At 47.2% G+C, this 576,716-nt stretch overlaps 1 protein-coding gene across 1 annotated transcript; it reads right to left on the reverse strand.

Moving 5' to 3' along the window:
* Positions 1-52,401: 52,401 nt before the first annotated feature.
* Positions 52,402-346,071, reverse strand: RAPGEFL1 (Rap guanine nucleotide exchange factor like 1). The gene is made up of 15 exons (XM_069634578.1): positions 343,411-346,071; positions 194,213-194,291; positions 188,157-188,307; positions 184,706-184,803; positions 168,670-168,782; positions 149,770-149,937; positions 146,795-146,892; positions 136,112-136,234; positions 128,270-128,448; positions 114,598-114,688; positions 113,804-113,854; positions 98,519-98,606; positions 85,935-85,999; positions 79,041-79,095; positions 52,402-60,391 (listed from the first exon to the last, which is right to left on the reverse strand). The coding sequence occupies exons 1-15, from the start codon at positions 343,772-343,774 to the stop codon at positions 60,267-60,269; spliced, it is 1,848 nt and encodes a 615-aa protein (XP_069490679.1). The 5' UTR covers positions 343,775-346,071; the 3' UTR covers positions 52,402-60,266.
* Between the last annotated feature and the right edge of the window lie 230,645 nt (positions 346,072-576,716).

A 576,716-nucleotide genomic window follows, 5' to 3' on the forward strand; every position in this document is an offset into this window, starting at 1 on the left:
ATAGTGAACGGCAAAGGATGAGATAAGTCTTCCTAAGGCAAAGTTCAAAGCGCTCAGCCTTGGGGGACACTGACAGGGAGAGGGGAGGGGTTAAAGGTTTGCGAGTTTCAAGAGATTTTAAAGGATTGACCTTCCAAATAGGAGGTTATCCGGGCAAGAGCAGATTTGCGAAATCCATGTCTGTCACGACCACAGCCCCTGGCCGGAACTACCTAACCAGATGGGCTGCATCTAGTACCCCCATCAAGGCCTCAGGGGCCTTAACATTCGCTCCCAGACTCACTCGGAGTCAGTCCTGGCGCCTTTGGCGCCAGGCTCATGCGATAAGGCAGTAATTTGGACCCATAGGGCATTGCGCAACAACATGGAAGCTTCCACATGGCTCAGTTCCTGAACTGAACCATCCGGTATAGGACTTTGGGTGTGGCAGGCCCAGGGATACCTGGGATACCTGCAGGCTATATAAGCCACACCCAGACTCCAACACACACTTCGCGTTGCTCTGCCTGTGGCACTGTGACGTTCACCGCGGTCAGCTAGCATCTTTATCCACACGCCGGCCCTGATCACCTGCGAGAACAAAAGGATACATCATTAGAGTTCGCTTACCTCATGGGAGCAGCCTCAGCATTCTGCTACAGGATCCTGAACAGACAACATCTGTGCGGATCTCATCCATCAGAAAGCCGCTACTCTAGAAAGGAAAAGATAGAGAAAAGCAACTTAGTAAGCGTTTACTTGGACATTCAGAAAACATATCTTACCTGCATTGAGTGGAAGGCCCGGGCCCGAATCCAGAGTACCAGCAAGCGGTCCACTCTTTTCTACTTACCGCTCTTCATCAGCTCGGCACACACATTCCGGACAGCATTGCTACCTGCAGAAAGACAAAAAGGTTAGCACAAGGAAGTACATAGCGCCGCGCTTCGTGCTAACTTACCATCTTGTGCACAAACATGTGCGACATCATAAGAACAGCATCCACACCTAAAATATAAGGAAGAGAGAGAAGGGAACAATTACAAAACAAGAACAGCATCCACACCTACCATTTAAGGAAAGGAGAGAAGGGACAATTACAAAACAAGAACGCATGCACAAGACAGACTTACCTGAAGAAACAGAGCCACAGCTGGCCTGGACCCGTAGTGTTGCCCCAGTGAAGTAACTAGGCAGCGACAACTAACCCAACGCGCCCCTGCTCGGAGAGACAGGACGGAGAGCGCTCCAAATCAAGAAGCAAGGTGAGAAAAGAGCCAATGGGGTTCTAGGGTCCGGAAGGGAGGCAGGTCCTGGGCCACCAGAGACAATTAAGCTACGTTTTACTCCTGTATTTCAGACCTGGTCTTCAGCCACACGAGGGTCAAAGGGGAAAGGTCCAAGAGTGCAGCAGTCCAGACTGGGTGACGCCCCCGTGGATACCAGGTGAGCGTTACAGAACGCGAAGCCTACCACTATATAAGCCACCTGTGCGTCATGGAAACCTCTGAGACCGACCTGCTAGCACAGATGTTGGGGCAGTTACGCGCGGAATTGCATGCAGCTCGACAGGAGACCAATGCTTTGCGAAGAGAGTTAATAGTGTCAAAAGAACGGATTGATGAGTTGAGTAGACAGCTTCTCCAAACACGGGCTGGGCTAGCTCCTTTGCCAGGGAACATTTCATCAATGTCTACTCCTTCGACCAGTCCCGTACAGATCACTCTTCCTGGAGCAGTTCCATTAGCTCCACTGGAACGTTTTTCGGGGGACCCTAGGAAATACGCCGCTTTCATGAACCAATGTCGGCTCCATTTTCTTTGCGGACCTGGGTCCTTCCCTAATGATCAGTCGGCGGTAGCCTTCGTTTTGTCCTATTTGAGTGGCAGTGCTGCAGACTGGTCAGTACCTTTTGTCAGTCAGGATGATCCTCTGTTACAAGACTTTGGAGGTTTTCAACAAGAGATGGAAAATCTCTTTGCCCGTCGTACTCATGGGCAGGCAGTTGATAATGAACTTTTGTCTCTTCGTCAAGGAAACCAGGACTTATTGACCTATATAGCGACCTTTAACAGACTCGTGGTCAAAACTGGATGGCCGGAGGAGAAAAGGACCACGTTATTTTATCGGGGTCTACGGGGAGTGTTAAAGGACGTACTTGCTCAAGTGGTGGATCCACCGAAAGACTGTGGGGAGTTCATCAATCTTGTGGTTCAACATGATCACAGATTGCAAGATCGAAAGGCAGATCGGTTCAGACCTGACGTGTGCCCAATGTTTGTGCGTCCTAAAGACGAGACTCCACGTGCAATGGGCAATTCAGTGGAACCTATGCAACTAGGAGGGGTGAGACCACCTTTGACTTAGGCAGAAAGAGATAAAAGAAGGGAACTGCAGCTATGTTTATACTGCGGAAAAGCAGGGCATTTTCTAATAGAGTGCCCAGTAAAGCCTCCTAGAAGAACAGTGGGCGCCACGGACAAGGAAACCACTAGTGAGGAGTCGTAAAACTACCAGGCCCGGAAAATGTAGGGGTCCATTTGTCGAGCGAAGAAAGTCAACTACAGACCTCCCATTTTGCTTTGCCCGTGATTCTAATCAACCACCAACAACCGTCTAAGATGCATGCCGTAGAGGCATACATAGACAGCGGGGCAGTTGGGAATTATATGGACCAGGAACTTGCAGCAAAGATGGGACTATCCCTATGTCCTAAGCCAACCACTGAAACTGTGACCACAGTAGATGGTACTGAAATCGCTTCTGGCCCGTTATCCCAATGCACAACCGTTCTAACTCTTCTGTGTGAAGACGGCCATCGGGAATCGATTGCCTTCGACCTCATCAGGGCACCCTAGTTCCAGTTGATCCTAGGAATGCCGTGTTGGTTGCACACAATCCACTTATCGACTGGCATACTCGTGAAATGGTGTTTTCAAAGGAGTGCCTCCGCACATGTTATCCCAAAGAGAATAAGGCAACGACTACCAGCCCTTCAGTCCATGGAACCGCAGCAATGACCCTGGGAATGGTTGGCACCTTACCAGATGAATATCTGGACTTTCAGGATGTGTTTCAAAAGGAACAAGCTAATACTCTACTGCCACATAGGCCTTATGATTTCCAAATTGATCTTATACCTGGAACTCAAATCCCTTGTAGCAGAATCTATGCACTTACGGAACCTGAAAACCAACATTTAAAAACCTACCTTGAACAATACCTGGCCAATGGTTTTATTCGCCCCACAAAATCCCCAGCAGCATCTCCCCTATTCTTCGTACCGAAGAAGGAAGGGGATCTGAGGACCTGCATCAACTTTCGTGCACTGAATCAAATCACCATTAACAACCGTTACCCCCTGTCACTGATCCCGGAATTGCTGGACCAGGTCAAGGATGCCCAAATCTATACCAAGCTAGATCTTAGAGGAGCATACAACCTCGTGCAAGTTAAACAAGGAGATGAATGGAAGACCGCGTTTTGCACAAAATATGGCCTGTACGAGTACCAGGTAATGCCGTTTGGCCTCTGTAATGGCCCCACGACATTCCAGTATTTATGAATGATGTCCTAAAAGAACTAATTGATGTCTGTGCCCTGGTCTATATTGACGATATCCTGGTATACTCGGCCTCGAAACAAGACCATGTGAAACATGTCCGCTCCGTTCTTGCGAAAGTATGGCAACATCATCTTTATGCCAAGCTCAAGAAATGTTCGTTTCATGTCACCGAGGTGGAGTTTCTTGGCTTCATTCTTACCCCAAAAGGAATCTGAATGGATGCACATAAGGTCGAAGCTATCCTAAACTGGCCAGCTCCAAACTCATTCAAGGGAATCCAGAGCATGTTGGGCTTTGCCAATTTTTGCCGCCGATTCATTCCAGGATTTTCTCAAATAGTACATCCGATCACATCTTTATTGAAAAAAGGCAACAAGAAATTCCAGTGGACAGAAGAGGCAGAAAAGGCCTTCCAGGAACTTAAGATAAGATTCACCTCTGCCCCGATTTTACGACACCCTCGACCGGATCTATCTTACGTTGTGGAAACAGACGCCTCTAGTATGGCAATGGGCGCAGTTCTTTCGCAAATAGATCCATTAACCGGCCATCTGCACCCAGTAGCCTTCTGGTCCCATAAGTTCTCGCCACCAGAACTTAATTACACAATCACCGATAAGGAGCTCCTGGCTATCAAATCGGCTTTCAAGGCCTGGCGGCACCATCTTCTCTGTGCCAGGCATACTATCACAGTGATAACAGACCACCGGAATTTGCAATATGTAAAGACTGCTAGGGCCCAATCTTCATGACAGTTACGCTGGGCCCTTTTCTTTGCAGAATATGATTATGTCATCACCTTTCGACCAGGAGTCAAGAATGGAAAAGTGGACGCCCTTTCCCACATGGGTACGGATGAATTGGTATATACGACCCCAGATCCTGTGGCTATCATTCCGAGTGATAAAGTCCTAGGCATTACAACCACTATGACTCAGGAAGAATTACGGCAAGAGATCCAAACCAAGATGACTCCCGAGTTGTTACAGGAATGGCATGCGCGAGCAGAACCCTACATAATCAAGGACCAATTCCCATACCTCGGAAACCGTTTTTTTGTTCCGAAAAAGGAACTTCAGGTCCAAATAATTTTGGGATATCACGACACTTTACTGGAAGGCCACCCTGGAATTGCAAAAACCTTAGCCAAAATAACACGAAGTTATTGGTGGCCCACATGGCGTAAGGATGTCATTCAATTTGTCACCTCGTGTGGGGTCTGTGCTCAAAACAAATCATCTAAGCAGAAACCAGATGGGCTCCTCAAACCATTCGAAATTCCACCCGCACCCTGGCATACCTTGTCTCTTGATTTTATCACCGACTTACCATCCAGTAAGGGATACCATACCATTCTCGTGGTCGTAGACTTGTTCTCAAAGATGGCCCACTTTCTACCATTTAAAGGTCTCCCAAAATGCATCCAGTCTGGTGAAGGTTTTTATTGAACACATCATACACCTTCATGGGTTTCCATCTGTACTGATCTCTGACCGAGGCACCCAATTTGTGTCCAACTTCTGAAAAAAATGCTGTTCCATGGCCCAGATAGACATTAGACTATCTACTAGCCATCACCCCCAAACTTATGGTCAAACAGAGAGTTACGAACCAGACGCTTGAACAGTACCTACGCTGCATGTTACATCAAGCCGAAGGAAGCTGGAAGGACTTTTTATGGGTAGCTGAGTATGCGTATAATAACTCCCTGCACAGCATTACAGGTCAGACGCCATTCTTCACGATTTATGGCCGACACCCACGCACTTCTGAACTAGACATTCCAACGACACTGGAAATGCCGGCCATTGAAACCTTGCACACAAATATTTCTCAGGCCTTTAAAAGTGGCGTCAAACATCTACAACAAGCCAAGGATCGCCAGAAGAAATACGCGGATCAACATCGTGAGAGAGCCCCTAACTACCAGGTGGGGGATGAAGTTTGGCTAGCTTCAAAACATGTGCCTATCAAAGGAACACGGACATTTCGCCCACAGTATTTGGGACCTTTCACCGTCAAGGCGATCATAAACCGAGCCGCAGTAAAATTAGCCTTGCCAGCTAACATGCATATTCATTCAGTATTCCACGTGTCTCTCTTAAAACCAGTACAACCAGGAACACGAATAACCATTCTGCCAGAACCAGTAATGGTTAATAAGGAAGCAGAGTTTTCAGTAAAGAACATTCTGGACTCAAAGTATGTCAGACGGAAACTATACTATTTAGTGGACTGGAAGGGGTACGGCCCACAGGACAGGACATGGGAACCCCATGATTACATCCATGCTTCACGCCTGATTTGGCGTTTTCATCGGGATTTCCCCGCCAAACCTGGACCAGAGGCAAGAACCACCTTGAGAGGGGCGTTGGGGGGGAGTGCTGTCACGACCACAGCACCTGGCCGGAACTACCTAACCAGATGGGCTGCATCTAGTACCCCCATCAAGGCCTCAGGGGCCTTAACATTCGCCCCCAAACTCACTTGGAGTCAGTCCTGGCGCCTTTGGCACCAGGCTCATGCGATAAGGCAGTAATCTGGGCCCATAGGGCATTGCGCAACAACATGGAAGCTTCCACATGGCTCAGTTCCTGAACAGAAACATGCGGTCTAGCATTTTGGGTGTGGCAGGCCCAGGGATACCTGGGATACCTGAAGGCTATATAAGCCATGCCCAGACTCCAGCACACGCTTTGCCTTGCTCTGCCTGTTGCAGCGTGACGTTCACCGCGGTCAGCTAGCATCTTTATCCACACGCCGGCCCTGGTCACCTGCGAGAACAAAAGGAGACATCATTAGAGTTTGCTTACCTCCTGGGAGCAGCTTCAGCATTCCGCTCCAGGATCCTGAACAGACAACATCTCTGCGGATCTCGTCCATCAGAAAGCCGCTACTCTAGAAAGGAAAAGACAGAGAAAAGCAACTTAGTAAGCGTTTACTTGGACATTCAGAAAACATATCTTACCTGCATTGAGTGGAAGGCCCGGGCCCGAATCCAGAGTACCAGCAAGCGGTCCACTCTTTTCTACTTACCTCTCTTCATCAGCTTGGCACACGCATTCCGGACAGCATTGCTACCTGCAGAAAGACAAAAAGGTTAGCACAAAGAAGCACATAGTGCCGCGCTTCGCGCTAATTTACCATCTTGTGCACAAACCTGTGCGACATCATAAGAACAGCATCCACACCTACAATATAAGGAAGAGAGAGAAGGGAACAATTACAAAACAAGAACGCATGCACAAGACAGACTTACCTGAAGAAACTGAGTCGCAGTTGGCCTGGACCCGTAGTGTTGCCCCAGTGAAGTAACTAGGCAGCGACAACTAACCCAACACGCCCCTGCTCGGAGAGGCAGGACGGAGAGCGCTCCAAATCAAGAAGCAAGGTGAGAAAAGCACCAAGGGGGATCTAGGGTCCGGAAGGGAGGCGGGTCCTGGGCCACCAGAGACAATTAAGCTAAGTTTTACTCCTGTATTTCAGACCTGGTCTTCAGCCACACGAGGGTCAAAGGGGAAAGGCCCAAGAGTGCAGCAGTCCAGATTGGGTGACGCCCCCGTGGATACCAGGTGAGCGTTACAATGTCCTGAAGAGTGAGAAGGAGAGAGGAGTGGTTGATGGTGTCAAAAGTGGCAGAAACGTCCAAAAGGATGAGTATAGAAGATAGTTTGGAGTGGTGAGCATTACAGAGTCCAGTCTCAATGGACTGTTAACTATGGAAGCCAGATTGAAATGTATCTCCAAGGCCATTTTCCTCAAGGTGCTTAGTGATCCAGTCGAAGACCACTCACTCAAGGACTTTTGAATAATGGGGAAGGAGAGAAACTGGGAAATAGTTGGCTGGGACATTTAGGTCAGCAGAGCAGTGCTGTCGCTAGGAGGGAGACTGGTGGGGCCGGGTCCCTGCTCTGTAATCCTGGGCCCACCTTGTGCCCCCCCACCTCAGCTGGGCTAATTTCTCTCCACTGTCTGCAGTGCTGTGTGCACCAGCACAGCACACACACAGGTCTGCAATCAATGCTGCTGCACAACAATAAAGCGTGGTTAAGTTCCCCCTGCAGCCAAGAGTAGCTCCTCCAATCAGAATGTAGTGACTTCATGATTTAGTGCCTACATTCTGATGGGAGTGGAGGTGCAGTGGGGTGTGGCAGTCGGTGTGCACAAAAGATCCTCTGCAGAAGTGCTTCTGACGTCACACATTGCCCTTATATAGGCGTCCCCCCTACTTTTGTCTGTGCCCCCTCTGTGCCCCTCCTAAATTTGATTCCTGGCAACGCCACTGCGGCAGAGAGTTACTTTAATAAGGGTAAGACAGTTGCAGATTTTAAGGAGACAGGGAAGAGTCCAGTGGAGCGAGATAGAGAGGATAAAGAGTTCAGAGTAATAAGGGCAAGTGATTGAAACTAAATCTTTAACCGGTTGGGGGAGCAAAAGGGTCAATAAGAGTGCAAGATGGGTTGGCACTGCGAAGGAAGGGTGTGAAAACAATAGGAGAGGTGGGGGAAGAGATGGTAGACACAACGAGCATTGAGGAAAGAGAGGGAAGAGGGCTGTAAGAGTGCACAATACCTTTCTTCTAATATCTCTAAAAAATAATGACAAAGTCATTCGGTAACACCAAATTTCATAACTGTCTGTATGGATGTTTTGATCGAATTGGGTGTTACCATTTTGATTGAAGGCAAAATAACTGAACATGAGCAGAGGGGGCTGCAGGGGTGTCTCCCGCTCCCCATGTTGGTGATTTGTGGTTTCAGGGATGTCCCCTGCTTCCTTAGCATTGGTGGCGGGGACAAAAAAAAACAATTAACAATTTAAACGAGGGGACAAGCAATTAGACTGCGGGCAGTACACCCGCAAACGAATCAAGCATTAACAAACAAACCAAATCCAGCAATTCATCAGCAGAAAGGGAGGAGGAGATGGCTAGTAGTTTGGGAGGTGTGTGCAAAATTGGAAGGTAGATGACAGTTTGCAGGGTTGATTGCGAAGGGAGGAGATTTGTGAAGTCGGAGTATTTGGCAGAGGTTAGGGGTTTGTAGATCACAAGTAGGTAAGGGGTCCATAATGTGCACCAGCATCTTAGGTCACAGCACAAGCTGGTTTTGAGGGTCTGAATTTCATAGGTGATCCATATGATTGTATCTCGGCAGATGTTATCAGGAAGGTCTTAAGTACCCCACGGGTCTCCCTGAAGACTAGAATGTATATACAGTAAACTCCAACAGCCCCACTGTGGGGCCTGCCAGTGGATGGAGTCTTAATTATGATCTCAGTATTGCCTTGCAACACATTCCTGTGCCTTAACTTTGGACTCTCTGGGACGATGCTAACCGACACTCCCAGAGTAGCCTCTATTCTGAGCCTTGTAAGCATTCCATAACACTGAAATTTTCCAGTGGCCACCTCGGTCACATTTGAGGTAGTTCACGTTGGTCAGGTTAAGGCTCACATGGTACATACAGTGTTAAGTATGGTGCCAGAGTACACCACAGGCTCAAAGGTGTGCACATTGCTGGGCCTTGCATTGGTATCCTTTTGCCTGTTCAGCTTTGGTAAACTAGGATTTCTGCTTTCAGATTTCCTGGCCTAGTAGGGGTCTTCTGTGAACTGCAGATTCTTGCAGACAAAGCACTCAATGACCTCCCTTGATGGATGTAGATGGGCTTGCCTGAATAATTCAGAAGTAACGCTGCCAGCTTTTCAGGGTGCTCTGGTGTGAGCATGGCACAAATCACCTTGGGGCAGGTTCTGAACCTGGATGGGGATTGTAATAGGACCCTACAGCAGCCAGAGGGTATGTCCACACCACATCTGTCTCTATGAAGGCCTTCTCCTAACAATTTCATAGGCAGATCTTGCTGGGAGCATTTGAGTGGCATTCAAGCTTTGGAAGTCAAGTGGGTGACGAGTAGCCTTGGAATGTGGTCGTCTAAACATCTGGCTGTCAAGAGTCATTCCACTTGCCACACATCATCTTCATTTCTGAGGAGTGGTTATCACAAGAAGATCCTGGGGGAGGGGTTAGTGGATCTCAGAGGGTTTGAGTGTTAATACATAAACAAAAAGGGCTTCTTATGAACTCCTTCTCTTTGGATCTGAGAGGATGGGACTGAGACAGGCTTTTTATGGCACCCTCACATTCCAAGTGGTAACCAAGGATGAGTGACCCCCAAACTGGTTTGGAAGGAATCTTGCTGTAGGTGACCTACTATGTTTCATCCTGTTGATCGTACTTCTGCCCATATTTGGTGGGCATTAATTGACAAAGAGAGGAGACATTGGAATACACTTAAAAAACAAACAAATGAGTAACGTCTGACAAACAAACATTTGTCAGGATGATAGTTCTCCAAGGTGAGGTAGTGCTCTGGGACCACTCGACAAAAGAAATTGTCTCTCTGGGAAGAAGGTGCTCAAACAAAATTGCTCCCAATTCTTAGCAAGTCTGGGACTGGGTCAACACTGGCAAATCAATCCAATAACCGGGGTGTAACAGTTTCTGGTCACCTGAACCCTTCATTTAGTCCTCCTTATGGTGGGTTTCTGATGGGTTCCCAAACCCCTTTCTGCACAGTTCTCATTGTTTCCCCTTTGTGGTCAGTCCCAGGTTTAAGGGTTCCCCCATCCTGTTTCCCACAGCTAATTATTCCTTAACAATGCAAGGTTATCATCATCTTCCTGTTTCCTGCCCCAACAATATGAGACTCTTATCAGCTATCCTGCTTGCCCAGTGACCTATGCCAACCGGGCGTCCAGCCTCCCCACCAAACTCCCCTCACAGCACCCATACCCGACATCCTGCCACACTGCTCCCCACTTACCCCATCATGCATAACCCTTTACTGGCATCGCAAGTGGCACAAGTGCATGCTATAAGACCACATAAAATCACACCTCTACACTCCCCTGACAGTACAGGAACCCTACCTGCCTTCCTGCCTCCCTACCACACTCACTGCAGAGCATAAGGCCCCACCCAGGCATCTTGCCTCCACACCTCACTACACCAGATTACTACATTTCCTACAGAGCTTTCTGCCCACCAACCCACTCCTAAAACAGCACAAAAGCACTAGCTGGCATCCTGCCTTTCTGCCCCATGACCCCCAGAGCACATGTCCACTACCCAATGCCCTGTGCCCCACACCCTCAAAAGCACAATACCTCAACCAGGCATCCTTCCCCCTCCCCAACCACAAGTCCCCTACCCCATTAGTTGTCCTGCCTTCCCCCACACTCGCCCTAGATCACAGGTCTCCTACAGAGCATCACATTCAGATTGGAGACTGTCAGATTCTGTAAGTGGGGAAAGGATTGGTGTACCTTGCAGCAAGGCCTTAGTAGGTTGTCCTAAAGCTGGGACAGGGTTCTTACCGTGGGTTCCGGGGTTCTTCTCCAGCCACTTGCTCTAAACTCTTTCCCTTCCCTGGCATCTCACCTCAAGTTTAGCTCCCGCAAAGCTTTGCACTAGAGAGTTTCCTTAAGCATACCCCCTTTTGGTTTTAGGATCTGCCACCTCCTCTTTAACAATATTCCACAGCACATTTGACTCTACCACCTCCCTTTAACAGTCCTTCAGTTCACCTTTTTGATGCCAACCAACAATTCAGTTTCACTTCTATCACCTCTTCCTTCATCTCCACGCTCGCTAACTCTACTACTCTTTCCCTGGGCTCCTGTTCTTTTCATATCCAACACTTGCCAGTATTCTTCCAGCTATCTCCTCGCATTCCCACCTTCTCAACTGCTTTAGGCCTCTGCTGCATAACAAGTATGGTTATCTTCTAAATATCCCACCTTATTCACCCGTTCTCTTCTAAATGTCCCACCTCTTCTAAACATCTGACCTTCTTCACCCGTTTGGGCATTTCTCATGTTAACAGTCTAGGTCTTTCACCTCTCCACTATCTCTCCAACATCCAGGATCTTCATTCTCCAGCCCACTGGGCCTCTTACCTTCCTACCTTTTGGATCTGTCTTTCCCTTTTCCCCAGCCCCCCCCCTGGGCCTCTCCTTCAGCCTCTTGTTTCCTCCTTAGCTCAGACTTGTGTGCCTCTCTTCCAGCTCCATGGTCTCCCCATGCTCCGGGGACTATCCTCCAATCTCCCCTCTTCAGCTCTTGCTCCTTCTGATTCTGTTCACCTCTCCAGCCAGCTCAAAATTAGCTCTTCTTCCCAACTCCATCATCTACTGACTTAGTCTTTGGGTTTTTATGGGGCTCTTGTCCTTCCTTTCAGCGTGTCTCTGGTGTAATGGGACTCTGGGGTGGTGATTGGCTGACAGGCTTTGCCTCTGGGAATGGCTTATAGCCCTTGTGTGAGACTTGTGATTGGCTTGACCACACCCTGGGAGGTCCTCCTCTGCCTTCATTTATTGAGCATTTGTTAGGCGCCTATACAACAGAATGTTTTTCCAGCCTCTCTCTGGGTTAAGGGAAATCATTTGTACAGGTTTGGTGTAGGGGCATGGGATTCTTAATTCTCTGGGCCGGTAAAACTCGCATCCGGGCCCGGCACCCGCAAATGGGCAATTACCGGGCTATTCCGACCCAGCCGGATCCAGTAATTGCCCTTTCGCGGGTACCATGCTGGTACATCCCCATTCCCATTTAAGCCCCATAGGGCTCAATAGGAATGGGGAGAGTGGTAGCACCGGTACCGTTAAAAACGGTACCGGTGCTACCATCATGTTCTGCTCGCGGATGCCGGTACGGCCACCTGTTGGCTGCAAGGGAACCCGCGAGCAGAACTCGTAGTATGGTGGTACGGTAGCAATGGTGTCGGTAGCGATACTGGCGCCTTGTTGCCTTACCACTATACTTGTAATGAGGCCCTATGTTTGGTACACAAATGCATCCAAGGCTTGGCACCCAGGTATTTAGCTTCAGAAATTCAACCCTAAATGCCACCGCAAACACTGCAATCATCTGATAAAAACGTACTACTTGTTCAATCGTCCCACTATGCTACTTGTGGGACCGCTGTTTTTCCATCATGGGCCCTTGTCTATAGGATATACTTTCAGCTGATTTGCAAAACATTACTTCTTTTGCTGTTTTTCACTCTAAGTTGAAAACATACCTGTTTGATTGAATGTAGAACCTTTGCAGATAGCTAGATGAGCAGGATAAGTTATCATCTACGCCCAGATGCAGCGTTTGCTGCTTGGTTCCCTAAGGATATGCGCATAATAAATTCTCAATATCAATATCTCCACTTGTCTCTTTCCCCCTTCTTTCCACCTCCTGCGCTCCACATCTGCAGCAGCTATACCATTACAGAACTGTGTTTGCTGTGTTGATAAAGTGCCAGTCCATCATTTTGAATTAAGTCAGCTAATTTCCTGATGGGGCTGGCGAGTTTCTCTCCCCTTTCAATCATGTCTGGTATGGTTGGTAAAGAGAGGGAAGACCAAGTGGTGACATTTCCAAAATGTATTGCTTTATTTAAATGATAAGAACATGACTCTCTGTCCATATTCTAAGAGTTTGCCCTACCTAACACAAAACTAACTAGCATGCTCGTCATCAATAGTATAATACAAGTCAATAGCCAGTCTTCCACCCCAAAGCCAATCCACGCCATCTACCACAAAGCAAAATAACACAAAGGTCCAGCAGAATGACTGCCTTCTCCTGGATAAGCCTTCTCAGTTTCAATAAGATATTCTTAAATACTTCTTGGGGATTTCCTAAATCAGTTCTTTCAATTCTGCAAGGGGGCTATTCCACCTCACGGGTATCCCCTTTTGATCCTGGATAAAAGTCACTTGGTTTATCAATTTAGGGTTTTGACCCTTATCCTTGATAGCAACCTGCAGTGTCTCTGCGCCATTTTGTTCAGTTAAGTTTGGATGCTGTGATCCTCTAAATTCCTTATTCACCTGTCTTTTTCCCATTCACTTCCCTTGGTTCTTACCTGTTCACTGGAAGGATTAGGCTTATTCCCATATGTATTCACTCTCATTAATTGTTACAGTTTCACTGGGATTATTAGGCTGTGTCCCACACTGGTTTACACACTGAGTAGTTACAGCTTCACTCTAACGACTAAGCTGTTTCCTGCATCTATTCATACAGTGATGAATAATTACTGATTCACTGGGACGAGTAGGCTGTGTCCCATACTTACTCACACAGATCAGAATAATGACTGCTTCACTGTGACAAGTAGGCTGTCTCTGTCCCTTCCTCCCCGGGTCTCCAGCCTCTCCCGTTACCTTTCTCGGTTAGCGTCACTGGTTGGTTGCTCGGAACCTGAGGTACCCATCTGCTTCAGAAGGGTTTCTGTGTTCCTTCTGGTCCTTCATTCCTCTACGGTGTGGCTTGATATTGCTGCCGTTGGAGCAGTCTCTGTGTCGTTCATGGACTGCACGGTTCACCTTCCCCAGGTCATGCCACTTCTCTTCTGCTGCTGATGTTCTCGGGTTTGACTTCACCACCGTCACAAGGTCCTCTGTGTCTCCTCTCTCCAATGCTGAACCTCCCGACAGCGGATCTCCAGTTTCATACTTGCGTCCGGCACGTCACAGGTTTGAACTTCCCAGGTGCCTCTCCATGATTCTTCAACTCCTCCTCCTTTTATTACGCCACTCTTAGGCTTCCCCAGTACACAGCTGTAGTCCTTTCTTGATGTTGGACTCACATTCCTTATGACTCCTTTCCATTTCCTCGTCCCAGTGTCAGGCAAGTGGTTATCTTTACTGTTTCTTACGCTTCCTTGTCTCAGTGTCAGGCAAGCCTTCCCCTTCTTCAGGGATTTTGCAATAGTAAACAGTGATTGGCTCAAGATGGTTTTCCTGAAGCCCTGATGGTATGAGGTACTGACATGACAGGGGCTAGGGAGTTCCTTGATGGAACAGGAGTCCTTTTCCCCAAGAGGGGAGTCTCTCCCTGTGAGGTACCGCTTACTAACACCCCTATGGGGAATATTGCATAGTGGGCTCACCATCAAGGAAGGGCTCCCCTCAGGGAGAAGTGACGAGATCCTGAGATTCGTCAGACTGGATACCCCTGTGCCCCTGCAGTTTGAGGTGAGCAAGTGCCAGGTTAATACAAATGCACAGTGCAAGTAATGTTATGGCTCTGAAAACACCCACACTCATAATACTTACTACACAGTTTGCAGACTTCCATGGATGCAGGCTCAAGGGCGTCTGGCCCCTCTGGTGTTTCATGCCCTTATAAAAAGCTTCTTGAGTGACAGTCAGCTTGTCAGGGATATGGTGGATTCCCTGCAATGAGGCTAGGGAACTTGGGCATCCACCTTATAACACCTTTGGGGCCACCATCATTGGCCGTTCCAGCCCCCATGAACATACAACTCTCATTCCCTAGCCTCTCACCAGTGATATCATTACAGTTCTTACAGAGGCAGTACTGGCATTATTGAGCACAGTCAACAGACGTGTGTTCTTATAGTGGCAATGCTGGCATATTGTAAATTAAAGCATCATGAAAGTGCATTGCAACATGATTCTGTGTACTGTTGGTGACCTGTCATCTATTGTATGTTTTCAAGTGCTACCCTACTTAAATATTTGTAAGTTGTATGGCTTTCTATCCAATTTTCATTAAGAAATGGGCTGTAAAATGCACTACTTTTAAAAGATGTTCTCAGGTAGATCCCTCACCGAACTCCTCTTGTTTATTTCAGGCTACCTTGCTATGCTGGATCACTAACCCTGATTAAATGGAAGTATATTAACCCTTCCAGTTAAGAATATTCGCCAGCCACCACTTGTACTGGAGTTATAAGGAGAGAAGCAAGAGTGCTGTATATTGATAACTCAGGCACAGGAGTATGGATGGGTCTGTGTGTGCGACCATCCATACACCAGTCTATCCCTCCTTCCCATTCTCCCTGGAATAGCTGGAGATTCTGTAGGGCAGGATAGAAATGCATTGAGACAGAAGGATCCATTTTTGGGCTAAACAAATATTATCAGATTAAGGAGACACCACGAAATGCAACACTGGTTACCAATGCAGAAACAGATCCTCTTTTAAAGGTCTCAAACTGGTTGACGAGAGACATTATGGTGAAGCCCCTGATTTGGTGTTCGAAGGATGCACCCCCGCCAGGTCTCTTCACTTGAGAGAAAAAAAAAAGTGCTAAATGTATAGAAAAAAGGGAAAATAAGATGTTCATGTTGGGGGCTAAGATGTGGCATAACCTCACATTTCATCTACCAGATCTCTGTGCATCAACACAGAACTTCTGAAAACTCACTTTTTCTAAACCCTTTTGCTCTTAATTCTTCATCTTGACTGGGCAGCTCATGAGCTGGAATATCAAAATGCACGATTTAAGCTCACACAGCACAATCTCAGTCTAGTATTTAGAGTTAGTTGATTTTGCAAAGACGTCATAGAAGTGTACAGACGCCACTGCATGGACAAGCGAAGGTGCTATGGAACTACCGACAAGCGAAGGTGCTATGAGATGTGAGGAATTCAACCAACCGCACGGTGGAAGTGCGCTTGCCTGGACCTTTACGAAATTTTTAATGAAATTGAATGGTGGTAGATTAACCTCCGGATAATGTGTGGGGCTAACCCGCATATATTTTCCATGACATATGCATAGACCCGTGTACTCTGGGTGGACACAGCCTACAGGCGCATCCCACCCGTGACATTCAGTTGGGATTTGACAGGTGGAGTACACAATGCATATCCAGAAGGGGGGGAGCACACCTTCTCCCTGCCATTGCCAGCCTAATTAACTATCAAAGGCAGCATGTATCTGGCATGTCCTTTTGTTGAGCCATGTAGCTGGTGGCCGCATTTGCATACCAATTAGAAAAACAAACAGGTGTCCACAAACTTGTGAACACTGCCGTCCCCTGCACACCAAAATCTATTGATGTCCAATCAATATTATAAACCATGACGATGGTAAGAAGCATTTTTAAGTCCACAATTAAATGAACGATTTTGCTCAGAAATGTTTATATCCACAATCTTGATTGTTTATATCGAATTATTATCATAATATATTTTGCACAATTGCATTTCTAACACAGGATTTTCAATGATATAATGCCATCAATTTCTCAAATCAACAATCCATACAATCCTGTGCTCTACGTGTTTCGGAAATTCAATTTCCTTCCTCAGGAACTATTCTTCGATATTGCATTGCATGTATTCAACTAAAAAGATAGAGTATCTATTTAGTAAAGATGTTCTATTAAAAGTCATTCTAAAAAAATTACATTTCAGAATAATGTCTATCATGTGATTTTATCCTTCATATTCACCTTTTGTCTATCTGGCAACCACAGTCCAAGCTGTGTACAATTTTCACCAAGCCCTAAGGCCCTTGGTTGTGTCTTTTCAATTCAACTTTGCATAATAATGTGAAATAGAAGATGTATTAATCCCATGTGTTTCATATTGGGTGTTATCATTCCACCTGTCTACGATGTATTCTATTCTCACTTCCATAGGAAATAGACCATCTGGTTGTATCCCAAAGCCTTCATCTAAGGCGATTTTCCGACAAGGGGATAGGAGCGCTCCACAAGTTTGTGGACACTGCTCTGTTTTTCTAATTAGTACTACAATCTAGTGTCAGGGTTGTTTTTCTCCCCTGCTGTCAGAAATCCACGGGAACACTTGACCACGTAGTGTAGCCGAAGATTTCTTTCCAACAATGCTACTGACTGGCCGCCTAATAACAGACAGTCTATAGCATTCCTTGAAAGATGGAAACCCACCAACAGCCAGGAGGATCCCAGAAGGCACCAGGAGGAAAGTCCACAAGGTGACGTCAGCAACTCCAGGACCCTAATAAAACACCTGTGTTAAGTAATAGCACAATGCAATATTTTCGTAGATTACTATAAGTATCAGAACCAACCTCTAATGGTATGATGAAGACAGGAGATGATAGGGGTGCAGAGAAGGCTATCCTCCTTATTCTATGACAAAGTAAACAAAAAACAATAATGGAAGTACTAAACTGCCGAGAAATATGTGCAATGTGGATTTGTGCCTTACCGTGAGCCTAATGATGACCAGCGTGAAAAAAACTGAAGAAAAATGCCCTGATCCAAGTAGCAAACAGCCCGACTGTGCCCGACGAAACGAGGACGCCTTCGTAGAGTCACTAGTTCCAATGGGAGAACCTGACGAAACGAGGATGAGCAGAAGCACACCAAGAAGGCAGTCACTAGTCCAAGGTGTACGACTGAGGGAAACGGAAAGGCTGTTGCTACTCTGGGACACAAGGCAATTATCTTGAAAGAATGATGTGGTTGACAAGCCGAACAAATCCAGGAAACCGGATTCCGGAGGGAAACACCGGAGAAGCTGAAAAGCAGAGGCCAGGACGTGGAGCAGTCATGGGAGCAGCAGGGAAATCCAAAGGCACGGTCTGAGGTTGGAAATTCCAAAGTTCCAAAATATCCAGGCAACCAAAAGCAGACAAGGAGCAGGCAGAAACGGGTCCAAAAAACGAAGTCCGAGGTCAAAGCAGCAAGAACAGGCAGAAAGTTCAAAGGTTCGAGGTGTGGAAACAGAGAAATTGACATGAGGCCGGGAAGCCCAAAAGGAAACACACCAACACAGGTTACAAAGGACATACAAAGCGCTTTATTTCAAAGTTACAAAGTTACCAAAGTCAATTGACATGCGAATAGCTATTCGGCTCTCTGACTAACACACGAACCTTCAACGTTAGGTTCGCACTGAAAGTGGGAGAGACCGATCATCGGGATGCTTGGGTTTTTATACATTTAGTACTGCATTGGCCAGCCCTCTTACAAGTTAACCATTTCTGGAACCATGGCTAGGGTTCGTAGCCAGGTCGAACACACAATTTCCATACATTAGATCAGTTCCGCTGATACGGTTACATATTTACACATAGGTTAAACAGAGGACAGGGTCTTAGTTCATGACCCTAACAAGTAACCTGCGGACATATTATTCATTCACGTGTGCGGAGGTCACCATGGCCGAAGTCTTACTCGAAATGTCATTCGGCCTCCATTTTGTGATTCAGGGTGACTTCCACACTGCAAGAGTACCTAAAATGGCGGCTAGATCCAAGATGGCGGCTTACACGATACATTAAGGTCAAGACCTTGCCGCGGAACCTATGTACATAGTATCCTTTAGACAGCTTGGCGTAGGCCAACATACATTTAAACGATGCGATTGGGGTCATAATATTATATCGATTTCCACAGACCCTCCTTTTGGCCTATGCCAAGTGCTAAAACATTATTTCCTAATACTTTTGAAAATACTTGAGGGCATTAGCATCCATAGGTTCCGCATCATTGTCTGAAATGTCAATAGCCATAAAGTTGTTCATAAGAACTTCTTGCAACATGAATTCTTTAGATGCTGTCTTCGGGGTATATATTCTACGCCCTATTGCGCTCATAACTTGGGCACAACATCCCCCTATCATTCCGCATATACTCGGGAGGCATTGAAAACAGCAGCAAAGGAATAACAGAGTCCCAAAAATACCTAAAATAACAGAAAGCACCTTCCACCCCCAAGATCGTAGAGAATCCCAAAACCAAGTACTAAGGCTCCAGTCTCCTACAGGGATATGGACTTCAGAACTAAGAGTGTGTAAATTCTGAATTGCTTTGAATATTGTTGGTGAAGAATCTGGTACGAAAACACAGCAAGCGGACCCCACTAATTTACATACTCCACCTCGTTCAGCTAAAATGACATCTAATGCCATTCGATTTTGGAGTGCTACCAATCTTATCGCCTTTTGCTCTAAGGTCATATTGTAAAGTATGTCCGTGGTCCGGTTGATTGTTTTCTCCAACACCCTCGCTAATCCCCTGATGTTTTCTGAATTTGCTATTTGTCCCCAGAAGGGAACTACTGATTCGGCTATATCCCCGAACACTTGTCCAGGGGTATCTCCATCATTATCCCGTCGCGGGCGAGCCTTAGATATCTCTAAGGTACTGGCTATAAATACACCTGGTAACAATATCCCTAAATAACAAGTCCCCTGCCAATCCTTGGGCAACCAGGGAAAAGCTAAACTACCACACACAAAATAAACCGGTCCCCCTACATACAAAGGCCTATTTTCCCCAGTCAAATTTACAATATTTATACAAGGCTCGAAATCTCCCATTGGCCTAGTGCCGTTTCTTTGTACACAGAAAGGGACAGAATCAGGACTGTGATTTACAGAATAAGAAGAAGGCATGGCATCCTTATTGCCTATCGGAGCCATCTTGAAAGAAACTAGATTTTGAAAAGGAAAAGAAAGTTTATCAGACGGCCTAATAGAAGCGATATTAGGTCTACTCCTATTTGCGAAAAGCGAGCATCCCAGGGGAGTCAATTCACGTTTTTCAAATTCATTCAAATTAGTCCCATCGAAGTTCCCTGAGATGCTATCATTCCATCGGCCAAAAAAGAGTGCTCTAAGAGAGGCATAGCAAGAGGTTGTTAGAGGTAAGGGATGTATATACCATCCCAGTCCCTTGTTCCCATGTTGTGGTAAGTGAGTGCAGACCCAACAATTACTCCTATTAAAAATAGCATGCGTAGCATTCATCACTATCATCAAAGTGTTATTATAATATTTCTGTCTATGCCGAGAGTCCCTAGGGGACAGAGTGTGAAGGTGTACAGAGGGAGTCAAAACAGTTGGTACAATTTTGGTCGGTAACAGAGGCTTCAAAGGATAAATTTCTTCAAAGTACCAAAGTCCCACAGCAGCAGTTGCAAAACTAACAATAATCAAAACGAGAACACAACAGTACGTTTTCGTGGCCCAGGCACATTGTCCATTGTTCGAATTGGTCACCTCCTTATCTAATAGTTCAATACGAGGAGCAGCGGTGAAGGCGGCAGGCATCATGGTTATCCCGATCGACGGCCCCAATGTTCGTTGCTGGCGGCACTTCGGCCGCGCGACTTCTTAGTCCTTCCCAACCCTGGCCAACAGAACCCCCCCTTTTCTTTGTTCCAAAAAAAGGGAAGACGATAGTATTTCAATCACTCCTTTTTCTTCCAGATGCACGATACTCGTGCGGCGATTTTATTTGCGTGGTCGAAGGTTGTACCGGATGGTACCCAAGTTTGTTGAATCCAAAAGCAAAGTATCGTCGCTCCCTGAGGGGAGCGTCGTATCAGTAGCGACGGAAGTCGCAGAGCTCGAAACAAGGTTTTCCGGAAGTGATTGATCAAGAGAGTGCGGAGACAAAATGGACGGCTCCCCGAGCTCCTCAGGCTCAGAGAACTTCTCCGGCGCACTCACAACGCTGCCTGCTACTCCGAGATCAGAGAGTGTAGCACCAGCGAGGGGTTCTGTTTCTTCTGTAACGTGTGGCGTCGGGTGAGGGATCTTCTTGATATGTGTTGCATGTATCCAGTTCTTCTTTCCTGCCACCCGCACTGCCGTCCTGGTGACCAATAAAACCTGGTAGGGTCCCCGCCAGCGAGGCGCGAGACAGGAAGACCTTTCGTAGGCCTTCACCAGGACCCAGCTGCCGGGCAATATATCGTGTCCTGGGCCCGTAAACCGTACAGGTAAGGCAGCATTCACCTGGTGGTAAATGAAATACAGATTTTTAGTCAATTGATTACAATAGTCTATGAGCAATACATTCTCCACATCCCTCAGGGCTTTAGGTTTAGGGAGACCCCAAATATTAGCAGGCCTTCCCATTACTACCTCGAATGGAGAGAGCCCAGTTCTAGTCTGGGGTGTGGTGCGCATAGCTAACAACACAATAGGTAAAGCATCTGGCCATTTTAATTTAGTGTCGGCACATGTTTTTGCAAGTTTGTTTTTCAAAATACCATTGTGTCTTTCTACCAACCCCGCACTTTGAGGGTGCCTAGCTGAATGAAAACGTTTCTCTATCCCTAAGGCAACACATATTTGCAACATTACGGCTGCGATGAAGTGGGGGCCGTTGTCCGACCAAATTATCCTCGGGAGCCCAAATCGAGGAAAATAGTCTTTTACCAAGATCTTTGCGGTGGTCATGGCGGTAGCATCTTTGACGGGGAAAGCCTCGACCCATTTGCTAAAAGCACAAATGATAACAAGAACATATTTCAAGTTATTACATCGCTCCATTTCAATAAAATCAAGGTGAATGGTTTCAAAGGGGACAGAGGGGGGCCCGAAACTTCCCCTTGGAGTCACTGTCCCTTTACCCACATTATGCTGCAGGCAAATCATGCAGTTCTGAACGAGACTTTTTGCAGTTTCCAAAATTTTATCATTCACCCAAACCTGCTGTAATATCTTCGCAATTTGCTGGGCACACACATGTGTTGGACCGTGTGCCATCGTGACCATTGCTAATACATAAGAATCAGGAAGCAACCATTTCCCGTCAGATGCGTCCACCCAACACCCTTCGTCATCCAATTTCCCCATGCCTTCAGCCCATTTCCTAGATTCTTCAACAGAGGCATCAGTCTGAATATCTCGCACAGACCCAATGCCTTCATCTATTATACAACCATCTCTTACTTCCCCCGAGGTGTACATGTCTGTGCTAAGGTCTGTAGCTGTTTGTCTAGCTATCAAATCTGCAAAAGCATTTCCTCTTCCCACATTGTCTATGACCTTGCGATGTGCTGCACATTTCATGATTGCTAATTGTTCAGGGAGTGAGAGCGCTAAAAGTAGTTGTACTATTAAGGGACCATGCTGAATCTTGGTCCCGTGTGAGGTCAGAAACCCTCTTTCCGACCACAGTTTTCCGAAATTGTGAGCCACCCCAAAGGCGTACTGACTATCCGTATAAATGTTAACTCTATGCCCTTGGGAGAGCTCACAAGCGCGGGTCAACGCTATAATCTCTGCGGCCTGCGCGGAGTTATGCGGAATCCTTTTTGTTTCTACGATCTTGTTCAAGGTAGTAACTGCATAAGCAGCTGTAGACGTGCCATTCGGAAGTTTAAAACAGGAGCCATCACAAAACAGCTCCCCTTCCGCATTCTCCAAAGGAGTATCTGAGAGGGCTATTCTGCCCTTTGTTTCTTGTTCGGTGGCATACAGGCAGTCATGTGATCCGTCATCGCCGCAAGCAGTAGTTTGCGGGAGAGGCAAAAGTTCAGCCGGATTGAGAACACAACACCTTTTAATTTGGATATGAGGAGCAAATAGAACTAATTCGTACCTGGTCAACCGGGCAGAAGTAAGGTGTTGTGTTTGAGTTTTATTCAATAGAATATCGACAGAGTGAGGTACCATCAAAATTAAATCGTGGCCTAGGACCATCCCCTCACTCTGTTTTACAGACGCAGCGGCAGCAGCAACAGCGCGCAGACATCGTGGCAAAGCGCATGCAACAGGATCGAGGGCGGAGGAATAATAGCCGCACGGCCTATTCTTCCCTCCATGTTCCTGTGTTAACACAGACAAAGCACATCCATTACATTCATGCACAAACAACACAAAGGCCTTATCGTAATTTGGTGTACCCAGAACCGGTGCTGAACACAGCGCGGCTTTGAGAAGCTCAAATGATCGTTGATGTTCCGATTCCCATGGCAATGGCAGAGAAATGCCCTTCTTCGTCAAAGCCAACATCGGTTTTACCACTAGGGCAAAGTTCGGGATCCACAGTCTACAGTAGGACGCCATCCCTATCAGGGCTCTGACTTCCTTCTGTGTTTTTGGGACAGACATGCCAGAAATGTGTTTTATTCGTTCAGGTGTCAATCTTCTCCCCTCCTTTGACAGGAGGTAGCCTAGATAGGCAACCTCCTGACAACAATATTGAAATTTCTTAAGTGAAGCTTTGTGACCATTTTCAGCTAAATGAACAAGCAACAATATAGTGCCTTCTTTACAAGCTTTCTCAGAGTCTGCAGCCAGGAGCAAATCGTCTACATATTGAAGCAGCGTGCAAGTAGATGGTAATTCAAGGGTGTCGAGCTGCTCTTTTAAGGCTCTACTATAGATACTAGGACTTTCAGTATACCCTTGAGGTGCCCTTGTGAATGTAAACGAGCGTCCCCACAAGGTGAACGCAAACAAATACCTGCTCTCCTCATGTATCGGAATACTAAAGAAGGCGTTTTTTAAATCTACAACACTAAAGTGTGTAGCCGTAGCAGGGATCATTGTTAAGATCGTTGTTACATCAGGCACGATTGGAAATTGTGGGGCTACCACCCGGTTAATAGCACGAAGATCTATTATAAACCGGTACGGAATTGCATTGTCGCCTTTCTTATATACTGGCAAGATCGGGCTATTACATAAGCTACCTGTAATCTCTTCGATCACTCCACGATGTACAAAATCGGAGACAATGCATTTCAGAGCGCGCTCTCCTTCAATTGAAATTTTATATTGCGGAATGCGCGGTAGCTTAACCCCATGTTTCAATATTATCTTAACAGGATCGATGTGCAATATCCCGACATCATTATCGTCTATTGCCCACAAACATTCTGGGACAATGTCAAATTCGGGGGGTAGAGGTCGGGTCAAGTATTGGGAGTTAAAGGGTTGCTGTGGTGAAACTGTTAATCTTATTCCGTCAGGGGAACAATGAATCACTGCATTCAGTTTCTTCAACAAATTCAACCCCAGCAAATTTTCTCCACAGTTTGAAGTAAGAAGAAAAGGGCACTGGTCTGTAAAAGGACCCAAAGAAACGGATACCGGCGCAGAAACCGGACAAACAGTTGGTATGCCAGAGAACCCTATAGAGACGTTTGTTTGCCCTGACAGTGGGATGTTTGGAACCCTCGAATGGTCGATGGAGCACTTTTGTGCTCCAGTGTCGATCAAGAACTGATGTTTCCTATTCCCCACCAATAATTCAACATAGGGGCCCTTCTGAATAACGGGAATAGGTAAAGGTTCCAAACGCTGCTTCGGGCAATCCTAGTAAGGCAGAACTTCATCAAAGGGAAGTTCCTCAGAAAGATAGGCGGCGGAAGGGTGATCAAATATATTTCTCGAGTCCATACTCGGAGTCTGATTTTCCCGTGAAAAAGGTTGCTGGGGATCTTGTAGAAGCTGACCCCTATCAGGGCCTCCTGCTCCGGGGCGGCCCCTTGGTCGCCTACCCATACCTCCAAATGTGCCTCCTGACCTCTGACGAAGGGCAGGGCACTGTGCTCGCCAGTGACCTTCCTGGCGGCAATAAGCACACTGATTAATATTTATAGAATTTGGAGGAGTATTTCCTCTTGGAATGTACTGACCTCTAGTCTGTGTCGTACCTCCTCTGGGGTTTCTGACAATTTGTTGCAACAATACCTTAGTCTTTAGGTCACCCCTTCTTTTTTCGATTTTCTCTTTTTCGTTATTAACCCCATTCTCGTAATACTGAGCCATATGCAAGACCTCTGACTGAGATTTTGCCTGCCAAGCGCTCTCTGAGGACATAATTTGTGACTGGATGTCGGGCAACAATCCACGCACAAATTTGTCCACAAACAACCTCTTCCCCGACTCTGTACCTAAATCCTGTCCACTGAAGTCGGAGAACACCTGTTCGAATCTATTAAAGAATTCAGTAGTACCTTCAGTTTTCCCTTGGACGCAGGCCGTAAGCTTGTCCCAAATAATCCTTTTTTCTGGGATTATAGTTTTTAATTTGGCAACTATTCTATCAGGTAAAGTGAGTATTACCTGGGGTGGTTTCTCACCAGCTGGTCGTTCCCCATCTATTCTAGTTAAGTTTACCCATGTATCCCCTAACCCCGGCACATCATCTATTGTTCGTACCTGTTTCCATACATCAACAGGTAAAAGCACTGGAAACAATAAATCCATGTCACTTAAGGTGAACACAGAAGACTGCAAAACGGATTCTATTTCTTTGTAAAACCCTGTCGGGTTCTTCCTGATATCAGGGACTGATTGTCTAATCGTGTTCACTTCCTGTCGAGAGAACGGGACGTGAACAAACTGTGATACGTAATGTGCAGGGATATCCACCGCGGCAGCACCAGTCGCCGCGTTGGCGGGAATTTCTACTTTTGGGACAAAGGTCGGAGGGACCTCTCTCATAGGCAACTGAGATATAGGGACCTCCGACCGCTTACTGAGCAATAGGGCCAAATCGAGCGCTAAAGCAGCTGTAGAAGTGTCGGGCGAAAAAGCTCTTTTACAAATACCCAATAACTCTATGGGGCAACCAACCTTCTTCCTTATACATTCCTCCTGTAAGTGCTGTACCATCACTTGGATTACCTTCCTTTGCATCTCTACCGTGTATTGACTATATGTGTCATACACCTCATCTGGCGGTATCGATGAATCCGAGATCCATCGAATCGCGTCTTTGGTACAAATTCGTACTTCCTCAGGTGCTGAACTTCAGCACGAAAGGAACCGTTTTTGTGCATACATCCTGTCGTCCTCATCATCCTCGTTTTGTAACCTTTCAAAATCCCTCCTAAACTCAAACAATCTGTCAACATGTCCATATACTTTCTGCTCTGTATCCCTTGAAAGTGCCAAGGCATTCAGATCTCTCACCCCTTGTGGGAGATCCGAAGTCTGCAATCTACCCCACATTACACCTAAATGAATCCCCAGTCCTTCAATAAAAACGTTTTTCTCGGGAAAATCGTGCAAATTAGATAATGTTGAAAGTACATCAGTTTGATCACCTTTTTCCATGCAATGTTTTAGCCCAAGCAAATAGTTCCTGTTTCCTGCCCGCAGGAACAGTACTACGAGTCACAATTTTCGACCCTGCACCGGGATCTGATTTAGTGAACACGGGACTCCCCAGAATCGGAGGTGTAGGTGAACCTAACAAGGGTGCAGGGGAAAGAGGTAATGTAATAGACGAAATAGACAGAGGAGCGACAACCAAAGAACTAGGGGCAGTAGGCTGCGCAGGAGGAGTAGGAATAACGATAGGAGCAATAGCAGGAACGGGCAAGGTGCCCACAACGGGAGCATACGGAGGTGGCGCTGAAGAATCAGGCCTCCGTTCGTTTAATATTTTCTCAATAAACTCCTCGGAAACATGGAAATCTTTAGAGGGGTAAATTTTCTGGACCCCGAGCGAGAAAGCTCTATCCATCTTCTGGGTTTCATCTAATCGTTTTTCCTTGTCATACAACAATGCCTTTTCGGCATTCGTTTTATGACGTCGTGCATGTTTATCCCTACTTTTAAGCTGCTGTAATGCTTCCTTTTTCCAATTTTGTAACACATCAAAGGCTGCTGGCCTAGCCTTCTTTTTAAGCAAGATCGACTCTAAGTACTCAATACGGGGGATCTCAAAGCTACCATTGATTGGCCACTGAAATTCGGAGGCATTTCTGGTCTGTCTGTGCCAAATGTCATTAAATACAATACTACCAATGCCATACTTACAGTACATAGTACACGCCGGCGACCCCTCCTGTGGTGCCGGACGGCTAAATTCCAAAGATTGTCGATCGCTGCGGAACAGAACCCTAAAGCAGCTAGACAATTTCCCAGGCATTTCTCAAAAAATTGGTGTTACCTGGTCCAATAATTGTGTCTGCAGATACAATACGCCAAATTCAAATTGTCAGGGTTAAATTAAGAGCCGGGTCACGACTGCACCTGACCAAACCTAAGGAGGACCGTACGGTTTACAAAGGACTTCAACTAACAAATTTTACCTGCGTTCGGTGGTTTCGGCAAATCTGCCCGCCTCGGAATTGGACCCTCGTCAAGATGCCGTGTCAGACCGCACGACTATCGCCCAAGGATCGGATCGTGCAGCGCTGCCGAGGTATCGTGTCTCGATCGGTCGGGCCCGCAGAATCACACCGTCCGATCCCGATTCGATAGTCTGCGGCAACCTTCAATGATCCGGCATCAATCTTGAGGGTCCCTATTCGGGCGCCAACTGTGGAAACAGAGAAATTGACATGAGGCCGGGAAGCCCAAAAGGAAACACACCAACACAGGTTACAAAGGACATACAAAGCGCTTTATTTCAAAGTTACAAAGTTACCAAAGTCAATTGACATGCGAATAGCTATTCGGCTCTCTGACTAACACACGAACCTTCAACGTTAGGTTCGCACTGAAAGTGGGAGAGACCGATCATCGGGATGCTTGGGTTTTTATACATTTAGTACTGCATTGGCCAGCCCTCTTACAAGTTAACCATTTCTGGAACCATGGCTAGGGTTCGTAGCCAGGTCGAACACACAATTTCCATACATTAGATCAGTTCCGCTGATACGGTTACATATTTACACATAGGTTAAACAGAGGACAGGGTCTTAGTTCATGACCCTAACAAGTAGCCTGCGGACATATTATTCATTCACGTGTGCGGAGGTCACCATGGCCGAAGTCTTACTCGAAATGTCATTCGGCCGCCATTTTGTGATTCAGGGTGACTTCCACACTGCAAGAGTACCTAAAATGGCGGCTAGATCCAAGATGGCGGCTTACACGATACATTAAGGTCAAGACCTTGCCGCGGAACCTATGTACATAGTATCCTTTAGACAGCTTGGCGTAGGCCAACATACATTTAAACGATGCGATTGGGGTCATAATATTATATCGATTTCCACAGAGGCAGGAAACAATGCACACTTCCGCGTAATCAGAAGCGTGGAACCCATGGAAACTGAACACTAAATAGTGCAAAATCACATGACATGGTAGGCGTCTGAACGTAATGACGAACAGTCACGGATGCCATAGTTTCCACGACAACCGCCAGGAACGACCATAACGTCAGCATGCTGAGACCTCTGGGAAATGTAGTGCAAATCATGATTCGGTGTAAACCGGCAAAGGTTCTTATGCAGAACGAGTCGCCTTGCAGCCAACTGAGGTCTGGGTGAGATGAGCGTGTGTTTAGCACAAGTAATTGCAGCAGGGTTACAAGGTTTAACCGTCAAGGGACTTGGAAAAGCCCTAGTATGGCGGCCATAGGTGGAAAAGGAAGGAGAGGTACCAGTGGTAGCATGCACTGTGTTATTATAGGCAAACTCAGCCAATGGTAGAGCCTACAATCAGGAGTCCTGATGGTGTATCATCAAACAACGGAGATACTGTTCTAGGGTAGCGTTCAGCCTCTCGGTTTTCCCATCGGTTTGAGGGTGATAGGCGCTTGAATAACAGTCTTCAATACCAAAGCATCCTGTCAAGGCTCGCCAGAAGCGGGAAGTGAACTGCGAACCACGATCCATCACTATAATGGACGGCAATCCAAAGGGACGGAATACATGTTTTAGAAACAGATCTGCCAAAACAGGAGTGGTCGGAAGACCACGACATGGAATAAACAAGGCGTATTTCGTGAAATAGTCAATGATCACCCATATAGTATCATGACCTTGTATGGATGGAAGCTCTACTATAAAGTCCATTGAAATCATAGACCAGGGATGTTCAGGGATCAGCAACGGGTGTAAAAGACCCATCGGTTTACCACGTACACACTTGGCTTGGGCACATACAGCACAAGAGGAAACATGAAGTTGGACATCTTTGAGCATACCCGGCCACCAACACCAACGATGGAGTAGATCAAAAGTTTTCTATATACCTGGGTGTGCTGCCAGCTTAGAATCGTGACACCATGCCAGGGCTTTTTGCCTCGTAGAAGAATCTGGGAGGTAAAGTCTCCCCTGAACATAAGGAAGTGAATGAATAACCTGAATTTCATCGTTCGTCAGCAACTGAGGATTCTTCTTAACCCAATCTTGGATGGTGACCTTCATGGAATCCTGTAGAGTACAAGCACAAACGACTTGATTGGGCAGTAGCAAGGACCCAGCGGATCTGTGTCTTGTAGGATCCCCTTCCAGACGCAACAAAGCGTCTGCCTTGGAATGTAGTGAACCAGGTCGATATGTGATAACAAAATAAAATTGGGAAAATAATTTGCGTGCAGTAGTGCACTCGAGTGATTTTAGAGCAAGAAGATTCATGTGGTCTGAATACACAGTGACGGGTGTGCTGGTGCCTAACAGATGGTGTCTCCAAACCAAAAAGGCATCACGTACTGCCAAAAGCTCTTTCTCTGTGACAGTATAATTACATTCATAGGAAGACAATTTCTGTGAATGGTAGGCAACAGGATGCAACAAACCAGTATCTGGGCATACCTGAGAGAGTACAGCTCCCAAAGCGGAGTCGGAAGCGTCAGCCTCCACCACAAAGGGTTTCTTTGGATCAGAATGTTGCAAAACAGGTGCCGTAGTAAAAGCTTGTTTCGGCATCTCAAAAGCCTTGTTGGTTTCGGAATTCCACTTGAACCTATTTTTACAACTGGTAAAACGACTGAGAGGAGCTGCTATCTGTGAAAACGACTTTATAAAACGTCGATAAAAATTTGCAAATCCGAGGAACGATTGCAGAGCTTTCAGGGTTTTAGGTGCTGGCCAGTCTAATACAGCTTTGACTTTGGTCTGGCACATTTGAACGCCTTTGTCAGAGATTTCGTATCCAAGGAATTCCACTCTGCCAACATGGAAAATACACTTTTCCAATTTGGAATAAAATGAGTTCTAACGCAGGCGCTGCAATACTTGTGTGACATGCTGAACATGAATCTCCATTGAGGATGAGTATATCAGAATGTCATCAAGATATACAACGACGAAACGATCCATCATATCACTAAAAATGTCGTTAATGAAATGTTGGAACGTAGCAGGGGCATTACACAACCCGAAAGGCATTACACAGTACTCAAATAATCCATATTTGCTTTTAAATGTTGTCTTCCATTCATCCCCCTGCCGGATCCTAACCAAATTGTAAGCACCTCTCAGGTCTAACTTGGTGAATATCACAGAGGATCCCAACTGATCCAAGAGGACAGAGATAAGTGGGATGGGATATTGATTTCTTATAGTGACAGAATTTAACAATGCATGGGCGAAGGTCCCCCTCTTTTTTGGGAACAAAAAATAATGGAGCTGATGCAGGTGAACGTTAAGGGATTTGTAAATATATTCCTTAAGAACCAGATCCTCCTTCTGGGTCAAGGAATAAATCCTACCCATAGGAATCTTAGCTCCAGGGACCAGATCGATAGTGCAATCATCGGGCCTGTGAGGGAGCATTGTCTCTGTGCCCTTCACATCAAAGACGTCCCTGAAGGATTCATAATCCGGAGGCAAAAGAGAAGGCACGACCGCTCCAATTGCTGACGTATTAAGCAACAAGGGTCGACAAGGACTATTCTCTGTACTAGAGAATCCCAGACATGTCTTTTCACAATGGTCCGAGACAAATTCAATGGTGCCCAATTTCCAGTCCAAAATAGGATTATGTAGCACCAGCCAAGGTAGACCCTAGATCATAAAATATTGGGGTGCGGCTATCAAATCAAAATGAATAGCCTCTGAATGTTCATTATTAGTGATCATACACAAGCCCACAGTCCGTTCAGTCACTAGTCCGGAGGCTAGCGTGGAACCATCAACAGTGTTAACTGTTTCAGGATGAGTCTTGGGGATAACAGGAATACCCAGAGCCTTGGCATATTCAGCATCAATATAATTGCCAGTGGCACCTGAATCAAGAACAGCCGTAATATCCCATTCCAAACCGGAAGATATGGAGCACTTCGTGGATACCAAAGAAGGAGCTGTGATACCTGGGCCCAAAAGACCATTGCTCGGGAGTCAGACCCCTTCTACTGCCGAGCTTTGGCATTTCCTGACCTTTTCGGCTTCTTAGTACAGGATTTCAAGATGTGGTTGGGAGAACCACAATAGAAACAGAGGTTGTTTTTTCCTCTGTTTTCCCTTTCTTCTTGTGACAATGGGCCCCTGACAGCCCCAATTTGCATAGGCTCACAGTCTGCGACAGGGGAGGCAGAATTAGTCATGGAAGGGGGTAAGTGGTTCTGCGTTCCCCCTTACGTTCCGCTCTTCTGGCATCGATCTGAAGGACTAAATCTAAGAATTCTGGAAAAGCAACCGGTACAACTGGAACAGTGGCAAGAACGTCCTTTAATGAATCAGATAGACCCTTATAAAAAAAAGTGCCCCCTTTTTCTCCTCTGGCCAACCTGTCTCAGCCACTAACTGATTGAATTTAGCTAGGTAAGACAAGAGAGGTAAGGAGCCCTGTTGCAACCCCAATAATTCTAGATCCAATGCCTGGGTCTTGTACCTCGTGTCAAAGACCCTGCTCATAGCCTGAATAAGGGTGTCACAATCAAACAAGAGAGGGCTTCCTGACTCTAATAATGGATTGGCCCATGATTCTGCCGTACCTCCAAGGTGAGAGAGGAGGAAAGCGGCTTTTGTAGTGGAGTCCGGAAAGGATGTGGGTCGGCACAAGAAATGCAATCGACGTTGATTCAGGAAAGTTCTGTATAAATTCGGATCGCCAGTAATTCTTTACGGAGGTGCCAGCAGGAATTGTGTGGTCATGATAACAGGGCCTGTGCCCTGTTGTTGCGACCCAGAACCAGAGGCTTGATCAGACATGGAAGGCATTGCTACAGAGGGTTGTAACCCTGCCTGCAAGGTGTTAATGCGGTGTTCTGTAGCAGCCTGAGCCGTAGCAATATCATTGCGTAAATCCGCAACCAGCTGCATGATTTGTGCTAGGGTGTCCTGGATTTCCATTAGGGCTTCTGATTATGTCAAAAATCCACTGGAACACTTGACCACGTAGTGTAGCCGAAGATTTCTTTCCAACAATGCTACTGACTGGCCGCCTAATAACAGACAGTCTACAGCATTCCTTGAAAGATGGAAACCCACGAACAGCCAGGAGGATCCCAGAAGGCACCAGAAGGATCGTCCACAAGGTGACATCAGCAACTCCAGGACCCTAAGAAAACACCCGGGTTAAGTAATAGCACAATGCAATATTTTCGTAGATTACTATAAGTATCAGAACCAACCTCTAATGGTATGATGAAGACAGCAGATGATAGGGGTGCAGAGAAGGCTATCCTCCTTATTCTATGACAAAGTAAACAAAAAACAATAATGTAAGTAATGTAAGTACTAAACTGCCGAGAAATATGTGCAATGTGGATTTGTGCCTTACCGTGAGCCCAATGATGAGCAGCGTGAAAAAACAGAAGAAAAATGCCCTGACCCAAGTAGCAAACAGCCCGACTGTATCCGACGAAATGAGGGCGCCTTCGTAGAGTCACTATTTTCAATGGGAGAACCCGACGAAACGAGGACGAGCAGAAGCACACCAAGAAGGCAGTCACTAGTCCAAGGTGTACGACTGAGGGAAACGGAAAAGGCTGTTGCAACTCTGGGACACAAGGCAATTATCTTGAAAGAACGATGTGGTTGACAAGCCGAACAAATCCAGGAAACCGGATTCCGGAGGGAAACACCGGAGAAGCTGAAAAGCAGAGGCCAGGACGTGGAGCAGTCAAGGGAGCAGCAGGGAAATCCAAAGGCACGGTCCGAGATCCGAAATTCAAAAGTTCCAAAATATCCAGGCAACCAAAAGCAGACAAGGAGCGGGCAGAAACAGGTCCAATAAACAAAGTCTGAGGTCAAAGCAGCAAGAACAGGTAGAAAGTTCAAAGGTTCGAGACAAGAAACAACCCACACTTCTGCGTAATCAGAAGCGCGGAACCCATGAAAACCGAACACTAAATAGTGCAAAATCACATGACATGATAGGCGTCTGAACGTAATGACGAACAGTCACGGACGCCATAGTTTCCACGACAACCGCCAGGAATTACCATAACGTCCAGCACACTGAGACCTCTGGGAAATGTAGTGCAAATCATGATTCGGTGTAAACCGGCGAAGGTTCTTATGCAGAACGAGTCGCCTTGCAGCCAACTGAGGTCTGGGTGAGATGAGCGTGTGTTTACTCAGTGGTTGTGAGCTACCAGGTAAACTAGCAGAGCCCGTTGTATGGGTGGATAAGTCCAAGAGATCCCCCTCCCCTGCAGCCCCCCCCTTTGTGGAGTCTCTGGCTCGTCGGGGGCCCCCCTGCCACCAGGGCCCAGGTGGTGGGTAGACCACTGGCTGACACATTGACCAAACGTGCTGTATTAATGTAGGCCCTGGAAACCATTTTTTACACCAGAACGACATGAGCCTTTGTGCGCTGCAGCACGGCCCCCACCTTTAGAGAGTCCTCGCTTGTCCCTGTGGCCTTAGCTCCCTGGCAGATCCGTTGAGAGCCCGTTCCCACGAACAGACGGACATGAGCTAGTGCTAGAAGCAAACACTGTAACATTCATCTTCCGCAGTGTATCACTGTCCAGAGCATGGCCCGGCCAGCAGGGCCGGGGTGGAAAAGAACTGTAAAATGGTCCCCCGACAAAAGTAGAGACCCTAAATACCAATATGCAAACTGCCTGTGATAAAACTCTTTTCTCCATGACCTTTTGATAAAATATGTAAACCCCATGAAGATGGCAGAATGTGTGTTCATGTGGCATCCTGGTTGAAATACCCATATCCCCTTAGCTATGCGCAAATGGTAGAAGTGTCCCAGGTTTTATGTTATATGTTTCTCCGAGAAGAATGTACTCCAAGGCCCTATGCCATAAATGAACTAATGCTGCTAGAGTGCAACGGAAAACAAGTGCAACAGCATTGGGAGCTCATGTAAATTGTGTAAGGAAATGCATAGAATGTATTTGAATGTCCAAGCTCACCATGTGTCACTGCCATCAGTCTTACTGGCCAGTTGTTCCTGCGCGCTCAACCAACCTTAATACTACCTCGCTTATCGTGTATGCATAGAGTGTAACAAAATGTCGCGGTTGTTAAATACTTAACATATAGTTATCAATAGCAACATTGGTATAGGTAACGCATTTGAAATGGCCATGTAAAGGCACTAACAATGTAGAAATGTAAGCTTTTAAAAAACTCAATGAGTATTGTACATTATATGAATGTTTATGCCTTTTCTATATAATCTGCAACACACGAGAATACCATTGTGGGCATATCCAAGGCCATTTCCCCGCCCTCCCCATTGAAGCCTGCCAGACGAAAGGCAGAGGCCCGGGCTGCTCTGCCTCACCTCCCCCAATTCGGCTGGAGCCGCTTCAAGCATTCACGTTCCCTCGCAGCTCACATGGCCACGGCCAGCAACCTGAATTATTTACAACCCAGCAGTAAACCCCGGCCATATACGCAGGCCTGAGGTGCCCTGTTTTAGGCTCCACGACCCACCAGCTCACCCCAGGTTAATGGCCCCTGTAAAATTAGGACACCCAATATTATAGCAACACTGCAGGAACATATTCATAATGACTTCTAACGAGACATGAAAACTTGGACAGCTCACCCCTTGCCCTGAGACCCAACCTTGTGACCTATGATACCCAGCCAACAGGATGATGGTAACCATGTATTGATGCATCACCAAAGGACCCCACTCTAGGTGCATTCCTCCTGTGTTGCATTAACCTGTAGAATAACCTATTGTAGGATTTACAGGGAAAGATAATATTGCAGTATTGAATGAATGGGGTGTGCGTGGCCCTTAGGGCAGAAAGCCAAGGAAGACGTTCATCAAAGACGCTGGCCGCGCCTGGCACCGCAGCACCGCCCGGATGAGCCCAGCTGACCTGCCCGCCCCACGTTGGCACCCAGTGACGTCCACCAACCACGGCGTAACACATCACAGCTGCACCTATAGTTAGTCGCCACCACCCAATCCCCACGAACATGTGCCCCCTATAGTGTGTAGGCTCTTATGATGCGTTTTGTAAATATATACGCCTGTCTTTGCTAGTGTCGGACAGAGCGCTCTCTGAGTTTGCAGAGTCCTTTGCATGTCCTATTTTTGACTTATATAAACTCCCATTAAGCTCACCCGCACTTTGTCTTAGCCTTATTCCCATCTTGGGAGAGTCCATTACTGCCTCTCATTGTGGGGAGGGTCGTGCTATCTGGGGACGCTCGCCTTCAGTGGTGACCCCGACGTGATTATTTTTCTTAATATATCCCTACCGTCCCCTTTGGCACGAAAATCTCAGGTCGAAAAGGGATACGCACGCTGCGCCGGCTCCGGTAAGCTGCCCGCCAACGGCGACCGGTACGCTTAGAAGTGCGCACTCAACAGAGAGAGGGTACGGGATCCCGGTTGAAAAATCCCCTTTGAGTACGGCTCGCCGGAGCCGGGGCTGACCGTTGAGCGTGCGGCAGCGCTGCCTGGATGGACCCAGTTCGGAGACTCTCGGTTCAAGACGGGCATGTGAGTATTAAGTGCGAGCGACCATAAAGGGAGCAGGGGAGGAAAACAGGATAAAGAACAAGGTCATTTAAAAAGGGACACTTTGGGACTACTAAAAACTACTCTCGACTTTCTTTACTTTTTCTTTGCATATGGCCATTAGGATCAAGAGGTGAAAAGAGATAAAAAGACGGGAACCTAGCTCTGCAAGGGGGTAGAAGGCGGCACCGCATAGTGTTATCTTGACTAGTACTGGGAATATATGAAGAAGTGAAAAATAAGATAAAGGTGTCTGGTAAAAAAGGGAGACACAGTGAATACATTAGTAACTGCTATTCTTTATATTCTTCTCTCTGGGTTTATGGGGAAAAAATAGGGTTAGTACTGGAAAAAAAAAAAGGAGAAGATAACCTAAGTAAAAAGACGAGTTTATATCAAACTAAGAAAGAAGGAGACAACTAGGGAGGGAGGAAAAGGATTATGAGTTGAACTGTGAATAGAGTGTTGCTTATTGGTGTATATGCATCATGTGTGTCAGAACATATTTTGTTAAGATGAATATGGGAAAATTGTAAAATGTGCATAATTATGGTGTGGTCATGGTAAGTGTGACCAGAAGCGATTTTAAGGGGATGGGCCCAATGCAGTAAACTGACTATTTTTTGAATAAGTGTGCTGAAGATATTGGTAGTGTACAAATGGTGGTTTGCTCTTGTATGTGCCCCCTAAACTATACAGAGTATAAGCTGTGCACACCCACTCCCATATTGCCCAGGTGGTGGAAACACACAGGTCCCTACATGCAGATATATATATATATATATAGATAGATATATCTAGTGATATATAGGGCAGCTACACACCATGGGGGCGGAAACACCCCTGGCCCATATTTGTAAGAATCTACTTGGGTATGCTGAACGTATTAAGAAATATCACGATCAGTGGATTACAGAGCTAAAGGGGGAAGGGTTACCCCAAATATGGCCAGAAGGAGGATCGTTTGACAAGAGTGTCCTGGATATGGTAGCAACATGCATTTGTATAAAATACAAGGGGAAGCAGTTACATAATAGGAGAGAAATATTAGATCTATGGAGATTATTTGAAGAAGTGCCCCCTCCCAAAAAAAGAGAGCTAGGAACTGATTTTCCATCTACCACTGATAATCCATTGCTGATACCTGAAGACGACAAGGTGTTGCAAGAAGGGGGACCACCAGTAGAGGTAACTAGATTGTACCCAATATTAAATAAACCAGTGCCCGCAGAAGGATACAGTGACCCCACATTTGTGCCCCCAACAACAGTCACTATGACTCAAGGGCCAACTGCACCCCCACCGTATGAGAGCCATAGAGAGCGCGACCAGGTAAGTACACCCAAAGTAAATATAGAGAAACTGACAGAAGACCTGGAGTCTAGGCTCTCCTTAGCAAAAGATGAGCTCTCGAGGATAAAAAGCATATGTGAACAGAGTGGGGCTAACGCTACTCGGTCAGAGCTGACATCAAGAACACAGGGTCATGATAAAACAATTGAGGAAGGGTGGAAGAAGGGGGAGATACTGTTCAGAATACAAGAAGAACCAACTCGAATAATTGAACTAGAGGAAAGGGAGGAGCATACTGACGATGAAATAATGGCCACAGGAGGTAGAGAGGAACTATGGGGCGATATAGAAGAGGACGCAGAGGAAGGTGCAAGATTAAGTATGGCGATGGGAGGAGGAAATGAGGGGATGGATGGTGCATGTTCGGGAAGAGCAATGGAAGAAGAATGGACAGGACGACTAAGGAATAGGTTGGGGAAAATGGCTCCACTAGGAAAGAAAGGAATGAAGGTGAGTACAGGCAAGGCAACAAAGGGAAAGTTACAACTCCCACTAATACACAGGGGAGGAGGGAGGCCGAATTACATACCCTGGGCTCAGATGGACAAGCACACAGTCGGGGTACCACTAGCAATAGGTGATGTGAAAAGTTTGCTAGTATCGGCAGTTGGGGATCAAGCTGATAGAGTATGGGTAAAGGCTGGCTTCCCGGGGTAACGTTAGACTGCGATCGCCATGATGGTGCCTCTTTTAACACAGTACGTGCAAGGGAGTGGGACGCATTTAGAGAAACATTTCCAGACACCCCAGATTTGCAGTCAGTCATGCAATGTACGATGAATGATGGAGAAGATGCTATGGATTACATTTTTCGGGTCCAAGAGATGTGGAGAGCGGAAACGGGCACGCCCTGGTATCAGTCAACCTCATTATTTTACTTCATAATAAAGAGAGGGCTGCCTAAAGAGGTACAAAGAGCACTTGACAAAATTGCAGGTATTGAAGTGAAAGGGTGGCCCGAAATACAGAGCAAAATAGTTCACCACTGTAAAAGGATAAAGGAGAGGGAAAAGGAAATAGCGCAAAAAAGATTGGCAGACGAGGCAAAGTTAGTACAAACAAAACTGGTGAAGGTTGCTGCAGCAGTAGCCGTGCTCCCACACAGCAGGGAGGGAGAAGAGGAGGAGGAGGGGCTGGTAGCAATACAGGGGAGGATGGCAACGAATTGGGCAGGAGCATGGCAACTACAGTGAAGGATTAAAAACACTGGCCCAAGTAGTACCCGAGCTAAAAAGGTTAGAGTGGAGGGTACCAGCAGAATTCATCTTCCGCCCAATAGTACGCCCAGCCATAGCACCAGGTTCACTGGTATCCTTAGACCTGCATGCTGTGCAAGTATCAGCTAAAAGGATTGCAGTAATTGGGATGGACATAGATGGGTGTGAATGGCGCACTGTGCTGTGCATCAATGCTGATATCGCCCTACGTGACTTGTCTGATGAGGATCTCTTTTCTGATTCAGAGAGTGATGGCGAAATAATAATGGAAATAGCAATACCATGTGACATTTGAATTCAAACAAGACAAGTGCCCGTCCAGTTGATGGCAGTGGTGGGAGCACCGCCGCCATTTTTTGATGATGACATGAGACTGGTGCCAAACAATTTGTGGACAACAGGCCCCCATGATGTAGGCTTGTTGCATGGAGTAACACCAGTAGTAATAAAACTCAAACCAGGGGCAATTGTGCCGCGAGTGAAGCAATAGCCATTGTCCCGCGAAGCTGAAGAAGGGATAAAAGAGACAGTAAGTGCATTGCTAGCACAGGGAATAATAGTGCCCTCAAACTCCCCATGTAACACTTGTATCTATCCGATCAAAAAAGCAAAGGGAGGGGCTTGGAGGATGATGCAAGATCTACGCCCCCTAAATGACGTCATACAAAAAGAATTTCCTTTGGTCCCGAACCCTGCATCCATACTGTGCAGTATCCCGAAGACGGCATCACATTTCACAGTGGTTGATTTGAAAAATGCATTTTTCTCCATCCCCTTGGCAGAAGAAAGCAGATACTTGACAGCATTCACACTAGGGTGGAAGAGATACGAGCATTGCAGGCTACCACAGGGGTACTGTGAGAGTCCCAGCATATTCAACCGCATACTACACGAAGACCTGGGTAATTTAACAGTTGAAAGCACGATCATTCAGTACGTAGACGATTTGCTCATCTGCGCACAGAATGAGGAGATGTGCAGAAGAGACTCGCTTACCCTCTTAACATTGCTGGCCCATAAAGGGTACAAAGTGGACAGAGGGAAACTACAATACTGTCAATCAGAAGTGCTGTACCTGGGGCAGCTGATATCAAAGGATGGGAAAAGGATAATACCTGACAGAGTGGAAGCAATCAGGTCAGTGAGAGAACCAACCACAGTGAAGGAGATGCAAAAATTCCTAGGAATGTGTAACTATTGCAGAGCATGGTTACTAGATTATGCAGCCTACACCAGACCTTTGCTGCAAGCGCTCAAAGAGGCCCAGCAAGAGAACAGGAAAATAGAGTGGTCAAAAGAAATGAGTGACTCGCTTGTATCACTAAAAGAGCTGATTTTGAGTGCTCCAGTACTCGGCAATCCTGATTATGAGCGCAAATTTTACCTGTTCTCACATTGCAAGGGGACTCTTATGACAGCTCTGCTGACACAAAAGACTTCCCTAGGACACAAACCATTGGCCTACTATAGCGGCACATTAGATGCAGTGATGCAAGGCCACTTCGCATGTGAGCAGTCTCTCGCTGCCGCTGCATTCGCCTTTGAGAAAAGTACCACAATAGTAATGGGGTGCCCTGTCACGTTGTTCGTGGAACACTCATTGTTTGCAATACTGGAAAGATCAAAAAGTACACTGACTACACAGCGAGCAACTGCCTATGAGATAATATTGTCCAGCGCCAACATTCATGTAGTGAGGTGCAGGACAGTAAACCCAGCAACATTCATCACAGAACCGTGCACACTAGAGGACATGCAAGAACACAATTGTGCAACATACACAGGAGAAACAGGGGAGGGCACGGTGGTGTGTGAAAATGCCCTGAGCGAGGGAGAGGTGTACTTTGTAGATGGGTCAGCATCAATTGACATGGACACAGGAGAGAAACATGTGGGACTAGCAGTAGTGAGGCTAGAAGAAGGTGAGTATGAAGTGTTAGAACAATACCGCCTTCCATCCCATTTCTAAGCCCAAGCAGCAGAACTTATCACCCTAATAGAAGCATTACATGCAGCTAAGGGATGTGCAGTGATGATATACACAGATTACAGATTCAGCTTACATGATGACCACCGTACACAGAGGTCTCGCCCGGTGGGTGCGGAGAGGGTTTCGAAGGGCGGATGGGACCCCAGTGCAGCATGCTGAACTGTTGAAGGAATTGATTGAAGCCCTAAAAGGCCCAACAATGGTTGCAATAGTGAAATGCCAAGCACATACGTCCAACACCGACGTTGTGTCTTTGGGGAACGTGGCAGCAGACGCTGCTGCCAAGGAGGCTTCGTATTTTGAAAGACATGGAGCAGGTGAGTACCTATTGCAGCACCAGACGAACGAAGAACTCCCAGAAGGATACAATGCCATGCCCATATCGCAAATACTAGAGCTGCAGGAAGGTGCAAGTAATGAAGAAAAAGTGTTGTGGGAAAAGAGGGGTCGCAGCCAATCGGCAACAGATTTATTGTGGCGCCAAAATAACTCGGAAAAAGTAGTGATGCCCATCAAACTGTTAGAGATAGCATTCCAGCAATTACACTTTCCAGCGCACAATGCTAAACAACACATTGCGGCAGAGATACAGGAAGATTGGTTCGTGCCATGTCTCCAGGAGCACATATCCAGGTTGACAATGGAGTGCATGACTTGCCAAATATATAACTCCGGGATGACCCTACGGACACTCAGGGGGACAATTCCAAAACCAACAGGGCCCTTCAGAGAACTGCATATTGATTATGCAGACATGGGAGAGAGGTGTAATGGGGCACGCTACATGATAGTGGTTGTATGTCCATTCTCCAGGTGGGTGGAAGCGGGTCCATGTGCGCGCCCTGATGCTAAGAGCGCTGCAAAGTTCCTAGTGAGGGAAGTGTTCCCATGCTGGGGAATTTGTGACGTAATTCGCTCAGACAACGGCACTCATTTTGTGAACAAACTCTTCAAGGAAGTGACTGCATTATTGGAATAAAGCATAAACCCTGCTCGATTTATCATCCCCAAAGTAGCGGCATTGTTGAGAAAATGAACGGCCTGTTAAAAGGAAGATTGTCTAAATTGTGTTTTTCGTTAAAGAAAAACTGGATCTACTGCCTACCCCTTGCACTGTTTGAGCTGAGGAATCAGCCGAGCAAGGATCATCATCTGTCCCCGTACGAAATTGTGACGGGAAGACGGATGCACACAGCACATTCCCCACTGCGCCAACACTCAGATGCACACAGAAGCGCCACAATATTAGGAGATGAATTCACAGATTACCTGAAGAAGCTAACTAGGGCAGCGCGTGCAATTTCAAGGCAGCTCTCACCACCATTTACAAGGGAAGAAGGGAACACAACGGTGTCCTTTGTGGAACCGGACACACAAGTACAATTAATGCCAGGAGAGTTCATTTATGTCCGGAGCTTTGTGCGCCGGTGGAATGCCCCAAGGTTCCATGGGCCATACGAAGTAGTGTTTTGTACACCCACAGCTGTAAAGGTGAAGGGACTCAGGTACTGGATACATTTGACAGATGTGCGGAAGGCATATAATAGTGTGCGGGAAGAAGTGGATGGGGAGGCACAGACAACAGCAAACAAAAATAATGGAAATGATGAGTAAACATGAACAGATGAATGGAGGAGTGTAACTGGTGAATTGAGATGTTAACAAAATAATTTCATTACAGGTTAATGATTGAGACAAGTGAGAAAAATTAAGCTAAAAAAAAAAGTTTATTATTTAGAAAATATCGGTGTAAAATATATGTATTTTCTGTTCCCTTCTCTGTGCACCCCTCCCCCCCCCCCCCCCAACAATCTCCCTTTCTATGACTTCCTGGTACACACAGTACCAACAAAAATGTTTACATGCACGTACTTAATGCACTTTTATATTTTAAACAGGAACTACCATGGCAACAAACGGGCAGCCCGCAACGAATAGATTGATTAGATGTAGAGATGATTTAGCTGAAAGGTGTAGATATTCGTATGAGTGTGGATTGTCTGTATGCATTACATTATTTTTTACAATACTGTTTGGCTTGGCTACCTATTGGCTTATAGCGTTCATCTCTATCGAGATGAACGAGGGGGGAGGGAATAACGGGAATAATGTAACAAATCAAACTACAACTGGGAATACTAAAGAAGGTGATTTTTTGGTGTGGGACGGATCTAAACTTGTATGGGGATATAACACGAAACCGCCCAATGCAGCTACCTCGCCAAATGAAAGAATGCAGGATAAAATGCAGGATAGCACAACTTCCCCGCCAAATGTCTCCGATTACAATGACCACAGTTTAAATGATCGCAACCCTTCTGTTATATCATGGCTGTACAACACCCCCACCACCGTGCGCACACATGTAACCACCCCCACAACAGAGAACACACTACCTGATAGAATAAAGAAAGAGAATGAAGAAATGGCAGTGAAATACGCAGCATTATATGGTGAATGGGAAAAGGGGGGTGGAGGGAACAAAGGGGGGTCTAGACTGCTCCTCGCCCGTGAAGCCGGGAGTTATCTTAGAAATAATAGGAGAAAAAGGGAGGTGGGAAGTAGAAAATACGACGAGTATTACGGGTTGGGACTGGACAAGATGGAAGACCCACAACACCCCCACCAGACAAATAAATGGTATGCAGACATGAGTTCAACTGCAAAACAAACAACAAATGAGAGTTGCTATGTCTGCTTCCTTATTCCCCATGCTTCAGGTACACCCAAAGTATTGCTACCAAAAGAGCTGCCTATTGTAAATGCCCAATGTCTCCTTCATCTCACGCTGTGCAGAATTAAGAACACCTTCCAGGCACACGAGGTAAGTTTTAAAATGCTGTAGAATGAGAAGACCTGTTACCCGAAAGCGGAAGGAGTAATATGTTTGGAAGAACCATTTTTTATAATAAAAGGGACATTATTCTCGGAAAATAAGTGGAAAGATGAAGAGATAACGTGCAAAGCTGAGGCGCTGCGAGGTGTGTCACCAGAGAAACTGCAGTGGATAGAAAAAACATGTACACCAGTATGGAAGGAGCACATCTCAAAATTGACCTTGGTGACTGCCATTGTAAAGCCATTCAAACTACAAAAAGAAATAAACTATGAACTGTGTTTCCAGGGAGACGGGAAAACTATCATGTGGGTAAACAAAAACTGCAACAAGACCCTCACAATCCCGGATATGAGAAAAGGGACAGCGGCACTCATGGACACTTACTGCGTATGTGGCAGCCAGGCATACCTGCACCTCCCACAATCATGGAGCGGCATCTGCTCACTGGCCACACTACATTCTGCACTAATGGTGATACCAGAGAGCCACATTGGTGGGAGCAAGAAAATGCGAGAGACTCCTCGGGAGAATGGTGCCCAACCAACTGCAGAGTCACAACTATATGTCCTGTCTTCCGGCAATAAGGGGGAGATGCTGTCTCGGAACAGACGCTCGTCGAACTACATATCAAAAGCATCTTCAGAACTACTGGCACAGATCCCAGACAAATATCGATTGTTCAGCTCTGCAGAGACTTTCTTCGCCTCACTCATCCCCAGCATCCAGGCACGGGCAAATGCAAAATGGCTCCAAATCACATGCTGGGAGCTGATCCAGTTGGCAAATGACACTGAAGAAGGGTTTAACGTAATAAAAGTGGAGCTGAGAGCATTGCGGCTAATGACCATGCAAAATAGGTATGTCTTAGACCTATTAACAGCGATGGACGGAGGTGTTTGCCGAAAAATTGGAAGTGCCTGCTGCACTTTCGTACCTTCTGAAGATGCAGATAATGGTACCTTATCCCACGTGATCGAAGCAGTACATACCCTAGGAGAGAGGATGAAAACGGAAGGTGGGGCTGAAGCAAGCACATGGTTTGACAACCTCTTCTCCTGGGTCCCGTCATGGTTGGGAATGACTGTCAAATTGCTGATGCCCACGGTGGTGTTCTTCCTTTTTATTTTTTGTATGTGCCAGGTGGGTCTTCGATGTTGTGCAAACGCAGTACCAAATGGTGCGATGGTGACAATGGGCAACACTCGCGGTGCAATACAAAATATGCAGGAGGTGGAGGTGCAAACAGGAGAGGAAAACACACCAAAATTCCAGATGGTGCCCATATAACACAGTGGGGATGTAGTAGACAGGCTATGGCACACTACAATTAAAGAGCCCCATGAACTTGAGTGGTATAAGGAGGTGTGGGTGGATTTGGAAGGGGACGGGGATTGTACATATATGACCTGTCCACCAGACGAGTATGCTAGAAGGGGGGAAAGCCTGCAAGGGGTATGTAGGGCATGGATGCCCATAAAAGGCACCCCTGCGTGGGACGAGGCAGTAGCTGAAGAAAATGAACGCCAGAGGTTGGGGCAGTTACAGTATTCGTTACTTAAGTAAGTCCCCTGCTGCCCCCCCCTGTGGAGTCTCTGGCTCGTCGTGGGCCCCCCTGCCACCAGGGCCCAGGTGGCGGGTGGACCACTGGCTGACACATTGACCAAACATGCTGTATTAATGTAGGCCCTGGAAACCATTTTTTACACCAGAACGACATGAGCCTTTGTGCGCTGCAGCACGGCCCCCACCTTTAGAGAGTCCTCACTTGTCCCTGTGGCCTTAGCTCCCTGGCAGATCCGCTGAGAGCCCGTTCCCACGAACAGACGGACATGAGCTAGTGCTAGAAGCAAACACTGTAACATTCATCTTCCGCAGTGTATCACTGTCCACAGCATGGCCCAGCCAGCAGGGCCAGGGTGGAAAAGAACTGTAAAATGGCCCCCCGACAAATGTAGAGACCCTAAATACCAATATGCAAACTGCCTGTGATAAAACTCTTTTCACCATGACTTTTTGATAAAATATGTAAACCCCATGAAGATGGCAGAATGTGTGTTCATGTGGCATCCTGGTTGAAATACCCATATCCCCTTAGCTATGCACAAATGGTAGAAGTGTCCCAGGTTTTATGTTATATGTTTCTCCGAGAAGAATGTACTCCAAGGCCCTATGCCATAACTGAACTAATGCTTCTAGAGTGCAACGGAAAACAAGTGCAACAGCATTGGGAGCTCATGTAAATTGTGTAAGGACACGCATAGAATGTATTCGAATGTCCAAGCTCACCATGTGTCACTGCCATCAGTCTTATTGGCCAGTTGTTCCTGCGCGCTCCACCAACCTTAATACTACCTCGCTTATCGTGTATGCATAGAGTGTAACAAAATGTTGTGGTTGTTAAATACTTAACATATAGTGATCAATAGCAACATTGGTATAGGTAACTCATTTGAAATGGCCATGTAAAGGCACTAACAATGTAGAAATGTAAGCTTTTAAAAAACTCAATGAGTATTGTACATTATATGAATGTTTATGCCTTTTCTATATAATCTGCAACACACGAGGAGAATACCATTGTGGGCATATCCAAGGCCATTTCCCCGCCCTCCCCATTGAAGCCTGCCAGATGAAAGGCAGAGGCCCGGGCTGCTCTGCCTCACCTCCCCCAATTCGGCTGGAGCCGCTTCAAGCATTCACGTTCCCCCGCAGCTCACATGGCCACGGCCAGCAACCTGAATTATTTACAACCCAGGAGTAAACCCCGGCCATAAACGCAGGCCTGAGGTGCCCTGTCTTAGGCTCCACAACCCACCAGCTCACCCCAGGTTAATGGCCCCTGTAAAATTAGGACACCCAATATTATAGCAACACTGTAGGAACACATTCATAATGACTTCTAACGAGACATGAAAACTTGGACAGCTCACCCCTTGCCCTGAGACCCAACCTCGTGACCTATGATACCCGGCCAACAGGATGATGGTAACCATGTATTGATGCATCACCAAAGGACCCCACTCTAGGTGCATTCCTCCTGTGTTGCATTAACCTGTAGAATAACCTATTGTAGGATTTACAGGAAAAGGTAATATTGCAGTATTGAATGAATGGGGTGTGCGTGGCCCTTAGGGCAGAAAGCCAAGGAAGAGGTTCATCAATGACACTGGCCACGCCTGGCACCGCCCGGATGAGCCCAGCTGACCTGCCCACCCCACGTTGGCACCCAGTGACGTCCACCAACCACGGCGTAACACATCACAGCTGCACCTATAGTTAGTCGCCACCACCCAATCCCCACGAACATGTGCCCCCTATAGTGTGTAGGCTCTTATGACGCGTTTTGTAAATATATACGCCTGTCTTTGCTAGTGTCGGACAGAGCACTCTCGGAGTTTGCAGAGTCCTTTGCATGCCCTATTTTTGACTTATATAAACTCCCATTAAGCTCACGCGCACTTTGTCTTAGCCTAATTCCCATCTTGGGAGAGTCCATTATTGCCTCTCATTGTGGGGAGGGTCGTGCTATCTGGGGACGCTCGCCTTCACCGTGAAACCTTGTGTGCGTGATTGGAGTCTTGTGGTAGATGGATTCCTAACACCTGCACCCTAATACTGGTCTCAACAACCAAGTTAACATATACAAAAAAGTGTTCATGGACTGTAGGAATTAGCATTTGCATACTAATCATAGTTTAATTCAGACAGGCCCACATGGGGCCTGGCTGCAGAGACTACCAAAAGGAGACAGGAAACCCCAAGATCCTTTCATATGCAGTGTGTCAGCCTGAAGCATGCTTTCTCCCTCAGTATCGATTGACAGTGAAATGCCATGTCTTGGTTTGCGTGTTTACAGTAATCATCCCTGCAAGGGGACCCCATTCAGAAGGTGTGAGAAAATGGTTTGGCGGAGCCAGAAAGCCTGGTCTCGCCCAGCTTCAATGGAGATCTGCTGCTTTAATCATGAACCACAGAGAGATCCATTAACCAGAGGGACCCTTTGATCCGCACCAGACAGGAAGATGGGGACATGTAGTAGTAAATGTTTTCACCCCTTTGCCTTCTCTGTTGCAAAGCACTCTAGTTATAACCTCACGCATAAAGGAGATTGTTGGTGGGGAGTTCATTAAGGTAGGCTTAGCCTACACCAATCGCTATGGTCCATTTGGCTTTAAAATAGGGTCAAGTTGCTCTTTTGGAAGATCATTTCAAGACCTTGCAAGGAGTAACAAGAATAACTCAGCATTGGACCCTGGCTGAAGGTACAGTCTGCCTTACACTTTCTGTCACTGAAGGAAGGACAGGACCTCCAAGGGGAAAGCAAGATCCCTCCCCTAAACATCTACCAGGGAACAGAGGGAGATCCCGAATCCAAAGGACCCTCCAGCAGCACTAGAACCAGTACCCAGCCAGCACACAGCGTGCTCTGCTAGGCTCTGCGGCAAGCTTCCTAGGTGGGAAGTGCCAGAGAGTCTCTGAACCGAACCAAATCAAGGATAAGGCAGCTGCCTGCAACACACTCCTCAGTTTTGGGCCGTCTGTCTTAAAGAATGACACAAGCTCAGTGAAGACGCTAGGAGAAGTGCATCGACAAGCATCTATCGACGTTCGCCTTAAAGGACATTTTCGAACAAGTCGAGCTGCAGCCGACTGGATCGCTGTTACACCACAGTCGCTAAAGCCGTCTGAGACGCCTCAACCAATGCCTCAGAACTGCCGACCAGCACTGAGACAATGATTCCTGACCCCGACCATGCAGCTTCGCTCATCGAACTGCATGCCTCCTGATAACCGCAGCTGTCTCCCATTTTGAATTGTCACAGAAGCTGACTCTACACTGTCGAGCACCAAGAACATCTACAAGCACAAGGTACACTGTGGTTCTGTCCCGCTGGTCCATCTCCAAAGGCCCCTAGTGACATTTTACAACCCATTGCTCCTTTTGTGTTGAAACCAAGTGACCTTTAACTGTTGCGATTTTTTACTATACCGACTACCCTCCTTGTCAGTATCCAGAGTGCATCCCTTTACCTTCTTTGAAACTGTCTGTCCTCTGCATTCCTTTACATGGTGGGCTGTATTTCTTAGTGTGCTAGAACTGTCTGTTGTTATAATAATAAAGTGGATATTTGTATATAACCTTGACTGGACAGTCCCTTGTATCATTGGGCAATCGTTTTATTTTCCCTGTGTTGCAACTAACCAACGATCCACAACCTTTCAGATATAAGCCTGCTGTTCCGTCCACGTTACCCAAATTGGACAAGGAGGATTATAATTGACTCTTGTTTCTAATCTGTTTGGATCCCTTTTGGTGTACTAGAGGTGTGCGGCTGATTGATAGTTTAGAAACCGATATTCATCCCTCAACCACTGGTGCCCTGGAAGTTGATTAGTCACATGGTGGAGTTCCGAGGGGGCGGAGCTGGCAATTGAACACTGCTCAAAGGAAATGTTCAAAATAATAGTTAAAAAATTGTGCAATTTCTTTCATGCTGCTTCTTACCAATAAATACACTGGCAAAAAGGTGCTCACATTTTAAACCCAGCCATCTATAGTGCAATATTCCCTGGAAAACAAAATATACAAAGATGAGGCATGTGCTCGGATGACAATTTTATGTATTCTTGTGGGTAAGCGTCAAAACACTGGTAATGCTACAACCTGGGTGAAATCTGGGTAGCCAAACACTTGAGGAAGCTTGCCAGCCTCAAAAACACCCACAGGGTTCTGCGTCTGCCCTCTGAAAAAAAGCAACTGTCCACCCACATGTATCCTTTCCTTGTGCCTGGCAAAACAGCACAGGGCCACAATCAGGGAAAATAACTTCCCCAGTCTCCAGGATTACAAACTTGTCACATCCTGGGCAAATATTCACGACTCGCTTGCACTCTCATCATCTCCCCTAATCAGCCCTCCAAGTACCCTGCTTCATAAAGATGGCTTGTAAAGGGTTGCGAGGGGACTGAGAAGAGGGGTACAAAGGGACTGGGGCCTGAGAAAAGAGGTGCGTGGGGACTGGGGGCCTGAAATGACCTTTTTATGGTACACTATGTGCAATACAAGATTCAATAACATAGCATAACAGGGCACAGCAAAAAGCTTCACTCATTCTTTGTTGGGCAGTACCATGGATGGCCCATGTCACTTGGGTGACTGGTAGCAAAATTAGAACAAAGTGAACGATAGCTTTGGTGAGGCCCGTCCTCTATACTACAAGAGATTACATTATTTGCCCAGGATCACACACTATGGTTAAACAGTGAAGTCTGGGTTTTTAACTCATGCACTGTTTAAACACAAGAACACAAAAATTCCAAGCTGCATTTGGCACAAATATTTAAAGTTTGGATTTCAAGGCCAATATTAATGTCTTGTAGAGCACAGCTCTCAGGTTTCCCATGGCTATGCATGAGAATGCAGCCAGTCCTGATTTTCCCTGGAATTCTGTGACTTTTAGGTTTTCCTCAATTTCAAGAGAAAAAAACTACAGGTTCCAGAATCCAGATAGAAAAAACAGAACTTCATGGCCTTCTCACACACGGTCATTAGAAGCTTCAGAGCTCAGATAGTTTACTTATAAAATACACATATCTCATATTATAGCAACAATATAATAAGTGAATCCTTAGAAACACATGTTACAGCAAAATAATATAGTTGTTGCTTTATTTTCCACATCCTGAATGGAAAACTAGAAGGCCCACAATGCAACATATTTCAAACATGAAGGCACTACTTGGTTAAAGTTTACTTTTGTCACAAACTTCCAGCAGGCTCTTGTGCAAGATGTTAAGAGCATTTGCCTATTATAAAGCAACATGTCAGACATCATGGCAAACCTTTAAAAGGGGAGCTATATTTTAAGTGAATACCTTCTTGCTATGGTAATGAGCCCATCAGTGTTAAATAAAGGGTGTGCTGGATAAGAGAAAGGGGCATGCTGCAGGTCATTACAGGCAGTCCAGTTAGGACGCTGTGTGTGGCCTTGCATAATAAATGGCCATCAGCCTGAGCTTTGAAACTGCAGGGACTGGGACTCTTCTTGGCCTGTTGCAGCTTGGTGTGTTTTTGCACTGTGAAAGAAGCCAGGCCTGGCCGAGGAGGGTCTTCTCACACACGGTCATTAGAAGCTTCAGAGCTCAGATAGTTTACTTATAAAATACACATATCTCATATTATAGCAACAATATAATAAGTGAATCCTTAGAAACACATGTTACAGCAAAATAATATAGTTGTTGCTTTATTTTCCACATCCTGAATGGAAAACTAGAAGGCCCACAATGCAACATATTTCAAACATGAAGGCACTACTTGGTTAAAGTTTACTTTTGTCACAAACTTCCAGCAGGCTCTTGTGCAAGATGTTAAGAGCATTTGCCTATTATAAAGCAACATGTCAGACATCATGGCAAACCTTTAAAAGGGGAGCTATATTTTAAGTGAATACCTTCTTGCTATGGTAATGAGCCCATCAGTGTTAAATAAAGGGTGTGCTGGATAAGAGAAAGGGGCATGCTGCAGGTCATTACAGGCAGTCCAGTTAGGACGCTGTGTGTGGCCTTGCATAATAAATGGCCATCAGCCTGAGCTTTGAAACTGCAGGGACTGGGACTCTTCTTGGCCTGTTGCAGCTTGGTGTGTTTTTGCACTGTGAAAGAAGCCAGGCCTGGCCGAGGAGGGTCCTGCAGCGCATGCAAGGCTGGATCCACCACTAACTACAGCGCTGGAGATTCTCAGAGGCTGGTCAGCCTCTGCGCGAGGCCAAGTGCAACTGCGCATGCTGCACTTGCCCAGCACCGGCCCTGCGCCTGCCTCTAAGGCCAGGGCTGAGGCAGTCCGGGTCCGAGATCTGGGATTTCGGTCCTTTGACTAGCGCTGGGTGTACAGCAGGTTTAGGCTATGGGCCTCATTACACGTAGTGCGGTAAACCATGGTGCTATTAGCACCATGGTTCATGCCGGTAATTTACTGGTACCGCCTTGGAGGAAAGGGGAATTACCGCCCTATTCCAAGGTTGGGAAGGCGGTAATTCCGCCTTCCTCCATTGCCCTTCCCCCTTCCCATTTTTGCCCCATAGGGCTCTATGGGAATGGGGAAGGCGCTAATTACGGTACCGTAAATTGCGGTACCGTAATTAGCACCCTGGTCCCTTTGCGGGTTGGTTTTTAACGCCTGCTAAAAAGCAGGCGTTAAAGTACCAACCCGCAAAGGGACCTCGTAGTAAGGCGGTAAGGGTTTAAACCCTTACCGCACTACGTGTAATGAGGCCCTATGTCTGGTGTAAAGGGCGCCACAGGGAAGAACTGATCACAAAGGTGGGCACAAACGAGCAAGCAGCACGCCCTGGAGAACAACGCTGTCGCTATGCCAGTGAAACAGATCAGGGCACTGTGTGCGTGCTACAGAGAGCTCACCTGTAAGTTACAGTTTCCAATTCGGGGAGGGCCAGGCCAGCGCAGCCTTTTATGCTTTGAGGTTCAAGGGACTATCCGATGATTGAGTCCATTGTCACAGGAGGACAAAGACGATGATTTACACCAGTGACTGTTGACAAAGTTTACTTCCTTAGCAGAGGGGAAGTTGCGTAGCAGGTTGGACTGAACCGCACCAGCCATTGGTGGCAGAACACGACTGATTTGCATATGGCTGGTCCCCTTGTGTAATAGTACAGACAGGCTAAACACGAAGTGGAAGCTGCCCAGAGCCCCGGGTGCCAACTTTTTATTTCCCTAGGGGGAAGAAATTAGCCTCCCCCAACCCTACAAGAGAAGTGAGATCAATGCTACCCCTCCCCTCCCGCCAAAACACCACGCTTTCTTAAGAAATTGGAAAAAAGGCTTTACAATTTACAGCCAGTTATGAAGACATGAAACCTCAGCAAACACTCTACCCACTGAGCTACTTTCCCAGCTTTGTGCTTCCGAATACATCAGTTCACTTTCGAAAAGGCTCAATATCGGATGTGGGTCCCATGATACCGGCCACTATCAACAGTTAAAAGTCAATAGTGTTTCCTCTCGACCAACATCGACACTGTGCACACTCTAGATCAGGATATTAAGTCTGAAATCACAAATTGCAATCATCGCTACTGATGCCAAGCCACATTCCTGACCCAATAGCAACGCGAAGAGGCGCACTTACCTCTGCTGCCGCTGTGCACTCTGTGCCTATGCTCTGGAGGGTTAATTTTAATTAAAAGCTTTCCACTCATTTCTTTGAGTATTTTGGCTTACAGTGCAATAACCAAGGCACATACATAGCACCAATGTCCACACATACACGAACAGTGAAATACATGCGAGAGACAGGCTGCACAGAGAGGTCACCATATTTATTTACCTTTTACCTATATATACATATAAGCTTTTTTTAAGTGCTTCAGCAGCCAACCCCTCTCCCACCCACCTCCAAAACAGCAAAATAACAACAAAACCCCAACAAATGCAGATGTATTTGCCCAATAGGTAACACACATTCTAAAGAGCAAAAAAGGTTTTTGGATGTGTTGTGCCAGTGTGCATGGTCACTGCGTGCGCACCTATGTATGAATGGGGCAACTTAAGCGTTTACATGTGCATGACTGTTTTTGTGAACCTGCACGATGATGCAAGTCTGTCTTCATGTGTCAAGTTGCAAACGTGTCCTTTCTAATGTAAATTTACGAGGGGTACGCTTGTTCTGGAATATGTACCTGCATGACTTTGCATATTGTGAGCGTATGTTAATGTGTAGTGTGTGTGTGTGTGTGGACCTGCATGAAGTTGCACTTCTGTTCCCATTGTGTGCACCACATGATGCTACATGTTGCACCTGTAATGATCTGCTTTCATGTCTGTGTCCTCATGTGCATTAGGTTATACATGTCCCACATATGAACGAATTCATGTGTGTGTGTGTGTGTGTGTGTGTGGACCTGCATGCAGTTGCACTTCTGTTCCCATTGTGTGCACCACATGATGCTACATGTTGCACCTGTAATGATCTGCTTTCATGTCTGTGTCCTCATGTGCATTAGGTTAGACATGTCCCACATATGAACGAATTCATGTGTGTGTGTGTGTGTGGACCTGCATGAAGTTGCACTTCTGTTCCCATTGTGTGCACCACATGATGCTTCATGTTGCACCTGTAATGATCTGCTTTCATGTCTGTGTCCTCATGTGCATTAGGTTATACATGTCCCACATATGAACGAATTCATGTGTGTGTGTGTGTACCTGCTTGAGGCACCATGCCAGTGTGTCTATGTGCAGAGATTGCTTATCTGTTCTAATGTGTAAGAGGTAGCGTTCCTGACTATTAACCTGCATGAGATTGCACCCACACGAACTACTTGCAAGTCATGCATTTGCTTTCATGGGGTGCGCCTCAGCGTGCAGTGCATGTGCCTGCATAAGGAGGCAGGTGAGGTTTGTACCGCCATGAGCTTGCTTATATCTGCCTGAGGTTGCATGGCATGTGTATCCTGCAATGGGGTGCAGGCTGCACGAGGCTGAACGCAGTGTGTGCACATTTGCATGTTCGCCTACATGAGTTTACAGGTTATGTGCGCATATGAGCCTGCACGTCTGCTTTTGTGGTTACGTGCATGAGGTTGAATATTTATGTGTTTAACACAGCTCGCATAGCGTGCTCATGCATTCATTTCAATGTTGTGGATGTACATGCACTTCGTTGTTTGCACCTCCGTGAGGTTGAGTGTTATGTATGCACTTGAATGATGTTGCAAGTAGTGTGTTCACCTGCGTGAGACTGCATGCATCTGCATGCTTACATGAAACTGCATATCAGTATGTTTATGCACATGAGGCTGTACAGCTGAGCTTTTGTTTATGTACACAAGGAAACTTGCGTACCTTTTATGGGATTGCATGTCGCGTGTGTCTGTACCTAGACGATGCTGCATGTCTGTGGTGCCCTGCATGAGGCTGCATGTCTGTGATGCCCTGCATGAGGTTGCATGTCTACATTTCTGTTTACGTGAACCAGGAGACTTGTGTGCCTTCACGGGATTGCATGTTGTGTGCGTCTGTACCTAGACGATGCTGCATGTCTGTGATGCCCTGCATGAGGCTGCATGTCTGTGGTGCACTGCATGAGGTTGTAGGTCTACATTTCTGTTTACGTGAACCAGGAGACTTGTGTGCCTTCACGGGATTGCATGTTGTGTGCGTCTGTACCTAGACGATGCTGCATGTCTGTGGTGCACTGCATGAGGTTGCATGTCTACATTTCTGTTTACGTGAATCAGGAGACGTGTGTACCTTCACGGGATTGCATGTTGTGTGCGTCTGTACCTAGACCATGCTGCATGTCTGTGGTGCACTGCATGAGGTTGCATGTCTACATTTCTGTTTACGTGAACCAGGAGACTTGTGTGCCTTCACGGGATTGCATGTTTTGTGCGTCTGTATCTAGACCATGCTGCATGGCTGTGTTTTGATGCATGAGGCTGCATGTAGGTTGCATGTCACACACGCACCTTCAGAACATCGTATATTCTGTGCAGGGCTGGCCTTAAGGGCAGCAGCACCCTGTGCGAATTGGCGCCCCCTCCTCACCCACCGCACCCCCCTGGTTAACAGCGGGCGGGGCGGAAGGTTTTTTTAGGTTAAATTGGGCACGTTAGCACCCCATTGCCATTGAATGAGCCCGCCTGCCACGCCTTCTGCCACCACGCCAGCTCGGGGGAGCCCTTGAAAGACTTCCGGGAGCTGACGTGGTGTGGCGCTAGTGGTGCCTTTTCTTGTGAAAAGTGCCCGCGGCAGAGGGGCGCATTTAAATGCACCCCCCTGCCGTGGGCACATTTTACAGTAAAAGGCCACCTGCTGCGCCTTCTCCTACAACTCCTCCGAGCTGGCGTGGCGGGGGCAAAGGCGCCCTGGGGGCGTGGCGCCCCGGGCGGTCCCCCGGCTCGCCCCCCCCTATGGCCGGCTCTGGTCCTGTGTGCAGTAACACAAGATTGCAGGTCTTGTTCGCAAGGCTGAACAGTTGCTTTTGAGTTTATGTGCATGAAGCTGCACGTGTGTGCATTTGCGTAACGTAAGTTGCATTTCTCTCCACATGTGCATTTCTGAAAGGTTTCTCAGCTGCTTGCGTTTCTTTTGCAGCGGTTTGCAATATGATTTGATGAAGTACAGATGTGTTTTCAGCTTTTGCACTTGTATGCATTAAAGCATATTTACCTGTTTTTAAAACCCTTTTCCTTAATCTCACATTGCCTCAATGTTTCCTTCGTTGATCAGAATAAACATCACTTGCACATTATTATGGCATAAGCGGCCCAAGTGATGTCTCTGCCGTAAACAGACAACACCCTTCAGCTTGGATAAAAGGAGGGAATGGGCGTCTCCCCCCAAAATATAAATTGTAAAAAAAAAATTAAAAAAGAACTCCAAGGAACTCGCAGAATGGCAGAATATGCTTCAAAGGCCTAACAACACAAGTAGCAGTGGGGGCGCCATACAGCGCCCTAAAGGGTTTCCATCTTGTCAGCCTTCAAATATAACAAAGTTTCTATACATTCACTGTACACGTTTTAAAAAATAAAATTTACAGCCTAGAGAACATTTCCATAAAAACTATTTACATTGTCGAGAGAGGTCACTCTTAGTGCTCAGACCACAACATATGGACAGCAAGCGGCCAACGTTATGTACAATCGCCGTACAAAAATAGAAATACAAACTTCTCACGGGCACTTTCATAGCACAGATTTAGCGACGTAGTCTGATGAACACGGCGGCCAATAGGGTGCCTTCGTCCCCTTCGCGTGTCGCAACCACCAATGAAAGGCCTAGAATGATAATAGGTTGCTATAGGCGAGAGTCAGCCAGCTTCTTCTGCAACTTGAGATCAAAGTTTAGGCCAAGCAAAGACTTTAGGAAGCCATCCAGCAATCAATCCTCACCGCATTGTCTTTTCAATAATGCACCATATTGATGGGCCTCGATAGCCAAGCAGCCAATTATGTGTGTATGTGGCAGTGTCATTTTCAATGCAGCCGCTGGGTGTCGCTGGTGCTTCAGCCGACTGGACTCTGTGCTATCTGCAGGGAGCCGTACCCCGAGCTCCTGCATGCCTTCGTGTAATGGCCACCAATTTGGTAGCAACCCGTAATGTAATAGCAATGAGATCAAACCATTCCCTGGATCCAACTATAATCCTGCAATTAAGAAGACGAGAAAAAAAAACACACACACATAGCTCTGATGACGAACGAGGGATGCAAACAGGAAGAATAGGAACATACAGAAATGCAACATGCAAAATAATCTTGACTGTGGAAAGGTAGCTCTGCCTAGTAAGAGCCGTTACACACTTCCTGTTTTTTTACATCTGCCCACAGAGAGTTTACTCAGTGACCCCAGGCAGAGACTAAAGATGCCTGCATACACAGATGACTCTTATTATGTTCCACATATAATCAGTCTCCTACACAGCCGTGACTGGCCAGTGATGAGGTGAAAACATTGATTCAATTTCTTCCCGCGATTGGCCGATTCAAGTGGCTGACCTTCTGCCCTCAAGAGCGATTGGCCACTGCCACCAGGGTCCTCATTTTCCTGCACTGTCTTTTCATGCCTGTTTTTTTTCTCCAGATGCGATCTCTGCTGTCTTAAAATTGCCCATATCTGTCGCCCAAGCCCACCCTATGCCCCCTCTCATGGCGCATCCACCCCTGGCCTGCCCAATTGCTCCCCACTAGCAATTGACCTAATTTGCCCCTGGCAGTGTCAGGCCATGGCACCATTGACTCTAATTTGGAGGGCGAGTTGACTGGAAAGCACAGCTCCACAGGAGAGAGAGTGCTCATCTAGAAGGGGTTTATCACCCCAGGGTTTGGCCTACAGCTTCAACGATCCCTCACCATTGACTATGCTGCTTAGGGCTGATGGAAGCTGTAGGTGAACACATCTGTGGAGTCATGGGTTGCAGGCGCCTTTCATACGGCGCCATTGTACAAGGTACAACCAAGATTTAAATTGAAAACTTTTGGTGGCTCTATGTTTGATTGTCAGGCGCCGTCGCTGCGGAACAAACTCACACCTGAGCTTTGGCAAGTAACTTCCTTAACTGATTTTAAAAAGGGTGTCAAGACTCTTCTGTTTAATATGAAACCAGACTAGCCTCTGCACAGGGCTCGCTGTGTCTTTCCTCCCTCCCGACCTCCCTCGGATCTCTCTCCTTTTGGTTTATAGGACTACCTGTTTTCTTTTGTTTGTTTGTCAAGCGCTTTGAGGCCTATGGGTGATGTAGCGCTTTATACAAATTAAATAAATCAATCAAGCAAGGACGCAAACGCCAAACTGGAGTTTTATGCACCAGTCAGAGGCCAACTTGACTATATAAAAATCTGGTGACTTCCAAGGGCCCTTCAGAGCCAGTCCCGAGCTAGGCCAGCGCCCTACAGAGGACTTCAGCAGAGTGAGTCCCGAGGCAGGAGGGCCACAAATCTTTGGCCTGCAAATTCTCCAGCTTTATTCAAACAATTTATGTCTTTCAAAAAGTCTAGATGCTTTACACGATTTTTGTACATTTAGAAAAAAATACTTCTGAAAGTTTAATTTCGAGAATGCCCCACAGTTTCGACAACTGGCACACTTCGGGATTCCGTGTGCTTTAGGGGTCATAGGCGCTTTGCCTACAGAACTCCGTGCACTCTTCTCATGGGATTTATCAACTTTCCGTTTAAAGAATTTGTCACATGGATTTCGTTTCCAATCTGAACAATTAGGTGGATTGTAAAAGATCTTCCCAGAATTCCATTCCCGCCCTTCATCTGAGGGATATTTAATACTGCTGCCCAATTTTAGGACACAAACGCGAAAAGGCCCGTTTTAAGGTTTAATAATGACTGACTTCGATCATTTTTCCAGCTGGGCTAAAAAATGTAAGCCTCCGACTGCAGCATCTCTGCTGAATTCCAGAAGCCCTCTGCCGAGCGGCAGGTCTCTGGTCTGCTCCTGCTTTGGTGCATGACTCCATCGTGCACAGACTGCGCAGACTCACGTCAAGGCCAATAGGGTCACTGCGCAAACACAATTGTGACCAACCAGAACCGTAAGAATCAGGAACACAGAAGAGCAGAAAGAGCTTTGACATAACCCAACTTGAGGAGCGGGAGCGAATAAAAGTGGGGTTCTGCCCCCGGTCCCCTCTGCTGGGTTTTGTCACCAGAACGTATAGTCACCACACGCAAAATCCCTTCCTTTGCATACAAGCCCAATTTCATGCGGGAGATGCTAGCCCAGTCCTGGTTTTTTCTCTGCATTCTGGGAATTGAAGTCCTGAATTTACCATGGGGGAAATAAATCAAAGTCTACAAGTCGCAGAATGAAAGGTAAAAACCAGGACTGGACAAGCAGCTCCCTAAAGCAATAAGGCCATGTTGGCATTTATTTGCCAAGAGGTGCTGGAAGAGTGACGCCGATGGTGATGGCTTGGTGCTCCGGTGTCTATAGGATATGCAACACCGTAACGAACGTGAGAACAAGAGGGTTGGAGGACCTTCAACAGAAGAACAAAGCTTGAGTCTGGAGCAAACAACATTCATACAGGCAGTGAAAAGGATCAGACATTGCAAGAATATGTAAGGGCACTCTAGCACAGGGTGTCAGATTGAGGCAAGAACTCCAATTCAGAAAGGTCAGGTGGGGTTAGAGTACCAGCTCGAACCCGCGAAACCATGTGACACAGAGCCTGGCCCTTTAATGCCTCTCGGCGACAGTTAAACCCACTGTTATGGCTTAGTACTTTTAAGCCGGTTCAGCTGTGTGGCACACTGCATTCCCAGCTGGGAAGAATGTGTAGAAAAGAAAAGGCCATACAACAGTTCACTAGGACACAGGAGAAGTGGTTGGTTTGGGAGAGCAATAGTAGCGCAAAAAATACTTTAAAAAACAGGCCTCTGCCAATGCTTGAGAGCCTCTGACCACCCGTGCCCCTCTTTCCAGGACACTGTCAGTTTGGCAGGTGCAAGCTTTGGCTGCAGTCAACACTTCCAGAATGATCCAGTACTTTGTACAACGCGCAACTGTGGCAGTGAGCAAAGACACGTTTTGCTTCTGTGGCAGTAAGGTCTGTCGGGCTGTCTGAAATCGCCCGGCCCGCTGGAAACTTCGGCGTGGCCTGTTTACCACACAATACTGCTAGGGGAGCCCGAAATGTCTGCGGGCCATTCCACGCCACTTGAAGTTTTCAGAACCAAGTCTGCAGGATGTTGAACAGCAATCAGGGATTAGGGCACAACGTTTTTAGAGAGTTATGGAACATTAACACCAGACGGAGCTTGAAGGACAAGGCCTACTGTTGCCACATTTATCGCTGCATTCAGCGCCACGAGGCGCTGGAAGAGTGACGCTGATGCTGATGGCTTGGTGCTCCGGAGTCTATAGGATATGTAACACCGAAACGAACTTGAGGACAAGAGTGTAGGAGGACCTTCAACAGAACAACAACGCTTGATGTGGCGGAAACTATTGTGCCGAAATGCAGCAGTGGCTGTACAACATTTAATGCCAGAACCTTGAAGACCAATGTCTACAGCGTTGGTTAACCATCAACAGAGCAATGAGCTTGTAAACGAGCTTGATGAAGAGGAGGCCAACAGAACAACGAGCTTGAAGAAGATGGAAACTGATATGCTGAACCTCTACTGTGTCTGTGTCCACAAGACATTAACTATCAGAGTGAGCTTAAAGACCAATGTCTACGATGTTGGGAGAACCCCACACTACAAAAAGCGTGTAGGAAGTGGTCTGTACTGCTGCTGCCCAGAGCCTCGAGAGTTTATGTGGTAATTAATACCAGCATGAGTTTAAAGACCATCCTTTATGGTGTTGGCAGACCTGCGACAGTGTGAGGAGCTTCAAGACCTATTCTGCTGCCCAGAACCACCACAGCCACAGACATTGACATCCATGGGCTTACTGAAGAGCATGACGATTGCTGCCATCCTGTAGCTTTGCAGTGTTTTCCGGATAGTCAAAACCTACAGTATCTCAAAGAGCAAGGCATCAGACTCTGGCCACCCGCCACCAGCAAGAGCTTCAAGTGCAATGTCCACGCTGCAATTTCGCACCACCATCTCGCCGGTGAACCACACCAATGCCAGCAAGATCTCCTAGGCGGCTTCCGCAGCCAGCCACAAAGTCAGTCCAACTTTTAAGAGGGTTCAACCTACTGACCGCTGGGCTCCAGCTTATGTGAAAGTTCGAACAGCAGATTCTGATTGTCGATCACCTGGAACTGCCTGACGTAGGCTTTGGTCTGCAAATGATTTGGAGACGATTCAGTGTCGAGTCCTAGGAAGAGGGGAATAAAAAAAGAAAGGCAGTAAAGTGAAACAGGTGTGAAACAGTGGCTGTAATTCCAATAGTAACCAGCAAGGGGCGACCAAATACAAATATAAACCTATTGGAGAAAAAACAGTCTTCAGATATCAGTATATTTAATGAAATCATTGATAAATAATACATTCCAATCAATCATCTACCAAAGCCACATATACGTAGGGTTAACAAGATCCCAAGGTCACATTTGAAACTGATCTTTGTAAAGTACTGAAATGTATTGTCACATGCAAGAATCATATGGCTATCCTGTCCCCCTAGTCCCACGGGATGATGCGATCATACAGATATTCCCCCAACATCAAGGTAAGCCCAGCGGGGCTTCGCTGGGAAGCCCCACTTTGCTGGAAAGCCGCACAGACGGCCCATCGACCTAAGGCCCTTATCAAAGGCCCCTGTCTGAGCCTGTCCGGGTGGCCCTCAACCTTCGTGCCCCATCAAACCATGCAGTGGCTGCATGGTTCACCCTGATAGCGACTGAACTTGTCTTCTGGACGTTTCTTCCCAACTGGTTAGTTGCGTGAGTGATGGCTGATCTTTCTACTGCCTCCTCCTCTAGCACCAGAACCTTAACTGTTATCTATTTCACTTTGCCTCTCCACTTTTCTCCTCCTTTCTACTTCACTCACTGCACTTTTTCTATTTAAAAATTCGAATCTAGGTGGTTGCGTGTTTTACATCACTGCATCCATGTTGCATTGTATTATGCCCCGTTTACATTAATTCTGAGAGTGCGCCTTTTCAGCTTGCCCCCTCCTTATGCACTGCACTCACTGTGATCCTTCTGGAAAACATACCTAGGATCCCCACCTATTGCTCTGCAGCTGTGTCCTCCTCCTGATCTATTAGGCCCTCTCGAGACTGGCCAGGCTTGTGCAGTGCAGCCTCCCCCTTTTTTGTTTACTTCCCTCTTTCATCTTCAGCCACTTTGTTTCTTGTCCCTAGTATGACTTCCCTGCCACCCCCTCTCCTCACCTACTACATGTCTCATGCACTTATCACTATCAGAATCGCTTTAGACAGGTATGATGGTCTCATTGCCCTGTTCACCTTAACCCTACCCTCCCCTCTTTCCTTTATTTATGTATAGCTCTTGCATTATTGAAACGACCGTCAGGCGCGTACAATATTTATGCCATATGTTGTGAACAGCTTCTATTCCTCTTGTTCTATAGTGTACCTCCAAACACATAGCACTTGCCCATTCTGAATGTTCAAATGCCTATTAAGAATGCCAATTCTGTTTGCTTATCTACTCACCCTCCATGCGTTGGAGCGCTTTGAAACGCTTGTTTAAGTGCACTGGCGCTTTATAAATAACCAATACATAAATAAATATATCCATAATACTCATTTGTAATTTAACATAGTGTCACACGTACTAGTCCCTAAAGGTACTTGAGGCAAACACATGCTTCACACTATAGTCCATAGGGTGTACTATTTCAGGGCCAGTAGGGCAAATGAAATAGCATTTGTTAAAAAGAAATAGGCAATGCGAATAAAAAATAGGGGGTAAATCACATCCTATCTTAACCTCATTACTAAGGAAGCATTCTAACTCTCGTCATTGCCTTACTTTAATGTTTTTTTTATAGATGCTTTGAATTGTCATGACTGCAATTATCTGATCCCAGCAGTTTTAGTATTTGTTTGGTGTGCGATTGCCTGAAAGACAAAGCAGTTCCCTCATTATATAATGCTCGCATGGTAAGCGGTGCTCACAACTGAAATGCAACGCTTCACTGCACGCATGGTAAGCAGTGTTCACAATTGAAATGAAACCCACCCTGACAAGCTCGCATGTCGGGGAGGGCACAGCTAAAAACTGCACCGGAGCCTCCTGCCCGTCACCAGCACACCTTGCTGTACGCTGCCTGCACCATATGACCTTTTCGCTGACCTTGATACATTGATTTTGTTATGGAACATTTTTGATTTTTTTGTGCATATTTTTGAATGATTTGCCCGTTTCCACATTTGTCATTGTGGCCATTTCTGTAATGGCATCGTGTGTGTTATGCCACAAGCTGCCTGACTTCGTATGTTGGAAAATGTTTTTTTTTTTTTTTTACACTGTCAGTTTTTCTTTGCTTGAGAAACATGCCTTTGTCAAGCAAAACCTATTTTCTTTTCCAAGGACATTTACAGAAACGCACGGGCTTCCAGTTTAGCCTCCCAGTGAAGTGCATTGTGGCATTTCGCCCATTCCAGATGGGGTAAAACGGAAGTGCCACAATCATACACTTAAAAAAAAGTAAATGTATAGGCAATTCTGTGCTTTATTATAATTTGGCACTTTAAAAGGAAGCTTAATGACACTGAATATTGTTGAATGCCAAACGTGGGAGTGAGGGGGGTGGTGGCGGGGGAGGGGGGGAGAGGCAAGCGGGTCTTGGTGATTTACCAGGCCCGTCCAGGGGTGTGGGAAGAGAGCTTGCTGAACTGGGGAGTTTGTTTTTCCCTGGTTCTCGGGGCACAAGTTGAGGGTAAGTGTTGGGAGTGGGGTGGGGGCAGCCCTGACACCATTTTTCAGAGGGTACACACTGTCCCCCTGTTATGCTACGTTACTGAACAGAAAACACTGCTGCAAGAAGTTGCTGTAGGTCTTTTGGTTATGCAGATTTGTGATTTTAATGTTCTTTGCACCTATTTTTTGGCCAATGCACGCTAAGACATCTGTTTTCGGCCATTGCACATTAGAAGTTTCTATGCATGAGACATTTGCCGCCCGTTGATTGAAGGTGTGGCATTTGATGACTAGATTCCTCACTGCCACAGATACGACATCTGTCTAGAGGATTTTTTGATATGTGTTTATCAGGACTCTCATTGCAACAGAGACTGGGTATCTGAGCAATCAATACAAATTATGTGACAATGGGCCTCATTAGGAGTTTGGAGGTAACCAACTGCCTCCAAACCCTTACCGACTCCGCCCTGGTGAATGGAGCTATTACCGCCCCATTCCAAGGTTGGCGGGGGCGGTAATTCCCCATTCACCAGGGCCCTTCCCCATTCCCATTTGAGCCCCCATAGTGCCCAATGGGAATGGGGAAGGCGCTAATAACGGTACCGCAAATTGCGGTACCGTTATTAGCTCCAAAGTCCCTTTGCGGGTCCCGTCCTTAACGCCTGGAAAAACCAGGCATTAAGGGAGGACCCGCAAATGGAACTCATAGTAGGGCGGTAAGGGATTACCGGCACCGGTGCCCTTACCGGTGCCGGTAATCCCTTACCGCCCACCTCGTAATGAGGCCCAATGTATTATATATATTATATATATTTTTTCATTCTTTTCCTTGTTTTTTTAAATTTCAGGTTATAGTTTACCAATAATACATGGATAGACTCATTAATTGTTTGATGTACTGGTTTTCATGTCTGCTTTTGGCTTCCCTAGTTAACCACATTCGCTTCAGGATTCTGTGTTATGTTTTTTCGTGTTGATGCTAACTATACAAATTTTCTGTTCAAAACACACCCCTTCTTTATATGTACAAGTGTATACAAGAAAACAGTTTGCTTGTTTTCATTACAATCACCTTTATTTACTGTGCAGACTCTGTGTGTGTGCTTCTTGCTGGACATTGCCATAGGCTATGCACGTTTGGATAAGTTCCACTAGTAATCAAAGAGGGTTCCCCAGAATATAAATATTTTTTCTCAGAATTTGAATCTGCTTTGGTAGAACCCCCACGTAGAAGTACTTCCTTTCTTGGTTTATGCTTTGACTCAGTTGTGGAAGTCCCCGACTTAAGAGGGAAGAGTGGGGATAGGCCTTACCAGAAAAGACCGGGCCGGAGTCTAGGATGCTGTTGTGGTTAAAAAACAAACAAAAAAACAAAACCATGGCTGCATTTCATTGTCCTGTTGGATATTGATTTGGGCGGGGCACACCGTTGGTTCTTGCTTTCTTTCCACTGTAAAAAGTTCTGAAACAAACTTTCTCTTTGTTATTTTTCAACCAGTTAACACAGCGGAGCCTGTCTATCTTCTTCAGACAAAGCTTCTGGGAAAGCATCGTCCTGAGCTGTATCTTCTTGGTATGGGAGTGCAGCGGCAGAACAACAGGTACGTCAAATGAAAAACATCCAACCAGCCCAATATTTGTACCATTGATCATACCAGATAATGCCATGGTTTTTAACAGAAAGCATTGCTCCTGCTGTCCAACCTGCTCTGCTGCTCTGGATCTCCAATCATGGTTCCTAAGTCTATCTGGGCGAGAGATACTGTGCGTGGGGAGTGTAGACAGGCAGATGTAAAGGTGTTCTATATTTTCCAGCTCTTAATAATTTCATTGCTTTCGCCACTTACCACCGGGCTCCCACGTTTGTGGAAACGTCATTGACAGCAGAATGGGACAATCGCCTTGATGTGGCAGACCAGGGGGATCTGTCCCTACTGTTTATGATAGATATTTCTGCAGCCTTTGATACGGTGGGACCCCGTATTCTACTTGGTATGATCGAAGAGATCAGAAATATCTTGGCCCAAGATGTAAATGGTTTGTGTCTTTCGCCTCAGAGAGACAGCAACTGGTCAAGATGGGTGGTTTTACCGTCACCCTCCTGCCATAGGGATGTGGAGTCCCCCAGGGGTCATCACTCCATCCCCTGTTATTGAACTTCTATTTACTTCCTCTGATGGATTTTCTTAGAACACATAAGGCCAAATTCCATTCTTATGCGGACGACACACAAGTTTTCGTAAAACTAGGGAACGTGGATGAGACTTTTAAGACGGTTGAAAACTGCTTGCTCAAAGTGAGAACATGGATGATTGAGGGGAGCTGGGAGCTATTTGTCGCATGCGTCTACCATAGTAGAGCCTGGTTAGCTTGAAACCAATAGCTAGGAGCTACGTAGGGCTCATAGGACCAACTGGTGCCTTCCAAAAATGTAAATCTGACATTAACTTTGAGTATTTGAGAAAGTTATTCAAGAAGAATTAGAACGCATCTAACACACATTTAAACACTTTGGTTCATACAAAATGGACAAACCGTTAAACGAGCATAACTGGTAGTTCCTGGATCCCCTGCGTTAGCTCCTGCCTACAGGGTGATGCCTGAAACCCAGGAGCTGCTCTTAGCTCCTGCTCATCATGTCTCAATTTCAAACCCTGAGTTTGTATGGCACCAAACTATGGAATAACCTACCGCAGGAAATCTGTGCCTTTAAATCATTCTAAGAGTTCTGTAGGGCACTGAAAGCTCACCTACTCAAATAGTTGCTTAAGTGCGCTATGATAGAAATAAACAAATGGATTCAGTCCCTTAGCAGGGGAAAGTTGTAGTTGCATAACTGGTTTTGGATGGTTATTTGCTAAAAGTCGTCCACCCCGATCTCCTTGTTCCCAGTATTTCATAAACAACGCTCCCCTCTCAGACTGCCAGTCCATTTCACATTTCAAAGCCTCCTTGTCCCTGTCCATATTCAATTAGTCCCCAATACACATCACCAGCTCATACCGTTGTTGCAAACTCCTTAGCTTGCTTTCGCACTTCAGAATGCGATATCCAGTTGATCAAATTTGTCATCTCTCTTTTCAGTACCTTCTCCTCCTTTCTGTCTCTTTGCTGGTTGGGAAGTTTCAACTGTACATTGGTCAGACATTATAACAGAGGAAGTCTTGAGTTTCAGGGCACAGGAGCTTTCAAGCTGCCATTCCTTGAGCTGGCAGCTCTAGAATCATCTGCTTTGCCGAAAATCCTAGCGACTCTGTAGCAGCCATCCTGGTTCCTCACCCCTTCCTCACTCTGCTAGGGGACTTCAACATCTGGTTCGATGTCCCACATAACCCCATGACATGATCCCTTCTAGACAACCTGGATACCCTACCTCTGACACAATTAGTATCAGGGCCTACCCATCCTGCAGGCCATACACTAGACGCCATCTTCAGCTCTCCTGGACTCATCATGTCTATTCCGCCTTGCCCACTAGACTGGTTAAACCATGCAGCCATCTTCTTCACTCTCTATTTTGTAGACCGTCCATCCTCTCCGACAGCCCCTGGGCCACCTATGCATCACCACTATGGAAGAAAGTCAAAGTAACTCCAGACCTGGCAGATTCCCTCCTGGCCTACCTGACCTCCCTACTACTCCAGTCAGATCAGATCTCCATCCACCATTTTGATTGATGGCTCTCAAAAGATCTTAGTCCAGTCACACCACTCAGATCCTTCCATAACAGATAGGGCTTCTTCACCAGATGGTTCACATCATCTCTCAAATCCCAGAACCACATCCTAGAACGCAGATGGCGAGCAAGCCGTCGCCACAGAATAGAATAATGTATGCCCGGCATCTCAAAACCTACAGGGCAGAAATACGCAAGGCCAAAAAAGTCCTATCACTGGAATAGTATCAAAAATGCCCCAAACAGCTGTAGGAAACTTCAAAAGCGTATTGCTGAATTCAAGGCCCCGGTATGCACTGTTTTCGCCCCCACCGACACCCAAACCCTATGTGACTCCCTCTCAGACCACTTTCACAACATAGCCCTTGAAAGAAATCTCGCCATTGTCACTAAAATAAGCATCGCTCACACCCCACCCTTCACCATTCAGGACTGGGTTTTCAGATCCGTCATCCATCCACTCGCTCTTCTCCTCCTTCTCTCCTATCTCCCACCCTGAATTTCTAAAGCTACTATCTAGCAGCCGCTCCTCAGGATCCCCTGGAAACCCCTGTCCTCCTACTTGTCTTAAAGAATTTATATCTTCAACCTGTGCTGGCAACATTGCAAGATCCATTATTAACTCATCCCTTGCCTCACTGACCTCACAAGCAGAATTCAAGACCTTGTACATCAAACCCCTACAAAAAAAACACCCTCGAACCCCTTCTGCCGACCAACTACAGACCTATCGCAAACAACTGATTCATAGCTAAACTGGTAGACCGAACAGTCTACACCCAGCTATGCCTTTTCACAGAAACTAACCACCTCCCTGACCCCGCCCAATCAGGCTTCAGACCCATAAGAACAACTGTATCATGCCTAATCTCAATATGGGATGATCTCAAAAGAAACTCAGGCTGAGAAGGTTGCGCTGCACTAATTCTTCTCAACCCCTCAGCAGCCTTCAACACCATTGATCACTTCACCCTCATGGGCATATTCCACTCTCTCGGCATCAGGGATGCAGGTCTGAAGTGGATTTCCTCCTTCCTCTCCAACAGATCCCAAATAATACGCTTGCCTCCCTTCTGCTCGACTCCACATCCTGTTACACACAGAGTGCCACAGGGCACCTCTCCCTCCCCTGTGCTCTTTAACCTCTACCTAAGACCCTCCACGCTCTCATTTGCCATCACAGGATGTCTTGCTACAACTATGCAGATGACACCCAAATTGTCTTCAAGATCCCAAAGGGCCCTTCCTCCACGTCCCTGGACCTTGCATCATGCCTCACAGAAATCAACCACTGGATGACTGCTAACCAACTCCTTCTCAACCTTGGAAATAACGAGATCGTGATCTGCGGGAAGACACCCCCTCCACCGCCAACACAGTAAAAAATCTTGGATGCACTATGGACTCAGACCTCACACTAGCACCTCACATCAACTCAGAGACAAAATGCTGCTACCTACACTTACACATTCTCCAACGCATCTTCCCCTACCTGACCTTCCCACACAGAGTCGCAGTGATTGTGCCTATCGTCCTCTCATGCTTAGACTATGCTAACACCCTATACCCGGGGGCCCCGCATCACAACTTGGAAAGCTCCAACGGGTACAAAACACTGCAGAAAGACTCCCACCATGTCCTTCACTAGCTGCCAATCAGGCAACGATCCACCTTTCAGGCAACATGCATCACCCACCGAACACTGCACAACACAGGACCAAAATATCTGCAACACAAACTTCACCCCCTACATGGCCACTAGAAACCTGAAATCAGGCACAGCTCTCGTCGTCATCCCAGTCACAAAATCGACCAGAATAAGGGGATCTTCTTTCTCAACCCAAGCTCCCACTATATGGAACTCTATTCCATTTAGCATCTGTCGCATGAGGATCACCTTGCTTTCTGGAATTACCCTAAGGACTCCAACCTCGCCAGCACTCTTCACACACACCTACAACACACTCAGCCACCATCGCCACTGCCCTGAACGGAGACCTTTAAGCGCCCTCCCAAGAAACATCTCACCCAACAGTTCTCGGCCACAGCACTCATTCACTCCTGCAGACCCCACTACACAGCACTCTCCAGTCACCAAGGAGAGAATGAAAAGAAGCAGGTGATGGTATGATACATTGTCTTTCACTGCATTTCTTTCACACTTAAAAGTACCCTCAAGATTAGAACTTTTATCCTTGTATTACTTTGCACGCTGATAATTGCTGGCAACTATTAGGTTGGGAAAAGAAAGCTACAACCATACTCTTTCTACCCAATGTTACTATAATGATTCATATATTGTCAGGCTGATTTGTTATGTGGTTTGTGCACATGTCATGCTATCTCTATAAAACCGGGAGCTAATTTTCTTTAGCAGTGTTTTTTTAATACATTTTTACAAGCCTATGGCGACTAACTGGGTATGCATGCATATAAAAGGGATGTGCGTGATGCGGGCGGACACAGAACAGAGAGTGGCTGTTAAAGAGATATTCAATGGGCATGGGGCGGCATGGAACCAACAGCGGCAATTAGTCAAATAATGGGTAAGATTGAGGGATTAGGTTCAGAGTTGAGGACTAAGGACCAAACAAGGAGAAGATAGGAAATTAAGGTGGGGTGGTTCTGTTTAATGTGATTTACAGAGGTAAATGAACAGGGAGGGGACAGGATATAGTCAATGGAATCGGCTATTAATGTGGATTATAGCTTTCACACCCCGGCTGGGGGTGCGGCCATGAGCTTTAACATCCCGCAGCCTGAGCAAAGCTTGGCAAGAGCCCATCTCCCACCGTAGAAAAAGAAATGTGAGGGCGGTTAAGGCACAATCGTGCCTGGGAAAGGCAGATTGTGAGTGGTCAATCTGTCTTTCCCAGGTGCAAATATATTTATTTATTTGCAAATATACGTTTCCTTCCCATGGCTGTGAGCTGTTAAATCACATGTCTGTCTCACAGCTAGGGCGTGAAAGCTGTTCGCACCGTAGTATTTACCGGGGTGCGGATAGTTTTCTTTTTTTTTCTCGTCCGATGGGAGATCAGCTCTATGCGAGTCCATGTACCTTCGAAGAATTTTAATTTTTTTAAAGAATGGCCGCCGCCATTAACATGGACTGGGTCCTTTTCAGATGACAGCGGCCATGGAAAACATGTTCCAAAATGGCTGCCGGTGAATCCCAGGGTGCAAATAGCTTTCATGCCATGGATGGGGGGCCTGCATAAGCTTTAACAGCCGGCAGCTGAGGCGTGAAAGCTATATTCGCACCCAGGAAAGACAGATTGAGCAATCACTATCTGCCTTTCCCGAGTGCGATTGTGCCTTTAACGCCCACACGCTGAGTGGGGATCGGGGGGCTGCCGCCAGAGACGTTTTTATGGGAGGGCAAAAGGGGCACTTGCCCAGGGCCCCACCTTGCAGGGGGCCCCCACAAAGCTGCCTGATATGAAGAAGTAAGATTCCATTTGTCACCAGTCCTAAATAGCACACGTCAGGATATTTTATGGGGTGCTGCTGAGGGTCTAAACCCATTGCCTTACTGTTTTGACAAGTGCATTCTGTCTTGATCAATTCATCATGTTCACTGTGGTATACATAGTTTGTGTGTCCTGTACAGCACAACTCTGTAGCCTTCTTTCCTTCCTGTGGGAATTATGTTGAGCATGTGCAATAGGCAAGAGTGAAATGCATATTGATACATTGAGTACCACAATGGTTCAGAAGTTAGCTCAGTGTGTGAAGCACCCATTGCAGAGACATTATGAGGCATCTTGGATCCATCCTGACCTAGCTATTATAAGGAGAAAGTGATACTATGAGGGAAATCAATACTGAGATAAAATATATTATGATTAACAGATTAGGATGATCTGCATGTGGTGTTGAAGTTGATGCTGAGATAAACTAGTCGAATTGTTTTGTATCATATTTTATCTATGTATATATATATTGTATCTTTCTTTTATTTGTATTACTTTGATATTATGATGTTGTATATGTGTAAAGTTTATTATTTAAACTAAATCACATTAAAGATATTATTATTATTATTATTATTATTATTATTGCAGAGATATGTGTTCATATGCAAAATTAGAATATCACATTCCAGCAAGGCTGGCAGAGCCTTTCCGATGTCTGAAGTTTATAAACCTGCCTGCATATGTACTTGGTTTCGCAGACCAACATCTGCTTTTATCAGCAATGTACCTGCACCAGATAGGGGTTGCTATAAAAACATACATATAATCCGTATGTGAAGCTCTGAAATTGGTTTGTTCAGATAGGGTGTTGTAAAACCTAGGCAATCGCCTCCAACGATGGCATAAACTGTTAGTCCAAGAGGTGAATAAGTATCCAAATTCAAGACTATGGAATGAAAGCGTTCATGCTTGTATCCTGGATTTGCCAGCAGTCGATACAGTGATTCTGGTCAAATCATCTAATATATCTTACATTACTGTGCTGTCTTCTGTGAGGTCTGCCTTCTTGCATGCTGTTGGTATCGTTTAGCCCATTACTTGATCTTTCTTCTTATGTAGGCCATTTGGGTGAAGGGTTGGTAGACAGAAAAGAGCGGACCAGATGTTGCAGGCCTCAGGCAAGCATATTTTAAGGTCTGCTTGTTTGACACAAAAAACGGTTTGCTTTTTGGTAAAAGTCAAAGGTTTTATGCACGTTTATAAATGAAAATGTCACAAGCCATTGTTTTGGAAATATTTAAAGATTTAAAATACAAAAGACAAACCCAGATTAAATGTGTTAAATCACATCAATTGGGATGCTGGTACTTATATACTTCCCTTGATGATGGAGAGAATGAAGCTATAACCATTCCCATTTTGCATAACACCCTTCTATAATATTTTGTTTAACAATTGTCATGTTTGGTAATGTGATTTGTGTACTTTCCAAGTCAGTTTTTATAAAATGAGATTGTTTTAGTTCATGGTAAGAACTGGAAAAGAAAGTGTTCAAATGCAGAAATTGCAGAGTTGGCACAAATCCCAGCTTCACCCCTCCACCCCTTAACCTATATGTAATCCTGGGCATCTCATTTAATCTTGGATTGCCTAACCTCTCAATATTGCCACTCCCTAAACCTTTCAAAATTGTCAGCCCTTCCGAGTGATTTCCTTCTCATGGTATGATCTTCATAAAAGACTTATTCATGGTTTCACTGGCTATAGGGTTGCTTATAATTTAATCGTGAGCATATTTATATCGCACACCACAGGCATTTGTTCCGTTGATATCTGATGGCAAGAGTATTTGAAAACCATATCACACATATCCTAATCTCAGTCTGTCTGGATAAAGACACCTTCCTGGTAGCTTCTAATCTGCATCCACTATCCATGCTACGGTACGTGTAGCTTTCTTTTCCTTCTAATTGGTCTCCTCTATCCATGCTTGAGCACTTTTGCATTCTGTGAGGCAGCTATTGTGAGTTCTCTATCTATTATGGGCTACATGTACCTTTTACCTAGGGTCCTGCATTAATACTACCGGCTGCATACCTTCCTGGATGCTTTTGATAAACATTCTCCTGTATGTGCTAGGACAGTAACCCCTTCGTAGACTGCTAATGTTGATCTTCAAATGCTAATTGTTTATCATTCTGATTAGAGCAAGAATGAAGAGAGTAAGGGGACTTAAAGGGAGTAAACTTGTTTATTATGCTGCGAGACAGCCTATCAACCTATAGGTTGAGCGCGACAGTTGGGGGTAGGTGGGGCAGTATTCTTGATCCCTTAATTCCTTTGGCTTGGTGGAGGGGGGCCCCAAAGATGTCCATGCCCAGGGCCCCAAAAGTGCTTAAGATGGCCCTGGCTGCCACCATTGAAATAGAAAAGGGACTATATCAATTTTGGAAAAAAGATTCCATGGCCACCGTCATCCGAAAAGGGACTTTCTCCATTTTCCATGTAAATGGCAGGGGCCATTTTTAAAATCTTTTTTTGTATCCAACGGAAGATGGGCTCACGCAGAGCTGATCTCCCTTTCAATGGGGTTCGGACATTTTCTCTTTTTTTTTTCTCCGGTAGCAGGTGGTGAAGGCAAAATCCCGCCCAGGAGAGGAAGATTGTGATTAGTCAATCTGTCTTTCACGGGTGCGAATACCCCAGAACCATGAAGCGGGTGGAACCTAGTGCACAAGTGGAGTTGTACCACAGTTCAGTGAAAGAAGGGTAGAATACCGATTGTGCTGCCAGAATGCTCAGGGGTTGCGGTGGGTAGCTAGGGGGGTAGTGGTGTGGGGAGACCTGCATTGAATGAGATTGAATGGTTAGAAGAGGACAGCAGTATGGCAGTCAGCACTGTAGCAGTTTTAGGACAAGGCTAGGCTGTAAAGTGGCACACTGTGCCCCCGCTAGGGGTATGTACAATTTATACTTAATTAATCATTCAAAGGACAGGCTCTTGTGATGAATTTGCAATTTTTTCACCGAAAATGCAAAGTGTGAGTTTTTAGCGCACTTCGAATTATGAAGATGACTTTCTGTGTAATCGGGTAGCATACAAACTGAGTAGTCTGAGAGGCGTACCGTTCAACTGTTTGCCTGTTCCACATGGGACAAGCTGGTAGGCAAGGGGAGACAGTCCATGGAGGCGCGGGAGGCAGTGAAAAGAAGCAGACCTAAAACTGCCAATGTGCGCCGTATTGCGCTACTATTTCACATAGGTTTCTGCTTTGTGCATACAGCTCTCTTTTCAGTGTGGCAAGTTAAGATTTTTTAAATTGTATATTTTATTCCATTGCTTTTTTTTAACGCTCTTGGCGGAAACAACTCTTGGATCAATGCCTTGCCCACATTCGCAGCCGTCACCACCACGAACCCCTATGGAATCCGGCCTAGTTTTTACTGCTGTGAAAAGCAAGTGGTAAAACAGGGATTCAAGAATGCCCACCCGCATCCGAATGGGGTGCGGGCGGGCGCCCTGCTTCTGTCCCTGCACGGAGCGGGGATACAGTCCATGCCCTGCACAGTCGAGTAAATCAGTTCCAGAAAGCCACAGTATGGATGAAAATTATACGGAGAGCTGGTCTCCACTTATTTTTACTGCACTGCGTCATTTCCCCACCACTATGAAAACAAGGCGTTAGTTATTACTTTCTACCTTTGCCGAGAGACGACATTGTTTACCCAAAAACACCACCTGCAAATTCTGTTAACTTGAGCAATTTCTCATAAGCCAAGCCCGAGTCAGGTTTCACTTTAATAGAATTACCAAAATAGGTCCTTGATTTTTTTGCTCATGTTTCGGAGCCAAAAAAATGGCATTTGCAAAGCAGTAATGTGGCTTTCAACATAGCTGCTTGTTCCTTTTAAATGCTCCATTATAAAGTCCCTAGTTAAATACATGTAATCGGGGACAATATGCTCTAGTCCCAGGTTTTCACTTCTCCGTCCAGTGTATTCTGGGAGTTGTAGAAGAGGGCCGCTGCAGTTGGATGATGTCAACTATATTAATTGGAAATACCATGACTAAAAAATTGTGTTCCGTGTAACCTAGCAAAACCTGGCAACTGTGGAGTTTGGTAACACCTGGATACATATATATATGGACCCACACACGGTAGGGACGGTCTCCAACCTACGTTTATTTAAGACTGATGACTTTCCTGTCCCCATCATCATTTCAAGCCCCTTCCGTCCTCCCCCAAATCCTGCCTCCACATAACAAGTCTGAGGGCGACATCACACAACCCCCTCTCAAAAAGTGAATCCACGTTAACCCATTTCTTCTATGAGTCTTCCTGGTTTTATTCGGGTCCTCATGGGATGCGCTTCTCAGTGCAGTTCTGGGTTCCCTGGTGAAAGGCTTTGAGTCATGACCTCCCAGCCCTCATCAGACATTTCACTGTCACCTAGATATGAGTCTTCTGAGTCGTATCCACTCCTTCACTTGTGGGATTTGTCCACTGTCCATCTTCGACGTTCTGGCATACTTTGAAATGTGACATGGTTCGGTGATGGCTTTTCTCTCCCCGTCTCCTGCTGTAATCATCGTGCAGTTCTTGTCAGATGTTCCGGTATGAGTTTCGAGTCTTTTTCCCTGTTCTGAGATTGTCACACCATCACTTGATCTGATGTCTACATCTATGGCTCCCCTCTGGGCGTCAGCCACTCTTTTCATCTTTTGCTTTTATTCCCCATCCTTTTCCTTGGCCTGATGATCTAATTACCCCAAAATCGTTCCTCTTCATTCTTGGGGCAGCAGTGTTCGGACTCTCCGCTGTGAGAAACCTGAGGGTGTTGTCACTTCTGAACCCCTTAGATCTTCTACACAGGTGGCCAGGGAAAGGTCATCGCTATAGGATTCTGACCCTGGGGGTGGAGAAGCAAGGGAGGATCCTTGGGAACTGGAAGTGGGGTGGCCTTGGGCGAGACATGGTATCCCCCTTTCACTCATGACAACCAAGCCAACCCTTCCCCAACCTTTTTGGGCTGTTATAAACCAGCTCCCCCCATTTCTCCACCATTGACAATTGACAGTACTGGGACAAAGAAGAGGCAACTAGGAGCAATGAACACTATGCTCTTTTACCACTCTAATACTGGGAAGAGGAAGATGCCTGCTAGGAGTGGTGAAGATCAGGAATGTCCCTTTAATGGGACTCAGGCAGGACTGAATAATCATTCACACCTGCACCCTGTCAAAGGGCTGCAGGTGTATAAATGGAGCCCAACCCAGTTGCAGAGGGAATCGAGGTTTAAGGGACCAGGAGGCCAGTGGGTGCAGCAAAGGATCGTTCAGCATGGCGAGGGAGTAAGGACTCCCTGGAGTAAGTCTCGTTACGAAGTTGTCCAAGGTTTCTCCCTTTACTTGTGTAGTTGTGTGGAAAATGTGTCTTTCAGTTCATCAAAAGATGCTGTTTAGTTATGCAGTCATTCGTTTAAAATATCACATACTGCTGCTGCCACTGCCAGAGTCAGTATGTTCTTTATTCTTTCATCATCCAAATGACCCATATATTTATTTATTTATTCATTGTATATTTATAAGGCTATTATAGAACAAGAAAGTGTTTCAAAGCGCCACAGGGCACGAGGGAAGGGAACATGGAAATATAAAATTAAAATTAAATTGAATAAATAGAAACGAACAGCAGTCCTACTAGGCCATTGACATTCGTAGTGTGCAAGTGCAGTGAGAAACCAAAAAAAGGGGGTGGCGTGGGGGTTAGTGCTATTAGGATCCCATAGGGGAAGAAGTGACAGAGGTGCCCGTAGGGGAGGCAACAGTAAGTGCATGGGCGGAGGCGTCCCAGGCCGAGAGAAGGTCTGCTGCCCAAAAGGTGAGTGCAGGGTGGAGGCAAACCATCCGACAGGCGGGTGTGGGCACAGAGGGCAGTGCAGGGGCGGGGGGTTTTGGGGCGATTGGACAGCAGGCCAGCACCCTATTGGACCCTTGAGGGACCAGGCCGCATTCTCAGCGACAGAGGGGATGGTTATCTCGGGGGGGGAGGGGGGGGGTTGAGGGAAGGAGAAGAGAAAGGTCTTGAGTTGTTTGAGGAACTTGAGGTGGCCCGGTCCAAGACGGAGAGAGAAAGGGAGATTGTTCCATAGGAGGGAGCCGGCTGAGGAGAGAGATCTACCCCCGGCTCTCTGCTTGTAGAAACGTTTGATCAGCAGAGAGTTGGAGCCAGGGCATAGGAGGGAGCCGGCTGAGGAGAGCTTGGACTCATTGCTCCAATATATAGCATAGAATCCCTGATCCAGCATGCCCAACGTGGCCTATGTTGGTGGTGTCCTTGAGGCGAAATGCTGCAGGCACTTGCAGCGATACAGAGTCACTCCTGGCCAGCAGGAACATCCCTGAGGAACGTGCAGACACTGTGTCCGACATGGCAACGATTTCCCTGCCTCACAGTTCTGACAGTGTATACCAATGCTTGCCCAACTGCTGCTCACTGCCTCTGCAAGGCACCTTGTGTCCTCCTCAGATATGGCACGTGGGGACTCTGGTAATCGTGCTGCCAGGGTTACAGCCTCCCTCCTGTTAGGATTCTATTTGTTTTGTGTTTGTTCTGGGTCCCTGTGGAATGGATGCACTGTGCATCCAGAGCGGGCAACTGGTGGGGCTAGACTGTGCACAAGGGACGGCGCTGCAGCTGGGCCCTCCATCCCTGCGAGTGCACGCAGTGCACCACTTGTCCAACAGACGTAGAGCGCGCCCCCAGAAACCGTCAAGCAGACCTCAGCCTCTCTTACTTATTGTCTGTGTCGGGTGCACGTGAAAGCAGGCCCCCTGGCAGAGGCGTTGCTAGGGGAGGATGGAGGGGCTGTAGCCCCGGGTCTTTTGGTTGAAGCCCCGGATAGAAGCTCAGGGGCTGCAACCAAAAGCCTAGCTAGCCCCGAGTGTCGACAGTCCCCACATTAGCGTAGCCCCGGATCTTTTCCAGACCTAGCAACACCCCTGCGTCCTGATCGCGGTGCATCCTGACGACCTGGGCCGCACCTCGCACTGTTCATCGCAGGCTCCTACCACGTTTTGGCAACTTCAGCACTGCCGGTCACACGTTGCGGCTTCCCCCGCTCTTCGCCAGTGTGGTGTTCAGCTAACACCAGGATATGTCTATCAGGCCACACTATATATATATATATATATATATATATATATATATATATATATATATATATATATATATATATATATATATATATATATATATATATATATATATATAAAATCAGGATACACACAAAGTAGGGACTGTTTCCAACCTACATTTATTTAGGAATGAGGACCTTGCGGTCCTCATCGTCACTTGCCATCCCTACCGCTCGGACCCAAACCCGCGTTCCCATAACGCGGTTGGGGCGAAATCACAGTAACCGGACATGAAAGCCTCTTTGCACGTGGCTAAATGTTAACTTGCACTTACCATAGCAGCCAAAATTGTCATGCATGTTCATTTTGAAAGCAGGACCGTTCATGTTAATGTGTGTAACTTTTGAAAGTTTAAGTAACAAAAAACGGTTTTTGTGCTTCATTTTTCAGAGATCTGCAGAAGTGCCGGGCAATGATTGGTAATGTGCAGGATCTGAGGCCAGTTATTTAAGATGATAGAGTCATCTTCGCAGTCTACACCACCCACGCAGATAGTCCTGGAAAAGCCTGGTGCTTAGGCAGGGAAAATGCTAATCCTAGGACCAAAACTGGTGGCAAGATGGATATCACTTATGAAAACAAACACTGGCAATGCCAATAGTTTTGGCGTTTGTGTAGACATGGGAAAGGCCTTTTACGGCAATACCTGGAATAGTACTAGCTGGCCATGAATGGTAGCAGCAGGAACATTGTCAAATACCCGGGCATACAACAGCAGTGCCTGGTAAATGCCTATACAAAAGCTGAACATTCTGGCTTTGCCAATGATTGTTTTTAACAGGACTTCAGCCGCATACTGCTTATAAATGAAGTGGCTAAAGGAAGACCAGTGGTAAAAAAATGTTATCACACCAGTAGCGTGTTTACAGCTCCGATTAAACAATTATTTTTCAGATGACTGCTTTGAAAAAAAACATTGCAGGCACTTCAAGTGCAAAGTTAGATTTTAAGACTTGATAAATATAGCTCACAGAGATCCCAGGGGGGTGCGTTTTGGGTGGGACTGGCCATAGGGATTAGCATGGCCATAGGGCATAGGCAGTCAATAGGAGGGTAAATAACCAAACAACCCCTACAAGCTTTGTGTCGCTCGCCATAGGCCACCTCTCCCTACATGTAGTACTCTAATGCATTAGTTTCGGCTTATGCAACTACAAAAACCCTTGTTTAATAGAGCTATGCAGTTGTCTAAAACACAGACATTGCTAAACACAACTGCACGTCAGTTGTGCACACAATGACAAACCTGCTGCTGCAGTATTAAGCTTTAGGAACATGTTTTGAGGTAAAATCACCCTCTCTGGCATTCTGGGGCAAAAGCTGATGGGTTAACGGGCGATCACCTGGTGTGCCATTAGCCCAGTATGACTTGCAAGATGCGGCCTGCCCCTCTTCTACCTGCCACCCTGTACAGCTTTACCCCTCTGTATCCTACCCCCGCTGTATATCTGTTAGGTTACCTCCGTACAGCGCTCCGTTGTGTATCTGTATTGTTATATACCTCTGTACAGCACTCCGCTGCTTCTCGAAGTTACATCAGCGCTCAATGAATACCATAAGAATAATAATAATAATAATGATATTAATGGGAGGTAAACAAAAAGCATATGGGGATTGTCCAAGGTTAAGAATGGACAAAGAAACACTGAGGGCCAGGGTAAATAGCTCAAGGGCAACACGCTTGCCTTGGGAACAAGACCATGCCATGCAACATGGGTGCAATCCCGGCCCGGCGCCATGAAGCTGGAACAGACCAGCATCAAGCACTATATAACATTGCCAATAATAAGAAGAATAATGAGCAGAGCTAAAAGGTTCAGCACTGAGGTACTTACTTAGTGGGGTGCTACGGTACTTCCGGATCGTCCTCACTCTCTCTGCGACCGCGTGCTGTGGGAGAGAAAGTACACACCATTACATTTCCCGCTGAGGCCTAGTGTGTCGTCGTCTTATCCTATCACGGTGTAAAATTCAATCATAGCATGCGCTTCGGTCTTGAGTGCGGCTTTCAGAGCTTCGATTCAATCCTTCAAATTGATGGTCAATGTATAGGGATCACACACAGGCATCCTTCGATAAAATAATTTGAAGACCTCCATGCATGGTGGTGCAGCTTTTATCGATCACAGAAGGTTGATACTAAGCCCTGTGGGTTTATCTTTTGTTTGAAGGAGAACCCCCACAATCACATTGTCTAGCCTTGTAGAGGCCAACCATAGATAAAGTGGGAGATGTGTGCATCAGGCGGTACACCCCCAGAAAAGCTAAGAGATTTGAAGTACAGTCCTACGGTAGGCCCAGCCTGACTCTGCCCCAAACTGCATGGACTTTCAGGGGCAACACCATCCAGTTTGGCAGTCCTACACAGAGCACTTTGCTTCTGCTACTCAATGTAACTGTGACCGGTGACTGGGACCTACGCAGCGTTATGGGCTGGTACAGGACCCATTACAAACCAGAGAGAAAGTGCTTCCAGAAGATCAACTGTGGTTAAGTAATGTTACTTGTGAAATCTTTGCATATGGGAATAGCTTAGTACAATACTTATTCTATAAGCCAATCAGAGAGTAAAAATGACCAGTTTCAAATCAGAATATAATTTAGTGCTTCTTCAGGAATGCATACAAGTCTGTTCTTTTGATACAGTGAAAGGGAACCAATTTAGAACAGCGAATATGTAATGCTCTCTGGAACCCATTACCACATGAAAGGCGTAGGATCTTCTCTTTCCTGGGACTGTAGTAGGAACAAGGGCATTCAGGAGAGGGTAGGGTGGTAAATATGGCTACCACAATCCTCTTCTGGATAAGAGGATCACCTTGCAAGAGTGCCCTCGCAGCTTCTTCTTGGCAGCGTTAACAGGTCATGGACGGTATGCAGTGATAATATTGCAGGGAATAATAAAGAATGAATTTACAAAGATGAAAACAGATTGCAAGGTAATAACAGAGTGGGTAAAAAATACCTACAAGCACAAAAAATATTGAAATACAGAAAATAAAATGGAATGATATAGGTGGATTTTAGGGTTTATAGTCAAAATCTCGAAAACTAAATCTCGAAAAAAAAGCACGAATTTAAAATCTCGAAAAAAAAAATATCGAATTTTTTTTTCAATGCGTTTTTTTTCAAAATGGGGGGTTCCCCCCCAACCCCACTTTTTTCATTTTTTTTTATTTTACCCCTTTTTTTTTACTTACCTGACCCCAAAAACATATATAAATAAATAAATAAAAAATTCGATATTTTTTTTTTTCCGAGATTTTTGTTTCGTGCTTTTTGTCATTCGAGATTTTGTTTTCGGCCTTTTGACTGACCACCGGATTTTAGGTGTAAAAAAACAGATTTAGGTTAAAATTGGGACAAAGGGGAGGGAGCCAAGGAGAGTTTAGGAGTAGGAGAGGTAAGCCCACTACCCCCAAAAAAGAGGTCTTTTTGACAATGTGCACTGTAAAAGGCATTTCAGTATTTTGTCATGCAATATTTATTACACAGGGCAAATTGTAGGCCACTGTTATTTCCGCAATAAAAGCACAGTGAACCGACGGGGACACATCGATAGACACCGTAAGGGGGATATTATTATTTGTTTATGTGGAGTATTTATAACATGCCACAGGCCACAAGGCCACTCCATGGTGCTTGCAGCACATGGGCACACAGTGCGAGTTGCTTGGCGCACGTGGCACAGTGGAAGGAGCTTGGGTTCTTGGGCTCAGTGCTAGAAACGTGGGCTACCTGGATAACTTGTGAAGCTTGGGGAACATGCCCTATGCAGAGAGTTTGGGGCACGCAGATACCGACTGAAAAAGATGCAAAGCACCTGAGGTGCTTGTGCTACATAAGATAGTAAGGAGATTGGGGAACACGGGCAACTACTGCTAGACACTGGGGGCCCACCGGCAGCAGTGTGACACGCTTAGGGCACACGGGCAGTGTAAGGAGCATGCATAGGCACAGGGGACCTTAGCCTCCAGTGCCCTCATTCTGATCTTTCGGGAGCCCCGAAGCACAAGTGTCAAGAGCATATTCAACTCACTGGGCCTCATTACGACCCTGGCGGTAAGGGGTTTACGCCAGCGTTAGCTGCGCCGACCCCTTACCGCCAACTACGAGTTCCCAGAGCGCCATGGTCACTTTTCCGCCCGCTTTTTGCGGGCGTAAAGATCCATGGCGCTATGGGACCTCGGTGTTAATTACGCCACCGTAGTGTACGGTGGCGTAATTAACACCTTCCCCACTCCCATTGAGCCCTATGGGGCCGAAATGGGAATGGGGAAGGGTAAATGGGTCAATGGGGACTTACCGCCCCGCCAACCTCGGAATGGGGCGGTAAGTCCGCCATCCGCCATGGCGTAAAGGGACTTTGCGCCATGGCGGAAAAGTCCGCCGATGGCGGAAAAAATCCGCCAGGGTCGTAATGAGGGCCACTGTGTGCGATGTGTACACACGTACAGTCTGTTACTTGGTGTGACATCACCGTGACAGTACTAGTTGGTAATAGCACTATATAAAGATAGCGGCTGTCCCTAGCGAGGTCTGCAAATGAGCCAGTGCCAGCTTAAAAGCCACTTGTACTGCTGCTGGGGGTATAGAAAGCCCACGCCTACGATTCTTAAAGGCCTCAGACCCAACCGAAAACAAAGGCAAGTTCTCCATCAAGAGTTTAACTGGAGCTGGGAATCTCAGCGCACACCCTGCTTTAGTGTTGCTGGTCCTCGCCGCCAGTGGTGCTTCCAGTAGACATCCAGCTTGACTCTTCAGGGTGGAAAGGCTGTCTGATCCCTCCAATGTACCTCGTCTTTCTTATTTATGAATTTCTGGCTCCCCCTTTACTTAGGGGAGACCTCGATGCCCCACTTCCGGGCCTCTCACTCAGTTTTTTAGCAGCACCGTCAGAGTAGCTGCAATGCTGGCATCGCGCCATATTGATCCAGTGCCGTTAAACACCTTTGCTGTGGATTGAACTGGAGAGCTTCGGTCTGGGGCCTTGCAACCTGGGAGTGGGGCCAGTGGTGTCGGCTATGCGCAGTGAGGCATCTAAATGTTAACCTACGGGCTCCCCTCGCACATTGGGGGCTAGGTTTTTGTGTGTTTGTCGTGGTTGTGCAAGGCAGACAGCGGGGGAGACGCGCGCGGCAGGGGCAGTGGAAAGGGCCAAAAGTGGTGAAGGGGAGACTAGGAGGATGAAAAGGCAAAAAAAGACAGCATGGTATTTCTGTGTCGGGTGCCCCCTTCTAGCACACGTGTCGTCAGTGTACCGTGCCCCTGGACGGACACATGTTCCTGGGGGGAAACCATCTCCTGAACCTACACATGACTGGTTACTAATAAGGCAAGGGGGTTTTGGGGGGGGCAAGATGAAGATGCAGGATCAGGACTGTGAAAGCTTTTGCTTTGGTCCATGGCGTCTGATCCATCCCCCTGGAGGAGCCGTGCGAAGGCGCGGGGATGGTTGCCATGGAGATGCTGAATGTTCCAATCTGCACAGAAGTCGGTACCAGCCGGAGCCTGGGCGTGCAGCACAAAGCTTCCCTGTACTTGGCTGAGAGCAGGCTGCCTCCTCGGAAAAGGGGACTCCAAGCCCATCCCTCTGACTCAAAGGCAATTCCAGCATCCACACAGACAGGGCCGGCCCTAGGATTTGCGGGGCCCTGTGCGGCAGAAGGTGTGCGCGGGTCCCCTTATTTTCATGAATGATGACCAGTGATATTACAGAACATTATTTCACAGAATGTGTCTTTAATATACAAAATATCATCATGGTGTGATGAAAATATTTCATGCTACCAAAAAGAAACTATTTTTGGTGTGTTAAATATGAACATCTGAAAATAATGTAGTTAGTCCAGAACTGCTCTGTGAGATATATTTAAAGTGGCCTGGAGGAGGGTGTGCATTTAGGCAGCTAACTGGTGTTTTGTGTGGGCTTCTAGAATAAAAATGACCCTTAGCACTTCTTATCAGAGAAACGCCGCCTTGCCCAAAACAATGGTCTCTTAAATGAGCCATTACGTGCAAATCGCTGCTGCTTTAAAAGCTAGGCTAGAGCAAAGAAAGTGGTTAGCAGTAATGATGTGGCCTTCAGCGTCTGATGGGCCCTGGGAGAGGGTATTTGTCTTAAGAGCATCACAATGGCTTGGGAGGTGACACCGAGGCCTGGCTCGGAAAAAGGGCGAATCTTCCAAGCAAGCAGCACAGCCCCTCTTTAAAATAATGTGACTTGCTATAGGCAAGGCAGACACTGGTACCTGCGCGACATCCCTGAGAGTGGGGCCCTGTGCCACCGCACGCACTGCACATGCCTTGGGCCGGCTCTGCACTCAGAATGTTCACACCAAGCATGCACCTGCTGCAGAGATGCACCCAACTCAGCATGAGGCAGTGGACAGGAAACCATCAAAACAAGCACCTGCAGAAAGACCTACACCCACAGACGCATCCAAATATGCCATACCAGCATGCACCTGCAGAAAGGCACAATCCGAGCATGCACTTGCGTACATGGCACAATCACAGGATGCACCTGCAGAGAGGAACAATCCCAGCATGCACCTGCAGGCACGGCATAACCTCAGCACGCACCTTTGTATATGGCACAATCACAGAATGCACCTACATACAGGGACCTGCAGGCAGAGAACAACCCCAGCATACACCTGTAGACAGAGAATAAAGCCAGCATGCGCCTGCAGACAGGCTATAACTCCAGCATGCACATGGAGATCGGGCACAATTCCAGGATGCATTTCTAAAAAGGGACAATCCTAGCACGCATTTGCAGACAGGCAACACTCCCAACATGCAGCCGCAGAAATGCACAATTCCAGCATGCCTCTGCACAAAGCGTCAATCTCTACATGCACCTGCAGACCAGGAACACTCCCAGCATGCATTTGCATACAGGGAACAATCCCAACATGCAGCTGCAGAAAGGGACAATTCCAGCATGCACCTGCATACAGTGGCAATCTCTGCAATTGCATTCCAGGATTGTTACCTGTCTGCAGGTTCATGCTGACAGGCAACAATCCCAATATGCAACTGCAGAAAGGCACAATCCCAGCATGCACCTGCACAGAGGGAGTAATCCCAGCACGCACCTGCCGACAGGGCCTAACTCTAGCATACACCCATAGGCACGGAGCACGATTAGCATGCACTGGCAGAGATGGTTCAAGCGCAGCATATTTCTGCAGAGCCAGATTGGGTTGCAGTTTGTGTCTGCAGGTAACTGATCATTCCCCCCAGGCGCCTGCAGACTGGGTTCATTAATACACTGTATTTGTACACATGATCAACCCAACCATTTACCAGCAGCGATGGATCAATTCCACATGTGAATGGCCTATTCCAGTGTGCACTTGCAGTGACTATTTCAGCCATGAATCTAAATAAAAGGGTAATTCCCAGTGTGCATCAATGGGGAACGGGGGGGGGAGGGGCATATACACATAGGAGATGCACAGGTGGCACCGCTGCAGCAAGGCTATCCCCAGCCCTTTTGCGCAGACAGGAACCAATTCTAGAATGTATGTGAAGGGGTGGTTTGCTGCATGCACATGCCTATGACGATTCCACCATGCATCTGCAGAAAGGGTGTCATTCTAAGCATCCACATGCAGAGTGCCACCCTTCCAGGCATGCACCTGCAGACGGGGATCATTCCCAGAATGCACCTAGAGACAGGGTTCATTTCCAGAAAGGAAACCTGTCCTATTACCTGCATGCATGTGTCTGCAAACCGAACCCATCCTAGCATCTGCATGCAGGAGATGCATCGACTTCATACTCACACAATAAACGCTCCTGCTCCTAGCATGCACTTGCTGATAATGAACCAAACCCAGCAAGCAATGCAATAAACGCTCCTGCTCCTAGCATGCACTTGCTAATAATGAACCAAACCCAGCAAGCAATGCAATAAACGCTCCTGCTCCTAGCATGCACTTGCTAATAATGAACCAAACCCAGCAAGCAATGCAATAAACGCTCCTGCTCCTAGCATGCACTTGCTAATAATGAACCAAACCCAGCAAGCAATGCAATAAACGCTCCTGCTCCTAGCATGCACTTGCTAATAATGAACCAAACCCAGCAAGCAATGCAATAAACGCTCCTGCTCCTAGCATGCACTTGCTAATAATGAACCAAACCCATCAAGCAATGCAATAAACGCTCCTGCTCCTAGCATGCACTTGCTAATAATGAACCAAACCCAGCAAGCAATGCAATAAACGCTCCTGCTCCTAGCATGCACTTGCTAATAATGAACCAAACCCAGCAAGCAATACAATAAACGCTCCTGCTCCTAGCATGCACTTGCTAATAATGAACCAAACCCAGCAAGCAATACAATAAATGCTCCTGCTCCTAGCATGCACACTGTGGACCCAATCCGACCAAGCACCATTAGTCAGAAACCAATCACGTCATGACCTTTCGCTGAGGGACCCACCACCAAATGCACTAAGGGTGCATTCCCAGCATGCACTTGCAGGGATCAGAGGCGTAGACAGAGTAGGGCCTGAGCAAACAAGGCCCACCCAAAATCTGTAAATGCCCACTCAGCAGCACTCTGTGGGAATTTACAGATGTAAAGGTCACTGCGGTGGGACCAACTACATTAGCTTCGGGCACCACTCAGCTCTCCATTGGCCCAAATGTTGGCCGTGTGATCATTGCAACAGCGCTGTAGAGAAATCGCAAAGCCAGTAAAATAAACTCACCATTTTCTCCACGTTGACAAGTCCATCCAGAAACGTCTTGCTGCCTTCGTTCAAGAAAGTCAGGTCTAGAAGGAGGCCACATTTGGGGAGAAAAAGATGGAAAACGTTAGATTGCTAGGAGAAACCCATCCATCTCACAGCCAAGACATGCAGACCCTTGCAAAAGTATGTGTACACCACAGCCCTGGAGTATCCTGCACGAGTTTTAAGTAAAAAGGTATTGGGCTGGGGAGACTCCACTGGAGAAAGCATCGTAAACAAGATTTAGCAACTCTATCTACTGGAAACGATTATATTTTAATAGGAACATTTTTTGTTTGACTCTCAGAAAATGTTCTATTTTCAGGAGTGGTGAAACTGAGGGGATCCGATGAGCACGGTGGAAGAAAGGTGCATATCCCTACAATGCTTTCTAGATTTTAGGGGTTGGCAGTGAGTTTCTCTTTGCTGTCCACACACTGTGTGATGGTTGGCACTTGCTGGCTCTTGTACCGGCAGCCTAGTACCCCCTTAGGCCAGGCTCGTGAGATGGCCTGGCTACTGGACTGTAACATATAAGAGACTTTGTAGAGGTACAGGAAAAAGGGGTGTGTGCAGGCACAGTGGTTAATCAGAATCAGGAGGCAGACAACTCAAGGTGAGGTTAAGGCAAACCTTTATTTTGATGTAAAACCCCTGATCTAAAACCCTATCAATCTAGTCGCTATTTTACAGAAAAGGAAAGGGTCTAAAAGGGGGCACGCCGGGAGGTCCTGCAAAGTGCAGGTGTCCTCTGTCCAATGGCAATGGGCAACAGGCTCCAGTGATGGATTAAAGTCCCAGAGTGATGCTGCCCCTCCAAAGAGGAAGCAGTTGATATCTCGCCATCAAGAGGAAGGTTGAGGGTTCCCGCATGGGGGGTCGACAACGCGAGGTGACCGAGGTTTAAATATTGTCCTAAAATACGGGCCAAGCTGCATCAAAGCCTTCTGAAGCCTATGGTGACCAAGGGTACTGTTTGCAAGAGGCCACCACGATTAGAGCCATCTGAAATCACCATGCCATGGTGTGACGTGGGGCACCAAATGTGTGGCGTACCCGTGGCAGCATCAGAATTCGCTCTGGAGGATTTACGACTCTACAACTCTATTCAAGAACACCTTCATAAAAAGAAGGCATGATGGAATGAGGGCAGATTTGTGAAAAGGTTGTTTGCAATTTTACCATTTTGTTTGGTTTATTTTTCATCGAATTCTTATGCCCAAATTCGGTTAATACATTAATGCCCAATGGGTTTTTCATTCCTTTACCACAATTGTTGCATTCTAATTTTGTTATTATTCAATTTTGTTCTCTATGCGTTCCTTCTTTTTTCTTTGTTTTTTTTTTATAGATGTGGAAGAACCCACATTTATTTTGGCTTTTGCTCATGACATTTTACTTTCCCTAATCACCCTTGTTTCTTGTCCTCCCTTTCTCGTTCAACCTTTTCTTTTACCCTAACATTAGTTTTCCATGATTTTTCCCTTCTCTTTGTGTTTCCTTGTATACTCTACCCCATACAACCCATCCATTCCAACTTCATGCCACACCTGGCTCTTGATTTCCCAGTTTCATTGAGGATTTTCTAGTTGTAATGGTGTTTGTGCACATTTTACTTCATGCATGTTTTTTTTTAGGTAAAAAGTACTTGTCAAATTCAGCATAGAGGTATTTAGGCTTGAGGTATTCAGCAAAATGACTGTATATATATTTCAAAACGCTGAGTGACAGGCAAAGATGACCAGAAGCTGTAGGAGTAGACATGTCAGGTTAAAGGCCTACTTCGGGCATAAGAACTATGCACTGTGGACCAAGCATCATCCTACGGTTTACCAGTTCGGCGTAAGCACGCGGTTCAGATCACATACCAGTGCCCCAGAACATAACAATGGTACCATTTGTCACAGGAGGTTGGTGCTGCGACTGAGCCAGTGCCATCACCTGCCCCCCCGCATAAGCTCGGGTTCCACACAGAAAGTCTGTGCAATACGGTGGACACTGGTAGGAAATCAAAACTTTAGGCAACTCTACCTTGGCACCAGAAAAGCAGAAGCGAGAATAATTGTTTATTTTTATTTTCTATAACGCGCTTAATACCAAAGAGGTTTGCAAGCGCGGATCCAGGATTGAGTGCGTTGCCCCTGAGCTATCCTCCTGGCTCAGTACTGTCAGAAAATGAAGAAAGTACTGACCCAAAAGAGGGAGCAAGCTCTGCCTTTGCACCAGAAAACACGATAGATCAGCAGATCTACTTCACAGGAGCAGGGGAGTTGAGAGCGTCAACCCCGCGCTGCGGCTCTCCGATCTCTGTCAGGGTAGGTACCTGTTTCTACATTGCGTAGTGGACCACATCCGCAATGACGGGTCAGGTCAGGATGAGGAAGCAAATACTGCTCTGAAGATACTTGGCTTCACAGCATAGAGGCGTTGGAAGCAGCCTGCGGCCATTGAGCACTACAGAGAGGACCGGAGAAAAGGGCGAGGTAACCGATCCGGAGCCAGCTGACCAGAGAGCATCTGAACCCCTTACTTTTCTCGAGATAGAGGACACACTTAATTTGGGTCTGACCATCCCAACACAAGGGTGAAACCTGTATATGCTGGCGCCGGCTTCTAGAGAGCTGGATCTTTTGTGATTAGTGGCAGCAGTGCTGCTCCATTCTGATTTTTGATTGGGCTGGAGTACGAAGCAATTGCCCTCCGCCCCCATATTGGAAGAAACAAGGGTACCCTATTGTTCTTCACAAATAAAAATATAGAACTCATTCTGGTAACATTAAGTTGTAGGCACGGTCAGGTTTTAATGTAGTATAATTTTACTTTTCTTTTATTCATTTTTTCAAAAAATATTGGTCCAAATTTACCCAAGGGCGATGTTACAAGAATATTGATGAACGAGAACAACTCTGGATACTCTTTCAGTATAACATGTATACTGGTGAACATATGCCCGCTATGTTCTGTCCTGAGGAAGACGAATATCTGTTTTTTATAACTGGATGTACTAATCGTCGAAACTACGATTAACAGTATATTTGTTGTTATGATTGATATCTATTGGTCCAAGATACCTGTAGTTGACACTCAGCACTTTGATTCTTAGCACTTTAGCAATTGCTTAGCACTTTATTAGATACCTTAGAGGATTACATTCACGACCCATATGAAAAATAGGATGAACATGGAAAGCATTTGCCTCTAATACAGCATTATAGTATCTATTATGAATCTTTTTTGCACAATAAAAATATATAAAATATTTTAATTTTTTGAAATAATACTTTTTACTGGTGCAATGTCAAATCGGAATGTTTTTTTTTAGAATTACCAGATGTTTGTATAAACAGAATGATAATTTGGTTAATTTCTATGGATTTGTGTGAATTATATTAATAACATTTGAATATGTAATGATTATGATATTTCCTGACCGAGCTTACTCTCTTTTTAACTAGTGGGAGTCTACTGTTCATATATTGTATTTTCAGTGGTTCTGTGAGACATCCCCCCCTTGTTTATTGGCCCGTTCTGGAAGACCATGGGCCTCATTACACGGTAGGCGGTAAAAAATGCGAATTACCGGCATGGCGCTATTAGCGTGTCCGCCCTCGCAGGAGACCGCTAATAGTGTTCCATTACGAGTAAGCGGACATGCGCATAGGGCCATGCCGGTAAATGACCCTACCGCCCTGGCGCAAAAGCACCTTTCTGGCTCCGACCAAAGTGCTGATAGCACCTCCGCCCTCATGCTGCATGCTATTAGCGGTCACCGCTATTAGCGGTCACTGCTATTAGCGGTCACCGTAAAACACCGGAACCGGAAATAGCGTCATCGCACAGGAACGGGAAAGAGCCCGGCGGCCATCTTTAAAAACACAATCCATTGCCATCCCCTGCACTCAGGACCTGCAGCAACACCACAACTGGCAATACCACTTCCCACAATAACAAACAATGCCCAAGGCCCTAAAGAAAGCTGATGCGCGCCAGCGCAAAGAACGCTTTTCAAACGACGAATTGAAAATGCTGGCAGACACCCTGGCTGCAAATGCAGACGTAGTGTTTGCTAGCGACATGCGGCGCCCTGCACTCCTGAGAAAAAAGGAGATCTGGGCTGAGGTGGCGCAGAAAGTCAGTGCGGTGGGCTCCACCCCCCGCACCGTAAAGGACGTGTGCAAGCGGTGGGATGATCTGCGCCTCCGTGTACGCAGCATATTATCGGCCAACAGGAATCTGGCCATGGGCACAGGAGGCGGAGGAGGATCCCCGATGAAGATGCAGGAGTGGGAGGAGACATGTGCCAGCACCATTGGCATCGAATCCATCGAGGGAGTGGGCCGAATGGAGTGCGGTGTGGCAACAACGTCAGACGGAGGTGAGTGTCCACGCAAAACACTGCAATGCAAAGCATGAGTTCCTCCCCCAAATGTGAAATGGGAATTAGCTAATGGATGGGGTCATCGCACACACATGTACACAACCCTGCATATATGCCGTGCATATTCCCACACAACCACATGCATGCAGCACCTCACACACGTGTCACCCTGACTCATGTCCGGATGACCCACCCATCTGGCCAACAACCTGCATGTCCAAACTAGATGTCCAAATCCAAAGGACTGCAGCAACAACAACATATGCATGATGCACGTTGACCCATCACTGATGCTATCCCTGTCTTGCTCCCCCACAGGGTCACATTCTGACAGTGAGGAGCTGGACTCTGCAACGCAGGCCCCACCACCCAAAAAGCAGGCCAAGGGAAAGGATGCAGGCACCAGGCCCAGTACATCGAGGGGCACTGGGAAATCTGGAGTGGCCCAGGGTTCACAAGCCACACACGCACCGACCACACCAAGGGCCGAAATGCCATCCGACACTGTGGTAGCACCCACACCACCCACCCCCACCACTCAGGAGCCAGTGCCAGAAGGCACGCCGTCCGCAGCCAATAGCTCCGTCGGGGAAGTAGCAGCCACGGCACCCATTAGTGATGTGGACGACCCATGTCTGACACCGGAAGGGCAGCGTACACCCAGCACCCAGCTGTCCCCACGCCACAGCCCATGCAACACATCCAATGGCAGCATCCATGAGGTGCATGCCGGAGATTCAATGGATGGGTCATTCAATCCCGTGGCAAGCTCACCTGATGTCGGCCACATGCAGCAAGCTGCGCCGAGGAGTAACAGGGGCAGGGCCGCAGACGACAGCATGAGCCTGATACGACAGCGCCAGGAGGAGCTCAATGCCCTGGTTGCCCGGCAAGTGAGCGAGGCTGCCTCGACCAGGGAGGAGATCCGGGGGTTATCAAGGGACATGAAAGCTGCCTTGGACAGCAACACGACGCGTCTATGTGACGAGATGGCCGCTGTGAGGCAGGTCCTAACGCGCATTGCTGAGGCGATGGAGAGCATGCGTCACACACAGGGAGCAGATCAACCAGCCACCCCCTCTTCTACTAGCTCTGACCAAACAACCATCCTGCGCAGGTCCAGCCGGTCCTTGCGGCGGTCAGACTCACAACCCCCCAATGGTGGTGGTGGAGAAGGGAAGTAGGGCCAGCCTGTCACTGTTGACACTTGGAGCCTAATGCAGCACTGATGTGCACACCATGTTTGGTGGAGTTGTGGGGGGAGGGGCGTGAGGGTGTTTGGTGGAGTTGTGGGGGCAGGGGGGTGAGGGTGTTTGGTGGAGTTGTGGGGGCAGGGGGGTGAGGGTGTTTGGTGGAGTTGTGGGGGCAGGGGGGTGAGGGTGTTTGGTGGAGTTGTGGGGGCAGGGGGGTGAGGGTGTTTGGTGGAGTTGTGGGGGAGGGGGGTGAGGGTGTTTGGGGTGGAGGGTACATGCACGTTTGAATGACATAATGCTCAATACACACGTAATGGCATGGATAATCACATGACTGGACATTGATTATTGTGTATGTGTGCTTTATTGTTGAAGGGTGCACTGTGTTAATATCATCCATACACCCCGTGCCCTGAGCTCCACATCAATTGCACCCTCCTAATCCATGTGCATCAGAAACAATGGTCTATCAGGTGCTGCCGCACAGCACGTCCCTCATGGGCATCGCCACCTGCATGACCTGCAGCCCCCTCTCCTCCATCCTCATCCCCGTCATCATCCTCAGACGGTGGTTGCAGTTCAATGTCAGGGGGCATTGGCACATTCCGTCTGATACACATATTGTGCAGCATGACACATGCCATGGTGATCTTGGCCACCTTCTCATGCCCGTACAGGAGTGCCCCACCCGACCTGCTGAGGCACCGGAAGCGTTCCTTCAATAGGCCGAATGTCTGCTCGATCACCACGCGGGTACGGGTGTGTGCATGATTGTAGTCCTCTTCGTGCCTGTTCTGTGGGTTCCGCACAGGGGTAAGGAGCCACCTCTTCAGGGGATAACCTGCATCACCTGCATGGGTGCAACAATGGGTATGTGTAAGTGTCTACATAAAGTGGAGCCTGCACATATCACACAAACAAACATAGCATTTTCAACGACATCCACTGATCCAAGCACGCATGGCAATCAGGGTAACTGCAATGTGGGAAGGTGAGGTGGTCCTTCCAAGTGGACATACACCATGCATGCATACGTCAGGGATTGCCATGTCCCGCCTGAGTTTAAGTAATTTGTGTTTCCTGGCCCTGGCAACGTTAGTGCCACACTGCTAGTACACTGCCATTCCTTAGTTGATGTCCCCATGCTGTTCAATGGCAATTCAGTGGTCGGGTACGGGTGTGGCTCACTACAATGGCTACAGGACATCCATTTGTATGCACTCATGTGCGCGGATAATTTCTGATGTTGTTCAGCGTACATTTCAGATGTGATTTTTATATGCATGTTGCTGATTTGTGTAATGGGGGGAATGGTGTGTTGTGCGGTGTGCATGTTGTTTGGAATGGCCTGTTTGGCGTAATGGATAGATATGTTTGTCGTGGCACTCACTTCTAGCATGTGGTTTTGTGTCTGGTCCATTGTGGGCTGCCTCACTGTACAGTGATGCAAATATGTATGTCCATTCTTCTCCTGACGCCAGTTCACGCCCAGTTGGAGTATGCATCCCCCCCCCCAATCACGCCCAGTTGGAGTATGCATCTCCCCCCCCCAATCACGCCCAGTTGGAGTATGCATCTCCCCCCCCCAATCATGCCCAGTTGGAGTATGCATCTACCCCCCCACTCACAATCACATCACACTGCCATGTGGTTGGCCTGCTACTCACCAAGTAGCCACGAACGTTGTCCAGCATGTCGCTCCATGTATCGTGGTATTGTCGAGTTCCGCAGGACCATTGCATCATGGGTTGAACCGGGATATCGGGCACAGCAATGTGTGATGATCTTATTGGAGTCACATACCATTTGGACGTTGATGGAGTGGTATTGCTTTCTGTTACGGTACACTACCTCATTGGCATGTGGGACCACCAGTTCTACATGGGTACAGTCGATGGCCCCGATGCAACTTGGGATGCCTGCCAGTGAATGGAAGCCAACTTTGGTGTTGGAGATCTCCTGGGCAGTCCGTGGCATGTATATGTGTTGACTTGTGTGCTTCAGGAGGGCATCGAGCACCTGGTTCAGTGTGCGTGAGAATACTGGTTGTGATATGCCATGCATCTGACCTACCGTATGCTGGTAGGTGCCTGTGGCCAAGAAGTGGAGCACAGTTACCACCTTCAGTAGAGGGGGGATGGCAGTACGGATGTCAATGAGACTCACAATGTCGTTGTATATCATGTCTACAATGGTGGTGATGGTATCCCAGTCCAGACGGTACAGGGTGTGTATCTGCTCAGGGGTTAGGTTGACTGGACTGGCTCTGATCCTGGGAATTGGTGGCTGCCTCTGTGGTATAACTAGGTGCACTGGTGGTGCTTGCTGCGCCTGTCTTGCCCTCCTCCTCCTCCTCCTCCTCCTGCGTCTCCTCTGTGCTGCCTGTTGTTGTAGCTGCTGCACTGCAATCATGTCCTCTAGCCCATGTAATGCTGCTAGTATTGCATCCATCTTGGTGTGGGAATGGGTGTGGGAAGGGGTGTGGTGTGCTCTTTTGTGCTGCCAGTCTCCATTGCCTCCACCTGTGCTGATTTTGTCAACCTGTGGCAGGTAGGAACACTGCTGTGCTCTTTTAACGTGTGGTTCGCGATGCCGGTATTAGCGCCTTGCCGGTAAGGGGTTTTTGGGTCTACTACATGCCGGTATTGCCATGTCCGCATGGCTCGTGATGGCGTGATATTAGCGCTATGCCGCTATTTCCGGACTGAGGGGGCGCGCGCTCACGGACTTGCCGCTAATAGTGCCACCGTACTTAGCGGTGCCGCTAATAGCGGTATGTCCGGGTCGTAATTGGGGAGGGGATTTACCGATACCGGTAATCCCTTACCGGTAACGGTAAATCCCTACCGCCTACCGTGTAATGAGGCCCCATATTTCAAGTAGCTTAGGGTACTGCAGCACCATTCAGCTCCTTTAGGTGGCACACTCTGAAGATGTTATCTCGGTTAGACCCCGGTGCAAGGCTTTCCCAGCATCTCAGGGTGAGGAATGACTCTGCACCCAGGTCACCTTAAGGCATGCTCTTGCTGCATCTTTAACCTTATAAAGCACAACAGAGCGAAACTCTGCAGACTTGGGCATTAACAGAACTGTAAACGCCTCCTTCCCCGATAGGTCAAGCTACTGGCCTCTGCGGCACCTCAGAAACACTACAATGATGGGCGCAAAGTAAACCTCGGGACCTCAGTAGAGGAACAGGTAGCAATTGCAAACCGAGTTGGAGATAGCTGCCCAAATAGTTGGACCAGACTTGTTTGGACAAACAAGTCGTCCACTCAGAAGGAAGGAGGAGGGAGGCAGGTGGCAAAAAGAAACGTCTATTTACCTCATGATTCACCTGCTGTTTTGCTTTTAAGGGAGGAAATCCATGCAAACCTGTAAGTGGAGGAGATCAAAGCCTGGCAGGCCACTGAAGAGGGCCTCCAACACTGTGCGAGCTTCACCGGCATCTCCTCCCCGCCGGGATCATATTTAAAACTGCCGCCGTCTCCTACAAAGCAGACTCGAACGGAACACAAACATAATTGGCGGCTAAACTCCAAACCTCTGGAGCCTCCTGCACCAAAACTATCAAAAGTTTGGAGTCAAAGCCAGCCCATGAAGAGCAGACTCGCAAGCAGTCCTCCAATCATGCCCCGACCATCTGGAACTCAGTCCTGGCAGAGGCTTGAAATACCATCCAACATCCTCCAGTTCCTCATAACTCTATAAGCCTGGCTCTTTCGACGATACCTGCCGGAAGAAAGAAAATCCCTCTTCGCTTCTACCAACGGTGCTGTGCTACTGTATAAAATGCTAACATGAAGCAACCTAGTCACTTTGGGCGGCGGATCAGCAAGCCAGTTTAAAAAAACGGAGATTCACCCCAACAGAATTCCTTGATATATGCTGTCAATGAAATAAGCCGGGGCGAGAAGCTGAGCCCAGTACCTATCTGTCGACGGCAGAAATTGCGAGCCATTGAAAATGTAAAAAAAAAGAAAAAATAAAACCAAATCAAGCAAGATCTATGCATTGAAAGTAAAATTGTACATAGGGTAGAAAGAGGCCCCTGACAAGCATAGAAATGTGGGGTGAGCTGCGGCATGTGGAGTTTGCTTCTCTCAGAGAAGAATTCTACTGTGCATTGAATGTCTGGTCCACTGTGCTGAAGCCAGGAAAACCCAAGAGTCTCTAGGAAGATGGACTGACCGTAGCAGTGTGTAAGTAATATGTCAAGGGGCATTGCTGTACACTATACTATTGTGATGAATCCAATGGAGTCCTCACACATTCCCCTGTTGGTAAACTCCTCTCATGTGACCAGGGGAAAGCAGCCGCTACCTGATCCTGACCCTGGGGGTGGGTATTTGACAGAGGATCACATGGGAGGAGACAACTACTGGGGTCGGTCATTACTTCATTGGTTGAGACATGGTATCCCCTATTTGCACATGAGAACGACCCCCTTATACCCAATACCCTAATGGCCTATTGCCATGTGTCTGTTCCCCCCTTAGGGAAAACCGAGAAACCTTTTCCCAACACCCTTTAAGCCAAACTCCCACCCATGGTCTGGAAAGTAAAAGCTCCAAGAAAACTTTCTTCAGTTCTAATTCCTAATTTCATATAGCACTGATCCTTCATATGGAATCATTGAGAGAGATTGTCCAAGTGCTGTGGATCAGTTGTTATTAGTGTACTCCAATTCCCACAACCACTGAAGTACTGAGACGAGGAGGATAAAGGAAATGATGGCAGAGCAGCAGGAGCCACAAGCTCAATGAGTGTGCTAGTTTTGAGAGAGCAACTGTGCGCAGGACATTTAAAAATGGAAACCAATCTATGAGAAGGAGCTCAGGAGAAGATGTCACATCTCCCTTGGGTGCGTGCGAAAACTGGAGTCACGAGCCGGTGAGGAGGAGCCAAGGGTCTTGTCAGCAAAGAGGGAAGGAATTGTTGCGAGAGCAAGCAGGGCCGCAGAAACGTTAAGAACCACAGGATGATTCCTAGGGGTTCAGCAGCTGAAGGAAGCAGTGTTACCCTCACCAGGACCTGGAGGCAAGCAGGCATGCAGGATCGGAGCAACGGGAGAAGGCAGAGAGATGCCACAGCCGCCCAGAGTGGAAGGCAAGCGGCAGAACTGCAATTCCGCCTCCTGAATTACCGGTTCACCAGGGTTGTAATGCCCCGGTGATTCCGGGAATCACAGAGGCGGAATGGTAATACGAGTCCGGTGGTATCCTGCCGGTTTGTTCGGCTCAGTTACCGCCGGACTCGTAATGAGGCCCAATGACTATAAGGAGATTGTTTGAAAGTCAAAAAGGCAGACTACAAATGCAACCCCTAACAATATATGAATGCATGAAATGCCGATATTGGGAAAACTGAAAGTGAACCTTGAAAGCACTAGAAAAACCGAATCAAGGAACAGATATACAATTGTTAATGCAAAGAGAGACTTTTACAGGTATATGGAAATAAGAAGCCCTGGCAGGCGAATAAACCTGGCAAATTGCAAGTGCTTTAGAAGTCCTGGCAGGAGAGTATACCAGGCAGTTGGAAGTGCTTAAGTCGTGCTGGCAAGGGAGTATACCAGGCAATTGCAAGCCTGCAGAAAAGTCCCAAGAAAGGACATTGTTTGATGGAACAGAGAAGGTACTTTGTAAAAGAAGGAACCCACAAGGCTGAACAGCCTAGTACCTAACAGAATTGTTGTGGGCCAAGGAGAGACACAAGGCATTTTCCCAACCCATTTATGTTAAATAAAAGTCTTTAACCAAAAACATGACAACTTTGTGCCCGGCTTTAATTTCTGACCTCTCACACTATCCACAAACGAATGCATATTGAATTATTATACCCGTACGACCAGCCTAAGGACACAGTCTCCTAAAATAGAGCAGGAATGTTTAGCCATCAGCAACTTTTCTTGTTGCTGATTTTTATTCCATCATTGACCACCCGATGAGCTGTTGGAGGCACCAATAAGTCACAGTGCATCTTGGCGCAGATGATGGCTCAGGCGGTAGTAGCCAAGCCAAAAAGTTACAGTTCCATTAAAGTTCTCGGATAGAGAAGGCCAAAAGCACCAGCTGCACCAACTGCTTCACCACAGAGTGCATCACGGGCGCAGCAGCTCAGGGGTTGAACCTCTGCAAGGAGTCTCAAAACGTTATCACAGCTCTGTGATCAAGGAATGATTTTATATTGTTTTTTGCGAAATAAATGCTACATTAGACCCAGTTGCACTCTATACATCAGTCTTATTAAGATCTGCAAGTTCTGAAAGTCACCGTTTGGGGGATGAATCTTTTTGGCACAGGAAGTCGTATTGTCCCAATCCATGTCAACCTCCCCTTTGCCAGTTAAACATGTTGCCTTTTTCAATTATTGAATAATTTGCTTATTTCTTAATTCGCCTCACTGCCCTTAATAAGTGGCCGAAGTGTACGAAAAGAAGTAGTGGCACTATGGTCCCTGCTGGCCTGCCCCAGCACCACACAAACCCTGTTACCAGCCCCCCACCCGCAAACGCAAGCCAAACCCTCAAACAAACACACCTGCTATTTAAGGGAATGTTCAGTGCAGTGCACTGAAGAGCAAGTTTCAACTTCTTGCTACACTTTTATTTTGGACCATTCCAGAACGGTTTCTTTTTAAAATAAAAGTATAGGCACAGTAAAACCTTTTTTTTTTCCAAGTGGAGGAACACCGCTCCTGCTCACTTCGACCACTGCCCTTAAGTCTACGTTTAACTAGCATGCTCAGTCTGTCAACACTAAGAAGCCATGATGGTGTCATTTGAGATTAGGGATGACCCAGATAGTTGTCAGTTTCGGCCATTTTGACTATCCACGTGCAAATCCCCATGTTTAATTGACCAGGGACCCGGCGAGGGTCACACCTGCGCAGTTGTGATTTCTGAAGGGGCAGGGCAGAGACGGACTGACCTGCGAGGGAAAATCATGGGAAAGGCAGTTAGGGCTGGGGCGTAGACAGTATCTACTCACCTTTCAGGATTAGCGGCACAAAGGGGATGACAGGCGGGCGCATCCTGGAGATCACATCTCTGTAGGTCTTGTGGTTTCGACATGGGTCCTGATAGAGAAAAGAAGGGAGGGCATAAGAGCGTGACATTATCTGCAACACTGGGCACAGTACCCTTGCACACCATACTCTAGTACCCCACAAGAGAACCAGGGCCACAGTGCCCCCCACCTCTGCAACTGGCACAGTAGCTGCGTCACTATACACAAACGCACAAGCATCACTCTACACACGCCCCGACCTCTGCCCACATCACTCTAGGGACTTCACACTGTACTCAGACATTTTGCCTACTGAGTCTATCGTGTTCGTTTCTTGTGGAGTGCCTGCCCACACTCTCAGGCCATTCAAAAGCATTGAAGGTGAAGTAGTTGCCCCCAACCCTACAGATAAGGGGTGTATCGGCCAATTGTACGGCCTAGAAATTAGCAAATACACCCAAAAATACAGGGAGTAAAAATACTTCTCACCAAAAATAGGAACCCGACACATAGGAAGGAGCCTGTTCCTTTGCTTCCACCCACACTGTCCCACAGTTATATCTGCACCCGTGGTACTCATAACGACTTGAGTAAACTAGTATTACTGCTGCACGATACGAAGAGGTAAAAATGTATCTTTTAACGTGCATGAATAACTATTGCAAGTAGGTGCAAAGAATTATGTGTTGCAAAAACATTTCTGTTCTATGGTAAAAGCATATTTTTACTCACTTATACAATCCTCCCATTGGGAGTGGTACTTTTTACTCTCTAAAAAACATTGTATTCCGAACTACAAACACCAACAAAAATTGACCAACCAACGCGTGCTTCTTCAGTACCTTCCTAAAAATGATGAGATGTACACTTTAACTACAATTGCAGTGTGTTTGGCGTTTCCCTTCCAGGAATAGATTGAACAAAATATGACAGAGGACGAAGAATGAAAAACAAAATTAACCTTAATGATGACGAAAACGTGAACATTCCTCTGATAAACAAATTGCATAGCGGATGCTCTCTTTTGAGTTGCACCTATAAAGCAATTTGCATAAGACATTGGTCGAACCTATTGGGTAAAAGAAAATTGAAATAAATAAAGTGTACATATCATCATTTTTAGGAAGACCCTGAGGAAGCATGGGTTGTTGGAATAGAACATTCACATAGTGTGAAACCAGTGTTGGTCGGTCGATTATTGTTGGCTAATTAATCTTGATTGCCGCTCATAGCATAACTTGATTTAGAAATGCAACTGCGGGATCTTGCTGGACCCCAAGGATTTAGGTAACACATTACATTGATTTATTGACTTGTTGAGTTTGGAAACGGGTATATAAGGATGTTATAAATGGAATCATATCACAATAGAAATAATTGTTTGAATTGCAATCAAATATGCAAATATTCGTACAATGTGTAAAGCAGAATTTCATAAGATCCAGGTATGGGCAAATTGGTGAGAACTTTAAATTCATAATTTTCATGTTTTAGCATTAGTACAGATGAAATGCATGAAGTTCACTGATTGAAGCATAGATGTGTGACTTTATTTACATTCAATGACAACACAAGTACAGGAGAGTACACCTGTAATAATATAATTAACATTACATACCATACAAATTCAGTGGGCACAAATTCACACAGTACTCCATTTCTTACTCGCCAAGAGTCAAATATCCCTAGCCGAAGGCTAGTGCAAATGTTGTGCGCTGCCACATGCTTATGCTTTGTAAACCGTATAGAGGATCCCAGCTCTGGGCCTCACCCATTATAATTGGATTCAGGGGAATGTGTGGAAATGTCCAGGGCCATTCGAGTGAAGTGGGCATGGCCAGGGGATTCTGATCACGTTTCAACAGAAAGATTACTTCTGGCGGGAAACTGACATTAAATGCAAGTACAGCCTTTCTTAAAGAAATGTGTAAGCCGGCTTCTCAAGCATTGAATCATCTTCCTTCCTTATGAGTTACGCAAGTAGAGAGTTGAATGGGGCAAGTGGCTGCCAAGCAGAAAAGCTCTATTGCAAGTCCCCAAGGTTCCAAGTACTACATATGAGCTAGAATAGGGGTCTGTAACCTGTAGCTATGCAGATGTGCATGCACAACATCTGGCATCAGCTGAAGCCAACATGATAAATGCTGAGGTATCATGGAGAAGTACAGTCTAAAACAAGAGCACCTACTGCTAAACCATTGGATGCAGGAGGATACTTTAGCATGGAATCTAACATGTTTGAGATTGCAGCAAAAAGAACATTTTGGGGCACATGGTTGCGCTTTTTTGTGATTGCAGCAGTGTTTTTTTAATAAAGAAAAAACATTTTTTAATTGTTTCCAGGCCATTTCTTTTCTCCACTTTTACAGTGTAGAGAAGGAACAAGTTACTTAACTGTAACTGTTGTTCTCCAGCATGGGTCTAGCATGGATTCACATGCTCATGAATATTCCCCATCGTCAGGTTGGGAATCCTCTGTAAAAAAAACAAATCAGTTTCAGTTTCGTTTCTGAACTGTCTTTCTAATAATAACCAATCACTGGTCTCTGGGTCATACTGCCTCCAGCAAAAGACTGCCCTCTACCTAAGCCCCTCCTCTGGCAGCCATCTTCAGATTTGGTAGCACATAAAGTGGCAGTAGGACCAAGAGAAGAGCCGCAGAGGGGTAGAAGGGAGGGTTCGCATGTGAATCCATGCCAGACCCATGTTGGAGAACAACAGTTACAGGTAAGTAACTTGTTCCTTCTCCAGCATGGGGTCTGGCATGGATTCACATGCTCATGAATACAAGAATAAATAGCAGTACATACATGCACAACCACGGGAGGTGGCAAAGCTCAACATTAAGCATTTCAACAACTCAACATTAAGTATCTCTTAACTCCTAACCAGGCTCACCTTCAAGCAAACAGGTTGTACAGCACTGCCTGGCCGACTCTGGACTTCTCCCTGGAATCCCGGTCAACGCAGTAGAATCTCGTGAAGGTGTGCGCTGACCTCCACGTAGCAGCGCTGCAGATGGCCAGCAGGGGCACACCAGACAGGAACGCCGTGGTAGCAGCGATCGCTTTGGTTGAATGGGCTCTCGGACGGCCGGGCAACGGTCGGTTTGCCAACCGGGGACAGTGCATGATGCAGCCGGAGAGCCATCTGGAAATGGAAGCCTTCGAGAGGGCCTTCCCTTGGTTCACAGGTCCAAAGTTCACAAACAGCTGTGATGTCTTCCAAAAACTCTTTGTGCGGTCCACGTAGAACTTCAGCGCTCTAGCCACATCCAGCGAGTGAAAAGTCATCTCAGCCGGCGACAGGAAGAAAACTGGTAACACCAAGGGCTCGTTGAGGTGGAAGTCCGACGGCACCTTGGGCATGAAGGAGGGGTGCGTCCTCAGCACTACCCTCTTCTCATGGAATGTCAGGTATGGAGGTTTACAGGAGAGGGCCTGGATCTCTCCCACTCGTCGTGCAGAGGTGATGGCCACAAGAAACGCTGTTTTTCCACGACAGGAATTTCAACAGTGCCGAATGCAGAGGTTCGAATGGCGGGCCCATGATCCTGGTCAGCACCACGTTGAGCTCCCACGCCGGGGCCAGGGCCTTCACCGGCAGAAACAAGCGGAACTGTCCTTTCATGAACTCCTTCACAAGGCGGTGAGACCACAGCGACGACCGCCCCGGAGTTCTGGTGTAGTGGGAGATAGCCGCCAGATGGATCTTGATGGAGGCATGCGCCAGCCCCACCTTGGCCAGCGATAGCAAGTACGGCAGCACTTGAGGGGCCATAATCCGTAGAGGGTTGATCTTCTATGCACGGCACCAGACAGAGAACCTCTTCCATTTATGCCCGTAGCACTTAAGAGTCGAGGACGCCCTGGCCTTTGCAACGACCTCCTTGCAGTCCTCCGGGATATCGTAGCCTCCGAACTCTAGTGCTGCAGGATCCAGGCCTGCAGGTTCAGCGATCCCGGGTCGTGATGCAGGATGGCGCCTCCTTCCCTGGAGTGAAGATCCACGTCCATCGGCTATTTGACTGGGGGAGGGGACACTGACAAGTCCAGAAGGTCCGGGAACCATATCTGCCTCTGCCACGCCGGTGCGACGAGAATCATCTTGCACCGTGACTGTCTGAGTTGACTGATGAGTCACAGAAGCAACGGCAACGGTGGGAATGCATACAGGAACAGGCCGTCCCAGGGAAATGAGAAATCATTGCCCATGCTCCCGGCTGGGGAAACCTGCTGGCGAACCTCCGGCACTTGGCGTTCGTCGACGTCGCAAATAGGACAATCTGGGGATTGCCCCGTCGTTGGAATAGGAGATCCACTTGATCGTGCCCTAGCTCCCACTCGTGGCACGAGCGCAGCTCCCTGCTGAGTGAGTCGGCGATGGTGTTCTTTATTCCTGCCAGATTGAAGGGTACCAGGAACATCCCTTGGCTGCGCTTCCTTGGTTAGGGCTGGGGATCTGGTGCCCCCCTGCTTCCGGATGTAGAACATCGTGGTGGTGTTGTCGGTGAAGATCCTTACCACCTTGCCCTTGAGGGACGAAAAGAACTACCTGAGGGCCCAGAACACGGCTCGGAGATCCAGGACATTGATGTGCAGTGACCTCTCCTCCGGGAGCCAAAGGCCTCTTGCTTGGAGATCTCTGGTGTGTGCTCCAGGGAGGCGTCCGTCATCATCGTTTCCTAATGTTCCGGGGTCTGGAAGTCCATGCCCGCCGCTAGATGCACGTGGGTGCCCCACCACCGGATCGCTAGGCGGAAAGTCTCGTTGAGTGAGATCCTGTCTTCGAAGCTGCCCGCCTCTTGCATCCAACGAGCGTCTAGGAACTCCTGCAGTGGTTGCATTTGCAACCTGCATAGGCGCACAAGGTAGATGCACGATAACATCATGCCGAGTAGGGACTTGATGGACCTCACCCTGGCCATGTCCATGGTCAACAGTCGTTGTACCTTGCCCAGGATGGCCTTCACCCTTTCCTCTGACGGCGAAGCCAATCGCGCCACTGTGTCGAGTCTGGCTCCCAGGAAAAGGGCGTCTTACGACGGTACCAAGTGGGATTTCGCGAAGTTGATCGAGGATCCCAGATCCGTGAGCAACTGGACGGTCTTCGCTGTGCGGTCGATGGCGAGTTCCCTTGATTTTGTTCAAATGAGCCAATCGTTCAGGTAGGGGTAGACGTGGATCCCCTGCAGGCGCAGCCGCACCGCCACTGGTGCTAGGCACTTGTTGAACACCTTGGGCGCCGACTTCAATCCGAAGGGAAGGGCATTGAACTGATAGTGTCGCCCCTGGACAACAAACCGTAGGAATTTTCGATGTCCTTTTAGAATGGGGATGTGGAAGTAGGCATCCTCCAAGTCCAGCAACGACAGGAAGTCGCCTTCCTCCAGCTGCCCCAGCACATGCTAGAGGGTGACCACCCGGAATTTCTAGGACTTGATGTACTTGTTTAGACGACGAAGGTCCAGGATGGGTCGGTAACCGCTGGTCTTCTTCCGGATGAGGAAGTATCGCGAGTACACTCCGGAGCCCCGGAGCCTCCTTGGGACGAGTTCTATGGCTCCCTTTCTTAGCATTGCTCGTACCTCCAGAAGTAGTTGTGGGATGTGGTTTTCCTTCCTGGCCACAGGTGGAATACGGGGACACCATCTTTGAAACTCCAGAGTGTGCCCGCAGGCCAGGGCATCTAGCACCCAACGGTCGGTGGAGATGGATTCCCACATGCTGATGAAATTCGCAAGCCGGCCTCCCACCGGGGTGCTCGGATGGGGGCCTGACACCACGGCCAGTTCAGTCCTGTTTCATCGCGGCCTTGCTGCCTTGGCCTCCGTGGCGACGACAACGGGATCCTCCGGTCTTGCCTTGTCCTCTGTAGGCTTCCTGTGACAAGGAGCCACCGCCAAATCCTTTGGAGGCACCTTGCTTGACTCTGGAGTTCCGAAAGGACGGCCGTCATTGCTGTAGAGCACCCAAGGCCCGAGCGTCTCGGTGTCCGCCTTGATGGCCTGCAGTGACTCGTCCATCTCCGTACACAGGGCCTGTATGGCCATCAAGATAGCTCCTGAATTGTCCCCTGGTACGGGCACTGGCTGCAACGGGACCGACGGATGGGGCGTGGGGCCCTCCGCGGCCCTATATTCCTCGTTGGCTCCCTCATTGCTCTCTTCGTCGGCCTCATCAGGATCCTTCCCACGGGTCCTGGATTCCTCGGATTTCTCGTCCCGGATCGCTTGGACGCTAGCCAACTCATCCTATGAGGTGGTATCCATGTCCGTTATGGCTACCTTGCCCCCCTCTTTCTCCTGCTGGGGTTTCACGGGGGTCTTCTCGATAGGCAGAAAAGAAGATTCCCTCTGCGGTGGCAGGGAATCTCTAGCCCCTGAAGCCGTCTCCACTGGGGAAACCTCCGTAGGTTTCGCCAGGGCCGCCACGACTCCTTCAATCGAGGCCTTAGCCGGGTGAATCAGGACCTTCACCACCTTAGGCGTGCCTGAGGCCTTCACCTTGGGGGGAGGGTTGCCGCCTGGCTCCCCCTCAGCTGTCTCTGTCGGGATCGACTGGGGCTTCTCTCAAAGCTTACCCGGGTTCTCAGACTTCCTCTTCACCGAGCCAGAGCGTTGGCTCGTGGTTGATGGTGTTGGTGATACGGTGCCCTGCCTGGCAGCTGAGGAGCCCAACCGATCGGTGCTCCCGGTGCCCGCGGACTCGTGGTGCTTTGCCTTTTGTTGGGCCCCCGTCGCCGGAGTGCCCTCAAAGGACTTAGAAGACCGCTCAGATTTCTTCTTCTTCTCACCCACTGCTGAGCTCTTCCCCTCCAACGACAATCTTTCATTGTCCGTTCAGACATGTTCTTAGAAAACGCACAGTCCTTCTCCACGTGCGATTTGTTGTCGTTAAGGCAGTAGAGGCACCGAGTGTGCTCATCCTCCTTAAAGACGTTCTGTACTCCGCATCCAGGGCAGCTCCTGAACAGCTTGGATCCAACAGGCATCATGCTTCCTTTGTTGTGGGTCATGTCCACCCAGGGTAGGCCTCAAAGATCTTCTGGAATCCTCAGAGAAGTGGAAACTCAACGAAAAGATGCTCTTGGGGGGCATGGAAAAGTCTGAAAACGGGTCCTCGTTGATCGGAAGTAGAATCGGTGAAGCTTGAGGCTCGATTAACCGAAAATATAAGAGTAAACTCTTTGAAAAAACGCAAAACGCAGTAAAAGCTCGAGAGCTACAGCACGAGGACTCCCAACACTTGAAAGTGCGGTAAAAATCTGAAAATGGCTGCCAGAGGAGGGGCTTAGGTAGAGGGCAGTCATTGGCTAGGGGCAGTATGACCCAGAGACCAGTCATTGGTTATTAGTAGAAAGACCTTTCAGAAACGAAACCGAAACTGATTTTTTTCTTTACCGAGGATTCCCAGCCTGACGACGGGGAACATTCATGAGCATGTGAATCCATGCCAGACCCCATGATGGAGAGCTGTATATTTCAACAAGTATGTTTCAAATAAAATAGTCTACTTCTTGCAATAATTACAATGTGCTGGATGAATTACAATGCGTAAAAGCTACATGAATCCAGCAGGAAGCACTATAAAAACACCAAATGAGGAACCTAATTACAGAAGCTGGAGGAATACTGCATGATGTGCTATGCTAATCACAATCTTATGGAATTAATTACAGCACTTAGAAGCTGGAGCAGTCCCGAAAGACGGTATAGCGTTCTTTCATCGACGGGTGCAATTCCAATGTTTTTTTTTCTGAGTACAGTTTTCCAAAAAAACTCATTGAAATATATAGGCGGGTCCTGGGAAAAGTATATATAAGGGGAGTGGGTCAGGGGGGGTTTCGAGAATAGGTTAAAAAAAATGGGGATGGGGGCTTGGCGAGGGAGGAACACCCAAAAATAAAAAAGAAATCAATTTCGATGAGTTTTCGTTAAAACAAATACTCTGAAAAAAAACCATCGAAATTACAACCATCGACGAAATGACATAGAACCCCACAAGACACGCTATATAAATCGCAGAATTATTAAACAAGTTGCAGTGCTTAGAAGCTGGATGAATCCTGCATGAAGCACTGTAAGAATCACAGTATTATTACATAATTACAGTGCTTAGAAGATGGAGGAATCCAGACTGGAGCATTACATGAACCATAACATTTACAAAATATTTAGAGCACTTACAAGCTGGAGGAATCGAGAATTAAGCTTTACATAAATCACAAAATTATGAAAACTATTAGCGCCTAGAAGCTGAAGGAATCCATAATGCAGCACTATTGAAATGAAAAAATTATGAAAACAATTACAGTGCTTAGAATCCGCAGGAATCGACAATACAGGGTCTGTGATGTGGCAATCAACCAGTGCAGGGCCAGGGCAGGGGGGCACAAAACTGTGCCTAGACGTGTGGTGTAAGACATGCCGTGCGGTGGGTGTGGGGGTACACAACACAGGGCCTAGGGATTGGGGGCTGCAATACAGGGTCAGGGGAGCACAATACAGGGCCTAGGGAGCACAATACAGGGCCATGGGAGTGGCGGTGCAAAATATATTACCAAAGGTGTGGAGGCCACAGTGCAGGGCTCAGGTGGTCCACAGGGCCAGCGGCACACAGTATAGGGCCTGGGCGGGGACATACAGGGTGGTAGCAATAGATTGTGGGAATGAAACATGAGCCTGCATGGGCGAGAAGAGTCTGTGAGTGAACGAGCGAGATTGTGGGTAAGTCGAGAGAGAAGGTGCATGCGAATGTGAGAGGATGCAAGTGATTGAGGTTGCCTGAGAAAAGGTGCAGGAGTGTGTGGGGTGCATGAAAGATGGTGTTTGCTTGCATGTGTGAGATAAATACCATAGGCAGAAAGAAAATAGATGAGGAGGGTCGGATAGGTGGGGAAACAGCACCATTGAAAGGGATTTAAAGGTAGGAATTAGGAAGACACAAAGTCATGGGCGGGGTTAAGGGAAAGAGGCACATCATGGCGGGGGCGACTGAGAGGGGGTTTGCACTGAGAGGAAAGGGGCAGAGGTAGGCACATGGGTTTCGAGGGAAAGGCCAGTAGATGTGCAGGTCAACACATAGCCTGAAATTGCTTACCCGGGGGCTGGGTTCCCACCCTCATCCTGGCAGCTGCAGGCCTCTCTTCATCCGAGGGTAGCAGACAGCCTGTGCTGGTATCACACAGGAGATCAAAGGGTCACAGGGCCATAATTTGTACACAGTCAATGACCACTCTGCATGGCACATTGCAGCGTTCCAAATTAAGATCCGATGAGCAGGAGCTAAAACCAGTACCTGGGTGTCAGGCATCACCCATTAGGCAAGGGCTACTGCTGGGGCACCAGAAGCGAGTACCCAGCGCACTGTGAATGTAACGTCCACTTGAGATGCACACTTTAACTTGTCCATTATGTAGGATTCCTTATGTTTAAATGTGCAGAAGATGTGTCCTAAATAATTCTTCTTTATTGGCATTTTCAAATAGTCCAAGTTAATGTCACATATGCATGTTTGTAAGGCAACAATTGGCCTGGGGAGCCAAAAGTAGCTCCTGGCAGCTGTCTTTAAGCTGAGCAGGCTCTCCTAGGCTAGAGGCAGGAGCTAAAGGCTAGAGGCAGGAGCTAAATAGCTCCCAGCAATTTCGAACCCTACATTGCACCGGCGCTCCTTTCATCATCCGCAGAAAGCAAAGAAAGGAGGTAAAGAGGAGGTCTTTTTTTATTCTTGGATTATTTTACCGGCTCTAGAGTGCATTTTGTGAACATTACATACAACACGTGCTTTTGCGGTTAAATCGCTATAAACTGAGGGGGGTGGGGGGAGGGGTTAGGGTATTCATTGAATATGCACTGTTTGCGACTTCCGTCCAGTTTTCTAGTGCTCCAAGGGGGGGCCATTTTGCACAGGCGGAATCCCAACCAAAGAGAGCTCAAGCTCGGCTCTACGCAGGGGCGGCGCTCAGTAGAAACTCAAACACACCAATGTGCACGAGCACAGATGCAAGTACATTTCTTTCTCGCACTGGCGTTTTTTTGCTCTGGTTTTCTTCACCTGCAATGCACTAAATAAGGATGGAAACTGCTGAGAGCTATTTTGAGCCTGCATGTAGCCTTAGAGGGCCTATTTAAATAGGCTACTTTTAAGTCGCCAGACCAGCGGCCAGAGACTTAGCCAGGATTGTCTAACAAGTGGGGCCTGCAGCTAATGTAGTTGAGCCCACTGCAGTGACATTAACATCTGTAAATGCCCCCAGTGTGCTGCTGAGTGGGCATTTACACATTAGGGTGGGCCTTACGCACTCAGGCCCTACCCCGTGTACACCTCTGCCACCGGGTGCCACACAAATATACCCCCAGTTAGACATTTATATAACTCTGTGACTGACGTGTTTGAGAATGTGCATGAAGGTTTCATTAGAAGCCCCCTAGAAGACATTGACAGAAAAATGGGTCACATGTTGGGCAAACGGTATAGCCTGATTCTCACGTGGGAGCTGGATGTGTGCCACGCGATGCGCCAGCTCCTTGCTTTCCAGACGTGGCTCCTGCTCTTGGTGCTGCAGTGCCCGATGCCGCCTGTTCACCACATTATTCCTGTCGTGGTAGTGGGAGGATGAGCAATTATGCAATGCAAACCCACAGATAGTTTACCCGGCAGTGGGAGGTAATTGGTATGGTAATTGCAGGAGCGTGGGGGGCATCTAAGTAGGGGAGGGTGAGGAGTTACAAAGGAAAACATGGGAAGGGGACAGGGTAGAAGGCAGGAAGGTTACACACGTGACTTTCTCCCTTCAGAACATTTTAAACAGTGTCGGGTTTAACTTTTGCAGACTTTGGGTCTACAGCAGTGCAGGTAAAAACAGTGGTAATACAGCAGAAATTCCATTACCACCAGGGGTGTTGCTAGGTCTGGAAAAGATCCGGGGCTAAGCTAATTTTGGGACTGGGGGCTAGCTAGCCTTTTTGGTTGTAACCCATGAGCTTCTATCCGGGGCTACAACCAAAAGACCCGGGCCTATAGCCCCTCAGCCCCCGCTAGCAATGCCTCTGATTACCACACTGCCGCCGTTCTACACGTGTGGTGGGAAGGTGAAGGATTTTTCTCCAGTAAAAAAAATCTGGAGCTAAATCCTCCACTTCCACTGAATCCCCATGGACTCAGAAAATGGGGATTAATACTGCCCTGCCACCACCAGTAATCCTGCGGTAAATCCGTGGGACCAAGTGGCGTTAACGATAACAGAATTTGGCGGTAACATGACGGATTTGCGCCCGGAATTACCACCAAACTCATAATGATGAGGTCCATTGTGTATTGGACTCTATAACGTTTATTGTAAACTAACAGTTGACTTGAAAAAAGGCACACCAAAATAAATAAATAAAACGGTTATAGTTGCCGGGCGCTCTCCAGAAATGCATCATAGTATGCCAGACTGGCGCATGACAACATTCTCAAATGTGCATCAAAGGATGGCCAAAATGCCTGTAGAATGCAGATTACAGAACTCCAGCCCAAGGAGTGGGTGGGTGGAGAAAAATATCGTTAGCCCGGATGCCGGTGGTGGGGCTTCACTGGAAATGTGGCTACGCCATGTGCAGTCATGGTGCAGCAGCGCCCCTTTCTAGATTTGAGTGATTGGTTGACATGCAGATGGAGAGAGTGGAGATGACCGACTGCACGAAGGGCAGCATTTCGCACATTCCATGCTGTGTATATACACACACACACACACACACACACACACACACACACACACCCCCCCCCCCCCCCCCCCCAAGTGCTGTAGACGCATGCGCCGCTAGACAGGTGGAGAGCGCGGAGGACAGGCCTATTTCCTGCTCTCCCACAGGTCTATGTCTTGCACAGATCAACACAATGCAATAATGCACAACTCCTGGTGATCAGCTGGCGGTGCAAGAGTCCCGCCTGGAAATACGTGTAAAAGCTCATTACAAACGTTAGACATACTGGGTATGTCAAAGCTTACTCAATTGGGCATAGCCATCGCAGAGGAGCGCTGATTCACAGATTTTCTGCTAAACATGGACCACTTTCTGTCCATTGTTAATACTCAGGGGTGTTGCTGGGTCTGGAAAAGCTCTGGGGCTACGCTGATGTCGGGACTGTCAGGACTCAGGGCTAGCTAGCCTTTTGGTTGTAGCCGCTGAGCTTCCATCTGGGGCTACAACCAAAAGACCCAGGGGCTATAGCTCCCTCAGCCTCCACCCCTAAACAAACGCCTGTGTCAGAAGAAAAGTTACATTAAAAAGGGCATATTGTTAAATTAGATGTAATCAGACCAAAGTCTTATTTTGTGATACAATAAAACCCATCAGATTAAAGACAACCACTGCAGCAAATAATTGAACAGCATGTACATGTTTCAATCCTGTCCGTGCCTCACAGCGCTTGGGCCTCCATCAATAGGAACTGGTGCCTTCCAACAGCCCAAGTCTCACTTGATCTTCTCCCCCTGTCCTTCCTTTCCATTTCTCATCCTATCCTCCCTTTCCATTTTTCATCCTCTCCTCCCTTTCCATTTCTCATCCTATCCTCCCTTCTCCTCCGCCCACTCTCCAGTTCTCTCTCCGCCTCTCCAATGCTACTCCACCTCACGCCTCCTCTTCCTCTACTCTCCACTTGCCTCTCAGCTACTCTCTAATCGTCACATCTACTACTCTCGACTCTCCACCCGACCATCTCTCATCGCAGTCAGCACACTTCCACTCTCTAATCACCCTTCTCACCCTGCTTCACCTTTTCCCCTTTACTTCCACTAAGTCTCACAGACCTTGCATGAACTCTCACACCCAAGTACCACTTTCTCTCAACAAGCAATACCTCACCTTGCACACACTCTCTGTAAGTCTCTGCCCCGCTCCGCTCCATCGTCCTTCCTCCGCCTGGTCTGTCAATCTGCTTCCTCCATTGATCTCGCCCGAACAATCCCCACTTGCTGTTCTTCCCGTTCCTTTTTATCCTCCCCCTGACGCCTCCATTAGCTTTCGCTCTCAGCCAGTCCTGTGGCCTCGCTCTCCCCCAAGGACCGGTTTACACAGATGGAAAATCATAAAACACCCTGCAACCCCCTTTTCCAAATTCGGGTCAGGTGTCTCCCGGTGGCAGCCTGGTACTTTTAAGTGTCAATTTCATAGTTAGTTTCCTGCGTGACACAGCGTGCAGCAGGAAATGCTTTGCTGACCCTGTTCGGCTCTGTGTCTCTCACCGGCAGTGGTCGAAGTGTACGAAAAGAAGTAGTGGAACTATGTTCCCTGCTTGCCTGCACCCACTCCCCACAAACCCCATCATCACGTTGTCTCCCACACACAATACACGCCACCAAACACTTGCACCTGATGTTTAATGGAACGTTCAGCGTAGTGCACTGGAAGGGCAAGTTTCAACTTCTCCCTACACTTTTATTTTAAAACGAAACCATTCCGGAACTGTTTCTTTTCAAAATAAAAGTATAGGAGCTGTAAAAGGTAATTTAAAAAAGTAGAGGAGCACCGCTCGCAACCGCTCCCGCTCCCTTCGACCACTGCTCACCGGTGGGTCGCAGACTCCTTCCCTTGCTGCAAGGACTTCGGAGTTGGTAGTTCTGAAACTGAAGAGAGAAAACACTGCCCAGCAGAGGGTTAGATTAGTATTGGGCGATAAGTGGTTCTTCTCAGACACATGCTGAGAGGACAGAGACTGGGGCTCTCCCACTCCTTCAACTTTGCTCTCGGGCAGGACTGGCTCTGGCAAACACTCTGGTAGGCCTCCTGCCCCCCCCCCACCACCTCTTTGACAGTGTCGGGCCCTTGACCCCGGCATAATATGGAAAGTATATGTGGGCTTGGGACATATTTATTGAATTTGTGGAGGGGCACACATATGCCAGTAGCATTACCATTAGCACATTATCTGCATTATACATTCTTAACACATTAATGTGATTTTAAATCAATTTATTCACAACAAAAGCACGTGTCTGAATGGTAATATGTTAATTTCAGCTATCAAGGAGCACCAGGTTCAATGAAAACCTCTTAAGCAAGTGGTCTATTCAGCCGCCTGATTCCTAAGCAATACAGCGCCCCATCCCAAAGGCCTGTGATAAAGGAGTGCATGTGCCTTGCGAACGGCCATTAGTAATCAGGTAATACCTTACCTTTGCCTGGATAATTTGCAGATGACTGTAGCATGTATACACATTGCAATGTTACAAATATACAAATGGGGACCATGCATGCCTACAGAAAACCCAAACCAGTTGGCATTGCCAATGCTGCTTTTGTATTTCCACCCACATTTCTGGGGTGATGTCTTGTAATCGTGGACTTTAACTGAAGACGGTCTTCCTTTGAAAGATGCCATTACCATCACCAAAACCTACCTTTGGGACTCTGTGCAGTGCTCTGTACTTTGCATTGCCTATTCAACTGCCTTCACATTTCTAATAAAACGATTCTCAGTGGGGGTTTTAAATAACCATAGTCTCTTTCGATGTCCCACTGTGCAGTTGCTTGTATATAGGAAGAGGGGGATTTGAAGGCTTTTTTTTTTTTTATAAAACAACCTGCAGTCTCAAACGTTACAAAGAACTTTGCAACTCCTTTAAAAGTGAACTGCCAGCCCAATACGCAACCGCGTGCTCTACGTTTTAGTGGCACTGCCAGGCCTTATATCAATGCAATTGAAACGTAATGTGTCAACGTTGTTGCATCGAATTGAATTACTTTGTGTCAATTCACTTCGATGAAATGACTTAGGGCTTTTATTTATTTTTTTATAATAGGGGTGTGCCCAACTTAATCGCCTCCCCTCTCATACTGCTTACCACCAAACATACCTATACATCGATTACTTTGCCACAAAGTAATTCCACCAGAGTGAATTCCAACAAAGTAATTCTATGAGATGAAACAACGGCATGCCTCCATAGTACCTGCCTAGGGCATTGATCTATCAATCCATCTGTGCAAATCTGTTTTCTGTAGATATGTGTAATCCTCAGGAAAGTCAAGTGGCCCAAGGCAAGGGGCACCCATTAATAGCAGTAGATACCAGTGATGGGATTATAACTGCCCCAAAGAACAGCAAATCATGAGGGAAATAAAGCCCCACTATATATATAATATATCATAAAAATAATAAAACAATCAACTGAAACAAACCATACACAAAAAAGAACAGAAACAATAACGTGAACCACAAGAAGCATCACAAAGAAGGCCGAACGTACTGTTCTGCTGAGTGTCTTGTTGCGACTCACCGTAAAATTCTCAAACTTCCGAAAGAGGTTCTTAAACTTTCCTGGCATTTTCTAAAAAAGGAAAATGAAATAAGATCAAAACTGAGAGAAAAAAAATAATATTGAATGGAAAGGATCAGATGTAGGACGCTTGAATGAATGTGGAATGTACTTGGAAGATGCAGTAACTCAGCTCGTTCTTCTGGCTCCATGAACGCACCTGGGGGAGCTAAGGGGGCTTTTCTGAATGCGTGCTTTGCCCTCGAATGATAGGCATGGGAGCTACTTGTACCATGACATACATATATGCAGCATTTGCTCTTTCCTAATGGCGGTGGATTATCGAACTACCTGCCTTATGCAGTGGGGCATAATGGTGAGATGGAGCGTCAAAAAAGCTCAACTAGTGAGGCTTGAAGGAGAGGAGAAGGGAGAATGATTCCTGTGGAAATGATGCAGAGAGGTCGAGCAAGGGTGAGGAAGGCATGAGGAAACAATGAAGAAGAGTGAGGAACACAAACAGAACAGAAAAAAGAATGAAGCGTGGGCACATGGGTAAGTATGAGCACTGTTCCAAATGTACACTCACTAAATGGCTCTTTAAAAGCGTCTCCAAGTCTTTGATGCTTACTGAGAACACTTTATTTCTGCAGGTGACCCAAGCATCTCCAGTACAGAACGCGCTCTCTAGAACCTTTCCTGATCTGTACATTTGCCTTCTATCCTTGTTCAGGACAGGGCGTTCATCTGTTTGACATCAGCAGGAATGCAGTGCGATGAAGAGCGGGGAAATCTTCCACCAAAAAAGAACGTACCTCCCAGGTGAGACGAAGCCGGCTGACCGCGGCGTTGTCCAGACCCATCACCACGGCAAAGAACGACAGCATGTCCTGGTTCTGCTTGCATCTGTGGAAAGTGCGGGAAAAGTAAGGGTCAGGGCCAGTGTTTCGCAATAATATTTCTCACAGTATTTGACAGCAAAATGAGTTGTTTTCTTTTTATACTTTCTGCGTTAACTATTACTCTTTCAGGAGAAATTTATTCCAGAAGGGGGAGAGAAGTCCAGATTAAAGTAGAAGGCAGCTTACAATGAAATTGGAAAGAGCCCACTCACAAGATGTGAAGACCTAACAAGAGACATTTTCTTCAGAGCAATGCATTTTAAATACAGGTTCGCGGTTTGGTGGCTGCATTACACATTGAGCATCTATGTAGCAGAAAATCAGAGAGAAGTGTTCAGCTCCCTGCAAGGTAGAAGTGCTAATTCTCACCCACCTGTGAGTGAGCATGTCAGCCTGACCTGCAGAACAAAACAAGGCACGTTAATTCATCATTCTCTCTTTGGCAAAGCCCCAGAATACCTCAAAGCACGGATTCCACTCTACCGACCCAAGAGGATCCCGCGCTCCTCCTTTCTTATGCAGATCCTTCCCAGTCATTGCGTCCTCCTTTTGGAGCACACTACCAGTTGCCATCAGAGCCTTGGCCAATTGACAGTTATTCAAAAAAGCACTGAAAACGCACCTTTTCGGATAACCCCTTCTTCTCTGGTTTCTTTACCTGACACTAGACCGCTGTTTCCTTTTATCCCGTCTTATTTGTTTGTCTTTGTGTGTCTTTGTGGCACCCTGATGCCTGTGGGCTCTCGGCGCAGTATAAACAAATAAATAAATAAACAAGGAACCTAGTCTTGTTGTTTGAATGTCCTTTGAATTCAGGAAGCCAGCATGAAATATCTAAGGAATGTGCTTTGTGGGAATAATACACTTTTTCACATACTGACACCAACCATGGTGCCGACAGCTCAACCGCGCTACAAGGGGTAACGGTGTGGTTTGTGGAACTGGGGCAAATCCTTACCTATTGTACAACCAGTTTCTGACTTAGTTACTACTCACATATACAAGTACATTTGGAGGTTTATTCTGGGACATTTCACCTTCTTGCTCAGCTCCTTCTGCGGGGCAGCAAGTAGAACTTAAAACTCAAAATATCGGCTCTCATACCATAAGGTGGACAACTTCAAGACCCCCAATATATATCATTGGTTGTTACAACTGCACTCGGCTGAATTTTTGTGTAACTATTCACTACATCGTAGCCACCTAAAAAAAAGTGCAGCCCAGGAACATTGTACTTTTCCTTTCATGTTCCCTTTATGGTTTTAACTGCATGCTTGCTGGAGACATAGGGCCTCATTACGAGTATTGAGGTAGCCATGCCCTTAACAAGGGCATGGCTACCTCCATACCGGGTTCCAGTACCGGGTTCTGTGAATGAGGAATTACCGGGTCATTCCGACCTTGGAGGACCCGGTAATTCCTCATGCACAAAACCATTCCCCATTCCCATTTGAGCCCCCATAAGGCGGAATGGGGATGGAGCTAATAACAGGCCTGTTATTAGCTCCCTGGTCCCCTAGCGGGACCCGGAAAGGACGCCTGGTTTTACCAGACATCTGTTCCGGGTCCCGCTAGGGGACCACGTAATCAGGCATCCCGTAATGAACGGTGACGGTCCCGTACTGGCACCCTTCATTACGGGAGCGCAAGCCTCGTAATGAGGCCCGTAGTATTTCTCATGTCCCTCCTTTAACACTAAAAGAAGGGCCCGACACATATACAAGCCGTAATTGCTGCCATGGCCTTGTTTGGGAGGAGTGTAGAGATACACGAATAATGGAATGATGGGACACCTACTAGGGCATGAAAGAGAACTGTGTCGCATCTGGGCCGACAATGGATGCTCAATCCCGAAACAGTCAAGCAGCAGGCGGCTTCAAGCGCAGACACTGCCAAGCGCATCACAGTGGGTGGCGCCTCACTCCACAATGGCAGCGGACAGGCCGGAAGTCAGGCAAGCCGCCGGAACAAGACATGTCTTCCAACCCAGAGAGCTAAAATAAGAGATTTCTGTGGATCGACATCTTTGCAACACTAAGAGACGTGTAAAGCATCTTGCACAAAGAACCACTCGCCAAGACCATCCTCCATCTTAAGGGAGGACCACAAACTCCAGCTGGACCAGGAACTCTTAGAGCCCAGTGGGGCAGTGTCAGGAGCTTGAACCTGTCAAGGGGCGATGGGGACCCCACCCAATGTGGGGTAGGCAACCTACCAGGGCAAAGGCCAGAGCAGATCCTACCCCAGAGGTAGGGTTGAGGGAGCTGGAAGGGGCCCAGTCCCTGAATCCCCTGATAGTGACTTGAATGATAACCTTAGACTGTCTGTCATCCAATGCTTTACAAGCTCATTTCTGGCCAGCACTCTCTTTTATTGGTTGCAAAATGCAGTGCTGCGATGAGCAAACAGAACAAGCAGCTAACTGAAGTTACTGGCAATGCTGAAACTCATTCGACTCCTCTGACAATCAGCCTCTGGGATATGGTAAAGAAATACCACTTATCGCGGTAAATCCAAATGAAACGCCGAACAAAAACAAAGTGGTAAGGACCGCAGGGGCCACATAACAACCTGTACAAGAAGAGGAGGCAGGGCCAAGATGGGCTTATGAAATGTTACCTTGTGCTGGCCCTCCTTCGTGTAGAAATGCACGAATTGATTGGCCCTCCTGTAAGGGGGAGGAGCGGAGGAAACAGGATGTCACGGGTATAAAGGACCAGCAGAGACAAACCAGAATAAAAGGTGTTCTGGTGAGGTCAGGAGGAGGGAAGGTGGTGCGGAGTGCTGAAGAGTTTCTGGTGGATGCAAGTGCAGCTAAGGTATTGGATGTGAGAGCTGAAAGAGTGAAGCTGTGACTCTGGGAGTGTGTGTGTGTGGGGAGTAAGTACTGGAGGAGAGAGAGGAAGTGAGTGTTAGGAGAGGGGTGAGGGTGACAGGAAAGTGAGTGAGTGTTGTGTAGGAGGGGATGTGAGAGTAGTTGCAGTAGAAAAAAATTGATTGGCGACAGGATGGAGTAGTCGGTGGGAAAAGGAGAGAAAGAAAGGGGGCAGCAAGAGTAAAGGGGAGGTTGGAGACAGGAGGGAGTACTCAGTGGAGGAAGGTTGAGAAAGAGTGCGATGATCGTAGGGACTGAAGGGGAGAGAGACAGAGAAAAAGTGTGAGAAAGGGAGAGAGACAAGACTGGGTGAGGGGGAGAGAGAACGGGGGAGTAGGATAAGAGCGGTAAGTACAGCAAGGAGCAATGAGGTCAGGAAGTGGGGAGAGAGAGCTAGAAAGTGAGGGAGAATCTGACAAAGGCACAACCTGTAATCACACTGATACAATCCTGGGAGAATGCTACAGAAAGGGATTCCTTAGGAAGTCCCTGAGGGAGCAAGACCAATAAGGTTTTCGCCTTTAACCCCTTATCTAATGCTTAGGCCAGATTAGACAATAGGTGTTACTAATCTCTAGTCTGGCTAGTTAGGGAAGCTTGTGTTAAGGTGGAGGGAGCCCACGCGAGGTTGAGGGGCCAGGCAGGGAAACCCATTGGGTTGCCCAATCCAATTTGTCAATAAAAACCCCTGAACCATCCTTTGGATTCTGGAGTTTGTTGAAGCCATCTCTGACACCAGACATCCATTAGTGATTGAGAAAGGGAGAGCTGGGAAGGGCACCACCCTCTCAGAGACAGTACAGACCTCTTTAAATTGCCTTGGTGTCACTCATATGCCATTATACACGCTAAGACTTATGTCCATAATTACGAAAACGGTCCTGGGTTAACACTGACTGGTAGGATCACTGAGAAGCAGTAACAGCTTGGAGGGGGGGAAGGGATTTGTGGTGTTATGAAGAAGGATTTCCATACAGTTTATTTTGTTCTCTATTTTTATCTCCCTTGCAGTTTGGAAACCACCAATTCCGCCACGCCTTGCAGTTCACGCACCCTCACCTTTCATTACTTGTTCAGCACTTGGGCGAGGGACGAGGCGCACGGAAGTGAGAATCTAGGTTCAGACAACTTCTCTTACAAGGTGGTCTGGGACGGACACTACCTCTGCCATCTTGCACATTCACCGAACAGTGATATCTTGACTAAGTCAGTGCTAGAGGAGGGTGGAAAAAGGACCTCACAGGTTGCTAGATCTCTCATACATGCCCGGTAGTCATTTCCAATGGACGGTCTAGGACAAAAATAGCCACAGGAACCAAAAAGAGTGGTTCACAGTCGCAAATCGCTATTCAAGACTTTGCATCAAATTGAGTCGTGTTTGAGGGGGGGGATCTTTTTTGGGAACATTTGAGGGAAATTGTTCCTTTTAAGGTATATTAGAACCGTAACATTTGTTTAAACTAGTAACTTTAAAAAATATCTACACTCGGTCAGAGAATAATGCCATGCCTCAGCTTCCCACACAAGGCCCTCACAATCCCATTAGTGGTTTTGTCAAGAATCCATTAGACCCACAGCAAATGCCGCACCCTTCTGGGCAATGGAGACGAAAGTATACAAGGGAAAACTAACAATGTGCCATCCGAGGAGACCACCAAGATCCAACAGCGATATAATCCTAACAATACCACAAAACATCAGAGGCTCTGCTTCTCCAACATAAAATCCACAATCTAGAACTCTATTCTAAAGGGAATTTGTACAATCCAGGATCATCTAACTTTCTGGGAAAACACGGATCGAAGCAGGCCGTCCATAGATGTCTGATCGAATTAAAAGGACTTCAAAGAAAAATTGAGGTAAATCGAGTAAAGACCTGAAAAATAACAGGTATCTCGCCGAAAGAATGTTTTGTGTGGATTTTATGGGGCAGATGTTGAGGTCTTAAGGTACCAGGTGTTGGTGTATCGCTCTCCAAAGATACACCGGGGGGCTTAGCTGAATGATAGACTGAAAAATGATGGTATAATTACACAAAATGAGGTCATGAAATTATGTTAAATCAGTGTGAGATTGTGCGTGTATTAGGAATATTAAATATCTGAAAATAAGCTGAAATCATGTGTATAACCTGTCTACTGAACACGTTCTTGAAGATTACTTGAGATTTTGTTAGATCATTGACTAGTGCTTAAGATTGCTGCTCTAACTGTTGCAAGATATTTTTTTTTTGGTAATAGTATTTGTACCATTTGTTTTCGGAATATGTTTCATCGGTGTCCGCATAGTTTATTTAAATTTGTTATAGCCATTAAATACGAAAAACAAGGAAGCAAATGTGAAACTCATGTATTGAGGTAAACCATCCACAAAGTGCAGTTTACTATATTTGAAGCATTGTTTAAATGTGAAGGCAATCAGATAGAAATCAAAATCAAAATGGAGTTGTGGCTACATGAATTTTCATCAAAATCCACTAGGACTCGTGTCGATGCAGCTGCGCAACACGTCGCTGGTGGGATTTATGATTGTTCCAAGGACTGCATATGGTTTGTGCACATAAACCCAGGGCCTCCTGGATTTCCATGCATAAACTAAACCTCATCCTTAAAATCCGAAATGATCCTCAGTACAATGTTTTTTAGTGCATTCATCTATTTTTTTCTTTTAGACACTCATATACAATTTAGGGAGAGGGGTAACGTGATCATAATATCAGAAAATACAACACATGTTTCCAGATTTCAAAGGCAGCATTTTAGCTATTAGACCACATCTGAAGAACAGTGATAACTACAAAATCTCTCGATCAATTAAGCAGAAATATGATATTTACTAAAATTCAACCTGGTAAACAAAGGTAAAGAGGATCACAAGCATAGTCCAAACCAGGACCACTTTTTCAGAGGGCACATTACCATGCAAGGTCTTTTAACAATGTACAAATTAAACATTTATCATGAGAAAAAGGATGTCAATTTGCAAATATATAGGGTGGGCAATACACTGCAGTGACTCCTGTACACCTAGCCCTTGTTATGCCATCCTCCAGGCCCTTGCAAAGTCTGTGCAGAGAATATGGCTCAGAGAACACTCGCCTCAGTATTTGGGCCAGCCCGTAGCATGGAATTCACAAACCCGGGCTCTTCATCCATCAGAGGTCGACACACTGAGGACCACTCCATTCACTAAGCACAGGAAGTGCTGAAGGAAGGGCCGATAATGCAGCCCTTTCTAGGGGGAGCAGCTTGTATGCACTGTAATGTTCTGGCCCTCTTCTTTCAGACATGTCTGAAGATTCTATAGCATTCTGAAGCGCAACAGGGGAGACAGCAGAAAGGAAGACGAGATGTTAAGTTGAATATATTCTTCAACAAGGCTCGACGGCTCTGGAACCCCAACTTACCTAATGTCCATAGCAACATGTTGACAAAGTCATGCAAAGTAGCCCAAGTGGCCACTTCACAGATATTTACAGTTGGATCATTTTGCTAAAAAGCCATCGAAGCTCCTGCGGCCCTGGCAGGATGGCTGCGAGCGGGAACGTCTTCATCTGCAGCACAGCGCATGCAAGAAACAGCCCAGCAATTATAATCGTACAGGACAGCTAGCTAGGGGAAAGGCCTCCATGCTTTAGGAAAATCCTATGCGACTTCCTAAAAGTCTTTGTGAGTTCCCGATGAAAGTGGAAGTCCTCCTAACGCCCATGGTGAGCTGATGCTGCATCTCAATACGGATACAGGGGGGAAAGATAACAGATAAAAACACTGAGCCAGCGTTCGTGCCTAGGGCCCGATGGCGTCTTCCAAGCCATCGCAATTGTTCTCTTAGCCAGGATGCATGAGATGTCCATTAACCTAACAGCATGTTTGAATTTGCTGGGTCTGGGGTACTTCCCCAGTAGGCACTCGCCGGGAGTCCATTCGTACCTCCGCATTCCGGCGTCCATGCAAGTCTGTTTGGCTTTGGACCATAGTGTCATCGCCCTAGTGCAAGTCCAAAACATGTGGATCATGTCCGCATTATGATTCCCACACCATGGGCATGATGGGGAGGATGACTTGTTGAAGGAGGCGACCCTATGTGGGGTCATGTATGTCCTATACAGGACGTTCAACTGAATCTGGCCGAATCTAGCATTCCTAGACACTTTTTTGGGAAATATTAGCACTCTTTCCCATTCTTTATCCGTGATCGGGGTCTCGAGGTCTGCTTCCCATCTCGCCCTCAAAGCTTCGCCTTTAGGGTTGGGTTTATCACATAGTCTGTTATAGAGCCTGGAGACCGGTCTCCAGCCATCCGTGAGGTCGTGCAATTCTTGTAGTAGAGGGTCGGGGGAGGGCTCCTCCGGCCAGCCGTTCCATTGTTTCTTGGCTGTCTGCTTGAGGTGGTGGTACCAGAGAAACTGGCCCGGGGTATTCCTTCGACGGCCTTTAGAGATTCAAAGTCCCTGAATTCCCCGTCCTCAAACATGTCACCCCATGTGTATATGCCGGCTTCTTCCCACCTCCTTGCTGTGGGGAGGTCTGCCTCCATTCGGCAGGTGTCTGCCAAGATAGGGTTATCAGGAGAGTACGGGTGTTTCACTCGCCTGATGTAGCAGGACCTGGCCCATATCCTCCTACCTAGGTCAATCACTTGTAGGGTGACCGGGGATTGCCGTGTGGGGTGCCATAGGGTTTCCTTGGGGATCACGTTGTTCGAGGATTGCCTCAGTAGTTCCGTTTCAGCTGAAGGTTCGTCCGAGAGCCATTTCATTATGTGGCTTAACTGGGCAACCAGGTAGTATAACTGAAGATCTGGTAGCTTTATTCCTCCCTCTTTATGTGGCAGGGAAAGGATGGATAGCGATAGTTTGTGTCTGTGAGGTCCCCATAGGAAGTCCTTGATGATTGCCTCCAGTTTCTTGAAGAAGGGCGGTCGGACATAGTGACAAATATTCACGAAGAAGTATAGGAATCGGGGGAGTATGATCATCTTGACTATCGCTGCTCTGCCTACTATAGCCAGTGGGAGCTTGGACCAGAATTTTATAGAGCGTCTAAGACTCGTGGTAGCGACTTCTGTGTTGTGTTCATGCATGAGTAGCGGGGTGTGGCTCATGTTGATCCCTAGGTACCGGAACTTGACCAGTTGCCACCCTATTCCTAGTGCCGGGAGATCGCTTTCTGGTATGCCGCGTAGGCCCGCCAGAGGGAATGCGGAGGACTTACTTCTGCTGAATCTGATCCCCGAGTACTTCGCGTAATTGTCGAGCACCTCCAGTGCTGTTGGTGCGTTGACCTCAGGGTTTCTTAGGTATAGGAGAACGTCATCCGCGTATAGAGATATTATGTGGTGTACATTGCCCATCTTGATGCCAGCATCGAAGAGCTGCTGCCTGAAGTATAATGCGATCGGCTCCAGGCCCAGTATGTACAGCATGGGCGATAGCGGGCACCCCTGTCTCGTTCCCCTTTGTATTTCCCAGGCTGCTGATACCATTCTTCCCGTTTTCACTCTTGCCATTGGGGAATTATAGAGGACCTCGATCCACCTGATGAAGCCCCCTCCGAAGCCGAATCTCCTCAAGACCTCCCTAATCCATTCCCAATATATGGAGTCAAAGGCCTTGATAGCGTCGAGTGACAACACTGCCAGGTCTTCATCTCTTTCGTATGTTTCGGCCATTACATATTGTAGCCTCCTAAGGTTAGCTGTGGTGTTGCGCCCAGGCACAAATCCGTTCTGTCCTCATGGACAATGGATCCCACCACTCTGGCCAATTTGCCAGCTAATATGGATGTAAGGATCTTAGCATCATAGTTTAGCATGGCCAGAGGGCGATAGGACTCACTGTCGGTGGGTGATTTGTGTGACTTGAGCATGGGAACGATTATGGTTTCTTTCATGGTGTTGGGGAGGACCCCGTTCGTGTATGCCTCCTGGTAGACTTCGTGGAGAACTGGGGTGAGGATGGGCTCATACGTTTTGTAGAAGTGGTGGGAGGCCGTCGCTGCCGGGGGCTTTGCTGTTAGAGAGGGACCTGATTGCCCCTTGCACGTCCTCAAGAGTGATCTCCATCTCCAGTTCCTCTCTCTGCTCGGCTGATATTCGGGGGAGTTCTATCTCATCAAGTGTTTCTATAATGTCTTCCGTAGGAATTTGTGCCTCGTGGGCATACAATTTGGAGTAGAATCTGGCAAATGCGTCGTTGATCCCCAGCTGTGTCGTGTGGGATGTCCCATCGGCGTACCGTATCTCCATAGGGAGGTGCTTGGGGTGTTCTCTCTTGCAGAGCCAGGCCAGTAATATCCCTGGTTTGTCCGATTCCTTATGGGATCTGATGGTGTATGTGGTGAAATCGAATTTCTCCAGTCTTTCCCAAGCTTGTTGACATTCTGCTCGAGCTTCCTTCAATTTGTTCTCGGCCTCTGTGGAGTTGTCGTGGGTGGACTCTAGTCGGGAGATCTCTGCTTCTTGTGCTTCGAGTGTTGTCTTTAATTGCCTACGAATTCCGCCGGCTCTCGATATAATTTCTCCTCTGGTCACCACCTTCATAGCTTCCCATAATGTGCTCCAGGAGGATACCGACCCCATGTTGATTTCCAGGTAATCTTCCAGTTTTCCGGCGAGGTCTTCCCTGAACTCAGGGTCTTCAAGTGCCGCAGTCGGCATCCGCCACATAGGGATCGGGGGTCTGGGTCCCTTCAGTTGCCATAGCATGGTTAGTGGGGAATGGTCGGAGATTGTTCTCCCCAAATATTCTGTGGCTGCGGCTCGTGGGGCGAGCTCTTTGTTGATGAACAGATAGTCAATTCTTGTATGGACTCCGTGCGGAGCTGAGTAGTGGGAGTAGGTCCTCTCGACCGGGTGGTGTTCCCTCCAGATGTCCACCAGGTTGAGCTGCTCCAGAGTTTCCTTCAGGGCCCGGGGTGCGAGGTTGCTCGGGTGGGGGGGAGGCAGCGATCTGTCCATGCTTGCGTCAGCGACGCAGTTGAAGTCGCCTCCCCATATAAAGGTGCGGTCCCGGTGCTGAGTCAGCTTTGCGATCATTTTGGTGAGGTACGCCGGTATCCCGTGATGTGGGAAGTATGAGTTGACCAGGCAAACCGGGGTCTGTTCCATTGTGCCCCAGATCACTACGTATCTCTCTTCTTTGTCCAGCTCACACCCCTCCAACTGGAGGGGCACATCCATGTTAGCACCCCTCTCACGTATTTGGAGTAGGGGGACCCTTTCACAGTCCCAGCCCATCGGTCCTCAATCTTGGACATGGCCTCCGTCACGAGGTGGGTTTCTTGAAGCAGTGCAATCGAGACTTTCTTCCTTTTGAGATAGGATTGTATGCGATTACGTCTGAGGTATGAGCCCATGCCCCTCACATTCCATGTCATCACGGTAAGCTGTGCCGCTATCGGGTCTGAGTTTCGGGACTGGCACGGGACACCGTCCCTAGGGTTTGGCTCCGTTTTAGTCCGCAGTGAGCGGGTTGTAAGGGGGATACCACTGGCTCCCGAGCTCCCGGGTCAAGTCCTGGGCCCATTCCGGTCTTTGTTAGCGAGAGAAATTTGAAGACTGTACAACTAATGAAACTAATAACAAAACTCAAACTGGTGCGCCCAGCGACTACAACATTGTCGCGGTGCTCAGGCGCTCTCGAGCCGTCGAAGCCCATCCGGGAGTCAGGCGCGAGCTGGGTCAGGCGGGTGCCTGGACCGACTGGATTCTACGCTGGGGTGAGGCTAGGGCCTGGCGGCGGAGCCGAGCGAGGCCGTTTCCATATGATAAACTGAGATTGGATTACCTTCTATTTTCCGGCGTCTTATTTGCTGGTTCTTACTGTTGCTTGAGGTTACTTGTGAGATCCGAGGGGGTTAGGCCTCAGTACGTGAATTGTCCTTGCCATCAGCCAGGTTATTATCCTCTAGCCACATGTTGGCTGCGTCTGGATTGTCGAGGAATACCACTCTCTCCTTATATATGACCCTGAGGCGCGACGGGTATAGCAGTCTGTGTTTTAGATTCAGTTGGTGGAGCCTAGCTTTTACCGGGACAAATGAATTTCTCTCTCTTTGCACCTTCTGCGTATAGTCCGGGTAAATGGAGATTTTGGAGTCCCCTCTTTCGATGGGGCCACCCTCCCTGGATCGCCTTAAGATAGTTTCTCTGTCCTGAAAGTTCAGTATCTTAGCAATTATTGGTCTAGGGTGCGATCCGGGGGGGGGGCGCCTCTGGAGGGACCTGTGGGCCCTTTCGACCGAGAATCCCTGTGTCAAATTGCCGGCCCTAATTTCTTGCAGCAGAAGGGTTTCGACGAAGGATGTGGTGTTTGCCCCTACACTTCCCTCCGGGACACCTAGGATCCTGATATTGCCCCGTCTGGCCCGGCCCTCTGCCTCTTCCGCCCTCTCCTCCAGGAAGGCGACTTTCCTCCTCCGGTGGTCGACTTCAGACTTTACAGCTGTGGTGGCCGCAGATGTTTCCTCTGTTGATTGTTCAACGGTCGTTACCCTCTCAGCTAAGTTGCGAGCGTCCTGGCGAATAAGTTGGATGTCTATTTTGAATTCGTCGATCTTGGAGTCTATGTGCGTTTTCAGTGAAGCTATGGCGTCCAGTATCTGAGAGTGATTATCGGCGGCCACCCCTTCGCTCGTCTGGGCGACTTCAGAGGGACTGGCCCTGGCATGAGTGGGGGTCTTCACCTTGGTGGAAACAAAGGAGTCCATGGTGGCAGCTCTGGTTTTGTTCTTGGCGGCCATCTTGAGGTGGTGGTTGTGGATGTCCTGGGCCTCAGGGGCTAGGTAGCAAACGGGGTTGCTAGCGAGGCCCTCTTCCGATGCTGGGCTTGGGGTCCAAGACGGTATTTTGCAGCCCCCGGACCTGGGCGTGCGGCCCCCCGGGGTGGATATCAGAAGAATAGGGATATGCGGGGGGTCCCTTTCTCAGATGTTGCGAGGTCTCACGCACCTTATCTTGTGGGGCCGGACCGGTGGAGTGTCCCCCGTCACGTCTGTCTTCTCCTTCTGTGCATCGGGTGCTGGGCGATCTTTGCCAGGATCAGATCTGGCACCGTCCCGGTGAGATGAGCCGCAGTGCAGTCGGTTGCGACTCGGGATTGGGTTTGTCGATGTGTCCTTGTCCACGATCGCCCAGCCGCTGAGGTGTTCGCCGTCCCGGAGCTTGGTTCACCTCAGTGGGCCGTGCATAACTACGGAGGGGCCCACGTAGCGCACTTCCTCAGCGTATGTGATCCGGCCCGGGTGACCCCGCGCTGTGCGGTGGGAGGGCGTCCGGGCTGCGGCTTTGTGTTCGTGCCAGTTGGGCGGCCCCGGGGGGGTCGTTCTCCTTGTCGTGCCTCCGCTTCGCCCCTCCAGGCCTGGGAGTCCGTTGGGGGAGGGGTTCCCCTCAGAGGCTCCGCTATGCGGTGCTAGGCGCCATCTTGGATTCAATCGGAGCGGAGGGGGGGAGAGCCGACTTAGGGCTACGGTGATGTCTAGGAGGTCCGATTCAGTGGGCCCAATGGTGGTTCAGACGCAGGTCCGCTTCCCACAACAGCTCGTTCTTCTCCGAGGGCTGGAGCTTCACATGAGCCGGAGAAAAGGATCAGGAAACGGCGTCTCGGCCGGAGCTCGGCAGATCAGCTACCGCTCGCCATCGGCGCCAAGCCACGCCCTGCCATGACACTGTTTTGTGATCACCGGTTGGTTTTGGGGGTCATGTTTGTGGTGTGGCGGGTTGGAAAAGGGGACGGTAAATGTGTTTACACACTCTCTTTCATTCACGCCTCAGGTTTCTGAATTTGTCCGGTGGAGTTAGGGAGCTGCCAGACGAATGAAAACAGCATGGATTTTAATGCTTGTGGTCATTCTGTGGATTCCTATGGGACCCGGTGAAATGGCCATCAGGTAAAACATGTTGACTCTATAGCAATTCTTTGTAAGTGCCTCCCACAATCGGTTCTATGTGATGTCATCAAGGAGATTTGGTCACATTTTTCTTTCTTTTAAGCCATTTTGCCGCAAATACATGCGGTAGATGACCCCCCAGCCGCAGGTCTCCCCTTGCCCCCGCCTTACAGATGTATTTGCGCCCAATTTCGGATTTTTTTTGATGGATTTGGCTTTGACCAAATCTCCTGCAATGAAACCTCCCTATCCTCCACAATCATTATTCGCAGGAGGAATTTACTCTTTGCCTTCAACCTAGCCGAAAAGGGAAGATTAAAGGGGGTTTCGCCAAAGTTTTGCTCTTCACTTTTCCACTACGTGATGGAAAAGTTAACAATTGCACCGAGGGGCTCTCCTCCGTGCAATTTACCCTTAAATTGAAGATGACTCGCATTGTCTTTAAAGACCTGTAGGTCTATTTGAGAGAAACGTCCATTAAATCCCAAATAGGTCGAGGTCTGTAATCTGGTGAGGAGTCACTCTGAAGTGGTGCTTATGAATCAAACGCTCGCGTAAAGCACCAATTTACTGAATTTTATCACCCACAGGTGGAAGGAGCCACACACCAAACTGCAGGAGGCCCTACCCTCAGTTTGCCACCCCGCGATTAAGGAGGGGCGTCATCCTCAAGCAGAAGTGGCCCTGAATGCTCAGACACAGGGAAGCCATGCACACTGCTTTCACCCACGGTCCGCCATCTCTCACCCAAAGTCCACCCCTTCCACTGGAGACCCAGAAACCCCTGCTCCCTGGACCCAAAAGGTTAAAGCGGGGAACTCACATTGCAGCTGTCTTGATGAACTTCTTGAGCAGCTGCGCCCGCTTCCCCGCCGACTCGCAGAGCAGGACTTCGGTGGTGACCCAGTGCTGTACCTCACTGCACCTCTGCAGCAGCAGCTCCAGGTTCGCCGTCTCTCGCCGGCCCCTCTCCCCATGAAAGACATAGTCCACAAACTCCACCTGCATCGGTAAAAGATGAAAAGAGGCTCTGAGTAGCAGGAAGGGGAAGGTGTCGGAAAACTGGTCCTGGAAAGGAAGGTGGTAGTGCTACAGACCAGGGAAAGTGGATGGGTGAGGGTAGATGGTACGTTTGATGAGGAGGCAACGTATGGTCCAGGATGGTGATGGAGCTAGGAGAGGGCTTTAGTCCGATGCAGAACGCATTGCTGTCAGCATGCTGACAGAGGAATGGGAGGGTACGTGACGGGGAAAGGAGTGGTTCTTTCACTGTTGGTAAACTGAAGAGCTACTAGAGGTCTTCCTCTCCCACGATGTGGCAATGGGGGCAGGAAACCCCATGTCTTCTTGACTCTCAGGTGCTGGCTTGTGTGACAGAGGAATTTATGAATATACATGGGGTTGGGAGGGTTTCAGGGTCTTCGTCCTCTTTCTGTTTTTCGAAAGGGGCTGTGATAGGTCATCCCATTGATCGCAACAGAACTAAAAGTAAAGTTCAACAATTTATTAGAGTAAGTTACAGTTGTCAGAATCAGCTCAGTTTTATTTAGGTCATTTACCCCCTTTGGGGCATTGACCCCAGCTTGCATCAGTCTTGGCACTTTCCACCAGGCCCTGCGTTGATCAGGCTTTGGGATTCAATGTCTTTTCACATATACACCAGTTCAATTTGGATCTTTTGCCACTCTGCTCCTCAGGGTCCTACAGTCCAAGGTTACCTCTTGTATTGCCTGGGTGTGTTGAGAAAGCACTCAGTTCCACAGGATACTAAATCTTCATCACTTTCTCTTTTACTACTAAAACCTCACCCCTCTGCATACACCTCTCAAACTCTAACTAAACACAACCATACCTCTAAAACCACAGCAAACCGCATGCACTTCACTGCAACAACAAAACAAACCATACATAGCCTTACACAACAGCACATGACAGATACCGACCGTAAACCACACCAATAAGCTCAGCGAACAGTGTTAACCAAACTGAAGCTGTCAACAGCACATCACAGCTCTCTTGCTCTTCCTTCAAACGTTATCCTACTAAGGTACCCCAACCCACCCCCTTTTTTTCCAGATTCTCCAGGGGACCACTGCGGTGGTGACAGTGCGTGGTATAAATATCCTTTAACATTAACATTTTACACGGGACTCAACAAGAGAACAATGATTAAATGTTCCTTATCAGAGTTCCATGCTGGTGTGAGTGTGGACTCTGTTTGCCAGAGTACAGTATGACTGTTCCACTTTGGCTGGTTTTTGCTGTCATCCTTGACCAAGGATTTCCCATCCAGCTTTTCGTTACGGCTGCTCATCAGGGTTCCCATTGTCAATCACCTTGATTCATGGTCATCCCTTCGATCCACTTGCCCTGCTCAGACGCCTTAGGATCTTTTGCGCTCTCTCGGGCTGCATGTTATACTTTATGCATCTCTCGTTTGCGCTCTCCCCTGCGCTCTTCCACTCCACTGTTCACTTGCCCTGGCTTTGCCTTCCTTTTCTCTGATTCATTCCTTTGAGAGTTCATTTGCCAGCTCAGGTCCTGCCACCTGACCGATACCGGAAGTGTCTCTCTCAAGGCTGTGACTCTTCCCTACTCGTGGGTCTCGAGGTTTCAGAACCTCAAGTCTACACCTCTCACTGTCAGAACTACTGTGGCCCTCTGTCCTTTGTATAGGTATAGGTCCTGTCCTTCCCCGTCCGACAGCAGCTTCGTTTCTAACATTTGCCAGACGTCTCACTAAGATTCTCCCACTTGCTGTTCCCAGACTCAGCATCCTGGCTCCTCGGTCTCCGCTGCCAGTATGGGAGTCATTGCAGGATTTATGTGTTAACCCTGCCCAGCACCTATCTGTACCACTCTTCAGATTTAATCAGTCTTCTTAAGTGTGGCATTGTGGGCTCTTCACCACTCAAATGGAAGACATAAGGCCTCATTACGAGTGTGCAGGTCTGGTTAAAATGGCAGTAATACCGGATCCAGCATTTTTATTGGACCGGCACACTCTGTGTTTGCCAGTAGGGGCAGTGAACTACCGGCAAGCCTGACCGGCTGAGAGTTCAGGCCCCTACCGGCAAAGAGTTGCCTCAATCACTGGCACTGGTGCTACCAGTGCCAGTGATTGCGGCAAACCATTCCATGGAGTCCTATGGAACCCATGGAATGGGAACTTAACGCCGTTGGCTGCGCCCATAATATCTCGGTTATACCAGGATATTGGGCGCCAGTAACGGTAAGGTGAGTTTGACGGTAACCAACCGGTAGGACATGCCGGTTACCGGCAAACTCGTAATGAGGCCCATAGTGTTCCCGTGGGAATATGCCTTTCAGTGGTCCTGATAAGCCACTAGGGATTTTACAGGGCACTTCACCGCAAGGCCCTGCATATATCCTTCCATTTGGAGCATGGGCGGTGGGCTCGTCTCGCTTTTCAATGTCGGTGGATTCTGAAGTTCCCTTTCTCCTATTGGTGGCGGAGGGGAGAATTCAGAGTGGTTCTTCCCACTTCCTATTCTTGGTGGGGGTGCCAGAGCTCATTCCATTCAGACTTGGGTTACCTCAAGGTGACACAGGGGCAGATTGCCCGCAGAAACCTCAGTAGCCTTCACACACACACACAGGCCAGTTCCAACAAAGTTTGGTAAGCTGATAAACTATTCGCCCCTCAGCAGTCCAACAAAACTAAAATAACAAAACAGGTGTGTAAACGGTCCGGATGGGTTTAGGCGGCATCAACACATGTAAATGACGTGTTCCAAAAGTACTGCCGCTTTGAAAAGCAAAACATGATACTGAGGCACCGTTTGAGAAATCCATGGCCCTACAGCAACAGCTGTCCCCCCCCTCAATATTTCTGCATATTGTTCGCTCTCTTGAGAGCACGTGTCTTGCCCCCTGAAGAGCCATTCTTCAGCCTGCACCTGGACTGTGCATAAAAGCGTCCAGTGTGACTAACTACGTGTCCTTGTTCTGGGACCACTGCAGTGATTCAGAACTGGTTTCCAGGGAGCAACCTGCACCCACACAGTGCAAGTGCCAAGACCCACTGCTACGCTTTCCTCCCCTTGTACTGGGCTATTTATGCCACCGACTGCCTTTGTGAACAGATGCTGCCTTCCTCCTGCTTTTTGCACAGGACGGTGGATAAAAGAATGCATGTGGCAGGGCCTGCGAGTGACCACGGAGCATCTGGAAGGGGGCCTGAGTGACTAGAGGGCAGCAGTCTATGGTCCCACCAGGACCACTACTCCAAAGGCATCCATATCTCCCGTTAGATAGTGCTAACATGCTGCCTTCTGCCTGCTTCTAAGAGCTTAGACACTGCAGCATGCTGCAAGAACAGATAAGACAAGTCGCAGACGGTCTCAGTATACAGCGTGCATCACTGCACTACAGAGTCTGTGCAGGGGCCCAGGTCCATGAACCCAGAGGTGGACTTTGAGAAGGCCCATGGTCTTTGAACACCTTAAGTCATCCTTTTCCTTGAGGTTTTGCTTCAATTTCTAAGTTCTCATTACTGAAGTCTCTCTTTCAGCTCTATTCCAGCCTGGCTTTCATTGGACGATACCATGTGTAGGTATAATCGTAGAACTCAGCGTTTTGTGCAGCGGGCGCTCGCCCAAGTTAAGCCCGTCTGTGCCCCTCTACACTGCCCCATTTGGTTCCTTCGGACACAGTGTTGCCGCCTTCTGTGGCCACGGCCCTTCCTATTGCTGGTTTTGCACCACAGCCCTATTCTGCGAGTAAGGTGAGATGACTGCTCTTTAGCGCTCGCTCCATACCGGCGCATGCCTCTAACTGTTACGACTTGCATAATGATCTGTCCGCAGTCCTCCGTTTCATTACGGAGACCTGGCTGCGTGACTCTTCGGGACCTGCACTAGTTCAAGCTTTTCCATCAGAATATGGTATTCTGCGTGTAGACCGATTCCATTCATCCAGGTGGTGGTTTAGCAATCATCTTGCGCCCCGCTCTGTCCGGTGCACTGTTGCAGCTTTTGTACAACAACCAAATGGAAGATCTGCTGGTGCGGCGCGCGGATCAATATATCTGCAACTCAAACCCTTCATGTTCTGTTGGCTTACCGTCCACCAATTCGTGATCCTATTTTTTGCTCCTCATTTTTGGATCCTGCAGCCGAACTTAAATATCGCAACTCAGATCTGATTATTCTTGGCGATTGCGATTTGAATTTGCATTCTATTGTAATTGGTTATTTATAACGCGCTTAATACCCCGAGGTGTCGAAGCGCAGACCCGGGGATCGTACCTGTGTTACTCCGCGTCGTCTTGCTTTCAAGGCGAGCGCGTTGCCCCTGAGCTATCCTCCCGAGACGAGGTTTTACCTTTACTGAGTTTTTTGCAATCGATGACTGACCTTGATCTCCCTTAAACACATTTATGGCCCAACCGATAGGCAGGGCAATAGGTTAGATCTCATTTTCTCCCCTGCTGCACTTGTTACGGCTTTTTCATCATTCAGTGTCCTATGAAATAATCATTTTTTCCTCCCTTTTGTTATTAATTAGACTGCTCCCCATGTCCCCCCAGTTCAATTTCGGGCACGCAGGCGTAGTTGGTGCCCTGTGTTCCCTGCCATAATTTATGCTGAATTAAACAAATGCTTTCCTATGGAGACTTCCAGTTTATCTCAGTTGTCTCAGGCATTTAATAATATAGCTGACCAGCTAGCACCTCTAAGACCATCTAAACCTCGGGCACGTCCATCTGACCTGTGATTTTCTTCCCATTTCGCCGAGCTTCGTCTGCAGCACAGACAAGCAGAACAAAATGACGCATTGACTATTGTCCCTCGCCTAGAATTTCTCTTCGTAAAATAACAAGAAAATGTAAGCAAACCAAATTTAAGGCAAAGCGTCTTTTTTTCTGGCCAGATTGAACAAGCTATGAACTCGTCCAGACAACTGCTTAAAATTGTTCACACTCTTTCTGTTAGACCTACCTTGTCTAATTCAATGTTGTCCTCACAGTGTGACTCTGTCAAACATTTTAATTGATAAAATTGATCTTATTCGCCAGAAAATGTCTTATTCTCTCTCCAGTCTCCCCATGTGCAGTTTGGCCCCACTGCCTGTCAAAACGAAGCTGTCTTCTTCTTAGACAGGCTGCAGGTTTTACAGAATTCAGCTGCCCGGCCATTTCTGGTCTATCAGCCTGTGTCTCCAACTCTGCCAATTTGCATTGGATCTCAGTGTCACGGCGCATTGAGTTTAAATCATGGTCTAGTTCATCATGCCTTTTATGGCCTTGGGGCTGACTACCTCCAGGTAAGATGTTGCTCTTACAGTCCTTATAGATTGCTTTGATCTGCATCTTACTTTTTAGTTCAGGCTCCCAGAAAGGTTAGATCCAGAACCAGCGGCTGCGCTTGTTCTATTGCGGCCACCCGTCTGTGCAACAATTTGCCTTGTTCCTTGCGAACGTCAGTTGATCATTTATCCTTTTGCGGTCTTAAATGCCATCTGTTCTAAAAACTCTTTTTATTTGACTCTGTATCTGGCTCTGCTGCTCCTCTCTCTTGGGATCCTCCCTCATAGCGCCAAGGTGCACTCAGGTGTAAGCTGCACTCTAGAGGTTTTCATAACATAACTAACTTCACTGTCCTGTGCCTGTTCCACACACAGTCATCCTTACCTTGCACCCACTGTCATTTCACGGTAAGTGGGTAAAAAGCACTCCTTCGAGATCTGCATTTTAACTGATGGTTCATAGGAATCTCGACAGAGCACACTCTCCCATAGGTGGTCAAAGAATTGGGCATCATTATTTCAGGAAGCAACCCAAGTTAATTATAGTGCAATTAAATGCAAAAGCTGCGTTAGCTAGAGTTCCATAAAAAACAAGTTCTTCAAATTATTATAGAGCTGCCAAGATTCTCCAAAGGGTTGCCAGTCATTTGTTTTTTTTGTTTTTTTATGGGGGGGGTTCTCCACAACCCCCCTTTTTCTATATTTTTATTTTTTTTACCAACCAAAACGAAAAAAATATATAAATAAAAAAATGCAACCTTTTTTTTTCCGACCAATTGGTATTCGACCAAATGGTCATTCGATCTTTTATTTTCGACCAAATGACTGGACAGCTCTCCAAAGCCTTGTTGATGACCAAGTAATGACCACCAGGGAAGGCTCCACTGTAGGGAAGCCATCAGCTTCTATAGCGTTGACTTTGCTGGACAGACATGTCTCATCCTTGTTGGCGGATTGCATGCAAAGTCCAGGTAGCTCCAGAAGATCTGCAGGTCAGCATCCATTTTGGAGCAACAAGAGTGCTGATCCGTATCCAGGACACAGTGAGTTTATTGACGACAATGGCGTATAAAGGGAAGCAGAGTTGTGGTGCTCGGGCCTCCAGCATAGGACCCAGTCCACCAGATTAATCCAACTTCAAAGGAGCCATTCAAATAGGATATCTCCCCCTTAATGCAAAAAATCCCCTTTTCCAAGAAACAACCACATGTATCCTTTGTTTCACAGAATACCCAATGGCTTTACTGCTCTAGCCAGGATCCCAGTTAATGGCAAACAAGGGCATCCATTCTGAAATGGCCTCAGGCACATGAGCAGAAAAGCAACAATGTTGAACCATCACAGTGTTATTACTTTAAGTCCACTGTGGTCTTTTGTGGGATTTCTAAGTTTCTGGTCTATTTTCCAATAACGCTCTCAGCTTCATCTCGTCCAAGATAGCCCCTCACTACAGACACAAAACATTTTCACCACCAATACGACCTTGCTTCTCTTGAACAGGTGGATACGGTATAGAAGAATACTTTACATCTTCATAGTGTTCACATATCACAATCTTGTGCTTTCTGCATCTTTTCTTCTCTATACCCGGATGACATTAAGTTAGGAACCCCCTTTTCCTATGTGAAGTAGCATTATTTTGTATGTGTCTGACTGGACAGTCTCGATCTGGTTTCCAACTCTATTATTGTGTAATTGATGGCTTGCTCTTCTTTTCGCTCCACTCTCTAGAAGCAAGGGATTGTGCTTGACCAAGCTATGAAGGAAAGCAAGCAGCTGAAAGGAGGTCGCTGACACCCGGGTATGGTATCCGAGCCTCGTGGAGGAGGACTTGACCACTATGAGAACTTTCACAAAACCACACCATAAAGACCAATCTTTTTGTTTCACTCTGTAATTGACAGAAACTGGTTTCAGATCTAGCAGGGAAAAGATACTTGCATCCCACAATTTCTCCTGTAACACTAGTTTAGGTCTCCCCTTAATGAGCTCTTCCGGTGTTAATGGGGGTAGATATGTCAGGGTACCCTTTTGTTATCTGGAAATCCTTACACCTGGACCGCTGGGTGAGTATGCTCGGTGCCTAGGGCTGATGCAGTCTCAGTCTCAAGTCTATTCCCTGGTATGTGACTGTCTTCCAGAGGGACCAGCCTATAAGGAAGCCGGATTTCCCTTCAGGCCAGACTGCCCCTGATCCATGGCCTTGATTACTTAACTGGCTGCAGTTTTTATTTTATTTTAATTGGTTATTTATAACGTGCTTAATACCCAGAGGTTTCTAAATGCGGACCCGGGGATGGAACCTGTGTTGCTTCGTGTCGTCTTGTTTCCAAGGTGAGCACGTTGCCCCTGAGCTATCCTCCAGAGACAACAAGAAGCACCCACCAGGACTCACCTCATGGACGCAGCTGAAGAGCTCCCAGTGGAACACGGTTAAGTGACTGGCAACATCCTCGGCTTCAATGCGGTGGATCTCAGTGTCTCCCGGGGAGATCTGGATCTCCTCTGGCAGCGGGACCTGCAGACGCAGAGTGAAATGGGCCATTTAGTCATGAGGGTACGTCCTCGCTCAGCTTACTCAGAGTACTGAGCAATGCACCTAGTCAAATGCACACTGTGTAGTACCGTTTCAAGTCAATGAACAGAAATTGTCATCATCCATTATGGCATTTCTTTGTTTTAAGGCCTGCATAAATCATTAGCTACACAGGAGCTTTACCATACCCCGGAACAACAACCTCTTGTCTCCTCATAGGAACAAGGAGTCTGGCAATAAATACAATTCTGGTTCCTGCAGTTAACTGAGAAAGAAAAAACTGCGCGAAATGTTGCAAAACTGAGATATTGAGTGCCAACTACCAAAGCAAACTGACAAACAGCAGTCGCTCAGAGCCCTTGCAATTCTGAGATGATAATAGTCTAATAATAGTACAGGCAGAGTAAGTGTGTACAATACATGTAACAGTTTAAGATACAGCAAATAGGCCTGGCGGAGATTCTGCAGTTTTAACCAGTGCGATAAGGGGTGAGGACAAGGGAGAACAGACTGACTATCTTCGGCACGGTGCATACAGATCATGCAAGCGCACAGGCGGTCACAGAGGGGGGGAATCCAAGTGCACCCTGTCGGTGGAGACAGGGGCAAGTGCAGAGAGAGTCACTCTCTAGGGTTAATTTTCTAGTGCAGTGAGTGTGGGAGGGGTGTAGGGCCCTGGGGCAAGTGCGGAAGAGGACTGGCAGAGGTGCCAGGGACCTGTGAGACTCTGAGGTCCACCTGGCTGCCAGTCAGCGAGCTGTAAGGAGGAGGAAGGAGAGAGGGAAAGAGCAGACAACTAGGTTAGCATGGAAGAGGGAGAGAGTAGGAAGAGGAGGGTCTTGAGGAGTTTCTGGAACTTAAGATGATCCGGCTCAAGACAGAGGGCGGCAGGGAAGCTATTCCATAGGGAGGCACCTGCTGAGGATAGACTCAACCAATACTCAACCAAGGGAGACTCAACCAATACAGCATCTGCTGGAGACACATGACTCGAAGGCCTAATGAACTGGAGGAAACTATGGCAGATGTCAGAGAAAAGCTTCAGACTGCAATATTGCTAGTGTTATTTGTGTGGTGTCGCAATTTAAAAAAGACCAAGACGTTTTTCTGACTGTCTCGATGGGTATTACACTAAACTTTAAAAGGTGTGTCCCTTTGTTCGTAATTGCACTAACCCTAGCTGATTATTTACATTTTCTTAGCAATAGACATATTTGGTAAATCATTTCCTTTTTCAACTCTGTAACATTAGGTTTTAAGGGTTTATTCACAAGTATAGCTTAAAAACTTGGTATGCAGTCGAGCCTACACGTATTTTGAGCTAAAGCTCTTCTTCAGGGCTGTTTGTGGTGCAAACATTTTACAATTCACATCCTTGTCTTATCAATGTCGTAACCTTTTGTTATGGCAGTTGCTCAAGGTTCTGCATCATCTCCTGATGGTCAGATTGTTTACAATGGGCCTCATTACGACCCAGGCGGTAAGGGGTTTACGGCGCCGTAAACAGCGCCGACCCTTACCGCCTGAGTACGAGGTCCCTTAGCGCCATGGCGAATTTAACACCTGCTTTTAGCAGGTGTTAAAATCCATGGCGCTAAGGGACCATGGAGTTAATTACGCCACCGTAATTTACGGTGGCGTAATTAACGCCTTCCCCACTCCCATTATGCCCTATGGGGCAAAAATGGGAATGGGGAAGGGTAAATGGGGATTGGGGACTTACCGCCCCGCCAAGGTCCGAATGGGGCGGTAAGTCCGCCAACCACCATGGCGTAAACGTAGTTTACGCCATGGTGGTAAAGTCACGGCCCAGGCGGTAACTTACTGCCTGGGTCGTGATGAGGCCCAATGTCCTTTCTTTTTGAAGTGAAACTGGTGTTTTATTGACTCTCTTGTACCCACGGAAGTTAGCAAGAGCAAAGCGGGGCCCCCCCTTAATAAACTTTTCCCAGAATTCCACGAAGCAGCGTTTGCGGTTCTGTCCGGAAGACCATTATGGGAGCATCACACCCCACTTGGGTCTAGCCTTAAAACACGTATTGATATAGGAGCAGGCACCATCAATGAAGATTACAGGGGGGATATAGAGACTTTACGCCTTAATTTTGGAGATCTACCCATCAAGGTCAGAACTGGAGATCAAATAGCTCAACTGATCTACGAAAAGATCTATTATCGTGAAGTGGGCGTGCGAGTGGTGGCGGGGTAGAAGTCATGGGCACAACTGAAAGGAAGGCTCAAGGTTTTGGTTCCCCAGACACAAGTGCACCAGCCCCAATAACAATGACTCAACGGGGCTGTAAAAAGCGCATTGGACTTGGAGAGAGAGCAGCGTTTCCATCTTGCTCAACTTCACCACCACCCGATGCCAGGATCCAATGGTATATTTTTCAGCAGAGCACAACCTATGCCAAGGGTATGGTAAGCAGGTGCGTGTTCTTCACCGCGAAATGGCGAATCCTCTCTGGTCCAACCCGATTCTAAAGGAGATGGGCCCCTGTGATAGCTACTGTGTGTTCCCAGTGTACTGCATTGCACTGTACGGGGCCTAGCACATGCAAACCTCGCTGAGAAGGCTTTCAGAGTACCCATAACCCAAGATCACATCCTCAGTTGATTTTAGTGACCAGGTGCATGCATTATGATCATGCGATACTGCCAAACCTGTGTGATATGCCAGAAAACCATGGAGTAAGGTGGCATCAAAAACACCACAATAACCCTGTCAATCGGGGTCCCCTTTGAGTGGGCAGAGAAGGAAGTGATCAGGCCACTAAAACCCCCAAAACGTTATTTAAAATACATGCTGGTTATATTAGATTGCGCTGCCAGATACCCAGCAATCCCCTCATTACATACCAACATCACCCGCAACATCTTCAAGGGTTTAATACCCTACTACACTCGGGTGGGTTGTCCCAGAGGAAACCCAATGGATCACGGTCGACATTTTTTATATCCCTGGTTATAAAGGGAAATGATTTCCTCCCAAGACTGCATTGTTTAAAGTTTGAAAGAAACCCCAAACCATCTTTTAAGCAATCCAGTGGATAAGTCGGATAGAATACTACCCTTGGTCCAGTTCACTTTCGGAGGACCCCTCAAACCTCTGCAGGGTTTTCTCCATTTGTACTCGAATATTGAAGGAAACCATGGGATGTACTAGATATTACAGTAGAAGAAAGGGAAGATCACAAGAAGTTGGGTACCATCTTGTCAGAGTTTGTACAGAACACCTGCCAACGCATGGCGGCTAATGTTAGAGTTCCCCGTAATTTGGTGGAGGAGAGCAATTATGTTGTACTGCAACATAAACCTCTCCCTGCTGCAAAATATTTGTCATTTGCACTGCGGAGTGTAAATGTAAGGGGCAAAAGGCGCCGTCCAAGTATGTATGCCACCTTTTGCCATTCGCATTTGCACTCTGCAGTACGAGGGGAGTAAACTCTGCTTGGCATGCCAGGCAGCATTTACTTTTGATTGTGAGCGCTGCTTGCCATGCTTGCATCATCATTAAAATCCACGCTGGCGCAGATGCTGGAGCATTTGTATGGCAGAGAGAAAGGGAGACGGCAGAAACGAAAGTTGCGTTCTGCATCTCCTCTCCAACATACAAATGATTGAATATAAGCCGTAACGTAAATGAATGGAGTAAAAGCCAATGCTTTTACGTCATTTATTTACGTTACGTGCTCATAGAACATGAGCCCCATGGAGTTCATCAGAGGCTGGTGAGAAAGAAATTGGAGACGGCTTAAATGAAAATTAAATTCTGGTAGGCTTGCCTACACACCTTCCAGGTTGAACATAAGATAATCGTCCCGATGCTCATCTATGAGAACAAGCTACTCTCCTGCTGACAAGGGCCAGATGGAAACTGTATCAGTAATCTAAATTAAAGATCAGGTCCTCCAACCCGACCATCAGAATACACATCTGTTGTAACATAATTGACTGGCTGAAGGCCTGGACAGAGGCAAGAAGTATCACAGCCCAGTGCGTACATCCTTCACCTAGTAGAAGACCCTCAGAGGGAAAGCATAGGTGAAGACCTTATCGCCTATCGGAAGTGAAATACAAGAGAAGCCAATAGAATTCTGAAGATGGCCATTTAATGAGCAGACCTCCCATTTCCTCTGAAACCCGTTTAACTTTGTCAGTTTTGAAAATGTATCTCCATTTCTGAAATTGATGCCTACAACATACCTTCCATAGATAAATTAATTGATCAACAGGCGTGGTTAAATTTCATCCGCAACTTGGCCCTTACGAAGTAATACCGACAGGTACTGTTATACCAAAAGGACAATGCAAAGACTAATTTTGCCACTCCCCAATGATTTGAGGTCAACCAAAATCTGAGATGGTGCCTGAATCACACCAGATGCCGACTAGTAGCTGTGGAGTTCTGTGGAATGGAACCAGACAGAGTTCACTGTTGACTGGTTCAGAGACACAAGTGTGGTTAAGCTGGGAAATACTCAGTAGGAGGTCACTTGAAACATATTCAAAAAGCATCTACGCCTCGCTTGCTTCCATTCTTCATTACCAAAAAGCAGAGTACGGAATATTGTACACTGATTCAGTTTGCAAGTAACACTTAGATTGACATTCATTTTAGGAGCCAAAATGTGTCAATTCAACGAATGGTAGCAGCAGGGATCCATGAAGAGGTAATGATATCTCTCTCTCTCTATATATATATATATATGCTCCACCAATCTGCATAGTTAGTTACCTGTTAGGACCCTCCGGACATTACTGGCTACATGACATTTGGGTTGTAGAAGGGCCGAAGAAAGCTCATTTTAAAAGTGTCTTGTGAGGAACAAACCTCTAAGTTTCTTGAAAACCAAGTTTGAAGGCACTAGAACGCACCATTTCCCAGATATTTGCATGGCAACGCACTGCACCACACACATTTTAATTCTGTGTAATACTTGAGTCCCAAAAAATAAAGAGAGTGCTTCTATGTATATTTGCAAAACCTGTGCGGAGTACGGTACGGTTTGGCAGTGTATAAACCATACTAAGGTAGGAGTTTCATAGAATTGTCTTGAATATTTTTCATGACACAGAGAACCAACTAGCGCAGAATGTAAAATGATGCTTTAGAAGTGTGATGAAGCCGGTGGAGTCATCACTGATTCCCGGGCGGTGACCTCCACCCATGTGGCCGGGGGACGGCAGCCGCACCTGATCCGGAAGCTAGGGGCGGCTATATGAGGAAGGATTACATGGGGGAGAAAACCTCTGCAGAGATATGATGGCTTCATCGGTTGAGACATGGTATCCCCCACGGAAATAACCCTCCCATATCTAATACCCTCATGGCCTATTGTCATAGGTCTACTACTTCTCCTATGAAGAATATGGAAAACCCTTTCCTCAGACCTATAAGCGTGCATTCCAACTTGGGTCTGCCTTGTGAGACATATGAAACCATCTCTCCAGTTCCACCTATCAATCATCCAAGACTCATTCACCATTTAAAACCATTGAGAATGTTTACTCAAGTTTTTCGAACCAATTATCAAAACGTGACTTCCTTTCCCAGAATGACCAAAATACTGGGACGAGGAATAGGAATCAAGCAAAACAGAGTGAAGGAGGCCACAAGCCCAAAGAGCGTTCTAGTGGCTTGTCGCATACACCTGTCCCTGGGAAATGTAAAGGACAGAAGCAGAGAGTCGAGGTCTGCTGCTGGCGCAAAAGAGCTGAGCTTCTCCATGTGTTTTGATGAACAGAGAGGCGGAAACCGGCATGGTGGAGCCAGGCAGCTCACCAGCAAAGGAGAAAGAAGCTGCTGTGCTTGAAGTACATGCTGTGGGAACGCCAGGAACTGGCAAGAGGCTCCTGGGTGTTCGCAGGTGACAGAGAGCAGCGTTCACTTACCGAAACCTGGAACGGAGCAGACATGTAGAGTGTAAGTTGCAAGAGATGGGAAAACCAAAAGAAAGCGGTTGCGAGAAGGAAGCAGACTGAAACGATTTACCGGCTGACCGGAGGAGAATCTAGGAATGCCAAAAAATGCTGGTTAGTACACACAGAGACAGCAGAGACACTGCAGCGTATCAGCGGCCATGCCTAATGCAAATAATTGCAACTCATGCAACTCGGAGAGAATAAGTGAAAGGACTTAATATTAAAGCGAGCAAAACCCTTAGAAACATGTGAATGTTTACAAAGCAAGAATAAGGGAAACCTGAAGAAGATAAGCAATTCTGCGAAAGGGCAGAGGCCCATATGAACAGAAGTCCTGGCAGGAGAGTACACCAGGCAACTACAAGTGTGTGAGTACAAGAAGTCCTGGACAGGGAGTTTAGCAGGCAACTACAATTGTGAGAAGTAAATTAAGTCCTGAGAAGAAACATCAGGATTGGGAAAAGAACTGTGTTAATCACAAATACAACTATCCAGTGAAGAAGCATCAGGACTAGCAGAACTAGAAAAAGGGAGTGTGTTAACCAGGTGAGAAGGAACAAAACCAGGTGTCCTGAAAGAGACAACATTACAAAGCCCCACAGTGCTATGTGTCAGTGTTGCTGTTGGCTAAGAAAGGAACAATTAACTGTTGTTTGTGAAACATCAGAGAGTGGAGAGGAATCTAGGTCAAGGGAACCACCCTCTGGAGCAAGAAGCTTAATCCATGAAGAACTTGTGTTGGAGCCATTTATTCTTCTTTTAAGAACACTTTCTAAACCACCCAATGTTAAAGACATTTCCATTTTCACCTTACAATTGAGTCTATAGTGTGAGGATCAGAACAGACCTTTGGGCACGGGCCAGTTTTATTTTGGATATTCTGACCAGACAAATCCTTAGTTTTTGGTTTAGGTAAGACAATACCTCTTAGAGCAGGGTCAGGGAGGCATTTTCCAACCCCTTTTATTTTCAATAAAAGTCTTTAACCAAAATCATGGCTAACGTGTGTCTGATTTTCATTCCTGACTCCTCACAGAAGGCACCAATCGGATGGTTTTCTTAGATTTTGTTGTCAGGTAGACAAAGCTGTAATATCCTATACACGAGACTATACCAAGTGTTACACTGTCCCTTCGGGAAGAGACACAATTGTAGCATTCAGGTGACCTTGCAGGATTACTGGGTGAGATTATAAATGAGCTTTTCCTTCGGCATTTATGCATGATAGCTGCCCTCCTGCCTTGTTTTAGAAAGTAAGATGCTTTGCAGATTGTGGAGGTTGGTGTTTGTACAAAGTACAATAAAAAAGACCATCTTTGCTATTCTTAAAATATTTAAGAAGGGAGGAGTTTCCCCTTAAAGGTGTAATGGTATCTAACATGAGGCCCTGAAGAAGATGGGGAGGCACTTCGATTGACCACGTTATATACAGAAACACATGCTGGACTGTTGCGAGTCCAGTAATGAAGCAATCCGTTGATTTTCTTTCTCATAAAGTATGTTTTGTAACCGATTTCTACGATTCAGAACTATACACATTATTGATATGCTGTAATGGATTTGTACAAATATTAACTGTATTCTGACCATCTAAGTGAAATTACTTAAATAAACAATAAGGAGTTCGATCATTACAGAATATCTGTTTGTTACAATGTTGCAAGTCATTCTTAGAAACTATTCCTTGTGATTGGATGTTCTCTGGTGTTAATCTGTTGCATTTGCCACTCCCCTGGGGCTGCTTCGGCTTAAAGGTATAGTCATTTGAGTTCCATCGGGCCTCAGCCACATTCCAAAACAATGTGGACCAACTCTTAAACCGTCATTGATGGCATGCTGGACCCTAGTAGCTGACGATGTAGGAATTTACAGCTCAACCAGGGATGAACACTTTGCCCATCAGAGGGTAATGTGTTCTGGTCTGAAAGGCGTAGATCTCACCCACTACATGTACCCTTGCTACCAGTGCAGTGAAATATGTCAGGTATCGTGTCAGGAATGGTGTCACACGCCCAGAAAACACCACCGTCCATGCCATTCCAAAGTGAAAACAACATATGCTAAATTCTGGAACATTTAGGCCATCTATAGGCTATTTATTCCACAGTTTTGCATTTGAGCCTGTCCTCTAACAGACATGTAGGCCAGCGATAAACGAGTAAACCAAACCCATTGGGATGGAGTGATGATGCCACAAAAGCTGATCAAGGGCTGAGATCGGTGTTATTCACTTCCCCGGCCTTAGTCACCCCGACTTCAACCAACCAATCACACTGCACAACAATTCATCAATGATAGCTTTCAGTGCCATATTATTCCATGTCCAAGATGAAGAGGAAAAGCCATGCTTAAATATCAGCCGGAAATTCTTCCCCGGGAATACCAAATATTGAACTACTTAGAAAGAGACTTTGGTTATCTGGCCGGACAACACTTCGCACTAATCACTGACCATGCGCCACTTACCTGGTTAACCCTCTACAGGGATATGTTATGTTATTTGGCATTTATATATCGCTCTATATATCATTGGTATGACCGCAAAGCGCTAGGTTGAACGCCCTCGGGAACTGTAGTTCTGGTCATTAGAGAGAGATAGAGTCGTAGGGTGCGTGGGTGCACCAGATATGTGTGCGGCTGGTGTAGTTGCCGGGTGGTAGCTGCATCCTAGCGTTAGATGTGGTGCTGAAGATATCAGTTGGATGTGTGTAGTCTGGTGGGTGGACACCAAGACTGGGCTCTGGCTATGTTAGGCCTGAAGGACGCTTATGTGAGCAACAGGGCCGGAATGTGCTTGGCTAGCTGCGTTTTATTAGGGTGATGAGGTGTTCGTGGGGTCGTATTCGAATGTGAACAGCTAGGCCAAATTACTCAGGGGTATAGCTGTGTTCTAGTTGAATAATGGTCTATAGTTGAGAGTAAGCATAGTGATGTGATATGATGCTTATCTCTAAAGCGCCCAAGACCAGGCACGTGAACGGGATGGCAGGGAACAGAGCGACACACAGACAGATAGAGACGGGGGCAATGCCCAAGTCCTCTTACGGTTCCTGGACTTGCAGTCCTTTCATTATACCAGACTTCAGTGGAAGACAGCAGCAAAATGCAGATTTTCTCTCACTTTACAAATCTGTTTGAGTCCCAAAAAGGGATGAGGAAGTTAAGGGAGAGGTATGTGATCAATCGCTATTTGGAAAAAGGTTGGGAGAATCCCTCTTTGGAGTGTCATCCCTACCTGTGGCCAGGTGATCCAGCACACAGCACCACAGACATTTGAAAAGCATCAACTAGGGGACATGATGTGGGCATCAACCGGTCATGGTGGAGCTGCCATGCATGGTATGCTAGTTGTGTGAGGTGCCACATTTCTAGAAGGAAGGTGAATCCAAAAGATATTTGTGCCGTTGCACGAAAAACCAGGGAAAATCCAGGGAGCCAAGTCAACTCCGGAGAGCTGGCTAGATGTCTGGTACAGAGCCAGCGAGCACAGTAGAACAATACAACTAAGCACTTGCCTGACAAAATGAGGCCAAAGGGAATGAGAGCAGCTTAGAAACGTCATATGAAAGTTAAAGACTTCACTCTTTGCAGCCAAGGGAAGGAGTCCTTACAGGCACTCACTTGCCTGTGGAGCACTTGCTTAGAGCACACAGATTGAGGGAGAAGAAGCATGAAAGGGCCCAAGCAGAGGAGATGTAGAGGTTAAGAAGGAAGTGAAGGTGGGAAAGCATAAAAGACTCTGAGCTGGGAGTCCTAGAGTCCTAGAGATCAAAGCAGAAACCCTAAGAATAAAGCTCGACGTAAACGTGTTGAGTAGGCATTCCCAAAGAACCTTGGCAATGTAGCAAAGTGAGCCAGGCAACCCTCTATGGAATGATGCATACTAGGAGTCCCGGTTCCCGAACTGTAGCCATCAAAGAAAGACACAACTGTGTAAAAAATCAAAAAGCCAACATTGCGTGACACACTGCACACTGGGATACCACATCATACATTCACATAATTAAAGTTATGCATAGAGACTTAACAAATCACATGCTGAAGACTAGGGGTATAAACCTCTTCAAACATCTGACAAAGGTGGACCCAACAAATCAATCACATGCTGGAGGTCGGGGTCTTTAAGTCATTAAGTATTTTAGAAAATGATTGAGCAAAACCACCTCAAACTGGACGGAGAATCCCCTTGCCATCTGTGCCAAAATCTTTGTGACCAAATAAAGTAAATGAAGACAAGAGCGATCCCCGTCACTCCACAACAAAACCTCCAACTAAATTTCAGATTTTAGTAAGTAGTCTGCTATTTGCTTCCTTGAGCCTGCCAAATACGTTTTCTCATTTAGCAAAACCTCTCAAGAAAGCTTTGTAGTCATGTGATAGCTATGGTTCCATAAAGAGCCGTAAACTAGTCTAAGTGCTGTCAAAAACCCCAGTCAATGCTACTACTTCTCTGAAGTATATCAAACCCTCATGAGAACTCGCCAATGGCCTGGTCGGATGGACCACGGAGATCTTGCACTGTGCCGTGCCCCACTTTCCAAGGGACAGCTGTGCCATGGCCTCAGACATTGCAGACTCTAGTGCAGGCACAGTTCCTAGCACCAGACTGTCTCTCACCAGGGCATCCAGGCTGTCCTTCGTGCAGGCGAAAAGATGGCTGTTGATGCCCAACGTCGTGAACACGCAGTCTTCGTTTGGCTTCAGCATTGCTTTCTCTTAAAGAAAACAGAACATCAAAAAGGTTAGATTGCAGTTCCCTAGCATTGGACAATATTTGCACAGAGGTAGTAACAGGGGTTAATGTACCATACAAAGCTACGGGTCTCATGGGCTCTGTAAGGCACTGTGGAGCATGCACAGTCTTGCCTTAAGAAGCAGAGGATGCCTAGCCTCCTTTGCAAAAGCATGCACTGTGGGAAACCTTTCCGCTGAGCGTGGCATTTAAAGAGACTACTTTGTTTTAGCTTGCAATATTTGGAGTCCTGCATTTACAAATTGAAAAGTGTCAGAATTCAAAGGCATTTGAATGTACAAACCCAGAACTGGACAAACATCTCACAGTTCAAATGGTGACACATTTGGAACTCGAATGTGAGCATGATAACAAATTCCGTGGATTATCACTAGTCCTAAAAATCCTAATTAAAACTGCAATTTTGATAACTAGAGCAGTTGAGCTTAAGGCTCCAAGCTACATTACAAACCTATTTGCAGACCAATACACACTTTTCTAATTCAGGGTTGGCAAATGTTTTGGGTAATTTAAGTGAAGCTGTCACAGATCACGGTGATATACCAGGCCATACATATGACATTATCCCCACCCACCTTGCAGCAATCAAGCCAGGGGGCATTCAAGTCAACCTTCACTGCTCCTTTCTGTTCAGCATTTAACTCCAGCCCCTTCATGGAGGAGCACTTCCGTTCCCTTCCAGACCAGTTTCGAGATCGCTCACCGGCATCGTCTTCTCTTAATTCTCCCTGATCAATACATATGATCCAGGGATGGACCAGATGTACAGTTGCAAACTAGACCCATCTCCCAAGGGCCATCTTTATCCATTTGTGACCTTTAAGGCAACATCGCCTCACACTGCAGAGACTCGAAGGTCCACGATTCTAATGGAAAACGAGAAACTACAAGTCTAGGCATGCAAAATGCAGTCAGGGAAAAAAGAGCAGGACGGCACAAAAGGTGGCCTTGATGATGAGGGCCGGTTGGCAACACTGTGAACGCTATACAGCGTTGGCTGACCTGATGTGGTTCATAGGTAAACCAGGGGAATGCAGGGGTCATTTTGTACAGCAGGCCTGATCATGTAGGTCTAAGCCAGATGTCTGACCAGGGTTTTACTGAAACAGAGAATTGACTGGGACCTCAAAATGCTTTGTAACCTGAGCGGGTGTCGAGTTCCTTCACTCATCGAATACTGCCCTGAGTCTGGCGTTTCCGCAGCACAGTCTGCCTTTAGTTTCCAAAGGGGATCTGGCTCTGCTGGTGGGCCCTTTGGTGAACTCCAGGCTCAGCTGTGCCGAAGAATCCCTGGGGGAATCTAAGCATTTGCAAAGAACTCTCACTGGTTCCAAACACTCAATTCCTAACCCCTAGAGAAAAGATTACATCTTTCGAGATGGCCACTCTATGCTGGCTAATGGTGTCTACACCATGATGTTAAAGGTGCTTCTCCCCTCCATATAAATAACCATGTAAAGGCCATACTGCAGATCAGACTCAGAAATGGCTTTCAATAAAACCCTCCTGGTCGCCCATAGAAAATGATCACCAGGATCCCAAAATAGCAACGCAGCCGCCTACAACGAAGTGACTTCAGAGTTTGGGACGACCAGAATTTGGAGGAACGCTCCCATTATAGGGTAGTATTGTACTGAATTGCAGTAGTCACTTATATAGCGCTTTTTTACCATTTGTATGGCATCACAGTGCTTTGTGGTAGGAACGCCCTCAGGGATCGAAGTCCAGCTATGGGAAAATGAAGCTGCGTGTGTGCATTTGGGCAAGGTTAGGATTTAGGAGGGCTGGCTACATTCCAGTAGTCTTCATAGAACCTTCTCATCTTCAGAAAACAATTCACGATCGGGTGCGTGTCATACCACCCAGTGTGCCTTTTTAGCAGCCAAAAAGGGAAGAATTCAGACCTTCCCTAGCCCTTTAAAAATGGCCCTTTTACCATCTTTCCAAGTCTTTTCTTCCAACCAGATGACCATTAAAAACAGAGCCCCCACTTCTCGCTGTCCGGGAAAAGGGCATCGGGCTGGTTGATGGGCATCTGCCAACCTTTCCACCTCTGCAGGTGTGAGACCAAGGGGGGTGGATTCCACTGCATGCACGCCCTTAGCTATAGACACTCCAACATGGTTCTTTGGCACTTTTCCAACCAGAAACCCCTTAGTGGCTAAAAATATAGCCTGTAGCCAGTCCCACTGCATAGGCCCTGTGCAGGTTTACAATGTGTGTAAGAGAAACCGGCTCCTGCCGGGCAGAGGTTCCCTATGCAGCTTAGAAGGTACGGTACATTTGGGGGAAAATAGATCACTGTCTGTATCACAACCTACTATTAATAAACTGCATAGAGAATCTCAGATGAGCATAGCCTGGTGTATTTACATGAATCGAAAAAGCGGTAGGCAGGAGTTCTGATTTTTCCCGACATTAAAAAGGGGAGGAGACAGATTCACAGAGGTACGGCTACAGGCTACTTTTTAAACCAGGAATCATTTTTCTAGTCTATACACAGCCAGAAAAACATTGCATTTTTATTTTTTTATTTAAAGTGGCTTTGCCCTATCTGCCCGGTCATCTCCTATAGATGGTCTTAAACTCTTGACCCCTCCTCCATATCACGCACTGGATGACCAGAGTGAGTAGTGGGGTATGCTGTGCAATGAGTACTCAGAAATTCATTGCGCTCACTCACTGCCCTCAGGGTCACTAACATCTAAATCCAGGCTCCCCAAGACACACTTCTAGCGAACCTGCTGTATTATAAGATTGTTCTCGCAGTGCGCATCACCCCATCCACCCAACCACAACGTGGTAAGCCCCATCCCCAACCACTGTGCCAGGGACTCACCCCCCGAGGAGGCTACGGCCACCAGGATGAGTGCCTCGTCCCGTCCGCTGGGCTCTTCGGAATACTGCAGCTTCTCCGAGACAGAGGTGAGGATATCCTCCACCGAGGCCGAGAGCCGGCTGCGTATCGTCACGTAGGAATGGTCTGGCATGTACACCCTGCAGAAGACTAGGAAGAAAGGTACAAATAAGGAGTGAAGACAAAAACAGGCGGTCATCAGAAGGCAGGAAGGTTCTCCAGAGAAATCATGCCTATCAGTTCCATTTGCATGAAAAGGGATCAAGAAACTACGCCACGGGAACAGGAGGTCCAGTTGCATTAGGATCATCCTCACAATGAACATTCAACACTCATGTGGCCAGTAGCCCCAGAGGTAGCCCTCTCCTTGGACATCCTTATAATGGCTGCATTATGTTTTTTTTGTTTTTGAATGTATATTTGCATGCTTCATTTTAATTTTGATTGCATCTTACTAAAATGATTTGTATTATCCTTGTCAGCCAGCAAACGACTTTAATTAAAAGGCGAAACTTGTTACTAAAGTACAACAACAAAAAAAGAGTGTTTTCCTATTTAAGAATAAATGTAATTGTGACTAAATGGCTACTGCTCTGCAGGAATGCACGGATGAGTAGTCGATAGAACTCCTACCGGCACAAACTACTACTAAACCATCTTTGATTCCAGTCAAAAAGGTGAAGTAGACACAACCGGATGTCAATACATCCTAAACCTCTTTTGGTAATGTGGGCAGAGGGCATGTTCTACTCTTCAGGAGGGGTGTAGACTAGCAAAGAAGCGTCCAAACAACAATAGCACAGGGATACCAAAACAAAAGAATGCCCAACCAACTTTACATAAACTAAAATTACAAACATGCTAATCAACCGGCCTTGTAAAGGAAGACAGAATATGCTGGCTTTGGAATGAAAGCAGGCCCTCTGGGTCAGAATTCAGAAGGTAGATAGGTAATATTCTCTATAGCAATGTTCAGGTTCAACGGAAATGTCTTTAAAATGTGAAGAGGGGGACAGAACCAGCAACCGTACCACAATCATCATCTTGGATTGCTCCACAGCATCGAGTCGGGTTTCTTGGCATTTTTCAATGGGTCGAAATGGTGTTGAGCCAGGTGCTCTTAATGGATCAAGTCAGTATCGAGCATACAGTCAAATAATCATGTCTATCTTTTAAGTCACTATTCCATGAGAATTAGTATTGATTGATCAAAATGCAAATTGTAAAGATCTTAACATGAAAATGTTCTTATTTTTTCTGTTAGTTAATTCTTGATTAGGGTGATAAGATATACATACACAAAAAGGAGTATCATAAATGCAATTAGGGAACAGTAAATCTTGTGCCCCAAGTCTGGGCTGGGAACTTGACTAAAGCCAGATTTTTGTTTGAAAGATGCATTTTGAATTCACATTTATTAACTATTTGTGGAAATACTAAAAACGTATTTTTTTTTTAGAAGAGATTATTCTTTGATCTGAATGTAATGTACATGAATAGCCACATGACAGTTGAAAAGGGATCTCTCTGGGTGAGTGCACTGGGATTATCTGTTTCCAGCAACAGATTTGGGATCAAAATGGTGTTGAGCCAGGTGCTCATAATGGATCGAGCCAGTATCAAGTCGGTTCAATGTGGTCCAGCGATACGGTCCTGTAGCGGTGTGAATTGGCGTAGGTTCAGGCAGGCAATAGTCGAGTCGGTGGCTGGAAGCGGTTGAGTGATTATGCAATGACCATTGGCTCCTAGACCTCTGGAAGCAGAGATGTTGCTTTTGCTGAGGGACCCCACACAGGGTCTCCAAGGACAAGGTGAGATCTTACTCTCCCCATCCCAGCCAGCGAGGTTGCCAAAGAGCACTTGCAGAGGCCACCACCTCCAGGGAGACGTGTTCAGACAGTCCTTGTCAAAACAGTAGATCACCCCAAATGGTCCTCTGGGATGGGTGAAGGTAGGGTCTTGCTCCCTCCTTGGGAGTCTTTATCTTCACCTCTATGGAAGAGGACTTTGCCCAGAGTGTTCCCCAAAGAGGTTCCAGATAAGACCTTCCGATTTCCAAAGAAGACTCCCCTTTAGGGGGTGCAATGTGTCTCACTCCTTTTTATACTCAAGGCTTCACATCAGATTGCTCCATTTCAAGCCTTCTGTCAGGGGTCAATCCTGGCTTCTGTTACAAGAGTCTTTTACTAGTGATGTCAATACCAGAGTGGTTTGTCTGCAGGAATGTGATATGGGTCACAGGAGGTGTGAGTGGCTAAGATATTCTAAGATGCTGGGAGCGTTCTAGAGACTGTAACTTCTCTCCTGGGCTATTCTAACTTCTCCCTCTCCACTGTCTGCCTTTCATCAACGAGACTCCAGTAATTACCACCCTGATGTGATCTATCCATTCTACTGGCAGGGCTTTCTTTCGAAGCACAAATTCACAGCTAACCACCGGGAGATATATCCTGTCTTCTGGGGAAGGTTAAAAGTGTTCCCAGAGTAAACAAACAGGGCTCAAAGGGCTGGAGCCACATGGTTTGTATTGGGTGAAACGCAGCCCTAGACAAGGACACACCAACTCCGACAGTTGAATGAGTCACTGAAAACCAAGTTCACAATATTAAATGACATCAAAAGGGTTTTGGACAGTATCATTGTATATTTGTATATTTTCACAGACCACCATATTGAGCCAGATATGGTTTATATTTATTTTTCTTTCACAAAGCCATGGGGGTCCACAATTATGTATATCATTTGGGCAAGGGTTGGCCATAGATAAAGGCAGCCCTGGCTGTTGAAACATTAGGTTTCAGCCATCTGTTGCAGGAATGCACATGCTACTCTTTCATGTAGCCAACCTACAAGACAGCTGGTGGCGGTGTCAGTAGACATGCACAGTAGTCATGCATGCACTATACTTTTCAGCAAGGAACAATGTGGTCTGATTAGCAGAGGTTACTTTGAGATAGAATTGCTAGCATCATTTTATATTAAAAATCAAAAGAGCTCAGGCTACTACACCCACAGAAATGACGGCTTTCTGTCACAGTACGGAAACATAATCACAAAGCGGGAAAGACCACTGCAAATCACACAAGCTATTTGAGGAAAACGCCAAATATACAGTGTAGAGAAATCGATTGTCTCCAGATGTGCCCATGCTATGTTAATTGCATTGAATATTGCACAGCTACCTCTGGTGTAGCTTTGTAGCGCTGCTGGCCTGTACTCAGGGCTTAGGCTAGAGCCTTGGTGTTGGAATGGATGGGTGCATGGTTTGAGTGTATCCTATGTCCATTGTGGGATTTTGGAAATGGTCTTGGCAGGTCCATCTTATTCACGAGTCTTCAGCTTTTTCCTGACCAGAATCTGGCTTCGAAGCATATATACTGAAAGGTGTCAAAAAAGTCTTATACTGTAGTGTTCAGGGCTGAAGTAATGGCCCTGGCGCCTCTTACTAACTCTATATCCGGTGCACATTTAAACGGAGACAAAATAGCCCTGGAAAGTGGCTCACATTTCCAAATCACAATCTGTGAAACAACCGTCTGAATAGAACCTGGGCAGAATAACTGTGGAAGGTGGAATGGTTTACACACATTTGGACATGTACATCGGTAATCAGTATCCAGGACCTTCAGTGAAAGAGGGCATCAAATGAACCACATTTTCGATGCATTTGTGACATCGACCAACAACATGAATATTCAAAAACGATTATTATAAAGAGAAGCCTTTGGATAGATAGGCTGGATTCTGTCACCCCAGGAGGGCTGAACAATAAATATAATTTGCATTGGTACTTGCAAAATGTCTCTAATATGACTTTTGGATACTGTGTCTTTGATGGAACCTTTTTGTATTTATAATAGGATATTACGATCTAGTTATTGATTGTATATTTGCCATATGTTGTCTCCACATGGTCTGTGAGCATACCACGGTTTATTGTCCTAATAAGAAGGTACTATGATGTGTACTTGGTGCCTATGACACCAATCTAGTGTACTGAAGATAGGAGTAAAACCTTTCATTTCAGCGTAAATATATCATTGATATACACATTGCGATATTAATCTTCGATTGTATGCATTAACGTCGGGGATCTTCCCAGAAGGCTTAATAATCTCCTACATCAAACCCCTCCTCAAAAGACCTTCACTCGATCCACTCCTCCCCCAGAACTACCGGCTCATAATCAACACCCGCTTCATGGCAAAACTCATGGACCACACAGCAGACAAGCAGCTCTTCCGTTTCACTGAAGCCAGCAATCTCCTGGATCCTGCCCAATACGGCTTCAGACTGTCTGTCTGGGATGACCTAAAAAGAACAGAGGATCCAGAAGGCTGCGCTGTACTCGTCCTTCTTGACCTCTCAGCCGCTTTTGATACAATCAACTACACCATCATCCTAGACAGGCTACACTCATTAGGAATCAAAGACACTGCTCTATCGTGGATCTCCTCTTTCATCTCTAATCCCTCACAAATCATGCTCCTCCACCTGTTCACCTTCACCTCACGACCAGTAACAATAGGGGTCTGTGAGAAACCAGAGGGTGTCTCACCGCCTGGTCCCGGGGGTCTCTTGCTCAGGTGGCCAAGTCACAGCCATCTTCTTCGGATTCAGATCTTTGTGGTAGACCAGTGCGGGAGGATCACCTTTGTGTGGCAAATACATGGTGCCTGCCCCATGTTACAGGGCGGCAGTAGCACACACATGCGAATGTCCAGCAGTGGGCAAATATATGGTGCGTACCATATATACCATGCACATACCATGCCTTAAGTCATAGTATATGTAGAAAAAGAGTGAGGGTTTCTTTTTTCAGCTTGTAAAACTGAGATAAGCCTGCCATTCCGTCCAAGTTACCAAAATTGGACAAGGAGGTTTATAACCTGCTTGTTATTCCAATCTGTTCGGATGCCTTCTGGTGTACTGGAGGTGTGGGGCTGATTGATGGTTTAGAAACTGATATTCACCCCTGGACCACTGGTGCCCCGGAAGTTGATTCGTCACTGCCCGGTCCTTCTATGGCCTCAATGATGTTTTGCTGATTTCAGGCAACCGTCTCATGTGTGAAGGGGCTGAAATTCGAGGAAGAGGGTGCCCAAATGTCACATCGCCGATAATGTCCAGAGGGTCCTAATAGGTAACGATGCAAAATTGTGCGCAGATTCGTGGAATGGTGTGGAATTGTATAAGGAACAAAGATGTTCTACTTTAGGCGTTAAGGGTTTAACGGCGCCGTCGGCGCCGTTAACCCTTAACGCCTGATTCACACTTTAACGCCTGCTTTTTGCTGGCATTAAAGTCCAAGGCGCTAAGCGACCTTGGTGCTAATTACGGCACCGTAATTTACGGTGCCGTAATTAGCGCCTTCCCCATCCCCATTATGCCCTATGAGGCAAAAATGGGAATGGGGAAGGGCAAATGGTGAATGGGGAATTACCGCCCCACTCACCTTGGAATGGGGCGGTAATTCCACCATCCACCATGGCGGAATCCGGCATGGGCCATGGTGGCTAATAGCACCATGGTCCACCGCCTGACTTGTAATGAAGGCCATAGAGATGATGTTCTCCCCTGGAATTCTTCATCACATTAATTGTGGAACAACTTAAAAAAAGATGCGATTTAATAAAAGATTATTTTTTAGTGACGGTTCATTGCTGAGATGGGCTGATAACTATTAAGATGGAAGCCACATTTGCAGAGGTGCTCCCATGTGAGTCCGTTTTCTGTTTCCACGATCCGCAGGTAAAGTAACAGTGACTACGTGCTCCACGGTTAGGCAAGAAAAACACAGATTCTCTTTGTCATCAACTTTCAATGAACATTTACATTTTTTTAAACTGCCAAGATCCAAGCATTGCGATTGGTCGAAATGTTACTGACCCGTGATGACTTGGCGCTCTATTGCACGGCCACTGATGTGCAAGCATTGCTCAGGTGCCAAAAGCACACAGCCAAACACCACACCCAGAGCGGGCAAGAAAACACTTTGCCACATGCCTGGTGTATTATTGTGCATGCAATGGCTGCCTTTACTGAAGGAAAGCAAGCTGAAACGTGCTGCCTGCAGCTGCTCGGCCAGCTCGGAGACTCGTGGCTCCCCTTTGCTCCCATTGCGCAAGTGTCTGATCGATGCCACAGATGGAGAGAAAAAAAAAAGAACGGCAGATTCCCGCTGCCAACACACACTGGGCCCGTCCCTGTTGACAAATAAGTGCCCACTGCAGAGAGCAGGCAGGTCAATAGCAAATCACCAAAAGCAGCGAACTGCAGCAAAATCCAGCTCCTGCCTAATGATTTTTGGGGAGAAAAGGTATCCTTCCTGCCTGGCCCGCCGCCCGAAGGAGAGTCATTTTCCTGAACGATGCCAGTGCCTGGCCTCCAAGCAGAGTGTTACTCAAATGTAAATGAAAGAGCAGCAAAAAAAGATGCAGCGGGGTCGGGGGCTCTATGTTTAAGGAAATTCAATAGCGCAGGCTTATTCCAGGCACTTGGGGTTGGCTGACCCTCCCATTTAATGAACGTCCGTTGGTCTGGCTGTGAAAGGTGGAACTAGGGACCAGGGTCTCTAATTCTCCAATGTCCACCTGTTCCCCTCCTGCCCACCCAAAAAAAAACCTCGGAGGTGCAGAGAAACACAATAAGAACTCCAACTGCCCGTTCTCCGCAGTGCATCCGTGAGGAAAGCCTGATGCACCCTGGAGTCCAGGGCATGGACAGTCATAAAGAGCTCACCAGACCCGTACAGCGCGCTCTGGACTTTCCCCTAGAGTGGAATAGTTACATATCTGGGGTACGTTGGTTGGGGAATCTCGTGCGCCCCTCCATTGTGCTTTCCAAGGTAAAGCCTCGCACACGGTGACCTCAGGGCAATGGGGTGAGGGTTGGCACACAGGATGTTGTGAGAGCATGCGCACTGCCGGAACCCAGACAATGAGACATTCATTACGACCCTGCCGGTCCGACAACAACGCTGCCGGGAGGCTTACGTGTTACCGGACCGGCACTACAGTACAAGTTTGCGAGCCGGACGCCATCTGGAACGGCACCCGCTCGCAGACTTTCACGGTAGCACCGGCACCGTTATGAAGGGTGCCTGTGTTACTGTCATCCCCATTCCCATTGAGTCACATGGGACTCAAATGGGAAATAACATTTTTCCAGTGCCTGACTTCCCGCAATGCCGGGGTCATAATACTAATTACGGGAAGCCAGGTGGCGGAAAAATCACGAGTCTGGCGGCCAGCCTGCCGGTTTTACCGGCACGGCTACCGCCGCACTCGTACTGAGGCCTATTATCAGCAATATTATATGGGGCCATCTGGAGACAAGGCGTGCCCCTCGAGAATCTGAGCTGCAAGTGTGCAGGGTATTACCAATCCTCATCCCCCGGGAGTAGATTCAAGGACTATAGCTCAGGTTTACCTTGACCCAGTGCCCCGTAAGTGCTGCCAAATGGGCGAGAAGTTGCCTGGCAGGGCATCAGCGCTACAATTAAGAGGCAACAATTGCCTCGGTTGAATGCTGCATGTTAGGCCACGCCACCGCAAGAGCCCCAGCTCGATTTGGCAAAAGGGCCATGGCCTAACAGGAGGCATTCAAAGCAGGTAAGTGTTGCCGCCTAATTGCAGCACCGACCCCCGGCAGGCAGCACTTGCATTGCCCATCACCATTGAGGCTGATGATCCCTGCATTTCGAATGAAAAGGGTGCCTTGGGGGGAGGGAGTGACGCTCTCTCTGCGGTTAGCAGGGGACATTAAGGAGCCCCGGCACAAGCCGTCTCAGACACAATTGTTAGGGCTCTGCCCCAGAAAGCCCCGGCCCACCTAAAGCCCTGCCTTGGCCCCTAAAGTCGGACTATTAGCAGAGGATTCTCCTCTGGCAGCAGAGCGTGCTACTTGGTCTAATAGTGCGCCCCTTTGCAAATTGGTTTGTCTCTCTGCACAGAACCTCCCTAAAGTGAGAGTGCTTCAAATAGTCAAATACACACGATTAGGCACTATATGAGCAGAGGATCAAATGGATCGTTCAAATATTTGCAGCTAAACATTGGTATCTCCACACTAATATTAAGCAATGAAACACACAGAAACCTACAAAGAAACCTCACATTAGGTTATTTTGAGAACATCCCTTTCTTCTCCTGATGAGTCAAGTGTGGAGAGGGGGAGGAGGAGGAGACTGGTAAAGTCTGCGCAAGGACATTTCATATCTATATCTTCGATCCCTACATCTTGCAGGCTTCTAGAAGGCTCCGTGAAGGCAGGGAATCTGTGCATGTTTAACCAACGGGACAGTAGACCAACACATCACCCCCACACTCAAAGACCTCATTGGCTGTGCATCCAGCGCCACCAGCTCATGCAAACAGAACTCTGCAAATCCCATGCAAGTGATCACCTAACATAAAATGAACCGACATACAGCAAATACACCCAACTCACAAATCTATCCAGCAGACAAATGATGCATTTCCGGATTGCTATGGCAACACAAGGGGCCAAGCAGTGCCTTAAGTGTCATTGTAACCCGAGCCGAAGATCAAGGGGGCGTGGCCTAATGGTGGGTGTCTCCTGTTGGTTCATTAGACCACGCCCCCTTAATGAGCCCCAACTTAATGGGCTACAGGTACCCCCGCGCCAGACATCCTTTTGTAGAGATCTCTGTATTTATTTGCTAAAGGGTTGCCTGGCAGGGGACGGTGCCTCGCCTTTTCAGCCTTAATAGTGGTGCTGCCCCTCGTCAGGCTGGGGAGGGGAAGCGTCACCATAAAGGCTGAAAAGGGGAGGCCCCTGGAAGCCTATGCCTTTTTTCCTAAAGCCTGGAGCTCCTGCAAATGAGCGGGAGTTTCGGGCTTTAGAAAAAAAAGGCCTCTGCTTCCAGTGGCCTCACCTTTCTTCCATAATGGTGGCGCCAGCTTGAAGGGATGCCTCGCAGGTGTGGCGCCAGGATTATGGATTAAAGGCATTTTTTTCTGAATGTTAATGTTAAAGGATATTTGTACCGCACACTATACTGTGGCGCACTATACTGCGGCGCCCTTCTACTTACGAGTCTAGTGCGCTTAACAAATGAATAAACAAACAAACAAACTATCACCACCACAGTGGTCCCCTGGCGCTCTGGCGGATCTGAAAAAGGAAAGGGGTGATGGGTCAGTTAGTGGGACCGAGCAGGAAAAGTGCAAAAAAGCAGTGATGTGCTGTTGGCAGCTTCAGTTCGGTTAGCACTGTTCGCTGAGTTTAGGTGTGCTTTTCGGTCGGTAACCGTCGTGTTCTGTTGTGCAAAATTATGTGTGAATTGTTTTGTTGTTGCGGTGTAGTGAAGTTTGTGAGATTTGCTGTGCTTTAGGGTTGTGGTTGTGTTTGGTTAGAGTTTAAGAGGTGTATGCAGAGGGGTGAGATTGTTAGTGAGTTGGTTATTGGTCTCGCTATTTAGATCGGATACGTGCTAATTTCCAAGTTCTTTCTAGATGTGGCGCCTGAATATCTCCCCATTTCTATCTACATCCGGCACTTGCTAACATTCACAATCCTGTTTAATAGCTACGCAAGCCGATATTTAGAATCCTGTCTAGAAGTGATGCAAGCTAATATTTACAATTCTATCTAAATGTGGCAGTGGCTAGTATTCATGATTATATCTAAATATGGCACTTGCTAACGTTCACAAACCTGCCTAGAAGTGACACAAGTCAACATTTATAATCCTGTCTAGATGTGACGCAAGATAATCTTAGCCGATTTTCCGAAGTCTATCTAGATGAGGGACTGGCTGACATTCATAATCCTGTCTAGATGTGACACAGGATAATATTCACAATTATATCTAAATGTGGCACTGGTTAGCATTCCCAATCCTGTCTAGAAGCAACACAAGCCAACGTTTACAATCCTGTCTAGATGTGACGTAAGCTAATATTCACAATTCTATCTAAATGTGGCAATGGCTAATATTCACAATCCTGTCTAGAAACGATGCAAGCCAGCATTTACAATCCTGTCTAGATGTGATGCAAGCTAATGTTCACAATCCTGTCTAGATGTGACGCAAGATAATATTCATAGTTCTTATTTAAATTTGGCAATGGCTAGTATTCACAATTCTATTCAAAATGTGACACAGGCTAACATTCACAATCTTGTCTAGATGTGATGCAGGCTAATATTCACAATCCTGTCTACATGTGATGCCAGCTAATGTTCATAGTTCTTATTTAAATCTGGCAATGGCTATTATTCACAATTCAATCTAAATGTGATGCAGGCTATCATTCACAATCTTGTTTAGATGTGACGCAGGCTAACATTCACAATGCTGTCTAGATATGGCACTGGCTAACATTCACAATTACATCTGACCTTGGAATAAGGGAGAAGGAGAGGTAAGAGGAAATTATCTTGGTTCCTAAATGGTGAAATGCTTGTTCAGGGAAGCTCGATGACCTACTTGGGGATGTGTGTCAACAGTACTATGGTGAATGCCCCCAAGACTAGCAATCCTAAGGAGTAAAACAAAGACTTTGGCCTCACAGGCCAGGATTATCAAAGGAAAATATAGCAACTTCACTTTAAAGGCCCTAATCCAATTCTATAAAATGAAGGTTGTTCCAATCACCTTTGGCGCGGAGCCTTCTTTTGATCTTCCGGCTAACACCTGGCCCCACCTGGAGGGCGTATTCTGGCAAAAGGTGCTGAATCTGCCGCAGGGAATGCCAATCCAAGCAGTTAGAATGGCATTAGATCTAAACTCCCTATACACTATGGTGGTGTGGAAATCCTTGACTCTCTTCCAGATATGCATAACCCCTTCTCCTCCGAGAGGTTTTGAGTGTGTACAAAAGGGCACCTGGGAAGAATCTGAGGGCGTGCTGCGAGAATGGGTGGAAATCTGCAAGGACATTTTAAAGAGTCTTGATGCCACAGTTGATCTGCTCATAACAAACCCATGCAAAGTAAAAAGAAAGTTGTGGGAAAGAGACTGGATCCAAATACAAGAGGAAAGATCAACATGTAAAGGTATTCGGTCATTCTATCTTATCACAAACCATCAAAACACAAACCATAGAATTTTTTCCATCGAAATACCATTCCATAGACTGGCCATTTTGTTGAAAAAATTTGATGGTTCCATCGACATGTAATGGTAAGTATTAGGGGCTAGGGTTGGGGTTGGAGCTTGGGTTAGTTTAAGGGTTCAAATGGGGTTAGGGCTAGGGTTGGGGCTAGGGTTAGGGTTGACGCTTGGGTTAGTTTAAGGGTTCAAATGGGGTTAGGGTTAGGGTTGGGGCTATGTTTAGGATTGGGGCTTGGGTTCGTTTAAGGGTTAAATTAGGGTTAGGGTGGGGGCTTGGGTTCGTTTAAGGTTTACATTAGGGTTAGGGTTAGCGTTAGGGCCAGGGCTCGGGTTGGAGGGGGTAGGCGTGGGGGTTGGAGGGGTGTGGGAGGGGAACCCCCCAATATAGAAAAACAAATGTAAACGTTACAAGGGTCTGGCTAATGCTGAAATTTCAGCACTGGACAGTGCCATGTAACGTTTTAAAGTAACACGCAAATGCATGGAAATGCTGCTTTTTACATGTAAAAGTGCATTTCCACTGAAACCAGTCCATGCATATTGTCGATGGACTGGTTTCGATGGAATTGCACTTTTATATGTAAAATATAGGATGTCGAGGGTTTGTTATTCGAGGGTTTGTATTCGATACTTTTGTAATTCGACCCCTTGTTTTCGAGGCTATCACTATAAACCTCATGTAAACTATACGGGCGATCATCCTCGGAAACACAAGCTCTTAATTCCTTGACAAAGTACGTGGTTAGATTTCTGAATAGCTATTTTTGCAACCAATTTATGGGTTTTTCGGATAAACGCCTTTCCAACCAGAGAAATTACTAGCACATAGAGCTCCAACGATGGTAAAAAGTTGGACTGTATATGTAGACTGTGTGTTTCTGAATTCACAATTGAAACTCTGTAGCACCTGCTCCTTATCTGCCCTGCTCTAACAGAACTAAGTGGCTGGCCGCCTTTATCCACGCCCTTCCATCACTGTCAGTGGATCAATGGTGGGACCGGACCGACCGATTCTGGGCGAGAGCTTATCCTTAACTTTGGCACTACTAAACTACGGAGGAGAAGCCTTTGCCCGTCTGGGACAAATGTAGCTGCTAGATGTGTATAGTGACACTGACTTTATGATAACCATATGATGGCCCATAATGAGGTGGAAATGGAAGCGAAGCAAGGGAGTTTAGCTGTGCTATCATGGAAGAAAATGGTGTAAAAATGAACTGTTTTTTTTCTTTTCTTTTAGTTTATGGAAATGATGTATTAATTTGGATGAATGGAATTTGGTAAAAGGTTGTATTTTAACCTAAGGCTAATAAAAAGAAAACAAAAGAAAACAAATGATATCTAAATGTGGCACTGGCTAACATTCACAATCCTGTCTAGAAGCGATGCAAGCCAACATTTTACAATCCTGTCTAGATGTGACGCGAGCTAATATTCACAATTATTAGCTGAGGCTTGAAGCTCTCGCAAATGAGCAAGGGCTTAAAAAAAGCCTTGTCCTGCAGCGGCCGGGGCTCCAAGGTCAGATTAGTGAGCCCCAGCAAGGCCCCACCTCAAAATGCGATTTCTGAGGCTGCCGGGGGCTCGGCCCCGACCCACTTAGAGCCCTGGGGCCAAGGAGCAGCCAAACCCAAAATCTGATTTTGTAAAATAAAGAAACAAGACACAAGGTGACTTCCATGCTAAATCCCTCTCTAGTCAAACCGCTTCTTCCTTTGAATTCATCGAGTTATCCTTTTTTAGGCAGGCCCTCCGGCCCGTTCACCTGGACTCATAGGAAGTGTCTTCCACCATAGAAGCAGTGAAGACATCCTGGGATTCGTCACAGTATTAACTACTCTCTCACCACTTTGTAAAGCACTCACTAATGGGGCTGCTCCACACTTCAATGTGCGCTTTGTACAGTTCTACTTGGCAAAGTACTGGGGGGAGGCTGGATAACTCATCCCTTCTCCCCAGAGGGAAACTACCCCCTTTGAGGCCACGTAGGTTAGCCTGCTATCCAAAACACTCCCATGGGGCCTGGGTAGGTGTCGGACCTCATTGGGAGTGACTCCCCTCTTGAGGACAAGGACTCCCATTCCAGCATAAAACTCCTGGTCCAAACCACCCTTTGCGTATATGTGGGTGACGGAAAAACTGTTGCATTCCCTGTTACAACTAGAACACACAAACATCCTTCTCTAACCCTATTGACTTCAAGTAATGGTAAACCTCGACTGAGTGCCATAATCATGGAAGACGGACATCATTTCCTTCATTCTGATGATGTGTATAAAATGCAAACGTTTTGTGAATGGGGAGGGAACTCCCACAGTGGGAGGAGAGCAAGTGCTACACAGATGCGAGTCCCTGGAGCAGCTATGTCCTGGAGTGACAGAGCTACGTTGAAACGCAGAGCCAGCAGTGACAAGCCGGGTGTTAAACCTGCTAGGTGTAGGCTGGATGGCAGGTGCCTTAACCCGAGTAAGACGCTCTGGTCAAGGCGAGACAGAGGATGGAAAGACAACCGTCTTCCTGGGTGGCGTGACCACTGATGAGCAGTGGTGAGCCTGGTGCCCAGCAACCAAAGCCGAGACCCGAGATGAAAGAGGAGCCCGAGATCCCGAGTTCCGGCTGACAAGCAACTTTCCCGCCAAGAGCGGCACCGATGAGGAAAGAGTCGCTACGAACCTGTTGAAGTGAGTGAACCACACAACTGCTGGTTTCCAGGAACACAGTAACTGCAGCAGGTACGAAACTGAGAATACATGTAACAGGAAGACGGTCCCATTGAATCAGAGAGCAAACGATACGAACATTGTACTGAAGGGCTGAAATAGCCGCCAATACTACGAACATTTACTAGGACGTAACAGGCAACCGGCCCCTCTATAACATAGAGAAAAGGGATACAAAAATGCTAAATGAAGGTGGAATAGTCAACAAAGTATGCCTAGCTATAAGAGTGAGATGGCACATGGCCCTCACTAAATAAGAGTAGAAAAAGATAAAGGATCTGTATACTAAAGTTAATGTCACCGGCAACAGTGTCAAGGAACCACATACAGAGGTCTGTGTTGAAATAGAGTAAAATAAAGCATAAAACTCTACACCATGGATAGCATAGTGCATAAATCAGGGGAAGCAGTGTTATTCGACTGGGCAAGAATCATAGGCAAAATTGTACACTGAGAGAAAATACTTTATTTTACCACAGATCTAGCGGACTAATGGGAAGTCCCAATGCTACGAAGGTGGAAATGAAAGAACTGTATTTTCAAGTTGTCCTGGAGGGACTGGAAAAAAATTGAACAAACTGTTTCCTTATCTGAGGGAGAGGGAAACCGTTACAGCAGATAGTTGTTGATTTTTCCAAAAGTATTTGGTACCATCTACAAGCACTTTAAAGACTGAGAACAAGTCAACTACGTTTGGGCCAGGCAGAAGTCTAAGCCGAGGCTATTGAACAAGCCTCCCTCTTATTTTGAGTTAGGTATTTTTCCAAAGTGGTGGGGCCAGTTAGCTACTTAGGATTTTGAGAGAGGACTTTTTTATTTGAACTTGGCAAACACCCATAGTTTTTACTTTTTATAGGTAGGGAACTTCCCTCAAAGAAATAGGGCAAGTTAGGCGGTTTCCTTTTATTTGAACAAAACTCTTGAATCATGACTACATGCAGTCCGAGTCCTCCTTCTGGTTCACCACAGCACGTTCCATTTTCTATTGATAAATACAAAACAAACCTATGACCCCTGAATTGGATACAACTACAGTATTGCTGCAGCCATCGCACTTGCTCCATTGATCCTACAGTTTCGAAAAAATAACAAAATTAACCCTCCTTTCAAGGAACACAATTAAAAAAACACGGCTCCATCCAAGCCGACTCCCCTTCCATAGACATCTCTGTGCAAGAGCCTGAATCCCTCTCGATCATTACCGATCACCTAAGCAGCCCATCCCCTGTACTCGCCATTCCATTGCTTTCGAGCAAAGTTCACGCTCAATAAAACTAAAATACAAATACCAAGGAACCAGCCATTGCATTCCCTCCACCATTTATCGGTATGACTGACCAGCATGGACAGACAGGCCATGTCATAGAATGCCAGGGACCTTAAAGCACTGGATCCTGCGCATGGCCCGAGTAATTCTATGAGGTGGCCGCAACGTGTCGTTGCTCTTGTAAACTTTGCATTTACCGCCGTACGGTGCTCCGCTGATTCCTAGATGGGTTTGCAGCTATGCACACATACGTATGGTACTATTCTAGCATTAGATCACACTTAGGAGCTATTTTTTGCTCCAGAAGACAAGTTAAACAGGAACAGGTGAGAAATCAAATCTGAATTCAGTTACTTTTCGAGCTGGGCTGAACAGGAAAGTAACTAAGCTAGTCTGGGAAAGAACTACAGACTATGTCCACCCGAAGATTAGCGTCGAAGCGCAGTGGTTGAGAGAGTGCTCACACCGTTAAGAATTTCCCCACTGCAATGCTGGAAAGTAAGAAGCTAAATGTAGGAAAATGCTGGGATAGCTAAACCTTCCCTATAGCTCTAATGTCGGCAAGGGGACAGATGTAAGTCACCATCTACCTGTAGTGTACCATTTTTGCATTCTCTTTTTCGATTGGTTCATTATCCGTCTTATAGTCTTGTCTTTCAACTTAGATATTAATAGGGTTCTTGAACCAGGGTGATTTCAGTGTCTTCGGGGGCAGCTTCTCAAATCATTTTTTGGCACAAGTGGGAAGAGGACATCTGAATGAGTGCATCTTAGGTGCACTCACTCAGATGACCTTTTTCACCCCTTTGCACATTTGTGCAAATAAGGAGGCATTTCTGCGCATTGAAAAGTGCATCCTCGATTGGCACCGGTTGAGAACAGGCGCAGGCAAAGGTGCCAAGATTTGGTTTTGAAGTGCAGCATCCTCGGTTTATAGCGTGCACAGCTGGCATTTCCATCCCTCAAACAGGAATGGAAATGTCTCTGGGAAATGCGCTCCCAGAAACCACATGGTTGCTGGGAGCCTGTCATGCAGTAGTATTGGGAAGAGCGCATCTTTGCGCTATTGTCCAGCCCCTCATGAAATGCTCAGGTCACCTTTGAGAATAACATTTCAGAAATGGGCAAATGAAGCCAGCACCCTCTCTGTGCTCGTTTCATTGACGCTCATTCATGAGAATCTGGCCCTTGCTGATCTTACGGAGAGTCCAATCTTCGGAGGTGGACTGTACCATGAGTTTGGGCCAAGGCGGCCTAGCATTTTCCTGCTGTATTGTTCTTTTATTATTTGATGCACACCTATTACAGTCTTGCTTGTGCAAGAAAGGATGTCCTTTTTATGTGGAGGAAGTGGGCTGGGACGTACCACTAAGTCTTTCCGTCCGGTGGAAAGTGCAGCAAATGGACATCACATTTGTTAATTATTAGCAACACCAACTCCCAAACCGAGTGCCCCGAACATTAGTAAATATCTTTCATTACAGGTAGCCCCAGCAATCGAACATTCAGTGATACAGGGCTAGGCCTGAGAACCCAGTGTCACGTGACTTGTCTGAAAGGGCTTGGGCATTCTGCAGAGGTTATGTGCTTCTGCCTTGCCGATAGGGCGACCAACCACTCCAGGCCTAACCTTTGGGACGCCTGCCTCTGGAAGAGGAGTAGCCAACCACTCTAGATCGGTACTGGAAATTGTGGGAATAAGCTGTGTCGGCTCTTGGGACCTCGACAATTGCTGCGTTGAGGTTCTCTAGGACTAGCGTGTGTTTGCTCCCGAGAAACTGGTGCTGCTATGTTAGAGTTGTGGGCATGGGATGCATGTGCTTGGTGCCTGGGGACACTATTCTGGGGACCGTAGATGTGGGATGCATTTGCTTAGGAGCCTGGGGCCACTATGTTGAGGACTCTACTTACAGTGGGTTTGCTTTTGAGATCCTGGGACCACTATGTTGAGGACTCCAAGTACAGTGGGTTTACTTTTGGGAGCATGGACCACTATTCTGGGGAATGTCGGCATAGGATGCAAGAGCTTTGGAGTCTGGAGCCGTTATCCTGGGGACTGTAGACATGGGATGCATTTGCTTAAGAGCCCGAAGCAACTAGGTTGAGGACTCTACGTATGGTGGGATTGCTTTTGAGAGCCTGGGCCTCTCAGCATAGGATGCAAGAGCTTTGGAGTCTGGAGCCAATATTCTTGGGACCGTAGACGAGGGATGCATTTGCTTAGGAGCCTGGGGCCACTATGTTGAGGACTCTAAGTACAGTGGGTTTGCTTTTGAGAGCCTGGGCCTCTATTCTAGGGACTCTCGGCATTGGAGGCAAGAGCTTTGGATTCTGGAGCCACTATTCTGGGGACCGTAGACGAAGGATGCATTTGCTTAGGAGCCTGGGGCCACTATGTTGAGGACTCTACGTACAGTGGGTTTGCTTTTGAGAGCCTGGGCCATTATTCTAGGGACTGTCGGCATAGGATGCAAGAGCTTTGGAGTCTGGAGCCGCTATTCTGGGGACTGTAGACATGGGATGCATTTGCTTAGGAGCCTGGGGCCACTATGTTGAGGACTATATGTCCGGTGGGTTTGCTTTTGAGAGCCTGGGCCACTATTCTGGGGAATGTCGGAACAGGATGCAAGAGCTTTGGAGTCTGGAGCCACTATTCTGGGGACCGACCGTAGATGTGGGATGCATTTGCTTAGGAGCCCGAAGCTACTATTTTGAGGACTCTACGTACGGTGGGTTTACTTTTGAGAGCCTGTGCCATTATTCTAGGGACTGTCGGCATAGGATGCAAGAGCGCTTGGAGTCTGGAGCCGCTATTTTGGGGACCGTAGACATGGGATTCATTTGCTTAGGCGCTTGGGGCCACTATGTTGATGACTCTGGGGTGTTTGCTTTTGGGAGTCTCTCCAATACAGACTTTATATATGATATCTATGTGTTCCTGGAACGTTCGGCATTTACGCTGGGGACTTAGGCGAAGGCTGCGTTTACTTCTGATAGGGTAAGGCTGCTATACTGCGGTCTCCAAGTGTACGTTGTGTATGTCCCTGGCAGTCAGAGGCTGCTAGGCTGAGCTCTGTATGTTCAGAGATTATTTGTTTAGTGTATAGGCGACTGACATGGTTGGGGCTCTAAGGGTAGTGTGTATGGGTGAGCCTGAGGTCACCAGAGATGGACAACTTGAGAGTTTGGGTAGGCAGGTTAGTTTTGTAACATGCCTTGAGGGCAATGCTGCCAAATGAGAGTAATATGTGGTCTATAGTGGCAACTAATATTGCAAAATGAGAATGGGGTAATGTGGTCAAAACACTAGACTACTGTGATGGCCAGACCACTTTGAGGATAACTGTGAGTAAGAGTAGCAAACTGCTTGGGAGAAGAGCAAGCCATGGCTCTCCAGAGTGTAGCCACGAGAGGGACAGGCTTGGGCCATGTTTCACATGCTGGTGGGTGTATGAAGTGTATATGTTTCTGGTGTCGTTTATGTTAGTTTTAGTTTGGGTGGATTTCATTTATTTGATTTTATGTTGGTGTTCGGGGAGAGGAAGGGTGGAGTCTAGCGTGAACCCTGAGCATTTGACTGAGAAAAGGGTCTGGGCACTCCACGGAGTGGTCACTTGGGGGGAGGGAGGTAGTGGTGGACTTGAATGTTGTGGTATTTTGGTGGTGATGAGAGCCCTTCATAGAGACGCTGTCTTCATACCAGCTTCATCCGAACACCTGGCCACATCCATCAGCCAGCTAATTCATACATTCAACGTCCTGCAAGTGATCCCAGGAGGCAGCGCACCCTGTCACCAACCATCTAGACTTACTTTCATCAGATCCACGGAAGGCCACGCGTGGCTGCAGGCAGGAGTCGATTCGGCGGAAGTGCCGGAACAGCGGCTTCACCTTCCTCGTATTGGCACTGACCTCATGCGTTACCCTGCAGCCAACCAGAGGAAGAGGAGGAGTCATTGCAACGGAAAGAGAAGAGAAACAGACCAGGAATGCAGCACAGCTACAATAATCACTAGCCTTAATGGCTATGATGCATTGCCAACAGTGATTGGGCTAGGAGCGTACCATGCAGCTACAAATGCTCAAGATACAACTGCATGATACGTCTCCAATAAGGACCAGGCAGAGGGTCCAGCAGGAATCTACAACAGGCACTAGGCTAAGAGTAACATGGTGGCAGAGTGTGAGACAGCATCCATCATGATTAGACTAAGAGCCATCACGTAGCTTCATGAGAGACAATACTGAGATCCTATGAAAAGACTCACAGCTGTACCAGCTCGATGGACTAGCATGCATTCACAACGGGGACCAGGTTAAGGACCTACACTGCATCTTGACTAGTTACAAGGCTATGGGCATAGGATTAATCTACAATGGTGAGCGAGCATAAGACTTAGGTTATGTCTAGAATACTGACCATGTATATATAATAATGACCAGACTGAAGAGATCTGATGCACCTACAGGAGTGGCTGAACTGTGGGGCTTAGGATGCATCAACAATAGTGACCAGGTTGAGCTCCTAGAATGCATCTACAATAGTGACTAAGTTGAGCTCCTAGAATGAATCTACAATAGTGACCAGGTTGAGCTCCTAGAATGCATCTACAATAGTGACCAGGTTGAGCTCCTAGAATGCATCTACAATAGTGACCAGGTAGAGCTCCTAGAATGCATCTACAATAGTGATCAGGTAGAGTTCCTAGAATGCATCTACAATAGTGACCACGTTGAGCTCCTAGAATGCATCTACAATAGTGACTTAGTTGAGCTCCTAGAATGCATCTACAATAGTGACCAGGTTGAGCTCCTAGTTGAGCTCCTAGAATGCATCTACAATAGTGACCACGTTGAGCTCCTAGAATGCATCTACAATAGTGACTTAGTTGAGCTCCTAGAATGCATCTACAATACTAACCAGGTAGAGCTCCTAGTTGAGCTCCTAGAATGCATCTACAATAGTGACCAGGTTGAGCTCCTAGTTGAGCTCCTAGAATGCAGCTACAATAGTGACCAGGTAGAGCTCCTAGAATGCATCTACAATAGTGACTAAGTTGAGCTCCTAGAATGAATCTATAATAGTGACCAGGTTGAGCTCCTAGAATGCATCTACAATAGTGACCAGGTAGAGCTCCTAGTTGAGCTCCTAGAATGCATCTACAATAGTGATCAGGTAGAGCTCCTAGAATGCATCTACAATAGTGACCAGGTAGAGCTCCTAGTTGAGCTCCTAGAATGCATCTACAATAGTGATCAGGTAGAGCTCCTAGAATGCATCTACAATAGTGACCAGGTAGAGCTCCTAGAATGCATCTACAATAGTGACTAAGTTGAGCTCCTAGAATGAATCTATAATAGTGACCAGGTTGAGCTCCTAGAATGCATCTACAATAGTGACTTAGTTGAGCTCCTAGAATGCATCTACAATACTAACCAGGTAGAGCTCCTAGTTGAGCTCCTAGAATGCATCTACAATAGTGACCAGGTTGAGCTCCTAGTTGAGCTCCTAGAATGCAGCTACAATAGTGACCAGGTAGAGCTCCTAGAATGCATCTACAATAGTGACTAAGTTGAGCTCCTAGAATGAATCTATAATAGTGACCAGGTTGAGCTCCTAGAATGCATCTACAATAGTGACCAGGTAGAGCTCCTAGTTGAGCTCCTAGAATGCATCTACAATAGTGATCAGGTAGAGCTCCTAGAATGCATCTACAATAGTGACCAGGTAGAGCTCCTAGTTGAGCTCCTAGAATGCATCTACAATAGTGATCAGGTAGAGCTCCTAGAATGCATCTACAATAGTGACCAGGTAGAGCTCCTAGAATGCATCTACAATAGTGACTAAGTTGAGCTCCTAGAATGAATCTATAATAGTGACCAGGTTGAGCTCCTAGAATGCATCTACAATAGTGACCAGGTAGAGCTCCTAGTTGAGCTCCTAGAATGCATCTACAATATTGACCAGGTTGAGCTCCTAGTTGAGCTCCTAGAATGCATCTACAATAGTGACCACGTTGAGCTCCTAGAATGCATCTACAATAGTGACTTAGTTGAGCTCCTAGAATGCATCTACAATACTAACCAGGTAGAGCTCATAGAATGCATCTACAATAGTGACCAGGTTGAGCTCCTAGTTGAGCTCCTAGAGTGCAGCTACAATAGTGACTAAGTTGAGCTCCTAGAATGAATCTATAATAGTGACCGGGTTGAGCTCCTAGAATGCATCTACAATAGTGACAAGGTAGAGCTCCTAGTTGAGCTCCTAGAATGCATCTACAATAGTGATCAGGTAGAGATTCTAGAATGCATCTACAATAGTGACCACGTTGAGCTCCTAGAATGCATCTACAATAGTGACTTAGTTGAGCTCCTAGAATGCATCTACAATAGTGACCAGGTTGAGCTCCTAGTTGAGCTCCTAGAATGCATCTACAATAGTGACCACGTTGAGCTCCTAGAATGCATCTACAATAGTGACTTAGTTGAGCTCCTAGAATGCATCTACAATACTAACCAGGTAGAGCTCCTAGTTGAGCTCCTAGAATGCAGCTACAATAGTGACCAGGTAGAGCTCCTAGAATGCATCTACAATAGTGACTAAGTTGAGCTCCTAAAATGCATCTACAATAGTGACTTAGTTGAGCTCCTAGAATGCATCTACAATATTGACCAGGTAGAGCTCCTAGAATGCATCTACAATATTGACCAGGTAGAGCTCCTAGAATGCATCTACAATATTGACCAGGTTGAGCTCCTAGAATGCATCTACAATATTGACCAGGTTGAGCTCCTAGAATGCATCTACAATATTGACCAGGTTGAGCTCCTAGAATGCATCTACAATAGTGACCAGGTAGAGCTCCTAGAATGCATCTACAATATTGACCAGGTTGAGCTCCTAGAATGCATCTACAATAGTGACTAAGTTGAGTGCAGAGAATCCGTTGTGTGCCCAGAACTCAAGTACAATAGTGACTAGGTTGAAGTCCTAGAATACATGAACAATTATCAACGTAAGGGCATAGCATTCATCTATCCCAGTGACCAGGGAAATACAGAAGACACATTTACAATTGTAAGCAGGCGGAAGACAGGTTTCACCTACACTATTGATTGAAGGGACCGACGGCCTAAGATGCATCGCCATCAGTGACCAGGTCAAGGACCTAGCGTACTAGCATTCATGACCATCTTATTAACCTTGCCACCTACACACACTTACAATGCCTCTGAGGAAAGCCGTCAATAGTTTCAATGACTGCCTTCACAGCAGGAACAACCACACACCGCTGCAAAGTTCCCATTCAATGATCTCAGAAGAAAGCGAAAGAGATGGGGAAGAAGATCAGAAGAGAGGACGAGACAGAGGAAAAGAGCCACGCGAGAAAGAGGGGGTGTTAAGGTCAGAAAGAGAAATGCAAGTGAGAAGGCAGGGTGCAAGAAAAAAGGGTAAATAGCAGTGAAAAAGAGAACAGCGAGAGGGATGTACGTAAATGAAGAAGCAAGAAAAGGGAGGGTGGTGAAAAGCCATGGAGAATGGCTCTTGGCAGACCAATACAGATCGCCCTCATGCTTTCCTGGTCTTTGCTTTATGAAGGACGCTGCAGACTCAAATGCACAATACTGGGCCGGTCTCCCCCACCCTTCCACGTGTAGGAATGCACTTCCCTGCTGTGTAAGGCAGCTTGTAAAATCATTAAGCACGCTGCCTTCACCAGCTAGCGCTGGACGACAGAAATGTCTAATATGCAACCAAGAGCTAAAGCACCTGTGCTAAGTGTCATACTGCAATGCAGGGAGTGGAGCGCTGCCCTGTACAGGGCCACTCGCGTGCACAGCACTCTACAGCACTATCTAGTGTGTGGAAAATGATTCTAAGTGATCCGGAAAGTTCGCATGAGAAAGGTGCGAACTACCAAATGTGTGCACCTTTCTCATGTGAACACACTTACATACTACGGGGGCTTCCCCCGCTCACTATACTGTAAAAAAAAAAAAACGACGTGGTGTGCCCCGCAACACCCCGCTCACTATACTGTAAAATATACAGTATAGTGAGCGGGGTGTTGCGGGGAACACCCCTGCAGCCCCCGTTTTTTCCCATTTTTTTTCGCGGGTGTGCTGCAGGGGTTTCCCGCTCACTATACCACACAGAACTTTTGGTGTGCGAACCTTTGGTGGAAGCATTTTTCGGTCGTATTGTACGGTCAGAACTTTTTTTCGGTCCGATCGTACATTACCGTGGAAAATATCCCAATCTCCACAGTTATCAACAAATTGATTTCTATGAACAGGGAGGAAATTGACGACGGTGGGCAAAGATAAAAGTTTCACACAAATATTGGTGGGGTCCAGATCGGTCACTCAATTATTTCAAAGGAAGCTGAAACAGAAAAGGGAGCTTGGACGAGGCAGGGCAGGTGATGGCTTGCAATTTGGTACATTTTTCGACAAGACAAAGCAGTTTGTAGATTACTAAATTGTAATGATGTGCTTAATGTGCCAAGAAAAGCATTCATGTACAAGACAGATGATTGGAGTACGTGCTTAAGATCACACGGCTGCAATCCCTCTACCTCCCAGTGCAGATCACTCTCCTCTTTAAGTGCTACAGGTTTGTTGACTGCGATTCCCATGATTCCCCTCCATTGATCAAGCTGGCTAGAGCTGATGAGAGTTGTAGTCCAAAACATTAGAAGAGCCAAAGGGTGCAGGCCGTGTGCTACTGTACATGTACGGCACCCAGAGATGCGTGCAGGTCTCTGGACACCAACAAAGAAGTGACTCACAGCAAGCGCTACTTAAGTGCAGAGATGGTCTGGCCTAAGGAAACTCGGGAGAGCTCCTGAAAGGCGGGTGCACCTGAAAGCTTTTGGGGCCGCTGTGGAAGAGCTAACAGTCAGCAAGGGAATGGGAGATGCTAGCTCCTCTCATGAGAACACATGCTGCAGACCTCAGGACTTCTACCTATCAACACAACGCTGGTTGGCTCTCCATTCACAACCTAATCTGCAAAGCTATCAATCATGTTGCTCCTGGGTACCTAACTGTATCTCAGTCTACTCATCATCTTGTTCCTCTGCCCCTCGCCTGCACTAGGCCTCACTGTCCCATGCCCCCACTGACCCTCCCACTCTTTCTCGCTGCGCTCCATTAGAACCTGCTGCTCATCACAACCAAAGCCAGCCCAACTGTGCAGCTCTTCGAAGCTTGAACTTAAAACCTATCCCCCATCCTCCCTACCTGCCCCCCCCAGTGCCATGTAATAATGCAATGTTGTATATGTGTACAGTACTCCTCCTTAGTTTGAAGCACTTGCCCCCTTAGTATTAGCTTTGCATGCCACCTGCTCGTTGGTTTTGTCACTGGTTTATGTCCCACTTTGTTCACACTCTCGGAAACTGCCTCACCACAGGTTCTCGTCTTTGTGCTTTTGTCAAGGCACCATTCCTGGGAAAGGCCTTTGCCATCTGTAAATGTGTTATTGCAAGTCATTTCTGATCTTCGAAATTGACAGCCACATTCTTCAAGTAAACACACAACTGACCACAAAGGCACGTACTTTGTATAACACTTTGAAGAGCTAAACAAAAAATCCAAGTGTGGTGAAAGCAAACATCTAGTTTGGAGACAATTCTATACAATCCCTGTGCTGCGCTGGATCATTGGTGGGGGGGGGGGGTTATATGGGCGCTTCAAATTCATTTCTCCTCATTTGTGCACCTGCACGGCCAACTCAACTCGGTTCTTCATTCTTCTGAGGTTCATCAATTCACCACAACTAACATGAGTAATAGGAATACAGCGCTTAGATGGCAGATGCACCCACAGTGAAGCGCTATAAAAAGGCTAGAGGCAAAATATTATTATTATTATGATTGAGGATTGTTCTGAACGCCCTGATACTTTATGCTTCGATTGTGATAAAGGTTTCCCTAGGATATTGTGCAGCCCGCTTCTGCCGAGTCCTCGTCACACTCCTGCCGTGCCCGCTCCATACGACTCTTTACTGCCATAGCCTCCCCTGTACCTTTTAAAGTTAAACAAGCATCCGCAGAGCCAACAGCTGTGTCTTTTGAGTAAGCACGGGATACGCATTTGCTAGCTACCTGGCCATTACATGACAACAGCTGGAAAACGTTGCGAGAACCTTGGAATAGGATGTTAGTACCTGGCAAATGCTTATCTAATAGCTATGCGCAAGCCCAAAAGGTTGACTTTGTCAATGCTCCGTTTTAACCGTATTTCAGTACAAGGAACGGATGCAAGGACATACATGTTGCATATACATCGAGTTGCTGAAGCACACTTGCTTAAAACATTTTCTTAACACAGTAGCTCAGTTACAAATGCAATTAAGCCATTGCCACTCGGAAGCCTGCTTAGAAATAACAATGGGAGGCCCTATAAAAGCACACCGTTTGATGTTACTGTATGATAGTGCTAGCTAAAAAAAGATGCCACAAGGATGATGTTTTGTGAGCAGGATGGGTCTGGTAATGGTGGAAAATGGTCATAGGGATTGGCACTGCAGTCAGTGGAAGGGTAAATAACCAAGCAGCACCCAGAAGCTGCGTATCCCTCCTCACATACCATATCCCTCGTTGCTGTGCATATACTCCCCCGTTGCAACATTTTTCTTTTATGGGGGGTGCTTTAGCACCACCTACCAGCCGAAACTACTAAAAATGTCCCTATATGAGATCATCAAGGACTCCCTCTCTTGATGTCATGCATGCCAAGACTTTAAGAACATGAAAGTCTGCTGTACACATTACATGCAAAGGACTGTGTTTATTACTACACCTTCTCGCTGCTGTGAGAACCTGCCCTCACGAATGATCCTGAAATGCCCATTGCGCCTACACACCCATTTTCACCTGATCCCATGGTCTGAGTCAGTCCATCACTGCTTGCTGGAGAACAGTCACATCTCCACCCGCATCCTCATCCTGGGAATTTAGGGTGTAAGGGGGCGACAAGTCACTAGACTGGGAAAATATACTGTATCACTGAAAACAGCGGGGTAGGTATAATTCTGGGTAGACATGTTATTTATTGGGTATCTATATGCGCCTATACACAAAACGATATTGTGCAGTTGGGGGGCTACACACAGGGATGTGGGGTCGGGCTAGCAAGTGGAAAGGATGAAAGAAGGGCAAAGCAGTGGGGTACTGGGATGGCTTATGTGTAAAAGAAATGGCGGAAATTAAGTTGGGGGAAACCCATATTTCTGGTGTGAAATTGAGTGCCAGTGAGACACTATCTTGAGGCACGATATAGAGACGTGGAACAGTTTGGGGAACAGCCGATTAAGAGCTGGACAGCGCCTGCATACACAGTGAGTGGGTCGCCAAGTCAAGCACAAGCAGGCTGGATAACTGGGGCACCAGTGCACTGGGACTACCCTGAACCAGGTGTGGAATGGGCTTCCATCTCCGCCACAACAGCCCACACACTCAACGGGCAGTCACAGCTCCATGCAAGCAAGGCATTCTGGCTGTGTAGGCACTGGATAGGCATTTGCCAGGCAGTGCCATAATGGTACACTACCTGGCCATAAGATTGCAACAGGCGGGGAATGGCTACCTGGGCGTATGATAGCAGTGCAAGGCAAAGGCCTATCTGATACCACGGGGTACAGGGCATTTCACTTTCCAGGACCCTGAACTTAAGCTTGCCAAGGTGCTTTCACAAGAAAATGGGAGGAACAATTCTATGACCTTTCTACAACTATATTGACCTCCAAAAGGGCAATGTGGAGTTTCGTATCCAGGGGAGGTTAGGGTTAACAGGGGACACAGAGGAGCCCTGGCAGTGCCCCGCCTCAATCGCACTTTTTGGAGACTGCCGTGGCCCCGCCCCGTCTAGTCCCGGCCCAGTTAAAGCCCTGGTTATAGGTTTAGACTTAGTTGTAAGTCCAATGGTGTTTTTTCCCCAATTACTGCTGCAAAATGTGCTCTAAGCCGGTCAAGTGGCGCAGCGAGTAGAGCGCTCGCTTTGACATCCGTGCAGAGCCTACTAACGCACCTCCAAATCCCGGCAAGGCCAAACTCAGCCTTTCATCCTTCCGAGGTCGATAAATGAGCACCACACACCGTGGGTAATAATAAGCAGCGCTCAGATACCCGAGGGTTCGTAGTGCTATATAAATGCCAAATTATTATTATTATTATTAAACTGGGCTGTTTCGACTTAGGGATAGGTACGCTTCCCGCACTTCATTCTGTGTGGCAATTTCTGCCCCTGTTGAAAAAATTACAAGCTGGCACCCATGCGCAGGGGCACAACGGAACCTAACTTTTGGGGGGGCTAACGGGTGGTGGGCGGGGTCACTTGAGAAACTGGACGGGGTTAACTTGGAGGATCCAACCCCTCTGTTCTACCCCCAAGAATCGTCTGGTCTGGGGAACAAGTATCAAATGGCACATTTTAAAGTGCAATGTGCCAGTAAGAATGAACTTAAAGCAATAACTTGGACTTAAAGACATACACGTTTAGTTGCTTTGATAATTTTTATATGCCATGGACAGCAACTTTTGAAAAATATTCTAAAAAATAAAGTCTTCACTTGTACATAAAATAAATATATAAGGTCATGCCACAGTGATAAATGACTAGACTCACTGTACCAAAATGCTGTTCTAGAAACATAACACATATGCAAAAGCAAGGGCACATATAAGCCCCCTACCCTCGGGTGTGAAAGCACACATATATGTGGTTATATGTTGGCTCGCATCCGTGGGGAGGAGGCTGATGTGAGCATTTGATTTTGCTGAGGCTGAGGGGCGATGGAAATCTTGAAAGCAGCAGCTTTAAAGTTTTACTGTGTTTGTCCAAGTACATTTTCTGTATCTGCGCAAACACAGTAAAATGCTGCCAGTTTCAGTAAAAGCTTCCTTCCTCACCTCTCTGCCAACTGCAGGTGTGCACAGGTGCAAACTTACTTGTGTGGGGGGCCTCTAACTTCTTTACACATGCCAATGAGATGGCGAAGCTTCAATGTACAAGCAGTTAACTCTGCCCTTTACCTCTGTAAGCACCCACTTGGGGACTGCTGTGGAAATGTGCGGTTTCCTGTCCCCTTTCTGCACTTCCAATCACTCCCCTGGCTTTTAAGTGCTAACCCTGCATCACGATTTGAATTCCCTAAAAATGTATGCATATTGCATGTGCTAACAGTGAAATGCTTTATGTTAGTAAGTGAGGGCCTGGGTTAAGAGTGAAGCTCAATCAAGGGGGCGCTGTTGGGCAGCAAACAAGATGGCCGCTTATCTTTCCAGCTCTGCATTTCAGACCACGCAATCCTGTAACGGCGGCGGCTCTAAGCGATACAGAGAGCTGCAAACTCCCAACTCGAGTTCCTGTGAGGAGTGGTACAACTGGTGCGAGTCTGGGAGCTGAGGGAGGTGCCGTTCCTCTCCGATCCAAGTCTTGGGTCCAGAGCACTGCACAGACCGCTGGAGGCTGTTACGGCGCCACAGCGAGACTGTCCTCGGCCGACTCCCGAGCCACATCCTGTAATTGTCCTGGGCGGTGGCGGTGCCCTGGTCTGTCCAGCACTGGACCGGGCGGCGGTGGGGCCCGGACTGTGCACCACATGACACATGCGCTGGCGGGCAACTGCTCAGTTAAAAAAAATATCCTGTGCCTTCCGGCACTGACAGTCACGTCGGCCCTGGAATTCCACGAGTGAATGTGCGTGCAGGTACCCCCCGTGATGGGCTTGTAACCACACTGCCATTATCACTCTGCGCACTACCAGCCTGTGCGGGGAACCCTGGGTGGGTGCCCCATTACGCCCCCCGTGTTCAGGCGATGTGGCCCACGTGTCGGCCTGATCTCTGGCTGGTGCCTGGTGGGGTGCGCCGCGTCTAGCACGCTGATGCTGGGTAGGTGCCCCACTTTATGGATTTAGAGGCACAAGATCACTAGCACTGAGGAGTCCACCACTCATAAACCCCAAGACAATGAGGCAATTTAATACAACACTCCTTGCTGGAGAGGAGCTGGTAGTTGGACTGATACAAAGTGCAGGACATAATACGTTTCTGGGGGTGTCGTGAGCCACGTACTGATAAGGTGATATTAACAATACCCTCTATACTGTAACCTGCCAAAGTGAAAAATCCCTGCAATCCCGACTGCACAACCCCAGAGGTCCTGGGGTGGGAGCGCGGCACACTCACATGCTCTGGGGAGAAAGCGGCATATTGCCCACCTGGAGGAACGGTGGAGGTGCTCCCCGTTCAGTATCTGGAACGTGATGTGAGGGGGCCGACTCAAACATACACTACAAGCTGGAATGGATGTGGACAGGGCTGTCTGTGGGACCCCGCCACTTGGTTGACCGTGCGCCTATCCGGTGCATAGCAGCCACATCTACCCATCATGACGAGAGGTGCTGGCGGAGAGAAGAAATCAAGTGCCATGGACAAATTCACAAGGACAACCCCCCGCAAGGACTCTGGCCCTTCCTCCGGATCCCGGCTGCAACAGGCTCCACCTGCAGTGAAATCCACCACAGACCGTACTCATATGATGGAGGCCACAGCCAAGCGCTTCGTGGCAGTACATGAAAAATTGTATGACATTACCGCCAACATGGCCTCCATACAATCACATCAAAAGAAGGGGCGCGCATAACAAGAGGCGCCAACAAGGATCGGGGGGATGGAGGACACTGTGAAGGGACTTCAGATATCGGTTTCAACCCTCACGAAGGAAATGAAAATAGTTAAAAAGCAAGTGTGATGATCTGGAGTCATGCTCAAGGCGTAACAACATCTGAACAGTCGGGGTTCCTGAGGAGGTGCTCTCGGGCGGCATGGAAAAAGCGGTGGAGACCCTTCTAAAAGACCTTTTGGGAGACCCAGTGCTGTCGCCCATGTTCGCTGTCGAGCGCGCACATCAGGACCTAACTGCCAGGCCAAAGCCAGGTGACTTCCCCCGACCAATCATAGCACAGATCCTCAGTTACAGAGACAGAGATCACCTGTTTCGCCTCGCCAGAGACAGGAAGGAACTGCGCCTGGGCTCCACACCATCTGCATTTTCCCATACGTCTCACTCTCAGTACAACAGGAGAGTAGGCAATTTATAGAGGTCAAGAAAATGCTACGTGATCGTAGCATTGCAATGTTGTTCCCTGCTCGAAATTCCAATTCCGGGGCAAGTTAGATTTCTTCAAGGTACCCAACGAAGTGGTCAAGTTCATTGAGGCACAGATACTGATCCTTGACCATGTGGAGCCTGAAGAAACGGGGCAGAACACGGGCTGAGTGGATCGACCCCTGTTGCAGAGCAGTTCCCTCTGTATGTTATATGTGCAATTTGTACTGTTATAATGAACAACCCCTGCATCAACTAACGCTGTTAACCGATCAGATGACATTGTGAGGTACGGTCCGAAGCGGCAACAGTTAGCCCCATAGGAACTGCTTACTTAATGTTGACCCAATGCTGGTCCCCTGGATCTAAATGGGAGATGTACAGGGGCGAGGGGGAGAATGCGGTCACACTATTGGTTGGGGGTGGCAGTGAGGGTGGGGGGCTGGGAGTTTGGTTAGTACCATGGTTGGTCAAATGTTTATGCGCCAGTTGCGCTGGTTGAATGATGGGGAATGTAAAATGTAAAAAGAAGTTGGCAGCAGAGTGCGGGGATGTAGTTGACTGGGTGATACTTGGGTGGAGTGTGTACGGGGGAGATCATGGGAAGAACGCAATCGTTAAACATCAACCAATATGGCATTGAAGGTGATGAGCTGGAATATTAGAGGGCTGGGGAACTTTGCCAAGCCGCGGTAAATTACGGCTTATGCAAACAGACACAGAGTGAATGTCCTCTTTCTGCAAGAAACACGTGCTATGGAGGGGGTATGCCGTGGGATTGTTCCTATCTGGGGGTGCAATAGATACTTCACCTCATATTCAACTCGATCCAAAAGGGTCATGACACTAATTCAGAAATCTGTGAATTTCACATTGAAGAAACACTACATAGATACCGGAAGGACGTTATGTTATCGTACATGGGGCTTCATTACGAGTTTGGAGGTAGCCATGGTGCTATTAGCGCCATGGCTGCCTCCAAACTTGTGTCCGGGTCCGGGTTCCTTGAATCGGGACTTACTGGGTCATTCCAACCTTGGAAGACCCGGTAAATCCCCATTCAAAATACCCATCCCCATTCCCATTCAAGCCCTTTAGGGCTCAATGGGAATGGGGAGGGAGCTAATAACAGGCCTGTTAATGACGGGCCCATTCTTAGCTCCGTGGTCCTTAGCGGCTCCCGCTAAAGGACCTCATAATGCGGCGGTAAGGGGTTAATGGCACCAACATCCTTACCGGCGCCGTCAACCCCTTACCGCCGCTTTAAGTCGGAAGCGCTTCGAGTCATAGTATTCAAGGCCGACATCAAATCTGATATTGATACCTTCTTAACATGCAAAAAAAGTGGGTGAGACCACATGCAGGACTAGATGGGAGGCCTTCAAGGTGTATATCAGGGGTATGTCGATCTCCAGGGAGGCTGGGATACTTAGGGCTATCAGGGATGACCTACAACGCAGTGAAACCAAGCATAAGTCCTTGGAGGTGGAGTCCACCCTCCGATCGGATTCACAGGTCCTTGCCTGACCACAAGCAGCCAAAAAATATGGGGAGGGGGAAAGACCTGGGGGAATGCTGGCTTGGCTGGTTAGAGCCAAAACAGGACGCACCCAGGTGGACTGTATCCTAGATGGAAACGGGGACCCTCCCTAGGCGGACTGTGAGATACTTGGGGTGTTCTGGGACTTTTACGGATCCTTATACGCCTCTGACACCCTTCGAGGCCCCCAGGCCATACACTCTCTTCTTGAGGGAATACCATTGTCACTTCTTAATTCCCAAATCGGAGAAAATCTAGAGGCTCCCATATCCCTGGAGGAAATTCTAACCGTGGTCTCCAATCTGCCCAAGGGTAAAGCTCTGGGCCCTTACAGGCTCACCTCGGAATTCTACCAAGAACATACTGCCCTAATGGCCCTGCAGCTTCTGGAAGTATGGGAGGAGGCGTTGAGTAAGTCAATCTTGCCCCCATTCCTACGGGAGGCCACCACAACCATCCTGTTGAAGCCGGACAAACTGCCTAATTAGTGCGGCTCCTACAGGCCCCTTTCACTCATGAATGTGGACACCAAAATATTTGCAACGGTATTAGCAAACCAACTGCTTCCACTGGTGCCTCATATGATCCACGCCATCAGGTGTGCTTTGTCGCTTGTGGTACCTATTTGATGTGATGGCCAGAATTGACCCTGAAGCAACAGCTGTCACAGTAACTATTGATGCCCAAAAGGCCTTCAACATGGTCTCTTGGGAATATCTGTAGGTGGTATTTGACCAGATGGGGATTGGCCCTGGGATGTTGAGATATATCAAGCTACTCTATACCCACCCACCGGCCAGAGTGCTCGTTAACTCATGTGTATCAGACCCCTTGGTACTGGGGAGGGGAACAGGCCAGGGCTGCCCATTCTCCCCAATCCTTTTTGCACTTGTAATCGAGCCAATGGCGGACACGATCCGTACCCACCATGGCCATCAGGGGATCCGCCTCAGGGGATCACGGGAGATAGTCTCACTCTACGCTGACGACTTACTATTGTATATTAGAGACCCTTAGATAAACCTAGACCCGGTCCTCCAGGACAAAATCCATCTGGGCAGCTTTGCAGGATTCACAATCAACTACACTAAATCCGAAGTGTTCCCACTTAATAGTGGCACTAAAATCCCACAGGGTGAATATCCCCTCCACTGGTCACCAAATGGGATTAGATATCTGAGGTGGCAGTTTCAGGTGCAAAGCCCACTCCATTGAAAAACAACTACCTAGAGGTCGAGGGTTATGTGACAAGCAGATTGAACAGATGAAAGGCACTCCCTCTTACGATGACAGGAAGACTATCCCTGATTAAAATTATACTACTACCTAAACTACTATATATTTATTCATTAATGTCCTGGTGTGGCCCGGCAAACCCTTCTTCACTAGATTGCATGTGCACTTCACACAGTTCCTATGGCGCTCTGGGGCGGTCCGGAAGAAGTGGACAGATATGACTCCGCCCTATGAGGGGAGGGATTCGGGACCCCACATCTCAAACTATACTAGGTGGCAGCACAGTCCCAGTTCGCCACCCACTGGTATGAAGGGACCTCACAGTCCCCAAATGTCAAAATTGAACAACTAGCGACGGGCAGAGCTGATCTAAAAACACTGATAATCGACCCCAAATACAAGGATGACTGCCAGTTCGACCCAGTGGCATCTACGATACTACCCTGGCGCACCATCTGGGCGGCAATAGCTCTGCACACCCATCCTATAAATGACTCCCATTGTGGAGATTCCCCAGGCTTGGACCGACCTGGGATGCTGCAGAAGTGACATGCTGGAAGCGCTTGGGGTATAAGGTTATGGCTGACTTGTGCCCAGAAGGCAAATTGATCTCTCCACTAACCTGGCTACGGGAGCATACTGGTACGGGGTGCTACTTATACAATATTTTAGACTTCGGGCAGCAGTCATGGCACAATGGGCGGATTTCCCGGCCGAACCCCCTGAGACTGAAGCATTAGTACACATTGCAAACTCCAGTGGTAGTCGGCGGCTACTCTCTACACTACACGAAAGCCTGCTGAATAAACAACCATCCACCTCCTCTAAGGTGAGGAGTAGCTGGGCCGAAGATGTGGGGAGAGAACTATCCGATGCACAATGGAAGCGAATGTGTGCTCATACCGAAAATGTGGCCATGAACGCCTGTAAGCAATACACACTACTGAACAAACTGTCCTATATCACCATGAAACTCAGCAGAATGTACCAAACCACAGAATACTGTTGCCTAGATGCCGCCCTACCCAAGTGGACCATATGCACATGTTCTGGGCCTGCAGTCGACTCCAGACGTTCTGGAACTCTGTCCTAGGCACACTATCCAAAATGGTGGACATACCCTTGGCTCACTCTCCATTGGGATCTCTATTCGGGGAATGGAAGAACGTACAAAACAAGTGACACAGATCGTGTGTGCATATAGGCTGTATGTTGGCCAAGGGATGTGTACTATTGAAATGGAAAGACGCCGCCCCGCCCAATGACAAGGTTTGGTTGGCGGCACTAACCAGGGCTCAGAACTCTAAAGAACTACATATCACCATGCTGCCCCCCACGTCTCGTCCCAGGGATATATGGGCTGAATTTAAGACTTACCCGACTAACCTCACCCCCAATACTTGAATGCCCAACATGTGATTTATATTGTAATATGACCATGTATTCCCACTGAATACTTGCACAACTCCATCCTGTATGACTAGGTTCACTTTGTGTACTCTTATATGCCTCTTCTATGACTGCACTCCCCTGTACTCTTTTTATGCTGCCAATCAATTATAAAAAATGTGACGCCCAGGCGCCGTTAAACGTCTGGGTGCTGTTCTGTCCTGCCACGGCTCTGTGGGCGAGCCAAGTCGAGTTATCATAGCCCAAAATGTCAGTGGGGGCTATAGCCCGATCAGCTCAATGGTGTTTGTTGCGCCACTGTCCATGCGGTGATTTGCTGGCTACTTTGAAATCTGAGAAAAGCGTGGCACCTCGGTGTCTTTATGCCATTGCCTGAAATAGGATGCGACAGAGAATGCATGCAACCCCGAAAGTCTTTCCATGGATGTGCACCGAGTAAACATCACAGGTGTAATGTACACGTGCTGTCTGCTGCAGGGCAGACACCGCGCGCACGTGTTGTACGGCTGCGCGCTGCCACGTGCCAGCCAGCTCGCGCTCACCTGAGCTCCGCAGTCTCCACCAGGCGATGCAGCTGCCTGACGTCCTCCTCCAGGGCTGGAAACCGCTGCACGTCCTTCATCACCAGCGGATACAGATCCTAAAACAGGCGGGGATGTGGGGGAGGAGTGTTAGAAAAATAAATAATCAATGTTCACCGCAAAATAAAAATATCCAAAACAAGCAGCAGGGCAAGACCCCTACACCTACACACCCGCACCCCCTCCCCCCCAGATACAATACGGGCATTAGCAATGCAAATTACCCTCACAGAGAGCAATGAAAACGCAACCCGTGAAAGGAGTACAGCTTCCCTAACACGCTAAAAATAAAAACATTGCAGGCTTTCCACATACGATAAGCATGATATATATATATATATATATGTATACAAATACACACACGCGTAGACTTATGTTAGACACTTAAATGAAGCTTTAGGTCCGACCTGGGGAACTGTGGCCCCCGTGATCACAGAAACTCCAATAGTGGAAACATTCGGAAGGACGCTGCAAGTCTACCCTTCGCAATGCATGACGCAAACAATATTGTCTGTGGTGTTGCCCCTTTAACAATATTGTCATGACGGACTGTCAATAAAAGGAGCCTCAGCTGGCACGTGCGCCAGAACAGCGGAAGACTCTATGAATGGAACTTCTGCCTCGTCTCTCATTTATTGGGCCTGCAGGCTGACGCCATGCGACCACTGATCTGGGTTCCCTCAGATCAGCATGTGCAACCTGGGACCCCCCCAGGCCACTGTCACGCTGTGTGACAGCAGCCCAGTTGCGCCGGGACCCCACCCCGGCCACTATTGTGGCAATCAAGCTGATCCCTGCAATAGTCAAAGCTTGTGTGACCAAAGCAATATGGCTCCCTGTTAGGTGCCGCCAGCAACTGTCCCACTGGGCCGTGTACCCACGAGCCAGCCACAACATCGTCCACCTACTTTAGATTCATACAAAATGGCTGAAAATAAGGGAAGACCTGGAACGGTGTGTTGCTGCGGAAATTACATTTCAAATGCTTATGAAATGTGTCAATGGAGAACCAACAGGTGCCTTGCTAATGGGCAACCTTCTAGCATGCAGAACTTGGCTCAAGGAGGTAAATTGGCATTTGAAAGTTTTGACAAAACGTAGGAAAGTCGTCAAAGTTATATGATTTTTAGAAGGCTCATCTGCAGCGATCCTCCAATTTTTTAAACGATCTGACAAATGTGCCTGTCAGTAAATGCCAGGTGAAGGCCTTTCGCATGGGGCTTAGTTAGAATTGGCTTTTGGAGTGATGACTCGGGGTAGGGCATTATAATGGAGTAGTTTCCTAGGTGGCCTGCCTCTTATGTGAGGTTATAAGTCTTTGGGAGAATGTGGTGGCAGAGCCTTGAACATGAGGTGCTATGCTCCAGTTTCCTTTTAACGGAGGCGTCATATAGCCACACAAGCCTTCCATGAAGCGCGTGGTGTGGCACGGGGTATGCGACCAAAACAGCCCGATTTTGGGTGCTCGACTGTCGACAAATGATAGCCTCAGACTCGAACAAACCTTAATGGTGAACTAACACCCCCAGACACCAAGGGATTCTGGCCTTTGTGTCAAAAGTTTGATCATACAGACGTACATTCTCTCTATGAGTTGACAAAGTACCCACCGGTATCACCTTGTAGCATCGCATTGTTTTACGAAGAGTAGTCCTGCGGTCCTTGTGCTACAAGTTAATGTTCAACAAAACAAAAGAGGTGATGGCTGGAAGGTTTAGAATTCATTTAAAGCCACTGACTATTGCTCTGGAAAAAACTCCAGACTATCGCTCTTCAGCCTGCCATGGCATTACAGAAAGGGGAAAGACCTGGTCCCACCCCAAAAAGGGCAGTCCGGCCTGAACTGCTTGGTCACATACCTGCTGCATAAGACCACAAGCATCCTGAGACATGTTTCGGCCTCATTGGACATCATCAGTGAGGTGCATGTTGGGATTCTAGGCCCAGTAGGCTCGGGGACCCACGTCTGGGCATGCCTGTCCCACTTATGGGTGACCTCAGCAAAAGAGGTGATGGCTGGAAAATGTATACTTCATCTTAAACCACTGGCAATTGCTCAGGTATACCCCCACGACCATTGTTGCCACGCCTGATTTGCAGATGGTCTTTCCCCTTTCTGTAATGGCTTGGCAGGCTGAAGAACGATGCTCTGGGGGTTGCCCAGGGCAATTGCCAGTGGTTTAATATGAATTCTAAACCTTCCAGTTATCACCTTTTTTGTATTGCTACAAGTTAATTTTGTGAAACCTTAAATTGGCAAAGTTGTTTGAATATACATTTAAAGCTGTACCATTGCACGGGTGGGCGCTTGAAGCAGTAATGCTTGGCCTCGGCAGCTGCGTGAAAGACTGAGCACATAAGTGACACAAGCTGACTTTGTAAACTGAAGTGGCATACTTGCACAAAGCCGTAACTGGGTTTAGTACTTCAGTTTGTGCAAATGTTTGGGTCAACCCATCAATGACTTGCGTTTATTGGACCCTGAACTGAACACCTCTACAACCAGCTTATAAACCACCACCCCAGCCGATGCACCCTAACCCGGCGTGCACACAAAGCTCCCATCTGGACATAAATGCCTGTCTGTCGTGGCCACAGACCACCTAGAAAGGGGCCCTCACACATTACCTACGTACATTCCGAATGGCATACATCAACACAGGAACCAAGCGATCTTGCATTTGCCTTCTATCCTCACTAATCTACCCACCCCCACCTCTTTCAGGCCTGCCACAGCACCTGGAGACCATGCACATGGCAGCACTGCGTGGTTTCAATCCCACAGTATATGATATGATAGGTTATTTATAACGCGCTTAATACCCAGAGGTTTCTAAGCACGGATCGAACCTGTGTTGCTCCGTGTCGTCTTGCTTCCAAGGCGAGCACGTTGCCCCGGAGCTATCCTCCCGAGTACCATAACATTTGCATTCCCAAATACCTGCACAAAAGGAAAAGGAGTGTGTTGGTGCTTCTCGGCAGCAGTACATGAAAAGGGAAGGTACACAAAATACTCTCCAATGTAAGGGGCTTTCAACGGAGAGAGTACAGTCACTTAGCAGAAGGCATGCAGTATTCTTTTTAAGTACTCTCTGGGCCTATTGCAGCAATAGACAAAAACAACAAATCCACTGCTCCGAGACCAGGATTTCTGACTCCAACAGCACTGAGAAGTACATTGTGTGGAAACGGAGATGCTGGAGAAAGTGGACACTCGTGGGTAGAGGGGCACAATGATCACACTGTGCCTTATATCATCTCCAGGCGCTGGGCCTCGGCTGCTCCCCTGCCTTTGCCGGAACCACTGAGTCTCTGAGAACCTGCAGGACACAGTGCAGAAGCCCTGCGGTGCCTGGACCAGACCACAGAGGATCATTGGCCCCACAGCGCCACCAGCGTCCCCTGGACTCACCTTGATGAGTTTGAAGGTACTTTCCTCCTCCTGCAGGATCCCCTTGTACGTCTCCATGAAGTACAGCAGCACCGCCAGCACAGCCTGCTTGCGCTGCAGGACATCGCTCTGGTCCCAGCTTGGCGAGGAGAAGTCGCTAGCCCCGGAGAAAGTCACTCTCAGTTAAGGTAAAAACAAAGAAGCTTAAAACAGACGGAGGGGCACATGGATTCAAAGCAAATGAATTGTCACAGTGTGACCCAGGACCGAGCAGGTGCAATTAAGGGCACGCAAATTATACATGGGTAGAAGAGATTTGCGTTAGAAATAAGGGCCCACTAATGTTTAGCATGTATAATCATTAGTGTACCCTTACTGATTTATGCTTGTCATTTCTGTGCCCTTTCTGTACCTCGAGATCAGTAGTGCACCCTTACTGCTAATGTTTGAACATTAGTGCACCTCATTTCTGTCAGCTCATTAATGAGACATTATACACATTAATGTGTCATTATTTATACTAACTGGTCATTGCCGTGCCCTCATTCATGCCTGCTGATCATAGTGTACACCTAAGCAAACCAGCTGATTATTAGTGTGTGCGCTTGTACCTGGTATTAGTGGGTGGCCCATTTATACCTGCCAGTCAGTAGTGTGCCCCTAATATGATGACTAGTCTCTTATGCTTATTTATGTTTAGTGTCTTGTTGTACAGAGTGCTCATTGTTGCTCCGCTGCTTATAGTTGCTGATCATTAGTGTGCCCTTGGCCTGTACCCAATGAGCACTACTTTCTCCTTATTTATTGATCATTAGTACAAGCACATGCATAAAAGCTGATCCTTGGCATGCCCTACTTTACACTTGGTGACCCTTAGTGTGTCCTTGTTTATACACAATGCTCATAAGTGTGCTATTTTTTGTTAAACATCAGTATGTCTTCATTTATAGTTCTCTGATCGTACTTCTTGTACCTGCAGCAAATGAGTGTGCCCGCATGTATGCATGCCTGTGCTTAATGTGCCCACATTTATACATAATGATCATTAATGTGTGCTTGTATATGTTGTTCATTAGTGTCTGACCGTACCGGCTGTATTCCCTTATGTAAACATTCTAGCTGGCATTCTTAATTACCAACTAAAGAAAAACGAATCATGATTAAAGATAAATGAGGGCAGTGTAATGGCCAGCATGTGCCAATCTTGGCACACTGACGTGCATCCGAGAAGAGCATACAAGGAATTAACAGACACACATAAGGGCACACTATCACCCATGATCAACAGACGGAAAAACACACTAACGAAGAGTGAGCATACATAAAGGCTTACCATGGAAGTGGGAATACCGACAGTGAAATGGTTAACAGGTATGGAAACACACTAAGGATGAACAAGTGTAAGAAAAGGGAAGTCAATGAACAACCAGAATAGATAAGGCCACACTAATGACCAGGTACATATAATGTAGCACTACTAATCAGAGTGTACACATGCAGGCGCGTCCATGGGCAACAGATGTAAATGAATACATACTAATCAGCTGGTGTAAATAATGGCAAACTCACAAAGTGCCCATTAATGAGCAGCATGTCTCCCCGCCGCAGGCTCATGAATGGCCATAAACTGTAAATAGGTGTGCACCAAGAATCAATAGGTATAACATCGGAGGAACACTTCTGATCAGTTGTAAATAAAGACAAATATTTAATCCACAGGTGCAAATAGGGGAAGCTGGTGATCGGCAGCTACACATACGGGCACGCATGAGGATCCACATGAAGCCTGCCTCCAAGCGCAACACGTGGTATGACTCAGACCTAGCCTCCCTGAAATGCAAGTGCAGAGTTGCTGAACGGATGTGGCAGGCTTCAAGCACATCCACTGACAGACTGGCCTGCCGCCTGCTCGAAAGGCAATACAGACTCTCCATCTGCTCTAAGAAGAGGGCCCATATCCAAGCCTGCATCTCTGGGCCACCAACAACCTGGCTGAACTGTTCAAAATCTGCAAGAAACTCGCCAATCCTACCACAGTCTCCACTTCTCCTCTGCCATCTCAGGCCCACTGCACTGGCCTCCCACTTCACAACCAAAACTCTGGACATGCTGTCTTCACTCTCCTCTACTCCCATCCCTCCTCCCTCACCCGCTCTCAGGCCTCCCTTGGCCCCGCTCTCCCCTTCCCATCTACTCTCCTCCTTCTCGCCCATGGCACCGGATGAGATTTCTAAATAAGTCCTCTCTATGGAAGTCCCCTACAAACAGCTGCTCCCCTGCTCCCCCAGAACTATTAAAGCCAACATTACCTCCCTTGCTCCAGCCTTGGCTGATTTCTGCAATCACTCTTTTGCCACTGGCTCCTTCCCACTACCCCTCAAGCACTACCGTGTGCACCCTCTCCTTAAAAAGCCTTCTGCCGAACCTTCCTGCCCGGCTAACTACCACCCTATCTCCATTACCCCCTTCCTGGGCAACTCTTGGAGAAGTTGGTCATCTCTCAACTGATCCACCACACTGAATCTGTTGGTTGTCTCCACAACCACCAGTATGGCTTCAGAGCAGCCAGAGGCATGGAAACGGCTCTCCTGAACACCTGTGAAGAGTTGCTCCCAAATCTCGATTCCAACGCTTCTTCCGTTCTCATTCGTCTCGATCTTTCTGCTGCCTTTGATGCAGTCTATCATGCCACCCATGTAAATCGGCTCTGTGATACCCTTGGCATCACGGACCTGGCACTGGACTGGTTGACCTCCTTCCTATCTGACCGACCTTGCCAGTTTCAACTGGGCCCTTTCCTCTACTCCACCACACTCTTCCCCTGCAGCGTCCACCTGTGCTCTATCCACTCGCCGTGGCTCTTCAACATCTACCTTGCACCTCTGGCCCACTTGATCTCCACCTTCTCTCCTCACTTCCAGTGTTATGTGGAAGACACACAGATCTCCTTCAAGCTTCCCTCCACTGCCTCCTCTTCTTCCTCTCTCATTCCTGACTGTCTGGCTGATATTCAAGATTGGTCCACCGCTAACAATCTCTGCCTTAATACCAGTAAGACTGAGATCCTTCTCATTGAGACCCCTGCTCCCTCGTTCCCTCCTCCTCTCTGGCCGCCAACCATGGGTCCACTCACTCTCTTGTGAGGCAAAAAACCTTGGCGTCATCGTCGACTCCTCTCCTCATATCGCGGAACTTGTCAAGAAGGCCCACTTTACAGCTTCAGCTCCTAAGAGGCATGCTCCCTTTCCTCACCTTCCCCCAGAAACTCAATGTCTCCAGAGATCTGGTCCTTTCTAGGCTGAACTACTGCAACAGCCTCTTCCTCAATCTGCTATTATCCTCCCTTCGCCCCCTTCAACTAATCCAGAATAGGACTGCAAGACTTATCCTTGGCCTCAAGCCCAGGGACCGCATCTCTCCAGCCTAAAATCTCTCCACTAGCTCCTAGTGGCTGCGAGGATCAAGTTCAAGACCCTCTTCGTTATCCACAAGGCTATCTGGAAGGACCCCACTACATCCAACTTTCTCTTCCTAAATACCTCCATGCTAGAGCCCATCAGTCTTCTAGCTCCAACTCTCTGCAGATCAGATACTTTTCCAAGCAGAGCGTGGTGGGAGGGGGTAGATCTCTCTTCGGCAGGAGCCCCTCTCTGGAATGGTCTCCCTGTCCCTCTCAGGCATGAACCGGATCTCCTCAAGTTTCGGAAGCTTCTCAAGACCCTCCTTTTCTCTTGATATGGTATGGCATTTGTAATGCGCCTATAGACAAGTGTTTCAAAGCGCCACGAGGCAAGGAAGGGAGAACATAAGACAACAATCTTACTAGGCCAAGTGACATTGAGAGTGCAGGGGACAGGGAGGGGAAAAGTGTCAGGGGAAAGGGAAGGAGGCAGTGCTGTACATGGGATCAAAACAATAACAAGAAGTGTGGCCAGCAGGTGGCAGGTGCAAGAGTAAGTGCAGACATCAGGTGTCCAAAAGTGCAGGTAGGGGGACTGTAGGGTTACATATACAGACCCAAGTGCAAGGGTTGCCGGGAGGCACTGCAGGTATGCAAATGGGAAGGAAGGGACCTGGGCCCGATATCAGAGGATAGCCAGGTGACCAGTGCAGTATCAGACAGGAAATCAGCAGCAGAGAGGAAGAGAGAAGCAGAAGCAAAGAGCAAGGTCTTGAGGTTCTTCCAGAACCGGAGATGGTTCTCCTCAAGTTTCAGAGAGGCAGGGAGGCTGTTCCAGTGGGAGACTCCAGCCAAAGAAAAAGATCTACCACCAACTTGTTGCTTGGAGAAGCGACTGACCCTGAGGGAGTTGGAAGAGCTTCTTCCTTTCCTCTCCCCCTCCCCTGCTAATGTCCCTCTCTGCCGCATTGACTGGCAGCCTGGTCCCTCCCGAGTCCTACAGCGCACCAGGCCCTCCTTGCCAAGTCTACCCCAGCACCACGGTCTCCCCGACACCCTCGCTCCCCCGCAACCTGCACTTGCCCTTCTGTGCCCCCTTTCCCTGACTAGCCTGGCAGGGTGTGCATCCCTACCGAGCCTGGTCTTTGCACTTAGCATGTGTTCCTCACTACCGTGCATCCCCTGGCACCTGCCCACCTGGCCTCCCCTTAGCACTTGCCTAGCCCCAGGGGCCCCCCTGTCCCCCCCATGCCTCCACTCTGCCCCACACATCCCTCCCACCTTATCATTATCCCTTGCGCCCCCATCCCTTCTGGTTACTGCACTTGTACAATCCGAATGACACAAGGCCTAGTCGGACCGTTACTGTTGTTTTCTTCCTTGGCCCCCTCTTTTTTTTTGTCTTGCGCCTTGAAACACCATGGGCCTCATTACGACCCTGCCGGTCCGGAAAGAACGGTGGTGGTAAAACCGCCACCACTGTTCTTTCCGGACCGGCTGATTAAGAGCCCTGCAAGCGGGAGGTGTCACTCCCACCAGGTCTGACCTGGCGGGTTTAACACGACCCGCCTGCAGGCGTAAATGGAAACACCGGCTCCGTCATAGACGGAACCAGTGTTTCCATTGTCCCCATCCCCATGGAGTCCATGGGAATGGGGATTTACACAATTCCGCCTTCGGAATTCCCGGGTCACCGGTGTCGTAATGCCCCGGTTATTGTGGGAATCACAGAGGCGGAATGGTAATACGAGTCCGGCGGTAACCTGCTGGTTTTTCCGGCTCGGTTACCGCCAGACTCGTAATGAGGCCCCATTTGTTTATAAATACCCAATAAATAAATAAATAAATAATGATCAGCGGTTATGAAAAGGGCACATGAATGATCGGGAGGTACGAGAATCAGCACAGTAATGACCAGCAGGTGCGGATAAACAGTAACACAAGGACACAGGAGTGATCCTCGATTACAGGAGCTGGAAATGAATCAGTAGGTCAATGTAACGGCACAAGGACTTAGATTACAAGGCACCCCTATCTTTAGTGAATGTTCTGAGCAGGCACGGTTAGATGCAAGCACAGTCCCCTGGGGTTAAACAATAGCCTACTCATGACCAGTAGGTTTAAGGCGGGACACAACAATGATGGCTTTGTGTAAGAGGGAACACTCATTCTCATCCGAGTGGCTGCCAAGTTGCCCAGTTCCATGCTTGACACTTCGAGCCAGTCCTGTGTTTTTTCTTCCCACTTGTATGCTGGAGCTTGTAAGTATGAGCCTACAAGTCCCAGCATGCTGAGGTGGTGGGAAGGCGCAGGACTGGATGGAGGTTTCACAAACTTGGTAGCGATGCAGCAGTGCAGGTATAGCCTCGGCTTGGCAAGGACCCCTCGCTTGCAGTCTGAACATACAACTGAGGAACGCACTGGAACTTTGTAGGACACTTGAGGGGTGTCCTTCTGGCAGAAATGCAGTGGAGAGACATTTGAACCCCTTGCAAGTAATGCTTTCACTTTGCGGGACTCGTTGGCACCCTGCAGGATAGGCCCAGCCACACTCGCTCTCCTGGCACAGACACAGACAGACAAGTGTGAGTGTTGCGACAGGGAATGACACTGCGTCACCGCCGCCCCTGGCAGCCGTCCCTGCCGCAGTACACCTCCAGGAGGCCGGGAAGGATATTGGTGCTGCAGCTCGAACAGGAAGCGCTCCGTTGGCAGGAACAGCGAGTGGGTGATGATGAGGTCATCCAGCAGCAGCTCTGTGAGGAAGCAGAGAGGAGAGCGGGCGTTAGAGCGAGCGAGGTGCGCAGGGGCCACGCAGGCGCATGCCGCATACAGTGCTAGGCCCGGCTCAGGGCAGGGCCTCCCCGGCTCAGGTGTCTGGGTGTGGATGAACCAGCCGGGCAGAGATCAGCTCACACCGCCAGCAAGGGTGTGCCGGGAACAGCAGGACATGCGTGCACACGCTCAGGACATGTGCGGGTGTACTCGGGGAAGTCATGCAGGCGCGAGTGAAGTCAACAGGCACGTGATCAAACAGGGGACAGAAAGACAACAGCGGCCATCTAGTGACAGAAGCATCCCAGGGTCACTGCGCACCCAATCCTGCTAAGTGCAAACCCAACCACAAGCAGTCCAAAATGTGACCGTTTGATGAGATCATGTCGCGTTTTGTGGCTAAAAACGAAACACACAAAATACAACTCACGCGACAATATTTGCAGCAGGACCTCCAGTGACTGAGCTACCATACCTGTTTTTTGTATATATAGTCGGCTAATAAAATGCTTTTGAGTCCCAGTGACATAAGGCATCACTTACATTACCACACATTAGCACCCGGCACGCGCGGCGCAACGGGAATACTGCGTGGTGATTGGCTCATTTGCGAGCTATACCACACGGTATTCCCTTTTACGCCATGCGTGCCGGCTACTCTGTTCCCGGCGAGGGGCGTGGCAGCCCCTCAGCCAATGAGGAGGCTCGAAACGGGGCAATCCAGGCTCCGGGCCTCCCCGTGGCTGGAGGCTTCGTTCGTCCCCCGCCGGGGACTCAGGTAAGAATTTATTTTTTCCACCCTCCTCCCACCTCCCACCCCACCCGACTTACCTTCTATCCTGCGATCTCCGGCGGGGGACGATGGAAACCTCCAGCCAAGTGGAGACTCCACATGGCTGGAGTCTTCCATCGTCCCCCGCCGGAGACCGTGGTACTTTATTTAATTCATTTATTTATTTTTTTCCCTTCCCCGTCCCCCTCCCTTCCATCCTCCCAACCCCACTTACCTTCTTTTTTCTTCTGGTCTTGGGAGCGAACGCGCTGGGAACACTTGTGTTCTCAGCGCGTCCGCTCCCGATGGCCGCCATGTAAAGGGAAAACAGACTACGTTTTCCCTTTCCCGGCGGCCATTTTTTTCATTTGGATATTTTTATTTTTTTCTGTTTCGAAACAAGCGAAACAAAAAAAAATGCCATTCGCACCCCAGTCCAACGGGCCGGGCTGCTAATGGCAATAAGACCCTCGGCGGAGGGCCAATACCGCCCACGGTAATGCCTCCGGGGCTTCATTAAGACCCTCGCTACGCTCAGCCCTGTAACTACGGCACCGGGGGCATTACCTGGGGCGGTATTGGCCCGCCGCCTCTGGTCTTATTGCCACAATAAGAATGTATAGATTTTTCATGGTGTCATGCATGACACGTATGACATCACTAAAGGCAACAACAATGGTGAGAGGTGCAGATGATCGCGGCTGGTAAAGGGTCTATATTATGTAGTTACAAGTGTGCGAGAGAGAAAAAAAACCTGTCAGAAAAAGTAAGTCTTACAACACGGATTTTTAAGCACCTAGGAACAAAGTGTGCTATCTAGTGCAGTGACAATGTCAGTGGTGGAAATGTACCGAAAAAAGTAGTAGATCTGTGGTCTTGGCAGGGGAGAGAGCAGGCGGGAGCCTATTGCCACATGTGACAAGGTATTGCGGCCGGAGCATTGCAATAGTCTAAGTGAGTAACTTAGGCTCCCATTAAAACTTTACACTTGCACAAGGACATTAATCACCAAATCCTCTGTATAGAATGGTGAATATGGCCGTAAAAAGTAGAAGAATGGTAAACAGAAATCATAAAATCAGTGGAACACCATTCCCGACCGTTCCCACTCACTTCGATCACTGGAGAATGCGCACTATAAGAGTGTTTTGTAGAATCCACAAGTGTGCGGCATGCAACCAGAGTGTATTGCCTTTGTCTCGGGTTCCTGAGCAGGTCCAGCCAGGGGAGCATCCAACATGGCAGGAGCAGGGGAGGCGTGTAAGGAAAAAGGCGGTTGTTTTTCTTCATGGGAATCTGGGCTTCCCAATGAGTGGTCAAGGAAGAGAGACAGACCAACCACCCGCTTGCATGTCCTTCCATGCCCCATCCCGCCAACTCCACTGGGAGCTACCCGTTGCAATGAGGGCACTTCACTGCATCACAGCGAGTGTACACATTATAAATGTAGGTCTTCAAGTACCAATGCAGTATGACGTGAGCCTAAAAGCCAAGACTAGGTCTTTATTTCACACTGGACATGGGTAACCTTGAGATGCTTGCAAACATTCCTCTATGTTGGCACTATGTCCAAAACTGACACATCTCAGACAAGCCTGTGTGATAAAGTAACTTTTTTTGTAGACATTGTTTGACACTCCATAAAAAGCTTTGCAGGTTCTTTGAGAAAACAAGTAGACATGGACCAATTCACTTTATAAAGAGATTTACTTTGAGATTCAGGTTAATTAGGAAAAAGCACGGATTGAAAAGCCAAATGGAGGAGCTCTAACATCCCAAACATTGATGCTCAACAGGAGCAGAGAATTGTGAGAGAAAAGGGACTACTTGCACGCCCGACAAGCTACCTGCTGCAGTTACTATTAAAACAGCTGCCGAATAGAAATTAATTGTCCAAGATAAAGTGTGGAAAAAAAGAAGGATTTGCAACCCAGTGTAAGGCCCTGCTAGAGAAGTGGGAGCAGCTGCCTGTCAGGACACGTGGTACTGTTTGTGCAGCCCTCAAGACTGCTCTAACAGAGGCACAAACTACCCCAAATGTCCCAGACTGCCCATAAAGTCCTGGCTCCCTTCACTGTCGAGTCAGTGCAGGAGGGGTTTGGGCGAGGGGGGAGCTGCTCGCTCTGCCTGGTAGTTACACTCCTGATCTCAGCACTTTTCATGTAGGTGTCACTTCGTACCTCTCCAGTGGAAAGATTTTATTTATTCATTTGTATTTATTTATATACAGGCGGAACAATGCTTTTTTGATCACAAAAGCACATATAATAGATAAGAAATCAGATTTGACGAGAAGCAGTGTGCTTCTTACAACGGGGGGCGGGTCGCATTCTGACCATGTTGTGGAGGGAAGCAAATAGAACAGTCACCGGAGACAATACAGAAGCGGACATACATAGATTAAAGACAATGCGCATTTACATTTTTAAGTGCAGGTAAAAGGTACAGGCAGCTGGGCTCGAGATGTGACTATGATGGGTGAAGTGCTGCAGTGGAAGCAGATGAAACGAAGCCAGGGAACATTTTTAGCTAGCAGGCAGAACAGAGACAGGTTAAGAGGATAACAAGGTGAGGAATTAGGCTTTTAGTTTGGTTTTGATCAAATGTGTGTGGACTGGTTCTCGGAAGTGCGTGGAAGAGATTTCCATGCAAGTGGACCAAGAGGAGAAAAGGAGTGGGAGTGAGAGGAAGCACAGGGAGGGCGAGGAACCACAAGGGTAGTTGAGGAGGCAGAGCAGAGATTACAAGAAGGCTTGTAGAGTTGAATAGAGAATACAGTGGTGCCTTACAGTGGATAGATTTGTGAACCAGGAGAAGACATTTAAATCTGGCCCTTTTTTCTATCATCCATCCAGCCTGGTGACGGTACGAGGAAGTAGGTGTGAAGTGAGGGAGTTCAAAGAGAGTCCTGGTAGCAAAGTTAATGATCTTTGGTCGTGAGGAAAGAAAGCATAGTTAGGGAGACCAAAGAGGAAGCTGGCACAGTAGTGCAATTTAGAGAAGACAAGAGTGGTTAAGAGATGCTTGGCAGTGTTGAAAGGAAGGAGGAGCCCGATTTTTAGAGAGGAAAGTAGAGAAGATGTGAGAAGGATCATAGATGACGCTGAGGTTTCAAGCTGAAGAAGAGTAGGGGAGAGTGTCAGATGGGAACTAGATAGGCAGAGGAAGAGAAGATAGAAAGCTTTTGGCGCAGCAAAAACCTTTATTTTGATAGATTTCAACAGCAGAGAGCGCAAAGCCATCCACTATTTAATGGCAGAGAGACAGCTGAAAATTTTGATAGAGAGATCAGAGGAGAATTCAGGAAAAGAGAAGATATGGGTGTTGTCCGTGAAGAGTTGGTACGAGAACCCAAAGTAGGAGATGAGTGCCACAAGAGCAGAAGTGTAGAGTGTAAAGAGGAGCAGACCCAAGACAGAGCCTTGTTAACACCAATATACTTAAAAGAGCGATTTGAGAGGTGTTGCTCCAGGAGACAGATAATTGGTGAGGTGCAAGGTGGGATTCAATTCAGGCAATGGCTTGATGGCGAATCCCAAGAAGAAAGTGTGATAAGGAGATTAGAGATATCAACTGCGTCAAAGTCAGCAGACAAATCAAGGAGAATTAGGATAGAGGATAGGTTGGAGTGCTTAGCAGAGGCGATGAAGTAGGAAACATTCATGAGAGCAGTTTCTGTGGAGGGACAGGAGCAGAAGCCCGCTTGTAAGGGGTGTCGAAGGTTGTGGATGTCTAAGAAATTGGTAAGATGGCTGCACTCAATGCTTTTGAGCACTTTAGAGTAGTACAGAAGGAGAGACACAGGGCAAAAGCTAGCCGGTAGATTGGAGTCAGCCCCTTGATTTTTTAGGAGAGGGTTGATCCCGGCTGTTTTGAAAACAGAGGGAAAGCAGAGTTGAATGACACGTTCAAGAGTTCAGCAAGGTGAGAGGCCACTAAAGGGGCAATTGGCTAAACTAGTTGAGGAGCAAGAGTGTCAAATGTGACACAAGAGGAGTTAGCCTTCATCAGTAGAGATATCCTTCGTCAGTATTAGGGTGACTAAAGTGGGAGATAGATGCAGAGGATGATGATGGAGTGTAAAATGTAAGAGGAGGGAGTGTGAGGAAGGTCAGGAGAGAGTCTCTAATTTTGGAAATGTTTGCAGCAAAGTATTCAGCTAGGCCATTAGCTGTGGAGCTGATAGTCATAGACTTAGCAAGAGTGAGGAGTGAATTTAGGGTGCATTGTAGCCGGGCAAGGATGGTTGGACTGAAGTCAACGAGGGTTAGGTAGAATTCCCTTTTCACTCTATCAAGAGTGGACTTGAGAGTGTTCAGGGTGGAGAGGTAGAGTTGCAGGTCCTCATGGTAGTGGGTACGCCTCCATTTTCGCAGCAGCCAATGCATATCTATGTGGAGAGAATGTATGAATGGGGTGACCCATGGCTGAGGATGCTGAGACTTAGGGGTGAAAGTAAGCAGTGGGAAGTGAGAGGAGAATGAGTCATGTAGCAGGGATTGGAAGCTGGAGAAGGCAGTGTTGGTGGAAGAGGCATTGGGTGTGAAGGCGGAGAGTGAGAACTGTAGGTAGGAGAGAAAGGGGGGAAATGGCAGAAGGTTTAAATTGCTTTTTTGTAAGTTTGGAGTTGATGTATGTGCAGACAATATGTACAATAAGCCACAAAGCAGCAACATGGGTCATTATAATGCGCATTCGCAACCACTGGACTTGTGCAAATGAAAGAATGCACAACACTTGGTGACTTAACAGTATGTGAAGGTATCGTTCAAGTAATGCTGGACAATGAGAGTATGTGTTATATTATTGTTCAAGTCATCAATAGAGCCATATGTCATAAGTACAGACAAGGGAACAGACATTTGATTAGTGACAATGTTTCTTCAAATGGCACCACTCATATGTATTACATATATTATACATTTCATAATGTGTCCAATATATGCAAAAAATGTTAATATGCATACGTTAGCGATGAAGGCTACAGGCGGTGATTAATTATGCTTCTATAATTTGGCTCGTGACAGCATTTCAATGTCACCAGACGCAATCATTGGTGAGGACCATTATATACACATTACCAGCCACGTTTCATTGATGATGGTGATAATACATTTAATACATTGGTGATTTATATCGGATTCTTGCAGTTTCTACACTGATGTAACAGTTATTACCCACCCCGTGCTGCACGTCTTCCTCATGTTCCCAAGTTGAATGATATGCGCTTGAGCTATTAGCCGATTCTCTATAATATATGCGTGCGTGTGTTTATGTCGAGAGAGGGACAGACCGACAGAAAATCAAGGGAATTAAAGTTACAATTGGGCAATACCTAGGTTAAATTATCAGTAGAACAGCTATAATCTCAGAAAACCTACATTTGCACAAAACATAGAATTGTCTTTAATGAAGTATACACATTTCTCAAATGTGTAAACAAAGATCTGAAACGTGGTTTTGTTTCCGGATTTTTTTTTGGCTGGGCATTTTTTGGTAAAGATTTTCAGCAACTACTTTTGGGTTCCACTTCGGAGAGATGTTTGGGTAACCGTGAGGCTTATCAAAAGGGATTGCTACCTTCTTCAATGAATGAGGCCAACTTGACCATCCTTTTAAAGAAAGAGAAGCCTTCTAGTCAATGCATTAAACGAGATTTAAGATATTAGCTAAAATTATAGCTAAACGACTCCGTCTGTATATCATATCACATATCTCACACACACATGGATCAGTCTGATTTTATTCTGGGCGTGCCACTCACTTAAATATTAAGACAGTTATTTAATGCTATCTGGTACCGCTTACCGGACCAGAATGTGATAGCTGCTTTTTTGGATGCTGAAAAGGGTTTTGACTCAGTTGAGGGGGAATTTATGTGGGTCATGCTTTGTAGATTTGTCTTTGTTGAAAATGTTATTAGATGGAGGTAACTTTTATACAAGGTACCCATTGCAAGGGTAGTGACTAATGCTCAAGCATCTCTGCATACACTGTTATATAGGAGTGTGTGTGACAAGGCCAGCACCCTGGCCATGTCAAGAGGGGATGGCAGCTACTCTTAGCCGGGTGTGGGAGGCCTACCAGGAAGCAATCCAGAGCCAGTCCTGAGGCAGATGGTAACAGTTGAGAGGGTTCCTTTCGCTATTCTCCTTTGTTCTGTTATGCAGTACCTCTTTGTCTCACACCATGCCTCATGCTTGCCAGACTCTTTCATTTTTCAAGAGTCAACATATACGATCTGAGACAAAGCACGCAGCACAAAGGAGAGAACAATCCTCCACAGGGAGGAGGGTGGTGTGGGTTGTTCGGGTGAGGTCAGAGGAAGAGGTGGCAGACCAAGAGGCCAGCAGGAGGCAGGAAGGAGCAGTGGAGTGTGCAGGTGATTTCTGGAGAAGATGAAATATCGGCGAGTGTAAGTGGCGCTGTGAGTGTGCTTGAAAGAGTAACGTGTGTGGTTAGGTGAGGAGAGAGTAGCAGTGTGGCAGAGGGAGTCTTAGTGAAGAGGAGGGAGGAGTAATATCAAAGGGTGGATGTGAGGCCTAGAAAGTATGGCAGACATCAGAGGGATAGAAGAGGAAGGGAGTAGAGGCGGCTCGACTTGGAAACAGAGTGTTGGAAGAGAAGTATAGAGAGGGAGAGGAAAAAGATAGGAGGGTGATAGAAGAAAGACCAAATCAAGCAGGGTGTTTGTAAAGCACAATCCCCATACCCATTTAGAACACTAACAACTTGGTAAAGTAGGGAAACCTAGGAAGTCCCAGAGGGAATTTAGTTTGATATGGCCACATGCCTTTAGGTTAACATCACAGTTTATTTAGCCAGTTAGTATACTGAAGGTGACACTAAGTGTCTACTAACCAGGGATAGGGAGGAATGCCTAGGTTAGGGAGGAGGTGCTTTATCAAGAGGAGGTGCCATCTGTGACAGGTACTAGGAAAGGAGGTCTCTCGTGAGAGTTTTTTTGCCCTGGTAACTGAAACTTGTTCTCAGAATTAGTCTGTTTCATTGCTATAGAGTAGTTTCGCCCATTTACCTCTATGTAGATGATATGGTCTTCTATGTTTCTGATCTCCACACTTAGACCCTACTGTGGTTGAGATAAACCTATTTCAGTGGTTTGCTGGATTAGCAAACAACTGGAGCATGTCTGAGATTCTCCCCTTCACTACAACTGCAACCCTGTTACCAGTCAATAGAGAGTTTGTTCCGCAAGTGCGTTCTTTTTCAATATGTCAACATATTATATTCATTGGAGGTACTCAGGGCTTTTTACAAATCATGCTTATGCTATCACACAAAGAACATTTGACAAAATCATATTAAATTGGATCCTGAATTCTAATCTTCCACTAAAAATCCTGTAAATAGCACCATCCGTGCTCCCTAATTAATGTCTGCTCTGGAGTGCAGCATGATTTATTTATCCATGATCTAATCCTTTATGTTAAAAGCTATATGAGGTTCATTACAGAGTTCTGGTTTAATGTAACATCTGGACATGCAAAATCAGTAACTCCTTCGCACTACTCGCTCCTTAGAAAAACAGAGGGGGTAGGGTTGCTATTATTTTCAAATCAGTTCTTAAATGGAGACATCTCAATACATTTAATTTTGACTTCTGATGAGATTCTTTTCATGGTAAACCAAACTGTTCTCCTACAGAATCTTTAACCATTCTTCTTATTCATCATCCTCCAGCAAAGGCTAAGCAACTCTTTGTTAAACAATTATCGGATTCTTCTGTTGCGCTTTCGAGCAAATTAAATAAATCTTTGATTTTCAGTCCCTGGGCAGATGATGAGACTACTTCGCATGTCTGATATGGCTGTGTCAGGTCAGGTAAAAACATGACCTACACATAATTGGGTTTCCAGTTAGAATGGACTGTTTCGGTCAGGCACTGTGCCACAACGATGTTTGAAAACTATTATTCCTGATTAATCAAAATGCTAAGAACCAGACTCTCGCCTCCTCGGGGGGTGCAGTATGGTAGGTCGTGGTGAGGAACCAATCCTAGAGCCTCCCCAGAGAGGGCATACTGAAGGATGCTCAGGGACCGGCACTCCACACAACGGAACTGCTCCCTGGGATTTATGTGGTGTAGGAACAGCGAGAACGCTGAACTAGAGAGCAGGCTGGTGTTGGTTGAACTGGAGCAGAGGTGGGAAGTTCTGGGGCAGGGAAGGAATGGAAAACTAGGGTAGGAACAGGTAGACCCCAAGAAACCCCACCAGCCGTCAATGTCAGGAAACAGAGAGTGCTCCAGAGCAGACAGAACAGGAAGCCTAGGAAGGGAGACAGAGAAGGTCCAGCCAGAGCTCAGGAAAGATGACAAGGCGAAGGCAGGACAGCAAGGCGAGGCAAAACCAAGGAAATGGCTGCCAAAGATAGGAGCGTGTTACAATGCGTCAGTCTCCTTCTGCACTGGGTTTAAGTAACCCTTGTGGTATGGGAGCAAGGCTGTAGCCTCCGGTGCCGCTACCATGCCAGCGCGGGACGCCCGTCACAGCGTGCATTGCTATGGCATGGTGCTGGACCCATGTCCATGCGCGCTCGCAGCAAAATGGCCACACCCATGGGAGCAGAGACCCAAGAGATCGTGGGCCGGTGCCGCCTGACTCCATCTGCTCCACTGGGGAGCCAGTGAGGAAGTCGGGCGTGGAGCTTCCATCGTGGGTACTGTGAGGGACAGGAGGGGGGGTCTGTACTTCCACTCTCTATTTGGTAGACGAGAGGCACTGAGGACCCCTTCCAAGATTCTCAATAAGGTAGCAATGGACGAGCAATCAAGGCCTAGCTTCTTGGGAGGTGATGCAGGCTGGTTCTTAAGTACAGTGTAGTCCCCAAGCACCCACAAAGGAATGTCCACACACGGTATCAGTTAAAACACAGTCTTTATATAATTAATAGTCAAGGTTATATATAATATCACAATAACTCACTTTGTACTCGGTTATCTATAATGGCAAATATATACAGTTCTACGTGGTACCACAATTACTAGTAGATCTCTTTAAAGTGCATTAACTGTACGGTTAAATGACACACAAATCAGTTTGTAAAGGAAACCAATAATAGAGGTAGGAGGAAAGCAGTTGATGAGAACAACTGGTAGAAATACTGTTCACTACCGTTAAACACAGTTCTGTGTAGGGAGATCACCCCACCTGGGCAACCTGTAGAATAAAGAAACAAGCCCAGTCCATATATTGTTCACAAGAGACTTCCCAATAGTTCTGCAACCCCGAAGTACCTGGCATTGTAGCGTTCCTCGTCGGGGAATCGACGGCCCTTCTTGAGTGCCCTCCGTTTAAGGCAGGAGTCACGGGTCGTGGAATGTCCGACGGAGAACAAGGAGAGCTACGATGGAGAAGTGGCAGCTTCGTTCCTAGCGGTGCTCGTTGACGGGGAAGCGTAAACGTCCTGCAAGGAAGAGGCGTGCGGGGCACCTCGGTGTCAATAGTTCAGGACCGCAAAGAGTTTGAAGAACTGTGGCCCAGCAAGGGCGTCGAGTCATCGGCATCTCTGTGGTCCTCGGGTGGCGGGAAACCCACTGGTGGATGCTCCTCGGCGCGTCGACGGTCAGGCCTTCTCCAGCGGGATAAGACGGCGGCGATGCAGATGAGAGCATCCTTGGATTCGGAAGTTCTTAGGCAAACGGGAGCACGGCGGCTCCGGTCGGCAACGGTGGTCGTCAACAGTGGCGGACAACAGTCTGGGCGCTTCTCTTTGGGATTCCGCGGCAGTCCCCGTCTCGGGTCGGCAGCCTGTCGAAGGTCTGTCTACCAGGGAGCTTTGGCAACGATCAGCTGGTGCACAATGGTCCCTTGTAGCTCAGGAATAGGGCTTCTTACCAGGTCCTCTCTGGGCCAGTCCTTGGAGACACAGCAGCTTTCAGATTGCGAAGGAGAGCAACAGCAATTCTTCTCGTCCAGCAGGGCTTCAAGGTTAAGCTTCAGTTATTCCAGTTACTCGTCCTAGTGAACTTCAGCTTCTGAACACGATTCCTAGCAGTGAGAGGTCCCCAGATATACTGTTGATCTCCCATTCATTCCTCTCAAGCATCCAATCACGGCGAAGGGCATTCAGGCAGGCAGCCAATCAGGCACACAGTGCATTCAGGCCATTCACTTCTCTCCAGACACTCACAACAAGCTGTGTATTGGGACAAGTACCCAGCCATTCAACACTGCATACTGCATTCATACCACTTTCGGGCAGGGCTGTCTCAGTCATTGTGTCAAACACCAGATACTAGACACCCACAACACAGAATGCGTATTCGTCAAACACTACATTCACCCAGGTCCCAACCACAGGCGTACCCACAACATCAGGTCGTTGGGAAGGCTCCAGCCAGTCTGGTCAGCACTTCCCCCATACTACGACATGTAGAACTTCCACTCAACAGCCAGTCAGGGGGAAGGGACAGAGTCAGGGCTTCCCGGGACTTCGGGAAGATCAAGGTAACAGGCGATGGAAGGCAAGAGGCCGAGGGGCCATTTTGTCTCCATCAGGAATCTACCGATTCCAATGACAGGGTCTGGGCATCCCAAAATGGAGGACGCTCAGGGCACCAGTCAATTCAGCACGAAGCTGCCACCAGCCCATACCCTGCTCTGTGGGCCACACACAGGTGCCCAAAAACATACACTAGGGGCACATGGTTGTACCCCTACCCATGGGTGCCATAAGGGTATCCCATGGGTCTGTTCACCAAAACCAAAAGAGAGAGCTGCACCGCCAGGAGTCCCACATGAACTCCTGCGTGGAAAACACATCAGAACACACGATAAAAAGCAGTAAAGGACAAGGATACAGAGGCCCTGTCCCTATGATGCATTTCCAGCATCACAGGTACACAATGAAGTCAGGCAAGCGCCAGGGGCAGCAGTGAGTACCCGGCATGACAGTTTCTAAAAACATCCCTTTAGACACATACTTCCATGGTAGACCTTGATTGATCTGATCATAAACGTATACATTACTCTCGGTCCAATTCATACGTCCTGCGATTGCATGGTTAACCAAATGCCGCAACTTTCAAATGGAACTGTTGAATCTTCCTTGCCACCAATTCTCTCAGCGTGTAATACAACCCAGCTTGAGTCTGACCTTTCTCAACACGTAATTACTTTAAATAAAAACCTACCTGATAACACAAACTTCCTTGACCCCCTAAGGACAGTGAGGCTAGACTCCAAGCCAGTAAGCACCCTTGGTTTACCTCTGATCTACGCAATTTGCAGTCCAATCTCAGGAAATGCTAGTATAATTGGCAGAAAAATTAATGATTCGTCAATCATGATCAGCTGATTTCTACTAGAAAGAAACTTAAGACCAATATCCTGCTAGCCAAAAAAGCACATTATACCTCCAACATTCATTAATGAGGCAATTCACAGACATTTTTCAGACCCTACGGCTTTCGGAAAATCAAAAACTCTCCCCAAACCCAAGAACTTGTTTCGATTGCTTGGCTTCAGGAAAACCTTCAAGCCATGGATAACAAACTAGAACAGATATGAGATTGTATTGTTGAGCCACTTGTCTTGATGCTTTTTCAGGGAATACTTCCACAAAATCATATCTGCCTGAATTTCTGTTTGAAGCCACCTCAGAGGAGCAGATCAGATCAATCGTTAAGGCCATGCACGCATCCTCTTGTCCTGGAAATCCATGCAACGTTCATGTGATTAAAGACTCCTTGAAAATTCTGCTCCCCTTCCTGGTCAACTTTGTTAATGACTCTCTACATTCTGGCTCTGTCCCTTCTGAGTCAAAGCATTCCTGGATCACCCCTTTACTACAAAAAACTATGTTGGATCTGTACCAGCCAACAATTGGCCTGTAACCAACTGCCCTTTTCTCTTGAAGCTTATTGAAAAGATAGACTGTTTGCAATTACCTAACTTTGTGGAGTCATCATCAGTTACCTGGCTCTCGCCAACTGGGGTTTCGCCATTCATGGGGAACGGAGACAGCCCTCTTGAAAATCAGGGTGGGGCTCTTCTGGAACCTTGATAAGAACCATACTTCATTAGTTATAATGCTTGACCTCTCAGCATCATTTGACATGCTGGATTACTAGGTAGTCCTGCAAAGGCATTCCCCAGTGGCCAATGTCTCCAATGCTGCACTACAGTGGTTTATTTCCTTTATCACAGGACACGGGTTCTGTTTAACTTTGGATGGTTTAGCCACCGATTTTGTGATTTCTAAATACGGAGTCTCTCGGGGCTCACCATTATCAACTGTATTGCTTAACATCTACTTGAAGCCTTTCCACAATCATCGTTCTCAGCTCAGATGGATGTTGAATTTCAGGGTTACGTAGATGACACCCAATTGTATTTTAAACTTTCTGGCTGCCCCATCGGACAGCCTCATGCTTTCAGGTATCCTGTGTCACGTCAATACCTGGATGCATGCAGCTGGATGTGCCTCAACACCATGAAAACAGAGCGGAGGCTTGTTTAAGCTTGTGGTCTCCTTAGTGCCCGGTACTGCTTTACCATCCACTTTTCAGATGGCGGCCAGAAGGACTGCTATCTTAAAGGTACGTCTCTTGGTGTCTACTTGGACCCATTGTTAGACTTCTCAGTTCAAGTTAATCAGACGCTGAGATTTCTCAAGCATATTTGGCCATGTCTGTCTTCTGCCCATGTATTATCGCACGTTCAATAATTGGTTCTAAACTGGATTATTTTAATTCATTATATGCTGGCTCTCCAAAATCTCTGTGCCACAAAGTCCAGGCACTCCAGAATGATACAGTGAGAATTGCATTGAACCTTTCCTTTCAGTCACATATCACCCCCACATTGAGGCAGCTGCACTGGCTTCAAACTGATCTTCCAGCAGTTTCCCCATGACTATATTTGGCACCATGTTCTCCTTATTCCAACACCGCCCCCCCACTCCCCACACTTCCATGGCATTCAGTGATTGCATCCCCTCATATTTGAGTGTGTTAGAATACAATATATCAATACCAACTATCTAAAATATGTAGGTGTGCATGTGAGTCCTGACCCCAAAACGTTATTCAATCTCAGCTATGGTCCCTTGGTTGAATATCTTGATGGCCAGGCTACTGTGGGTCGCCCTGCCATTAACACTGATGGAAAGAGCGGCGATCATTAAGATGGTGATCCTTCCTACATTTTTGTATCTATTTCAGGCATTTCCAATAGCCCCGTCTGCTGATTTTGTTTTAGAAATTTACAAAAAGCATATTCTTAGACGTCTATGGGGTGTAAAATCCAGCAGGTTGCAGTGGAGTGTGGAGGAGGCAGTCTATCCATCCCTAACTCTGTGCATTACTATTGTGCATCTAAAGCGTTGTATGTTTGTTTTGGTTCGAAGAAGGGGCACCCTTGCTGCGTATCGGAATGGAAGCTACTAGTGTGAGTAGCTATGCTTTGCGTACAGTGGTCTTTACTAAATACCGGAGAACACGGCGGACCCTTTCCTTGCTTTACTGCACATGCTGAGACTGGAAACGACTAAGTTAAGCGTGTGTTTACCCCCCACTCCCTCCGCTGTATTTTTCTAGGTTCACTGGTGCTGGAGGATACATTTGACATAGGTGTACAACCGTGTTTGGAGGCGAAAGGGATTCCCTGTTCTGAACATCTCCCAAACCGGGAGTGTATCCCTTTAACAACCTTGTTTGTTTTATTTGCTTATATAGCGCACAGAACCCAAGGGTATCTGGGCGCTTTACTTAGTTTACATAGTTGCAATAATATACAAAGACAGTAAATAGTACAAGCAGAATATACAATGTAGATGCAAAAATGTACAGAAATATACAGTGGAGCAGGAAATGTACAAGAGTTACCGGTTCAATGCATAGTTAGGTAGCAAGTTGTGGCAGGTCGAGATGACCAGTGAGTGAAGCATACTTAAGCTATGTGCAGGGTCAGTGGAGGTGCTGGGTCAGTCAGGGTGCTAAGGTCCGGGCGTAACCTTCTTATCACGCGCATCTTACTCCGCAACCACGATTTAGCAGTATAAGAATTAGAGTCACGTAGAAGAGAAAACGGCCAAGCTTCCGCAGGCACTCTGAGGTTAACACATTGGTCCAAGCAGCAGTCAAATTAGATACAACCTCGGAGACGGTGTCCAGGCTTTAAGCACAATTACGCACCCCTATACCAAACCTTGAGCTTGTTGCGCGAGAAAAGTGGCAGTCAGGTTTGCAGTTGGCTATTGGTGATGAACAGCGGCAGACTCCTTGCTCCCTCACACAGAGAATATCTTTAGGCCCCAGTTATGTATGATACATTATAACTGCCCCATCATTCACACTACACGCCCGTGAAACTACACAAAACATTTCCATCTAAGTGTGTGCAATGTCCCAGATACACACTACGAGGAGGGGATTCCCTACATATGTCTTGGTTTTTGCACCCCACTTCAAAAAGGTACTGGTCAGATATAGTTAAGACTAAGAGAAAGTCAGCAAACCTCTGCCATTTTACCCATTGGGATCTCTATTGGATCGGTTTACTAAATGCAACTCCCACAACACTCAATTCACCAGGCTGGCTCTCCTGCTCTCCCATGCCGGGATAGCCATGAACTGGACGATTACATACACCCCAACACAGAGAGTGGCCGAAAGACAGGACATGCATCCATGCCCTGGAGCGAGATTGCTGCAACTTATGCCCTATCCGCTGCCGACCGAAAAACACATGGACAGGCTTCCAGACATATCTAGCCTCACTGCCTAGTGAACAAAGGATTAGCAGGATGTAAGCACGTGGCACGGCTCCTAGAGCATCTGGGACTGCTATGCTCTTCCTGCAGTTAGCTGCGGAGACACACTCGGCAGGAAGGACCATTTGCAGCCGTTAGTAACAGAGGAGGGGTTGGGGGAGGGGTCTGGCTGTTCTTTATTGTTAGTGTTGACTGACATTCTTATAATGAACTGTATATGCAATACTTCGGAGAGGTGTCTTGTCAACGCGTCTGAATTACTGAGGAGTTACATTTGTGCCTTTGGACCAGCAGCACGAGGTTGATTTTTGCAGAAAACACGCCAAAAATGCATACTTGCCAACATTCTGTGTGCAAAAAGATGTAGGATTTTTCAAGTTTCAAAAATAATACTTTGCATAACAATTACATCACATAAAAATACAAAACATACATTGTTGGCACCACTGGAGCATTCTAAAATGCACAACTCATCTAACAGCACAACATGGAAAGATGTGCAAATGTTCAAAATGTATAATTCTGAATGGTAAATTAACACAGAATTCAATTACCTAACTTCACAGAAGGTAATCACACAGAGCTGGTAGGCAACGTTGGCCACTACTCTGTAGCAGCAGCCTGGGCAATGCATATTTATTCCTGCAGTGCAAGATGAATAACTGAACAACATGAAGATTGATACCCTCCTCCTTCCGATAGGCAGATGCTGTCTGATGGTGGTATGCTCTGCCACTTGCCTTCACTGGTGGTTCACCTCAGGCCTGTCCCGGCCAGAGTGCAGGGCAGAGTCATGTAGCTGTCAGGTCAGTGGATTGGTCTGAGCCCATCACAAACCTGGCCACGCACAGACAGACTAACTAATGTGTTGCATGCTTTGTCCTGGCCCGGTCTCAAGCAGCCTGCCTTACAGTCACATAAATTGCCTGCCCCTGTAAAAAGCAGTATGATCTGTCACCCAAATCTGTAGGCGGTACGTTTGCTTAAAAAGCAGTAGCCTACTGTCTAAATCAGTAGGGTTGGCAAGTATGAAAATACATCAGTCATGCCCTGCCCCCAGAGGCAACAGTCCATCTCCCATTGCTGGGGTACAAGGCTTAAAAGTGTTGGCGTCAATATGTAAATCACCCTTCAGCAATTGTCCCACTATTCTCCACCAAAACACTGGTAAGAGGACATGTCATGTCTGGAGGTGGCAGCACCAAACAATGAAGTCATCAGGAACAGGTGCATTTTCTTGGCCATAAGTGGCCCCAACACAAATATTAATAGTTTCATTCAAAATGGACACGTAGAGTAGCATAGATACTGCACATCTTTACCTCACCACCCCCGTCCCTGATGAAACAGGTTCACGCCGTGAACAAGGCTGGGCTAAGAGAGTCCCCACGAGTTGGCACCATCAAGAACCAACACCATTTGTATAAACTGCGCTTCGATAGACGTGACTCCAGCGCACAGCCTTATGTTTTAATTAACATGACTTATGATGAAATTATTTGTGTCGGGTCACATTCAGGGCTCAAGTCGAGGGTACAGGCGGGGGGTCGGAGACCACCCACTTTATTCAGTGTGTAGACTCAGTCTCCCCCAGCTAAAATGAGAAACATTGGCTGTCCTCTTTGAATTTATGAATTAAAGCCGACCTCAAGGATCAAAGCGCAGTAGTCAGGTTTGTAGGCCGCAGACTTCACCACTATGTAACCTGATGAAAACTAAACAACTAAAGGTGAAATGTCCCATTTTAGTACTGCAAGTCCCAGGGAAAACATGTGTATTGGTTCTTGGAGTTTAGAACATGCACACCTTTTAACGTTGTTTTCAAAAACACTATTAGAGTTAAATTATCCTCTCTTGGTTTTGTGTGTGTGTTGATTTTATGAAAGGCAAATGCCGTTCCTCCTGTGCAAATTGGGTGGTTATGCAAACCCAATTTAATGAAATGTGCATATTTCACCTTGATATGCTAATTTCTGGTGACCTCACATCGCATTACGTTTGTTGATGAGTCCCCCACTTTAATTTTTAGGACTTGACCCCTGCTCACATTAACATGTAACCATTTGTGTAATGTTAGCATTTGTTAGTGCACTGTTTGTGTCTAAATAGTTTCAGTTTTTGTAGCAGTTTGTTGAGGAGTGTTGACCCTTTTTTGGTCTTTTTACATATTTGGGGGGTGGATAATAGTGCACTTTATGATTGTGTTTTGCTAAGGTTTTCTAAGACAAAAGATTATGAAATGTGTGTTTAGAGACATTTTGTGATATTCAGATTTGTATGAAATTTGATTTTGGCAAAATAAATGCGATCTTATTTGAAATTGCATTTACTCAATAACACTTCAGCTTTTGTACTGAAATAGTAAGGGACCCCAACCTTGCTCTGTGAGCACCAACCAGTCCAACAATGATCAACATTGATCAAAAAGGGTTTGACAGCATGGAATGGTGCAGTCCACCCGTAGGCCTGGTCCCCAAGCAGCGAATGGTCGTGCCAGGCTACATCTTGTGCCCTAAGCTACTAGGGCTCCCAACCACATATCATAATCAATAGTATTGCACGCTGCCGACAGGTTAAACATGGCAATGGCTTGGCAGGTAGCACCAACAAACTTATACCAATACTCGACTCGGACCCGAACCTGCAGACAACTGTTGAGGGGAAATGGAGACTGGATGGGTCAAAGCAGCAGCAAAGGTAAATGATCAGAAGGAGAGGGTTAATTGGTATCAGCGTTGTTCCACCGTATGATAAAACGTGTGTGGTACGCTGCCCACAGTATCAATACTTAGCCCCTAGTATCAGTAGAAACGGTCTGACCTATCGCTTCTCGGCCTTTTGGCTAAGATGAAGTGTAGAAACGGTCTGACCTTAGGAGATGCTGCGCACTGCGTGAAAAAAACAAATAGATCTAGCATTAACAGTAACTCACCTATTCCCGAAAAAAATATACAAATTTTTTTATCGTGCAAAAGTTAAAATTAAACCCTACACAATTCAGATAAAAATGAGACAATGACATCATGTCTGATATGCCTCATTTTTAACTATGATTTGTGTAAGGTTACATTTTTACTTTTGCACAATACATTTTTTAAATAAAATTCACTTTATTCGAGCAAAAAAAAACTTTCTGTTCCTCCAAGATTAAACAAGCAACCAGTACACATAAAGGAATTCTTCAGACTCATCAGCTTTTTGAAAATAAAACGGTCCTGAAACCCACTAATCCTGTCCAGATTCCTTGATAACGCGCCTGTACACAAGTGTTTCTAAGCGTGACAAGACAAGGGAGGGAAGACAGAGGACAAGACAAACAATCGTACTAGGCCGTGTGTCATTCAGATCGTGAAAGCGCGAGAACACGAATTGCAAGGGAAAAGGATTGGGGTGGGGTGCAAGGGGGAGGGGAACAGGGCAGCAGTGCTCTGAGTAAGTGCAGTCACTGCAGCATGGCTCTGGGTAGTGCAAGGAGACAAGGAATTGTAGGGTTACAGTTAGAGTCCCCAAGTACGTGGTAGGCCCTAAGGCAGTACAAGGTTGACTGATCAAGAAAGAGCCTGGTACCCAGTGAGACTCTGCTGTACCGACTGGTTGCTTGGCTACCCTCAGAAAGCAAGGTCAGCAGGGGAGGGAGAGAGAGGAAGCAGAGGAGGAAAGGAAAGTTTTGAGCTGCTTCCGGAACTTCACGTGGTCCGATCAAGTTTGAGAGGGGCAGGGAGGCCATTCCAGAGGGAGGCACCAGCAGAGGAGAGGGATCTACCACCCACTAACTCTCTGCCTGCCGAAGGGTGTGACCCTTAGAGGGTTGGAGGTAGCTGAGCGAAGGGCTTGAGAAGGAATGTATTTTGGAAGAGAGCAGTGGATGTAGTGGGTTATAGGTCAAAGTATCGAATCAAAAGGATCGAATGACAAAAGGGTCGAATCAAAAGGACTGAAAACAAAAGGTTCGAAAAAAAGTATTTTTTATTTTTTTACATTTTTTTTGGGTGTCCCTTCCCCAACCCCCGTTTTTGTGGTAAAAACCACTTTTCTTACTTAAGCAAACCCCCCCAAAAAAGATATAATAAATAAATAAAATAAAAAAATCGAACCTTTTGTTTTCGATCACATTGACTCTCACCTTTTGCATTCGATCCTTTTGTATTCGATCCTTCAACCGGACACCGATGTAGTGTGGTCCCATGACCCAGAAAGCCTTATGGATGAAACAGAGGGTCTTCCACTTAATCATTGCAGTCACCAGGAGCCAATGGAGAGGTTGCAGGGCCGGAGAGATGCAATGCCTGGGCTTGAGGCCAAAGATAAGTCTTGCACTCCTGTTCTGCATTAGTTGCAGATGGCGGAGAGTAGAGGAAGGCAGATTGAGAAAGAGGCTGTTACAGTAGTCCAGCCTAGAGAGAACCAGGGCTCTGTAAACAGTGAGCTTCTGGGGGAAAGTGAGGAAGGGAAGAGTCCCTTTGAGGAGGTGTAGCTGGTAATGGGACTTCTTGGCGACATCCGAGATGTGAGGAGAGAAAGAGAGGGTAGAGTCAAATATGACACCAAGGTTTTTTGCTTCACAGGAGGGAGAAGGAAGAGGGCCCAAGGGCGGCGGCCAGAGTGAAAGGGGGAAGACAGGAGCAGGTGTTCCAATGAGGAGGATCTCCGTCTTACTGGCATTAAGGCAGAGATCGTTGAAGGCGCACCAATCCTGAATCGTGGATAGACAGTCAGGAATGAGCGAGAGAGGAGAGGAGGCTGAGGGGAGCCTGAAGGAAAGCTGAGTGTCATCCACCTAACACTGAAAGTTAGAGGAGAAGGTAAAGATTAAGTGAGCCAAAGGGGCCAAGTAGAGGTTGAAAAACCAGGGTAAGAGGATAGAGCCCCGGGGAATGCCACAGGTAGCGAGAGAGGTGGCGTAGAGAAGGGATCAAGTTGGACCTGGGAGGGTGGTCCAAGAGGAAGGAGGTCAGCCACTCCAGGGCTTGATTAGTGATGCACAGGTTTTCACGGAGTCGATTGATCGGGATGGCGTGGTTGGCCGTGTTGAAAGCAGGAGAAACGTCAAGGAGGGTGAGGACAGAAGGAATGCTGGAATCAAGGTTAGAGAGCAGGTCTTCACAGGTGTTCAGGAGAGCAGTTTCCATGCCTCTGGCAGCTCTGAAGCCAGAATGATGTTTATGGAGACAACCAAAAGATTCAGTGTGGAGAGTACGCTGGGAGATGGCCAGCCTTTCCAAGAGTTTGCCCAGGAAAGGGGTGATGGAGATTGGGCAATAGTTAGCTGGGTAGGTAGGATCGGCAGACGGCTTCTTGAGGAGGGGGTGCACAAGGGAGTGTTAAAAGAGAGAGGGGAAGTTCCAGTGGTGAAAGAGTGATTGCAGATATCAGCCAAGGCGTGAGCAAGGGTGTCAATATGGTCCTTGATGGTTCTGGAGGAGCAGGGGAGCACCTGTTTGGATGAAATTCTCATAGATCGGACTTGTCTACAAACCTTGTATGGTGTTGTCAGAGAGAAAGAGATAGGGGGTGGAGAGGGAGAGATGGCCAAAGGTGGGTCCAGAGAGAGGAAGAGGGAGAGGGAGAGGTAGAGGAAGAGGAGATAGAGGACAGGATGCCCTGAGTTTTAGTGGAGAATTGAGAGGCCAGAGCCATACAGAAGGCCTGGGAAAGAACAGGAGAGGTAGAGACTGCAACAGGATTGACCAGTTCCTTGCAGATTTTAAAGAGTTCGGCTATGTTGTTCGAGGCCGCATAGATGTGGGCTTTAATGTGTGCTCTCTTAATGGACAGGACAGAGAGTCTGTATTGCCTTTGGTGCAGGCGGCAGGCCAGTTTGTCAGAGAATGTGCCCGAAGCCCACATCCTCTCAGCCACCCTGCACTTGCGTTTTAGAACGGCAAGGTCAGAATCATAGAATGATACCAAGAGTTGTACTTGGAGGTAGGCTTCAGCCGGATTCTCATGACAGGGGCAAGGATGTCCCAGGGTGTTGGAAATAGAAAGATGCCGATTAGAAAGGGCTTTGTCAGGGTGCGAGTCAGCCGCAGGAGTAGGAGGAGCAGAGAAAGTAGAGGCAAAGGCATCCACTGACACAGGCTTCATCGGCCGAATGACCGAGAAGGAAGGTGGCAGTGCTGGAGGGCAGGGGAGGCTTTGCCTGATGGAGAGTTTCAGGTGAGAAGAGAGTAGAAAGTAGTCAGTCCGAGAGGAAATCCTTGACTTCAGGAAATTCTTTTAACAATGAAAAACAAAATCCAATATAGACGAGACTCTGTCGTCCAATTAAATGCTCCAGGCGACCCTGTCCTCCCTGCCCGAACTATCGATTCCAAATTTCTCCTCCCTAAATTTCAATTTGAGACTCTTTAGGATGCCTAGATTAGATGTGATCTGGTCCTCCTCGAGCCCGGGTAATCCTTGTCCTTTCCTTCTTGCCCCAAGACTCTTTCGGGATGTTAACCCAAGGTGCTAATAGCAGTAAATACCCGGCTCTCCAGGCCTGTTGCCGCTGGTAACAGCCCAGAGCTTGGGTTAGTAGGCCCGAGCATATCTAGTAGTGGATGTGCAGAGAAATCAGTAAAAAAGGTATTCAATTTAATGCCATTCTTAGCCTGTGTTCTCTCTTATTATAAGTTGCTCAGGACTTATTTTACAGCAAACTCTTCGAGCAAAATGTTATTAAGTGTCATTGTATCAAGGTGTTCTTAAATTGTACATTCAGATAAATGGGGCCACTTCGGTCTTGTGATAATGCTTGTACACTTTTTACCCACTATATTTACAAACTTGTTTGTTTAATTAGTATGCCAACAAATAAATATGAATACACATTAGATCACCCACTCATTCAAAAGAAAAGTTATGTGGCATTTTGGCAGCTAATGGGGATCTTAATTTCAAATTAGTATCTGCAGTCCTTCACAGCTAATGGCAAACCAGCTCTAAAAATGGAGGTGGCATATTTCAAGCTTTGGTGGAGGATTGGAGATGCTAATGGCTGTGGTAGTTTGGTGAGCAGTCGAGTCTCCTGCGGTTCTGCCACATCATCGCCTCTCCCTTCCAGCCTCCTACTGTAGCCCTCTCTCCTGGCCTCCCGCCCTATTCCCAATCACTGGGGCAGCTGCTAAAAGGACTCTGTAAATAGTCAATTAATTAACTTTAGATTACTATGCATCAACTACAGCCATATGTTATGTTATTTTGCATTTCTATAGCGCCTTATATACCATTAGTAGGGCCTGAAGGCGCTGGTAGGTTGAACGCCCTTGGGAACCTAAGTTCAGGTCAGTACAGAGAGTAGAGAGAGTCAAAGGTGCATGTGAGCACCGGGTATGTGTGCAGCTGGTGCGGTATTCGTGTAATAGCTGCTTCTTAGCGGTAGGTGTGGTGCTTGAGAGATCAGGAATATGTGTTAGTTCTTGCAGGATTTATCCAGACCGAATGTGGCTGCATTAGGCCTGAGGAGATCGCCTGGCTGGGGGGTGTGTAACCAGCAGTGTCAACTTAGAATGATGTGGAGTGAGCAGCGGATGTTGGTATGAGAACAGTTATACCGAATGGTGTCATAGTATCTCTGTGTTCTGTTCTAGTTGAGTGGTGGTGTAAAGAAGAGAGTAAGCATGGTGGTGTGATATGATGGGTTATATGCTCTTTCAAACGTCATCACACATTATCGTTATCACACAGCTCAGGTCTTTTTATAGGCAGTTTCAAGGGAACAGAGAAGGAGTGGGAGGGGAAAGGGGGTGAGCTTTGACGATAGAAGCGAGTGGGAGTGGCAAAAGCAGGGGATGGTGCAGAGCGAAACAAAAGGGAATGGATAAAAAAAGTGAAAGGGAGAGCGAAAATGATAAAGAGCAGAAAGAAATGAGAGGAAACATCTGAATAAAAGTGGGAGAGAATGTGCCTGAGAACATTTGACCATGGAAGATAAAATTGTGAGGGTAGAGAAAAGAGGAATGGGAGCGGAATTACAGAGGAAGCGGGCAATGCCGAATGTGATAGGGCAGGCAATTCAGAGAGGAAAAAGGCAAAACTGTGGGAGGGGCGAGAGACAAAAGGGACATTATTCTATTTTCCATTTATATAGCGCTTTAGGCCCAATGGCAAACGGGCGCTGAACAGGACAGATGAGCTAGCACATCTGGAGCGTGGGAGGGAAGAGGGAGCCCTTGATGGGACTGAGGAGGTCATCTTGTTGCATGTGGAATTCTGAGAACCTAGTAGTACCTCAAAACCTCTTTCCATGTCCCATACTATGACCACTTGCTTGGGGGATGGGCCGATAAGTGGCAGAGGCTGATTTTGGTGCGGCATGCACCGGGGAGGAGCGTGACGTCTGAGGACCGAGTACCTGATTGATAAAAGACAAAAAGACAGAAGAAAGTATCCGGGGAAGAGCGTGTGGTATTACATGGCCGAAGCCAAACCCAGGAGCGCTGGAGAAAATCGGCCCGATCTCGTCGATGTGGAAAAGGATACTGAGGAGTGGCGCCGGTGGGCGGAGTCAGGGGAGCGCATGTTCCCAGTGCCGCGCCCCTGTGAGCCTCTAAATTTAATGGGGAAGAAGGTTTTTTCTGGTGAAAAAGGTTCCGTCCCTAGCGAGGGACACCCATACAGTATGGAGGAAAGGGGGTGGGGTGTAAGAGTAAAAGGCCATTTGAAGTAGAATAGAAGCAGATTTTCAAACATGCTCAAGCTGGCTATGTTATCATTTGGCTTTGTATAGATCCAAGCTAGCTCAGAAGCAGCGAAGCGCTGCACAATAAGGGGTGCATGGAGTGTCTTGAGAGACGCATACAATGATGAACTGTGACCAGTGCATTTGTTGCAGCATTATCAACAAGTCCTGAATTAAAATTATCCCACCTCCTCATGCAGGAACCAAAAGAAAGGATTTGGCAGAACAATATATGCCTTTAATTATTGAGCAGAGTCAGAACGCCAGCAGAGAGTATGACCTAGAGAGTAAGCCCCAGCCAGTCGTAGAAGTGTACCGAAAAAAGTAGTGGAACTGTGATCTCGGCAGGAGAGAGGGTAGCCGGAAGCATAGTGCAACATTTGACAAGGCGTTGCGGCCGGGGCATCGCAATATTCTAAGTGACTAATAACTAAGGCTCCTATTACAACTTTACAATTGCACGAAGCATGAATGGACAAATCCTCTATAAAGAATGGTGAATATGGTCGTATGAAGTAGATGAATGGTAAACGGAAAAAGCACCAAGAAGACGGACTTCCATGGACCTCCGTAAGAGGGCCAGACAAGTTCTGCCTCGCAGGTTATATAAAATGCATGCACGGTTGGAGTTTCTGGTAAGCCACAGAGGCAGGAGGTTGCTGGAGACCAGCATTGTGTTAACAAGGAAGGAGTTTTACTTTCAGTTACATTAGGGTAGTTGAGGGAGAGGTACATACACACACCCACAAACACAATGTTGTTGTGACAAGTTAGAAGATTACATTCCATGCCTGTAACTGGTTGTGCAGCACAAGTGCAATCTTGTTGTGCCTTTGGAGGGGAGAAGGCAAGTGACCTCCTTGCAAGGCGCGCGCGCGCGCACACACACACACACACACACACACACACACACACACACACACACACACACACACACACACACACACACACACACGTGACTATTGCTGACAGTGACTAGTAGGGTGGAGGCAATTCCAGCGTGGGCTGGGGACAGGACAAGGCTTAATGGCTGTAACTGCAGCTCACGTGCTCTCATATGGCGACTAAGGAGGATAAGTGACTATGCTTGTGCAGTGCCTAATTTGTAAAAAAATAAGTACCAGGGCTGAAATATTTTCAAGCACTCTCATGACACATCAGGATGGGCAGGTCCCCGCCCACTTTTGCCACCACCCACGGCTGCTCCCCATGCTGTCAACATATATGGCGACAAAGCTGCAACTCCCACCGGCTTATTGTGGTTGACAGATGTACTTGGTCACTACAGGAGATGTGTGATTTACAAATATCAATCAACATACACATAAAATAGCATACTCAATGTGTTTTGACATGAGACAAATGTTTAAGGGCATGTTTAAACACAATCATCTAATTTACATGTTGCTCTTATTTTATAGGTGTTTATTATGTGACTGTCAGTTACAATAATAAAGTTGCCAAAACACCACATAATAATCAAACTGAGTTTGAGACAATAAGTGCCGGTGCTCAGAAATAAGTGCCAGGTCTGACGCCTGGCAAAAACCCCCACAAATGGCCATTCATAAGACCGCCAACATCCTTAGACATTCTAGGGCTTTGATTAACCAGCCAAATATTTCACGAAATTTCAAAAGTTTGGGGGTGATTTGGGAATGCCATTGGGTCTTGCCAGTTGGCCAAACCCAGAATATGGAGTCCAGGTCAAGGTTTTGGCATGGATTTTTTGAGAGTTTTCCCCCCAAAAGTTATTTTAATTGCTGCCCTGATCTTTGCATTCTTGTGCTCCTGACCATGTTACACTCTCTGTCGGAGTCGCGGTCCCTGCATCACATTGCTTATATTGTAGAGGGTGGCCCATTCTGGTACTAAGCTGCTCCGCTCGGCATCCTTTTCATGAGGGTTACAGGCATATCCGATAAAGCCTGCAAAATATCGGGAAATGCGCTTTAATTTACAGGAAATTTGTAAACTAATGCTGCCACTGGAGGGTCACGTAACACAAAACAAAACTTTAGTTCGGTAGACGTGGCTGCCTTTTAAATAGCGCATTCCTCCACACTGTGCTGGTGCAAACTAAATTGCCTGCCCCAAGTCTTTGGGAGCACTCCAGCAAAGCTTGATAATGCAGCAACAGCTGCTGCCCACACACTGAAGCATAGAGGACCCTCTGCGGCACGGCTAGGGTTGAGTCTGGGGGGCGGCCAACCAGCCTCTGGACACTCACATTCTGATGCACTCCCATGCCACCTACAAAGTAGGGATGTCTTATCTACCGGTAACCATACCTGCCTACACTTGCTAAAGAAAAACCCAGATGATGTCATCAGATGCCCCGCCCCTTTCCCCATAGACTCTGCCCAACTGCGCCACCCACATTATTTTTTTAATAACGAAAATCAACACCAATCTGAGCGAGATTTACGCTCATCTGTCCATACCTCGATATGATTGGCTACAAACCGGGGTTTCGGGGCTTGGGGTAGGGCTGATAGTGAAGGGGAGGGGATAAATTGGGGACTGTCCCCCCGCCATACATTTTTTAAAGAAGAATCTGTTACCACAAAGTAATTTACTTCATAGTAATAACATAGAACCCAATCTACGCAGTGGCTTTTACTGACACTGGCAGGTGACCTATCAGCGCCTCAGTGTTTGAGCCGGTATCCAGTCAATATGTCGAAAACATTTTTTCGACATACCAAAATGTAGAACAAAAAGTGCCAATTTTTTTTTTCTCAAATGTATTGTTTTTTTTATTTTATAGGGTTTAGTTTTGTTTAGTTAGCAAAAAAACGAGGCTTAAAAAAAAAACGGGGGGCATTCAAATTTTTTTTTCAGCACATTTGGTTCGACATTTTGGTATTTCGAAATAGTGACTGTCGGAAAAAAGTCACTAGAAACCGTTTGAGCCCTATCACATCCTTTCTAAAACCTTCTGCAGCATAAGAGAAGACAGAATGCATGCATCACAGGCCAGGTGGCAAGCTTCAAATAAAGGCCAGGCTGGTAGAGCAGCTATGGGCAGATGACTGGCAGTGCCACAATTATTTACAGTGCACACGGCGGACCCCTTGATCCCAAGTAATCACCAAAGGTAAGGGACCCTCCAACAGAAGCTAAAGGCCAGTGATGGGGCTGCTGATGCATGCACCCCCCAGCTCCCCTGGGCGTCTGCTGGGATTGGATGCCTGCTTCTGATGGCTCATTCATTCTGGTGCAGCATCACTATGGCAGTCTGCACACCCTTCCAAGAGAGGAGCGGGCAGACAGAGCGATTCACAGGGGACCAGGACTTAGAACACCCAACCAATCACCAGAGAGCAGCGGTGCATAGCATAAAGCCCTTCAGGACAATATTTATGGCCTCCAAGTCAACAGAGTTTGTTGATGAAGTGTTGCCTAGCCTAAAGTCCGTTTTTTGTGTGCATCCTGATACCTGCAGATTTATTTCTATTTAAAACATGATTCAAGCCACATAACACAAATAAATCAAAAGTAGTAATGCCATTACAAGGCAATGCATCACGCAGGTCACAGTTAAAAATTGGAGCAACAAATCAAATTGTACCTCAAGCCCAATTTTGTTTAATTGTTTTTATTCAAATGTACACACCATCTCTGCTACCACCGCTCATCCCCATAAACAGCTCGGCCTACTGTATAAGACTTGTGTGGTACATTCAGCCCTCCACCGAAATCAGCTCTGCGCCCCTGCTCTAAAGACATTAAGCCGATACAACATTTGTAACTCCTCGGTTCGCCACATTTGACATCACTCAGGGGGAGCATTTCCCTTGATTTAAGCGCTTAATGTTATTCTTGCCATGGACACTTATTATTAATCACTGAAAGAAAAGCCAGCAGGACTGAGATCTAGCGGTCATGGAGGAGAAAGCGCTCTCATGGAACGTTTTCCTATGGGATTGCGCCATTATACAACACTTCCATGAATCAGGCCCTCAATGTGATAGAAGCTTATGGCACATGGCGCAAGTGCATTTGAAACACACTCAACATGGCACCCTTCTCTTAAGTACAAGAACCAAACTCAACTTTGAAAGACAGTGTAAAATTTGGGCTTGAGCAGGAGGCGGTTCGGATGTGCGAGCGCCTGACTGACATCGGCCTACGCACGCAACCCACACACAACTTACAGCGCAAGGAAGCACAATCTGCCACAGACAAGCCGCGGCCAACCCTCCACACGAAAATCCAAAGGAGATATTATTAAAAACATCTAGCACTCAAGCTTGTGTGCCGCTGCTGGTATGGGTAAAACTGAAAACTACAAAAATAATCCCAAACCCCCATTTCAATTCAACATGATCCCAGCCTCGCCACATTTTTATTTCATTTGTATTTTTTTATTTCTTTTTTTTTTAAAGCTGTGAAACATTTCCTTTTGGGTTAGAACGAAGAGAAGCGAGTCGACAGATTATCGGGTGGCTGATGGCAAATCATTTTCTTTTTTTTTAAATCCAAAGTTAAACCTGCGTCACTCCGAAAAGAAAAGGGACACGCAACCTAAGCCATATGTATTGAGTTGATGGGCATAATCCTCCATCACCCCCCACACACCCTCAATGCATACTCGATCAACCTGGTCCAGCACAGTGAGCCTCGCCCCGTAAACATTTGCAAGCAGTTTAAAGGGATTTCTTCTCTAAGATTTCAAACACATTTTTCCACCAAGCAGATTGGCTAAATAAACCCACGCCCCACGTCACTTCCCCTCGCAGAGCAATGAAGACTTTAGACAGGATTAGAAAGAATTATCATTAGATGGGATAAGGGTAGTGAAGAGAGGGACCTAAATATAGCCCTTGTTACACCCATCCCGCTCACAGCCCGTCGACAGAGAAACGAGAGATGTACTTCGCCCGGAGACCCCTCCTCTGCTTCATCTTTGATGCATTGTAGGTGTGCGAGATGTTATTCGCTCAGACAGCCATTCAGACCCTACCCAGATGATATCACAGAAGAGACTAACCTGCAATCAATAGGGCAAGTCGACTGACCGCAACTACAAGAAGCAGATGACTTCACAACCTCATGACATAGATGCCTTAGACATGAAGTACATATGCATCCAGGCACAAAGTTACGTGGATATTTTAGTTCATTGCAGATATGCACAAAGGATATGCTTATGACTCACACAGTTAGAGGACTGACCCACACATATACTCCTTTGCTTAGCACAAAACCACAGGACGCACGAGAATGCATATGAACAGCTTGCTGATGCTTAATGCACTTAACACATAACAGCCATGCAAATTAAGATGTAAGCCGCAGGTACATTGGAATGAATGGGAGAAGCTTTGAGAGTTCAAGATGCAGAGAAAGCCGGCAGACTGATAGAGTTCAGGCTGGCAGGACAGGCTTCCAGTGCAATCACTGTGTATAGATAGCCAAGGACACAGAGGAGAGGAACATTTCCATATAAGCAGAGGGACGGAGCACCTGCAAGAAACCTAAGCTAAAAACCTCATAATTACAGGCAGCCAGGCTCCCTTTCGTGATACCTACACACGTGATTTGTACATGCCAAACAGTGCCTATTCATTCACGTTAGATGGGGATGCCTGCTCCCATATCGCTGAAGGCAGTAGGATACAAATGTAACAAAAGTTCAAAGGCACATGTTCTGCCTCACAGTTTAGGATTTTGGAGACGGTAACTCAATGGGAACATGTAGCACCTTCAGAATTGTTCCCACTACCTTAAGTTATTGCACTTGACCTGGTGTCTGTCCACGGCACTAAGGCTGAGAAGACCCTCTTTGTCCAATCTCTGTTCACCATTCACGCTAAGCTTACAATATGTTGCATTGGCCAACCACCTTTCACTTATTTGTAGCTCTACTTTCCATAATTTCGGATGTGGTCTCAGTGGGAGAAACCAGATATGGTTTGTCCAATAAGCACTACTAATCCAGCATAGAACCTACATGTAGCTCGCCTCATTAACCAATCCCTTCCCCCGTTATGTTTTTGGGCTGTAGCCGCATTTAGTGACATTTGTGCACAAAACCAGTTGACAACCACCTAGACCCTGAGCGTGTGGAGAATGTTACATTGTTCATGCTACAATCCATGTCATTTGAGTGTGCAATAAAGACAGGTGAACTTTGTCTTATGGCTGGGTCTTCCGTTCTTGGTGCAGGGGATTTCCAGGGCTCAGTTCATCTTGCATGTAAATCGGGAAGCTGTTAATAATCCCATGACCGCCATTACAGTAGTCAAGCAGAATTTTCAATGCTGACCAGGTAGGGAAATAGCAAACTCCACTCTAGACCGTTTTAGCAACAATGACCATTAGGTAGGCTTGCTATTGCTGATGAGCAGATAGGGGATTGCTAGAATGATTAATGTGCTGAGAACAGGCAAGGGATTGACAAGAATTGGCGTCGCGAGGATTGTTTAACAAGTGGGGCCTGAAGAGAATGTAGTTAGGCCCACTGCAGTGATATTAATATCTGTAAAAGATCTGTTCAAAATCAGAGCACTTAACATGTGAATTTTAACCGGTGTGTGTGTGTTTGTGCAAATTATTGATCACTATTGAAGAGTGCAGAGATGTGCATTGCGATTTATGTTACTGCTGTGATTTTGTTGAAATCATGCAATCAATTCTAATCTAGGTTTTCAGACGACCAAAATTGTGTGAGCTTGGGCAAAAGTCCCACCCCTTCACCTCAGTTTTCACATTTGACAACTGCGTCAATGCTTTGAAATAAATTGAGCACACTTATGAAGTTCCATGTTAAGCCAACAAATGGCAAGGAAAGCGAGTAGATGTAGCCCAAGTATAGAGTCAGAAGACCAGGCTTTACTACTTTACCAAAATGGTGTGATCTTGGGCACATCACTACCTTCCTTTTCTTTAATTCTCTTAAGTGCTACGTTACATTTTTCTTGTTAAAATGACATGTCTTCAATGCTCATTCATGCACAAATGTAATGTCACCATGCCCTGCCTAGGGGACACAATAGAGCTGGTGTTGTCTGCCAGTCAATTATTGGATCGTACTAGCATTGTGTGCTTTCCTTGCAAGCGGGCCGTGCTCTTTGGAACTCTGTAATTCACGGGTTTACAAGCATGAACTATTTACCACAATGAGTTAAAAGTCCCCACAAACTAGGTTAGCTGGTTGGGGCATATCTTAACATACAATGGCAGTCAGCAACAACTGTATTTCGTGTGTGATTACGGGGGTGACCATACGTAATTAGAGGGACACAACTGAATACTAAGGTGTGAGAGTGTCCAAGGAAATATTTCAAAAGGTTGGCTAAAGAAATCAATGGATATTGATGGGAAAGCTCCTGGGATATGCATATTAACCATACAAATTTGACCTTTTCGACATGGAACTAAGATTACCTTAAAAGGTTGCCCTGATGGAAAGGACCAGAAAACAAGCCTTCTCTGCCTATGCCCCAAAAGTATGGAACCTCCTTTTCGTCGGCATCAGACTCGCCCCCATGCTCCTACAATTAAGAAAAGACCTCTCCTCCTCAACACCTAGGCCACCATGTCGCCCCTCGCGCCACCCGACTCGCTATACGCGGCCTGCCCCTCTCCTCCATGTCACCCGGTACAGCTGTACGCCTCCTCTGTATCCTACACCCCCCGCCGTATATCGCTTCTGTTACCACTGAAAAGCCCTCTGTTATGCATTCGTACTGTTGTATAACTCTATAAAGCACTCTGTTATGTATATGCATTGTTGTATACCCATAGTTCTCAACCATTTCTGTCGCAAAGGCAGGTGAAAACACACAAGTTTGTTTTTGGCGGGTGAGAGCCCATTGAAATGAATGGGCGTGCAGGAGGCTTGGTGGGTGAGTCAGCTCTTTACATGGCGGGTGACACCCACCAAAAGCATGTGAGTTGAGAGCTATGTATACCTCTGTTACTTCTGGAAGCTAGGTCCGTGCTCAATAAATACCATAATAATAATTAAGAGATCTAGGGTGACGGTCACGTAGAGGGCTTCAAAGATGGCACGCGGACCCTGCTTGCCACCTTTGCAGCAGTTGTGATGTAGCTAGCACTATAGGGATTGATTTGAAGGCTGTGAGATAAACGTACATCCTCCTGGATGGTGGAAGCACCCACCAACAAAACCTTAATGCAAAAGACACGAAACGAACACACTCATACACTTGCAACCATTAAACACGGCTTGCCTCACACAGAATCCATAGCTCTCAACTCACACGCTTTTGGTGGTTGTCACCCGCCTTGTAAAGGGCTGACTCACCCGCCAAGCCTCCTGCACGCCCATACATTCCGATGGGCGTCTCACCCGCCAAAAACAAAATCGGGTGATTTCACCCGCCTTTGCAACACAAATGGTTGAGAGCTATGCAGAATCCCATTTAGGGAGAAACCCCTAAATACCGACAAAGAATAGCACAGCCTCTCACATCCGGTGGGAGGCTAAATAAAGTCTGCGGGCTCGATCTTGAAAGCAACACATACGTGGGCTAGGCATGACAGAATAACACCACGACCGGGAACTGAGAAGCATTGCACTGAGCAGCATTAGCTAGCAGGGCAGCGCTAAGAATTCGACATTCAGCGCCATTTTAAAAAACGGACCTCTATTAGGATTGTTCAGGTCATGGGCGTAATTTTAGGGGGACAGGGGTGTTTGTCCCCCCCAACTTCCATGGCACACCATTTTGTTCCCATTCATTTGACTGGGGCACCTTTTCTTCAGTTGTCGTGTCCCACCCAACATATTCAGCAAAGTTACTCCACTGATTCCGGTAATGACAGGAAACTCACACTGTCAACCAGGTCCTTTGACATGAACAGCGAACAATGACGCTGTACTTTCATCGAACACGTATACCATTAACATGTAACTGCGAGCTGTTTTTTTTTTTTTTGCACAAACATTAACAACTATTTGATACTGGAGTACCCCCCCCCCCCCCCCTCCCCTCCCCTCCCGCAAACTATGAAACGTGGCTGCACGCTCCCAGCTCGTTTGATGCCGGAAAGCGCGAAGGAGGGGGCGGGACCTCCGGCCTGAAACTCCAGTCGGTTGGTCAGCTGCCATATCGCAGAGAAAACGCGGGGACCTTCCAACGGTTAACAGCTTTCAAGGAAGCGCGCGCCGCGCCAGCAGCAGCAGCTGCCGTCTGATTGTTGTTGGGACGTGTCGCTCCCTGGGTCCTTCTGCTCGGTTCCTGCAGGCAAACGCCTGCGCCAGCCTCGCCCGGGACGTGCTGTCCCACACTAGCGCCAGCAGGGGGAGGAGGAAAGGATGGGAAGGAGAAAGCCAGGGGAGGGAAAGAGAAATAAAGGAAGTGAGAACAAGTGCAGCAAGGATGGGAGTAATGGAGAAAGAGAAATAGAAGCAGGAAATAAAGAGGAGGTAGTGATATTAACAAAGCAAACAAAAAATATATTGGGAATCTGAATAGTAGAAGTGCAGACCGAGTTCCATGTGCATATGTTGGCTAGGCTATCATTTTCAGTTTTGGCTCTTAGTGGTGCTTATGAGGGGAAACTATTTCTTTGGAGTGTAGCTAAGGAGATGACATGAGGAGGGACACCACTTCTTGTTGTTGCTTGGTTATTTACTCATCCATTGACCTGCCAGGCTAGTAATCCCTATGGCCATTCCGGCCCACTTCTACCTGGCCCTCCGATCCCAAAACACATTCTCCTGGGATCTCCTTTAAGCTAGCTCTATCAAGCAGTAACAGGAAACCTTGTCCTGCCCTTGTTATTTCTAGGCAGTCCGCTGACAGCTAATGGTTAAATTGCAGCTGTAAATGGGTGTAATACAAATATCTTACCCAAGTGTGCCCTCAAACACTTGATTTATATCTGTTCCTTGCATTGAGGTCTTGTTAAAGCTAACAGTTTTGGCTTGTGTATGGATATTGTATAAGCATTTGCCAGGCAATGCTATTATATACCCAGGTACTCAAGATTTTTCTGCTGTTGGCATCTTATGACCCGATAGCACCATTATGGCAAGGACTGTCAATGCCTATCCCACGTCGACACAAAAGTTAAAACTGTTGGCTTTGGGAATGCTTTTTTATCTATTTTATGCATTGGTTAAAACATCCTTCATTTGGTTGCGATAGGTTTGGTGAACTCATTTTGAGCTACTGGACAAAAATCAAGAGAGAGAGAGCACGCGAGTGTGATTGTGTAAAGTGGGGGTCCGCATAACGGTAAAAAGGGGGGTTTGACCAAGGTCACTGAAAATGAATCAACTAAATATACCACAACCAAATGAAGGTATTTTAAATACATAGACCCGTCACATATGTTAAGGGCTGTATGATTATTTGTAAATGGTCAGATCATCAATGCTTCTACTCTTCTATGCTGGGTCTCGTACTCGACCTGATGCATTAGATCACCACGTTGTTGAATGAATGTGGAATCTATATTTTTGGCAGAAACAACACTGTCACCATACTTGGGGTTGCATCCCAATTTACAACGTTTCCGCTGCAACTTTTGTCCTCGCCCATGAATTTTCACCTAACCTGGCCAATGGTAAGTTTTGGCATTTTAGCGTTTACACATGAAATATGGAAGAAAGTTGCCATAGCTGAAAAACAGGGGGAAACAGTGTCTTCACTTTACATGGAATAGGATTTTCCATAGACACCCAAAAAATCACCCTTTAGGACAAATCTCAAAATTGCCTGTTTTGATGTTCAAGGTTTTCTACATGTGCCTACACAAAACTGGTGCATGTCACGAGGAATTCTTGAGTTAGTCACTTCTCAAAATAGAAAAACGTTTCCAGATTTCCGGCATGCACAACACGAAAAATACACACAGACAAAAGAAAAATTACAATTGTGAATTACATTTTTTCAGACCCACATTAGGCAAATTCGCCCAAAATAGCGAAAAACAAATAAATAAAACAGAATGCCATTTTTTCCATTATTTGGAGAAATGCACAGGTCACTTTATTCACAAAGATGTGTATTTGTAGGGGGATGGACAGCGGCACAATTGATGCGCTGGCCAGCCCCATTGCCCACATAACTGGCAGAAGCATGCTTTGACACTACAGGTATGACAGTCTTCCAGCACCCACGTGGGTGCTGGGAGCGCATTTCACAGTGAAGGACCCCCCACTGTGAAAAGTTGTAAAAGTAAAAAAAAAAATCAGAAATGCAAGTGGGATTGCAGCCCTTCACACCGCTGCTGTTCCACTTCAAAAAGGCAATGGCAGGGTTAGAAATGGCCCTGCATGGCACAGTAACACCTCTACCAAAATGGGCAGCATCACATTGGGGCTGAGCCCTTTGGCTGCCTTGACTAAATGAGGAGTGGCAAATATTTTTGTTTTTGTTTCTAAAAGCACCCACAAAGCACCTACCTTTCCATCTGTATTAATCCATATTTGTTTTAAAAAAATCTTTTAATCTATTTATCCAGTTATTTATTGGTCAAGTTACAACTAGTTTTTTTCTGTGCACACGGAAACGTGAAATGTAGCGCTTTGATGCCTGCAAAGGCATTCTCACAGATCTGGGTCCTTGCACATCAAGCCACAATCCGTTTTCACCATAGAAAAAAGGCCTGATCTTGTTGCCTAGCCCAGCAACATCTCTTCAGCCATTTAAGCAATTTACGAAGGCATTCATTTTTAAGCCTCTTTGTTGTGTTACTTTCAATGCCATTGGTCTGGAAGCCATTGCGGACAACCCAGGGAGGTAGTCAAGAGACCTGACATTTTTGCTCCATCCCCCTCCACCCGTTTAAATCAAATGCTGAAAGTAAATGATGTGGTTTCCATCTGTTTTTTTGTGCAACATTCAGGAACAAAAGGAAACCGGCATCCTGATTTATAAAACTGGAGTTGGTAACATGTTCCGCCAGTAGCCAGAGTGAATTTGGTCAAAAATGTATTCATTTAATTGGTAGATTTGATACGCCGCAGATATTGGAGATTGATGTAGAGGTGGCAAAATATACCCTCAAATATAAATTAAGGGAATGGCACTGCATGAACAATATTGCCAATTGGCCCATAGGAAGGGCTGAGTGTGGGGAACACGTACCCATTGTGAGAAACCAGAGGCTGTCTCACCCGCTAATCCCCAGGGATCTCTCTCTCGGCAGCCAGGGCAAGGCCATCTCCTTTGGATCCAGACCCTGGGGGTGGACCAGTATTTTTATAATTTATTTTTTATTATTACATTTATTACTCGCCCAGACTCTTAGGTATCACGGCGAGGTTACAGACAGCTTAAAAATGCATACATTAGGTTGGCCGGAGTGGTGCAGTAATACTAGCAAGAGGTACGTGAGATAGAACCCGAAAGATAGAACAGAGATAAATGACATGGAAACAGAGGAACACAGTGGCAGGAGGATCACCTGGGTGAGGGGTCATCAGGGAGTGGGGATGAGACCCCGATGGTGGGACGCAGTATTCCCCCCCTTTTTGTTCATTTACCCCATCCTATTTTTTCAGATACTCCGAGAAAATAACCAACCCGCCCCTTTTTGACACAAACACTGGGCTGAGGAAGAGGGTGACTAAGAGAAACAAACATAACTCTTATACATCGGACATGTCCCGTTAATCGGGTCAGGCGAAGTCAGGCACTTGACTTCAAGTGTGCACACCTGATACCAATTAGCTCTCCGCACACGGATAAAAGGCAACACCTAAAGACACACTGTGAGCAAGGGGGAACACAAGAACGAGCAGAACTTCTGGGACGAAGAAGGCACACCTACTGGAGCAGAGCAACAGACCAAGGGACGAGAGCAGCGAGCCAAAAACCCCAAAGCTTCCCTATTGGAAGTCGTTGCCTCAGACAGACCACAAAAGAGGCGTGGAGAAGGCCAGATCCCACAAGTGAAGATTGAATTGTGTTTTAAGGTTGCCAGCAAACCCTCCTGGTGAACGGCAGAGTTGGGGAGGCGAGGTCAAGCCTGTGGTACTAACCTTGACTCAAAAATCGGAAAATGCCAAACAACAAAGAAGCGCACACAGCAGGTGAGTTGGCAAGCGGCCTGAGAGACCGGTGTGTGAAAGTGAATAAAGTAGCAACATCATATCACAAGTGAAGGCTGCACGCATGTGGATGAGACGCGAAGAAAGGCAGACCTGTGAATTAACTTTGATGTAAGGAACAGCTGGGGAATCAGTGATACTAAGTAACGGAGTGGTCCAGTGAAAGGAAGTAACTCACTCGAAAGTCTCCGTTATTTGAAACTGGCAAGGCTACGCTCAACTGGCAAGCTGGCACATTGCGCTCAACACTGCAGGGTTTAAGAGAACCATGGTGTATTTAAACATTACCCCTTATAGGTTGGCGTTTTTATTAGAAATTCCCTGTAATTGAGCAACACAGGTCAACCTGACTTGATAGCACTCTGCACCAGTGAGCAACACTAATGTATATTTTGAAGTAACCTTGCATTTTGGTGTTAACATCTTGCAACTAATACTGTAAGTAATTCTGTTAAATTCTGGTGCTTCCAAACCCAACGATGTGCGCTCCGTGACATCTGAGCACAATTTTAAAGATAGTGGGCCTCATTATAAGTTTGCCGGTCCAGAAACAAGGGTGCAGGTAAGCTCACCGTCACCCTTGTTTCTGGACCGGCAAACTACAAGTCTGCCTGCCGGAGCCGCTGTGCTCGACAGGTCTGACCCTGCTGGGCGCAGCGGCCACGGTAGGCAGACTTGTCACGGGAGCACCCACACCGTTGTTAACGGTGCCTGTACTCCCGTGTCCCCGCTCCCATGACTCTACAGGGATTAACAAAATGACCGGCACCTGACTTCCCGGCTGCCATATTTGTAATAGCCCGGTGGCACTGGGAAGTCAGGCGCCAGTCATTTTTTACAGAGCTATGATGAATAGTTGGCATTGTGCTTACAGTTGAAGCCCTGGTATCACAAGTATTAGGATGTTTAATTTGTTTCTACAGCATTGTAAATGTCCTTTAAAAAAAAAAATCAAACTTTCACAGAACATCGTGCTGTAGAAATGCACACTTTTTACTTCACCAGGGTCACATTGCATACTTCGACCATGTCAAATGGGGAAAACATTCTCAGCATACATTTTTAGTTGCCCCCCTACTTTTGCCTGTGGCCCCTTCTTTGTCCCCCGAAATTAGATTCCTGAAGACCTCATTACACAGAGGAGATAAAGAGGGACAGATACATCATACAAGGGCAGGTGGAAGACAGGATGCCGATACACAGAGACAACTGCAATATATATGAATGGAAAAGTGACCGCGCTTAAAAGGAGAAAGTCAACAAGAGAGCCTACAGTTTCCATACTGGGGCATAATGGGCCTCGTTATAAGTGTGGTGGTCTGGAAATAAGGGTGCCGGTAGCAACGTACCAGCACCCTTTCCGGACGGCCACACTACAACTCTGCCTGCAGGGGCCGTTGCGCCCGGCAGGTCTGACCTGCTGGATGCAACGGTCCTGGTAGACAGACTTGCCATGGAAGCACCGACACCGTTAGTAATGGTGCCAGTGCTTCCACCTCCCCACTCCCATGGAGCACTATGGGACACAACATTTTCCGGCAAATCCCCTAAGACATGGTCTCCCGAGCCACTCTGGATAACCTGCCATATCCAGAAAGCCCTGTTCCTGCTTCAAAGAGAACAGGGATGTCTTTTGGGGTCGCAGCTGCGAACCCAGACGTCTCCCTTGCTACCCATGTGGTCGCCCTTGCTACCACAAAACAATGTATGTGAATCTTTGTTTCTGAAGTGGCTGGCTTTCTTGTTTAGGCCTCTTAAAAAAAACAGGGGATCCACAAGTTTAACACTTTGAGCAGTGACCCTAAATAAGAAAGAACAGGAATAACAAATAATTTGTCTTTCTGGAATTCTATACAATAATTGCTAGACTCATGAAAGGTTTATTTCAGGCACACTTCAGAGGGTAAGTCACTGATTTAGTCTGTTCCTAAACACCTCAACTCAGCCTTTCATCCTTCTGAGGTCAATAAATGCGTACCAACACAGGTTGGGTGACATTGTTTGTATATTTGTTCTATATAAAGCACTTAAGCGTAAGTGCTATATAATAACACATCATTATCATTTGGGCTTGGACGTCTGCTTGCATTCACAGTAATTTGGTAATATGAGCCTATACACACTGATATTAACGATACATATGGTGATCCATTCTTGTATGAAATGTATATCACAATTTAGTGATATCGTAACCATATTTTTCGTTGTGTACTTAGAACTTCCTGTTCTGTCAAGTGGAGAAAGGTTGTGTTCCATCGCTTCCCGTGATGTCACTTCGGGGTGGGATCAAATGACATCACTTCCTGTGAGGCCATCAGAGGTCAAGGGTCATGTGATGTCACATCCGCTACCCCAGGCATTTTGGTGAAATGACGTCCCTGAAAGAGACCATTCTATGATTTCTACCTGGTCTGCAGATGCTAGGAAATTAGTAAATACTACTCACTGTGGCAAAAAGAGTTAGCCCAAGTGGCCGCTTTCATGATGTCACAACATAAGAGCACAAGATTGGAAAATCCCTGACGCTACCTTGGCCTTAACTGCATCAGTGCGGCTTCCTGGTGGGAAAGAACCTCACAATCGTGCCACCATAAAATGCACGAAACGGCCTATAACACAACAGAAGATTCATAAACTTGCCCACAGAGGATGGGCCACCAAAAGCAAGCAAGAGCACTTTGTAAGAGTGAAAAAAAAACCTTGACAGCCCTCAGCACATCTAGTTTGTGATGCATCTATACCCACCGGATATGAAATTTCGAAAAAACACAGGAAGAGAAATGTCTCAATTCATGTGACTCGAAGATTAATCCATTTGCCAAAAAACAAGCAGGCATTCCAAGAACAGCTTTGTTGGGGTTAAAGACCATGCAATGCTTTCCACTGAATGCTAAATGTAGCTCACCTTCTAATCTGCTACACATAGAGACAGGTCACAAACGACACCCTTTTAGGATCACCCGTGAAGACCTGCTTTCAAATCTTGACACTAACACTCGCTCTGTCCTCATTCTCCTTGACCTCTCCTCTGTCTTCGACACGTTTAACCACAACATCCTGATTGCACGTCTCTGTGACACCCTGGGAATCACAGGTCAGGCTCTGGCGTGGTTAACCTCCTTTCTCTCCGACCACCCATCCCAGGTGGAACTCTGAGCTTTTCCCTCGACTATAGCTCTCTTAACCTGTGGCGTTCCCAGGAATCTAACCTATCCCCCTGGTTCTTCACCGTGTATAATTGGCTGCTCTGCCATCTGTGATTGCCCCTTTCACCTCTAACTACCAATGTTACGCGGATATGATATGATATGATATGATAAGGCATTTGTAACGCGCCTATATACAAGTGTTTCAACACATCTATCTCTCAGGCTACCCTCAGCCCACCCTCCTCGCTCATACCTGACTGTCTGTCCGCTATTCAGTCATGGTGTGCTGCAAACAACCTCTGCCTCAACGTCAATAAGACTGAGATCGTTCGCAGAGGGACCCCTGCACCCGCTTTCCCACTTTCACTCTGGCCGGCCTCCCTTGGCCCTGCGCCCGCACCCACCTGCGAGGCAAGAAAGCTTGGGGTCATTTTTTACTCCACTCTCTCCTTTTCCTCTCACATTTCCGACATCTCTAAAAAGTCTAACTATCAGCATCACCTCCTCTGTGGTACTCTACCTTTTCTCACTTTCCCCCAGCGGCTCACTGTCTCCAGAGCCCTGGTTCGCTATAGGCTGGACTACTGTAATAGCCTCTTCCTCAACCTCCCTTCTTCCCTGCGCCCTCAGCAACTCATCCCGAACAGAACCGCAAGACTTATCCTTGGCCTCAAGCCCAGGGACCGCATCTCTCCAGCGCTGAAATACCTTCACTGGCTCCCCGTGGCTGCAAGGATCAAGTTCAAGACCCACTGCATTATTCACAAGTCTTTCTGGGGGCCTGGGATCTACCTACCTGCAATGCTACCCACCTAAATACTGTCCCTCACGAGCCCTCCGCTCATCTACCTCCAACTTTCTGCAAGTGAGCCGGTTCTCCAAGCAGAGGTTTGGAGGAATATCCTTATCCTCATCAGGTGCCTCCCTCTGGAATAGCTCCCTGCCTCCCTCCGTCTTGAGCCGAATCTTCTTACGTTCCGGAAACTCCTCAAGACCTTACTCTTCTCCTCATCCTTATCTCTCCCTCTACCAGGCTAACCCAGTTTTCTGCTCTTTCCCTCTCCCCCTCCTCTTCCTTACAGCTTGCTGACTTGCCGTCTGGTATATCGCAGAGTCTCACAGGTCCCCGGCAGCCCCGTCAGTCCTCTTTCGCACTTGCCTTAGGGCCCTACAACCCACCCAAACTCACTGCACTTGAGAAATAACCCTTGAGAGTGGCTTTCTCTTCACTTACCCCAGTCTCCACCGACCGGGTGCACCTGCACCTCCCCCTCCCTGCGACACTCTGTGCATTTGCAGGATCCAGTAACATTCTGTGCCTCGAGATCGTTTGTCTGTTCTCCCTTGTCTGCACCCCTTAATTGCACTGGCAAAACTGCAGAATCGCTGTCAGGCCTATTTGCCGTATCTCAAATGGTTAAATGTTTTTTACGCACTTACTCTGCCTGTAAAGACTATTATCGTCTCAGAATTTCAAGGGCTTTGAGCGACTGTTGTTTTTCCCCCATATTCCCCAGAGACGTAGACAGGGTAGGGCCTGAGAGGCAAGGTCCACCCAAAATCTGTAAATGCCCACTCAGCATTGCCACTGTGCAGCCTGAGCAGCAGTGTGCGCTCTCTGGGAAATCGGCGCATTGCACAGATGAGCCGGAGAACGAACCCTGCTGCGTGCATGTCAGGAACCAGGAAGCTATCTCTGCTTCCTGGTTTCTGTCTGTGCAGGAGCCAGAGAGCTACGGAGAAGCTGAGGAGGCATTGGCGTGGTGAGTCTGGAGGGAAAGGATTGTATGAAGGTATTAATGCATGTGCGCATGCTTGCGAGGGTGTGTGTAAGTGCACATGTGTGTATGTACATATGTATGTATGCGACGGGGTGTCTGTATTTGCATTTGTATGAATTAATGCAGTGTGAATGGTGTACATTGGTACGAGAATGGGTGTGAATGAGAATGCAGTATGAATGTTCTGAGTGCTTGTGTGAATGACAGAGAAACTGTATGGATATGTGACTGGTGGATGAATGTGTATCAATGTGCATGAGTTTGTGTGTCTGTATGCATCTATGTGTATGTGTGTGTCTTTGTATGCGTGTGTCTGTGTGTGTGTCTGTGTATGAGAAAGGCTGGGGCCCGGGGAGGGTCATTGGACCGTGAACACTTATTAACAGGGGCAGGGCATGTTTAACTGGCGTTTATGGGTGCAACAAAGCCAAATTGAGGGTTATTTTTTCAAGGAGAGGTTGGTGTAGGGGGAAGGTACTACACTATGAAAATGCATTGGAAACCTCTTCTGTGCATTGCGGGCGGCTTGGCTCTTCTAATGAATCCCCTAGAATGGTTTGGGCTCCCTATCTATGCTTTGTCACTCCTGCGCATTTAGACCAAATGCTCGTCTCTTTGCAGGCTCCCCTTAGGATGGGCCCTACTACACTAGTTCCAGGCCCCGCTTGTTAAGCCTCTGGTTTCCACCCTCATGGAGCGCTTTGAAACACCTGTGTATAGGCGCTTTAAAAATAAACAATACCAATACCAATCACTGGTATCCAATGGGTTAATTTACATCTTGTGTGATTTTCGAGCAAGCGAGAACACCTTTCAAAATGCTGAATTCCAAACAAATTCATCAACAAAATGCACTCTTTACGTGGAACAAAAGATGCCCACAGCACCTGCAATAATTCACTTCAATGGCGCGGCTAAGAAACACATCCATGGAGAAGGGCAGAACCCAATCATGGAAGCTTTTATTGACATGCGAGAGCTAGATTATGCTCAGAACAGCCCCAAGTGCCCATAAAAGAGTTGCTCGGGATCCAAACAGCTGAAGCTGCTGGTAAAAAGGAGCTGGCGGAGTAGCAGACCCCGCTGTTGGGTCAGGAATTCCACAACAGGCGGAGACAGTCTCTGGAGGTTTCCTGGTGACTGACAACGAAAACGGGAAATGCCAGAATTGGGTCCCCAGAATCATTCAGGATCAGAAGAATGAGCTACCTTGGAAGTTAAGGGCAGGGGGTCGAGGCTGTGAGGGAAGGCATAATGAACACTTCTACCACCCTGTCCCTGGAAACAGCATCAATTTCTGCCTCTTCCTATCCCAGAGAAGCCGCTTCCTGTTAACCGCCGACTCGAACCTGGGCAACTCTGGAGTACCCAGAATCTGCAGAAACCGCCTCATGATGGATCGCCCATTTAGGAGCATGAGCCAGCCGACTCAGCCTGTCCACACAGTGTGTTGCGCAACCCGCCTGATGAATCAGTGAATAGGAACATACTTTGGCTGAGCCATCCTCACAACATTGCCACCAACAGAAGAAAAATACGTTGATACCTTTACATGAAGCATAACCAGGCCAGGGTATATTCCACGACTACAATTTTTGACATTAACCAAGTAGATGAAGTTATCCATCTCCAGGATACCGATATGGGATGAGATATCCCCTAAAGACCTTGGTCCTCATTACAAGTTTGCCGGTCCGAAAACAACGGTGCCAGTAAGCTTACCGGCACCATTGTTTCTGGACCGGCAAACTAAGAGTCTGCGGACAGGTGCTATACCGCCCGCCAGGGTCAGATATGGCGGGCAGAGCGGCACCTGCCTGCAGACTTTCACGGAGGCACCGGCACCGTTAGCATCAATGTCAGTGCTTTCATGGTCCCCACTCCCATATGGGAATGGAGATGGGGATCAACATTTTACCGACGCCTGACTTATCGGACCACCGGGGTTGTAATGCCCCAGTGTTTCCGGCAAGTCAGGTGGCAGTAAATCATTACGAGTCCGGCAGCTACCTGCTAGTTTTACCGGAAGGGTTACCACCTGACCCGTAATGAGGGCCCATGTCTGAAAGTTACACTGCTGAGTTCCCAAAATGCTTTAATTTTGGCTCAGTGCCAACTACTTAAGCAACCGTACTGATATAGTGTGCCTAGGAGATCCAGAAAGTCTGCAGGTGTCAGATTATAGTCCATATCTTTTGCTAAGAGGAGGTGCCTTGGTGTCCCCTAGCTAGGCTACATATTTTGATGTGGCAGGCCACCCACTGAAGCAGTTCACCTGAGTGTCATTCATCTCTGTCATCATGTGACCAACCCCACTGAGCCGCCGGCACTATAAGAATCCCAGTGAAAAATGAGCAGATGGGGAGAGCATCTCAAGATGGAAGCAGAAGCAAGTTAGCCGTGTTTATGTGTGGGGCTTGGGGGGGGGGGGAGTCCAAAAAGAAAATAGTCCCTGAGAACGCATACTTTTTTTGCGTCCTGCAGTGGGCAACGTGGACAAGAGAAACCCGCTTGCCAGGACTCTGTAATGGCTGCATTGGGCCGGATAGAAAAACTTGACAAGCTGGCAGATGGGGGGGCCAGTTAGAAACAAGATCCACCATGTTGGAAGTAAAACCAGCGAGTTAGATAAGCAGTGCTCAAAGACTCTACCACTGGCGCAGAAATTCAGTCGGGCAGTGGTGTCAGTGGCCAAGGGTAGCACAGCAATGGAAAATTGATTGGAAAATCTGGAAAATGCAGTACGGGCTCCACAGTTGCAGGTTGTTGGGCTTCCGACAGGAGTGAAGGGGACAGACTCAATAGATTTTGTATCTACCTGGCTACCGGGTTTGCTGGACCTTGAGGTGGACGAAGAACCAATATACTTGGACAAATGCTATATGCTTAAAACATCAGTATCCACAGCGAAACTGACATCTGCTAGGGCCCTCCGGCTGAGTGACTCACATGATAGAGATAGGATTTAGAGGGCAACAACGGCCAAGAAAGTTTGGGAATATCAAGGTCATAGAATTCTACTTTTCCTGGATCTCTCCCATGCTACCGAAAAGAAAAGGAGGTCACTGAATGCCATAAAGAAAGCATTTCTGGAGCGTGGCATCACTGAGGGACTGCTCTGACCTGCACAGCTCAGGGTTTCCAGGAGTGGGAAAGAAAATCTTTTTTTGGGAAGGAGAGGGGGATGAGAAGTTGAAAACCATTCTGGTTGGCCAGCTGCCTGCTGACAACACAGGATGAGAGTCCGGGGACAAGTGTGGATTGCCCTCCTTAACTTTGGGATTGTTGGTGAACTACACGTGTATTCTTGTTGGCCCCTAATTGTTGGTTCATTGTCTCCTTGATGTGTCCCCTTGAGTCAGTTGGAAAGGAGTATCTGGTATGGACCCCTTGCATATCTGGCCTCACTTTACTATACTCCCATGGCCGCACTCTGGCTGCCATCTGACGAGGGCTTTGTTCCTTTGGCTTTTTCCACCTAGATCCCCCCATGAGTTGAAGTGGACTCTCATGATTGTTACCTACTGTGACTATGAGATGTGATGTGTCTGTGGTTGCATATTACAGGAGCTTCCTACTTTAGCTCACTTGTATTGTGCCTACAAGATTAAACCAAATACAAATTTGGATACAAAAAAAGGGTGAGCAAGTTGATACTTGCTAGTACACACATTCCAAATCCCAGCAGGATACTAAGAGAAAGCAAATGAAATGAGACAAACAAGTAAATGTTGGGAAACAAAGTCTGAAAGAATGCAGTTTATGTTCTATCAAAGGGGAATAAATGCTAGGATCACAGCCACACCAAAGGTAGTCAATTTAATCTCAAAGTCTAATGCATGTTGGTAAACAAGGTTTTACCAAAGACCAGGAATCTTTGTGCTAAACAAGGCAAAAGCATAATGGAGACTAAGGTTGTTACCAAGAACAAGCATAATCGATAGACCCTAGCAGAATGCGTGTTGGGCACCGCCAATTAAACTAACGCACACAAACTTTGGTGTCAATCAAACCTAAACTCTGATGCACACTAAGATCAACCCAACGACCCAAAAGCTGTGTGACACATTTAAGATACAAGTGTACGCAAAGGTTATTGTTCACATTGGGCAGTAACCAAAGAAGAACTTCCCAGTGAAAAGAGTGACCTAAGAAGCAAGAGAGATGGGAAAGTAAAGTATTGTCGGAAACATGGAGTCAGACAAGAACGACTGTAGGAGACCAAAGGAGGCAGGGATGTCTCTTCGACCTCAGGCAAGACACCAAGGAAGCTGCAGAAAAAGAGCTCTGCATTTTGAATAAGGATATTTTTAATTTTAAAAACGTAATATGTCCCTGCTACTGGAAAGACTATTCAGAGATCTAGAGGTCTGCTCGAGGCTTACTTTGACATTGCTCCATAATACACGCAAAGCAGTGCTCTTTCATTAGGTGTGGTAAACTTCCGGGATGCGCCACCACTAGACATACGCCTTGGTATCACAGCAATGTGCCACCTCAGCCTCCTCTTAGTGGGAATGCTGCCACCAGACGCCTTGGTAACACAGCGAAGGGTCGCCTCAGCCTCCTCTTAGTGGGAATGCTACCACCAGATGCCTTGGTATCTCCAATCTAGGCAGCCCGGGTATCACAGCGATTTGTCACCTCAGCTTCCTCTTAGTGGGAATACTAACACCTGACATCTTAGTATCACAGGGATGTGCCTCTGCAGCCTCCTCTTAGTGGGAATGTGGCCACCATATGCCCTGGTATCTCCCCTTATCTAGGCAGCCCAGGTATCACAGCGATGTGCAGTCTCAGCCTCCTCTTAGTGGGAATGCTGCCACCAGACGGCATGGTAACACAGCGAAGGGCCGTCTCGGCCTCTGTTAGTGGGCATGCCGCCACCAGATGCCTTGGTATCACAGCGATGTGCAGCCTCAGCCTCCTCTTATTGGGAATGCCGCCACCAGATGCCTTGGTATCACAGCGATGCGTTGCCTCAGCCTCCTCTTGGTGGGAATGCTACCATAAGACGCCTTGGTACCACAGCGATGCGTTGCCTCAGCCTCCTCTTGGTGGGAATGCTACCATAAGACGCCTTGGTATCACAGCAATGCACTGCCTCAGCTTCCTCTTAGTGGGAATGCCACCACCAGATGCCATGGTATCACAGCGATGCGCCACCTTAGCCTCCTTTATTGCGAATTCCGTCACCAGACGCCTTGGTATTTCCTCCTATCTAGGCAGCCCGGGTAACAGCGATGTGCAGCCTCCGCCTCCTCTTAATGGGAATGCTGCCACCAGACTCCTTGGTAACACAGCGAAGGGTCGCCTCAGCCTCCTCTTAGTGGGAATGCTGCCACCAGACACCTTGGTATCACAGCGATGCGCTGGCTTGGCCTCCTCTTATTGGGAATGCCACCACCAAATGCCATGGTATCACAGCGATGCGTCGCCTTAGCCTCTTCTATTGTGAATTCCGTCACCAGACGCCTTGGAATCACAGCGATGCGCCGCCTTAGCCTCTTCTATTGTGAATTCCGTCACCAGATGCCTTGGTAACACTGCGAAGGGTCGCCTCAGCCTCCTCTTATTGGGAATGCCGCCACCAGGCACCTGGGTATCACAGTGATGGGCTGCCTCATCCTCCTCTTATTGGGAATGCTGCCACCAGACACCTTGGTATCACAGCGATGCGCTGGCTTGGCCTCCTCTTATTGGGAATGCCACCACCAAATGCCATGGTATCACAGCGATGCGTCGCCTTAGCCTCTTCTATTGTGAATTCCGTCACCAGATGCCTTGGAATCACAGCGATGCGCCGCCTTAGCCTCTTCTATTGTGAATTCCGTCACCAGATGCCTTGGTAACACTGCGAAGGGTCGCCTCAGCCTCCTCTTATTGGGAATGCCGCCACCAGGCACCTGGGTACCACAGTGATGGGCTGCCTCATCCTCCTCTTATTGGGAATGCTGCCACCAGACGCCTTGGTATCACAGCGATGCGCCACCTTAGCCTCCTTATTTGGAATGCCGCCACCAGGCAACTGGGTATCACAGCAATGTGCTGCCTTAGCCTCCTCTTATTGGGAATGCTGCCACCAGATGCCTTGATATCACAGCGATGGGCCGCCTCGATATCACAATGATGCGCCACCTTAGCCTCTTTATTGGGAATGCCACCACCAGACTCTTTGGTATCACAGCGATGGGCCGCCTCAGCCTCCTCTTATTGGGAATGCCGCCACCAGACGCTAGGAAGCCGGGGTCTCGGAGAGTTACATGCATCAGAGTCTACAGGCAGATGGATACTTTTTCACAAGGAACTGTACACACCTCCAGGGGCTGGCGAAGCCTGTGCAGCTCGCCCTAAAATAAGACCTGTGATACTAAATGCAACCTGCCTAATTAACGCGTTGATTGCATGTTGCCATGGGAACAAATGTGCACGTATGTAGGAGCGCTCGGTGAGAGATCAGGCCTGGGCGCCTGTGAAATAAATCTCTCTCTGAGCTAGGGGAATTTTGGAGACCACCCCGTGCCAGGCCACAGAAAGTCTCCCGCCTTCAACTCCACAAGCGCTAGCACCAGGAGCTTTGGCCACGTGCCCCCCTGCCTCTCCCAGAAGCCTGGGCTTCCCGCCAACGCTGGCACACACCGGGCGCTGCTTTGAAGAAGGCAGCCAGGCCAGGGAGCCAGAAAAGATTCTGAGAAGGAAGGATTCGACTCGCTCCGTTGAGAAGCTATGCGCGAGAAGTCGGGAGTAGTTTGGGCAGGTACACATACATTTTCATGTGAAAGCATAGGTCTGTTTGTTGAATACGCACTTTTAATGGCCAGCGAGTCGTGTAAATTAAAAGGATGTGTTTTTATCTTGAAGACTTTCTTTCGATCAGACAACACCACATGCTCCTCTTTGCATGATCGCCTCAGCAGAGCAGTGCAGGCATCCTCGAGGGGCTGGGACCTGAATATCTGATACTATTTGGAGTTTGGGCTATTAGATGGCCCCACCTACAAGCCAAAACTAATCCATTAGAGTACAGATGGAGAGAAAGGGCATTTGAGGTGGAACACAAAGCGTGGAGGTGTTGTGTGGTTAGTTGCCCACCTATTGACTGCCCATGGCCATGCTAATCCCTATGGCCATTGCCATCCAGTTCCAGACCCCCTCCCTTACTCCCCAAAAAAACACCTCCTCATGAGAGCTCTTTGAGCTCGCTTTAGCAATCCTTAACCATCAATCTTTGCACTCAAAGTGCCTGCCACTGTTTTCTCAAAGCAGCAGCCTGAGAGCTAATGGCTTAATTGGAATTGTAAACATGCTAGCAGGTCTACCTTCAGCACTCGATGTATAAACTGCTTCACTTAAGTCATGTTTAAAACGATGATTGGCAAAGCCAGCAGTTTTGGCTTGTGTGTAAGCATTAGGCATTTGCCCGACCCTGCCATTAGATGCCCAGGTAATCGCAACATTTTGCACCTGCTACCATCAATAGCCAGCTAATAACACAGCGGCTGTGCCTGGCGAGTGCCTTTCCCATGCCTACACAAAAGCCAAAACTGTTTGCATTGCCAATTCTTGTTTTTTTAATGTAAGGCATATACCATGGTATTAGTGTGGGATCTATAACAAGAGAAAGAGATTTCCTAGGTAGATCTGCAACCTTTGGCTGTCCAGGTGTTTTGAACTGCAATTCCCATTAGCCCCAAGCCAGCATAATCAGTGGGGAGGGATCATGGGAGTCGAAACCCAAAACATCTGTCGAGCTGCTGGTAGAGTCGAAGCCCAAAACATCTGTCGAGCTGCTGGTAGCTTGCTGGCCGATCCGAAGACAGTCGTCTTGTCCAGAAACAAGATCCTCAGTCAAAGTAGCCGTGATAGGGCTTAGAGGCTTGTTTATCGGGCCATCGGATATCTAACGATGATTGCCCAAGGAGTGCATTGAAAGCGATTCAGCAATGATCAATGGGGCATGTAATGCTGGGGTCGCCGGAACTCCAGGGAAAACCCTATGTAGGTCTGCCGAGAACTGGCTGGCGTGGTTCCAGCGTTGGCCGCAGACATGTGCATGAAAGATCAAGGAACTGCTCAATTAGCTGGCAGGCAGGATCCTCTCTGGCGGAAACAGATAGATTAGGGTACCGTTAGAAAGCATGGCTCAAATGGGGACTTGCATCGATGCACGAAATGTGTTGGACCTCATCCATGTGGCAATATGGGACTTGGTTTCTAAAGGGGGGTGGGAGGGTGTCATGGTCGAGACATGGGCCATGCGTTCGCTTCAAAAGTTACTATTGTAGCCTTGGGAATTCATGTACTCCTGCCCTTGGCGTAACCGAGGTCTCAGTGGTCTGCAGGAAGGGAGACCTCCCAATCCTCACTGTTGAAGAAGAGTTCACGCCAAAATGAAGGCTCAGCGCATTTCACCAGGGTCAGACTGGGGCATAAAACTGTCCTGGGCACCAATGAAAAAGTGTCCCACAGTTGCAAATGGCAATTCATTCCTTTTGTGACAGACTGAGTAGGACCAAAGGGAGAGTTTTAAAACAAATGTATACAAAATGTGCAATTTAAAGAATATTTCTTCTTTTCTTGTTGACACATGGGGGGATATGTACGATGGGAGAGAGTTCAGAGAGTTCGGATCACTGCTAGAAAAGGAAGGGCTACCTGGGGGACAGTTCATATGGTACCAGAAGGTTAAACAGATAGCTAAAAGCAAATGGGACAGCTGGCCGGAAGAGTGTGAAGCTGTCCCTGGGTGATGGTTGGAGACCAGTATCTAGAATATACAGTCACCTGGCGGATAGGCCCAACCCCATGAGTGCAAGGCTGAAAGCTAAATGTGAAGGGGACCTGAAAGGGGACATAACTGAGAAAGAATGGGATAAGGCAAAGGCATATCCTCGGGAAGTGTCCAGAAATGCTAGGTTTCAATTGATTCAACTTAATGACTTAGATCGCACATATATGACACCGCTCAGGCTGGCTAAGTTCAGCACTACTTCTAGCCGATTGTGCCCCTGGTGCGGGGCAGAAGCGGCCAGATTGATGCACATGTTCTGGGAGTGCAGGCGAGCACAACAATTCTGGGATCGGATAGCACAAGCCTGTGGGAAAGCTGGCATAGCGCGCTCTGAATGGACGCCCAATGAATGCTTACTGGGCATTTACCCCAGAACGAGTCAAATTAAACATGTAGTCAAGTTCATGGACATGGCATGTATATTGGCCCACAATATTCGAAATGACATAAGGACTTCGAACATTGGGCTGAAATGGAGACTAGTATGGGGGAAGGCGATATCCCGATGTGATGAAGGAGTCAATGTTGCATATGATACGTGGAAAAACTTAATATGGGACATGTTCCACCCGTCCGACGACAAACCTCCCTGAGTGCACACTTCATTCGGATGAGATGCAGTAAGGAGGCCGCATAGAAATTATGCCCTCTGAGAAGGTAACCCCAGCCAAACAAACTTTAGAAAATTGATACACCCTGAAGCAATAGTTACAACACTAACCCTGGAAAAATGCTGTAACGTCATGTGCAGACGGTTTTGTTTGATTTGTTTGTTTATAAAATGTTCTTTTGTTAACTCACTGAGATTAATATGTGATGCAATGGCAAAAATACGATTACTTGTAACCAAAGGAATAAGTCAAATGCCAATAAAAATATTTTTAAATAAATAAAGAATATTTCTTCAGCAACACTGGTCAAAGCTAATAGCCGCATACTGAAGTAACTCATTAAACTGGCCCACATTGACCAAAAAAATCGTCCACTTTGACCAAACAAAACCTGGCCCGCACTAGCATTTTGCAGCGTTTTTGGTTCGGGCATTGCCCTATTGCCATGATACGGCCAGACCAGTCCGAGCCTGCGTTTCACCACTTTCCATCCATTGAGGCAGCTTGAAGGTGACATGTTACCTTCAAGTGGAGCGCAAACACGACAGCTCTGGTGCAGGTTCATCAGTGCTTTGGTGACAAAGATCGAGGGGCGATAAAAACAGGGGCGTCATTTAGGGGTCGCTAGAGGTCGCAACTGAGACCTCTGAGGTCTCCCTTGCGACCTCTGTGATCTCCTTTGCGACCTCTAAAAAAAATATATATATATTATCATTTGTGTAATGCAAGCTCCTGCGCTGCAGCCAGCACCATGTGGCTCTTTACTTCTGGAGTGGCTGGCTTTCTTGTTCAGGCCCCTTAAAAAAAGAAGAAAAATAAGAACAGGAGTGTCACAGGTCTAACACTTTCAGCACTGACCCTAAATAAGAAAGAATAGGAAAACCAAATAATGTGTCTTTCTGAAATTCTATACAATAATTGCTAGACTCATTAAAGGTTTATTTCAGGCACACTTCAAGGGGTGAGGCACTGATTTAGTCTGTTCTTAAACACCTCTACTCAGCCTTTCATTCTTCTGAGGTCGATGAATTAGTACACAGGTTGGGTGATATTGGGTGTATATTATTTCTATATAAAGTACTGAAGCGTAATTGCTATATAATAACACATCATTATCATTTGGTCATAGACGTCTGCTTGCATTCACAGTAATTTGGTAATATGGGCCTATACACACTGATCTTAACGATAGATATGGCGATCCATTCTTGTATGAAATGTACATCACATTATAGTGATATCATGACCATATTTTTCATAGTGTGCAATGCTATGTGATGCAACTTCCTGTTTTGTCAACAAGTGAAAGGTTGTGTTCCATTGCTTCCTGCGATATCACTTCGAGGTGGGGTCAAATGACACTACTTCCTGTGATGTCATCAGGGGTCAAGGGTCGTGTGATGTCACATCCGCTACCCCTGGCATTTTGGTGAAATGACGTCCCTGGATAAAAACCGAACCCTTTTTTGTTCTACGGGATTTTATATAAATAAGTAACTCCACCATAGCATGCAGTAGACATAGTACCACCCGACTGCAAAGACCAAGAGAATAAAAGTGCACTAACATTCGCCTTAAAAGCAGGAGTGCCTTTGCGGGAATTTCCATGCTCTCCAGTATCAATGCTCTGATTTTGGGGAGAAATCAGGACTCAAGTCGAGAGTACATGCGGGTGGGAGGAGTCCCTACACTTTTTTCAGAAGGCCCCCCCCCCACTTTTTTCAGAGGGTTCCTTGATATGCTAATTTCTGGTAACACCACATTAAATTGGTATGTTAATGAGTCCCCCCCCCCCAAGTATTATTGGGGACTCCTCCCCCCAGGAGAAATCCCACAATTATGCGCCATAGCGCCCCGCAACATAGTAAATTAACATTGAGAATAAATACGAGAAAGTACACCTTCACGGGTTCAGCTCCGGCTCTTCGACCATTCGTGGCCAGTGGTATCGCAGGTCCATGCCGCACTGGCCGTGTGGGGGGCCGGGGCAGCCATTTCCCCCAGGAGGCTGCTGGGTTTGTCTAATACCAGAGCTAGGAGGCTGGGTAGGGAGCTGCCCACCCCTCAAAAAAAATATCAAACTCACACTTCCTTTTTGAACATAGATTTTTGTGGTTGCAGGGTGGGGTGGTCGACGCACTGGGGGCGCAGAAGGTGCACGAGCACTGGACACCACGCAGGATTCCAGATCAGCATGTTCTTTGGTTCCCAAACACACTGTATAATCATAACGTGTTAATTATACAGCGCTTTCGCTACAGTGCGTGGCACAGAACATTTGACATACAATGTATTATTACCCAACAGAAATTGGGGCTCAGTTGCAGGATCACCCAGCACCCATAAATAACCTCAGGGCTTATCTGGCAGAGAGGACCCGTCTAGTCGACTGGTCATTCAATTAAATAAATTTTATAATATCTTTTCACATATGCAGCCGGGAGAGTGGTGACCCGGGTCAATCATGCCTTTCACTATTCGACGGATAGCTCGAGCAACACTCACGCCCCTACTCCGCCCACATGCCATTATTTACATCCTTCCCAATAGCCTTGCCTCTCAGTACAGAGGCAATCCTAACGTTGAGGACAAGGGCAGTGAGGAGGGCCTCAATTCTCCCCCTGCTTGCTCCAGAACCTACGGACCTGACTGGAGTCCAGACAAGCACTGGTGATGATAGGGTATTTATAACCCGCTTAATACGCAGAGGTTACAAAGTGCGGACCCAGGGATCGAACCTGTGTTGCTCTGTGTCGTCTTCCTTCCAAGGCGAGCATGTTGCCCCTGCGCTATCCTCCCGGGACTCGGTGGGAAAAGAGCAGCCTTCCAGTACCCTACATTGCCCGCAATGAAAGAACTGACAAATGGACTCAACCTGTTGTTCAAGACCCTTGGGTATCCCCAGCGAGACGCACTACACTGCTATAAACAGTACCGCGCAGTAGGCGGGCCAACACCACACCCTTGCAGCAAAGAGAATGAACACACAGATCTCCAGCCTAAGCAGCGAGCATACGCTTCTGGCTACAGGCTCCTTAAACCAGCAGGCAGAGAACCGAAAGAGGGTTGTCACAATACAGACTTTACTAACCTTAGGGGAGCATGGATAGATGCCCCTAAACTCAAACTTGACCAACGCAACTTCCCGTTACGCCATCACTACACCACCGCGAGTCAGCATGGAGAAAGTGAGCAGGCTTTGGCCCCGATTAAATGACTTTGCCAAATGTAACACCTCCAGGGCAGGGAAAGGGCAGGCAGATTGACGGGAACGAGAAACAATCACTACAGGAGGTCCACTAAAAGAAGACCCTACAGGATGCAGGAATTGTGGGTTGTTTGGGTGAGGTCATAGGAGATGGTGATGGTGGACCAGGAGACCAGTAGGAAGGAGAATGGAAGGAGCCGTTAAGTCTGGAGGCATCTATTGGAGAAAGGTGAACGGTTGGTTCAGTAAGGGCAAGGGCACTGCGGCATGAGCGTGCATGTTTGTGTGGCGAGAGTGGTTAAGAGGGTTAGGTTTTTGGAACCATATGGTTACTGGGTGAAAGGAGGGTGTTTGGAGGGAGAAGTAGTGGTTTGGAGGGAGGAGTATTGGTTGGGACAGAGGGGTAGTGTTTGGGACGGAGGGGTAGTGGTTGGGACGGAGGGGTAGTGGTTGGGTAAGAATAGTTAGGAGGGGGAGAGTAATAGTGGGAGAGGGCGTAGGGGAGAATTAACATCAAAGAGTGGAGGTGAGAACTAGGAGGAGTGAAACATTAGGGGGGCAGATGAGTGGTGGGAGGAGTAAGGAGGATGGGTATGATAGTAAGAGTAGATGGGAAGAGGTGCGCATCGGTGTGAGGAAACCAGCCTGAATCTAGCTGAGTAAACGCAAGGCAAAATCCCAAGCCCCCATTAGAACACCAACGACTGCATGGATTAGCAACAGCTAGTAAATTCCTGAGGAAGTTTAGATAGCCAGCTTTTAGATGACCACCTCTAGAACAAGGCAGCTATTAAAATGTAGGGGTTACTATTCTGGGGTTGCAGATGGCTGCGTTAGGGAGGGGGTCATATAGAGGCGTGAGAGCGAGAGGGATGGCCCTAGGGCTCACAACAAGTTTAATAAACACCCTTGAACTGTCTCTGAGACTTGGTACATTCTTTGAGCCATCTGTGGCACCTTTCTCTCCCTTCTCTCTCATCTTCTTTGCCTTATTTTCATTTTTCTCTAGAAGGCTAAGGTCTGCTGGTCCCGGGGTGGAGCTCAGACAAGGACATGCGCTTTGACACTGCTATGGTGGGGATTCAGCACATTATAAAAGCACAATGATATATAAGTGGTGAACTACCAGGAAGCTCACAAACAAATTAACTTGTTACCCTCATTAAGGCATCGATTTGTTGTTTTCTTTGGGATCAACTCTCTCTCCCTCTCACTATCTCTCTCTCTCTCTCTCTCGCTCTCTCTCCCTCTCACTATCTCCTTCTCTCTCTCTCTCCCTCTCCCTATCTCCTTCTCTCTCTCTCTCTCTCTCTCTCCCTCTCTCTCTCTCTCTCTCTCTCTCTCTCTATATATATATCACATGTCAAACAGAGCATGTCACCAACACAATTTGACACCACCATGTGCAATAATCGGATGTGCAGTTTAGCACTACCAGAACAACATGTTACTTATATGTGATTTAACACAGCAATAGTAATTTGCATCACCCCAGAGCAGGCCATTTACTCTGGCCCTGACCCTTAATCTTCGGCTCTTGGGGCGACTTGTTAAATGAGTGCAGTTTGGATCATTATGCTTTTCACAGTGGCCCTCTCTGCTATGCTCGCTATGCTTGGGCTAATGGCCCACTCAGATTTGGAACCATGGTGGGTGTGCTATGCAGCTGGTTTGGTTCGAAATATCCATTGCAATTTTCTGTTCTCGCCCCAGCCCTGCCCAGGCACCCAAGTCCCCATGCCATTAATGTTTGCCATCAGGTTAGAAATGGTCACCAGCTTCCAGAGCTGACGCACAGTAGGTCTTGCCCAGAATTTCAATATCATTTCGCAGCAAACCCTGCAATGAGTCATTTCTCAGGCCTGGTAACTATTTTCTCTCCTTCTATGGCCATGGACTACTCACACACCCTGGACACTTTACTTTTAATTATCGAAAGCAAATAGATTGCCAAACATTGCCTGCAAGGGCGAATACAGAGGGACATTTGGACATTTGTATTCAAATAACTTTATTGACTGCTAGCAGAGGCGCGGCTAGGTGAAAGGCTGAGGGGACTATAGCCCCGAGTCTTTTGGTTGTAGCCCTGGATAGAAGCTCACTGGCTTCATTCAAAAGGCTAGCTAGCCCCGAGTTACGACATTAGCATAGCCCCAGATCTTTTCCAGACACAGAGGCGTAGAAAGGGGGCCTGGGCGAGAAAGGCCCGCCCAAAATCTGTAAATGCCCACTCAGCAGCACTGTGGGGGAATTCACAGATGTTAATGTCACTGCAGTGGGCACAACTACATTAGCTTCAGGCCCCACTTGTTAGACAATCCTGGCTACACCTCTGCCTAGCAACATCCATGACTGGGCAAATCGATAGGCAACGATGTGCAGAGGTTGTGCCACATAGTGCACAGGACCTTAGCGGCGGGCGGTAACCGAACATCAGCCTCTGCGAGAGAGGGCGGTGAGGACGGCTGTACAAGGAAGTTGCCTGAAATATTACCTCCCGAATTCGGGGAAAGTTCATGCCATGCGTTGCCTCCGACCATGGCTAGGGTGAGAAAAGGCGACGGCAGCAATGAGGAGGGCATTCCAGGGTAGTGGTGCCAACATGAAAATACACCAGGAGCTTGAGATGCTCAAGGATGGATGGGGGTAGTGAGATATGGAGTGCCTGGGCGCCATGCAAATGGCAGCAGTGTGCGGTATAAATCATCATAACCGAACACTGTTTCATGCGAAAGGCGATAACCAAGCGTGTACAGAAGGTAGCAACATCATAAACAGCTCTGGTTACTAATGCTGGTTACACTCTTCGCTGAATCCTGGGAAAGGGCATGAGCCCTCTCCCCTCTGCACCGGATCACCCGACGTGCCCACTCGCTGCAGGAGCAGCGGTGCGCGGCTTCGCCTGCTCCATACCGGTAGCCAGAGCTTAGATCAGCTCTACGGAGCTGCTCACGCTGCATCCGCCCCAACCAGGCAGCCCCCGTCCAATTTTCATACTTTGCCGCCCTGTTGACTGCAAGGGCGCGGCGCCACAACAAGGCTTGGCCCGTTGCCCAGCAACACAGTGTTATTTGAATAGCTCGTTTCCCGCCGGCCGGCGGAAGCCGGCTCAGGACCTTCCGGCGAAGGCCCGGAGGAAAAGACCCTGTTTGCGCCTGTTAGCCCGTTGGAGCGCGCCACCCCCTTTTTGTCTACCCTGCAACGTATGGTAGACACTACAGCGATCTGCTACACCAAGACCGCCCATCATATCAGCAAACTCCCTCCGCTCCCTCGTGACATGATCGCCGGAAAATAACAGTGAGTAGACCAACAAGACTCAGCCACTCAGAATTCTGTACAGCAGCTACTCCGCACCACTCTAAGGGAAATTAACTTCACTCACATCCACACCTTGTATACTCCTCATCACCTATGACTCTCTCATGCTTGCTCTCTATATTGCGCAATGATAATGCTAACCCTGGAGGTTACACTGTCTCATCACATTGTGCACGGCTTGCCGCCCTGCCCACCCTGCTGAACCTCATTTAACACAAACTGCTCTACATACCATGTCTCCTTTGTACTAGTTTATATCGCCCTGCCCACATTGCCTCCTATCTGCCCGATCGTACTGCCCTACCTGCCATTAACGTTACTGAATGTACTGCCTGATCGTACTGCCCTACCTGCCATTAACGTTACTGAATGTACTGCATTTGCTTGCCTACACTATACTAGCCACACCACAGCCAAATGTTAAAAACCTTATTGTGAAATTGTGAACCTATTTTGCACAGTGTTGTCCATATATGGTCATACCTACTACAACATGCTCGTATCTGTGACTGCCTAATCTGTGATTGCTTACCCTGCTGAACCTCACTTAACTTCAATTGCTCTGCATATCTTATTACTAATGTACTAGTTCATACCGCCTTGCCCACATTGCCTCCTATTTGCCTGATCATACAGCCCTACATGACATTAACATTACTGAATGTACTGCATTTGCTTGCCTACACTATACTAGCCACACCACAGCTAAATGTTAACAACCTTATTGTAAAATCGCGAACCTATTTGCATATTGCTGTCCACATATGGTTATGCTTGCTCAAACATGCTAGTAAGTGCGTGTGCTGAATTTGGGTTAATGTATTAACCGCTCCACTCTGTAAGTGCCCTGCACCACCCAGCCAGAGATACACCACCACACTCGACACACACCCTCTACCCCTCTCTGCACCCTCTCTGCACCCTTGCGTGCACCTGCCCGCACACTGATACCACCCCTGCATTAACACCGCCTACCCTTTACACTCGCACACTAGCACGCCACACAACATGGAAACCACCACACCCACAAACCTCCCTTACATCCCACCCACTCCTTTCCTCCCTTCCTTCCTCACTCTAGCCAACCCACAACGCACAGCCACCCACATCAGCACTACCCCACCCCCAGACTCTCAGTGACCATAAAAAACGCACCAACCCTCCCCCCAACACCTCCACACGCCCCAGACCAGTTAACACTAGAAACAAGCTCCTTGGGCTACGCTCACGCAATGCCCACCCTACTACCCTACTGCACATAGGCACCCCTCATCTCTCAGCTTCATCTGCATATTCCAACACTACAACTCCCCTCCCACAGCCCACACGCAACTACCAAAATCCTACACCAGCCCAACACCACTACCACCACAAACACTAACCCATAACCAATAAATAAAACGGTCAAACCAGCCGAACCCCCCACTGACCTCGTAACCAACCTCAACATAGATATCCTGGCTATCAGCAAGTCCTGGCTCCACCAAGCTGCCGGACCAGCCATCTCGATAGCACTCCCGCAGGGATATTCAAACTAAAGACAAGACAGAGCCCTAACCAAAGGTGGAGGCGTAGCCCTCATAGTTAAGGACTGCCTGACCTTAAGAGAAACCCTCTCACACCTAGGGGAAGACACTGACTGCCCCACAGTTAAGATCGCCTCCTCAGCCAACACCACCCTCACCATCCACTTAGTCTACCGACCTCCAGGCCCCATAGCCGATTTTCATGACAACCTCATGCATCTTCTAAGTAACAACCTCAAAACTTCTTCGAAAACACTCCTCCTAGGTGACCTCAACTTGGGCCTCAACGATCCTAAGGACAAACCAGCCAAAGCTCTAGCCCAAGCGCTTCTTGAGCTCGGGTTCCAGCAAAGGAACCTCACACCCAAACACTGCAAAGGACGCACCCTCGATTGGATAGCTGACCACAACTGTAAAATAGATCTCAGCTCCAACACCCCTATTCCCTGGTCTGACCACCACCTCCTCCATTTCTTCATTCCCATGTGCACTCACACACCAAAAACCCCTTCACCATTACCACAGGCTCTAGCCAGAAGTACTCAAAACTTAACCAAAGAAAACATCCTCCCCTTCCTAGACATACCTTCCCTCCATCTCCCCACCTCCTCAGACCCTACTGTACTTGCACTAACATACAACTCCATCATGGAATCGGCCATTGAAGCCATCACTCCCCTCCAGAACAAAAAAGCCCAAAAAATAAAACACAACAACACGTGGTTCACTACTGAACTCAAGGAACTCCGAACACAAAAACGGCGAGTACTAAGGAACTGGTAAGCCTCCCCACAGGATGCCACGCCATTAGACTATAAATCCATTACCGCAAGCTACAAAAAAGCCATATTAACCTCCAAATCCTCCTCCTACAACAATAGAATCACCAACGCCACATCCGGATCCAAAGAACTCTTCGCCATCTATAGAGAACTTTCCAGCCCAGACACCAAATCCTTAGAAATCACCAAAGATGTAGCATGGTGCACCAGTGTGCAAACAGCCCTAATAAGTAACATCGAGCTCCTCCAGGGCAAGACCATGGACATCACAAAAATCTCTCCAAACATATCAATATCACATCTTGCACGGAAATCAAGACTAATCTGAAAAAAATAAAACCATTCTCCTTCAGGGAAGTCACTATACCGGAAGTAATACAAATAGTAAAAAAAATCAAACACTCCAACTGCATAGGCGATGCGTGCCCGGCTAAACGAGTCAAAGAATGCTCTGAAACCGTAGCCACATGCCTCAAAACCTTCATCAATGCCTCCTTCAACTCATTACAGTCCCACCTGCCTAAAAGAAGTTTGGATACGTCCAGTACTGAAAAAAACCCACACTAGATCCTGAAATAGCCACCAACTACAGACCTATCACCACAGTACCGTTTGTGCTCAAAATTCTTGATAAGGTGGCATACGCACAAACACAACAATTCCTAGAAGAAAATAAAATACTAAGCAAAAGGAAATCTGGTTTCCGTCCTGGCCATGGATCAGAATCGCCTTACTGGACTTAGAAATACAACTCAGAGATATCAAGGACAAAGGCAAACCGCCACTTCTCCTTCTACTAGACCTGTCTGCTGCCTTCGACCTCGTCAATCACGACATTCTAGGCAAACAACAAACAAACGCTGCCCACTTCTCTCCAGAAGCTACCGCTTGGATTGACTCCTTCCTCCGTGGTAGACTCATGAGAGTGTTCTCTGACTCTGCCTTTGCCCCACCCACCACCATACACTGCGGAGTACCAAAAGGTTTCTGCACGGCACCCACTCTGTATAACATCTTCACTCTTCCACTGTTTAACGATCTTGATAGTCGCAACATAGTTTACACTAATTATGCTGACGACACACAAGTCTTAATCCCCCTCACCGGCATCTATGAACAAGATGCAGCAACCCTAACTAACATCTACACTGCAATCCAAACCTGGATGGCTGCCAATGGACTTTGTCTCAATAAGAGATAAAACCGAGGTCCTCGTTGTAGGCACCAAAAAAACACTAAACAAACTGTCTCCACAATACAACACCTTTAACGTAGACAACACAACCATCATAGTATCCTCAGAAGTAAAAACATTAGGGCTATACCTTGACTCCTCCCTATCCATGACCCGACAGGTTAATGCCATAGCCTCATCCCCAGCACTCACCACAAAAATCATCAACGCAGTCAAACCTTTCCTATCCACACAAAACTGCCTATATATTGCCAGAGCTACTTCCTGGGCACTTCTGCACACAACCTAAACAAACTACAAGTGATACAGAACAACGCCCTGAGGGCTGCATTAAGTATCCCCAAAAGGGAACACATATCCCAAGCAAGAAAACATGCACACTGGCTTCCAGTAAAAGAGCGCATTCTCTTCAAGACACTGGCTATTACACACAAATGCCTCTCATTCAATGCTCCTCCTTACCTCTCCGAAAGGATTACCCCTTGCACATCCTCCAGACCTACCAGATCCCACCTCACCAACCAGATCTATGTCCCCTCTTTTAAAAGAATCAAAGAAGGTGGCACCAGTTTCCATCACTTAGCACCAAAAAATTGGAACGCCCTCCCCACAGCCCTGAGAAATGAAAAATCATACGCTATGTTCAGAAAAATGCTTAAACCAAACTGTTTAATTAAGTATTCTGCACACCAGCCTAACTCTTTCCAAACCAAGCCACTGTTTCACTGTAACCTTGCAAGGAACCTGTAAGCCTGCCTGCACGTACGTAACTGTATTCTACTAAGACTGTAAGCAACAAGCCTCCTGTAACAAGCGCTACGATGCCCCAGGGCCGCCAGGCGCTATACCAAATCAAATAAATAAAATAAATAAAAATAAAATAAATGTAACGACAATAACAATTCGGGTTTATGGTGTGTTCTTATATAGCGCTTAAATAGCGCTTCATGCCGGATTCCTCCAACTTTTAAGCGCTGTAAGAATAGGTTGATATATTATTATACCACACAATGGCACTCAATGCATTGACCGCGTGAAGATGACCGGCTTAGTCGGCCCTGCTGCAGGATTCAAACCTGTGTAGCGCAGGCTGGCTCCATGTGTGAGGCAAGCACTTTACTCATGAGCTATCGTTTCCAAACTAGGGAGTGGAACTTCCACAGGGACCAGTGGAACTCTGAGACAACCTCCCTCTTAACTGCAGAGAAAAAACTGGAAATATCGAGTAGGGGGTAAGATGGAAACATTTTTGTGGGGTTGGCAGGTGCAGTGGAGGAGGCCAAGATGGAAGCAGTTGCAGTAGTCCAATGCGCTGAGGACTAGAGTGTGCAACAAGCTGGCTTAACACAAGCTATTATTTTAAAGTTATGCATCAACCACACACGGATGCAAAAATTGATTTCTGGGACTTGAACATGTGGCAACCAGCGTGATGACAGATCTGAGCAACAAGCTCCTAACCCAGTGAAAGTGGACATCAGCTGTGTAGATGTGGGCGACTAATTTGTAGCCATTGCTTAACATAGAGACTTATGGGAGGGAGCTGTAGCAGAGTGTCCAGGTCCTAGAGTTACGCTAAGAACACAAAACTATATTGTTTTGTCCCTGTTGAGGGCGTCCTTGTATTGATTGGTGGAGGAGGTCGGTAGTGATCACTGCGCATAACCCCCTGAGTGTAAGAGCCAATCCAACCTTGATCACCCGTAAGCGCAAACGTATTTGGATACCCATTCCATGAGAAACAATGCAGCATATTTCAGACCATGGAGAAACTTGGACTCAAGTTGGATCTCGGCTTTGGGGGAGCTCAAAGTTGTTCCAAAAGGGCCCACCAGTAGTAAATAGGAAAGACTGGTGGAAACTGAATATTGGTCTCTCCTCGTAAATATTTGTACCCAGAGAACAAGATAAAATGACTCAGTCTGGGATGTTAACTCTTTCCCTAAACAATGATCACACGCGCTGTGTGTATGGCTGGCAAACTCGTGTTTACTAGTTTGGGTAAGGCTACAATGCATCGCAACATTGGCACCCCAAAACAATGCATTGCCCCACTGCCTGCCATTAGTGCAGATCTCATGCCCATCAGCCCTAAAATTAGACACTGTTCAGCACGCACTGTCCCCACTTTAACAATATGAATCGGTGCCAATTTGGAAGCCCAAATTGAGAGCGCTGCCAAGTGAGCTGTGATTTCACAAAACTTTTAAAGACTGGGCGGGCATGTTCGTTGAGGGAATCCTTCCAAGGCTACTTGGGAAAGCACATGTCGTTTTGAAATAACAATGCTCGTTCTCTGCCCCCCCCCTCTGACCCCCATCCCACATCTTTTTATTTTTTTATTCTACTGTACCATGGGTCTCCATGGACAATCGATTATAGATATCAAGCCTAACCAATGAATCAATCCATGGTCATCGAGGTGTCTTTGCATTCAGTATTTGGTTTTCAACTAGGCTGATGCCAATTATCTCCTAACAGCAACAAGCCAGGCTGCCCAGTCTGTTTGGGAAATAGTGACGGTGCACGTGTCATGGGATAGTGCATGGGGACCTGGAGAGCAGGTGCCCGAGCCTCATATAACCCCTAAACTGTTATTAGATCTTCCCCAGGACATCAAACACTGCCCGAGGTCCCCCAGCAGGTGATCTTTCCAGACACGACTCACTTAGAGCTGGGCTGTACCCGATGAGAAGATGCCGGCGGCAAGAGGAATCAAAAGGGGGGGTTAAAACAGACCAAAATTAGACTTTCTGGCTTGCAGGCCCTTGTCGCAAGGCGCTTTAATTAGAAGGGCCCTTTTTATGCCCATCGTATTTTCTTAAGGCAGCTCGTTTTTCATTACCTCGACAGATTCTTATGGGTCAATAAAGTTTTGATACATACAATTGGTACTGATGTTGCACTCCAAATCGAAATGGTGTGCATCGCAGATCTGGTATTCTTTCTTTTTCCTTCAACCATGGTCCTCCACCAGCAGATGCGGGTGGTGTGTGCCGGGCGGAAACACCCAGAAAGACTGAATAAAAAAGTCTGAATGGGACATTTGATCCAATTTCGGAAGAACGAAAAGTACGAACGGTCGAAAAATGCAATCAAATGCCGCATTCGGTGGCATTATGGTGAAAAAGGGGAGCGAGGGCTGCAGGGGTGTCCCCCATACCCTGGTTTACCATAATGTCAGTGAGGGCTGCGGGGGTGTCCCCGCACCCGTTCACATAAAGTTAAAAAAAAAAAGAAAAAAGTTTCAAAAAAGAAAAGGTCCCTGGGACGCCTGTTCCCAATCACTTCTCTAATTTGGAACTGGTGTCACGGGGACACGGCAAGCTGGCGGCACACAGCAGAGTGTTCCGTTCACTGGTAAGTAAGGGGGTGGGTGGGATCGGAGTATCTGAAATGGCCGCAGGAAGAAAAAAACAAATGTTATTTTTGAACAAATAACATTCAGTCTTTTCTTCCTCAAACATTCCCGATACAGGAAATTCAACCAAATTCGTGCCGGGCTCCATAAAGATGTAATCCATTCTTAATGTTGATCTGCCAGGGGTGTGGCTGAGATGTGTGGGGCTACACTAAAAAAAAAATCAGATTAATGTTGTTGATATGGACTGTAATTGGGTCCAGATGTGCTTGGAGGTTTGCAAAACAGCAGTAAGGCCATTTTGCATTTTAACCCTTTGAGTGCTTTTAGCACAATATATATGAAAAGTGAAAGAGCAAAGCAGATTCCCATTGGATCACACTTCCCTTTGTCTTTGCCCTATGCGATGTCAAACTCTTTTGGCTTTCAAATATTTTCAAGAATTGCGACAGGGCACCCTCCTTAATGACCATAGTATTGATACGCGTTACACTTGTTTCACAAATGCCAAATCGGCGCAAGTCGATCTAAGCATCAGAGATTTTACAAAACAACATGCCTTTGGCTTTCCCACCATTGCGGAAATATCGCTTGATGGCATATATCCAGGTAATCAAAACTGCGCGTCTTTGGTAAAACCTATAATTGGCAGCTTGAATATCAGAATAGAGATTGTGAAAGAAGATTCTTATTTGGGCCGAACATTTACTTTGAATGCGGACTGAAAGCGGACTGGTCTACACACAGTAGAAACACAGCTCGAAAGATGGCCCGGAGGTTCAAAGGGATTTTAAGATGTTACAATTTGTATGGAGCAAAGCAGTTGGATAAATGCCTTCAGGTTACAAAGAAATGGTTAGATATGGTCCTGTATGGTAGTGTCATCTGGGGACGCAGTAGCTGTCCAGAGTTAGAAACTCTTCAGAATCACTTTTAGAGACAAATTATAGGTTTACCCGAGGAAACACTACTAGTGCACTGAGGATGGAACTGGGGATGTCAACTATCAGTTTAGAAGCAAATTGAAGATTTTTGACGTATTTTATAAAGAATATTGTTTTGGACCTCAATCAATCAAACTGTAAATACAGGACTACTTGAAATGATATCGGCCCAACGATAATCAAATATAGAATGTACAATGCAGCAGTCAAATCTGTGCAGGGCCTGGTCTGTTAAATGTACCTGCGGAGTAAACTATTCCATGAGTACAAATAATGTGGGGAAGGAAATAAGAAGGAAAGTGTGCGAATGGGGAGAGGAATTAGAAATACAGAAAACGAATAACCGCCCGTCGCTCGTATTATATTAGAAATATCGACAAGGCAAGAAAGTTGATATTATTAGGTCAGTTTCACCGACTTGGAGAAGATGGTTGCTACTTGTTAGATTAAACCTCTTGATGGTGAAGAAACATATCAAAAGGAAATATGGGGGTTTCAGATGCAAATGCAATATATGCTGCGAGGAAGATTTGATACACTTTGTTAATCGTCCACGTTTTGTAGAACTTCGAAGGAGGTGGTTAGCCCCATTTTATTTTGTTTTTTTTAAATAATGGAATAAAGACATGTTGTGCTGCAATAAATTATATAGTACATTTTGAAGAAAGTGGTTTTATATATAATCTGCCTGAATTTCTTACTAGGGCAGATCTTTTTAATGTTAAATAACACACATTTTAAGACTTTTAAGACATAATTTTGGGAACCCTTGATGTTGATATGTATGTTAACGGAGAAATCTATAATAAATCAAGTTTATCTAATGGCCAAAAAAAGGGTATCCAGACTATCCATCGAATGCCTTTCCATCGAATTCGTTTGCATCGAGAGATTTGCAACAAGCAATATGCATCAAATGCATATTTTTGGGGAGTAAAGGGTTCATTTTTTTCGTGGTGGGGTTTAAAGGGTAAAAAAGCAGGGAGTTGGAGGGGGTGACCCCCCCCATTAAAAAAATGTTTTAAAAAATGCATTCGATGCACATTTTTTTATTACAAAAAATTCGATGGAAATGTCCCTTGATGTAAAAAATATGATGGAAAGACCATAAACCGCCCAAAAAGTATTGTCATTCTACAATTGTTTGTTACCCAACCAAATTTAGAAGCAGCTGATTTCATCACAAAATCAAAATGGCTATGCAGGCAAGCAGTTACGGAAAGAAAAAAATTGTCAGACCTCTCCCATATCAGCATCTCTGCGTGTTACGCGCTTTATTGACCCAGGAAAAATGAAAGGGATGGCGAGCCTGGCGGGGTGTAAATTTGTGAAAAGAGGCCTGAACTCCGGCCAGCTTACTAAAGTATGTATCATTCGCTGTGGATATTGGACCACTGGTCCAGTATCCAAATATAAGACTGTTGTATTTTCAGCCACCAGACACTGCACTCAAATACACAATGCTAATTGATACACCTGCTTCTCGTCGACCAAGAGCCAAAATCTGCATGGGGCTCTTTTTGGGTTATATTATTGAATTTAAAGAGGCTCTCCCATCCAAAGATTTCTTGTTTTACATCGAAGTAATCACCAAATGCTGTACATAGAAACAAACATAGGTCTCCCACAGAGAACACATTTTGTGGGTAAAGAAAGGTACCTGTACAGATGTTCTGCTGTTTTCTAAGGTTTAAATGTGTTCATAAATATTTGTTTTTTAAATGGTAATCTGCATGGGAGCTCCAGTTTATATCTGGTCACTAGCATCGGAATCGACCATGTGGCCATGCATTGAACCAGTTGAGAAACATAGGGATATTTACTGATGGGCGTAGCGGAGCGTTGACATCACAATTACAGAGGAAGACGCTGGAGGAATCTCCCCTTTTTAATTTGGTCTATAAGCCAACTCTAACGTATTGGAATATAGCTAATGAGAGATGGCATTGGAGGGACAAAATTCTTGCAGGTGTTTGGTTTTGTACCCACTCATTTGCAGCTCATGGCCATGCTAATCCCTATGACCATTTCCACCCAAGTCCTGCGCCTCTCCACCCAAAACACAACCTCCTGGGTTCTCTTAGAGCTAACTTTATCAAGCCTTAAAATCAAATGTTGAACTCGAAGTGCCTGTCGGCAGTCTTAATTGGAGCTGTAAAAGTGCTACAGGTGCAATAAAAAAAGTCTTAACCAAGAGCGCCTTTAGCCACTTGATTTATGAGCAGTAGGCATTCGTCCTGTTAAAAACAGGCATTAGCAAAGCCAACAGTTTCAATTCTGATCATGTGACTAGAGCTGCATACCATTAAAAATAGGGAAGTCAGGAAGAGGAAGGGGTGCCTAATGTCCCCAATCGTTACGGACTTGCTGCCGAAAGGAGTGACGAGAACCTGCCGCCTTTGATGAAGCTGCTAAACTTCAAGGATTCAGGAACAAAGCAGGCAATACCGCTAGTAAGACAAGTTCGACTGACACGGCTGGTAGAGGTAGAACTAGGCACAGAATGCAAAGCAGTGGCAGAGCTTACGGACGCCGGCATTACCCAATGGCAAAGAGGAAAGCAAACATTGTGAAAGAGGAAGATCACACAGAGGCCGCCACAACAATGGCGAGTGTGTTGGATGGGAAACAGGGGAGAAGAGGAAGAAGGAACACAGAGAGCATGCCAATTGAGAAGGATCAATGGAATTCCAAAGGCTTCAAGGGAGGCTCTTCGGAGATTCCCCCTTCAGGATCATCCATCCTCCCCTCATCCTGTTGCCGACGTCCTTCAGCTTGGCTGCCCAGGTCTTCATTGAGCAAAGAAACTATTCCAAGCATGAACAGTCCGGTGGAGACAGAGGTGAGCAAAACCACCATTCAGCTGTAAATTCAATGCAGCCTAGACACCCAGATGCTCTGGAGGCTTGGAAACCAAGTGGGAAGGGAAGAACATCTTCAAAATGTTTTCCTTTATCAGATAAAACACTTGTGAATGGAAAGAATGGCTGATGGACTATAGCAGGGGTCTCTATAAAAATAAGATTATTGCAAGCTACTAAAGGCCAAATATAGAGAAACCAGAAGTGTCCACTGACCTTTTCAATTAAACGATCCACTTTTAAGGTTGGAATAAATAACAGGGAGCTGTTAATGCAATGAGTGACCCAAGGCAGCATACCCCGATAGCTATGAGCTACACAACAATGAATAAAACAAGAGCTGTAGTATGTTCTAACTTAATATGAAGACGGTACCACTTGGGTCATTTGTGACCATTCAATCAAGCTTTCGTACAATTTCCTGTAACAGCGCCTCGATGCCTCCGGGCTGCAAGTGCGCTGTACAAATACAAATAAATAAACAAATACAGTGGGAGATTGGTCAATCCAAACAAATAAAACATTTAAATGTTTTTCAATCATAGAGGGTAGATTAGACCTCTGCGACAGATGAAAACAGTGAATAAAAAAATAAATTAAAATACTATCAATGAGTATTTCAGATTATGAATCTTAAATTTCTGTGGTCAAAATTGAACTTTGATAATGTGTTATTAATAGATGAAGAATTTAAGATATATAGAAGAAGACAAATTAAATTTTCCTTGGACACCAATGTTGAGATATAGGATAACATGGTTTATTTCCAAGGCATTTATCGGGTATAAAAACATATGTAATTTCCAGGGTAAACAAATTAATCAATAATATTTGTTACTTAAAAAAAGAAAAAACAAAGAACATTTTTTAAAAAGTTACTTAAGTTATTAAATCATTCATCCTGAAAATGAAAATTATGAATAAAAATGATTAAACATTTTTAAAGAAAATCCCAAAATAATGAATTAATTAGAATTCTATTGTTCAGAAAAGGCAGAGGAAAATACAGCAATCAAAATGTGCATTATACTATAAAGACAAAAAAGTTTTCATTCGTTCGTTCGTTCGTTCGTTCGTTTGAACGAACGAACGAACGAACGAACGAGCGAACGTTCGTTCATTCAAGCTTTATTCGACATTAGTCTTCAGCTTGCATAACAAAAATTAACAACATAATATACACACAATATATATAAACAAATAAAAACATTAAAACTGCGAGCAGACATATGTACAATCCAGACACTATACAAAATAGATCAAAGTCATTCAAGCTAATACCAGCTATCAGTACATGCCAGGTGCAAATTCTTTTCTCTTATCGACAGTATATTTGCCACTGCTGGCTCTCTACAAACAATAATACAAGTTGATCAAGAACTACAAATGTTTTGGCATCCCAATCTCACTAGTGTTAGTGGTCAGCCATTGAATTTGCTGAGTTCTTTTAATCCAAGCCCGGTGGATGTACTTGGCAACACAATAAACAACATTAGAGGTAATAGAAGCTTTGCAAAAAGACATGGCTTCATCCACATATCGGATGTGCATGATTTTAAAACAGCGATAACAGATAAAAGTGCCCTCAACGCTCTAAAACATTCACAAAAAAAGTGGATAATGGATTCAATACTGGGCATGCGGCAGAAATATGCCTATTCCAATGTCTTGTGAACCTAGCTACTTTCAATGTATTTAACCGAATCTCAATATAAAGTGCTCGTGCATAAATAGGCTGAATTAGATTGAGATACTCTTCAAAACCTGGTTCTTGCTTAGTAATGAAGTACATTATCGCAGTACTCAACTTAGAACACTCTTCTTTCAATCTATCCCAGAAAAGGTATTTCATACCCCTTTTGACCTTGCATTAATAGCCTCTATCCATCGCTGTTGGTTCGCTCCATGTGTTATCCAAGTTCAATGCTACTACATTTTTCTTAACATGTGCGACCCACGGTAAGGAGCAACCACCTCTGATGTCCAGGACATGTTCAAGTGCATCCCTATATTTTTCAGTTCGAGTGTTGTCCAGCACCTTAACCAATATTAGGCGGGTTTGTACACCACCTGATCTTTTAATGGTAAAATATCATATTCCATAGGCAAGAAGGCATTGTAGGTACTCATCAGCAATTGTAATAATGATTTCAGAAATGTATTTTCAACTGTAGTGTGAGAAACCAGTGGGTGTTTCACAACCTAGTCCCCAGGGATCCTGTACTCGGGTGGCCAGGGCAAGCCCATCGCTTTTGGAACCCGACCCTGGGGGTGGACAAGTGATGGAGGATCACATAGAAAGGGGGTCCTGAGGGAATGGGGGATAAGCACCTGATGGTGAGACATGGTATCCTCCTTTTTCTACAACCCATCTAACCCCTATACCTACCTATTTTATGGGGAACTACAGCTCCCATAGTTACTCCCCACTTCACACCGACAACACCACTGAGCCGAGGAAGATGAGGAATGAGGCTAGGAAGATTACCTCTACTGACTTGCAATGGCCCTGTCCCTTTAATGAGACCAAGCCGAGTGATGCACGTAATCCTAACTACATACACCTGCCACTTGTTAACACTCCCTGTCGGATAATAGGTGGCGCAGACAGACACACTGTGAGCGAGGCTGGGTACAAGAAGGAGCAGCTCTTCCAGGGCTGAGGCGAACCAGGCTATCGAAGTTGCAAGGCCAAGGGGTTGATCGCCAGTTGCAGAGAACGAGAGAGAGCCAGGCGAGAATTCCAGATGTTCAGAAAGCCGTAAGCGTTCCAAGGCTGAAACCGAGTGAGAAGAGAGGATATCCCTTCATCGTACTTCAAAGTGGCCCGCTACCCTCCCAGCTGAACAACGCAGTTGGGGAGGAGCAGAGGAGACACTGGAAAAGGCCTCGACTGTTACATGGAAGGCGTTGACGAAAGAAACCCAATTAACACGACCGTTGAGTTATTGAAGGCAACAAAAGTCTGGTTTGTGTTAAAGCAAAAGTGACCCGCAAGAAGAGTTGAAGGTTGTGCGTGTGCTGATGAAACGCATAATGGAAAAAACAATTGCAGAATTGTGATGAAAGTATACAAAGTAACCTAGTGGCCTGCGAGGCGGAATCGCACATTCAAAAGTCTCTGTGAAATGTTTGAAGTTGTGATAAATCGGGAAACCAAGGCAAGAAAGTAACCACGATCTTCAACAAGAGTTGATTGAGTGAAAAGCGAAGTAAATGAACTTTGAATATGCTAAGAGGGCAAAGTATAAGAACATTTAAAGATGCCAAGAGGGCAAAGTAAAGAAATAACAATTCCAGGAAACTGCAAGTACCAAGAGGCATTGGTTTTGCGAGGTGATGGAGATTGCTGATTGTTAAATTGTTTAAAGAGAGGTCGAAGTGGTCATGGAGGGGTCTACATAAACTCCTTGCAGTTTTCGAAAGTCTCAGACAGTTAAAAGTTGGATAGAACAAAACGTGGGCAAGGGAACAACCACAAAGAGAAAAGAGGGGTTGGGCCTGGCGGAGGCAGACCCATGTGAGGAATGAAATTACAAACGTGTGTGAAAGGAAAGACAGGCTCAAGCCTGACGGAGGGAAGCCGGTGCTGAATTGTGGTAAAGTGAAAGCTAGGTGTGAAAAGAGAAGACAGGCTTGAGCCCAGCAGAGGGAAGTCTGTGTTGAATTGTGGTAAAGTAAAAGTCAAGAGTAGAACTGTGTGTTTGTGGCAAGGCGGACGAAGCCTAAAGAACTGAAGCCCAAGCCTGAACTATTTAATTGTACCAGTAAGCCAAAGTGTGCAAGACCGATAGAGCTCTGCCAACCACGTATCCTTTTAAGAAACTCTTGAGAGCCTGTGCTTCTGAACGTGGTGAAGGGTGTTGTTACCAAAGCCATTCTGACATTTCTTTAAAGACACCATTTTTCCTTTATATCCCCTTTACAGATTTGTCATTTGAGAAGGAGGGCAAGGTGAGTTTTCTTTTAGTATAGGCTTTTTATTTTGACTAGACTAACTTGGACTTGTATGTTATTTGTTTAATGGTCGGGACTACTCCCATTCTGGAGTTAGGGCCAGTTAGGAATTCTCCCAACCGTATCAAATACAAAATAAAGGTTTTTGAAACTTGCATCTATTGTGTCTCTTGTTGATACCATGCCTTCCTTGCAGTAGCCAGAGGGCTACAGTAAGTGTACCCCCACAATTCAGCACCGTAGAGTGCAGAGGACAGTGCTTGCATTTTATAGATCTCCATTGCAGGTGTTGCAGCCCCCCCCCACCATGGCTGGCATAGAATTTGATGACTAATACTGGGAGGCTCCCATGGTCCTTGTGTCGTCTTTATAGAAGCTGATGACACCTCTGCTGTTCTTCTCTAGGATGGTAGAGGATGTTGTTGTTTGTGCTGGCCAAGAGTCATTTTCTGATAAGCTGTTAATCATAATATGGCACCTGATCCAGTCTACGGCCATCTATCTCGACCCTCAAATTCTGGCTTTTAGACAATTTGGGTCTGAACACCATCACCTTAGTTTTGCTTTTGTTAAGCTTGAGTCCTATCTGTTTGCATTTGTTAACAAAGCAATTTAAGGAGCGTCTCAATCCCATAGGGGTTGTGGCCAACAACACAGCGTTGCCTGCAAAGAATAACGCTGGGAATAGGTCTAACCTCAGTGGATCAAACATGTTCGTAAGAACGGTATGAACCAACTTGGTAAAAACCTCAATAATATAAAGAAAAAAGAGGAGTGGGGTAAGAACACATCCCTGCCTCACTCCTCTTTCCACATCAAAAGGCAATGTAACCTCCCCCATGCCAAAACATACAACTGCCCTATTGGCAGTGTACAGTTGTTGAATAATCATAATTAGATGGGTCGGGATGTGCCCCTCTTGACCATAACTTGACAGAGTTGAGTCCTGGGGACTCCGTCAAAGAAAGTCTTTAGGTCAACAAAGACCACATAGGCCTTGACTTCTTGGATTATGGTGTATTTCTACAGGATCCAAAACAGGCGAAAACACTGGTCAAGATTCCTCGTCCCAGGTCTAAATCCATCCTTGAGATGATTGATGAGTCCTCTTGCAGATACCCACTCTTGAAGGTGCCCCAAGACAACCCTGGCAATGATCTTTTCCGTAGCATTTAGTAGAGAGACTTATCATATCTAGCTCACAAGCAACAAGGAAGGAATACATTGACTTAATTTTAGATGAAGACTCTAAGCACTTAAAAACTGAACAGAAAAGATTAGAAAAAGTATTTAGAGATCACCATCAGGCAGTGTATAGAAAGGAGATATAGAAGACAGGACGGACTAGAAATCTACCAATCAGCAGTGAATTTGATGAGGCCAAGCACATCTGAAAGAGATTTACTGGATGGTAGGATAAAGGAATATGAAATTAGGAGCGCAATTAGCGGCTTATCAAGTGGAAGGGAAACAGGGCTAGAAGGGTTGCCGGGAGGATTTTCTACATTTTCTTCCGCAGAATGGCTTTAAATAGGTATGTGCCCATTTCAGATTATATGGAAAACCAGACTCAGAGTTGGAACAATGCTAATTTTGTAGAATTTTGGAAAGATGGAAAAGATTTAGGATAACTCAGATCCTTTCAATTTATTTTATTGATAATTAAGGATTACAAAAATTGTTCGCTAAACTTTGAAAAAGAGGATAACTCGGGTTCAGAGAACAGGAATAGAGAAAAAAGGTTTCATAGCAGATCGAGACCTTTTTCAGAAGACTCCGGTATTGCCCGTACTCGGAGACATCGCCTCCCATGAAAAAGTCCCACTCAACATAGTAAGTGTTGATGCAGAGAAAGCATTTCACAGGGTGGTGTGGGACTTCCTCTGGGCAGTGATGAAGGCTGAAATGAGAGAAAGAGTGCTACGTGGTGGTAAACCTCTATATTGAAAACCCAAGGACAGAATATTGGTTAATGTGTATTGAACCCCAACATTACAAGTATATGGGGTAAAGGAATTGCTGTCCAAGGTAATCTGCACTATCTGTGCTATAGGAAACTTTAGCCAACGTAAGGAAAAAAGGACCATATACAAGGTTTTAGATTTTGGGATTATTATAGGAAGTTAGCCTTATATGCAGATGATAGAATTCTGTATCCCCAAGAATGCCCAGTGTAATGGATTACACTTTGCAATATAATTAGCGGTTCAAAAGTCATTTGGGATACTAGATTCATTTGCAGAAACTAGGATTAGAGCTTGTAATTGTAGGAAAAGCAAATAATATACTGGAAAGCTGCTACCTTTGGTCGTAATGACCACAACATTATATAATACATTATTTCTGATAAAAGTATAATATCCAATCAAAAGATATCTGGTAAAATAGGATATATACCATTTGAATGTAATTGGTATGAATAACCCTAGCAATACAAAAGGGGTGATGGCTGGAAGGTTTAGAATTAATCTTAACCTCTGGCATTGCTCTGTGCAACCCTCCAGACCATTGTTCTTCACCTGCCAAGCCATTACAAAAAGGGAAAGACCATATGAAAATCTGGCTTGGTCCCACCCCAAAAGGGGCAGTCCAGCCTGAACTGTTTGTTCACATCCATTCAACGCAAGACCACAAGCATCCCCAAACATGTTTCGACCTCGTTGGGGCTAATTTGCTTATGGTCTTTCCCCTTCTGTAATGGCTTGGCGGGCTAAAACATGATGGTCTGGAAGGTTGCCCAGAGCTGTGCCTGTGGTTATGATTTATTCAAAATTCCAGCAATCAACTTTGGGTTTTGCTTTGGTATGAATACCCCCATGAAACAATATCATTATTCAAATTGCTGTTTTTAATTCAAGTATGCCTGTAAAACTGTGCTCAACGAATGCGTGACGCATTGGAGTAAATTAAACCGACCTAAGCTTAAAAAAAAAAGGTCTAGCCTCAATCTTGTAAAGGATATGACTTTACAAAGACCCAACGTTTGAGTCGGGCTTTGATATTACCCTGTTCCAATAATTTGTCTATAACATGGAATGTTAGTATGTACTAAGATCTGGCTAGCCAATTTTTTTTAAACAAAGATATCTAAAAACATGGGCATTCATATGGCATGGGCAGCATAGAATCTGTGGATATTTTCAGAAAAACGTAATTGGATCTAACGTACATTAATGGCGGAATCCAGCACCGCCACAATATTTTCAAGAATGAATATCGAGAGGACAGTAATAGACTGGAGATGAACAATAATTAAGATTTAATTAATAAAGATGAGCTTGATATAATGTTGATAGGCCGAGATGTGCCTGAAAATGAAGTATCACAGCATCTTGGCATTTCTCTCAAGTATTACAGAGGAATGACAGGAGTTCCATAATATCTTCAATGTAAATCTTGCTGAACTAAAAAAACACTTTTGAAAAACAAAAGGTATTTTGGACATTAGATTTGTGATTGAAGGCAAGGAATGGGCTGCAAATATGAGCAGCACAGGAAGGAACAGCTTACCTACTAATTTACGAAGAAAAGTTGCCCTATAGCTTTTGAAGGCGACACCAAAAAGAATTCTAATGTTTGATAATAATAAAATGAAGTTTTATAGTCAGCAGTGACTTAACAATGTACATTAAAATTTAGAAATGTCAAAGATTACTAGGTTTTTTCTCCAGAAATAACGGAAATTAATGTTAAGAACATAAACCCAACCACAGACCAAAGCATAGTGGCTGTCAGTCTGAACAGAAATGAATTCCTTTCCATTATATACAAAATTGGTTTAATTATCATGGGCCTTTAATGAGGGTCCTGGTGCCATTACCTTATGGCTATAAGCACCCCGGGTTTGCAATCCGGAAACCCATGGTGCTGATAGTAATGTTTTTTGTATGAATGAACGGTGATGCCTTGCAATGTCCTGTTCATTCATACAAAAAACCGACTCAAGATGGCCGCCACAGAGCTGGAAGAAGTAGCTCCAAGAGGAGCCCCTCTTCCATGTCAATGGTGGTCAGCAGGAAGACGAAGCAGAATCAGGTAAGGTGGGGGGAATATGGCAGGGCAGGGAAAGCAGCCATCAGGTTGCTTGGAACGCAGGCTTGGATCGTGGGATGCAGCCCGCATTCTTTTAGGACTGTGACTGAGCCGCAAGCTTCCAAAATGCCCTGTTCAGCATTAACCTATTATCAAAATTGGTGTATCAATGTAGACATAATTCTCCTGAAGATAGACACATTTATTTGGAAAAACAAAAATCATTTAAATGGAATGCTACCCAAACTGACAGTGCTGAAGAACAAGCAATAATTATCTTTTTAAACAGCTCTAAAAATATGGTGACAAAGAGTATGTGAGTGGGATTACATTTAGCTATAATTTCAAGATTTTAAAAAAAGGTCACTAAAGAGGACAGCATACCTACTCGGACCAATTTCAATACACCAATTAGCCCTGCTAATCACTGTTAATGACTAGTTTGAAAAGAATAGAACATATCAGCACAAATAACAGTCCTATTGTCGGTCATAACAAATATATTCCAGCTGCCTAAAAACAATAGTGGACCCCGCCTCCATTAAGAAAATCATTGTTGATTTAACAATCCATGCAATTGATTTCACGATGCCAGGGCTAGACGTTTCACAACCATTGTGATGGGACAGCCGGGAGAATGCGGAGTAAGACCGGAAATGCAAAGGGCCAGAAATCTCGGTGTAGACCAGATAGTCTTCCCCAAACGGCATGTCTCGATGTTAGGTAAAACCTTCCACCTGCGATTGGCAAGGAAATGGTGTTCCCTGTTAATTGTGTGACCATGTAGCTCAGGGTTTTGCCAACGCGTAATTAAAAGGAACCCCTTCCTTTTTTCAGTAACGTAGGATCTGTGAAAACCTTTCAACTGAGGCCCCATAGCACAAGCTTGATAACCACGCAGTGCTCCGGCTATCATTTTGGTCAAAAGAGCATTAGATGCTGTTGCTACACTCACTGTTCTAGATAAGATTTTGAAGTTTGAGTATTTTACTCCCTATTTTTTACAGTTGGGAGTAAAATACATTTTTAGGGAGTAGAAACGTAAGTCCATTTCACAATGAGAGTATTTAATAAGTGAGTAAAAATAGGTTTTAACTGAAAAACCGAAATGTTTTTGACATTACTTTGCACCCAGTTATTCATATACATTAAAAAGATACATTTTTACTTCTTCCAATTAGGCAGTCAGCGCGCTATATAAATGTCAAATAAATAATAGCAGTAGCTACTTCCTGTGTTACTATGAACATGACAGGTCCAAACATATCCATGGAGCCATGTGGATGAAAGCACAAGGTCCTACGTGTCAGTTTTCGATTTTTTTGTTGGGGAGAATTTGTACTCCCCTTTTTATTTTTACTCCCCGTTTTTCTTTTCTGGGAGTATTTGCCTATTTTTAGCGAGTAAAGTTGCCAATACACCACTTATTTGTAGGGCTGGCTACACTGACTCAGTCATTCTCATCATTCTCCAAAAAACATCAAGAGTTGCACAAACAGCCTTAACAAAATCAGATACAATTAGAATATGGGTGGGAAACCACGAGTCGGAGTAATTCAACGAACAAACTAATATAGATTTTCTCCAAACGTAGCAAAGAAGTGCTTGACTTAACTCCTTGTACATTGAATCTGGCAGGTCTATAACTTGAAACCCAGTTCAGCATCAGAAACAACACAAGGGATGTATATTTCAAAATAAAGATTGGGGTCATCCTATCACGACTCATTCTTTTGTGACTTGGTTTACTACGTTACTCTGTGGTCTGTATTTTTGTGCCACTGCCAGTGGGCGCACCACCTTACTAAACGTGCGCTTTGCTCCGCCTCCAATAGGCACTACATTTTGCTACGAGTGAACATGTCAGGGGACTTCCATGACTTCACTAATTTGCTCCTTCCCAAGCCCTACTAATGTGCACTGCCCAATACAATCCCTAACCTGTGTATACCTTTCTCACCGGGCGCCGTCCTGGCTGTTCATACTCGCAGAAAACCAAAGAGCCGACTGAATCGTCGACACGCGATAAATGCACGTGCCGAGTACCTGTGTCACAGGAAACTGAAGCACATGCATCTACGATATGGAAATCAACAGGTGCTGGCCAATGAGGTTAGAGAGTTCAGTCTTTTCTTTTTCAGACTATCACATACAAGATGCATGTCTTCACTTCTTCCACATTCACTTCGTCACATTTACCTCTTCATACCTTGACTTTTTCAGTCTTTTACTTCTTCTAACTTTCACTTCACCCTTACAGGGGGAGGCCCCCAGAACCTCGCCTTCTTTTCTAACCCATATTCTTCCCGCTAACAACTCCTTGGCCCCAACCCTAGCCTTACAGGTGAGAAGAAGTAAATTCACGAAAGTATTAATGTCTGACAAAGTGAATGTTGAAGAGATAAGTGTTCAAGAAGTAAAGGGGGGATACCCTACATACACATATGACCTTTCTTGAAAGAACAGCATTGGGTCTTTTTGATGGTGCATTGGGAAGGGGGGATACTGCACTTTGGGATACAACACTTTGAGGCAGCTAACAAACTACAGAGGTTTCAGAGCCCAGTGATTACAACTTAAGTATGAGCTTGGAAAATCACCCACATTACCGAGGATAGCTCAGGGGCAACATGCTCGCCTTGGAAGCAAGACCACACGGAGCAACACAGGGTCGATCCCCGGGTCTGCGCTTAGAAACCTCTGGGTATTAAGCGCGTTATAAATAACCTATCATATCATCACAGCCAATTTGCATTCAAAATATTTCCCTGCATGCACAATATACTGCAAAGTATCACGTATGATACCTATCTGCCAAGATCTAAATCTATCACACAAAGAAAGCATTTCTTTCTAGTTCCAACACAACTCTGCATCCCCAGTAACAAATGAATGTGGTCTTTCCTACTTGGGCACCAAATTATAGAAATCCCCACCTCGCCTCGCAATAGATTCAGAGGTTGTCACTCACGCACATGGGTGTTGGAGCCATCTGCACAATACCTTCCCTTGGGTAGGGCCCGTAGGGAAACCCACAGCCAGCAGAGGACTGGGACGAAGTCCCCTGCCTTATTCTGGGAATTTTCAGTGGACCTTGCCAAGCTACTGATGGCTCTGGAGAACCTAACTTAGCCATTGCCACTGTGCCGATGAAAGTCACATCCTAGACCAAAGTGCTACTAGCACTTTAAGGGCCTTGCCAGGAAGGACGCAACCTAACATAGGGCAGTGCAACCCCCAACACAGTTTCAACAAGATGTCCGCCCTGACCTTACCTGGAATTATTATAACTGTAAAGCATGGAAAGCACCCACCGCAAATCCCACTTCAAGCAAGGGCTCCACAGACTCTGGCACGCATGCGTAGACGCAAACAGACCAGAAATCCAATATGGAGGTCTAGATTCTTAAATCCTTGGTCTAGCAACATCTGCATGATACACTAAAACATATGGTTCAACTGGTGGAGGAGGAGGGTCGCACTTACACTGCACAAAAAACAGTGTCACTAATAAGGAGAGACGCGTGCATGTCCTTACTCCCAGACTGGCGCAAGAGCAGGGCCCGCTAGAATATAAAAGGAACGACCCAGGAAGGAGAGTATGGGAATTTGGAGACTGCTGTGGCCCAAGTTTGGAATGCATTAGCAAGTGGGGAATTTATTTATTTTAATTTCTTAGAACATGCCACTCGGCCTCAGTGCGCACAAAAAACCAAAAAGACAAACAAACAACATGAGAAGGTCAGAACCAATAGCAGTCAAATCCAGGTGAGTCGTAAGGTAGTAGCAGTAATCAATGAAACATTTGAATTGAACAGGTACATATTGATGGCTTTCTTAAAGCTATTCAAGTTCGTGACCTCTCGCAGGAAAGGGGTACATTTGTTCCAAAGCTCAGGGGTGCAGTAGTTAAAGCTCGTGCCACCAAAGGTCTTTAGTTTAATACATGCCTGCTGGAGTTGATTAATCCTGTAAGATCTAAGCACTCTGTACACGATTCGCAAGGTAACCAGGAGCGCATCCAGAGCGACACTTGCGTGTTATGGACAAGATATTGGGTGCAATTCTGTGGCACACTGGGAGCCAATGGAGTGCTCTCCTAGCCTCAGTGACGTGCGCCATCCTTCACGTCGACAAAGACTGCTCTGTCACTTTATTTTTGAGTTTGATACTGAAGAGGAATTTTATCGCTGGAGGAAAACCTGCTTAAACCTAATAAAACGTTAGGCCACTTTGTGTCCCCACTCGGCTCGATGACAGGATCCACTGCCATCAATATGTTGTGCGGCGGGGGAAGAGAGAGCGAATCTGTCCCATGGGATATCCGGCAGCGATTCCACACAGACGTCAGCATCAACTGATCTTTGAAAATAACACATCACAAGAACAAGTTATGTTACATGGCATTTGTATAGTGCCTAATGGCGTTGGTATAGCCTCAAAGCGCTGTAGGTGAACGCCCTTGGAGGACCGAAGTCTGAGGTATGAGAATTGAGAAGAGCATTTTAGAATGCATGTGTGCATTTTAGCCAGTACGTACCAAGGTAGGTAGAGGCGGCGACGTGCCTGCTCAAGACTCACGCAGACTGGCCTACGCAGAGTTAAAAAAGACAATTAAAGGCACATCTGTTTCGACTGCTCAGCAAACGTGTCAAGTTAACAGTCTTTCCAATTCTATAGCCCAGATACTGAAGAGAGCGACCTGATCCGTGAGGCAATCATTAAGCGTTCAGTTTGCTAGATTAGCGCTCCAACTTCCAAACGTGAATCCTTTGAAAATAATCAGATATTGGAATGTACCAGATAGCGTTTGTCCCAGGGATTGGTTTATGATCTGGACTTTCTCCATCTGTAGAATTCACGTCATCATTGCCAGGCAGGGGTGTTGCTAGGTCTGGAAAAGATCTGGGGCTATGCTAATCTTGGCACCTTTGAGACTTGGGGCTAGCTATCCTTTTGGTTGTAGTACCTGAGCTTCTATCCGGGGCTACAAACAAGACCCGGGGCTATAGCCCCCTCAGCCCCACCCCTAGCAACGCCTCTGTCCAGGCGTCCGAAATCTGAAAACATGCTTCTAGCTTACGCTTACAAACTGTCAGTCAGCACATCCCATCAGCCTGTGAAGCATCGCCAAAATAATCTGCAGTGTTTTGCTACCCGTGTGCTCATGTGACATGACCCGCAGTTCTGTTGCAGAATGATAGGGGGCGAATGCCAGACAGAAGAGGGTGGCTGGGACAAAAGGGCAGAGCTCGAGAGACACCAGAGTCTGCTTGTTTGTTTATTATTTATACAGCTTACCTTTTTTTATGCTGTACCTTATGTAGAGAAAGTGAATGCTGGAGACCCCAAAGAGCAGAGTTTGTGTAGCCAAGTGAACAAGGAGGAATCCTCACACCTACCCGATACCAAGGAGCCGGCAGTGGTCAACAAAGCCCAACCAGAACTACCCAGAGACACAGAGCGACAGAAAGTAGCTGGGGCGAGAGGAAGTTCCAAGAAGACACTCGCATACACCAACCCATGGTGAAGCCTGGAGACGACTGCCAGGAAAAGAAGCGGAAAGGCGGAATCACAGAACATAAGTCCGTGCTGGCGGCAAAAGCGGATGAAAAGCTGGTCCGACAGATTAAGCAGAACTCAAGGTGGTGTAGAAGCCAGACGAATACACCAGAGACCGTGTGATGGCAGAAACATGTTGGGAGTGAGGCCAGGCTTCTCAATCTCTCTGAGGCAGAGGTTGTAAATCCAGAGGCAAAGAACATGAAATACAAATACACTGGTCTTTAGGCTTCTCAATCTCTCCGAGGCGGAGGTTGTAAATCCTGATGTGAGGAAAACGGAAAGACAAACATATTGTGGCATATGAAGTTCAACTTCCCAAAACCTCCTAAGGAAATGCTGTGAGTCTTGAAGCCAAACCAGAGAAAGACCTTTATGCTAAGACCTGACAATCAGGCCCTACACACCAATGAGACAGGGAGGCTGCAAACAACTAATAGAGGAAAGGCAGGTATTACTGAAGTCCTGATTTCACAATCATCCTGAGAGCAAAGATATTCATCCTGTAGAAGCAAAGAACTACAACCGAGTATGAATTACAGGAAGAGGAGCCCAGAGCCTTAAAGAACGAGATCATAAACCCAAACCACGATCCCTGCAACATAAAGCTCATATGAAAGACTGACCAGGCACTATAATAACTAACTGAGACTAAGCCTGATTTGCATGTGGTCTTTCCCCTTTCTGCAGTGGCTTGGCAGCCGAGGAACGATGGTCTGGAGGGTTGCCCAGAGCAATGCCAGAGGTCAAGATTAATTCTAAATCTTCCAGCCATCACCTCTTTTGTTTTCCTATTATAACTATACCCAAAGACCAGGCCAACGCAATACTCCAAGGCCATTTGACAAGAACAGTTCCCCTATATGCCTAGTTTGATATCATCCTCTGGCAATTAGTCACATCTTTTATTAGCGACTATATGCCACTTCTAGCATTATTAGCACACAGAAATCAGGACCGGTCAGTCCGCTAGTCTGCAGATTCCTCTTATCCACCGTGCACAACACGCGTTACTTATGCTCGTCCAATGGCTTGATGTATTCAGCTATGTGTTTTTGTAGAGTGTCGCATAGCACCTTGCAGCCATTTCAGGTCAATTCTCCACCTTGTGGACAGTTCCACGGTGGTAATCCAGGTACCAGCCTGATGAAGCTTCCATGATGGAGTGAACGACCCCAACTGGTTAGTTTGTTGGGAGTTTGAATGAGAGCGGGTATCACCGAAATCATTTTTTGAGAGTAAGACCTAATTTATGCCACACTAAAGAGGACATGTTCAGATGGAAACAAAAGAACTGCCTTAACAATATCTGTCGATTTTGCAATCTGGCGATGAATATAGAATCACTGAAACATCTACGGATTGTAGGCCCGGCCGTAATGACACAGAGAGCACTATATCTTGCGAAGTACGTTACAAATGCGAGTACACCAACAATAGGTGAATGGTGGAACTGGTTTCTGCTAGGGGGAAAAAACATTGCGAGTTTGTGAGGGTATGAACTATCTAGACAACATACTGGAAATGTCTGAGATGGAAAATCCACTAGTGATATGAACGAAAACGAAAGATGTGATTATTAACGACAACGAAAGATGTGATTAGGAACGACGTTCATAATGATAATAGAGACACCGTAGAGAATGGACACATAGTCACATAAGAAAGATAAAAGGTCACTTTTGTTTTTGTGTAAAAAAAAGTTTGTAACAAACTATAACACAATAAATAAAAATGAAATAAAAAAAAGCAACCAGCTGAGTGTTCCTCTATTGTTGGAGCTCGGCCCTATAGCAGAAAGTGGGGTGATCCCAGTCCGGTCTACTATGGGTCACGGGCCGTGCTCCGGTGGCCCCCGTTAGCAAGATCTGCATGCATGTGTACCTTAGTATGAGCTCAGCAAGGGTATCCCGAATAGCACGGCCCACGTGTTCGGGGTGAATAACATATGAAGAGATGTTGCTCTTGAATCACAAGAGTAGAAATAAATGCAATAGTCTGTTAAAAATACCAGCCCAGCAACCCAAGTATGTGCTCCCGCCAGTTATACAGGAACAACGTACTGATGACATTCAAAACCATCAAAAGGTATGTTAACTGCATATCATTTGGTCACTTTTGCTTTAAGAAACACATTATTTGAGCATGCAGAAACATACAATTACAATACACAATAGTTACTGAACACTGCATATCTGGTAACAATACAACATGAGGAAATGTTTGGCAAATTGCGGTTGTACGCAATTGCTGCAAGGTGACTTGCCATAGAATTCCTCTGGGCAAGTGGTCATGGGGAAGGAGCTAGGGACATGATGCTGTACCCCATTAACCTCAACAAACACGTTTTAGCCCTGTCCAAGCAACGCCATGAAATGGTCTTCACCAGGACGTTTGCGCACCAATGTTCTAGACCACGGGCCTCACTATGAGTTCAGAGGTGCGGTGCATTTTTGATAATACGTCTCTTATCAGGCCTTTTTGGGTAATAATGAAAATGACTGCCAGGTTTCACGCACTGCCAAATCTTGACTTTGGAGGTAAAGTGGAGAGTTTGCCGCCAGCACAGTGCTGAAGGTAACTTCCTCCACTCTGGCCCTCATTACGACCCAGGCGGTAAGTTACCGCCTGGGTCGTACCCTTACCACCATGGTGTAAACTATGTTTACACCATGGTGGATGGCGGATTTACCGCCCCATTCCAAGGTGAGTGGGGCGGTGCATCCCCATTTCCCATTTTACCCTTCCCCATTCCCATTTTTGCCCCATAGGGCATAATGGGAATGGGGAAAGGCGCTAATTATGCCACCGTAAATTACGGTGGCGTAATTAGCACCAAGGTCCCTTTGCGGCATGGGTTTTAACGCCTGCAAAAAGCAGGCGTTAAAATCACCACCCCGCAAAGGGACCTTGGAATCAGGCGTTAAGGGTCGGCGCCGTTTACGGCGCCGTAACCCCCTTAACGCCTGGATCCTAATGAGGGCCTCTATCTCCAAATATCGGAGGGTTTACCGGGGCGGAATTACGGTGTGTAGTAAATCCACTCAAATCCCCATTGAGTCATACGGCTCCCAACAATGAGCACCAACACTGCCATTACCACACTCTTAAAATGGCAGAATTAACAACAGATTGAGCGGTGACAATGGTAAATTAGTTTGGAGGTAATTCCAGCGGAGTTGCTAAAGCCCCATGTGCTGTCCAGATAGTGTTGTTTCTGACGTTAAAAAAGGCAAAAGAGACTCAACCACTGTTTTTTTGCCACTTAGACACAGGAAAGTGGTAAGGCTAAGCAGAGGGAGACAATCTGTGACGTCCCCTAGCCTCGTCATGCGTTCCTGGGAGCCCCCCTGCCACCTCAGGCGTGAGGAAATGGTCTGGGCCCAGCTCTCACAAAGCCCACAGTAAATGCCTCCTTCCTCGTCCTCCCCTTCCTCCTGGCTGTGATGGAGTCACGTGGTGCGACGGCAACGTTCTGCCGTCGCGCGTTGTTATAAATAAAAGGGGTGGTCCTGCCACACGCCAGTGCACGCCGGGAGCCGGAGACATAAAGAGCTGTGTCTGAGTGCTCATTCAAGTTACGGGGGGGCAAGGCCTTCCATACGGGATTCCCTGGGCAATGCTGATTGTAACACTGGCCATGAAGAGTCATAAGGAAGGACAGCGGTGGGGGGCAGGGGGAGCACATAGCACCTTCAAATTAGAGTTGGCTTTGCTTCCAGGGAGATTCACAGCGCTAGACATATCCCAAAAAGGGGATCCAGCCTGCCACAAGGATAAGACTGGGGCGCTTCAGGGAGAGATCTACATAATCCAGGATGTTCCCCTCAATCCTTGTAGAGCTGCGGTTTATAAATGAAAAGCAACGAAGCGTGCTCTTGTTCCTCACAGATTTTCTGCTGCATTACCGGAGCCCTGAGGCCGAAGGCTGGCATGGGTCCAAGATCTGCTGGCAAAGCAAGGAGAGGCCGCTGCTCAACTGCAGGTTTGTGGAGCAAGGGGGACATTTTGAGGAGCAGAGAAAACACTAACTGGGTGGTGGCAAATGCAAGAGTGAAAACCTTTCTAGGGTGGAGCGGGCACTCTGCGGGGAGTACAGTCCGGCCGTGTCGCCCGAATGAAAGAGAATATGCACAAAAACATTTTCACCAAACCACACCTGTCCCATGCCCCAAACATAGCCGACCAATGGGAGTATGCGTCTCTGCTGGGCAAGGGTTGTGGGCAGGGCCGGCCTTAAGGCAGGGCGGGCTGGGCGACCACCCGGGGCGCCATGCCCCCCATGGTGTAATTAGCCTCCTGCCACGCCCGCTTGGGGGAGTCCTTCAAGAGCTCCCCCGAGCTGGCCTAGTGGGAGATGCCGCGACAGGCGCCCTTTTGTTATTAAATGCACCACCGCGCATTTAACAACAATAGGATACAAATGATCACCTCCCCGCTCCGACGCGGGCGCGAGGTGGTTTAATAGGGCGCTCATGCATTAGCATGAGCGTCTTATTCCAGTGATTAACTCCCCGCCAGGTGCCGGAGTGGAGAGTTAGAAAAAAACAAGTGGTACACCTGCCCCACCCATCCTCCCCCTGTTGACCAGGTGCTCGTGGGGAGGTGGGAGGCAGGGGTTTAATTCGGCCAGGGCTGTGCAAGCAGCTCCGATGTGGGATCCAAAGTACATTTAAAGGGATGCTGGCACTCCCCCTACCCTCATCAAATATATGCTATTGCGGGCCTAACTAATTGGATTAAGGACTGGAGCCATTTTGATGCGTCAGCCCACCATTCACAGACTTAAATGTATACATGGACCCGGCCTTAAGCACTTAAAACATTGTTGTTCACTGAACCCCTCTACAACATATGGTCAGCAGAAGATTACGTGAAGGGTTAGTGCCAAGAGGCTACTTGCGGTAACCAGGTACTCCATACATAGCACACCATGAGAAAACCCGACAACACATGAACAGCTTTCCACCGCATAACAAAATAACATAACACATCATAACAAAACATAACAGTGATGGGAGGATAGCACAGGGAAACCAAGCTTTCCACCGCATAACAATATAACATAACACATCATAACAAAACATAACAGTGATGGGAGGATAGCACAGGGAAACCAGCACATCTTCGAAGCAAGACGATACTGAGCGGCATGGGTTCAATACCAGGTCCTGCGCTAGCATAAACCGTGATATAATAACACAATATATAAAAGCATAGAATAGCACAAATAATGGAACTGAAAAAATGCACAAAGCCTTGGCAGAATATATCACAGCATAAATTGGCATACTCAACAGTATAGGACAGAATATTGTACCATGGCCGAGCACAAAATAACAGAGAACCACATTGCGCTGCATAACACGGTATAGCAACCCACTATATTCCCTTTGCATAGCATAAAGACACAGGACCAAGCAGCAACATAACATACACAATAGATACATTGAAGTCATATGGCAGAGGGTTGAGGCGGAACCCAAGCACTGTCGGGTCGAACACCATGAAACCCATCCTCATGGCTACTACGTTACTGCTGACCATGAGGTCACCCTGCTCACCCTCATCGACACCTCAGTCTCCAGTTCTAATTGGTTTTACTCCAGTACAGTAGCTCAGCAAGATAAATGCTTGATTAAGATATCTGTGGGTGACCTGCAATCTCAGGTTCAAATCATTGTAAGGGCTAACTCAGCTCTTCCTCTTTGCAAGGTAAATACACTGAGGACCATGACATCAGGTGGCAAGAACAGCTTTTCTAACCCTTGGAATGTTCACTTAGTGTTCTCATTGGACAATCTGCAGGCTAAAAGAACCAGTAGGTATTGCGCGCATTGCTCAGAATGTGACATTCCTATGCTACCAAACGCGCGGCGTGTACACTCAGCCAACTCCCGGCAACAGCACAGGCAGATTTTGCTATTAAATCTGCATAGGTGGACACAGGAATTTGGCTGTGGGACATATATATATATATACACACTTTGTACTTTCAATAGCAATACAGATGAGAATAGTAACACTCCCTCTCCCCTCCCCCCTCCACTATTGTTTTTCCTCCATGCGTTTGTACCTCCTTTGTAACCATGTATGTACCTCTGCCTCACTGTCATGTAACTAAGCTTTTTTTCCTGTAACCAGCAATGATTTTCTGTCTGTAACAGCGCCACGATACCAGAGGGCTGCTGTGTGCTTTATATATGTTAATAAATAAATAAAATAATAGCTTTATAGAGCCCGCCCTCAGGCTCTATCGGGCGTTATGAGTCTGCAGACTTTGTTAAACAGCCTTGTTGCAATCAGCCATTAACTTCAGTACCCCTTAGAATGGGACTGCAGAGCTTACTTAGTTACAGTACTTAGAGCCGAGGGGAGCGGGGGCGGGCGAGGCAGAATGAGTCTAGAAGCCCTTGACTTTTCTAGGAGAAGTGCCAGTGAAACAATGAACCTTACAGCGCCTCTTCAAAACTCAAAATCAGTGTTACTCGCACATCCGGTTATAGGGGCATATCCGCCACGTGATGTCACAGTACGGCTCACAACCCCACCAGACATCATCAAACAAAGACATTTCGGAATCTTTATTGATGACACATACAAGACATGGATGAAGAGAGTCACTATAATGCTTCCAATGAACAGATGATGGTGAAGCTTTGATGACAACAGCCTTTTCATCCCCTCTAAATAAAGGAAATAGGGACCAGGCACAGTGGGCAAGAGTATTCCTCTTAAAGGCTTCGAAAAGCCACTTCAGAGGCGTGCATATTGTGCACTGTGCAAATACAGATGAATTAAGTCATTCACTCTCCGAAGACTCCTTTGAAAAAACACCAGCAGGCACTGGAGTGCAAAGTTTGATGGTAAGGCTTAATTAAAGTGAGCTCAAAGAGATACCATGAGGTGGTGTTTGTTGTGCTGGGAGGGGCAGAAACGGGGTGGGAATGGCGGAAAGGATTGGCATGGCCCTGGCCAGTCAGTGAGTGGGCAAATAACCAAGCACCTACAAGCCTTGCCATCCCTTGCCATATGTCATTTATCCCTATCAGTACTCCAATGTAATACTTTTGGCTTATAGGTGGCGCACTTAATAGCCCAAACTAAAAACGGGACTATAATACTAACTCCGGAAATTAATAGGGCATGCTGGCTTGGGTGGAGAGCATTATAACCTATTCCTGCCGTGGCAGCTGGCGATCCCAGTCTTGCATGTTCACATCTTTGCCCTGTGACAAACAAAACCCCCGCAATGTTTCATCTATTTCGGGCTGGTGGATAACATGTTCGCAGGCTGCGACATAATCCCGGCATTCAGAGGAAGCCTTTCACTTCAAATAAACACTTTCATGTGAAAGTAAAAGCCCCTTTCTTCTCCAGCTTCCTCGATACACCTACACAATGAGCTGTGCAGGAGATACCTATGGCTGGCCTCGGCAGCATGAAATGGATACAAAAAACCCTACGCAGGCAGCGGCCATCTTTAATTCTGGGCCTGCTCCTTTAGCAGCACGGTGGGGGGCGGGGAGAGCAGACGAGGAGAGACAGGAAGCTGGCAAAAATGCGAGGAAAATGATAGTGGAAAAGAAGGTGCAGTCGGGTGATTGGGGGCGGTAAAATGAAGAGGGTAGGGTTGAACTAGCGTATTGAGTGGAAATCTAGAAAAAGGATATAGAAAGAGTGCGGGACATGGACAAGAGTGAATAAGGGAAGAGTCAGGAGAGAAGGACGTGATCTAGAAGAATGAAGAGAGAGGGGAGGCGGAGTGAGCGCGAGAGAGAGGCCAGCAGCATGGGGATGCGGGGGAAATAGAAGGGTTAGAGAAAGGACGATATAAAGGGCAAAGGCAGCATAAAGAAAAAGGCACAGGAATGAGCTACAGTAAAGGAAGAGAAAAGGGTGGGGGGGGGAGAGAGAATTATTGTGCAGAGGTGATAGGAGGGAAAGCGAAAGTGAATTAGGAGAGCAGAGGGGAATGAGAAGAAGCAGAGTAAAAGTAGTGTAGAGAAGGGGATGAGAAGGAGACAGAATGGGACGGTGGTTGCCATTTAGCGGTGTCAACATAGAGTGCTTCTATTGTGTCCCTAGGAACCTGCATGCTTCCCTGAGCATTTAAGAACATCTTATCTGCCCCTATAACAGCCCCTCTCAGCCGAAGCAACCCTGCACTGGCTTGCTGCCGGCCCTGAATCCCACGCACCCTACGAAACCTGCCCATCCTCTGAAGTGCTTAGTTGCATTCTAGCTAGATTTGACGCCATGTCATACACAATCCATGCATATTACGTGAATACAGGGAGGCTTACAGTAAGTCTAGCTCACATATAAGCACAGATGCAGGCATGCATGTGCACCACTGCCTGTCCAACCAGCAGAGAACACAAGATCAGGCCTTCTGTGGCAAAGGTACTTCAACCTGTGATGCCATTTGGTGGCGATCAAGGGTGGCACATGTGACCCTCATACTCTTGCAGCTCCCACGCCTGCTTTGCACCAGCTTCTGTGAAACAGTCATGTTTGTACGTTCGACACTTTTTACAGGATGTCTTATCCACATGCTAGAATATTAATGGGTTCAAAAACTGTGATGTCACATCTTGTAATGTTAATGTTATGTTAATGTTAAAGGATATTTGTACCACGCACTATCACCACCGGAGTGGTCCCCTGGCGGCTCTGAAAAAGGGAGAGAGGGGGTGAGTTAGTGGGTATGAGCTGGAGAAGTGCAAGATAACAGTGATGTGCTCTTGGCAGCCTCAGCCCGGTGGGTGCATTGGCTGGGCTTGGGGTGTTTTTCGGTTGGTAGTCGTCGTATGCTGTTGTGCAAGTCTATGCGTGGTTTGTTTTGTTGTTGCAGTGTAGTGAAGTTTGAGTGGTTTGCTGCATTTAAGGCTTGTGGTTGTGTTTGGTTTAAGTTTGAGAGGTGTATGCAGAGGAGTGAAATTGTTAGTGGGTTGGTTATTGATTCATGATTGCACGCTTGGTCTAGGCTTGGCAGGAGAGTTGTATATCAATCATTGAATAATATCTCTATCTAGATGCGATGCAGGCTACGTTGAGGATTCCATCTAAGTGTGGCATATGCTGACATTTACAATTCTATCTAGATGTGATGCATGCTAAGCTTAGGAGTTCCCTCTATGTGTGCACATGCTAACATTCACAATTCTATCTAGATGCGAGGCAGGCTACGTTGAGGATTCCAACTAAGTGCAGCATATGCTGACATTTACAATTCTATCTAGATGTGGTGCATGCTAAGCTTAGGAGTTCCCTCTATGTGTGCACATGCTAACATTCACTATTCTATCTAGATGCGAGGCAGGCTACGTTGAGGATTCCAACTAAGTGCAGCATATGCTGACATTTACAATTCTATATAGATGTGGTGCATGCTAAGCTTAGGAGTTCCCTTTATGTGTGCACATGCTAACATTCACTATTCTATCTAGATGCGAGGCAGGCTACGTTGAGGATTCCAACTAAGTGCAGCATATGCTGACATTTACAATTCTATCTAGATGTGGTGCATGCTAAACTTAGGAGTTCCCTCTATGTGTGCACATGCTAACATTCACTATTCTATCTAGATGCGAGGCAGGCTACGTTGAGGATTCCAACTAAGTGCGGCATATGCCGACATTTACAATTCTATCTAGATGTGGTGCATGCTAAGCTTAGGAGTTCCCTCTATGTGTGCACATGCTAACATTCACAATTCTATCTAGATGCAAGGCAGGCTACGTTGAGGATTCCAACTAAGTGCGGCATATGCTGACATTTACAATTCTATCTAGATGTGATGCATGCTGAGCTTAGGTGTCCCCTCTATGTGTGCACATGCTAACATTCACTATTCTATCTAGATGCGAGGCAGGCTACGTTGAGGATTCCAACTAAGTGCGGCATATGCTGACATTTACAATTCTATCTAGATGTGGTGCATGCTAAGCTTAGGAGTTCCCTCTATGTGTGCACATGCTAACATTCACTATTCTATCTAGATGCGAGGCAGGCTACGTTGAGGATTCCAACTAAGTGCGGCATATGCTGACATTTACAATTCTATCTAGATGTGGTGCATGCTAAGCTTAGGAGTTCCCTCTATGTGTGCACATGCTAACATTCACTATTCTATCTAGATGCGAGGCAGGCTACGTTGAGGATTCCAACTAAGTGCGGCATATGCTGACATTTACAATTCTATCTAGATGTGGTGCATGCTAAGCTTAGGAGTTCCCTCTATGTGTGCACATGCTAACATTCACAATTCTATCTAGATGCAAGGCAGGCTACGTTGAGGATTCCAACTAAGTGCGGCATATGCTGACATTTACAATTCTATCTAGATGTGGTGCATGCTAAGCTTAGGAGTTCCCTCTATGTGTGCACATGCTAACATTCACAATTGTATCTAGATGCAAGGCAGGCTACGTTGAGGATTTCAACTAAGTGCGGCATATGCTGACATTTACAATTCTATCTAGATGTGGTGCATGCTAAGCTTAGGAGTTCCCTCTATGTGTGCACATGCTAACATTCACAATTCTATCTAGATGCAAGGCAGGCTGCGTTGAGAATTCCAACTAAGTGCGGCATATGCTGCCATTTACAATTCTATCTAGATGTGGTGCATGCTAAGCTTAGGAGTTCCCTCTATGTGTGCACATGCTAACAATCACAGTTCTATCTAGGTGTGAGGCATTCTACGTTGAGGATTCCAACTAAGTGTGGCATATGCTGACATTTACAATTCTATCTAGATGTGGCGCATGCTAAGCTTAGGAGTTCCCTCTATGTGTGCACATGCTAACATTCACAATTCTATCTAGATGCAAGGCAGGCTACGTTGAGGATTCCAACTAAGTGCGGCATATGCTGACATTTACAATTCTATCTAGATGTGGCGCATGCTAAGCTTAGGAGTTCCCTCTATGTGTGCACATGCTAACATTCACAATTCTATCTAGATGCAAGGCAGGCTACGTTGAGAATTCCAACTAAGTGCGGCATATGCTGACATTTACAATTCTATCTAGATGTGGCACATGCTAAGCTTAGGAGTTCCCTCTATGTGTGCACATGCTAACATTCACAATTCTATCTACGTTGAGGATTCCAACTAAGTGCGGCATATGCTGACATTTACAATTCTATCTAGATGTGGCGCATGCTAAGCTTAGGAGTTCCCTCTATGTGTGCACATGCTAACAATCACAGTTCTATCTAGATGCGAGGCAGGCTACGTTGAGGATTCTAACTAAGTGTGGCATATGCTGACATTTACAATTCTATCTAGATGTGGCGCATGCTAAGCTTAGGAGTTCCCTCTATGTGTGCACATGCTAACATTCACTATTCTATCTAGATGCGATGCAGGCTACGTTGAGGATTCCAACTAAGTGCGGCATATGCTGACATTTACAATTCTATCTAGATGTGGTGCATGCTAAGCCTAGGAGTTCCCTCTATGTGTGCACATGCTAACATTCACTATTCTATCTAGATGCGATGCAGGCTACGTTGAGGATTCCAACTAAGTGCGGCATATGCTGACATTTACAATTCTATCTAGATGTGGTGCATGCTAAGCTTAGGAGTTCCCTCTATGTGTGCACATGCTAACATTCACTATTCTATCTAGATGCGAGGCAGGCTACGTTGAGGATTCCATCTAAGTGTGGCATATGCTGACATTTACAATTCTATCTAGATGTGGTGCATGCTAAGCTTAGGAGTTCCCTCTATGTGTGCACATGCTAACATTCACTATTCTATCTAGATGCGAGGCAGGCTACGTTGAGGATTCCAACTAAGTGTGTCATATGCTGACATTTTACGATTCTATGTAGATGTGGCACATGCCAAGCTTAGGAGTTCCCTCTATGTGGTGCACATGCCAACATTCACAATTCGATCTAGATGCGACGCAGGCTACGTTGAGGATATGCGCATGTGGGGGCTACTGTGTTAGACAAAAAGTACAGTTGAGGTACAAAAATAAAATACATAACTGGCAGAAATTATTTCTTTATTGGGTTGACTAATTTATACAATTGTTGCCAACATCAAGTTATTTTACCACTCTATGGAATGTGTTGTCACATTGCCACATGCAACTACCGACACCAGAATACAGTTAGTCTTATGCTTTACTTTTCTTAATAAAAACCTTTACTGCATGGAAATGGTTTCAGGGTGGCTGTAACAAAGGTTCTTCGGAAACGTAGTCCTTCAAAGCAGGGCTACATATGAAGGCATACAGAAAGTTCCAGGCAGGAAGATCTCCTGTTTACCGATTACTAGAGCATGGTTCTCATCTTTTCTTCTGGGGACCACAAGGCCTCCCCTCAGGATTTTAGGGTTGCCTCCCTTTTCCAAGTGTCCCAAAAGTCCTCCCGTTTGGGGCTCACCTTGTCTCTGTTGCTTATCCCCCCACCACTACTGGTTCAAGTGGTTCTCCCCCTCTGTTACACACCCCTTCTGCTGGGGATCAAAGTCAGTCTCTCCCTTTCTTGCCCTCTCTTCACTGTCGCATGCCCATCTTCTGGGCTTACAGGGCTCTTTTTCCCCCTCACCGGAGCACACCCCTCCTCTGGGTTTCATGGGGCTCTCCTCTTGTTACACATCCTCTTTTCTGGGGATCAAAGTCACTCTCTCCCTTACTGCTTCTCACTCTCCCCCCTTCTCTTGGGTCATAGGTTTCTTTCTTCTCATCTCAATGGGCTGCCCTGCCCCTCACTGAAGCACATCCCTCTTCCGCGGATCCAGGAGCACAACCTCTTCTTCACAGAAGCACACCACTCTTCTCGGATTCAGGAGGGGGTGGGGGGGGGGTTCTTCACAATTATTATTATGGTACTTACTGAGCACAGACCTAGCTTCGAGAAGCAACAGAGCGCTTTACAGAAGTATACCACAGTACAGATGCATAACAGAGTGCTTTTCAGAGGCAACAACAAAACAGAAATACAGTGGGAGGTGGGATACAGAGGGGCACAGAGGAGCGGCACAGCTGTACCGTGTGGTGGGGAAGAGAGGGGTGGGTGTCATCTAGCGAATCAAGTGGTGCAAGGGGTGATGTGAAGGCCTTGGTGTTGAGGAGCATAACCCTCTTTTGGAGTTTAGGGGTTCTTCTCCACTTCACTGGAGAACATCCCTCTTCTGGAATTACAGGGTCTTTTCTCCCTCTCACTAGACCACACCCCTATACTGGGGTTAAAGTTACTCTCTGCACCTTAATTGGAGCACTCCACTATTATTGAGGTTCAATGGGCTCTTCTCATCATCACTGGAGCCCACCCCTCTTCTGGGCTCAAGGGGTTACCCCTTCTCTGGTGCTTTCCAGAATCCTCAACAAATGCCCTTCCTTATCTCCCAGTTTAGAGACACAATTGTGGGTCTTAGCCTCCATTTTAAAGCCCTCGCCATCCCCCAGTGGCTGAGGTAAACTTTCTAATTGATTGGTTAGTTGGCGTCCTAGTCCAAGCCAGGGGAGGAAAGTCTTTATAAGGCGTTCTGCAACTTGATTTCTTTCAGTGTGTTTCCCATGGAGGAGCTTGTGTTTGCCCACTGCTATGCTCCTGCCTTGCCTCCTGGAAATCTTGCTGCATAGAAGTTAGTTTTGTGGTTTTCTGGTGTTGAAATGCCAGCACAACGGATAAGTACGTTTCCACCTGTTTTTCCTTTGGGAGGGGCAAGGAAGTAATTCTCTTCTTAAATGTTGCAGCAGCAGGGAAGGGGGAAACATTCTCCTTCACAAGCACTGCTGCTGGGGGTAGGAGCTCGGATACGTTCGTTTTTTATCCTTTGAATATTCGCACCTGTTGAACAAGGAGGCTCCCTGGATGTGCTAGCGTTTACCCTTATCTCTTTTTGAATCCCTTTCCGGCTTGCCCTTTTGGGTACCCAACATTCAGCTCTTGGCTCTAGCTCATCGGACAGTCAACATGGCACCCCGAAGTTATTCTCCTTGGATGGATGGAAATACGGATGGATTTTCAGAAATGTATTCAGCGGAAGAAGCCGCAAAACACTTCAAGGGTCCTCTTGAGCACATCTTGTGTCCATCACACAACCATTCGCGATTTCTAGTACGACACATTCAAGATTCTAGAAACCGCCATCAGAAAAAAAAGGTTGATAAGACCAGTGGGTTTTGTTTCCAGTTTTCCAATCAACATTTGTTTGATTCACTACATTCCCCCAAACCTCCTTGCAGGCCTCCAACTGCCTATTCACATGTCTTCTTCTCCCACTTCTTTTAGCCATTGTCCTTTTTTTGTTTTTCCTATTCCCACAGACCACAGTCCAGTAAACCCTGGATGGGGTGTGTGGGTTACAAACTCCGCTATTCGGACAAGTCTCTGCATCATAAGGTCACTATGTGTGGTAATTACCACAGTATAAATTCTTATTAACATACGTTTGGCTGTTAACTTTCAATACAACATTGGGTCCCTGCCCAGTTAATAAGCCAGCTTCTAAGGAATGAGGTATCTAAAAAGGCACCTTTCCAATACTTTTTGGGGCTTTAAAAAGAAAGAAACCAAGCTTCCTGTGATATGGTCAGAGGTCATGCGATTCCCCTTCCTATAATGTCAAAGACTGTTTAGTGTCCTTTCCACTACCCGTGGTTTTTCAGTAAAAGGATGCCAGTAGAGGTGTGTAGGGGCGAGCGAGGGCTAAAATTATAGCTGGAAACTGACATTATTTACTGTGTGGTCCCACCAGCAACAGGGGGGGTGGGGAGGGGGCGGGGGCGAATTGCTCTCCCCCTCAGCCCTATCCTTAAAAAAAATGTGCTTCTCAAAAGATTTTTTATGAACACCTGAAAATAAGCCCAGAGTTCCCTATAATGTAGCTGGCAGAGTATAAAAGGTACACACCTTTTAAACCCAAAAAGCCATTTACATATTTCCTGCAGAGTACAATCCTAACAGGCAAGTTCACAGACTCCCTGATCAGACGTTCATGTGGTATTAGGGGAACGTATCGGTCTAAACACACTAAAAATGGCAGGGTGCAAATGGATGTTTACACGGTCTGGGGAACACATTACCGGCTGAAAGGAAAGAGCGTGAAAATGGACATAGCGCGTGGAGAGAGAGGAAGAAGTCACATATTGGGAGTAGAAGAAGAGGGAGGTGAATAATCAGAGAAAGAAATAGGAAAGTAAAGGGGCCGGGGGGAGTACTTAGAAAGATTAAGAGAAAGGAAGGGGGAAGAAGGGATAAAGCGAGAGTTCCAAGAGAAACACGGAGAGAAGAGGGCAAGAGGTGAGCAAAGGGAAGAGGGAGGCGCGGAGAAAGTGGAAGAATTGAAAAAATAAAGGACATTCGATAAAGTGAACGACGCAAAGTAACATGGAATATAGAGAAAAGATGTGAGAAAGAGAAACATAACGAAAGGGAGAATGAGGAAAGTGAGGAGGAAAAACATTCCCGTTTGACCTAGAAATACAAAACATTTCTAATATATAAAACCAGACAAAGGTAACCGTAAGAGAGCAGGCAAGAGGAGGGAAGCCGGTAAGGTAAGGCGCTGCAGCGGTGGTGAGTGGCAGCAGCGCTGATCCCAGAGGCCTGCCATTTGCCAGACACGCACGCGCCATTATTACTATTATCATCATCACAATGGGGCCTCTCACAGGTAATCCCCTGAAGAGCCGTCCCGAGGGAACTCCGAGGCGCCATTGTTCGGTGGAATCTGAAGGCTTCACCACAGAGAGGCGGGGTGGCAGGCAGGGAGGTCCCCTCTGAGGTGTGGGCAGCAGGGGAGGAACGATACCCCCCATTTCCGGGGCCTGGCGAGTTACTACAGCACCCAGAGCCAACAAGAGGCCCTGTCTGTACGCAGAGTTAATATTATACCCGAAAATAAGACGGTGTCTGCCTCGTGCTGCGCCAGGCATCTTTTATGCTCCCGACACATAGTGGCTGGGCGAGGGCTCCTGACCTCTTGGGGTGGCTGAAAGGCCTGGAAAACCAAGGCCGCCTGTCATGCGAGGCGACAGACTGGGCCTGACAGAGTCAGTCATGAGCTACGACACTGCCGCTGGCTGTCTTCTTCTTGCTGATAGATTTTATCAATCAGCTGTGATTTTTGGATACCGAGGTTTGAGCCTCATTATTTCATCTTCTCGGGTTGAGTATGTAGTTGTGGGTTAGGATTCCTCTTGGTCTGAGTGGACTTGTCAAGTTGTCACAGTAGGGCTGATTTCACAGGGTCTTCGCAGTGATGGGCTGCGGGTAGCGGTCAAAGGGGTTTGCAGTGGTGGCAGGGGGTTTTCTGATCAGAACGTTCGGGTTCTGATCCAGTCCTTGGCAGAAGTTCTTACTCAGCTTTGCTGGATGTTCGTCCAACATCCCGATGTCCAGTTCTCTGTGAGGTCAGCTATCCTTGTGTAGATTGGAGCTCCAGACGATATCCGCAGGGCCTTGTGGACTATCTGAAGACTCTTCCGGTGTCGCTCATGGCAGGTCATACATGCTGGGGAGGCATACGTCAGGGTAGACACTGTCAAATGAGAGATGCCATGACTAGTGTCTAGACAAGTGTCAATTTAGGAGACGGGTTATAGTCCATTGACTCAGAGAGACCAATAGGGCTCAGTGGAGTCATAAAACAGGTGCTTGGGCCTCTAACAGACCATAAGGCTTGGAGAGATTGAGGAACGCAAACACCTGAAACTCAGTACCCTTTCTTTCCTCTTGGTCAGTTGGGAAAGGCACAAGTCTGGGTCCTTGATCTGATAATAATCTTGCTACATTGTGCCCAATCGTGTCCTTCAGTCTTCCACTTCTAACTATGCTCACTAATATACGGTGTCCCCCAGGGTTCTTCACTGTCCTTGATCCTTCAGTCCCTCTAGTCTCATTGAGTCTTTCGGCTAACAGTCATACGGCTACGTCAACATAGTGTCATGTCAACTCACTTTCACAGTTTGTTTGTAGCAGTTTGAAATGTACCACTTCAAGATGGCTGAAACGTAATACCAACAGGATAGAACATATGGGGGAAGTGAAAGGGTTATGGGGGGAGATGAGGTCATGCGAGACAGCTAGTAGGTTTGGAAATGCGTATTCTGGCTAGGATCAATGAATGTCTGCTGCACTCCTTTTAATTGCACTCCTTTTAATTCATAAACAACTTTGACTTGAACATTAACTTCTAGCTTTAATTGTATCCACATAGCAAATCTCATAGTAGCAGTTGATTGTAAGTGTTTATTCTAAGGAAGATCGCATGATGTGCTTGAGTTGTGCTCCAGGGTACCCTGTGTGCTTGTTTGTTAGGTGTTACAAGGGTTGGAAATGGGCCACAACAAGACGGACCTGCTCTGGCAAAGTTTGCCTAGCCGGAGCGCTCCTGGAGCTCTGCTCTGTCCCAAGGCCCAAGCGCTTCAGTAGACTCTTCACACAAGACTGAATGCAGAAACAGGAAAGGTCTCACATCCTGTTCAGAAGCTGTGCAAATTAGTACATATGTCTTGCAATTTACAGAAATATTTTTGTTAGGGTCCAAAGCCAAGAGAGTGTTGGGAACTGTTTAAAGAACTGTTGGGGAAGTGTTGCTTGCATACTCAAGGGACTGCACAGAGAAAGGTGCTAGAAGGAATAACACCACCATGCAGTGAACCTTATGCAGGAATACAGTGTGGCAAGGCCAAAAGACTGGCAGACGATATGTGATATACTGTGGCAAAGGCAAAACACTAACCAGGAGAAGCCAAGGGAGTGTGAGTCTAAACAAATAAACAAGAGGCCTACAAGGAGAAGCCAAGAGAATGTGAATCTGTACACAGGATCAAATACAGAGGAACCTGTGTGGGCTGAAGAGCCTAGGGGTCCCGGATGCGCGACTGAAACAAACATTGGTTGCTACATTGAAGTCTTGGGGAAGGGAACCCTGAGACTTGAACTGCAAATGCTGTCTTGAGGACGGGCCCCCAAGACCCAATTCATTTGAACTGTGTTGCTTTGAACTTGGGGAAGGGAACCCTGAGGGTTGTGTGGAACTATATTGTTTGAACTTGGGAAAGGTAACCTCAAGACTTTTGTGGAACTTTCTTGAACTTGGGGAAGGGGAGCTGAAGAGGAAGCTAAGAGCTCGAAGAAGCTCAGAACATTGTGTTGATCAACATTTCTTTTACTATTGACATCCCTGCACATTATTTAGCTTTAGTTGTGAGAGCAAGAATAGGTTTTGGACACAGACTGACTTTTATGTTGAACTCTTTGACACAGACTTTCCTTAATTTCATTCAGGTAGGGAAATCCTACCCTAGCATAGGGCACGTTAGGGCTATCCTAACACTTAAGTTAATAAACCATTTCGTTATACTTTAATCTGTTGTCTGTGTCTTGCTTCATGATGCCTTCACATCACCCAGACAGCCATTCTGACCATACCTGGATGACAGTATTGAAGGGATACAACTGTCAATTCGACTGACTGCAATCTTGAAGAACGCAGATGACGTCATGACTGATAACATGACATAGATACTTTAGACATGAAGCACATAGACATCCCTGCACAAAGTTACGCAGACATTTAGCTTTACTGCTAATAGATACGAAGGATATGCTTATGACTCACATAGAGGACTGACACATATATACCTTTTGCTACGAACTGCTTCCAGATGCTTAACCGCAACTAACATGGGTGGCCATGCAAATAAAGATGGAAGCCATATGTACATTGGAGGTAATGGGAAAAGCAGAATGAACTCAAGAACACAGAAGAGCTGACAGGCTGATCTCACTGAAGCATGCGGACCAGGCTTCCAGCATGGACACCGTGCCCAGTCTTGCCAAGCACACTGAGAAAAGAAAGGTTTCAAGTTAACACAAGAGATAGGGCACCTGCAGGGAACCCAAGCAGAAAATCCCCATCATTGCAAGCAAGAGAAATCCATTTCATGGTCCCTACACACGAGATCTGAACCTACAAGACAAAGCCTATTCATTCGAGCCAGACTGAGATGGCTGTTCCCATCAAACAAAAGGCAGGAGGATACAAAACCAATACAGGTTCAAAGCCGAATGTTCCATCTCAAGGCCTTGGAAAACGGAGATGGTAACTTATTGGGAACATACAGCACGTTTGGGGTAGTTCCCACTACCTTGAATAGTTGCACTTGGCCTGGGAACCGTACAAATCTCCAAGGCTGAGTGAGAAGAACCTTTCTGTCCAATCCCCAACTAGCTTCCAAGCTAAGCTTACCCTATGTTGCACTGGCCAATCACCTTTCACTAACCTATACCTTTGTATTTGTAACACATAGAGGTGGTCTCAGGAGGATCCACCACATATGGCTTACCCAATAAGCACACTAACTCCATATTGAAGAATCTATGTCATTGCTGCAACCGCCATTACTGCAGTGTCGAAAAATGCCAACTTTTATGTTTATTTCAACCCCTTTTACACCACACATATATGCGGAGGGAGACCCCCATAGCCCGCCCTACTTGTATTATATACCATCCCCCTCCCACATATATATGTGGTGTAAAGGGCATCGAAAATAAATAAAGTCAGCATTTTCGTTATTTGCAGTTATTTGGGCGCAGTAGTGGTATTATTCCATATAGAATACATATATAGTTCACCTTACTAACCAATCCCATCCCCTGTTAGGTTTGTGGGATTATAAGCTCATTTTTGTGACTTCACAGGCTAACAAAACTGGACGACAGGCGCCTGGAGAGCGAGAGCACTTGGAGAATATTGCGTTGTTCATGTTGCGATCCCTGTCATTTGAATTGTTAATAAAGACAGTGAACTTTGTCCTATGGCTGGGTCTTCCATTATTGGGGCAGTTCCTCTTGAATGTAAACGGCGAGACTGATAATAGTTCCCCTGCCGCTATTACAGGCCTAATGCAAGTCTCCTGGTGTTGCTGGAATGATTTCACCACCTTCTGCAGGCTCCATCCAAAAAGACAACAGGAGGGGTGGCCGAGTGTTCTGCATACTTTTGCCTACTGGAAAATCATTTAGCCTTTGGCAAGGTCCTCAAAGCCTGGATTATTCCCTGAGTCTTTCTCCTCGTGAACTTTGCAGCCGTGCAGACAACGAGAGGGAAGATGGATGCTTTTTAAAACCCCACAACATCAGCGCAGGAAATGGGCCAGAACAAGACAGATTGGCGCTCCGGCAAGACTCGTCTTTCCGCAGCACTGCTGTCTCCAGACCCAGGAGCTTGCCCACGACACTCGCATATCGGCTCTGAAGCCTTGTTATCGCACGGGCGGGCAAACTGTGCTTTAACGATCAGGCAGCTTTCAGAACACTCTGCAGCGCTGCCGAAAGCGGTCTGCTCATTGAAACATGAGTTGCTTTTGCGAGTGATAACTCGGCCTCAGAACAGAATGCTCCGCGCAAACTCTGTCCTGAAGCCGAGTTATCACATGCACGAGGACCCCACGGTTCAACAAGGAGACACTTTCAGTAGACTCGGCACGGGAAGCTGAATACAGAAACAGGCTAAGCCTTACATACCCATTGCAGCTGTCCATAATAGTATATATGTCCTGCAATATACAGAAGTGTTTTCCTTCCGGTGACTATTGTGACCAATCAAAACTGCAGAGCCCAACTTATTATTATCTCAAAAGGGTTTCTTACTGAATCACTATAAGAGATGTTTAACATTTTTAATTGTGTACATTCTTATGTTCCTATCAAGCTCTTTGCTTTTATACAAATTGCCAGGATTGGGTTCTATGAAGAGATAGTCTTTTACATGACCTAGCCTGGGGCCAAGCCCTCCTCCTCCTCACGGCGCTGCCCCTCCAAGGATGAGAGGGATCCCCCAGTAAATGTGTTCCTATTTCCAGCATAACACTCCGGAATATATACTTTGTCCCAAGTCACCTGCACACACAGGTGCATAGGTCTGGCACTATCTGTGACCAAGGTAAGGTACACGGGTCTGGCACTAACTGCGCCCACAGGAAAGAGCACAGGTCTGACACTACATGTGCCAGTGGTAAGCTGCACAGGACTGACACTACCTGCGCCCATGCTAAGGCGCACAGGTCTGGCACTACCTGCACCCATGGTAAGGAGCTCAGGTCTGGCACTACCTTGCACCCATGGTAAGCTGCACAAGTCTGGCACTACCTGCAGCACCCAAGGTAAGGTGCACAGGCCTGAATCTGCCAGTGCCAATGGTAAGGAGCACAGGCCTGGCACTACCTGTGCCAAAGATGAAGAGCGCGAGTCTGGCACTACCTGCACCCACCTTAGGAAGCGCAGGTCTAGCACTGCCTGCGCCCAGGATAAGCTGCACAGGTCTGACACTACCTGCACCCAAGGTAAGCTGCAGATGTCTGGCACTACATGTGCCCAAGGCAAGGTGCACAGTTCTGGCACTGCTGCGCCCAAGGCAAGGTGCACAGGTCTGGCATTAACTGCACCCAGATAAGGTTGCACAGTTCTGGCACTACTTGAGCCCACAGTAAACTGCACATGTCTGGCACTATCAACTCCCAATGAAAGGAGGGACATGATTGTGTATGACCCCTACCTACAGAGCCTTCTCTCTGACCCCAGGGGAGTGTCCAAACCCTCCCACCCCCCAAACAGGGACTGTGGTAGGAAAAAGCAAAGACAGGCATGCAACAACCCCTGCAGTAGGCGGCTGCTCTCAATTGCCAACACAGGTCACATATTTGTATTGATAGTCCACTGCTCACACCATCCAGTAACTCTTCATAGGTGTATTAAAAGGCATGTACCCTTTATATCACATCAATACACAATGCATTTAGATAGATGCCCCACTCGTTAAGTTCATGGTCAAATACTTAGCACTTAGTATTGAACACTGAATGAATGCTTCTTACACTCTCATGTAAAAAATAAATCTTTTCATTATGAGAAAATTGTAATTAAGAAACATTGCCATTATTATCATCACTAAACACAACACACTTAAAGATGTAAAAAAATAATTAATGGAAAAGCTGAACCATTGTCATTGCCTCTACCTCAAATCAAGACTAACAGCTTCATCATGAGTTTGGCGGTAACCCTTAAATGCAGTGGTAATGCTTTTACTACCGCATTTAAGGGTCCGCCAAATCATGGCTTTGGCTGCATTTACCCCCAGCTCTAAGCTGGGGGTAAATGCGCCGGGATAATTCCCATTTTCGGGCGCAATTAGTGCCGCGCTAATAGCACAGAAAATTCCCCATTGGCTCCAATGGGTAATGGGGAATTAACGTTACCACCAAACCGTGATCCGGCGCTAATAGCGACAGAGGGTTTGGCGGTAACACTATTAGCCCGGGTGATCCAACTCGTGATGAGGCCCCAATACTGATCAACCTTCTCCAAGAAATCATAGTCACCTTAAAAACCAACCACCTGGCACACCAGGTCGTGATCGGCAACCTCCCAAATCACACTATGCAATCTAGCACCTGCCTCACCAAATCAGGATAAGCAATCACAGAGAAAACTGCCTCAATCAATACCTCAATACCTTTCTCAAATCAATATCAAACGAAGGGCAAAGCAAAACACCTCATACTAACTGTAGAGGATGGAGAAATGAGGGCTGGACAGGATTGGCTGCCTAAAAGCAATCCACAATTCAAGGAAAAATGTAAACAATGAAAAAATTGGCCAACATTTCAAATAGCCACTTATTACTGCATCATGTGCTTTTCATCATAAATGCATCAGAAATAGGACAAAATGCTTCAAAAAGAATGTAATGTCCATTGTACTTACTAGTGCCAGTATTGGTGGAAATTCCCAGGTATGCCAGAGTGATACTGGAAGTTCATGAACTTGGAGGCTCCAACACCCTCCCCGAAGATACAAGGAGGACTCAGTCAACGGCAAGTTCAAACTGCGGTTTATTACAGACAAAAGCAACAGATATCAGCACAGAAACAGAGAATATTCATGCACATCTCACTCTTCCTCGACTAACAGGCCGGTTTTAACCTGCAATGGCGTCAGCACTTCATCACAACCTGGGCTCTTCTCCAGAAAACCTATCGGGCCAGGTGATTGGGTATTGAGTATTCTATAACCTATACGAGAAACTATAGATGTTATTTTACTGGCCCTCGCAGGTCAGGTGGCTGGCCTGTTCCATCCCCAGTTAACTAACATTGTTGCAGTGTTGTGGATTTACCATTGGTTATTGCCCGTTGCTACCCACCCCTAGCGTACTAAACTGATTGGTTAGAGCCAAAGTTCCCAGGCCAGGGACCCAAAAAGGTTCTCAGCTCACTGTGTACCTTTTGAAGGGGATGAGAACGGTTATGTGTCTGTAATGTAACTTGTGTGCACCACCTTTGCCTTATGAGAATATTCTCCTGTCCGATGCAACACTTGTTGCATACTGTTGCAGTCTGTGTCTGGCTGCCTGGGACCGTCTCTCCTTTCCCACCATCAATCACTGTCCATTATCTGCTTCGGCTGCGTCACGTGTTCAGGGACCACGGAATTGAGCTCTGCAGCTCTGAATTATGAGGATTTATCCGCATTTTCTGCAGCTTGTCCCTTTGTCGTCTGGGGATTGGAATGTCATCTGTACCACTTGACCTTGGCTGTAGGTCCTGTCTCACACGTCTTGCTCTGTTCAGCCCGAATCAGCTCAGCTCGTCTCTTGCTCAGAGGCCTGAGGCCTGCTGTAATTCTTCTTAACCTTATAACTCGGTTTCTACAGTGTCCATGCTATTCTACATTGCCATAGGTTAGTCACACTTGGCTCTGTCAGGTCCCACAGGTGCTTCTGCAGTTCCATAGGGTTATTTGCGTTTAAGCATCTGCAAGCTTTGCTCAGGATCTCTCGCATCTTGTGGTTTCTGCGTTGCTGCATTTGGCTAATGGCAAAAATAATAAAAGCAATGACAGTATGTATATGTTTCTGTCCCCTAACTATAAGACTGTACACTTGTGTTCTTCATGTATTTGAGTGTGTATTTGTGTCTCGAAAATGCAGATGGCACGCATGCTTCTTGTCAAACACTGCTCTGTCGTGGTGTCTTTAACAACGTCAGCAACATGGCTTCTTGGTGCTCTAGTCCAGGTTGTCCATATAGGTCTCTCTGACCATGGGCTGCGGCTCTCCATCCACACAGGGATAGATCTGTACAGCACCTGGTCTGTATGGCTGGCTGAGGGGATACCTCTCAACGTATTTGTCAATCATTGGTCCGTTAGGGATTCATCCGAAATAGAATGGATGATTGCGGTGTTTCCTGGTCTTCTTTCTTGTCATGAATTAAGTAGGAGGGGGGGTGGTGGCAGGATCCTACCCCCTCTTCACCAGCATATAGCCAATCCAGAATAAGGTGTCTGTCAGTTAGGCTGTGAGCTAAAGTGCCTTAAGGGGGGGGGGGCAAAGATCTTTCCCCAAGCAGCTCAAAAAGAATTCAAGTTCTTCTAAAAAAATGTTTAAAAATAGCCAGAATCCAGCTTGGGGCTTGAGAAATCCAGTAAAAGAATTAGGGGGTAGTTGACAGCTCCCATATGGAAAGCCTCACTGCTCTTCCTCTCCTTCCTGCCATCTGTCGCCTGGTCTTCCTGCTCCTCCACCCTGAACAGCTGTGTACAGGGGCCAAGCTTACTCTGGTTATACCTTTTTTGGGCTGCCCTCTCCAAACCTACAATCACCGGAATGTGTCCACCACTGAAAGTTGTTCGAAAAAATAATAAAAGGACACAAGCGTCATTCGCCACTAGGAATCGTTCCAACAAAAGTGTTCAGTGGACAGCAACTTTCTTGTGTAAATATTAGCCAACGATGGCTTTCGTCATTCAGCACTATGCATTTTTCCAATGAAAGTGTCAGCAGACACAAACTACAATTCAGATAGGGATTTGTAGTTTTCCTGGGGAGCCGTTAACTGTTTTCCGTTTACTAGAACATTGGCGCTCGGCCCAGAAATGCCTAGACTGAAACAAACTGCTTTGTTTATACAAAAGGACTGCTGTGTTCTAGTTCAAGGTTATTTGGCTCTCTTCCGAGACTCTCGCACAATAACACTTTCGTGATGTCCATAAACACTTCTGCAGCAGTACTCGCATTTACAGAATAGGACCTGATAATTGCATCATGGCTTATGCCTATGACTCAGAAATGCTGCATCCAGCATTGACAGACATAGAAAATAAATGTCAGGGGAACATGTCTAACATTACCTGCGTCCAGGCTAAGATGCACATATCTAGCACTATCTGTACCCAGAGTAAGCTGCACAGGTCTGACATTACCTGCACCCAAGGTAAGGAGTACATGTCTAGCATTGCCTGCACCCATGGCAAACTGGGAGCATAAACTTTCCATATACTTCATAGGAAAGACTGAAGACTAAAGGACTTCAGCATTAGGAAAACGTTCCTAAAACCCATTGTAATTTCATACGAAATATCAGGGCACACTGCTTCTTGAAACCAGGTACAAAAAACCCACTTGGCATGTTGCCATTTAGGATTGGGGAAAGGAACTCTACATAAAGAGTTCATTTTTTAACTGACCCCACACCTTCTGGAATGTTAACTTGCTTTTCTTTTCAAATGTTTTTAGTTCATGATGTAATAGAAACCAGTACATAGAAAAAGCATGTGAGCACAGACAGATGGATAGACAATCCAAACTGTTCAATAGTGTTTACATTGCTGGAACACTATTTCAATGATCGCATGCATTCACTTGTATTGCTAGCACCAGCCCCTACATCATACAGGAGTAACCTTCTATGACTAGCCACCAGGATGAAACACTTCATGAAACATACTCCGTATCCCTCCCAGCGCCCCTTTTCCTCCACTGCAGCTCCCCGCTACTACCACAGAGGGGGCCCACTGTAGCATTACCGAAATGGAAAGCATATGTAAATCAAGCTTCGCTCCAACCCAAAAGCGGCTGTCCTTCCCGAACGGCTGTCACATCAATTCTTCATCAGCCTCTTTGGTCACCCTCATGGAGGTGCAACTTGGGACACTTGCCGCAAGCTCAGGGCCTTTGTCTGGGCATATGCTTACCACTCAGGACAACCTTGCAAAAATAAAACAAGCATTGGCAATGCTAACAGGTTGGGCTTTTGTGTAGGCATGGGAAAGGCACTTGCCAGGCACAGCTGTAGTGGTATTAACTGGCCATTGATGGTAGCAAGGGCAACGTTTTGCGAGTACCTGGGCATCTAATAGCAGTGCCTGGCAAGTGCCTAATACATATACACAAGCCAAAACTGTTGGCTTTGCCAATGCTTGTTTTAACAGTACTTTAGCGAAGGACACGCAGGGTGCTTATGAATCGAGTGGCTGAAGCCAGATTGTAAGACATTTATATTACACCAGTTACAACTCAAATTAAGTCATTAACTCTCAGAAAACTGCTTTGAAAGCTTGCAGGCGCCTCGAGCACGACGTTTGATAGTAAGGCTTGAATAAAGCTAGCTCAAAGCGTTCCCTTGAGGAGGTGTTTTGGGTGGGGAGGGGCAGGAAGTGGATGGTAATGGCCATATGGATTAACATGTCCATCGGCAGTCAATGGGTGGGGAAATAGCTAAAGAACACCTACAGGCTGTACATCTCTCCTCGTATATAAACATGGGTGGCTAGCAGGGACTCAGCCAAGCCCTCACAAACTTTAATGGCAATTATGCACACACACATTCTAGCACTTCCTAACTTTCCCAGACTTCGGTCCCTCCAAGGGCGTTCAACCTACAGCGTGTTGGGACCATACCCACGGAGAAAGGCGCTATACAAATGGCGAAATGAAATATGCCATTCCTACCTATGTGTACTCTAATGCAATCATTTCGGCTTATCAGTGTTGCAAGCGACATTCAACAGCCCAAACCAAAAACAATGGCAAACAAGCATTCCATCCACTGCCCTTCAATGACATCTGCTCGCCCTTCACAGATGGGTCCTATGTTATTTTTTGCAGGAATTCTGCCTAAGTACTTTACTTTGTTGGAATTCTGCCGACAAAAACAGATTTTCTTCAGCATTCCTCCCCAAATCCCCATTTTCCCTACATCCCTACATTTATCCCCTTACCCCAGGTCCCCTAAAACACCCGTTTTAACCCCTAAATGCCCCCTTAATACCTGCCCCACCATATAATTCGAGGAGTTTTTTTTTGGGCAGAATTCCTGTCAGATTCTCCCACCCCAAATGAGAGGTGATGACTGCAAGCCCTTTGATTTCTCTTCCAATCGGACAGCTCCCAACGCGCTATTGTCTTCCCCCTTTAGCGCTACAAAGCAGTCTCGGGGCTGTATAAAGCACTATTCAAAATACGTACATAGACTGGGTTCAGGAAGAGATGTAGTATATGTCGTTCACGTCGCACTCTCAAAGCTTCTGCAGCGATAACATGCCACGGTATCTGGTCTTTGCATCAAACGCCATTCCATTGAAATTTGGCCATCTAAAAAATGTCCACCAAATGCATATTTTTGGGGGGTAAAGGGTTAATTTTTTAGGTGCATTATAAAGGGTAAAAAACAGGGGTTGGGAGTATCCCCCCAAAAAATTAAAATACAAATTTTAAAAAATGCATCAGATGCACATTTTTTTAGATGAAAAAAATGTGTTGCAATGGCATTGGATGGAAGGACCATAAACCACATGCCGCCCTCCACACACTTCTTACTTGCTCAAAGGACTGTCACCACTGCAGTGCTTGGCTGGTCACTGAAAGGTTACACTACCCGTGCGACCGACGACACCTTCCAGCGTGCGGTTTTGCATTTTGCCTACCGCACACTTCAGGCCAATGCTTTTCTGTTCCCCGCCCAAGGTCCGGAACAGCAGTGTTGCGAGTGACAGACTAAGAGTTGCAACCAGATGCAGTCTGTTCCGCTGGAAAAATAGCAGTGCAAACAGTGGTTTAACATAGTTGCCAAGTGGCCCCAGGTCCTTCGTGGCACCACGAGGAAGCCCTGGAGTTTCACTTGCGCCCTATGGCATTTGTGGTTTGTTTTGTTATGTTATGCTATTGTAATTTATATCGCACACCACTTCCATTTTCATGGTCCCAGGCGCTCTGGCAGCTCTGAAAAGGAAGGAGGGCTGGGAGGCCTTCGTGGGATCGAAAGGGAAAGCGCTAGAGAGCTTTGATGTGCTGTTGGGAGCTTTGGTTCAGAAAAAACAGTCACTGTGTGCTGGGTTTGTTTTTAGTTGGTAAGGTTTGGGTGGGGTTTGTTGTAGGAGTGTGTGTGTTGGATGATTTGTGTGTGATCAGTTTCGTTTTCTGTAGTGTGTTGTGTTAGTTGGGCGTTGTCGAGTGCGTGGTTGTTTTTAGTTTCTGCTCCGGTACAGGTGTGTGTGTGTGTATTTTGTTTGGTGTTTGACAGTGATTATGCAGGATATTGGAAAGTTTTTAGCAGGGTTAGTTAGCGATATTAGTAGTTTGTGCCTTTCTGTGTGGTGGTTATGTTGGTCAGGCAGGGTTCATAGTCTTCTTCCCCATTATAACGTATGAGCCTACAAGTCCCAGCATGCAAAGTGGAAAGCCAGGACTGGCTCAATGCATTACATGACATGGGGCCACTTGACAGAAAGGATTTAACTGTGATGACCAAAAAAATATCCATTGTGGGTAGAGCTCAAGATTACTGGGAGATATTTAGCTCCTGGATAGGGCCTGGATCATCCTGCTTTGCTCGACACCAACAGCTACCAGGAGCTACATTTGGGTCTGCAAGCCTAGTGGTGCCACACAATATACCCGACCTTAACTATTTGTCTACGGATTTGCATAAAAGGTGCAAAAGTAAACCTCTAGAAGACATGTAGCATGTATGGTCATACATATCGGACACACAGTTGTGACTGCATCGCATTTGGAAGTTAGATGTGTTACATACTGTGCATTAGGACCTTATTCTGTATGACCAGCAGAGAGAAAGAGCGAGCAAAGTTGCATGGCGCAAACATTGCTGGCAGCAGAGATGCAAATGTGCCAGGAACAAAGATCAATGCAATACTTGTGCAGCAGCAAACAGAGGTAGACTACAGGAGAAGTAGCAGCAAGAAGGAAGAACTGAGAAAGGAAATGGAAAAGAAACAAAAGGGAAAGACATGTAAAGCGAGATGGCAAGAGAGAGGATTCAAGAGGCGCTGATAACGATAGAGTACAAGACATGGCACTACAGCAACAGAAAGAAGAGTTCGGGGAACGTGCATGTGTAGGTGCGGGCCACAAACTGACCAAAATGAAGCCCGGTCTGCCATCTTTCAGGCATCCCATTCATGAGGCTGGACTTTAATAGCGCCTGCTCAGAGGACAATCCCGACACCCAGGAGCTACTTCCAGCTCCTGCTCCATGAATTCCAATTCAGACCCCTGTGAGTCGCAAAACAATATTGGGGCTTGGGGTCTGCAGTGTGTCTACAACAGCCTAAGAAACATTACGAAGCGGGGAGCCTTTACAAGAGGTTTGAGACATGCTGGCAAAAGACCCAGCAGGCCACTACAAACGCCAAGACTTTTGTCTTTGGTAGCACTCGTTTTTTAACAGGACTTAAGTGCAAGAGCACACATCTCCCCTTTGCGCCGCAACCACAACTGAGTCCCACGAAAAATTCAGTCCAGCTGTCACATAGTCACTAGCATAACTGTCCCCCTAAACACATTGCTTGGCAATGAGTCATCTCTGCTAATATTCGAATAGTCACCTACATTATAATTGCTATTCACATGAAATGTAAATGCTCTTTTATTTTCATGTTTGCACGGACTACGCTCTTCTGAAGCGCCATCCACCTACAGCGCTTTGAGGCCATAACAATGGCGGCAGGCTCTTTACAAACATCAAACAACCTACCATAACGAATGCAACTAAAAGGAGCGGCCTAACAGACGCAGTCGGGTTTTTAATATATCATAAACTATGTCAGAAATGAAAGGGAGAAAATGCCATTTTAAAAAAGCTGTGTTCAAGTGAATTCAATTCATTAGAAGTCAAAATCCATCAAAATAAAAAACATTCACATAAAACCAATATATGAAATGTAATCACCACAGGCCAATGCAGGTTTCAATCCTTGTACGGTAGCTCCGGGTATAAGAGGGTCTGCTGCAGCAGAGGGGTGGTAGCTCCGGGTATAAGAGGGTCTGCTGCAGCAGAGAGACGTCGGGTGTGGGAGGGAGACTCTGCCAGCAGAGGGGTGGTAGCTCCGGGTATAAGAGGGTCTGCTGCAGCAGAGAGACGTCGCGTGTGGGAGGGAGACTCTGCCAGCAGAGGGGTGGTAGCTCCGGGTATAAGAGATCTGCTGCAGCAGAGAAACGTCGGGTGTGGGAGGGAGACTCTGCCAGCAGAGGGGTGGTAGCTCCGGGTATAAGAGGGTCTGCTGCAGCAGAGAAACGTCGGGTGTGGGAGGGAGACTCTGCCAGCAGAGGGGTGGTAGCTCCGGGTATAAGAGGGTCTGCTGCAGCAGAGAAACGTCGGGTGTGGGAGGGAGACTCTGCCAGCAGAGGGGTGGTAGCTCCGGGTATAAGAGGGTCTGCTGCAGCAGAGAAACGTCGCGTGTGGGAGGGAGACTCTGCCAGCAGAGGGGTGGTAGCTCCGGGTATAAGAGGGTCTGCTGCAGCAGAGAAACGTCGGGTGTGGGAGGGAGACTCTGCCAGCAGAGGGGTGGTAGCTCCGGGTATAAGAGGGTCTGCTGCAGCAGAGAAACGTCGGGTGTGGGAGGGAGACTCTGCCAGCAGAGGGGTGGTAGCTCCGGGTATAAGAGGGTCTGCTGCAGCAGAGAAACGTCGGGTGTGGGAGGGAGACTCTGCCAGCAGAGGGGTGGTAGCTCCGGGTATAAGAGGGTCTGCTGCAGCAGAGAAACGTCGGGTGTGGGAGGGAGACTCTGCCAGCAGAGGGGTGGTAGCTCCGGGTATAAGAGGGTCTGCTGCCGCAGAGAAACGTCGGGTGTGGGAGGGAGACTCTGCCAGCAGAGGGGTGGTAGCTCCGGGTATAAGAGGGTCTGCTGCCGCAGAGAAACGTCGGGTGTGGGAGGGAGACTCTGCCAGCAGAGGGGTGGTAGCTCCGGGTATAAGAGGGTCTGCTGCAGCAGAGAAACGTCGGGAGGGAGACTCTGCCAGCAGAGGGGTGGTAGCTCCGGGTATAAGAGGGTCTGCTGCAGCAGAGGGGTGGTAGCTCCGGGTATAAGAGGGTCTGCTGCAGCAGAGGGGTGGTAGCTCCGGGTATAAGAGGGTCTGCTGCAGCAGAGAGACGTCGCGTGTGGGAGGGAGACTCTGCCAGCAGAGGGGTGGTAGCTCCGGGTATAAGAGGGTCTGCTGCCGCAGAGAAACGTCGGGTGTGGGAGGGAGACTCTGCCAGCAGAGGGGTGGTAGCTCCGGGTATAAGAGGGTCTGCTGCCGCAGAGAAACGTCGCGTGTGGGAGGGAGACTCTGCCAGCAGAGGGGTGGTAGCTCCGGGTATAAGAGGGTCTGCTGCAGCAGAGAGACGTCGGGTGTGGGAGGGAGACTCTGCCAGCAGAGGGGTGGTAGCTCCGGGTATAAGAGATCTGCTGCAGCAGAGAAACGTCGGGTGTGGGAGGGAGACTCTGCCAGCAGAGGGGTGGTAGCTCCGGGTATAAGAGGGTCTGCTGCAGCAGAGAAACGTCGGGTGTGGGAGGGAGACTCTGCCAGCAGAGGGGTGGTAGCTCCGGGTATAAGAGGGTCTGCTGCAGCAGAGAAACGTCGGGTGTGGGAGGGAGACTCTGCCAGCAGAGGGGTGGTAGCTCCGGGTATAAGAGGGTCTGCTGCAGCAGAGAAACGTCGCGTGTGGGAGGGAGACTCTGCCAGCAGAGGGGTGGTAGCTCCGGGTATAAGAGGGTCTGCTGCAGCAGAGAAACGTCGGGTGTGGGAGGGAGACTCTGCCAGCAGAGGGGTGGTAGCTCCGGGTATAAGAGGGTCTGCTGCAGCAGAGAAACGTCGGGTGTGGGAGGGAGACTCTGCCAGCAGAGGGGTGGTAGCTCCGGGTATAAGAGGGTCTGCTGCAGCAGAGAAACGTCGGGTGTGGGAGGGAGACTCTGCCAGCAGAGGGGTGGTAGCTCCGGGTATAAGAGGGTCTGCTGCAGCAGAGAAACGTCGGGTGTGGGAGGGAGACTCTGCCAGCAGAGGGGTGGTAGCTCCGGGTATAAGAGGGTCTGCTGCCGCAGAGAAACGTCGGGTGTGGGAGGGAGACTCTGCCAGCAGAGGGGTGGTAGCTCCGGGTATAAGAGGGTCTGCTGCCGCAGAGAAACGTCGGGTGTGGGAGGGAGACTCTGCCAGCAGAGGGGTGGTAGCTCCGGGTATAAGAGGGTCTGCTGCAGCAGAGAAACGTCGGGAGGGAGACTCTGCCAGCAGAGGGGTGGTAGCTCCGGGTATAAGAGGGTCTGCTGCAGCAGAGGGGTGGTAGCTCCGGGTATAAGAGGGTCTGCTGCAGCAGAGGGGTGGTAGCTCCGGGTATAAGAGGGTCTGCTGCAGCAGAGAGACGTCGCGTGTGGGAGGGAGACTCTGCCAGCAGAGGGGTGGTAGCTCCGGGTATAAGAGGGTCTGCTGCCGCAGAGAAACGTCGGGTGTGGGAGGGAGACTCTGCCAGCAGAGGGGTGGTAGCTCCGGGTATAAGAGGGTCTGCTGCCGCAGAGAAACGTCGCGTGTGGGAGGGAGACTCTGCCAGCAGAGGGGTGGTAGCTCCGGGTATAAGAGGGTCTGCTGCAGCAGAGAAACGTCGGGTGTGGGAGGGAGACTCTGCCAGCAGAGGGGTGGTAGCTCCGGGTATAAGAGGGTCTGCTGCAGCAGAGGGGTGATAGCTCCGGGTATAAGAGGGTCTGCTGCAGCAGAGGGGTGGTAGCTCCGGGTATAAGAGGGTCTGCTGCAGCAGAGAGACGTCGCGTGTGGGAGGGAGACTCTGCCAGCAGAGGGGTGGTAGCTCCGGGTATAAGAGGGTCTGCGGCCATAGAGAAACGTCGGGTGTGGGAGGGAGACTCTGCCAGCAGAGGGGTGGTAGCTCCGGGTATAAGAGGGTCTGCTGCAGCAGAGAAACGTCGGGTGTGGGAGGGAGACTCTGCCAGCAGAGGGGTGGTAGCTCCGGGTATAAGAGGGTCTGCTGCAGCAGAGGGGTGGTAGCTCCGGGTATAAGAGGGTCTGCTGCAGCAGAGAGACGTCGCGTGTGGGAGGGAGACTCTGCCAGCAGAGGGGTGGTAGCTCCAGGTATAAGAGGGTCTGCTGCCGCAGAGAAACGTCGGGTGTGGGAGGGAGACTCTGCCAGCAGAGGGGTGGTAGCTCCGGGTATAAGAGGGTCTGCTGCCGCAGAGAAACATCGCGTGTGGGAGGGAGACTCTGCCAGCAGAGGGGTGGTAGCTCCGGGTATAAGAGGGTCTGCTGCAGCAGAGAGACGTCGTGTGTGGGAGGGAGACTATGCCAGCAGAGGGGTGGTAGCTCCGGGTATAAGAGGGTATGCTGCAGCAGAGAAACGTCGCGTGTGGGAGGGAGACTCTGCCAGCAGAGGGGTGGTAGCTCCGGGTATAAGAGGGTCTGCTGCAGCAGAGGGGTGGTAGCTCCGGGTATAAGAGGGTCTGCTGCAGCAGAGGGGTGGTAGCTCCGGGTATAAGAGGGTCTGCTGCAGCAGAGAAACGTCGGGTGTGGGAGGGAGACTCTGCCAGCAGAGGGGTGGTAGCTCCGGGTATAAGAGGGTCTGCTGCAGCAGAGAAACGTCGGGTGTGGGAGGGAGACTCTGCCAGCAGAGGGGTGGTAGCTCCGGGTATAAGAGGGTCTGCTGCAGCAGAGAAACGTCGGGTGTGGGAGGGAGACTCTGCCAGCAGAGGGGTGGTAGCTCCGGGTATAAGAGGGTCTGCTGCAGCAGAGAAACGTCGGGTGTGGGAGGGAGACTCTGCCAGCAGAGGGGTGGTAGCTCCGGGTATAAGAGGGTCTGCTGCCGCAGAGAAACGTCAGGTGTGGGAGGGAGACTCTGCCAGCAGAGGGGTGGTAGCTCCGGGTATAAGAGGGTCTGCTGCAGCAGAGAAACGTCGGGTGTGGGAGGGAGACTCTGCCAGCAGAGGGGTGGTAGCTCCGGGTATAAGAGGGTCTGCTGCAGCAGAGAAACGTCGCGTGTGGGAGGGAGACTCTGCCAGCAGAGGGGTGGTAGCTCCGGGTATAAGAGGGTCTGCTGCAGCAGAGAAACGTCGGGTGTGGGAGGGAGACTCTGCCAGCAAGGGGGTGGTAGCTCCGGGTATAAGAGGGTCTGCTGCCGCAGAGAAACGTCGCGTGTGGGAGGGAGACTCTGCCAGCAGAGGGGTGGTAGCTCCGGGTATAAGAGGGTCTGCTGCAGCAGAGAAATGTCGCGTGTGGGAGGGAGACTCTGCCAGCAGAGGGGTGGTAGCTCCGGGTATAAGAGGGTCTGCTGCAGCAGAGAAACGTCGGGTGTGGGAGGGAGACTCTGCCAGCAGAGGGGTGGTAGCTCCGGGTATAAGAGGGTCTGCTGCAGCAGAGAAACGTCGGGTGTGGGAGGGAGACTCTGCCAGCAGAGGGGTGGTAGCTCCGGGTATAAGAGGGTCTGCTGCCGCAGAGAAACGTCGGGTGTGGGAGGGAGACTCTGCCAGCAAGGGGGTGGTAGCTCCGGGTATAAGAGGGTCTGCTGCCGCAGAGAAACGTCGCGTGTGGGAGGGAGACTCTGCCAGCAGAGGGGTGGTAGCTCCGGGTATAAGAGGGTCTGCTGCTGCAGAGAGACATCGCGTGTGGGAGGGAGACTCTGCCAGCAGAGGGGTGGTAGCTCCGGGTATAAGAGGGTCTGCTGCCGCAGAGAAACGTCGCGTGTGGGAGGGAGACTCTGCCAGCAGAGGGGTGGTAGCTCCGGGTATAAGAGGGTCTGCTGCAGCAGAGAAATGTCGGGTGTGGGAGGGAGACTCTGCCAGCAGAGGGGTGGTAGCTCCAGGTATAAGAGGGTCTGCTGCAGCAGAGAAACGTCGGGTGTGGGAGGGAGACTCTGCCAGCAGAGGGGTGGTAGCTCCGGGTATAAGAGGGTCTGCTGCCGCAGAGAAACGTCGGGTGTGGGAGGGAGACTCTGCCAGCAGAGGGGTGGTAGCTCCGGGTATAAGAGGGTCTGCTGCAGCAGAGAAACGTCGGGTGTGGGAGGGAGACTCTGCCAGCAGAGGGGTGGTAGCTCCGGGTATAAGAGGGTCTGCTGCCGCAGAGAAACGTCGCGTGTGGGAGGGAGACTCTGCCAGCAGAGGGGTGGTAGCTCCGGGTATAAGAGGGTCTGCTGCCGCAGAGAAACGTCGCGTGTGGGAGGGAGACTCTGCCAGCAGAGGGGTGGTAGCTCCGGGTATAAGAGGGTCTGCTGCAGCAGAGGGGTGGTAGCTCCGGGTATAAGAGGGTCTGCTGCAGCAGAGGGGTGGTAGCTCCGGGTATAAGAGGGTCTGCTGCAGCAGAGAGACGTCGCGTGTGGGAGGGAGACTCTGCCAGCAGAGGGGTGGTAGCTCCGGGTATAAGAGGGTCTGCTGCAGCAGAGAAACGTCGGGTGTGGGAGGGAGACTCTGCCAGCAGAGGGGTGGTAGCTCTGGGTATAAGAGGGTCTGCTGCAGCAGAGAAACGTCGGGTGTGGGAGGGAGACTCTGCCAGCAGAGGGGTGGTAGCTCCGGGTATAAGAGGGTCTGCTGCCGCAGAGAAACGTCGGGTGTGGGAGGGAGACTCTGCCAGCAGAGGGGTGGTAGCTCCGGGTATAAAAGGGTCTGCTGCAGCAGAGAAACGTCGGGTGTGGGAGGGAGACACTACCAGCAGAGGGGTGGTAGCTCCGGGTATAAGAGGGTCTGCTGCAGCAGAGAAACTTCGCGTGTGGGAGGGAGACTATGCCAGCAGAGGGGTGGTAGCTACGGGTATAAGAGGGTCTGCTGCAGCAGAGAAACGTCGGGTGTGGGAGGGAGACTCTGCCAGCAGAGGGGTGGTAGCTCCGGGTATAAGAGGGTCTGCTGCAGCAGAGAAACGTCGCGTGTGGGAGGGAGACTCTGCCAGCAGAGGGGTGGTAGCTCCGGGTATAAGAGGGTCTGCTGCCGCAGAGAAACGTCGGGTGTGGGAGGGAGACTCTGCCAGCAAGGGGGTGGTAGCTCCGGGTATAAGAGGGTCTGCTGCCGCAGAGAAACGTCACGTGTGGGAGGGAGACCCTGCCAGCAGAGGGGTGGTAGCTCCGGGTATAAGAGGGTCTGCTGCAGCAGAGAAACGTCGGGTGTGGGAGGGAGACTCTGCCAGCAGAGGGGTGGTAGCTCCGGGTATAAGAGGGTCTGCTGCCGCAGAGAGACGTCGCGTGTGGGAGGGAGACTCTGCCAGCAGAGGGGTGGTAGCTCCGGGTATAAGAGGGTCTGCTGCCGCAGAGAAACGTCGCGTGTGGGAGGGAGACTCTGCCAGCAGAGGGGTGGTAGCTCTGGGTATAAGAGGGTCTGCTGCAGCAGAGAAACGTCGGGTGTGGGAGGGAGACTCTGCCAGCAGAGGGGTGGTAGCTCCGGGTATAAGAGGGTCTGCTGCAGCAGAGAAACGTCGGGTGTGGGAGGGAGACTCTGCCAGCAGAGGGGTGGTAGCTCCGGGTATAAGAGGGTCTGCTGCCGCAGAGAAACGTCGGGTGTGGGAGGGAGACTCTGCCAGCAGAGGGGTGGTAGCTCCGGGTATAAGAGGGTCTGCTGCAGCAGAGAAACGTCGGGTGTGGGAGGGAGACTCTGCCAGCAGATGGGTGGTAGCTCCGGGTATAAGAGGGTCTGCGGCCGCAGAGAAACGTCGCGTGTGGGAGGGAGACTCTGCCAGCAGAGGGGTGGTAGCTCCGGGTATAAGAGGGTCTGCTGCCGCAGAGAAACGTCGGGTGTGGGAGGGAGACTCTGCAGGCAGAGGGGTGGTAGCTCCGGGTATAAGAGGGTCTGCTGCCGCAGAGAAACGTCGCGTGTGGGAGGGAGACTCTGCCAGCAGAGGGGTGGTAGCTCCGGGTATAAGAGGGTCTGCTGCAGCAGAGGGGTGGTAGCTCCGGGTATAAGAGGGTCTGCTGCAGCAGAGAGACGTCGCGTGTGGGAGGGAGACTCTGCCAGCAGAGGGGTGGTAGCTCTGGGTATAAGAGGGTCTGCTGCCGCAGAGAAACGTCGGGTGTGGGAGGGAGACTCTGCCAGCAGAGGGGTGGTAGCTCCGGGTATAAGAGGGTCTGCTGCCGCAGAGAAACGTCACGTGTGGGAGGGAGACTCTGCCAGCAGAGGGGTGGTAGCTCCGGGTATAAGAGGGTCTGCTGCAGCAGAGAAACGTCGGGTGTGGGAGGGAGACTCTGCCAGCAGAGGGGTGGTAGCTCCGGGTATAAGAGGGTCTGCTGCAGCAGAGGGGTGGTAGCTCCGGGTATAAGAGGGTCTGCTGCAGCAGAGGGGTGGTAGCTCCGGGTATAAGAGGGTCTGCTGCAGCAGAGAGACGTTGCGTGTGGGAGGGAGACTCTGCCAGCAGAGGGGTGGTAGCTCCGGGTATAAGAGGGTCTGCTGCCGCAGAGAAACGTCGGGTGTGGGAGGGAGACTCGGCCAGCTGAGGGGTGGTAGCTCCGGGTATAAGAGGGTCTGCTGCAGCAGAGAAACGTCGGGTGTGGGAGGGAGACTCTGCCAGCAGAGGGGTGGTAGCTCCGGGTATAAGAGGGTCTGCTGCAGCAGAGGGGTGGTAGCTCCGGGTATAAGAGGGTCTGCTGCAGCAGAGAGACGTCGCGTGTGGGAGGGAGACTCTGCCAGCAGAGGGGTGGTAGCTCCGGGTATAAGAGGGTCTGCTGCCGCAGAGAAACGTCGGGTGTGGGAGGGAGACTCTGCCAGCAGAGGGGTGGTAGCTCCGGGTATAAGAGGGTCTGCTGCCGCAGAGAGACGTCGCGTGTGGGAGGGAGACTCTGCCAGCAGAGGGGTGGTAGCTCCGGGTATAAGAGGGTCTGCTGCAGCAGAGAGACGTCGCGTGTGGGAGGGAGACTCTGCCAGCAGAGGGGTGGTAGCTCCGGGTATAAGAGGGTCTGCTGCAGCAGAGAGACGTCGCGTGTGGGAGGGAGACTCTGCCAGCAGAGGGGTGGTAGCTCCGGGTATAAGAGGGTCTGCTGCAGCAGAGAGACGTCGGGTGTGGGAGGGAGACTCTGCCAGCAGAGGGGTGGTAGCTCCGGGTATAAGAGGGTCTGCTGCAGCAGAGAGACGTCGCGTGTGGGAGGGAGACTCTGCCAGCAGAGGGGTGGTAGCTCCGGGTATAAGAGGGTCTGCTGCAGCAGAGAGACGTCGCGTGTGGGAGGGAGACTCTGCCAGCAGAGGGGTGGTAGCTCCGGGTATAAGAGGGTCTGCTGCAGCAGAGAGACGTCGCGTGTGGGAGGGAGACTCTGCCAGCAGAGGGGTGGTAGCTCCGGGTATAAGAGGGTCTGCTGCAGCAGAGAGACGTCGCGTGTGGGAGGGAGACTCTGCCAGCAGAGGGGTGGTAGCTCCGGGTATAAGAGGGTCTGCTGCAGCAGAGAGACGTCGCGTGTGGGAGGGAGACCCTGCCAGCAGAGGGGTGGTAGCTCCGGGTATAAGAGGGTCTGCTGCCGCAGAGAGACGTCGCGTGTGGGAGGGAGACCCTGCCAGCAGAGGGGTGGTAGCTCCGGGTATAAGAGGGTCTGCTGCCGCAGAGAGACGTCGCGTGTGGGAGGGAGACCCTGCCAGCACAGGGGTGGTAGCTCCGGGTATAAGAGGGTCTGCTGCAGCAGAGAGACTTCGCGTGTGGGAGGGAGACTCTGCCAGCACAGGGGTGGTAGCTCCGGGTATAAGAGGGTCTGCTGCCGCAGAGAGACGTCGCGTGTGGGAGGGAGACTCTGCCAGCAGAGGGGTGGTAGCTCCGGGTATAAGAGGGTCTGCTGCAGCAGAGAGACGTCGGGTGTGGGAGGGAGACTCTGCCAGCAGAGGGGTGGTAGCTCCGGGTATAAGAGGGTCTGCTGCAGCAGAGAGACGTCGCGTGTGGGAGGGAGACCCTGCCAGCAGAGGGGTGGTAGCTCCGGGTATAAGAGGGTCTGCTGCAGCAGAGAAACGTCGGGTGTGGGAGGGAGACCCTGCCAGCAGAGGGGTGGTAGCTCCGGGTATAAGAGGGTCTGCTGCAGCAGAGAAACGTCGGGTGTGGGAGGGAGACCCTGCCAGCAGAGGGGTGGTAGCTCCGGGTATAAGAGGGTCTGCTGCCGCAGAGAGACGTCGCGTGTGGGAGGGAGACCCTGCCAGCAGAGGGGTGGTAGCTCCGGGTATAAGAGGGTCTGCTGCCGCAGAGAGACGTCGCGTGTGGGAGGGAGACCCTGCCAGCAGAGGGGTGGTAGCTCCGGGTATAAGAGGGTCTGCTGCCGCAGAGAGACGTCGCGTGTGGAAGGGAGACCCTGCCAGCAGAGGGGTGGTAGCTCCGGGTATAAGAGGGTCTGCTGCAGCAGAGAGACGTCGCGTGTGGGAGGGAGACCCTGCCAGCAGAGGGGTGGTAGCTCCGGGTATAAGAGGGTCTGCTGCCGCAGAGAGACGTCGCGTGTGGGAGGGAGACCCTGCCAGCAGAGGGGTGGTAGCTCCGGGTATAAGAGGGTCTGCTGCCGCAGAGAGACGTCGCGTGTGGGAGGGAGACCCTGCCAGCAGAGGGGTGGTAGCTCCGGGTATAAGAGGGTCTGCTGCCGCAGAGAGACGTCGCGTGTGGAAGGGAGACCCTGCCAGCAGAGGGGTGGTAGCTCCGGGTATAAGAGGGTCTGCTGCAGCAGAGAGACGTCGCGTGTGGGAGGGAGACTCTGCCAGCAGAGGGGTGGTAGCTCCGGGTATAAGAGGGTCTGCTGCAGCAGAGAGACGTCGCGTGTGGGAGGGAGACTCTGCCAGCAGAGGGGTGGTAGCTCCGGGTATAAGAGGGTCTGCTGCCGCAGAGAGACGTCGCGTGTGGGAGGGAGACTCTGCCAGCAGAGGGGTGGTAGCTCCGGGTATAAGAGGGTCTGCTGCCGCAGAGAGACGTCGGGTGTGGGAGGGAGACTCTGCCAGCAGAGGGGTGGTAGCTCCGGGTATAAGAGGGTCTGCTGCCGCAGAGCAACGGTGCGTGTGGGAGGGAGACTCTGCCAGCAGAGGGGTGGTAGCTCCGGGTATAAGAGGGTCTGCTGCCGCAGAGAAACGTCACGTGTGGGAGGGAGACTCTGCCAGCAGAGGGGTGGTAGCTCCGGGTATAAGAGGGTCTGCTGCAGCAGAGAGACGTCGGGTGTGGGAGGGAGACTCTGCCAGCAGAGGGGCGGTAGCTCCGGGTATAAGAGGGTCTGCTGCAGCAGAGAAACGTCGCGTGTGGGAGGGAGACTCTGCCAGCAGAGGGGTGGTAGCGAAAAAGTTGGGGAAAGGGTGTGGGTGTGGGGGTGGGGGGGGGTTGAGTGGGGAGCTGTGTGAAATCAAGTTTAAATTCTTGCCCGACTTGATATAAAGCCACAGACAGAAGTAATTCCTCAGAGGCTTGGGGACTGTTCACAGCAGGGCGGAAATCGAGTGGCCCCCAGTACGCAGGATTACTGTCACTTCCTGACCAGACACCTTTATATCGATCATGTGGTTTCCTTTGGAAAAATATGGATTTCCGGTTAGCACAGCACCCATCCTACCCCCTCAAAAATACCGGGCCAGCCTGGAAATGATGGGCAGAGCTGTGGAAAATGAAGACTGGACGGGCTGGCGACAGGGCCGACGTTATGTTATGTACATTTGTAGCACGAATGTGCACCAACGGCCATCTTGTGGTGAGGATAGCACATAGTGATAACTGTAACAAACCTACGCTTAGGATAAGAGCGTTTTCAGATGACAACGAAACTGCAGAGGGTTTTTTTTATGTCTCAAGCAAGCCGGAAGATCATTCCAGAGTTTACTAGCAGCCACTGAGAAAGCACGGCCTCCCACCCTACACAAACCAATCTTGGGAACCACAACCAAGCAATCGGTGCTAGAGCGGAGAGCCCTGCGATGGCATATCTAAGAGTGAGGGAGTTTGAGAGAGGAGGCAGAGCAGGAGTAAAGGAGCGGGAGGTGGCGAAGGGGTATGCTGAGAATGTCACTCAGCGGACAGGATCACGGTGTGCTTGCACAGGGGAGTAGAACTAAAGATGAGTTGAGCTGTAGGGCTGTGGGAATACAGAGCGATAGACCCAAAAATGACAAGACAAAGGAGCAGGGCACAAGTTTGGTTACCAGATTAATCTGTCCCAGGGTACAACCTACTGCAGTCCTGGGCTTTGCCTTTACTTTAGTTCGTTTAATTCAACTGAAGGGACCCAGGAAGACTACAACTCCCAGAATGCAATTGGTTGGGACACGAGGTCACTGGTGACTTGTAATCCACATATACCTTTAGACACGGGGAAGTGGAGTGGGAGGAGGGCCTAGGCAGAGGCTACCCGATGAGGCATAGAATCAAAGAGGTGCTCCTCAGGAGGAGGCACGTGAGATTAATGGAAATAAAGATTGAGAGAAAGGCAGCATGGCTCTTGAAAATCGAGAGGACTTCTCGGACCTTGTAGTCAACTAGGCAAGCCGCAGTGAGACCTCAGTACCACGACACCTGCTCCAGATGCACTGGGCAAAGCTAGTCCTGTAACACAGGTCTACCGTCATGATGTACTCTCTCCAGAGGCCCATGATCCCTATACTCCCAGAATTCCACAGTCTGTAAGGGAATTAGGATATGGGTATGGCACCCTGCCCTAAACTTCAATGACGCCCATGATTTGCACAGAAATGCATCTTGGGATGGGATTTGGGGAGAGAGGGGGAGGGGGAATCTGCGTGCAGATAAAGTGGGCGCTCAGGAACACTCAACCCGACGGAAGCCTGACTCCCACCCTGGCATGCCGCAACATGAGATCTGCTAAGAACAACGGGCCCATCTGGCCCCAGAAATTCAGACGGTCAAGGCCAAACCATCAAAGTGCAAGGCTCCTTCCTCTGGAGCTCATCACAACTTCGCTTGATTTGAGGGATTTAAAAGCGCACACAAGGACGAACTGAATCGTGTAGAGGCGCAGGTGATTTAAAACAGAGCACAGAGCAAAGAAACCGTCGAGAGGGCCAATTATCAAATTGTGATCTATATTTTTTTTAAACAGAAAAAACCTCCAACAGCCCTTTATTATTATTTTTTTTTTAAGTTTTAAGGGCTTTTTGAAACTGGTAAAAAGATTCCAAAGATGGAAGCCGTGACCACCCTTCCAGCCCCAAAGAATCCAGTGACTGTCCTACTTATGAAGGCATTTCTTATCTAGCCTGAAAACACATGAGCATACCCTAACTGGACCACCCCTACCCCCGCCCCTGTGATTTATGGTATCTAGCACTACATTGCCTGAGGGCGGTGCCACGGAAAATACCACAATACAGTTTGGGGACCCCAAGTGCAGTCCTCGATTGTCCCAACCACACAGGTTTTCAGGATAACCACCAACTACAGGTTTCGAAATTGCTGGGAGCTGGGATATGTGCCTCCTGCCTCTAGCATTGTAGAGCCTGGTTAGCTTGAAACCAACAGCTACCAGGAGCTATGCTTGGTTCCCAAGGCCCCCTGGTGCCTTCCCAACATGTAAATGTGACATTGACTTTGAGTACTTGAGAATGTTAATCGAGAAGAATTAGAACACATCCAATGCACACTTAAACATAATGGTTCATACAAAACGGACAAACATTTAAAGGAGCATCTCTGGTAGCTCCTGGTTCCCCTGCGGTAGCACCTGCCTACAGGGTGGTGCCTGCCACCTAGCAGCTGGTTCTAGCTCCTGCCCATCGAATCCCAATGTGGAACCCTGAACTAGGTCATCGACTCCGATTTACCTGCACTGTACATTAATCCAGATATCCTGAATCTGGTGTGGATTTAGCAATCCTGGAAAACAGGCATTGCCAAAGCAGGACTGAAAAGCAGCCAAGAGAATAAGTGTGTGTGCTTTATAAGGATGGTAAATGCATGTCCATCCCGTTTTTACCCCCCAAATAACCAATCGTCTTCACCAACCTCCTTCATTCCTCTCTGTATAGGATCCGGATTCCTCCCTCAATTTCACTTGAGCTCTGCTCTCTTAGCATGAGTTAGATGTATGTAAGTGTTGCAGCACTTTACAGATTCACAGGTATTGCCAGTGCGGTCAATGGGAAAAAAGAGAAGTGCAGGTACACCCCAATCTAGAGATGAAGTGGGCGATGGCTAAGCCTGGACTGGTCTTCAAATCCCACTTACGCCGGAGCACGACGAGGCACCTTGACCCATTTCAATTAATCTCACACTGCGTGTCATTTTGCATGTGCGTCTCGCTCTTTGTGTCTCTTTCTCCATTTGTGTCCATTTCTATATGTATCACTCCCCACACTCCCACTTCATCTATGTTCTCACACCCTCATTAACTCCCTGCGGAGCCTGGTCTTGGGAGCGGCACTGCTTTTCCAACCACAATCCCAGCGTAATGGTTCACTCTTAGGTCATTACCTTTAAATGTGATTCTGTCGGCCAAATGCAACCACCTCGTGAAGACGCTCATCCTCCTCAGACTGATCCTGTCCTGTTTTGACACCAGTATTGTTACACATAAAAGATGGAAGGCTTAGACAACTCCCAGTTTTAGCAGGTAATGCACAGTGAGATTACATTATTTACCAAGCATCACACACATTGGTTAGGCCGTGCATTTGGGATTCTCTCACACAAGCATCCTGTTGTCATGCACTGTGTTCATACATTTTCTTTAATTAATTAATTTTTTTACATCTTTTTATTGATTTTTAACAACAAAATTACTTACCCCCTCCTTCCAAGCGCCCCCCTCCCCTGCCTGTCCCCGGTCCTCCTCCTTCCCTACATCCCCACAGGGGTCCCCGTCTCCTCTTAGACCAAATGGGATCATTAATACCCATATAAAATGAGACTTCCTTTCATACTAGCAGATTTCAGAAGCGTCAACCTCTCTTTAAATGGGAATGTGTTTATTACTCACTTTCATGGTCTAACAATAAGGAATTCGGCAGGTAACTGGAGTTGTGTGCAGGGTTTTCAGTCCAAAATGTTCCATCACAACTCCAATTACCTAAACATTTACATATTAGAAAAGGCGCGGCTAAGAACAATGAAACATGTTAAAAAAGTAATTTCCAGGGCTTTCCAAATCATTCCATGCTCCATATGAAAACACTCAGGGGGGGGGGGCATGGGTGGGCCAGGTCCCCCTGTGAAACCCTGTGCCCCCTCAGGGGCCCTGAAGGAGACATAGTGGGCACTGCGGGAGGTGGAGAGAGGAGGGGGGAGGGGCGCTACTTTCCCAGCACAGGCTGCAGAAGCTTAGTCCTACCTTTCCATACAGTGAAATGAAAAGCCTTTAGATAGCACAGCGAGTAGAGCGCTCGCTTTGACATCCGTGCAGAGCCCACAAGCAGCGCTCAGAAGCCTGAGGGTTCGTAGCGCTATAAATACGAATGATTATTATTTACACCTAGTGAGTACCGTTACTCACTTTCAGGCTTTGGCAAGTGCAGGTACTCAAGTGCTGTAAAATAAGAAGTGCAGGTACTGAGGGGCCGGCTAGGACTGGCCCATTTAAAGCACTGGGTATGGCAACGGTGTTCCATACCAGCCTTCAGACTCTGGCGGTGTAAGGTGCTGACAGTCGGCTGCTTTTTTCGATCTCCTCTGTTTTTTCGTATCAGAATACACGTTTATCTGGGTGTCGGAGGGCGTTTTGGGGTTCTGTTGGGGAATTCTTCATAGTGGCGATTCATGGTTTCCATATATTTGCAGCAGTGCGCGTGGACGTGGGTCTGGTTTTCTTAGTCAAGTGTCAGAGAGCGCTTAAGTTTCCCACAGACATGCGTCAGAAGGGTTCCATGTGTTAAAATCGCAGCAAAAATTGCTGTGGTTACAAAATATCGCAGCAAAAATGCTATGGTTTTGCCGCTGCAATCCATATAAAGGATGCGTGGGACACCCCCGCTACCCCAGGACCGATTATTCCATTTAAGGGGAGCAGGGGACACTCCCCGCTCCCCTTAAATGGTATAACAGGGTTCACCTTTACTGGGTCAAACCACAGCATTTTTGCCGCGATTCTTTGTATAGGTGAAATTTTTGCAGCAATTTTATCACTGCATACCGTCAGAAGGCCATTCAGTCCTTGGTTTTTTCCTTTGGATTCCTTTGGATTCTGGGTCTTGTAGTTTTTACTTTCCCCCCTTGACATTTAGCAGAACTAGGAGTCCAAGAATACGAAGCAAAGACAGGACTGGATAGCCTTCTCATGCACAGTAACGGGAAACGTGAGAGCTCTGGCGTCGCCCTCAATGTAGAAACGTTCCTCCTTTACTTTCCAGGTATGTCGGCGCCACCTCATGAAACCTCCAGCCTCTGGCGGCTGCCCATAAACCTGGTAGCCATTGGCCTCTGTCTAGTGTTTTACTCCGTGAGCCATTACTCGGCTACAGGGTTCTTACGGCGCAGAAGTCTTTTGCATTTTGCTTAAGGCCCAATTCTCCTTCAACCTGTTTAGGGCTAAAGTCCTAGAATATTCTTTGCCGAGCTTCGATTCTTCTTACTTTGTAGGTCTGACCCGATTCTTTTCTCTGTCAGACAGAACTCTCCAGCATCTCAAAGGCATGCTTGAGAAAGCCAGCCAGTCCCGTTTTATTCTTTGAATTCTGGAATTTGCAGGCCTACGTATTAAAGACCCAGAATTCCAAAAAGAGTACAAGGGCTGGACGGCCCTATGCATGGAATTAAGAAACCTGAGAGCTCTGGGGAGATCCTTCAGAGCAGCGGTCTCCAACCTCCCACGCTGCAGGTATTTAGGACTACGACTCCCATGGCCCCTCACCATTAACTATGCCGGCTATGGATGATGGTGGTTATAGTAAAAAACATGTGGAGAGCCAAATATTGCAGAAGCCTGCTTTAGAGCATGGGCCTGAAAGCTGTAGCTCTACAAAGGGGGGCATCACGAGAGGGCTGCTGAGTGCCGAAGGGGTTGGGGGAGGACAGTTTTGAAGGCCTTGTGCTTTGAAGGGAGCTTCGCTGGCAGGATGAAGTGAGTTTTTATTAGTTTTAGCCATTAGATGACACTAAAGGTCTTGTTTAGTCATTTACCCACCCACTTACAGCCCACGGCCAAGCTAATCCCTACGGCCAGTCCACCCACTTTCGGCCCCTCCCAAAACACAGCCTCCATGGATCACTTTGAGCGAGCTTAATCAAGCCTTACCATCAAATATTATGCTCAAAGTGCCGGTCAGTGATTTTTCAAAGCAATCACCTGAGAGTTAATGCCTTAATTTGAGGTGTAAACACACTACTGTTGTAATAAAAACGTATTGAACAGGTATGCTTTCATCCACTTGACTTCTACGCACTATGCGTGTCCTTTACTGAGTCTGTTAAAAACAAGCACTGGCAAAGCCAACAGTTTTGGCGTGTGTACAAGTATTAGGCACTTGCCAGACACTCCTCTTAGATGGATACGCTCGAATGGGTTTAGCATAATGCCGGCATAAATATAAGAAGCTGGTAGATACACAAGGAAAGAGTCAGAGTGGTAAATACTGCCTGGTTGGATTTTCCTTTAAAACATTTTAAAATCTCAACATTTTTTTTGTATAAAAAAAATTGTAGTAATTCAAAAACTCTGAATGTTCTTTAAAAACCACTGCCGGGAAAGTATCGAAGACAGCACTATCTTTGACCTAGTGCTCTGTACATTTCTAGAGTTGGGGCATGCCTGATAAACGTACAAGCAATGAAAACACCCTCCAAGATGGAGGCGAGGGATACCGTTGGTTCAGTGGCTCCCCTGGGCACATGCGTAGAGTAAAACATGGAACTGACAAATATTGGATTCAGACCACAATGCGCAGATCTTTCGCAACTGCACGCCACACACATCTTTGTCAGGTAAGAATAGGGAACGCGTGGGAGTAGCTTCCTAGAAGGCACCGCACAGGATTCCTGGCACAGACTAAAATAAGACACAATTGTAGCATTGTTAATGAAATTAAAGTAATCTAAACTCCCCTCCACCAAACTAAATGCTGTATTTGTATTACATTTAGGTCGTTTGGATTACTTAAAAGGCAATTCCCTGAAGAGGAAACACCCCAAGGGGGCTGAAGCACGACGTGGGGCTGCATAGTGGGGCAAGCATCTCAGTGAATTATTGAGGTCTGAGTGGATGCGGGTCAACAACGATGTGACTAAGACAGTATGGGGAGAGTAACACATACCATTCTTGTCTCTCCTCTTTCCCCTCCCTGTTCCTTTTCCCCTGTACTACAGGTGCAGTCATCGTCCTACACCCAGCAGTTCCACCTGGTGCAAACGCTGGCAGCACAGGCCCTGAAGAAAGTGGCTGCACTCGTACACACCACTGAAACCGGCCGGCCATTTTCCTTGAGGATCTCCCAATAATCCAGGGATCCTTAAAATCAGTACTTACGTACTCAAGAACATATATACAGCTCTTAGAACTCTGAGTTGCTTTTTACTTGATTTTCTAAAGTCATTTTTGAGTTAAGAAAGCAGGGTAATTAAAGTAACCACACCCCCTGCTTCATCTCCATCACTCTTGGGCACAACGCAGAGTGTCCCGACAGTGTTTTTAACTACACATCGGGGTATTTGTGCTTTGGCTCTTTTTGTTGCCTCCAATAGTGATAGGGCACGCCCCTCACTGTCCCCTCGCCCCCTATAGGTGGCGCATCACTGGCATCTAGGGACGTGCTACAACAGTAGGACACAGTTCGGCTGGAGGGCAATTTAGGTTGTACTAAATAACATAATTGACTTACTACTAGTTTACTAAACCTGTACACTATTTGTGTGGGAAAGACAAACTCCTATTAGATGCCAAGGCACTCGCACCATTTTACAGATGCTACCATCAACGGCCAGTCAATACCACTACGACAGTGCCTGCCAGATGCCTTTCCCATGCCTACACAAAAGCCCTAACTGTTGGCATTGCCAATGCTGTTTTTTTCTTTTGTTTTGGTGGCTGGGCACCCAGTGGAATCTGAATGGGCGCCTGGAGCTGCTGCACTTTCTCAGTGCTGCCTCTCTCTGTGTCATGGATTTCATTTCATGCTTGCCAGCCCATAGAACTGGCCCTCCTTCAGGCAGTTCTCTCCTCGTGGACATCACAATGGGAGGCACCATTCATTGAAGTGAAGCTGCAAGTGGAAAACAGCCCTCTCCAGCCCAAGAACCTGGGAGCATGTTTTTACAGGAATCGACTCCTTTCCTTTTTTTTTTTTTTTTTTTTTTTAAATAAACAGTTCATCATCTCTGTTGAAATCTCAAAGTACCCATCCCACCTTGTAAACACAGACGGAAAAATGCTTGTTTAGCCTACCATGTTTCTACAGCCTTATATTATGAGCCCTGGTTGGTTCACAGAACAGCCAACCAAACGATAGGCCAGGCTTGGTGGATGGAGAGATTCCCAGGGTGATGGGTTTCCATTGATGAGAGATAGGTTGTTTCCTGTCCCCAGGTCAAATAAGCAAAGTTACGCCCATCACTTCTACCCATTGCACAAGAAATATTTAGGCGGTAGGCTTGGTAAATTGACAAGTCATGAATGCATGAAATTTGCAAGGAGGTTTGGGATATTTTTGTCAAACTATTGAAGCGGAATTTGTGTAATTTGAAAACGGGAACGCTGAATCCCTGTATTGCTCTCACAGTTATCTGATCCTGGGCAAATCATCATTGCACTCTCTTGTATCAGTCCCAAGTGTCAACATTGGGAGTGCATGTCAATTCTCAGGCTTCTTCTATAAACAACTGTGTGGTCGTAAATACTATTTTTGATAGTACATCTAACAAAATGTGATTAATACTCCCCTCCAGACCCTCCCCTTCCTTTCTTCACTACCCTCCTGTCCTCTTGTTCGTCGGTATCGGTTTCCCTTGTATGTCTTCCTAATATGCACAAGCATTTGACCTAATAATCAATTGCAAATATTTAATTGGTTGAACTTGATTCATTCAAGATTACATCTGGTTCCAGGCTATATATAGTATCGCTATTTAATCAAATTCTTGCAACTCATATGTTCAACAGATTATGCAGTATTTATCTTCATATAAGTTTCTAATTGATTTATTACCTTGTATTGTTATTTCATGTTTAAAAATGTCATAAAGATTATTAAAATGTTTAAAAAAATTAAATAAAACACAACTTTGTGGTGCGTGCATACACACAGTGGCTTTTTCCATGACACTTGTTTTGTATTAAATGATGGGTGTCAGTTAGAACTATGACCCTCCACACACAGCTCCTCTGGCAGCAACAAGGATTCCACGGCAGGAATCGGCCAATAAGATTGAGCTTACATTCTTTACAACTTACCATCCAGGTCCAGTATCTTTTCATCATATTAAATCGGGTTTGTAAAATGGCAAAACAATTTGCCAAAAGACAGCAGCTTCAGGGCACTAAGGAGTCTACAATGGCGATGTTTGTTGAGTTAATAAGGGGGATGGTTATCTGTGTGTGAATTATATACATAGGTCTACACAAAGCCAAGCATTAGGGGGTGCAGGCGAGAAGTTGGGTCACGAAGTGGGGGTGGAGGGTGGCGAACACATCTATGGCAAAGGAATACCTGCCCTCTCTAAAGAAGGGTGTTTCGTAGGCTTGGCACGGGTTCACAGTACCGCTTATAGAGAGTGGGCGCGAGGATGATATGCTTGCGCCTGCAGAGTGGTCCTCATTTTAACTTTGTGGACATTCCAGCCAACCAGCTTCAAATGGATTTCACTGGACTTAGGGGCGTGCACGTTTCTGTCATCTCTTACACTACCATGACATGATATTGTTATTGTTATTGTTATTTTGCACTTATATAGCGCCTTATATACCATTGGTATGGTCTGAAGGCGCTGGTAGGTTGAACGCCCTTGGGAACCGAAGTTCAAGTCAGTAGAGAGAGTGGGGAGGGTCAAACGGCGCGTGTGCGCACCGGGTATGTGTGCAGCTGGTGCGTTATTCATGAAATAGCTGCTTCTTAGCGGTAGGTGTGGTGGTTGATGTCAGGGGTATGTGTTAGTTCTGGCAGGATTTATCCAGACCGACTGTGGCTGCGTTAGGCCTGAGGAGAACGCCTGGCTGGGGGGTGTGTAACCAGCGGTGTTTACTTAGAGTGATGGGGAGTGAGCGAGAAGTGTTGGTATGAGAACAGTTATACCGAATGGTGTCATAGTATCTCTGTGTTCTATTTGAGTGGTGATGTAGAGGAGAGAGTAAGCGTGGGGTGTGATATGGTGGGTTTACATGCTCTTCCAAACGTTCCCTGCATTCCAGACCATACTGGAACCAGCTACACTTCTAAATACACATAGGCTGTTTGATACGCTTCTAAATGCAACTTTTCTCAGAGAGGCTATAGGGCACAACTTCTAGATGTCACTTTCTCAGAGAGGCTATTGGGCACAACTTCTAAACGCAGCTTTTCTCAGAAAGGCTATTGGCACAACTTCTAAATACACATAGGCTATTGGGTACACTTCTTATTGCAACTTTTCTCAGAGAGGCTATTGGGTACACTTCTAAATACATAGAGGCTATTGGGCACAACTTCTAAATGCAACTTTTTTCAGAGAGGCTATTGGGCACAACTTCTAAATGCAACTTTCTCAGAGGCTATTGGGCACAACTTCTAAATGCAACTTTCTCAGAGGCTATTGGGCACAACTTCTAAATACACAGGCTATTGGGTACACTTCTAGATGCAACGTTTCTCAGAGAGGCTATTGGGCACAACTTCTAAATACATAGAGGCTATTGGGCGCAACTTCTATATACACATAGGCTATTGGGCAAACTTCTAAAAGCAACATTTCTCAGAGAGGCTATTGGGCACAACTTCTAAATGCAACTTTTCTCAGAGAGGCCATTGGGCACAACTTCTAAATGCAACTTTCTCAGAGAGGCTATTGGGCACAACTTCTAAATACACATAGGCAATTGGGTACACTTCTCAATGCAGCTTTTCTTAGAGTCACATTTCTATCTAGATGCTGCGCAAGCTAGGTTCATAATTCTAATTGTGGTGCATGCTAGGAATCACATATGCTAACAATCACATTTCTGAAATGCCATCTAGGTGCGGTTTTTGCTGACAATTACATTTCTGTCTAGATTTGGCGCAGACTAAACTTGAGATTCATCTAAGTGTGGCATATGCTAACAATCATTATTTCTACCTAGATGCGATGCGGGCTAAGGTTGAGAGTACCATCTAAGTGCAGTGTTAGATTTGGTGCAGGCTAATCTTTGTGGTTCTCTCGGGGTGTGGTACTGGTTAACATTATACTGCAGGCCATTGAAAGGTAAATTAGAGTGGCAGGAGCTTTCTGGAGTAGAGTAATTGCTCTACTCCCCACCCATGCCAGCACTTACAGTTTTGTTGGTGTCTGGTGGCTTCATTGGCTTCCCCTGCTGACACCTGCAGACACTCTCTGGAGCCGCCCTAGTGGGAGCTGCCCTTGGCCATGGGGCCCTTAGCCGCAGGGGCTGCCGGGCAGAGGGCTGCCCTGGGAGGGCTGGTTATGAGATGAGGGGCAGCCAATCACTGTCCGTGGGCGGGATGGGAGGCGGGTTGGAGGGGGAGAGACCAGGAAATGGTGGCTGGGGCTCGTAGGGAATGCAGACACTTTTTCAAGTGTTTTTGGCCCAAAATGGGCGCCGCGCATCGCTGCTCCACTCACCTGCCTCCATAATGGGAAATGGAGCTGGTGGGAGCATGCGAGCGTTGGGCCCCGATGCTGCACGCTAGGCAGCCAATCACTGCCCGTGGGCGGGATGGGAGGCGGGTTGGAGGGGGAGAGACCAGGAAATGGTGGCTGGGGCTCGTAGGGAATGCAGACACTTTTTCAAGTGTTTTTGGCCCAAAATGGGCGCTGCGCATCGCTGCTCCACTCACCTGCCTCCATAATGGGAAATGGAGCTGGTGGGAGCATGCGAGCGTTGGGCCCCGATGCTGCACGCTAGGCAGCCAATCACTGCCCGTGGGCGGGATGGGAGGCGGGTTGGAGGGGGAGAGACCAGGAAATGGTGGCTGGGGCTCGTAGGGAATGCAGACACTTTTTCAAGTGTTTTTGGCCCAAAATGGGCGCCGCGCATCGCTGCTCCACTCACCTGCCTCCATAATGGGAATATATATAATTTACTAAACCCCCCTAAAAATGTGCTGGTTTGAGAAAAAAATTCACGGCTAAAAACCTGTGACAAAACATCCTGTGATGAAAGGACGTCATACCGGTGAGAACAACTGCGTGATCGTGATTTTGTTTTCTTTTGAAGTGGAGAAATATTTTGATTTGGCTGAAGGGTTCCATGTAATAATGTCGCCACACAAATCTCGCCATGCAAAAATATCGCCGAAAAATAGCCGTTTTTTGTGGCGACATTATTACATGGAACATGCGGGGGATACCCCTGAAACCCCCAAACCTTTTTAAAAAAAAATTGTTTTGCCCCTGTCACCATATATATGGTCACCCATATAATATAGCCGCGACCTTTTCCCGGCGATATTATTTACGGCGACCATATATCTGGGGATAATATTACCCGATACCGTCTGAAGATGTTGTCAACTGGTATTGTAGACCTATCTGCCACTAGATTTCCTCTTCGCTCTTTCAGGGCTTTCGCTGTCATCAATCGGGAGGCCCTATAGTCAAAGGTAGGGTGAAAGGAACCCAGGCACCACAGACACCAGATGGGGGTCCGTAAGGGACATCTTTGCCTCACAGTCCTGGCACTTAAGCCCCGATCTCGGAAGGAAACGAAGCGCACCATATTCGAAGCAATGGCTTTCGCAGAAAAACAGAACTGAAGTAGTCACTGCACGCACTTTATACCATCGATTACATCAGCATCAAGACGGAGGCCTCCGAGGGACAGAGACAGGCATTGATGTGCAGCGCCCTCTATTGGAAAATATTTCCAAAGCAGCTGGATATGGAAATCTCATAAAATGAGGGCTACGCGGGAGGACAATGCATTTGAAATAAACGTAGTAAAGCAGGAGAGATGGGAGAAAATTCACCTCATGAACATTAGAAAGATTGTGGGAAAGAGTCAAATGCTAAACAGATTGGGCAGGTTATAATTGGCGTTAGCTAGGAGGCAATTGATGTTAACAAATATTAAACACAGTTCGGACTCCTTGTCAGAAAACAAACATTGATATGGGAACATGGGAAGGTCAGTTGGTGGGTGACATTTTGATACTACAAAATCTGCTCCAACAGGGCTGGCCTGTTCCAATAACAAAAAAAAAAGTAACATTTTAGAAAAGCAAAAATTGAGACTATTGGCTAGAGAACACCGTCTTCCTTGCTGAATACTCCTTGATCCGTCAAGAAGTGGTACACAAACAGCACTGTCGCAAAGATTACCTTATTTTGTAAGGAACAAGTTACTTACCTGTAACTGTTGTTCTCCAGCATGGGTCTGGCATGGATTCACATGCTCATGAACACTCCCCGTCGCCAGGCTGGGAATCCTCGGCAAAGAAAAAACCAGCACCATGATATTTGATAGGTTATTTATAACGCAGAGGTTTCTAAGCGCGGACCCGGGGATCGAACCTGTGTTGCTCTGTGTCGTCTTGCTTCCAAGGCGAGCACTTTGCCGCTGAGCTATCCTCCTGAGACTATGGAGAACATTGTGCCCAGGAACTGGTTACTGGTGTTTAATGGTTTTAATGGTTGACATTTCTGCACAACTAGCAGCCTGTCCCTTGATTATTGGCTATAAAACGGCTTGGTTTTCTTCATTTGCCGTCATAACAACCAACCACACGCAGATTCCTCCACCCATAGATTCAGAGGAGAGTCTGCGCTTCTTCTGTTCATGGCACTGCACTGCCGCTGCCAAATGTTTCACCTCGGGCCCAACCAAACCCCATGACATCCTCCCTGTCTGCAAATCTTATGTACAAATAAGGCCCAGCCAGCATAGTCCATGGTCAGGGCGTAGGGGAGCTGTCCTCAAAAGTGTCACAGCAGGAGGTCAACCCACAGAATCTTTTGTTCTTGATTGCACACGTTTCTAAAATGTTGCTGAAGGCTTGGGCCAATGTTCCGTAGCATTATCAAGCCCATTGGAAAATAGTCCGATTTCACGTTAATACAGCGCCTCGGGCAGGCTACAGTGTTACAGTGCAAGTAGCCCTATTATTTTTAGTGCTCTGGCCTCAGAAATGGCAACTTTGCTCGGTGGCTGTGACGAGTATGCAGAGCCGCACTGTAACCTTACACCAACAAGCAAGTCACAGAAACATGCCATGCACAAGAGAACTGTGCAAGCCTTGCTCTGCCCCTAGCGCAGTCTATTCAAAGGCACCACCAAGACTATTGGTGGCCGAGTGGTCCACTCGTGCAAAGGTTAAAGCACCGGCAGGACGTGCTATGATCAGTGGATCAGGAATTGCTCCAGGAAAGTGCAGGCGCCACATGTAACGTTCTCTCTTTGCAGTGGCAGATCGCCTGCACTCCATGGAGTTGAGTAAGGGCTTTCGCCATTGGCCAGTTAGCTATGATTGAAGCAATGCCAGTCAGTGAGCTAAACTCCCTTACGTATGGCAAAAGTAGCTCCCCCGCCCAAACCTAGACACACCACTCGAAGATCATTCCTTAAATTCTAAGTCCTGAAATCCCATAAGGTTAAGTGGTTTCAAGGATGGCTTTCAGACTTCCTGTCTGGCCAGCAGCCATCTTGCCAGCTGTTCAGATACAGTCCCCTCCTATCCTCAAAGCTGGGAAAGTCAGCCTCTGGGCGTCTGTCACCAAGAACACAAGGACTGTGTGCTTGCTAGTGGAGAACTGCACCCCCTCTTGACCTCCCTTCCTCCTCGCCTCTCCCATGGTGATCTTGGGTCACCTTTCAAGTGCTGCGGCTAATGACGATTTTGTTCACTGTTTCTATGCCGATGACATAAAACAGAACATCAGAACGGGGTGCGCGCAAGTAGAGGCAAGAGGGAAGAAAGGGAGTATAGTGAGCGGAAGTGGAGGCCAGAGGGAAGAAAGGAAGTATAGTGAGCAGACGTAGAGGCCATAGGGAAGAAAGAGAGTATAGTGAGGGGAGCAGAGGCCAGACAGGAGAAAGGAAGCACAGTGAGCGGAAGCAGACGCAAGAGGGAAGAAAGGAAGTATAGTGAGCAGAAGTAGAGGCCAGAGGGAAGAAAGAGAGTATAGTGAGGGGAGTAGAAGCCAGAGGGAAAAGGGGAGTATAGTGCGCAGAAGTAGAGGCAAGAGGAAAGAAAGGGAGTATAGTGAGGGGAGCAGAGGCCAGACAGGAGAAAGGGAGTATAGTGAGGGGAGCAGAGGCCAGAGGGAAGAAAGGGAGTAAAGTGAGGTGGGGGTGCATTCAAAGGCCCCAAACTGAAGTCCCTTTCACATGAAGAGCAGTATTTTTCAGCACTGACACAAAAACGGCTTTGCTTGTGGCTGCAAGCGAAAAAAACTGAAGGTCCCTTTCACCTGAAAAGCAGGATTTTTAAACACTGACTCCCAAAAACAGCTTGGCATGTGCATCTGCAGTTTAAATGTGAAAAACGTCCCCCTGCTAATATTTGAAAAGAAAAGCCCACTTTGTCTCCATGAAAAAGTTTCTGTCGGCCCAAAGCAAACCCTTTTGGCTTGTGGGTGGGCAAGCTTCACAAAAATTACCCGCTGCAAGTCTGGATGTTACACCCCCGACTTAATTACAACTGCAATAAAGTATGTTATAAGGAAGGCATGGTATCAAACAGTAAGACAGACACAAGTGATCACAGTTCAAGGGAGTTTGTTGATTTTCAATTGGGTTTGAAAAACACCTATCTAATCCTAAATCAAGATCGGAGCAAGGTACCACCATCAAATAATAATAACGCAGTACTAGTCGAGTCTGTCAAAATAAAATGTCCTATACTAGTAAACCTATTGCCAATCCTTACCTCAAAATACAGATAGTGTGGGAACAATGTTATGCAAAAAGTGTTCAAGAAATGATATGTCAGGATAGTCAAGCTGTTGGCTTCCCGTCCCCACATTTTCAGCACGGGACAAGGGGGCACACTCAGGCTTAGCACACTCCCTGGCTTCTTTAGCACGAGGATGCAGTTCAGAACGTCAACATCAGGGCCTTCTGTGCCAAAGTCTCTTTGCCATTCAAAGTCTCTTATTTCAGAGGGCCTGATGCAACACCACAACCATTGAAGTTCATTTCTTCTTAGGAAATCACATATACCACTTCTCTTGAGACTTCCTCATGGTGCTACAGAGTTCTGTACTACATGACCTATTTCTAGACCAAACCCACCTGTTTGGAAACCAGATTTCCACTCCCAACCTACCCAGGGAAACAATATTAAAACTTGATAAAAAAAAAACAACACATTTTAGAAGCTTAACTTTTAGCTGATGGGCAATGAAAGGAATAAGAAATCCCTAATTTCTTCCCGTTTCTTGGGTACTTCTTTAACAGCAACTTTGCCTACATGAGCATAATCATTTGTTGGGAAAACATCAACCGAGAGCAATGGGTCCCAGAGGCTAACATGCAGGCCTGAATGAAAAAGAGTGATATCTGAATGAGGGCAGGGACAAAGAAGCCAAAAGCCTGGCATGGAATAGAAAATTATCAGCAATCATGAAGATTTAAAAGAACGTACTTTGGGACAAGAACGATTACAAATAGGGATTCATGGTTTAATAAGGATTGAAACATGGTCAAACAAATACTGTTGACAGTGTTAAGAAAGGAAACTAGAGTACATGAGGAAATAGTTGGGGTTGGGGCTGGGGCCCACTACAAAAAGAAATTAAAAGCTAGGAAATTAGAACTAGCAGTGCAGGCCTGGGTGAATTTGGAAAGGGTTGCGATGGAAGATGATCAGAAAGTATACTGGAAAATATCACAGATGCGTTAAGCAGCAGCAAGACATCTGCAACTGAACAAATGGACTTAGTAGGTGAGAACAATTGGATACAATATTTCTCTCAAGTGTACAATGCATCAAGTGACCAGTTGAGAAACTGTGACCCGGATACCGAGCCAGCATCCCTTTGGAGTATGAGTATGATGCAGGGTTTTGCCGTGATTTTGCCATGACAATCCTGGTGACTGAAGTAGCTAAAGCATTATCTGGGGTAGCAAATGGTAAAGCAGTGGGTCCGGACTCAATCCCGATTGAATCCTTTAAGTATGAAAAGATAGTGTGGGTGCCCATAGCCACTGTGATATTTAATATGGTGTTATACCAATGATTCATACCAGATTATTGGAAGGAGGCAATCATTATACCTATTTTTACCCGGCATGTTATCTGCCAATCTGTCTGATCGATACCTTAGCGAAGTGGTCTGGGCAAGTATTGCATAGCAAAATTATGGATTGGGTAATCAAAATGTGGTTATCAGTATGGTTTGCGAGAAGGCATAGGCACATCAGATCAAATTATGTATTTAAGTTTGGTCCTAGACAAGTACGTCTGAGGATATAAAGGCATGTTATATTTGGGATTCATGGTTCTTTACACAGCTTTGGATTGTATTAATTGTGAAAAGCTCTGGAGGTCATATGTGATTTGGGAAGGCCAGAACAGATCTTGTAGGTTTTGGTTGCTTTGCACTCTAAATTAAGGGCAAGAGTAAGAATGGGGGCACGAGGCAAAGCAACGCAAGCATTCCAGGTATCTCAAGGTGTAAGATAAGGATGTGTCTTGGCACATTTACTTTTTAACCTGTATATGAACTCGTTGCTGCAAAAGCCGTCTAATTTGACAAGCGATGTACCCAAAATGGCTGGTCAAAATGTGTGTGTGCTGTTCTATGCGAATGGTGCAGTTTTGATGGCTAGGACAAAGCACGTTCTGCAAATATTGGTTAACGGGTTCAACGATTACATGGGACAAAAAGATCTGAAAATCAACATAGACAAATCAAAGGTTATGTGTAATGGTGGTAGCAAACCTTTAGGGAATGCAATATCAACTGAAGATAAGAAACTGGAAAGGGTTGGTTCTTTTTTGCTACTTTGGAGTAACAATTTCTCGTGACATGAGGTTGGATTTGCATATTAAACAAGTGTCTAAGGCCTCCCAAACTAATGGTTCAATTGTGCGATACGGCAGGAAACTGGGTGGACTGCCGTTTTAGCACATTGTCCGGATTGGTCAGGCCAAACCAGCTCCTCTGTTGATTTATGGTGTAGCCACTTGGGATTATCATACTAAAGCGGCTCAAGTCAATGAAAATCAATAATTTTGAAAAATGATGGGGGTATCCCAGGGGGTTCCATGTCATTTCATCTCCTGCCTTTTCATCCCCAGGCATTTAAACGTGCACATACCATCGAATGAGCTTTGTTTTTTCTATTTTTTTTTTGAGGGGGTACCCCCCAAAATCCACCCGCCCAAACCGTTATCTGCCCTTTCCCACCCCCCTAAAAAATTTGATGAGCACATTCAATGGAATGTGCACTTTGAAAAGCCTGGGGATGAAAAGGCGGACGTCGTACCATCCCAGGGTTATCTGGGCTATCTTCTGCATTAAGAATGTGACTTGAAGTATATTGAAGACCTCATATCCGTGAAGCCATTGCTCCATTGGCTGTGAATATGGGGAAATTGTCATCTGTTAACGAAACACCTGCTAGAAGATGTTATGTTGTCAAATAATCATACCTCTTGCCCTTGGTTACAATATATTAAATCTACTTTGCATACTCTCAGTTTGATACATTTTGTTTTACAAAGGATTCAATTGTTGCCAGCGGGTCAAGAAGGCTTCTGGTGGACAGTTTTTTTAGCTTATAAACAAAGGATCAGGAAGGAAAGCGAGTTTAATAAACAAAGTATCATTTTAGCATAGGAATGTTCTTGTTGCTGCTAGAACAGGTTATGTACAATGGCTCATATGTCTGAGGAAAAGGGCAATTCTTCTTTGTTTTAGGGCAAATGTATTGTTGTAGGGAGATGGCGCCCGTTCTTGCGGAGGGTGAATTCAATATTGAGTAGGAGTGTGGTTGCTCCTGGTTTAACGCAAATAATGTATTACACTGTATGTTTTTCTGCCCCATGCACGTGGTTTTGAGGAAGAAATTCCTCGTCTCGATATTGAGGGATCGGGTTGAGACATGTTTTTACGGCTTTTCAATTGCTTTTATAAATTCAAGATCTGTCTATTGCATATTGTGTTTATTCTTACATTGAAAGTGCATTTTTATTTCGAAATCAGATGCTGTAAATTGATAGGGCACATCCCATTATTAATGTTATATGGGCTGTTATAATTTATGTTAATTTATTTTAGATGAAGCAAGGTATGTATTTTATATGGTTTTATGCTTTGATGGAATGTTTATTTCCGAATAAAGTGGTTTTATCTATCTACTGGACTGCTTCTGCATGACCGTTCACATACATAACCCATGTGACTTCCTCCAGCAAACAATGGAAAACCAGTGCAATCCACCACAAGAACCCAGAGATCCTTCCAGAGTTTGACGCTGGGTCTGGGCCAAACTGAACTCGCCCAAAAGCAATCTTTGCCCTAACACTATATCAGCTTCCCCACTCTACATACGGATTCACACGATTGCAACTAATTGAACATTTTTCGATTTTGCAACTGTTCTGCATGACTTCACCCCTTAAGTGCCAAGGACGAGTATGCTTGGCGTTTTTGCATAGACTTGCATAATAGCCTGGCAGTTAATAATGGGTTAAAATTAGACAACAAAATATGTCCCTTAATCTGCTAAATTAGCAGATTTCATGGATGTTCCCAATTTTTGTGTGCACATTTGCACATTAGTTTGGACCAAATTTGCACAACTGTAGTTGCCGGTGTAAGCCCTCGTTAAAATTCAAAGTGTTATGTTCAGCAGTTTACCCAGACCAGGGGGTTGCAACCTTCGGCTCTGCAGGTGTTTTAGACTACTACTCGGCCCTCGTCCCCACATGTGCACATGCTGGTCAAGGAGAGGCCCACTATCGAGGACGCTCTGTAGCATCTCATCAGGCCCGAGGGTACAAGTTATACAAATTATGTCTTTAAAGGGTTAAATTGGCTGTGGGGAAAATGCAGACCGAATTGAATCACGCCAATTCTGGGGTACCATTTCCGGGCCCAGTCATTAGTTATATCAGCAGCCGCATTTAGTATTTGGAAGGTGTTTGTCACGACAGATGTAGAGCGTTGGTAACAGTTAGCATTTTAAGTCTTAAATATATATTTATATTTAAATAATAAAATGGTTTATCTATGTATTAATTCCTATTAAGATTAATAGAATGAATAATGTTTTTAAGTAATTTTGAGTAGTTTGTTAAGGTGGATTTTGCTGTCATTTTAATGGATTTGAACTTGGTTGCCTTAATGTCTTTTTTTTAATGTGTCTTAATGTATGTGCTTAAGGTTTTAATTTTAACCAAATGCACGATTAAAAAAATAATTTCCGATTTTAAAAAACGGGATAAAATGTAATTTGCTTTGTACCGCTGTCCTATGCTGGTTTTGTGGCAAGCTGTGAAAGCGCCCAGAGTGGTCCAGTGTGGAGCGCTATGTCGAACTCTAAAATAAATCGCGGGCTACCTGGCCCACGCAGTGCTTTCATTTTCTTGGCCATTAAAGAGCCCACCGATCCTTCAAGTCTCCGGCTTCACCGACCGTTTTTCACCACCTTTATTTTTTTTTATGTAACGTTATTGCCAATTAGTAAACGTGCACATTAGAGAACAGGGCTGTTTCAAAGCATCCTGCCCTTCAGAGAGTCACGGGCTTTTAGAAGTTGTAAATGTTTGCTTCGAACCATTTTTATAAATATCAAATATTAATAATTCATGCGCGTGTTCCCTTCTGGCAAAGCCAAGGGCTGGTTACAAGTAGATTTCACAACCCTACGATTTTGGAGAACTCCTACAACGAGCCCAGGCACGTCTCTGTGCCTCGCCCGGGTGCAGTGAGGGCAGAACGCCCACGGTAGGAGGGGGAAGCTGGGGACTCCACGGGCCAGTGGCAGCTCCTTCCGCTCCCACTGGCGCTGCACGCGTCCCCAATGTTTACACTCCGGCAGTCCGATACCCCCTTCCCGCCCCTCGCCCTCCCCCCTTGCCCACGGCTGGTGCTGTAAACTGATGTGGCAACGCCGGCTCCCTCTTATCAGTCTCGTCTCCAGAGACTGAATTCCGTTTCACTGCTGGAGACCTTGATCCGTGGCCCTGGGGCGGCGGGGGAGGGGGGAGATGAACGTGTTGGGCTGTTGGTAGAAGCTTATGAATAAATCGCTTTTGGATATAAAATCAGTCTTTTCATTGCCAACCTCAGCAAAGGAACTTCCAGAATAGGTCCATCACCTCCGCGTTGCAAGCCAGTTTCGCCTCTGCATAGTCCACAGACCATTGCATAGCCTGTGTACACCCTCGGACAGACCCCAACAAACACGCCATGCAGAGCGTCCACAACTCATGCACTAGTCAGATACTGAGACCCCCCACAGTGCTTCGGCGCATCTCAGGAACAATTAGCCCCCCACCACCCTGCACCCATACATATGTCAAACAGGCACAGCACACCCCCTGCCCACCTTAGCTTACCCCAGGGATCTACGTGCCAACATTGCACACATCTGGTATTAACTTCCTCCTACCATCTGCTGGACTCTCACCATACATAACCCGCGCCCCCCATTGCTAGGTCGATTTCTCCACCCGTGCTCTATTTTTTCCAGTAGCCATTAATTGTGCAGATGCAACTTGTGTCTCTTTTCTGATAAACAGGAAATTGACCCGACTGCCCTCTCCATCTTCCCTGACACGCATTTAGATGTTTTTGTTTGCTTGATTTAAGGGACCAGAGATGATTGTGCGCAGTAAATAAAATCTACCCACAGGAAAACAACACAAGTGAAAAGACGGGTCCTATCTGCAGTGGAACCGCTGCCAGCATCTGTGTGACCGCCCCCTCCCCCCCGCACCCACTGGCCCTTCGACTCCCCCCTCCTGCTGCTCTGTGCTCATGGTTTTGCTGCTGTCTTGCAGAGCCCAGGTGGACTCAGTTTACAGACCTCTGCACTAGGGCAAATGCAATTTTGCAAAGTATTAGCACCGGGGCAAAGTTAGGCCTACTGCAAAGAACATGTGGTGGGCCACATTACAAAACATGTGCACCATTACAAGTGCAATTGTGCATGCTTTTCTGTGGTGCAAACATGCTTTTAAAGTATTTGTTTTTTGCATTAGTGCAGTTTTTCGCCAAAGTGCTAATACCATGCAAAAATGCACTTGAAATGGTGAAAATATTTTCTAATATGACCCAAACGGTGTTTGCATTTTAGCAAACATTGCCCCACTGTGCGAAATAGTACTTGAACCAGTGCAATTTTCTGTAATCTGGTCACAGTTGAGTGAGGGACTGTTGAAAGGGGAGGGTCCTTTGGTGATGGGGCCCGGTCTGTATGTATTTGAGGGCGAGGTGGCCTATCAAACTAAGAACTTCTATTCCTGTAACCACAGGGCAGCTACAAAGCTTCACAGCACCTCTTGGCAGGTGCCTTTTTGGCGCACCTGTCCCTGGCAATGGAGTCCGATTTGCTTCCCGAGAGGCAATGGGTCAGCAACCAGTGGATCTGCAGTTGTTTTAGACTACAACTCCCACCAGCTCTATCCAGCATAATCAATGGTATGGGATTGTGGGAGTTGTGGTCCGAACATCTGGAGAGCTCCAAGTTGCAGAGCTTCTGCTCAAAGGCCAGACTTGAAACCCCCTGCGTGAGGCACCCCAGCCAGGCACCCAGAATAGCCTTAACATAGAAGTGACTATGCCTCCACCCTATAAGGCTTTCACATAGGGGACCTCGTGGCTCTAGCTCTCCTGATGCCACAACATACCGTACCTGCTGTTAGCGGCACAGAAGAGGCTGGCTCCAAGTATACAGGCTACGGAGCAAATTGTGCGGCAAACGACAAGTGATCCTGAACCCAGCCCAGGTTGCTGGACACACGCAGATGTTTGCCGGGACTAACACAGGCCGTAGGCAACCTAAATTGGCATGGGAAAGATTTTGACCGCTACTGCCTGGTTGAAAGCAAGGAGACAGCCGGTCACCTAGATTAGTGTCCCGTGAACCTGAAGGTCCCGTGCCCTCCAGAATCCAACAGCCCGAAGGACTACGACCTGGGGCTCTTCAGAAGGTTTAGAGTAGACTATGATGTCCATGGTTCCTCCCCATGGTCTATGCTAGCCAGGGTCGGACTGGGCCATACAATTGTTTCGGACACCAATGAAAAAGTGGCCAACAGTTGCAAATAATTCATTCCTTTTGTGACACTGTTTGAAAAATACCCAAAGGGGAGTTTTTTTGATGAAGTGTAAGGCAAATTGTGCATTAAAAAAATATTTATTCAGCAACACTGGTCAAAACTACTAGCTGCAGAATGAATTAACTCATCAAATTGCCAAAAAAGTGGGCCACTTTGACCCAAAAAACGAGCACACTTCAGCATTTTGTGTTTTTGGTTCGCCATGGGCCTGTTGTCCTATAGGCCAGTCTGAGCCTGATGCTGGCTAGGGCTGGTGGGCACTGGGGAGCGAAGCCCCTCGATAGCCAAAGGTTGCACATAGCCCTTACTGATAGGAGTGCGGTTGCTCAGGCAGACCTCGCTAACCTTGTGTCATGCTTTGATCCGTCGTTGCCTAGGAAATAATATATTTCTCACAGACAGAGCTAGAATGAAAGTGGGAGCATTGCAGCAGACCAGCGGCGGGAGCTGGTGTTTTGGGCCTTAGAAATCGGGGGGAGCAAGTCGATGTAACCCATTAGTCTTGTTCTCTTGGGAGCAATGGACACCTTTTTTTCTTACAACCAACTTTAAGACTGCATAAGCCCTATACAAGCCAGCAACATGACTTGATATGCCCCCCGCCCCAGGTCCCGTCTATAGCTCTTCCCAATTTTGTCAGTGAGCTTGATAATAACCCATGGGTGGCATAAGCACAGTCAAAGGAAGTGACATAAGAGCCCAGACATTGTGGCAGTCAAGGAAACAACAGTTTACCCCTAATCCCTACGGATCCTGTGAAGGTAGTCAGCAGAGTCATCAGTTGGCCACACAGAGAGTGAAACGTGCCCCTTGTGCGCCCCACATTTATATCAGTGCTCCACATAAGATTTTGAACATTGATTATTGTACTCCCTATTTGGGAGGAAAAATGCTTTTTTGGGGGAGTACAAATCTAAGTCCATTTCGGAATGGGAGCATTTTTATAAGCGAATAAAACGTGTTTTAACTGGGAAACGGAAATGTTTTTGTAATCATTATTTCTTTGCACCTTGTTGTTCATGCACATTAAAAGAGACGGTTAAGAATAGTGGCTTCTTCCTGTGGCACCACATGCACTAGTGGTCCAAACCTATCCATGCACCTGTGTGGGTGAAAGCAGGAGCGCCAGCTCCTATGTGTCTGTTTCCTATTTTTTGTTGGGAGTATTTTTATTCCCCGTTTTCATTTTTGGGGAGTATTTACCTATTTTTAGGGAGTTAAGTGGCCAACACACCACTTATCTGTAGGGCATATGTATATATATATATATATAAAATGTTTCTTTCAAATGGACCGCACAACAAAACCTCCACTCCCAGATGAACTCCAGGCTGGCACGCAAGCATCAAATTGCCAACGAGTCTTCACTAATCCCAGACCTTTCTTGACCCCCAAACTAACCGACTAAACCCTCTCTCAGCTAGCACCTTACACGTATACTTACAGATATACTACGCAACCCCATACCTACGAATACCCCAGTAATTCGACAGAGCAATAACACAAGTCACATCTTAGCTCTACGAGTCGGGATGGGGATTTTTTGCTGCAGTAGATTTCACCAAGGTGAAATCATCGATTTCTCTACAACAGATTTTGCCGCAAATATATGTGGGGGTGGGTTTGGGTGAATAATTAATGTAGGGCGGTTAAGGTGGGAGTTGCAGGGGGTCTCCCCCACATGTATTTGTGGCCAAATCTTCCAGTAGAATTTCCCCGCCCTCGATGAAATACATTCAAAGAAATCACATGGAACCCTACGAGTGACAAGCTGCGCCCCAGAACAACTGTGAACCCGGTAAACCAAAGCTCTCCTCTAAAAGATCTTTGGTTCTCTGAGCCAAATACACATTTTTTAAAACAAGCGTCACTGCCACAAACAATATAGAATCATACTTGGTACTTTGGGCCTGCACTCCTCAACTGCCTCACTATCTATCCCACATACAACCCCAACCTCTGCACCTTGCGCCAGTCTGATTTTTCTCTTTGCATGCTGGGACTTGTAGGCCCATACCTAAATGTGGGAAACCAGAACTACAGGTCCCAGCATGCAAACGGATAAGGGAGTAATGGCTCAACGTGTCACGCACGACATGGGGCCACTTGGCAGCTGTGCTGCCCATCCTCTCTTTTTCTTAGAGCCACACGGAACGGGGCCGGCAGAACGGCTGAAGGGGGACTATACATGACCACTTCACGTAGACTTGTGGCTCCAAACTGCTTTAAATAATTGTTTTTCCTATATGACAAGTCAATGAAAATCAGCTGCCCACATACAGAAGGATAGGGTGAATGGTTGAATTGCAGTACTGGACCATCCCGGGTTGCGGCGTGAATTTCCTGTTTTATTCCAAGAAGAGGTCCCATTTGTGCCCAATACTTTTCATGCGCATCAGCTGAAAGTGGTTCTATTTGGAAAGCAATGGCTTCTGGGAACCCAGAGACTGATGTTCTGGTTGCCTGAGGTAGTGCTTTAAGAGAGGCTCTTGCCCTGAAGGGACTACCAGGCAGGGTGAGATCGCCACTCGCTCCTCATAAAGCGAGGGGGGCACAGGAACAAACAAAAGACGATACAGGGGAGTCGGACGGCGCCACTGAACCCGATAGAGCAGGCCCCGGGCCAGCACCCCCCGACCCCGCTTTGGCACAGCTTCCAAGGCCAGAGGGTCCATCTGCGTCACGCGCCCTTCTCTCCGGGCCACGGGGTAGTGATAACACATGTAGACGAACGCTTGCCATTTTTCAGGGAGCCACAAGATTTTCAGTTTTAAAAAGTGACATTTTTATCAGGTTTCTTTTTCTCCATGCAAAGTTACCCCTTGTACGTCAAAAGGCACCGGAAATTCTTTCTCAAAACCCCCCCCTTCAGTATTGCGACATTTTGCCATGAACCAAATAGGGCCTAATTCACAGAAGTGTTTTATAATGGCAAAACCCCATTGGAAAACGCTCTGTGAATAAGGGCCATAATGTCTTAGAGGCAGAAAGTCTTCTCCCGCCCACCCTTGTGGTTGCCACTGGTGAACCGCAGGAGGGGCCACCCAGGTTCAGCTGCTCCAATAGGCCCCAAATCCACCACTGCTGGCATAGAAATGGCGCCATCCTTCTGCATAGGGCAGCGGTCTTCAAAATGTTCTATACTGAGCCCTTCCCCATGAGTAAAAATACAGTATCTGGGCCCCCCACAGGCTATAACTGCTTATATTTTCTATTAAAAGCAGTCACCGTAATCCATTTTTAAAGAGCCTCGCTCCCCCTCCTGGAGATCCTCCCGGTCCCCCCCGAGCAGGCGTCAGCCACACAGTTTGAAGGCCACTGACATAGAGTGATGGGTAGCAGAGGAGGCTAGAAGAAATGGTGTCCCAGCAACATTTTACACAAAACATAATAGCCATACCTATGTTCTGGTAGCCTTAAAGCCCCATCCAACACGTGGTCCGATCAACATGTGGGACGCTCCCGTGCACCAACCCTACAGGCTTGCCCATTGATGCCTTACCTGCAGTGGGGCTCTGGCGGGCAGCCCCCAAAAGCTGTTCCAGTGCCCGTCCCAGTAGTGCTTCGGGAGTGTCGGGTAGAAGTAGCGGGGGGCTTCCGGATGGAGTCAGCGGCTCACAAGGTGACAGCTCATCCGAGGAAGGGGATCTTAGCACGTCAGGCAGCTCCAGCCAGCGGCCGTCAGCAGCCTCTGGACCCGGTTCGTCAGCGAAGACATCAGCGTGGTCAGGCGGCATGGGTTCCTTCAGGAAGGCAGGAAGCATGCGGGAGACGCTCTGGCGCCGCTGCAGCGAGCGGGCCCCAGCCATGCCACCGACTGCCAGGTGCGACGTCTGCTTCTTCAGAAACTTCTCCAGGGGCTTCATGGCCCTCACAGTGGGGCGGCCAGGTTGGCGGACTCGAGCCGTAACCAGGACCAAGAACCAAAAATCCAGAAGCAAACACCAGGATCCAGACGAGCAACAGAGATGTTAGCTTAGAATGCCAACCTATAAGAACTTGTAGCGAGCTTCAGAATTCTCTGTACCAACCTCTAGACCATAGAGTATCGAGCTATGCAATCACAGGGGGCAATTTTCAATCCGGATAAAGAACTTGGACCCCAGTGTCCTGACAGAAATAATAAGGGTTACTGGCACCAAGCTTTTGAACCAGGAAAGAACTTGGGTGTAATTCTGCACTGTAGCCCGGAGCAGACTCGTCCACTATCCCACTTGGATCCCTTTATGCATAAAGGGGCAGAATCCCACAACCAAGGCTTCAAGATGGTCCATTTTGGAGCAAGTGTCAAACTCCAGTGTGTGGGAAGTGGGCCCGGATCCAGCCACTAGCTATGAGCACCCTCCGCTATCAGTGTGCAGTTGAAGCGTGGACTCACAGGCTGGCAATGCTGTGTCTCTGGGTCTGCTACTGCTCGGTCGGGCTCCTAGGCGGCGAGGTGGGAGCCCCAAAGCGAATGTTCAGGGGGTACTGTGGAGTTATGTAAAGGTATTGGGGTCTTGAGGAATTGGCAGAAGTAGCCTAATGATCGAGCAAGGGCCCCCTAGGGGATTTTGCAAGGGTTTTGGATGTAGCACTAGGGCAGAGCTTGTGGTACGGAAAGTAAGCTGTGCAATACAGGAGAGGCCTAGGGTCTGTGCCAGTAAAGCGGGCGTGCAAGGGGGTGGCCAAGGCAACTCCGCAAAGCGATGCCCCTATAGGCCTGTGCACGCTCAGGGCTTGTGGACTGTGTAAGCTGCAACTTCGCTGTAAATCTGTGCCTGTGGGACTCGAGCAAATGCAAGGGGGGGGCTATGGTGGATTTAGTGCATGGGAGTGCGGGGGCTTAAGGGTCTGTGCAAGTAGGGACAAAGTCCCTGCAGGATGGGGATGTTGGGGGAAGTGTACAATGACTAAGGTGTTCGTTCAAAAGTGGGTGCGGGTGCAAGACAGAGGTTTCATGTATCTCGGGGCCTGGCATGGGCCCTGGGGTGGCTTTGCATGGAGGGTGCCAGGTGATGTGCGTGCGGGGAAGCTAGGATAGTGGACAAGTGGTGCTGCCCAAGTGGCAGCGCAGGGAGTCCTGGGGCGCGCGAAAGGGGGTATTGGAAGCCTGTGCTTGTGGGCGCTTGAAGGTTTCGCATGGGGTTCACGTAGGGGCTTTTGATTTTAAAGGCATTCGACTGCTTTGCACCGGGGAGGGGGGCTGGAAGGGCTGAGATAACGAACGGAGCTTGCGATGCCAAGCGGTGGCTAGGATGCCGTGCGGGTGTCCAGGAGACTAGTATTCTGTGCAAAGGGGCATATGATGCGGCGCAGAGGGTCTTCGCCCGCTTTTTGGAAGGAGGGCGAGGGAGCTGTGCCAGGGTGTTGTGGTGCCCGGTGGCTTAGATGCCGCGGAGGGGAGGGTGGGTTGCATGGATGCTGTGCAGCGGGGTCGAGGATAAGTGCAGACAGAAGGGCCTGGATGCTACGTAATGTGGGTAATAGTGAGGCGAGGGTAGATTGAACGGGCAGTCGTGGAGTCTGAGGAATGGTGGCCCTGGCGTGCAATGAAGGTGGGCTCTAGGGTGCAGTGGAGAGTCCAGGGAGGGTGCTGTGCGGGGGCCGGTTCTGCCGGGAGGGGTTGCTATGGTTACGTGCAGGGGATCCTTGAGTGCAGTGCGTGAGAGGGGTATGGTGCAGGAAGGTGCGTGTTCTGGTGCAGTGTAGCTGTGCCGAGAACCCGGGAGTGCAGAGCGTGGGGGCCAGGGCGCAGTGTGGGGTCTGGAGGGCTGCGCGTGGGTCCTATGGTGCTAGGCGGGCTGCGCCTAGGTTGAAGGGCGGGTGGCCCTGGGATGGGCGAGCTGCTCTCGGGTGCAAGGTGTAGGTCCCTGCACTGGCCTCCGCCTCAGATTCCATCTCTCAGGTGTGGGAGTGTCCTGGGCAGCCCAGCCCAGGCCTCCCCCGGTGAGCTGGGCGCTCTTCTGCCAGTGCTGCTGCTGCTTAGGGCTCCGTGTTCGTGTCGCCGGTGCTCCTGGTGCAGTCGGGCGCTCTGCTTACCCCTGGCGGTGGGTGCTGCTCCCGTGAGTGGAGACGAGGCGCTCTCCTCTGGCTCCCGGTGCTGGTGCTCCCAGGGGCGGGCGGTGCATGTGCTGCTGGAACTCCTTTCTCCTCCCCCCGGCCTGTCTGAGCTCCCTCAGAGCCTGCCTCGGCCCCTCCTCCTGCGCGGCTCCTGTCTCAGACTCCCTCCCTGCTCCCGCCTTCCCTGCCTCCTCCTCTCTCGTTTTCCCCTCGCTCCGTTCGTTCTCCCACTCGCTCCCCTTTCCCCCGTCGTCCTCGTCTCCTCCCCGTGACAGGCGGCACCTCTTTCCCTGGCAGTGTCTTGAGACCCGTTGTGGCGTTGCCCCGTGGGACTTCGCCATCTCTATCCCAATGTAAAGGTTGTTTCTGTGAGCATGTGCGAGTGTCTCTTTTTGACAGCCTGAGAATGTCTCTTAGGCATTAAAACTAAATGGATGTCTAGACGGTGCAGTACTACATCGCGAATGGGGCCACCTGTCTTTCTCTTTGATAGCTATGCACGGCGACCTTTGCCCCGTGTGGCTGCAGCGTGTGTGCCCTGAGTATGTCTCTTTGATAGCTATGCACGGCGACCTTTGCCCCGTGTGGCTGCAGCGTGTGTGCCCTGAGTATGTCTCTTTGATAGCTATGCACGGCGACCTTTGCCCCGTGTGGCTGCAGCGTGTGTGCCCTGAGTATGTCTCTTTGATAGCTGCCCGGAATACCTCCACTCACTATCAGTGTGTAGTCTGCCCCGTGGGACGTTCTCTTTGCGACGTGCTTTTTGCTCTATCAGTTCACTGAATTATGCTCCTTTGCATAGAGCGGCCACCCTCACTGTGGCCCCGCCCCCCACGTTCCAAGGCAGGGATGCAATGGTTACCATTCAACTCACAATAACCACAGAAACAATTGTGTATATATATATTTGGGGGGTGGGGGGACAAAAGATCACATTTTATTGGAGCAAAGCAATGTCCTTAGCAACTTCTATGGTGGCCCAATGGTTTCCCGGGCTTGCAATAAGATGGTCCACAGGTGGCACTTGTCACTTCCGGTGTCCAATTTGCAAAGTAGCGGACGTCCGCCCCTGGTTATCAACTGGCAAGCAGTATGGATCCTGGAACACTGTTTTAAGTTGATAAGTCTCAACTGTCCCTAAGGGAGAGTCAGTGTCCATCGTCCGAATTTGGCTCGAGTGCGGCCATTCCGGAACCGCTCGTGGATGATACGCAGCGACAAAGCTCCTCCCAGGCAAGGACTGTCCCGTAACTCCGCCTCTGATAGAAAAAGAAGAGTTAGCAACAGTAACCTACAGTACTCCATATGTCACTGAAAAGGAAATGTTAGTATCAGGGTATATAAACATTTTATATAATGTAAACTACTTCCTCAGCTAGCCCTTATCTTTAGGCATTAATACAGGGAGAGGGAGGGTCGGAGGGAGGGTGGGACATCAGGCGAGGGGTGCAAACAAGTGTATGAACCCCAGCAGCCCCCACCTGATGAGTGCTCCACGGAACCTGAGGCCGGGTGCGGCAGGGCCTGGAAACGCTGCTCCAAAGGAGGAGAGGTGAGGTGTTGGATACCCCCTAGGAGGGTGCCCAGAGGGGGCGGCCCTCTATGCTTGCTGTCCCTCTAGCACCCCCATGCAGGGGCTGGCGTGCCTCTGAACAGGCACTCTCACTCAGTCTCAACAATAGTAACCTCAAGGTTGCATGTAGCGTGTCATGCTAGGTTCCTCCTGTTCAGAGCCCAGGGGTCAAATCCTTAAAAAAAAGGGGGTGGACTCATTAACATACATAATGGGATATGGTGTCACCAGAAATTAGCATATCAAGGTGTAAGAGGCACACTTCATTCAATTGGCTTTGCATAACCATACAAATTGCACAGGACAAATGGGCATTTGCCTTTCATAAAATCAACATGCACATAAAACCAAGATAAGGTTTGACAATATTTAAAAGTGTGCACGTTTTTAATCCCAAGAATCAATGCCAATGTTTTCCCTGGAGAGTGCAGTCCTGCAATGTGACATTTGACCTTTATTTGTTTTTGTTCACTAGGTTATATGGTGTAGTGGTAAGGGGTCCGATCTGGCGACAGCGGTTCGAATCCACAGGTCGTGCGTAAAATCGTAATATCGAAAAAGACAGGCCAAGGGTCTTGTTTCACACACGTCTTCTAAAGTACCCCGGGGGTGCCGTCCACCTGCGCCTACCATCGACTTGAGCCCTGCACCGGCTTCAACAGGCTTTCATAATAGGTCTTATTGTTACCCCGATTTAGGTACACAATCCTGCGCCTAGGTCTCCTAATGATTCATGTCACTATTACCAGCGCTCTCAAGTGTTCCTATTCCATGCAGGGAAAGCAATCTGGACCTTGGACTACAAATCCCAGAATTCCATGAGAAAACAGGCTGGGGTTGCCTTCTCATGCATGGAATGGGAAAACGTGAGACCTCTGCTGTTACTTAATTTAATATTATCCATATTTAGCGACCTCGGAAGAATGAAGGCCTTAAATCGGCACTGATCCGTTGATAGCACGTGGTGCAGTCTCACTCTCTCATATAAACTACCTCTAACGTCATGGATGAGCCAAAGCCATACATGTTATCTCAGTGGCAGCACATTTTATACACCAGCGCAAGCATGTCGTCAGTAAATTGAGAACTGAATTTGCTAAGCATGAGGGGGCAGACTCATAAAGAGTCCACTTTTTTAGTTGGAGTTATTCCAAATGGAAGTCACTCCTACATTTGTGCATAATTCGCACCCGAAAACGATATTCACAAAGAAATTAGGTGTAACTTGCAACTGTCAGGAATCCGTGGGTTCACAAAAAGGCAACTGTCACCTGCACCATCTTTCCCAGCTGTGCCTTACTACATACCGGGCAGGAAAACGGTGACAGTTTTACATACATGTCAACATGTCCCATTCCATGGGTGACATGCAGTCGCCGATTTGTCCATTATAAGCCCAGGACTACAAGTCCCAAAATACAAAGCTAAAACCAGGACTGGACTAGCATCTTCCGACTGTTATGGGGCAGGCATGGTTTTACCCACGCACCCCCAAAAAAATCTCTCCCCAAAATTGTTTTCCACTTTATATTCCTTGTTACCCCCAAGCATCCTACATGCCTGCATGCACTTTAATTTACTTCCACACTTAAGACCCAACATTTACAACCAGAACACTTAGGTGTGACATAACATAAGAGTGCACACAAAGGTTTCTACGACAAATATGAAGTTCTGCGAACATATGTAAAGTTACACTTTTGCGGGGGTACGCCATCACGCATCCAGACACTTCCCCAGACACACCCACTCCTCCAGTGGATTGAGTTGGATGCTAAATCGAGGGGGGCTCTCAGAGGGCGTGGATTAGGTAAGTGTGTACTTAGGCGATGCCCCCTAACGATAGCCTTGCCAATGGCAGGCAGGGGGACTGGTGAAAGCAGGGGTGCGGGGGCGCAGTGACGTTATTAATGTTGGTGCGCCCACCAAAGGTGTGACACAGTGTGCCCCAGCTCTCACATGCAGCAGGCAGCCCTTTCATTCAAGGCACCCAGTGGTTAAAAACCACGTGCTGAATCAATGAAATAGATGCCTGCTGCATGATGACTCTGTACTCCGAAACGGGAGGAGGGCTAGAAGGCCCAGTCTCTCCTTTTTGTTTCTGAGTAAAGAGTCATCACGCATCATGAAGCCTCGTTTAAAAAGCTTCAGGCTGCATGATAGTTCTTTACTTGAAAACAAACGGAGAGAATGGGCCCTCCAGCCCTCCTACTGTTTCGGAGTTCAGAGTCATCTGGCAGCCGTGTAGCCGAAGCCACGGTTACACTGGCTGTCTGCAGATGTCAGTACTTCCCAAGTGCTGACACCTGCAGGCAGTCTATGTAACTGAGCAGCGCTTCGGCCACATGGCTGCCTGAGGTGTTGGCATGGCAGGGGCTAGTTGGGGTGGGCCTTGGCAGGACCCCGGCTCCGGAGCCCTTTCTGGAGACTGCCGGGGTTTAGTCCCGGCTCTTTCCGGCACACTTAAAGCCCTCCACGTCTCCCTAACATGCCCACAGGAATCACAACATTTGCCTGTGTAATTTACTTAATTATGTTCACCAATAGAAAACTCGTAAACCCCTCTGTGGATTCATGTTTGTGAGGAACTTAAGAGTTACTTGCACAAATGTATTTTATTGTTTTTCTAGGAATAATCTGAGCTTAATGCCGGACAAATCTGTTTGAATCACCTGCTGTGCTTAACCGAGGAAGGAAAGAGGTGGCGTGCGGAATTTCTGTGTAACCACCCGCCTCTCTGCTCACACGTGCAATGCAAAAGGTTTGGAATTGTATTGGAATTTTGTTATCAGTTCTAAGGAAGAGGCTGGTGGCTCTATTGTGTGACAGGTAACCACCTCCCAAGCTAGTGGTTCCAGGCCAAGGGCCTCAAACAAGTGACGGTCCTTACCACATAATAGAGCCTGGTGGTAGAGCTTGGGCAGGGAGGGGAAAGGAAGCCCCAACGGTGGCTGCCCACGATGGAGTCTTTCCATGTCTCCTTGCCCAGCGTGTACATTTCTCAAAGGGAATCGTGCAATCCAGCCTTTACAGGGGGTTAGCGCCTCCATTCCAAGCTTGCTGATTGGCTGGGGGAGTTGCAGTGAGAAGAACGAAGGATGATCATGACATGCAGGCTTCTGTTTGTGGTTAGAGCCTGCTTTCTACACTTTCTAACAGTGTAAGTAGGAGAAAACATGCTATAATATGTTAGACTATTCAGAGATAGGAGTTCTGGCTCAGTTCATGTTTTCTTTTTTTTAAAAGCTGGCGTCCATGTTCGTTGTGTGTGAGATACAAAGTGTGTTCTGACCTGAGCCGAACTAACAGGGTTACATTTTGCAAATGTGTTATTTGCCTTCACAATCTCTCTATGGTGGCGCAGGAACCACAACGTGCAAAGTCAGCTCAGTATGCACTGTCACGATGTGTCACGATGCCAAAGTTCAGGTTAGCTGATAGGAAGTGCACGTTTCTCCCCTCCTCAGTTCCCAGGTGCATTATTCCAGTGTAGTTCCAAAACCCTCTCGCATGATCAAAGGGAATAATTCCATTCATCTGAACTTTGCACCCGGCGATTACATAAAGCGCCAAACCGCACTCAAAGCGCTAAGTGCCATTCGGCAGCGCATTTCTGCACCTGACTGGGATTCTGCTGGACCATTGACTGTTCATGCTATTCATTGTGGCAGAGTACTGAGTAGTAATACTATACAAAAAAACGTATACAATGTCCCCAAATAATTGAGATTTAAGACGGCGACACAGCATAGAGTTAAAACAAAAATGAAAACAACAGACTATGGTATATGAAACGTTTAATTACATATCCATAAATATACAGGTGAAACCCCTGAGTGGACATCCAACACGGTCACACTAAAACTCAAAATTTGACAACATTAAGAGACAGATCCGGACACTGCCAGGCCAGTAAGATTAACTATCAGCACTAGCTATGAGTGCGGTTGTGGTGTACTGCGTGAGGCTAAATATGTGGCTAGTGTTGGTTGTGTAAAGTTTGACATGGGAGGATAGCTCAGGGGCAACGTGCTCGCCTTGGAAGCAAGATGACTCGGAGCAGGTTACCAGTCAAATGGTCGAAAACATTTGGTCGACAGACAATTTGGTCGACACCATTTGGTCGAATGCCAAATGGTCGAATATTTTTTTTTAATTTTTTTACCCATTTTTTGGTTTTTTTTGGGGGGTCCCCCCCCAACCCCCTTTTTTTTCTTTTTTATTTTTTTTCCCCACACGAAAACCCACAAAACACATATATATAAAAAAATAAAAAAATTCGACCATTTGGCATTCGACCAAATGGTGTCTACCAAATTGCAGTCGACCAGTTTGTCGTCGACCAGTTGACTGGACACCCTCGGAGCAACACAGGTTTGATCCCCGGGTCCACGCTTAGAAACCTCTGGGTATTCAGCGCGTCATAAATAACCAATTACATGGTGTGTAAACCAGGCGGGTTACACGATAGTCCAGTTATTTCGGCAAGCACTGCTTCGCTGCAGGCTCAATGGGTATGGTGCGCTGCAAGCTAATTGTATTGTATTTTATTTGTATAGCGCACCAAGCCCTTAGGCATCTGGGTGTGTTTCTTACATTGGTGCAGTATGAGTAGTTACATGTACATACAGTGGATACATTACAAGGATAACAAATAAAAGAGGTACAGTAGTTAATTTACAGGGGTTACAATGAATCACAGAGGAGTAGATACAGGGTAGGAATGTGGTGCAATAGGCAGGGAAGTGGGAAAGTATACCGAAGGTGTGCTAAACATTGTAGGAGGATTTAGCAATATGGAAGATCAGACTGTTTGAGCCAGGTCACTCTACCTGACTTCCTCCGAATATGTTGGTTCGGCTCTGAGAGTTGCTGGTAGAGAGTTCTACATTTTGGCTGCAAGGACTAGGAAGCTACTGCCGCTCGCCTTTTGTAGCTTGAAACTGGGGATGGTTCAGGCAGTTGAACTATGCGGATCTAGTCGGCCGGTCCGAGGATTTCCATGTGAATTTATCACACAGGTACTTGGATGCTAAATTGTGCAGGCATTTGAAAGTAAGTGAGAGGGTTTTGAGACTGATTATTAGAGGAAAAGACAGCCAGTGCACACTTTGCCTTAGCTCTGTGATGTGTTGAGATCTGGGGTGGTTAGTTGCTGATCCTGGGTGCATTATTTTGGAAGATCTGGAGCTTTTTCAGGTTGTGTTGGTTGGTGCCGGGATAAAAATCTTTATTGGTGGCGAGATAGAGAGCATAGCAGTAGTGTAATGGCAACATTGCAGCTGCTCATCAACCAGTGGTCAAAGTGAGCGCGAGCGGTGCTCCTCTACTTTTTAAAACTACCTTTTACAGCTCCTATATTTTTATTTTAAAAAGAAACCGTTCCGGAATGGTTTCGTTTCAAAATAAGTGTAGGAAGAAGTTGAAACTTGCACTTTCAGTGCACTGCACTGAACGTTCCCTTAAACAGCAGGTGCAAGTGTCTGGGTGTGTATATTGTGTGTGGGAGGGGGCGTGGTGATGGGGTTTGTGGGGAGCGAGGGCAGGCCAGCAGGGAACATAGTTCCACTACTTCTTTTCATACACTTCGACCACTGTCATCAACCGCCCACCCCCCGACCCCGCACCCCCCGCTACCTCACTGCTGGTCCCATGAGGCCAGTTCACTTCTTTCATCAAGCGCATCTTTTTTGCAGGTTCGCAGGGGGTTGTTCAGTTGTTCGGTTAATAAAAGGGTGTCCGGCAGGGATCGTGCACCAGGTCTTATGACATTCTAGCATTTGCAGAGCTTTTTTGTCTTGTGTATACATTTCCCAGAAGGGCATTTCTGGCACAACATGACATTAATAATGAAGATTACCCATGCATACTGCGCAGGGAGTATTAATCATATTAAAGACTAGGAGGCAAGCATTATGCTTCATCTTCATTTATTTCTACTCTTCAGCAGTTCAACAAAACACATAAAAACCATGAAAAGTGTAACACAAAACTTTTCTCCTTTCCAAAACTACAAAATCCATGAGTCTCTGTAGTCCATGCCCTTTCCACCAGTCACAACCCACTTCCTGTGCTTGGACTCCTCCTCTGCTTTTACTCGCTCTGACAGTCCTCATGTTCTTAACTGATCCTCGCCCACGGTGCGAAGGCTCTTTTGAACTTTAAACTCTACTACCGGTGCACTCTCGGTCTCCTGAAACTCGGCTACGGCACTGTCTTCAGCTATTCTTCTGATCTTCCCCTATGAAAAAACATAACAGAAGATCTTAGGGTGGTGCCTACGTAGTGTACTAGCTCATATAATGCATTAACATTTTATACACAGTACAATACTCGGGCGGGAATTTAATGCTCACCTCCTAGTCTTTAATAGGATTAATACTCCCTGCGCAGATAGCAGGGGTAGTCTTCATTCTATGACAAGACTGGAGGTGAGCATTATGCTTGTTCAAAGCTTCCCCAACACCGTACTAGCCAAACACTCTGCTGGCTTAAAGTAAAACTCTTTAAATGTACGATCGCTGGACCAGTCTGCTGCTAACATTATTTCACTTAAGGGTACTCCCGCTCTCGCGGCTGACAAGGCCATTGCTCCTCTTACAGAATGGGCCCCATACACGTTCACATTCACACCTGCTGCATGCATGTCTTCCTTAACCCATCTTGCGATGGTAGCCGGTGCTACTGCGTGGTAGGGCTTCCTGCGCGCTATTAATACCTGGGTAGTACTTGCTGCCCTATTCTCCGCTGTTCTACTCTCGTATTCTTTAATGCATCGTGCCACACACCATTTCAAATTGTTCGGGAAATATGGATAATGAACCGTAGAGGTTCCTGTCTTGGTCCTTCTAGCAATGGAAAATGTGACTCCCTCCGGTCCGAAGGACCGTCTGTTAATCTCTAGTGCTCTTACGTCTGATACTCGTTTGCAGGAAATTAAGCATAACAGTATAGCTAGTTTGCCTGATAATTGCTTGAGCGAGAGGTACTTATCTGCCGGCCAACTTGATAATAACTGCAGTAGTGCAGCTACTTCCCACATTGGCTAATCTTCCACTCACACTTAGTCAATTGTTCACTAACACACGGAGAGGGAAGAACTGTTACGTATATCTGCTTGAAGAGCAGTAAAAGAAGAGGAGGAGTCCAAGCACAGGAAGTGGGTTGTGACTGGTGGAAAGGGCATGGACTACAGAAACTCATGGATTTTGTAGTTTTTGAAAGGAGAAAAGTTTTGTGTTACACTTTATGGTTTTTATGTGTTTTGTTGAACTGCTGAAGAGTAGAAATAAATGAAGATGAAGCATAATGCTCGCCTCCAGTCTTGTCATAGATTTGGGCTTTTATAGTGCGCTGCGCAGAATCACCACCATAGTGGTCTCAAAGCGTGCATCCTTGTCCGAGATGTAGGGTCTAATGTGTCCCCCACATAGCGAGCGCCAGACCTTATTCTTTTGGAGGAAAATGAAAATTGTAGGGTATACATAGAGAGAGAGAGGTAGGAAGCTTGAAAGGCGTGTGAACGTTTGATTAAAGGCGTGGGCATGAATTAATTGTAAATGCACGGTGTGGGTACACGAGGTCCTCCAGGTGTGCTCGGGATATCCCAAGGTTGGTGTAGGCCGGATTGACTGGCTCATCACCTGGTAATGACAATTCGTGGCTGGCATTCGCTCTGCCCTCTCTCTTTTTATGACCAGCGAGCGGCCTCATGCCTCACGCAGCGCCATGGGCCTGTGCTGGCTTTTGACTTTGCATGCTTGGCCTTGTAGGCCCACAGAGAAAACTTCTAGTCCCAGCGTGCAGTGGAAAACAGGACTGGCTCAAGGTGTCACGCATGACAGGGCAGCCACGTTGTTGAGATCTTAATGAAGAGGGCTCTGCTGCCTGTCCATTCAGATTCAACCACCCTGTTTCGTTGAAGCAGTAGATGAATAGCCTGACCTGCCCAGCGTCAACAGAGTTCTCAGGTGTGCCCTGGCCATGCGTGTGAAGGTCAGACACGCAGTCCTGTGTTTTTCCTTTATATCCTGGCACTTGAAGATTTTTATTGACCATTTGAAATGTAGGAAAACTACAAGTCCCAGAATTCCAAGCAAACACAGGATTGGCAGGCCTTCTTAGGAATGGCCACGGGAAACTTGAGAGTATTGTAGGAGCATGTGCTGTCCCTACAGGAGCGTGCCACGCCCCTCGTCTCTATGTCTAGGCGGGATTGACTTCCTCGGCCGGTGTCTCTGCATGACCTGTCTCGGTTGAGTGCTCATGACTCACCTGTTCTGGGCCCCTCCCCTGCTGCACGCTCCACAGCCCAGGATTCCCAGCAGCAGGGCCGGTAGAGGAAACACCTCAGTAAAAAGATAAAAACAACTGAACAAGCGGATTATCCCGCCCTATTTAATCACCATCTGCAGGGCTGAGTGGGGGATGGGAGCTCTGTTTACTCGAGGCATTGCTCCCAGGCCTGGGGAGGGCCCACTTGAGGGGAAACTGGCCTTCCATAGAGATGGGAGCCAGTGCCCTCCCGCTGAGCAACCACGGACAACATAGGGAATGGGGCAGGGGCACATTTAGAGTGCACAGCCGCCCAGTGTCCCTCTGCCATTCCAGGGTATGCATATTGCATGCTGGGACTTGTAGGTCTACATTTTGTTTGCTTAAACAATATCACAAGTTTTAGCATGAATGTGCAAAACCAGTACAGGTTCAAGGCTCCACAAATGACAATGGAAAATGGTTGATGGGATGAAAACTACGTGCACGCAAGCACTACAAAGCATCGGAGAAACCTTATAGCGGTCTCTATGCGTTCATGAGATATATATATATATATTAAGGGCAAACCTCGGTGGGAAGCAGCAGAGCACGGAGGATACAAAGGTCACACAGGTTACAAGTAGAGTTCGGGGGTAGCAGAGGTGCTGGAATGGATAGAGACAGGGAAGGGGGAACTACATATGTGGAGAAATAGGGTTTGAGTGGAGCCATCAGCGATTGGGGGGATGCTCTAGGAAGAGTTGGGGCATTGTCATTGGAACTCGATTGATCCAGTCCGGGGCTTTCTTTTAGCAAGAAAATGCATTCTGGGAGTTGTAGTCTCCGTTAACTTCAAAAGAGCACATTCAACTTAAGCATCCAACACCAATGATTTACAAAAGAAAAGACAGGGTCCATAGTGGGGAGGACGAGGGCGGTTTATATGAAGTCAACCGATTCGCTTGCCCCCACTTCATCTCCCCATCTGTGAGCAACTCAGAGAGTGTTTACCCGCAGCACAAAACCCTAGCACGTTAACATGCCCCTTAAGCTTTACACACCATTCAAGAACCCTCTGGCTGCCAGAGTCCTTCCATTGCCTTCAGACCCACTGACTCGTGCCCATTAAGGGTGGGTGAATTAAATCCTGTTCTTCTGGAGGCGAATTAAGTTCAAAATCAGAAAAATGTGCTTTTCTGCCAAAAAATGGAATAGCGTTTTCTCTCGGTAGATTGAGTTAGTTCTGTAGAAACTAGTCATTTTGAGGAAATGGGTTTAATTTTTGTAAAAAATGTGTGATTCTTTTGTGATGATTTTTTTTCACCCTTGGTTCAAAAATGTTAGGCAGATAGACGTTGATTATACATTTTCTCATGAAACTCATTTTCAGGCAAAATTCTCTCAATTTGCTATTAGACGGATCCAAAAGCAGGTATCTCTAAATGGCACATTGGAGAAACATTCATTGGAGAACGTCCTCTGCAGCGAGGGGGGCCTGCAACAGTATCTGGGCAGTCAGCCTCTGAAGTCAGCATATGGGAAAGGAGAGAGAGAGAGACTGACTGACTCTACGGGGGTGCTCTAGTGTGCTTTTTATGTGGCCACATGTTTAGTCAAATATTGCCTCAATGCTAGTGGTGGGGCGCACAGGCCCTTGTGGCTAGCTGAGTGACCCACTCAGAGGCCAATACACGATAGTGGTTAACAGTGGAGCCATAACTGATATTCAGCAAGGCCAGCATTAGATCCATGACAAGTTCTCTGATGGGGATTGTGGATCATTTTCTTTTTAAAGCATTGACGTGATTATAAGAAGGACCTTAGATAATACCAATAGCCTATATCTAAAAATGAGCCCTCAAAATGGCTACCATAGGGAACCATTTTAAAAGGAATCTTTGCCGCTCTTCAGCAACCATTACAAAGTAAGCAAGAATAGACTGACAACAGAAGCCTCGGATTGTTAAAATGAGGCTCCCCCAGTAAGAAAGGAAACGCATGGTGTAGTGTCTTGGCACAGCAGGTATGTCACTCACAAAGCAGGACACACTCATAAGTAGGGGGAAGTATAAAAGGAAGTTTATTAGTTACAGGGCCTGCAGCACCATGATTAGCTGGTGTCCCAGCTTAACCAGCCAACCCCCTGCGCCAGCAGGTGAAGCCGGCCCCCACTGAAGGCAAACACTCAAGGACTCTTCCAGCAGTCTCTGTCGGTCTCAGCTGCATTGACCACGATTCTAGACATGCTTCCCAACATGTATTGGACTCAGACATATATTATAGACCCTGGGGTTTGCCCAAGCTACTTAACTGCATGCTGCAGAAATGTATGCTTGATAGTCTTGCTCCTTTAAAAGAAGTTGTGTATTCAATGTCTTCCTCTAGCACTGTAAATGATAATGTTGCAAGATCAGCTTCTTGTTCCTCTATTGTACATCAAGTTAATGTATGCAACATGCACGTCGTGGGAGTGCCTCAATTACAAAACACTGATGTTTTATTCAGTAGGCTGTGCGTACGTTTATACTGCCATTGTGACATCCCCCTGTAACTCCTCTTGCGCTTCCTTAGATCTGTGCTCCTTCACGAAATAGACCCTGTGTATCCTACACCTAACGCCAGTCGCGACCGGAACACGACCCTGATATACAAAGCGCTGCGTCCAGAATGCTGCTGCGAGGCCACTGTGCTCACTTCACCCAGCTCGATCACTAGCACTGCCCGCTGTGAATACTTGCATCCCCTCGCCGAAAGGGCCACAACAAAGCCCGGCCCCCATGCTCCACGCACCTGCAGAGTTACCCGATCCTCGCCTGTGAGTTATTCGACCATCTGCACAGGGAGAGTGCACTTGCTCTGGGCTTTTTGATTTTTTTGTTTATTTAAAAGAATGAATGGTGGGAGATCAACCTCCAGAAAATATGTGGGGCCATTCCCGCACACATTTTCCATGCTCACTGCACTACAGAAAAATAGTTATGTACTCTGGGAGGACACAGCTTACCTGCGCCTGCCCTCCCCTGTCATGTGTCGCTGAAACCTGACAGCTGTGGGTACATCAAAAGCCTCTGGCCGTGAGCAGCCTGATTAGCATTTCAAGGCCACATGGATTTGCATCTCCATTGTTACACCTTGCTGGTGGTGGCAAACACTGAAGAATGTTAATTAGCAGTCCTCAGGGAAGGCCTGGGTGCAGGAAGTAACAATGGAGACCAGAGAGCTAACACCCCTTTGTAATGCAATATGTCACCTTGGTACTAACACCCCTCCTTGAATGTCCTGTCTGGAACCACTCCTTTCAGAGCAGGGAAGTATGAGAATTGTAGGAGATGAAAGTCTGCCTGCAACCCCCTTCTTCAAAGGAGGCCCCTTTTGTGAAGAAGCGCTGCATAGGGCTCAGTTAATCAGGGAGACACTTTGATGTACAACAGACAGGTAGATGGGTGGGGCTTAGAAGTATATGTTGTCACCCTTCCCCTGTCTGTTGCCAAGTGCTCTGATTCAGACCTGAAGCATCACTGAGGGTTGTTGTTGGGGACCCAGGATTGGTTCATTAAGGTGGGCTTAGCCTGCACCAATCACTGGGGCCCGTTTAGCTTTAAAAGTGGGCTGAGCCCCTCTCTTAGCAGATCATCTGAAGACTTTGCAAGGAGTAAGAAGAAGGACTCACTTGGCCCCGAGCTGAAGGTACAGTCTACCTCACATCTTCTGCCAGTGAAGGAAGGCCAGGAGTTCCAAGAGGGAAGCAAGATCCGTCCCCTAAACTTCTGCCAGGGAACAGAGGAAGATACCGGACTCAGAGGACCAGTCCACCAGCTCCAGAACTGGTACCCAGCCAGCACACAGCATGCCCTGCTAGTTTCTGACAGCAAGCTTCCTATTTGGGAAGTGCCAGAGAGTCTCTGGACAAAGGACAAGGATGTTGCCTGCTGACACCCTCCTGAGCTTTGAGCCGTCCGCCTTGAAAGGACACGAGCACTGCGAAGAAGCTACAAGGAGTGCCACACAAGCATCATTCAGAGTCCATCTTTTAAAGGACAATTTCGAGACAGTCGAGCCCTCAAACTGCATCCTGCTGCACTGCTGACTGTTGTCAAACCGTAGTCACCAGAGCCGTCTGAGATGCCTCGACCAGCATTCCAGATCTGTCAACCAGCACAGAGTCAACGATTCTTGGCCCGAACCGCCACACTGGACAGCCTGCAGACGTCCGTCCAGCCTCTCCTTGCCGAACTGCCTGCCACCTGGTACCCGCAGCTGTCTTCCGCCACTAACTCTGTCTCACGGGCTGCAAAGCACCCTGGAACCGCCTTGATGTTGCCAAGCACCAAGAACCTCTTCAGCACCAGTTACATTGTTGTTCTGCCCCCCTGGTCCTTCTCCGAAGGCCCCTGGAGACCGTTACAACCCTTTGCCCCTTTGGTGTTGAAACCAAATAACCTTCAACTTTAAGACTGATTACTTTACCAACTACCCTCCTGTCAGTTTCCAAAGTGCATCCCTTGCCTTTGTGAAGCTGTCTGTCCTTTGTGTTCCTTTACAGTGTGGGTTGTAATTGTAGTGTGCTAGAATTATCTGTTGTAGTAATAATAAAGAATTTTTTTTATACAACCTTGACTGGACAGTCCATTTTATCATTGGGTTATAATTGTATTTTCGCTGTGTTGCAACAAACCAACGATGCATGACCTTGCAGAGATAAGCCTGCCGTTCCGTCCATGTTACCAAAATAGGACAAGGAGGTCTTCTAATTTACTTGTATTCCAATCTGTTCAGATCCCTTCTGGTGTACTAGAGGTGTGCAGTTGAATGATCGTTTAGAAATCGATATTCACCCCTGGACCACTGGTGCCCCGGAAGTTGATTTGTCACATCACCCTCATTCAAGCTCTGCACTATGCGAGTGATGCACAGAAAACAACATTCCCCAGGCTACTGTGCGAGCACACATGCGCTCCGGGCTGCTCTGCCCACTTCAAAAGCTCAATTCCCCCAGAACACTCAGGCCCCGCGCCGCATCAACATTAGGAATTATCCCAACGGCACTATGACCAGGCTCCCCCTGAACACAGCGCCCACCCTCTCATCCAAGAGACTTGAAGGTTTATCATGCCCTCACCTAGCTCGCAATTGCTGCAGTGCCTGTTCTGCATGCACACTGCCGGTAAGCCACTTTGTGAACCAGATCTCACGCTCCGCCCACTCCAAGATTGTGCCCCAGAGCACAGCAGCCAGAACGCCCCCCTCCCCCTGCATTCTTCCTAAAGCCACATTAGCTCTTAGTAATAACTCAGCCCGTAACATAACCCAAGGTACCCTCACAAGAAACTCAGCCTCAGATCTCGCACCAGCCACTCTTCAGTGAGTTTCCTACTGCTGCACCATCTCCTGGAAAAAACACCTCTGAAATATAACTCAATCACTATGTTACCCCACTCGTCACCACCAAACTCCCACACAAATGTGCTGTACAAGCTAACACTCCGATGCCACTCGTGTAGTGCAGGCAGAGCGTTTCACTCGCGTGTGAGTGAAAGAAGTGTTAACAATATTTTTTAATACCGAACTATCGGTGGAATTGGCCTATTAAGAAACCAAGTGACTGTAAGATTGGGCATGTGAGTTTATGGAAAATGCCCACAAACCTGCCCCCAGCAGATTCTCACCTCGCGCACTATGTCTAACACTTCACCACCACATAACCCATAGCAACAAGAAGCCCAGCCCAAAATACGCACTCAAAGCTGCAGCTCGTCCACTTAACCACCCCCCTCTTCAACTTCAGAGACCTAAAACCTCGTTCGCTTCACCTATCAGTGGCAGGGACCTCACCAAAAGTCACAGTTGCCATCAGAACCAAACGCCACCCACACACCAGACACTTCCTCAACCCCCTCCCCCCCTCAGCCTCTCAGCTTTAATCCTCCAACCATGATCAAGGCTCTGTCACCCCGCCCACTGGCACACAGCCCTTTTTGACTTGCACCATGATCAACGCTCTATCCCTTTCTGCCCAGGCACTCGACATCCATGACATCATCAGCAAATTCGAACTCGACGCTCTAGCCATCACTGAGAGCTGGCTTTATGAAGCTTCTGGCCCTGCTCTAGCCCTAGCCTTACCCCCACCCCCAGGATATATTATCCTACGGAACAGGCCTAGCTCCAGGGGAGGTGGAGTCGCTATGATTGCTAGAGATTCCGTCCACCTTACACAAATTCACACTTACATTGATGGGAATTCAGACATACCTGCATGATCACTATTCACCTTATCTACCGCCCTCCTGGCACTTCTCCAAACTTTGAGCAAAATATACCTCATATCCTCCAGGATAACCTCAAAGCCTCCTCAAAAATAATCTTACTAGAAGACCTCAACCTGGGCCCCTAATGACCTTCCCTCCAAATCATCATCTGACGCACTAAACACACTTGGCTTCACTCAACGCATCACCAATCCCACACACAACAAAGGCTGCATACTGGATTGGATAGCGGACCACAACTGGCAAATCTACACCAGCGCCAACACACCCTGTCATTGGTCTGACCACCATATCATCCTCTTCTCTATCACTCAGCCAAACAAGCCAAGATCATTACCACTACCTTTCATTTAGCAAAAATGGTGTAGGCTGGCTTATCTGATATTTTTATTGGGGCAGAATATTAGTTTGTTAAGATCTTTGCCTACCCTAGAGCTGCTTCAGGGCGTGTTTGTATGCCTGCAGGATTGTTGTCTGCACTTATTAGATGTGGTGTAATGATGTGCTCAGAACATGAGGCAGACGGAGTGTCCTTCAAAACGGATTGCTTTTGAGGCCCAGAATGCAATACAGGATCACAGAGCTTAATTTGGTTAAGTTGCACAAGCTGCATGATCAAGGATGTTTTTGCATTTATTTTACACTCCAAGCTCTCAAATAACTTCGTTAGGAAGAGCGTTTGGTAATGCTCTTACCATTCTGCAGAGTCTGCGCAGCGGATGGTGAAAGCAGCGAGGGAAGTTTTCCCTCTGGAGAGGTCTGCAGTGGCTGGTGTGCTCCAGGAACTCTCAGGAGCCAGGAAGGCGTGGCGTGAGCGAAGGCGGAAATAGAGAGAGTGTTCACCAGGTCGCTGAGAGCAACAGCAGAGGAATACCTGCAACCACGGAGTGGATCGGAGGCGTGCAACCTACCCAGTGAGTTCACAGTGTGAAAGTAAGTCTGGGATGCTCCGATGCCACTTGCGTGGTGCAGGCAGAGCGTTTCACTCGCGTGTGAGTGAAAGAAGTGTTAACAATATTTTTTAATACCGAACTATCGGTGGAAGTGGCCTGTTAAGAAACCAAGTGACTGTAAGATTGGGCATGTGAGTTTATGGAAAGTCCAACAACCCGGGGAGGCAACGTTGTTGAAAGCTAATGCCTACCACTATTACCCAAGCCAAGAGAGGCAGAAATCCAAGCAATTTAAGTCAAACAGATATTTCCAAAGAGGAAAGAGGACTAATAGAAGACACCGGAGTTGTGAAGTCTGTTATTCATGTTTGAGGAATCATATAACAGCAGCTAATATAAACACACATTGCCAAAGCCAAGAAAGAAGCAGAACAAATCTGTATCCTTGTCAATATTTGGTTACTGGTGCAGTGGGGAAACAAAAGGTGGAAAGAGGCTGCCCTCCTGAAGAATGTTATTCAAATGCAGAGAGGCATCATTTGCAGAGGAATCTTAAAGAGCACAAAGATGAATCTTGTTTCCCTGAAAGGTTGATAAAAGTTTAATGCTGCTAACCAAAGAGCATTGTGATGTGGTTGCAAAGTTGTTCAAGTTAAAAGTTACCACTGAAGCACGTTCTATTTTTGAAAAGTTGTTCGGGTGGGGGAGTATACCGCGATGGCGAACCTTTGAAGTAGTAGACCCAGCATGGGAATAGACCAGGAAGTAGTTGACAAAGTGCCGAACTGTGATCCTGAAGTACAAAGGCATGTTATTTATGGTGCTGGAGAAAGAATTGTATAATCCTGCTGTGGAGGAGTTACACTTCTGAAAAGCATTCAGTTGTGGCAACAATCATCCTGTCAAAGACAATTAGTGTTATTTTGTGGAGATTATTTTGAGATTTATTCTTATGTGAAGAAGAGAAATAACACTCTGTTTTGAAGTACTGGAACTTTCTATCGTCCAGTGGAAGTTACAAAGGAATGCGTTCGAATTTTGTTACAAACTAGGACTTTCCTACTTTCCTTTGAACTGTGGAACAAGAATCCTGGTTGCATCTGGGGAAGGGGAATTCATCCAGATCATAAGCCAGGACTGTAGTCAGATTACAGGTTCGACTGTGATATGAATTTGTTGTGTTGAACTGCCATGCATTACCATATTGATTTGTTGAATGTATGAGTGTGAGGGGCAGATATCCTTTGTAAGAGTGTTTCCGTTAGTTTGTTTAGGCAGGGAAATCCTCATAGGGGTAGTGTAAGGAATGTGTGGTATCGAACAGTAAGACAGACACAAGTGATCACAGTTCAAGGGTGTTTATTGTACTTCAATTGGGTTTGAAAAACACTGATCTAATTCTAAATCTAAAGATGAGAGCAAGCTACAACCATCAAATAATAAGAACGCAGTCCTAGTGGTTTCTTGCCAAAATAAAAGGACCTATACTAATAAACCTATTGCCAATCCTCACTTCTAAATACAAATAGGGTGGGAAACAATGTTATGTAAAAGAAAACAGGAAATGACATGTCAGGATATTCAAGCCGTTGGCTTCCCTTCCCCACGTTTTCAGCACGGGACAAGGCGCACACTCGAGCTTAGCATACTCTCTGGCTTCTCTAGCACAAGGATGCAGTTTAGAATCTTAACATCACGGCCTTCTGTGCCAAAGTCTCTTTGTCATTCAAAGTCTCTTACTTCAGAGGGCCTGATGCGACAAACAAACATTAAAGTCCCCTTTCTTCTCAGAATTTTAACTGATACAACTTCTCAGGTGTTTTACTGTTCACCCCTGGTCGCCCTCCACCGGCCTCAGACCCAAACGAACATAAAACCTTCAATTGATCTCCTACTGCTGGGCTTCGACAAAATTCACATACTTTTCCAAGCTTTCCCCATTTCATCAAAATCAAAGACTTTCGACTGTGTGCAGGATTTTGCTCGACCTCTTCGATTCACATTTAATTGTTCACTTTCAAATGATCTCCCTCCGCCGGGCTCGGATCAAACGTATCTCCTTTCATCACTCCTCATCTGAATACCTTACAGAGACCTTCGATTCAGCACTCACGCAGTACCAGACCACTCTGTCAAAGGTATTGTAGTTTGCTTTAAAGTTCAATCACTCATCAACAGTTCTCCTCACTTGCGTCTTTTATCATACACATTTTAACAATGTTCATTCCAGCACTCGCCATACAATGTTGCTGCTTGCAACCTTGGACACAACACAGACCAGTCTTGTAGACCAGTCTTGTATCGGGCTCCCCAACTCACCGGCTGTGTTGCTTTTACTGACACTGCTTTGTTCTTGGAGCCAAGGTCGGAACCACATCGGCTGGTGATTCTCTCTGCCTTGATAATTGACGCAGGAGGGCACCGGGTATCTCCGACACACAATGCAGGATTCTTACGCCTGGTTTCTTGGTTTTACGCTCTATTCTCGAGGTCTGTGGAAAGTAATGATTCCTTGTCGAAAATGTCAAGGGAATTTCCCTCCTTGTAATCCCCTTGGGTTTGTGACCTTTACCCTCTTGCTGAGCTGCCGTCTTGAAACTGCTGTTTTCCTCGTATGCTTTCCCTCGTTCAGAGTGTGCTCTCGTGCTCTGCCTTTTATCTGTGTGGGGAAGTATAATGGAAGTCAGGTGTGAGTGATTGTCGATAATTGCCTGACCTCGCCTAACCATAGTATTGGGACATGTCAGGTACACGGCTCAGGTGTTAGTCTGTTTTCTCTTAGAGCAGGCTGTCAGTGAGCAAGTGTTTGTGTTGTAAAAGGAGGGCGTGGGGGTGGGGGTAGAGTTCCTAAACATCCTACTAGGTAGTATGGAGTAAAGTTGTTACAGGGAAGGGGATACCGCATCTCATCATCCAGTGTCCCACTCCCACAAGACCCCTCACACGGGTGATCCTCCCGCTCTGGTCCACCCCCAGGAACTGGATCCAAAACTCAATGGCCATGTCCCGGCCACCTGGATGACAGATCCCCAGGGACTAGTGGGTGCGACACCTACTGGTTTCTCAAAGTAGGGACAGTGAGGCGTTCATCCAACCTTTTTGATTTTATAAAATGGCAAATTTTGTAAACTCTTTACAAAGTTGTTTGCCTCACATTTCTGACCCCTCACAGACGCATCGAAAAACAATCTTCCAAGATTTTGTCTACTTTTTGTTCATTTTCGAGTAAGTTCTTATATGATACAAATATTGTTTCAGCCTATTTGGACATGGGGAAAACCAGCACGGAAATTGTTTTATACTGGGATATATTGTGGGCAAAAATATCATGAAGATGCATCTGTGCACTTTTGGTGACTTGAATCCATGGGATGTTTCATGTACTACCATACAAAACTGATTGAAAACTGTGTGTCCCTCTACCCAATTTTTCACAAGGAGTGTGCTGTAAAAGACACAATTTGAACCCATTATTTAAAAATTATTCTCGGGGGGAGAACCTGCCCCAATTCCAACTTTTTTGGTTTTGGCTCCCTCATTACGCTTGGTCGCTCCTGCATATTAATGGACTCATTTAAGTCCCTCCTATTAAAGGATTCACCAGCTGCTACTGGTACTATTCAATCTGCTTAACGTCTATTGAAAAAAAACATGCTGTCTAGTCCACGTACTAAACCGTGGACATGCTACCTACTGGAATATGATGCGTGAGCCCCTAGAGTGCCCTGAGGCAGACATAGTGGAAAGATACACTGCAAGCTCGAACTGAAAATGTGCATTACTACAGAGCATTGGTAAAGTATATAAGGGACATGCTAGATGGGAATTTCAAGTATGTACTAAGAATTGGGCACTGAAAGGAAATGTTGCATTATAAAACCTAGAGTCAGAGCACCTAAAATATCCAGGGTAGGAGAGTCTTTAAAGTGTCATGTATGCTGCAAACAGAGCTCCTACAGCAGCTTGAGAAAGAGACTGTGGGCCTGATCACAAGTTGGCTGGTATCCCGGCTGTAATACTGCCCAACTTTATTAGTGTGAGTGCCTACGCGTCCAGCGGTACTACCGCTGAATCATGGGTTGGGCGCTACCTGTAAGTCTGTTCGACCCAATGGGGAATGTTCTACACAATTACCATGCAGTTATACCACCGGCGGTAATTGCACCAAAAAATATCATTTTCTCAGCAGTTTTACCCCAGCTCTGAGCTGGGGGTAAACACACCAGACATGTGATAGGGCCAGCCCTTAAATTGTGTTACCGCCGCATGTAAGGACTAACGCCCAACTTGTGATGAGGCCCTGTCAATGAACACAGTGCAGGCTGGGACAAGAGGTCAGAGCTCCCAATCATTTTGAGAAAGAGACAGTAAAGGAATGCAGTGCATGCTGGGACAGGGGGTCAGAGCACATAATCATCTTGTGGAAGAGGCAGTAAAAGAACACCGTGCATGCTGGGATGGGGGTCGGAGTTCCAGTTCATCTGGCGAAAGAGAAAATGAGGTAACACAGTGCCTGTTGGGACAGAAGGTCAGAGTGGCTAATCACCTGGAGAAAGACACAGTAAAGGCACACAGTTCACCCTGGGATAGACGGCAACGTTTAGAAACAGTAAAGAAACAGTGCAGGTCGGGACAGGTGATCAGAGTTTCTAATCATATGGAGAAAGCAACAATTAAGGAACAGTGTGCATGCTGGGACAGGGACCCAGTAACCCTACAGAATCTCCAGAAATAAATATTAATGGGATACAATGCAGGCTGGAAATGAGAGTCAACATGTCTTAACCACCCCGAGAAAGAGTGCTCTATACCTTTGCTTTCAGTGCCTTTTAACTGCATCATTATCTGTTTTCTTCTGTATGCCATCCATGCCCTACACTGCATAACTCATGCCTTTTCATGCACCTTTAAGTCATCTAGGCCTCTTAGTAATGCACCTTTTATGCCTCCATGCTTCTTTTTTCCTTCTTTGGCTTTAATGAACCTTTCTTCCTTTTCACGCGCCCACCCCGTCTTTTCAACATTTTCCTTTTTCATGCCTCTTATGCATCTTTTATGGCTCTCATGCTTTTTTGTGAGCTGTTTTCCCTTCCACGCCCTCTAATGCAGATGTCATTCACGTCTTCTAATTCACCCTTTAAGCCTGTGTATGCCTTCCAGGGCTTGCCTTTCAACCGTTTACATGCATTTTACCCACCATTGCGACAAAGTGACCAATACAATACATGCAACAAGTACGGTTCAGCACCGTTATTGATAAGCACAACAGGGTAGCTAGGGTGATCTACTTTGGGCTCAACCTAAATTTACAGTGGGCATAGTTGATCCCAAACGTGTCAAGCGCTCCACGAAGGGTGTGGTGTAAGGGAGGCATGGTATCACAAGTATGACACTGACAGAAGAGTTACAAGTTTCAAAACCTTTATTAAATTCTTGGGGTTTGGAAAAACCCCTACTCTGCCCTATAGCTATAATGGGAGTAGTCTCTACCATAAAAAAAATAAAGAAAACACAGTCCTAGTCAGTCTCTGTCAAATGAAAATGGCCTATACTAACACAACCTAATGCCTGCCCTATCTCTTCTACAAAATGTGTGTAATGGGGAATGTGTATGCAAAGGAAAGTCAGTGTTACAACATAAAGGATCAAGGTGGCTGAGTCAGCACTCCTCCTGCATTGGACAGCACGGTGTAAGGTGGCCCCCGTAAATACACACTCTGGCACATGATTCAACGTTGATCTCCCTCAGACGGGCTTGGACCTCGCAATCACTGCAATTGCAGGGGTTCCCTTCCCCAAGCTTTATTCACATTCATTAGGGGTTCCCTTCCCCTAGCTTATTTCGCATTCCAGGTCTCCCCTCAGTCGGCCTTTCACTAATGTCGAAGACTTTCAAATGTGAAAGCCTTTTACTATAGAACTCTGCCGGACCACTTCGACTTTCACTCCAGCTCCCACTTTATTTGCCCCCAGTGTCTCTTGGTCTTGGTAGTTCCATACCACAAGCACAAAAGTTCAAAGAGATCTTTCTCTTAAAGCATTCACCTTTTCACTTCCCCTTTTGCCAGGGTTAATCTTCACCATTACGCGTTTCAGAATTTGTTCACTTTTCCACTTGATAACAAGACATCAAGCATTTTGTGGAGACTTTCGAGTTGGCTACTTCCTTTTGCTGGACCACTCTGCTACTCTGTATCACTGGCTTCACAGTTATTGGCAGCTTAAAAGTTCATCAGTGGTTTGCTTTCCTTCGTGTCTCATCAGCTTGTGTGCAACCTTCAATTGGGAGATACACTGTTGTGGCTTCAATCTTTCCTTGCCACAAACCGGCCTTCCATGTCTTTCACTAACTGGTTGTGAGCGTTCCATTCTTGTCTCTGCAGCTTTGATTCACAAGTCAAAGTTGATAACCACAGGCTTGGTCTCATCTCCCCAACTCTGTTGTTCACCCAGGAGGGTCGCTGGCATCCGTGAAACACAATGCAGGCTTCTTCTTGTCTGCGATTTGACTTTCTCTGCGTGTCCTTCATGGCTTCCTGGAGGCAACAACCTCCTGCAGGGAATTTCAGGGTTTCTCTACCCTTTGCTCTAGTCCTTCGATAGGTCGTCCTGCTCCAGTGGGTTTACCTTTGCCCCAGAAGATCTGCTCCTTCTTGTCTTCCACCTTGCTCAGAGTGTGTCTCTATGTTCCGCCTTTTTTTCATGTGGGGAGAGCTAATGGGTATCAGATATATGTGATTAAAGTCAAGTGCCTGACTTTGCCTGACCTGATTAGCGTTTCATGTCTAATGAGATATGTAAGTGTTAGCCTTTTAACCCTCATTCACCTTCTTCCTCTGCCCAGTGTTTGTGTAGAAGAGGGGAGGGGGGAGTTAGGACGTTGGAGAATCCTATAAAAATAGGATGGGGTGTGGGTACGGGAAAGGGGGGAATACTGCATCTCACCATCAGTTGCCTCACCCCACGCCCTGAAGACCCCCCCCCACCCAGGTGATCCGCGCGGACTGGCCCACCCCCAGGGTCTGGATCCAAAGGCAGTGGCCGTGCCCTGGCCACCTGAGAGAGATATCCCTGGGGACTAGCAAGTGAGACACCCTTTGGTTTCTCACAGTGGAATGAGCTCAACTCAACTTAGAGATCGGGGCTCCTGCTCATGATTCTCTGTACTTGGGATAGTCAACCTAATAAACACAAACAAACTATCATTAAAGCTTGTCATGATGTTGGCCACTGTCATACCAGCAGGTATTTCTTACCTGGTGTGGTATAGACACTCTCTGCCTCTAGCGGTGAGTTACCTTCTGATGTTGTCTGGGATATTGGTCTTCCCTCCTGCCCTCTCCATCCTGCAAGGTTGCCCTACCAAGCCAAGGCTTTAGCCCTAAACAGGCTCTCGGTGCTCGTTCCTGACACCCTGTTCCTGCCAGAGTTTGCAATATAGCCCTCAGCAGGCTTGCAGCTTCATTACTCTACGAGTTCTGGTCTCTGCTAGCATCTGAGATAGACACCTGAGCAGGGTCCTGGTTCTCCTTCCTGAGGTCCTGCTCCTGCTAGAGTTGAGATATAGCGGTCAGTATGCTCAAAGCTTCCTTTCTCTCTCGGGTTATGGTCTTTGCCAGTATCTGAGATATACATCTACTGGGCTTTCCCTTGAGTCAAACAGAAAACACATGCTCCTCACAAAACTGGATGTAATACAGCCCTACTTGACACACAGCAACAAACGTACAGATTGCTGGGCACTGACTAGGGCGCGTTTTAACCTTATGCTGCTAAGACATAATACAAGGAATTGGCAAGGCTATGAGCAGACCTCAGTCTGCCCAGGTTGCAGTACTGTGAAAGAAGACCTGTTACATTTTGTTTTGTCCGTGTTATGATGATATTAGGAAACAAACTATTACACCACTTTTGAGAGAAGCCAATTTTCATCAGTGCTGACCGGCACTCATATTTTTGCTGCAAGCTGAACCCCTGGTTGCTGCTTGGTGCTCCCTAGAATATTTAACGAAGTCATGGAATAGAAGAAAAATCATTTTGGATGCTTAATATAAAACATTTTTATTGAACGTCATTAGATTTTAACCAATAAGTGTATTACTGTGATTTTGAATATTTTATCATATTAGATTGTGTATATTTGTATTGCTCTTGTGACAAATCAACTTCTGGGGCACCAGTGGTCCAGGGACTAATATCGGTTTCTAAACCATCAACCCCACACCTCTAGTACACCAGAAGGGATCCAAACAGATTGGAATACAAGTAAATTATAAGACCTCCTTCTCCAATTTTGGTAACGTGGACGGAACTGCAGGCTTATCTCTGCAAGGTTGTGGGTCGTTGGTTAGTTGCAACACAGCGAAAATACAATTATTACCCAATGATAAAAGAGACTATCCAGTCAAGGTTGTATAAACATATCTACTTTATTATTACTACAACAGACAGTTCTAGCACACTACAATTACAACCCACACTGTAAAGGAACACGGAGGACAGACAGTTTCACAAAGGAAAGGGATTCACTCTGGATACTGACAGGAGAGTAGTTTGTGAAGTAATCAGTCTGATAGTTCAAGATTATTTGGTTTCAACACCAAAGTGGCAAAGGGTTGTAACTGTCTCTAGGGGCCTTTGCATAAGGACCAGGGGGGCAGAACCACAATGTACCTGGTGCTGAAGAGGTTCTTGGTGCTCGACAGCGTTGAGGCAGTTCCAGGGCACTTTGCAGCCCGTGAGACAGAGTTAGTGGCGGGAGACAGCTTCAGGTACCAGGCGGCAGGCAGTTCGGCAAGCGAGGCTGAACTGACGTCTTCATGCTGTCCAGTGTGGCGGCTCGGGGCCAAGAATCGTTGTCTGTGTGCTGGTTGGTGGATCTGGAATGCTAGTCGAGGCGTCTCAGACAGCTCTGGTGACTGTGGTGTGACAACAGACAGCGGTGCAGCCGGATGCGGTTCGAGAACTCGACTGTCTCGAAATTGTCCTTAAAAAGATGGATGCTGGATGATGCTTGTGTGGCACTCCTCCTAGCCTCTTCGCAGGGCCTGTGTCCTTTCAAGGTGGACGGCCCAAAGCTCAGGAGAGTGATTGCAGACAACGGCCTTGTCCTTTGTCCAGAGGCTCTCCGGCAGTTGCCACCTAGGAAGCTTGCTGTCAGAACCTAGCAGGGTATGCTGTGTGCTGGCTGGGTACCGGTTCTGTAGCCGCTGGACGGGTCCTCTGAGTCTGAAATCTCCCTCAATTCCAATGAAGATATTTAGGGAAGGGATCTTGCTTCCCTCTTGGAACTACTAGCCTTACTTCACTGGCAGAAGATGTAAAGTAGACTGTACCTTCAGCTGGGGTCCAAATTAGTCCTTCTTCTTACTCCTTTCAAAGTCTTCAGATGATCTGATCAGTAAGGGGTTCAGCCCTCTTTTAAAGTCAAACTGGCCCCAATGATTGGTGCAGGCTAAGCCCACCTTAATGAACCAATCCTGGGTCCCCACCAACAATATTCAGTGATGCTTCAGGTCAGAATCAGAGCGCTTGCAGCAGACAGGGGAAGGATGACAACACATGCTTCTAAGTCTCACCCATCTTCCTGTCTGCTGTACATCAAAGTGTCCCCCCTAATTACCAGAGCCCAATCCTGCGCTTGTTCACAACATGGGCCTCCTTTGAAGTAGGGGGTTGCAGGCAGACTTTCGTCTCCTACAATTCACATACTTCCCTTCTCTGAAAGGAGTGGTTCCAGAAAGGATATTCACTGCCCTTTCATACCAAGGAGGTGTATTAGTACCAAGTTGACACATTGCATTACAAAGACGTGTTGGTCTCTGGTCTCCATTGTCACTTCCTGCATCCAGGCCTTCCCTGAGACCTGCTAATTCACATTCTTCAGTATTCGCTGCCATCAGCAAGGTCTGATAATGGAGATGCAAATCAATGGGGCCTTGAAATGCTAATCAGGCTGCCCACAGCCAGTGGCTTTTGATGTACCCACAGCTGTCCGGTGTCAGCTACACATGACAGGGGAGGGCGGCGCTGGTAAGCTGTGCCCTTCCTGAGTACATGACTATTTTTCTGCTGTGCAGTGAACATGGAAAATATGTGCGGGAATCACCCCACATATTTTCTGGAGGTTGATCTTCCATCATTCATTCTTTTTAAATAAACAAAAATCAAAAAGCCCCGGCGAGCGCACTCTCCCTGTGCGGATTGCCAAATTCCTCACAGCTCTGTACTGGTTTATGGATTTTATCCGAATAAAGTATATTATGATGATGATATACACATGAGCAGGGTCTTGGTTGTCCTTCCTGATGTCCTGCTCCTGCAAGAGTTTGCGGTTTAGCCCTCAGTGCGCTTACAGCTTCCTTTCTCTCTCGGGTTGTGACCTTTGCCATTATCTGGAAATAGCCCTCAGCATGCTTTCATCTTAATTTCTCCCTGGGTTCTGGTCTCTGCCAGTATCTGGGATATACACCCAGGCAGGCTCTTAGTTCTCTTTCATGAGTTCATGTTCCTCCTAGAGTTTGAGATATAGCCCTCAGCAGGCTTGCAGCTTCTTTTCTCTCCCGGTTCTGGTCTCTGCCAGTATCTGAGGTATACACCTCAGCAGGCAATTGGTTCTCCTTCTTGGCATCCTGTTCCTGCCAGACCTTGAGATGTAGCCCTCGGTGTGCTTGCAGCTTCATTTCTCTACGGGTTCTGTTTTCTGTCACTATCCGAGATATAGCCCTCAGCAGGCTTGCAGATTGTTTTCTCTCTCTGGTTCTGGCCTCTGCCAGTAACTGAGATATACACCTCAGCAGTCATGCAGCCTTCACTCTTGGACTCAGTCTCTCTCCCACCTGTTCCTCCCAGGGTCTGGTGCCCCCCTTGGTTCTGCCTCCCTCCTAAGGTCTGGCCCTCTCCAAGGCTCCGGTCGATCACAGTTCTCTCACTCTGCAAGGGTGATGGTGCTCCAGGCAGCATATGGGGGCTATGACATCCTGATAGCTGAAGGCTCACCAAGCCCCTGGCCCCTCCTGATCCTTCACAAGTCCTCAGGGGTTCTACTTAATTATTGTCTCACATCACTGTAGCACATGTCTGCACTCCTGCTTATCTCCTCCAAGACTGAGGAAACAGCTTCTTTTACACTGCTTGTGCCAGGTGTCCACTCACTGATTTATCAGGTTGGTCCGCGAAATGATCTGATGTGAGTGCGGCTTTGGTGGCCATTTTGAGTTCATGTGATGTGCTTTTAGCGTTTGTTTTCTGAGGAGCCTGTATCGCTTCCACCATGATTTCACACCTTCTTTTCAGGTAAAGTGGATTAAAGGAATTTATCCCAGGGGAAGTCTTAAATTCTGGACCCTAATCACTTTCCTTAGGAATTTTGAACTGGTGTTCCCCTGTGATTTTAAGGCCATGTCAGTGTTTTGCATATGCAAGCCCTAATGCTTAATGGGGCGGTGGATGTTTTCCACCATGTTGTTCTGGCTGCATAAGGAGGAGGTTCTATTAGGTACTATTAGTGCATAATGGTTGTGTTGGGGTGTATTTTTCTCCCCCTCTAAGTGGTGCTTGGTGTAACTCACCTCTTGTCTCTAATTAGTTGAACCAGTTGTTCCATTTACAGAAATAACGTGGGTCCCTGCTGCACTGGTGCTTATCAACAATTTGCAAAGGTACCACACCATGGCGGGGTCATGATATCAAGGGCATGACCAATAGCTCCATGGGGGTGGGGTTTGGTGGCATGGCTTAAGTGTTCCACACACCAGATTGTAAAAGCTTATATCTAATACAATTAGAAAGTACATTAAGTCCAAGATATAAGAGCCTGAACACTGAGGAAGTTTCTAAACCTGCCTTTATTAACATTTAGCATGTCTTAATAGAACAATGTTTCCTCTAGCAGCAAGCTATGGCCATCAAATAATAATAAGGCAGTCCTAGTGGTATCTTGTCAAATAAACAGGGCCTATACTAAAAATAAACTATTGCCGATCCTTACTATTAAGTTACAAAAAAGAGTGTGGGATATTCACCAGAAAAGAAAGTGTTCACAAAATGTTAAGTCAGGATGGTTTGGCTGGGTCTCCCCTCCCCAAGTTTGAGGCACGGAACAAGGCGAGACTCTCGAGCACAGCACACTCCTGGGCCTTCACAGCACAAGGTTCACAGTTCAGTTCAACGATATCATAAACCACTTTAGAAGCTAAGTCTCTTTAATGCAAAAGTCTCTTGCCTTAGAAGGTTTGCTGATTCAAAGTAACAGACAAAAGGTTCTCTTGGTGATTTTGGTACCTTGGCCGATTGCTCTTCGCCCCTAGGTTCTCCCTCTGCCGTCTCAGATCCTCCTTGTAAAAACATGCCTCCCTCTGCTGGGTTTACTACGGCCTCTCAGATATCGCTAGTAATCTTTAGGAACCTTAATGTGCGTTTAGACAAACAACAAGGTGACACTATTGTTGATACATTTTTCTCAGGTGTATTATTCTTCACCCCTTCTAGTATAAATGGTGGCAAACAAATAAACAAAAGTTCTTTGGGTGATTGCTCTTCGCCCCTGGGATCTCCCTCTGCCAGGCTCGGATCCTTTGTTCTAAACGGGCCTCCCACTGTTGGGTTCACAACGGCCTTTCTTTAACACAGTTCATGTATTCCTTAAACAGTTAACAATGTCATGGAACACCAGATGATTTGCACACATTTTCAGTGATGGAGGGTTAATATCCCACCTAAGCAACTATTCTCTGGTTGCACTACACTTTGACAGACGCACAACCATTGCTAAAATAGCATCTAAAGGGCCTAAGGGGAGACTGATGGGTGGATTACTGATATCCGCCACCATGGCTTGGAAAATAGAAGAAATTCAGAGGTCTGTGCCAACGGTATTAGCAGCAGAATTGCCCCTTGGAACAACCCATTTGATATTAATTAATATATATGATCCTCCGATGAATAGTGCAACAGATGTGAATGTAGCAACAGTGGGAAATATACTGAAGAAATATCATAGACTTGTACCAATATTATTAGTGGGTGACTTCAATGTTCTCATTGAAATAGTTAGACCAAATGTGATTCATCTCTCTGAGCCGTTCACTGCGCCAAGTGCTGCTACCAAGCAAGATAACAAATGGGTAGGCCTCATGGAGGCGTATGCCATGATGAGGCTGAATAGGAATTGTTCAGGTGATACCCCAGTGGGTTATACCCGAGTAAGTGTTAAATCAGCCATTGATTATATATTTGTGAATAAAATTGGGATTCAACTTATTAAAGATATGGCGATTTTACACCGTAGTGAAAACGATCACTTTCCACTATGTGTGCTACTTACATCGATAGCAAAACGTGATCAGCTAACACTAACAGCGACAAATGGAAATATTTCCATTAACACTCAAGGGAATCGAATTTGATGGAACAATCAAAAAATTGAAAAAGTGGCTAATTTATCACACTCGCTTCTCTCCTCATTCAGTGGTATTTACAACGACCCAAACAGTGAGGCTAAGTGAGATGATATCGTTTCTGCTTTTGTAAAAATGGTTGCTATCATTAAGGAAGCTGCAATTGACACACGTTAATACAGAGGTACAGCAGAAAGTAGTAATAAGCAACAGAATTCTCGAATTGTATACGACCCTAAAATAGCTGCCACCAAATGAGCTCTTAGAAAGGCAATTAGCAATATTACCTGTCATCCTGCCAAGGAAGTGTCTCATCACATTAGATCTCTCAAAAGGCAATATCGTAAATGGTTAGCTGAACATAAAATGAATGGGTGGTACACAACCTCGCGGGTTACCCACCATTGGTGTTAATGAACCAGAGTGGGAAGTACACATTGAAAAATCCTTGGGTTCGAATGAGAGCGATGTAATTACTCCATTCTTAACTGAAACATGGACATGCCAGTCGTCTCCGTACGATATAGCCAATATCATCAGGTACCTAAATAAATCCTGAGCCTCCAGGCCTGATGGTATCTGTAATGCTGTGATCAAACATAACCCTGACCTATGGACGCATGGGCTATATTTTCTCCCACATCGGCATTGAGGGTGTTATACTGCCGACCTGGAGGGAAAGTGAAATATTGCAGGTACATAAGAAAGGTCCAGGTTATCTGGCAGCTAATTACCGCATGTTAGCGATGATAGATGTCCCCTCCAAAGTACTAGCAAAGGTCTTATTGATTGAGTTGAACACCTGGAAAGACACAAATGGAATCTTTCCCCCTAACCAGATGGGTTTTGCTAAACACTCTAACACAGCATACAACTTATGGATATTGATATCCTCCATCGAATATGCGTGTGCGAGACAGAATGTTAAAGTATATGCAGCTTTCATAGACTTTTCAGTCGCGTTTGACACGGTGCTTCGTGGCCGGCTATGGAAAAAGCTTACGGCATGGAATATACTAGCTGGTCTATTGAAGATGCTTATGCTTTTATACACAGACACCTCTGTTAGAATAAGATTAGATGGTCAGGGCAGCCTAACTGCCCCCTTCACCAACCAGCGTGGAGTTAACCAGGGGTGTGTGGTTGCCGCTTCCCTTTTTAATTTATACCTCTCTGACATGGGTCTGGAGTTCCTAGACCTACTTCTATGTCCGGTTAAAGTGGCCCGCCACTCCTTAAGTTGGCTTGCCTGTACCGATGATTTGGTGTTGGTCGACCACTCTCCAAAGAGGTTGCAGAGTCTTGTTGAATCACTAGCGAAATATGCAAGTCAAAATAGCCTAGTAATAAACGCTGAGATTAGAAAGACAATGGTATTCTCCCCCACACAGCATATGAGTAAAATGTATCCATGTACCGTGAACGCTGTGCGGCTAGAGAATGTAGATACCTATAAATATTTAGGATTACACTTGCAGAGCATCCTGAAATGGGATATGCACTGGGAAGTGATAAAGTGTAAATGCAATTCAGTAATCAACATGATAACTCGCTTTGTAAACGAACAATGTGGCATGTCATTTCAGACAGTGTTGTTACTCTATCAGACGAAATTTCTATCAATCCTAGTTTATGGTGTTGAAATATGGGGTAGAAATCACATAGACTCCTTGAGAAGATATGAAGCTAAAGTATTACGTAAGCTGTTTAGTGTCAACTCCGACAACATCAGTCGAATTATTGTATCTAGAGTTTGAGCTAACTGGCATTGTGTATGATGCAACCAAAAACACATTCTTATTTTGTGATAAACTTCTCAAAATAGGGCCTGAGACAATGATTGCTGCATTTATAGCTGCGTTTTGCGACATTGATAATTATCTCACAATACGCACCCTGGGAAAGATGTTTGGCACCTGCATGAAATGGCAATCAGGATGCTGTGGAGTGAGACCGAATGGAGCAGTCTATATTAGAAAGAACTGTCTCAAGAAAAAATGTACTGATCACAGCAGAGAACAGTATTTAATCACTCTGTTTTCCGGCTAAAATCACACTTCATTCTGTGACTACATTGTAAAAAGAGAGACTACGCCCTTATACATAAAAGCCTTTCCTAATAGTGTAATTGCGAAACAATATGTAAGGCTTAAATTTAATATAAGTATCGCCTTATTGACTCAGGGTGCACAGTGGGGGATTCTGCGTAATATACGCTATTGTCGGTTATGTGGACACTGTTGAGAGCTTAGAACGTCTATTATTAGAATGTGAAAGTTTGCTGGGCTTACGCTGGAAATATCTCAAGGCATATAATAACAGTATCAATATGGCTGACCTCAACTTGATATGGCCGGCATTTCTTAATGGATACGACAATAACCAGATTTTTTATATTTTAAAATGTTATTGGAAATGTGTTGAAATCATGAAGATATTGATCTAACATGTTATAAATGGATGTATTCATTTAATTGTTTTTAGGAGTTTTAAAAATCTCTGCTATTTATCGATGAATTTGTGTGAATTGTAAATGTTAAACATGTAATGAATTGTGTTTTTAGGAATTGCTGTTGATAAGCACTAGTGATGTATGTTTTTATCTATGTAATTGTATTTCATGTTGTATACACAAGGCATGCTGCTATATGTGTATTAATTAAATAAACAGATCAAGTATTGCTCAGTTCTATCAGAAAGCAGGGTTTCTATATCTTTAGCTTTCTTTCAGGATCCCTCAGTCGGGTTCACATGTGCCTATTATCACAGTTTACAATCTTAGTGGAAAGCGGGGTTCCCTTCCCCTAGCTTTCCTCTGGCAATGGGTCAGAGACTTTCGATTTGTGCAAGGGATTTGAGGTGACCATTGTAGGACCACTCTGATGCCTCACACCACCCTTTCCTAGGGCCTTCTGGTTCTTGGAGTTTCAAAAACAGGTCCCGGTCAGAAGCGCCCACTTGGCGCCGGAACCGTCTGTGACCTGGACCTCAACTGGGGTTTCTTTAAAGTTCAGACATACACACAAGTTCTTTCTTCTTGCGTTCAAAATGTTGCTACTTGCATCCTTGGGCTTAACACAGTTCGGTTTGATATCAGCTTCCTCCGACTCACCGGCTGTGCTGAACCCATTGGCTTCTTTGCTCTCTGGAGTCAAGGATAGTACCACGGTACCCAGCTTGCCTCTCCGCCTGCGTTATCAGTGTACTCTAAGAAAAGTGTGAGTCCTGTTACAATACTGGTAATAACCTGTTGGTCATGTCCAAATATTATAGGTTAGCATTGCCACTGTAAAACATGTTTATGCTACTTGTAAACAAAGACCACCACAAGGCTTCCTTCAGAAATATATTTCAATGCTGCTCCTCCCCCTTTTTATTTTAAACCTATGATAGATGGGCAGTAAAAATATCATGCTTTACCCGCCCCCCCCAGCGCCTTGCAATCACACATAATTACATTCATCATTATTGTGATTATGTCTGACTGCAAGGCGCTGGCACACCATGGAGCAGGCATGGCATTTTTTACTGTGCATGGTTGATAAAGCAAGCATCATAAGTGTTAATGTGTAGCTAGACTTGCATTTTAATGCAGCCAGTCTAGCCATTTCTTACTGAAGCATGCCATTTTGTGTTGGGCATCTTTGATAAAGCAAGCAGGATCAGTGGTATTAATCTTACTGTGGCATGATATTTTGTACTAGGCATCTTTGGTAAGCCAAGCATAAGTTTTATTAGGAAGCAAGACTGGCATTTTAGTACAGCCAGTTTGGACATGTTTTCATACTTTGGAATACATTTTTAATGGTAAAGCCAACTGGAGTATGTTCTTAGGTGGGGACATGTTATCTTATAGCATTGTTACTGGCATTATGCACAAAGCAAACATGAGTATGTTCTTATACAGGAATAATAGGGTATAATGTTGCAGTGAGCATGGACATGTATGAGCACAGCCAGTGTGAAAATGTTTTATACTGGCACATATTGTGGTAAAGGTTATCATGGAAATGTGTTGGAGAGGGGCTCCTGTGCACTGTTGGTGACTTGCATCTATTGGATTTTTTTCACGAGTTACTGTACAAAACCCCATTGCAAACTGTCTGGCTTTTTACCCAATTTTTCAAAAAATTGTGCTCTAAAATGCACCCATTATTTTAAAAGAAATTATCGGGGCGCGGACTCTCCCCATCCCCCCTTGAGTGTTGCGGATCTTTCGCTACACTCGGTCGCTCTGGCATATCTGGGACAAATATTTACACCCCTCCAGTTAAAAAATGTACCAGCCTCTGCTGGGTTAATGCGACAGGGAGTGTGACTGTGTATGAGTGTACCTGACCGTATCAGACAGTGTGGTGTGTGACAGTGAGAGAGCGTGTGTGCGTGTGACAGTTTGTGTTTTTTTTGTGTGAGTCTTACTTAAGTGTGTGTGTGACAGCGTGCGTCAGCGAGAGGGCCAGGGTCTGTAATCATGACATTTTTGTGTGTACTATGAGTGTGACGCCATATGTGAGTTTGAAAGTGGGCAACAGTGAGGATGACAGAACACTGCGAGTGTGAAAGCGTGTGCTGTGCAATTGGACAATTTGTTGCGATCAGTGTTTTCTTTCCTCGAAAGAAACATCAACAATTATGTCTGTCTAATGAAAACGCATAACTAAAATATCGCTTTTTACATAGTTCCCGTAGCAGCGCTTCTGTCAACTAGGGCCCTCTTTAAACACAAAGTAACGTGTGCTTGAGGCGCAGCTAGAATTAACACATTTAAATGTTCATTACTTGAATGGGCACACAGATACCATATTATCTCACAGAATCGCACGTATTTTGGGGTCGTTTTTTTTTTCAAATCCGGTGCTTGACGGCAGGCGGAGAAGAAGCTCAGGGAGTCTTCTTTGAATGGACACGTGCTGCTGGGCTGCTTGACAAACCCAGCAATACCCCATGGAGACGCGTGCAGGGCTTGGACTAATCTTCCCGGGCCATAAGGCACCCAAAGAGGTACCCACGCTATAACTCCCAACCAGTGGCGTCGCCAGGAATCAAATTTAGGAGGGGCACAGAGGGGGCCAAAGACAAAAGTAGGGGGGCACAGACAAATGTAGGGGGAGAAAATGGTCACTGCTCATCTTAGGTGGGGGGCACAGGGTTTCACAGAGGGGGCCCCCCCCAGAAACTCCCCCCTAGCAACACCACTGCTCCCAACTAAAAGGTGCAGCGCATGGTGCGGGAGCTAGCAGCCGCTGCAGAGTTGTGGAGGGGCTCTTTTCCTGCAGTCTGGCTGGGTGTTGGGCACTGCGAGGTAATTCAGAGTCCTGTTCCCTCTTGAATATGCGAGTGGGCATCCCTGGGCCCCAGAGTCCCTTTGGTCCCTACAAGAGGACTACACAGTGTGGCACTGTCTATTTGTGCCTTGACTTGAAGTGCCCTTTTCTCTGCAGCATGGGCGTAATTCTAGGGGGCGGCGGGGCAGGGGTTTGTCCCCCCCAACTTTCATGGCACACCATTTTGTCCCCATTCATTTGGCTGGGGCACCTTTTCTTCAGATGTTATGCCCCCCCCCCACATTTTAAGCAAAGTTACTCCATTGCTCTGCAGTGCCAGTCTGCGGTCCTCTGGAAAGTCAGAATTGTGCAATCTGGCACACCCAGACTGGTCGGAGCACTGCAAGGCCACAGCAATGGCAGATGAGTGCTCTACAAATTCTATGTAACAGCCAGGGGCGCCGAGTACGCAGGTGCTCTGGGGCCCGGGCACCCGCCGGCAAAATGAAGTCGGGGCGAACGCCCCCCAGACCCCCCCACGGCCAGAGAGAAGAGACGCAGTATGGATGGCCCTTTCTTCCATCCATACCGTGTCTCTCTCTGGTGGCCCGGGTAAAATCTGTGTAAAAAACGATGTTTAAAAATTGAGGGACGGATGCTAAGCAAGTCTGTCCCTCAATTTCAAAAAAATCGTTTTGGGTTGGGTGTATTTGTACATCTGTGCACCCTTGGCAAGAGGGGTGCACAGATGTACAAATACACCCAACCCAAAACGATTTTTAGAAATGGAGGCACTTCTATAATTGTAATACTATGCTTTTGTTGAGGCAGTGCTAGTTCATCTTACTGGGGCTGCTATACTTTTGATGGGACAACATCAGCACTTCTCAGTTGAGCTGCTACACTCTTATTGACAAGGCCCCAGCACTTCTCAGCAGATTTATTTATTTTAATTTTAATTGGTTATTTATAATGCGCGTAATATACCCTGAGGTTTCTAGGTGCGGACCGAGGGATCGAACCTGTGTTGCGCGGACCGAGGGGTCGAACCTGTGTTGCTCCATGTCGTCCTACTTCCAAGGCGAGCACGTTGCCCCTGAGCTATCCTCCCGAGACTCTGAAGATCTGAAGTACATTTAATGATACAGAACCAGAACTATTGAGCAAGTCTAACATCATCTTCATCATCATCAGAATAACTCAACACTGTTGTGCTTATACAAGAGCTACTATATTTAAAGGGATGGAATTTGCTCAGAATGTAGCCGCACAATTCAATAACCCAAAAGTGTTTAAGCATAGTTAACGTGAAAATACTACACTTCTCACCGTTGGGACAGTACTGCCACTTCTCAGAGAGGCTTCTACACCTTTTATGGGGCAGCACTGATCCAGCCTACTGGACAGCTTCTCTTTTAATGGCACTTCTCAATAGGACTGCTAGACTTCAATAGGAAATGACCAACACTACCCCGCAGGGAATTGCATACTCTTGATCCCACCGAAGCAGCACTTCCAGCCACCACAGCTGCTTTATTTTTAATGGCACAGTGCGTGTACTTCTCAGCCACTCTGCTTAACATTTAAACAGACCAAATTGTCATTTCTCAGCAGGACTGCAACACTATACCATTGTGTTCTGTATGTTGAGTGCTTCTTCACCACCAATGTGGGTTAATGGCTCTCTCCCAGTGTCTAATAGTAGATCTTGGCAACAGGCATGTCTGGAGCTGCCTGCTGTACATAAGCTGCCGCTCAGAATGTTGGAAGCCGTGATGGGGCAAGGGATAGAAGGCTCGAGCCTGTAGGATAGCAGAATCAGCAGGGTCTAAAAACCTGCTCACTCCTTCTGGATTGAGGGGCCATGGGGCAAAATGAGCCTGATCCCACATGCAGTGGGTCGTTACCCCTTTATCTCTCCTTAATGAAAGAATGAGCTCTCTCAGACACAAGTTATCACCCCTACACACACAATGAATTAATATGTTATGGATCTATAGATCGAGAAAACTGGAGTGAGAATTCAGAGTGTTTTAACAGAAATATAATTGTCTTCCCAGATTGGAGACTGACTCCATTAATATACAGGGGGTCACTAAGATGACCAAGAGTGAAACTATACACTCAGTTGTGAGATTACCAGCAAAGGGTATACTATGCTCCAAGGAGTGAGGTGCCCACTCAATATATTACACTGTTTAAAGGTGTGAGACTCATCCTGAATGCTTGCCCAAAGAGCCTTGGTCAGAGTTTCACACTGAAGAAGTGAGCATGTGATCCGGGGTCTGCAGCCCACGCAAACACATGGGGTTCCCATGCACCCACTTGTGAGATTAGCACCAAATTGGTGAGATTGTGTTCCAAGGAAGGAGGCACACACACAGTCTTTGCTCTGAGGTTTGACACACTCACAGGATGGGATAGCATTTAGTTCTCCCATCCTAGTTGTGTTGCTCTGCCTTTTGAGGGCTACTACAACCTGGATGATTATAGAGGGGTGGAGTAGGGGCAGTGCTGGCCTACTGGAATGCAACTGGAAGGTTTAAACCTCCTTCTTACCTGACTTTAGAATATCCAGTACATGCTAGCCAATGTTTCCACTGTTCAGCGCCCCCCTCACCACACTCGCACCAAGTTGGCGACTACGTGCAAATGCGGTAATATAACTGCTGGTGATGTCACTTCCTATATTTGGGCACCCCCCGGGAAATTCATAAATCGGCTCCCCTGGTTACAGCTGAAGAGAACAGCAGCCACAAAAGCATGGAACTAATGAAAAATGTGTGGTCTGAGGCAGAGCGGCCCTGATCTTCCCTGACTGGGTCCCTGCTACTATCATACCCACTCAGTCCTACTCTTCCTTCAAATGCCTTGTCTGCAGGCTTGGTGTCTCTCCAATCCTCTCGCTTACTCTTGCCCCCACCTATAGGACCCCTATTCCGGTCTCCCTCTCTGAGTGGTCTGACCTCGCCTCTTCTCTCCTAGCCTCCACCTACAAGCTTCTCTTACTCTGAGACTTCAATATTCACCTTGACTGCCCTGATGCAGCCTCTGTGACACTCTTTCTCTCACCATTCTTCCTTCTAGTCCGATGCGCTCAGCCAGACACACCTTGGATGCTCTCATTGCAGCAAACATTCTCATCTCCAACCCTCTCACTACAGCACTCTCCTAGTCTAATCATTCCCTTCTGTCCTCTCACCTTGATGTTTTGGATCCTCCGGCTAACCCTCCACCCGCACTGCCAGTGCCCTTCTCTGTCATTCAACCGATGAAGCGACTCTCGCACTGACACAGCCTTTACTAACGTTCATCTCTCCATCACCAACATTATGGAATCTTTGCCCCTGTCTTGAGGATTCACATGAAGCCTGCCTACAAGCGCAACGCCTGGTATGATTCCGACCTAGCCTCTTGCAAACGCAAGTGCAGAGCTCTGAGCAGAAGTGTCAGGCTTCAAGCACATCCTCTGACAGACTGGCCTGCTGCCTGCTCCAAAGGCAATACAGACTCTCCATCCACTCGGAGAAGAAGGCCTATATCCAAGCCCCCATCTCTGGGGCCACTAACAACGTGGCTGAACTGTTTAAAATGTGCAAGAAACTCTGCAGTCTACACTTCTCCTCTGCCATCCCTGACCCTCTGCACTGCACTGGCCTCTCACTTCATAACCAAAACCCAGGACATCCTGTCCTCACTCTTCTCTACACCCTTCCCTTCTCCTTAACCACTCTCAGGCCTTCTTTGGCCCCCTGTCCCCTCCTAATCTCCTCTTTCTCGCCCATAAAGCCGGATGAGGTCTCTAGACAAGTCCTCTCTATGAAAGTCTCTTCCAAACAGGTGGTCCTATGCTCGTCCAGAACTATTAAGGACAACATTGTCTCCCGTGCTCAAAAGCCCTGGCTTATTTCTTCAATCACTTCTTTGCCAATGGCTCCTTCCCTCACTCCTCAAGTACTCCCTGGTGCACCTTCTCCTTAAAAAGCCTTCTGCCGACCCTTCCTGCCTATCATGGTTACGGGGCAGGGGCATACCTGCAGGCCCTCTTTCTGTGTGGTTCATAGGGATAGGTGGGGAAGGCAGTCAGGAGCGGCATGGGTTAAGGCCTTGAGAACCTGGAGCGTGTCATCAGGGAAACCTCAGCATCCAATCACATTCAAGGGAACTTCCTGCTTCCTCCAACATGGACAGTGGCTTCCAGCTCAAAGCAAGCAGCGCGGTCTAGTCTCTGGGCGTGGCTGCCTATATAAGCCATGCCCAGAGATCAGCATGCGCTTCGTGTGAATTCTGTATCACACGCTTACCCGGACTTCTCCGTTTACCTGTTATCTCTGTGTGGATTTCACTACCGTCGTCTTCGAGGCAGAAAGAAGAGCTTGATAGCGGGTCCTTCCCTGGAGTCGCTCACCCGCATCCCGCAGCTCCCACAGCATACCAGCACCTGAAAAGAAAGGCACGAACAGGTGATTAACAACGGGCCTACATTAGAACCTTCCTCGCTCACTGCCGCGTGCTCATGTACCACTCTGAGACCACCTACAGTTACTCACCTCCGGTGCGTGGTCTTCATCTGGAACTGCTTCTGGTCCTGTCTCTAACTCCTTCTGCCGACCAGTACCTTAGTGCTTCCCGGAGCGGACTTGTGTAAGAGAGAGACAAAGGTTAGAATCAGAAACTTTCACTCTGCACGCTCTCTGCATTCAGACTGTTAATCACGCAACGCAAGTAAGCCAGTGAGGCAACTGGGATAATGAACTTATCTGGTACCAGAACTTACCTGTGAGGCCAACTCCGAATCCAGTGAGTGAACTGGTTTCCTGAACTTACCCTTAGCACAAGAAAACCGACCAGTGAGGCAACTGGTCCCAGACTTTATCTGAACTATAACACATACCTGAACATTAGCCGTTACTATCGGCCATCTCCAACGATGGCCACCGGGCCCCAGACACAGTGCCCCTGCAAGAGCAGAATGGAGAGCTCACCAAGTAAAACAGAAAGGTGAGTCACACCCTAGTTAGGGGGGAACTAAACTTCTAGATTTAGAAGGGACTGGGAAAAGGGGTGGGGTTTGGGCTATTCACCTCTCCTCTAAAACATCACCTTTTTTGGCAGATAGTCCTTCCAGCAGTAGTGGGCAAGTAGGAAGTGAGAGAAGAGCCAGAGGATTCCATCGCTCCCGCGGAGGCTCAGGTAAGCGTGACAGAAGACGAAGCCTTCCTTAAACCACTCCGCCTGAGCGATGGAGATCTCGGTGGTTGATCAGCTGCCACAGCTACTGGGAGAATTAAGGGCCGAAGTGCACGCAGCTCGTTCAGAAACAAACGCTTTGAGGCGCGAACTGGTAGTGAATAGAGATAAGACAGATGAGATAGCCCGGCAACTATTACAAACCCAGGCGGGCCTAACCCTGTTGCCAGTTGGAACTACAACCGCCTCAGCCCCGTCGTTACAGACCCAACCTGTGACACCAGTGCAAGTAGTCCTTGAAGGAAACATCCCGTTAGCGCCTCCAGAAGGATTCATGGGAGACCAAAAAAGGTTTGGAACATTCATGAACCAGTGTCGCTTACACTTCTTGTGCAAACCAGGAGTATTTCCGACGGACCAGTCTAGAGTGGCCTTTGTGATTTCTTACTTGGGAGGTCATGCCGCGGATTGGTCGATCCCATTAGTAAACAGGGATGACCCCTTACTCCGGGATTATGCCGGTTTCCAGCGGGAATTAGAGAAACTCTTTGCCCGCCGTACACAAGGGCAGGCCGTGGATGAAGAACTGCTGTCTCTCCGACAGGGCAACCAAGACCTTTTGGCCTATGTGGCTATGTTCAGACAGCTTGTGGCTGAGGCGAACTGGCCTGAGGAGAAGCAAACTTTCTTGTTCTACACGGGTCTGCGAGGGGACCTCAAGGACGTGCTGGCACAGGTGGTAAATCCACCTGAAGACTGTGCGGACTTCATTGATATGACCATCCAACTCGATCACTGCTTACAGACCAGAAAGACTGATCGCATCCGCTCAGAGAACAGAACCTTTTACATGCTTTCCAAGGAAACACCAGGTCATCCAGCTGCAGAACCCCATCCGGAACCCATGCAGTTAGGTGGTATACGTGGACCACTCACCAAGGCAGAGCAGGACCGAAGACGACAAGAACAATTACGCCTGTATTGTGGCCAGGCTGGACATTTTCTCTGCAATTGTACCGCCAAGCCTCCACGAAAGACAGTAGGAGCCACAGATGATGGAAAGGCTCCCACTGAGATGGAAAACTCTGGTGCCCAGCAAACTTAGAGGTTGGTTTGTCAAGCGAGGAAAGAACTAATCAGACCTCGCACTTTGCTATTCCGGTGGTGGTTATAGACCAACAGCAACCAACCAAACTGCACACCCTAAAAGCTTTTATTGACAGTGGTGCCATCGGAAACTACATGGGTCTGGTCATGGCTGGTAGGATGGGACTCCCTGTTTGTGCCAAGACAACCGCAGAGAACGTAACCGCTGTGGATGGATGTGGATGGATGTGGATGGAACGCAACTACTCTCCGGCCCAGTAAACCAATATACCACAGAAATTGTTCTGCTCTGTCACGATGGACATAAAGAACTGATCTCGTTTGACCTCATTTCAGCCCCACAGTTTCAGTTGATACTCTGCATATCGTGGCTCGAAAAGCACAATCCCCAGATAGACTGGCGCGCCAGAACATTAACCTTCCCAAAGGAGTGCAGCCATTGTTATGCGACTATAAACCAGGTGTCTCAACTCCCACTACTTGCATCTCCAAAAACCACACCCGTGTTAGAATTGATAGGAGCCTTACCCCCTGAGTACCAGGAGCACCAAGACGTATTCACCAAAGAACAGGCCAATACATTACCACCACATCGCGCCTACGATTGTGAAATCGATTTAATACCGGGAGCACGAGTCCCATGTAGCCGGATATACACCTTGACAGAAGACGAAAATGCTCATCTAAAAAGATACTTGGACCAATACCTTACAAACGGTTTCATCCGTCCTTCAAAGTCACCTGCGGCCTCTCCCCTCTTTTTTGTCACCAAGAAAGAGGGAGATTTACGAACTTGCATCGACTACAGGGCACTAAATCAAGTCATGGTAAAGAATAGGTATCCGCTGCCCCTAATCCCTGTACTACTGGTCCAAGTAAGCCGGGCTTAGATATTTACAAAATTGGATCTCCAAGGGGGCCTATCACCTGGTATGCGTTAAAGAAGGTGACGAATGGAAAATCGCATTTCGCACCAGGTACGGTCTCTACGAATACCAAGTGATGCCTTTCGGGCTATGTAATGCCCTGGCTGCATTTCAACACTTTATGAACAATGTCCTACATGAACTACTGGATGTGTGCGCTGTAGTATATATCGACGACATCCGCCTCTAGGCGGCAACCCCTCAAGAACACGTGTCATATGTGCGAGCAGTTCTCTGCAAGTTACACGACAACAATTTATATGCCAAATTAGAAAAATGTTCCTTCCATGTCACTGAAGTAGAGTTTCTTGGTTTTATACTATCTCCACAAGGCATCAAAATGGACAACAGGAAGGTAGAAGCTTCCACCCACGTCCCTGAAAGGAGTACAGAGCTTTCTCGGTTTCGCAAATTTTTACCGGCAGTTCATACCTGGATTTTTGCACATGGTACATCCGATTACCTCCCTCCTACGCAAGAATCAAAAATTTGAGTGGACTCCTGCGGCTGACGAGGCCTTTCTTGCTTTAAAGAAAAAATTCACATCTGCACCCGTTTTACAACACCCGCAGCCCGAACTCCCTTACGTCGTGGAGACCGATGCTTCCAGCGTCGCCATGGGGGCCGTCTTGTCCCAAAGGAATACAACCACTGGCCACCTTCACCCAGTAGCATTCTGGTCGAAGAAGTTTTCTCCCGCAGAACTGAACTATGCGGTCACGGACAAGGAACTGCTGGCAATCAAAGAAGCCCTCAAATATTGGAGGTATTATTTACTCAGAGCCAAACATACCATCACCATCTTAACCGATCATCGGAACCTCCAGTACCTGCGCTCGGCTAAAGCCCAATCATCCCGACAACTCCGCTGGACCTTATTTCTGTCAGAGTACGATTTCGTGATCACTTACAGACCTGGAACCAAGAATGGCAAAGCAGACGCACTATCACGGATAGGCAAAGGGGAAGAAGCCTTCTACGTCCCCGATCCAGTGAACATCATACCGGGAGACCAAATCCTAGGCCTTTGTGGAGACAGTCTTTGGGAAGAGATCAAAAAGAAGGTGAGAAACACCTTACCAAAGGAGGAACTACTGACGTGGGCCAGGAAAGGAACCAACTATTCAGTCGAAGATGGGCTGCCATATTACCGGAAACGCCTACACCTCCCAACACAAAACCTGCAGGAAGAAATTCTTACAATTTACCACAGCTTATCCATCGAAGGGCACCCTGGAATAGCAAAGACCATGAAGAAAATCAAAAGAGCCTATTGGTGGCCTACTTGGCAGCAAGACATCACCGATTTTATCAACTCGTGCGGAACTTGTGCTCAAAAAAAAAAAGCCTCAAGGCAAAAACCAGCTGGCTTATTGTAACCATTGGTGATACCACCCACACCCTGGCACACCATTTCCATGGATTTCATCACGGACTTACCTGACCTGTTCTTGGGTCTCCTCCAACCCTCTTTCCTCCCCACTCTCCTCACCTGATTCGAAGTCTTCAAAGCGTAGGTGGCGATGGGCCAGATAATCCTTCTCCCTTTTGTGCGAGGTATACCTGCCACGGGAGGAAGCCACAGTGAATGCTATTAATGTCAGAAGTCCTGCGGCTCCTTTCTTGTGATCAGGCCGTGCAGAAGGCAAAAAGCCAACCAAGGAGGAAAAAACCCTTCTGGCGAGTTGTTAAGCCGAGTAAAACTGCCTGAAGTCGGCGCTGGACCCAGAAGCTTGATGATGATCGAATTCCAGGAAGTAGGTGTGCCGGAGGAAGCAAGCTGGAGCTGGCGAGCATGCGAATCGGGGACCGCAGTACACTGAAGAAATGGCAGGGAGCCACTCGGAGCTAAAGCCCAGAAAGGGAGACAAGTAAGGTGGAGAAAGGCGCTCGCCGCAGCTGAGGAGCGCCGAACGAGGGAGAACGAGAGAGAGAATGTCGGAGGTAGGAGGGGCCGGCAGCAGGACGGAGAGGGAAAGAATTGGAATGCTCGAGCAGCGAACCGAAGAGAAAGATAGGGCAGAGGGAGGCCGCGAAGTAAGAGCACTAGCGTCTATACCCAAAGAGAGCTCAGAAACCAAGCAGGGGGTTGCAACGTGACGACCGCTGGGAGTGTGATGGCTAAGTACCTCCAAGCGGTCGCCATTTTGGAAACCACTGGACCCGTACCAGACGTTGGAGGAAACGTAACAGAACTATCTATTCCGTCTTCCGCAGTGGAGCCGCCAACGCGGAAGTAATCGCCAAGCATGTCAGTGGATGACATTACCACCCACCTCTGGTCATAACACTATTTTGGTGGTCGTTGACCTCTTTACCAAGATGGCTCATTTTATTGCATTTAAATGCATTCCATCAGCCCAAGTCTTGGCCCAAGTCTTTCTCAACAACATTGTGAGGCTACATGGCTTCCCGTCCGTGGTGATCTGCGACAGAGGAAGCCAGTTTGTGTCACGATTCTGGAAAAGATTTAGCCATTTGGTCGGTATAGAGATCCGATTGTCTACCAGTGACCATCCACAAACAGATGGACAGACAGAACGCACAAACCAAACTCTGGAGCAATACCTTTGTTGTCTTTTGCATCAAACTAATCGCTCCTGGACAGAAATCCTATGGATAGCAGAATATGCTTACAACAACTCGACGCACAGTTCCACACAGTTGACTCCCTTTTACACACTGTATGGACGGAATCCTCAAACATCTGCCTACGACCCACCAGAGATCATCGAAATGCCAGCCATCCAGACCCTACATGAACGAATCACACAAGCTGTCAAAGACGTGACAACATACCTGGTAGCGGCTAAGGCTACACAAAAGAGACATGCTATTTGTCACCGAAAAGAAGCTCCAGCCTATCGAGTAGGGGACTCTGTATGGCTAGCATTAAAATATGTCCCTTTGAAAGGGGCCTGAATGTTCCAACCCAAATTCCTGGGCCCTTTTACAATCGAAGCAATAGTATCCCCTATGGCCATGAAGCTCCAGTTACCGCCTCAAATGTGCATCCACCCAGTGTTCCATGTTTCTTTACTAAAACCAGTACATCCTGGGACCCGAATACAAGCACCACCTGCTCCCATAATAGTAGAGGGGGAAGAGCCAGAATATGAGGTCAAACAGATCTTAGACTCCAAATTTGTTAAAAAGGTCTTGTATTACTTAATAGATTGTAAAGGATATGGGCCTCAGGACAGGTCATGGAAACCAAGTGGGAACCTACACTCTCCCCATCTGGTACGCAAATTTCATACAGACAATCCCACCAAGCAAGGACCAGAGAACACACCATTGGGAGGAGTCTTGAGGGGGAGGACTGTCATGGTTACGGGCCAGGGGCATATCTGCAGGCCCTCTTTCTGTGTGGTTCATAGGGATAGGTGGGGAAGGCAGTCAGAAGCGGCATGGATTAAGGCCTTGAGAACCTGGAGCGTGTCATCAGGGAAACCTCAGCATCCAATTACATTCAAGGGAACTTCCTGCTTCCTCCAACATGGACAGTGGCTCCCAGCTCAAAGCAAGCAGCGCAGTCTAGTCTCTGGGCGTGGCTGCCTATATAAGCCACGCCCAGAGACCAACACGCGCTCCGTGTGAATTCTGTATCACACGCTTACCCAGACTTCTCCGCTTACCTGTTATCTCTGTTTGGATTTCACGACCAACGGCTTCGAATAAGAAAGATGAGCTTGATAGCGGGCCCTTCTCTGGAGTCACTCGCCTACTTCTCCCCCAGCTCCCACAGCATACCAGCACCTGAAAAGAAAGGCAAGAACAGGTGATTAACAATGGGCTTACATCTGGACCTTCTTCGCTCACTACCGAGCGCTCAGGTACCACTCTGAGACCGCCTACAGCTACTCACCTCCGGTGCGCGGTCTTCATCTGGAACTGCTTCTGGTCCTGTCTCTAACGCCTTCTGCCGTCCAGTACCTTAGTGCTTCCCGGAGCGGACCTGTGTAAGAGAAGAGACAAAGGTTAGAATCCGAAACGTTCACTCTGCATGCTCTCCGCATTCAGACTTTAAATCACGCAACGCAAGTAAGCCAGTGAGGCAACTGGGATATTGAACTTACCTGGTACCAGAACTTACCTGTTAGGCCAACTCTGAATCCAGTGAATGAACTGGTTTCCTGAACTTACCCTTACCACAAGAAAACCGACCAGTGAGGCAACTGGTCCCAGACTTTATCTGAACTAAAACACATACCTAAACATTAGCCGTTACTAGCGGCCATCTCCAACAATGCCCACCGGGCCCCAGACACAGCGCCCCTGCAAGAGCAGGATGGAGCGCTTACCAAGTAAAACAGAAAGGTGAGTCATACCCTAGTTAGGGGGGAACTAAACTTCTAGATTTAGAAGGGACTGGGAAAAGGGGTGGGGTTTGGGCTATTCACCTCTCCTCTAAAACGTCACCTTTTTTGGCAGATAGTCCTTCCAGCAGTAGTGGGCAAGTAGGTAGTGAGAGAAGAGCCAGAGGATTCCATCGCTCCCATGGGGGCTCGGGTAAGTGTGACACTGCCCGCTAACTAGCACCCTATCTCCATTACCCTCTTCCTGGGCAAGCTCTTGGAGAAACTGGTCATCTCCCAGCTGATCCCCCCCCACTGAATCTGTTGGTTGCCTCCACGACCGCCAGTCTAACTTCAGAGCAGCCAGAGGCACAGGAACTGCACTCCTGAACACCTGTGAGGACTTGCTCTCAAATGTCGATTCCAACTCTCCTTCCGTTCTCATCCTTCTTGATCTTTCCTCTGCCTTTGATACGGTCAATCATGCCACCCTTATAAATCGGCTCTGCGATACCATTGGCATCACAGACCTGGCACTGGACTGGTTGACTTCCTTCCTCTCTGACCGACCATCCCAGGTTCAACTGTGCCCTTTTCTCTCTGTTCTGACTTGAGTGTCGTGTAGACCGTTGATACCTCCGTCCCCAAGTAACGCACAGGGGAACCAAAAGAACCCCACTGTGCGACCTTTGGAGCCACAGGTGGGAGATGTTGCTTCCCGGATCCACGGAACCTCAGGAACACTGATGCTGCTACAGAAAGAACTGGGTTAAGTACCAGGCAAATACAATAGAATACAAGAATCACAGGGTCTGAATAATCTTACGTATCCGGTGGTTGGAAAACCCGGGAGACCTAGTGAAGGAGGTTCGAGACTCAGATGAGAGGCAGTCCCCAGAACAACGGGGACCGGAGTCACACGTGGATACAGGACAGCCCACCTGAACCAAGGGCTGGAGGCGTAGCATGAGTCCTCGAAGGGCAATGGCGTAGTGAAGGCAAACAAAGTTCAAAGGGATGATCTGAAGGCAGGTGAGGGACGGGCCGAGGTTCAGCGATGAGTCAACAGTTCCAGGCAAAGGTACAAAGGATAATCCGAGGGAGTCCAGGTGAGTGATCCAAAGTCAAGGCAAACCAGTAGACCAAAGTCCAGACGTAGCGCCAAACAGAGTCGAAAGACAGCTGAGAAGCGGTGAGTGCTCCGTGCATCAAGCGTTATGTACTGGGTGCTTCCAGGTCACGTGACGCCTTCCATCGTCACATGGGAAACGCCGCTCTGAGTCACGTGAGCGGACGACTGTTCGATGCGGAAGCGTTCTGCCGCCCCTTCTGCTGTGTACTCTCCATGGCAACTGCCAATGCAGGAAGGGCTGCAACCGGGCACGTACATTGTACCCGGTACAGAGCTTTCGGTCCATTGGGACAACCAAATCATGTGAGTCTCGAAACCTGGGGGGAGTTGTGTGGGAACCTGGGGAAGGTGTTGTGGAGGTGCTAGCAGTGTTCTGATGTGCAGAGGAGCGTCTAACATAGCCCCCTCCAACGGCCCACGACCCCGTGGGCAGGATGGGTGATCCCGATGGAACCGGGACACCAACCGAGGAGCGTTAACGTCCAGGGCGGAAACCCAAGAGCGCTCCTCCGGGCCATAACCCGCCCAGTCCACCAAATACTGGAGCCTACCCCTAAACCAACAGGAAGCCAGAATAGCCGACACCTCAAAGACATCAGGGGAGGCCAAGGACACCGGGGCCACCGGGGCATGGAGCCACCGGATTCACAACCTGGGAGATCACATACGGCCCAACAAAGTGAGGCAGAAGTTTCCGACAACCAACTAGGCGAAGGTGATGGGAAAACAACCACACCCGGGAACCCACCGCAAGGGGAGGAGCAGCCAAGCGCTTGCCATTCGCACGGGACTTCATGGAGGCCTTTGCTTCAGTAAGGTGGACCAGAGTACGAGCATGAACAGCAGACAGATCCCTAAGACAAGCTGTGGCCGCAGGATTCAAAGAGACAGAAGCGTCAGGGACGGGCAAGACCTTGGGGTGTTGGCCATAGAGGGCGTAGAAGGAAGAAAGACCCGTAGCAGAGTGAGTCGCGTTGTTGTAGGTGAACTCGGCAAGCCGTAACAAACTCAACCAGGAGGACTGCTGCTGTAAGATAAGGCACCGGAGATGCTTGTCATGAACCGAGGCTTCCTCCCCCAACTCCTCACCTGGATCTTCTGGGAAGGATTCTTTAGGGTTGGCCTCGGGCTTCTTCTGATCCTTTCTCCTTGAGGGAGTCTTGTCCTTTGGAGTTCGGACCTTCTTATCGTGTAGGTAGGGTCTGGCCCCTCCGGAGGCCACCTTGGCAGAGATGTAACTCTGACCTCGGGGATCCCCAGAGGGCCAGTCCTAATTTCCAGGGAAAAAGCACAAATGCAGAAAAAACCCTGTTTCCGGATGGGTTCAGATGGGGGGGTAGTCGGTTCCTCTCAATCGAAAAGGAAGGCGTAGCTTCTCCACACCAAAGAGGAATACTTGTAGAATAGAAGTCAGATTCCTCAATTGTTCAGACTGCTGGGAGTATAAACTGCATAGAACTCCCGAAGTTCTCCTAATAGAATGCAGATAAGAGTAAAGGATATAAGGTGAAAAAGGCAACACCACGTGATAAGAAGAAATTATGACAAAAAGAATATCCTAAACAGTTTAGGCAAGGCTGACCGAAAAGAAAAATAGAAAAGTATACGGATCTAGTCTGATTGAGTAAAGGCAAAGTTTCCCAGGGTGAGGTCAGAGCAACAGGGACCCAAACCTGTGAAGGGCTAGGCAGCGCTGATAGAAGTAAGGATACCGGCACCCACAGTTCAAAATAAATTAAAAAAGGATAAGCTGAGTGGCGAAAGGAACAGGAGCAAATAGGACTAACTAAAGGCAAAAGCACTGAACAGGCGGCGCCGAGACACCAGGAGTGGAAAGATGAAGAATTATAAGGCGGGAGAGAAAATAGAGCAAGCAAACAAAAGAGGCACGGCAGGTAGGAGGAGGGTGACTAGAGCAGGAATCAAGACGGTAAGTAGATTCGCTGAAGGCACAGAAGGATCCAAGAGGAAACTCCAACACACGAACCGAGCGTTGACAAACAGATACAACGCACCGGCTTGTGGGAGGAGCCAGCCTCTTAAAGGTACGGCGGCCATCTTGGGTGAGGACTGGAGCATGCGCTGATCATAGCCTCCAGTGCTTCCACAATCTCCAGTTCCTGACAATGCTGCTCCATAGATTGGTTCGTCCTTTCAGTCTGCCCATCAGTCTCGGGGTGATAGGCCGAGGAGTACCTGGTATCGATGCCAAGCAGCTTAGTCAAGGCTCTCCAAAAACGAGACGTGAATTGTGACCCTCGGTCAGAGATAAGGACAGAAGGGAGCCCAAACAATGAGAAAACCGATTCGAAAAACAAGTCAGCCAGGACCGGGGCCAAAGGGATCCCCTTACAGGGGACAAAGCGAGCCATTTTGGTGAATGTATCCACCACCACCCAGATGGTATCAAAACCCCGCACCCTGGGGAGATCGGTCACAAAATCCATAGTCAGTGTGTGCCAAGGTCTTGGGGGTAGCGGTAGCGGAAGCAGCAGGCCAATTGGGCGGACCCTTCGGTGTTTGGCTTGAGCGCAAACAGAGCAGGAGTTGACATAACATTCCACGTCGCGCTTCATAGGGGGCCACCAGCACCAGCGCTTTAGGAGATCCATGGTACGCTCCTGGCCGGGATGGGCGTTAAAGGGGGCATCATGAGACCATTCAAGGGCCAGGTTACGGGTGTCGGGCGTGGGAAGAAACAAACTATCATGCACGAAAGGCAAGCCGTCACTATACACCGGATCCCAATCCCGCAGTTGGTCAGAGTGACTGCTCGTCCATGCTCGCACAGAATCCATCAATGAGAGAGAGGGAGTACAGAGACAGATCACGTGACTCTTGCCTAGAAGAGTATCAGGGAAAGTGGGTAACGAGATCCCGCCCGGAGAGCGTGACAAGGCATCCGCTTTTCCATGAGTGACCCCAGGACGATGAGTGATGTGAAAGTCAAAGGCGGAAAAGAAGAGATGCCACGGGACCTGTCTGCTGTTGATCCACTTCAGGGAGGCCAAGTCCTGCAGGTTCTGATGATCGGAGTAGACAGTGATTGGATGCCTAGCCCCCAGGAGATGATGGCGCCAGACACGAAAGGCGTCCATGACAGCCAGAAGTTCCTTCTCCGTCACAGTATAATGGGCCTCAGTACTGGAAAACTTGCAGGAGTGGTATGCCACCGGGTGCAACTTGCCCGTGGTCGGACAGGTCTGAGACAACACCGCACCGAGGGCGAAGGAAGAGGCGTCCGCCTCGACTATGAATGGGAGTTCGGGATTGGGGTGCTGAAGTATCGGTGCAGTGGTGAAAACGGTCTTCAGAGCCTCGAAGGATTCCTGATGTTCCTTCCGCCACTGATAGGGTACCTGAGGGCTAGTCAGAGCCATGAGTGGGGCCACAATGGTGGAAAAGGACGAAATAAAGCACCTGTAGAAGTTGGCGAAACCCAAAAAGGCCTGCAAGGCCTTGAGCGTCTGAGGTATCGGCCATTCTAGGACCGCCCTCACCTTGGATTCGTTCATGGACAGGGCCCCAGGGGTGATGTGGAAGCCCAGAAACTCAACAGGCGTTTTATGGAACTGACATTTCTCGGGTTTGGCAAACAGCGAATGTTTCCTTAGACGGGATAAAACCTCCCGGACATGCTGCACGTGGTCATCTAGATCTCGTGAAAAGATCAGGATGTCGTCCAGATAAACAACTATGTACACGTCCAGAATGTCCCTGAATATGTCATTCATAAAACGCTGGAATGTGGCCGGGGCGTTGCATAAACCGAAGGGCATGACTAGGTATTCGTACAACCCGTAATGGGTGCAAAAGGCAGTTTTCCACTCATCGCCCTCGCGGACGCGCACTAGGTTGTACGCGCCCTGAAGGTCCAGCTTGGTAAAAACGGAGGCATGGGATAAGCGGTCCAGGAGGGGGGTGATCAAAGGGATTGTGGATACCTGTCCTTTTTAGTGATGGCTTTGAGGCGCCGGTAATCCATGCAAGGACGTAGACCCCGCTCTTTCTTGGGAACGAAGAAAATAGGGCTTGCGGCTGGTGAAGTAGAGGGGCGGATGCGGCCTAGTCGTAGGGCGTTCTGGACATACTGCTTCAGAGCCTGTTCTTCCGAGGGGGACATAGAATAGATCCTGCCCGAAGGAACGGCAGAACCCGGGATTGGTTCAATCGGGCAGTCATATGGCCGGTGTGGGGGAAGCACCTCGGAAGAACCGCGATCGAACACTGATTCGAATGCCTTGTACTCAGGGGGAATTCCGCTAACCACCCCTCCAACAGTATGGGAATCCACAACCATTGACCCACCGTCATTCAATGTGAGATGAGCGAGAGCTCCTAGGGCCCGTGATGGAGTATCTGCTTCCTGATGGGCTGGGAGACAATAGTTCTGGCAGATATCTGACTCAAAGAGGACCGTGCCTGTTTGCCAATTAATGAGAGGATTGTGCTCACGCAACCAGGGTATCCCTAATATGATACCGAACTGGGGTGTGGTAATCAGGTCAAAACTTAGCGTCTCTGTGTGAATGTCTTGTATAGTCAATAAGAGGGAGGCAGTTTGGTGCCTAACGGGACCAGAGACTAGGGCAGTGCCGTCTACAGCCTGAACCGGTTCGGGTCGGGTTTTCATCACTAAAGGCAGATTGAGAGAATGGGCTAAGGCAATGTCTGCGTAGTTCCCCGTGGCACCATAGTCGATGATGATCGTGACTGCGTGGGAGATAGCCGCAGAGGGACAAAGAGTGGTCTGTACAAAGATGGGCTGAACACGAGCAAAAGCAGTAGAGGCACCCAGAGATGAGGGCTGGAAGCTCGACCTGGTCTCCGGGTCTAGGGCCGAGCTGTCTGAAAAACCTGGGACTTCTTGGGACGTCGGGGGCATTCCTTAACAGTGTCCCGTGATGCCACAATAAAAGCATGCATTATCCACCCTCCTACGTTCTCTCTCGGATTTCGTGATGGGACTACGTAACCCTCCCACTTGCATGGGTTCCTCAGTGCTGGAGGCGGGAGTATTGACCGCTGTAGGGTGGGAGAAGCCCAACTCAGCCCTGCGCTCTGAGCGACGTGCATCTACCTGCAGGGCAAGATCCACTAGTTCTTGATACTGAGTGGGCACGGAGGGGACCACTGATAAGGCATCCTTCATTGGATTACTCAACCCTCTATAAAAAACGACCGCCTGCTTGCTTTCTGGCCATGATGTCTCGGCGACCAACTGGTTGAAGCGGGTGATGTAGTCTATCAAGGCCCCTCTACCCTGGGTTAGTCCTAACAGCTCCAGATCCCTGGATTGTGCCTTGTGTCGGGTGTCAAAGACTCAGGACATCTCGGTAACTAGCAGATCAAAATCATAGAGAACCGGACTATTGTTCTCCAGTAAAGGGTTAGCCCAAGCGGCAGCCGTTCCGGCCAGGTGAGACAGGGTAAAGGCCGCTTTAGCAGTGGAGTTGGGGAAGGCTAGAGGTCTGCACAGGAAGTGTAACTTGCACTGATTGATGAAGGTCCTGAACTTCTTGGGGTCGCCTTGGTAACATTCAGGAGCAGCCAGGGGAGAAGGGGCTGGAAGGACCACCCGGGTTGGGGCTGGGGTACTTGCCACTGGAGGAGGCGTGGCTGGGTGGCTGGAGTGGCAGCATCCCCGAATTCAGAGTCTGCAGGGAGGGAATGCTGGACACTCTGTATGGAATCTAACCTTTGGTGAATCACGGTGTTTGCGGCGGCCATATCTGCCCTTAATATTGTAATTGCCTGTACTAAAGCAGCTATGGGTTCTTCCGTGGACCCCTGCATTGTTCAACACGACTATACGGCTTCTCAGTCTGTTCTGACTTGAGTGTCGTGTAGACCGTTGATACCTCTGTCCCCAAGTGACACACAGGGGAACCAAAAGAACCCCGCTGTGCGACCTTTGGAGCCACAGGTGGGAGATGTTGCTTCCCGGATCCACGGAACCTCGGGAACACCGATGCTGCTACAGAAAGAACGGGGTTAAGTACCAGGCAAATACAATAGAATACAAGAATCACAGGGTCTGAATAATTTTACCTATCCGGTGGTTGGAAAACCCGGGAGACCTAGTGAAGGAGGTTTGAGACTCAGATGAGAGGCAGTCCCCAGAACAACGGGGACCGGAGTCACATGTGGATACAGGACAGCCCACCTGAACCAAGGGCTGGAGGCGTAGCGTGAGTCCTCAAAGGGCAATGGCGTAGTGAAGGCAAACAAAGTTCAAAGGGATGATCCGAAGGCAGGTGAGGGACGGGCCGAGGTTCAGCGATGAGTCAACAGTTCCAGGCAAAGGTACAAAGGATAATCCGAGGGAGTCCAGGTGAGTGATCTAAAGTCAAGGTAAACCAGTGGAGCAAAGTCCAGACGTAGCGCCAAACAGAGTCGAAAGACAGCTGAGAAGCGGTGAGTGCTCCGTGCATCAAGCGTTATGTACTGGGCGCTTCCGGGTCACGTGACGCCTTCCATCGTCACGTGGGAAACGCTGCTCTGAGTCACGTGAGCGGACGACTGTTCGATGAGGAAGCGTTCTGCCGCCCCTTCTGCTGTGTGCTCTCCATGGCAACTGCCAATGCAGGAAGGGCTGCAACCGGGCACGTGAGTCTCAAAACCTGGGGGGAGTAGTGTGGGAACCCAGGGAAGGTGTTGTGGAGGTGCTAGCAGTGTTCTGATGTGCAGAGGAGCATCTAACACTCTCCTCCTTCACACTCTCCACCTGCAGTGTCCATCAGGGCTCTATCCTCTTGCTGTGGCTCCTCAACATCTACCTTGCCCCTCTAGCCCATTTGATCTGCCTTCTCTCCTCACTTCAAGTGTTATGTGGACGACACGCAGCTCTCCTTCAAGCTTCCCTCCACAGCTTCCTCTTTTTCCTCTATCATTCACAACTGTCTGACTGCTATTTAGGCATGGTGTGCTGCTAACGAGCTCTGCCTTAATGGCAGTAAGACTGAGATCCTTCTCATTGGGACCCCAGCTCCTTCCTTCCCTCCTACTCTCTAGCTGCTTTCCACGGGCCCACTCCCCTCACCTTCTTGTGAGGCAAAAAACCTTGGTATCATCTTCGACTCTTCTCCTTCTCTGCTCACATCTCAGAAGTTGCCAAGAAGGCCCACTTCCAGCTGCACTTCCTCAGAGGCATTCTCCATTTCCTCACCTTCCCCCAGAAACATAATGTCACCAGAGCTCGGGTCCTCTTCAGGCTGGACTACTGCAACAACCTCTTCCTTAATCTGCCTAAATCCTCCAATCGCCCCCTTCAACTAATCCAGATTAGGACAACAAGATTTATCCTTGGCCTCAAGCAGAGGGACTGCATCTCTTTGGCATTATAATCTCTCCACTGGCACCCGGTTGCTGCAGGGATCAAGTTCAAGTCCCTCTGCATCACCCACATGGCTTTCTGGGGCCTGAGACCCGGCTCCATCCAACTCTCTCTCCCTAAATACCTCCCTGCTAGAGCCCTTCGGTCTTCTAGCTCCAACTCTCTGCAAATTAGACACTTTTCCAAGCAGAGAGTGGGGTGTAGGTCTCTCTCTCTTCCATAGATGCCTCCTCCTGGAATGGCCTCCCTGCCCCTCTCAGACTTGAGCTGGATCTCCTTAAATTCTGAAAGCTTCTCAAGACCCTCCTTGTCTCTTCCTCCTTCCCTCTCCCCCTCCCCTGCTAATACCCCTTCTGCCTCATTGGCTAGCTGCCTGGCTCCTTCAGATTCTTACAGGGCGCCAGGCCCTCTACGACCAGACTTCCCCAGCACTTGGTCTCCCCCCGGCTCCCCCCACACTCCTCTAACCTGTATTTGCCCTTGCAGGCTCCCCTCCTGCACTAGCCTGACTAGGCCTGCACCCCTATTGAGCCCTTTCAGCCCGTCCTCGCACTTAGCACTTGGACCTTCTTTCTCCTGCTTCCTCTGCATTCCCCTGGCACTTGTCCACCTGGCTTCGCCTAGCCCATGGGCCCACTTCCCCCTGCCCCCTCTCCCCAGCAATTGCGCGCTCGCCACTCCAACCTGCACTTCCTCCCTCCTTAGCACTAGCACATTCCCCTCTGACTCCCACTTCCCCCTTCTCCCCACCCCCTGCACTTCTTTTTACTGCACTTGCATGATCCGAATGTCACAAGGCCTAGTATGATCGTTTTGTTTTTCTTCATCCCTGCCCACCGCTCCCCTTTGTCTTGTTGCACCTTGAAACATCATTGCTGTATAGGCACATTATAAATCACCAATAAATAAATGAACATATACTCCCTAATAGACAGTAGTTTTGCAGGTATTGCTTTTTGGGTGTCATTGCTATATACAGTGCCTAAATGTACACCCTACTTGTAACCATCCCGGTGCATCCCCCATGTACAGCATGCCATTGCTTCCCAACTAACGTCCCATACATGAATATTGCCTAATAGACGATAATCTATAATGCCCGGTGAGAGTCCGTATTAGCTAGACTGCCTCATGGGGCTACTCTACACTGCTAGATGGAGGAATATTATCCATACTGGCCAAATGGATCACCCCTACACTACCAAATAAAGAAGATATACCTACAATAGCTGTTGGAAGCCACAGTCGCCAGCCAAATGGGGGTTCATCGCAATACCAAAGGCCAGAGCTCTCAAAGCTTTATGTGGCCATGCATGAGAAGGCTAGCCAATCCAGGTAGCACCTGGAATTCAGGGATTTGTAGTTCTATTTTTCAAATGGGAAAGGAAAAACTACAGGTCCCAGAATCCAAAGGGAAAACGTAGGATTGGATGTTGTGACACCGTGAAGCCACGGAGATAGTCACATGATGGGAGCAACTGAGCCCGGGGCACACACGGAGGAGGAGGAGGAGGGACGTCATCATCATAATGCGAACAGAGTCAGGCTGCAGATGAAAACAGTGGGCGGACTCAGGCAGGGCGGAGCGGTGACTGGGTGGAGGGTGCTGGGCTCGAGGAGGTGGAGCGGACTCTCAAGGCTGGGGCTGGGGGTGAATGACCTCTAAGGAGGAGGTAAGGATGGGTAAGGAGAAAGGAAAGAAAAAGGAGGTGGAGGAGGGGGTGCAGAGGGGGAGGACGATGACTATAAAATCTACATCTGTGGAAGGAGGGAAGGAGGAGAGTGGGGGACAGGATCGCAGCAGATCCCCGAGGGATGATGAAGGGGGGATGGCCCGGAACAACACTGGGTCGGTAATCCAGGAAAAGCGTGTTTTGAAAGGGCTGGAAGCCTCAGAGAGCGGTGGGTCTGGGGAGGAGAAGATGGAGGGTGACAGTGTGTGGAAGGTGGTGTTGAAGCCTGAGAGTCGAGAGAAGACGTTTCTGGGGGTGAATCTGTTGGAAATTGCTAGATGGGTGGAGGTGGCTGTGGGGGATGTTACTCGGGTGTTAGTGGTGGCTGGGGGCCGGTTGTTGGTGGAGGGGACGGATGCTGGTAGCAAGGCTAAGATTCTGGAGGTGCGTTGTCTGGGTAGGCATGCGGTGCGTGTGATTGATCAAAGTGGTGTGTCGTGTAAGGGGGTGCTGTATGGAGTGCCAGTGTCTGTGAATATGTCTGAGGTGGAAAAGGAATTGGCGGATGTGGGGGTGGTGGAAGCATTGGTGGAGGTTGGGGAGGAGAGATGCACATGGGGATGTGGTGTCTACGACTGTGGCAGTGAGGTTTGCGAGGACGGAGTGTCCGGAAGTGGTGGAGTTGGGATATCAGAGGTTCCGTGTGAAAGTTTATGTAGCGTTGCCCTTGAGATGTTATAAATGTCAACAGATGGACATGTGGCGAGAGTATTTAGGAATGAGAGACACTGTGGGAGGTGTGGTTGAGAACATGATATTAAGGAATGCAAGGTGGAGACCCCGGAGAAGTGTGTGAATTGTGGGGGGGGGGGGCATTCTACCACATATAGGGGGTGTGAGAGTCACAGGGTGACGAGAGAGGTAGTGCAGGTGAGGGCGGCGGAAGGATTGTCTTATGCGGAGGCTGTAGCAAAGGTGAAACCGGCACGGGTAGTGAGTGAGTGCGAAAGAGCGGGTGTTGGATGAGGCTGTGGGAAGGAAGAAAGTGATGGGTGAGGTGAAAGGCGTAGAAATGGTGATTGTCCCGAAAACTGAGTTTATGTGCTTCATAGTGAATGTGCTGGAGCTGGTCCAGGGGAATGTGTCTATCAGTGTGTAGGATCTTACGAAAGGAGTGATGGAAGCGGGGAGGAGGTTTTTGAGTGTTGTGGATGTGGCAGAACAGGATGTGTTTAGGATGGTTGCTAAAGTGCGGAAGCAGAGTGGGGTGCCGGCATGAGGATTTTGCAGTGGAACGCGAGGAGTTTGTTGAGGAATGGTCAGGAGTTGAAAGCGGTGTGTGTGGGGAATTGAATGTTGACATGGTTTGTATTCAGGAGACGTGGTTAAGGGTTGATCTGAGGTTTGTGATTCTGGAGATAGGATGGAGGGGAGAGGAGGGGGTGTGGCTCTAGCAGTTCGAAAGGGGTTGGTTGCAAGGGAGATTGTGGTGGATGGAGCAGTAGAGGCGATTGGGGCGGGGATTCGGGTAGGAGGATCAGAAGTATTGGTGCTGAATTATTATAATCCGTGTGAGGTGGTGGAAGTGGGTGTGCTGTCTGGAGTGATAAGGGGACATGTGGGACCTTGTGTTTTGTGTGGCGATTTTAACAGTGCCAACACGTTGTGGGGTAGTGATCGGACAGATACGAATGGGGAACTGTTGGAGGACATGGCGGATGAATTGAGTCTGGTATTGCTGAATGATGGTTCAGGTACGCGGTTGGATGTGAGGACTGGGAAGTTGTCGTGCTTGGATTTGACCTGGGTGACTGCTGCAATTGCGGGTGAATGTGATTGGGAGGTGCGTGAGGATGGGGACATGGGGAGCGATCATTCTGCTATTTTGGTGACTGAGGGGTGAAGTAGGGATCAGGCCACGTATGTCTGGGAGTCGGTTGAATTTTAGGAAGGCTGATTGGGAGGTGTATAACGGAGTGTGTCGGGATTTGATTGTTCCATGGGGAAGGGATGGGGGGGTGGATGAATGGAATGAGCATCTGGTGCAGGGAATGAGAGCAGCGTATGTGGCAGCAGTTGCGGAGATTGAGAGGGGGAAGGGTGGAAAGATCGAGGTTCCTTGGTGGTCGGTGGAATGTTCAAGACCAGTGGCGGCACGGAAGAAGGCTGGGGCGAGGGCGGTGAGAACGGGAATGTTGGTGGATCTGGTGGCATATAAGAAGGCTAAGGCGGTGGTGCAGAGGGTGATTAGGGAAAGAAAGCGAGGACATTGGAGGGGCTATTGTGGGTCCCTTGGGAGTGATTCTGGTGTGGGTGAGGTTTGGAAACAGTTCAAGCGGATGTCCGGATTGATGAGGCTGCAGGGTGGTATGTCTGTGTTGTTGAAAGGGGAAGAGGTGGTCAGTGAGGAAGGGGAGAAGGCAAATTTGTTGGGGGAGTATTTTGAGGAGGTGCACAGTTCAGGGAATTTTCCAGAAGCGGTGAGGCTAGGTATGGGTGTGGTTGAGGAGGAGATGCGGGAGTTGTTGGCGGATGTTGGGCCTTGGGAGGAACAGTACGAGGTTCCGTTTTCTATGGTGGAGTTGGATGGGGCGATTCGGAAGGGGAAGTGGTCTAGCCCAGGGGTGGATGGGGTCATGTATGTATTTTTGGAGAAGTTGCCAGTGGAATGTAAGTTGGAGGCATTGGCGCTGTTCAATGAGATCTGGAAGAGTGGAGTTTTGCCGAAGTTGTGGAAGAGAGCGATTGTGGTGGCGATTCTGAAGGGTGGCAAGGTTCCGACGGAATGTAAGTCATATAGGCCGATTGCGCTGACTGTTGTGATGTGTAAGGTTATGGAACGGATGGTGGTTGAGCGATTGGGGTTTTATTTGGAGTCGAATGGACGATTGAGTGATTTCCAGAGTGGGTTTAGGAGGAATCGGTCGGTGGCTGATCCGTTAGTAAGGTTGGTGACTGGTGTGGAGGAGGCGTTGTGTGATGGGGAGTTGGTGGGGGCGTTCTTTTTGGATTTGGAGAAAGCGTATGATATGGTATGGAAGAGCGGGTTGTTGATAAGACTGTTGGAGATGGGTGTGAAAGGGAGGATGTTTCGGTGGATTAGGGCGTTTTTGGCTGATAGGACCTTTCAGGTGAGAGTGAGGGGGGTGATGTCTGAGGTTTGGAAGATGGAGAATGGGATGCCGCAGGGGAGTGTGATTAGTGCAATGCTGTTTAATGTGATGGTGGATGGGTTGATTCGGGCTTTGGCGGGAATCGGATGTCAGGTGGATTTCTTTGCAGATGATGGTGTGGTATGGGTAAGAGGGCGGAGTTTGTTGCTGGTGCAGAGTCGGCTGCAAGCTGCGATAGTGCGTATGGAGGAGTGGTGTGGGAAATGGGGCTTTTCGGTGCCTGTGGATAAAAGTGTAAGTATGGTTTTCTCGAGGAAAATGGTGCAGCAGGAGTTAGAATTGGTTTTGAAAGGTGCGAGGGTGAAGAGCGTAGAAGAGTTTCGGTACTTGGGGGTGATTCTGGATAGGAAGTTGAACTGGAATTTGCAGGTGGATGGTGTGGTGGATAAGTGTAAACGTAGGTTGAATTTGTTGCGGGCGGTGTCTGGGAAAGAGTGGGGTGCGCAGCAGAAGTGTTTACAAATGTTGTATAAGGGGTTGATTTTGAGTGTGATGGATTTTGGATGTCAGGTGGCAGTGGGTTTCACAGCGAGTCAGAAGTTGCGGTTGGATAGGGCGCAGGCGAGGGCATTGAGGGTGTGTTCGGGTGTGATGAGGTCCTCGCCAGTGAATGCGGTGCAGGTGCTTGTGGGGGAGATGCCGTTGGGGTTGAGGAGGGATGCGTTGAATATGAGGTGGTGGGTGAAGTGCAGTGCGAAGAGTGTGGCTCATCCGGTGCGTGAATGTTTGAAGTATAATTGGAGGTTTGACTACTATAGGGACCGGTGGAGGAGGAAGGGGGGCACTTTGGGATTTCATATGTGGGAGAAAGGGGTGAAGTGGGGTGTAGGCGCGTTGTTGGATGTGACGGGTATGGAATTGGTGAGATGGCCGATGTGGATGATGTGGTCTCCAAAGGTGTGTTTAGAGTTGGCGAGTGTGGTGTCGAAGAAGCGAGGTTTGCGGGGTGAGATCAAGGCTTTGGGTCAGGCGTATGTGGCAGGGAAGGAAAGATGCAAGGTGTTCACGGACGGTTCGAAAGATCCTGTGTCTGGGAGAGTGGGTATGGCGTATTATTTGGAAAACATTGGGGAGTATAAAGTGGGGCGACTGACGAATGATGTGTCTATTAGTACGGCTGAGTTGGTGGCGATTACATTGGAGATTGATAGGGTGTGCGATTTGGGGTATGAGAAGGTGGTGGTGTTCTCGGATTCATTGAGTGGGTTGCAGGCAATTGTGGCAGGGGATGGTGATAGGAAGGATGTGATTTTGGATATCAGGAGGAAGATTGAATAGTGTGTGCGTGGGGGGATGGATTTGGAGTTGGTGTGGGTCCCCAGTCACAGTGGCATTTTGGGTAATGAGTTGGTGGATTTGGCCGCGGGTGAGGGTATGAGGAGGGGAGCGGTTGATGTGAGGTTGCCTTTGAGTGTGGATGAGGTGAAGGCTGTGATGGTGAGATGGGTCATGGATGAGTGGCAGGAGAGGTGGGTGAGTGGGGTGAAGGGCAGGTGGATGTTTGGTGTTCATGGAAAAGTGTCGGTGAAGGTGAATGCGGGGAGTCTGGAATGGAGATGGGGGGAGGAGGTGATGCTGAATCGGTTGAGGATAGGGCATGTGGGGCTGAATGACTGTCTGTTTCGAGTGGGGAAGCGTGAGTCGAGGGAATGTGCGGTGTGTGGGGTGCCTGAGGCTGTGCCAAATGTTTTGCTTAGGTGTGAGAGACATGTTGAAGAGAGAGAATTGATGAGGGTTCGGTTGACTGCGCTAGGTGTGGCTGAGCTGAGTGGGAGGACTTTGCTGGGAGGTGACGGGGTGAGAGGCAGGAGGAGGAGCAGTGTGATGTTGGATTTTGTGAGGCAGACAGGGCGGTGGGAGGAGTTGTGAGTTTATGTAAGCTAAGTATTGATTGGTGGGTCTGGTGCACATCATCCTTTAGGGTGGGGAAGCGCCTGCGTGGGTCCACCCACGCTTCCGATAATTGAAAGAAAGAAAGAGCCCGGGGCACGGGGCGAAGGGAAGGAGGAAGGGGAGGAGTCAGAGGTGGAGCACAAAAGAATAAGGACGTGTTGTACCAACTCCCAGTGTCTGCACCTTATTGCTGATGGCATGGTGCCGTGCGAGCGGGCCGATCCTGTACTGGGCAGACCCCTGTTGCGGGACAGTTCAGTGGCGACGAAGTGGAGGACCTGCTAGAAATGATGGCGGCTCGGGAGGCACCCAAGTTTTCACGTCACAGTAAGCTGAGGAAGAGGGACTGGAGTCAGCACAATGCGCCCTGGAGGAGAGTGGGGCCCAGTGCACCCGACGAGCATAGGAGGTCTGCCGGCGATATCAGAATGCTGCAATGAGACCGTGTGCACCACAGAGCAGCGGGAGCATGCACCAGGGTGGCACGCACTTGTAAGGAGGTACCCTGACACCCTTCCCAGGGTGGAGAAGCAAGTGCAAGGAAATTAGGGCAAAGCGGAGCAGACAAACCAACTTTTACAGTCAGTGGGGACAAAATGGAACTCTCAGAAACTAAAGGCGCCCAACAGTGTGTGGAAGTATACTTGGACAGGCACACAAGAAGCAACAGCAATTAAAGAAAAGCACATGCACATGAAATAAAAACAACACAGGCCATGCAGAAAAAGAAAATAACCGATATTGTCAGATGCTGACACACACACTGTGCCGATTACACTACAGGCAGGCCTACCCTCACGCCTGCAGGAATATTTAGCGCTGTATCTACCGGGACACTTTGACATCACAGAGACCAGCAACCTGGGTCCAAGGTGGGCCAGATGGACCAGGGATTTTGATGTATACATTAGAGCTATAAGACCACTTGATGACAAAAAGCTAAACCTGCTCTTCCTAGCCTTAGGACCAAATGGTTGAGACATAGTGGATGAATTCCCAGAGGATGCCATACACTCCTATGCTGGACTCCACGGAGCACTTACTAAATACTTCACACTTCATACCAATGTAGACTTTGAACGGCACATGTTTCACACCACGGCTAAAAACAAGGGTGACATTTTATTTTTGACATTTGTATCAGCGCGCAAAGCCCGTGGGCATTTAGGCACTAGTTGCACCGCAAGGAACAGAAGTCAAGGGGGGCAGAGAGAGGGGGAGGACATTCAGTTAAACATAAGCGTTTTCAGGGGCTTTCTGAAGATGTTGTATTAGAAGGGCTCTGATCTCAGGTGTGAGGGCCGCTTGTTCCAGAGAGGCAGTGCCTGGACAGGAAAGCTGGTGCCTCAGTTTGAATCTGGAGGTGAGGAGGCGGTGGATGTAGGCCGCTCTGGTAGGTCTTAGCAAGGCGTGTCTTTTTAGGGAGTCCACCAGGTAGACAGGCGCATCATTTGAGAGGCAGGGGTGGGTGAGGGACAAGGTTTTGAAATAAATTCTGTCTTTGACTGGGAGACAGTGGGCAGATCTCCTGGCAGCTGATATGTGATGCCATTTGCCAATGTTCCAGGCAGCTCTGAGTGCATTGTTCTGGGTGGTTTGGAATTTGTGAAGGTTTTTTCTGAGGTGCCACCAACAAAGGAGTTACAGTAGTCAAGTTTTGAGAAAAGAAGGGCTCGTGCCACTTCCAGACGGTTGCTAGTGAGGAACGGTTGCTAGCGTTGAGTTTGATTGCATAGCTTGATGGGGAGGGTGGTGTGGTTGACATGGTAGGACATGGAGAGGGACGACTCTAGGTAGACCCCGAATGTCTTGACATGTGGTGCGACAAAAATCTTGTGGCCGTCGATAACGAAGGAGGTGTAGTCTTGGGGAAGACTCTTCAGACAGGCCGGGGTTCCAATAAGCAAGAGTTCAGTTTTCTTGTCATTGAGACAGAGACTGTGTTCGGCCATCCAGTCTTGGATGGTTTCGTAGATATGGTTAATTTCTAGCGTGTCTTTCGTGTGGTCTCCAGTCAGGGGGATAAGGATTTGGGTATCATCAGCATAGTTTGTGTATGAGATACCCAAAGCGTCAAGATGGTTACTAGGATCTTAGTGTAGACGTTGTACAAGGTGGGTGAGATGCGTGATCCTTGGGGCACCCCACACGATTTGGGCATTGGCGTGACAGTGGCCTCGCCTGAAAATACTCTGGAGGATCTGTTAGCTGAGAAGGACACAATGCATTTGGTGGCATCAGTGGAAAGGTGGGCAGCTGAGGTTAGGGCTTGACAGAGGAGGTTGTGGTCCACAAGGTCAAAAGCTGCTGAGAGGTCGCGGAGAAGGAGCAGGGATAGGGAACATTTGTGCATGGCAGTGTCAAGCTGTTTTTTTAGGTCCAAGAGAGCTGTGTCAGTCCCGTGTTTGTGGTGGAAGCCAGACTGGCTGTGATGCTGGAAATGCATCGGAGGGACAGGGCCTCCGCATCCTTGTCCTTTACTACTTTTTATCGTGTGTTCTGTTGTGTTTTCCACACAGGAGTTCATGTGGGACTCCTGGCAGTGCAGCTCTCTCTTTTGGTTTGGTGAACAGACCCATGGGATACCCTTATGGCACTCCTGGGTGGGGGTACAACCCTGTAGCCCTAGTGTATGTTTTTGGGCACCTGTGTGTGGCCCACAGAGCAAGGTATGGGCTTGTGGCAGCTCCATGCTGAATTTGACAGGTGCTCTGAGTATCCCCCATTTTGGGATACTCAGGCCCTGTCATTGGAATCAGTTGATTCCTGATAGGGAACAAGATGGCCCCTGTGGCCTCTGGCTTTCTATTGCCTGTTACCTTGTTTTTCCAAAGTCCTGGGAAGCCCTGACTCTGTCCCTTCCTCCTGACTGGCTGTTGGGTGGAAGTTCTATATATGGTGTTGTTGTGAAGTCCAAGCCAGACTTGGCTGGAGCCTTCCCAGTGACTGTATGTCGTGGGTACACCCTGTGGGTGGGACCTGGGTGAATGGAGTGTGTGACCAATATGCACTTCTTGTTGTGGATGTCTGGTTTTTGGTGTTTGACACAATGACTGAGACAGCCCTGTCCGAAACTGGTATGAATGCAGTGTGGAGTGTTGAATGGCTGGGTACTTGTCCCAATACACATAACTTGTTGTGAGTGTCTGGAGAGAAGTGAATGGCCTGAATGCACTATGCACCTGATTGGCTGCCTGCCTGCATGAATGCCCTTCTGACCGATTGATTGCCTGAGTGTGACCCAGCAGAATGAATGGGAGATCAACTAGTATATCTGGGGGCCTCTCACTGCTAGAATTCGTAGTTTGGACTTCAGCTTCTGAACATGAAGAGTAACTGGAGTGAAACTGAAGCTTGACCTTGAAGCCCTGCTGGAAGAGAAGAATTGCTGTTGCCCTTCTTCATCAATCTGAAAGCTGCTGTGTCTCCAAGGACTGACCCAGAGAGGACCTAGTAAGGCGCCCTCTTCCCGAGCTACAAGGGACCATCGTGCACCAGCTGATCTTTGCCAAAGCTCCCTGGTAGACAGACCTAAGACAGACTGCCGACCGAAGACTGAGACTGCCGTGGAATCCCAAAGAGAAGCGCCCGGACTGTTGTCCACCACTGTCGACGACTGCGTCGCCGAACGGAGCTGCCGTGCTCCCGTTGCCTAAGAACATTTGATTCATGAACGCGCTCGTCCGCACCGCCGCCCGCCTTACCCTGCCAGAGAAGGCCAGGCCGTGGACATGCCGAGGAGCATCCGCCGGTGGGTTTCCCGCCACCCAAAGATCACAGAGACGCCGATGACTCGACGCCCTTGCTGGGCCACAGTTCTTCAAACTCTTTGCGGTCCTGAACTATCGACACTGAGGTGCCCCGCACGCCTCTTCCTTGCAGGACGTTTACGCTTCCCCATTGACGAGCACCGCTAGGAAAGAAGCTGCCACTTCACCGTCGTAGTTCACCCTGTTCTCCGTCGGACGTTCGACGACCCGTGACTCCTGCCTTAAAGGGAGGGCACTCAAGAAGGGCTGTCGATTCCCAGATGAAGAATGCTACAACGGCAGGTAATTTGGGTTTGCAGAACTATTGGAAAGTCTCTTGTGAACAATATATGGACTGGGTTTGTGATCTATCTTTATTCTACAGGTTACCCAGGTGGGGGATCTCCACACAGAACTGTGTCTAGGTATCGGGGCCAGTATTCTGCCACTTGTTCTAACCAACTGCTTTCCTCTTATATCTATTGTTGGTTTCCGTTACAAACTGAATTGTGTGCCATTTAACTGTACAGTTGATGCACTTTAAAGAGATCTAATAGTAATTGTGGTACAACGTAGAACGGTATATATTTGCCATTATAGATAACCGAGTACAAAGTGAGTTATCGTGATATTGTACATAACCTTGAATATTAATTATATAAAGACTGTGTTTTAACTAATGCAGTGTGCGGACATTCCTTTGCGGGTGCTTGGGGACTACACTGTACTTAAGAACTAGCCTGCATCACCTCCTGAGAAGCTAGGCCCTGATTGCTCGTCCATTGCTACCAACAATAGAGAATCTTGGCTGGGGTCCTCTGTGCCTCTCCTCTGCCATATAGATAGGAGGACTACAGACACCCCCCCCCAGTCTTTACACTGGCAGGCATCTAGAATGTTAGAATGTGGTGGAGTTCGAGGTATGATTTGATTTGTAGATACGCTATTTATGATTTTGAGGAGAAAGGGCACGGTCGTTATGGGGTGGTAGTTAGTGTGGATGGCTGGGTCAGGGGAGGGTTTTTTCAGGAGTGGTGATATCCAGGATTCTTTGAGTGAGAGGGGTATGTAGCAGGATGTGAAGGAGGAGTTGATGATGGCAGCAATAAGCGTGAGTAGGGGCTCAGCACAGTCTTTGACTAGGGAGGCTGAGAGTATGCCATCCTTGCACCTTGAGGGTTTAAGACCCGAAATAATGTTGGCGAGGTCGGTGATGGTAGTAGGTTGGAATCTAAAGTGGGATATCATCTCTCACAAGATGTGGTGTGGGGTGGGTGGTGGGCAATGTGGCTTGTTTGGTGTAAATTTTGGTTTTGGAGTTGTTTGATTCTTCCTGTGAGGGTGTCTTGAATCTTGTTGCACCATGCATTGTCTTTAATGACAGCATCAGGGGGGGTATGGAGGTCTCGAATTTGCAGAGAATGGTGAAGTGTTTGTGTGAGCTTGAGGCTGCGTTAGAAATTCTTTCATTATATATGGAGGCTTTGGTAGCGAGCATCAGATCTTTGTACTTCTGTGAGTGTAATGTTAGCAGGCTCTTATTAGTAGAGGAGGGAGTTTTGAGCCAAGTGGCTTCTGATGATTGCTTTGCTGCTCTTGCGGCACGCAGTTTCGGGTTGAACCAGGAATTGTGGTGTTTTGGGTCTCATGACTTTGAGGGGTGGCAACTCTTTGACAGTATTCCGCAGCAAAGAATTGTAATTGTCGACTAGGGCGAAATGTCATGTGTGCCTCGGAGTGGTGAGTTAAGGAGGAGAATGATGTTGGAGCTTGTCAGGTTACGAGAATTATGGGCCATGGTGATGCTATTCGCATTGCTAGGTTTGGCGGGTTTGCTAATGGTTGGGATGGTGAAGGTAATAGTGCGGTGGTCTGACCATGGGCAGGGATGGCTGGAAGAGACCATGATGTTACAGTGGTGGTCTAGCAGCCAGTCGAGGGTGTGGCCGTGAGAGTGAGTGGGTTCTATGATAACTTGGGTGAATCCGAAGACAGCTAGTGAGGAGACAATAACGGAGGCATCCGCGTCATTTATATAATTATAACCCAGGTTGAGGTCTCCTAAAAGTATGGTTTGGGTGGTGGGTTTGAGGTGTGTGGCGATGAGTTGGTGAAGGTCATTTTCGATGGGTTCAGGGGGGCGGTATATGAGAGGCATAGCAATAGTGTTATGTGAACATCTAAGTTTAGCTGATAGGGATTCACAGTTGGGGATAGGTGTAGTGGACGTGGCCTATAGCGGTAGGGATTCTTTGTAGTCGAAGGCTACTCCTCCACCTTTTCTATATTGTCTGTCGCTACGGAAGATGGCATATCCTGCGGGGATGGCAATGGACAAGGTTGGGCCGATGAGGGGGATAGCCAGGTCTCAGTGAGGGTGAGGATATCGAGATTGTTGGTTGTGATGAGATCAAGGATTTCATGGGGGTGTGCTGTGATGGATCGAGTGTTGAGGAGGGCACAGGGATGAGGTTTGCTGAATGGATGTGTGGCTGGCAGAGCATGTGTTGTGCATGGTAGGTGAAGGGGACATGTGGGGATATGGCATTAGTTGTGTGAGGTGGTGAGACTTGGGGACTATCTGTGCATGGAGTGGTGGTTCTGTGTTGCAAGTTGACATTCTAGACACTTTTGATAGGCGGGAGTGAGTGTAGGGCTATGGAGTTGGTTCTGAGTTGTAGGTAAGTGTTTCGGACATCGATGCTAGGTGGGCGAGAGTGGCGGTTGGTTTGGGACTGACGTGGGGTTTGGCTTCACAGTTGGACTGTGGGGCAGGATGGGTAGAGGGGCAGTGCAGCCTTACAGTGTTTTTTTTGGCTGAGCACATTAGCGTGGTTTTGATGTGTTTGGCCATGAGCGTGATGGGTGGTAGTGATACAGGATTAAATGCTTCTAAGGCAGGGAGGAATGGAGTAGGGGCTGGTGGCTCGCACAGGCTGGTAGTCAAGCTGTCACACATGAGAGCCTGGAGGAAGGTGGTGTGGGGGCATGTGTAGCGGCTGGGTGCAGGGGGGGTGGTAGTCAGCATGTAGGGCTGAGCAAGGGCGGGAGTGTGAAACAAGGTTGCGTAGGAGCCTGTGGAGGCAGTCTGATCAGCATTGATGTGATTCTGATCAGCATTGATGCGACTCCAAATCTGCATGAATCATTACGACTTCAATACCAATTCCAACAAGGAGGCTTTATGGTTGGAAATCATAGCGGGTGCGAGTGCATGGCTTTTCACAAACGCCTACTGCAGAAACGCCGATCCTTAGAGGAAATCATATGGCTGGCATGGTCCGACACAGTAGTAGAACTACAGGTGGAAGCCATGGGCAAAGTGAAGGTGACTAGCCCTTGCCCAGAAACAGTCAACAAAATAGCGACAACAGCTGTAGTATGGGCCTGCGAACACTTCCATCTGTTCTTATATGGTAAACCGTTCACCATATATCACCAGGCCCTACAATTCATCTACGGAAACCCACAGGCAGGAATGCCACCAAGGATCGCCAGATAGGAGCTGAGACTATAGGATTATTGTTTCAACATCATACATTGACCGGGGAAGGAAGAGAACGCAGAATATTTCTTATTTCGACACCCAGTCCACACCATGTTGGAGGGGCCGACCACTGCGGACCAATACATCCACTACGTCTTGCAAGCAGCCACTCCGAAAGGGGTATACGCCCTACAGATTGTTCAGGAAACAGAGTATGACCTTGCCTTTCAACTTATCATGGGATGCCTTGAAACAGGGCGATGGAAACATGCCAAGCATGCAGTGGAGTGTGCCACCCCAGAGGTACGAAAAGATGTCAGAAGCCTACTGCTCGTGAAAGACAAGCTATCCACATCAGAGGAGGGACTTCTACTGAAAGGAACAACAATGGTGATCCCCCTATCTCTACGTCAGCGGATAGTCGAGTTAGCCCATGAAAGACATAGGGACGTAGTGTCCACCAAACGGCTCCTACAGCAGAAAATATGGTTTCCCCACCTAGATGGCCAGGTGGAACACCTCCTCAGGAATTGTCCCACAAGCCCAGTTCTCAGCCCGCACAACAATCCAGAACCACTTTGGATGACAGAACTGCATGAAAAGGCATGGGATGAAATTGCCATCAACTTGTTTGGGCCTTTTTGAGGGGGAGAATATGTGCTGGTTGCCATGGATGAATATTCAAGGTTCCCAGAAGTGTCACTAGTGAGATCTACTGCAGCATACCACACATCCCTACTCTTGACAGAATGTTCACCACATATGGTGTTCCAACAGTGGTCAAATCAGACAATAGACCCCCCTTTCAAGATTTCCGAACGTTCGCTGAATATATGGGATTCAAGCACAGGAGAATGACATCTATGAGGCCCCAGGCGAACCGGACAGTGGAACGATTTATGACCAACATTAAGAGGAACATTCAGATTCACAATCTGACTGGAGAACCTGTGGACAAACTACTGCACCAACTCCTCAGAGACTACAGAAACACTCCACACATCAGGACGGGTAAAGCTCCCTCTGAGATCCTGTTGGGTCAAACCATCAGAACACGACTACCTCTCTTATCGTCCCGGGAGAAGCCCAAGCTGCAGATCGGTCAATGAGAGAACATGACGGGCAAGGACAAAATGAAAAATGATGCAGATGCCAAAAGACATGCTCACCAATCAACCCTACAAGTTAGGGACACTGCGGTTGTACAGCAGCCCCAGACCCATAAGCATACGCCTGCGTTCAACAGCTACCCCTTGATGGTCATGAGTGCAAAAGGGTCACTGATACCTGCCGAAGATGGACAGAGACCCATGACCAGAAATTAATCACACTTCAAGAAAGAGAGTACAGAGAAGAGGAGGAGAAAATATGGAAGAGTAAGAATCTGATGCTTCATATTAAGGGGATGGAGAAGAGTCTGCGAGTGAAGTATGGAGCATGGTTGAAGGTCACAGTTCAGACAGAACATGAGTGGAACATCTGAGTCACCCTCAGAGAGCGAGAAACAGGCCTCAGAGACTCATTGAAACAATGTGCTAAGTATTAACTGGGTAGTTAAAAAGGGGGAGGTTGTGATATCATGATGCCACGGAGGTGGTCTCATGGGAGCAACTGAGCCCAGGCATGGGGAGAAGGGAAGGAGGAGGAAAGGAGTCGGATAGAGTTGGAACACGAAAGAATAAGGATGTGTTGCACCAACTCCCAGTGTGTGCCAGGGACTTCATTTGGGGGTCACCAGGGGTCGCAAATGCGACCCCTGGGGACCACAGTTGCAACCCCTGGGGACTCTCTTGCGACCTCAACTTTAAAAAAGCCATATAAAATATCAAAAACAAAACAAAAATAACAATCTTCTAGTGCAGCGGGGAACCCCGCGATGCGAGGGCCCAGCCACACCAGGACTGGTGGCTCCCTGGCCCAGTCCTCACCCTTCAGGGTAAAGGCTGGGCTGGGGAGGCAGTAGGGGTTGGAGCTGACATGACATGTGCCACATGTCACATGCCACGTTCAGCTCCAACCCTTACTCCCTCGGCTTCCTTGCAGCTCACATACAGGAACCAGGAAGCTCTCACAGCTTTCTGGTTCCTGTTTGTGAGCAGCACGGAGGAGCCGAGGGTGGCTTGAAAGGACAGACCGAAGCTGCAAGAACAATGTAAAAAGGCTTTAAAAAATAAATATATGATGTGTATTTTGCATTTGTGAAGTGTGTTTCAGATGTATGTATGTCAATGGTGGATGAATGAGAAGTGATGTGTGTTTTTGAATGTTCTGGGTGGGTGGGTGTGTGACTGTGTAGAGAATGCAATGAGTGGATGTAAGAGAAGGTGCGAGTTACTGGCGAGTGAATGAGAAGTGATGTGATGTGTGTTTTTGACTGTTCTGTGTGGGTGTGTGCGCCTCTGTAGAGAATGCAATGAGTGAATGTAAGAGAAGGTGTGAGTGACTGGTGGGTGAATGAGAAGTGATGTGATGTGTGTTTTTGAATGTTATGGGTGGGTGGGTGAAAGCCTATGTAGAGAATGAAATTAGTGCATGGGGGTGTGCCTGTGTAGAGAATGCAATGAATGGATGTAAGAGAAGGTGTGAGTGAGTGAGTGACTGGTGGGTGAATGAGTATGAATGTCGTAGGGTGCGTTTGAATGCTCTGCGTGGGGTTTGGTATGTGCCTGTGTGGTGATTCCAGTGTGAGTGAATGTGAGTGAAAGGTGGGTGAAAGGGGGTGCATGTGTGTATAAGCCCTGGGAGATTGGGGATCACTGGAATAGTTTGCCACATCCTTTATTGACTTTGCATGTTTTACTGATATTTTTGGGCAGAGCCAAGTTCATGTGTGCCATTACTTGGCTAGACTGGCATTTTGGTGCAGTCAGTCTAGCCATTGCATACTGTGGCATGACATTTACTACTCGGCATCTTTACAAAAGCAAGCATGATACGTAATGTTACCTTGCTAGACTGATGTTTTGCTGTAGCGGCCTGTATATTTCTTTTACTGTAGCATGACTTTGTATCTACTGAGCATCTATGATGAATCGAGCATGATATGTGTTGTTATGGGTGTAGACTGGTTTATATTGGAACCAGTTTGGACATGTTTTCATATTGTGACATATCACTTTTAATGGCCAAACCAACGGGGTATGTTCTTACATAGGAGTACTGGCATATATTGGCACAGCCAGTTTTGTGCCCAGTGCCAGTTATGATACTATAAAAAAAATCTTAAATCAAACATGAGTATGGTCTTATATGGCAATACTAGCATATGTTGGAGGATCCAGCATGGAAATGTATGGGCACAGCCAGCATGAACATGTTTTTTATACTGGCACATATTGCAGGGACCAGCATGATAATGCATTGGGAAATGCCCTGTGCACTTTTGGTGACTTACATCTATTGTACTTTTTTTTCATGATTTGCCCTACATCCTACAAAACCGATTGTTGGCCTATTACCCAAATTGTTGGCCTTTTACCCAAATGTTCACAGAAAGTGTGCTGTGTAATGCGCCATTATTCAAAATATTTTCTCAGGGGAGGGAAAAGAATCCCATCTAACCCCGCCAACACATTTTTGTTAGTTCGGGTTCCCTCACTACGCTCGGCCATAATCACATACTTGTGGCTAATATTTACACCCTTCAAAAAAACAACTCACCAGCTGGTATATTTGTGGACCAGGCACCGCCCCCTTCTTTCTATGTTAAGTTAAACAATTAAGCTTTGATGAAAAAACATATTTACTTCTTTAACTTTTAGTAGTGCATGCCCCCGCAGCAGCATTATCATCATGGACATTGCGCACATGTGGTGGCCCGGACCGTGGTGTGACATGCCCTGTGCTTTACGGAGCTTGGGGGGGGTGGCACAGCGTGGCTCGAGGGGAGCTGACAAATTTTGTGCTACGCCATTGGGCACCACTGGGTCTGACAAATGGGTAGTGTGCAATGCGCGCCAGTTTAACACATCAATGACACAGATAACAAGTACTTCTGTGGGCATTGATCTATAGATGTTTCATACACTAGCTGTACCCTGTTAGAGATTTCAGTTACCCTATTACAAGTACTGCATTATGTATGTTTTACATATAGACGCCACGTTGAATCTGGAAAATGACATTCCCAAAATGTGTGATCGTGGACAAATAATGCCTCCCTCTGTGCCTCGTTTCTTATATCTGGCTGAAATGAGAGCGCCTGGAAACACGGGTGATAGATGCATCTGAAAAATCTGGCGGTTGTTTGCCATCACTTCCCGTGATGTCACTTGGAGGTGGGGTCAACTGCCATCACTTCCTGTGATGTCATCAGGGCGTCAAGGGTCGTGTACCTCCCCTCTCTCCCTTCCCTTTCCCTCCTCCAACTCATCACCACCCCTCCCCCCTACCCAGTCCCACTCCCCTACTTCCCCCTTTCCCCTTCAGTTAATTGCTCTTTTCACTGTTTTGTTGAATGATTCATATTGTAATTTTGCTTCCACCGTTATATTGTTTATGTTTTATGTACTGAGTTGTTCCACTGTACAGTGACTTGGTGTAAGGCGCTTTATAAATCAATAAATACAAATACATACAATAATACAAATTGCTGGTAAACTGATCCTGTACAGGGCAGACCGCTGTTGTAGGACAGTTTAGATGGACTTCACACAAATGGCCACGAAAACTTGAGGCTCTACTAAAGCGTTTCACTATAAAGTACCCTATGTGTTGTTCATGTGTAATGATGAGATGGTTTACATTGTGTTGCTTGTTCTCGTGGTATACGGCGCAGCAACACCTGTTATGACAAACAGCGATAAATAAAACATATGTCGTCGAATAGATAGCAGAGCACCCCTCTCCACCTCCCCCCCCCCCCCCGCTTCCCCATATCCCCCTTTTGCCCCCTCAGAGCCCAAAAGGATCCCCGGGTCTAGCTCCACTCCTGCTCAGAGAGAAGCTCCTCATCACGCAGGAAGCCGCGTCTAAGGAACTGATGCATTGAGCTCCCCTGCTGCCTATGCTCGGGTACTGCACGATGGCGGCTCCCCAGTGCTGGCGAACAATTCATTATCGGTCTGTTGTAAAATAAAAGCCCGTTCTCCCTGGAGCCCTCGGCTGATTGATCTGCGGTGGGCTTTGGCTTCTGTTCCGGAAGCGGAGGCCGCGCGGCTCCCAGTCCCGCGCGATCTTAGCTCCTGCCGCGTTAGTGGGCCAAGGCACGTGCGTATGGCATGCCCCGATTTAAACGGGAAGAATTACTGGGGCCACATCTCCGCAGCAGTCCTCTGCTTTTCATAAGGCTGCGTCGTAGCACAGCTTCTGCTCTGACAACGGGTCGGACAGAGCCAGCCCTGTTCTGCACAGCTGCTAACATTTTAATGCTTCACCACTATTCGCTCTCGGCAGGGTTGCTATATTTTCGAAGAAACAGTCATCTTTTTTTTTGGCAGCTGCTGACTTTTAACGTTACCCTATCCGCGCTCTTCGGCAGCTGATGTGCTTGTAACATGACATTAAGCTGGGCTGACAGCTGCTCTCACTGTCCCTTTAAAAGTATAGCAGTCTTCCGCTAGTGGTGTTGCTACAATGCCACTTACTGTTAAGCCCCTTTGCTAAGTCGTGCCATGCTGCCCTAAAAGCAGAGCAGCTGCTGGAGAGTGCCAATTGACTTGCACTTAAACTCTGCAGCTTAAGGCGTGATGGGATCATTGGATTGTTTCATTAAAACTAAATCAGCTCTTCTGAGAAATTCCAATGATGTTGCATTAAAATGATAGCAGGTATGTGCTGCTAGAACGGTCACATTGTAAGCAGGGGTCGAAGTGAGCGGGAACTCAGATAGGAACATTGTACCACTATTTTTATTTGTGTACTATTAATAGTTCCATTGCTTTTTACAGCAGTAGTCGGCGTTCCAGAACTGCCCTTTTCCCAATTCAAGCATGCCTGTGCATTTCACAGGCTCTTTGAAGGGAATCACTTCACACGTGTAGAACAATGAGCACAGATCATCTGTGAGCGGGGATGGGAATGCAAGGAGACCCTCCTCTGCCTAAATAACGTTCATAGCCTTTTTAGTTTGGGCTATTGCGCCACCTTTAAGCCCAAACTATTGCATTAGAGTACAGAGAGAAATGCCATATGTGAGGGTGGGTATTTTATGGTATTGTAATATGGCAATTGGTAATGGCATGTGTTATGTAGAAATTGATTCTATGGAACTACCTACAAATCTATTCTCACATGTAGCTTCTTATGTTTTGTAAATTTGTGTAAATATGTTAAATAAAGTTGGGGAAAAAAAAAGAAATGCCATATGAGGAGGGACACAAGGCTTGTAGGTGTTCTTTGGTTCTTTACCCACCCGTTGACTTACCATGCTAATCTCTATGGCCATTCCCATCAAGTTGCTGGCCCTTCCCACCCAAAATAACCTTCTCATGAGAACTCTTTGAGCTCGCTTTATTCAAGACTTACCATCAAACGTTCCACTCCAAGTGCCTGCCAGCGTTTTTTCAAAGTACTCTTCTGAGAGTTAATGACTTAATTGGAACTGTAAATACGTGAATGGTGTAATAAAAATGTCTTAACCAGGTCTACCTTCTGCCACTTGATTTATAAAAACAAGCATTGGCAAATCCAATAGTTTTGGCTTGCGTATAAGTATTAGGCATTTCCCAGGCACTGCAATTAGATGCCCAAGTACTCACACCGTTTTGCACCTGCTACCATCAATGGTCAGTTATCATCACTATGGCAATGCCTGGCAAGTGCCTTTCCCATGCCTACACAAAAGCCCAAACTGTTGGCATTGCCACTGCTTGTTTCAAGGAATGGTTGCTGCCCAACGGAGGGGTTGGCCAACAAACACAGTTAGCGACACATCCAGATTTATGCCAGTGGTACATGATAGTGGTGAGAGGCATGCAGATTCACCTAGGAGTGTGTGTGATGCAAGACACCACTTCTTGCCACTTTGTGGCCAAAGGGTCAAAAAAAGTGTACGCCAGGGACACAATATTTATTAATAATGCATTTAACAGTATTTATGAATGTCCACTCCTTACATGTTACTTAAAGTAGTTGACATCCATCACATTTGTTTTTATTATACTAATTATTGATGCAATATCAGAATGTTTAATTTTTTTAATCCTCAGTCTTACAAAGAAAAAGTAATTATAAAAATATGTTTACAGTCAACCAAAATTATGTGAATTTCAATACAAAATCAAAAAGACATATTTATCAAGGATTCACATTAACACAATTCCATAAAACATGGGTAGAGAACATGATTCACAGACAGCTTCAAAATGGCACATTGAATTCCCATGGTACTCAATATATATCTGAACCCTACTAATCCTAAACTGAATGCTGTGACAAATCCAGGAAATTCATCCCATCTCCCAAAAGGGGAGCCACCCCTTTGGGACTAGGAAGGTTAGCCCTCAATACAATATCCTCTCTAGGGGTTAGGGCAAGTGCTATCCCACTGGGGGTGACCCCCCTGTGGGGACAAGGAATGCCAAAGTAAGGATTCCATCCCACCTCCCTCCACCTCAAACTCCCCAATCTTTGTTGGTTAAATGGGAACTGAACATTGCAAGCAGGTACAGGGCCCCTTTAAAGTGGATGGCTTAGTTTCTGATCTGGTTATGTTGCTGCCTTTTGAGGAAGACCAAGACCAATGGAATCTTCCTCTGCATTGCACGGAGGAACGTAAATGCCGGCATAAACCAACAGAGCAGAGAAACAGCCGGAGACGCCGGACAAGAGGAGCTGACAACCACGCAGCCAGCGTGGTGGGTGGAGTCCCAAGGCAGCGTGCAGAGTGCTTCTGCTTCAGAGAAGACGGGAGTCCTGACCAAATGGGGAAGAACGAAGCTGAACGGAACGGAACAGGACACACCAGCGTCGTCCTCAGCCGATTGTAAAGCCCAGATAAGGGAGAGGCGGCACGCAACAGCAGACCGCACGGACCGGGGCAACGGAAAGGACACATATCTGCATCGGACAGAGAGACCGTCTTGACTACAGAGCAATGCTGCTGTAGCACAGGTACATGGCAGCATCCGAGGAGTAGTTCGAGGGTGGTGAGGCAGCAACCGAGTCCACACTGGGTTGACTGTACGAATACGAATATCCAATAGGGGATGAGAAAAGCCATAGACCACATCGGGCTGAACAGGCCTGAAGCCCACATGGAGCTAACAACCCAAATACTACAGGAGGGGGTGATAGAAGGGGGTTGATAGAAGCAGCCGCACAAACAGGGCTAAAGAAGCCAGAAGCCCACCAAGGCCGAGAAGCTAAATACCCTGCAACGAGGTGTGGGAAGTGTGACCAATCAACTTCTGGGGTACCAGTGGTCTAGGGGTGAATATCTTGGTCTAAACCATCAATCAGCCCCACACCTCTAATACACCAGAAGGGATCCAAACACATTGAAATAACAAGCAAATTATAAACCTCCTAGTACAATTTTGGTAACTTGGCTGGAACGGCAGGCTTATCTCTGAAAGGTTGTGTGTCGTTGGTTAGTTTCAACACAGCAAAAATACAATTATTACTACATGATAAAAGGGACTGTCCAGTTGTTAAGTGTTGAAGGTATTTGTGCCGCGCACCGTCACCAACGGAGTTGGTCCCCAGGCGCTCTGGCGGATCTGAGAATGAGAAGGTGGGATGGGTTAGTAGGTGAAGCGGGAGTAGGATAGTGAGAGGAGTGGTGTTCTGTTGGCAGCTTCAACTCGGTATACACCGGGTGCTGAGCTTCGGTGCCAGTATTGGATTGATGTCAGTCCTCGTGTGCTGTTGGTGTTGCTTATGTGTTGTTGCGGTGTTGTGAAGTGCGTGCGGGTTGTTGTGCGAGAGATGGTTGTGTGAGTTGTGATGAATCAACTTCCGGGCACCAGAGGTCCAGGGATGAATATTGGTTTGTAAACCATCAATCCGCCCCACACCTCTAGTACACCGGAAGAGATCCGAACAGATTGGAAACACAAGCATATTATAAACCTCATTGTCCAATTTTGGTAACGTGGACGGAACGGCAGGCTCATGTCCGAAAGGTTGTGGATGGTTGGTTAGTTGCAAGACAGTGAAAATACAATTATTACTCCATAATAAAAGGGACTGTCCAGTCAAGGTTGTATACAAATATCTAATTTATTATTATCACAACAGACAGTTCTAGCACACTAGCACACTACGAAATACAACTCACCCTGTTTGGGAATGCAGAGGACAGACAGTTTCAAAGAAGGAAAAGGGATGCACTCTGGATACTGACAGGAGAGTAGTCTGTATAGTAATTAATTTTAATAGTTCCAGGATACTTGATTTCAACAAAAAAGGGGTAATGGCTCGTAAAATGTCACTAGGGGCCTTTGGATAAGGGCCAGGGGGACAGAATCACAATGTACCTTGTGCTGTAGGAGTTCTTGGTGCTCAACAGGGATGAGTCGGTTTCAGGGTGCTTTGCAGCTTCTGCAACAGAGTTAAAAAAGGGAGCCTTATCGACTGTAGTATAATAACAGTCAGCGGTGCAGTTGGTTACAGCTTGAGGGGCTCGGCAGGCTCGAAAAAATGTCCTTTAAGGCAGACATTGGTAGATGCTTGTCGATGCATTCCTCCTATCTTCTTCACTAGGTTTTTGTCCTCCTTTAAGGCAGACTGCCCAAAGCTGAGGAGTGTTGCAGGCAGCTGCCTTGTCCTTGGTTTCGGGATTCAGAGACCTTCTGACACTCCCTGTCTTGCTGCAGATCCGAGCGGGGCACGCTGTGTGCTGGATGGATACAGGTCCTGGAACGGCTGGAGGGTCCTCTGATTTCTTTATCTCTCTCTGGTCCCTGGGTTAAGTTATGAGGAAGGATCTTGATTCGCTCTTTGGATATACTGGCCTCCCTTCACTAGAGGAAGATGTAATGCAGACTGTAACTTCAGCCAGGGTCCAAGGTTGAGTTCTTCTTTCTTACTTCTTGTGAAGTCTTCAGATGCTCTTTTAAAGCCAAGTGGGCCAAAGTGATTGGTGTAGGCTACGCCTACCTTAATTAACCAATCATGGGGTCCCTGCCAACAAAATCCTGTGTGTGTGAGGTCATAACAGAGTGCTTTGCAACAGGAAGGGTAAAGGAGTGAAAACATGTACTACTAAGTCCCACCCATCTTCCTGTCTGTTGTGGATCAAAGAGTCTCTCTGGTCAATTGAGCTCTCTGTGGTTCCTGATTAAAGTGGCAAGTCTCCCTTGAAGCTGCAGCGAGACCAGACTTTCTGGTGCCGTCAATCCACATACTTGTACTTTGTGAATCGGGTCCCCCTGCAGGGATGACTACTGTAATACACGCAGTCCCAGACATGACATTTCACTGTCAATCGACACTAAAGCCGGGAGCTGGCTTCAGGTTGACAGAGTGCATATGAAAGGTTGTTGGGGTTTTCTATCTCCTTTGTCAACCTCTGCATCCAAGCCCCATGAAGTGCACTTTATTAGTATGTTAATTATGTTAATTGCTGCCACCTGCTGCAGGGCCCAACAAAAGGACATGGCAGATCCATGTAGCCTTTGTTAGTTAATTAGGCTGGCCATGACAGGGGGAAGGTTTGATCCTCGCCCTTCTGAGATGAGATGGGCCCTCATTCCGTGTTTGGAGATAAGTAACGGTCCTTACCGGCATGGCGTAAATAGCGTGTCCGGGCAGTCATCAGTCCCCTAATAGAGGACTATTACGACTTTGCGGGCACAAGCTTTACGCCATGCCGGTAAGGTAATTACCGCCATGCCGTTAAAGGCAGCTTAAATGCCCTTAGCGGCATCAAGCATAGCGCAGATAGCACTACCGACAAGGTCCAATGCAGCATTAGCGGTGACCGTTATTAGCGATAACCGCTGATAACGGTCACCGCTAATAAGCGGAACCGGAAGTAGCGTCATCGCACAGGAACGGGAAGGAGCACGGCGGCCATCTTTAAAAACACAATCCATTGCTATCCTCACCACACAGGACCCGTTGGACTCTGCTGTTGTTGTGAAAACATACTCCTATTACACCACTATGCCCAAGGCCCTGAAGAAGGGAGTTGCCTGCCAGCGGAAAGAAAGATTTAATGAGGATGAGCTGCAGATGCTGGTTGACACACTGCAGGAGCATGCTGCCATAGTTTTCTCCAATAACATGAAGAGGGAGGCAATACTGAAAAAAAAGGAGATCTGGGCACTTGTTGCTCAGAAGGTCAGTGCTGTTGGGAACACCCCACGCACCATCAAAGACTGTCGCAAGCGTTGCGACGACCTGCAAATGAGAGTTCGAAATATTCTCTCAGTGAACTGGAGCCAGGCAATGGGAACAGGAGGAGGTCCCAACTCACCGATCAAGCTCACCCCATGGGAGGACATCTGCGTCAGCATGATATGAATGGAGGGGATAGAAGGTGTTGGCGAGATGGAGTGTGGTGCCACAACATCGGGCGATGGAGGTGAGTGTCCTAAGAAAAACATTGTAATGCCAAGTCTGATGAAAGTCAACCAATATGTCAGTCCAAAGAGTCAAGCCATGGTCCAACACACACACACTCCCAGCAAAGTAGGCCGGCTCATCACAGACACATGCAGATGGCTGCTGCAAGGCAATGCCGTACCTGACACATACCACACAAAGATGTAAATGCCATGAGTTGCACAGCGTGCAGGCCCAATATACTATGCATGTCAGATAGCATTGCTCTTGGCCAACATGAGTGACGCTGACGTATGCCTGCATAACCCACCCATGTATCAACAAATGTCTATTACCCCCAATTGTGTGGATGATCAATTGTCCAAATGTATGTATGATGCCTATCAAAACATCACTCATGCCGTCCCTCTCTTCAACCTCCACAGGCTCTGACCATGACAGCGATGGGCAGGATGCAACCCCTGCACAGACCACACCCCGGAAGAGGTCCGGGGATGACCCCAACCGCCCTTCGACCTCGAGGGGACAACCCAGGGGCTGCCATGCACCAACAGGCAAGACACCCCAGGTAGCCATCACACCGGTGCCGCCAAGGCCCGTAGAGGGCGAAGCACCACCACCACCCATTAGCCATCCTGAGGAATCAGGAGAGGCACCACATTCAGAGGAGTCCAGTTTGGCTGGGGAGGTGGCAACCACAGCACCCCTGGCTGTGGAGGACCCACAGGACGACATATGGGTGCACGTTGAGGATGATGTATCGGAAGTGGTCCGTACGCCCAGTCCACCGGCATACCCCCAAATATCGTCCCTCGAAAGTGACCACGCCACCACCCCGGAGCAGTCTCGTCAGGAGCAGATGGAAGGGAACATCAGTCCCATTTTGCCAAGTGTGGAGGCTGAGCAGGACAGCCAGGGAGCATCAACCTCCGCAGGGCCGCAACGGTCAGAACAGCTAACTGCCCTTGTGCGGCAGTTTGTCGAGGACAACAGACTGGCCAGACAGGAGTGGCGTGAGAACTTTGCCTCTCTAGGCAGGTCCATCACGGAGAGCACCGCCTCCATGGCCAAATCCATTGCAGATAACACCAGCCGCCTCTGCGAAGAGGTCTCGGCCCTCCGCCAGGTCTTAGGCCGCATAGCGGATGCCATGGAGGCAGGGCATCCGGCTACCTAATCCCAGCAGGCGGCCACACCGTCATCATCCAGTTCGACCCAAACAAGCCCGCTCCCCAGGTCGGCACGTACCCTGCGCGGGCAAGACATGCCGCCACCTGGACCAGGGAGTGCCAATTGATCATCAGGGCAGCCTGATGTAGGCATTGGTGACTCGATGGGACATGTGTGGGGTAGTTGTGGGGGGCAGTGGAGGGGGGTGAAGGTGTGTGGGGGAGTTGTGGGGGGAGGGGGAGGGGAGAGGGTGTGTGGGGGAGTTGTGGGGGGAGGTGGAGGGGGTAAGGGTGTGTGGGGGAGTTGTGGGGGGAGGGGGGTGAGGGTGGTGGAGGGTTTTTGCACTTTCTTTATCATTGTTATATTTAATACACCCGTTGTGTGAAAATCAAGAGCTGAGTGGACATTCATCATTGCGCATGTGTCATTTATTCATATACAGTGCATAGTGTACATGTACCCCCACACCCAGAGCCCTCTGTCCAACTATCATGTGACCCTCTGCTCCCATGTGTGTCAGAAATATTGTGCTATCACTGACTGGCGCACAGCACATCCCTCCTGTGCATCGGCACCAAGATGTGGTCCAGCCACATCGTCTTCATCCCCTTCATCATCATCAGGTGGTAGCAGGTCAATGTCAGGGGGCAAGGCCACGTTCCGGCGGATACACATATTGTGCAGCATGACACATGTCATGATGATCTTGGCCACCTTCTCATGCCTGTAGAGGAGTGCCCCACCTGACCGGCTGAGGCAGCAAAATCGTGCCTTCAACAGGCCAAAGGTCTGCTCGATGACCACACGGGTACGGGTATGGGAACGATTGTAGTCCTCCTCGTGCCGGTTCTGTGTGTTTCGGACAGGGGTGAGGAGCCACGGCTTCAAGGGATAGCCACAATCACCTGCATGAGAGGCAATGAAAGGTAAATGTTAGGTGATTCATGATGGACAGCTGTACTGGTCACACATGCCTGCAGATTATCGTTGGCCCCATGCACATGTCCCTGGATGTATTTACGCCATCTTCAGTCCCTCAATGGGCCTCATTAGGACCCAGGCGGTAAGGGGTTTACGGCGGCGTAAACAGCGCCGACCCTTACCGCCTGATTCCGAGGTCCCTTAGCACCATGGAGGATTTAACACCTGCTTTTAGCAGGTGTTAAAATCCATGGCGCTAAGGGACCTTGTTAATTACGCCACCGTAATTTACGGTGGCGTAATTAACGCCTTCCCCACTCCCATTATGCCCTATGGGGCAAAAATGGGAATGGGGAAGGGTAAATGGTGATTGGGGACTTACCGCCCCGCCAACCTCGGAATGGGGCGGTAAGTCCGCCAACCACCATGGCGTAAACGTAGTTTACGCCATGGTGGTAAAGGTACGACCCAGGCGGTAACTTACCGCCTGGGTCGTAATGAGGCCCAATGTGTCCTGTGCCATGGAATAATGGTGTGGGTTGCATCTTCAAGATGATACATGGTGTGCACTGACATCTTGTTGCACATGCATCGTGTATGCATACAGCTGTGTTCGTGTCAAATTTGTGATGTGTTGTGTTCTGTGAGATTTACTTAGAGGGAGCGTTGTCATTAGTCTGTGCATTATTGGCCAATCAGTGCTGTTCATTCCCATGGTGAAATGCAGCACTCCTGTGGGTGTGGCGGCCCTGTAACAGACAGTGGATTCCCTAGTTGGTTCAGTTCGATGCACTCCCAGGGATGCTTGTCCTGTGTGGTGATTTGCTGGAGATAGCATCATAGTGAATATGCACTGCATGGTGCTGGATGGCGTTACGGAGGGTGAGGGCCGCAGATCAGTGGTGCACGTGTTGTGGGATGTGGGGTGGTTTCCTGTTAGTCATGTAATGATAGGTGTCGACCTTACTTCATTCCTATGGGATTTGGGTGTCATGTACCGTTTGTGATGCTTTGGGGCACAGTGTTTGGTGATGTGCACATCGTGCAGTCACATCAACATTGGCAGCATGGAGGTGTGTGCATCTCTCCCCCCATTTCCATGCCATGTGCCAGTCCTGCAATTTACCAAGCAGCCAGGCACGTCGTCCAGCATGTCGCTCCATGAAGCGTGGTAGCATGGAGTTCCGCAGGACCATAGAGTCATGAGTTGATCTGGGATATGGGGTACAACAATGTGTGATGATCTTGCTGGCGTCGCAAACCATCTGCACATTGATGGAGTGGTATTGCTTGCGATTGCGGTACACCACCTCCATGGCATGCGGGACCACCAACTCCACGTGGGTGCAGTCGAGGGCACCTACACAATTTGGCATGCCTGCCAGTGCATGGAAGCCAACATTTGTACCAAATATCTCATGGGGAGTCTATGGCAGGGATATGTAGTCCCTTGTGTGCTTGAGGAGGGCATCCGGCACTTGGTTCAGAATCAGAGAAATTAAGGTTTGTGATATGCCATGCATGTGCCCCACTGTGTGCTAGTAGGTGCCTGTGGCAAGGAAGTGGAGCACAGACACTACCTTCAGTAGAGGGGGATGGCGGTGTGTATTTCAATGAGGCTGACAATGTCGTCATGTATCAGGTCCACAATGGCGGTGAATGTGTCCCGGTCCAGCCGGTACAGGGTGCGGATCTGCTCAGGGGTTAGGTTGAAAGGACTGGCTCTGATGCGAGGGATTGGGGTCTGCCTGCGTGGTAACGGTGGCTGCACTGGTGGGGCATGCTGGGCCGGTTTCACACTCCTTCTCAAGCATGTCCTCCAGCTCCAGTAATGCTACTACTATTGGAATCATCTTGGTGTGGGAGGGGGTGTGGTGCGTTGGTGTGCTCCTTTTGTGCTGGGCCAGACTCCATTGCCTCCACCTGTGCTGATTGTGTGCACCTGTGGCAGTTGGGAACACTGCTCAAGGCATTTTACGGTAGGTCGGAGATGCCGGTATTTATGGCATGCCGGTAACCACTTTTAACGCCTTCATGATGCCGTTATTTGCATGTCTGCTTCACTTGTGATCTCCTCCAGTTTACGGCATGCCACTATTGCCGGCATGATGGCTCGCGTGCCCGCGCCCATGCCACTACTAGCGGCACCGTACTTTACAATGCCGCTAATAGCGGTCTGGCTGGTCAGAATAGCCCATAGCGGTAAGCGATGCCGGTAATCCTTTACCCGCATCATTTTTCCCTTAGCACCAACCTCGGAATGACCCCCATGGAGTACTCCTGGCTGTCACAGCCCAACTAAATATGACAGGGGGACTGTGCCTGTAGGCTGTGCCCACTCAGAGTACACAGGTCTATGTGTATGCCATGCGATTAGCATAGGAAATTGTGTGCAGATTAGCCCACACATTTTCCAGAGGTTGATCTACCATCATTCAATTTTATTTAAAATTTCGAAAAAAGTCAAGGCGAGGGCACACCCACCGTGAGGATGGTCGAATTCCTCACACCAGTCAAGGTTGTATCATAAATATCTATTTTATTTATCACAATAGACAGTTCTAGCAACACTAGGAAATATAACCCAACCCCATGGGTGCACAATTTATGGCCCACGGGGCAAGTGCTGGAGGAAACGCTGACCCTCATTTGCTCAGTGCACATGCACGTAGTACAAGAATCCTGCTCACCACCGCAAAACCTCGCCAGCAATCCAGCTAGCCTGCCTATGCCTGCCTTCCAGCTTGTCCGCTCTGGTAAGTACATATTTGGGGGGGGTATCGGGTCTGTCTGTCTGTACTGTATGCTTGTTATTCTGTGTATGGCCCTTGTATGTTGAGATGCGGGAGTGGGGGGTGTTGGGTCTGTCGTGTCTGTCTGTATATATGTATGTGTGTATGTATGCTTGTTAATCTGGGTATGCCCTGTGTATGCTGAGGTGGGGGGGTGTCAGGTTTTTATGTATGCCTATTAATCTGTGTATGCCCATGTATGTTGAGATGCGGGGGTGGGGTCGGGGGGATTGTTGTGTCTGTATGTATGTATGCCTATTAATCTGTGTATGCCCCGTGTATGCTGAGATGAGGGTGGGGAGGTGTCGGATCTGTCTGTATCGGTGTATGTATGTATGATGTATGCTTGTTTATCTGTGGATGCAGGGGTGGGGAGGTGTCGGATCTGTCTGTATCGGTGTATGTATGTATGATGTATGCTTGTTTATCTGTGGATGCAGGGGTGGGGAGGTGTCGGATCTGTCTGTATCGGTGTATGTATGTATGATGTATGCTTGTTTATCTGTGGATGCAGGGGTGGGGAGGTGTCGGATCTGTCTGTATCGGTGTATGTATGTATGATGTATGCTTGTTTATCTGTGGATGCAGGGGTGGGGAGGTGTCGGATCTGTCTGTATCGGTGTATGTATGTATGATGTATGCTTGTTTATCTGTGGATGCAGGGGTGGGGAGGTGTCGGATCTGTCTGTATCGGTGTATGTATGTATGATGTATGCTTGTTTATCTGTGGATGCAGGGGTGGGGAGGTGTCGGATCTGTCTGTATCGGTGTATGTATGTATGATGTATGCTTGTTTATCTGTGGATGCAGGGGTGGGGAGGTGTCGGATCTGTCTGTATCGGTGTATGTATGTATGATGTATGCTTGTTAATCTGTGTGTGCTGAGATGCGAGGGTAGGGGCGTGTCGGGTCTGTCTGTATGTATGTATGATGTATGTTTGTTAATCTGTGTATGCTGAGATGCGAGGGTAGGGGCGTGTCGGGTCTGTCTGTATGTATGATGTATGCTTGTTAATCTGTGTATGATGAGATTCGGGGGTTGAGGGGTGTCGGGTGTGTCTGTATGTATGATGTATGCTTGTTAATCTGTGTATGTTGAGATGCGGGGGTGAGGGGTGTCGGGTCAGTCTGTATGTATGTATGTATGATGTATGCTTGTTTATCTGTGGATGCAGGGGTGGGGAGGTGTCGGATCTGTCTGTATCGGTGTATGTATGTATGATGTATGCTTGTTTATCTGTGGATGCGGGGGTGAGGGGTGTCGGGTCAGTCTGTATGTATGTATGTATGATTTATCATATTCTCTTGGGGGTAGGTGTGTGTGGGATTCTTCACATCTAGTTCTGGTATTCCCCATAGCTCATCCGCCATTGCTATTTCCTCTGTACCAGATTATTTGGATTCAAAGTTAGCATTTAAAACACGGGCATTCATTCCTCCATTGTAGTTAAGCATTAATCCAATGGCTGGATAAAAAGAGTTAACTGCTGCATGATTTGGTATAGGGGAGCTATTCATAATAGTCAACACTGCACCCCCCCTTGAAAGTAAGAGAAACACCAAGCAGATCACAGGAATCTATCTTCAATAACTTATAGGTGACATCTGAATGTACATCAACCCACATTTGAAGGCTCAGTTTACGCCGACCTTTGCCTGTTCTTATTGATGGAATGAACGATGTCCCATTTTTTTGTACCGGGTTAGCTAGCCAGGCTTCTTGTAATCAGTATATCACGTAGCCCTCGATACATTTGTGCCAATCTTGGCCCTGGGTTTTGCTGCCAAGGCCGCAGACATTCCAACATATCACTGAGTATATCCAGTGTTTTGGCAACGAAACCAAGGCCCAATGTGTCATACCCTGCCCTGGATATATATCCATTCCTGCCATTGAATGGATAAGATCTCTGATTCCCAGCTCCCACTACACCACGACTGCAGTACGGAAAGCTTTCAGTGGAACAGTGGGAAATAGCAATGCAAAGAATCAATCTCAGTTACAATAGGGAGGCCGGTCATCATCTGTATATCTGGTGTCCAGGATTATAGTTGGACGCCTTCTACAACAGAAAGAAAAACACATGACCTCTACTCAAAGTGTTTGGTGAAAGACAGATCCAAGGGAATATACTCGAGAGACTGCTTATAGTAAAATTGTGCACCATTAGTAAACTGACAGTTCGAATGGCAGCTTCTTAAATAGTTAAGTATTTGTGTCCCAAAAAACTCACAATATGTATGCTATGATGTTGGCACCAAATATCACAAAAGATGTAACGGCAAATAAAAACCAAATAGAAAACCTCAACTGCTCAGAATCAATGGCTGCAAGCCTGCTTGTTAATCTCTGTATGCCCCGTGTATGCTGAGATGGGGCTTTTTAGGCTACATGGGGGCCTATATGGGCTTTGGTGCAGCATAGTTCAACATGTACAAAAACACATGCCATAACTGGATCCAGTAGAAACCATATAAAATGGGAAACTTAAAATCCCCTCCCCATGCCTCTACTACCTTTTACTGTGGGTTCTGGGACAGAATGGCAAATGCCGAACTTTATATTTTTCATGCTTCAGGCAACATCCCGCAGGTTGTTAAGCCGGTGCACTTGATGACCACCCTCTTCTTAAGGATCACTGCCAATGCCATTTTATGGAGCATACTCAGTACTTTCTTGTTTTTTCCACTGGTCACTTGGGATATGTTTTGTAATGTTGCAATTTCATCTCCCAATTACATATAGATGAGGCAGCAGACAGGGGAACGCTCAAGAAAGTGCCTGGATCCACCTTCATGCAGACAGCCTACAAACTGGGAACAAACGTAGACTTCAGACTCCCAACCGGGTACAAACTGTTTCTTGTGACACTACAGTAGGTTGGGTTCTCTGCGTGGCTCTTTGAACAAAATAAAGCTAAAACAGGCAAAGTTAAGAGATGTACCTCCTTCAACCTTTTGTTTGAAACCTGACCCAACAAAGGGCATACTCCCAAGGGTATGGCCAACCCAAACAGCAAAGTATAGCAGTCCAAAATAACGGAATGTCCAATCAAGGGTGAATACAATATACATACTTTAATTAAACAGACCAAATGCAATAACTAAATGGAAAGAACTACAAATACCCACCCCTATAGAAAGAACACTGTAAAGGTAAGATTGAAGCATTAACAATGAAGGTTGCGGTAGAGCTGCGCCACACTGCCCCCGCCACTGCCCTCCTATATTGAGCACTAACTTTCCAGGGCATGTACATTTTATGGCAGTTGTAGTTTTGCAAAAATTACTTTTCTAGAAAGTTGAGGCTTACAACAGTGCATAGGTGCCGGCTTCTACATTTGTTTGCTCTGGGTCAATGTGTGTTTCAAAGGTGGGATTTGTACAGCTCAGCTCTGCCACAATTTCAAATGTCTACTGTGGTAGGGCAAGCCAATCCCTGCATTCACCACCTTAATCTCAAACAGAGCAGTTTGATATGCTATTGCAGCCCGCTATTGTTGAAGGAAGTATCCATCAATAAGTGCATGAAAAGGGATGCCAGCAAGGCTATGTTCTTTATCTGATCTTGTTCTTTTGTCACTTCTAGGGTTGTCTAAAAAGTATACTAATGTGTACTCGTGTCTCATTTGACTCGAGCGCATAACAGTCCCCAAGGAATATAATATCTGCCGCCATTGTGAAACGAAACATTCACAATATAAAGATTTGCAGGGGGAAGTGAGAATTAAGAAAGCTGGTGAGCTAAAAACACAGCTGACTAAGCAACAGGGTGTTTTGCGCAGAAAAGAAAAAGAATCTGAATGTGCTACCTTTGCGAGTTACAAGGTTGCACAGCTTATTGCAAGGTCAGCACAGCCTTTCACAGATGGGGATTTTGTAAAAGACTGCCTGATGGAGATTTGCGAGGCAGTGTGTAAAGAAAAAAAAAAGATGCTTTTACAAATGTTCCCTTTTCACGGATGAATATCCTGCAGCGTATTGTGGACATGGCTGACAATTATTAAAGCCAACTGAAAATGCAATGTAAGGATATCAAATGCTTTTCAGCTCCCCTTCATGAGAGCATACATGCAAGTCGTACAGCCCAACTCTTAATGTTCATTTCAGGAACTGGTTTCCCTGATATCTTTGCATGCCAGAACTACTGGTGCTGACATTTTTAATGCCTTTCAAAAAGTCATTGATGATTTAAATTTGCCATGGTTTACTCTGGTAGGCGTGACCATTGATGGGGCACAAATGGTTTTATTTGCTGCTTGAAAAGACACTGGGGCGAGAAGGCTGCCCATTAAAAAAATGATCACTGCATCATACACCAGGAGGCATTATGTGCAAAACATTTGAAATTCACAGAAGTCATGGACTTCATCGTGAAAACTGTTAATTTTATCCGTGCATGCTCTTTAAATCACAGATTGTTTCAGGTGTATTTAAAAGAGTCAAAGGTGGATTATGGTGATGTCCTATATAACACCGATGTTCGATGGCTTAGTCGTGGCAATGTTCTGAAGTGATTATTTACTTTACGGCAAGAAATAAAAGCATTCCTTGAAGAAAAAGGAATGGACACTTCTATCGTTATGACTTGGTAGCTGAATTTGCTTTTCCGACTGACCTGACAGGCTATTTGAATGATTTTAAATTTAAATCTAATATCTGATCTGTTTGAGGCAGTTTGAGCCTTTGAAATAAAGTTAAGACAGCCCAACTGGAGAAAGGGATTCTGGTACACTTTCCCGCATGTGCAGATGTTTCCCCAATGACAAGTATGTAGGATGGCATCGGCATGTGAAGGTCCTGAATGAACTGCAACATTTTTTGAGAATCGTTTCACACAATTCAAATCACATCGAGCATTTTTTAAACTTTTTGCAAACCCTTTCTCTGCCGATGTTGACAGTGTGCCACCTGAACTTCAACTGGAACTGATTGAATGACAGTGCTGTGGTGCCCTCAAGAATAAGCACAGAGAGATGCCTTTATTAGCCATTTATCAGTCTCTGAACACTGCCCAATTCCCCAATATGGGAAGCATTAAAGATGGTATCTATGTTTGGCAGTACTTACATTTGTGAGCAAGTTTTTTCGCAAATGAAACTACATAAATCCCGTCTAAGGACAAGACTCCCTGACCAACGTCTCCATGCTATCCTGAGAGTAGGGACAACATTACTGGAGCCCGAGATCCAGAAACTGACAGCTGAGATATGCTGCAATGTTTCTCACTGATCAAGTAGGTCTGGTTCACTGTTCATCTCCCAAATACTCATGGTTCTTTGCTCACTTACAGCTGTGTCAGCTGCTGTGCAAAATGGCAGACCTTGTGCCTTGCAAATCTAAACCAACATAACTTGTGAAATGTTTGAGCGCAGCCTTTTCATCCTGTATGATTTGCATATTTATTCTAGTGCCAATGTGTCCTTTGCAAAGAAAGAAATGATAAAAGTGGAATGGAAAATATGTACTACAAAATGTTAGTTTGAAATACAAATAAAGACTGATACACCTCCAAAAAGGTATTCTTTTTCCATGCGTTAAATACAAATTGGGGGTTAAAAAGGCTTCCCGGCCCGCATCCCGCCCCTCCCACGTTGACTTTTTATCCCACTATAGGCAGCATGTAAGGTACATTCGGCCCTCTGGCAAAATCAGTTGTGCACCCTTGCGTAAGGGAATGCAGAGGACAGACACTTTTAAAGACGGAAAAGGGATGCACTCTGGATACTGACAGGAGGGTAGTAAGTATGGTTAACAACCACAACAGATTGTTATGGTCTCTAGGGGCCTTCTGGGAGGACAAGGGGTACAGAACCACTATGTACATTTGGATGTAGATGTTTTTGGTGCTTGACAGAGTCAAGTCGACTTCAGGGTGCTTTACAGGCTTCTGTGACAGAGTTCGCGATGGGAGTCAGCTGCGGGTATCAGGCGGCAAGACGGTTCCATGAGCGAAGCTGGACGAATGGCTGTAGGCTTATCTACACAGTGGCTCGGGGTCAGGAATTGTTGTCTCCGTTCTGATCGGTGGTTCTGAAGCAGTGGTGGTGACGTCTCAGGTTTCTTTCAGAGACTGCGGCTTGATAACAGTCAGCAGTACAGTCAGTTGCGGATTGAGGAACTCAACTGGCTTGAAAATGTCCTTTAAGGCGGACGGGGGTAGATGCTTGTCGAGGTACTTCTCCCAGCTTCTTGAATGGGCTTGTGTCGTCCTTTAAGGCAGACGGCCCAAAGCTGAGGAGTGTGTTGCAGGCAGCTGCCTTGTCCTTGGTTGTAGGTTCAGAAACCATCTAGCACATCCTACCCAGGAAGCTTAGCGCAGAGCCCAGCAGGGCACGCTATGTGCTGGCTGGTTACAGGTTCTGGAGCGGCTGGAGGGTCCTCTGGGTTTTTTATCTCCCTGAGAGAAGTTTAGGGGAGGCATCTTGATTCCCTCTTTGGATATCCTGGCCTCTGTTCACTGGAGGAATATGTAAGACAGACTGTAACTTCAGCCAGGGTCCAAGGTTGAGTTCTTCTTTCTTACTCTTGTGAAGTCTTCAGATGGTCTGCCAAAAGAGGACCTCAGCCCTGTTTTTATTTTTTATTTTTCAAGTAAAATAATTATTTATTTAGTTAGTTGTTTTTTTTGTATTTAAATACTTATTAATTTTGAACTTAGTAACAACCAAACAATAGAAAACCAACAAACGCATATACAAACACCTATAGCACAATTCATCACAGTTAGAGTACATAGCATAAATCAAGCAATTTTTAGGAAACGATCAAACATTAGTAACACATTCGCATAATAAATATCTTAAGTTCCAAAAACCTTTCCCATATTTGTTCCGTTCATTTTCGGATAATTCTCTCCATTCTCGATACTTGTAAGTCCATTAACCCCTCTGACACATCCAGTGTTTTCCGCACTTTTCCATTTCCTCAGAATAATTTGTTTTGCAGAATTTGCAGCCCTGAAAAACCAACATCGTTGTGGGAAAGAGAGATCTTCCACTAAGTTCTCCTTACCCAGAATTATGCTCAATTAGTCAAAGTCTTTGTTTAACGTAAGAACCTTATTCATCCTTGTTGTAACCTCACTCAAGAAGCTTCTTAATCCTTTGCATTCCCAGATCATGTGCTCAAAGGATCCCTTGACATGCTTGCACCCCCACCAAGCCTCAGATTCAATTAGACCTCTTGCAAATAATGTTTGGTCCAAAATACTTTGTTTATGATTTTCATTTGCCGGCTCCTTTCGCCAAGATTCAATGAAGTTAGTGCCACATTCTTACACAAATTACTCCACCTGCTCTCACTCATCTCCGATCCTATTATTCCTGACCATTTGTCCAGTAATTCTCTATTTGGATACCAGTATTGTTCCAAATGCTTGTACACCTTAAAGGCAAAGTGACCTTTTGATGTATATTCTCTTAACCAAACATGCCACCCTTTGCCACCCTCTGGAACCTTATTCACCAGTGCTTTCTTCAACTTTCTGTATTCCCCCAGTGTACAGTCTTTTAGAATTTTTTCTAAAGTTAATCGTTTAAAGCTAATCAATTTTTTGTCCTCAAAAAGGTCTTCCAGCTATTGTACACCACCCAAAAGCCAATCTGACCAGAGTAGAGATTTCCCTTCCAGTTTTATGTCAGGATTCAGGCAGAGTGAAGTAATACTATTGTCAACAGCATCCTTATGGTTTTTCTCAGTAGACCCTTCCAACATGCCCTTATAAATGCGGTTGGTGCGTATGATCTGCAACGTGTTCCGTCCTCTTGTTACTCCTTGCAAAGTCTTCAGATGATCTGCCCAAAAGAGGGCCTCAACCCTCTTTTAAAGCCAGGTGGGCCACAGTGATTGGTGTAGGCTAAGCCTACCTTAATTAACCAATCCTGGGGTTCCAGCCACAACCTCCGGTATGTGTGAGGTCATAACCAGAGTGCTTTGAAACAGGAAAGGTAAAGGTGTGAAAACAGGAACAAGGTGTGCCCCAGAACTAAAATGACTGAACCCTTCCCTCAACAGAAAGAGCTCTGGGCTCACTCCCTTGTGCTACTAAGTCCCACACATCTGCCTGTCTGTTGTGTTCAAATAGTTTTTCTGGTTAATGGTCCTTCCTGTGTGGTCCCTGTTAAAGCGGCATGTCTCCCTTGAAGCTGCGGCAAGCCCACACTCTTTGGCTCCTCAAGCCACATTCTTGTACCTTATGAATGGGTTCCCCCTAGTGGGGGGGCCTACTGTAAACAACCCAGACATGACAGTTCACTGTCATTGATAGTGAGGGTGGGAGTGGCTTCAGGTTGACAGAGTTACATATGAAAGGTTGTTGGGTTTCCTGTAACCTTTGTTAACCTCTGCAGCCATGTCCCATGTGGGCCTGCATGAAGTACCCTCTTATTGGTATGTTATATGCTGCCACCAGCTGCACAGCGGTTCTATGGAGCCTTTGCATTTAATCAGGCTGACCATGGCAGAGGGAAGGTTGGTCCTCATCCTTCCTGGAGATGACATTGTGTACTCCTGGCTGTCACATTCCAACTAAATATGACAGGGTTGAACTGCGCCCACACCAGAGTACACAGGTGTATGCTTCTGTCGTGGTGTGAGCATAGGAAAATGTGTGTGGATTACCCCCACACACTTTCCTGTGGTTGGTCTATCATCATTCCAATTACTTAAACATTTCAAAAAAGCCCAGGCATGCACACACCCTCCATGCGAATGGTTGAATTCCTCACAAGAAGCAACCGCAGAAGCCGGACTGAGCAGGCCCAAGCACACACGGGGCTAACAGTGCGAATACCCCTAGACAGACCCTCCAGTTTATAGTGATTTTGTGATATGGCAAAATGGCGCGTAAATGGCTGTTTTTAAAAAGAAATTAAAAATGGCAATTTTTGGCAAAAACAACTGCAAAAACAGAAGTTTTTGCAAAAATGACCAATTAAGAAATAAATAAACAAGAGGCGGGTTCTCAAAACCTTTTTTGAGGCCTGAAATAAAATATGCAAGTACCTCTAGTCTCTTGCGCCAAAAAAAGAGCAGCCCAATCCACAAATTACATCTGAATGGGCATATCTTACATGTGCCCATTCAGATGTCCTTTTGCACCCCTTTGCGCAAATCAGTGGGCGCTTCAGCGCATTCAAAAGCACACCCCAAATTTACAAAAGAGATGCGGTTTTTAATGTGCAGAAATTGTAGGCAACCCTATGCGCCTGCTTTGCATAGGCGTGCGTGGGGGGTGCCACTGCATGACAGGGTCTTTCCTGACCCAGTCATATCTTTTTTTTTTTAGTGTGACAGCGGAGGTATGAACCGCTGCTGTCTCACTTGCATTTCAGTTCCTCAAACAGGATAGAAATGCGTTTATTGGGGTTGGAATTTATAGTTGCAAGCCCTTGGGAGCCTGTTGAACATTGTCAGGGAGCACTATCGACATGAACGTAGTCAAGGCGGCTTGCCAGATTATCATTTGTGCTACAGCTCAGCCCCGTGGAAATGCGCAGGTCACCTCTGAGAACAAGGTGACCTGCTAATTTCCAAAAATGGTGCGTCTAAAAATAGCATATCCTCTGCTCTATTTTTAGATGCCCCATTTTTTGAGGACCTGAGCCAAAATCTAAAAATGGTCACAATATGAGAGGGAAAGGAGAGAGAAAGGAAGTAATGGGTGAGATGTGGAGTGGTAGGCAAGAAAGCAGAGGGAGCGCAGTGGGTCCGAGGGGGAAGCGGTAGGCCAAAAAGCAGAAAGGGAGCGGTTGGCCAGAAAGAGGCAGTGAGCTGCAGATTGGGAGAAAGCATGAGGCAAAAGTGTGATTGAACGGGAGAGAGGATGCAAGATGCAGAAGTAGCATGAAGGAATAAAGGACTGTATACTGCAGGAGGAATTGTGGAGCATAAGGTGCGAGTTGGGAGTATGATTTGGAGTGTGGCAGGGACTGGAGTGTGCAAATTGTGACTTTGCAGTGGGACAGAGCACATACGTATGTATAAGACAGAGAGAGAGGCTGGGGAATGCAATTTGTGATGGGGGAATTGATGAGACGTGCAAGGTGTATTGGCTAGAGTGGTGTGTGTGTTTGTGGGATTGGAGAACAAAGAATGGGAATATTTTCCGCATTACAACTGATAGTGATCAATCCAGTTAATAATATTGAACAGGCATGTACATTAATCCAAAAACAGCCAAAATAAACACTATTCTGCTAAGCCAGAGACACCTGGGACTCTTCCCATTAAATTGATACAAAGGTACAAAAAATGATACCCTGGCGCATTTGTAGCCTTGCACACTGCCTCTTTCCTGGAATGTGCCAGAATAACACCCTCCAGTCAATAAAAACAGTGCTGCATAAATGGTGCAATAACGGGTTGTGCCGCAAAATCTGCCATTTCTTGCAACAATATACTGGAGGGTCTTCCTAGATGGGGGATGAAAAGTAACAAAACACACAGGGCTTAGCAGGCCCGTAACCCACGCCAGATTGAGAGTACGATTACCCCAGTAGGGGAAGAGAAAAACAATAACCACCAGAGGGATGAACAGGCCTGAAGCTCAACTGAAGCTGACAAAATTACTACTCCACAAGGGATTAAAAGAAAGGAGAAAGCAATCAGAGTGAACAGACTTAGAGTCTACCCGAGGCTAAGTTTGCGAACAAACCAGGAGGAATATTTTGTAATTACCGACATGTTCAGGTCAAGAGAACTCATCACAAGAAAAGTGATAAACCAGGGAATATGCAGACTACCTGACAAGACCAGTAATTACCCAAAATACCACTGAAAGGCATTTTCTTTTTCTTTGTTGGGAGCATTCTACGAAACCAAGAACCAGAAGAGACTATGAGAACTCCTTGGTGGGGGTCAGGATACCAGCCAGCACAAAAGGGGAATAACCCAATATTAAGCTGAAGCATAGATTCTCCTTTCTTTACTTCTTTCTTCCTTCTTTCTTTCTTCATCCCTTCCTTCCTTCCCTCCCTTCTATAGTGGTAGTTTAGACCAGAGGGTAGCATAGATTTGGAAGAAGGACTGGGTTTATTTTTGAGACATTCTGACGACCACCCGTTTGTTGTTTTCTAGCTTAGGGACTCTATGATAGAGTTAGGGACTTGAGGTTTTCTTAATTTCTTTAATAAACCTTCGAACAAAACATGTGCTCTTGTCGATCTCCTATGTCTGCCTTACCACAATACACATATGTAACGCTTGCTGGGAAAACAGAAAATTATCCTCATGTTTCAACAATCATGAGGTTATAGAAACCCCCTATTTGACATCCTTAGGACACCTTCTAATAGCAATGCCAAACTTCCAACAGTATTCTACTGTTCCTTCAAACCGAAATTCTTTCTGTTGATTAAATACACTCGATTAAAATGTTGCAAATGAAAAATAAAGTACTCAAAATATTACCACTGGCCCTATGTCTAGGTTGGGATGAGTTATGCTTTGATTCACTCACTATAGTATCATTAGTCCCATTTAAAACTACATCAAATGGGCATGCACCTATTTTCCTCAGTATTAACAAAAACCGCACGAACATTACATCGGTCATGGTAACAAATGGATAGTATGAGAAACCAAAGGGTGTCTCACCTACTATCCCTGGGGATCTCTCTCTCAGGTGGCCAAGGCACAGCCATCGTCTTTGGATTCAGACCCTGGGGGCGGACCAGTGCGGCAGGATCACCTTGGTGAGGGGACTTTCAGGGAGTGGGGTGAGGCAACCGATGGTGAGACGCAATATTCCCCCCTTTCCCGTCCCCATGGCCCATTCTATTTGATAGAATTCTCCAATGTTCCAGCCCCCCTCCCCCTTCTGCATAAACACTGGTCAGAGGAAGAGGGTGACAGAGTAAAAATGCTAACCCTTACACATCTCATTGGACATGTCCCGCTAATGGGGTCAGGCAAAGTCAGGCATTTGACTTTAATCACATACATATGATACCCATTAGCTCTCCCCACATGGATAAAAGGCGGAACATAGAGACACACTCTGAGCAAGGTGGAACACGAGAAGGAGCAGAACTTCTGTGGTGAATGCAAACTTACTGGAGCATAGTGACCAACTGAGGAATGGGAGCAAAGGGTAGAGAAACCCATGAGATTCCTGCAGGAGGTTGATGCCTCAGAAGGGCCATGAAAGATACGTGGAAAAGGTCAAATCCCAGACAAGAAGACTGCATTGTGTTTCAAGGACACCAGCAACCCTCCCGAGTGAGCGACAGAGTTGGGGAGGTGAGGCCAAGCTTGTTGTATTAACCTTGACTTGTGAATTAAAATCAGGAAGCCAAGAAAGGAATGCACACAGTCGGTGAGTTGGCGAGCGACATGAAAGACCGGTGTGTGTTAAGGAAAGATTGAAGTTGCAACAGTATATCTCACAAGTGAAGGATGCACGCGTGTGGATGAGACAAAAAGGAGGCAAACCAGTGGTGAACTTTAAATTGCCAATAACTGAATTGAAGCCAGTGATGCCGAGTAGCAGAGTTTTCCGGCGGAGGGGAGAAGCCCGCTCGTCTCAGCGAAAGGTGAAATGTTTGTTATAAAGCAAAAAACCGAATTAACTCTAAAATGCGTAATGATCAAGATTAACCCTGCTAAAAGGGGAAGTGAAAAGGTGAAGGTTGAACTTTTGTGCTTATGATACTGAACTACCTAGACCAACTGACACTAGGGCAAATAACACAAAAGAGTGAGCTGAAGGGAAAGTCGAAGTGGTCCTAAGGAGGTCTATAGTAAAAGCCTTAAACATTTAAAAGTCTTTGACATCAGGAAAAGGTCCGAGCCCGACTGAGGGAGACCAGAAGTGTGATAATTTAGGGGAAGACAACCCCTAAAGAATGTGAATTAAGCTTGTGGAAGGGAACCCCTGCAAGTGCTGTGATGTGCTTGCAAGGTCCGAGCCCGATCGAGAGAGACCTGTGTGAACTTTGGTGAACTGAAAGCTGGAATTAGAGACTTTAACGTGGAAGGCCAGACGAGCCTTGATCCGTGTTTTGAACTACCTTTATTTTGAGAACCTGAGCCAGAGTGTATAATCCTGTCTACGGGCACCGCCTTACTCTGTGCTGTCCAACGTGGGGAGGAGAGCTGACTCAGCCATTTTTATCCTTTATGTTATAACACTGATTTATCCTTTACATACACATTCCCCTTTATACACTTATTGTACAAGAGATAGGGCAGGCATTAGGTTTTGTTTGTATAGGCCAGTTTTATTTAACAGAACCTGACGTGGACTGTGTTTTCTTTATTATTTGATGGTAGAGACTACTCCCATCATAGCTGTATGGCAAAGCAGGAGTTTTTCCAAACCCTGAAAACCTGAATAAAGTTTTTGAAATTGTATCTCTTGCATCAGTGGCATACTTGTAATACGATGCCTCCCTTACAATAGACACTGCAATGAAGCCTTATTCTGGAGACCGCAAAGTTGGTGACTGAGGAGGCTGAGTGCCACGCCAAGCCAGTAGGCTTTCGTCCCGTGGGCAGTGTGAAGCCATTTCCCCGGACCCCGCACCCTGGTCCCAATCATGTGATATGCTACAATCACACTGATTCACCACAAAACAGTCATGTGGGTCTGGATGCTCCCCGACCCACCAGCCCATAGGTCAGCACCAAAGGCCTTGACTCGGACCAAATCAAGCCACAGGTACAGACCTTCACTGGAAGGCCCACCCAGTGTGATGAGGAAACAGTGTAGAGGCACCACACAGCCCTATTTGCTCAGTGTGGGTTGCAGTTGCAGGAGGTTGATATTTGGAGAAGACTGGACAGTTGAGAGCCGTGGCACAAGCATAAGCTGGCTGGAAGGAAGAGTGTTCAGAGCAGGAAGTGGTGAAGAGTGCTTAGTGGGTGAAGGCGGAGATGGTAACATCAAAGGGCAAAAGTGGGCAGGAGGAGGTAATGGAATATAAGAAAGTGAAGGAGGACCTAGTAACATCAGAGTGAAAGGGTAGACTAGAGGCGGTGGTGAGAGTTAGGAATGTGAAGAAGTAGGTGATAACATCTAGATACGGGATGGAAGTAAACAGGAGGGGGAAGGAATCAAGGTGTAGACGAATCCAAAGGGGATGGAGGAGGTGAGAACATTAGAAGCATGAAGTGATGCAAAGAAGGGAGCACCAGGGGGAGAGAGTGACACCATGAGGTGGAAGCGGTAATGAAAGTGTTGCAGAAGAGTTTGGAAGCCAAACCTTAAGGGTAGTTGGGGATATCCTGGAGGATATAGTTGCCAGAGCAGTAGAAGGGTTGAAGGTTGAGACAGTGGGCAAGGCAACCAGACCAGTCTAGGTGGTAACAGCCAGAGAGGAAAGAGACAGGATAACATCAGGTGGGGAAGGAGGTCCGGTAGAGAAAAAGGCAAAAACACCAGCTTGTAAAGGAGGGAGCAAGGCAGAAAGCAATCTCCTAGAAGATCAGGATGGTTCTGCAGGGCCCGGCCAGGTCACGACAAGCATAGATGTTGGGGGGAGGAATGAGAATGGGACAGGGAGAGTACTGCAGGATTAGAGAGGAGGCAGGGAAAAGGACCAAAAGTTATCCATTAAGAGTACAAATAAAATTAAAAAATCAAGGTTCGAACTTTCTCTTTCCTGCTATCTCTCCCCAATGACTTGTGGCAGTATCCAGTCACTTGGAAGGACCTGGGTTAACTCTCCGGTTGCCAGAACCCAAAACCTGCACCTAGTACCAATGCCCAAGAGGGCTCCTTGAACCTGCAACATTTGAAGCACCATCAAGATGGAGGGGACCTTTCTGAGTGTTGACGTTGTGGGACGCAGGAGAACTCTGGTAACTGAACACCCAGGGAGGGCTAAACAAGATTGGGCTCTTAGAAAACACCCCACACTTTGCAGGAATCACAAGAGACCTACGTTAAGTACATACCCAAGCCAACACAGTACCTCAGCATTGAAGAAGAATTTGCAGCAGGAGAACTTCAGGATCTCTAGCCAAATACCTGGTCAGTGGATTCCTTGTTGTGGTGACTGAAAACAGGACCTCAGAAGGAACTTTGCAGCAGGGATCAATGGACAAGGCTCTAGGCAAGGATTTCCTCATGGCTGAATGTGGCTCTGTGGATGTGGCGCCTTTTACAGGAGCAAACAAGAAGACAGAATATCGCAGTCAGATTCTCGTTGTTACAAAGGTCCAGCACTCTGATGCGGGAAATTATTGGACTCAATTTATGTCTTTGGAGATACACCAGGAAGCCCACAAGGTTTCAGCGAGATTTGGAATTTGGAAGACTGTGTACCGCATAATGGCTTGAGGTACCAGGGTATTGGGGTATTGCAGCCCCGCAAGGTCACAGCAATGCAAGGGAAGGCTCAAGATGCAGGTCTTCTGGAGTCTGGTGGGTCTAAACAGGCTCTGGGTCAGGGTCTTCCTTTTCAGAGTCCTTCGGTCGATTGAAAGGAAGGGCTACAGCAGACTCCGGTTACACAGCAGGCTCTCCGGTAGCTGGAAATCGTCTCAGCCGTTTTCCCTTCATCATCCTCTTCAGTTTCAGTTCCAGTGGTTGACTTGTCTTCAGCATCAAGGTTTTCAGAATTTAACAGGAACTACAACACAACTTCTGCATTCTCTCCCTGCATTTTACAACAAGGGGCATTCTGGTTGTCCAATCAGGACAGCCAGCCCCCCACAGGGATTTGTTCCCATTCAGGCAAGGTGAAAGACAAAGGGCTGCACAGTTTTAGACTCCTCCCTCGCTTCCTGCCTTCACAGACAGACTGGAGCCTGGGAAGGGAGTCCAGGGGAGTCCTGTCAAAGATAAAAATCACACAAAGGAATTTCCCACCCTGGATGTCAGGGGAAGGAACACGAATGGGCAAGAAACACTAACATGGTGAAAAAAGAAGACAGGGGCCATTTTGGTAAAATGAGCACCCTTCGGTGCCTTTACTGCACCTGTGAACACAGTCCACGGTAAAGGTGCACCACATTAATACAAGGTATCACTGCCACCAGCCATTAAAGGTAAGCTTGAGCATTTAACAGAATTGTTACAGTTTTAGTGTGAAAGGGTATACATTGTATCTCCCCAGTACTCCACATAAGGTGGGGTGTGCTGGTTTCACCAAATAAAATGTAAAAGGGATCCAAAGATCCTTTCTACCCGTGGGAACTGAAGTTCTCTCAAGGTTTGCCAGAGATAGTTTAAAAGGGGAGCCCCTAGGGTAACCCAGCAACAACAGGCACGCATTGCCAAAAAGTTGTTAAAGAGAATAACTTTAAAAAGACACTATCGAGTGTCTAAAAACTGACACCCATAAAAAAAATGTATTTTGTGGGTGTGGAAAAAAGGTTCCCAAATAGGTATAAGGAAAAATAATACACCAGTAAAGCAAAACGTTCTGGGGTTGACCCAGGTCGGGAAGATTTACCATTTCTATGAAAATCTTACCTAACGGGGTCTCTCAGATACGGCCTCGACAATGGAGAGTCTTCTTTTCTCCAGCTTCCCTCAGCTTATTTCTACAAATGAGCCTCGGGAAAATGCATGACTTCAGCACTTCATTCACAGCAATTAGGCACACCTGGAAAGACTGCCAGCTTCTCCCAGTCTCTTCCAGTGCAGCCACTGCCAAACAGGGTTTGTGAGCCCAGAACCAAGTCAGAGCCTGCAGGTGGAATCTGCTCTTCCTTCGCTCTAGTGTCTTTTCTGTGGTCACACTTCCTAGTAAACTGCCAGCCTCGTGCTCTGCAAAAACAAAGAGGTGATGGCTGGAAGGTTTAGAATTAATCTTAACCACTGGCAACGCTCTGGGCAACCCTCCAGACCACCGTTCTTCGCCTGCCAAGCCATTACAGAAGGGAAAGACCATATGCAAATCAGGCTTGGCCCCACCCCAAAAGGGGCAGTCCAGCCCGAACTGCTAGGCCACATCCCCTCTGCACGAGACCACAAGCATCCCCAAACATGTTTCGCCCTTGTTGGGGCTCATCAGTGAGGAGTAGCTTGGGTCTCTAGGCCCAGCAGGCACGGGACCCACGTCTGGGCATACCCGTCCCACTCGGGGTGACATAGCAAAAACAAAGAGGTGATGGCTGGAAGGTTTAGAATTAATCTTAACCACTGGCAACGCTCTGGGCAACCCTCCAGACCACCGTTCTTCGCCTGCCAAGCCATTACAGAAGGGAAAGACCATATGCAAATCAGGCTTGGCCCCACCCCAAAAGGGGCAGTCCAGCCCGAACTGCTAGGCCACATCCCCTCTGCACGAGACCACAAGCATCCCCAAACATGTTTCGCCCTTGTTGGGGCTCATCAGTGAGGAGTAGCTTGGGTCTCTAGGCCCAGCAGGCACGGGACCCACGTCTGGGCATACCCGTCCCACTCGGGGTGACATAGCAAAAACAAAGAGGTGATGGCTGGAAGGTTTAGAATTAATCTTAACCACTGGCAACGCTCTGGGCAACCCTCCAGACCACCGTTCTTCGCCTGCCAAGCCATTACAGAAGGGAAAGACCATATGCAAATCAGGCTTGGCCCCACCCCAAAAGGGGCAGTCCAGCCCGAACTGCTAGGCCACATCCCCTCTGCACGAGACCACAAGCATCCCCAAACATGTTTCGCCCTTGTTCTCTGCTACTTCTTCTGCTACTGCTGCCGACCTTCCAGCTCCTGCTCCAGCTACTTTCTACTGCTCCTTTCTGCTGCAGCCTTTTATGCTCCTCAGGTGGGTCAATTGGCCTCAAGTGTAGGTCCTTAGTACTAATTGCCTGACCCCGCCAAAGGCTGTCAGGTCTGCCTTTTAACTCTACATGTCTCTTCAGTCCTCTTCTTTGTCATGGTCCCCGAGGGATACTGGGACATATAGTCCATTCAAGGAAATTTGTTTTTCCTGTTTCTTGTGCTATTTTCAACAGTGATTTAACCTCCTTGCTTGTTTTTAGAAGAGGCATTGTGAGTAAAGACAGATGGTGCAACGCTTTCATTATTCTCTCTAATGTAACTTTGATATTGAAGAGGACATTTAGGGGTAACAAATATTAGTTCTGAGGATATGGCATATTCAGACTCTTTAATCCTAGTTTTTAGCTTAGTTTTAACAGTATGCTAAAATCCGTCAGAACGGCAACAGGCTATAATCTCTCTCTGAATAATCTTACAAGTATCCGAGGAACAATACCATGTCCCACCCTGTGAAATCTTCCCACTACCCTGGGCCCCGTCTCCACCTAGGTGATCCTCCCACAGTACACCACCCCCAGGATTGGGATCAGGAAGCGTCTGCCCTCTCCTGGTCACCTGGGAGGAGACTCCAGGCTGGGTTCTGGGGGGAGACCCACAGGATTCTCCACAGGGGACACACAGACCTGGCTTCCAGTATCATCATCTGATATGCTGTGCATGTTCTTGCCCCTTCGCCACCACTGGACACAACATGCGCTTGTGCAGGGAAAGGTGGGTGATTGGCTGAGAGTGAGAATGTGGTAAAGGGGAGAGGATTGAGAGAGGCCACAGGTGTGTGGCTCTGTGGTTGAGTATTGAGGCATCAAGGCATCATGAATGGGTATTTGTTACATATCTAGTACCTATGCCAGCCAGCTGACAGGGCCCTGTTCCAAGGGCCATGGCGCCATATAAGCTTCCCAGATACTGAGTGCAACAGCAGGTGATGGTAAGGTCAACACACATCATTTGGATGTTCATAGTGTGATGTTGCTGATTCCGGTATCTGAAATCTGAACACCTGCTCCCTTGCCTGTGGTGGGACCAGTGAAGCATGTATATATTCCACGGTACGTATGATTTTTAAGAAGAGAGCAATGTTGGCTAATGACATTGATGACACAGTGAGTGGTGGGACGTGAAATGTGGTGATAGGCAGGAGCGCACCTAAGATCTAGAGGTTGGAGCCTGGAATTTATTTCGGCTCAGATCACAACAAAGCACACTCCTAAGGTACATTGTGTTAACACTCAGAATGTCTTTTAAAGTAGTTCTCTGAGCCTGCCTCACCGCTCCTCCCCAGAAAATGGCAGCTGGCTTTGCCCTGGTTCTCCTTGGTAGAGCGTGTCCCCTCTCCTGCAGGATCTACAGCTGCTTCTATTGCTCAACAAGCTCATGCACATGCTGTTCAGTGCACCGCTTGGGTGCATGGTGATGCATTGGTATATTCTGTGGGCCTTTCTCCCCATGACTATTCAATTCAATACAAATGTACCTGATTTGAACTCATCTGGTACCTCCGTTTTTAAGGTAGAGCTACGTTTTGTATGGTTTTTAAACACATAGCCAAGTGGAAAATACAGGATGTGTTTTTTCGATGAATACTGCATGTGCTAGTTCCTGCATGCTGTGTCCAGCAAATACTGAATGCAGATTTTGGGGTCTCTGGAAGCTGTAAAATTTGAATGTTGTATTGAACTCTTGCTCAGGCATGCGTTGAAAAGAGACAGTACCCCTGATTACGTGTTTGGCGGTATTTTGGCATTAACAATGACAAGACCGATTCAGCCTTACTGTTGTGTTGATCAGCGGAGTTACCGCTGAATTACAACCTGGCGGGCACGTGCACAGTTACCGATGAAAACGGACCCAACCTCGAAATTTCCGTTGATATTCTGCAGAATTACCGTTACCGGTGTGTCCATCCCCGGAGTTTCGTCATCAGAATTTCTGTCATCTGAATTACTGCCAATGGACTACGTTGAAGCACTGCAGCAACTATTTTGGAAATCACAATCCATCAAAATTCAGCAAAACAGAGTTCCATCTAGGACTTCTGACAAGTGAAATCATGTCAGGGTGTAAGGGGAAATCAAGGGTGCCAGATCTGACAATGCAGAAAACCACATTTACCCACCAAGAGCTCACTGTATTGGCTGAGCAGGTGGTGGCTAACTTGGATGAGTTGTATGGAGATCAATGCCAGCAGACCACCCAGAAACGCAAAAGCGCAATATGAGCAGACATCTGGGACAAGGGACTGGCCATAGGAAATGTCCAGCGCGATGAGATGGACATGAAAAAGGATTGTAATGGCCTCAAGGTCATGGTAGGAGAGCCTGATTGCAATACAGCGCAGGGGGATAGCTGCCACTGGAGGCGGCACTGTAGAAACACTCACTCCTGCTCGCACCCTGGGAAGAGATGGTCGTGGGCATCATCTACATGGTTGGCATCAAGGTCATGGGCACTGCAGAGTTTGGAGCCAGCGGCCAGGCAGATTCTGGTGAGTACCTGTGTGAAATGTGCTTCCATACATGGACAACCCTGCATGCATGCCGCCAAAAATATAAATCCATCAGAGTGACATGAGCCTCAGCCACTATAGCCAATCCAGGCAAGGTCCAAATCCACAGTGATACCAGTGAGCAAAGCAATGACCCCCATACGAGGAAGCCAGACAGGAAGTGGAGGGGATGACATCCAACTATCACCATTGCCATTCTAGCCCGAAGGCTCAATGCACACCTACAGCACACAACACAACACCCCCGCCCTTTGGCACATGGTGAGCACCCATGCACATGCAACACATACAACATGCAACCATTTGCCAATAGCATGTGCATAAATGTTAGACACACAGCCCATCAGCAACAATGCCCAATGTAGCCACCCAATGCACACTCCATGCCCATCATCATGTCCAACTGACTCGCACACAACTCAATGCAGTGCAGTCACCTTACTGATGTACCACAATGAAAGCCTCAACAGTCCCGGCGCACATCTGCCCAGGACACCCTGTTGGTCAACCCCTACCAGGGTTGCACATCCATAGTAAGCAGTGTACCCCACAACTGTCACCTGGTTTCCCCTCCCCAATACATGGTCCCAACACAGGGGCAGACACATGATGCATGCCCCATTCCCCCCGGAGTAACAATGCACAGTGTTGAAATTGTACAATGTGTGTGTTAATGGATATCTGAATTATACCCAAACAGGCGCTCAAGACACCCAGGAACAGACTGATGTTGCGGGACCCTCCAGGACACCAGCACCAACCATCGCCAGGAAACACACACTGCCAACCAGTTCTGTGAATGGGATAGTGCCACCCAAAAAAAGCACCTTGTGAGTATGCAATCTACAAGCCTAACAAGCATTTTGAAGGACACAGCCATGGTGCATCAACAGGATACTGTCACTAAAACAGCGCCACAGGGCAACACACAACCACAGCTGGGGCGACTGTGGCCCCTCATCTCATGTGAGACAGTGTTGATGACAGGACACAATCCCAGCAGGCCACAGCTGGCACGGCAGACGTGCTGTCAGACTCTGCTCCCCCCGCTTCAAGTCCACCACATTCCCATGCCTGCCAGTTCTCCCAAGAATCCTCTCCCCTGCATAGCTGCTCCCCATTGCACACCCTGCCGTCCCATCGAAAATTACGCTGTGCACTCCAGTACCGCCATAAGTCCTCATCCGATGGCCAGGCTGATGCAGGGCACCATTCACCCCGTCCATTGCAGCAGCCCAACCCTGGCAGCGGCCATTTTACCACAGAAGAAGGAAAATGGGACGATCCCTTCCGCCGATTCCCATCCAGACCATGGCCTATGATGTCACGACCCAAGCAACCACCGCGGGATGAGTTCAGCCCTCTGACTCTGCCCCGGACGTCAAGATCCACCGTGGCCACGCCCCGCACACCCAGGCCAGCTGCACGTCATCCACGTGGTGGGACCTCGGATGGAGCTGAGACCGATCATATGGACCAACTCGATTAGACGTCACCCACCAATATCGCTATCGTCAGAGATGACATGACGACATAACCAACGGACAAGAACACACGTGCCACCAAGCACCTGGATTCGACACACACCAGCCCACACGAAGAACATACTCAGTGCTATGACGTAGAGGACCGCTCACGCTCACAGACATGTATCGTTATTTTTCACGTAGGCTAACTACTGCACCGCAGAAATGCAAGACGTCAGAAGAGCTTGTGTATATGCTTGCAGACGCTTCTTTGCTCCTAAAGCCATGAAGATGTCACCCTGTAGATGGACTAATGTATAAGGACCCAAGTCGCCCCTCGCCACCCCAGTGTTATGGACTGTATACCGCCACCCGTAGACTAGGCCAAGGTAGGCCACAAACCAGAGTCCCCAGGCCCAGAGCAGCTCAGTCGGAGCTGCAAGGTGCGGATCATGCAGAACAAACCCTGACGGGAGCCCCACAGCCAATGCCACAAAGTTGCAATCTACACGCCACGCTCCCAGCGCCAAGGTTACACCTGCCACTGCTAAACACTCCTCGGAGCAGAAATACAAATCAAATTCCCGTAATTCTGCTTCAGCCACGGTCTCTCAACACGTGACCAGGCCGACCTGATACGATGCCAAGCTCCAAGGACCAGAGAAGCTCTGGGGTCTCACGTCTGGGACCCAGACTGCAACAACGAAGTTACAAGTTGGACACCGGCAGCGGTGGGAAAGGGACACTCAACAGCCAGTAGTAAGACCTTTCCATTGTCCGCCACTGACACATAGTCATACATTGTTGCCAACACCAGGTACATCGCGAGCTGGGAATGGCGATAGTCCCAGGCTTGGGGGCTTGCGGATGAACCAATCAGAATACGAGGGGCTAACCACTGACGACACTATAATTCAACCAATCACTAACTTTCCCCATGTAACTTTTTTCATGTAGCAACTCTTAGGGACGACCCAAGCGTACCACCTGACCCCTTCTCTACCAATAACATTTCCTTCTATACGGGTCTATACTGACCCTACTACTCGAGGAGCCAACTCGAGATAGCGTTAGGTTTAGGGGCTAGTTTTCCCAGGTGACGCACGTGGTTGCATCATCCAGTTAGAAAAGGGCCTGCGAGCCCATCACCATGAAGATGTTCCTTGGGTACCTATGCTCTGAGAATCTGTCCCTGTCTGTTTTGTGCAATAAACAGCAGTAACTCTTTGCTCTTGTGTGTGCCTCATACTCCTTTGGGACGCGGGAGGAGTTGGTGCCTCCCCAACCCCCGAGGTCCGCAGATGGCCCTGCCGACCCCCGGGAAATTACCCCGACACCCCAGCCATTGCCTGGCCCCACAATGCAGTCCATATGGGACCATCTCGACAGGATGAAGCAGAGGCAGGCTGAGATGCACTCCATGGCCCAGGAATAATTGAGTCATTCTCAAGCTATGCTGGACTGTATCCAGGGGGCATCCAGGCGGTTGTCCAAATCCATCGACAAGCTGTTCAGGAGCACAGAGCGCAGCAACGCAAGCCAGTGTCTGATGGGCCAGAGGGTGCGTAAACTGGCTGGACAGTTGTCATCCTCCCATGAGGCCATGGCCAGGGCCATCCAGCTCACCATGGACCATGTCCAGGGAGCCACACAGGGGAGTTCACAATACACTGCCCCTACTGAGGATTCATTAGCGAGCATCCCACCCATGCGCTCATAGCACTGTGCAGCACACGACGCAATGGCTGATGACAAGGGGGACAACAAGTTGCGCTAGTGGGTACATGTCCAGGGACTAGGTTGTGGGGTGGGAGGTGGAGTTGGGGATCAGGGTGTGGGGTGGGAGGTGGCGTTGGGGATCACGTTATGTCAGGTTCTGAATAAATCACTGTTTGAAGTTAGTGTTCATGTGAGGTGTTTATTCTATGATTGAGTATGTTGTGTATTCAGTGACTCATGGTTGTCCTCAGTGTTGCATAAGTGCATAGTCAAGGCCAATTGTCCCTGAGGTCCTTGCGGACCATCAGTCCTTCCATCACATCCCAACTTACGTCCTGTGCTGACCTGTTTACACCTTCAGCGACATCCTCATCCGAGCCAGGGTGTGATTGGGCCTCATCTGGTGGCATATAATGTGCCTTCAAGTGCATGAGTAGTGCATCATTGCAGTGATGAATACTAGCTTGCCTACTTCATCCGGTTTGTACATGGGGTGTAGGCACCTGAATCTGGATTTCAGAAATCCAAATGTGCACTCAAATGCAAGGCTTTGTCCTCCTCTGCGCATCACCGTATACTTCCTACTGTGGTTTGCCAGGGTTCCTCACAGACGTTCTCAGCCATGGTGACTGTGGATGGCCAGCTTCCCATGAACGACATGAATGGACTGTGCGAGGTTGATGTGACTCTTCAAACATGGTACAATTGCAGTCAGTCACAATGCAGGATTCAGCAGTAATTAAGGATTTGTCAGTGTCATGTCACCTGCAAAGCACTTTTCAGTTATGGTGTTGCAGTAAATGTTTACTATGGTTGTGGCGTTGTGCTGCCTTGCATGGCGGGATATGCTGTGTCATCACATGAGTACTGTCTGGGTACTGGCGTGGGACGGCCAGTGTCCTAGGTCTGTTCTGTGCACTTCTGTCGTTGCATCATGGGACTTGTTACACTTTGCTGAACGTTATGTACCCCGGGTGTGTGACGGTGGTCCTGTGCGTCAAGTATGCCTGATGCTTACCCACGAGCAAGGTGAGCTGTCCTCTGTGTCTTTGCATGAACGCTAGCAGGGTGCTTTTCCTCAGTATCATGGCATCATGTGTTGCCCCAGGGTGTCGTGCGCAGCGGTGAGTGATTGTGAGGTCAGTGTAACATGGCATTTGCACATTAATTGATTGCTACTGTTTCCTGTTCCTGAATCCCTGCTCAATTGCCTGCGGGGGTGGGAGGGGTACCAATTCCACATGTGTACAATTCAATGCCGCTACGGTATTGGTGAAATGGACAATGTTGTTCAAACGTGACTTTGCTGCATGCACATGGGTGATGTGCATGTCTCATTAACGCATCCACGCCTTTGTCCAGCACCTTAGCAAATGCAGGCTGCGACATCCCATGCAGTGCACCCATGGTGTGCTGGGATTCACCCATGGCACAGATATGAAGGACTGACACCAACTTCATCAGTGGGGGCAGGAGGTGGCAGTTTTTTGATTCCAATGACACTCTGGACATCGTCCTGGATCAGGGTGAGCAGGCATGTGATGGTCTTGCGGTCCAAACGGTAGAGGGTCAGTGTCGGTGTCCATGCGGGTGGGCGGACAAGTGGTATGGGTGCCCCCCATGCCATGTGTCTCCTGCACCTTTCCGGTGCCTGTCTCCTTCCCTGCTGGGGTCTTGCATGCTGCTGTAGCTGTATGTGAAGTAGGGGGTAGTGGTGCCCTTAATGAACGTCTGCTTGTGGCTGCATGGTGGCTGGATGTGTGTGGGGGGAGGGTGTGGCCCCTATATACTCCTCCTGAGGTGTTCTGGTGCACCTGAGCCTTGATTTCAATGACCTGTCTTCATTTACCACCACTATTTTGGTGAAGGTATGTCCTCTGTGTTTTTGCCTGTAATTCCTACATTTTTTGAGGAAATTCCAGTGATTCACAACTTGTACTTGGCCGGAAATAGATTTATTTATTTTGGGAGGTAAATCTGCCAATTGTTGGAAAATTTACCACAGGAGCTAATTCTGCGGAAGGAATAGCCACAGGCGGATTTAACGCCAATATTCAATGCTCATAATTTAGCATAGTGGTGAAGTTGGCGGTAACAGAAATACCTCCAATTTTACAGCTTAGCGCCAAGCTCGTAATGAGGCCCAGTATTTGCAAAACTGCATTTCTTTACCATTTCTGGTACTTTACCACTGGTTTGTATTGTTCAGTGGCTGGGATATGTCTCCCTGGGACTGACAACAGCACAATCACATGTTTAAGAATGTATTAGGTTCACAATGGTTCCCAAATGTCCTACCTGCTAAGTGCTCTCACTGACTACAGTGCTCCAGATAAGAATTTTAAGTCAGAGTACTTTACTGCCTATTTTTTTAATTTGGGAGTAAATTGATTGTTTAGAGAGTGAAAAAGTAAGTCCCATTCCCAACAGGAGTGTTGTGTAAGCAAGTAAAATATGTTTCAAACGAGTAAAAGTATGTTTGAACTGGAACACGGAAATTTGTTTGTAATCATTTATTTGCACCTAGTTATGCATGAACATAAAAAAATACACGTTTACCTCCTTGCATCCCCTCCTCTCCTACTACTCGTCTCATGCACTTATCACTATCAGAAACGCTGTCAGGCACGTACGATGGACTTATTTCCCTGTTCGTCTTACCATACCCTCCACTCGCCTTTTTATGTATAGCTCTTGCATTATTGAAACAACCGCCAGGCACTACAATAATTAGGTCATATGTTGTAAACAGTTTGTATTCCTCTTTGTTGTACCTCCAAAAACATAGCACTTGCCCATTCTGAAAGTTCCAATGCCTATTAAGAATGCCAATTCTGTTTACTTATCTACTCACCTTCGCTGCGTTGGTGCGCTTTAAAACGCTTGTTAAGTGTATTGGCAATATATAAATGACCAACAAATAAAAAAATCAAATCATGCAGTAATAATAGTTTCGTCCTGTGGCACTACCTGTACTACTAATGAAAAACATATCGATGGAACTGTGTGGGGACAAGGTCCTAAGTGTTGGTTTTCTATTTTTAGTTGGGAATATTTTTAGTCCCTATTTTTATTTTTGGAGAAAATGTGCCTATATTTAGGGATTCAAAGAGGCCGATACCCCCCTTATCTGTGGAGCTGCCTGATCACATCTTTGATTTGTGAACTCGTTTTCATCATGTAAGCAGTAATTCTGCCTAGTATCTCCGGGAAAAGTCGCGTTGGATTGCAACCAATGAAGGATCAGGCGGTCCCTCTCTATTTCCGAGGGACTCGCACTTCTCTTCTGCTCCTTCCGTGGACGCATGGTCACGCCCGCTTGCATACCCACCACCCTTGTTATCAGCAAGGAGAACGACCTCTAGAAACTCAGTGTGAGCAGCCAGGAGAAGAGAAAGAGGAAAGCGTGCGCATTGTCTGTGGATGGTGATCGAGGTCTGTGGCTCATCCACAGAGCGCGATGCAAGAATGCCCAGAGAAGCAGAGGAGGCTGATGCTCCAAGGCAGGTGCAAACTCCAGGCGTTCATAAATTGGGGCATGAGAGGTCTAACCCTGGTTTCTTCCCTTGTCAAAAATCATGTGTGATCCTAGATGGACCACAGTAGTATGTAACATTCTGAACCACTAGACGTTGGTCTCTAGAGCCAGGCGAGGGAGATTTGTTGATGGCGAGAGGGTATAAAAGAGGGTGCCCTGAGCTGGACTGGGACCCAAAAGAGGCCCTGGAAATGTTTTTCAGTATAGCCCGATAGAGCACAGTGTGATCAAGCCCAACACCTTTCCCATGAGACCATTTGGAAATAAAAAAGGGAACCACACAGAAGTGGCCCATGATGCAGAGACCCTGTAGGCCAGTCCTGCCCTGTGGGTGCCTGGACCGTTCTCTTAAAACCTTAGGTAGTCATCCCGCAAGGCAGGGAGACATAGGTCATCCCAGCACGATTGCATCACAGTTTGCACCGCGCTGAGTGCTTGACGGTCTGCTGCATGCTGCCAAGTTTAGTGTCAGACACTGTAAGGTGGTGGGCAGCAGACAACGACCTTCTCCACTTTCTAGGATTTCTACACTGACACTTTTCAGGAAAAAGCCGGGCCCCTGTTGGGAGTATTCAATGTTGCGCTCTATCTTCTGGTTTTGTGTGGTGATCTCGTGAGAGGCACGTTTTGCAGATGAGCAGCGGGGCTACCACCCAATGCAACATCTGAAACTGTTTGACCACTGTAATTTCTGAAAACAATGAGGGTCCTTTCACGTCAGAACCTCTGAGAAGAAACACATCTTTTAGTGTTAAGAGAGTTTCCCATCTAAGCCACTTTTACCATAATCAGTCAAAGATGAAAGGCGAAGGTCTTCTCAAACAGCCTTCTCAGTGGCATCCTACCATTTATGCTGTTCCACCTCCGGATCACCTTTGTCTTCCAAAGATCCATCTCCAGCATGGACTGTTGCACAAAGATATCTGTAGGGCAGTCGGATCATCCTACTCCACTGCTGGATCACCTTGGTCTTCCAAAGAGCCATTTCCAGGATACACAGCAATGTCTTCTGGGCAACCTGGCCATCGTGCTTCACCTCCAGATCACCTTGGTCTTCCAAAGAGCCATTTCCAGGATACAAAGCAATGTCTTCTGGGCAACGTGGCCATCGTGCTTCACCTCCAGATCACCTTGGTCTTCCAATGAGCCTTATCCCGGATACACAGCAATGTCTTCTGGGCAACCTGGCCATCGTGCTTCACCTCCAGATCACCTTGGTCTTCCAATGAGCCTTATCCCGGATACACAGCAATGTCTGCAGTGCAAACTGACCATCTTGCTCCACCTCCGAATCACCTTTGTCTTCCAAAGAAACATATCTAGGATGGGCTGTTGCACAAAGACGATGGAAATAGAGAGGTGGCGTCCTGCCACATATATTTGGTAGCTTTACATGTACATTTACTGTAAAGATTTAACCATTTGGCATGCTTAGTATGTGCAGAGCTGTATTATTGAGCTAACTGTCATATAGAAAGGGTGAGAAAAAACACTTATTTAGCTGGTGTTTAGAGATGCAGACTTAATTCCGCATTATGTTTGCGTGCCCCTGCCTCAGGGGTTCTTTTTTTGTTTTTTTACAAGGATAAAAATCAATTTCTGCTTTTCACTTGTATTCAATTTATGTAGAAAAAAGGAGAAACATGAATATCATAAACAAATACATAGGTAAACATTCACATAAAAATATATGTACAAACAACGGGCAAAGCAATTACAGGGCCATGTAGACATTCATGGTTTGCCTCAGTGTACAACACATAAAAGAGGAATTTGGAATTTTTCAGAGGGCAACCAACATAAAATAAAAAAAACAAAGGGAGTCAAATTCATTAGAACATTCTTCTTGGCATTAAATGTTTGAAGTTGACTGATGGTGGAGGGACCTAGTCGTTGGTCTATGTCTGGGTGTACATCAAATGATGATGCGGGATGGGGGTAGTTAGTCCTCAAGATGGAGTGTTCCTGTGACGTTTCGGCAAAGAAGCCTTCTTCACGGGCCTCGACTGGGTCTGCCTGGTCAAAAAGGAACGTGGCGCTTCTTCCTGTGGTGGAGAGGCGGAGGAGTAGGACCCCGTATTGCTAGGGGAGGAATCACCTGATGGCACACTTGGCAAATAATATTTCTGGAAGAACTGTGTTGTCGTTTTTTTCCCTTTCCGAGCCAGTAGAAGGGTTAGTCTGGACTGGGGTAGCTGTTGACAGGAGGCTAGTGCCTGAGTGGTGGTAGTTTGTGAAGATTCACTAATATGCAGGTACCACGGCATGTGCCAAGGGTTGCTGGCCGGGAGAAATCATGTCGGCCAATCATTCAGGTACCTGTGGCCCTGGGGTATGTAAGTAGGTGCGCGCAAGTCGCACCGAGCCACGGTGATTGCGAGGATCTCTGCAGGGACCGCTCACTGGGCAGAAGATGGCTTGTGAGCTGTGCACAAAGACAACTGCAGGGCAACAGGACCATTCTGCTCCACCGCAGGATCACCTTTGTCTTCCAAAGAGCCATCTCCAGGATCGACTGTTGCAGAGTGATTTCTGCAGGACAGCCTGACCATTCTTCTCCACTGCTGGATCCCCAAAGAGCCATCTCCAGGATGCACAGCAATGTCTGCAGTGCAACCTGGCCATCCTGCTCCACCTCCAGATAACCTTTGTCATCCAAAGAGCTATCTCCAGAATGGACTGTTGCACAGAGATATCTCTAGGGCAGTCTGCCCATCCTGCTCCACTGCTGGATCAACTTGGTCTTCCAAAGAGCCATTTTCAGGATGCACAGCAATGTCTGCAGGGCAACCTGGCCATCCTGCTCCACCTCCGGATCACCTTTGTCTTCCAAAGAGCCATCTCCAGCATGGACTGTTGCACAGATATCTGTAGGTCAGTCTGCCCATCATGTGTCAGCCTCTACTCTTTCCTCCTTCACAGTCCGTTTTCTCTCCTCCTCACCTGGTAGGCTGGTTTCCGTGCCAATTGGACTCGGTAATCTCTTTCCTTTTTTAATGGATGTCTGGGTCTCACTCGGGGGGCAGCCACAGTGGAAGCTTAGCCAAGAGTCCACACCCCACACAGTGGCCCCCTCCTGAGAGCGACTGATGGGGAAAAAGCCAGGTGTGGCAGAAAAAAACCCAAAGAAGGCGTCCACAGGAAGGCTTCCGGTCTGGCGAGTGAGCTCCTTAGATAATGATCTCTTCCCTCCTGAAGTTAGGCTGCAGCTGGCTTCAGCCGATGGATGCCGCTGCGGGCGACAGTGATCAGGCGTCGGGGGAAAGAATGGAAAAAAGGGTAAGAGAGAGCCGATGGCTGAGGTGAGCAGAGAGAGACGGCCGTGTTGTGTGGAAGCGTCCACCCAACCGGAAGAAGACAGAAGTAAAGGCAGTGCATGGCGGGCGAAAACCGCGAAGAAAGGCAAAAGAGGAGGGGAGAAAAGTAAGAAGTGGAAAATGAGCGCTAGAGGGTCCTAAGAGAAGGACACTAACAAGAAAGCAATACTAGCATACAGCAACAAGAGGAACGCACAAAGTATCGGCTAACGGAGCAGGGTTGCAACGCAAGGCTGCCGAGAGTGAGCATGGCTTATAAGCACGTCAAAAGCAAGGGCAGGAAGCTAGAATGCTACTCGTGAAGCGAACGTAGCGGAACGCTAGCTTCCCCTTAAACAGAAATGGGGCCAAATGCACCAAGATGTGAGACGGCGCATGACATCATGCTCCACTGCTGCATCACCTTGGTCTTTCAAAGAGCCATCTCCAGGATGCAGAGCAATGTCTGCAGGGAAACCTGACCATCCTGCTCCACCTCTGGATCACCTTGGTCTTCCAAAGAGCCATCTCCAGGATGCAGAGCAATGCAATGTCTGCAGGGCAACCTGGCCATCCTGCTCCACCTCCGGATCACCTTGGTCTTCCAAAGAGCCATCTCCAGGATGCAGAGCAATGTCTGCAGGGAAACCTGACCATCCTGCTCCACCTCTGGATCACCTTGGTCTTCCAAAGAGCCATTTCCTGGATGCACAGCATTGTCTGCAGGGAAACCTGACCATCCTGCTCCACCTCTGGATCACCTTGGTCTTCCAAAGAGCCATTTCCTGGATGCACAGCATTGTCTGCAGGGCAACCTGGCCATCCTGCTCCACCTCCGGATCACCTTGGTCTTCCAAAGAGCCATCTCCAGGATGCACAGCAATGCCTGCAGGGCAGCCTGAACATCCTGCTCTACCGCTGGATAACTTGGTCTTCCAACGAGCTCTCTCCAGGCTCGACTGTTCCAAGCAGCCTGATCGTGAAAACCTTGGACATGCTCCATCAATCTCGGACCTATGCACTGCTTGTCCTAAAATGGTCAGAGCACATCACCCCTGCACTGAAGTCGCTCCACTGCAGAAAAGTGCTGAATCCAAAGTGTTGAGGCATGCGTGTATAGCTCAGCATGGCCAGGTCCCTATCAAATAGTTGCTCACATACCATCCAACCAGACGCCTCGGTTCGGCCACCAAAACAACCTATCGTAGGTTTGATGAATTGTATAGATGATTATAGATGTGTGATTTTAGTTGTGTGATTTGAGATGTAATGTTGCAAATTATTATGGGATTTTGTTTTAAATGATGAATTGTAAGATGATTTTAGATGTGTCCTACTGAGGAGGAACAAATTATGTAGAATGGTGTGATATTATGAAGGGTTCCTGTTTTTCTAACGATTCTTAATGGATTTTTCATTGTTATTGTCCTTTTGTGTGAGAACAGTTTGTTAAACTACAACACACAATAAATGTTTTAAAAAACTATCGCTCCAGTCTGTGACATCCAAATGGTTTGGATACTAGGTGTCTGCATTCGTGATGCTTCTCCCTACGAAATCCCCTGCCTTTGGTCTGCTGCCATTAGACAAACATGGCAAAGCACAGAGGTTGCCATAGTCTACCGGGGTAACTTTCTACTGAAATCCCGCAGGTTCCTCGGCTCTATGCTCCGTTGAGCCTCCTCCAATCCCTCCACTTTCGATGAAGACTCGGAAATCGAGATTGGGGATTTATTTAATTGGTGATTTACACATGCACTTGTTTGAGGAGCAATATCTGCCTCTTGGCACCAGAGAGGCGGGGAAGTGATAGGAGGCGCGCAGGGAAATGAAGGTAAAATGAAACGTGGGGGAGGGGAAGTTGGATGAAAGCTGGGTTCAAACGTAACCATTCACAGGAGTTTGGAATAGAAACATTGCAGGTTAATGAAAGTGTGAACACTAGATGGAATGCATAAACACGAATACATGAGAATTTGCTGAGCTTTGATCATTGGTCAAGTTCCAGGCACAGTGAATTCCCTAGGCTTCCATGTTCAGTGGACCAGATGTGTTGTCTGCTTAACCATTGGAATGCCCGCCCCCTGGGGTCCTAGAGCGCCCAGACAAAAAATGCTTTTCCAGAATGTCCAGGGGGCTTGAAGAGTGGCACAGAGTTTGCTGCCACACTTGGAAGTATGTAAGGGTCTTGCGGGGAAACAAGACTGCTTTTTAGGATGTATATGTACAATACCAAGGCACTGAAAGAGTTCTTTTTTATTTATTTAATGTGGCATGCTTATTTATACAAGTAACCTTACACATAAAAAAGAAGACAACCACCGATACAAAAATACACAATGCTATGTCATATCCACAATCAACTAAAAATATCCTAAGATTAATTAACCAGAGTTAAAATGTCATGAACCTAGTTCCTATAAATAATGGATTAAAATATGTGCAAATGCTGAAGATGTCTTAAAGCCGTAATTGTGAACCAAGTCTCCTCCTCAATAGACCATCTCAACCAAAACTCTTCCATGTGTGTCCAGTGGATGCACTAAAGTAACACGTGTGCCGGTTCCCAAGAGCTACACAATCAGCCCAGGGGTGAAGGGGTTCTAGTTGGGGGTCCCTCGATGCAAGGTTTTGGGAAATGTATGGATTCCCACTGCAGGCAGGTCAATGCCCAGGAAAGGCCATCTGGAACCAGGGAAGAGTCAGCCCTATGCCAGGAAGGTTTCTCTGAAAGGGGCTCCCTTCTGCGAGAAAGCTGGGTGCCCACAAGGCGCCTTGGGTGACCGCTTTAAGGCTGCATCGCCCTAATAGCATTTACTGCTTTTTAAACCCTAAGCCAATCAGCTTTCGGGATTAGTGCACGCTAACTGCTGCCAGGATGCTCTTAATCCGGAGAATTGACTACCAGCTGAGGCACTTCCATCTTGGGAGGGAGGGCGACAGGGAAGGTTGGTGTGGGAGGGGAGTGGAGTGAGGGTGTAGGGGAGACAATCTGTGCCTTGATGGACAAATCTTACAGACATAAGGGGAAAGGCAGCAGAGCTATCCCTCTAGCATTGCATATTATACAGGCTGAGCCGGAAGACAGCAGTGCTCATTCGATAGCAGTGGCTGCCCTCGGGTCACAGTGATTTTACAGACCCTGGCTTTACACATCCCAGCTATGCCTCGGGCTACGCAGAGTACAGGCCCGGGCCTTACACAGCCCAGCTATTCCTTGGGCTACGCAGAGTACAGGCCCTGGCCTACACAGCCCGGCTATGCCTCGGGCAAAGCAGAGTACAGGACCTGGCCTTACACAGCCCGGTTATCCCTTGGGTTATGCAGAGTACAGGCCCTGGCCTTACACAGCCCCGCTATCGCTCGAGCTACGCAGAGTACAGGCCCTGGCCTTGCACAGCCCGGCTATGCCTCGGTCTACGCAGAGTACAGGCTCTGGCCTTACACAGCCCGGCTATCCCTTGGGCTATGCAGAGTACAGGCCCTGGCCTTACACAGCCCGGCTATCCCTCAGGCTACGCAGAATACAGGCCCTGACCTTACACAGTCCGGCTGTGCCTCGGGCTATGCAGAGTACAGGCCCTGGCCTTACACAGCCCGGCTATCCCTTGGGTTATGCAGAGCACAGGCCCTGGCCTTACATAGCCCAGCTATCCCTCGAGCTACACAGAGTACAGGCCCTGGCAGTACACAGGCCGGCTATCCCTCGGGCTAAGCAGAGCACAGACCCTGGCCTTACACAGCCCGGCTATCCCTTGGGTTACGCAGAGCACACGCCCTGGCCTTACACAGCCCAGCTATGCCTTGGGCCTTACACAGCCCAGGTATCCCTTGGGTTACTCAGGTTTCACATCTCAGGCTTCAGACGGCACATATATGCCTCCTGTCACTCAGGCTCAGAAATCCTAGCTATCTCTCAGTGACACTGGTCCTACAGATCTAGGTCCTACACAGCAAAGCTATACCCCCGAGTACACACATTGCCCAGCCTTTAGCCTAATAAAGCACAGCTAGACCTCAGATTAAACTCATCGTAGAGGCTCTAGATTAAAAAACAGCAAAGTACTGCAGAGTCCATCTCTTACAGGTTCAGACCTTAGACGGTAGGGCTATCCCTCTGGTTGCACTGCTGTTATAGGCTCGGGCACAGCAGAGCTATCCCTCAGGTGACCAGATACGTTACACACTCATGCCATCGATGGCAGAGCTCATTGTCTGGTACACGGGTCGCACAGGCTCTATCATTGGACAGAGGCTCGATCCTCAGATTAAGACAGATTGCAGAGGGTTTGGACTTGGACAGCAGAACTATCCTTTAAAAAAAGATTGTACATGTCAGACCAGAGAAAAGACACAAAACCAGCAGAAAAATAAAAAGGCTGTAAAGTAGCTTTGCAAGGGAGATTCACAGGAAAGGGGTTCATGGTAAAAAAAGGTACACCCAGACGGTAACTGACAAAGGGTGCAGGCGGCTGTGCAGAGAGAAATTTAAGCCAAGGTCCTTTCTCTGCAACCCACCAATGGCATTCAGTGTGAGCCCTCAGCGCTGACCAAGCAGCGCTCAGATATAATTAGATGTTGTCATAGGACAGTCAACAATCCCCATTATCTCACGGTGGGAATGTGTCATCTTTTATTGCATGTCCCCTGCCCTTTCTTGGCCTCAGATGTGCTCTCTGCGCTCAACAACAAGCCACCGACTCTGCTCTTGCTGTGGAAAATGCGTTAATTGCTTACAAATACAGTTCCCTATTTGCTTCACTACACAAAATTAACCTGACCCGAAACGAGTACACAAGCCATTCCCTCCCCTAACAGCCTGCCCGCCTTAGGCGTGCCTGGGCCACCAGTCCACTTCAAATCACATTAGACATTCTCACCCAGGTCGCAAACACCTGCTGTCAAGAGGAGGATTTAGCAGTTGGCTGACAGACAAAAGACAACCAGGGCCTGCCATTTCCTGTTCCAACGCCTTCCCATCTCATCACACCAGCCACAACACCCACACGCCCTCCTCCCTCCTTGCTGGCAGTCAGCCACATTGGAATCACAAAGAGCAGCTTTGGCACTCACTCATAGGGCCCCCTAATCAATTGTCAGGAATAGTGGGGGCCCATTTCAATAGGATTCGCCCCCCCAACAGCCTACAGTTAGGAGGGATGGACACAGTCAGTGGCACCCTTGGGTTACTTAAATAAGAATGGACCCAAAGGAAGGCACCCAGAGGTGAGCTGAAACACTAAACTGACACTTAAACGTTAGCAATTTCTCTGCCAACAAGGTGCTAAAGCAGATGAAACCAGAGCAAAGGGCAAAGAGGTGTAAACACTGCTGGATGCTATCAAAGGCAATCGGTAACCTGCTGCCAAGCACACATTTATAGTCTCCAATTAAGGCAGTGGTCTTCAAACTAAGGGGCCCAAAGGATGTCCAGGGGCACCCCAGACTCCTTAAAATAGGATTAACATGCATGTTTTTAATATAAAAAAGGATTAAGGTGACTACCTTTTATAGAAAATATTAGCAGTAGAAAATCTGCTTGTATTTTAAAGAGCCTGCCCCCCTCCGCCCCACCTCCCCCCCGGACATCCTTTGCCCACCCCCACCCCAGGGGAGGCACCAACACCTAGATAGAGGGGCTTTAACATGTTTTATTTACTTGGTGGGAGGACGCTTGGTATTGAAACGTTTGAATAACACTAAGTTAAGGTGACAGCTGCCAGAAAAGGGCAGCCCGTAACATGCACACATGGCAAAGTGCACTATTAATGCCATGAAAGACCTATGTTGCTGTGTAGTAAGACAGCCACAATATGCGTAGCTGCATGGGCCCCCAGTCCTGGGGCTCTTGAACACATACACAGCACAACCAATTCACAACACTGTAGGACTGTTAGGCATACAAGGCACTGATATGTTCTAATTTGTCTTCTGGACCTGTCTAGCAAAAGATATGCAGAGCCCTAATTTGCACAATATGGATTCACATGATCAGTAGCAACATCGCAGTAAATAACATTACAAGCAGTGACATCTGTCTTCAATACTCTAGGATACCTTTGGTAAATACATTAAAAAATAAGTTTTCACGTGTAAGCCATGAGAATAATATGCTGTGCAATATATAAATATTCACTATTATACATATACAACTCAATAGTTTAGTAAACCATGAGGGTTTTTCTTCATAGCAACAATTGCAAACTCAATCACTTCTAGCAACACCTAATGTCAGCAGATCAAGCACAGTGAGATTACATTATTTACTCAGGATCACACATTTCATTAAAGTGGTAAAATCAGTATTTGGACCCAGGCTGTGATTTAAGCACTTGACTACCGATCTTCCCAGTGATAGGTTACATACATATTGTTTAATGTTTGGGTTTCAAAAAACGAAATAATTAGTTTTTCTATCAATGCCTTGAAAAGTACACAAATCACAAGAGAAACCAACCTGACATTACATATATTGTTATAGAAATAAGTTAAGCAAAAATAAATTTATGGCTTTCTTTTCACCACCTTGAATGCACAATTGCATCCAGCAACGGAATGTGGAACTAAAAACACTATCATTTGTTTAAAAAAAAAGGTGTTCACAGTGAAGGAGAATTCAATATAAGGTAATCTGTTTGAGCCATTATTTTACACAGCATGCAGCATTATACTGCCCTCTCATTTATATCACCCACCAATCACACCTTTTAAGAGACAACAATCCTCATCCAGGCGCTCGTGTGTCTGGAACATCAACCTCTAATTGTTTTTTTGAAACAAGGTTGACACAAAGTTGAAACTGGTGGTGCTGGTGGAGCATACATTCTTATCTAAGTGGCTACATTTTATTTGTTTACCTGTTCATGTATCTATTGCTGCTGTGACTGCGTGTAGGCGGGCAGCTAGGGCAAGCACATTCACACCTCGCATCTCAAATACACTCCCCTTTTACTCCTTTCCCTCCTGCTTCCTTTTCTTCCATACAGCAGTCTTTTTGGCCTCCTTTTTCCCTACTAGCAATTTCCGCTCTACTATCCCACTCTTTCCTTCTCTTTTTGAAGACTATGTCATACTCTGTTTTTGTTTCATTCCCTTAATCCTCCCCTCGTTGTTTCTTTCTCCATTTCTGTCAAAGGTTCTTTGTTATAAAGATCCTGCTCTCTTCCTCATTTTGCTGCTATTCGCATACTCGCCTGCCTTCCTTCACTCAATTTTTCCCTCCCTCATTTACCCACGTCACACCAGTTGCCTTTAAATTGCTGCCCTTCCGCTGTCCATTCCTCATTCACCTGCCTCTATTCTCTCCCTGTGTCCTGCCCTCCCTCACTCTTCATTTCTCCCGGGCTCTTTAGACCTCCAATATTCCCTATTCTCATTACACTCCTGAGCCCCTTGTTCTCTACTTCCATGCCCTTTAATCCTCTGCACCCTGCATTTCCCCTCACTCTTGTGCATTAACTATTGCCCCATTCTCCTGGCCACGTTCATTCTCTGTACCCACTCACCCTTTTACCCTCACCTGGCTCAGTTCAATCATTTTATCTCCCATCTTCCCTCGCTCTCGATCTCTCCCTCATGCTTCTGCCCTCCTTCAGATGTGCAGTAATAAAACGGAGGCAAAAAAGTAATCTGTAAATAAAATATTTGACCCGGTAAAGGTGTCCGCATTATACCATAGATGGTATAATGAGTCCGGGGGTTGCAGGGGTGTCCCCAGCATCCATTACATGGATTGCAGTGGCAAAACCATGGCTTTTTTGCCACGATTTCTGGTGTAAACGGCCGATTTTAACACATGGAACCCTCCTTCATTCTCCACTCTCTTGTCCCATCAGTGTTTGTTACCTGCCCCATCTCTACTTTCCTTCCGCACTATCCTGACCTTATTAAAGCTTCATTTCCATTCACTGCCCTGCAGCAGGACTCTGTGGATCTGGAGGCGATATGGGGGTGGTGGGTTGTAGTTAAGGGGTCTTTCAAGTGCCACACGCAGCCCTGAACCCTATAATTTCCAACATTAACTTCTGGCTTGTTCTTTCAGTATTACCACCATTGACACCAAAACCTGGCGCGGAGGCCCAGCTGTCTCTAGCTAGAATCAGACACGCCAGCACAGAAAACTGTAAAAAACACAACTTTAAGAAAAGTAGCATTGGTACCTAAAGTTCATCATTGTGCAACCCTGCTCACTATGGGCTCCGCCTCCATGACACGGCCATGGGCTCCGCCTCCATGACACGGCCACCTGGGGCTTGCTGTCATTTTTGCCCATTGGGACCTTTGCCTTTAAATCTGCCACTGCCCGAGTTCTGTCTCCCTACTCGTGAAGCCTGCCAGTGACTAATAGGCCCCAGGGCCCTAACTGGCCTGTCAGCTTCTTCCTTGCTCACCTTCCCCCCTTTCTGTGCACTTGGCGCGTCTGCTTCAGTAGCAATCTGCAATGCCTCTAATCAGTGAGGTGGCTGGTGTTCTCGTCAGCGCCATCTTGGGGAGTCTTCCATGTATTGTAGGAACTGGAGACTGAACTCTGCTCCCCAAAGACAAAAAGCTCCTCCCCACTGAACCATAGCCTAGCGCCAAACTCGATACCCAAAACCTAGGCCTTGCTTACAATAACAGGGACAATCTAGAGTCAAGAAGGTCCTTGAGGGTCAGCAGTGGGCAGAAAATGAGTCTGATTAAATACATTGGGTTTTTATATCGCACTTCATGCCGGAGTCCAGCCTCTAGACGAAGGACCAGGATTTGAACCTGCGCTGCTCTGCGTTGTCTTGTTTCCAAGACAAGTGTGTTTCTGCTGAGTTAAATTACAGCTAAAGTCTACAATTCTGTGTCTGAGTGCAGGCCATCTTTGACAATGAAGACTGAGAGAAGAGACTGAGAGATAGCTTTTAGGTTTCTGTATGGAAAATGATGCTGCATGTTGTATTTCTGGAGGAAGGGGGGCAGTAATTGAGGGTGGCACGGCTACAATGGGGGCATGGCTCATTAATGAATTTGTTTTTTGGAGCACTGTTTATTTTTTTGCATTCTGAGCACAATCACCTCCAAGGTTGGGTCAGTGACAGTGCTATTTAAATATTTGGCTGAGAGAAGGTTGTGGAGCTGTCCTGTCTCTCAGGATGCTGGAGTTCCGGGCGCACTCTTATGCACGCACTTGTAGAGTTACTGGCCTAAGATCCCACTTGTGCGTTCGCTGGTGGGGGAGAGCCCCCTGCAACAAGCTGGCAGTCTCTTGGGGTGAAGTTCCGAACTCAGTCACTGCTTTAATCCACCTTTGCTGAAACTGACTTGGTCACAGGAGAGGCACTTTGTCTGTGACCAGGATGGCCTCAATGCTCCACCCGGGTTTAGGAAATAGAATTGATGGATCCTGCGGTGTTGGGACTCAATGATTAGATTGGCCCTACAATGTATGGATACTGTGGTGTAGTGACCCGACGATTAGATTGGCCCTTCATGTGCAGTGTGTGCTTGACAATTAACCCTCGGCTTTCGGACTGACTGAGGAAGGACGTGGCCAAGAAGCGAGCAAGCAGCATCACATTGTGAGCCTCAAATCTTGAGACTGCTCCAGAGTAGCTTGAGTCTGCAGGAACCCCTGGGCTTGGCTATCAAGCGCGCACAGATCCCCAAAAGGTGCCGGTCTACTGTGGCCTAAAGAGAAGATCGGATCGGGTCAGCTTCTAGCCGCTATTCTACTTGGCCTGGAGCACACCTTCTCTTTATGATAGTTAGATTTTTTCAGCTAGGTAGTGGGGTGCCGGGGTTATTGATATTTTATTTCTATCGCGCTCGTACAGAAGAGTTTCAGAGCGCTACAAGGCAAGGGAGGGGAACAGAGGAGAACAAAACAGCGTTCTTACTAGGCCCAGTGACATTGAGAACACGCAAGTGCATGGGAGAGCGGGCGGCGAAAAGTGCATGGAAGGGGGGAGAAGTAGAAAGTGCAAAGCAGAGGAGAAACAGATAAATCATAATAAATAAATAAATAAATAAATAAATAAATAAATAAATAAATAAATAAAGGCAACAAACAGTGGTAGTGCAGCCAGCAATTTGCAAGTGCTAGGTTTAAGGCAGCAGACAGGGTAGGTCTGATAAGTGCAGGAAGAAAAAGGGGGAGCTGTATGGGTACAGATACAGACCCCAGTGCAAGGGGTGGCCCGGAAGCAGTGCAGAAGGGTGGCAGGGTGAGCAGGTACATTGGCCCGGAGGACAGAGGGTGGCCAGGTGCACAGTGCCAAGAGAGAACAGATCAGCAGGGGAGGGGGGAGCAAAGGCAGAAGAAAAGAGGAAGGTCTTGAGGTGCTTCTGGAACCGGAGATGGTTCTCCTCAAGTTTTAGAGTGGCAGGGAGGCTGTTCCAGAGGGAGGCCCCAGCCGAAGACAGAAATCTACACCCAGCTTGTTTCTTTGAGAAACGACTGACCTTGAGTGAGTTAGAGGTAGAGGAGCGAAGAGCTTGAGGGGGGAGGTATTTGCAGAGGGATAGCTGAATGTATTTTGGACCCAGGCCCCAGAAAGCCTTGTGGACAATGCAGAGGGTTTTGAATTTAATCCTTGCATCCACTGGGAGCCGGAGAGATTTCACAGCTGGAGAGATACAATCCCAGGGCTTCAGGCCAAGGTCAAGTCTCGCAGTCCTGTTCTGGATTAGTTGCAGAGGGCGGAGAGTAGAGGCAGGTAGATTTAGAAAGAGGCTGTTACAATAGTCCAACCTAGAGACAACCAGAGCTTGGGATACCATGAGCTTCTGGGGGAAGGAGAGGAAAGGCAGAGTACCTCTGAGGAGGTGCAGTAAGAAGTTTGACTTTTTAGAGAGACCTCAGAGATGTTGGCGGAGAAGGAAAGGGTGGAGTCAAAGATGATCCTGAGGTTCTTAGCCTCGCAGGTGGGGGTGGAAGGAGGACCAAGGGAAGCTGGCCAGAGAGTAAGGGGAAAGGATGGTGAAGGTGTGCCGATGAGGAGGATCCCCGTCTTGCTGGCATTCAGACAAAGATCATTGGCGACACACCAATCTTGAATGGCAGGCAATCAGAGTAGAGAGAGGGAGAGGAGGTGGCCGAGGGCAGCCTGAAAATGAGTTGAGTGTCGTCAGCGTAGCACTGAAATTTGAGCAGAAAATGGCAATGCAGTGGGCGAGAGTTGACAGGTATTGGTTGAAAAGCCAGTGCGAGAGGTTAGACCCATGGGGAACACCACAGCTAGAGAGGAAGATAAATGATAGGAAGGACCCAAGTTGGACCCGGGGAGAAACCCAACCCTGACACTGGGTTGTAGTAACGAATGTGAAAACAGCAGGAGTCCACACACCTGTACTAGGTAGTATTTACATATATATTTTGGATCTTTTAGGAAGAATTGCAAACCAATCCATAGGAACCAGATAGAAGGAAGAAACTGTGGAATTAATACGCGGATGAGTATACACATGTGATTATAACATACAGTATTATGACAGATCACTTATAAAATTGGGAAATTAATTATTATTGAATTGTAATTATTAATTATCCTTTGTAGATATGAAAAAGAATCAGAAAATTGGGTAGACAACTCCCGAAGAAGGGGGAATACAGACCCCGAAACGCATAGAGGAACACAAAAGGATTGAACACATTCCCCATTATAGAGCCTTTTCCAATCTAGTCTTATATGTTGATTGTCTGAAATCCATTGTGGTATATTGTCTACCTGTGATCAGAAAATGTGGAGGCTTGCTTTGAGAGTAAAAAGATTTAGTTTATGCTTTGAACTCAATGTTAGTGCAAATTGAGAAGAGTGTTACACGATCATATTGTGAGGAACTTACATTTTGAAGTACAATAATTGATAACAGCGTTGTGTCCAAGATACCCGAGCACTAATCACAGTTCGCACGCTTCACCACATTGAGCTATAGTCGACCTCCCAGTGTTTGCTTACAGAAATGAGCCAAAACAGCAGTGCTTAGAAGGAAAAAGGTTACATAAAATAAGTACCTGTTTTTTCTTTTCGCAAGCGAGGGCCAGGGATCAGCACACTGGATCTACCCGGCAACCCACCTGCTCCTGACTAGCAAGTCTACCAAATGGTATCTTTCCCTGTCTGGGTTTGCCTATTGCTGCCAAGCTGAGCTAGCAAGCCGAGAAGAGTGGCAATGGGAATGTGCCCAGGATCGCACAGAGCGTCCGTGCTCCTTAAGAACACGCGCTCAAAAAACAGTGCAGCAAACCAACTCTCACTCAGGTTGTGCCAAATGATAAGGGTGATACTGCAATCCTTAAGTGTTGTCAAGTGAGGATGCAGAAGCTCCTCGCCACTGCACGGAAGCCCAGCAAGTGCCTCACTCACCACTGCAGTAACGTAGACTACATGGGCAAAATTCCCTCACAGAACAAGCAGTGGCAGACTAGGTGAAGTGGATAACTTCTGATGTTACAAAAGGGCCATTAAATACAATATTCACAAAGATCAAAAATCAACTAAGCACTGCTCCTGCTTTGACCCTTGTTGACATGATCCGTGGAAGGATTGATGCTACTAAGGCAAAGGGCAGTTTCCACGCTGCAGTACTTTGCAATCGATCCACACTTAACATTCTAAGGCCGGTCTGGCGACCTCTGCTGGTGGTGACCTAGGCAGCCATTTTGAATCGCCCAGCTGTAGACTCCTTTGGCAGCTGTTATCAGGAAATCTGCAGACACTACCCCTTGTTCGTTATCATTAATGAGTAACTCCAGCCCTTTAAGTATGTGTTCAACAGGAGAAACAACCCCAATGCGCCCCCCAAAACACTGAAGAGCTCATGTTCCTGTAATCCGTAATTTTTGTCATTGGGGAGCCTTTACGTGTTGACATGCACGTGGGCGTCTCCCTGCCACCACATTGTTGTCATTGTATGCCGCCTTTTGCCCTGCACTTTTGCACTCCGCCATGCAGAGTGCAAATTGAGTCAATGCTGGTCGGCATGCTTGCATGCCAGGCAGCGTTTACTTTTAATTTTAAATGCTGGCATGGCAAGCAGCGCTCACAATTACAATTAAACCCTGCCCGACATGGCCGCATGTCAGGCAGGTTTCAATTCAATTGTGAACACTGGTTACCATGTGCACATACAAATGTTCCAACATTTGCGCCGGCATGAATTTTCATGTCGGTGCAAATGCTGGAGATCCCTATGGGGTCTGCCTGCTATATGCAGCAGCATAGGCATCTACAGTATGTGCGGCGGCATGAAAATCCATGCTGGCGCAAAATGCTGGAGCATTTGTATGACGAAGAGGAAGGAGGTGGCAGAAATGCAAGTTGCATTCCACCCTTCCTCTCTGCCCTACAAATGATTGAAAATGAGATGTGGTGTGAACGGAAGGCGTTAAAGCCTTACGCAAAGCTTCTATGCCTTCCATTTACATTACGGCTCATTTGAACATGAGCTACCGAGGAGCTAACTTGTGTGGAGGTGTAATGTAAATTGAATGCATAAAGGTCATGCATAAGACTTTTACGCATTGAATTTATAGTACACCGAATTTTCATTGATTTGTACGGTGGAGAACATTGTAAGTTACGATTCTACCTCTTCCTTCCTCTCATACAACTACTCCAGCATTTACAGCAGCATGCCATTTTCATGCTGGAGTAAATGCTGTGGATTCCTATGGAATCCGCCTGCTTTTTACACCAGCAAAAACAACCAGGCAGATTCCTGGGGAATCCATTGTAAATGCTGCTTGCAAGGCGTAAATGTCAGGCAGTGTTTAGTCATTTTCATGGTGGAGTGCAAAAGGGTAATGTAAGGGCACGTACGCCACCATTTTACACTCCCCTCTTGCACTCTTTTGCAGAGGGGACCAAGGGTAAAGGTAACAGCCCGTCCCCCAGCGTAATTTACGCAAACTTCAAAAATGAGCTCCTGAGCCTTCCATCCAGGGGGGTGGGGCTGCTCTTTTGTATAATTCTGACCGTCTTCCTTATCCCCAATTCTCGGGAAATCCACCCATTTCTGTAGACAAGATAGAGTCGTTTTTATGTTGTGCTCCTGTCAGAGACGCTCCTTCATGGCGTTTTGGGGTAGCTTTCCTGACTTCAGCCTGACATGAACTTAAAAGATACTGCTATAAGGATGTTATGAAAGTCTGACAATGATTGAGTTCCATTATAAAATCTCACCTGGGCAGTGCTTCCTTCTCACCAAGCTCCCCCTGCCTCCGGATCTGCAAGCTCGAGGAGCAACTCACTTTCAGGAAATCCCTTAAAACCTGACCTTTTCCCCGCTCTGGGACCCAAGGATAGCCTACAGCCTATCTATGGCTGTCTGGAACACCTTTAACCCATGATCACTCAGCCTTCCCAAAAGCAAAGTTCATCTTGCCCGGCAATCGGAACCTTTTACTCCACGCTGTCTTCTAACAACATGGCTAAGTAGTGAGCAATATTAGTGTATTGTCTTTTATGGTTGATGTTATTTTGATCAAAATAAACCTGAAATAAACTCCCATACAGACAATGATCTCTTCTGCAACGGCCACTCTCACAAAGAGGAATGAACAGCACACACAAACTTGAATTTGAAGTTCTCGACACAGGTGCATGCACACACAGGCAAAGGATGCACAACTTGGGCCAAGGGTCTGCAACCTTTGGCTCTCCAGATTGTACTGGACTACAGCTCCCATCCGCCCTAACCAGCATAGTTAATGGTGATGGATCATGGAAATTATAGGCCGAATCATCTAGAGAGCCACAGGTTTCAGATCCATGCCTTTGGGAATAACAACAATATCAACACACCTTGGGAAGGCTACCTCCACTCCACTGTCTCCCTGCCCAGGTTCTGGGTGCTGACAGCTGACACTCCTGGACATCCAGACAGTAAGGAACATAAGGTTGGATTAGGGCAGGGCTCTGCAGCCTTTGCTTCTGCAGATGTTTTGGACTACTACTCTCATCAGCCCTTTCCAGCATAGCCAATAGCGAGGGATCCTTGGAGCTGTAGTTCAAAGCCTCTGATGAGCCACGTGTTGCGAACCCCTGAGTTAGGGCCATGCCTAAGGATTTATTTGTATTATAAGGCAGTTTTTCTATAAATAAACAAATAGTGTGAGGATGGTCGCACAATATAGTGTTTCCCTTGCTCTCGAAGAACCTCTGTTCTTGAGGTCAAATGTGTTGGGAGATCTCTGGAGTTGCACGAGGCAAGCCACCATAGACGGCAATCCACCATAGACTTTCCACCCCACCCGACGACCGGACCACAGATAAATGACATTGTCAAAGGGTGGAGACAAAGGCAGTGGGGCGATCAACTCTTGAGTCCAGCACCCGGCTGTAGGGAACAAAAAATAAACTAGTCAGTACATGTATAATAATAACAGTCACAATCATACAAAATACAATGGCATCTGGTAACCGGAATGCCAGACGGGAATCAGAAGATCTAAGATCCAGGAGGGTCTTCTATATGTAACTACAATTGGCCAGAAATGGATGGACGAGGAATACTGAGAGTTGGAGGGTTCGATAGTCTGACGTTCAGGCACTAGTTCCACAGGTTTACAAGACGAGGTGGCATGGAAGCCAATCCAGCGGAGGCAGGACGAAATAAGGCCGCATAGAAGAAGGCCCCAAGGAACAAAGTGAAACGAGGACACAAAAGCAAGTACACAAGGAAGACACTGAAACAAAGACACACAAGCTGGTCAACGAAGATGACACTGAAACGAGGATGCACCAAAGAAGTCCACAAGGATGACACTGAAACGCGGACACACAAAGGAAGTCCACAAGGATGACACTGATACGAGGATGCACAAAGGAATTCCACAGGGAAGATACTGAAACGAAGACACACGAGGAAGACCGCGAGGAAGACACTGAAACGAGGACGCACAAAGGAAGTCCAGAAGGAAGACACTGATACGAGAATGCACAAAGGAAGTCCACAGGGAAGACACTGAAACGAGGACACACAAGGAAGACCACAAGGAAGACACTGATACGAAGATGCAGAAAGGAAGTCCACAGGGAAAACACTGAAACGAGGACACACAAGGAAGACCGCGAGGAAGACACTGAAACGAGGACGCACAAAGGAAGTCCACAAGGAAGACACTGAAACAAGAACACACAAAGGAAGTCCACAAGGATGACACAAACAAGAATGCATAAAGGAAGTCCACAAAGAACATGAGAAACAAGGACGCGGAAGGTCATCCATAAAAAGACACAGAGCCGAGATACCCCATTAAAATGGCAAAATACAAGAGCAAGTCAGCAAACAGTCTTGGTCCGGTGAGTACTCCATAAGGTAGAGGGGTGCGCAGAGACAGACCTGTCAACAGTGAAATATCAATGGCCAAGCGTAACAAACAAATCCACTTCTGAGGGGGGAGGCGGGGTCCGCAGTGAAACAATCACTAGAAGAAGGAAACCTCTGGTAACATGCCAACAACACTTGATAAGGAGCACTGGGCCACTGGATCTTCTGGGTTCACATAGCCCTGGAATGTGTGTGCACCTTGTGCATGTTCATTGAGCTGCAGAGCGACAGGAATTGTAGTTCTTAACTTCAGCAAGTCCTCCACATCCTAGGATCCCACCAGGGGAACCGCTGCACCTTATGGAGTGGGTGGTGTCAGGGCTAGCGGGAGAACCCAGTTGAGAGTGATGTCATGGCATGCAGGTAAGGAGTGATCACATGAGCCGTGATGGGCAGACCCCAGCCCTGGTGGCCTCACTGCATCCCGCCATTGGGCATGACAAAAAGTCCAAGTCCTGTTCTAGAAATCAAAGTTCACAAAGCCCAACAAAGTCACTCAGAGTCTTAGGGTGTTGTAGTGCCCCGGTGGCCGTCCTTGGCTGTGGTGGGGTCAGGTTCTCCGAGGTTCTGGCTGTAGTTCTGTGTCTGACTTGGCTACATCATTTCCACCCCTCTGGGTATTGGAGATACGGTGCCCTGCTCGCTCTGCTGAATGGACAGGATCCAGTTCCCCAGGAATGCTAGGCATCTGTTTTAGTTCTATATTTGGCTACTGCCATATTCTGTCCCCATGTCCACAACAGGCCTTCTGCCTTGGCCTGGGTCTTCTCCCTGGGCACTGGATAAGTGTGGTCCTGTGGAGTTGACCCCTTCCTGGCTCTGCCGATGTGACTTTCTGGCCCCTTAGGGTGTGGGCCCCACCAGAGTTTTGGGTCCATGTCTCCAAGTCTTGCCACCTGGTCTTCACATGTGACCTGGATTCTCAATAGCCGTAGAGCCAAAGGTCTCACTGCCTGCCCCTTGGATTTTTCCCTCCTGCCCGTTTGACCTGTTGGCTAGGCCAATAGTGTTTCCCCACTTTGAACCGCTCTTCTTTCCTCCTGCTCTGTCCTTCAACTGCAACCTTTCCCTCTCTCTTCTTTTGTCCTCCTCCTTCAAATAATACTTTCCCTTCTCCAGCTCCAACCTTTCACTATCATTGCGTAATTTGAGCACATGTTTAAATCGCACACCACAATGAATGCACCCCTTTGAAATAACACCATCCACTGAAGTGTTTCAACATAGGATGGATCATGATGCTCATACAAAGAGAGCATTGTGCACATTCTATCCCACAAACTAAGTTGAAGTCCAGCAGGCGACCCTGACAGTCCCTTGCCAAGATATACAAGAAATTGTAATTGTCATCTGACTACACGTAACCATGTAACTTAATCTTGGGGATAATCCACTGTGGTTAAATGAATGGAGCACATTTAATGGGGCCCCCGCGGAGGGCTCACATTGATGTTGGGGGGAGAGTGCTAGCTAATTACATGTAATACGCAATTTTAATCCTAGTAATTGACGAGTAATGATGCTCCTGTGTATATAGAATTGGATAAAGGATTTTAACTTTCATACAGAATGCAGCATGTGTAAATACGAAGGTATGAATATGATGTTTGGTTTCATTCAACATGGATTGTACTGTACTATGATATTCATTTTTAATCTTGATTTGTGTACACATTTTATTCTGTCTTTATTCTCTTTTTTTGTAAAGGTTTATAAAAACCGTATACAAATAATAAATAAAAAAACAAGATATACAAGAAAAGATTATGGTGATCCTACTCGCATTTCATTGTTTTCATTTTTTTTGTTTTTTCAAAATACATTAACAAGCTCTCCATTGGGTGTTTAAAGTAGTATAAAACCAATCAAAAATATTACAAGTCATAACTGACTTTAGTTTTACAATGTATTAAAGTCCAACGATCTTGGAGATCAATCTTCCGATATAATACAAATGTGTAAATCAAACCTACAGTTTCAAAATTCCCCAAGTTACAATCACAGGTGGCTGACATCATAATCAAGCCTAATGATGAAAAGAAAGCACAAAAAACATGACTCCTTCCACCAGCAAATAAAACATAATGCATCACTTCTCCGGTTGGATTGGATGTAGTGTGAGCAAGGCAACTGTCCAGATGTGTAAAAGTGATCACAATACTCAGATCACTTCTTACCCACAGCTGGGAGCTGTTTCTGGTTTTGATATCGTGTTAGCATTGCTGCTGAAGGATCAAGCGTCACGCGAGGCTCAGTGAAACACAGGCGATCTCCTGTCCCGACCTTACCTACCAGCACAAACTCAACAACTTTGAGATCCAGTTTGGAACATTTGCATTTCCCACCTGACGCTACGCATTTGTGGTTGTTGTTAATCGGGTTTCTGTCTTGAGAGCTGGACATGTGAAGACAACTGTTTTACTTATTTTAAAGTCTGTTCATTTTATCAACACTGATTAGTGCAGCATTGGAGCCAGGCCACTATAGTCTGAAGGCAAGGTGATCAGCTGGGGTTGGTCATGAGTTTGGGGCAGGAGACTGTGTGCTCATTACCTGTAGTAGTACCCCTTTAATCACCAAGGAGCTATCATTCCTGAGCAGTGTTATTAGGCAGGCACGTTTTATTCAAGAGGTTCCTTTGGGGATTTTCTATAAACCATTAGGGTTAATCCCAAAGTTGCCCGGCAGAACTTGAGCTCTTGGTTCCCAAATATCCAGCAGATGTTTTTGTTCCTGGTAAAAGAGAGACATGCCAGGCCTATAGTCTCTGCAACACGTATTTTAAGAGGAAGTGTATAAATGGGGCCAAATGGATTGATATGATACAATATGATATGCTGTGATATGATATGGCATTTATAACGCGCCTATACACAAGTGTTTCAAGGCGCGACGAGGCAAGGGAGGAGAAAACAGTGGAAGACAGACAACGATCCTACTAGGCCAGGTGTCATTCAGATCGAGCATCGAATAACCATTTTAGTGTGTCGAGCCCTAATGCTGGTCCCTTGTGTGGGTTGCCTGGGTCCTTATAGTTTTACTACCTTTATTTACTTCATTATAATTGTTGAACAATCCTCTTCCCTGAACCCCTGGTAGACCCTCACCTGTATCTCATGGTGTTTTAAATGTTTTTCCTGTTAAGCATTGGCTGGTTAGGAATGCATGTCCTATGGTGACCCCGCCCAACAATATTGTTGAGGTAAACAATGTGTCCCTCACCTAGGCGATTAAGATCAGTCAATCTATGCCTGAACTAAAGGTGCCCCAAGAATCTGTTGATGGGAATGCTTATAATCTGAGTAATGGATAGCACAGCGAGTTGAGTGCTTGTTCTGATGCAGGTTTTCGAATCCCAGCAGGGCCAACTCAGCCTTTCATCCTTGCAAGGTTGACAAATTGAGTACTATGCAGTGGGATAATGATATCAACTGTTATTTCAGTGCTCAGATACCTGCAGGTTTGTAGCGCTATATAAAAATAGATTGAAACAATATATATGTTCCCTGCGAGAAGGGCTGTTCACGAGGCTCCAAAACCTTTCTCCATTATTTCACAGAATGTTGCTGGGTTAGGCTCAAAATTGGAGCATGGGGATGAGCACAGTTTTGGAGGGGAACTGACATTTGTTACATTCTGGAGACCAGGCCATTATCAGACATTCAGAAGAAGGGTTCCCATCCTTTTCTATGCCAGGGGTTAAGTGGAGGGGAGGGCAGGCAAAAGAAGACCTTAGTTGCTGAGTCCCATTAAAGCTCAAAGTGAAATTGACTGCATTGATGATTCTTTGGTGATTTCATTGTTTAATGTTTATAACACTGCCTTGGACCAGGATTTGGTTTCTCTTATGTTGAAGACAATAAGAAATGTGAGCACGGAGAATGCGTTCATGTGTCATCAAGGAGTTTTAATGCTCAGGGTGGGGGATCCTAATGATTGTTTGATTGATGACGAGGGTTCTAAAGATGTGGCTGATCATTCAGAAATATTGAATAAATTCAATGCTAACTCCCACCCTGATTTTGGAGACTGCTGGGGTAATAAAGTCAGTGCTGAATCGAAAAGGTTTTGAAAGAAGAGGGTTTTGCACCCTTACCCGAAGGACTTATTTGGACTCTCCTGTTAGATACACCTTTTTATCGCCCTATGCTAGGTCAATTGAAGATGACTGTCTAGTCCACAAGGATAAGTGGTCTATGGTTAATGACCTGGAAGTGATGGGTCGGGTTGAGAGCGACCCCAACACCCTCTGGATTACTGCAAGGATTGGAGCGACCAGAAAGCATAAGTCCAAGAATTCCAGCAAAAAAGTTGATATTAACAATACAGGTTCCTGCGGCTTTGCCTCACTTTGAGATAATCATCCAAGCCGACCCCCTCCCGAGTCCATATTGAGTAAGAACTTTGGATGGCTTAATTCGGGACGACATTCCACTCCGACCTCCCATCCTCCATGATTCGTATTGGCCACCTGTGAAAAATAATTTGTTGGAATAGTTTGATGCGGAATGTTGTGGTGTTAACAAGCCCCTTTCACGTGAGGTAAGGCGACTAGAGGGAGATATAACAGATGACCCACGCGTGGTAGGAGATTAAAGTGTATTAATATAAAGAGGAAGAATGTAAAGGAACGTGCTTGGGAAGCCATTAATGCTGCAGTAAGAATGAGGTATAAAAGGGCTCTTTGCCAGTTGGTAGCTTTGGGCACCAAAGGCTATCTCCAAACGGTGGAACATTAATAGATTCTAAGACATGGGAGTGCCACTTTTGTAATGTTTACCAAGGGCGAGAAGGGGATTAGAGAGTGGGTGGAGGCTGCTCTCTATATCCATGGTGGAAGTGGAGAGCATGGAAAGCTGCAGGTCCTGGTTCTGTTCAAGTGGATTTCTTTCAGTCTTCACGCGTGGTGCGCTACTCCTGAAAGTACAATGCATTTGGCAGCAGGAAGTCCACTCTGCTCAACTAATTGATAGAAAAAATCTGCTGGTTACATTTGCAACTTAGATTTGGCTGTCTGAATTTGAAAGTGTATACCCCTAGGTGGACTGGATAGCTCAATGGCCAGGTGTGATGAATTCGACCATCCGCACGGTGGGTGTGCCCTCGCCTGGGTTTTTTGGAAATTTTATATGAAATTGAATGATGGTAGATCAACCAGCAGAAAATATATGGGGCTAATCCGGACACATTTTCCTATGCCCACCACACGACAAACACATTGGCCTGTGTACTCTGGATGGACACAAAGTACAGGCGACACCCCCCCACCTTTCACATTTAGTTGGAATGTGACTGCCAGGAGTACATCAAGGCATCTCAAAAGGGAGACTGCAAAACCTTGCTCCTCCCATGGCCAGCCAGATTAAATGACAAAGGCTCCATGGATCCGCCCTGTCTTTTGTTGGCCCTGTTGTTGGCAGCTACGCATACTTGTGAGAGTTAATTCAAGCAGGCCCACGAGAGGCCTGGCCGCAGGGCTAGCAAAAGACAGGAAACCCCAACACCTTTAATATGCATCTGGGTCGATCTGAAGCCAGCTCCCGCCTCTTAGTATCGAGAGCAATGAAATGTCATGTCTGGGACAGCTGTTTACAGTATTCATCCCGGCAGGAGGATCCCATTCAGAAGGTACAAGTATGTAGTTTGGCGGCGACCGAAAGTCTGGTCCGGCCACAGCTTCAAGGAAGACCTGCTGCTTTAATCAGGGACCACAGAGAGCTCAATTAACCAGAGAGACCCTTTGATCCACAACAGACAGGACGATGTGCGTGACTTAGTAGTGCATGTTTTCACCCCTTTAACTTTCCAGTTGAGAAGCATTCTGGTTATGACCTCACGCATGCAGGAGATTGTTGGTGGGGACCCATGATTGATTCATTAAGGTAGGCTTAGCCTACACCAATCACCGGGGCACATTTGGCTTTAAAAGAGGGTTGAGCCCCCCTTTTGGGCAGATCATCTGAAGACTTTGCAAGGAGTAACAAGAATAACTCATTTGGACCCTGGCTGAAGGTACAGTCTGCCTTACAGCTTCTGCCCGTGAAGGTAGGCCAGGATTTCCATAGAGGGAAGCAAGATCCCTTCCCTGAACATCCTCAGGGAACAGAGGGAGATACTGAATCCAGAGGACCCTCCAAGCAGCTCCAGAACCGGTACCAAAATAGCACACAGCGTGCCCTGCAAGCAAGCTTCCTAGGTGGGAAGTGCCAGAGAGTCTCTGAACGAAACAAAGGACTAAGCCGCTGCATGCAATACTCTCCTCAGCTTTGGGCCGTACACCTTAAAGGACGACACAAGCCCAGTGAAGAAACTAGGAGAAGTGCATAGAAAAGCATCAACCATCATCCGCCTTAAAGGATATTTTTAAAGCCAGTCGAGCCCCTCGAGGCGCAACCGACTGCACTACTGATTGGCCGCAGTTGCGAACGTCATCTGAGACGTCTTGACTAGTGCTTCAGACCTGCCAACCAGCATTGAGACAGCGATTCCTGACCCCCGAGCTGCCGTGTAGGCCAGCCTGCAGCTGTCCGTCCTGCCTCGCTTGCCGAACTGCCTGCCGACTGATACCCGCAGCTATCTCCCATCTTGAATTCTGTTGCTGAAGCTGCAAAGTGCCCTGAAACCGATTCTACACTGTTGAGCACCAAGAACTTCTTTCTACAAGCACAAGGTACGTTGTGGTTCTGTCCTCCTGGTCCTTCTCCGAAGGCCCCTAGTGAAATGTTTACGACCCATTGCTCCCTTTGTGCTGAAACCAAGTATCCTTGAACTATTGCGATTAAGTACTTTACTGACTACTCTCCTGTCTGTCCACTTCATTCCTTTACAGGGTGGGTTGTATTTAGTAGTGTGCTAGAACTGTCTGTTGAATGATAATAAAGTAGATACGTTATGCAACCTTGACTGAACAGTTCCTTTTATCATTGGGTAATAATTGTATTTTTGCTGTGTTGCTGTGTTGCAACTAACCAACGATACACGATCTTGCAGAGCTAAGCCTGCCGTTCCGTCCACGTTACCAAAATTGGACATGGCAGTTTTATTATTTGCTTGGGTTACCAATCTGTTCAAAACCCTTCTAGTGTACTAGAGGCGTGGGCCTGATTGATGGTCTAGAACCAGATATTCATCCCTGGACCACTGGTGCACCGGAAGTTGATTCATCACACCGGGTATTCCCATACTGTAATTGCTATCAAGTGTCATTGCAGACTACAATTCACTTTGTCCTTCTTCGATCCTCATTATAGTGATCTAAGGAAATTGTTTGCTACCGTAATTTAGAGAAGATGGCACTAGGACAGTTTAAGCTGCTTATATAATGCGCTACTGCTCATGAAAAATGGGTACAGTTTGGATCTGGCCGATTCTTGTGGAAAGCGTTGGGCAGAAGCAAATAGTTATTGGGAAGTAAGATCAATGCAGAAAGGAGATCAATGATTAGTGCTTTGTGATAACATGATTTTTTTTATTTGAATAATTTAAAGTAATTTTGAAAAGATGTTGTTGTATGTTTTAGTAATTTATAGATTATTACTGTTGATGTTTAAAGTGATTATTTTATACTGTTTGTACAATTATGTATTACTTTGCTGCAATGGCTATGCCAGCTAATAAATACATTGATTGATAGTGAAACAAGCGTGTGGTTAATTCTCTGAAAAATGTAAACCCTGGCACATATATTTAGGAAACCCCATCGGGCTCCTAATCATAAGCTCTTGCCACCAAATCATAAATATGCCCCTTCTCACAAGCAGAGCATTGCGGGAGATAAGAGGTGTGCGCATGCCTGGCTCTATTAATTCAAGAGAATAGTTTAACATGCCACTTGTAACAACCACTAATCACACAAAAACATGGCTGTGATTGTTAGGAATGTTTAACAACTTTGTGTCCCCCATGTAAGGTTGCATGATGACTCCATGTCACTGGGGACAACTGTCTCCAGTACTGGGCTTAGCCTTTAATATGTATGTACCATTTCATCAATTGAAGTGACCCAAGACTACAACTACCAGAATGCAGATGATGGAGAAATGAAAAATCAGGACTGGGGTGTGGTGTCCCTCCCGATTGACAGTCAACTTTACCGTCCTGCCAACAAGTGTACCAAGGAATCTTTTTCTAAACTTTTCGGCCAATGAAAACTGGCAACAAATTTAAAATGTGCGGCCTTGTCCCTTTTCCTGTTTCATTCACATGTATTTCTTATTTTACACTTGGACCGAAGTAGCAACACACATGTTCTGGTCGTTAGGCTCTTTATGAATAGATTACGTCAAACGGATATGCCGTGGCATCCCGGCACACCTAATAAAGAAGCAGCGAAGAGGTTGGAGCACCGCCACACAATTGGGGCTGATACTAGACCAGAGAGAGCATGCCTCACCAGCATTACCAACGCCCCCCTAGCTAGCAGTCAAGAAAAGAATACACTATAAGCTTCTTTGCATCACTGTTTCTTTTATTGTGATTTAGTTTAGTCAATTAAACCTTTCACAAATGAAGAAAACAATCATATAAATATAGTAATATAAAAATGGAAAGAAATATATTAATACAACCTACCAAACAAAAATGAATAGAATAGCCTCGACATAGCTAAAACTTCACATACAAACTTCAAAGCTACTACAACTACCATTTAAAATCTGATTCAAGAAATGTCATGAATAAATAGACTCATAGGTATATACAAATCCTAAAAAGTAAGAACTTCTAATATAGAGTAGTTTCGGGCATTCAATAAAAAGATGCTGTAAGGTTTTATCGCTCTTCATGCCCTTCAGCGCACTGGAGCGAAATTCATGCAAGGGAATCTACCCCATAGACACCACCCGACGAGACCACCGAGCTCAAGCAGCGACATTCTCCGAACAATTCCACAATACACCAGAAAGAAGTACAGGGGCTCCTCTTGACCTAACATCACAGCAAGACGCTGGAACAACTTTTTCAAATGGAATTTACGCACTGAGGGTCAGCTAACCTTCCAGAAATCACTAAATACCAGCTATCGACTGAAATCTAACAACCCAACGTCTTTACCACCTAGATCTAACCAACTCCTCTTCAGAGCTGCCAAACGGAATGCAATCCTCCGACATGGATGCTTGGATTAATGCCAATAATACCCGTTCCCGGATGGCAGTCAAAGACAGAGAATTTGGGATTTCGAACTGCGTGCAGATCCCCAGGGAACCTCAACCACTGAGAGCCTTGTCAAATAATGTAACCTCAGACTAAAACGTTGCACCGCATTTCCTCCCTTGAAAGGACGCTTTGGACTCCAGGACAGCTCAACCACTGAAAATTCTCCCAAAGGACTACGCCTGTTCTACACCTCAGACTGCATCTTGTGGCGTCACCATCACTGCAGCAGAGTTTCAGGGATCTCAGCCAACGTGCGAAGTGGACCTAGGTTGGTCCACTAAGACTTTTCACAAAGGGGGAAAATCCTGACAGTAGCACTTAATCTCCTCCAATAGGACTCCTGTTCACTGTTACAGCCGAGACGCTGTTTCACGTGATTACGCTTTCAATTGTCCTTGCAACTGCATATCAAGTGGAGCCCACGATTCTTCTATTTTTTGTTGCTTACCACATCTATTGTGATATTATTAAAGACTTCCCACTACTCAGCCTCAGTAGAAGAGCAAGTGCTCGAAACACGCGTCAGGCTACCTTCTTGGGAAATAAACATACACCAACTGCAATTTATATTCTGTGTGTGCGCAGTGTGTCTGTAAAAACAACTTGGTTCTGTCTTACTGGTGGAGGACTTGGCAAGTCCCCACACCCACACTCACCGGCAGAGCTCCTCACACCACTCTTTATAATTCAGGTCCTTGCGCTGAGTCTCGCCGTCCTGGTTTGCCAACTTTGTTTACTTATTAGTCTTGTAAAATACCTGCGTGGTTATGGATGCACTGTGGGCCTCTCCTACTAAGGGGCCCAATGCAGAGCGAAAAGCTTCTTTTAAGAGGAACCGTAATATCAGTACTGCAGCATCTGCCCTCGCCCGGGTTACACACTGAGGTTTGCTGCTCCTGACGGGCCCATGTGAAGACCTTTACTAGGTCCAGAGGGAGACCAAAGGTGCCTTGTTATTTGTGCATGGGTTGTTGGGGGTCAACTGTGTTGTCTGTTCTGGGGCCCTTTCTCCTAAGTGGTCTCCCCTGCGGTACTTGCTATGATGAGCTACTCTCATTTTAGCATCAGCACTAAAGCACCTGCCCCGGGGGGTGGTTCAGTGTGATGTTCTCTCGTTGCAAGTCCATTGTGATATCTGGACTCAGTCTAGGGTGGCCGCGAGGGATCCTGCTACTCTATATGCTCACACGGATGTCCACCTCTGTGGGGCCACAATGTGGCATCTGCACTCTGGTGCCTGCTCAAAGACTGTGTTATTCATGGAGTTTATGTCTGGGGAGGTATTGTTGATGTGGTTCTCGAGAGGTCTATTGTGATAGTCTTCTGGTGGTGGCTGTCACCGGAGGGCGTCCTTATTGACAAGTGAATGCTGGTGATTGACAGGATCCATAGAGTGCATGCTGGGGGCGTCTCAACTGTCTGCTCCCTTCCTGAACTGCTCCAACTCCCACTTTGCGCCATACTCTATGCACATCGACTAGGGCCCCCACACAGTGCAACTGAGAATCCCCCTAAGCTAAAACAACTTAAGCATACATCTCTACCACGAGCCGGTATAACACAGTCGCTGCTCACCCATGCTTGCACTATGGGCACGCAAGGTGCCCCTCTGGGTACAGATACCGCAACAAGACTTTCTGACACAAATCACCTAGAAAGAATCCTGCACACAGAGTCCCGGGGTTCCATGTGTTAATATCCCCGCAAAAATATCGCAATACAAAAATATCGCCATATTTTTGTGGCGATATGGAGCCATGGACCCTGCGGGGGACACCCTGCAACCCCCGCATCATGTTTAAATGTGCGAGGGACAACCCCGCAACTCTCGCTCCCACAAAGATCCCCCCCCAAAAATATCACCTATGGCGAGACAAACGACCATATGTACGGCGATATTTTTGGTGGGGATAATATGTAGGGATACCAGTCCCGGTACTACTCATCTGCATGCAACAACACAACAGCCAAGCCATCTCGCATTTTCCCTCTATCCCACTAACCAAACCCAACCCACTTTTCTTGCATATCCCATAGCATTAGGAAACCATGCAAATGGCATGGGTGCACAGTATCAATCCCACTAATACATCATAGTGTAACAAATAGCTGTGGTCAGAAGCCCAAGTTGAGGCACAGTCATATAATCCAACTGGCACCATGCACCAAGGTGTTAGGGGCACTCTCCAGTGTGTATACCAGTGGTCTAAGGGCTACACCCAAGCCTCTGCATAGCTATTGCCAGGGGTGCTGGACCAGGGCCCGGTCATTTTAGAAAAACTCTCATTTGAGAAAGCATGTGACCCAATGTCCTCCATACTCTCAGGGACGCTTCTGACCAATGCCCCCGCTTCACCCATGGTGACATGGGTGTTGAGCCAATGCTCGCCGTATGTTTTTTTTAATGGGCTTTAGCCCACGACCCTGGCCCCGTTGTGCTAGGGCTCTTGACCCAGTTCCTCTCCCACATAAAGTTAGGCACACCTCACAGTGGTCCTCATTCCATGCGGTAGTACTCACAAAGTCATGTTTTCTTTGAATTCTGTGACTTTAAGTCGTTAATTTAAATGGGAAATATAAAACTACACGTTCCAGAATGCAAAGAGTAAAGTCAGGCCTCGATGACCTACTCACACATGGGATAAAGGGGAACTTGAGCGCCCTGTTTTAGGGGTGCTGACCCTACCTTTCTCTCCCTCCATAGTGTAATGGGCCCTCTATCACAGATATTTTCGGTAAGCCAGAGTTGCATGGAATGTAAGTGTTTCTGATCACACCTCCCCTGCTTTGTTTCTCAGATCTACAAAGAAGTTTCCCTCACGCTACCTGCATGTTCTGCATTCCAGGTCTCCACCAATCTCAGGATGTCCCTGGTGACCTCCCCTGTAATTGCACCCGATAGAATCTACCGTCTCCCCTGGCTCTCCGACTCCCTGGGGCCGTCCTTCGGAAGTATAGCTACTAGCCGTGTCTCTGCCTGGATGTGGGGAACAATTGGAAAGCGCCCAGAATAACCCACTTTAGAAAACGTCACTTGGTAATCCACAAGCACCTGCTACTGGCTGTATCTGTGCAAGCCACTCTGACCGAAACGGAAGAGTTCACTGCGGGCAGCAGCACGACCCGGAAACAATCAGATGGGCACCTTAGTGCTCACCCCAGTTAACGTATTCCTTCAACCGTTCTTTAGATTGCACAATTAGAACAGTTTTGAGGTCGCAGACCATATGGAGAAAGGTGCACAGGTGATGGTAAGAAGCAGTTTGGGGCTCATTTTTTAAGTCCACGTAAATTGCGTGAGGGGACGTCCAACATTTGCACTTAGGTGCAAACAGATCCCCTTCACGCACTTTTGATCATTTGCACTGCTGAGTACAAAAGGCAGGTGCTGCTAAACCTCCTTGCTCCCTACTCGCTCCACAATCTTGCAGCTGCGACAGGAGATGCCCGCCATTAAGTCAGGCAAGCTGACATAAGTGCTAGCAAGCCAGAGCGCTGTGGGCTGGCTGGAACTCTGTCACTCACTGTAAATTCCTTTGGTGACCCCTCGCACGTGGACTCACCAGAGACAGTTACTGTCCTTTTGTTTTCCCAGGTCACCAAAGCGTCTTTAACCCTCATCGAACCTGGGGACTCCGTGACATATTTCTAGGTTTATAAAAGATGGCTTACAAAGTCCACAAAACATTGTAAGGTATGCATACACATATATAAATGCTTACATACATTTATATATTTGTTTGTGTACCTTACTATGGTTTGTGTACTTTTCAGATCACACCCATCATGCAAGCTACGCCCTCAAATGAGCCCCCCATCAATTTCTTACACCACTTAAAACTCTGGATTGAGGATTTGTATGGTGTGGACTAAGGGGGAGTTGAAATTGTAAAATACGATCCAAGCCCATTCTACACCATACAAATGAATGAAGATATGGTGTGCAGTAAAAATGCAGGTGCAACATTTTGGAAAATTAGCCCCTTTATCTTGGTTTTACGCATGATTTTTACCAGATGGAAAATTAGGCTCCACAGAGTTCTAAACTTGGCACCTTCACTTGGCCAAACGGTGTGATCTTGGACATATTGGTGTATCCATGCCCCACAGTGCCTTTGTTCCTTATTTGGTAACATTAGAGACCTTGATAACAGATGTAACCCCATTGCTGCCTAGTATATACGCACGTTGAGACGTTTACATGTAACTACTGAACTCAAGCCACATTGACGAAAGAGGGATAACATCAGGCGTTTGTAAGCAGTGCTTTATGCTGGATTACTCCCACCTCTAAGCACTGTAATAATAAGTGTTGTTAATACCCACCTTAAGGGTCCTCAAATTATCAACCTCAGAAGGATAAAGGGCTGAGTCTGCCCGGCTGGCCCCACATCAGAGGGGAGTATTTAACCCTTAAGCTGTCCACCCAACTATGAGGATTAGGACAAAATAGAAACAAGGAGGAAAGAGCCCAGCACTACCCACACAAGAGGGGCCATATCTGGAGGGAGAAAAGTCCTGCTGTGCCACTGCCTCTTATGACCTCTGCCTTTTGCACGCCATTTTAGCATTTTGCCGTCTGCAAGAAGTAAACTGGGACGGTGCTTCCCAGAATGGACAGAGTGGAACAATAAATGGGCCGAGCACCAAGGAACTCTGTGCCTACATTCGTCGACTGTGAGTTGTCGGGCCTGGCTTTTTTATCATCAGTTTTGGCTATTATGTGGCACTGTAAGTGCTGTACATAAGCAGAAACAATTCTCACGGGAAGTGAAGATAGGAGAGAGGTGAGACCAGAGGAGGAACTGACACAGAGCAGGAGGGACACACCCCTGAGGGTGTTTGGGTATTTAACCACTCATTGGCTGCCCATGGCCATGCCAGTTCCTAAGTCACTGACTGCATGCCATTCCCCGCCCAAAACATCCCCTTTCTGGGAACTCTCTGTATTAGGTCAGTGCTTTCTGAGCCGCCGTCTGCAGTTTAATGGCTTAACTGCAGCTATAAACCGCTCCTTGTGGAATATAAGTGCACTTTAACCACTTGATGTATAAACTGTGCCTCTTGCATCTGTTCGTGGCGCTGAATCCCTGTTACAACAATCCTTAGCAAAGCCAACAGCCTTGCCTCTTGTATAGCCATTAGGCATTTCCTGGGCGCTGCCATAGTATGACTAGATACTAACACCCTTTACCAGGTGTTGCTATCTTATGGCCAAGTAGTACCATTATGGCATGCTATTAAATGTATTTAATTATCCCTCCCTCCACTGCCTGTCGTCAGGTTGAGGTTTTTATAAGTCTGTTTCCTACTTTGTCTTCAGTTTCTTTCACAGCTTTGAAAAATAAAATGTAGGGGAATTCTACCTGACATTTAGGTTGAAATGTTAAGTTTTCCCCTCCCAAAAAGTTAATGAAAGCACTGCCTTTCCTGATAATGTAAATTACAGAAACGTACACGACCAAAATAAAGTGTTGCTGCCTAAAATGCCAGGAGTAGCAAGGTTGTCAAATGCAAAGGATTGGCTCTGCGTGGTAGCCTGGAGACATCGGTTCTGGTCCTGCCTGTGGCACATACAAAAATAAAATAGTGCCTTTTTAAAGAACCCACGTGATCTCCCTTTGCTCTAAATTCTTATTTGTATGAGGTAAAACATTTTTTAACTGAACGGTGTACTTTTACAATTAGCCCTCCTCACCCACCATCAAAACCTGATTTCGTAACATGGGGGATAAACGGTATCCACTCGCCACAAATGTTCTCGAAAGTAGTTCCCCGCCACATGAAATAACTAAATAATAAACATACAAAACTTGCTGATCTTTGAACTGCCTGTAAGGTTAAAATCTCAACAATTTGTGGGATACGACGCCGGGCGTTTTGTGAAGGGGCCGATCTCTTGGGGCCACCGCCCGCCGCCCGCGCTATCTGCCTCGCTGACGAGAGCTGCTACTGGTGAGCCGTGAAAAGGCGGGAAGTAGCTCAGGCCAGAATGACAAAACAGGAATTTCCATTGACGCCAGCTGCGAGTCGCGGCAAGGCTCGGCATGTCGAGGAGGCACCAACAACAGCCCGCGGCCCTCCAATAGCTTGTTTTGTTTGCAAAAACAAATCAGCCAAGGATCCTGCAGAGAAGCACGCACTACACACAAGACACTGTGGAACTCATGTTCAATGAGCATGTAACGTATATGAATGACGTATGAGCCTTCCATTGGGCTTTTACAGCATTCATTCATGTTATGGCTCATTTTCAATCATTTGAATCTCAGAGAGGAGGGACAGAAAACAATTTCCTCCACCTCCCTTCCTCTCGGTCATACAAATGCTGCAGCATTTGCGCCGATATTGATTTCCACGCTGGCGCAAATGCTGGAGATCCTGATGGGGTCCGCCTGCTTTATGCACCAGCACAAAGCAGGTGGACCAGATAGGGATCCATTGTATACATTATCTGCCATCCTCGCATGGTAGGCAGTGTGTACAATTACAATTAAACGCTGCCTGACCTCCTTGCATGTCAGACAGGGCTTACTTGTAATTGTGAACACTGCTTACCATGTGCACATGCAGGGTTTAATTGTAAACACTGTTTACCATGCACACAAGGCAAGTGGCGCTCACAATTAAAAGCAAACGCTTGCATGCTCAGGCAGCGTTTCTCTCACTTTGCCACCTTTTGCCCTACACATTTTCTGTTGTGAAAATGACGACTTGTCAGCGGGGAGACGTTTATGTTGCAATGCAAAGGTAACGGCTCCCTGCCGTGAAATTACAAGTTCATGGAACATGCGCTCCAGTGTGTTTCAGCTAAGAAAGCTGAACCGATTGTTGTGCCTACCGTAAAGATTGGGGTGCATCCTGAAAGTGGTCAAATATATGAATCCAGTTGATGCCGACTTAGGCCCTGATTCATCTAATTATTTGCATGTAAAACAGGGATTTGCGTGCCATTCTGCCTGCAAATCCCTGTTCGTCAAACATGGATTTGCGGGCAGAATGGCACGCAAATCCTCGTTTTACACGCAAATAATTCCATGAATCAGGGCTTTAGGCTTTATTCATTTAAAAGTTGGTGAACAGAGAAACTCTGATGTAACCTCTGGGGGTTTCATGGATAATGATGATGGTGTGCCTCAACAAATTAAGTGGTGGGGAAAGCGATCAATGGCCTGCTTGTGATTCCCTACCTGAGCTCTTGACATGATAGGGTAAGGCCAGTCTGCATAGACAGGGCATGGGGAAACAAATACTGAATGGCAGGAAGGCGGACCAGAATGCACACTCCATGCAAATCAATGAGCAGAAAAATGAATCCTAGAGCCCAGAAAATACAAACGTGGCACTCAAAGAGGAATCAACACAGCTTTAGGGATAGATTTGCATACAACTGCAGAGGGACAACACTGGAACAGGGTGGACTGGTTCTACCTATGTACACTGCACAGCTACAAAACAGCAAGCAGATTTCTCACTTTAACTTTACAGTGTCTGTTTTACATGAACAAAAATTAACGCTCAGGTTTCTTTTTGCTGAAGCAGCACAGCACAGTTTCCGGCATGCGCTCCTCCTGCAGCAAATCGACCAACCGGCTCGAATCCCAACTCATCTGCAAAGAGAGGGCCCACAAACAATCCTTCTCTTGTCACGCACCACCTTCTGGAACTCATTGGCATTGGCTTGGAGTGCTTCCACAATTCTCCAATCTCGTAATTCTCTCCAAACGTGGCTTTTTCAACAATACTTGACCATGGACTAATCCAGATGGACGCACAGACCGCAATGTACAGTACTGTACTACTGTGAAAAGACACAAGCCCAAACACTGTCTACCCACACATTGTACAGCGCCCGCTGCTCTCGAGCAAGGTCTGCACTTTAAACAATAAAATAAAATAATGAACACAGAGTTTTATTTTGCACACAGTTTCTTTTATCCCAAACCTTCTAGCTCAGTGTGGGGGAGGGGGAGGCTGCTGTCCTGCTGACACTGAACTTTCTGGGGATACAAGGATATAGAATATGCGACAGCAATTGTAGACTTCAGTGCGGGATCTGTACTGACATTTGTGCTCTAGCATGAGGCGTTGTTCGTCCAATTGGGCTATAATTGTTCCATACTTACTGTTGGTGGGGATGGGAGCACTGGTCATGGGAACAAGCAAGACCCCCAGGTACTGTACACATTTATTATAATGGAGACCAGGAGAGATGGAAGCAGGTGAGTGAGAGTTAAACATGAAGAAATGTACACTACATCTTCCCTCGCCAAAGGAGGACAGCAATGGCTATACACTACCCTCCAATCTAAGTTATTAAACCACCCCTAGTGCTCTTTTGACCATTCTATCTTGGAATGCCCGGGAAAATAAATGCTCATTATTGTCAGCAGGAGGGCTTATGAGCTGCCATGGGGGATTTGACAATGTGGCCCTGCAGGAAATCTGGGCTGTAGAATCTTGCCATCACAAGGGCAGGGGTTCGATTCAGGTTGCTGCCACGCAAGGTGCCAAGGGAAGGCCGAAGGGAGGTCTCTACATTAGTGTGCAAAATCAGCTATTGATTCAGAAACTGCCAGTGGCAGCTGAATTTGTTTTGGCTGGTATCTTAAAGGGCGCTACCCTGGCATCACACAAGGAACTCATTGTGATTAATGTATATGATTCCCCAGGAGTTTCTAAACATAAAACATTTTGCAAGTTAACTGACATTTTAGCAGAGTTCATCATTTTTAAAAATCGACCCACCATTCTCCTAGGCAATTTCAATGCCAAAATTCCCCATTGGCCTTCTATACTCCCATACATTGAATGGAGGTTCCCTCTAGCTGTTCTTAGGCTGAAGAGTACTGAATCTAAAGGGCAATCATTTCATTTACTTCTCTTATATGGCTTGTGTATTCTCAATGGTAGACTCCAAGCGGATATACCTGCCAATGATACTAGAGTTACTGGCCTCTTTCCAACATTAATGTCGCATTTGAGGCTGAGCTTAACATTAGTTCTGAGTGCTTTGATGGGGTACAGAGTTCTATCCTCTTTCCAAATATTTGAACTTTGATTAAGCACCCTCTTTAATATTTCCACTTTTGTGCTCAAAAGACAATGTAAAAAGAATTACAGATGTTTTTTCAATCCAGGGTGCCAGTTACTAGCTGAGCATCCTACTGTAGTCTGTGGTCCACACAAGTGGAAATATTAAAGTGCATGGTCGAGTCTGTTTTCCTTTTCCAGATTTTAATTGAGTACATTTGTTTTAAAATATTCATGAGCTTGGACTTTCTAGCCTTAGTATAAAGAGGGTCAGTCTCTTTTCTGCCCCTCACCCTAGATAGGCTGCTCATCACCTCCATCTGGGGATCGTTCACTCTTAGGAGTCCGTTCGTTATGGTTAGAGGGTCATTTCAGGCTATCCATAAGCTATTTGAATGACTACAGTAAGCATGATGGCCCTGTACCTGTAAACCCCAGCAGACCCAGGACATAATACCATGCAGCAGCGATGAGGACAAGGAACCAGCTGGGGCTCAAGGGTTCGTATCACACTCCATGTTGATTCTACCACGCCACCCACCCACATCCGCTACCATACAACACTCTAAAACACAACATGCAACACCTCTGCCATCAAAATGCATCTAAGTCCCACAACAACAATTAGGTCTAGGTGGACACCTAACGAGTCTCCTGCACCCACCCACATGCCAGCTCGACCCAGGTAGCTAACTGGGGCTTGGCCATTCCCAACCAACTTCGTTTTGGCAAATAAATGCACACACACATCCAAAACTTCTCCAAAGAATTCCCATACCTTGGACTTCGGTTCCCGAGGGCGTTCGCCTACAGTGCTTTGAGGCCATACCAATGGGATAAAGGCGCTATATTAATGACAAATTACATTACATTACGTTACACATAAAACCCATTATTAAAATACATTGCATACTGATAAAACTGTAAATATCTTTTAGGACTCTCCTCACCCCAAACCCTTTGTATGGGCCCACTATCCCAGACGAACACCCAGCACAAAATAAAATAAGAAAGTTGGCGTGGGTGCGGGGGGTGGAACCAGGGAACCACACAACCTAACAAAACAAATAAAGCCTACTATAGGCCGGCCCCTTTAAGCACAGGGCTATAAAGACCCAGCCCGCCCCTATTATATCTGGTGGGTCCAAGACCAGGGGTCAGGACCTAACACATATAGTCAAGTGGTAGGAAGAAAAGGGAACAGACATTTTGACCTACCAGTAAAATAGAACTAAAGGGCCTTAAGGCCAACACTGACACATCACATGAATTCAGGCCAGCTAGGACATAGTTTTAGCATAATATAAATGCACAGGGGATCATTAATATCATGCTAGAAGGTAGAAAACAATGTCTACTCATAGCACAATGCCTCAAAAAACAATGTTAGTAACACTAACCAGTGCAATTCACTGTCAGGAAAAATAGTCACAATGTTGCTAAAATGAGTTACAGTGTAGCAATCATTCACATCTATAGGAAAAAAGAGCGGGACTTAAAAAATAAATGAAAACCCCCGATAATTACTAAAAATCCAATTCTTGGCTTTGCACTTTCTGAACCCTGTGTGGATATGGGAAACATGTCTATGGGCAGGTAAGTTCCCCTGAAGGCACTTCAGGAGGGGCCCACTGCAGGTGGAAAGTTCCATAGGAGTTCCGGCAACGGGGTCAATGGGCCCGCCGCTTGCATGGTGGCACATCTGTTTTAGCCCACAGGTGTGGACCAGAGATCCAAAGGTCAGATGCAGAACCAAAATACCCAAAAGTTACAGGGCCTTCAATGTAAGTCAAGGGGAAATGCATTTGAGGCCGGCGTCCTAAGAATCTGGACCCCAGACCAGAGTGATACTTGAGGGTGAGTATCTGGAATAATAAGCACCCCAGGACCCAGAGATAAGGGTAAGTACTCACAGTGGTAAATTCAGCAAAAATAGCTCCACCATAGGAAAGCAACCAGGGTAGCGGTTTCTTTCCTATGTGCGGTTTAAAGTAACCAGTGCCTAGGTGCTTTAACCCTGAGTCAAAGATAACCCCCATGATTAACAAGAACAAACAGCCTTTCAACAATGACAACCTGAAGCTTGAAAGTCAGGAGCAAGGAACCGCGTGAGGAAAACACTGCAAAGATGGAAGGCCCTGTGGAGATGTATTCCGGTGGCCCGGTGGACAAGAAAGAGTGTCAGCCTAGCAGAAAACCACCTCAGCATGGGGATAAAGTATGTGGGCAGCCCAGGACATCCCACACAGCTGTTGATGTTGGGTGTTGGTGTTCCAACCCACTTCCAGGTGACGGGAGCATCCAGCATGAAGGCGATAGACCCTAGTGGTAAACAGTGGGAAAACTGAGGTAAACAGCTCTGGGAACAGTTCCAGGATGGAAGGCTTGAGCCAGCCCATGAGGGATTCAGGAAGCCCAGACTTGACTCCCGGGAGCAGAAAACCAAACCTGGGAGATTTCCAAACGACTGCACTCAGCCAATGTGGTCCAGTGAGGGTATAAAATCAGCAGAAACGGTGGGAATCAGTGGGAAAATCTCCTTCAGCAGATTGGCAGACCTGCTTCTTCCGAGTTCTAGAACGTTGAGCCAAGAGAGAGGAAGAACCAGGCAGGGCATTAAGTAGGACTGCATAATCACTCACTATAGGCGGCTGGGGAAAAGTGTCAGATAGCCAACCTTACTGGTTGATCTGTAGAAATGCCACTCAGCCTAGACAACTCCCATAGGAAGTGAGAGGGAGAGCACAAGGACATACAGTGATCTAAACCAGTTAGAACCAATATGCAGGCTTCCATGTTGGCTCACAAAGAGCCCATATGGTCAGAACAGACACCTTGAGCCTACCTCGTGGCTGCCCCGAAATCCTAAAATACAAAATGTCGCAGAGCAGAATTTAAACAAATTCTTTGGTACCCCAATGGCTACCAAAAAGGTACATTGGGCTACCAATGTGATTAGCTTGTATGCACCCCTGGGGAAGCCAAAGGTAAAGTACTGCTGCCACCAACCTACTCCCTTAAACCAATGTAGGCTAATATAAACACCCTAGGGTAAAAATGGGAACTGGATGCCTTAAGGGAGGGGGGGGCAAATACCACATATACCTTAAGTAAGGTAAAAAGGGTTGCAATGGCAGGGGACATTCAGGAGGAGTCCCCCTGACCACCAAAGAGTAAGTCAGTGGTCCCAGTGGTGCTAATAACTTGCACAATAAGCAACGTTGCACTACTGTCAGGCATTTCCCACATACATCCAATGGTCATTAACAGAACATTGCATACAGAACAGCATCCCCAAACAGCAGCGGATAGTAGCCTGCCCCTTACACCTGTCAGTATGGTAATGCTGCTCTTACGATGTGGTGTATAGATGGCTATGCCACTTGATAGTGCAAGGTGCATGCCCAGGCTTCAGTAGCTATGACCTCTTTTCGCATCTTCCAGGTCTTCCCACCACCCCTGCTGTTTCTCTTCCCCTTCTCATACTTCTCCGGTGTTCACACCAGTAGTTATTTTGGATGCTTGATCGAGGCCACTCGCACAGCAGATGATGCCTGCAAAAAATAAGAGCAGTCAAGTCTAAAAAATGATCCAAAGCAGAAGAAAAAAAACAAAAACAATGGTCCTAAGTATTCAGATTTTATGGTGCATGAAGCACCCTGCTAATGAGTATAATATTTTGTAGTTCACATAGACAGTCCTCTTATTTTGGAAACATCTGAGAAGTTGAGATATGCAGGAAAAGCTTGCACCAATTTATGTCCTCAAGGACTTTGTGATGAGTCAGAAATTAAATGCGGAAGCAAGTTAGACATGTGCGGACGCAAGTTAGACATGTTTTTTTGCTAAAGACTTTTATTTAAAAGAAAGGGGTCTGGGGGGAAATGCCTTGCTGTCCCTGCTATAGGGGTGTTTCCCTACCTAAAACGAAAAATAAGTACCTGTCAGTGCCAGAATGGCCAAAACAAAACCGTCCCATGGCCAAAGTACTATAATGATCCTTGCATTCTAAACAAATGAATTCTAAGGTGAAAAATATAATGTCTTTGGCATGAAGTGCTTTAGAAATATTCATAAATGAAAAAAGTATAACTTCAACAAAAAGTCTTTCTAGGATAGGCGATACTTATTCCAGAGAGTACTTCCCTTCCCCTGGATTCTTCTTCACAGACTTGTTTATTCACAAATAGCAGTTCCTGGTGTTTCTCTCCATTCGACAACAAAAGCTATCCACAAAACTGTTGTCTTTCTTTTGTCAGGATACCTGGTGTACTCTCCTGCCAGGGTTTTAATTCCTTATCGGAATTCACACATGCCTGCTATACTCTCCTAGTAGGGCTTTTTTGTATTTCAAACACTTACAACTGCCTGGTATACTGTCCTGCCAGGGCGTTTTATAAAAAAACACTTGTAACTGCCTGGTATACTCTCCTACCGGGGCTTTTCACTGTTGAGCTCTTGATCACTCTTTCAAACTTGATAGTCCTGTATGTTTGCCTTATTGGCAATATATTCTGCTTGATATTTATTGTCTTGTCTGGGGTTTCCATATACATATATTGCCTGCATTGACACATTTGTGAGTCTCTCCTTTCTGGATCACTTTCCCTTTTTGTTAAATGTTCTTCACCCTTTCTATTTCGGATTTTGACAAAATGCTCTATTTCTCTTTCTATCTTGATTCCTTTATTCCCAATTATTCGAATTTGGTGTGGCCGCCAAAACACCCCAGTGCCTGCCTGAACTCACCGGCTCTTGAAGGTGATCCTTGTTCCTGCTGCAGCCAGCCAGTGACAGTCTTTTGCTGCTTTCTCTCCCGTTACCATTTTCCCTTGGCGTTCCTGCTCATTGCAGCTTCAGCTAGGCTCGTCTGCTTCTTACGGAACTCGGGCAAGTGAAACGCTGCCTCCTGAGACCTACGAACACCAAGGAGTCCTCCAATGACTTCTGGCGTTCCCGCAGCATGTCTTTCACATGGAGCAGCTTTCTTTCCCTCCGTTCTAGAGCTGGTTGGCTCCACCAAGCTTCTCTCTGCCTGTCATCCTCCTCCTATTTGTCTCACACCGGGTCTCTACCCAAAATGTTAAACCAATCTTTTTTAGAGCCTGAGAAGCAGAAGAGTAGCAGGGCACCAACCCCCTACCAACGCCACATATCCGCGACAGAGCCACAGAGACCGAGACACCCGTGAGCAGAAGCAACAAGCTGTGAATCCAGTGTCCTGCAAAGGCAGGTGGAGGAGATTAGTGGTAGAAGTGAGAGGAGAGTAGTCGTGGAAAGAGAGGAGTAGTAGGAGGGTAGTTGAGGAGCAGTAATGTGGGCGGACCAGTATTAGTAGTGTGTGAGTATTATTAGTAGTGTGGGAGCAGTAGTAGTAGTATAGGAGGAGCAGTAGTAGACAAGGAGGAAGAGTAGTGACGTGTGGGAGGAGGAGTAGTAGACTGGAAGGAGGAGACATAGTGTGGGAGGAGGAGGAGTATTTGGAGGAGGAATGGCAGTAGTAGAGTGGGAGAAGGAGAAGTGTTAACATCAAAGGGTAGAGGGAGGAGGAAGGCAGAGTGAAACATCGGAGGGACAGAAGGTTGGTGGGGAAGAGTCGTAAAGAGAAGGCAGGCAGAGTAGAAGGGCAAGGTAACTGTGGATTTGAGTGGAACCAGGTGAACCTTACAGAGTAACTGTAAGGCACAATTCAAACTTTCCCTTTAGAACATCTGGTGAGAGCAGGGAAAGTTGGGATGTCCCTGAGGGAGTTATGGAAAACATCTTTAGTCGAAACCAGCTATTAGATCCCCTTCCGTAGCACTCACCAGGGTTACAGAAGAGAGAGTAAATACCACATGAGACAAGAGAGGGAGGGACCTAGAGCTACTTCCCAAACCCCTCCTCCAGCCGGTGCCTTCAATCGAACTACTGGCCTGTCTCTATCCTGAACAAGTGAACCATTGTTCAGAGAACAGTCCACATACGATTTACTGTCTTTGGTGAAAGGGTTTCTTTCAAGCCATTTTAAATCCACCGTAAAATTCTTGGTGTATTGTATACATGCCTCAATGCTCCAACCATAAGGCTGTCTGGACTATACTGCACCGATGATGCCTAATAAAGGTGAAACCAGGTCAGTAGTTGTCCTGCAAGCCTTACAACATGTCTGTCTTGGGTTTATTAAGCTATGTATAAAGTAGCACTGCCCTCTAAGACAAAGAACATTTCCCCAAGAAAAAGGCTTGTATTTTGCCTAATTTGCATACCCACAATTATTTGCAGCTGTGGCTCAGAACTGTAGTTACACTTACAGCAATGGATACTAGGTGGCCTTGTATAATGTGAATTGGCTCAAATGATAATAAAACCTTTAAGATTTATGTGAGACTCAGCGAGTTATTAAGGCCATCTTTAACATTTGCTAAATTAGCGATATATACCTTGCACTCTTGAACAGAGGCCGACCAAATACTGTCCACTTTTCTGCTGGAACAAATAGCTAAAATCTGTGGGTGAAGCGATGAAGAAGAACAGTTTGAAAAAAACTACATTGAATACGGCCATATACATTTCTCAATTTTATGTAGCAAATACCAAAACTAATGCCATTCAACTGCACACAGAGGATTTATTTAATTTTAACTGTCCTAAATGATAGAAAAGCAAACAATTATAAATATTTAGGGTCTCTGTTCTGCTCACGCACACTTCTCCTTAGTGCCGGTGTGTATCTTGATAACAAGGTCTGCCACCCACGTCTCTTCTCAGCACCCCGAGTCCTGGGACGTCCCACGGTTACGGCCACCTCACACCTCTGAGCCATAAATGCAATGGCTGGAGTTGCACTTCTCATTAATACTTAGTTTGCTCTGGACAGCCATGTAGGGAGGCTGATTCATGGGCATGGCATTGTGTCCTTGATGGCCTCAACAAAACACCACCTCTCAAAGCCGTTTCAAGGGTTTAAATATTTCTATAGGGACCAACTAAGGACCATCCATCTCTCTGTCTCTCGTCCTCCCAGGATCCCCCTCCACCCTAGCCAGACTTCCCAAAAACCCGAAAGGGTTACTAAAGATCAGCAACGCCTACTGTAAAAAAAAAATATGGCTATCTAGTGGTGAGGGCCTAAATGCAACCAGCTTATCTGTGTTACTCCTTTGGGATTTTCTGGGGCGATCCTAACCTAGGGTCCCGCAAGAAGAATGATATTAGAAAGTGGTGCCTTCTAACCATCCAGGTTTCACTCAACCTTCATCTCTAAAGCTCTTGCATTCATCGCACTGATGTTCGTTGCTTCTTCTCCCTCCCGCTCCTTTCCTTCTACTCTCCTCCCTTTTTTCTTCCCAGTCTCCTCTTTCTCTCCCTCTCTCTTTCCCTCTTCCTGATCCCCCGAAGTTCTTCTGTCTACTGCTACTCTCCCTCTACTACTCTCTACTTTCTCGTTCACCACTATCCCCTCCCTCTACTCTCCACTGCTCTCCACTCTCCACTATTCCCCTCTACTCACTATTCTCTCTTCTAACTGCTCTCTACTACTCTCTCCTCCCTCCTACTCTCGCCTCCTACTACTTTCTACTACTCTCCACCTACTACTGTCTACTACACTCTCCTCCTACTACACTCTCCTCCTACAGTAGAAACTGTACTATGTCCTCTGTATAGAACCATGTGCAAGAGAACCAACTTGCTTTTGTTTTGTTTTGATTGTGCAAACTGTGGTTGATTGTTTTTTTGTAATCAATGATGTTCAGTAGTATATCTTAAACTACAAAGAAAGCAGATACCAAAAACTATATAAAAACAAGTTTTTGAAAGTCCAGGCGTGATTTCTTACACATCAATGTGCAAAATCTTGAATGAACAGTAAGGGATGAAGCTCTCCATTGGTTTTTTCTCGACCCTTTCATTTGTGTTCTAGAAGCTCTCCCCTACTCTATACTAAATTCCAGCCTTCCTTCTCCCAGTCACCTGCCTTTCACTATCTCATTCACCTTCCTCGCGCACTTTCACTAACTGCCCCTAAGTCCCCCTACTCTTCCACTTAACCTCAGTCACTCTCTACACTTTTCAGACATGCACTTTAACACCCAAGAGCCCTTTCTCTCACCAACCAATGCCTCACCTTGCACACGGGTCCTGTAATTCACTTTCATGCTCTGCTCTACCATCATTCCTCTGCTTAGTCTCTCAGTCCACCTTCACACCTCCCTTGATCTCAATCGATCAAACCACACTGACCCGTTCTAGTCCCCCTTTATCCTCTTCCTGCTCCTTCCATTGGCGCTCGGCCTCTGCTGGTTCAAGGGGGAATCTCTGTCTTTCTCTTCCCGAGGGGATGGGTTACAGACATGAGAAACCATAAAGTGACACTTAATCCTCACCCCCCCCTTTCAAAAACGGGATACCCGGTCCCTCGCAAAAGCAGTCTGCTACAATCAAAGTCTGTTTCCAAGTTTGTATTCCACGTGGGATGAACTTCAGAATTGCTAGTCTGCAGTGAGAAATATTCTAATGATTTGAGATTGGCTACTGTGTCTGCCGCTGGTGGGCTGTGTGCTCCTTTCTCTGCAGCACAGAATTCTGCTTCTGGAAGGCAAAAGAGAAAACACTGGTCAGCATGTTGTGCAGCAGGTAGGTGATGATCAAAAGTGGTTCAGTGCAATTGTAACCTGGCACAAGAAGAGGGGGTAGAGGCTGGGTCCATCCCAACTGTGGGGCAGGACTGGCTGTGGAAAAAACCCTGGTAGTGCCCCAGGTTGAGATCGGTCCCCATCCCCCATGACACGGTCATCTTTCTGACCTTGTCACAATAGCTAAATGTCAAGCATTGGCATTATTTTCCCTGGTACTTCTACAATTTACCATTTATTGCGGTCATATATGCAAGTAGAACAATGCCGCAATGCACACTTGATTGATTTGTTATTTATTATGCACCTATACACAAGTGTTTCAAGGCGCAACCAGGCAAGGAAGGGGGAACAAAGGGAGGACAAGACAAACAATCTTACTAGGCCTAGTGTCATTTAGATCATGCAAGTGTGCAACAAGAAGTGCAGGGGGAGGGTACAGGGAGAAGTGCACCCAGAGTAGCAGGACCCTGAGTTAAGTGCAAGGAAGGCTCGGGTTACAGGAGGCAATCCCAGCCCAGTAGTGCAAGGTTAGCCAGGTGGCAGTGCAAGGTGGGCCACGTGGCAAGTGCAGGGGGGCTGGTCGGGGGGCCTGGTGTGCTGTAAGCCTCAGAGGACACCGAGCAGCCAGTCAGCAGACGGAGCAGGAGCAAGGGAAGGTTAGCAGGGAAGAGAGAGATAGAAAGAAGAGGAGAAAAGGAAGGTCTTGAGGAGCTTCTGGAACTTAAGGAGATCCGGCTCAATGCAGAGAGAGGCCATTCCAAAGGGAGGCACCTGCAGAGGAGAGATATCTACCTCCCATTCTCTGCTTGGAGAAGCGACTCAGCAGTGAATAATTAAAAGTAAACGAGTGGAGGGATCTGGGAGGAAGGTACTTAGGAAGAGAGAGTTGAAAGTAGTGAGGGCCCAGGCCCCAGAAAGCCTTGTGGATGTGAAGCAGAGGATCTTAAACTTGATCCTTGCAGCCACCAGGTGCCAGTGGAGGGATTTCGGGGCAGGAGAGATGTGGTCCCTGGGCTTAAGACCAAGGATAAGCCTTGCAGTCCTGTTCTGGATGAGTTGAATGAGGCGAAGAGTAGAGTTAGGCAGATTGCAAAAGAGGCTGTTGCAGTAGTCCAGCCTAGAGAGAACCAGGGCTATGGAAACAGTGAGTTTCTGGGGGAAGGTGAGAAAAGGGAGAATATCTCTGAGGAGGTACAGCTGGAAATGGGCCTTCTTGGCATGGTCTGTGATGTGTGGAAAGAAGGAGGAGAGTGAAGTCGAAGATGACCCAAAGGTTTTTTTGCCTCACAAGAAGGTGAGGGCAGAGGGCCCAAAGAGGGCAGCCAGAGCGAGTTAGGACAAGTGGGAGCAGGGGTCCCAATGAGAAGGATCTCAATCTTACTGGCATTAAGGAAGATATCGTTAGAGGTGCCCCATGCTTGAATAGCGGATAGACAGAGATGAGCGAGGAGGAGGAGGAGGCTGAGAGTAGCCTGAAAGCGAGCTGCATGTCATCTGCATAACACTGAAAGTTAGCGGAAAAGGTAGAGATCAGGAGTGCCACAGGGGCCACATAGACATTGAAGAGCCAGGGGGAGAAGATAGAGCCCTGGGGACCACAAGTGGAGAGAGAGGTGGTGGAGAGATAATCCCCAAGCTGAACCTGGTAAGGTCGATCCAGGAGGAAGGAGGTCAGCAATGCCAGAGCCAGATCCGTGATGCCCAGGGTCTCATGGAGATGGGTAATCAGGATGTTGTGGTTGACCGTGTCAAATGCAAGCAAAAGGTCAAGGAGAATGCAGACAGAGGGAGAGTTAGAGTCAAGATTAGAGATCAGATCGTCGCAGGTGTTCACGAGAACAGTTTCCATGCCTCTGGCTGCTCTTAAGCCAGACTGATGTTCATGAAGACAACCAACAGATTCAGTGTGGAGGGTTAGCTGAGAGATAGCCAACCTCTCAAGGAGTTTGCCCAGGAAAGTAGTGATAGAGATCGGCTATAGTTTGCCAGAATGGAGGGGTCGGCAGAAGGAGTTTTAGGTGGTGTACAAGGAAGTACTTGAGAAGAGTGGGGGAAAGATTCCGTGGCAAAGTAGTGATTGCAGAAATCTGCCAAGGCTGGAGCAAGAGAACCAATGTTGTCCTAAATGGTTCTGGAGGAGCAGGGGGTCACCTGTTTGGATGAGACCTTTATGGAACGGGCTTGTCTGGAAACATCATCAGGTGTTACAGGAGAGAGAAGAGAAGAGACAGAGAATGCAGTAAGGATGTTCTGGGTTTTAGTGGTGAAATGAGAAGCCAGAGCTATGCAGAGGGCCTAGGCAGGTGTAGAAGAGATAGATACTGCAGTAGGATTGGCCAGCTCGTTGCAAATTTTGAAAAGTTTGGCTGCGTTGTTATAGGCTGCAGCGATGCGGGAGGCTTGAATATGGACCCTCTTCTTAGAGAAGATGGAGAGTCCGTCATTCCTTTGGAACAGGAGGCAGACCAGTTTGTCAGAGGGTTCACCCGAAGCTCCCCACTTCCGTTCAGCTACTCTGCACTTGCATTTCCGAGTGGCCAGATCAGCACCATACCAAGAGTTGCACTTGGTGGCAAACTTCAGGCCGATACGCATGACAGGGGCAAGGATATACAGAGTGTTAGAGATGGAAAGGTGAAGGTTGGAAAGGGCTGTGTCAGAGTGGGAAACAGCTGCAGGAGTGGGTGGGGGAGAGAAAGTGGAGCCAAAGGCGGTCACTGACACTCACTTCATAGGTCGAATAACCATGAAGGAAGGTGGCAGTGCTGAGTGGGCCTTTGCCAAGGAGACAGGAAGCTTCAAGTGAGAAGAAGGAAGAAAGTGGTCAGTCCAGGAGAGAGGAGTATTGAGAGGATTGAGATGAGAACATCCAAGGTGTGTCTCCCCCACCTACAGAGTGAGTGGACGAGAGGGTGGATCCTGTTGAGATCCCCAAGGAGTAGAAGCTGAGAGGTAGAGGAGAGAAAGTGAGGTCAGCCCATTCAGAGAAGAAGAGGGTTACCTAACCAGGTGGCCTGTAGATGGTGGCCATGGTCAGAGAGCTGCCAGGAGATATAGAGAGCCAGCAGACCAGGCATTCAAAAGAGAAATAGGTCTGAGTGGGGATTATGGAAGCAGGTATCCACTCAGGGAAGATCAGGGCCACTCCACCTCTGGGCCTATTGGGCCTGAGCTCTGAGCGGATCTTGGAGCCCTCAGGAAGGAGTGTGTCTAAACTTGTGACAGAGCTGGCCTTGACCCTGGCTCGGTAAGAGCGAGAACATCTATGTCCAGGAGTTCAAGGAGGTGGCAGATGTCAGAGAAGTGTTTGACAGCAGAGCGAGAGTTGAGAGTAGTCACGTGGAGCAGGTTGCCACTTTTGAAAGACTTCCGGGGAGAGGTACAGGAGAGAGGAGTACCCATGTACGTGGACGAGGAGCCAGAGAGGTGGCTTGCATATAATCCTGACATATGGTAAATTCATACAATTTATTGAGTGAAATGTGGATTCTGTTGGTGGGTAAACAGAAAATGTATGTATTTATTTATTGTGCATTTGTAAGGTGCTTATACATCAAGTAAATTGTGTTTCAAAGGGCTGACAGGGCAACAGGGAGGGAACATGAGAATTAAATCAAACATAACAATGAAAGATGGAGGCGGACCTACTAGGTCTTGTGAGCATTCAGAACGTGCAAGTGCAGAGAGAAGGGATGAGGCAATGGAGAGTAAGTGCTAGGTAGTTAGCAGCTGTAAGTGCCAGGGTGAGTGGTCAGCTGCAAATAAATAAGTGCAGGCCTGTGGTGGATAGGCCAGTGGGTGACAAGGCAAGTACTGGGAGCGGGCGGAGGCTGAAGGCGATTGGGTGTGGGAGTCCAGGGCCCAAGAGGACACATAAGGGCTCTGGTCACCAATCTCAGCGACTGTGTTTTAGCAGAGGAGGGAGGAAGGGAAGGAGGAGTTGAAAAGGAAAGTCTTGAGGAGCTTCCGGAATTTGAGGGCATCCGGCTCAAGACGAAGATGAAGGGGGAGGCTGTTCTATATTAGGGAGCCTGCTGAGGGAAGAGATTGGCCACCAGCTCTCTGTTTAGCAAAGCGCTTGTCAAACAGAGAGTTGGTTCCGGATGAACATAAAGATCTGGAGGAAGAGTATTTAGTGAGAGCAAGCTGTAGGTAGCGTGGTCCCCGGACCCAGGCAACCTTATGGATGATGCATAGGGATTTGAATTTGATCCTTGCAGCAACTGGGAGCCAGTGGAGAGTTTTTAGGGCTTGAGAGATGTAGTCCCTTGGCTTGAGGCCACAAATAAGTCTTGCAGCCCTATTCTGGATTATCTTAAGAGGTCGTAGAGAAGAAGAGGGTAGATTGAGGAAAAGGCTGTTGCAATATTCTAGCCTAGAGAGAACCAAAGCGAGCTTCTGGGGGAAAGTGAGGAAAGGGAGAATTCCTTTTACGAGGTAGATTTGAACATGGGCCTTCTTGTCAAGGTCCTGAATGTGAGGGAGGAAGGAAAGAAAGGAGTCAAATATTACTTCAAGGTTTCTGGCTTCAGATGAAGGCAGAAGGGGGAGAGCCCATAGAAGATGGCCAAAGGGAGGGGAAGAAAGAGGGAGCAGGTGTTCCAATAGGAATGATCTCAATCTTGCTGGCGTTGAGGCGGTTGTATACGAATTGTTCGTTTTACAACTGTTCGAATTACAATTGACCTTTTCACAATTGACCGAATTGTGAAGGTCAATTGTAACATATATGTGGGGGGAAACCCCCCCCAACGCCAAACCCCCCAAAACCCATATATATATACGGTCAATTGTGAAAAGGTCAATTGTGACCCTTTAAATTCGGTCAATTATTCATTCGAACAATTGTAAATGAACATTTTGGGTAATACCGTTGAGGCAGAGATAATTGGAAGTGTACCAGGACAGATAGGCAAACAGGAATGATGGAAGAAGAAAGGAGAGGGAATTTTCAAGAAGAGTTGTGTGTCATCTGCATAACACTGGAAGTTAGGGGAGAAGGTGGGTAGGAGGTGTGCAAGTGGAGCAAGATAGCATGCCTCGTGTAAGCCACTGGCCTCCAACCCCAGCTTCACACGCTGTCCAACGATTACTATCAAGGAACTATTTGCCCACTACATTCCATTTGTAGAATAGTATGCCTTGATAAAGCGGTATGATGCTGTTATATCAGGCTGAGTTTTTTGCCGAAAATGTTCAGCTGAAAATACTCAGCGAAACATATGGGTGGGTGGACAAGAGGCTATAAGTGGTGGGGGTGGTCAAAGAGGGACTACATGATAGAGAAGTGGGGACTTGGGGGGACCGACCCAAAAACAAAAAAATCCAATGGCTTTTTCAGCAGAAACTATTCAGCAAAAATCTCAGCGAAAACGAAACTGCTGATCTAAGAACATAGGACCGATAAAGCACCACAGATATCAGGAAACGTGTCAGCTGTTTCTTTTTGTCCAACAAAAGAATCAACATTGCACCCAATGAACTGGATGGATTTACCTCTCAAGATTTCATCCACTACAAGCACAAGTGTGCACCCAAGGTTGTTTTTATTCTTGTCAACAAACCACATCCAAGCACCTCTCACTGCAAATTAGACATAACTAGCTAGGTAAGCATGGCACAGGCTTATCCACCACTTCACCCTATTGCTGCTCTATTCCCAGGGTGTTTCATTATCAGGTATTGCCATAACATGCTCCGTCACTGAATCATAGGTGGGCGTTACTTCCATGCATCATGTATTACTATCAAACTAACTCACACTGTTTCCAGGTTTTGTCTTTGAAAGCCCAAATGCTCATAACATTGACAGGTATTGACCTGAAAATCCTACGTGCTGTGGTTGTAAGTCAGGCATAGGAGACGGACAAGAAGACATCATTTTAACTTCTCCATTTTGTTAAAGGAAAAGAATGCCTCTCCTGTCCCTACATGATGACGGCTTCCTTACTCTTCAAACAAAACAATAAACTAGTGTTTGTCCGGATGTCTCACAAACATTCTGTCCTCTGTCCAAACCTAAGCTAACCTATCGTCTGCCCCTACTACTGATGAAAAACAACATACATTTAGTGTAGGTAAGATTGGTCCTTCTTTGCTTGGCTAGTGGTGGCTGGTATATGACCCAAACCCATGTGGGTTTTGGTTTTCTCTCAGGCACTGCTGGTGCAGTTCAAAAATGGCTTTTAGTCTCTCTTTCTTCCTGGTGGAGTTGGGTCCTAGCCCCCACCCAAATGTTCTTATCAGTTCAAACAGTTCAAGTCTCATTTGATTCAACTGATTCTATAATCATGCCCTTTGTCAGGGCTTCGCTCTGGCCTTTAACTCGGGCCCTGGTCCGTTACCACCAGTTGCAGCCCTTGGAATGGGTGGTTAACACCATATACATAAAAATCCTTAGTGTTGGTTATCCTGGTTGGTCTCACGTAAACTCCTTCTGCCATCATCCCCAGAGGCTCCATTGATTTTTTCTCTCCCAATCTCACCACCCTTGGTACAAACGCTAACTTCAAAAATCTGTTCATCGCTCACACATCACCCACTTCAGGCACCGCAACATTCCAATGCACCTCAATGATTGTAATTGGACCCTTGGCACTTGTGGCAATATCAAAGTTTACAAAGAAAGATGGGCTCTCCAACCTTCCACACTTGTTCATTTACTTTGTGCATATGCCCAAGCTACTCTTTGCACTGTGATGAATCCAATGGAGTCATCACTGATCTCCCGGCGGTAACCTCCTCCCATGTGGCCAAGGGACGGCAGCCGCTACTTGATCCTGACCCTGGGGTGGCTATATGAGGGAGGATCACATGGGAGGAGACAGCCTCTGGGGAGATGGCATGCCCTTATTGGATAAGACACTGTATCCCCCATTTGCCTGTGAAGATGGCCCCTTTATACCCACTACCCTCATGGCCCATTGCCATACATCTACACCCCTTTTGGGGACAATAGAGAAACCCTTTCCCAAGACTCTAGAGACCAAACTTCCATCCCTGGTCTAAAATATGGAAGATCCAAGATCACCTTTTCCAGTTCTCATTACTCACCATATAGAACTGATTGATCATTCAGAACTGTTGAAAATTATTTTCCAAGTAATCTACATCACCCGAAAACAATGGACTCCTTTTCCCACAATCCCCCAAATACTGGGACGAGAAAGAGGGAAAGAGCAATACAGAACAAAAGGAGCCACAAGCTCAATGAGCGTTCTAGTTGTTTTCAAAATACACCTGTGCGCAGGCGATTTAAAGACCGGAGGCCAAGTCATAGAGGCTGCTGCTGTTTGGAAGAAGACGTCTCACCCATCCACGAGGCTTGGGAAGATTGGAAGCACGAACCGGTGTGATGGAGTCAAGCGGCTCATCAGCAAGGGAGAAGAGAAATGCTGTGAGGACAGGTCACACAGCAGACACACCAGGAGCCAGTGGAAGACTCTTGGGCATGCAGCAACTTCAGAAAGTGTTTTACCTACCGGGACCTGGATCGAGACAGGCGTACTGAAGCAAACCAAGAGCTGTCCATAGAGAAAAGCAGTCTGTACACATGTGCCACTTGTGCGCAAGTGGGGCCGAGAATGCCAACAAGAGCCAATGAGTCAACCGAAGCACAGTGGGGATCTTGGGGCGTTTCAGCGACCGAGCCAAATATGAACTGTAATAATTAAAGCCACAGAAGGGAAGAAAGTAAAGAGAATGAATGAGAAAGAAACAAGTATATAGCGAATAAGACCCCTAACAAGATATGATTGTTGGAATACAAATGTGTGGGGAACCCAAATTGAATGATCTATGAAGGCGATATACTATACCAAAAAGGGTATGCAAAACTGTGGGAGTAAAAGACGAACAAAGTACAAATATAAGAAGCCCTGGCAGGTGAGTAAACCAGGCAGTTACAATTGTGTGGAAATACAATAAGCCCTGGCAGGATAGTATACCAGGGAAACAGAGGTGAATGAGAAGTCCTGGCAGGGGAGTACACCAGGAAGTTGCAAGTCTACAAGAAATCAGAAGAAACTTTTTGAAAGAAGTGGAACTACAAGGCTAAGCAGCTTTGTAAATAACAGTATTGTTGTGGGCCTAGAAAGACACAAATAACTCTTAGACAATGGGTAATTTGTATTGAAGAGGAATCCAGGGAAAAGGGAGCAACCTCTTGGAACCAAGGCTTTTCATCCTTGGAGAACCTTTGTATTGGAGCTGTTTATTTTTCCTTTACAAACTCTTTTTAAATCAAAGACATTTCCCTTTTCACCTTATAGTTTTGTTTATCGTGTTAGAGTCAGACTAGAACATTTGGGCACAAGGATGGTTTTTGTTTTTGACATCCTGATAGACAGATCCTTCGTTTTTGGTAGGGAAATTCCTCTTAGAACAGGGTCAGAGAGGCCTTTTTCTAACCCTTTTGTTTTCAATAAAAGTCTTCAATTATAAACATGGCTAACTTGTGTCTGAGTTTCATTCCTGATTCCACATAGCACATGCCCTGCCGGTTAGCAATGGCATCCATAATCTTGTGATGTTCCGAATGAAGCAGGATTGTGCTTCAGGCACCCAACCCTTAAGGGATTTAAATGTGACAGATTGGTGACACCAGGTTGCATCATATAGTAAGCCCCCCACCCAAATGCTTGGGAAGTGCCTTGCATGGAATTCCACTACTCAATGCAATTGGATACCACTCTGGCACAACTTGTTACTTGTTCGACTAATCAATTTTCTCTGTGATGATACAATGAAGACTGTCCATGCACATTGGCGCAGCACTGATTTCATGGCCTCCAAGCTGGACTGCAGCCTGCTGTCAGATACTGTTTCTTTGGGGAATCCTTTCCTTGAAAACACATCTTGCAAAATGTAATGTTTTTCACAGTAGTTACTTCCTTGACTGCTCCCAAAGAGTTTAAAAATAAATAAATGATAATAATAATAATTAAAAAGGGGCACTGCATCCAATCAGTACTTGGCCCCATCACATTCACCACTGCCTACACCCACGGCTCATCTGCAGGCACTGGCCCACATTCTCAAACCTTTTTTTGGCGCAAGTGTTGAGATGCGCTAACATTTTGGGGACATTTTTGCGTATTTCAATCCTCATCCCAAATCCACAATTGGGATGCGCTTGAAATGCGTAAAAAAATCAAAGACCTTCCCCTGCACCTGTGTGGTCAAGGAGTAGGGGAAGACGCTATGCACGAGCCGTTAATTTCTGAACCTTTCATGCAGGGCCTCATGCATTGTCTTTGAAGTGGGAGAGCAGCGATGAGAACCACTGCTATCCCTCTTGCACTTCTATCCTTCAAACAAGGGTATCCAAGGATAGAAATGTTTCTTTTTATTTTGTACCACCTTTCACAGTGACCGGCCTCGGCGCTTCCAACACTCTTGTGGGTGCTCCCAACACTAATGTATTCAAGGAGACTGTCCAGCGCATCTTTGCGCAACTTTTCAGCACCCCCTAAAAGGCACAGGTCACCTTTGAGAATAAGGTGACTGGCGCATCTCTGTAAAGAGCACAAATGGACAAAATCCATCCTCTGCACTTTTTTTCTTTTGCGCTCATTTTTGAGAAGTGGCCCTTTTGGGTTTATCAAACTTTTCACATTCCGGGCAGGTTCTAACAAGTCTGCCCACAACACTACTGTGCTTTGCCACCAAAAAGATTGTGTATTCTCTTCTTTGGCCTATTGCACCCGAGATGCCCCTCTTGCACCCGTTCACTAGTAACATCCTGAAGACTCTCCCAAGCAAACATTAACTACTCCTTCCCTTACTATTCAAGAGACATGACATATCTTTCCCTTCATACCGATTCCGCAGTGCCCTCTACAATGTGGAGTTATTAACCACCGCTTGCAATCAATTCTCTAACATGCTTCCGATGCTTGTCGACCTGATCCCACATATCTTCTGAAATAGCCGCAAGGACTCCATTGGCTACTGCGATATCCCGACACGTATGCTCATTGGCATCCTCTCCTTAAGCCAGCAGCATGGCAAGAGAACGCGCAACAACATTCTTTAACCCAGGCGGGTACAACACCTCAAAATCAAGGATCCGCAAACCTAACAACCTTCTTGAAATCCTGGGGGTTCCAGTCCGCCAACCTTGACTTGGAAGATCTGCAGCAAGGGCTTATGGCCTAAACAAATTGATTACCCCTTGAGAAGTACTTAGAATACTGAATGGGCCAGGTCATCACAGTTTCTCACTGACAACAAGGTAATGGAGCTCTGCCCCTCAATCCCTCTTGGCGTAGAGCAATCATGTTTTAGTTTCTCCTTGCAACTGAAATCAGCATGGAACCCTATACTGTCCCACTTGCTTCTACTGTCACTGCAGTTCTTTTCCTTTTATAAACCATTTTATTAGGTTTTTTAAACAAAAAGGTACAAAACAAGTCACAGAATGCACAGAGAATCAACACGCCATATTATCTTGAAAGACCCGCTCACATATCCTCCATCTTCATTAACATCCCCGAATAAGCCATCATCCTCTGATCCATCTCCACCACCTCCCAAGTTCCCCAGTTCCCCACCCTCGCCCACTCTTGACCTTATGCAAATCCCCTCCTTAGTGAACATCCCCCAATTCACCTCTTGCCATTTATCCCATATCTGGTGTTACTGAGGGCATCCCCTAGCTGTCAGTGCAGTTTTGACAGTCACTATAAATCTGCACAGAGTGGATCTTTTATTTCACAAAAAGCTCTTTTGCAGTCATGTGACCATTTATAGCTCACATCTTTCCTTAGCAATCCCCTGCAGTGAAGCTTTTCACAAATGTATGGTAGTACTCACTGTCCTAAACTGAACCGCTACGTCTTTGCCTCGGAGTTACCCTTTTAACCTACCTCTCATCTACCTTCCAGGTTACATGTTTCCCTCACCTCTAAGGTGCCTCTGTCCCTCACTTCCTCTGCCTCCACTCTAAGACTTCATCCATCATAGTCACATCCCGAACACAGCTGGCCGCACCACCTACCTGCACTTAAAAATGTCTAATGTTGATGGCCCTTAATCTAAGTCCACCCCATGTGTTGTCCCCAGTGACTGTGCATTTACTCCCCTCCACAACCTGGTCAGAATGCCCCTCAAACTCACCCCATTGTAAAAAGCTCACTGCTTCCCCTCAAATCTGATTTCTTATCGATTGTATGTTGTTTTGGGATCAGAAGAGGATTGTTCTTCCTATGTATATATATATCACTAAATATATGAATAAAGATATCATTCTACCAGTGTTGAGATGGATTTCTGAACTCTGACCTGTTGGACAGAGGTTCAGAAGGCCAGTCTAGTTTCTTGGAACAGGGTAACCTTCTGGACAAGCCAGACCAATCAAGGTAGCATTGGTGGCAGTCAAGACTAGGGGCCTCATTACGACCCTGGCGGAAAGGGTTAACGGGCTCCGCAAAAGGAGGCGGACCCGTTAAACCCGTTCCGTCACATTACGAGATCCCCTCGCGGGACCCGGTAAGGGCGCCTGGTAAAACCAGGCTTCGTTACCGGGTCCCACAAGGGGAAGAGGGAGCAAACAACGGGCCACTCGTAATCTGCCCGTTGCTTGCTCCCTCTCCCATTCAGCCCTATGGGGGCTGAAATGGGAATGGGGAAGGTCCGGGCCCGGGTTCCTGGAGGGAGGGATTACCGGGCCCTCCAAACTCGGAATGGGCTGGCAATTCCCCGTTCTGGGAACCCGGATGCGATTTCGACGGCAGCCATGCCGCCAATAGCATCATGGCTACCACTGAGGTCGGAATGAGGCCCTAGGTCTCAGGAGGGGTGAGGGTGATTGAAAGACCACAATGAGCAAACACAGCAAATGACACAACAAATTACTCTCAGTCGGGTGTACATATCAAAAATACATATACATTTATTAAAGGCCTTTTAACTAAAACACAAAGTGAAACCACACCAATATTAACAATACTAACACAACACTATACTAGGAAACCTATATACAGTAACTATTAGTCTAAAGTAATATTCAACAAGTAGAGATCCACAACCTGAAACAGAGGGGGGTCATACAGTGCAAATATACTTTAGGCAGTGAATACACGTAGTGGAGTGGATTGACGCCGACCTTCACCTTCTGCGACCTAACATTAGTTTCACTTATCATTGTAGATCTCGCATTTGGCAAGAGAGATAGAGGTACACACTCCAACCTCTATAGTGAAAACAAGTAATGAGGACTCTCTTTCGTACAAATGCGCCAAGCTTGTGTAATGCTATCTCAAAAGTCGAGATTTATTTGTGAGTACCCTTCATGGTAACACGTGTTTCGGCGACATTACATAGTGCCTTTCTCAAACCAGGGCTGTTAAATGTGTTTACATATTTGATATTGCAATTCGTAAAGTGCACAAACCAAAATAAAACAGTAAATAATAAAGATTGACCATTATTTGTCATAATTTGCCAACAAAGATATTATGCCTGTCACAAGTTAATTAATGGACAGAAATCATGAGGGATGGGCGAAGGGGAGGATGTGTGAGGTAAAGAGTATGCACAGAGAAAAAAAGAGAAAAGGACAAAATAGAAACAACATAGTCAATAAGAATCATCATTTTGTTTATAAATTATTTTTATATTTATATTGCATTCTGCACTCTTATTTTTTGAACTAGTACTAATTTTAGTTGTTGGTTTTACCACAAACTTAGTTTAATAATGTCATGAACACCTAATCTTATCTTAGTGTGTTCTTACTTTCCAACTATTGCATGCGAAAAGTGCGGGATAATGTCTAAATTCCTCCAAAATTATTATATTCGTGTTTCACATTACACTTAAAACTACTAAACAGCGCTTAAAAATTGATATGGGCTTGAAAACACCTTTCCAACACCATTTTGACATAGAATAAACCAATGTTACCTGTTAGCATGATGCAACTTGATTTTAACTTTCCGTCAGTTCTGGTTATATTCAATGGGTTAAATCCCTGAAAGGAAATGAGTCTCGTTATTCACCTAATTGCATTATTCTATCCTTGGCTATAGGCTGATATTGTCTGTTATTTGAAACAAGCTTTTAAAAATAATTATTATAAATGCATTGTTATTCATCACTGAATATGCTGATAGAATCATTCTGCTATTTAAATAAAGCACCCGATACTGCAAAGACACTGTTGCTTGCTGTTGGGGCATTGGTGTCACACATTGCGTTATACTATTTCGTCATAGGCTGCTCAAAACGTTTGTTAACATTTTTTATGTCATACGCGTGTGATGTGGACACGCCGTGTATTGTTGCCGAATGCCGCGACATTAGCGCGTGTGCTAAAAATCCAGTATAAAACCTTTAATTAAGATGAACTCGCTTACCAAATCGTCAAGGACCTCCAAGGTGTAACGATCAACCCGCATCCTGGCTGCATCTGCACTTTTATACAGACTCGGCGTTCGTGTTGCTGGCGGGAGTCATGACAACAAGGTAGTCCCTCCTTGATTGCCATGACCCCGTCGGCCATCTTTTGGGCTATTTAGTGTGTACTAGAATGGCAAAACGAGTTTTCAATACTGCACTGTTGCTATACGTTGCGATTTATAGGTGTGCACATACAGATTTATACTGGTAATAAATCTTATATTGCTGATACCCATTTTAAATTATGCTTTGAATGACACCATTTTATTTCTAATAATTTAAGCCTTGCAATGTTATAGGTATATCGATAATTATGACCTAATTGTCAGAACGTGCATAAATATGAATACAATAAATTGTGCATGGGCGAGATACCAGTTAGCATTGCATTTTGCATAGGATACATTAAGACAGGTACTGAGTAAAAATGGTTTCATGTATCACCTCATATTTTGATGGTTGCTCTTAGCACATTAGTAGTTGATTAACTATATCGACCTAAGTAAAGGGTCAGTCATGTTTTGTACAAATTAGATGATCTCGTATCATTACAGTGGGCAATTACGTCCATTGTCTGTTAGCACCTTTTCACAATCTAGTATGCCGAATTTACATTAAATCATATTTTTAATTTACATTATAGAAAGCAATACATTTCACTGTCTGTATTCAAACCAAATTTCAAAGTCATTCCTGAGAAATCAGCTTTCATCAACCAGATCCGCAGATATAAGAAGGGCAACAGAGATGTTCCCTCAAAGCAAGTCCGTTTTCGTCTTCCGACCATACCTCAGAGCGGTCCACCTATACTAGGAGGAGAGGAAGGAAGGGGAAGAGGAAACATTCAAAATCCCGATGCACAAGACGAATTCAGAAGACTGACACGAGCAAACACAAGAGATGCAAGGAATCGCGAATGAATAACCTGGCACTCAATCTATCTAACAAACAACTCACCTGTGAAGAAGTCGCCGTCCTCAACAAAGGATTATCATTTGCCCCTACATGTAGATCTGACCTCATTGACTTAGAAATTGATCTGTTTAAATACATACGAAAATTGAAACTAAAAAAGTTTTTTGCCACCCAAATTAAGAAGCATGTGTCAGGACCAGCAAAAGCACAGGAAAGCCAATTAACCATGCGAGACATTGAAAATATACATATGCTCAGGGCTATTGAGGAGCCGGAAACATATGAAATCACACATACATTGCAAAAACTTAAAGTTGTATCAGGATCCATGACGGATGTTGACCCCAAGACAAAATCCAAATTTGCATGTCAATTAGCACCAGAGAATGTTATCAATGTATTCTACAAGGCAGTACTTAACGACATTCAACGGTTAGCTCACAAAGATAACAGTTACAGCCGAGTCAGGCATAATTTGAATCCATCTGAACAAAGAGCCTTAGAAAACCTCAAGAAAGACAGTAATATAGTAATCAAAGGGGCTGACAAAGGGGGCAACATTATTGTTATGAATCGACAAGATTATTTAACTATGGCAGATTAACACTTATCGACCCCCGAGTGTTACGAAAAGTTACCATCCAACCCACAAGCAAACATTGTCTCGGAATTACAGCAAATGATCAATCATTGGCACCGACAGGGCAATTTAACAGATGAAGAGAAAAAATACCTGTTCATCCAACATCCACGTATGCCAACAATTTACTTTTTGCCAAAGATGCACAAAACTTATCAACTAATACCTGAAGGCAGGCCAATAGTCAGTGGCAATGGAGGAGCAACCGAAAACATATCCGAATACATTGACAGCCTTCTCAGTCCACAAGTGCTCAAACTTAAGGCATATTTGAAAGACACTACTCATGCAATACAGATCCTGAGTAATGTTCAGTGGCAACCAGAATTTATCCTTGCATCACTCGATGTCCAAGCTCTCTATACCTCTATCCAACATCATTTAGCCATCAAAACTATAGATTATGTGTATAAAGATACCAGCGTATCACATTTTCAGCAAATTCATATGCTAAAGGAAATGTTGAAAGAAACACTGGAACTAAATGTGTTTATGTTTAATGGAGACTACTACCACCAACGACAGGGAGTGGCAATGGGTACAAAATATGCACCGGCATTAGCTAATTTATTCATGGGGATGCTAGAGGATGACATAGTCTACAATGACAGCCTATATAGCGAGCATGTAATTGTATGGGCGCGCTATATTGATGATATTCTCCTGATCTGAAGAGGAGAGAAGCAGCTATTAGAACAATTCATAGAACAGATCGACACCAACAAATATGGAATACAGATCACATCAGAAATAGATGCTGTATCGATCAATTTCTTAGATCTTACTATCTATATAAAGGACAACCAAATATACACCAAAACATTCCGTAAACCCACTGAAGTAGATTCAACATTATGTGCAACCAGTTGTCACTTACAAAGGGTCAAGGACAACATTCCGGCAGGAGAGTTCATACGTGCAAGACGTAATTGCAAAGAACATTCTCAGTTTCAAAGAGAATGTGAGTTATTATCCACAAGATTCAAGCAAAGAGGCTACAGCATTAAGCATATCAAAAAAGCACAAGATAAAGCTTCAGCGTTAAAACAGTCGGAAACCTTGTGTAAAAAACAGACCACAAAAAGTCAATCTGAAAATGTGAGATTCATTACAACATACTCGAATTACGACTCCAAGATCAGGCAAATACTATATCGGAATTGGCATTTATTACAATTGGATCCTGACCTGACGTCTCTCACACAGAACAAACCCCAAATCGTGTTTACCAGAGCGAAAACATTGAGGAATATTGTCAGCCCTTCTCTGCTCCCAAGCATCAGTGACAGCCAGCCATCGAACTGGCTCACCCCAGACAGCTTTGGGTTTAGAAAATGTGGGACATGTTCCATGTGTCCTTATGCACACGCACCGGCAAGAACATTTCAGGATGATCATGGAAGCTATCTGAACATTAAACAGAATGTTAATTGCCGAACTAAACATGTAGTATATGCTATTATATGCATTTGTCACAAAGTATATATCGGAAGTACGATTCGTCAACTTCGAACAAGAATTTGCGAACATTTAGCAGGAATTGGAAGTCAAAATCAGAACTTACCACTAGCCGCACATTGGCAACAAGAGCACCAAATGTTTGACAAAAAAGGGATCAGGTTCATTGGTTTGAAACAGGAGAGACTTGGCATCAGAAGGAGGAAACCTTGAGCTAGCATTGAGACAATCAGAAGTTAAACTCATTTGTCATTTTCGACTTTGAAATTTGGTTTGAATACGGACAGTGAAATGTATTGCTTTCTATAATTTCAATTAAAAATATGATTTAATGTAAATTCGGCATACTAGATTGTAAAAAGGTGCAAATGGACAATGGACGTAATTGCCCACTGTAATGATACGAGATCATCTAATTTGTACAAAACATGACTGACCCTTTACTTGGGTCGATATAGTTAATCAACTACTAATGTGCTAAGAGCAACCATCAAAATATATGAGGTGATACATGAAACCTTTTTTACTCAGTGTCTGTCTTAATGTATCCTATGCAAAATGCAATGCTAACTGGTATCTCGCCCATGCACAATTTATTGTATTCATATTTATGCATGTTCTGACAATTAGGTCATAATTATCAATATACCTATAACATTGCAAGGCTTAAATTATTAAAAATAAAATGGTGTCATTCAAAGCATAATTTAAAATGGCTATCAGCAATATAAGATTTATTACCAGTATAAATCCGTATGTGCACACTTATAAATCGCAACGTAAAGCAACAATGCAGTATTGAAAACTCGTTCTGCCATTCTAGTACACACTAAATAGCCCAAAAGATGGCCGACGCGTTCATGGCAATCAAGGAGGGACTACCTTGTTGCCATGACTCCCGCCAGCAACACAAACGCTGAGTCTGTATAAAAATGCAGATGCAGCCAGGATGCGGGTTGATCGTTACACCTTGGAGGTCCCCGACGATTTGGTAAGCGAGTTCATCTTAATTAAAGGTTATATACTAGATTTTTAGCACACGCGCTAATGTTGCGGCATTCGGCAATAATACACGGCGTGTCCACATCACATGCGTATTACATAAAAAATGTTAACAAACGTTTTGAGCAGCCTACGACGAAATACTATAACGCAACGTGTGACACCAATGCCCCAAAAGCAAGCAACAGTGTCTTTGCAGTATTGGGTGCTTTATTTAAATAGCAGAATGATTCTATCAGCATATTCAGTGATGAATAACAATGCATTTATAATAATAATTTTTAAAAGCTTGTTTCAAATAACAGACAACATCAGCCTATAGCCAAGGATAGAATAATGCAATTAGGTGAATAACGAGACTCATTTCCTTTCAGGGATTTAACCCATTGAATATAACCAGAACAGACGGAAAGTTAAAATCAAGTTGCATCATGCTAACAGGTAACATTGGTTTATTCTATGTCAAAATGGTGTTGGAAAGGTGTTTTCAAGCCCATATCAATTTTTAAGCGCTGTTTAGTAGTTTTAAGTGTAATGTGAAACACGAATATAATAATTTTGGAGGAATTTAGACATTATCCCGCACTTTTCGCATGCAATAGTTGGAAAGTAAGAACACACTAAGATAAGATTAGGTGTTCATGACATTATTAAACTAAGTTTGTGGTAAAACCAACAACTAAAATTAGTACTAGTTCAAAAAATAAGAGTGCAGAATGCAATATAAATATAAAAATAATTTATAAACAAAATGATGATTCTTATTGACTATGTTGTTTCTATTTTGTCCTTTTCTCTTTTTTTCTCTGTGCATATTCTTTACCTCACACATCCTCCCCTTTGCCCATCCCTCATGATTTCTGTCCATTAATTAACTTGTGACATGCATAATATCTTTGTTGGCAAATTATGACAAATAATGGTCAATCTTTATTATTTACTGTTTTATTTTGGTTTGTGCACTTTACGAATTACAATATCAAATATGTAAACACATTTAACAGCCCTGGTTTGAGAAAGGCACTATGTAATGCCGCCGAAACATGTGTTACCATGAAGGGTACTCACAAATAAATCTCGACTTTTGAGATATCATTACACAAGCTTGGCGCATTTGTACGAAAGAGAGTCCTCATTACATACTTTAGGCAGTCCTTCAACAACTCAAACCCTAACTAATAGGCAGTCCAATCCCTACGAAGTGTGGCACCTTGTGCTCAAAAGTAAGTTCAGCAAGGGAGCACTCGATCATGCAGTTAAGTACAAAACGGGTCTCTTTAGGGGGCTGTAGTGGCTCAGGAAGGTGGGTGAGGTGATGAAGAATAAAGTTCCACTATTCAATGAGGGTCTCCATAAGAGGGCAGAGCGATTTCCAGGAATCAGGACCAGGATGGTAGCACAGGCTACCCTAACAAAGGAGACTGGCCCTTCGGGGACACTCGTGCGTAAAAGTCTATGGATGTGCCAGGGGCTGCCAGTAAGTATTGCAAGTACTCACCGACGCTTCACGCACTCCGGACCAAACTTCGCCAGTCAAGTCTAGTTCGCTTGCAGGTTTGAGCCAGCAGTTGCGTGTCTCTCCGGCTTTCAGGAAATGCGTTCCGTGATCTCAGTCTGTGGGGTCAGTGGGGTTTTCTCTGCTACTGGAGAAGGGATCATGCCAGTTCCACTGCCGCTTGTCTTAGGACACAGGGAGGCACACGGCTACCGCGTAGGCTCGGATTCAGGCAGACTCTCCTAATTCCACACCTAGGAATGCTAGGTGTACCAACCTTGGTGGGAGAGTGCTTTCTACCAAGAGCTTACGGTTCCCAAAGTCTCAAGTCGAAACCCAAGAGAGTGGCAGTTCCAAGGCAAAAGGTCCCGTACGAGCAGGTCAGTTCACTGGGCGGTCCAGGAAAACTTCCAAAAAGGCTTGTTTGCAGGTTAAGCAGGAGGTGGCGAAAGTAGTTAGCCCTACTACTCCAATGGGTTGAAGCACCCTTGCGGGCCTTCTGTGATCGATGAAAAACAGGCGCTCCGGCGGGACAACAGTGGAGTCAGGGTGCCAAACCTTCCAGCGGGTCACCAGCGGTTCCACCGATCTGCATCTTCAGTTCAGGATACTTGGCTCCTTTACTAAGTTTGGTGTGTACTCGGAAGATCGACCTGGAATATGTTTAGAGTGCCTTCTCTTATCCAGAATCTCCTTTGTGCCAAAACGAAGACAAACCAATAAGAAATCTGCTCACATACAACCATTCCAGACGTGGACCAATCACGGACCACAGTGGTCCCAATCATCCCAGCACACCAGACATCCTGGCACCCAGAATGTGTACTGGAACTAGACTGCTCCAGCCCGTATCTTGGGCGCACACACACAAGGCATGCATAAGGCCATGAAAGCTTCAGTTTGCACGGAGGTCTGCATGACCAAATAAGGAAATTCCCAGATCTGCAAAGGGACAAAATGCCCGAAGGACAAAACAAAGGACCTTGTGGCATAGCCATTTTGGGCACTGGCCAGTGTCCTGGGCCAAACGCGGTAAACGCGGTTTGGGCCATAGAAAAGAGTAAAAAATGCTTTAAAGGTAACTGCTGCCACCAGCTCCGGCCTGGGCACACTTGTACATTCACCAAAAAATCCTTTGAGGGTGTTAGGCCCTTAAAAATGAAAAAGAGATCCCAGTGCACTGTACAGAAAGGTACATTGTGCACTGATAACATTTTGCCAAGAAATGGCAACAATGTGAAAGATTAAGGGAAACAAAGTCTCCCAGTACTGACAGTCTGAAGGGCATGTCAGTTTCCACTTCACAAGATGAGCCAACGCCCAGCGGAGTACAGAAGAAGGCTGGGCTCCACTGGTAAAAGTCACACTAGGATGGTCAGACAAAAGCAAAATGTTGGAGGGTTCACAACTGGAGGGTAAATTACCTATAAATGGAAATCTTTCCTACAGCCAGACATGGAAACAGTTGTAACTACTCCTTATCCTGGCTGCAAAGCAACATTCATAGCATCTATGACCCTCACACACGGCCTAATGCCCCCTGCAGCCACAAGTAACCCACCTCACTCACCCAAAAGTTACATTTCTCCCTCTGAACAGTTAACTCAGATTCTCTCACTTTCAGTCTTATGTCTCTTAATGCACCATAATGAGCATCTTCATTTACCCCACACACCAAAACGTCATCTTGCAATAACAGCACATTTTTGATTTTGACCTTCGGTGTGAACTGCGCTGCTACCCGTAGATGTTGGGGTTACGGCTGAGTCCATAACAACCCCATCCCCCACCCGATGGCAAGCTTCATACACAGAGCCCTTCACGTGGTGCTGTTATTTGAAAGTGCCTCCAGCTATTGAATAAAGGGCAATCGGACCCTAACTTAAGCGCTACAGCAATCCCCACACACAAAATCCAATACCGACCGCAGTGGAGGTGTATGGTAGCTTTTATGTTACTCCCATAATTTAAATAGTGCCGGCAACTCGTGTACATAGAGGCGACGCTCCTATAAAACGACAGTGCAGTGATGGAATAATGAAAAGGCGCACTGCAGTGTGGAGCCTTTACCCAGTGAGGATACACTTAGAACAAACATTGAACTGGCCCCTCCTTCTATGGATCTATAATCTGCTAAATGAAGCCCATCCCTGCATTGCCACTCACCCAGCATAGGCTTGGTCGCCTATCCTGGCAACGCTTGAAATAACTCCTCTTCCTACTGTCTCTCCTGTCACCGGTTAAGATACCCAGAGCGTCTGCTGAAGACTACTGACCAGTGGCTTACCTTGAGGGCAGCCCTGCTCTGCGACCTCATTTGCTCACGAGGATACATTCCTTTGTTCCTGCGGCGTGCTGGCAAACCATGTGCTCCGAGCAGTAAAGATGTAAACTGGGTTTATTTAGAAATAGGACGTGGTTGGCATTTGGGGTTTATCTGCAACAGCGATCTGCAACCTTTGACTCACCAGATGTTTAGAACTGCAAATCCCATCAGGCCTAGCCATCATAGTCAATGGTGAGGGATCATAGTATTGGTGGTCCAAAACATCTAGAGAGCCGCAGGTTGCAGATCTCTGATCTGCAACGTAACCGGGAAACCCTTCATGGACGTGAGCTAAATGAACCACGTGACAGGATGTGTTCAATCAAAGTTTCAGGTGAGGCAAAGTCATGTTTGGGGGACCATCTGAGGGAGACGGGAGGACCGTGGGGGCAGTTGACCCCCACCAAGACCTCCCCTCCCCATCCTCATCTATCAGATAAACTCCCAGGGTGAGTTGTTCTGGAACAGCTTACCATGATATGCTCGGCAGAAAACCTTCCTCAGACCAATGGCCGCCCATTGTTCACCCATTTTGGTTTAGTACTAACCCACACATAAGCACAGCGGTATTGTCAACGTTGACCGACAAAATGTTCCCGTATGGACAAACTGGCCAAATTCAGCCACTACAAAAAAATCAAAACCCATCATACCGAATGTAAGGACCGCTGGTTGCAGAGGTGTCCATCACTCCCCATGTTCGATATTATGGGCTTCCCCGCTTCCAGGACATTGGAAGCAGGGGCCTAAAAAAAAAAGAAAAAAGAAAAAGGGACCCTGCGGCGTTAGCTCCGACCCGCATTGGAGGGACGGAACTGATGCCGCAGGAGTATAGTAGATGCGCTGGCAGCCAGAGGCTGATGAAAAAAGGTAAGTAGGGTAGGGGGATTGATATAGGGCTCCTGGCAGAACAGGGATGTGGGTTGGTTGACTGTAGGTCAAATAGATTGGCGGTGAAATCGAGTACAGTCAATTCCGCCGCAAATATATTCTCCTCAGTCAAACAACCCATATCCAAGCACAGGAAGCACCACTCACTGCTATGCAGCCAGAGCAGAGCGAGCACACAGGGCTATGATGCAAACAGTGTTCGGACTGCCGCAATAAAGAGCCCCCACACACCAATCGCCAAGAAGAGGGAGCCCTACGACCGGCTGGCATTTGTATACTGATCACAATGGTGAAGTTACTTAAGGTTATGTCCCAAGACCATCACTGAAGCTGGAGGCATGACGCACCTGGGGATGCTTGTGGTCTCGGACAGAACGGGTGATACCAAGCAGTTTGGGCTGGGCTGCCCCTTTTGGGATGGGACCAGGCCTGATTTGCCCATGGTCTTTCCCTTTTGTAATGGCTTGGCAAGCAAAGAACAATGGTATGGATTGTTGCCCAGAACAATGCCAGAGGTTAAGATTAATTCTAAACCTTCCAGCCATCACCACTTTTGTTTTGCTATGATCACCCTGAGTGGGACGGGTATGCCCAGACGTAGGTTCCGTGCCTCCTGGGACCAGAGACCCAAGCTACTCCTCAGTGATGAGGCCCAACAAGGCGGCCAAAACATGTCTGGGGATGCTTGTGGTCTCATGCAGAAAGGGATGTGACCAAGCAGTTCGGGGTGGACTGCCCCTTTTGGGGTGGGGTCAAGCCTGATTTGCACACAGTCTTTCCCCCTTTCTGTAATGGCATGGCAGGCGAAGAACAGTCGTCTGGAGGCTTGCCCAGAGCAATGCCAGAGGTGAAGATTAATTCTAAACCTTCCACCCATCCCCTCTTTTGTTTTGCTGTGGCTTCCATGTCTGGCAGAGCAATCAAGTAATCAGTGAGAATGAGGAGGAGAAAAAGACCCCAAGACCTGAAATGCAACACATGGGAGGAAGGTGAGAAATAGGTGTCCTGGCTAATCCCGTGACCCGCAGGGGAGATGGAAACTGCCCAACACATCCTCTACATTATTAGCCACTCCAGGGAGCGCTCGGCCTTAGAAGAGGGAACAGGGTTTGGCACACTTAGTACAGGTATGCAGTGAGAAGGAACCACAGTGCAAATGCCACAGAGAAGAGACGAGAACCCTGACTGCTGGGTGATAAGAACTTCAGTCTGGCAACAACCCTAGGAAGGGGAAAGTAACACTAGCAGCAGAAGTAGTACCCTGGCCTTGGGGCACTACCCATCCTGCTAGTACAGGTTTGTGACACAAAGAAGCATAGGCATGCGACCTGTTTGCATATAGGGTGACCATTGCTGGACACAGAGAAGTAAAGAAGCTTGCTGGGAATTATAGTTGTGGGACTGTGTTTACACCAGGGAAGCAAGCTGAGTCCTGTACCCCTGGCTTATACTGGAGTAAATTGGAGATCCCGGACCAGGAAGCAAAAGAGGGAGCTGGGCGTTAAAATCCTGGGACATTGTGGGTCAACTTGAAGATTCTGGGCCAAGGCGCTAGCGTTTATATTTGCTCAGTTTTCCTCCAGGACCCTTTCAACATAGGTTTCTGCTCTAGCTGCATCACCTAGGCCCATCAGGCATTTGCCCTGTCCTGTACCCCAAAAGGTGTCCAGGGTGTGGAGAAGGTGGAAATGAGTGCATTTTATAGGTGTGTAGTTCAGAAAGGCTAAAGAAATTAGGATAACTAATAAATCCCACACTTTTGTCCATCCCTTCCACTGTTATAGGAGCAGGCCGGTTGAACCATCATGCTATGCTGGAGACGTACTCTCCGAACCATAGACATAATCATAACCACGAACCTAGAATCTACAATACCTAGTCTACAAAAAAAATGTTAAACTGTAGTATACATCTCTCAAGACATTTCTTTAAATTGTGGTTGTCAGTTTCACTGAAAAGCAGCAACAGCTGACCCTTATGCCTTTGTGCACTAGGACCCCAACCGGCCCATAGAGCTGGGGGTTACCCAATAGCACTTTAAAATGAGGCAGCAGCACCCGTGAGATGGATGGGGATGCAGATTCGTACTCTCGCATCAAATCAATAATGACCACTCAATGGTTTGGCAAAGGGGAGTCCGTTTAATGACAAGTACAAAAAAACGGGGAGTTAGTGAATATCAGCAATCGCTTGATCTTCCTTCTAGCTTCAACTCCAATTAATTTAATAAAAAACACATAATTTATACTACAAACTCATCATCGCTGACGTGTAACACTTAAAATGTTGCATGCAATTCTACTGGTTCTAGGAAGGGAACTTTAATGTAGGTGCTTTATCTGTATATGTTAATGAAGTGAGGGGATTGGATAGACAGTGTCTGGTGGGGCATCTAAGCCCTTCTTTCAAAATGGCTACTGTAGATGTCACTAAAAGATCAACGTCTCATTGGTTCTACTAACTATAGAACCCTAGATTACTTGGTCTACTATGATTGGGTTGGCATCAACCCCACTCATACTTTTCCACTAGCCTAGCAGCAAGCAGAATAGCCGGCCAGGTGCAGGAAGTTCGTCTGCACCCACAGCCTCCCTCCAATTATTGCAACAATCAATCATCACTTCAGTGGTTATGCGTCAATTATTTCTTTGTATTTTGGCATTGGGACTGTTTCTTGGTCTGGAAAAGTTAAGGCGTCTGGGCATGGCACAAATCCATGCATAAGTGTGAAAGTTTCATCCCTTCTGCTTGCTCGGTCACGTGATTTCAACACCGTGAAATCGTCTTATTCTCCATGCAATTTGTGTATTTGATTTAATTTTGCCAGCCATCTGCCTTCTATGGTTTATATTGACCTTTCAGAATAAGATACTCTCTTCTTCTCGTCATTTATTATATCCACTGTTGGGCTATTTCAGCTGGTACGACCATGGATTCTTGGCATGATTTACCTTGGTCTGAGTTTCTTTCTGTCTTTAATTCTCGATTTGTTTGCTGCAAAGCTCTCCTTTTGAGACCTTAAGTAACCTTTGGTCGGTTCTGCTCTTGTGCATAGTGGAAGTATACTTATATAAAGTGCTCCTTTTGAGGTAGATATGTATATAAGTGGCACTTGCCGCAATCTATCTTACTACTCAGTTTAGCAAACCTCACAATTTTCTTAGCTTCTTGCGGTTCCTTGCATATGTACACGTGTAAACTGGCTGAATATGTTCATCAGGCTCATGGCATACGTTTCTTACATTTGACATCAATTGTTTCACTTTAAACTCAGGATGTCACTTATCCATGGTGTTTTGCCTCTTTTCATCATTCACAGGTCGTCATATCTTCTATATGTGTGTCAGTCCGGGTTCTTGTGATGTCACCATTCGTCTTCCTTTAGTACCTTCTTGGCTTCTTCAGGTATTGCATTTTGACAATTATCATTCTGTCTCATTTGTCAATATGGTTTTCTCAATGAGTACCTCACTGTCCAGGTTTTCTTAGGTGTTGGTACTACAATAGGTACTGTTCTTCTGATGGATACTGGACAGAGCCCCACTGCGGCTCTCTGCTGGTTTATTTGCTCATCACATGTCACGTATTTCGGCGTGAAGGTTCCTGGTACTTCAAAATGGGTGTTAGGGGTGCGAATCGTGCTCGGGACCTCCTCTACACCTTACAATTGGAACTTCCTGAATGGCACTTAATAAGGTCGGCTGTAGGCCCACACCAATCCCTGAATAATCCTGACTGTGAGATGCTAAGAGATGCCAGCTCCATTAGATGCTCAGTAATGCAGGTATCCATGGGAGGTAACAGCACACAGGCCAACTTTCTCATGGAGCATTATGGAGCTGTTGCCATCTGGGGTGATCATGCACAGTGCAGCAGAACAACGATCGCGTGTCAATATGCGCAGTCTAATACTCCCCCAAATTGAAGACACCTTGCGAAACAGAAAACAGGGGGAACTCTTATTGAGATGAGACCTCTCAAGAGGCCCCCAGAGGTCTAATGACTTTGCCCATGCCCACTACCAAGGCTCGAAGTCTAGTTCTGAATGATATCAATGCAGCGGGTATACAGCAGACTCAGGCTGCCTAGCACAGCGGCAGGGCCGCGTTGCACTTCGAGGCACATACCTTGCTATATGGCCATAGGTCCACACTGCTTTCTGTCTCTGCTTCCACAGATCCACAATATGGCTGTAGGGCTACGGAACCCTCTCTCTGTGACCAAGGAACCCCAGTCACTTCTGAGGTTCCTCCATACCCAATCCACTGTGCAGGAGAACAAGAGTGATGCACCTGTGAGTGTAGCACACCCATCTAAATGGACCCGCGCTCAGGCTCATGATCCAGGCACCCTAGGCAGCACAGTGTAGGGCAGCACCCAAAGAAAGCAGGATGCTGGGCAGGGGTTGCCTGGCAACCAAAAGATACCTTGGAAGTAATGTTCAAAGGGTCCCCATATTGCACATGTTCTGCAAGTCCAACCCTTTCCCTATAGGAAAAGGTGGCAATAAAATAGGTTACCACACAAAAGAGGCTAAGGGGGCAGAGGCCCACTGGGAAATCTTGGGAGTTCCCTATAAGCCAGTTCCACCCCTGAATGGCTGGGATGACGGAAAACCACTGAGGATGGAGGCAATGCTGCCCCATCCCTCAATGGCCCGCCACTGCATTGTAATGAAAACTTCATAAGAAAGAAGAGAATTTTTTTACTCAACCTCATAGTTTCCACCGCAAGCAAAATCACATCACTAATTGTCAACCACTGAACCCCCCGACTTAAATCATTCCACATGTGATTTCATGTAATCATAGAATATGGACCATTTAATCAGAGCATCAGTCTACATTGCAACATCCACCTAGCACAGTAAGGCCAGGCTGAAGTAAGCCTACCTAGCACAGTAAGGTCAGACTGAAGTAAGCCTACATTGCACAGTAAAGTCAGACTGAAGTAAGCCTACCTAGCACAGTAAGGTCAGACTGAGGTAAGCCTGACTAGCACAGTAAGGTCAGACTGAAGTAAGCCTACATTGCACAGTAAGGTCAGACTGAAGTAAGCCTACCTAGCACAGTAAGGTCAGACTGAGGTAAGCCTGCCTAGCACAGTAAGGTCAGACTGAAGTAAGCCTACCTAGCACAGTAAGGTCAGACTGAAGTAAGCCTACCTTGCACAATAAGGTCAGACTGAAGTATGACCAGTTAGAACAGTAAGGTCAAACTGAAGTACGCCTACCTAGCACAGTAAGGTCAGACTGAAGTACGATCAGTTAGTACAGTAAGGTAAGACTGAAGTATGCCTACCCAGCACAGTAAGGTCAGACTGAAGTACACCCACCCACCTAGCGCAGAAAGGCCAGACTGAAATACACCCACCTAGCACAGAAAGGTCAGACTAAAGGACACCCACCTAGCACAGTACGACCAGTTAGTACAGTATGGTCAGACTGAAGTACGCCCACCTAGCATAGTAAGGTCAGACTGAAGTAGGTTCACCTGGCACAGTAAGGTCAGACAGAAGTATGACCAGTTAGTACAGTAAGGCCAGACTGATGTACACTCGCCTAGCACAGTAAGGTCAGACTGAAGTATGACGAGTTAGTACAGTAAGGCCAGACTGAAGTATTCCCACCTAACAGAGTAAGGCCAGACTGACGTACGCCCCCCTAGCACAGTAAGGTCAGACTGAAGTATGCCCCCCTCCAGCACAGTAAGATCAGACTGAAATATGACCAATTAGTACAGTAAGGACAGATTCCTTAAGAGCAGTTAAGACGGTAAGGCCAAATTCCATAGGTAAGGTAAATTCCAATTTGCCATTTGGGACACAGACTAGATTTCACAAGTTCACTGAGCACAGTAAGGGTGGGTACCTATATGTGCAGGCAGCAAGTTAAGGGCAGGTTCTAGTATAACAATTTAACAATTTATCGATGCATTGACAAAGTCATTATGTCCAGCTGCAACCCCATTGCCCAGCTTCAACTAACGTTTCCTATCGTTTACCGCACAGTACTTCTATTTTAATGTACCTTGTCAGGCACCGGAGCTCCCCTGGTTACAGGGGTTCTGCCATGATCCCGTACTACCTTTCACCGCACGTTCATATTACGAGCTTTCTACCAAACGCCTCACTAGTCAGTCTGTCATCAATATATCTCTTGTCCTGGGTGCCTCGCCCATGCACGAGCGCGCTCCTTAGCAGGGACTCTTTTATTATGCCTTTACCCACATCATGGCTGCCGTCCTTTACATTTCTTCTTGAATTCCCCCTCCCCACAACCCCTCAGGAGGGGAACATCTCAGGAAATCCTACGTGGGACATCTCCCTGCCAGGGACTCGTGTCACTCGCCTGAAACACAGTCGGTTCCCTTTTCCTTCGTTGTCACACTGTCCTCACAAGCAGCCCCTTCTTCCTTGTCCTGTCACCAGTCCTCCAGTTATTGGCTCAGTCCTCTGTCAGTCAAGCAGGGGACCAGGAAATAGCTACCCCTTGCCAGACTACACGAAGACACCATATTGCCACCTACATCCAAGCACCCCTCACAGCAGTGCACCCAACCAATACAACTAGCATGTCATCCAGTCCTGATTTTTAGAATCTCCTCACTTTGCATTCTGATACTTGTAAATCTGTGTTTCATTTTGGGAAAAAGAGCCACAATACTGTAGGAATCACACAAGCTACAAAGCCAGAGCTTGCAGAACATAGCTGCACTTGGCGGAAATAACTTGAGCCTTGTTTCTGAGTAGATATGAGAAGTGATTCTACATGTGTAGCACTTTCAGGAGGCTATTCCTTGGTTTCCCCTCCTCCAGGCTAGTGGGATATTTGCAGACAGACACACTTATTTGTTTGGGCAGAACAACCCCTTCCTGTGATGTCATTTCTGGCTCAGTGAAAGGTTGCACTAAAGATGGGTGGCCCGTTTCCCCAACACAGAACATTTAGAGGTTCACACCCATCCACAAAAGGGATGCAAAACAAAGGCACAATGAGAAGATTGTACTCTCGAGCAAAAAAATTGCAACTTCTGTAAAGCAGAAATCTTGGTCTTAGATCTCGGCTTCCCAACTTGACCAATCCATGGGATCCTGGGCAAATAACTCTGCTTACTTCCTTGGCTGCCGGGATTGGGATCATCTAGAAGCTATTCAGTTAGTGGCGCACGTTACAGTGGTTTAATAGGCTACATTATTACAGCGCTTATAATAATTGTATTGATCCTTTGTATAGCGCTCTGCCCAGACTGCACTGTTCCCTCTGGTGGCATTATCAATTGTGACCTACAATTGTACAACATTTGGCGAGCCCATGGGCTTGGCTGGTGCAAGTCCCTTTCTGCATGCTACACCGTTTGAGCCTTGGGAAATGGGGGGTACACTCTCCTAAACATGCCACTCACCCCTGCTTTCATTTTTCACCCTGCTTCCCTGTCATATAGAACGTGGAGGTGGAATGGGTGTGGGGTAGCACCAGTTGCTTCCACTTGTACCTGCTAAGGGGTTGGTAGGAGCTTTGCTATGCCTTTTGGCTGCTTGCAGTTATGTTTGCAACCCCTTGCCCCAGGCAGCATGGCATGAGCCAACTCCATGTCCCTCATAGTATTAGCCTTAGATGTTGCTCATCCAGAATACCAACTTGTGACCTGCGGCCCACAGACAGATTGCAGCAGCTGGTATTCCAACCACCCAAGGGACCAGACTAAGCTCATTCAAATGATCTAGTCTGTGAGCTGACTACTTAAGGATCAGTGAAAAAATATGGGACGGTACATAAGAAAAGTAATCCTGAAGGGGAAAGTGCAGTAAAACAAAAAGGCGATGGCGTTGAATGAATCACAGCCACTACCTGTGCTCTGTGCAGTTTTGTACGCTGTCACATTTTAGCCAGTGTGCGCTATTAAAGAAGGGAACAATCTCACATCCCCTATCCATATTAACACAAACAACCCCAGACACATATTGATATCAGAGATTGCCTCCTTTGTCATAAGAGTGATAAGGCATGTGTGGGAATTAAGTGTCCGATGATTCTAACTGGCATTCCACCACAATTGGACATGATTGTAAAGAGTGATGGGTCCGATAAGGTGAGATGGAGTTCAATCGTTCTGTCTTGTGGTGATAGATTTCTTCACTAGATAGGCAGAAGGGCTTGTGACAACTAGTGTGGCTGTGGGGAAGGTAATTGGATTCCTGGAGGAATTGTGTGGCAGAGACGGTTACCCCAGGGTCATCGTGACTGATAATGGTACTTAATTCAGCCAGACCAGTGCCATTTATCACCCACAGACAAATGGAATGGTAGAGCGCTTTAACAAAGTGTCGAATGGGCGCAAATGGAAGATTGCTGTTAAAGAATCTGTGATAGCTCCCAGGTTCACTCCTCAAAGCAGTACCAGGGTGTCGCTCTTTGAGCTCAGCAGGGGGAGAAAGGCGAACACAAAACTGCTTTCCCCGTGGATGGGACGGTCTGCTTTGGTGGAGGGAAAGTTGGAGAGTGCATATTACGAAGAGTCATCCAAGAAACAAGGAGATGTATGACCACAGAGGAGTCAGAATGAAAGAACCTAGAAATGTGGGGGACATGGTTAGGATCAAACTTCCTGTGGCTCTTCAGGATGCAGTGTGTGAGTGGTCGGACCCGATCAGAGTCAAGGATTTTTTCTGGTGTGCTGTTAGGACTGAGGATAACAGGGTATGTAACTTGGAGAGAGTGATGGTTGTGAGAAGAGGAAACTCTGATGCTGCGCAAGGGGCAGGGCACTTTGAGTCAGGGAAGGTCCATTGGAGTTGGGGATTTTTCCCTGCCAAACACTACAGGTGGGGAGCTGCTCAGTTCCATATGTGGAAGGAGGTGCTGCAGACCGGGACATCTCAAGGATTATGTCCAGTGAACTTCTGGACAACTGGACGCGCCTTTTGGAACATTGTGAAGAGGAGGCGATGCGTAGTGCTGGCTTCCCACATGAGCGGGCTGCCGCACAAGTCAGATTGTCTCAGGGGTTCCAGGAGAGAATGGACAGGATGCGTGAGACGGTTGCAGAGAAGGAGTGAGCCAGAGCTGGCAGGGCTCTTCTCCCATAACAATATATCCTATTATTAATAAACGTAAAATAGTTTACCTTCCCTTGTGATGGCTGCTGTTCCCACACGCTACAGTCTTGTAACCTAGCAGTATAATCCACACTGCTCCCATTGGTGTCGGAACCAATATTGCTTTGCATACTATAGCATAGATGGCTGCCCAGTTAAAATGCTACTGACTGATAAGGATTAATTCAAAGTCTACTATCCATCCATTTTTGTTTTTACTTTGCCTCACTAAGTGAGTAAGGGTATGCCCAGTGGTGGGTCCATTGCCCGCAATCCCAAAAGGAATGAACATATACTTCACTGATGAAGTATAATAGGCTTGACATATTCCATTGTGTTCCTGAGCTCAACAGAAGTGGCCTAGAGGTTCGGCTAATCTGATTAGCTGATTAAATGTTAGGGCCAAGGCTGATTTGCATATAGCTGATCGAATTCTTAAACTAAATGCAGACAGGTTATAAAATGATGTTATGGAAGGATGGCCAGAGCAATGCCAGTAATTATGGTCATCTCATAACTTTCAATCTAGAGTGGAGGGGAGGATAGCTCAGGGGCAATGCGTTAGTCTGAGAAGCAAGACAACTCAGATCAACCCTGGTTCGAATCCTGGTTCCGTGCTTAGAGACTGGTCCCTGGTATTAAGCGCATTGTAAAAGATTAATTCATGCAGTACCACCTTTTAGATTTTGGCAAAACGGAAACTCCATTAACAAAAATGAGATCTAACCAGTGCATCACCACATGCCTGCAAGGTCACTTTTGGGATGCGTCTCCTTCCTGATGATACTTCCTGTGATATCACATGTTTGCCACAGTCCCAGGGTTTCGGTTGCCTAATACACAACTCGCATGAACCTCTGTGTACCCTAATAACAGTCTCTGCTCTCACAAAAATCTCACATAAGCCTCCCTATGTCCATACCCCACTCTCTTTGATTCCTCAGGACCCAGCCATTAACATAGATTTCAGTGGCTACCTTTTGGGAAAAGTGTGAATAGTTATCCCTAAAGTAAATCATGTGCATGCACTGTTCTATCTGGCCTTTCAGCGTGTTTTCTCAAACCCTGCAGTCACATTTGCTTCACCTGGCATAAGTACATTAGCGGATGAGGGATAAGGAACAGTGATCCGGCACAGAAGCCACAAATCGCCTTCTGTATAATTAGCTGAGGATTGGGAGAGAATTGCCCTACGCAAGAGATCTACAACTGGCTTATTGACGTCAACGCATCTGAAGGCACAGTAATGTACACACCCAGTAATTCTACGCATTGTGCTGATATGCCAGCACTGCACCCCAAGTGATAAGAACAAGATCCACTCCGCAATCCCACAAGTGTCTCCATGGCAGGTGCCATTTCTAGTGAGTGTTCCCCCAATGTTTCCATACAAGGTTCTGGTACCAAAACACTGCACTCACAAGTGAGTCTTCATACGTGTCACAAGATTCACACAATGTAAACCCAGTGACTGCATGTGAAGTGCCAGGTCCAGAAAGTGCAAAACCATAGATTCTACACAAGCCACTAGCATACAAGCACTGCCTCGCCCTCCTCCCCTTGAGCGGCCAAGGTCTAAACCTAGAGCAAAACCCGCAATCTTCTGCACCATGCTTACTCCATGCATCCCAAATGCTTCCAAATGCAATCAAAGCTCTCTGTGTTGTGACAGGGTGGCCAATCACAAAGAAACACGCTCACTCTAATAGTAAGCCCGAGGGTGTTTGTTAAAATACAAAGGGTCAAAATGGCTTCCGTTTTCAAAGTTCTTCAGGGCCCACCGGGTCTCCTTGGGAGATTTGTCGCTAGGGCCGTCCCTCTCTCTCAACTTCCCTGGCCTTATCCCACCTCCATGTCCAAGGCGTCCCCAATGAGGGTGTTAGTAATATTAAAAAAGGTAACCGGTACTGTCTGAGTTTTTTCCTTAGGCTAAAAAGGGTATCCCTAAAACGATGGCTGGCTAACTCTCTAGGGGTCTTTTAGTTGTTCCTGACCTATCCCTGCTTAGTACTTTGTGGGAATATGGGTCGATAGTTCCTTCTAACCAGTTCCACTTGGTCACCTTGCACGCACAGTCTCCCATGACCCTTCTCTGCACTGGGCCCCGGGATGTACCGCTCCCACCGTACTACTGATCCTCCGCTCTCAAACTCTGCCTTTCTACCTCCACCCGTAGATGTTATCACTTTCCTTATTCCTACCGCCACTCTACTACCAATACCTCTAATATCGCCTTCCTTCCTCCTCACTACTAGACCGCATTCTATTCCCCCTCTACTGTTACCATGCTAGCACCACTACCCCTCTCCCCTGTTCCTAATACTGCTACTACTCTCACAAACCCTCTCCCGCTAAGGTCACTCCCAAAACGACCACTATAACTAACTACTGTCCACTACTATCAACTACCACTTCCTGCTACTACCACCACACCCAACTACTACTACTTCCTAATAGTTCACACACTCCCTACTCTAAAACACAAACACTACACAGTCCCCATCTCATGATAGCCTCTGCACACTTTTCGTTTTCGCCTCCTCTGGTCTCTCAGACGTCCTTCTCCACTGCTTGTCCTTACCCTACTAACTCACAGTTGCACACTCACACACACCTCCTAAAATACCCCACCCCCTCCCAGGATTGGATACTCACCCTGTCCAATCACTTACCTGGCTCAAGGGGGTGTGGCAGGCAGAAGTGCTTTGGGAGGAGTCAAAAAGGGTGTGAAAGCCCCGCCCCTTTTTACGGCAGTATCTCTTGCAAAGAAAGTAAAGGATTTTCTGAGGGACTGGAGTCATCATTTGGTAAGGCCTTTTGATGGGCCTTTTAATGTCCCTGGTGGGCTGGTGGGACTTTCATTAATAATGCCTCTATTTCTGGACGGTGTGTAGACCAGTAGAGTCTTCACTACGTGATGTCTTCCTTCTACTGCTTCTGATTGTGGCTTCACCCCGTCAGTGTTCTCCTGTGGCAGGGACGCTGCCATCAACACAGGTGAGGTAGGGATGGTAGGGGCCCTGTACACATTTGCATGGGTACTGCTGGATGTTTGGGGCGGGATCCCTCTCTAACAGACCTTACTCTAGTGGAGGCTATATGGGGCAGCTACTGACATAGTTTAGGATCCTGACCTGGGCACTACAGTTTAGGCCTGGCTGCGATTGGACGTACCTGTTCCACTCAGCGTCGTTCTTTGCTGAAATAAGGTCTCTACTGAAAGCCACAATTTCTGCAGGAGTTTAATAATGGGGAGTATGTGAAGTCCAGAGCAGCAGCCTAGGGAAACCCCTCACAGGGAATACAAACCTCTGGATAGCCAAGATCAAGATGTTGGTGCTGGATCAGAATGAATGGCAGCACTTAGAACCAGATGGATGGCTGTTCCAGGACGAGATGGAAGGCTGTGTCTGGATGGAGCAAGATATATGCCAGGACAAGATGATTGACTGCACCAGGAAGAGGCGTATGGGCTGCACCAGGATGGAATAGGCAATGTCAGGAGAGAAGAAGAGGCGCACAGGGAGGAAAGAGGTTCCCAATAACTGGGAACAGGGAACAACACAAGGTAGGGAGCTGCTAAGGAAGGAAGATAACTTCCAGAGAAGGCTGGAAGAAAACAGGAACACATAGGGAGGTAAACATCCATAAGAGTATTGAGAGGCACAGAGCCAGGACCCTTACCGGCTAAATACCGTTGTCCTGCCAAATCCACATCTTGGAGCTTGCCACCATCTTGCTGAGGGCAGACTACGTCATGATGTGACATTGCGGCATCACATCGGTGCCATCTTGGGATGGGCCTTATGGATACAGCTTAACACCACCGTTCGGCGTGATGAAAGGTGCCATCTGTACCAGCGGGCACCAACGCCGTGGGATGAATCGCCGTCGGCACATGACACCTGTACATGCATACTGTAAAAGGCCCCAGTTACACATGGCGTACCCTTAATGCTTCTTCCATGGTAGGTGCTGGTATCCTTCAGCTCTACCCCCAGCGACTTCATATGTGAAGACACTAACTAGGAAATTAGTGTCTAGATCCTCTAGCCTTATTTATTTATTACATTTGTTATACGCGCAGACCCTGAGGTATTACGGCGTAGTTACAGACAACTGTAAAATATAATCTTAGAGTAGAGCACGGCAGTAAAGTAGGTAATACAAACAATTATATACATGGGGCAGATGGGTTAGGTCTGCGCTGATCAGGTTCTATATACATGTTAGAATTGATTAAATAACCAGGTTTTTAGCGATTTTTTAAATAGTGGGTAGGAGCTTTCATTCTTGATGTCAGTGGGAAGGGCATTCCAGTGCCTGGGAGAGAGTACTTTGAAGCTGCTCCCGCCAGCTTTTTATCTTTTGTATCGAGGGATGTCGAGATTTTCGCTGTTGCTCGATCTGAGGAGTCTAGTGTGGTTTTTCTTGGTAACTGCATTGAGGAGATATTTTGGCGCTTTGTTAGTGATACATTGTATTACCAATGACTCCCTCAGGCTGCTACAGGATCTTCACACTCGATTCTCAATTAGAACATTGTAATGTTGGAAGTTCCACAACAGGAAAAAGCAGTAGCACTGGCCAATAATTAAGCTTTATAGACCCTGCCCGAGGGCTGTAACAGGAATTATGAGCCCTGTAAATCGAGTTAATGAGGTTTGTGGGTCCATAACTCCAGGTATAGCCTCGGGGAGTGGAGGTGGGGGTATATAAAGTTATTATGACCTGTGTTTGGGGGGTGGGGAGGTGTTGAAAAAGGAGGAAATCTGCCAGAGGTAGTTGGAAGGAAGTGGGCGGCTCCCCAGTGAGCACAGAGAAACCTACTGAGAGAGTGGAGAGGGGTGGGGCCTGCTAATCTGGGCAGGGATGCACCTACCAGGTGCGACCTGGCTCAGAAAATGGCTGCCGTTCCATGATGGCGGTGGCGTTCTTAGCCAAAACCTGACTGTGTCTTCCAGGTGCTGGTGATTGAAGATGGAGTGCAGCAACTGGTGGACGGCACCACACACCCAGAATTGGGTTAAGGAGCTAGGGGGTCAGGACAATGATTTGACTTACCCAGGATGCATCTGTCAAGTGTAGGCGAGGAGGGTAGCAACGCGATAAGAGCCCTGCGCACCTCAGTATGCCGGCTTGTATAGCCGGGAATTGCACAAATGGGTGGGTGCTAAGGTTTGATAGTCTTCTGTCCAAAAATTCCAATGTTTCTCCTTTGTCTTTCCATCTATGAAAGAGAATATTCTACCCTGATAGCATGGAACAAAAACAGCCTCCTCTTCCTACATGGCATTGTTTGTGAAAATGCTGGTTTCTTGGTAACAATCACGAGGCACACACTGTTATTGAGTGCATTCTATGTCAAATTCCATGACAAGCTGATATAGTAACAGGTCACACCAAGTCCCAAAATCAAGAAGAGTCTAGGAGAAGGAGCTATAAGCAGCTGATCTGTTATGAAAAGGTGAATTAAACAAGATATGCACCAGATAATGGTAAACTGATCTTCCCAATCAAATTCGGCTGCAGACAGCTGATGACATAAATCACATATGAAAGTGATAAAATAAAATTGAGGGTGTCTTATCAAGTACATCTATTAAAATCAAATGTGAACCACAAGTCCCTGAATATGGAAATAAATGAAAGCATTTGGTCATATATTTCCTTAAGGATTTTGAGGCTGGCACAAACCAAAGAAAGTTATTAATTCTGCAAGTATCATTTTGCCTAACCAAGAGGATCTACATGTAGGGTCTACATGATGATGTCATGTCACCAGAAAACCCTGGTTCTAGTCATGGGCTTTTCTTTTACGGATCATTTGCACCCAGGGGCTTTGCACAATGTGCTCAAATGAGATCACCCATAGCTGCAACTGCTAGAATACTTTGCTTAGTTAAAGGAGCAAGAAAGACTATAAAATGGGTGCCTTGGTGTATAGGGTCAAATGATCACCTCATCTATTTGAACCTGCCCCACTTAAAAAATATGAACTATTTTAAACGTATGATAACAATGATAATGACGAGAATGATCCTCATTCTTGGCCCAAGGCAGGCAGGGACCATGCTTTGCACCACACCGGCTCCATTTAACATCCTTCTAGTGCCCAGAAACACCGTTTCAGTGTCTTTCAATTACTCTGGTCTGGATGAGCAGAGGTACGTAGGGCCATGGTCATCCCAGCAGAGATTACAATCCAGTTGGGTGTTCGGAAAGACCAAAAGATTTACGCAGTCTTCAATCCGATTCTTGTATACAGGTAGTTCTAATACAAAGTATCCTAAAAACCTGACTGGATTGTACTATTCTGTGGGTGCAGAAGCCCAACCATAATTAGTAGTGTCTGGCAAAAAGTCACTTCTGATCACACAGGTGAATTTGCTTCACCGAAATGATGCAACCTGAGCATGTAAAATCGAATCCACAGAACCATGCACTGGGACATACAAGTGTCTTATAATTCTAGGCACAACAAGCAAACCCATCTTGCAGAAATAAAGACAAGTCACTCAAGACCTCCATGGAGAATATTATTAATAAGGACACCTAATTTTAGAGTTGATAGACCCAACACTAGAGGTGGAGGCGTAGCGATCATCGCCAAATCCTCCCAGACCTCAGATTAGCCTCGCCAATGCCACTCACATCCTGTGAGATACTCACAGCCAAACTGCAAACCTCCCCCACAGCCACGATCACACTCCACCTCATATACAGACCCCCAGCCCCACGGGGTCTTTGAAGAAGACATCTCAACTATCATCACTGAACACTCCAAACCTTCAGCACAAATTATGATCCTCGGGGACTTCAACCTTGGTTACCAAGACCCCAACAATGCACAGGCTGCTTCCCTAGCCAATGTCCTAACAGAACATGATTTCACACAACTCAATGTACTCCCCACCCACCAAAAGGGCAGACCCTTGACAGGGTAGCAATGTTCAATTGTAACACAACCTACAAGGACCCTCAACCTCTGCCATGGACTGATCATCACATGATTCCTCTTGAGATCAACATCAATCAGGTACTACCCAATAAATACCCCCTGGCACCAGCTTGTCCCACCAGGAACAAACGCAACATTACCGCTGAAGCCCTACTACCCCTGGTCCTACCCTCCCTCAACGCTCTCCCAGCCAACACTGATTTAAACCTGCTGATTGACACCTTCAACGACTCCATGGCTAAGGCAATGGACACCATTGCCCCCCTGAAACTACGTTAAGACAAACCTAAAGCTCACCTGAACTCATGGTACACCCGGAACTCAAAGTACTCAGAAAAAAGAAAGCCAAAGCACAACTCGCATGGAAGACTAACCCTTCCGTGGAAAACAAGTCCAACCTCACAAACTTATCCTCGCTTTACAAAAGTGAGATAATTTGCACCAAAAAAGATGCATACAACACAAGGATTGCTCAGGCAGGATCCTCCACCAAAGAATTATTCAAAATTCTGAAAGAGCTAGAAAATCCTATTTCACCTCCAGACACCTGCTTGAAAGACAAATCCTGGTGCACCAGCATCCAAAACGCCCTCAACAACAAAATTAAAGGACTCCAAACCAAAATAGAGGACAAACGCCAACAACTCTCCAATAACAAGGTCACCAACCTTAGCCCACCCACGCCCAACAACACCAGATTAGGCTTCACTTTTAAGAAAGTTACCACACTTGAAGTACAAAAAATCATCACCTCCCTAAAACCATCAAACTGCAAAGGGGACAGCTGTCCCGCCCAGATAATAAAAGACGCAGCCAGAGAACTCTCCCCCTTCATCACCAAACTCATTAACCTATCCTTCACCAACAACTCAGTCCCCAGCAACCTAAAACAATCATGGGTTCTCCCACTTCTGAAAAAACAATCCCTAGACCCAGCCATACCCACCAATTACAGATCCATCACCACAGTCCCTTTCCTACTAAAAATCCTGGACAGAGTCGCCTACATCCAAATTCAGGAATACCTGTAATCCAACCAACTTCTAGGAATACGTCAATCTGGCTTCAGACCTCAACACGGAACAGAAACTGCCCTTGTTGATCTCAAAAGCCAGATTGATGAAATTAAAGACAAAGGCAATGCCGCAATTCTACTCCTCCTAGACCTCTCAGCGGCCTTTGACCTGGTCAGCCACAAAATCCTTTGTAGTCACCTAGCCACCGCAGCCCACTTCTCCCCCTCAGCCATCACATGGATACAATCCTTCCTGGCAAATAGAACCATGCAGGTTTTCTCCACAACAGATGCAGCAGACCCCATCCCCATATCATGCGGGGTCCCTCAGGGATCCTGTGTATCCCCCACTTTGTACAATATATTTACAAAGCCCCTATTTGACCAACTGGACCGTCTGGGTGTAACCTACACCAACGACACAGATGACACCCAGATACTCCTCACCATCTCAGGCAACTACCATGCCGATGTCTCCCGGATCAATGAAATATTCTCCATCATTCAGGCATGGATGGCCTCTCATGGCCTCTGTCTGAATGATGAGAAGACAGAGCTCCTTATCGTCGGCTCCCCCAACACCCTAACTAAACTCAGCCCCAGCTACAATAACATCACAATTGATGGTTACTCCATCCCTATTGTCAAAAATGTGAAAACCCTCGGCTTCTACCTGGATGCCAACACCAACCTCTCCAAACACACCAATATGATCGCCTCAGCCTCCGCCTATACCGGCAAGCTCATTAGGGCCAGCAGACCCTTCCTATCTCCCAATAGCTGCCTCACTCTCGCCAAAGCCCTCATACAATCCAAACTAGACTACTGCAACAGCTTGTACTTAGGTGCTAACCAATCCGTACTCAACAAACTACAGGTACTGCAAAATAACGCTCTGAGCGTAGCCCTTAACATTCCTAGACAAGAGCATATCTTCACTACCAGGAAAGCCTACAAATGGCTCTCCATATGCCAGAAAATCGATCTAAAAACTATCTGGCTCATGTACAAGTCCCTTAACCACCTAGCACCTCCTTATCTAGCTAACAAATTCACCATGAAACCTACCAACAGAACCACCAGATCTTCCAACACTTTATGCTTGACCGTGCATTCTGCATTGGCCTGCCTGAGCTGCAAGGCCGAATTGGCAAAGATTTTCCTCCCTAGGGAGTCCCGGATCTTGTCCTCCTTCCCCAAGACCTGAGTCGCCGTCGCGGAGGAGGAAGCTGCAGGTCTGGATTGCAACGTAACCACAGCCACCACTGTGGAGGAGGGAGGCGGACAAGACGACAAGGCCACTTCTTCCGAGGAATGTAGCCTGTACCTCGCGTCAATCTTTTTATCAACAAAAAGTCCCGAGTGTGGCTTTTCCCAAACTCTTCGGACCTCGGCCAGAACGTCCTTCTGCAAAAACAGGCCGGTACGCTCCAAAGGAGACAAGGTGAATGCCCCAGAAAGCACGCCCTCCTGGGGAGCAGGTGCCTCGGGCACCGGAACATCCAAGAAGCTCATCATGTCCAGCACCCGGTCATGGAAAGCTCTGGTAGAACGGGGCAGGTCCTCGTTGTCCTGATCGCCTTGAGGGTCATCTGACAGGTCCGGCTCCTGCTGAGCCGTGTCAGGCACTGCCTTGTCCACTGGGGACAATGGCGGCACAGGCGGAAGCACAACGGGCAAGGGAGGCGCCGGCGGAACCACCGGCGGAACCACCGACGGAACGGTTGGAGCCAGAGGCGCAGGTGGACATATCTCCTTGAAAAGCCCCTTGAAATATTCCCTAATGGGGTCAGTGTGCGCATAAGCGCTTGAAACTTACCGAAAAAGGCGTCCTCAGAATATTGTTTCGGAATCTGAGGAGGCCTCTCATGAGGTGGACAAATCCAGGGACGCAACGGGGAAGGGTGCCACACAGGCCCCTCCTCCGACGTATCCACATAAATCAAGGGCGGCGCCCCCGCGGGCAACGAAACATTGTGCGGAAGAGGCATCCGGGCGTTCCAATCATAAACCGGCCGGTAAGGATGCGCACAAGGGACCTTAGGTTCACCCGAAGGACCGAACCCTACACCAGGGGCCGATGGCGTAGTTGTGGGCGTAGTACCTAAAATGGCCGCCGTGGTCGTGGCGGGAACGGGCGCCATTTTGTCCTCATCTGAGGGGAACTGCAGCATGTGAGGAAGTGAGGCAGGGGTCCCCGTTGATGGATCAGGGGTCTTAATTTTAGCCTTAACGTAAGGAAACTCGGCAGAGCCGGTACTATGAGGCCTGGAATGTTTCTGAGACATACCAACCGCCAACTGAGCCTTCGAAGGAAGAGCCTCGGCACTGCCGGTAAAAGAAGAAACTTTCTTCTTTGCCCCCTCAACAGATCTGGTGTCACCACAAGAGCGGGAACGGTGCGCTGTCACCGACAGGGCCTTGCCCGGCCCCTCAGAACTGTTGGTAGCCTTAGCCTCTGTACGAGGGACCTCGGACCTAGGCCCGGTAGAAGCCTTATCGGCACGGGCCTCGAACATGCGTTCGGTAACCTCAAGCCCAGCCAAGACCTCGGGGCGTACCCCGGTTTTGTTTTTGAGGGAAGCCGAAAGAACGGCCTCAGAGCAAGCTCCGGTACCCCACGACTCAGTAGAACAGGAGGGGTCTCGGAGTGTACTCCGGTGAACACAGGCCCCTTATGGAGCCACTCAGAGAAAACTCCGCTAGACATATTAGGCCCGACAGGCACCTCAGGGTGAACCCCGGTAACAGACCGATCGACGCCCCTCCCGGCTCGAGAGGGACCCAGGAAGGTATCCCCCGGCCGGGGTAATCTGAAAATCAAAGAACTTACCAGGCGTTTTTTCTTCTCATCGATGAACGCCTGAAAATGCGAAGGAGGAGTCCGACCAAACACCTCCTCCCACCGCTCCAACCGACGTTGAAGAGCCCGGACCGAAAGGGAGTCACAGTAAAAACAAGAGTCCCAACGGTGTTCCGGACCCAAACACTCTAAACAAAGAGGATGGGGATCTGCCCTCGCGAAGCGACGGTGACACGATGAACAGTCTGGAAAATCTAGTTTAAAAGACATAGACAGACCAGTAAACGAACGCTAGCGAGAGCCAGAGAGGGAAAAACGGAAGAAAATCTTCCGAGGATACAAGTGCGTCCGGCCCCGATCGTGCAGAGAAAAGGACTGAAGGGCGATGCGCGGGGCAGAGCCAAGGTGGGCGTGGTTACGGCTGCGTGCCGGGCCCCGCGCAGGAAAGAGAGGAGGGACACATTTTTGAAAAAAATGTGGATGCTTTTTACAAAGTGCTCCGGTCCCGTCCCACGGGATGGAGAGATGTCCCATAAGTATGGAGGAAAGGAGATGGGACGTAGGAGTAATAACGCTCTGCGCATAGCCCTTAAGATTCCTAGACGAGAGCATATCTCCCCTACCAGGAAAGCCTGCAAATGGCTCTCCATACGCCAGAAAATCGATCTAAAAACTATCTGCCTCATGTACAAGTCCCTTAACCACCTAGCACCTCCTTATCTAGCTAACAAATTCACCATGAAACCTACCAACAGAACCACCAGATCTTCCAACACTTTATGCTTTACCGTGCCCAGATTCCACTTAAAAAGAGCTGGAGGGGCCAGTTTCACAGTACTTGCCTCCCAACTCTGGAACACCTTACCTCTCAACATCAAAACTATCGAGTCCTTCCAGATCTTAAGGAAGCAGGCCATCAGCTGGCTCCTGAACAAAGAGTAGCCTATTGACACCTGACCTAACTGCCCTTGCTCAGCAATCTGGCGCATGCACTATATATGATTGTATATTACAACTGTATTCTTGCTAACTGTATATTACCTTTTAACATATGACTATAAATTGTATTCCTTTATATATTATATGTATGTATGGATGTACGAAGTATGCAACACAAAGATACTTCACATTTATGTAACCGTCTTCTTAAGCGCCTTTCTACGTCCGGGTTTTCAGCGCTATACAAATAAAATAAACAAACAAACAAACAAACCGTGGGCCACCTTCCACTTCTCCGTTGCCCCGCCATCTTCTCCCTGCCATCTGATTCCCACACCCCATCACCACCCAATAGGATGACCAGATGTCCCGGTTGTGCCGCGACTGTCTTGGTATTTGCCCCTTGGTCCGGGTGCCCAAGGCTTTTTTAGGTTTTAAAACCCTGTCCCGGGATTTGAGGGATGGCTGGCTATTGTCCCGGTTTTTGCCAGTAATTGTAATTGGTCATTTATAACGTGCTTAATACCCAGAGGTTTCTGAGTGCGGATCTGGCGATCGGGCTGCGTTACTCCTTGTCGTCTTGCTTCCAAGGTGAGCATGTTGCCCCTGAGCTATCCTCCCGAGCCAAATCCTTGAACAAATCCAGACATCGGACCAGGCACGATTCTTCATGCTTGTGTTTCATGCCCTTCCCTTCCTCCAATGGCTTGCAATACACACTCGTAATTTGCGTGGAACAGGCCGCTGACATAGATAGAAGTAGGACTAGAGTTTCATTGGAGCCCTACTTGTGTTTTTGTCCTCCTTTTGTGTTTAAGTCTGTTGAAACTGTTGTCCTACTTCTATGTTGGTGGCCTATCCTGGTTTATATTTTTAATAATCTGGTCACCCTACCCCCAACCCAATTTATCTTCTCTTCTCCGGACCTGTGGTGACTAGGCCACCTACCTCCCATCATGGAAATAGAAATGGACATTCTTCCTTTTCTATTTTCCATTGTAGCACCTTTCTTTGTTTTTTCATGCAACATTGAGCACACAGAGTACACGTGGATCCATCCTGGGATGGCGAACTGTCCCGTTTTTTGCAGGACATACACGTTTATACCCTCTAACCAAAGTGTGTGATCCTGGACAAATCATTTAATTGCTCTCTGTCTCAGATAGCGTCCGAGTAAGCGATTCAGTTCATAGCTTATGTTATTATATTATTATTTTATTAGAAGCTATTATAAAGAAATCCTCTCTCACAGCTTAATGACTATAGAGTTGGTTGATGTATAATGATAGCGTCAATCACATCACACCTCTCTTGTTCTTTTTTCCCGCTCAGTCCTACTAACTCTCCCTCATTGCCTTAGAGATCCGCCAAGGCGCCAAGAAACCACGCAAGTGGCAACAGTGCACGGTATAAGAACCTTTAACATAACATATTTTAAAGCCACTTCCCATTGTGCCTCCAAGTATCGAAGATTGATGCTGCGTCTTGCAGTGCCCTTTATGTGAAGTCACTTATGTTGGTGTCAAAGCGTAGGCAAATTGGGATGTTTGCATGTATGTTGGCATAGAGGGGCAGGGCAGAGCTCTAACAGATGAGTGTTCTGCATCTTCAATGGCCCTACATGTTTTTTTGTGCTGTGTATGTGTTCGGCCACCTGCCACTAATTTACCAAAAAGGTTCATGGCAGGGGATGGTGCGCAAATGACACCGTAGGGAAACGTGCGCACTGCAGGCCGCTTCTGATACGCCACAGTGTCTAAAGTGCCTTTGCGAAACCGTTTTGTAAAGTTGCCCACCTTATCACATTCCGTATGGAAAAACAAACACTTTAAAACTCTTTGCACCCCGGATGAGCCCCGGGTGGACACCCCACTAACTACGGTCACTCCCACTTGCCCGGTCACTGCTGTGTCTACCGCCATGAAAGTTTATTCGCTTTCTGTTTTAAAACCTCTGCTGTACCAAAGAGACGTGGTTACACATTTGACAGACCTGTGCCGCACTGTTTGTTTTGTATTACTTGAGATGCAAAGCGGGGGAACATACAGAGAGAGAGCTTTTTCAGTCCCATCTCAGAAGTAGCCGCCAACTTCACTGCCCTAAGGAACGGCTTCGCCCACCCGCCATTTTACAGGCGTACTCAGACAAATTGCAGGGTGCACGTGACTTCATTTGAACTGTCAACCGAGAGTTTACCGGCTCTGTAACCCTGGCCACAATCCATCCTCCAACCCACTACCAATCGCAGTTTTAAAGCTATTACCATCGACGTTGTTACCCACTCCACGAGGAGGTGGTAACGCTCACTATGCGACACTTTGACAAGTGTGTAAGACAGCTCAGCGGCGTCCACTGCCCGTTGCAGAGATGTGTGAGTAATGGAAGGGCATACATTTCAATCGCAACATGGCCGACTCAGACGGTCATCTGCCCAACTTTGTAAAACTAATTTGATGGTCATAGCGGCTACCTTTTGAGCAACAAAGTAGTTTGCGTTGTGTGCTATACAAATGGTCAATATCATACTTGCCAACATTCTGACATGCCTGGGAGGGAGATTTCTACAGAGGAATCGGGAGACAACAATTTCCCCATAGGAATGTATTGGGGAAATAATTATTTTAGGCAGGAGAACGTGAAAAATAGCAGTATTTTTCACACAAAAAATCGGGAGTCTCCCGCCTAAATCGGGAGTGTTGGCATGTATGCAATATTAATAATAATAATAATTCTTTAATGGGATTTAGTTCAAACTAGAACTTTACACAAAATAGAAAAATAATGAAATACAAACGAGCAAAACAATCGAAAAATCATAAAACGATTCATACAACAGCAACATAAGAACATAGCTCTCAACTCACACGCTTTTCGCGGGTGTCACCCGCCTTGTAAAGGGCTGACTCACCCGCCAAGCCTCCTGCACGCCCATTCATTCCAATGGGCTCTCAACCGCCAAAAACAAAATCGGGTGTTTTCACCCGCCTTTGTGACAGAAAGGTTGAGAGCTATGTAAGAAACATAAGAACAATCAATAACAGTGATAATAATAATATATTACATTATGTTGTTACATTACGTTACAAAGCTTTTTAACTTGCCTCAAATTTATTGTGGCTTAATCAAAGTGTTGATCAAATTGTCACGTTAGGCCCTAAAATTCATGAAAATCCATAGGATCTGTCTATAAAACCTGTAACATCTACAAAAAAACCATGAAATCCTAAAACATGGAGCACATTCCATTCCAGTCCTGCTATTATAGCTGTCAGCGCAGTACGGGTTCCTTGTCCAGGGAACGTGGCATTAAAATGGCCGACAGCCCAGCTAATTTCCTTCTAGGACCCCGCAATAGAGAATAAAACGGACAATGAATATTTTAGAGCATTTCACTCAGGAAATTAAAAAACTGCTGGCGGGGATGGCCTGTCCGCTTCCACCTGCTCTCTACACTACGCATGAAACATTCATGGGCTGTTCGTATTCTGTAAAACACGAGCTATGAACGCAGGCAAGTTGCTCGTACAAGGGCTCCGTCAGCGGGTCTCTATGGAATAGAGCTCATTCTATGACGCGGAGCTGTACAGTGCGCTGCCTGAGCATTGAGGCCTATAGCAGCAAGGTTTCGGCTCAGGGCCTCATTAGGAGTTTGGTGGAGTATTAGTAGTGCTAATACATCATCATTTGTATAGCGCCTTTCACCATTGGTATGGTCTCAACGCGCGTCAGTTGAACACTCTTGTAGGACCAGAGGCCAGTAATGGGAAAGATTCCACAGAGGAGTTTAGAATGCGTGTGCGCATTTTAGCCAGAGTGAAGATGGGTAGGGGAGGCCATGTCCCTACTAGCTACCCAATATAGGCAGGCACGTGGATGGGTGCTTTGGGTGGATAAGAGAGCATGCGAGAGAAAGAAGAGAGACGTTATGTGTCCAGCTAGACCACATTTATGTTGTGGGGGATAGCTGCATTCTAATGGCAGAGGTGTTGTGCAGTATGTCTTTGGGAAAGGCGAATGGTTGCAGATGCGTGCAGGAGAGTTGCCTTGCCTTTGGCTAACTTCCATAGGTGTGATATGATATTTATAACACGCTGATCGTTCCTGCCCTGGTCACTCTGGGCGTGGAAGCTAGCTCAGGGGCACCAGAGTAGTCAGCATGCTGGGGGGAATATCCGTGTCTCAAGGGCCCTCAATGCACCGGATGCTAAGTGGCATGGAATTCCAGATAGTGAGGGCTTGGATTGAGTAGGAGGATCCTCCAATTCTGGTTGATATGAAAGCAGGGATTACCAGGAGGAGTGCAGTGCCTGACCGCATGTTTCTATTAGGATGGTAGTGGGTGATTTTCTGTTGAAGGTATTTTAGGCCTGTCTTGTGTAGTGCTTCGATGAGTGATTCACATGGCTTTGACAGCCACCCGTCAGATCGGGAGCCAGTGGAGGACACAGAGGGCGGGGTAATGTATCCTCTGGGGCTGAGGAAGAGCTGGAACCTAGCTGCAGAGTTCTCGGCCCTTTGTAGCTTTCTGAGGTGATAAGCAGGGGCACCCAGTTAGAAAGAGTTGGTGTAGTCTAGACGGAAGAGGACAATAGACAAGATTGCAGCCACTTTGTGTGGGTAGGAGAGTTAAGGTAAGATGTTTCTGAGTGGGCAGAGGAGTAGGTAGCAGGAATTGGTCACAGAGTTGATGTGGTGTGAAAGAGTCATATCAGAGTTCTTCTTACCACCCAGGTTTTTGACTGTGGTGGAGGGAACTGGGGGAGCTAGGGAAAGAGGCCAGGGTGAGGGTTGAGGGGACTGGGCTGTCTTTCCACAGAGCATCATTTCTGTTTTTCTGTGGTTGAGCAGAAGATGGTTTACTGTCATCCTGTGATCAATGTCAGTGAGGGAGGATGTAAGGTCAGGGCGGGGCATACTTGGGGATTTAAACAATGATTTGTGTGTCTTCAGCGTAGTTGTAGCAGGTGATGTTGTGTGAGTGGATAAGTGAGAGGAGAGGGCTCATGTAGAGATTGAGGAGAAGAGGGATTAGGCGCCTGCCTGTCTCCATTGTTGATGGAGCGGGTGGAAGAGGAGAAAGGAAGGAGGTGAGTGATTTGGTGTCTGTTGGCAAGGAAAGAGGATATCCACCTTAGTGCTGTATCACTAATTCAAGTCTGTCAATGAGGATGCTATGGTTCATAGTGTCGAAGGCTGCAGAGAGGTCAAGGAAATGAGTGTGGCACAGCCCTCTGTGTCTGCTGTGTTTTTCAGGTCATCCCATATGAAAACTAGGGATGATTCAGTTCCATGATGGGGTCTGAAGCCGGACTGTGCAGGATCGGGAAGGTGGTTGACTTTCCTTGATGGTGCAAATTTGGGAGTAGGCACTGCGGTCAGTGAGTTTAGCTAAGAGTTGGGTGTTAGAGATTGGTCTGTAGTTTGCAGATTGTAGGGAGTCAAGAGTGGGTTTTTTCAGCAGAGGTTTGACGTGAGGTGTTTTAAAAGTTGCAGGAAAAATGCCTGAGGTGAGGAAAGAGTTAAGGATGGATCTAGCGCTGCTGCCTGCACAGGTTGAGGTGAAGATTTCTTTGAGGAGGGTGGGGGGGCAAGGGCCACTCAGGGATTCGGATGAACGGCTATCGGCTAGTAACTTAAGGAAGTCGAGTCAGGAGAGGGGAGTGAAAGAGGAAACGATAGGGGGGTGGGCTAGTTGGCGGGTTCATGTCGGGATGCAGGAAGCGGGGTTGGGAGTTCTGCCAGTTTCGTGCTGATGGTGCAGGTTTTTTCTAACGCTGTGCTGTAGAAATAGAAAGTGCATCGCAGATATATTGGGGGATGTGTGAGGGGGAGAAATGCAGGGGGTCCATGAATTTTGTCATAATCTTATAGAGTTTCTTGCTATTGTTATGGGCTCTGGAGATTCTGATTTTGTAAAAGGATTTTATCTTTGCCTTACGGATTTCTGCTTTGTAGATATGGAACTGTTGGGCGGAGGCTGTTTTGTTTTGGGGAGAGGGGTCAGCCCGCCATCTACATTCGAGGGAATAGTTGTGTGTTTTAAGGGATTTGAGGAGGAGGGTGAACCATCTGGGCAGGGGGCCTTTGTCTGGTGCGGTTAGATCTTGAGGGGGTGAGAGGTAGGAAAGCATTGGAGAGCTATGAGTCCAAGTGGCAGATGGACTGCAGTCCTTCAACTGGTAGGTTGTGGGCGGGGGGAGTAGGGTGTCAGCCAGGTTTGGGGTTACTATGACCTTGCTCCATGGCCGGATATGAGTTGATGTTCTGTTGTTGGCTATTCGTGGTGGATGGGTGGGTGCCAGGAGCGAGAAAAAGATGGCTGCGTGGTCCGTCCCTATGAGCAGTTTTGGGGGGAGCGGGGAGAAGAGGTCTGTGAAGCTGAAGGTCGCATCGAGAGTATGTCCTGCTATGTGGGTGGCGCCTGTTACCTCCTGTGTCATGTTGAGGGCTTCCAGGTTGTCTAAGAGTAGTTGTGTCATGGGGTTGTCTGGTGAATCAAACCAGATGTTGGGGTCTCCTAGTAGGCTGAGGGAGGGGTGGGAGACCAGGATGGCCACTAGGGTGTCGCTCAGGGTGCTAGCAACGTGTCTGTTATAGCCGGGGGAGCTGTAGAGTAGCAGGAAACTGTGGGTGAGGGAGGGATTGATTAATTTTACTAGGAGCGATTTACAGTCCGCGCTGTGTACCTGTGCATCAGAGTGTGAAACAGATGAGGTTTGTAGAGGATGGCAATTCCACCTGCTCTGCTGGCTCTGTTGTGAGTGATGAGTGTGTATTTGGGGGGAAATGCCTCATGTGGGATTGCACGTAAATCGTCAGAGAACCAGGTTTCTGTGATGACCAGCACGCCTGGGTTTTCAGTGGTGATGAAGTCGAATATATTGGGCCTCATTACACGGTAGGCCGTAACGCCATGGTTGCCGCCGGTACCGTACCGAGTCCGCCATGGTGAATGGCGGAATGTCCGCCCTATTCCAAGGTGTGTGGGGGTGGTAATTCCCCATTCACCATGGCACTTCCCCATTCCCATTTGAGCCTCCATAGGGCTCAATGGGAATGGGGAAGGTGGCAATTACGGTACCGCAAATTGCGGTACCGTAATTGCCTTCAAGGTCCCTTTGCGGGCCCGTTCCTTAACGACTGGTAAAACCAGCCGTTGAGGTCGGGTCCCGCAAAGGGACCTCGTAGTAAGGCGGTAAGGGTTTACCGGTACTGGTACCCTTACCGGTAACGGTAAACCCTTACCGCATTCCGTGTAATGAGGCCCATTGTGTCTGTTTTTGGTGACAGATTGGGCATTGATGAGAATACAGGAGAGTGTGGTAGGAGGGTGGAGGCAGTTGGCCTTTCAGGGGTGCCTGTGGGGGGTTGGGTTGGGCAGGTAATTGGGGGAGATCCCCCAGTGGAGGTCTGACGTGAGTTTGTTTAGTGACTGTGTTGGAGGGGTGTCTGTGGAAAGAGTGTTCATGATGTGTGGGGCTTTGCAGGATGGACAGGTGAGCTAGGGGGAGGGAGAGTGTGTGAAGGGGTATTGGGTGTGCTCCCATAGGATGGATGTGCTGGTAGTGGAACACGGTGGTGAGTGGGGTCAGTGTGAGAGGAGGTCGGAAAGTGGAGTTGGAGTGGGTGGGACAGTGTGAGGAGGACTGAGGTGGCGTCGTGTTGCTGTGGGGAGTAAGTGTTATAGGAGTTGTTAATGGGTAGGGATGAAGGGGGTTGATATGATGAGGCGTGCATAGATGAGATTGTGTGGGTGTTGCGGGTTCTGTGTTTGAAGGGATACTTGGGTGCCTGTAGAGTGTGTGATAGGGTCGGCATGTCTGCCAAAGAGGGGGTATTGGCAAGGGATGCTCGGGCGGCACTTAGGGATGGGAAAGCTGAGGTAGAGGGTGGCCTGGAGGGTAAGGGGGAGAGCGAGGACAGTGTGGGCGGGATCGGGGGGCGTCAGGGTTTTGGCAGGGCGTTGTGTTCCCCCAGAGTGGGGATGTTGGGGAGGGGTGAGTGGATGGATGGGACTGATGTGGTGGGGTGAGTTCTTCCAGAGGGTCGGGTGTGTGATGAGGATGGGGGAGTTGGTGGCGAGGGAAGTCGGTTGGTTTTCTGCTGCGCCAGCGTGCCCCTCTGGTCTGTGAGTTAGGGTTTACTGGCATAGTTGAATGAATTTGACATCATGGGGGCCCCTTGTTCCTTGGTGGATCTCCTGGGTCGAAATGCTGGAGCTATACTTTGAGGCTGTCTAGGTCAGTGATTGGACGAAACAGCCGACCACGCTATACTTGGTTGGTCCGGAAATCCAAAAAGTGTTTAAGACACTTAGGTCTAGGGATCCTTCATACACAGCTGCCATCGAGGTACTAAATGAGTACTACATGCCGATGATTGATCTAGTCTATGAACGGTTCAAGCTGAGGTCAGCAAGGCAGAACGAGGGTGAGATCCTGGACGCATTCCATGGAAGGCAGAGGCACCTAGCACTATCATGTGCGTAAGGAAACAATGAGGACGATGAGATCAGGCAGCAGGTCCTCTTTGCCTGTAGCTCTGCCAAGTTGAGGAGGATGTTCTCAGAGAGCATGCAATAACATTGGCAAGGATCCTAGAAAGGGGGCGATCTCATTAACTTGTGAAGTGAGAGCATCGGCTATGATGTGTTAATGTAGAGGATGAAGCTGGAGGAGGTCTGTGCGCCAGGAGAGGCATATGGCCCAGGAATGTTGGCGGCACAGGGGGTGCCCCATCTTTCCCCCAGTGTAGATGGGACCTATTAGACAAGCCCATCAGTGTCCGGCCAAAGGACACACATGTGGGACGTGCGGAAAAGCAGACCATTTTGCAAGGGTCTGTCAAGCCACATCACTGGCTACCCCCGTCATGGGAGCATACCAATCAAAAGCGGGAGGACCACAGCCCAGACCATCTCTGGCTCAGCCTGGGCCCCCATAAGAAAGAGGGCTCATCTGGGAAGAAAACAAGGATGTTTTCTTCCTGTTTAGTGTGCAGGAGGATGACCAGGAGTTTTACCAGGTTGACCAGGAGTTTTACCGTCAATCCAAGGAGAAAGCTCCATCAGGAGACTAGGGGAAGACTACAGGGCGTGAAAGGAGTGAGAAGTTTGACCCAGGGGTACCGGGACTGGAATGCCTCCACAGTTGTAATGTTAATTCACATGTTCAATGTACATGGTAATTGATATGTTTATTCTTTGTGGAAAAGGAGGAGTGTGGTGGTGACCTCTTTAAGATCCCCAGTTATGACTACGTCATGACGTACCTTCAATAAAGAGAGCCTCTTGCCGGCACATGTGTTAGTACGGCAGCAGACTCAGTGACCGTTAGCTGTGTGTACGACGGATTATTGTATGCAATGGGGTGTGCTCACATCTGTGCATGTCTCTTCTGGGTGACCCCAGATCACTGTGAGATGTCCGGGTGCCCCAACATCAATTTGAAGTACTGACCCTATCATTTTATTTACCAGATACCGAAACCAAGCACAGAGCTTCTTGGGATAATCAAGCCTGAGCCTAGTTCACTGCCATTCAGGTATGCATTATGTATAGGTACTGTCCTTTTGTATCTAGGTATTGTTTCTAGAAACTAAGCCCTGTTCTTTTTTTCTTTCGTTTTCTAGCCTGGCGATACCTGATAACCTTTTGCTCTTTCGCCCGAACCTCGACTTCGCCTAGTTTTATATTCTGGGAAGTGTTGTTTCATGAGAAAGGTCACCCTCTAATGAGAAGACCCTTAATAGGGTTATTTCAGTCTGACCAACGGAGTGCCTTGGTAGCCAGGCAAGTCTGACAGAATTAGAGGCCCTTAACATAATGGACTGGGCTAATGAGTCTTTGGCTGCACTAGTCCGGTTGGTCACAGACTTACGCAGTGATATGATGGCCGCTCACGCCTCCATTCATCAGAGAATTTATGTCTTACAGAGCATGGCACATCCTCTACCTCAAGACCTCGGGGAGCGGCAGCAGCGGTTCCTAACCCACAGTTACCAGCATAGAATCCTATACCAGTGCTACTGCCTTCACAATTTCCATTAGCTCCTCCTGAAAGGTTCCAAAACATTATTGAACATTTATAAAACAGTGCAAACTACATTTCTTATGCCGTCCAACATCCTTTCCCAATGCCACGATTAAGGAAGCTTTCTTCTCTCACACTTAGGTGGAACAGCCGCAGTATGGGCTAATGCGTTGTTGGAGGCCAATAGTCCAGTACTATATTTTTGATGCATTAATAGAAGCCATGAATTGAGGTTTTGATACAAGCAACTGACTTCGAATTACTTGAATTGAAAAAAGGTAATACGCCCTTATAAACATCATATTTGGCCCGCTTTAACCAACTGGTGGCAGAAACAAAATGGCCTTAAAACAAAAAGGCAGCCGTTTTCTATAAGGGTCTCTCTGAGGAACTGAAAGATACACTAGCTACTGTGCCTGTAGTTCCGACTGGGTTTCATTAACTATTGGGCCTGGTATTGGAGATTGATGTTCACAGAGCTGAAAGAAAAGGGGAAAGACGTAATCCACAGTTGGTTGTTCCAAAAACGGACGGTCCTTCTCCTTCCTCTATTTCGGAGCCAGAACCCATGCAAATAGGAATGTAGAGAGGTCCTTTGACACCTGTCGAGAGGGAACATTGAAGGAAGGCCAACGTATGCATGTATTGTGGGGCTTCCAATAATTTCCTGCATGCTTGCCCCAAAAAACAATAAGAAAACAGGGAAACTCCAAAACTCGGCCATAAGAGTCCTTCAGTCGAGTAATCCTCCTTTGAACTCACTGGCGTATAAGCTGTGCACCCTGTATACCTTCTTGTAGATATGGAAGTCTGCTCAGTTGAAATCATTTCGACCTCCACAAAAATTGACTCGGGAGCTACAGGTAACTATATGGACATACAGTTTGCTCGTCAAGCTGGTACCCATAGTCACCTAGAAATGTCCGGAAGTAGTAAATGCTGTGAATGGAGCAGCCTTGATTTCAGGTTTAGTAACCGGGCAAACATGACTTCTCTTAATGACTACTGCTTTGGGGCATTGAGAACGACTGTCTTGATTTGAAAGCAGCTCCGCAATACCAGATTATTCTTGGTTTGCCCTAGCTGCACCTGTACAATCCCCATATTGATTGGGAAACACATGACATAGGTTTTCCTTCTATATATTGTTGCAACACTTGTCTAGATACGGCGACTCAGATTCCTGCATCTCCTTGCTCTGCAATGCTCTCTTCCTTTTCATCTGTGGGGGCAGTTACTAAGTTGCTATAGACAAGATACCGGAAGTATATTTTGACTATTCTGAAATTTTTGATAAAAGGAACGCTGCACTGCTTCGCCCTCATCAGCCATATGATTGCCCTATTGATCTAGTACCTGGTTCCAAAATTCCTTGTGGCTGTGTTTATTCATTAACAGTAAAGGAGGATGAAGTCCTTGGTGAGTATCTAGACAAAGCAATGACCAACGGTTTTATTAGACCGTCCAAATCTCCAGCAGCCGTGCCCCTTTTTTATTCCAAAGAAAGGAGACTTGAGAACTTGTATCAACGACTGTGCCTTGAATGCCATTACTATCAAAAAATCAATATCCGAAACCCTTAAATTCTGTATTATTTCTGTATTATTGGATCAGCTGGGATCCTACAGAATATTCACTAAACTGGATTAAAGGGGGCCTACAACCTTGTGAGAATACACAAGGGTGACGAGTGGAAGACAGCTTTTAAGACTCGCTACGGCCTGTTTGAATATCTCGTCATGCCATTTGGTCTATCCAATGCCCCTGCCACCTTCCAGTATTTCATGAACGATATCTTTCAAGATATGCTAGATATATACTGTTATATACTTGGACGATATCCTGATATATTCCGACTCTTAGGAGGTGCATGTGTAGCATGCTCACTCTATATTACAGAGGTCGCGTGAAAACTCCCTGTACGCAAAGGCTGAGAAATGCGTTTTCACCGTATCAGAAGTAGAGTTCTTGGATTATAACCTCACTCACAAGGGGGTACGTAAAAACAATGCTAAAGTAAGAGCAGTACCGGTGTGGCCTGTTTCTTCACCCTTGAAGGCTTTGCAATCGTTCCTCGGTTTTGCTAATTTCTATGGAAGGTTCATACACACTTTTTCTAGTACTATAACTCCTCTCACTGATCTCACTTCTACAGTGACCATTTCTTGGAATTCCATGGCGCAAAAGGCTGTTGAAGCACTTAAGATTGCCTTTCCACTGCACTTGTTCTACAACACCCCACCCCTATGCAACCATTCGTAGTTGAGGCTTATGCCTCTGGTATTGCCGTAGGAGCTGTTCTTTCACAAAAATGCCCAGACACTGGTTCACTTCATCCAGTGGTGTTTCATTCACGTAAGCCGACAACCCCTGAGAGAAATTATACAGTTACAGAAAGAGAACTCCTCTCTATAAATGAGGCGAATGGAGACTCCATTTGTTACTTGCGTGGCATACTGTACAGTTTATACCAACCATCAGAACCTGCAAGCCCTGAACACTGCGAAATGTGTTAAGCCTGCTGGCATAATTGGTTTCTCCATGTTTTATTTCAATATCACCCACCAACCTGCCTCACAACATGGCAAGGCTGATGCCTTATCCCGTATTGCAAGATTTTTCCTGTAAATACGCATGACCAGTATATACTGTCCCCTCAGCAAGTGATTTGTGTGTGTACCACACAGTCTACCCTGAAAGACAGTATCCAAAAGTGGGTGTCTTTGCATCAGGAGGAGGTAGAATGCCTTAATGCCGATGTTGTGAATGGTCTACTGTATATTCAGGAACAATTATATGTTCCATCTGAAGAAACCGGTCTTTGTGCTGTAAATTGGTGTCATGACTGCCGTGTAGTGGTCCATCCAGGAAAGGCAAAGACGCTGGAACTATTACGCAGATGGTGTTGGTGGCCTTCTATCTCTCGAGACGTGTCCAAATATGTCTCTACCTGTGCAGTATGTGCCCAATGTAAAAGACAATCAGGTAAACCGGTGGGATTACTTCAACCCCTTCCTATTCCACCCAAACCATGGTACATGATCTCGATGGATTTTATAGTGAAGCTCCCAATTGCACATGGTCATGACACCAATTAGGCAGTAGTTGATTATTTCACGAAAATGGCTTTGTTCATCCCTTGTCCTGGCATCCCATCTGCCACTGACTTGGCTGATCTTTTCTTTAGACATGTATTTTTTTTCTTTGGTTTACCCACCAACATTGTCACCGATAGGGGCACACAGTTTACTTTTTGCACCGCCCTGACCTCTGCTTTTGGGATTGACGAGAGTTATTTCAGTGCCAATCATCACCAGATGGATGGTCAAATTAAACAAACAAGAACCTCTATGCCATGGTTCACCCCAAATCTGATCCATGCACGTAAGCGGGCCAGCAAGACTGACCGGCAGTGGCAAGGCAGTCAAACATTAGATAATGCAAAAAGAGCCAAGAAGGCGTTGAGAGACTACAAAAGGTCTATTTTTAAAAGCAAAAAAAGACTTCATGGGGAAACAGTTAAAGGCCGCAAGTAATCTACCTAGTGATTCGATGGTCTCTACATTTTGCAACCCTACTTGCAAATCTACATTGATTGAATCATTGGTGGCTCAAGCTAATCTCTTCAATTTCTTTTTTATTGATAAAGTTGAAGAGATTAAGATTGACATTGAAAATAAGATTCAAGCGTCACCTGTGACTTCTTCTGACATACACAATATCCATCTGACAGTTGATGCGAGTGTTCAAATGGAGCCAGATGACCCCTTGCCTATTTTTAATTTTCAACAGGTGTCTGAAACAGTGATATATCATCTGCTGAACATGCTTAAACCCACCAATGATTCCCTGTTTCCCCTTCCTGCACTCGTGGCAAGACGTTTATCATCTGATTTGACCCCATTTGTTACTAAATTCGTTAACAAGTCACTGTTTCAGGGATAGTACCGTCTAACTTAAAACATTCAATTGTAAAACCTTTATTAAAGAAAGCTACTCTTGATCCCAATGTTCTCCAGAACTACAGGCCAATAGACGGCCTCCCTTGGCCCGCAGAAATTCTGGAAAAAGTATTTACAGGACAATTGCAACATTTTGTAGAGCAAGAGCTGATATTAGACAAATATCAGTCTGGCTTTAGACCGAATTTTGGGACAGAAACAGCCTTGTTGGCTGTACAGGATGACCTGCTAGTGGCCGCGGATCAGGGCGAGCTCTCCTTATTAGTGATGCTGGACCTGTCCGCATCCTTTGATACGGTTAATCATACTGTTCTTTTAAGAAGTCTACAAGAGGTTGGAGGCAAGGCATAAAATAAGCGGTGTCGCATAGCAATTTGCTATGCAATTCTGTCAGTTTGCTAATCAAATGGACACTTGTGTAGCAAAGATAGCTCTTTAAATTGCCCTCTTCAATAAAAGCACACCTCGCCCTGAATTCCTCTCTTGCCCTCTGTGCTCTCTTCCCCCTCTTTTCTCTGTTCACTTCAAGTCCTAATGGAGAGAAAGTGCAGCAGTAATCATCTCCTCCACTCTTAAGTGCCAAGGCATGTGTGGGAGTGCTAGGCAAGAATGTATTTTTCTGTTTCAAATAATTGCAAACCAGAAATAATCGGGATGCTACTTTTATTAAGTTTTTTATATGCTGTCTGGCAAAGACTGGTATGTGTCAACTTTATATTTGCAAGACAGTCATGCAATTCCATTCCTAAAATATATAGGTTGTTACATAATGCATGATTCGAGCATTTATACTGTAAAATACTGCATAATTTCCATGCTTTACAGTAAAATGTAGGTTAGTGTATCTAAATTTCATGGTGTCAACTATTGACGAGTGAACACTTTTGAAAATGTACATGGTCACATGCTTTTGATGGTAAACCTAGTTTTGTAACCTGCAGGTTGCATACATCTTGCAACTGGTGCTCCACCCATGCGCGAACCCACACTCCTTGACATTCTACATTATCAACCAGTTGCTTTATACCGGCTACCCTGAAATTGAGATGACCACAAACTACAATATTCCATCTAGTTTGCCCCGTTCTCTGCCTTCTACGCAATTCAACTCTGCTAAGTCTCTTTCTTTCCGCTTACATAATGAATAAACAAAGCTAACTAGATGCTTATGAAAAGTAGTGATCAATAGTTCCATCCAATATGTACACAAATAAATCTATTCAATACCATACACTGTAGTTAGCCTCCAGAGCTTTGCTTTATGATTATGATTGCATTATACATTACCACCTGCATAAGACGGCTGTCAAACTGTTTTCAGGGCCTTTTTAACATATCTATTTATTTGTGTCCATTCATGCAGCTAACCTTTTACGTTTTATAGACACTCAAGCTGTGGCTCGGAAAGTCTTTTTGCCCGCTTGCATAGTCATTTACATGTTATGACGTGCCAGTAGCATTTGCAAGAGATGTTGGAAACTTTTATGTAACATTTACTTTGTTTGATATGATATGATATGATATGGCATTTATAACGCCCCTATACACAAGTGTTCAAGGCGCGACGAGGCAAGGGAAGGGAACAAAGGAAGGATGGACAACGATCCTACTAGGCCAGGTGTCATTCAGATCGAGCAGGTGTGTGGGAAGGGGGCAGGGACAGTGCAGTACATGGCAAAAGATGATAACAATAAGTAAATAACGGCCAGCATGTGGCAAGTGCATGGGTAAGTGCAGACATCAGGTGTCAAGGGCTGGTTTGCAGTAAATGTCAAACTTCACTGTGCATGGCTGACCTCTGGGTGGTATCAGTGTACCAAACAAAGTGGGTTTGTAGTGACATGCACCATTTTACACTAATCACATTTTAAATTTGTTGTTGCCCATTGCTATGGGTCGAGTGCATTTCTCTTAGGTTGAATAGGGAAACTAAGTTACCAGACCTGCTGGTCTAGCAGAATTTTAAAGAATTTGCAAGGCCAGACTCCTCTAATGTCTTATTTCAGCGGTATGCAAAACTGCTGTATTGTTGCTCATTTCATGTCTTGGGCACAAATAACTTCTGATGACATTAACAATATTAGTACAAAATTGCTAATCAAATGGGTTTGTTTGCTAATCAAAAAAATGTCAATTAGCAAACTCTGATAATCAATTTTTGAAAACTAATTTATGCCTTGGGAAGAATAGCTGAACATGCTACACACTGGTTCAGATCCTTCCTGACTGATCGCTATCAGCAAGTAAGGTTGGACAGCTTCTTATCAGATGCCATTAGACTAATATGTGCGGGACCACAGGGGCCCTCTCTCTCCCCACTATTATTTAATTTGTATATCCGTCCTCTGCTAGAGATTCTGAGGCATCATGGAATGAATTTTCATTCCTACGCTGATGGCAATCAGATCTTTATCGGAATTACCAACTTTAACGATGTATTCAGGAGACTGACCCAGTGCCTGGATGAGCTGAGTAGTTGGATGTCTAATAATCAACTCCAATTGAACGCGGCCAAAACGGAACTGATTTTGTTTGGAACCAAACACTGTTTACTAGCAGCAAAGAGCTGTCCTTTTTCCACACTGCTGGGGATGAATATGAAATTCATCTTGAAGCTTAAAAATGTAGGCTGCATTCAAGATGGCCGCTCGTAGGCGATAGACGTACCTGCGGAGCTCCCGGGTCCCGATACTGGAGGAGGGCCACCACCCAGTATCTGAGGCAGGAATTGGAGCTGAGGACCGGGGGCACAGGCTCCCCGGGGTTGGCGAGGCGTCGGTCCCCCAGTGTTGAGGAGGCTGAGGGATCCTGGCGCATGGCGTCTTGCCACCCGCCAGTGCCGAGATAGGAGGAGGGGAGCGCCTGGCAGCGCGGCAGAGGCACGTGTAGCAGCCAGCTGCGGGTCGGCGGGGCCCGCCGGGAAGAGACCCGACCTGCACCAAGAAGGAGGAGAGGTAGCGCGTGGCTCGGCTGGGGCCCCAAAGAGGCCGGAGTAGGGACCCGGCGGCTGCGGTGCATGGGCTGGCGGCGCCCCGCGGGGGCCTGAAGGATCCACGCGCAATGAAGCAGACGCGTGGCTGGGGAGGAGCCCTGTACTGTGCCCCCTGCACCAGCAGCAGTGTACTGAGGAGTAGTGGAGCGGGCCTCACAAAGGTACAGAAGGCGGCCCTGTAGCCGACCGGGCCTCGCTGGGCTGGTGCTGTGGAGGCCTGCTCCCCGCAGAGGAGGGGGCAGCCTGGCAGACGGCCCCACATTGGGCCAGCAGCAGAGACAAGGAGAGCAGTGCCGGGCCAGAAGTGTAGAAGAGTGGAGGGCGGCCTTGCTGGGGAGCTTGTACGGTTGTCCTTCCCTGACACTGAAGTGAGTGCCCCTAGGAGAAGGGGGACGTCAATGACAGAGGATCTTGGGGGAGCTCCGGATTGAGAAGTTACAGGGGGACCAGTTCTGAGAGGGGAAGCGCACAAAAATAGACTACAACATTCCAGCCCCCGGAGTCTGTTGGCCTTCCCTGTCCCCCTTTCGAACAGCTACTGGGATAAGCGTATCCCCCCACAGTCCACGGAGGGGTGGAATGGTAAATTCGGCGGCCAAGAGAACTAGTTATCGAGGAAGGAGCGACAGGAAGAAGAGTCCTGACATCTCCCTGGAGTGCAAGCAGAGCGCCCCAGGCGGAGGTGGGTTTTTGGTGGAACAGGCAGTGTGCTACGCAGTTGGTCCCTGCATTGACATGGCTGCGAAAGTCAAGGGGAAGAGTGAGAGAGCACAGTCGACTTCAGGAGATGCTCCAGGTACTCTCCCTACTATCTGGCCGATGCAGGAGGTGAGGGACTTAATTAATACCGCAAGGGAGGACCTGGTAAGGAGTGTCTCCCCAACTGAAGAGGAGAGCACAGCCAAAATGTCATGGCAAGACTTCAGGGGGGAGATGCACGCCCTGCAAACCAGCATAACAAAGACATTTCAGGACCAATTCCAACTCCTTCGAGCTGAACTTAACGCGGCTATGGGGGAAATAAAACAGGAGTTGCGGCAGCAGGGAGAGAGGACGGGCCTGCTGGAGAGAGGCTTGCAAGAACTGGACAAGGAGGTGAGGGCTATCAGTGAGGCAATTGAGAGATTGGACGTAGCCACACACAATCTGGAGATTCAAATGGAGGATATGGAAAATAGGTCCCGTCGAATCAATATAAGAATCGAAATGTTACCGGAAACTGTCCAGGACAAAGATTTAAAAGGAGTAGCACAATCTATTTTCGCAGAGATCCTGGGGGTCTCGCCTCCGGAGAAGATTGAGCTTGATCGAATTCACAGAGTGGGCAGAGGGAGCACGGGGTCACAGTCAAGATCCAGAGATGTTCTAGCAGCGTTCACCAGGTACGCCCAATCATGTACCAGGAGCACCGCATTGCACTGTTCTAGGATTTAGCGAGCAGTACGCTGATGAAGAGACAGCAAATGGGACCGGTTCTTAAGGCACTTAATGAGAGAGGGATTAAATACAGATGGACATTTCCATTTGGTCTGGTGTTCGAGTGGGAAGGAGCTCAGAGGCGAATAACCACATTACAGGAAGGCGCGAGCACGCTGCGACTTGACCTGGACGGCGTCCCCATGAGCTCTGGGAGGCAAACTACAGCAGTTGGACCAGAATTAAGGCCATGGGCCTGGACAACAGTGGGAGAGAAGAGAAGGAGGGTGAAGCTGAGTGGTAAACCTTCTACAGAAAGCAAGAAATGCTCCAGGGAGGCGGGAGGGGTTGCACAAGAGGGGTCTTAAATCACAAAATGCTATAAGGGTGGTGGGCCACTAAAGGGAGTAATTGGTGGGGGGAGCACCCATCTATAAACCAGAAAGGGTGGGTATACCCGAGGAGGGGGGGAGGCGGGAAGGGCACGCCCTTCGGGGGGTAGAGGGGAAAGGGGTTGGGGTGGGGGGGTGGGCAGGGCAGCGGAGATCATGCGCATGGGTCAAGGTCCAGAGGACAGAGAGCCCACCAATGTCATGAGATGTAAGGGGGATCAGGGGGACGGCTGGAAAGATCCGCCACTTAGGGACCCATAAAAGTGGAGGCCCCGGGGGGACTCAGGGTATTAAGGATGTCGAGGTACATTAATTCACTCTTAAGTGGCTAACACATAATGTGAGGGGCCTGAATACTCCCCTTAAGGGGAAATAGCTAGTACAATTCACGAGAAAAGAGAACCCGGACATTTTGGGATTACAAGAAACGCATCTTAGACCCAAAGACCAGGGGCGTCTTAAGCTACGGGGATTTGACCAGATTCTGCACGCATCAGGGGGGAACAGGTCGAGGGGGTAGCACTAGCTATCAAAATTTCGGTGGACCTCAGGATCTCCGAAATTATACGAGACAAGGAGGGCAGGTATATAATAGCTATAGAGATATATCAGGGCAGCCCGTATACTTTAGCAGTAGTGTATGCACCAAATGCTGGTCAACAGCAGTTTCTGAAGTGGGTCCTGGGAAAATTAGAGGACAAGGCCCGGGGCCAAATCATTTTACTAGGCGACCTCAACATAGCCTGGAAAAGGGATCGGGACAGGTCAGGGCACCCAGTTGGGGGAGGTGGGCCAGTGATGTCGGCGGATCTAAAAGATAGAATACGCTGAGCAGGACTGAAAGATGTGTGGCAGGAGGTTAAGGGGGAGGAAGAAGGATACACCTTTCTATCAGGGGTACATGGATCTCAATCCAGAATTGACTACATCTGGGGAACCTCGAGCCTAGTGGGCCGGGTACAAGAGGTAGTGATGGGTCCCATCTGCACAGGGGACCACAAAGTGGTGTCTATGGTAATGGATTTAGGTCCCAGGGATAGAGGGGTATGGACGTGGAGGTATCCAGTACACCTTCTCAGGGACCCGATAATTAGGCAGGAAATAAAGGAGAAGATTAGGAACTTCTTCAACATCAACCAAAGGGGGGATACGAGGGAAGAGAAAAGATGGGATGCCTTCAAGGCTACGTTGAGGGGGGAATTAATAGCGGCAGCGACCCATAGGGAGAAGCAATTGAAAGCGTTGGAAGCGCAGTTGGAAGAGGAAGTTGAAACGGCAAGACGGAAGGCAGGGCCAACTCCGACTAGGTCCTCTATGAGGGCATATCACAGAGCATTAGGACAGTTGGAGATTCTCAGAACCAAAAAGGCCAATGGGGCTCTCCTGAGGGTACGCCAGCACTTTTACGCTAAAGCAAACAAGGCAGATACTCTCCTCGCACGCTTACTAAGGGGAGCAAAATTTAAAAATGCGATCATAAGCAGGGGAGATACGAGAGGCATTGGTGACTTTCTATGAATCTCTATACACATCTCAGATCCCCCGGGACAGTTTGCAGCTAGAGTTCCTAGATAAGGTAGAGCTGGAAAGGATTTGGAGGGAAGCAGCGGATTTGTTGAATGGGGAGATCAAAGAGGAGGAAGTACTGAAGGTGATCAGAGGTTTACCGTTGAATAAGGCACCAGGCCCTGATGGTTATACCGCGGCCTTCTATAAAACTTTTGCAACTGTACTGGTCCCACACCTAACTTGCCTCTTCAATACATTTGGGGCAATAGGGAAAATAACTCCCTCCATGGAGGAAGCCAGACTAACCCTTATTCTGAAGCCCAATAAGAACTCTGAGGAGCGAACATCTTATAGACCCATCGCGTTGATTAATATCGACTCCAAGATCTTCACGAAAATACTGGCAAACATGCTGGAGGGCCTCCTTCCGGACCTGATTCACCTGGATCAGGCGGGGTTTATAAGGGGCTGACAGACAGCGAACAACATAAGAAGGGTGGCCCACCTGGTGGAAAAGTCCAACAGAAAGAACACTCCTGTGGGCCTTCTATCTTTGGACGCAGAAAAAGCTTTTAACCACGTGGAGTGGTCCTTTCTGTTTAAGGTAATGTGGAAGATGGGTATCTGCAGACATTTCTTACGCATGGTACAGGCCAACTATCAAACACCCAGTATGAGAATAGCGGTAAATGGGGCTTTGTCTAGGTCCTTTAGAGTGAGCAGGGGCACTAAACAGGGCTGCCCCCTGTCCCCTATGCTTTATGCAATCTATCTTGAACCCCTTTTACAGGCAATTAGGGAGGCAGAGGGGATAAAGGGTATTCCATTTGAGGGAGTTGAACAAAAAGTAGCGGCATTTGCTGATGACCTGTTAACTCTGATGGCCCCAATAGAGTCCATTCAATTAAGCAGGAAATTGCTAGAAGTTTTCGGGGAGGCCTCTGGCCTCAAGATTAACTTTGGCAAATCGGAGTTTTTGAATTTGACCCTAAAAGTGGAGGACCAAGAATCCCTGAGGGGGCAATCCCATTTATATGGAGTCCGGGGCAATCAGATATTTGGGGGTGGGAATCACATCGACCTTGGCGGGTTGGTACCGAGCTAATTACCCTCCTCTGTTAAAGGACATTGAACAGGATTTCCGTAGGTGGAGGAGCCTTCCGATTTCGTGGTTAGGCAGGGTGGCTGCGAAAACAAAGAGAAAATATCAAGGTTGAGTACCCCAAAAGGAAATACACCGAACACGGGTTACAAAGGAACATACAAAGATCTTTATTTTATACTGAACAGTTTCAAAGGGCAAAGCAACAGATAGCTATCGGCCCTCAGTACAACACAGCGAACTCCAGCGTGGTCCGGTGTGCTCAGTGAGTGCGGCTGTACATTAGAATAGTCGCACTCTTTATATCCTCGAAAACACAATGTTCAACCCATTTCACAGTTAATATCTGTTAATACATTACAGATCTAGGGTTCGTGCCGAGTTCACGCATCTGTGCACTTAGGGTTTACCTTAAATATATTCACTGAACAAGCCTCAATGGCGACAGTGTATCTTAGGATTTCATGTTAAGCCTTCTTAAACAGTTTTATACAATGTAGTCAAGCAAGCGTTCCCATTTCAGTGTTTGAATACATTGTGTTTAACGTGTGCTTGCGGTTTAGCTTTGTTAGTGCAAGTAATCCTCTACACACAGGTCAGCGAAGGACAAGGTCTCAGTTCATGACCCCAACATGTAGCCTGCAGGCAAGTTATACATTAGTTTACACAGAGGTCAAGACGGCCATGTTGCATTCGGAATGACATTGTCCACCATCTTTGAACACAGGGTGACTTTAAGAGCGAGAACCTAAAATGGTGGATGTTTTTAAAATGGCGGCTTACACTGATCTAAGGTCAATACCTTGCAATGCGGATTTCCTCGCAAGTGGCTTATAAGCAGCTTGGCGTAGGCCAATACACATATATTCACACAGTATAGGAGGCACAATATAATTTCCCGTTCGACAAACCCTCCTTTTGGCCTATGCCAAGTGCTAACTACTTCTGGTCACTCTACGAACAACTCTGCGTCTCAACATCCATACACCCTGAATGACTGTCAGAAATATCTATTGCCATTAGATCATCTATCAAAATCTCTTCCAGTAAATACTGTTTTATATTCTTATCTGGGGCATATACCTTGTGTCCTATTGTACCTATCGCTTGTGCGCAACATCCCCCTAGCATCGAACATATACTAGGTAAACACTGTATACAGCAACAAAGAAACAACAGAATTCCCAAAATGATCAGTAAGACCGAAAGCACCTTCCAACCCCAAGATCGCAAGAAGTCCCCGAACCAAGCGCTAAAATCCCAGTTTCCCTCGGGAACATGCACTTCTGAACTTCGGACGTGCAGGTTCTGTATTGCCTTGAAGATAGTTGGGGAGGAATCTGGCACGAAAACACAGCAAGCGGACCCCACCAATTTACACACTCCACCACGTTCAGCCAGAATGACATCTAATGCTATCCGGTTCTGAAGTGCTACTAATCTTATTGCTTTCTATTCTACTGTCAAATTGTAGAGTGTGTCCGTGGTCCGGTTGATGGTTCTCTCCAGTACTCTCTCTAGTCTCCTGATGTCTTCAGAGTTTGCTAATTGTCCCCAAAATGGCACGAGGGATTTCGCTACGTCCCCCAAAACCTGTGCTCGAGTGTCACCATTCTCGTCCCGCCATGGACGAGCCTTTGAAACCTCTACAGTACTGGCTATGAATACCCCGGGTAGCAGGATGCCTAAAAAACAAGTCCCCTGCCAATACCTGGGTAACCATGGAAATGCTACATTATCGCAAACAAAGTAGACAGGTTCGCCTACATACAAAGGTCTGTCTTTCCCAGTCAAATCCGCAACGTTGGCACAATCTTTAAAATTTCCCATTGACTGAGTACAATTCCTCTGTATGCAGAAAGAAACTGAATCGAGGCTATGGTTAACAGTGTACAAAGGAGGCATGGCATCCTTATTGCCTATCGGAGCCATCTTAAAAGAAATCAAAGATTGAAAAGGACGAGACAGTCTATCAGAAGGCCTAATAGAAGCAACGTTATGCTTACTTCTATTTGCAAAAAACGAGCATCTCAGGGGAGTCAGAACACGTTTCTCAAAACTATTCAAATTAGTACCATCAAAGTTCCCCGAGATGCTATCGTTCCATCGGCCAAAGAACAGTGCTCTAAGAGAAGTATAACAAGCAGTTGTCTAAGGTAAAGGATGAATATACCAACCTAGCCCCTTATCCCCATATTCCGGTAAATGCGAGCAGACCCAGCAGTTGGACCTATTAAAAATGGCATGTGTAGCATTCATGATAAGTAACAAGGTATTGTTGTAATATCTTTGTCTATGCTGAGAGGCTCTAGGAGACAAAGTATGCAAATGCACAAAGGGAGTAGAAACAGTGGGTACATTTTCAGTTGGTAACAAGGTTTCGAATGGATGTACTTCTTCCAGGTACCAAAGGTCTAAGACAGTGACTATTATAAAACCAATTGACATTATAAAAAGACAGCAGTACGTTTTCGGGTCCCAAATGATTTGTCCATTTTCCTGGCCGGTCACACCGTCATTTATCAGTCCAGTATGAGCGGTAGCGGTTGCAGGCATTGCAGTCTTCAAGTGAAAAACCCCCAATGTTATTGGCTGGCGACCCCCGGGCCGAGCGACTTCTTAGTCCTTCCACGACCCTAGCCAACAGAATCCCCTTTTTCAAACAATTATTTGGGCAAAAAGCAAGCCCTTGATGATTCTTTTCCTTCTCCAAATGCACAGCCGAACCATGCCGTAAGTCTTATTTTCTTGCACGCAAATTGTACCTTGTTGTCCCTGGTACTGATTGATCCGAGAACAATGTGTCGTCACTTCCCGTTGGAAGCAGGATATCAAGAGCAAGTGAAGATGCGAGATCCGGAACAACAGTTTCCGGAAACAAAACTTTTGGAGAGTGTGGAGACAAGATGGCGGATTCCCCAGGCCTCACGGGCTCAGAGAGAATCTCCAATACACTCTCAACGCTGTTTCCTGCTTCGGGATTGTTGGTTGCAGCGTTAGCGAGGGGTTCTGTTTCTTCTGTATCATATGGCACTGGGTGAGGAAGTCTCTTGACATGCGTCACGTGGATCCAATGTTTTCTGCCTGCGACACGCACCACAGTCTGTGTGACCAGCAGGACCTAGAACGGGCCCCGCCACCGAGGTGCAAGGTAAGAAGAACGCTCAAAGGCCTTGGTTAATACCCAATCTCCAGGCCGGATGCTATGACCTGGGCCCTCGTATCGTACAGGTAAAGCCTCTTGCACCTGGTGATAAATCAAATACAGGTTTTTAGTCAACTGGCTACAGTAATCTGAAAGAAGTACATTTTCAACATTCCTTAAATATCAACATTTAGGAAGGTTCCAGATATTGGCAGGTCTCCCCATTGCCACCTCAAATGGAGAGAGCCCAGTCTTAGTTTGAGGGGTTGTATGCATGACTAGTAACACGATCGGTAAGGCGTCCGGCCATTTTAGTTTGGTGCCGGCACACATCTTAGCGAGCTTGTTCTTCATGATGCCGTTGTGTCTTTCTACTAATCCGGCACTCTGAGCATGTCTAGCCGAATGGAACCGTTTGTCAATCTGCAATGCCGCACATATCTGCAGGATTACAGCAGTGACAACATTTGGACCATTGTCCGACCAGATGACTCTTGGTAGCACGAACCTTGGAAAATATTCTTTTAACATGGTTTTCGCAGTAGTCATGGCTGTAGCGTCTTTGACAGGGAAAGCCTCATCCCATTTGCTGAAAGCACAGATGACAACTAACACATATTTCAAATTATTACACTGTTCCATTTCAATAAAATCAAAGTGGATGACCTCAAAGGGGACAGAAGGTGGACCAAAACTTCCCCTCAGAGTTGATGTTCCCTTTCCCAAATTGTGCTGTAAACAGATCATGCAGTCTTGGACATAGCGCTGAGCTATTTTAGAGATTTTGTCATTCGCCCAAACTTTCTCCAACATTTTTGTAATCTTCTGGACACATATATGTGTAGGGAGGGCCATGAGCCATGACGACCATCATCATTACATATGCGTACAGAAGTAGCCATCTACCTTCAACCACATCCACCCAACACCCATCATCAAGTTTCCCCAAGCCTTCTGCCCATCTCCTATATTCTTCTAGTGTGGCATCGGCTTGGATGTCCTTTACGGAGTCGACACCCTCATCCATTACATAAGCATTTACGTTCTCCCTTGAAATTTAAATCTCTGTGGAAAGATTAGTGGCAGTCTGTTTAGCTATCTGATCAGCGAAAGCATTCCCTTTTCCTATATCATCTATAATCTTTCGATGTGCTGCACATTTCACGACAGCTAACTGAGTAGGGAGCGCAAGCGCTGAGAGCAGTTGTACTATTAGGGAGCCATGCTGAATCTTTGTACCATGTGAGGTGAAGAACCCTCTTTCTGACCAAAGTCTTGCAAAGTTGTGAACCACCCGAAAGGCATACTGACTATCAGTATATATGTTTACTGTAAGCCCTTCGGAAAGTTCACAAGCTCGGGTCAATGCGATAATCTCTGCGGCCTGCGCAGAGTTATGTGTGATTCTCTTGGTTTCCACGACCGTGCTCAATGTAGTGATTGCATAAGCAGTTGTGGATGTACCATCCGGGAGTTTGAAGCAGGAGCCATCGCAAAACAGCTCCCCTTGTGGATTGTTCAAAAGAGTGTCTTTTAGATCAATTCTACCCTTTGTCTCTTGCTCGGTAGTATATCGACATTCATGTGAGTCTTCGTCACTGCAAACAGTACCTTGCGGGAAAGGTAAGAGTTCAGCCAGATTAAGAACACAACACCTCTTAATTTGTATGTGGGGAGCGAACAAGATCAATTCATATCTCGTCAACCGTGCAGAAGTGAGGTGTTGCGTTTGAGTTCTGTTCAGTAGAACATCTACAGAGTGAGGCACCATCAGGGTTAGATCATGGCCTAGGACCATTCCCTCACTGTGTTTTACAAACGCAGCAGCAACAGCTCGTAAGCACCTTGGCAAAGCGCATGCTACAGGATCAAGGGCGGAAGAAAAGTAACCGCATGGCCTATTCTTCCCTCCATGTTCCTGCGTTAATACAGCCAAAGCACATCCATCACATTCATGCACAAACAACACAAAGGCTCTTTCATAGTTTGGTCTGCCCAAAACCGGTGCCGAGCACAATGCAGTCTTGAGCAGGCAGATCAAATGATTGCTGGTGTTCCGCGTTCCACGGCAATGGCGAAGAAAAGCCCTTCTTTGTCAAAGCCAACATCGGCTTAATCACTAGTGAGAAGGTTGGGATCCACAACCTACAGTAAGAAGCCATACCTATCAAGGCTCTAACTTCCTTCTGCGTATTCGGGACAAACATGCCAGAAATGTGTTTTATACATTCAGGTGTCAATCGTCATCCCTCCTTTGACAGGAGATAGCCTAAATAGGCAACCTCCTGACAACAATATTGAAACTTTTTAAGCGAAGCTTTGTGACCATGTTTAGCCAGATGAATAAGCAATAACACAGTGCCCTCCTTACAAGCACTCTCAGAGTCTGCAGCTAAAAGCAAGTCATCAACATACTGAAGCAATGTACAAGAAGAGGGCAATTCAAGGGTATCAAGCAGTTCTTTCAAAGCTCTACTATAAATGCTAGGACTTTCCGTGTAACCTTGCGGTGCACGGGTAAAGGTGAACGAGCGTCCCCCTAAGGTGAACGCGAACAAGTATCTACTGTGCTTGTGTATAGGAATACTAAAGAAAGCATTCTTCAGATCCACAACACTGATGTAAGTAGCTAAAGCCGGAATCATAGTTAATATTGTCACATCAGGTACAATTGGAAATTGCGGAGCGACGACCTTGTTGATGGCACGTAGATCAATTACGAAATGAAAAGGAATTGCATTATCACCTTTTTTGTACACGGGCAAAATTGGACCATTGCACAAACTACCTGCAATTTCCTCAATCACCCCTCGATGTACAAAATCAGAAACGATGCATTTCGAAGCATGCTCGCCCTCAACTGAAATCTTATATTGTGGACTACGTGGCAGCTTTATTCCATGTTTCAAGACTATTTTGGCAGACTCGATCTGTAAAACGCCAACATCGTTATCGTCAATTGCCCATAAACTCTCTGGTACATCACTGAATTCTGGCGGTAAAGGTCTGGTTAAGAATTGAGAGGCAGAAAGTTGCTGTGGTGAAATCGTCAAACGCACTCCATCAGAAGAACAATGAATTACTGCATTTAATTCCTTCAACAGATTCAACCCCAGCAAATTCTCTCCACAATTCGAAGTCAAAAGGAATGGTCAGTGGTCCATAAAGGGACCCAAAGAAATAGGTACCGGCGAAGAAACTGGACAAACAACTGGTGTGCCAAAAAACCCTACAGAAACATTGGTTTGCCCTGACAGTGGAATGTTTGGAACCCGAGAATGATCAATGGAACACTTCTGTGCCCCTGTATCTATCAAGAACAGATATTTTTTCTATTTCCCACTATCATTTCAACGTAGGGACATTTCTGATTAACGGGAATAGGCGTAGGTTCCAAACCCTGCTTCGGGCAATCCTAACGAAACAGAATGTCAGAAAAAGGAAGTTCTTCAGAGAGATATGCAGCAGAAGGATGATCAAATATGTTTCTAGTATCCACACTTGGTATCTGATTATCCTGCGAAAAAGGTTAATGTGGATCCTGTGCAAACTGACCTCTACCAGGGCCCCCTGCACCCGGGCGACCTCTGGATCGTCTACCCATATTTCCGAATGCATTATTTGACCTTTGTCGAAGGATCGGGCATTGTGCACGCCAATGACCCTCTTGCCGACAATAGGCACACTGGTTAATGTTCACAGGACCCAAGGGCACATTCCCTTGTGGAACATACTGACCTCTAATCTGCAAACTACCCCCCCTAGGGCCTCTAACAATTTGCTGTAATAATACTTTAGTCTTCAAATCACCTTTTCTCTTCTCGACTCTTTCCTTTTCATTATTGACACGATTCTCATAGTACTGAGCCATGTGCAGTACTTCTGATTGGGACTTCGCCAGCGTAGCACTCTCAGAAGACATACAATCCACGCACAAATTTGTCCACAAATAATCTTTTCCCAGACTCTGTGCCT

Source organism: Ambystoma mexicanum, chromosome 13 (genome assembly GCF_040938575.1).
Source record: "Ambystoma mexicanum isolate Mex_15411 chromosome 13, UKY_AmexF1_1, whole genome shotgun sequence".
Classification (NCBI taxonomy): domain Eukaryota; kingdom Metazoa; phylum Chordata; class Amphibia; order Caudata; family Ambystomatidae; genus Ambystoma; species Ambystoma mexicanum.

Coding starts and splice junctions, on each gene's coding strand:
- RAPGEFL1 (XM_069634578.1), bottom strand. CDS start 343,774: ATGAAGCCCCTGGAGAAGTTTCTGAAGAAGCAGACGTCGCACCTGGCA. Junction 168,783..184,705: donor GTGGAGACTGCGGAGCTCAG/GTGAGCGCGAGC, acceptor GGTTGGCTGCAG/GGTAACGCATGAGGTCAGTG. Junction 146,893..149,769: donor GGCCGTAGCCTCCTCGGGGG/GTGAGTCCCTGG, acceptor GTTTTCTTTAAG/AGAAAGCAATGCTGAAGCCA.